Genomic DNA, 524240 nt, shown 5'->3' with positions numbered 1-524240 from the left:
TTTTTCTATAGTACATATTAGACCAAAATGATCGCAAAGATGAAAGGCAACACTGGAGACTATTTTTTGGGACTTTTATATGCTAAATTTTGACATTTCCGCAGAAAACCTATTTTCAAAAATTTCAAAATTTCTCTTTATTTTCTGTCTGAAATTTGAATGTAACCAACATCATTCAATGCGCCTTTATTGACTCTTTATAAATGCATTAGGAAGTAAATTATAACAATGAGAGCTCTCATAGTCAAATTTAGCAAAAATGTTTAAAGGATGTGAAATCAAGTCAAATTTGAATACGAAAATACCCACTACACAATTTCAAATTAAAGTGCAGCAGTTACGGCTACCACGGCAAAAGGCTGAGGCTAAATCTCATGGTTGTGACGTCGGATAGAGCGCCCTCTTATTTTTCGATACACTGTTTTTTTTGGCCCTTTTTCCAAAACGCGACTCGTATCAAACCATATTGGTTTTGGAAACCTTTTGGTTGAAAATAACACTCTAGTTTCTGATAACACGGCCTTGCACGGTTAAAAGCACTTGATACTGCTTCTTTGAAGTGGAATATAGTGGGTACCATTCGATAACGAGCACAGAAAGATGTAGAACAAGCACTACTAATCGAGGTTGTTTATAGATTTCAATATTTTTTTTTGCCTGTTTGACATAGGTGCTGCTGTCATTACTTCTTTGCTATCTCTGCTGTTTGCTTCTTTGGTTGTTATGTCTGGCAGCTGCTTCTTGGTCTCTATCTCTGGCGGTTGCTTCGTTAATCTTTGTCTGGTCTCTGGTGTCACTCGTTCTTTGGTTTTTCTACACTGTTGTTGTTGCTGCTGGTGTTGCTGCTGGTGTTACTCATTGTGTTGCAAATGGTCTTGCTGCTAGTTTTTCTGCTGCTAGTCTGGTCTTTCTTGGTCTGCTGTCTCTGTTGTATGCTTGTACTCTGGTCTATCTCTGGTGATTGCCTATTTTCTGGTCTCTCCTTGGCTATGGTAAGCGGTAAGTAACTTTTTTTTCTTGCGGTCGCAATGATATAAACTTCTTTGAACGTTTGTACTACTGCTTCCTTTCCCGCGATAATGCATTCATGCTGTTTGCTTTATTGCCTTTTCTTTCTTTTTTGCTGGCTGTGATATGATCAGTTCAACAAGTACTTGCAATGTTGTTGCTTCGTATTTACGAATAGCAAGCATGGCTCACTGCTATATAATTGTATTGCCCTTCTTGTGATACTTTGTTATATAGCCGTGGAGTGTTGTTTGTGTTGCCTCTGTCGCTTCACATGAAAACAACATTGGTCTTCATGTTGTATTACAACACTTATACTGCTACTACTGTTGCTCCTGCAATTGTGCGCATTTGTGTTCTTTTACATCATCAGACTGTTATCATGCACGTTGCTCATGTATGTATTTTTGTTGCAATAACAAGAATATAATAACGTGAACATTTTTAATGTTTTATTCATAACATACTTTCCTTTGACTCACTTCGTGTGAGCATTCTTTTTTTTCTTTTGCCTACATATACTACTACACTCCTATAGTATTGTTATGTTCGCTTCTTTTATTATTATGTTTCTTTTGAAGCATACATCTTTATTACGTTGTGTGGATGTGCCTATCCCTGAAGCTCAACAAGAGTTTATCCGAGGCTAGGAGGTAGATAGGCCGCCTCCACTTGGTTATCGCTACTTACTTTAGTGATGATTGAGGGTCTCAATGCCTGAATTTAAAGCTAGGTGGTGTAAGTAAGGCATGCTCTAGCACCTGAGGGAAGTTTGATGATAGCAGCGGCTATATTGCTACTATAGCGGCGCTTAAAATTTTGCCTCACATCAAAACAGAGGGAAACCCTCGCAAATTTTTTTTTAGGTCAGCGGAGTTTTCAAGCACTCTGATTGGCTCAGAGGTTTAGGGACCAAAAGGTTATAACTAATTAATTTTTTCTTGATCTGCCATTTAGCATTATTTTGTGTTTGTAATAAATGGGTATCCAAACCATAGTACTGCTCTAGTTACAATTTAAATCCTTCTTATTCAAAAGTGAGATAAGGAACAATTATTTGATTTGGCATATATTACGCAGTTTTATGTGAGGGATGTCTATAAAATTTACTATGCGGGAAATATTAAATTATATAATAATGAATACAGCAGTATACTAATTATGAATTCCTTCTTCTGATACCAAATGCCCCGTCAAGCATGTGTCCTTTATTGTCAGTTTTCAGCTTATTTCATCAGTTTCATAGGTTGCTATTTTTTACCTCGTATTAAACATTTTGAATGTACAAAAGTGTTTCTAGTTTTGAGGTTTGGGCCATCATACAAAATCAAGTTTCAAAACATTGAATCCAACAAAGTATTTCTGTCGGACAACAGTAGTAGACTATAAATATGCTTTATTTCGACTGATTCACAACTTGTTTCAGTCTCGTTGCAGCAGATGACTATACTAAAAAATGTATATCAGATATAGATTTGTGGTTTTTTTTTTGTTTTGCATGTCAAATATACACAAACTTTGTTGTCGCTTTTAAAATAAGGATAAATAGGAATTTAATCTACAGAACAAATAAAATCATCTCTTATGCATCACATATCTGCTCTTGTGTATACATTTGTCCAAGTCTTCTCAAAAGTATGCCTTTACACGCTATAAAAACTGTGATAGTTGCCTAATAAAAGCTATATCATATGGAAGATTACAGAAGGCTTGGTCCGTCATGTGTGCCTGACAAGAGTAACTCAACACAGAGAAGGATCGCAATACAAATCACTGATAAGCATAATGAACATCTGAATCCGATTTCAATAGCCACTACTGCCTGCAGTTAACATGATTTGCACGTTGTCCGCATGATTTTCACCATGGACATTGTCAGGGACTGTTTAATGAACACAACCCCTGACTCGACAATGCAAAAAAAAAAGCACTTCTTTCATCAACAACAATTTTAGAACATGCATAGAATATTAAGAGCATCAGCAGTAAAGAGAGTTGCCAACTACAGTCTCTTGCGTCGATCAATTACTTCTACAATAAAGGAAGCTCCCGTTGCTCGCCATTATTGCCCCACAACCGCTACAGCAACAGGCGTTACAGCTAAAAACTTGATTAGTAGACGTCTCGCTTTAATGAACTCTAGACAATATGCATCCACTGTTACAAAAGACCTTTCCTACAAGCAAACACCTTTTCTGCAATGGAAACTGTTCCCGGATTTCGAGTACTTGGTAACTCAAACATCACCTGCCATTGCTGTCCCAGCCTTTGAAAAGCTGATTGTTGCTGCAAGAGAGGAATTTCTCGAAATTGAAAAGAATTTTGAGCCTACATGGGATGGTACCATTGGAAAATGTAAGCAAAACAACCAGAGCTTTTGCGTTGTAGGGTAGATTATTTACACTTTGATACGCTTTAGTGACAGAATTAGAAGATGAGGTTTCCAGAGCATTTGGCATCTTATCGCACTTGAACGGTGTCAAGAATTCAGCAGATGTTCGCTCAACCTTGGAAAAACTCCAACCCGAGTTTGTCAAGTTGGGGCTCATGATGAACCAGTCTGTTCCCAAATACAAGGCTTTGCAAACACTGCGCAATACACCTGCTACATGGGATCAATTGAATCCAGTTCAACAACGTATTGTTGATCATACACTTCGCGATATGAAGCACGCTGGCATTGGATTTGCAGAGGGATCCCCCGAAAAGAAACGATTCAATGAAATTTCTGAACGTCTATCTCAATTGTCGCTCAAGTTCGGAAACAATGTGCTGGATGCTACCAAGTCTTTCCAGGAGATTGTCACCAATGTAGATGATTTGAGAGGGTGTTCTGCGGCTTTTCTAGAGACGCTGAGAAAGAATGCAGAACGCCACAATATCAAAGAGGGATATTGCATTACTCTTGACTTTCCTATCTATGGTCCTTTTATGATGAATTGCAGTAATAGGGAGTTGCGCGAAAAGGCAGGTTTTCATGGTTAATTTGTCAAATTTAGGAAGCTAATATTTGGATACAGGTTTACAAGGCTAACATTACGAAAGCATCTGACGGCTCTGTCAATAATGAGCCCATTATCAATGAAATACTGACACTCAAGAAGGAAAAGGCAAAGTTACTCGGATACGAAACACCTGCGGATTTGTCATTGTCTGTCAAGATGGCACAAACATTGCCCGCTGTTGAAGTCTTGTTGGACAGTTTATTCACAGCATCTGTCACTCACGCAAAGGGAGAATTAGAGGACCTGACCAAGTTTGCTAAGGAAACGCTCAATGAGCCCACACCACTGCAGCCATGGGATACTGGGTATGTCACTGAGCAATATCGCAAGGAGCTCTTCAAGTTCGATGAAGAGGCCATTTCCGAATACTTTGCCTTCCCCAAGGTGCTTGATGGGTTATTTGCAGTAGCTGATGAGGTGCTGGGTATTCAGGTGCGTGAACTGGAGAGTTCTGAGATGCAAGACAAGGGCATTACTCGCTGGCACGAGGATGTGAAGGTGTTTGAAGTCGCTGAAAAAGGACAAGTCAAGGCGTACTTTTATGGTGATTTCTACTCGAGACCTTCTGAGAAGCGCAGCGGTGCGTGGATGGATGTGGTTACCACACGCTTCAAGCACCAGAATGGAAAGATTACTTTACCCGTCGCTTATCTCATTTGCAACCAGCCTGCACCTCAATCAGCAGATCAGCCTTCTCTAATGAAATTTAGAGACGTGGAAACTTTGTTCCATGAATTTGGGCATTGCTTGCAACATATGATGACCACTGTCGATTACGCCCCTGCATCTGGTATCAATGGCGTCGAATGGGATTTCGTGGAAGTAGCTTCTCAGTTCATGGAGAACTTTTGCAGTGAGCCAGAGTGGATTGACCGTCTGTCAGGACATTACAAGACAGGTGAAGCCATGCCCCAAGACATGGTCCAAGCGCTTACAAAAGGCAGAGAGTTCATGAGTGGTTTAGCGACATTGCGACAATTGCACTTTGCAAAGGTGGATCTCGCCTTGCATTCTCAATTCACACCACCCACGTCCCCTGGCGAACCCACCGTGTTTGATGTTGACGCAGAGATTGCAAAGAAGACGGTTTTGACACCTCGTTTGCCTCAGGACAGATTCTTGTGCAGTTTCAACCACATCTTTGGAGGAGGTTACAGTGCAGGCTACTATAGTTATAAATGGTCAGAGACATACTCTGCTGATGCATACGCAGCGTTTGAAGAAGCAAAGGCCCAAAACGGACAGCAAGGCATTAAGGCCATTGGTCAGCATTATAGAAACACTATATTGGCGTTGGGAGGTGGAACAGCACCTGGCAAGGTCTGGGAGCAATTTAGAGGTCGTGCTAATGTGGATGTGTCTGCATTACTTCGCCATTCGGGCTTGAGCAAATAGAAGCTTTTATTGGAGTTGAATGAGCTGATAGCTAGGGAATACAAGCTCATCATCGAGCATTTTTCTCAACTGATCTACAATAAACTTCTCAATCTTTCCAACGTTTTTCAAGACTAGCATGGATGAGCAATGTTGAGTAAGGAGATGAAATCGATACGGAGAGGCGTACACAATATTAATTTACCTTGCTTTTGCTCATCGCCCACCACTGTCTCAATGTGCACATCTCTTAGTAGACTAAATTAACAGGCGACATAAGCATAAACTTAGTTTAGTGCATGTTTGTGTATTATCAGCTTTCGGTCTCACCTGTCCATTCCAATGTCCTTGTTACCAGCACCACCAGCACCACCAGCACTTGTATCTTCTGGCTCCAGCATGCTCACACACACTCGCTGCATACTCTGGATGTAAGCAACCACAGCCGTTGCCTCAAATTCAACAGAACGTACTCGCAAGTTGATAGGCAAACTCATAAACATGACGCTGGGGTAATTCATGCGCAATTCAGTCATTACAGTCATGCTCATATCGCCTTTATACGATATCTGCATGTGTACCTGAAAGTCCATCTCGGCTGAAGGTGCGTTGTTGATGGTTGCATTGCTAGCTGGAGGTATAGAGGAAGGGTGGTCCGAGACCCGATTGATATCCTCGTCATCAATCCAGTCTTCCTCAATCACAGAGGAAGGGTGTGATGAGTTCCATGCGTTTGTAGGTGTCAAATGTGTGGGTGGAGATGAGAAATAGAGGCCTGGCGAATTGCTAAATGGATGCTGAGGAGCGACGAATGGCGAGCGATGGAATGAATGCATGTAGTTGAATCTTTGTGTGTTTAGCGGTATCCTTGCTGTATTTGTCTCCTCATCATCGTCTGATAAGAAGAACTCTGTTTGTGGTGGTAGAGGCGAAGGCTGCGGGCGTATCAGTGGTGTACTTGTGTTTGTTGTGTTTGTTATCGTTCCTATGGAGGATGGTTGACTTGCCATATTTGTCACTGATGCAGCCTTAACAGTATCTGTGTTTTGTTCGTTCACATCTTCTTGTTCATAGAACTCTGGAAATGGCTCTGTTATGTTGGTAATTTCAATCTGAGGAGCTTCGTTGCCCCATTGAAAATCTTTCACTTGAATATCGCCAATAAATGATGGTTTTGTAATAGCCTGAAAGTGCTTATTTAGGAATTGCTGAACATGTCCAGCTAGTTCAGAATCAAGTTTTTGCCAATCAATGTCCAAAGACATTTTGTTGTTTATTAAGGAGAATTCAAGGGTTGTGGCAAAATGGCAAAAAAGAAGTCTATAGATCAATTGATGCGAAATAGGTGACTTTTTAAGCTGTGCAGAGGTCTCACTTGAAGTCCATGGAACAAAACAATTAAAAAAGCCTTGATCTGTTTATATACTAGGCCACAATTTTCCAATTTTCCAAATGGATAAACATGCTTTATCTTGCAATTAAATGATGTCTTCCTTTTCTCTCGCCTAACCTTTTTTTTTTTTTTCATTGCTTTTATCTCTCACTTTGAATCACATTTCCTCAGCACTTGCTACATGTCACATTGACATCTAATAGGCCATTCTTTTGAAGCTTGCATTGACGGGTAATGCGTGTATTTCAGAATTACATCCTAGACAAAGGTATTAAATCAAACTACATTTTTCTGCTTTAATAGCAATAGGGCTCTTTTTTTTTTCGATACTGTATAGATTGTGCTTAGAAATCCAAACAAGTGCTTCAGGAGGTGGTTTATTTAAACGTTTTTCCTTGCTATTACCCCCTGAGATTGTAACAAGGCGTATAAAGAAACTAGGCGTATTACATGATACATATTAAATCAACTGGGCCTACAGTACAGCATTTGTAAAGCTCTTGGTTAGTACAGTTTACTCCCTACTAAAAACAAGCTTATCAGTGAGCCCCTATTACCCCGGTGGGGGATTTTGCTTGAAATTTATACTGGCGTAATCCCAAAAAAGCCATGCATTGTTACGGTAACAAGCAAGAATCAGAAGAGCTCGTGTACATTACAAGTTACTTGAAATATTAGCCTACAAACATCCTGTCGCTGAGGTATTTGTATAAATATGATCCATGAACTTGAGTCAAAAGCCAAAGATGGTATAAACCGAGCAGCTAACAAAAACAATGGAGGTAAGTTGCAATTGCCATATAGGCATGCATCCTATAATCGTTTGTTCATAACAATAATTGTTAAAGTTTATTTTGCTTATACAATTATTTGGCATCTCAAGAGGCATCGAATCACCGATCTTTCGGCCGTTCGTCAAGAACAAGTGTATATTTTCAAAAGATCTCATTTTCTGATCATCAACCATCTTTCCCATGTGTCCAAAGGAGACAATCAAGCAGGTAATTGCAATGATAGACTATACACTCGAATGTTAGTAACAAATGCCATCACACTAGATATTGGTGTTCTCTTGCCTATTCTTCTTCCGCTTCTGTTCCATGGTAACCACTTTTTCTTCGGGCGCTAGTAGCTCGAAACTGCACAACAAATCCTTGGATATGGTCATGACAGCTCCGTAATTGTCAAACTCACCACAGTAATTTGGTGCACTGAATAGGGTCACCAATCTACGCTGATTGAAAAATTCATAGCCATCTTCAACAACCTAAAAATAACACCGGTTAACTTTATATATGGTGATATTGTTCATATCAGATTTATACCATATGAGCTCGGCAAACAAGGTCTAGATCGTATCGAGCCAAAAAGTCGTCCACATTTTTAGTGCCAAAGCACACGGAAACACCTCTATCATTTTCGCTCCAATCAGGGGATGCATCGCTCGGATCAGACCACAGCAGGTCATTCAGCAATCCGTATTCTGGTATCTCCACTGGTCTTTGTATAGAAGTGATCTGCTCCATGGCTTGCATTGACGGTGAGAGACCTCCATGCACACAAAATATTCTCGACCCAATCAAAGCAGCAATCGGCATTGTGTTGAACACATCTACAAAATGCCTCCAAATCCTCACATTCATGCGACGCTTGCATTCATCATAAAATCCATAGACTAAATCGGAAAGAACCATATGGTTATGATGTTTGTACACATACACACACTAATCAAATTCCTCTACCTCGTGTAACATCTGCACTCTCATGGTTTCCTCGTAAAAGGAAAAAATTCTCTGGAAATTTGATTTTGAAGCAAAGCAAAAGCAAGATGGTCTCCAAGCTATACATGCCTCTATCTACATAGTCGCCCAAGAACAGATAGTTTGAGCTTGGAGGAAATCCGCTCATCTGGAACAGCCTTATCAAGTCATGATATTGTCCATGGATCTATAATTACAATATAATCAATTTATTTAGTATCCTGCCTTGTGTAGCAGCCATTGTTCTGTTGCGCTTACATCTCCCACTATCTTGACTCCAGGATTCAGCTCTAGTAATGTCTATTGGATAGCAACGTAAACTATGTATGTTAATTCAAGGGAACTCCTGTCTGTTCAAATCCAATTAAACTTACAGGTTGATCTAAAAAGATATTATAGGCATAACGGCAGATGGCAATCACTTCGGTTTGATCCAGGCAAAGCGTCGTTCCAATGTGTTTGTGTTGTGAAGCTGCGAGCAATCTATCTATGCAGGATTCGATATTGATCTGTTCGTGATGTGAGTCGACGACATTTGGGTCGTCTGCGTCCTCTTCTGTGTAATAATACTCCTCTTGTTCCAGCTGTGGTTGTGTTTGCTCCGGTTGAGGCTTTCGATAATCAGGAGTTACTGTTGATGGCGGAACTGCTGAAGCATGATTGTTATGATTCGTCTCTGTAGTAGCCATTTTACGTGATTTCTGATGCTTTCTCGATCGGCTTTTTGATGCACTGTTTCCCATGTTGTTATGTTATATTTTGAATATATGCAAGAAAAGAAGAAAGAGAGAAGAATCAATATTTAAAGTTATAAATTAACAATCGCCTAGACATTCAACTCAGAATTTGGTTGCAATTGCAAAACAATGAAACCACTGAGTGTCTACATAATGAACGCACACAATCGCACACAAAGAAGGATTGCCTAGGCCGCACGTGTAACAATCAGGAGAAATTGGGGGGTGATGGAAAGTGAACAAAGGAGGAAATTTTATCAATGCAACCAAGGTAAGAGGGAGGCAAGCTATTTTTACAGTCTTGAGCATCTTATAATAGTTGAATTCTGGGGGGGGGACACAAGCACTCTTTAATACTAATACAAAAAAGTTTATTTTGTTTAGACTTTCCCAAGATGTGCTTTCCACTTGCCCTGATTTTGACAAGGCTGTAAACCATCCTAATCGTAGCAAATTTTGCGTGCGGCCTTATTCTCTCTCGCTTGCCGACCTGCCTACCAGACATTCTTTTCCGGTCTGCCTGCCCGGTTCTGCCTTTGCTTGCCTGTCATGTCTGTCGCTTTCCATTTTTGTGTGTATCCCCTCGCCTGCTCCTCCTTGCTCTCTATGCCTCTCGATCTCCTTTCCCTCTTTTCTTCTTTATCTCTGTTTTTGTCCGGCCATACCCCCATCAACGCCCGTTAAATCAACAGGTATAAAAGCTAAATTTTCCATTACCAACATTTCCGTTTTTTTTTTTTTTTGCTCCCTCCTACATCTCATCAAGTTTTACCTATCATTTTTCATCATATCACATCAAAAACCATTACATAATAATCAACAAGCAAAAAAACCGCAATAATAATAATAATAAAAAAAGCCATGGCATCTTTATATGAATTGCTAGACAATCCCATCGATTTTAACCAAATCAAGCCTTCTGTAGATACGTCTCATTTGGGATTATTGTGGAATGACATCAATGTCCTGCTGTACGATGAATTTTGCGCTCTATCGCCCTGTTTCTCTGCTGCTGTCGCTGCTCCAGATTCTCCCATTTGGTCTACCTCAACATCGCCTACTTCCAGTATTAGCAGCGGTAGCTGTAGTGGTAGTAGACAAGCCTCTCCTTCGCCTATTGAAGAAAACACCACCTTTTTTGATCTGATGGCGGCGGTGGACGAAGAAAAACCTCATAGATGTTTGTACTGTATTCGTGCCTTCTCCAGGCGCCATGATTTAGAGCGCCATGTGCGAGTCCATACAGGTGTCAAGCCATACCATTGTCCTTGCTGTCAAAAGTCATTTGCAAGATCAGATGCGAGAGGTCGTCATTTCCAATCAAATCCATTATGCTCACAAAATGATCTAGTTCAGAAGCTCATTCACAAGCGAAAGGCTCGTACAACTAACATTAAACGATATTAAAAATATGTTGTTTGTTGCTTGCAGCGTAACATTTTCTCCCCTTCTTTTTTACACGCGCAAAATCCAATTAATACACCCTCTTTATTCCTTCCTTTAATTGCTTTTTCTTTACCGTTATAGTAGATATCCTTGATTTTTGTCTTTCATTTCACCACGCATATATATATATATATAATACTCTTGCTCTATCTATGCAAACTATGGTTTTTATCTTATGTTTTTTTACTCTATTAAATATTAAACTATATGACACAGATTTGCTCTTATAACTAGGCGATCCGACGCCACTAAATGTATTGTATGTATTTAATGATGCTTTGTTCTATCATACTTTTATCAAATTTGGATAAAGCTTAATAATAAGGAATGCTCATTTTGAAATCGTCAGTATTGCTCTTTATGAAAATGCGAATTGTTTATCGACATGATAAAGTGCTATCTTTATGGCATACAAAAAAAAAATAAAGCCACTTGACACGCTGATTTTGACTGATAGGGATAGTCGACAATGTCTTATTTTTCTTAGCCTCATTCTACACGCATCTAGCATACAGGCTAGCCTTCTCAGGGGTAAATAAATAAATGACAACAACAGCCAGCGCATCAAACAAATTTTCGGAATATCTCATCAGCATACAAATGCAGAGCTGCAAAACCCTCGTATTTTTTTCAAAAATCAAATTGAGCCTTTCTCGAAATCGATAATTCTACTTGCATCAGCCTCTACAAATGCAATTTAACTGTCTTTCTCTGTACATAATCAAGAATAAAAAGACACTTTTTCCGAATTCGCAAAAACTTCTCAAGATTTAACCCTTTCAAAGAAAATGTACAGCGCGATGTGGATATAAATTAAATAAACAAATTGCGCCCATCTTGTAAAATAATGGCAAATTGCAAATAAGGGAGTAAAAGTTTTCAAAATCGAAGTGCACTCAACTAGTACGGCTGAGCGCTGCTTTTATTGAAAATCAACTTGTACTCATAACCAAATCTAGAGTATCAGCAACTCCTGAAGAAAGCAAATAGGTCTAATTTACCGAGATTTAGGAACTCCTCTGTACATCTTAGAAGATTCGAATGATCAGCATGCTCTGAAACCCCAAGTGGGAAAAACGCTATAGGCATGGCGGCACACAACAGCGCCCATGTCCTTCTCCTTTCTCCTTTCTGATTGTATGTCTTGATATTCTTCTGCTTAATATATTAAGCCATGAAATTTTCATCCTGTAAAAAAAAAAAAAAAAAAAAAAAAACATGCCCCCTTTGAGATGTTTATTTATATCCCATCTCTCTTTCTTAGTACACACAAGCTGGGAATGCATTCATTTGCAATCGTGATTGAGTGCATTTTGACAAGCGTTAAAGCGTTCTATTATAGTTTGAAAGCCCTCACGGTTTGCACTTTATGAATTATCCTCTTTAAAGAAAATAGAGGGATCACACTAATCCTACATTCAAAATTATTCTATCAGTTTCTGCTACTTGAGCAATTCCAAATATTTGGCTGATACTTTAGCAGCTCCCCATTCTCTCAATCATCTGGAAGGACAAGGGATCCAATCTAAGCACCATTTACTTTGAAATGTATAAAGGCAAGGGGACTTGATAATAGAGGGTGGTACAGTTTTCTCTATACGCTCGCATGCCTCGATTCACAAAAAGCATGCTAAATGTAAGGCGAGCCAATTCTCGATATAGATTCTAGCATGAAAGTTTTATCATTCAAGGTTGAATGGAATAAGGGGTATATGAGCATGCATGAAGAAAATTCGCATACCATACCTCTTGATTTGATGCCATTTGTACTGGTCCAGATGCAATACAAGAAGAATGTATGCTTGACCATACTTTCTATATCCATCTATACAAGCTAATTAGAGTAATAAGAATAGACATGACAGTATTTTTTTATTGAGAATGTTTCTTCATATCCAATTTCAGTGCTTGACGTTTTGGTGGCGTTGATCGAAACAGATTTACTTGCTGGCTACAACTAAAGAGGTTACCAAGTAAAATAAAAGGCAATAAAAGAGAAAGCCAACGTAAATACCTTGACATCTCAAACTTGAGTAGTACGTCAGTGAAGGATGATAAGGTTATTAAATTAGCATGCCTGTGTACAAACAACTAAACCACATTTCGTCAGGAATCGCAATTAATTGAGCAAATTTGCAGCGAGTAAGCCTATCAGATATAAAATATATAGCAATCGTAAGTTGAGGTAGTCAGGCTAAGCTACGACATCTCCAATTTGCAATTCCCTTCTTAATAGCTGGAAAGAAAGATATCATTTGCCTTCGTTATTATAATGGATGCAAGATAAAAAGAGTGTATGAAAAGTTAGTGTGTACTCCCTATAATAAATAGACTGCAGGGGGTATGAAGTGTAGACGGTTGTAGGTAGCCGTAGGTAACAGTAGGCTAGGGCAGTAGACAGATTGGATCAGAAATCTCTTCGTTTAATTTTATTTATTCCTACAAACCAATTACTTATTATTGAGTTGTATTGTAGCAATGAGCTACAATATATCCGATGGGAGCTAGCAGCTTTTGTGGTATCAGGGAGCCTCACCATCCTCTGAGGTATAACCTGAAAATGATCAATTTCCATAGTTCCCGTAGTATGTTCAAGATGATACCAATTTTTCTGTAGTTTATCAATAAGAAGTAGCGTCTATAGACAAATGCGTATATATATTCTAGACACTGAAAGATATGAACTACATTATAAGTTTTCTAGAGTAGCTATGATGACCGTCATTCTTATACAAAAGGTTATAAAACTACCTTAAAGATCATATATTTCTTGAGCATTTTTATATAAATTATGATTGTCAATTCAAATTTCTAACAAAGCTGTAGTTGGCTGATCAGAAAATACATACCCTTTGACTTCTGGCACCTCTACCTCACATGGTACATCCTATTCTTCGCTAGTTACACCTGCCTCGCCCCATACCCAACGGTCTAACTTCTCATCCTCCCTATTTATCCTACACGTTAATAGCATCAGCCTACTAAACGCCGCCGCCAAAATTATTTAAAACACCGTTTGTTATATGTCGCATGCCTTGAATCTTGCGAGCATAATGTCTGACATCTGCCACCCACCATCATCTGTAGTATTTACCAGAAAACTATGTAAAAAACGTCGGAGCGACCAATCAGACATCAGAGACGTAAAAAAATTAAAGTACTGAGTACCGTACAAGGCTCGAAAAAACCACCGGCGAAGCTAGCATTGGGGAGGGGGGGGGGGGGAACTTGGTCCCTCCACCAAGAACATAACGCATCTAATTCAAAATTTGGTAACGTTGACCTATAAGGGGGTTTTACCTTAGCGAAGCGAAGGTGCAAAACCATAGCATTCAAGCAGCCAATTCAGCTTTTTATTTCTATTATTATTAAGCCTACCAATAGTATACGCATCAAAATTTGCGTGAAATAGTCTTACCAAAAACAATATTCCTTCTACTCGAACTAGAACTTGCACAGGCTGCAGAACTTCCTTTCCAGAAGATTTCAGCTACCAGAGACGTAGCTCATACTATGTAAATAAAAGCTATAAAGCAAAAACATAACCAAATTTGACAGCTTTCAAGCCTTCATATCCTGGCATGTAGGCCTTTCTGAGCTACCAGAATAACGCCAAACAATTGTATTCGAGTAATAGTAACTTCCTGACACCTTTGCTCAACTTTTTGGGCAAAAAAAAACATGGCCAAAAATCGACCAAAAAGCATGAGGGGTACCTCATGGTTTTCATCGAAAATCAAACGATCGCCTTTTTCACCTTGAAAATGAAGGCTTTTATTATGGCATATGTTAAATCGAAATGCTTCTCTTGACCCAAAGCAACCTCTGAAACCACTTTTATGAGGTTTTCATATGCAAAATATGGCTATTTTCGTTAAAAATCTCATTTCATATTTTACCAAATTGCTCAATAGTTTCATTTAAAGCACCTATTATAATTAATACCATTGAAAGCGTCTTGAAAAGTACTCCAAGAATGTATTAGGAAGCGTAGGGTGATCTTCACAATCCATATAGTCGAATCAAGCAGAAGAGTTCAATCAAGTCGAAAAAGGACGAAATCTGACCAATCTTGAACAAAAAAAAAGATACGCTGAGTTTGAATCGAATTTGGCAGGCTTCGCTGATGCTGGCTTACCCGAATGCCTTTCTGATGATGACAATGATAATTGCGGTACTGACCCAATGGAGGCCATGTATTTGAAAGAACAGTTACTTAGTCCAAATATATGTATATTTATTTACTTTTGTTCAGAGTTTTTCCCTGTAAAGGTGTCTTTTGCGATAACAATAATCTCTCACTATTAATTGAATGTCTAAAATCTATGTGATATCTCTGAATTGAAATGTCTTCGGCGAGAGCCCGCAGGGCAACGCCGTAATCCAGCGTAGCAAGATTGATCGGCTAGTTGTCTTATACAAGAGATCAAATACATTGTTAGATTTTGTTGACATGTCAGGATCGAAAAAAAAAAAATGTATGGCGAATGAAGAGGATATTTTGTTGGTACGCTAGCCATCCCCGATGATGTTCCTAGAAGTTTAACGCCTTTTTTAATGCATAAGCAAGAACTGTATCGTTGCGTAGGCATGTACGATCCTATGCTTGCGAAGATATATAGCGTGGTGCAATTCGTAGCTATATTAGCATAGATCCTCTTCATTTACTAAAATGAGAATGTCGTAAATACTTGTTGATATTTTTAAAAGAATCTATCCACCTCTTTGTTCGGTGCCATTTTGAGCATTCAATGCTACTGTTTATTGAATTTCTGTTATCTCGACATCAATGGATAGGTGTCAACTACCACAGGGATATTTTTTTTTTTTCGATTCTTAACAAGGAATGTAACTTTTTCAACAAGCTGGAATTCAAATTTCTTGAATTGCTATTCAAGTGGCAGGACCAAGTCCATATCTACTAGGGGGTGGGGTGGTGGATGGTGGTAAGAGTTTGAGTGTGGATTAGAAAATTTTGACACATTTTGTCTTTCCCTTTCCTCTTTTCTCACCTCTCTCTTTTCTATAATCATGGCTTTCCGTGCACCACCTACAGGACTTGCAAAGCATGTCTCCAACATGTTGAAAGGGAATTTAATGAAGAAGCCACCAGTATGGCTCTCAGTTGTGCAAGCTATCCCCCCTGGACCCAGTGTTGTTCGTTCTCAAAACCCTGAAGCCAATCTCTCAGGTCAAACAGAATTGGAACAAAGTTTTTTATCTAAACCTCAACAAAAGCATCGTCTTCGTCACTCTGAGAAGCATTTACGTACACCTCCACCTAGACCCCGTGCCATCGTTTATCCTGAGGATAAGCTTAGAAGACAATTCTTCAAGGATCATCCATTCGAATTATCAAGACCCAAAGTGCTAGTAGAGAATGATTTGGGCATTAATCGCACTGATTTCAGTAAACTCATGTTGGACGGCATGCATCCTTCTCAAATCGACGGTGAAGCGTAAGTTTATATCAGGCAGTATGGTTTATTCAATAAGTTAACAATATTCTAGTGTCATCAAATATCAACTCTATTTAATGACTCACGAAAAGATGCCTGAGAGAAAGGCCTACGCTAAAGCAACATCAGAATTCTACGAAATCAGAGCACAACAAGAAGAGGATGAAAGAGCCGCCAGAGCAAAGATGAACAATGTGCTGCAAACTCTTCAAAGCAAGAAATGGACACAAAAGGCATTATACCTTGAAGAAAGAGCTTTGAAGCAAGGTCAAGCGAATCAATTTTAGATGTTACAAAAAAGTGTGTATAAATAAATTTATGAATCAATTAATGTCTCAAGAAGAGGATGCTATGCTGTTGTTGGTGGAGGGCTGGTCTACTAATGCGACAGAAAATCGCTTTTTATCATCGATAGGTTCAGTAGGCTGAGGCTCAGTGTATCCCAGCTCTTCTGTCTGTGCCAGTGCCAAATTGAGACGAACAGCTAATCGATGCTCAAAGTCATGCTTTCCGTGATCCAAAGCCATTTCCCAGACCTGTCGACTCTTATTTTTGAGATCAAGCGACCAGCAAGAAACACCAGCCTCCCAAAGGGCATAGGGAACCGTCCACGTATCTTGCGATATACATTCTTTGTGATCCAGGATCCAATTGATATCCAACGTTGTATCTTCTGGTCTTCCGAGGACATTCAGAATGGCAGCCTTGACAACCAGCAAGCAGGCTCTCTCATCAAAATAATCAGGCGTTGGTGCATCTGGTGCTAATTCCATCATTCGTTGCTCTTGCTCTATATTCTCGCATTTTTGGATGGCAGCCAAACTTCGTTGAACACGATTCAATGCTTCAGTTAACAACTCGGGACTGATATAGGGAAAGACGTTCCAAATATACATGAATTCAAGAATGGGTGCATAGAAATCCAAGTTTTGATAGCCACTCTTTTGAAACATGGTGATTTTACGCAGCACATATGAGTCAATGTCGGATAGACGACCACCGAGTTTCTTTACGACAAGTTGAGGAACCTCTGCGAATATCAAAATGGCTTCAGTGCGCTCGCCCATCATTTCGTAGCAAGCACCTTGGGCATAGCGACAGAAAGCAGTAGACCAGTACTGCTGTTCATACAGATATTCAAATGCTGCAGCTGCATGGCTCCAGTTGCCAGTGAGCATGTGATTCATGGCCATTTCAAATCGACATGAGTTTGTAACAGCCACTTCAGCCCATTCACCACGGCTTATTTCAGCTGCATATAAGAATGATTGTGTAGATAGTGGTAAATCCAGGCCATTACGAGCCATACGGCCAGCAAAGAAGAGAAATACTGCAGAATTGGGATGATACTTTTGAGCGTCTAATAAAATCTATACAAAAGAAGAGGTATTAAGTAGCAAGCAATGCGATAGCACGAAAGCAGCTTACATCCATGGCAGTTTTCTTGTAGACGTCAGACATGATTTGAGGAGCAAAGGAGATGGCAGCAGTGTAGTAAGCCAGTAACATGATAGTAGCCATGGAGGATCGCACTCTTTTGCTTTGACGGCATTCGTTGAGCAGTACGAAACCATACTTCTTGTTAGGTTGCCATCCAAATGCTGATATCGCCTTGAGAATTTTGGCCGGCAAAGCGGATAATACGAGATGAACAGAGCCAATACTACAAGCAAGGTCAGTTGTCTACTTTGCCATGGCCCCTTTGTTCTCTTACCCAAATTGCACGCCAGAAATGGTATCCGAGTCCATGAATGCCAAGTGGTCTGCCCCCATCTTTTCATACTCTGACCACACATAACTGTAAGATGAATACGCTCTTCGCAAGTTTAAGCCACACTTGACATAGCCCATGACAGATTCCTGCAGTAATTGCAAAATAGCAATCTGCAGACAGCATTCGGCTTTCAAAACATGTGCACGCAAGACACTGTTGGGCGGATAGCTGGAAGTGGGACGAGCAGTTGAGGTCCCTTCTGGAGTAGCAGCGTCTGTTGGTGAATCGCCTTTCTTTTTCAAGTAGTTGTAGTATCCCGAGAAATAGCCGGATACTTTGGATGACTTTTTGGCTGCTTCTAATTGAGTATTTGCAATGTTGTATGTCTCATTCAAGGCATTCAATGCCATTGTTTGATCTTGATCTGCTGAGGTCTATTATATGTGGGGATGGTAAACATTTAATATCATTGTGCAACACTAAATATGGGTGCCTTACCATGACAGCTTTTGAGGTTTTGGTTTGTGTGAGAAAAAAGAGTGATTGAAGCAAGTGTTATTCATGGTACAAAGGTATTCTAGGTTCTATAGTTACCTTTTAAAAAGGCCATTGAGCTAAGCGCCAAAGCATTTAATGGGTCACTGCAAAGAAGTTTAGTCTATCCATGCCCACCGATCCCAAACCGCCATCATGCTCACCAGTCTGCCTTCTCCTCAAAGATGGTCTTTGCTGCCATAAATTGATTGTCAAACAAGTAACTCAATCCTCTGATCACTGATTCATCTGTGTAGTTTTCGTTCAGTTTGAGTCACCCCTGAATGGATGATTTCAGCCAAAACTTGCCTTCTTTCTCTTGTTCTCTCGGTGTAAGTGGGTTCAAGTTGACCTGCCCCTTCTTGATTTGGATCAGATTAGCACCGAACCGTTCTGGATCTGCTGCTTTGATCTTGTTTATCTCTTCTTCAGTGGGCTTCTGGGGAACAAATTTCCTTTTTTCTTTCTCCCGGTCAATCTGGTGCGATGTCAGATTAAGCTCATCTTTCAAGATGTTTGTGATGGCCTCAATTTTAGGCTCTTCTTTGGTGATTTCCGCTTCAGTCATGCTAAATGATATGATACAAGGAGAAAAGGAAAGGAAAAAGTGGCAAAGAACGAAGAATTTTATATAGATGCCTTTTTTCGGAGACGAGTCTTTGATTGTGTGTTACAGCTCGATTTTCACATATGATGTGCGACATAGAATTGATATACACAGATGGTACAAGTAGAGATCAGGGAAAAAGCAACATTGGCCTGTATCCATCATCCCACATCACCCTTGCCAGCACTGAAGCGCCCCCCAATAGGATCTTGTTGGCGAATTCAGGTCAAGTAATTTGTATACAGTGAACTCTGAAAATGATAGTGGCATCAACATCATATAATACACTGTAAAACATTCATATCCTTTCAAAAATTTAAAGAATTTACTGTACAAGGTGAATACACCACCGCCGTAGCCGGCATTGGGGAGAGACAGAACTGCCCTTCCAGTAAATTACAACTACCAAAGATGTGATTCATGGCATGCAAATAGAAACTATAAAACAAAACATAGCCAAATTTGACAGCTTTCAAGCCTTCATATCTTGGCATGTAGGCCTTTCTGAGCTACCAGAATAACGCCAAACAATTGTATTCGAGTAATAGTAACTTCCTGACACCTTTGCTCAACTTTTTGGAAACCCAAAAAACATGGCCAAAAATCGACCAAAAAGCATGAGGAGCACCTCATGGTTTTCATCGAAAATCAAACGATCGCCTTTTTTACCTTGAAAATGAAGGCTTTTATTATGGCATATGTTAAATCAAAATGCTTCTCTTGACCCAAAGCAACTTCTGAAACCACTTTTATGAAGTCTTCATATGCAAAATTTCGACATTTTGGCCAAAAACCTTATTTCATATTTTCTGAAATTGCTCCATACATTCAGTCAGAATATTTATTTTACTTGGCACCATTGGAAGCGCCTTGAAAAGTACTCTTAGATTGTATTAGGAAGCATCGTATGATCATCACAGTTTATATAGTCGAATCTTACAAAAATAGATCGATCAAGTCGAAAAAGAACATAATTTGTCCAATCTTGAGCAGAAAAAAGTTAACTGGGTTTGAATCAATTTTAGCTGTGGCGCTACTGTTGGCTGACCCAAATGCTTTTCTGATGATGACAAGGATGGTTGCGATACTGTTTAAATAAGGATCATGGAGTTGAAAGGACAATTGCTTAGCTTAAATACATTTTTTTTCTTGAGAGTATTTCCCTGTAAGGGTTTCTTTTGCAATGACAATATCGCAAGAAAATCGCTGTAGGTTTTACACACGTCCTGTATTTACAAATGGCCAGTTTTATGCCGTCATCTCAAGAGCAACATCAGCGAATGGATACCTCCCCCCCCCCTCCTGACTAGGATATAGCCTTACTACTAATTGATTATTTAAGATCTACTTGATATGCCTGATTTTTATTATCTCTGATTTGGCGGGAGCCCGTAGGGCGACGCCGTCATCGAACGTAGCGAGATGGATCGGCTAGTTGGTATATACTAGACAAAACTCATCACTGCAAATCATTGAAAGCTGCCAATAAAAAGTAGGATTTATTGCTGATATCACAAACATTGTTAACTTAACTTGGTTGTATCCAGTCTGGCAGCACATGTTTCCTGCCAACAACAAGTCTTGAGCATATATATACATACATGAAGCTTTTTTTCCCATGCCAGTGATTTGTAAATGTCACTCAAAGAAGAAAGAAGAAGAAAAAGAGAATTTTTATATGGAAAAAGAAAGAGAAGGTGGAAATATGTATAAACGTAATGTTAAAAAGGTAAATCAATATCTATCTCTTCTGCTACTACTGCCCATACGGTCTCTTGATCTATCTCTGCCACCACGGCCACCACCACCGTATCGATCAACTCTGTCTTTGTATCCTTTTGGACTTCTGCTTCGTGAGCGCATACGAGATCTCTTTCTATCGTCGTCTCTGCTATTATATCCTCCTCCGCCTCTATAACTGCTGCTGCCTCCTCCTCTATGTCTATCGCGATCACTGTAAGATGAACGATCACGACTGGCATGACGGTTGCTCATTGAGTGATGAGATGATGATGATCGTTGCTGTTCTCTGCCGCCAAGGCCGCCGCCTAATCTACGAGGTTTCCAACCCTTCACAGTACGAGCACGTTCAACATCTACCAAGATACGACGTCCCAGGATCTTTAAGCCGTCTGCATCCTTATAAGCCGCTGCAGATACCATTAGTACGCCAAATACGTACACCACTCTATTTTTTTTTTTTTTTTTTTTTTTTTTTGGCCTGTCAACTTACCACGCATGTCTTTTTCTCTCTCAAACTCTATAAATGCATAACAGCGAGATTTGCCTTCCTTGTCACGAATGAGACGAATCTATCAACCAAGATAAGTGAGTATGTACAGGCCAGTCAATGTGTGCTAGGTAAGTCGGTTCATTACCTTTTTGATCTGTCCATATAATTCAAATTCGCTCATGAGATCTGATTCTGTCAGTTCTGGGCTCAAATGGGTGACAAACAATGTGTTGAAAGGGTCGCCGTCGATATTCTCATCTTGCTCAGGGTCATCTATATATCACAAAAAGATGTTGATACGACTATACAAGGTGTGTTCTGCGGCGACATGCTTACATTTAGCTAAAGCCTCTTGTAATGCTTCCTCGGCTTTCTTTCGCTTCATCTCTGCCTGTCTCTCTGTTAGTACCCATCACACGAAAGGCGCATGGTATACTACTCACCTTTTCTTTTCGTTTCTCCTCCAGGGATTTCCAAGGAACATAGTCAGCATCGTAGTTCTTTAGCTCATCGACATAGGACGCGATGCCGCCTACGATGCAGCCCACACGCTTCTCAGGGTCCTTATCAAGAGGTGGGACATAAGATAAAGGAGGGCGAGGCGCAAACAACTTTAACAAATTGGGAGGAAGTTTGTCAGTCATATTGAAGTTTGCAGAAAAATGCTAAATTTGAAAAGAACTGAAAAAATCTTTTGAAAATAACAGGATAGGAGAGTTGCCCAGTAGTGCATCAAGATTACGTTCATGTCTTGCCATCAAGTGCTCTCTTGTGACTAGAAGCTGATCCAATGCTCCAACCAGATTTTGAGCTTTTCAACCTGTCGACATTTTTTTTCTCGCTCCTTTTGCCTTTCTTTCTTCTATTTCTCATTTCATACATACGCTATTTTGCCATGAGTGAATCATATCCCGGTGTAACTGCACCATTATCCTTGGCAACCCCAAGCCCGCAAGATATTCGACTTACAGCATCATTGGAAGAGACGCTGGAGAGATTTGGCATGTACGACAGCGAGCAACGCACGGTGGAAAGGTAAGTTGGGTGTACATTTGCCCATCACTATAGACTCACATTCAAGCAACAGAGAGAATGCATTAAAGCGATTACAGGAAATCACACAACAGTTTGTAATGAATGTGTGCGAACGTCGAAAGGTGCCAAAAGAAACATCAAAGCAGGCAGGAGGGGCCGTATTTACCTATGGCAGTTATAAGCTAGGTGTGAACTCTGCTGGTATGCATGCCTCAAATGAGTAGAAAGTGTACCAGTGCTAAAGATCCTGTTTAGATGCTGATATTGACACTTTGTGCGTTGTACCAAATGTCATTTTTAGAAGCGATTTCTTTCAGGAAATGCTCACATTACTAAGAAAGACACCCGAGATCACGCACATTACAGTAAGTATCCACTCACAAAGCAATCCAATGTTCGCCTACTTAGTTCATGCAATATATACACAGGCCGTGCCAGACTCGTATGTCCCAGTGATAAAGTTCAAGTTTAATGACATTCCAGTATGTACCACCCCAACTATGTAATCGTGTGCTGACACACATCTGTTATAGATTGATTTTGTGTGCGCTAGGTTAAATGTGTCCCAAGTAACACCCAGCATCAACCTGAAGGACTCATCAATTCTCCAAGGCCTTGACGACAGATGCATTCGAAGCATCAATGGTACAAGAGTTGCCGATGATATAATTCGTCTCGTTCCCAATGTCAATACGTTTAGAATTGCTCTTCGATGCATCAAATTATGGGCCATGAAGAAGGCTGTTTACTCCAATGTCATGGGATTTCTAGGTGGTGTTGCTTGGGCTATTCTAGTCGCTCGTATCTGTCAACTGTATCCCAATGCATGTGCTAGTGTGATTATTAGCAAATTCTTTCGTATTCTGACTCAATGGAACTGGCCATCGCCAGTCATTTTAAAGCCAATTGAAGAGGGTCCTGTTCTCAGCTCATCATTGAGACCTTGGAGTGCAAAGTTAAATCCAGTGGATAGAACGCATCGTATGCCTGTCATCACGCCGTCGTACCCCAGCATGTGTGCCACGCATAATGTTACAGCATCGACGCAACGCATTATATTGGGCGAGTTCAACATAGCAGCTCAAACAGTAGACAAGATCATGGCCAATCAGCTACCTTGGTCTGCTCTGTTCCAACCCCATACATTTTTCCACAACTACAAGTACTATCTGCAAGTGGTTGTGAGTGGCGATACGCATGAAAGATTTCTATCTTGGTCTGGGCTCGTGGAGGCAAGATTGCGACAACTGGTGCTTAAGCTGGAAGCCGTACCAGTGATTGCGCTTGTGCACCCGTTTGTGGATGGATTCAAACACGAGTACAAATGCCACAGTGCTCAAGATGTATATGATGCGACACACGGACAAATTGTCTCGCACAGCAAGGGAAGCAAAAAGAAGCCTGTGTATGTGTATACCAAGGTATTCTACATTGGGCTGTACATTCGCATAAGAGCAGATCATCCTCGCACATTGGATTTAACAAGACCAATCTATGATTTCACTCAAATGCTGAAACTATGGCCAGAGTATCAAAGAAATCATATGGGCATTGTGGTTGAAAATGTCAAAAGATCTGATTTACCTGAAGAGGTATATCCCAAGAAAGATGCTGCCATGTCCAAAAGAGCTTTATCCAAGGTAAGTAGCCATAGGAGCTGCTCTTCCATGATGGCATGCTGAATTTTTCTGTTAGTCGCCATCGCCTGTATTACAGCCAACAACCGACGTAAACCCACTCTCTCCCAACATCAACAAAAAAGTGAAAACAAGCACGCCATTATCTACTACATCACCGATACCTGTACCAGTATCAAACGAACAAGCAACTCCTATCGCCATGGCATCTACAGTGTAACTTTTGATCTATTTAGAACTGCTATCTTCTTCCCTCATCAGAAACTCGCACCCACCCACAAACACACGCATGAGTAAGACTAAGTATCAAAATATTTCACAATACCATATAGCATGGAAAGCAAGAAAGAGAGAAAAAGAAAGCTCAACTAGATGGAAAAGAAAAAAAAAAAGCAAAAGATGAGAGATGAAGGAATATGTTTGCCAGAAAAGAGGAAGGGTGTATTTTGTTGCCGTCGTAACAGAGGTGGAAAATCAACAAAAGCTAAGTATTTGGAAAACTAATCTTTTTTTCTTTACTGCTTACTTGCTTCCTCTTATTCTTTTGTCTCTTTTTTTTTTCTTTTTTCATATATGCTTTGCCTCATTTCTTTTTACTCCTTCTCAAACTCCTTTTTGTAAATTATAAAATATATAAGCTTGATTTCAGTACTAAAAAAAAACACACACACACACACACACAAAATATAGCTTCTGTAATAAAAATTCATGTATTCTCTTTATTCTGTTGTGCCTTTCGTCCAAAAATGTAATGAATATTGAGCCAACTTCTAAAATCTCTGCATTCAGATGATGCAGTTTGAACCATCTTGTCGTATTTGGAGCTGCTCATTGACCAGTCTTCACATAGCTTTGGCTTGATCGCATCAAACAGTCGTTCGACGGCTTCCAGCATGATGTCTCCATTTCTGCCATACCATCCAATGGGTGCTGAGCGATGAGAGGCCTCTATTTTGTCTAATCCTCCTATACTCTCTAACATGCCCTCTAATTGTGTTGCAATCTTAAGAGTAATGTCTCTTGTCTGCAAAGAGACAGTGAGCCGCATCATCCAAATGGACATGTTTGGTCCAATGTCTTGTATGACGCCTCCTGGCTCTACTAGTTCCACATACCCTCCTGGCTTCAGTACTCGAATTAACTCTGGTAATACAGTGTCCCAATCCTTCTGACTGTATCGAAATAGTGCATCATGTTGTGTCACAAAATCAAACGTATTGTCCGCAAAAGGTAACCCTTTTGATATATCTATCACTCTGAAATGACAGTTTGTAGGTGGTGTGTTGATTGGGTATATCATCTCGTCGCACCCTGTAAAGTGTGATTTGGGGAATTCTTTTGCCATGTCCTAATATCAAGTAGCATTAGAGAAGGAGTACTTTTTGATACATTCTATGATCATTTACTATCAACCACCAACCAGGACCAGCTCTAATAGTTTTTTTTTTTTTTTTTTTTTTTTTTTTTCAGCATCCAGGTTTCATCATCAACATTGTCTACTTACGACACATCCAATACTTTGATGCCTGATCTCAGTGCAGCTTCCACAGGCGAGAAATATTGCGTAATGAACAAAGATCTATACACACGTATGAGATTCAAGTGCGCTGCAAGAAAACGAGCAATATTTACTTGAATAACAGATGATTTACTTGTAATCGCTCAATCTCCTCATCATCGCAAGGCAGAAATTGGTCGTTTGGCTTCTTGGATTGTCTATAGTTTCGTCCCTCTACATAATCAAACTTTTTGATGGGGAACTTGGGCTCTACAATTCCTTGGTCCTCGTCATCTTTCTCTTTACTGTTCACGCTGCGGATGGTATCATGATTACAATGCTACACTTTCAAGTACTGACAGATGCTATCTTACCTTTTGGTAACAGAATTCGACAGACTTTTTGTATGGTGAGTGGCTTTAGAGCGTACCGCTGAAAATGGCATGATTTATTTGTGTATGAAGGGATAATATTATTAAGAAATGGGGTAACTGAAAGAGAAAAAAGGAAAACTCGAGAAAGAAGCGGAGTGGTTTGGCATTCTCCATCCTATTACTGTTTTTTTTTTCCCCTGCAGCAAACAGAACTATCGCCTCAGTCGTGGCAGAGAGTAACATTGGGAAAAAATACATCATTTTGGTACCACTCTGCTAATGCATCAAATAATTTTCAATATCATTGGACGATTTTAGTAATAAACTCTAAATTGATCGAGATATGCTTCTCTGAAATCTTCTGATTTGGTGGTTGTTTGTCTTTTTTCAAATGCTCGCAAGTTGCTTCAAGAGCAAATAAAATGATTTCAAGCATTCTAATTATCAACTACTTTATTGAGTCGCTTTGCAGTATCTCTCAAAAGAGATCGCATGTCCCTCGCAGGGCTCCCGGATACTCGTCATATATAAAATGTACACAAGTCTATGTTTATTATGTGTCTCCTACCTGAAATGTTATAATACAATGTGTTGTCATTTGTAGACGTAGGAAAAAGAAGAGGTGTGGTGGTATTGAGGATGAAAAGAAGAGAGGAGATTATATATTACACGAACTTTTCAGCTATTTTTGTTGGTGGCCATTCATCAATTTCCCTTAGATTTGATTGAACATGCAACACTTGCTCATAGACGACAAACATGATAGCACTCTGAAGACTGGTCCAAAACACACGGGGACCAATTCCTCTGAATAAACCAGCTAATCCTTGATTTTTGTAGTTCCAGATCATGCCGTCCATGATGCCATTGTAATGTTTGACAGGTGGATCCAGTAATTTGACTGGATTTGCTGTAGGTGTTGCTGCAACAGCTGCTGCGAGCGTTGGCTTCTTTTTCAGAGTGGCACTGCTGCTTTGTTGTGTTTGTAATAATGTCTTCATGACGTCTAGTGGTGTCGTGATGGCACCAGCGATGCCGCCTGCAAGAGAACCTGTGAGCATATCTATGCCAATGGGTAAATGCTCGCCAGACGCTGTAAACTTGCTCTGAGCAAATTTCTTGAATTGTTCTGTATAGTTTGCATTAGCAATGCGTATCGATCGTGGGCTGCTCAGTCATTTACCGTAACATGCAAATTGTATCGCTGAGTAGGGTACATCTCTTAAAATCGTCGCTCTAAATCCATGAAATAACGCACCAAATCCATCATATTTGACAATCTGATATCAGTGTAAGTATGGATGTGTCTGCTCGTGCTTCATTCACTCACCATTGTCGTTGCGTGCCATGTGTTTTTGTAATTGTATCCACTCACAAAATGAGGGTTGTTGTATCTCCCCTGTAGTTGCAAACGGGTCTTCAAAACTTCTGAAGGCACATAGATGAAAGATGCTGCAAGATCACCCAGTGAACCTGCTGTTAAATGAGACACAACTTCAGGCACACTCGTTTCGTTCAATGTTCTCTTTGTTAATTCATAGATGGCAAAATACAGCGTTGTACCAGGAACTAGTTTTTTTTTTTGGTGATTTTGAATAAGCTTTTTCATGTAGATCTCTTTTGATATTTTGGAGCTTACTTGATCCAATCATGGCAGGTGTTACGCCAGCATATAATCCTCTCATGGCGCCTTCTTGTTTGAATATCATTTTGTATGCTTGCACCATACTTGTATATTTCTGCACGCGGCTGTGGGGCTGTCCTTGAAGTCGAGTCTTCACAGTGTCCACACTAGGTAAGTTCATCGTTAGGAAAATAGGCTTGGTACATTGGATCCAATTCAAACCTGTGCATAATGAAATCAGCTGTTGAACCTCCAATACCACCTGCAATACAAGCCTACGTCAAGCAAAAGAATTGGCGTTAGTACACAAACTTGTGGCTGTGTAATAATCAGTGTAAGCTTACATCAAAGAAGGGCGGATACTGGCCTCCTCCATCCATGATGATGGAAGGGATTGCAAATGAAAAAGTGGGTTGCCTGGTATTTGGGCCTGGCTCTGGAGGCTGTATCATGGCAGGTTATTATATATAGAATGTATAAGAGTATGAAAATCCCCTCTTCTTTGTCTGCTTTAACTGAGAAGAAAGAGAGTGATGGACCTTCTTCATCAACAACAACAGGGTGTCGTGACAAGGTATTTGCGTCATTTGAAATTGCAAGTAAAAGGCTTGTGCCAGTCAATCAAACATTTGCATCCTTTTTCATTCAGCTCTCTAAACATGTCTGCAGTTGCGCCTGTAACAAACGACATTCTCAAAGAGAATGGCAATGCTGCCAACAAAAAGGCTCAACACAAGATGAGAAAGAGAAATAAAAAGAAGAGCAAAAAGCAACGTCAGGAGGAAGAGGCACAACGTAAAGCTGTAAGTAAAACTAATGGTGTATGAGGCGTGTTTCGCAGTAGACACTAACTCGGCAAACCAAAGGAATTGGAGCAGCAGCAAAAGAAGGAAGACGCTCTCGATGATGTTCAGATTGAATACGTTGTTCAGCCTGTTGACATGTCCGCATTGAAAAATATGGATGGTATGTCAAATCTTGACGAAAATACGCTTCAGCAGTTCTCAGACATTTTCAAACATTTTCAAACTGGAAAGCCTGAGGAAGATGACGAGGTAGGTGAATCATGGTCTCATTTGATGGGATTGATTGTTCTAAGTAGCAATCTGTTCAACGCAGGAATTCCCTGTACAAGACAACACTGTCGAACCAGAAAATGAGGAGAATTCAGACGATGAAGAAAAGGACGATCAACCTTTGTCAAAGAAAAAGATGAAGAAAATCCAACGCTTGACTGTAGCAGAACTGAAGCAGCTCGTAAAGAAACCAGAGACTGTCGAGGTATTGTAGAATTTGGAATACTCATTCACGAACTATTCGCTAATCAGATATCCATAGTGGTGGGATGTCACAGCCAGTGATCCCAAGTTGTTGGTCGCTCTGAAATCATATCGCAATACCGTGCCTGTACCTGCTCATTGGAGCATGAAGCGTAAATATCTTCAAGGAAAGCGTGGTATCGAGAAGCCACCATGGGAATTGCCTGGTAACTACTTTTTTGTTCTTTGCATGAATACTGTTCGATGCTCATACGTTGTCATAGATTTTATCAAAGACACCGGCATTATGGAGATGCGTGATGCTGTCAAAGAAAAAGAAAGCGCAGCTGGTTTGAAGAGCAAAATGAAGGAGAAAGTAGCACCAAAGATGGGAAAACTCGACATTGATTATCAAAAGCTGCACGACGCCTTTTTCAGATTCCAAACTCGCGGCAAATACACATTACATGGTGAACTATACTACGAAGGCAAAGAATTCGAAACAAAACTGAAAGAACAAAAACCTGGACAATTGTCTGAAGAATTGAAAGAAGCATTGAATATGCCTCCATTGGCCCCTCCTCCATGGTTGATCAACATGCAACGTTACGGCCCTCCCCCTAGTTACCCTAGTTTGAAAATTGCTGGTCTAAATGCACCAATACCCGAGGGTGCTCAATGGGGATATCACCCCGGTGGATGGGGTAGACCTCCTGTGGATGAATACAATCGTCCTCTTTACGGTGATGTATTTGGCGTCTCCCAACCTACAGCTGCACCACCAGAGATTGTCGAGCCTGTTGATAAACAGCTTTGGGGCGAACTTGAATCAGAGGAAGAATACGAGGAGGAAGAGGAAGAGAGCGAAGAGGAAGAAGAGGAAGAGGAGCAACAAGAGGAGCAACAAGAAGTGGCTGCATCTGACGACCTTGCTGATGGACTCGTTACACCTTCAGGCATGGCGTCGATTGCTTCTGGATTAGAAACACCTGATCATATTGAGCTTCGTAAAGATCGCAAACGAGAGGAAGACGAAGGGCCAAAACAATTGTATCAAGTACTGCCTGAAGTATCTAAAAACATCACTGGCTTTATGGGCTCTCAGCATGGTTACGATTTAACAGCAGTGGATAAACCAATTGCACCACCACCTACCGGTAGAGTGCAAACAGCAGGAGGAAAACGTAAAGCAAATAATGTAGATGTTGCTATTGATCCAAGCGAATTGGAAGGCGGCCTTGATGAGGCTACTTTGCGTGCTAAATATGAAGCTCAGATGAAAGCTAAATTGCCCGGTGGCAGTGTGAATGATGAAGATTTATCAGACATGTATGCTGAACATGCTAGTAGACAGGCTAAAAAAGCCAAAACACAAGATAGTCGAAAGGAAGGAAAAAAGAAGGAGTTCAAGTTTTAAATATTATTTTTCATTTCATATTACAATAAAGAGCTTTGTTTCTTGTCAACTTGATTACCATTGAGACAATCCAAAAGGTATATAACAGTGGGTGAGGATCAAACCCATTCCCTCATATAGTTAGTTTAGATAATTTTTTCTTATGTCTTTATCTCAATTGCACCCGCCTCTTCACTCTGACCTATTACTCTTAGTGTACACGGCTCAATCAATAAACAAAATTAAATAAGAAAAGAGTACTTAAATGTGAGCCAAGAGAAGTATAGCATAGACATAGTATATAACAGCAAACAAGATACATACTTTGCATTGTTGAATGAATGCCTACAGCAAATCATTGTCGCAAGAATAATAATACTTGAGCTTCTTGCATAATGATGGTGCTCACACAAAACCATCTCACGTTAATATCCAGAAAAATATAAACACAAATTGAAGCACACCAGGATTCGGTGTTGTTGCCTCACGATTTAGATCTAGGCATCATACTCGGCTACGGTCTCGAGTTTGATTATATAATATAAAAGTTATATATAAAGACGGCACGCAGATTGCTCGACCAAAAGTCATCCGCCGCGACAGAACTGAAAAAAGCTGTAAATCAAGCATCGTTGCAGTCTAAACTCGTTATTCAAAATAAATATAATACTTCGCCAGATAATCCAAGGTGGTAATATTGTTCAATTGATTTTTTTTTTTTCATTCACTAGAAAAAAACTTGTCCCTAAAATGCATGTCAGTTTGTAGTTAGAAACACCTCGAGCTCCTAATAGCTTGATGACGCCAAAATAGTGCATACTGACATCTTTCCATCGCTTAGACGACGTATTGTTTTCAGTAGTAACAACCATTGCCCCTAGTTCATAGCAATTCTTCTGGACAAAATTTAAGCGCGTATCAAATGAAACCACTCTTAAAAGTAATTCCACAGCTTGTACACAAATATGCATGTTTTTCAGATATTGTAAGAGGTTTTAAAAGAACACAGCACGTACTAATAAGTCTGCATCAAGACAACTGTAAGAGTTGTCATTGTGTAAACCCAGAATTTACCTATCGTTTGAGGTCTTATTTGAAGCTGTAGCTCCATTTCTTATAAATCAACAACACTGAATAGGCCAGTCCCCGTCAAATCATTGCCAAAAAATGATCACTCAAGGCTAACTTTTGTGTAGTCGCGCATATAAAATTCTTTTTGTGCATTGCTATTAGTCATACCACGCCCTAAATTTATTTTATAGACTTTAGCACCACCTAGACGGTTCTGTAATGTTATTCAAGAAAAACGTGTTTTTGCCACTGTAAAGAACTCCAATTTGGAGTGTAATGAAATAGCCACCCAAACGCAACTTGATTGAAAACCGAAATTCACCAAATAGCATGAATTTGAATGAGTGCTATTTGGTGAATTTCGGTTTTCAATCAAGTTGCGTTTGGGTGGCTATTTCATTACAGAGCATACATCTTTAGCATGTATCTGGATATATGGCATGTCTATAGCATATCGTATGCATGTCTATAGCATATCGTATGCATGTCTATAGCATATCGTATGCATGTCTATAGCATATCGTATGCATGTCTATAGCATATCGTATGCATGTCTATAGCATGTCTCATATATAGTACAAGTCTGTAGTAGTTCATAAAGTATCTATAGCTAGTATCACGGATATAAGCATGTGTCTTATAGCGTGGATCATGAAGTGCACATCTGAAGCAACAAGCTCATATTGCATTAATCTTGGTGCCTATCCAGATATGGTAAACATCCGTAGTCAATGTCGGAATACAAGTATAATAAGTCTATAGCGCTATCCATGTTCGTGGTGCCATCTATAGCCTATATCTTATATAGTATGAATCTTATAGTACTAGCGTATCTGAAGTCCATATCTTCTTATAGTATTATAAATCGATACCGCACATCCAATCCAGTGTACATAATACAGTTTATATCTAAATCTGGTAACTGGATGAACTGTCGGAATGCAGATCATAGTGGATGTATTCCGCAACAACAATTGTATAAGTGTGTCAATGCACCAGAACACAGCACCAACCAGGAGTAATCCGTCAAGTAAGACATAGTAGATAAGGTAGAGAATTATACCTTGAATCCACCACCTTGCGCCTTTTCCGTATACGGTATATCGCCTTTTTAGGAAATCGAGATAGAGCCAAGTAACCAAAAGAAAGATACACACGTATCAGTGTGTCAGATGCTAATACGTAGAGGTAGTATATGCAATCTGAGATCTGATCGAGATATAAATGGAAGTAGATATAGAGAGTGTGCAGAAAGATGTTATAGTCTTTTAGTTGAATGGATAAAAAAGGTGCTTTATTAATATTAGATTTGAACATTGATTTTATCCAATATAGTTTGTGTAATGTTGTGCGCTATCCAGGTTAATCGTTGTTTAATGTTCCTGGTAGCTGGCGCTCAAGGCTTAAACCTGCGCTTCTTATTCTTGTTTGTGTTTAGTCTGTCAATAATATCCTGCAGATCTAAATCACTGTCAGAATACCCTTCAACCCTGACAAGTGTCGTTTACTCTTCGGTGGTATAGTTGAAATGTTTATTGAAAAGATATAATATTGCAGCTGCGTCCCTGTAGGGCAAAGTGCTCATTATACTGCGGATCAAAATGATGACAACTGGAAATAAATTCGGAAAGAGAATATAAAAAAAATAACAAAAAATTTAAAGATTAAATCCTTGGTTCAAAAAAAGGCAAACGAAAACAGTTGGAAAAGGACAGCAGAGAAACAGCATCTTAGTGAGACAAAAGATGTGGAATAGCGACAGTAATACCAGCACTATCTGAGGAAGAGATAGGAGGCGTACCCGAAACAGAGGTAGTTGAGGAAACCGGGGTCAACCAGTTGAGAAAGGCAGAACCAGACGAGTCCAGAGCTTTACCAGTAAATTCAGCATCAGGATGACAGATCATGTCGATATCCAAAAAGATTTGGAGCATGACAGGCCAGCGAACAGACCAAAAGGAGCGAGACGACACGAGTTTAGAGGCAGAAGGTTGCATACGAGGTAGTCGATTGAGCCAAAAGTCCAGAGGATTGGGCAAATAATCAGCACCAAGAGGATCATCAGTAAACAAAAGCTTTGAAGCAACACCAAGACACTCTAGCAGATGGTTGCGGCTAGCGTGAGGAGCACCACAACGACATGGAACTGGCCTAGCAGGTAGCCATCCCATGCGCCAACGGAGAATACGACTACGGTCAAACACAGACATTGGAAGATACAGGATGGGATCCACCATGAGTGAAGGACGACAAGCAGAGAGGAGAACAGGAGGAGAAACAGGAGGAGCAGGATGTAACCGACATTGGAGGGAATCAAGACGATACACCTTGATCTTGTCAGCAAGACCACGACGATCCAAAGCAAGAGAATTATCAGCACCACCACCAGCAAAAGTAGGATCCCAGATTGGATTTTTGACGGCCAACTTGTTCAAACGATGCTTGAAGGACACAAGTGAGGGAGCCAAAACCATAAGAAGAGTATCACCAGGCAGTTGCGTATGCACCCGCCAGAGCATTTTACTAGTCAGAATATCAACACGTTCCTCCATAGTGGGAAGATTGGTTAAATGTCGAAAAACCACGACGGAAGAGGTACGATGGCCACCAAAAGCCAGACGGAGACACTGATTTTGAGCTTTTTCCAAAAGCTTTAAATGACGTTTCAAGAACCAGGAAATAGACAGACCAAACTCAAGTTTGGGCCGAATAAAGGCCGCATACAGTTTAGCAGATAGGAGCTTGGAGAAACCAGCAGAATGAAGGCCAAGAGATTGCAAACCACGCATAGCACCTAACGCTGATTGACTATTTCTAGTCAATAAGAGATCGGTGTCCAAGCTACCCTTCACATTGAACGGCAAACCAAGGTAGGTAAAAGAGTGAGCAGTAGGTATAGCTTGACCATAGAGAGACAGAGAAACACCAGCACCAAGACCAGGAGAGACACCAGTAGCACCACCACCAACACCAGCATTGAGGACGACAGATTTCAGAGGGTTCCACCGATAACCCAGAGACACAGAATGAGCTTCCACACGAGCAAGTAACAAAGGCATAGACTCGGCAGTTCCAATTAGCACCACATCATCAGCATACATCAAACTATTGATCCAAAGACCGTTATACAAACGAGGAGGACGCTCCACCACCCGAGGGTTAAATGGAGCACGCAACACCGCAGGCAGAGAGTTGATGTACACGGAGTAAAGAAAAGGACTCAAAATGGAGCCTTGCAACACACCAGTACCAGGCCAAAAACCATCAGAAACAGCACCAGACACCAAGACCTGAACAGACACTTCATCAAACAAATGCTGAAGGAGACCAAGCATCGCATCTGATACATACGTTTCGAGAGCACGCCAAATGACAGCTCTGTCAACCGTATCGTATGCAGATTTGATATCCAGAAAAGCCAAAACAGGAGGAGAACCATAATCAAGAGTATGGTGAAGACAGAGTTCATGTAGACAGAGCGCCTGATCAGGAGCACCACGACGCTCACGAAAACCACCTTGCACCACATCCAACGCAGGAGCAGAAGACACCAAAGGATCATAAAGGCATCGTTCCAACAACTTTCGAAACACAGAAGTCAAAGAGATGGGTCTATGATTACCAGGATCAAGAGGATCACCCTTCTTGTAAATTGGCACCACCTGTGCTAATCGCCAAGAAGCAGGAGTACGAGACCAACGCCAGCACAGCTGAAACAACAGATAAAGTACAGGCACCAGAGATTCACGGATAGGAAGGAGCATTTCCGCACGGATATGGTCCCCACCAGGAGCACGCCGCCTGGCCAAACGCTTTCTTAAGTAGTAGTCAACATCATCGGCATCAAACGGACATTCATCCACAGAATGAGGCACAAGAGGAGTAGGAGGAGCATTAGGCCGGTTTGGAAGCAGGGAATCACCAGCATAGATACCACGAAGGTGTTGGGCCATAGTAGAAGCAGCAGCAACAGGACCTTCAGGGTGGGAGAAAGGAGCACTGAGACTACGACCACGGATAATCCGCTTGAGCGTACCAGTAGTATCACCTAAAGGCTGTGTAGCCATCTTGGTACAAAACTGTTTCCAGCTTTGACGACGCCGACGACGAATAGCCTTTTGGAATGCCTTCTTAGCAGCAAGATATTCACCCCAGCGTTTACATTGTTCGAAGGGGTTAGGAGAACGAACCCAGCGGGTATGGAGATGCTCACGAAGGTCAAAGGCAGCTTGCAAATCAGAGGTCCAAAACCAGGCATTACCAGGAGGCTTTGGTAAGCGACGACCCACAGGCTCTGTCAAGGACGAATGAATACAATCGGTGAGAGTATTACCTAATGCATCAAAGTCAGGACAGGCAGTAGAGGGCAACAGAGACACCAGGTCATCGTGAAAGGGAGCAATACGATTTGCAAACAGAGGAGCATAGGAGCAACTTGGGTCCTCCAACTTTGATAGATTCCACATCCACCGCGGGTGATCCACACGAACAGGAGGGGGAGAATCAAAGGCAAAGGACAGCGACACAGGATGATGATCAGAGTTGATACTCATATTAGAGTGTACGATCAAGGAAGGATGCAAGAGGCCATGGGTACCAATGAACAAGTCAATGATACTACCAGCAGCGTAGGAGATGTATGACATTGGATCATTCACAGGTTCACCATCATCCGTACAGTCACTATCATCACTAGAATCAGAGAGCAGATCAGAATTATCAGCCGTAACACCAGACACAGCACCACCATCGAGGGAGACACCAATACCAGGACCACGACCAGAGACACCAGAAGCACCAAGAACACCACTACCACCAGAGTCATCAAAAGAGCCACCACCAGAGACAACACCAGAGACGACACCAGAACCAGCAGCAGCACCATCAGGGACACCAACAGGAGCACCAACAACACCAGAAGCACTAGCACTTGACGACACATTCGCATCATCGTGATGGACAATACGACGACGACGTTGTTTGACAAGTGTAGGCTCACCAAAAGCAAAAGAAGCATTCCAACAATAGAGACCAGTATCAAGCAGCCACTCATATAGAAGAGTACTTCTAGTAGTAGTCTTAGTATCACCCAATAAACGAGCATGGCGAGCATTGAGATCACCACATATGATTGTGTTTGTTTGGGAGGGACTAGGATGGAGAGGCAGATCACGGAGTACAGCTAGTGCATCAGAGTCAGAAAAAGAAGCAGTAGGAGGCAAATAGACACAGTGAATCAAAGTGGATGCAACCTGACAGGATAATACATAAGGAGAGACAGAAGGAATATGCGTAACAGGGTAAGGAAAATCAGGATTGACCAGCAACGAGATTCCCATTTGACCACGACGCATGTTGGGGACAGGCAAACCATAGGTATGGAATTGCTGCCACGAAGTAGGGAGATGGAGAGGAGGAAGAAGCCATGTTTCGGTTATAAAGATGAGAGAGGACAAAGGAAGGGATTGGGTAACAGTATTAATTGTCATGCGATCAAGACAATTAGCATTCCAGATGGTTATAGTGATATCGCGAGAGTCACTCATTACTGAGGTGCCTCTGGTTTATCACCACCAGGAAGGGAAGCAGAAACAGTTGAACCAGTATCATTAGCAGCATCAGTCATGGTAACATTCTCATTATCCGTCTCAAAGACACCACCAGCACCAGAGTCACCACCAGCACCAGAGTCACCACCAGAACCAGAGCCATCAGAACCAGAGCCAGAATCACCAGAAACAGAATCACCAGACACCACACCATTAATCGTAAAAGAACCATTAGACTTGAACTCACGCAATTGATCATTAGAGATCCATTTCTTGTGGAAAAAGTCAGTAGCAACAGCAATCGAAATAGGACGACGACCAGCATGCTGGTACAAGTATTGAAGACCACGCAGAATACGACCCTGATGAACCTGGATAGCCTTCTCCACACGCTCAGCTTCAGTAAGGGAAACAAGACGAGGATCCTCCAGAATTGTTGGATCACGAGGATCAAAAGCATCAATGGGGAGGACCTTAGCTTTGGCAAGAGTATCAAGTAGCTCCTTGGCATATTCATGATGGACCAAAAGGGCAACAGCCTTGGGAGCAGGGTAGTGGATATCCAAAACACGCCAGTTTTGGACTTTCAACGTATGCAATTGTTCACGAACAGCCTTGTAAGACTTACGATGACGACTACGAAAGTAGATGTATCGATAGCCTTGCTCATATTGCTCAGGATAGTCAGAAAAGAAGCGGGCGGCAGCCTCAACCTTTTGAGGGGAAGGCTTTGACTTGGATTTTTGCTTGCTATTCTTACCTTTTTTAGCAGCTGCCAAAAAGTTATAGGTAGGAGTAGGAGTAGTGGAGGCAACACGAGTGGAAGAAGCAGCTGCTGTAGCAGGAAGAGAAGCATACTTGGAAACAGAAGAGTTACCAGCAAAGAATGAACCAGAAGAGACACCAAATGCAGCACCAGAGACACCAGAGACACCAGAGTTACCAGAGACACCAGGGACACCAGAGACACCAGGGACACCAGAGACACCAGAGACACCAGAGGCAGCAGCACCAGCAGCACCATCAGATACACCAGAGTCATTAGAGTCACCAGAATCACCAGAAATACCAGAGGCAGAGACACCAGACACATCAGACATAACGGCATCTACAGAGACGTTGTTAAGTCGCTTCACCTCCTCCTGAAGTGTTGCGATCAACTGATGTGCGTCAGACAGAGCAAATTTCAGCTGAGCATTCTCAGCCGTAAGACGTTCAACTTCATTCAACCGATTTTCATAAGCAGCAAATCGAGTATTCATAGCTCGCAATTGAACCTGAAAATCGATTGCCCAGTCAGCAAGAGAAGTAGTTGAAGAAGCAACGGTAGAAGTATCAGAAGGAAGATCAATAATAGTAGTAGTAGCAGTGTTAGAAGAGACAGCAGTAGTATTGATCAACGGATCAGTAGTGGTATTAGTAGCAGGAATAGCAGCATTTGGTTGTGGCAAAGCTTTTTCGGCATTAATGGGAACCTTAGAACCCTTGGGAATCGGAATTCGAGTGATACGAGAAGCAGGGATCACCTCAGGGGGAGCATTGACATTGGCATTGACAACCGTGGGAGAAGAGATCACGCCCTTTTTAGTCAAAATCCGTTTTTGGGGCATTTCACCGAAAGAGGAAGTTGGGGAAGGCACAAATGGACGTTTCGATTGCGAAACCGTGGGGGTAGGACCAGGAGTAACAGAAGTGAGGTTAGAACTAGTAACGTTAGGCAAGGCAGTGGCACTTGGACACGAAGTAGTGGAACCAGAGGACAAAGTAGTGTTACTGTGCACAGAATTAATGAAAATTAATTGCTTAGCAGGTGTAACTGTAGTACGGGAAGCAATAGAAGGTTCAGAAGCCTTGGCACTGACACGAGATTTCTGTTTTGGGGGAATCTTGATGAGTAATTAAAGAGTTGATGGGAAAAACTGATTTTGCGAAAAAGTATAAAAAGGAACGATAAATATCGCGCGCTGTTCGACTAACGTCTCTCTTCGGTAGTATAGTGGTGAGTATCCCCGCCTGTCACGCGGGAGACCGGGGTTCAATTCCCCGCCGGAGAGATTTTTTGCAATCTTTTGTAGTGCATGTAGCGTTAATAGTTTCTTTGTCTGTGGAGTCCATCGGCTATGGCAAGCTACTGTCAGGTACACATAGTCTTTGTGTGTAACCTTTTAATTTAGTATAAATATCAAATCAGTTTGCAAAACATTAAAGATCATCTTTTATCTCAATTCTATTCTTTTATATACATTTGCCAAGGTCTACTCAATAACCATATCTCTATTAACGACACTACGATTGCTTAAGTGTCGTGTGTATAAGTATGATATGTAAAGCCGGTTTAAACAATGTATACAAAAGAATAGATATAAGCTGAAAGACAATGTTTATTGTGTTTACAAATTGATTTGATTTATACTATCTGAAAGGCCTACACACAAAGGTTGTGTGTTCCTAACACAAATACATGTACTGTGGTCAAAATCCAGCTATTCCTATAATCTGCATTAAAGTAACAGAAGTGTTTTTTTATTGAAAAGTCGATGAGAAAAGCCATAATTATACAGGATACAATATTATAGTATGAATAGTATTTGATTTCAAAAAAAAAATTTCCTAATCTTTTTCAGGCTTAATACGGATCACCTACTGACTCCATACTTATGGCACTTGAACGCAATAGTATGTAGATATATTGATTCATATAAGGCGGAATGTCATACACTTTTACTTGCCTCTTTCTATGACGAAGGACATGCTTGAGTTCTAGCTTGTCATTTCTTTACATTGTTTACATGCATATACGGAGAAGCTGTCTTGCCAATATTAGGCAGCTAGTCATTAAAGTCGCTCATTTATCTTTCTCTAATATATGCCTCTAATTTGCTTACTCAAAAACTATTGTAATGACTAATCAGAGGCATCGAAAAAATCAAAGCGTCAAAAAAAAAAAAAAAAACTACCAGCGAAGCCGGCATGGGGGAAGGTGTTTGCGGGAAGGTTTTAGCCCCTGCTCCGAAAACATAGCGCATCTAACTTCAACATTTGATAGCAGACCTATAAGAGAGGTTTCCAGTAGCGAAGCAAAGTAGCAAAGCCATAATATCCAAGCAGCAAATATGGGTTTGCATTTCCATTATTAATAAGCTTGCCAACAACATAACATATCGAAATTTGCATTAATAGTCTTGTCAATATCGGTATGCCTCCTATTCAAATTATAAATTGCACAGGCTGCAGAACTGCCATTCCAGTAAATTACAACTACCAAAGATGTGATTCATAGCATGCAAATAAAAACTATAAAACAAAACATAGTCAGATTTGACAGCTTTCAAGCCATCATATCTTGGCATGTAGGTTTTTCTGAGCTACCAGAATAACGCCAAACAATTGTATTCGAGTAATAGTAACTTCCTGACACCTTTGCTCAACTTTTTGGAAACCCAAAAAACATAGCCAAAATTCGACTCCAAACCATGAGGGGCACCTCATGGTTTTCATCGAAAATCAAACGATCGCATTTTTGACCTTGAAAATGAAGACTTTTACTACGGTATACCTTGAATTAAAATGTTTCTATCGATCCAAGGCAACCTTTGAAATCATCTTTGTGGGACTTTGATATGTAAAATTTCGACATTTTGGCCAGAAACCTCTTTTCATATTTTCATAAATTGCTCAATAAGTTTATTCAAAACGTCTATATTACCAGGTACCATTGGATGCGCCTTGAAAAGTACTCCAGGGAAGCTTAAGGAAGCTTTTTTTGTTTTGTTTTTTTTTGTAGTTAATATTTTATTTTATTCAAATATTATTTTATGAGGGACACATGGCCGAGTGGTGGACCTTGAGCAACGGAATGAGCATCTAATCTAAATTACGTAGTAGTAGATAACAGTCTATCGATTAGAGAGGCTGTCCTGGTGGGGAAGCGCTCGATTGAGGCAGATGAGAGTGGGGATGGATTTTGGCTACCGTGAAGCCAGTACAGGTTCCACATTTGCCAAAAGGTTGTAGATATTACGGCCAGGTATTTCGAACGATCTTTGATAAAACAAGGAAGATGTAGGTAACGCACTGTGCCATAAATGATTTCGGGCGCCAGAGGATAGTTGTGGTAGTGCTGAGACAGGACGGATTGCCATAGTTGCCATTTGACGGGACAGTCAATGACGAAACGCCTTAATGTATCAGTGCTTTGGGCGCAGAAGGGACAGATCGAGTTTTCCACAGAGCCAATGGTACGCAGATAGGATTTGTGGGGGATGCATCGTGACAGTGCCCGATATAGAACCGTTCGTGCATCTGGATGAGCAGGAGAGGGCCACAAAGCCTTGGCCATGGATTTGCTGAACTGATGTTCGGAAGGGACCAGCTGTTGTTGCTGTTGGCGATAGGTGACTCGGTGATATTGCTTCCAGTGTTCGGTAATGCCCAATTTGTCAAAGAAATCAAAGCTCGTCCAATCCAAGATAGAGGTGGAAGGAGGCTGCAGGATGCGAGTCCACACACCAGGAACCAGTTTGACGGTTTTGAGCACGAGAATTTCTTGGTAACATGAGGCACAAAAAAGTGAGTAGCTAGAATACTCAGAAGCAACACGAAGACGCAGCCGTTGCTGCTGGTTATCAAAGATCAGCAACTTGGTGGCTGGAAACCTGGGGTGACACCGGAGCCAGTGATCATCGCTGAGGCCTATGAGCAGCTTGTGCAAAGACAATTGCATGATGGTCTGGAACGGTAGGAAATCCACTTGTTGAAGTCCATTGAAATCAAAGTAATCATACATGGCGAAGATAGAATGCCAGATAGAGAGATCCTTGTGTGTCAGGGAGGACTTGCGGTATTCAGCATCTAAGAAGGCCATGTAAGGAAACTCTGATGAAGCCGGTAGCAGTGATACGTGATAGAGCATGAAGGGCAGCAGGAAGGACGGATACTTCTGCGGTTTAACGAGGTAATTGAGCCAGCGTTTTTGGAGAATCAGTTGTTGAAGAGAAGGGTTGAGAACAGCAAGACCACCTCTGGACTTGGGTAGGAATATGAGTTCTTTGCGTAGTAATGGCCGCTTCTTCTTCCAGACAAATTGATAAACACAAGACTTTACTTTCTCTAAAAACCGTTTGGTAGGCTTCAGCATGTGTAGACTGTAGCACACCTTGGGCAAAATGAGGCTGTTGACGATGGTGACTCTACCCAGGATGGACAGTTGTCGTTGTCCGTAGACCTGACATTGAGTTCTGATTGAGTTGAGTAACATCTCTTCTGTTTGAGCACGTTGAGCATGGTTGTAAGCAAAGTACAAACCAAGATATAGAAACGCCGTAGTGGAGCCTTGGTGGTGGTATGTGTGAACGTTCATGTCTTCAAAGGCTTGCACCCACGCCGAAGAGCGACGACCAGACAGAGAAAAGGCTTCCGATTTGTCTTCATTGAACTTGGCATTGGAGACTGCGGCATAGTTGGCCATGTGAAGTTGGAGGCGATGCAGATCGAGTTCGTCTCGTAGAAGGACACAGACATCATCAGCGTACGCCAGGCATTTGACAGCTGGTGAATCATGAGAAGAGACCATCTCCGCAGATGCACTATTGCTCGCCTTAAAGCCGTGGAAAATAGGGTCTTGCAGGATGGACAAAAGGAACGGCTCCAGTGCAATATCAAATAGTAGAGGGGGGCAAAGGATCGTCTTGACGGATACCACGTTCCTTTTTGATTGCTGAGGCGAAGTGCCCATTGACATTGATATACATATCATTTCCAAAAAAAACAATAATTTGACACGTGATACAGAGCTGGCTGGAAACCCAAGACAATGAAGGACAGCACACAGATAGTCAGCATTCACCCGATCATAAGCTTTCTCCTGATCTAATAGAATACCATTACCCTTGCGGTTGAAGGCCCGAGCCTCTTCCAAGACCATCGATAATGCCATGCCATTGCCACAAATAAAGCGTTGTTGTAGGAATACTGTCCTCATTAGAAAGGCATTTGAGTCAGCCAGCAGAAGCGCCAGCCACCGTCACCAAAATTTATTCAAATTCAGCTTTTTTTGTTTGTTTGTTCAAGATTGGACAAATTTTGTCTTTTTTCGACTTCTTTAATCTATTTTAAGAGATTCGACTATATAAACTGTGATGATCACCCTGCGCTTCCTAATACATTCTTGAAGTACTTTTCAAGGCGCTTCCAATGGTGTTAACTGTAACAAATGTTTTGACTGAAATTATTGAGCAATTTAATAAAATTTGAAATGAGGTTTTTTAGCAAAAATAGCCATATTTTGCATATGAAAGCCTCATAAAAGTGGTTTCAGAAGTTGCTTTGGGTTTAGAGAAACATTTTGAGTTAATATAAACCATAGTAAAAGTCTTCATTTTCAAGGTCAAAAATGCGATCGTTTGATTTTTGATGAAAACCATGAAGGGTACCTCATGGTGTTTGACCAATTTTTGGCCATGTTATTTGGGTTTCCAAAAAGTTGAGCAAAGGTGTCAGGAAGTTACTGCTACTCGAGTACAATTGTTTAGCGTCATTCCGGTGGTTCAGAAAGGTCTACATGTCAAGATGTAAAGGCGTGAAAGCTGTCAAATTTGGCTGTGTTTTATATATTTGCTTGTCAAGAGGCGCGCTCTTGTTATGATACAAAGGCGCAAAAACATTGCATGCATTAATCTAGGTTTAGAGCATGCTGTTATGTCCAAATATTAAGCTTGACGTATAAGGTTAAGTGGCGCTGTTGTATCGCAGTATTAAGGCACAATGATACAGCTTATGAATGAAGTGATGGTGGCTGTAAGACACACTAGACATTCTGGACGCATTAGATAATCTGCATCTAGTAAAAACTGCAATATATAATCAGCTCAAATAATGTATTCGTAATCAATAACTCTTCTTGTAGCTCAATGACTAGGTGGCTCGCATCATATCCAATTTTTTATGCTTAAGCGTTCTGGTCTCCACATCCCACGCGCGATTGTCTCACACTGTATTTCATTAAGGATTGAGCACATTGATTACACACAAATGTTTGGTGCCTATAGAATTTACGAACAAGAGCAAATGCCATCCATTTTGCTAATACACAAAAGAGAAGGCATTCTTAAATCATTAATAGACAAAGCATTTTATTCAACGGCAAAACGAACCATCCTCTCAAAACGCTATAGAGAGAGTTGCTCAGGAGCTACACGAACATCTCATATCCTTCTCCTGCAAACATATTGTAGAATGAGCAACACTGCTCATGGACGTCAATTGATCTAATAAATACTTACAGGTACAGGGCTATTAATCCAATCTTCCACACGTTTATCCTCATAGTGGTCCTTGAATGGATTGATACAGGCATTCAAGCAAGCGTTTAGAATTTCCTTGGCTTCGTCTTCGTTTGTGTCATCATCAAAGGCTTGAATGACATCTTCAGCGATAGAATTTCGAAGTACAAAGCGAGGATTCACTGCATCCATGCGTTGTTTACGGTCATCATTATCCACCTTGTCCTTCAACAGGCGATGGCGATATATAGCCAACCAAGGTTTCAAAGCTTCCTTACTCGCCTCAGCTTGAGTGTCTTCTTCAGTTTTGATGTCAAGCCATTCTGTGATTGCCTTATCCGCATCTGCGTCTTCACCGTGTTCTGTAATCCTGTAGTTTGATAAAGATCTGTAAAAGCGATGGTAATCAATGTGATAGGTAGTCAGCCAATTCAAGAGAGGAATAACCACATCATCCATGTCGCTCTGAGAGCTCGAGGCTTCCAAAAGACCTATCTTACTTCGCATTTTAGTCAGGAGACGGTCCATAAAGTAAACTTTGAATTCATTATTGAGCAATTCTTGCACAAATGCTCTGCCTTGGTTGCGATATTCTTCCAGTGTGTCTTCATCAGTAACGCCTTGTCTAGTTTCATTTGTGATGTCTGCAAACACCAATTCATCTACTTTTTCACCTGCGCCGATCAATTCAAATAAAGGCACACTCAACTTTACCAAATTGAATAAGCAAACAGAAGGCTGACGATGAAATGCATACCCTAAAGAACAGTATATTCAGTATATGAATACCCATTCAACAGCATTTGCACTTACGTCCAGACTCGTCCGAGTGATTGCAAGTATATGAAGGGTCATAGTAATCCATGATTTGGAACGGTCCGTAGTCCATTGTCAAGCCCAAAATTGACATGTTGTCTGTATTCATCACACCATGGTTGAATCCAATAGCCTGCCATTCCGCAACCATCTCTGCCGTACTCTTTGTGACATTTCTAAAGAATCTTGCGTACTTGTTTCCAGGACCTGCATGTTCGTTATCCTTGACTACTTGATCTATAGCATAATCAGCTAAACGTCGCACATTATCCATATCATCTCGAGAGTAAAACATTTCAAAATTGCCAAATCTTAGCCAAGAGGGTGACATGCGAGCAACAATAGCACCAGTTTCAGGTTGCTCTACTTGGATGATCAGATAAAAGAAAGCCTATCAATGTACCACTTGACACTTACTTCCTTTGGGCCCATCATCTCGATACACATCTCTTGTTGTCTCAATCAGTGCCAGTGCTCTGGTCGTCGGCACACCCAAAGCATGCATGTGTTCAGACATCAAGAACTCTCGAATACTGGATCGCAGCACTGCATAGCCATCACCAAAGCGAGAGTAAGGTGTGCGACCTGCACCCTTCAACTGTATTTCCCATGATTCTCCTCTGGAATTTACTGATTCAAACAATGATACTGCTCTTCCATCGCCCAACTGGCCCGCGAAAAACCTAAGATTTGGCACAGTGCGTCAATACACAGTTGTATTTGCGACTAAAGCACGGTGCATTTCATTACCCAAATTGATGTCCTGCATAACAAAGCGACCAAGGTCGAGTATCTGGCAGAATCTCATTTCCAGAAAATACCGATACAAACTTTTGAGAGTCATTCAATATATCGTTGACATCTAGATCCAAATCTTTGCATGCAGGTTTAGATAATGCTAATAAACGAGGATCGGGTGCTTTTTCGGGATATACGTGCGAATAGACAGCTCCGTGGACAGGCCTAGGTGTGCGCATCAAGTTGGTTTGATTTGTCTCGGTTACTTTGGCTGTATAGATATCGCATGGCAGCGATTTTGTAAACTTGGTGGGTACTGAAGGCAGGCTCTCTAATGTTCTGCTTGACATTTTGAGTACAGTGTTCATAGTATGATCAAGTGGATATAAAAGGTGAATGAGAAACACTCTAAACATTTTTTTTTTCGTAGCATTTTTATTTAAGGCCCCCCATCAGTCTAAAGGCCAACCTCAGTAGAAGCATTGACCAATAAAATCACCATCCACCTGGCATCATGTTCGCATCATGTAGTAACATTGCAATTAGACGAGTCTGGAGCAAGCAATAGGGTTAGCAGCATCCTAACTAGCTTTATTAAGTGTAGTATATCTTCATTAACGTTGAATTAAACCGTTTGTACTGGCTTTGGCCATTGATACCTTAAAGAAGCCTATTTCAGAGTGAGTCATTGTTTTTCGCGATATCATATCATGTAGACATTTATATAGCTTCTGTAGCAAATAACATTGGGTACTCTGACTAGAACATGATCTAAGTTTGGTTTATTATTGGTTTTTGCACAGCTTTTTTTTTTAGCATCATTCTGCAAACACTTGTATCCAGAACCGAATCAAACATCTGCTCTCTCAGCAAACACGGCTTTCACTCAGCTATACCAATCCAGGGCCATCAACATGTCAAGTATGAGAAATTTACACATTTATTTAATCAAATTTAATACCAAAGGCAAAATCTTTCCATTCTTCGATAGTTTTCAAACCGTTTTCAGCTCTGCCCTTAACCATCTGGTAAGCATCCTCACCAAGAGGAAGGATATCTGGGAATGTACGGTTAGCAGCACCATTTTCATGTTTGACCACATCCACGAGCAGTTTAGCCAGCTTGTTAGGGTCACCAGGTTGTTGGCCGTGGTATAAAGCAGTGTTGTTTTTGTAGCCGTCCAACATTTCCTTGTAAGCCTCATGCTCTATAATATTCACCATGTTCTTTTCTTGGAAGAATTCAGTTCTTGTCATACCAGGCTCAGCAACGAGCACTTTGATCCCAAATTGCTCCACCTCCTTTCTCAAAGCGATACTAAGACCTTCAACAGCGAACTTGGAAGCAGCATATAAACCTGTAATAGGGAAGCCATCCCAACCAGCACCAGAACTGACATTGACAATGACACCTGTCTTCTTGGATCTCATGTGAGGGAGAGCAGCACGGGTAACGCTAAGCAATCCAAAGACGTTGGTATTGAATTGATCATAAGCTTGCTTGGTAGAGGCAAATTCAAGCAGATTTTCTTCAACATAACCAGCATTGTTGATCAAAAAGTCGATTTGGCCAACCTCACCAACAATCTCGTCCACAGCCTTCTTGATCACCTCAAAATCATCAGTAACATCAATCTTCTTTAACAGCAATCCGTCGTTCTTGCCGTGCTTCTCAAAAGCCTTCTCCAGCTTTTGCAGATTTCTTGATGTAGCAACAACCTTGTCACCCCTCTTCAAAGCTTCAACGGCAACAGATTCACCAATGCCGGAGGAGCAACCAGTAATCAACCAAACTTTAGACATTTTGAGTTTTTTATAACTTTATAAGAATATGCAGTTTTATAATGGAATTGTTACGATCTCTATATACTTTTTCTTTTCTGATCTGACAAGTGAAACCCATTTGCATGTTAATGAGTCCTCGGAAGGCACAGACATTGCAGAGTCCAATGAAACATTGCAACTGTGACGAAAGAGATCGAAGGCGATAACTGCGGTTCCATGTAAACGACACGGAAAGGGATTAACCAACAAATTCGAGCTTTTATGCGATCTTGATTATCAGCCTTGTATTGCCTTTTATAGTAGGGTTTACCTAAGCGATTACGTTGACTCGCTGCCATACTTGTCCATTGTCAACGTATGCTCATATCCAAATTTGGAGATAAAGTTCTACTCGAACAATCCAGAATTGCCGTTTTAGTAGACACAAATATGCTGAGATGTATATGTTGGGGCCTATTTGGATGATAGGTGATATTAATCGAATAGAGAAACCTTCCAGTGAGGGTCATGGCAAATATGACAAGCGGCTTGAGCCGAGCAAGGATGTGTAACATGAATACGCCAAATGTTGCTGACATGATTTCATATTGTGCCTGACTGTTGCAAGCATGAAATGTAGATATTCGACAATCCATCGGATCCTTAGCTTAAAAAAATCCCTCTTGGCCGATGTTGAGAGCAATTCATAATGAAGTGATCTACCAACCCATTGATCTACACCAAACTGACGATATGATGGAAACTATCAAGTACTTTATTGTTTTCAAAGAGATATATTATAATAAAATGTAAAAATAAATGGCTATGAGATGATGAAGGGGGAAACGAAGCACTGTACATGACTTTCAGTTTGAAAGGGAAGAAACATACCAATGTATAGTATAAGTTTAGAAAAGGGGGTAGGATAAGAAGGACATTAAGAGAATATGCAGAAAGTAAGGGGAGGGGGGGTTTTTGTATGCGAGGGTGTGTATAATTTACTCTAAGCTACGAATAGAACCAGATGCAAATGAATGAGCACCATTATGTTTGGAAGAACGAGAATGCATCGTATTTGATCTCTCATTAGAATTCCAGGGCACACGCTCGTTTCCTGCAACATAGACTGAGGGAACACAGTTTTCATTACCCCCGAGATACTTTTCACGAGTTGCAGGGTTGAAGAACAAGAAACCAAAGATATCATCAGGAATGAGACGAATCACCACACCGATGGGAAGAGACAAGAAGCCAATTACAATAGCAATGCCCCAGTGAGGTCCATCAAGAGCAACGACTTGGAAGGCAGCACCACCGAATTGAACAATGACGACTTGGCCAAGCACACAGATGAAGAAGATGCCAATGAAAAACTTGTTGGCGAGGATGTTGGTGAAGACGTTGATATGGCTATCAATTCTGCGGCAGCTATGAATGGTATTAGTATCTGCATTGCGAATACAGCGTTTAGACTTACTTGACTTCGTTAAAAATTTGACAAAACACAAAGGTGTTGAATACCACTGTCTGCAACACAGCATTATCAGTAGAGTAGTTGAGCACATTGCTGTACAAGAGCACCAGGGTCACCACCAGCTGGAAGATGGCTTGTCCGATAATCATCTTCCACATCTTGAATGTAATCAAAGGAGCAGAGCGAGGCTCGGGTCTACGGTTCAGTAATTCTGTAGTGGGTGGATCTGTAGCTAATGCAAGAGCAGCAAATGTATCCATAATCAAGTTGACCCAGAGCAGTTGAACAGCGGTAAGGACAGACTTTTGATCCGTACTAGCAACAGCAGAGATAAAAGTCAAGATCACAGCAACAATGTTGACAGTAATCTGGAACTCCAAGAACTTCTTGACGGCGTCGTTTACACAGCGACCCCACATAATGGCCTTCACGATACTTGAAAAGTTATCATCCATCAAGATGATACTGGAGGCTTCCTTGGCGACTTCAGTACCAGCAATACCCATAGAGAAACCCACATCAGCCATTTTCAAGGCAGGGCCATCATTGGTGCCATCACCCGTTACAGCAACAATATCACCCAGTTCACGCAGGCGGCTGACAAGGATACGCTTGTCTTCAGGGCTAGAACGAGCCAACACTTGCAGACGAGGCAAGACGTTGTCCATTTCAGATTGAGGCAGTTTTCTAAAGACAGGGCCTTCCATGACGATACCACCAGGAGTATAGATGCCACACTGCTTTGCAATGCTCTTTGCAGTGACGAGATTATCGCCAGTGACCATACGGACAAATACACCTGCACGTTGACATGCTTGTACAGCTTCAGGTACCCCTTCACGAAGAGGATCTTCGATACCAACAACACCAAGGAAAGTGAGGCCTTTATCTCTAACAATATCGTCGTAAGGTACATCATCATCTGCATTGGCTCTAGGTCCCCCGGGAGGCCACTGCTCGAAATCACGATAAGCAATGCCGATGGTGCGAAGACTCTTGGTGGCATAGCTCTGGATGACGCGTTCAATTCTACTCTCATCATCGCCTGTGAGTTCACGGGTATTAGCACCACTGTAATCATCGTTGGAGACTTGAGCAGACGACTTTTGTAACGATAAAATGTTTGAGCAGAGACCCAGAATGATTTCTGATGCGCCCTTGACATGCACACGGTACATAACTTGGTCCGGATCAGATGGGTGAGGAATTTGTAGTACAGTAGCCATAGCCTTGCGTTCAGAACTAAATGGATAGACTTGCTCAATGGGCCAACGAGATCGAAGTGTGTCATAATGCTCAGCTTTGATGTCACGGGAGAACTGCAAGAGAGCGGTTTCTGTCTTATTGCCTACAAAGCAAGGCTCTCCTTTTTCGTTTTCGCCTTCAAACGCATTTGAATTGACAGCGATGGACTGATTGATCATGTTTAAAACTTCTTTAGGAGCAGTAGTAGCTACGTTCTTGATATTAACGAGATCGGAGCGGGATGCAGGTGGATTGCTGATGAAGCGATAGGACGATCCAAATGTGCCCGCAACCACCGTCATCTTGTTTTGAGTCAAGGTACCTGTTTTATCAGAGCACACCGTAGTGGCATTACCCATGGTCTCGCATGCAGCTAGTACACGTACCAAGTTGTTATCCTTGAGCATGCGCTGGGTTGCATAAGCAAGCGCTAAAAAAAAAAATACAAATGTTGGTTAGATGTGTTCATGTGGCTATCATTGGATACTATCGTTCCCCTACCTAATGTCACGGCTAGCGGCAATCCTTCAGGAACAGCAACCACGACAATAGTAACGACCACAATCAAGATCTTCATAATGTCCATGACAATGGCTGTAGGCTGGTCAGGCACACCGTCCTTCCATGTCACAAAGTAGCGGATCAACAGGACAATCAGCATCAGTAAACCAGCAGCAGAGCCCAGCTTCGCAATCAATTCAGCCAGGGCGTTCAGCTTTTCTTGCAGTGGCGTACTCTCGGGCTCAGAACGCAGGGCCATCATGGTGCGGCCATAGTAGGAATTCTCGCCTACGCTTGTCACGAGGTAAGTGCAGACACCTTCCAGAACCTTGGAGCCAGAGATGATGAACGGATCGGGGACAGACTTGTGTTCAGTAGAGACAATAGGAGCCTTTGTCTTGACACCCAATTCAGAAGAAGAAAAAGACGAAGAAGCATGCGTAGTTGCAGTGTGAGCATTGGCCAATCGTTCGCACATTTGCCAGTTCTGTTTGCGCACAGCATCTGATTCACCAGTAGCAGCAGATTCATCGCATTTGAGATTGTGGCCCTCGATAAAGATACCATCCACAGGCACAATGTCTCCTGGTTCCAGGTGAAGAATATCACCGACCTGAATGTCATGCACAGAAATCATGCTAACAGTAGCCTCACGAGTTGCCTGGTTCACGGAAAATTTTAATATGTGTTTATATGTTTATAGTTGCTATTGTTTGTTTGTTTACCTTGACAGCACGATCTTCCTTCTTTGCGTTCAATTTCCGGAACTGCTTCTCCTTTTGATAGTCATTGACACTACCGACCAGAACAACCAGCAAGATGGCCACAATAATAGCGACACCTTCCACCCACTTGACACCAGGGATACGGTTACCAAAGGTGTCGTATTCAGGAACAGCAATGTCTTCGTACAGGCCAACACCGAGAGAGACGACAGCAGCAATAGCCAGTAGAATCAGGGTTTTGTCTTGGAAGGCAATCCACATCAATGCAAATATGCTCTTTGATTCAGTCTCAGGTAGTACATTAGCGCCAAACACAGCCTTTCTCTGAGGAAATGCAGTTAGATCAGGAGCTGGTACAGTAGCGTCTGTTCGATGGGTCAACTGTCTGCCGCCCAATGAATGCACAGTAGGAGTTCGCTTGAATTCGATTTCCTCCACATAGACAGAATCGTCCTTGTCTCTAATAACTTGATCTAGTGTAATGTTTTGATGCGCAGGTGCATTTGGTGTTAAGCCAGATGCCAGGTCGACATGAAGACCACGAGCTACGCCTTCCAGACCGCCATAGATGCGTAGCAAGGGTACGTTTTTGGGGTCCATCAGAGACGACAGCTGCTCAGGTACAAATGCAAATGGGTTGCTGGGATCATTGTGAGGTGTCAGGTTGTCTCGAAGATCAATCTTTACTTCATCGTTCAGGACCTTTTCATCCAAGACTGTGGATGAATGAGTTTCAATCAATGTTGGGTCCTCGCTTTTCAAGTTTAAATGCTGATTTGACATCTTTATGCTGCTTCCAATTGTATAGTAGTAGTAATAAAGTAGATGTGCAAATTCAAAATGCTGGTGAGTTTGACGGGTCTACTCTAGAGTGGATTTTTTAGTGTACAAAAGTAGAGAGAGAGAGAGAGAGAGAGAGAGAGAGAGAGAGAGAGAGAGAGAGAGAGAGAGAGAGAGAGAGAGAGAGAGAGAGAGAGAGAGAGAGAGAGAGAGAGAGAGAGAGACAGGAAGAAAAAGAAGAAAGAGATCAAGAAATAGCAACAAGCAAAAAGATGTTGAGCTAGAGGGGATTTTAAAGGAAGAAAAAAAAAAAAAAAAAAAAGAGTTGGATTCAAGGAGTTCACGGATGATGATGAAAGTCTTTTATAAGCTTCATTGATTGAATATACACGGGGTTAATTGAGCGTATAGATAGAAACACTGTTTCTGGAGCAAAGCAAGCAAATCCATGTAGAACTTTCCTGCAGATTAAAACTTCTTTTGTTTATTGCCAGTTGCATTAAAGGCAGATGATCAACAACTACATGTTGGTTTTTTTTATATCTACCAAGCATCTCACTGTAGTAATGTAGATAAATGTGGGGCTCATCGTGGTAGATGGATATATGATGTATATGCATAGTTTCTATTCAATCTATGCAAACACTAAGCCATTCCCCATCATTTTGTCTTGATTCCATGTCCTCCAGGCACAGAAAAGACTAAGAGGGGGCGAAAAAGGTGGCATACAAACAGGGCCCTTAAAATACGTATGATACACTCTTTCTCATGATCCAGCCCCTTTGGATGCCTCCCTCTCTTCTTTGAGCCTCTCCCCTGACTAATGCACTCTGAAATAAAACATAAATAATAATGAAAATCCCTTTCAAAGAAAGCAAGAAGGAAAGGAATGTCCATTGTGTGTGTGTGTGTGTGATCTGGCAGAAACTCTAGGAAAGCTACACACACCTGAACGTGTGTGGCACACCAAAAATGTAGTATTGTTATTTATTATGGTTTCCATATTAAGGCCAAAGAAGAATGCCTTAAAGTTGAATTTCTAATTGTCAAAACTTGATTCTCTTTATTTTTCCTCTTTTATTTTCCCTACCTTTTGTATACATCAAGCAAAGAAATTAGAATGGCACCTATGGTAAGTTGATGTTGGAATCCAGTTCTTTACTTTGGCTTGGGCTTTTCATTAATCCTCCGTGCGCATTGTAGAACAAGAGACGTCAAAATTCAAATGTGTTTGCCATGTTCGATAAAGCACAAGTCATGGAATTTAAGGATGCATTCAGTATTATGGACACAAACAGCGATGGATTGGTGGACATTAATGATTTGAAAGTGACATTTGAAAGATTAGGTAAGAAACCAGAGATATCAAGGGGGGGGGCGTAAATGAGAGCACATGAGTTAATTGAGATAATTATTGCAAGGTCAACCTGCTACAAATGAAGAGATTGAATTGATGATGGGAGATGCAACAGGCCCCATTAATTTCACCGTCTTTTTGACACTGATGGCCGATAAGCTAGCAGATACAGATCCTGAAAACACCATCCTCAAGGCATTTTCTGCCTTTGATGATAATAGAAACGGAAAGATCAATGCGGACTATTTGCGAGAATGTATGACAACTATGGGCGATAGGTTTACAGATGAAGAGGTATGAAAAGGCGTTTTTCTCCCCAGAGGAATCGTTCAAATATCAACTCACACACTCGCGTGATGTATTGTAGGTCGACATTATGTTCAAAGGCTCTGTCGTAGATGAAGACGGCAACTTTAATTATAGGGATTTTGTTCGTATCCTGAAACATGGAGAGTAACCCTCTTTATTATTTTACCTCAATATTTTGTCAATAACTGTAAATAGTATATCCCACACACACACACACACACACACACACACAAAAGCAAACATGTACTCCTACTCGATCGCTTTTTTGGTGTTATCTCTAGTTTCTCATTTTTATTCAATAAAGAGACAAGATGATATAATAGCTACACAACATACCAACCAAACACAAAAAAAACTCCTATTCTTATCATCTCATGTTTAGCAAGATCTTCAAAAAGAATTTCAAGAGAAGGGGGAAGCTACTGGTTCAATGCATGCTATTTGTAGACGTTACATTCATCTTATGCAATGCAGAAAACCACATTTATCATTACGTTCTAGCATGATTCAACCGAAGTTTGTTGATGAATGGGCACGTGTAAATGTGGTTGTATTGTAGAAACAGAGAGAGAGAGAGAGAGGGAGAGAGAGAGAAACGGGAATATCATTGCAAATAATAGATGATGATAGGGTGATTGACATTGTGCATTTTTGTGTTTTGTTGTTTGTTGTGGGTGATGAGCGTTTAGGAGAAATTGTACAAATCAAGTATAAACACAATGTATATGTTAGGGGGTAGCGGCAATCATTGAATACTAAGCATTAACAAAAATATGCCATCATGTTATATGGAAGCATTCGAAGAATAGCATTGTATTATTAGTTGTATAAACTGCATTAATTCGAATGCATTCAGCTAAAACACTCGCCGAAAAAACTGAGAATATCAACCCTGCTTGACCAGTGCAGTTGACCATCAGGTATAGATTCCAAACAGGCATTCCCCATCTCAAATGACGAGCACCTTTAATTTGTTTAAAATACTACCATTTTATTTCATGTAAAGCAGACATCGTTCATCGCTGTGGCAGTGGCAAGATTAGAAACAGAAAATTGTAGGGATGATAGTTACTAGTAGTTATATACTCTTCTGTAATGCTACTCGACTTTTCCTTCAAGGACTACAGACAGCATCTTGATCCATGGAGATGCCAAACAATGCTCTTTTTCCGACATGTGACCACTACAGCGAGAGAGCACCTCATGCGCCTTTTTGTAATTTCCTTTCTTTACATGATAAATCCAGGCTACCTTGGGCAAGTGCTGTTGCTCACTGGAAAAGAATGTCTCTGTAAACGCTGGATACTGTTCACAAAAGTACCAAATGTTCTCTCGCAATTCAACATCCAGCTGTTGCAGTAGGCTTTCAAAGTAAGGATATCCAAAGCGATCCACAAAGTGTCTCGACGTTTGTCTGAATTCTTCTGGACTCAAGTTGAGATGTGGAACTGAGATGACAATAAAGGTGATATCATTATGCTTATCAGCAAGATCAACTACTGCTTGATGCAATCCCACTGCACACAATCCTTTAAACACTGTTTTCTTCATGTCGTCGTATTCTTCAGTGTACGGTTGTTGTCTGTGGATGTCCAATAAAAGGGTAGCCATGTCCCGTAACTTGGCCTTTTGGCCGTTGTCTGGGCAGGATATTGTGTAGTGAGCCACTTTTTGATCAAAGATACTAACCAAATGCTTACATGCCTTGGCTATTAAAAAAAAAAACCAGTTACCATATGCAACTTTATATAGCGTGTGTAGATGGATGGTATTACCAGAGAAGTTATTCTTGGGCGGTTGCTGTATGCTATATCGAGGTAGATTTATGTCTTCAAATGACCTGCATTTTTGGATGATTCTCTACATGGCAAATCATGTTAGTAGGTGAATATCACACAAAAGGGACGAATGGACATTACTGGTATAATATCGTCTGCGCAACTGGATACGTTATTAGTGGAAATTTGCGAGAGGAAATCTTTAATCTTGTCAATCTATAGGCACACATGCTGATGAGTACGACGAGATCCTGCAAGCATACAAACAAATACTCATTTACATGGTGTGTGAGGAAATCCGCCCACTGCTGAGATTTGGTGTTTGGTTGATCTGTTGTCTGGAGCAGCACTGCTTGGCTGATTTGAGTGACAGTGTCCATCCATTGCATATCAGCGGATCTGGCTCGAATGTCAGTTTACAGGGTTTCCCCTTCTCGTTTAGATGGAGACTTACTTTTCTAGCGTAATCTTCCACAGCTGCTTTGATAAATAATACAATTCCAGCAACTCAAACAATTGAGATCTTTGCTCGGCGGACAGCTACACAAATAGCAAACATCAGAGGGCATTGAACGCATCAAATAAACAAGATACATTACGAATCGGTCAAGCATCTGATCTTGCAGTATCTTGTACATGTGATTCTGAAAGTAGAATCTAGATTCAATAGGCGAGATTTCCAACATTTTTGGCAAGAAAGAGCAGGCCCCAGTACGAATCTCGCGAGTCAAATCCATCACTGCAGAACCCACATCCTCATGATGTTCGACAGCAAGAGGAAATTGCAGCGGTGACTGAGGGAAACAGTGTTTAGAAGGGTGATGACATGAACAAAATGCCAGTGTACTTTTACCTCATTAAACACACCAAAGAAGAGGGCTTGCTCTAGTCTTGATTTGAATACCATTGTGTTTCTCTCCACCTAGTTTCATTTAAGTACATACTCGGTCTGAAAGCAGCCGGCTTCAACTTACTACATCATCAACAATACCAGCATAAATATTGCTATTCAATATCAAATGAGTGTCGAGCCTAAGGCCACCACTAATCACTACTCACCCTGGCCCCTGAATCTCGCTCTTGTTCACCTGAAACTCGAGCACATCACTTTTAGCTGTAACCACCTTGGCTGTATCGAAGCTCTCCGAAGAATCTGTAACATGCACAGCCAATATAGCATTCTCTTTATCCTTCAACACCAAAGATTCCTCAAACACCGACTTTTTGCTGAGGGATCTCGCTACAACCGTGCCATCAAATGATGCAAATGCAATGTCCTTTGTGATGTTCAGTTGAGGGATTTTTGAGGATGGCGAGGGTATTTCGGAATAGGGCAACGAAGCTGTATGCTGAGGATACATCATTATTGTGTCATTGCTGTGGATCATGCTGAATTTTATCACTGCATATTGCACATATTCACTTAGTCCAGGAACCGTGTAGGATACTAACAAAACCAACTCCTCCTTACTAGTGAGGGGGGGAGGGGGTGCGTCATGTTAGTTTACTGCCCATGTATGACATTTATGGCGCTTCACTCACATTTCAATGTCCATAGTTACTATTCTACATTGGAGCATGGATTTCGTGATATCGGAGGGTACATGTTGTGATATGCAATTGACAATGTCGTTTTGAAGAGGGATACGTGCAACTAACTATCACATAGTGAGTATGTTGGACGACCCTCAGAGGTTTAACCGACAGTACCTGAGCCTCTGTATTGTTGATGATCCACACACACACTTGATGATGACTGCACATATACACCATATTATCCACTGTACTAATATTTACAATAGATCCACTCTCTTCAATCTTTGGTAATGTACATTCTGATGCATGTGGAAGAGATGCTGTGTACAGTGATTTCATGAATCCCCATGGACCAGGCATGCTTTGTTTGCAGAGTGTCATTACACGGTGTTGAGTATTAGTCGCTGTGGAGTTCAGCAAGTAAGCCTGGCCTGTGGATGACCCAATCAAGGCTTGATCCGCATGAATCCATTTGACAGCGGTAATGTACTCGTATGGTTGATATAAAGGGATGTCGTAGAATGCTTGTGTGAATCTACCGTCATAATGTACAAATAAAATGGCTTTGCCTCGACTGTCCACTGTCAGTATCTTGACTACTTGCTCATCCTCCCGTTGTATGGTGTTGTCTGTTTGGAGAAATATATCAAATAAGGGGTTGATACTGTCTTCTTTGTACAAGTGGGCCATGGGATGTGCAATATGTCTGTGTGATTTCTATCCAATAACTCCCAGTAAGCACATGCTTCCATTGATATATTGAGTGCATTTTACCTTGAGATACAGGTAAAAATGCGTAGTCGTCAGGAGCGCCATGTATTCTGCCTGCAAACTAGCCTTCACGCGAAGGAATTTACCCAATTCTTATCGAGACGAATGCATTAGCAACAGTGGACGATGCCATTCAACATATACATACCTCGGTGTATTATCGTCTGATATCTCTCGGGAAGCTTGCAGTTTACTGTTATTTGGTAAGCGTTTGATTTGCAGAGGATGTTTGGATCAAGCCAAGGCTCTGTAAAGGGCGCACTCATGCTCTGCTGCTGATTGTTGCCAAACAAGACTCGCTTATCTGCTATAGATTTGCTTTCTAATGTGGGTTCTCGTCTCGACTGAAGCAGCACTGTAGATTTAGACTTTGTCATGGTAAAGGTTATATGAACGAAAAGGTAAAGTAGGATTTTATTGTTTGGTTTGCATGTAAAACGGGAGAAAGGAAGGACTGCCAATAATGATTGGCCTTTTTTATTTCTTTTCCGTCTTGACCTTCTTCTTATTGTCCTGAAAGTAGTTTGTAATAGCACCGTTAGTAGCAGCAGCAGGGTAGTGCTTGATCCAGGTATCAAACAGGGCCATGGGTTCAGGGTAATCACTGCCAATTTGACACTTGTACTTGGCTTGATCTTCTTTGGTCATCAGCCATGGACAGTGGATGAAATGTGTAGGCAGATGCTCCAGTTCAGGGCACCAAAGCTTGATGTAATCACCATCAGCGTCGTAGTCTTTGCCTTGCTTGATGATATTAAAGTGTCTGAAGCCTTCACGAGGATCACAGCCCACACCAGCCACTAGAAGAAACGTATTGTTAGTCCATCCTATCAAGAAAAGTGCGATGCAGAGCATTCTCACCATACTGCCAGTTGCCGTAGTTGGAGTACACGTCATGATCCAGAAGCATAGACTCAAAGTATTCAGCACCAATACGCCAATCAATCTCCAGATCCTTTGCGAGGTAGCTAGCAACATTTTGACGACCACGGTTATTCAAAAAACCAGTGTACAGGAGCTCTCTCATGCAGGCATCGACAAAGGGAGTTCCCGTTTGACCATTGCACCATTTACTGAACTGATCATCATCCGATCTCCATACTTTGTCTGTGTAGCTGTTCTTTGGCTTGGGTTTCTCATCCACATGCTTCTTGTCATCTTCTTTGGCTATTTCTGGCTTTTCCATGTTTCTGAATCCATGCAGCATGAAGATGCGAGAACCATAACCTGCAGCCAACAATCTAAAAAAGTCTCTCCATAACTAAAAACAAGCTTGATTACTAGGCAGCTTCTTTGACGACTACGCAACATCCCTCAGACTTACCAACTCAAAGCGCACCCAGTAAATACCGTCATCGTCTCCCCCAGCCTTGACACTGCGCTTTCTCTTGCGTTGTTGGTTGAATTTATCCATTTGATGCCAAATCAGTCGAGGTGACAAACACCCGTGAGCCAAAAAAGCAGAGAATTTGGTCGAGTACTCTGTGCCAATCATGCCATTACGCGTATGTTTGTACTCATCTACAGCGTGTGTCTTGAACACATAGCTGTTGAGTCTATCCAGGGCAGACTGTTCACCACCCTTCCAAGGATATGCAGATCGAGAATCCTTTTTGACGTGAATGTCCTTGTACAACTCTTCCAGGCTCTTGTAACCGTCCTTGGCATGCTCAAAATCCCAAGCGACTTGAGGGAATGCAGGCAACTTTTCAGGCATGTCCAGTGGCGCTCTGACGGGATGATCCATCTTTTCAATTCTCTTGCGGAAATGAGTATACACCTTGTAAGTGCGTTCGCCTACGAAATCCAAATCATCTGGATGCACCATCATTGAATCGTGGTAGTATTTGACATTGCCCTTCATGGATTTTGAGAGATCCTTTTCGATCAATAATTCCTCATAGGCGTACTAGATTGCGCAGATATATGTCAATGCCAAACCGTGATGAACGCGCTGCAGTACCTACCTCCTTGGGTGCGTGTACATTCTCCAGCTGATACTTTTTGGTGGCCAAGTACTTTTCCAGCCTGGGGAATACTTCCTCTGGACGTCCAAAGAGAATCATCAGATCACTGCCTCTGTTGACGAGCTGCTGCTTGAGATCCATGATGGATTCGTAGTAAAATCTAGAGCGGAAAGCCTTGACACGGTCGAGCTTGAAGAACCACGTCTTGGGAGCCGCATTATCACCTTGATTCTTGAGATTACTGATATCCGTCATACGCGGATCAATGCAAACCACCGGCAAGATGTCAGCACCTGGCTTTGCTTTCAAGGCATGAAATAAGGACTGATTGTCGTGAACTCGTAACACGTTGCGAAAGAAGCACACTTGAATAGATTTTGAAGCTGTCATTTCGTTGCGTGATGTATATAAAAAGGAAAAAGGTGAATTCGCAGCATGCATGATGGCAGCTCTTTTTTTTTTTTTTTTATATCAAATCCTTCACATCAAAAAAAAAAAAAAAGATCGAGATCGGATCGTCAATGAAACAAGCTCGATGAAACTTTTTTATGCCTGTTCTCCCAACTGGTGCAAATCGATGCTATATAAAATGCCATTTATTCCTGCTAAAGCAATCCCAATGATTTTAACAATCCTTCACTGGCTCTAGTCACTTGTCTAAAGTTATGCTCAAATCCATCATTTCCGCCATAGTAGGGATCCTCGATGATGAGCTCGCCTTGAGGATCGTATTCGCCAAATAATCTGACAACTGCCTTTGAACCTTTAGGTGCAAGTCTCTGTTTGTACAATGCCAATCACCCCCCCAAAATTACGTCAATACTCACAATCCTCTCGAGTTTGAATGATTTTTAATTTACCTTCAAATCGCTCAAATTAGATTCATCCATGCAAAGCACATAATCAAAATCGTCAAAATCCTTTCTGGAGACCTGTGATTCCGTAGTCAAATCTCTGATCGTATATTCTCACAGGACACCCTACCTTTCTAGCCTTGTGCTTGACGGGCACGCCATGAGCCTTACAGCATGAGGAACTACGGCTATCGGGAACACTGCCCACCTGTGCAATCTGTCAAAACTGCAATGCCCTCCTTCGTCCATCCACAATCACTTACATGATAAGAAGCAGTACCAGCAGAATCTATCTTGGTGATTTTGTCTTGAAGGTTGTGCTGTTTTACGATGTGAGCAAAGACAGCTTCGGCCATAGGAGAACGGCAAATGTTGCCTACGAGAATGCATATTTCACATTAGGCACAATGCCTTCCCCTCTTCCCCTCTTCCCCTCTTCCCCTCTTTCTATTTGACTATGTCGATGCTTACCCAAGCATACAAATAAAACACTAATAGGTTCGCTCGACATCCTTCTTTGCTGCTGTAAATGTAAAATAAACAAAGAAAAATAGGTGTGAGGCGCGCAATTTGTAGTTTTTGTATGCAAATTCTTTTCACCTCCGAACAAGAGGAGTGCGATATCTGTCAATCACTCTTTGGTTCCTGGTGCATGTGGGATGAATGAGTCATTGATTTGTGCGGATGGATAGTGCCTGTGAGAAATACACCCTCAGACTACGTGGCACTGGCTTCCACAAGAGATGCCAATCAGGGGTATAGTATTTGGTACGCTGCTGCTCGCAATTAGCCATTGCTATTACTGCCCAATGATTGATTGTTTGAAAGAAAAAGGCAACCCACGTCCTGCCTGAAATGCAGCGTGCTTGCAACAGCAAGCTCTTTCCCAGGTCAACATATATGCTTGATGCAATACAAGCAAAGTGATTCAGCAAATATGACAGGCGGCAGGAGGCAGAATACGAGAGTCTCAGGAAATTACATCTAGCTGATAGCTGCAAGCTGTCATAAACAAACCTCAATGAAATTGCATTCAAACATTGACCATGACATGATTACTACAGATATTTTCAAATCCGTCTGCCTTGCAATATTTTTAACATGAACGTTTCGGCAACTGTAAATCCATATGCAGAAACCAACATATTAGCTATTATCGTTTGTTTAATTAATAATCAGCAACAATGACACTTTACACACTTCTTGTTAAAAATTGGAGGCTGCTTTATTTCCTGGTTGTGTCACGCTACGTCTGTGCTTATATGTCCAGCCGATTCTATGGATGTACTACGGTATACTCAATTTCGCAGCTTTGAACAAAGGATCATTCGAAAATCAATTTTTGAAATATTGATGCTAGAGCCCTGAGACTAGTATATTCCTATACCAATTTGCTGCCCTTTAAACGATGGTGCAATTGAAATTTGCGTAGGTAGTCTGGTTGTTGAGAAAAAAAGAGATTTTAGAAAATAGTTAATTTTGAATAGATGCTGCTAGTAAAACTTTTTAAATTACTGTATGAATGTGAGAGGTGTGTTTAGTGAAAGTTGTACAAGAAGCTTTTTTTTTTGACTAGGCATGTTTGATGTGGGGTTATGGAAAGTAATGCGAATGAGTAATGACGGAAAATGTTCAAAATGACCGATTTTCAAAGGGCTATATCTCTGAATTTTACTGTGAACGAGAGCTTCAAACTTAAAAGCTTCTGTTTCTTTTTCAATTCTCTATTCAATGGTATGGTTATTATAGATAAATAAAAAAAAAAGTTGAATATCCCCTGCTTGTAGCTCATAAAATATATGATTCTGAGCAAATTTATGAAGGAAACGTACACCTGGTACTTGAAACACTTATATTATGATGGATATAACGTAGGGCTATCGAATGGTCTTTGTTTTGTGCGAATTGAATGAGTACTTGTCAAGATACGGCCAAAAAAGGGTATCCTGCAAAATCATGGATTTTTGTTCAAAATCTACGTGTGATATAGCAAGCAAAAAATCTGGTGACGATTTTTTGGTCAGGACAAGATTGTCAATATTTCATGATAGAGTCATGCCAGAGCTTCGGGCAATAGCTCGTTCGATAGAAAATGTTTTGGTCTACAATGTTTAGTAATGCTTAACAAAATGTTTTGATGACAGATACTGATTAATCTTTAGAAAACAGTGAAAGAATCGCAAAAGTTAACTTATCAAATATCAGATGAACAACGTATACCAGAGACTTGAAACAAATACCATTGTATTTTTCTTGCAATTCTTGCAAGCTTTGTATAAGCTTAAAGGGGTGTTTACTATCAAGAAACGCGTAAATTTAAGGTCGATAGGTTTTGGAGTCCCATGGATCATCATTCAGAACAATATAAATTGAAGCTCCGTTTAACGTTTGCATGTGTAAATGAAGACCAGACACGACTGCCAAACACTCACATGTATTTCAACTATGGCATCAGCGCGTAGTTGAACAATACCAGAAAAAGGGTTCTACACTTCAATAACAAACGTCGCGTCTTAAACTGTCAAGATTACATTAAATCATGCTATGAGGATAGCTCATCCAAGCCCATCAAGAATACTTTAATTGACCTTTGTGGCCAGTGCTCTTACATTGATCACCTCTTTAAATCAAACATCAACACCATTTGCCAGATATCGCAATGGCAGCACCTATTGCTCTCTATCATCACTCATCCTACAAGCTAGTTGCAAATGTATAAATACTCTTCTTTTTTTTACTCAATTCCAAGATCTTCAGTTCATTTTATACACAAATAAAATACAGTTGATTTCTATTGTATTTTAAAACTACTGCTTTATTTTTTTTTTTCGTGAAATCCCTTAAACCCAATTTCATTGCAGACATATCAATCAAGCCATGCTACCATCAGCAGATAAGCATACATAATAATGGTATTAGCATGATGACAGCAAGGGTAAAATATTCTAAAAATAAAGGATGACAGATATCAAAGTAAATTTCAGGGGTATTGTAATGTGCTATAATATAAATAAACCTAAAAAAAATACATACACAACAATAACGAGCTATTTTTTACGCATGGTTAGCAAACCATGTATTGAAATACCATTCTTAATCCATCAGATCAAAAAAAAATAAACCAAAAATAACATAGAGAATAATGGAACCACTGGCAGCTACTGTACTGCAGCCAGATAAGAGATATAAACTAGATAACATAAATAACGGCTGGTGTTTAGAATAACGAAATATAGACAGTATATACAATCAGTGATTTATCAAGGATCAAATGTGAATGAGATCAGCATAAAAAGTACCGTTTATTATGGTGGATATAACGTGAATATTTATAATAATGGATTCCGGGTGATGGGAACTAATGGATAGGGCCCCATTAGATCTACTGTAGGGGGAAAAACTGTCCCGTTCGTTTAAAATTTTGTCTTTTTGCACAAGTTTTTGGTCATTTCTTTGTATACAAAGTCGAAATATATATCGTTTGAATGAGAGAAAGTATTGCTATCTATACGTAATTATAACTTTTTCAAAAACTAAAATCCAATGATTTTATTGGTTAAAAAATAAATATAGAAAAATGTACATTTTATTATAAAATCATTAATAGTGAGTTGAACCACCTTTGCTCTTGATGACAGCCTTGATTCGGGCAGGCATACTATCAATATATTTCTGGCACTCTTTTTCTGTTATTTTTTACCACTGAATGTTAATACGCCGCTCTAATTCTTCTTTTGTAGAGGGCCTAGTGGGATACTTATTAAGTCGAAGCTTTAGGAGATGCCAGACATGTTCAATGGGATTAAGATCGGGACTTTGGGGTGGCCAATCCATGATTTCGTCTATGTTAAACCCATTGTCGGTGAACTATTGTTTAGTAATGCCCGATGTATGCGGTGTTGCTCTGTCTTGTTGAAATCGCACATCAGATGGTGTCTTCCCAAAGTGCTCAAGAGTGTCGTTCAATGATGTCTTCGAAATATCGACATACAAGCCCGAGTTTATTGCGTCTTCAATAATGGTAGTACCATAACCAGACCCCTCCGCTGTTATACAACTCCAGAACATGACCCCACCGTCATTTCCCTGCAACTGAGACTTGACTTGATACGACTGCATGATTCGGCCACCATTCGTCCAGTAAAAAGAATTACCATCTGAGCCCCAAAGGTTTATTCTTGTTTCATCCGAAGACACCCAACGACGCCAATCAGCAATAGTAAGATGCCTATGCTTTTTAGCCCACGCCAATCGAAGCCGCTTGTTTGTCTTGCTAACAAAATTGGTCTTTACTTTTCTACGAGATTTAAGTCCATTTCGTCTCAATGACTTGCGGATGCCATTAATTGACATATCATGGCCCATCGATCTTAAAATTTCTTGTGCTGCTCGGGGATTATCTAAAGCACCTGATCGAAGTCCTCTTGACACTAGGGACATAGTTTTAGCACCAAGTTTTTTCGGTCTTCCGCCAAGAGGTCTAGTTGGGTCAGGGCAATATAGTTTTCTGAGCCTTGTAAGAGTAGAGTTACCCACTCCTGGATACAAATTTCTTATCTTTGAGAACGAAAGACCACGTTGGAGCAAAGATTGAAGAGTGTTGCGCAAATCTTGTGTTAAACGAGCAGGCATAATGAAAGTTTTGAAAAAAAATAAGAAAGCAAAGAAATAAAGAAAGAAATATGAAAAAACTAGCTTCTTTTATACTTTTAGAATGCTCCTGGGATATTAAATATCCTGAGCATACCGCGGGTAGTTTTTTAGATTTCTTCGATACGTTTATTGGAAGTAAAGATATCAACCACTTTATATCATCTAGAATTACCCACCTAATATTTTTGCTACGTCTCACTTTAGCTGGTTATACTGGAATTAAAATATAGTCCAGCCATAAGGTTTTTTTGTTGCTGTAATCTTTATAAGCTGTTCTATCGAACGCAGTATGGGGCAGCTTTGTTTTCTGAGTTTTGGCAATATACTGGGTAAAAGTCAAGATTATTTGAACGAACGGGACAGTTTTTCCCCCTACAGTAGTAGCCGTATGAGAGTAGTAGATGGAATTATGCTACATGATATGCTTCAATGGTGATTTTGCTATAAGGTATGTTTCATTTCTGTCATCTTGGGTATTTAAAGTAAGATTATCCGTCAATCTATTTCCAAATGCATATATTGTAATTCTGATGGATCAATTAGTGTTGCATACAAGCATGCATCTTGGGGTACATTCACTTTCTCCTCAAGCCACCGTTTACAGTGTAGCAGCATAGATGATGTTTATCGTATCACATCACATCTTTGTTTACAAGTCCAGTCAATTGTGTGTGCACAGGTGCCTTAGGAACTACAATAGATTCAATCTCCCTAATGTCAATGTGGAATTTGAGGCTTAATAGACTAAAATTTACGGAAAAAAAAGAATAAAACAGTAAAGTCAACTTGATAAAGGTATGTTTTATTATCAAACTGACAGGTGTAAATTAAGCTCCAGTCTCTCTACTGGCCAGGTAGATGATCCTTCTTATATACTATAACAATGGATAAAAGTTCTATTAATTATATTAGATTGACAAATAAGTCAACTCAGATCAACTGATGTCTAATCATGCTAAAAGACAACTCCAGCAAGCTAATCATGATTTAGCTTTGCCTGGATGAATAATTAGACTCTCATCCAAAGTACCCTGATCTATCCTTTCTATAAGGATAATTAATATTGATCTAGTAGCATTTATCCGATAGTAGGTACAGTCTCCTTAGTTTATATCAATAGTACATACCTGAGTGTATATCGCTGAGCATACATCGTTAGCATGTATCTGGATATATGGCATGTCTATAGCATATCGTATGCATGTCTGTAGCATGTCTCATATATAGTACAAGTCTGTAGTACATAAAGTATCTGTAGCTAGTATCACGGATATAAGCATGTGTCTCATAGCGTGGATCATGAAGTGCACATCTGAAGCAACAAGCTCATATTGCATTAATCTTGGTGCCTATCCAGATATGGTAAACATCCGTAGTCAATGTTGGAATACAAGTATAATTCTATAGCGCCATCCATGTCCGTGGTGCCATCTATAGCAGCCTAAATCTTATATAGTATGAATCTTATAGTACTAGCGTATCTGAAGTCCATATCTTCTTGTAGTATAAATCGATATCGTACATCTAATCCAGTGTACATACAGTTTATATCTAAATCTGGTAACTGGGTGAACTGTCGGAATGCAGATCATAGTGGATATATTCCACAACAGCGTTTCCCAACACCTAATCCATCGATCTAATACATTTAATCATTTGCAATTACAACAGCTTTCAATAGTAGATTTTATGCATTTGTCTTTGTTCAAAATAGTCTACTTTTGGAATCATCTGTATTTGGTCAACAACCCACCTCCCGACCTAATAAGACCCAACTACACTATCGTTTTCCTCGCAAGATTTTGTTATAGAAACATGCTATTGTCAGAGCTCTAGCATCAATGGCATTTCAAAACCTAATTTCAGATGACCCAAACTTCAAAACCGAAAATAGTTTGGCATCTCCAGAGTCTTGGACGTTAGGTAGAAAATATCAAACCATGATGAAAAAATTGAAAAAAACATCTATGTTGGAAATCAATGATGTACATTACATGTTTGGCGGGGCATTTCATACTGGTAGAATCCTGTGCCTAGTATACTACTGTGTAGTACCTACTATTACACAAGCTTTTTTCACTATAAAATAAATTTAAGATACATCCCTCATATGAAAGTGTTTATTGGATGCTAGATCAAATGGTTGCACCTTGTCTTGCTTTAGAATATATAAAAGAACTTAAATTGTAACAGTTTAGGTACCCTTTTATTACAAACATAATATAATGTTAAATGACAGATCAATAGAAGATCAACTAGTTGTAACCCTTCGTTGTTCCAACCTCTTAGCCAATCAGATTGCTTGAAAACTCCGCTGACCTAAAAAAAATTTTGCGAGGGTTTCCCCCTGTTTTGATGTGAGGTAAAATTTTAAGCGCCGCTATAATAGCAATATAGCCGCTGCTATCATCAAACTTCCCTCAGGTGCTAGAGCATGCCTTACTTACATTACCTAGCTTTAAATTCAGGCATTGAGACCCTCAATCATCACTAAAGTAAGTAGCGATAACCAAGTGGAGGCGGCCTATCTACCTCCTAGCCTCGGATAAAGTCTTGTTGAGCTTCAGGGATAGGCACATCCACACAACGTAAAGAGGTATGCTTCAAAAGAAACATAATAATAAAAGAAGCGAACATAATAATACTAAGGAGTATAGCAGTATATGTAGGCAAAAGAAAAAAAGAATGCTCACACGAAGTGAACCAAAGGAAAGCATGCTATGAATAAATTATTAAAAATGTTCAAGTTATTATATTCTTGTTATTGCAACAAAAATACATACATGAACAATGTGCATGGTAATAGTCGGATGTGAAGCAACACAACCAACCAAAAAAAGAAGAAAAACGCAACAAAAAAGTAAATGTCATGAATGCATTATCATGAGAAAGGAAGCAATAATACAAACGCTTAAAGAAGTTTTATATCATTGCGACCAGAAGAAAGAAGATACTTACCACTTACCATCACTGTAGATAGACCAGAGGATACGCAATCACCGGATATAGACCAGAGAACGAGCATGCACCAAAGACAGTAGACCAGGAAAGATCCGATTAGCAGCAGCAATACCAGCACCATAGACAAACCAAAGAACGAACGACATCAGAGACCAGACAAAGACCAAAGAAGCAATGCCAGACATGACAGACCAAAGACGCAGACGGCAGAGATACCAGAGAAGTAATGACAGTAACACTCACGTCAAACAGGCAAAAAAAATTATCGAAACCTAATAAACACATTCGATTAGTGCTTGTTCTACATCTTTCTGTGCTTGTTATCGAAAGGTACCTACTATATTCCACCTCAAAGAAGCAGTACCAAGTACTTTTAACAGTGCAAGGCCGTGCTATTAGAAGCTAGAGTGTATTTTCAACCAAAAGGTTTCCAAAACCAATATGGTTTGATACGAAAACGCGTTTTGCAAAAAGGGAAAATAAAATGGGGTATCGAAAAATGAGAGGGTGCTCTATCCAACGTCACGACCATGAGATTTAGTCTCATCCTTCTGCCGTGGTAGCCGCAACTGCTGCACTTTAATTTGAAATTGTGTAGTGGGTATTTTCGTATTCAAATTTGACTTCATTTCACATCCTTTAAACATTTTTGCTAAATTTGACTATGAGAGCTCTCGTTGTTATACTTTACTCTCTAATGCATTTATAAAGAGTCAATGAAGGCGCATCGAATGATGTTGGTTACATTCAGATTTCAGACCGAAAATAAAGAGAAATCTGGAAATTTTTGAAAATAGGTTTTCTGCGGAAATGTCAAAATTTAGCATATGAAAGTCCCAAAAAGTAGTCTCCAGTGTTGCATTTTATCTTTGCGATCAATTTGGTCTAATATGTATGATAGAAAAAGTCTCCATTTTTGGGGTGAAAAACGTATCGTTTAATTTTGACGAATTTTCCCTTGCTAATACTCATGTAAAAACGACGATTTTTATGAATTTGCAATGGCCCAAAAAAAATTGAGATAAAGCATCAATAAGTAAAGCGCAACTAAGAAAATCTGTTTGGCGCTATTTTAAGCATCCAAAACGCTTTGTGGCATAAGTTATTCGAGCTTGAAAATGGCTAGTTTTGAACAGAATTCGACCTAAAAATAAGGTATAGTAGGCTACGTTGCTTAACAAGTAAGTAAACCACAGTTCTTTTTGATGAATCAGATGTTCTCTATTGTATGGAGCTCTGTGGAATATATCCACTATGATCTGCATTCCGACAGTTCACCCAGTTACCAGATTTAGATATAAACTGTATGTACACTGGATTAGATGTACGATATCGATTTATACTACAAGAAGATATGGACTTCAGATACGCTAGTACTATAAGATTCATACTATATAAGATTTAGGCTGCTATAGATGGCACCACGGACATGGATGGCGCTATAGAATTATACTTGTATTCCAACATTGACTACGGATGTTTACCATATCTGGATAGGCACCAAGATTAATGCAATATGAGCTTGTTGCTTCAGATGTGCACTTCATGATCCACGCTATGAGACACATGCTTATATCCGTGATACTAGCTACAGATACTTTATGTACTACAGACTTGTACTATATATGAGACATGCTACAGACATGCATACGATATGCTATAGACATGCCATATATCCAGATACATGCTAACGATGTATGCTCAGCGATATACACTCAGGTATGTACTATTGATATAAACTAAGGAGACTGTACCTACTATCGGATAAATGCTACTAGATCAATATTAATTATCCTTATAGAAAGGATAGATCAGGGTACTTTGGATGAGAGTCTAATTATTCATCCAGGCAAAGCTAAATCATGATTAGCTTGCTGGAGTTGTCTTTTAGCATGATTAGACATCAGTTGATCTGAGTTGACTTATTTGTCAATCTAATATAATTAATAGAACTTTTATCCATTGTTATAGTATATAAGAAGGATCATCTACCTGGCCAGTAGAGAGACTGGAGCTTAATTTACACCTGTCAGTTTGATAATAAAACATACCTTTATCAAGTTGACTTTACTGTTTTATTCTTTTTTTTTCCGTGAATTTTAGTCTATAAAGCCTCAAATTCCACAGCTGTAGTACAAACTTGGTGATATCTTCCTTTGTTGAGATTTGGCAAAACGTCAAAAATGTGCCGTGTATTCTAACAAATCTTGAGTAATGAGCTTCATATAAATGCTTGCTAGTTACGAGTGACTACGAGTGGTAGACCGATAGAACAGATGTTGGAGAATGCCGTGCAAAACCACTTGGTGGTAACTTGTTTTGTTGTGTTGTTGTAAATCTATGCTGCTCATTTTATGAAAAAGGAGGAACGGCTATTCCAATCATCATGCTGATGCTAGAGCCTTTATATCAGGGTCATTATGTGTTTACGTTGAAGGGCTACTAAACATATAAAGTGATTTTCAGTTGTTACGTTTGTTGTCAAATAATTAAGCGAGGAGATTGTAACGAAACCAATTCAAAAGAACAGCGTCCAAACGCTGTTATGTATTAAACTGCCAACTCAACCGAACTTCTCTATTAATTAAATTTTGTTGCCCTGTGTATGCTCTACAAAATGAGACTTCGTTTGGCCACCTACGATGTTTCCTTTCAACATCGATTTATTAGTCCCTAAATTGGAGTTTACAGCGGTAAAAAAAAAACGCGGAAACGTCTATTTGGTGCTCAAATCTATGCAATAAACTTGGGACATGATACGATTAGTAATAGTGCACAAAAATAACCTCATATGCACCGCAGTAGCAAAAGCTAGCCTTAAGCGGTCATTTCCCTGCATTCTGACAAAGGCTGACCTATTGGATGCTAGAGATCCATGAGAACTAATGCTATAGATTCAAATAAAACCTCAAACGATAGTTAATTCTTAGGTCTAAACAACAAATAGTGTTACAGGTAAATTGGTACAGATTTCGTACGTGTTTTCCTTTGAAAACCTTCAAATATTTGAAAAAAAGGCTCTCCTGAATGGAAGTCGTGCGATAAATATTGAGAGTAATATCAATCGATGCGCATTTCAATTCTGTGCAAACTTACTATGGAATGGTGGGAGCAATAGTTACTTTGGAAAAGAATTGTTTGATTTTCACTGCTTTGAGCCTTTTTTGTAAAAGATGGTTTTATTTTATTTTTCTGACGGGATAGTGTAGGATATTGTGGTGCTGCTGATAGATGTAATAGAAGAGTCTAGAAGTGAAGTTAATACGTGGTCTAAAATACTTCTCTTTTTTAAAAGTGATTTCAAGATCAAACAGGCGTTATATGTAGTTTTTGGTGAGTGGATACATCAAATCATTTAGATAGAAGATAAAGCAGGAAAAGTAAATAAACTACAGTGAACCAACAAAAAACCAAATGTATATGTCAGATTCAAGGGATCCTTCGAATGAATAGGTTCAATAAGTGAAAACAACGATAATGGGCTGCAATAGCTGTATACATAACATTGAGGCAAAAATAGGATAAAGATTTCACTGTGTCTATTCAATTGTTTGTATTTATACTAAATAATGTTTCCATTATTCTCTACTTGATGACTTGTATACTGTATATTGATAGTTTTCTAAACTAAAATGGCTCTTTCTTTGATTTGTGTACATAATCCATATAAGTCTGTTCATTTAGCGCTAAGGATGATAATGATGCATCCATGGCATCGCCGTGCTCCTTAATCCGTATTCCAATACTTTGTGATTGGAGGATGTGGTAATAGTTTGGCCAAGGAAATGAAAAGGGTATACAATTTTACCTTCAAAATGTAGATTAGATGCTTCAAAAATTGCGACTTTACGAGCGAATATTTTTCCTTGTTTTATTGTCGAGTGTAGTAGTAAAGGGGATGAAATGGCTGCAAGGTTAATTGCTTAATTTACATCGGCGAAAACGCACGTTAGCCTCATGAATGCCAACTACATCTTTGTCTCGAAAAGATAAAGCATTTGCCATAGACAACACTGCTAGGTTGCAGCAAGAGAATGATGTCCTATACCATAGAAACTTGCAATGATAATAATCGCGTTATGCTCTGTTGTAATGCCTCATTCTTTGGATCTTTTCAGCTAATTACTGTGTCACAATACACAGAAGCTATTTCATAGTTGGCATAATTACCCGGATTGGCATACTTGATGTGGACGAATTATTGATCATTTGTCGCACTAATTCACACATCTATTGTATGTAATTTTTCTAAAGTGTAAAATAATGTAGACTCTTGAAATTGTGCACGAGGATATGTGCTTGAATATAAACCATAAGAGGCAGCCATGGATTGTAATCCATATTTTTAGGTCGTTTATCTCGGAGACCACCGAAGAAAATGAATAATACCTAGGAGAGATCCGGCGGAAAGATATGTTGGAATACAAAGACCCCATATTACACTAAAAACTAATATCCGGATAGCTCTAATATTCAAGAATCTCGTGACGGTAATGATTGTTCAAGCCAATCAATATACCATACCATGTTTCGCTTTATATCATGTAATTATTCAGGCCTATCACATCTAACAGAGCATCGCGGAGTAAGAAGACACTGGAAGAAGTAAAGACAAATGTCTGATAAGAAGTTAATCTCTATCTGTCACGTCGGATATTGAGCAAATTTATCCTTATTTAGGGCATTTTCTTGTCAGGGTTCAATAAAGTTTTCCCACATTCAAGCTCTGCTACAGCGGAGAACGTGAGAAATAATTTGATAGGTTACATGCTGTATTTAGGCAATATAAAACCATTTATCCAATTCTAGTCATTTCTGACAATGTCTGATGTAATTTCATGAAAATTCTGCAAGCTTAGTCAATTACACTTACAGGGCATGTCAGAGATGTGATCAAAGAGTTAATCCAGTTCAAATTGGCTGCTAGTATTGTGCCTATTTACCATGAGATGGAGGTCATCAATTGAGACTTGATTGATGCCAAATGCGATTCTTTACCTCAATGCTACGGATAATACGACAATGGTTGTTTCAAGCAGCTTTTTTTTTTTTTTTTTTTTTTTTTTTTTTTTTTTTTTGTAAACGGCGAACGAAACAAGAGTAAAACTTAGTATATATAAAGGCACTTATTTTGCCATGTCAAAGTATCATTTACATTACGTCTATTTCTTGTTTATAAAATACCATGGAAGAAGAAAAGAAGAATGAAATTCTAGAGTCAACAGCCATCACCTATAGTGATGCGACAGATATAGATCCTGCTCCTTCTTATATAGAACATGCTGACACTCAAGGTCCTGAACCCACAGATGAAGATTGGGCTGAATTACCTGAAGTAGCTGATTCAATCCCCAAGGCTGCATTTTTGGTCATTCTAGTCGAGTTTTGTGAAAGATTCACTTACTATGGTCTCTCCGGACCCTTTCAAAACTACATTCAGAATCCTGAGCCCCCATCATGTAAGTTTATTCGGCATGTTTCTCTTTCATTTGGATAAATAATTAATTATATTCCTATAGATCCCGCCGAGCTACCTGGTGCTATGGGCAAAGGTCAACAAACTGCTACTTCATTAACTACCTTTTTCCAGTTCTGGTGCTATATCACTCCTGTATTTGGTGCTATTGTTGCTGATCAGTTTTGGGGTAAATACAAGACAATTCTTGTATTCGCCATTGTCTACTTTGTCGGTTTAATCATCTTGACTCTCACATCCATTCCTCCGGGTATTGCAAGCGGCGCCGCTTTTCCCGGTTACATTGTAGCTATCATTATCATCGGTCTTGCTACGGGTGGTATTAAGGCTAATGTATCTCCTTTGGTCGCTGAGCAATACCGTAGTAAATCCGCCTATGTGAAAACCCTCAAGAATGGCAAACGTGTCATTGTCACTCCTCAAGTTACTTATCAAAAGATTTTCAACTACTTTTATTTTTCTATCAATATTGGTGCGTGATCATTCTATGGATGCATAGCCAAACTTCTAACTCTCTATCTCCCATACAGGTTCTCTCTCGGCCATTGCCACTACCGAATTGGAGAAGAATGTCGGTTTCTGGCCAGCCTTCCTCTTGCCTACACTCATGTTTATTCCAGCAGTCGTTATTGTCCTTCTCGGTCGTAAGCATTACGTGCAAACTCCTCCTCGTGGCTCCGTATTCATGGAGGCAGGTAAACTATTCTGGCTCGCCATCAAGACCAAAAGCTTGGAGGCCTGTAAACCCTCTAATCTCACTCGCAGTCGCCCCGAATTGGTTGAAAAATGTACTTGGGATGATGTGTTCGTCGATGAGCTGAAGCGTACCTTGAAGGCATGTGTCGTATTTTGTTGGTTCCCCATCTACTGGTTATGCTATTCTCAAATGACCAACAATTTGGTTTCTATGGCTGGTACCATGATGACTGGCAATGTTCCCAACGATATCATGCAAAATATTGATCCCATCGCTTTGATTATCTTGATTCCCCTTATGGACAAATTATTCTATCCTTTCCTCCGTAAAGTGAATATTCCCATGCGTCCGATTACTCGTATCACCTGCGGTTTCTTCTTTGCTGCCGCATCCATGGGCTATACTGCTGGTATTCAAGCCAAGGTGTATGCTTCTCCTCCTTACTATGATGATCCTCAAGGTAGACAAAACTGGATTTCTGCAGCTTATTTGATCCCCTCTTATGTCTTGATCGCCATCTCTGAAGTGTTTGCTTCTATCACTGGTATGGAATTGGCCTACAAGAAGGCTCCTCAGTCTATGAAGTCTATTGTTATGGCTCTGTTCTTGCTCACCAATTGTTTTGCCTCTATCATTGCTTTTGCTTTGGTTTCCGTTACTGTCGATCCCAAGTTGGTCTGGATGTACACTGGTATTTGTGGCGCTATGTTTATCTGTACTATTCTCTTTTATATCTGTCACCACAAGATGGATGAAACTGATGCCGCTGAAGATGCCATTCAACGTGATGTTGAGAACATTCAGAAGCAAGCTGTCCTTGATGAAGAAGAAGTTGTTGTTGAATATGAAGCTCAGAAGAATATCTAATTCAATTCGTTATTCACTATTCTTGCTGTATTTCTATCACCCTGTTTTTTCTTCACTTGTAAATAGCTTGTTTCTATGCAATCTTTAGATATTTATATCACCACATGTTCTATATGACTCAACTTGTATATATATATCCATACAATTCACTGCTGTGTGAATCATTACCATGAAATAAAATTCATCAAAATATCTACTTGCGGCTGGCTTTTATTATTTGTAATAGCAGGCAATCTCATCTAATTTACCCCTTATTAATGGCTCTTTGCATTGCTTATCCATAAAACTTTTAAATTGCATGTACTGTGTACAAGAGCTGCATTTCTCATAATAGCGCATACATACACATCTCAATTCGATGTAGTTCTAGGCGCGCTCATGGTATTGGGACATGAGATGTTGGAAAGTGTATGCATATGACTCTTTATGTATACATAGAAACCCTGTTTGAGGTTTTGTGATTCCATCTAAAACGCCCACTTGACAATCTTCCCCGTATGGCAATTTTGGTGATGGGCTTTCGCAATTTCACTATGACCACGGGAATGTCGCAATAACTCAATGTGAATTAATGCTCGACCCAGTTTTGGGATAGAGTCTTCGAGACATGAATCAGCCATCACATTGAATGCATAATCCATTGTTTTCCTATATTGTTCAGTAAACCACCAGTCTGCTATTTTCTGCATTTATCTACTCATAATTGATACACTGGCAAAGCATCAAAAGAGATAAATATTCATCGTTTTTTGATATGTTGCAATCAAGCACTTCATATCATATTCCAGTTGCGCAATTGAATAATGAAAGGCGCAATGTTCCTGTTGTGTGTAACCTTTATATTAGCATACAGCTCCGCAATGCAAGATATATAGATTAGCATTGAATCCTACATAATGAATTGCTCTTTTTTTCTGGTCTCCCTTTGGCTTTTTTTCTATTGCATTCGATTTGCCATGCCTTCAATCAGCAGTGAAAGTCAATCTCTGTTACGAGGAACAGCATCTGATGAAGGTATACAACAGCGATACGATGGTACCGCTCATCATGTTTCGGTAAAGAGCATAGATGAAGAATACCTGGTTGATGGCAGTGACTGCAGTGACTGCAGCACATCTACAGTAAACATCCATGATCCAGACTATATCGTCAACAATAGACTAGGCGATGTGTCGTTGTCTATGATTGTGCTCTGGTAACATCTCGACCTATAGATACCCAGTCAAATGTGATCTAATTCAAGCCATATCTAGTCTTTGTACCGGTAGTTTCTTGGCTGCGCTGGACACTTCTATTATTATTACCATTTTCAATGAGATTGGCACAGAATTCAAAAGGTAACAGATATAAAGATCGTGCAAATCTCTAGCATCTTACCCAATCTTTACCTAGCGCGAATCTTTCAGTTTGGATCATGACATCTTACATGTTGAGTACATCAGCAATCCAGCCCCTATGTAAAGTATAGCAATCAGACACAACATTCAGACAACAGTTAATACTAATAAATTGTATCGTACAGATGGAAAATTGTCAGACATTTTTGGACGTAAATCAACACTAGTCGCTATTGTATGCTTCTTTTTGTTGGGTTCATGGCTTTGTGGCATTGCTAATGGCATGGCTCAAATGGGAATTGCTCGAGCTATTGCTGGATTGGGAGGCGGAGGCATCATGACAATGGCATCTGTAGTAATCCATGACTTATTACCTATGAGACGTCGTGGCCAATATCAGTCATACGTCAATATGGCACAGACTGTGAGTATACATATACAAACAAACAATGACACAGACTAAATATGGAATGCATGTAGATTGGTACTACAGTTGGGGCTCCTTTGGGTGGTATCATCAATGACACTGTTGGATGGCGCTACTGTTTCTACATCAACATCCCCTTTTGCTTGTTTCTCTTGTACGTCTACATCTACAAAATGGAAGACTACAACCTGGAGAGAGGTGTCAAATCCACTGACAATATTCGTGAAAAGTTTGAAAAGATTGATTTGGTGGGTGCCGGTTTCCTACTGACTGCCAACATTTCGTTTGTCACCGGCGCCTCTCTGGGTGGAAATACACATGATTGGGACCATCCTTTGATTGTAAGTTTGCTGGCTTCTGCTGTCTCGTTCTTTACATTGTTTGGTGTCTATGAATACAACTGGGCCAAGAATCCACTGGTGTCTCGTACCTTGATCAAGAATCGCAATACAGTTGCTGTCTGTCTCAACAACTTTTTTCTCTGCAATTCGACTATGGCATTCACTTATTTGACTCCTCAATTCTTTATGGGCGTCCTGGGTTACAATGCTTCCTCTGCTGGTTTGTGGGTATTACCTAGAACATTCATGGTCGCTGTTGGCTGTTGGGTAGCTGGCCGCTATTTGGCTGTCAAGGGCAAGTACAAGTACTTTGTAATCATTCTGGCTGCACTTCATGTCACTACATCTTTTGGCATGGCCTCATGGAATCCCACATCACCCATCTGGTTCTTGTTGAGTTGTATGAACGTGGAGGGCTTCATCTTTGGCTCTGTCTTTGTTGCCACAATGGTTGCTCTTGTGGCTGATATTGCTCATTCCGATACTGCATCAGCTACGTCCATGATCTTTCTGTGTCGTTCCACTGGTTGGTTATCTGGCAGTACTATCACTGCTGCCATCATGCAATATCAGTTTAAAAACAACCTGTACAAGCAGATCAAGGGTCCTGAGGCTGCAGAAATCATCGAGTTCGTAAGAACATCCATCACCAAAGTGCGAACATTAGCTCCGGAAGTGCAAGCTGTCATTGTTGTCTCGTTGCAGAAATCGATCCACACTGCGTTCAAGTACGGCGTTGCTGCTTCTATTTGTTGCTTTCTGATCACACTGACATTAAGAAATTGTAAGCTAGGTAGTAAGAAATAATATACCTTTTGAGAGTGTCTCTCTGAATTGGCTGTGAATCTGTGAAAATGATAAATGGCAGACTTGGAGTACAAGATAACATGATACACAATCAAATAAAATGAAATAATGAAAGTCTTTAATTGATTAATCGAAGAAAATTACGCATCATACCATAGGGCTTTAAGTTTCATTGCCGAGGTTGATAAAGCTGTTTCCGTTGCCAATGAGCGATTCTTTTCGACCTTTGAGCTCATAGTTGAGAGGGATGTTATTGCTTTCACCACTGATATCACCCTGGTCACATACATCATTTGGAAGAGGACTTACCAAGACGCTTGTGCTGGTTTTTAGACTTGACCATGTAATACTCTCTGAAGACTTTATATAAAAGCTTCTTGAGATCGTTCACGTCAAGGTTGTCAGACCAGTGAGTTCAATATCTGCAGTCATTATGTTCAACGAGTCTGTCTACGCTACGGATGGCTCTTTACCTTCGCTTTGCTTTGATGGTGACAACCAACCTGTGCAGCGGCAGTTTGCGCTACCGATTTTCCTTGCTCATCTTATCAAAAATAATGCTACTTTCATTTTGACCCTCCACTTATGCATGGAACCCCTTCATATTACTCGTGAATCTGATTCTTATGTGATGCTCTACACCCATATACACATAGCTACTTCATATGCGGACAAACAGCATGCTGGTATTCCCCCTCTTTATTCCTTAGTGTCCCTGATACAGCAAAATCTGAGTGCATTTAAGTCTCGTTTTCTCACGTTCAAGGCAGTTTTAGATCGTCAGAATAACACCAAACAATTACTCTCATCTGGCACTTACTTCCTGACACTTTTGCTCAACTTTTTGGGGATCAAAAAAACATGGCCGAAAATGACCGACCAAAAAGCATGAGGTACCCCTCATGGTTTTCAACAGAAATCAAACAATCACGTTTTTGACCTTGATAATAAAGACTTTTACTATGGTATATATTGAATCAAAATGTTTCTATCAATCTAACGTAACCTCTGAAATCACCTTTGTGACACCTTGATATGTAAAATCTCAACTTTTTGGCCAGAAACCTCTTTTCATATTTTCATAAATTGCTCAATAAGTCTATTCAAAACATCTACTTTACTTGGTACCATTGGGTGCGCCTTGAAAAGCACTCCAGAAAGCTTAAGGAAGCATTTTTTTTTTTTTTGTAGGGGAGTCGAGCTCCAGGTTTTATTTAAAGTCCTTAAAATGTCATGCTGAGGGATAGAAAAGACTGTTGGTGGACCCAATGTCTGCAAAGAAGGGGAATAAGATATTTTTGAATTAAGTTGGGAAAGAAATCTACTGCTAATAAGGTGCGACACCTAGAGCCAAAACAGTCTTGCGGAAATCGTCAAAATATAGATAATGGATAGAGTACAAAACACCAAACGAGGACATCAGTACTACTTCAAAAAATCAAACAACTTGCGTTCACCAGGATTTGAACCGGGATCCTCCCGTTGGCATACGGGAGTTTTACCACTTCGCCCTACCACCAGGGGCGCGCTTAAGGAAGCATTTTTTTTTTTTTTTTTGTAGGGGAGTCGAGCTCCAGGTTTTATTTAAAGTCCTTTAAATGTCATGCTGAGGGATAGAAAAGACTGTTGGTGGACCCAATGTCTGCAAAGAAGGGGAATAAGATATTTTTTGAACTAAGTTGGGAAAGAAATCTACTACTAATAAGGTGCGACTCCTAGAGCCAGTACAGTCTTGCGGAAATCGTCAAAATATAGATCATGGATAAGAGCACAAAACACCAAACGAGGACATCAGTACTACGTCAAAAAAAATCAAACAACTTGCGTTCACCAGGATTTGAACCGGGATCCTCCCGTTGGCACGCTTAAGGAAGCATGGGGTGATCATCATATTCTACTTGGTCGAATCTGCAAAAATAGCTTGATCTAGTCCAAAATCATCAAGATTTGGCCAATCTGGAGCAAACTACGGGTCTGAATTTGAATTGATTTTGACGGCTGGTGGTGTAGGCTGACAAACTCAGTGTCCATCTAATCATGAAGGCGGTAATGATGATCAACCAGGATCTCATTCATGCCAGTCTATAATTTGTCCTTTTTTTAAATTGTTCTCATGCATTTGTCTTGACATGCAATGTCACAGAAACTTGCGCCTGCCACTTGATTACAGTCCTGCGACTAGTTTATGCGGAGCAAGTAATTAAACCCTCTGAAGGATGCTTTTGAAGCCAATGGAAAGTAGGTAGCAACTTACATAGTACTACCGTTAGCCACGTTATTTTATTTTCAAGCCTTGCATATAATAACGCAGTTCACCGAAAAACTTGTAAAAGGAACTTAAATCAAGCAGCTTCAGGCTGCAGCCAATTTGTCAATGTAAGCCTTCCTTTAGAGAAGCAGCAGCACCAGAGACATACCAAATAAGCAATCGCCAAAGATAGGTCACCAAAGAACAAGCAAGCGCCAGAGGTAGACCAAACAGGATGTTCTTCACTGCATAACCAATCCTAGTAGATGAGTCTTCAGCGGTGTGGATGAATTGCGTTACGGTGAATGAATCCAGGTCTCCGTTGAGCTGCCCTGACATACAAGCTGACAAGATTGCAGGGTCCAATTACTCGATTCAACTTCTTGGAAGACGGCTGATAGTAATTCACTAGGTGGATAGCAGTAGCTCATAGTGTGGTCAATAGAGGGTATGGCGTTTAAAAGAAAAAGAGAGAGGCATTAAAATAGCTTATCAACAAGCATCAACGCATAAATAATGCCACCATCATAGTCAAACATTGATAAATAGGCTTGATGATTTCACAGATGCAAATGTATATATATATATATATGTTTATTACTGAAGAGCATAGTGTTTCAATGTATAGAGCAGAACATGACCCTTTTCATTTGACACTGCAAGGTAATCACTGTTGGGAGAAAAGGCCACAGCGACAACATCACTGAGAGGGGTTCTATCAGTGGGCCAGTTGCTGTAGGCAGTGGCTGTGGGTACATGAATCACTCGTAATTGATCCTTCTTTGACTGACTGGCAATCACCATCAACTGTGAGTCATGGTTAAAAACGATATTGTTGATTCTTGTTGTTAAGTTGGTGATGGCTTTTATAGGTGTGGGCCTAGCGTTGTTGGGTTCCAGTACTGATCTGTCGTAGAGATTGACAACACCAGTGGATGAACTACAATACACAGTCTTAATTAGCACTCGCATACACTCATCCTATCGACTTGTTTGCATACCCAGTGGCATAGTATTTCTCGTTGGGACTGACTCGCAAAACAGAGGCACCAATACAGCCATCATCCACCCAGCGTTTGACGCATTCTTTGTCTACCACGTTGAACTGATACACCTCACCAGCAGATCCAAAACCAAAGACAAATGTACCATCAGCACTCCAACTCACTGAATCCACTGTACCGTTCATTTTCAGATCACAGAACCATTTCTTTGTTAAATAGCTGACAATGATGATGGTACCACTTGAGCCCAAAAATGCGATATAACGACCACAAGGACTGATGGAGAATTTTTCTAGTGATTTTTCGTCTTTTCCCCAGATACCAGGACATTTGTCAATGATACCCGACTGAATGTCGTAAATGTAAAAGAACTTGCGACGTCCACTGACAATGATCTGATCTCCAGAAGGGTGAAATTCGGCGTGATAGATGGGCATATCCTTAAACATGACAGACTGGATCTTTGGGTTGATTTTGCCGTCGATTTGGAATAATCTGAGTGTTTTATCGAGGCCAGCTGTCAACATGACTTGTGCGTTGGGGTGGAATGCGATAGAGGTGATTAATTTCTGGCAGGCCTGTTAATTTACATATCCTCCACATGCTACTGATACAAAACTTACATAGGATCTAGGCACTGCACGGTTGGCATTCTTCACACGCAAAATGTCTAATTTTCTGGGTGAAATGGTATTCTTTCCTGATCTTCTCTCTAAAATGCCCATTGTACTCTTCAACAAGTCTAATCTAGCTTTGTCGTCCAGCTCATCCTCATCTCTATCCATATCATCATCGTCTTCCTCGTCAGAGCTGTTGGATGATGCTTTACGTTTTCTCTGTTCTGCCTTGATCTCTGATGGAAGTCGGGCCCAATCAGGCTTTGGGTAGATTTTGTTGAATCTACATTTGGGTAATTAGTATAACCACGCTTTGTCAAATGTCTATGCCGATATTTACTGTTTGCGTAGTCTGCGAGTGTATTCGACGCCATCAATGACATCTTCTTCTTCGTCGTTACGAAGCTTCTTTGTAATGTTGGTAGCAGTTAATGAAATCTTTAAGCGTTGATCGTCTTCATCTTCCCAGGCAGCATTACTGTCGTTATTCGCACTGTCATCACTATCATCGCTGTCGTCTTCCTCGTTATCCTCTTCATTTTCTTGTTCTGCTTCATAATCAATTTCACTGTCTGAACCGTCAGCACCTAATGTTGGCGCATCCATTGTAAAGGTAACTGGTCCAGAATCAAAGAAGAAGGCCTACATGTCTGATAAATATATTATCTCCACCAAATGCCCTGCTCATACTATACCTCTTCGTTATCCTCCTCATCATCATCTTCAGCATTGCTGTCTTGAGCTTGATCAGCATCGAGCTCTTGTCCAGTCTTTGTCCATAATTCTTCAGTAGTATCACCAAACAAGAAGCCTTCTAGCTCTTTCTCGGACGATTCCTTCTTTGCTTTTTTACTGATAGGTGACATGATTCTATAGATTGAACGACTTGGAAGGGTTAAGAAATATTGAAGAAAAAAGAGAAGTTTTGATGGGTGGAAAAAAGGTCACTGAATGGTCGATTGTCAAATGCCAATAAGCCACTAGACATGTTGGGTAAAAAGTAGGGAGTATTTGACAGGTCAAGCTAGGAGAGCCATTTCTGGGAGCAAAGAGCCAAAAAATAGACTCAAGATTTTGACATGTATTAATTGAAGTTTGCATTTAATAAGAACCACGTTAACAAGTTAAACTGCAATAAATGTAGCTCTAAAAATCAGGTACATTTTTATGTCATTTTTTTTTCTAGCGTTTTTGATGATTTAAATAAGCGCGCAATGTTGTGATAATGCAAAGGAGTGAGAGATGGGCACAGAAAGCAGCGAAATACAAATTAGGAAGAGAAAATCAATGTATACATTTTGAGGCGTGTAGTAGTAATAGTGTGTGTGTGTGTGTGTGTGTGTGTGTGTGTGTGTGTGTGTGTGTGTGAAAAGCAGATTGTTTTGTGTTTGTTTGTTTTTGTCTCAATCCGAGGGCACTACTACAATTTGTGATTTTTTTTAGAGCTGTAAAGAACAAAAAAAAAAACTCAACTAACAGCCAGACTGATCACCAAATCCATCCTTTCTGATATCAAACAATCTTCCCATATCTTTACCGGCACGAATTAAGCGGATACTCTTGAACGCATTTCCATTCGGGCGCTTGTCCTTTGTCACCTTGCCATGATGGTCCAAGATTTTTGTTTCCAGAGCAGTGGGAGTCTCAAAATCTTCAAAAATCTCTTTATCCAGCTTGATGGAGATACCAGAAAGCCCACATGCTTTAATAACCTATGAGATACACAAGAGTTTTAATATAAACATATTGTAGCATAGCGCGAGATTTTTATCTTACCGTCATTGATTTTGACACAACTACTTTACATGCACTGAAATTGCGTTTATACACAATCACATCCTGTTCACGAATCAAGCCTTTGCGGCACATGTCTTTCAACGTGATACTTTTAGAGTCTCTAGCAAAATGAGTGGATTAGACTTCAGCTGTATACATTTATAACCCATTGTGCAACTCACCCTGCAACATTATGCGCCCTATCCTTATCAATCAGCTCGCCCCAATACGACTCAAATGCTTCGTCCTATTCATAATGTTAGGAGCGTATTGGTGACATTGGAGCCAAATTTTACCTTGAATCTATCTTTTTTACATGTGGCCCTGAATGATTTGTGTGATTTTGATCCATAGGATGTAGTCGATTTGTTACTACTGCTATTATTTGTTGTAGTTGGAGGAGAAGGAGATAGCTGCAATGGCGATTCAGAATTCACAAAATCACCATGACCAAGCATGGTTTGCCATTCTGTCAACGAGTTCCAAAAGATGGGATTTTCAGTTTTCGAAAAGAAATCAGACGTATTATTATGAAGATTAGAGGAAGGGTTATAGTTTTCGTTATTGAAAGAAGGGGGCGGGTGATGTTGATGGTGGTGTTGATAAGGTTGCTGATAGTTTTCATAGGTATTTGAGTGGTTTAATAAGGCATTTTGGTCAGATTGTGGTAGCATGGAGCATAATTCATCCCTCTTGTCCTGTGATAAGAGATGAAATGTAGACATATTAAAAATTGACTGGATGAATTGTAATGTTAGTACACCTTTATGTAAGCTTATACGACGTTTCATGTACCTCTAGGTCGATTGCAGCGAGTGGACTACAAGGATGTGTGCAGAGGTTGTCTAATGTCCAGCTAGGCTCATATCTGGGTCTTTTATTAGAGTGGTGAAGATGATGATGAGAAGCAGCAGTAGCAGCAGGAGGAGGAGGAAGATGGCCATGGTGGTGAAGATGGTGAGAAGCGGCATTGACATGATGAGGTGGAGATCGGATCATAAGCTGACTTGTTTCTAATGCAATGTTGCTATTCTCTTGATGTTCGCCGCTATCAAACACACGTTTATTCATAATTGGCGATAGTACAATGGAGGATTGATTTGATGGATGATACATGCTATTTAAACAGGGCAGCAAAAGAGGAAAAAGAAAGAAAAAAGAAGAAAAGAGGAAAATTAAGGAGGTTCATCTTTGTATCCATCATGGACAGAGAAAAAACGAAACAAAGAAGGAGGCAGAACAAGGGTGAAAGGGGGTGATATTGAGGCGTGTGATCGATGTCATATCATATAAACAACAACATCAGCAGCAGCAGAAGCACTTTCAAACTTTAGTAATTTACAGTATCCACACACACACACACACACATACATGCCTCTATTTTCTATAGCATGGCTTTTGCAATCGAAAGGCATGTTGTCAAATGCCCCCTTAGGCCTCTTGTTCATTTCTTGTACGCAAGCTGTATATATATATATATGATTTCCAGGCCTAATGTTAATCAAAACAACAACAAGCTCTTAAAACGGCGTTTCAACCCTCCATTCTTGAAATCATGTCAATGTGAGATGAATAACGGAACATTTGAGTAGAGGCTATCACTCGTCAAAGAAGTGCACTCTTTTGATTTCCCTCCCTTTTTCCCAATTCTTTGCATACAACTCGGGTAATACAGATTAGGAAGCACTAACCCTCTAAACAACTGTGATATGACCCCTTGATGACAAGTGCTTTTTATGTCTAAATGGTGTTTGCAAACCTCCAATGTTGAATTACCAAGTAATGAATAGCGCGCAAATTTCTTTTGATCAAATGCAGATGCACAAAAGCACTGTTTGTCACCAGAGACAGTCATGTAAACATTTCAAATGGCTGGAGAAAAATATCAGATTTCTTTCCCTATTGCACCACACAACATCAAAACTCCTTTAAATGAACATCATTGATGCGGGACACATTGTTATTCCATTCAACACGCCATATCATGACTCGCATATTACCAGCATAGAGTCGATCCAACCGTACATTCAAAACGAACACCAATTGAAGAAAATTCATCTAATACATCGCCTTGAGAAATCACACATTATCGGCACAAATTGCACCCTTCTCAACACTATGTTGTGTAGAATCCAAATACAAGTGTTCTTGAGCAAACAAAATGAGCCAAGCAAGTTTCTGGATTTGATGTTGTTCGTCAATCGATCCCCTGACCCAATGGCCGAATTTCAATCAGCAATGGGCATCCCATCCACATCAAGCCTTCTAGATATCTTTATTCATTTACCTTCGCCTCATATAGACCATCACATATCAGATTGGTGCAAGAATCCCGATATCTTGGGTTTTCTGAATGAAGACATACAAGTTGAAATACCCGGCATGAAAACGAAGTTATATACCTATCAAAAGGTTAGAGGAGAAAAAAAAAATACCTTAGAAGAATAATGCAGCTCAAGCCTACAGTACATAGCACTCTTTATGGAAGATATTGCAGCGAGAGTTAGCTCCTTCTACAGTGGAGCCCTATGAAGTCGTCAGATTAATAGCCACGGATAATTCATATTACTATTTTAACCAGATGACAGGTGAAATTGCATTGGAATCCAGGCATATACCAGATGCACAAGGCGGTATCATATGTGAAGATATGGGTACAGGAAAGACCTGCATTTGCCTAGCAGCCATTATGGCGACCAAGGACCTGTCCAATCCAATGCACCATGCGCATACACTGAAAACCAACTATCCAAAGCATGCCTTGGGGGCTGTTCCTAGTCTAAAGGAGATTGCAGCGGCAATGATGCTACAGCTAAGCATCAATTGGAAGCCTATGAGACAGCAATTGCCGTCAGAAGTTGTCGATTGGTTTGAAAAGTATCCCATCTACTATGAATGGACAGATATACCTGCACATTATTACGAAAGGTCTCGCCGCATTGAACCCAGTTTCACTACCCTCACAGTCTATTTATCCAATGCTACATTGGTTGTGGTACCGGACAACTTGGTTGCACAGTGGACAGGGGAGATATACAAACACATCCAAGATGGTCAATTGCGATTTTTAGTGTATGATGATGTTAAACAAAAGATCATTGCACCCATTCAATTAGCCGACACTGATTTAGTGCTGATCAGTCAGAACAGATTCTCGCTTGAGAACTCAAGAGGTGGTCTTGATTTTAAAAGTAAGTTGTACGGATACACAATGCTATTTCTGTATATGCTTACAGCAATAGGTCAAGTGTGCCAGTGTCCTTACATTGGCTCGACCAGAGAAAGAGCTTGTATTTGCTCAGTGGCCAATGTGGAAAAGTATACCTCGCCATTACTACAAGTCCATTGGAAGAGATTGATAGTTGGTACAACAAATTAATTTAACCATATAGTTCTTGGTAACAATAATAAACAAACATTACTATTTTTTTTTCTTAGATGAAGGGCATCGATTATCTTCAAAAAACAGACAATCCGAACTATCATCCAAGCTATTTTCCAACTGGAAATGGATTTGTACAGGTACACCCACTCAAAATTTGACTGAATCAGCTTCTATGAGAACCCGGCAAGAGTCGCAAATGGACGATTTAAACAGGTACTAGTCTGTTGGCATATTTCTCAAGTGTGTTTGTTTTGATTTTTTGTATTGTGTCTAGACTTGGGACCTTATTCGGACAAGCATTGAATATAGAACCTTTCAAATCGAACAAGAAACTATGGAATAAAATGATCAGCAAGCCGTTTTTGGAGGGAAAGCCATGGGCTATCACTAAATTAACAAGCATCATGGAACGTACCATGGTCAGAAATCAACGCATCGATATGGAAAAGGAAGTAACTTTACCTCCTTTGCACCAAAACATCGTGTATCTCGATTTCGATTACTACCAGTGGGTTGCGCACAATTGTCAAATTGCCATGATCAGCCTGAATGCCATCTTGTCCAAAAGAGAGGGTCCCGACTATCTATTTACTGCAAAGAATCATAAAGCGTTGCGTGAGACAGTATTCAATCTATGGCAAAGCTGCCTCTGGCACTCGGTGGATCTCAAGCTATTGCAAATGGCGTACGATAACTGCGTTGAAAAATGCCTGGACGTGGAGCAAGGCGTATCAGATTATGGTGAAGAGAACAAGGATCTTGTCAGGATTCGGCAGGTACTCTTTGATGCATTGAGCAACAAGATATTTGTGTGCATGATGGGTCAACATGCTCCGTCATACGTTGTACAGGGTCTGCCGCCTTTGTTTAAGGAAACGTGGGGCTGGCTCAAGGGAGATCATGGTGTCTATGAGCCTCTGGGAACTCTGCCCTGGGACGACCATTGTATTGTGAGCGCACAACGTGTGTTTGAAGCCATGGATGTTGTTGCTGCCACCAAAAACGACGATACCAAAGACTTGTTTGTCTACGATGGGTCCAATCGAACATTGGTGAGTGTGCAAGAGTTCGAATTAAACAAGAAAAGGAAGAAACAAGCACAGGAAATGGCCATGAGAAAGAACAAGTCTAATGTGTCTGGTAAAGCGTTGCCTGGTGGTCGTAGTAGTAGTGGCGATGTTCAAACGCCGGCGGAAGAAGCATTGTATATGAAGATGGATGACGACAGTGACAAAAAAGACGAGCAGCACCAGCAGCAGCAAGCAGAAGGTCAACTAACCTACTATACTCGCAACGCGTTCTCTGATGCTCGGGTGCTGTCTAGCTCAAGTGTAAAGATCAACTACCTGGTCAATCAAGTATGTAAATATCAAGCCACTGAAAAATGCATCATCTTTTCGCAGCATTACAATGAAATGTATGAAATCTATCTCGCTCTAGAGCTTGCAAGAGTGCGTGTGCTCATGTATCAAGATAATAAGCTGGTAAAGCAAAATCCCGTATTCCCTGGTTTACATGGCTAATAATGACCATCTATGTTAGAACAATGCAAAACGATCTCAAATGATCTTGACCTTCAACACATCAGACAATGCAAATGTCATTATCATGGCTGTACAAAAAGCAGCGTATGGCATTGATCTGTCCGCAGCGACTCGTGTCTTCTTTGTCAGCCCTGTGTGGCAAACAGCGATGGAACAACAAGCGATCAAACGTGCACATCGTATTGGACAAACCAAGCCCGTCTATATTGAGACATTGGTCATTCAAAATACTATTGAAGATGAATTGCTGAAAAGACGAGAACAGGTCTCCAGCGGTGAAGGTATGTCTGCTTTGTATCTTGCTGATTTGCAAACTAAATTTGCGTTGCAGAGGTGGAAGAAGACAGGGAAAATCTAAAGAGAGGCGAATTTTTTGCTGATTCAAAGCTTCGCAACATTTTGAACCATGCTCGCTTTGTACCATTGCCGAGAACTATTTATAAAGATCACGAAACTGGAGAATATCGGCAAAAGATTATGCCTCTTGATGCACCACTAGATTTCGTACCCAAGAAACCATCTGTAACAGCCGACACAGTAGAGGGTATGGATAATACTCAAGGGGCGTCTTTGACTGAATCGATACAATCGCCACTCGCTTTGTCGCCTAGTGATATGCGCCAGATGTATGATGAATTCGACATTGATGTCGATGCATCTGACCAAGACGAAGGACATTCAATACAACAGGATGCTCACACATTTACTGGCGCATTCGACGTGCACGGGGACAGTCTTGAGCACAGTAGTAGCAATAGCAGTGCAGGTCAACAAGAAGATGAAAGCGATATCATCTTAGACATTGAAGGTGACGGTGATATCATGGATTCAATTCCACCTTGGAAATTGCGATTAATGGCCAAAGAAAAACACCATCAAATCAAGCCAACACTATCGCCACCAAGCACACAATCAAACTACAGTGGAAAGAGAAGGCACTCTCTATCGCCACCGCTTGTTGGAGAAGACAATTCGTCCGCACCATATTCAAGTCAAAAGGAGGATAGTTTACCTGAAAAGAAGAAGAAAAAGACGGTTCGATTTGCTTGATTCCAATTATAGTCAGACTAGACATGTAGTAATAATAGAGTAGCACACAATGCCAGTATCTAGGGCAATGGTACTTTTTGACATTGCATTGATAAACCCCTCAATTAAAGCCTGTGGAATCGCCAGATCCATCATAGGTACATACGTATGCATTTTAGTTTGCGTCTCCAAGGCAGTAGCAGCGTTGAGTCCCTCTCACACCTACTATGGCACACCTTTCAATATTCCACCATAGTGTCAGAAGTGTTTAAAACTACCTATAAATGTAAATCTGACTCTTTTACGATGCTCCACGTTTACATCAACAAAAGCGACCCATATTTGCGCAGACAACATGCTTATAGTGCCTGTTACTACTCAAAAGAATGCAAAACACAGCATAATCTGAATATATTTGTGCAGTGATTTCTCGCATTGGAAGCCATTCTAGACCGCCAGAATAGCACCAAACAGTTGCTCTCGTTCATTAGCAACTTTCTGATACCTTTGTTCAACTTTTTTGGGATCGCCAAAAATCGGCTCAAAACCATGAGGGATACTACGGGTGGCTAACATACCAACAAAATATGATTTCCTATGGACACACTTTGGTTAACGTACCAACAAAATATCGTTTTCTATAGACATACGTTGGCTAACGCAATAGCAAGATATTCTTAAAGTACCAACAAAATATTCTTAGCGTACCAACAAAATAGCATTTCCTACTACAGACACACTTTGGCTAACGTACCAACAAAATATCCTCTTCATTCGCCATACATTTTTTTTTCGATCCTGACATGTCAACTAAATCTAACAATGTATTTTATCTCTTGTATAAGACAAGTAGCCGATCGATCTTGCTACGCTAGATGAAGGCGTTGCCCTGCGGGCTCTCGCCGAAGACATCTCAACTCAGAGATATCACATAAATTTTAGACATTCAATTAATAGTGAGAGATTATTGTCATTGCAAAAGACACTTTTACAGGGAAAAACTCTGAACAAAAGTAAATATATATACATATATTTGGACTAAGTAACTGTTCTTTCAAATATATGGTCTCCATTGGGTCAGTATCATAATTATCATTGTCATCATCAGAAAGGCATTCAGGTAAGCCAGCATCAGCGAAGCCTGCCAAAATTGATTCAAACTCAGACATTTTTTTTTGTTCAAGATTGGTCAGATATCGTCCTTTTTCGACTTGATCGAACTCTTTTGCGAGATTCGACTATATCGGTTGTGAAGATCACCCTACGCTTCCTAATACATTCTTGGAGTACTTTTCAAGACGCTTCCAATGGCACTAATTATAATATGTGCTTTGAATGAAACTATTGAGCAATTTGGTAAAATATGAAATGAGATTTTTAACGAAAATAGCCATATTTTGCATATGAAATCCTCATAAAAGTGGTTTTAGAAGTTGCTTTGGATCGAGAGAAACGTTTTGAATTAATATATACCATAGTAAAAGTCTCTATTTTTCAAGGTGAAAAAGGCGATCGTTTAATTTTCGTAAAAAACCATGAGGGGTACCTCATGGTTTTCAGTGGAATTTTGGCCATGTTTTTTTTTGGTCCCAAAAAGTTGAGCAACGGTGTCAGGAAGTTACTACTACTCGAATACAACAATTTAGTGTTATTCCGGTGGCTCAGAAAGGTCTACATGTCAAGCTATGAAGGCTTGAAAGCTGTCAAAATTGGTAATGTTTTTTGCTTTACAGCTTTTATTTACACAGCGTGAATCACATCTTGGTGGATGGATAGCTGAAATTCTTGAAGAGGGCAGTTCTGCAGTCTGTGCAACTTCTAATTTGAATAGGAGGCATATTGATTTTGGTAAAACTCAAAATCATTCTCTGGACTGCACAAATTTACAACTATTCCTCAGTAATGTAAATCAATAAATTACACCACAGCTCAAACTGAAAGCCTATATTGACAAATTTATACTTAATAGGAACCAGAAACTTGCATTTTTGTCATTCATCGTCTTGTATTTATATTACTTGCAATACGAGAAGTTTGCAAGTCTATCAATGTCTAGAGATAATTTGTTGGTACGTTAGCCCAAGGAAAAAATAGCAGACAAAGCAAGCACTGCGACAGCACTGCCGGACAGGGTGTGCATTTATGAGCTTTAGTATTTTGTTGGTACGTTAAGAAAAATAGGAAATTTTTTGTTGGTACGTTAGCCACCCCCAGGGATACCTTATGGTCTTCATCGAAAATCAAACGATTGCGTTTTTGACCCCAAAAATGAAGGCTTTTACCAAAACAATATTGACTTAAAATGTTCCTCTCAATCCAACGCAGCCTCTGAAAGCATATTTGTGAGACCATGGTATTCAAAATCTAGACATTTTCGCCAAAAACATCATTTCATATTTCCGAGTATTGCTCAATATATTCAGTCAAGGCGTTTCGTATAGTTAGCACCGTTAGATGCGCATTAAAAAGTACTGTTAGAAAGCTTAAAGGAGCATAGAAGGATCACCGCATTTTACATAGTCGAACTTGACTAAATAGATCAATTAAGTCGTAATTTAATCGAAAATGAACCATTCAGGACCAAAAACAAATTGAGCGGAGATTGATTAATTTTGGCGCGCAAAACCAATGCCATGCTAATCACACAGGTAAACAATCCTTATGGAAGCTCCATATAGAGTGGATTACGAGTTAAGCAATACACCATATCCTGATTATTATTTGCCATACTTGGCGGCTTCAATCGTTGCGAAAATTCCCTACGAAAATTTTAAATCGAAATGCAAAATTGAAAATTCTGTTGATATTTTGAGTGTGAATCCTGGTTTGTATGCTAAAAACTAGTACATGTGGAATACATATTCAATAGCATGTTGGAGACTTTGATGTTTCTCGTGGTAACTAGGGGCACTTTAAAACTGCGGTCGCCTGCATGTCAAGTTGATGGCAAAAAGTAATCGGTGATGTTCTACTCCATACTTTATAAATGTAAAAATTCAAGCATATAGTATATAATGGTAAGCGCATGTTTTGCTACCCGTCTCTACTGATACACAAAACAATGGTTCAGGATCGGCATGTACATTAGTATAATGCGCAGATCTGTTGTATGGCTCTTGAGATGCAAGGTTATTGTCATGTACATCCGTATCCATTGAATGCATGTGCAGAATCCAACTATCAACCTAACTTTTGGGAAATTCTACCTTGGTCTTGTAGATCCGTACGCGTGTGTTGCTGTTTGAGGTTCTATCAAGTGCTTTGACTTTATGGTAGGCACTCGAATCAACTATGAGAGCCGATTCGTATATCAAACTTCGGAAGTGTCTACGCACTGACCACCGCTTTGGGCAATGTTGATGCAATTATATAACCGAATGACATGGTTTGGGAATCATGGTTACATCAAAATACTCAAACATACAGCTCTAGACAATCTATCATGGCGTGATGATCGAATTTGTAGCAAGTTCCCACACACAGTATCAAAAGATGCGATTTGCTTGCGTACAAACGTATGGTGTAGGAAATCAAATTATGTCTTGGCAACGTCAACCATATTTGTTGGGTTTTAGATATTCCCCTCTCCTCCATGTAAGTTAGATGATTCCCAGTTTCTGTGAACACCATATCATACAGCTTTATTGGGTTATGATCCAGAATATATTAATAGAATGAGATCTCGCATTTTGCGCTAATTAAGGACCAGGTCTTATTTTCAGATTCTTAATAAATTCTTGTAGGTGGAGAAATTGGGTATGTGATGCTCTCTTCTCCAGATGCGTATGGGCTCTTTGTTAAGCATGGACGTTCTCGTTATCACATATAAAACTAGTACATGTGCACTTTTTTTTTTTTTTTTAGTTCAGGGCAGCTTTGTATTATATTTATGTTCTAGATTTGCTAAACATGCCGTAGCACTGCCTATTGCTTGATATGGTGGAGTTACGATCATGCCTGTCAAAAATTAGGGTTTACTGACCGTAGCACTAGCAATAATGTGTGAGCGTCAAAAATACTGTACTTTCACGGGATTGAGACATGGCCTATAAAAAACCCATTGTTTCTTTTTTTTTTCTTTGTCTCGGCCCTCAGATTTAAATATCGCCTTATTTTTAGTAGCATCCCTGTCTGTCATTACTATGTTTAACCAACCAGTTCTATATCCAGTGGATAGATGAGAGCCATAGAGGCAAAATGATCGTGTCGCAAGTCCACGAATCATACATTAACAGATACAATTTGATATCGACAACATTGGAATAAAAAACGAACATACACATCGACAATAATTTGAACAGTATATTTCATTCTTTAGCTATCTTCCATCACTGAATCAGAAAAACGGATTCCCCGATTTCAGTACTCATAGGGAGAGTTGGAGAAAAAAAAAAAGCTTAAATAGGGTCTCAGGTCGAGTGATCCTTTCTTTTCTCATTTGCATTTCTTTTGATTGTATAAATCTTTCTTGTAGCATGTATATCTCCAATCTCTCTCTTTGCGCTGTTGCTCTTTTTGGGGCTGTTGCTTCTGCTGCCACCTTGAATCAATGTACCTCAGGCACTACCGAGTTTTCTAAAGGCCTTGGTAATTGGAATGAACAAGGAGGTTTGACTAACGGTTGGAAGATCACGAATGAAGGCCTTGTCATGACTCTTGAAGCTCCCAAGCAGATCGTTAGAATGACCAACTCATCTGACAATAGTATGTATTCTTTTTTAATGATAAGCTTCTGTTTCTAACATAGCTACCGTAGATAATCCATACAACAAGTACGCTTCTCCTACTTCTCCCACCTTTGTCTACTCTACTTTGTTGCATTACGGTACTGTTTCTTTCGATATTCAAGCTGCAGGCAAAGCTGGTGCTGTGACAGCCGCTGTGGTTCTTGCCCCTGGAGGTGATGAAATCGATTTTGAAATGCTCGGTGGTAAGTTGTTTATCAAATTACATTGCTCAAATCTCTAACATGCTCGTTCATGCACAGCCAATCATAACAAGGTTCAGACAAACTTCTTCTATGGCAAACGCCCAGTTTATGGTGTGAATAGTGCTAGTACTGAGGTTGCTATTAACACTGCCTCTGGTTTTCACAATTACACCTTCGACTGGTAAGATTTGATGTCCACATCTCTGATCTGATTGCTCACCTGATTGATTTTCAGGTCCCCCGAAAGAATTGAATTTTTCGTTGATGGTAAACTTATTCGCACTGCTAAAAACAAGAACGAATGTAATAATGCTGGAGAGTGTACCTATCCTACTCATGCTGCGTAAGTTTTTTATCTAGTACAGACTGAGCATTGTTCTCACATTTGCATCGTTTAGCGCTATCCAAATCGGCCTCTGGGATTCCAGTGCTGTTTCCGGCACTACTCAGTGGGCTCAAGGACCTATCAACTGGGTCAAGGGAGAAACAATCAGTGCTACAGTCAGATCTGTCACAGTCAACTGTAATCCCAAGTACAACAAGGCCAAATAGATCCAACATCCTACCTTTTATATATAAACATGTATTTTCATTCATTTAGCTTCTTATTTTGCTTAGTATAATAACATAATAAATGTTCAGTCCGTAAACACTTTCAAAGCCTCAAAAAGGAAAGAAGTTGATCTAGAAAGTATTTTGATAGACTGGCTCTATTAAATATAGAATGCAAGAAAAATAGCACGGATAACGGTAGTGCTATGCAATTTGCCATCTACTTTTCATACGCTTCAAAAGCACCTATTACTCTATTGCCTTCATAATGGAAAGGGCATTGAGTTTGCCAGCCAGCCCACCAGCCGCCAAAATTGATTCAAACCCAGATTTTTTTTCGGCCCAAGATAGAACAAATTTTGTCTTTTTTCGACTTGATTGAACTCTTTTGTCCACGATGGTCGATCTATCGCAAATGTTCCGGCTTCGGCCAAAGAATTTCGGCTAGCCGTTCTCTCGTCTGTCTTCCCCCCGTTGACCTTGCGGTATATCTCGGCAGCAAGCTGGAAATTCTTTTGGTCCCTGTCGCTTACCACTGTCCAACGTAATGTGATATACCGCCTCATTTTGGGATGTATTCCCCACCGTCGCTTTCTCCATCGCATCATACCTGCAATGTTTGAGTCTCCTCTCTGTCCCGTGTGTTTGTCTGTCAAAGATTCCTTGAGCCACCTCCTCTTTCTTTGCCCATCTAAAGAGAAAGTGTGGCAGGGAGTCATATTTGAATTTCTTTGGTCAACTACCTCGATCGCCGACATCCAACAAGCTCTGAGGTATCTTGATTTTGCCGACATCTGGTATTGCCAGCGTGAAGGCATCAAGCCATACCGCATTTTATTCATCACTCTTGCTGAATTGTGGCTTGCCCACATGCAATTTATATTTGATCATGTTCCTATTGATCATACAGCTATCTTGAGCCGGATCCGAAGCATTGTCCACCAGACCATTGCAGAAGATCAGTGCCACTCCTAACTGTAACATAAACTATCTAATAGGTAGTTTATTTATTATTTTATCTTATTTTTTTTTTTAGTATATTTTATCTTATATTTTATCCGTATGTTCATATCTAAATTGCACCCGCCTCTTCACCATGACTTCCTACTCTTGGTGTACGCGGCTCAATCAATAAAAAAAAAAAGAACTCTTTTGTAAGATTCGACTATACAAGTTGTGATGATCATCCTTTGCTTCCTAATACAATTTCGAAGTACTTTTTAAGATGCATCCAATGGTACCAAGTAAGATAGATGTTTTGAATAAAATTATCAAGCAATTTATGAAAATATGAAATGAGGTTTCTAGCCAAAAAGTCGAAATTTTACATACTAATGTCCCACAAAGATAATTTCAGGGTTTACGTTAGATCGATAGAAACATATTAATCTTATATATGCCATAGTAAAAGTCTTCATTATCAAGGTCAAAAACGTGATCGTTTGATTTTTGATGAAAACCATGAGGGATACCTCATGCTTTTTGGTCGAATCTCATCCATGTTTTTTTGATCCCCAAAAAGCTGAGCAAAGGTGTCAGAGAGTAACTGCTAGATGAGAGTAACTGTTTGGTGCTATTATGACAATCTAAAACGGCCTTGAACGCGAGAAAACGAAGCTCAAATGCACTCAGGCTTTGCTGTATCAGGGACACTAACGACTAAAAGGGGAAATGTCAGTATGCTGCTTGCCGGTATATGAAGTAGCTACGTGGATATGGATGTAAAGCATCACATAGGAGTCAGATCCACAGATAATATGAAGGGCTTTCATGTGTAAGTGGAGGTTCACAATGAAAATAGCAGTATTCTGATAAGATACGCCATGGCAACCGGTAACGCGAGCTGTTGCTGTGCAGGTTGGTTTCCACCGAAGCGAAGCGTAGGTCAGGAAATCACCCAAAGTGTCTCAAGGCTCGTTACAATAAAAATCATTGCATATTATTTAATACGCACACCCTAAGCATAATGGACCATGTATCCCAATGACGATCACTGCATGCACACAATTATATCGCCGTTATTGTAGAGTCTGCATATCAACTGCATTTGTAGTCTTTGTCTGCTCATCTTCGAGTTGGAATGAAACACAGGAAGATCAGCAAATGCCTCTTTACATTTCATCTCCAGCTACCATTTGATATGCAAACCGTTTCCATACTTGATATACTGAAGGTTCACATACCCTGGCTGTATAATAAAGACGAAGCATTTTTCATTTACATTCAACAATTGCAGTGTTGTAATAATACAGGCGAGTTTATTTTACGATACGATAAATTTCATTAGAGAGGTTTTAAAGAAAAGGGGTAACCAAGGCCAGAGAGAAGATCGCAGTGCTACATCATTATACAAAATACATACAAGTTTTTAAAAGTGGTCGTATGAAGCAGAAGGAGGATGTAATGGCATCACAGGTTTTTGAAGTGCGTTGCTATTATCAATAATAGCTAACTGGAGCGGCTGTTGCTGTAGTTGTTGTTGAATTGGATGAGGATGACGAGGCTGGTGGTGGTGCTGAGTCAAACGATTCTCTTGGTTATTCGACATCAAATCGGTCGATTGTGGTTGATACAGAGGTTGCTGGTGAGCATCTGCCATATAACTGTGATGAGAGCTACGATCAAACGCATGTTCATCTTGTGGATACTCGTTGTGAGGCTGCTGCATGATATTGTCAGTGCTGGTAGATACGGGAGAAGACATCACAGAATCAGTTGCCAATTCTTCAGCAGGATCAGACTGACTTCTTGGAGTGTCATCTTCCTCCAGAGGCAAAACACCGTTAGCACCACCATTACTCTTGTATACTTTCATGGCCTCTTCATAGTCATCCATCTCTTGTTTGAACATGTCGTAGTATACCTACAAGGATTTGGTTCTATCAGTCATGCTACTCATGCGTTGGCGCAATGCTCGAAACACTGACCCGCTTCTCCTCTCTCGTCAAACCTTTCCATTTAAGACCTAACAATCTAGTAACGTCTCCGATGCTCTCTTCAGGATTTTCTTCCTTGATCTTGTCACGTTCATGGCGGCAGAATATAAAAAACACATTTCCAGGGCCTTTGGGCGCATTTGGATCCTTTTTCTTCTTTGGTGGTTTGATGACAGTTGTGCTAGTTGTGCTACTATTCTTTTCGGCCTGTTTAGATTGTTTGTGGTTGTGATGTTGTGTTGATATCTGTCGACTATGTCAGCACACGTGTACTAGGCAGACAACACACAATAAACGTACCTTGCTCATAGTCAAGTCATTATGCGACAATGAATCATAATTGGTATCAGAATCACTGCCGTTCTCAAAGCCTTTATCTATTCTTTCCAGCAGAATACTTTTTTTTTTTGATTTTGAATGTTAACATCAAAACACTTTTCATGCTCATCATCAAGCTTACCTTCTTTCGAGTCGAAGTCTTTTAATGCTCTTGTGTGCTCGGTTTAATTTCTCTTGCAGCAGATCATTTTCCTGGTCAAAATCATGAGCAACCTGAGCTACGAAAAAAAGACCCTTAAATTTCGCTTCTTACTCCTTCTACTTCTCTGAACCTTTTTTTCAATTCTTCCATCTTGAGTTTTTGCTTGATTTCTGCCTCAAATTCGTAAATTTTCATATCAGATATAAGGGTAGCAGACATACCTTCAGCCATGTTGTTTGTATTGCGAAAAGAAGGGGAGGAAAGAGGAAAGAGGGAAAAGAGAAAATCTTATTGTTTCATTCGTTTCCTTCCCAAAAAGATAATGTGGTTATGGGAAGACAGTCAAAAGGGAGTGCTAAGTCCTTTTTCATCCGAATCAATAGTACACACACACGCTCATCATTCAATTTGAACGAAAGCTTCCATCATATTATTAATGTTTTCTTGTGTATCTCCGCATTACCCATTTAGAACTGGAACTGGAGTCCGTATTGGGAAAAAGACATGTAAATCATTGTTGTACTTGTTTCGTCGTCTTGTTGCTGGTAGTATTATTCCGCAAGTGTTATTGTAGAGCATGTGGCATCTCATCAAGGCAAGAGTAGCCATTGCCTCATTTGCGAGATGTGTGGGAGCACATACCCTTTCAATGACAACGATCCAAGAAAATCGATCTTTCCAGAAAAAAAAATCATCCATGCCAGCAAGTATACGACAGGTCCAAGCATGCCATTACAGCAGTTTCTTTCAAGCTGACCTCCTAGAAGTATCTGAGTAAAGCCTGCTTGTTTGATATTGAGTTACAAGCGAAATATTCATAGCAAACATGTGCTACTATATTGAGAAATAGAGCATATGGTTCTTTTGTATCCAGACTCTTATGTATAGTGATTTTCAAATGTGTTTCTCGCAATATTTAGTTTATTATTTGGATCTACAAATTTGACAAAAATGGTGGTGATGATGATAAAGCAAAACCTTTTAGTTCTTTGCTGCTGACTCCTCCTCTTCTTCTTCTTCCTCACTGTCATCTCCTTCAGGCTAATAGAACAAAATTAGTTTACAGTTTAGATTTATGACCACACTTGATGTCTAGAGTCTTACCATATTGTCCATGTTGGGCAAGCCACCGCTGGCACCAGCTTGGGCCATCAAACTTTGGAAATCTAAACCGCCCATGGGATCAGGCTGTTGAGTTTCCTCATCCTCATCATCCTCATCTCTCCACTTTTGGAAATCAACCTTAACAAAATTGAGCTTGTTGCCCTTTTGAAGCTTGGGCCACCAAGCCTCCTCCTTCTTATAAATGGCCATTGTCAGGTTACGGGCTGTCAAGTGTTGCTTGGATTTCTAGTCATGTTATGCTGTGTGAGATTTCAAACATCCTCATGCTGTAATCCAGCAAACTTACCTCAACATCAACGTTACCGTAGAACTCAATCTCGGCTTCATATTGGTTCTGCTCCTTCTCACCAACACCGGTGAATCTAAGCTTGGTTTCGGTCAAATCAATCTTGTGCTCCTACGAACAATTTGTGTGTTAGTCAACAGAGACCGTTGTATTAACAGCAGCAACCTACTTTGATGTCAGAGATTTCGACGGTCAAATAGAGAACATCGGCTCTTTGAGCCCAGAGAACAGTAGGATGGAGAGGCATGGTTGTAATAAAAGTTTTTTAAATGAAAAAAAAAAAGATGAAAGCTTTTCGTTCGTATGGACGCGTTCTCTTGAATCCAACTAGAAATTACGGCCATTAAAAATATCTTACGATGACGCATGTTGCATGTTGATGTTCTTTCACTTTCCATGTTTCGAGATTGGAGATTTATGCACACCCTCAGCCAGTTCTCCCGGCGAGACAAAATGTTCATTTGACCAAATGTCCAATGTATAATACTATTACAAGCTGATCTTGACGGAATCTCATGTCTGATGGTTCATTTCAATGTTTGCCAAATGTATCCACTAGGTCGTTGCGTAGAAGAGTTCAAATGTTCCTGAGATTTGCACTGACTACTACTGAAACATTTGTGCTAAGCATCAGTCGAAAGCAACTGCTTGGTGTCACTCGGACAACCCCAAACGGCACAAAAAGGAAAGATCAGTGCAATGTTTTATCGTCTCATGCAACAGCAAGAGCTTATTCCGAAATGTTGTTCATTTGCTATAATATCCCTTAATCTAATATATATACTGCAAAGCATTCAAAAAAAAGTAGAAAAACAAATCATATTCTTTCAAAATTTTAAGGAATTGTGTGCCATACAAGATGAATAAAGCCACCGGCAAAGGTGCAAAGCCATAGTACTCAAGCAGCAAATTCGGGTTTTCATTTTCATTATTAATAAGCTTACCAACAACATAACGCATCATAATCGCATGAATTAGCTTTACCAGAATTAAGATGCCTCCCACTCGAATTAGAAGTTTCACAGGCTACAGAACTATCCTTCCAGTAAATTATAGCTACCAAAGACGAGCTTCATACTGTGTAAATAAACTCTATAAAGCAATAAATAACCAAATTGAACAGTTTAAAGCCTTCATATCTTGACATGTAAGCTTTCCTGAGCCGCCGGAATGACACCAAACAATTGTACTTGAGTAGCAGTAACTTCCTGACACCTTTGCTCAACTTTTTGAGGACCAAAAAAAAAAATGACCAAAAATCGACCAAAAACCATGAGGTACCCCTCATGGTTTTCATCGAGATTCAAACGATCGCGTTTTTGACCTCCAAAATGAAGGCTTTTACTATGGAGTATTTTGAATCAAAATGTTCCTCTTGATTCAAAGCAACTCTTAAAACTTTGTTTATGGAATCTTTGTATGTAAAGTTTGGACAATTTCTCGAAAAACCAGGTTTAATATTTTCTAATAGTACGCAATAAGTCTATTCAAAACATTGCAATCGGTTAGCACTATATGAAGCGCCTTGAAAAGTGCTCTAAGAAAGCTTAAGGGCGGATAAGACAATTATCACAACTTATATAGTCGAAGTTCATAAAATAGATGAATGAGGTCGATTTTTGTTAATATTTGTCCAATCTAAAGCAGAGCGGTAGCGGAAAATGAATCCATTTTGGCTGCTTGCTGGCGAATGATTTCACCTCTACTTGGCTCCCTTATGTCAACCTTGTCAAGGAAAGCTGTTGTTCTGGGTTGGGTATTCTGGTAGAGAATTACAATATGCCATGTGTTTACGCTTACATGGTATATGGCCTTTTCTTATGAAAGGAGAGTGTAGTGCCAGCGGTGGTGTAGTCTATTGCAGAAAACTTTGATTTCACCATCAAAAACTTAAACAGTGATCTTGACAAATGTAGACGTTCTGAGTATGTCACAATGTGTCGCATCCAGCCATCGGAAGGCTTCTTTTCCTTTTCTAGCTGTTCTTTTCTTAGTGGTGGTGACAAGTTGACAAAAGCAGACTGCGAAGCTCGAGCAAGCAAAGACTATACTTCCTACAGTGCTGACAGACCAAAGGCCCTTTTTACAGCTGAAATTTCAAGATTTATCTATACTATCGATTACAATTGTCATAGTTTGTGTCATTGATGCCAGTAATAAACGAATGAGGCGAAGGCAATCAATGATTTCGAATCTAATGAAAAAGGTATTGTCGTATGAAAAGCACGATCGCTTATCCTTTTTATTATGTTCCCTATATTTGATTGATTCTATCATTGCAAAGTGCCCCCACCAAATAGAATTCTGATGCGAAATGTATGATGATCATAACATCTTGTGATATCAGAGTTTTTTAGCAAACCATAGCCATAATATTTTACTACAAAACTATATAGGGGATAAGGCAAGGCTCTTGCTAAGCATTGGAGAGACCAAATGGTCAAATTCTTGAACTAGACTTTTCAAAATGCTATGATCATTTATTGTAAAGTGGATCTATTCGTATCTGTCATTTCTACAACAACGGCAAGCACCTTCGTCAGAGTCTTCTTCATCGTCATCACTATGTTCTACAGCTGGTATAGTATAGTTCAAATCTTTAAGATTGATCAAGTGTTTACGTAGATTTTCTAGCTGATCATTTGACACCTTTGCATTTGCGATGACCAGCGTTTCAATTTGTGAGGTTGTATCTTTGTATTCTTCAAGTTGAGAGTAAAAATGGTCGAATTGCTGTTGATTTTCAATAACGACTGTGCTAGGGGTCATATTGATGATGGATTGTAGTTGTAAAGTAGTATAAAAAGTAGCATAGTTACATGGCATGTGGGCTAAAGTTGGTTTATGGCGGGATTACATTTTCTTGCCGAGATGCAAAGAATCAGCATTTGCTCTTTCATCCAATTAAAAAGTCATTGCGCAATTCAAGTAGATCTAACTCGCACAAAGATCATGCTTGCCATGCCAAACATTCACCGAGTTTTCGTGAATTAATCAAAACAAAGTTTATTTTAGCACTTTATGTAGCACTTTATGTAGCCTGCTGCGTCTTATTTTTGAAATGAAATGTTGATGTGTGATTCTCCCATTTGATATCTAATGCAGCTCAATGAATATTATGATCGACTTGATATATCAAACCAATCTTACCTGTTGTACTTTCTTCGAAAAGTAACAGCTAATTCGACACTTGGAAATACCACGGTTGCTGAATTAGTGTTCGAGTCCAATTTTACATCATGTGCACCGTTTGCCATATTACGGATATCTTGTAATTTCGCATCTTTGCCCAAACCTGTGATGATAAGTATATTCGATTTGCCGTTGGTAACGATGGGTAGCACTGGAGTCGCTGTGATGGATGCAGAAGATCTCTTGTTGGGAGTGAATGGGGCTTTAGATGGTGGGGCAGGCGTTGATGAATTGCCTGGCTTCCCTAAGCGACTTGTAATACTAGGTTTTCTGTCATATGGTGTTGATACTCTTCTCTCAATAGAGACTTTTCTTTCGTTGGGTGGTTGATATGGAATATTTCTAGGCGCTAGGTTGCCGTTATTACGAGCTGCCGCTGCTGCCACGCCTTTGATAGAAATCCCACCAGCAGGAGATTGCGCAAATCTCTCGAGACGCTTAGTAGCACGATCATCGCTATGGTTGTTGGTTTCGTCTGGTCTCAATCGCTTTTCACCGGTCTACATGTAACAGTCAATACTTGTACAGCGTGCACAATAACATGACTCAATTACCTCTGTGTTCCTTTGCTCTCGCTTTCTTTTCATGGTTTCGGCCGCTTCACGGCGCTTCTGATCCAATTCAGCTAATCTCTGCTGTTCTTGCTGTTGCTGCAGCTGCATTTGTCTTTGCATTAAAAGCATACGGTGTGCTTCCAGCTCCATAAACTTTCTCTGTTGCTGTTGCTGAAGCTGCATTTGTTGAGAAGCACCACTTTTGTTGAACTTTGGATTCACATAAATACGATTTGAGAATGGCGGATATTGTGGAAACATGTTACTATAAGAAAATGAATACAAAGTGGAATAAACAGAATGAATACATAATAATGCATGTATGTATCAAAAGAAAAAAGGAATTCAATGTGTGTGCAAATACCCCTCCTCTTCTTTTTTTTTTTTTTTTTTTGGGTTGTCAGTCTACCTTTTCTTCAACATTGATTCAATAATGAGAGTGAAGGGGAGATACGGCATGAGCGCGTCAAATAAAAGGGTGGAAAGAAATAGGGCGAAAGGGTGATAACAAATAAAATAAAATACGAAAACCTACTTCATTGGCATTGATGGTTGATGGCCATAGAATCCATTATTCTTGTAATTGTTGTAGTTGTTAAATGTTGATTGATGCTGGTGCTGTTGATTTGAAGAACAATGCTGCAATTCTGCTGACTTGCTTGGAGCTGTTGGGCCATCATTAGGTGTCTCGCCTTCCTCTAACGTATTATTTACAGTGCCTTGATTTTCTTTTTGTGTCTCGGCAGCAGCTGGCTTGGTTGTTATAGCTGCTTCAGTAGTAATGGCAGCAGAAGACGCTGCCTTTTCAGTAGTTGTCTTGTCCTCATCCAGTTCGGTTAATAGAGAGACATTCTCAGAGCGAAGCTCTTGCTCTAATGCCTCCAACTCTTCATTTGTGAGCTCGGGCCCTTCAATATCTCCCAGATCTCCAAAGTCTTCGAAATCCAGCTCGTCTTCAGGTAGCATTTGTTATATTTATATTTCTACGTGTACGGAAAAAAAAGCTTTAAGAAAGGGTGTGATGTGATAGTGAGAAATTTAGGACATTGCTTTTCACAGCCGCAAAATGGTGACCATCACTGATGATTGGCCATGCGAAGAAGCTGGCTGAAAGCTTATATCATAACATTGAAGGCTGTTTAGGTTGCTCTCTTTGTCCTGAAGTGATCAAAACACGCACTAAGCACATTGTAGTCAATTTAGCATTGTACGATAGGTTGTCATGGCAACGGGTGTTTGTCATTCTGTATTCGTTTGCATCTCGAACGCCCAAAATGAAGGAGTGCGAATGAGTAAAATGGGAGTAGCAAATTAAGCACTGCTGTATTGTAAACAGTTACACTATTGGCATGTATAGTCTTAGCTCTCTTTTTTACACAAAGACAACGTGCATTTATTTTAGGTTTAACTTGCACACAAGATTTTCTTTTGATAAATGTCAAATGACGATAACAATACATCCGTGATTTTTAAAGTATACTTTATATATATAGGCCGAAGTCTGCGCCGAGTACACCCATTTTGTTTACGAGATATATCAATTTCTCGGCTCAAACAGAGGGATTTGATAAATGTATAGACATTTCCATAAACATTGCGGCTTCTCATCATAGGGATGAGCAGGCATAGGCACAACAACCATATAACATTTTAAATAAAGTTTCATCAACATCCTGATCTTATGATTTTTCTTTTTTTATTGAAATGGGAAATCATGAAATATAGCTTAATGTTGCATGATTTGGCTTAAACAATTGACTCAGGTCAATGTTACAAGAGGGAACCAAAGCACGAATCATAAGAGGGCTGCGATGTTGACGCAGACAACCATTAACATAGCATTCAGAGCAAGATGAGAAGCAAGTGTGAATATTTCACTCATAAGCTACCACAGGGTGGTACATGACAAGTTACAACTTAGATGTATTAGCATCATCAACAAGTTTTTTATATTGTTTTTTGGGGGGGGGGGAATCTGTTATATATGAAGAGAGAGAGAGAGAAAAAAAGAATGAGATAAACGGATACTTGTTTTTACATGCATTTTTTTGATTTTCGAGTGGTATTTTTGATCATTTGCTGGTATTTCTTAAAAAAGATAGTTTGTATATACATTTTGCTGTTGCTGATGATGTTGTTTTTGTTGATGGTGATGATTTGGAAACGCTTCCCATGATGAAAGCTGTTGTTTCATTGAATCATGCATAGTGGAGGTTGATAAGATTGATGCTGATGATGAAGATGAAGATGACGACGAAGAGGAAGATGCTATGGGATAGTGATAAAATGATAAGGATGAAGGTGATGTTGAATACGAATACGAGAGACGTCGATGATATGCTATCTCATAGCTAGGACTGGTTGTACTAGATGATCGAACATTGGCAATGAGCCGAGAAGGAGAGTAGGATGAAAAGCTGGGAGATGAAGTAGATGGATTGTTATACACAGGTTTAGATGCCTCATTTGTCTGACAAACAGAAGAACAAAAGTTCATATTCTAGTGTAGACCGATTAACAATGAATTACATTCTACAAAAAAACCAAATGACTTACATCCTCGTTCAATTGTTTCTCGCAGTAAAGACAAATGTTCAAATCCATAATATAGTAACAGCTAATTGATTTCAAATTTCAATGAGAAAAAGAATGCAGAAAGGAAGAGAAAGAGATGAGAAATGGCTGAAAATACAGGTATTTATACAAGATGTAAATTGGGCTAAAGTCACATAAAGCATAGACTTATAGTAGTAGCTGATGATGAGGGGTAGAAAGGGGGGGATCTTAGGGCTATCATTGTACAATGTAAACATGTTATTTTTGACGAATGATTTTTTCTTTTTCTCTAGCCCCATAAAGCGAGATTCAGGAACAGCAACTGGCCCCTAATACACAGAATTGCAGTGGCACCGATATACTTTTCATTCAGGACTTGTATAAAGCAGTGTTCTTCTTGGCAATTGCTGATTCAAGTAGCTCTGGGCATAATTGAGAAATGTGCGGATAAATACTTCTTCATTGCGCCTTGAAAAGCGAATTCTTCATATAAAAAATGAGTACATGCTTGACATAAACTGATCTTATGTACGCTTAAAAGCCAAGAGTGATATATAAACATTTCGCTAGACTAAAGTGGAATAATCTTTGTTGTTACTTTCACGAAGCCATCAATGTGTAATCTAGGGGAAATATTATTGAAGTATAGGTCGTTATCTGCAAATTTAGCTTTAAAAAATTCGTTTCTAGGGTGGTCTTTTGTATCCCCTCCCCCCCAACTCGCAGTAAAGTTAAAGTAATAAGTATGTTACATAAATATTTACGTCTGTGCAATTGTTGCATGAAATCATCATCCCACAGACCATCATCAGTACCACAACAAAATGACCCAAGCATTTCTTTTTTTTTTTATAGAAAATCTTTCTAAGCTGATTGAAAATACAGACACTCATGGGTTAGTGTAAAACCCGTATTGGAAAGCGAAAAGGAAGAAGACGAAATTAATGATGGATTCAAGGATTGGCACATATTTGCAATCAATTCGGCTGCATTGACACGCTTGGCAGGCTCACCCCTCAACCTATGTTCATTGCCTCTTTCAGTTACTCACTGAGCGATTCGAGAGCTTCGAAGGTTTCTTCACTACACCCAATCTCAACGAGCAAGAACTCTTTTTTTTTTTTTGCATGAGCAGCTTCATTGAACTATTTTGGTTGCAGCACACGTTTTAGCAGACATTGGCAAGGAAAGCAGCCCGTGATTTTTATTTCGCTAATGCAGCTGAGCGGATCACAGCCGTTTCAACAAGACTTGTCTCAGTTGTTCCTGGAAGTGTTTTGATTCAGTTCTAGCCTCTGGAGAAAACTGTAGTCCTCGTGTAGCAGATACATTGGTGTGATAAATGGAAGGAGCAATTCGTATCTCCTGGGTGATGACAATGAGCAGGCATACATGAGTTCCAACATTGCAAAGGTCTTCAGCAAATGAAGATAAACTTTATCGAAATCACCAAGCCCCTGAGTTTTTGTTTCTCTTTGTCCGTGCATTGCATTTGCACAAACAGGTCTTTGTCTTGTGAATTTAACCTACCGTCACAGGAGTTGGCTTCTTGCCTTGGATTGAAGCTTTTGCTCAAGCGCGCTTCCCATCTTTGTTTGACCATCTCTTTACTCTTCAGAAAGAATGTCTTCTGTAAGCATACATAGAGAATAGCAACTCTACCAACATTGCAATAAAATACTTATGTTTTTAATTGATGTATAGGATACAGAAAGTGATAATAACGTAGACCACTCATCTTTTATTAAAAAAGTTCTCTCACTAATATTTTCCTATTAGAACGAATCAATTGTAAGGGATCAAGACAAGCGTGCTGAGGCGGCTGTAAAGAGATCCTTGAAAGAGGCATTTGTTTTTCATAACACTTATGTGGCCGATATCACCGAGCGCATAAACAAGAAGCAAAAGTCACCAGCTGAACAAGATCGACCAGTCGTGAATTCTACGAACGAAGAATACATCTCAAAAGTAAGAGACCTTGCAGAACTTGACCTTTCGCCCATTGACATATTCATCTTCTTCACATCTAGTTAGGAGAACAGGATGCTTTGTTCTTGGAAGGTGTTGAGAGGTCAATAGGATACACGATCAAGAGTATAGCAATCAAGTCGCACGCCTTATATTACGATATTGTAGGTGTCAGACCTCAAATCACGTAAGCAACTTATTGTTTTCGTCCTGGAGGAAACAGCAATGCTAATATTAACCTTATATATTAGACTTGGATTGAACAGTATCCTTGATTTGTCTTACAACTTTCCTCGTGGCCAATCCACTATCTTCAGTGCCGTACAGTGGTCTCATCTCCGAGAAAAATATAAATATTCGTATGTTTCTCACCCCTTGTCACTGTCAAGGAAGGCGACCGAGGTGTTGAAAAACGCGGAGACAATTGCGAAGACAAACGTAACAGAAGCCAGCGATCAAATTTATAAATATCTCTACCTGTACAAGAATCGCTTTACCAATGATGAACAGTTTGTATTGTTTGCACATGCTTTCATTCTCGAGTTCCTCGAATCCAATCCGTACATGTTCAATAAGCAAGTGAAGAAGAACGAGCAAGACTGTATTGTAAAGTTGTGGGGGCCAATTATGGAGAAGCTAGTGCAGAAAACGCCTCTGAGACTCAAGTGGTATGCTTACCTTTTTTTTTAATTTATTCGATGCTAATTGTTCATTAGGGGCGAGAGTTCTTGCTCGTTGCTTACAAACTCTTTGCGCGCTGACCTCCGAGTAATTTATGACCAGGTTGAAGACCGCCAGGTCCAAGAATACGACATGATGCAGATGGAAGCCACAAGAATTTCGCCCACGCCACAAAAATTCGACTTTGACCATGTTAAACTGCTTTTAGAGACCAAGGATAACATTGACCTCCTCCAGGAATATATTGGTGATGGGTTGTGTTGCATTCAGTTCTGTGGTCTGGAGCTATTCAAATATAATCTCAAGCATGTGTCAGACACTCTTTACATTGGCAACAAGGTCACCACAAATGTTATTCTCCCCGCCGTCAAGGATTTCAAATTTATGACAGACCTGTGCAACACTTTGTTAACCACAAGAAAAGAATGGACTGATCTGCAAAGGACGCTGGTGTTGGTAAAAAATAGCCCGAAGAGCGCCGATCGCAGCCTGCAAGACCCTCCCACGCAACAGACTCGTCTTAAAAAAAGCCCATCATGGTATCCCCCACGACCCGATCAAAAAACCGCCCCACTGACGCCCATTCCTCCAAACCTATCATAATCTACACATTCTAATATAAAGAAGGGTGATGTTTCTTTACAACTGTAAATCGAGATACATACCTTGCACAAATATTCACTGTTATATTCACAAACCTATCATTCCATTCTCTTTTCATATTCCCTTTTCGTGGTAATGCTCAACATAAAGTAGTGATTTATTAAATCCATTGAATTTTCCTATTTTACCTTGCTGTTTGCCTATAATTGATAGGAATGCCTGTAGTTAAGCTGCGTATATATCCACGTATATCATCCCTGATACACATTTATGCTCCTGGTAGTAATTTATTTTGCAGACATACCACTGACGCTAATGTCCTCCAAGCAAAGCAACTTCAAGTCATTTGTCAACGAAAACAATTGCAATGTGTCTCAGGAAACTCCAATCTATGAAGGAATTAAGGTTTTGTTTAAAAATTGTCTTTTGAAACGTAACGATGCTTGCTGAAATTAATTGTATGTTAGACTTCTATCTGGATTTCTGTGCAAAGTGTTTGCCTATCACATCGTTGCATGTCAATTATAGACATTGCTTAACAGGCATAACGTAAATAAGTCGTGGTGCGTCCACTCTCTGATTACCACCTTGTATTATCATCTTCCCCGAGCATCCATCATCTAGATGCGTCTATTGAATTATGTAAGCATATTATTTTCTCAATTCGATTGCGATCGAATCGAATTACGATATAAATTTTATCTTTCACCTCAAAAGAAGTTTGGTGTTTACATTAAAGCTTTCATGGTTTTGTATACTGCTTAATTATTGGTGTGTGATTCATAAATATTTGGAGTTTGTGCAATTATTGCATGAAAACATCATCCCACAGACCATTTTCATCATCACAATAAGCGATTTTAATGCCCTACTACTATATGTTTTGATAATGGATTGCGAAAAGATTCGCATATGAACCCTGATTGAAACATTAAATAAAAATACTCTACGGCTCAAGTGTAGTCTAGCAAAGGCTATGCTATTGCTGTTAGCTCAATATAGAAAGAAAAGCATCGTAGTGACCCATCTGAGATCAAAAGCATAACGCATCTAGTTCAACATTTGGTAACATCAATCTATTAGGAAGATTTTACCGTAACAAAGAAAATGTGCAAAACCATGGAAACTAAGCATCAAATCCAACATTTGATGGTAGTAGCCTTAACGAAGCTTTTACGGTGGCGGAGCGACGGTGCAAAACCACAGTATTCAAGCATGTTGAGTCTGTAGAAGCTACGAGAGCTCAGTAACTCAGTGGTAGTCGGATCATGATTTACATTGTTACTCGCTGTCTATGTTGGGACGCAAGGTTCAACAAGAAGTGAACTATATGGTTGACTATGAAAGTCCGTGATTGCGAATGACGATGATAGGTTGTGAATCGTATCATCGTAGCTGAACTGACGACCGGATCCTTCATAATGATCGGTATTGGAGATACAAAACTCGATGTATTGACTCATGCTAAACAATAAGATAGATTGATTGATTTAGCGATGATAATTTAGTATAAATAAGATGTGCTCGAATCAATTAATAAATCATTAAGTTTTCATATCTGGTTACTTTTTAGTCTTCCTTTTGAAATATATCTTAATTTGTTAATATTGTATCTGTGGATACAATAAAGCAGCAAATTATGTTTCCCATTTCCATTTATTACTAAAGCTTACCAACAACATAACGCGTCAAAATTTGCATGGATTATCTTACCAAATCAATATGTCTCCTATTCGAATTAACAATTGCACAGACTACGGAACTACTATTCCATTAAATTACAGCTATCAAAGATGTGATTCATGCCGTATAAATAAAAGCTATAAAGCAACACATAACCAAATGTGGCAGCTTTCCAGCCTTCGTATCTTAACATGTAGACCTTTCTGAGCCACCGGAATAACGCCAAACAATTGTACTTGAGCAATAGTAACTTCCTGACACCTCTGCTCAACTTTTTGGGCCAAAAAAAACATGGTCAAAAATCGACCAAAAACCATGAGGTACACCTCATGGTTTTCATCAAAAATCAAACGATCTCGTTTTTTACCTTGAAAATGAAGACTTTTACTAAGGTATGTATTGAATCAAAATGTTTCTCTCAACCCAAAGCAACTTCTGAAACCACTTTTATGAGGTCTTCGTATACAAAATTTCAACATTTTGGCCAAAAACCTTATTTTATATTTTCTGGAATTGCTCAATAAGTTTATTCAAAACACCTATTACAAGTAACACCATTGGAAGCGCCTTGAAAAGTACTCCAAGAATGATTTAGGAAGCGTTTTTTTTTGTAGGGGAGACGAGCTCCAGTTTTTATTTAAAGTCCTGTAAATGTCGCTATGAGTGATAGACAAGACTGTTGGTGGACCCAATGTCTGCGAAGAAGGGGAATAAGATATTTTTTGAACTAAGTTGGGAAAGAAATCTACTGCTAATAAGGGATTTAGGAAGCGTAGGGTGATCATCACAATTTGTATAGTCGAATTCCATAAAGTAGATTAAAGAAGTCGAAAAAAAACAAGATCTGTCCAATCTTGAACAGAAAAAAATAAGCTGAATTTGAATCAATTTTGACAGGCGTCGCTGCTGCTGGCTGACTCGGATGCCTTTCTGATGACAACAATGATGACAACAATGATGGTTGCGATGCTGATTAAATGGGGGTTATGGTGTTGAAAGTAAACTTGCTTAGCCCGAATCCTTTTTTTTGGGAGTTTTTCCCTATAAAGGTGTCTTTTGCAATGACAATATCTCAAAAAAAAAAATCGCACAAGTTCTGTATCTACACATGACCAGATTTATGCCGCCATATCAAGAGCAACATCAGCGAATGAATACCTCCCCCTCCTGACTATGATATAACTTTTTTTTTTGCTATTAATTGGTTGTTTAAAATCTACTTGATATACCAAATTTTTAATATCTCTGATTTGAAATGTCTTCGGCGAGAGCCCGCAGGGCGACGCCATCATCGAGCATAGCGAGGTTGATCGGCTAGTATATATATATATAGTATATGTAGTGTTTCTTTGTATACCCTGGCTTAACATCCAGTAATTGAGATGAAGAAAATCATTTTATGAATGACTCAAAGCAATGCATTCGTCCATGCCTTATCTATATCTAGGGTACAGAAGCCAGTGCTCTAAATAGCGAGGCTAACAGCAGTACATTTAACCATGTGAAACTGCTTGTGGAAACCAAAGATAACATTGTCCTCCTTCAAGGAAATGCCGATAGTGGTTTGGGTTGTATACAGTTATGTAGCCTAGAGCTACCCTTCAAGTATAACCTCGAGCATGTGTCAGACGCTTCTTGACTTATAAAAAACGTATGCAATGCTTTGGTGGCAAACGTTCTTAACAATATTCATTATAAGGTCTACCACAATAAAAAGGTTGCGATTATGTATCTCTTTAAGAAACACAGTTTCTTTGTAGATTTGAGCTACACGCGACTCAATTTTCTTTGCAGACATGCTAGTTTATTGAACAGACTTGATAATCTCTATATGCATATGATGCTCTACTACTGCTCAAAGCCTCCAGGAACAGGAGCACGAGGGGCCTCAATAGTAGGGATCAAATCCTTCATTTGATTGGCAATTTCTATTTGGCTTTCTCTATCTCTAGCAGCACGGATAGCCAAGTATTTACGGCAGAAAATGTTTACAGGTTCATTGTCTGATTTATCGTTGCCGCCAGCCAGGACAAGGCCACCAGATTCTGCAACAATGACAATAGCGGCAGCCACATCCCACTCCCAGCATCCTACTTCCCAATACACATCAATGATACCTTTGGCGACATTACACAAATTGAGAGCAGCAGACCCAGTTGTACGCACACTGTGTGCTTCAGCAGCAAAAGGATTAGTCTCTGATTTCTTTTGAAGCATGTCATGAATAGCAGCAATTTTGGCATCAATCACCAGCTTGGATCTGTCAGATCCGGCTTCAGTGGCGATCAAACAATGAGACAGATTCACCAAAGGCTGAGGAGGGTTGAATAAGGGTAGTTTTTGAGTCTGATTGAGATAGGCGCCCTTGCCCTTGGCAGCAGAGTAGAGCTCGTTAAGGAGAGGGTTAAAGACAACACCTACTGTTGGGATCTTGTTGATTGTCAATCCGATGGAAACGGCGACAAATGGATATCCATGAATGAAATTAGTGGTACCATCTAATGGGATTATATAAGCATTTTAGAGTTAAAGGCTAGGTGGATGATGCGTTTTCACTACCAATGGGGTCAACAATCCAGGTTGGTTCATGGGTGAATTCTGTCTTTGCACCACCAGCAAAAGTCTCTTCGCCAATGAACCTGTGCACGCATAAATCAGAGGAATGAATGGATAGCATGGACTCGCGCTTACTTGTGTTCAGGATACGTGCGAGAGAGACGCTCCTTGATGAACTCTTCAACTGCTTTGTCCGTCTCTGTCACAAGATCTGTGGGGTTCTCTTTTTTCAGTTCAATGTTGGAACCTGTTCCTGCCATGCGAGAATCAACGGCAGTCTTGATGATAGCACCAGCTTCTTTGGCTAGATTGATGGCGAAATCGAGGTATTCTTGGACGCGAACTGTGGATGTGGATTAAATGGAGGACATGTGCGTTGGAGTAGTATGCCGAAATTTACCTTGTTCAACAGACATTTTTCTGTAAAATTAGAAGGGAGAGAAGAGAGAGAGAGAGAGAGAGAGGCTATATTTCCATCAACATAATGTGGAGTAAAAGAGTGTATTTATAGAAATCTCGCCCGGCCGTCAATCACCCATCCCATCATTCACCATCAAATCATATGACATTTGAGACCCAGAGAAAGGTGGTTTGGTAACTGAAGAACCCCTTGTTTGATGTTGTAGCATACCCGACAAGCAGCAAGGGTAGGATGATGAGATCAAATCAGCTACATGACAGGCAGATGTTTGCTCACTATCCAAGCAATGGAATAGAACCCTGCTTTCTGTTACAACCCACTCGGAAAGGAACAATTAATTTGTGTGAAATGATAGGTTTATAATTAGAATGTGTAGCACCAAAAATAGAGCTTTAAAAGAGGGAGCTTTATCGTATAAATACAAAAAAGAAAATTTTTCAGCCCTTCTCCTCGTTTTACTACACTTTTTTCATAGACAAGAATCAAAATGCGTCTTATTCCCTTAGTTTTAGCAACTTTTATTGCAATCGCACATGCAGGTACAGTAAATATGATCAGAGAATCATAAAATGCTTGTTTATTGACATTTTATTTGATTCCAAACTAGTCCCTCAAGGTAATAAAGAAAAAACAGCATTTTACTGCTCTCGAGATTAACACATGTATAGCTCCTGGCATCACATCCACTGCAGCTCCAGCTCAATCTACCAGCGTGCAAGCGCCTGCTGCTTCCACAACACAACCTCCAGCTGCTTCTTCAGGATCAGTGCCAGCATCAGGGAGTCAACAACCCATTGCTACAGCTATTCTTCCCGGTAATAGCACAAATAGCAACAGCACACAATCAGCAGTGGCAAGCAATGGCGGAGCAGCAAACAACACATTGGCTGGCTTGCCTACATCCGCAAGTTATGGCAATAGTGTCTATCCTGGTGGTGCTTCATTTGCCACGCCAACTGCTAGTAAATCAGTTTCACCATTATACCGCATCGATCCCAAAGAAAATGTCACATTCGTCTGGTCATTCACTGATTTGCTTGTTCAACCTTCCAACTTGACTTTGGCTGCTGTTGCGCCTAATAAGGTCACCTATACCATTACTGCCATGCCTGGACTTGCTACTAGTGCTGTCTGGCAAATCAAAGATGTACCAACTGCTTCACCACTCATGATGGGTATGTATCAGATCCAGCTGTATGATCAAAGAGGTGTCTCTGCTCCTGCCCAGCCTGGTTGGTTGGCTCCTTATACCAGATTGTCCATTGCATTCTATTCTCCAGAATCGTATTCAGCCATGTCAGGATGTAAGTATTCATTGGGATGCTGTGCGTTTGTTCAAGATGGACTGATCTTTTGTCTCTTGTAGCTGATTATTGTCCTACTTGTTTCTACAATGCTGGGAGAAGAATTGCAGAGAGTTTTGGCCCCATTGCCGTCGCTTTGAGTGTAGCTTCTGCTACATCAGCCATAATCTTGTATGGTCTATTGTGGTAACTTTTTATAGCTCTGTAAAATAAAGATCGTAGTTGTGGGATGCAACCGTGTTTGATATTGAACTGGCAGTATTGCTGAAATTACATTGTATATACGCCTTGCTAACTGAAGGCAAATAACATGCCCAGGACTTAGCTAGACACTGTCAATTGGCACGGTGGTATATTGGGAAGTGAGAGTTGTAGAAGAGCATAGAAATATCAAGAAAATAGTAGGTGATAGACTGACTCAAACAAGTCATTTTGTCTATCTCGTTGAGTATGACATGAGTAAATAATATTTTAATTGCAGATATCAATTGTATAATAAGCATACAGAAGTATATATTAGACATAGCAGACATAGCACCGATGTGAACGCAGTGGCAGTTTTGTCTTCGTAAGTAGACTGAGACACGATTTGTTATTTAGTTAAATCACCAAGCTCCAGGTAAAATTGGACCGTCCAACCAAGATAAAGAAATGCTAATTGGACAAATGCAAACAAGATGAAATCAGAAATAATGTTGCAATCGTTTAATTCATAATAGTGCTTACCGCAAAAGATGAAATTTCCAAAAGCAACAACAGACTACTCAGCTGCCTGACTAGACGACCTCATCGCCAAGTATAAGCAGCAAAAAGCATAGCAAAGTAACGCTTTTCCAAAACCACAACTGCAGTAGTTTTCGGAAGTAGCCTTTCGCACCAAAACCGACGCTCTCTCATTGTTTACCAATGAACCATTTTTGTAAGGAACCCTCAGTTCTATACTACTAATGATTCTCGTGCTTTGCACCAACGCCAGCCGCAGTTATTGCTGATTGATAAACAGAGATTGTGTACGTGCTGTATCATAAACTCCATAAAAAAAAGTATGAGTGCACTGTATGATATTATACTTCGTTATTCTAACTTACCGGCTCTCTTAAAACGTTGTTAATTCGAGACTACTCAGCTGCCTGACTAGACGACCTCATCGCCAAGTATAAGCAGCAAAAAGCTAGCAAAGTAACACTTTTCCAAAACCATAACTGCAGTAGTTTTCGGAAGTAGTCTTTCGCACCAAAATCGACGCTCTCTCATTGTTTACCAATGAACCATTTTTGTAAGGAACCCTCAGTTCTATACTACTAGTGATTCTCGTGCTTTGCACCAACGCCAGCCGCAGTTATTGCTGATTGATAAACAGAGATTGTGTACCTGCTGTACCATAAACTCCATAAAAAAAAAGTATGAGTGCACTGTATGATATTATACTTCGTTATTCTAACTTACCGGCTCTCTTAAAACGTTGTTAATTCAAGACTACTCAGCTGCCTGACTAGACGACCTCATCGCCAAGTATAAGCAGCAAAAAGCTAGCAAAGTAACGCTTTTCCAAAACCACAACTGCAGTAGTTTTCGGAAGTAGCCTTTCGCACCAAAATCGACGCTCTCTCATTGTTTACCAATGAACCATTTTTGTAAGGAACCCTCAGTTCTATACTACTAGTGATTCTCGTGCTTTGCACCAACGCCAGCCGCAGTTATTGCTGATTGATAAACAGAGATTGTGTACCTGCTGTACCATAAACTCCATAAAAAAAAAGCATGAGTGCACTGTATGATATTATACTTCGTTATTCTAACTTACCGGCTCTCTTAAAAGTTGTTAATTCAAGACTACTCAGCTGCCTGACTAGACGACCTCATCGCCAAGTATAAGCAGCAAAAAGCTAGCAAAGTAACACTTTTCCAAAACCACAACTGCAGTAGTTTTCGGAAGTAGCCTTTCGCACCAAAACCGACGCTCTCTCATTGTTTACCAATGAACCATTTTTGTAAGGAACCCTCAGTTCTATACTACTAGTGATTCTCGTGCTTTGCACCAACGCCAGCCGCAGTTATTGCTGATTGATAAACAGAGATTGTGTACCTGCTGTACCATAAACTCCATAAAAAAAAAGTATGAGTGCACTGTATGATATTATACTTCGTTATTCTAACTTACCGGCTCTCTTAAAACATTGTTAATTCAAGACTACTCAGCTGCCTGACTAGACGACCTCATCGCCAAGTATAAGCAGCAAAAAGCTAGCAAAGTAACGCTTTTCCAAAACCACAACTGCAGTAGTTTTCGGAAGTAGCCTTTCGCACCAAAACCGACGCTCTCTCATTGTTTACCAATGAACCATTTTTGTAAGGAACCCTCAGTTCTATACTACTAGTGATTCTCGTGCTTTGCACCAACGCCAGCCGCAGTTATTGCTGATTGATAAACAGAGATTGTGTACCTGCTGTACCATAAACTCCATAAAAAAAAGCATGAGTGCACTGTATGATATTATACTTCGTTATTCTAACTTACCGGCTCTCTTAAAACATTGTTAATTCAAGACTACTCAGCTGCCTGACTAGACGACCTCATCGCCAAGTATAAGCAGCAAAAAGCTAGCAAAGTAACGCTTTTCCAAAACCACAACTGCAGTAGTTTTCGGAAGTAGCCTTTCGTACCAAAATCGACGCTCTTTCATTGTTTACCAATGAACCATTTTTGTAAGGAACCCTCAGTTCTATACTACTAGTGATTCTCGTGCTTTGCACCAACGCCAGCCGCAGTTATTGCTGATTGATAAACAAAGTAAAGAAGAAAGAAGAAAAATGTTGTTTTCAATGTAAAAAGTCCCGTAATTGTACGCGTACAAACCATGATTAAATCTTCACACACTCAAAAAAAGTAGACAAGCCAATCATATCCTTTCAAAATTTTAAAGAATTGTGTGCTGTATAAAGTAAATAAAACCAACAGTGAAGCCGGCATCGGGAAGGGGTTTTGGAGAAGGTGCTAAGCCCATCCACCAAGAGTATAACGCATCTGATTCAACATTTGGTAACATTGACTTATGAGGCGGTTTTACCGTAGCGAAGTGAAGATAAAAAACCATGGCAACTAATCATCTAGCCCAACAATTGGTAATATTAATCTTAATGAGGAGTTTACTGTATCGAAGCGAAGATGCAAAACCATAGTATTCAAGCAGAAAATTCGGTTTTCATTTCCATTACTAGTAAGCTTACCAACAACGTAACGCATCAAAGTTTGCATAAATTAGTTTTACTAAAATCAATATGCCTTCTATTCGAATTAAAAATTGCTCAAGCTACAGAACTGCCTTTCCAGTAAATTGCAGCTACCAAAGATGTGATTTATGCCGTGTAAATAAACTTTATAAAGCAATACATAGCCAAATTTGACAGTTTTCAAGCCTTCATATGTTCACATGTAGACCTTTCTGAGCCACTGGAATGACACCAAATTGTTGTATTCGAGTGGTAATAACTTCCTGACACCGTTGCTCAACTTTTTGGGACCAAAAAAAAACATGGTCAAAATTCCACTGAAAACCATGAGGTACCCCTCATGGTTTTTTACGAAAATTAAACGATCGCCTTTTCCACCTTGAAAATAGAGACTTTTACTATGGTATATATTAATTCAAAACGTTTCTCTCGATTCAGAGCAACTTCTGAAACCACTTTTATGAGGTTTTCATATGCAAAATATGGCTATTTTCGCTAAAAAACCTCATTTCATATTTTACTAAATTTCTCAGCAATTTCATTCAAAACATCTATTACAATTATCATCATTAGAAGCACCTTGAAAAGCGCTTTAAGGATGTATTAGAAAGCATAGGGTGATTATCACAGTTTATATAGTCGAACCTCAAAAAATAGTTCAATCAAGTCGGTTTTTTTTTTATTTGTAAGTATGAAGATTTATTGGTTAAGATAAACACATAAAAGATATTTGGATAAAATAAAAAAGGAGAGCAGGTGTAATGTAAAGTGACCTGTCCTGAAAGGCAAAGAAAACAAAATTAGCTTAACAAGTTGAGAGAGGATATTCTACGCAAGTTGATCATGGCACGGTCCATTACGGACTGATTGTCAAAACCAACGCTATTATAATGATCACGCCATTTGGCGCGCCAAATAGCTGTGATAACACAGGTTACGGCTTCAAACGTGGACACCTTGAGGAATGAATCCAAGAGGCAGTACGAGGTGAGGTCCAGGGAGAGGACATCCGTAGCAACTTGGCTCATATCAAGTGGCCCAAGAGGCACAAAAAGCAGGGCAAAGTAATTGGTCCAAATGTCCCAATTGGCAGGGCAAGTAAAGAGCATGTGAGTGGTAGTCTCACGGTAGCCACAATACACGCAAAGATCATCTGGTAGCTTGAAGATCTTGTACACATTGACTTTGGAAGAGACCTTATTATGAATCAACCGGAACCAAAGATTACGAGCTGCACTGGGCATTTTTGTTTGAAGAAAAGAGGCCACGGTGAGTCGGTTTACATCTACCCGAGGGTCGGCAGCAGTATGGATAGAGTATCCCTTGATTTTCTCATCGTTCAGAATAGCCAGCAGAAGAGGTTCCAGAGCAAAGTTAAACAGCACAGGGGAGATGGAGTCGCCCTGACGAAGCCCATGCTTTTGAGACACTGGTTCCGTCATAAACCCATTCACATTGATCGCAATCTTGGTCTTAAAGAACAGATTACGAACACTGGTAATGAATGTAGAGGGGAAACCAAACTTCTGGAGCATCTTGCAAATATACTGTTCGTTTACATAATCGTAAGCCTTGGCACTGTCAATTGCAACACCAATAGCACAATTAGAATGTAATTGGGCGTCCTCCATGAGGAGTCTCAGAGCCAGACCGTGGTCACCAATAAATCGTGTAGGCATGAAGCCTGCTTGATGTCCAGTGATGACCTTGTTGGCCGCTCCAATGACCCTTGAGTTCAAGATCCTGGTGAATACCTTGCAATCAGTATTGATAAGTGAAATCGGACGCCAGTTTGCCAAGTTCCACAGATCACCCTTCCTAGGTAAGAGGACGATGCACGTCTCCTGCCAGGAAGGTGGGAACACACCAAGGTTATGGGCATCATTGTACACAGCGAGGACGAGTTCTTTGCAGGCAGGATGAGCCATAGCCAGATGTAGAATGGGATACGGAAGGCCATCTCTGCCTGGGCTACTGACCTTCGGACACCGGCGAGCTGATTTCAGAATGTCATCCATGTTAATGGAGGATATAATGTATTCAGCGTCATCAACGGATATGGTATTCTGAATACCACTGAGCAGTTTGTCCATCGAGTACCGGTGGGATGGCTCGGGAGAATACAAGACATCATAATAGGCGCGCACCGCTTCCAGCTTATCCGCTGTAGTAGTACAGGGAGCTTCTGTCGTTGGATAAGTGATAGTGTCCATTGTCCGTTGAGCAAGACGCCTTTCATCCGTCTTCTTCAAGAAGCCGACCGAGTGTTTGTTGTTGTCTAGCCAAAGTCTACCCGCTTTGAGAGTGGCATTGAGGGCAATTTCATGTTCCAACTGAGCAATAGGTTTCTCAACCTTGGGGAGTTCCTGCTGCAATACTTCCTGATCACCTTTTAACTGACGGATAAGCTGATTCCGAGAGCTTTGGAGATCTTTGAGACGCTGTTTCCTCCAGGAGGCACGGTTACTGCAGTAAGCTTTAGCCAATTTTCGGATGTAGCCCTTCAAACGGTCCCATTTGATCTGATTGCTATCTGAGGAGTTAGCAAGGACGGTCTGCATGAAGTGGCTGATACCAGAATTGATCTTCTTCACATAAAACTTGCAGTGCACCAGGTTGGGGTTGGCCCGCCATAACCCTTTGTCCGTGTTGTTGAGTTGAAGACGCAGCTTGATGGTCAGTAAAGCATGGTCAGTCCACACCGAAGAGACGTGCTCAATGTCATTGTCAAAGTAGAGATCCTTCAGCTGGCGGCCCACCATGATGTAGTCAAGCGTTTTAATGACCTTGCCCCGTCGAAAGGTTGGAAGAGTTTCAAAGAGGGAGTCACTATAAATGTTGTTACAATCATGAAGGAAGGTATCCGTAAACAAGACAAATGCTGCTGGTCGTTTGGTGGGTGCGTTATTGGGCAAACGAAGGTCGTATTGAAAGTTGGAATCGCCCGCCAAAATCAAACGCTCCAATATGTCACCGTATGAATCAAGAGACTTGATGTAGTTCATAAGGCTGTTGTAGAAAATGGCTCTGTTCTGAGATGAATCCGCAGGCGCATAGATGTTGAGCACATAGATGGGCAACAGGTCTGGTTCCGCGGGTATCGTCAATTTTGCAAATATAATTCTATCATCATCAGAAATGTGTATCTTCTCCATGTGAATGTTTCAATTGAAGTTGAAGATGCCGCATTTCGATGTCCAAATACTTTGAACGGATTGAAATTTCAGCTCGAGCATTGCAATCCGGTCGTCAAAGTTGAGTGAGGGTATGTTGGTTTCCTGACAAGCAAAAACATCTAAATCTTGCCCCCTTAAGTATCGAATGAAGGAATCTGAGGATTGAGGATTGTTGACTTTGAGTAGATATCGACAATTCAGAGATCCAAATTTGATATTTAAGGATTTCCTATAATTAATATGATTACTCATAATAATTATTGACGTGATGAGGGGTTGGTAGAAGCCTTCTTCTTTGAAGCCGTTCCACCGTAACGAGGGCGTAATGCCTTGTCCTTGTTGTCCTTGTGCAGTTGCTTTGCCTTGCGACGTTGGAGTCTGAGTTGGCGTCTCATCTTCTGGAGAACCTCATCCAGAGGTATAGAGCTGCTTGCCGCCTCCTTGGCCGCTTCCTCCATGTTGATATCGCTATCATCAACGTCGTCATCACCATCCATCTCATCATTAAAATCATCTTCCGCAGTGTCGCCCTGTTGCTCCTGAATAACCTTTGAACGCTCTTGTTCAGATTCACCCGCTTCAACCTCCTTGGTGAGCTGCTCCTCCCCAGTGACAGCGACGTCCTTTCCATCCTCATCACCAGATGGAATGGGTGCTGTCTCTCCAGCAGTGGAAGAGGATTCCGTGATGTTGGAATTGGTGCTGGTTGCTTCTTGAGAAGATGCTGGAATGATTTCTGTAATAAAGGGTTTAGTAACCTTCGCCTTGTCAGAAGCACTCTCGTCTACCTTAGCAGATGTAGGTACTACAGGTGCTGCCTCCTTGTCAGTGGCCTTCGGCTGATGTGGTGATGTGTGGGTTGTGTTCAACTTGGCAGCCTTCTTGCGTTGGTTCCACCAGGTTTCCGGATATGTGGCTTGCAAGTGATTGGGGCTATTGCAGATATGACAGTGCTTCACTCGTTGGCTCATAACAGGACAGTTACCAAAGACACAGTCAGTGACATGACAGCGACTACAGGTAGGCTTCATACCAGTGTAGGTAATCTTAAAAGTTTCACCAGAGTTGCGAGATTTCAGATCAAATATGTCCCTGGTTTGATCCGACTTCAGGATTTGTGCATATGACCGCATAGGATCCTTTTGTTTGGTGGCGTTGTGGCGAGAATCTGTGGCTTTTCCGCTTTTAGGATCTCGTCCTTTAGGCAATGTTTGTTTATCGGGAAGAGCCATGATCAAGTCGAAAAATACCAAAATCTGGCCAATCTGAAACTGGACTTTAGTTTGAGCTTAGATTTATTTTGGCTAGTGGTGCTGGCTGGCAAACTCAATGTCCCTCTAATCATGAAGACAATAATAGATACTTTCGAAGCTAATGGAGAGTAGGTGGAAAATTATATAGTACTTTTGATAGCCATGCTACTTTATTTCGAAGCGTTGCACCTAATAACGCCAGTCCACCGAAATACTTGTAAGCCCAATTTCATTCCTTTTTTGGTTTTTTGACAGTCTTTAGGGACAAAAAGTTTATGCTATCGCACTGGCAGCATGGATGGGAGCCAGAGCTTTAATGACTAGAAGCTAATAGCATGCCTGTGGCGAAATAAGCTCAATTAGAAACAAAAGTAAGCTATGATAGACATAAATGGAAGAGCATATATAGATGATAGATATTTTAATCAAAATTTCAAAATATTTAGCTCATGCGCTGAGGCTGATAAAAGCCACCTTGTTGAGGTGGAGGAGGCACTCTTTTAGCTAATGGAGATGGGGCAGCAGCGTTCATGGGTGGTGGAGGAAGAGGATTGTTACGAGGAGGAGGGTTCATGCCCATAGGTTGTTGCTGAGGTGGTCCGCCCATCATACCTTGAGGAGGAGCCATAGGACGTTGTTGGTGTTGCTGTTGGAACTGTTGTGGTGGAGGCGCTTGCTGCTGCTGAGAAGGAGGATGCATCATACCAGCACGAGGAGGGCCTTGTGGTGGAGGAGGAAGATGGCTACCTTGCTGCGACATATGTCCACGGCTCATGGGAGGTGGGGCAAATGCGCCTTGAGGCGGGGGAGGCAAGGCAGATTGTTGCTGATGATGAAGCGGTTGATGCTGATTGCGAGGCGATCCAACAAAAGCAGTAGAAGAGGGTTGATTGGGGAAAGGTGAAGTAACACGTTTTGTGGGCGTGGAAGCCATCTTAGGGCTCTTCATCTTCTTGGCAGCGGCAGCAGCGGCAATCGACATGGGAGGGTCGTTCCAAGCACCTTCAGCCTTCTTGGGTGGTGTGGATGCTTCTTGAGATTGAGATCGAGCAACAGGTGCAATACCTCCAATAGGTGGAGGAGCAGGGATGGTAGGGCGAGCAGCAGCAGCGGTAGCACCGTAGTTGTTATTGTATTGACCATTACTGCCGTAAGCATCGTTGTTATTGTATCCACCGTAATTGGGTTGATTGTATCCATAGGATGGAGAGGCTGCGCTGGCTGTAGCTGAGGTAGCTTGAGGAGCGTAGGCGTTAGTAGGAGCTCCAGTTGCAGTAGTAGGGGCGTATGAATGGGCGTGAGGAGCAGCTGTGGGAGTGTAAGCAGTGGTAGGGGCGTAGTTGGTGGCACTGGTTGCAGTGGAAGCATAGGCATTGCTGGTAGGAGCGTAACTTTGAGCAGCCAATGGTGAGCGAACGGGTGCATAGGATGTCTGCTGTTGATGATTAGTTGAAGGTTGATAGGATTGGTAACCTGATTGCTGCTGTTGTTGTTGGTATTGAGAAGGTTGATTGTAAGCATGTTGGGTGTGTGCCTGTTGGGCTTGATTCTCAGCAGCGAAAGCAGCAGCCTTGGTGGTGATTCCCTTGCTCTCAAATGGTGTAGCAGGTTGCGTGAATTGACTAGCAACACTGACAGGGCAAGCTTGGTATACACGGTCGCGGACAACAGCGAGCTTGTCAAAAGTAGCCTTGCGGTAGACAAGAGGCGTCAAACTCAAGTAGGTCAAGGCAGTGGTCAATTTGCCCTGATCTGCCAATAGTTCAGCATATTCACAGTACTTGTCATACAAGGGAGACAAGGGATACTCATAAGACATCTTTGTCTCGGAGGTCTCATAGAGATCAGCATCTTCAAAGGAAATCACCTTGCGGAAAATAGTAACCTTTTCAATCAAATGTTGAAGACTGGTAGCCTTGACATTCTCTGCAGCGTTCTCTTGTTGCACTTCTTCCTCTTGTTCTGCAATCCAAATACGAGACACCTTTTCCAAATTGCCAGCAGCAAGGTAGCAGAGAGTGGCATGGCGTCTATATTCCTTGGCTTGTTCGGGCTCACTGCTAGAGCTCCAGCCTTCTTCGAGGCGAGCACCCAAAGCCTCGCAAAGAGGTCTGAAGTCTTCAGCCTTGGCAAAAGTACACAGCACAACAATGACAGATGTCCACTCCTCCAATGACACGCTAGCGACAACAGAGTTGAGGTCCTCGTCAATGATGCTTTCCAATAAGCGCAAGTAAGAGTTGGATTTGGATTGACGTTTGAAATAGGCTTGCTGAGTGCGGGCGAGGAGATCGCCTCCACCACAGATGGCAAACAAGAGTGCATCAGAAAGTCTGTCTGTAGAAAGACACACATTGACAGCTGATTCGAAATCGCCCAAAACAACAGCACGTGTGATGAGGCGATCTGTTTCTGAGCTGCCCTCAGCGTAGAGTTGAAGAGGCTCATGAGCGATGGCTGATTTCAGTGCATTAGCAGCAGCGGCAGCAGCGCTGATGCCTCCGTCATCTTGTTCAGTTTCTGCTGGCTGTTCAACGGCATTGCTGTCAGTTTGGATCAAGAAATCGTCACCAGCATCATCGCCACTAAAGAGACCAGAGGCAGAGTGTTCAGCTTCATCAGGCTTGGATTCCTTGAGTTCAGGAATGGGTTCATTCTCTTCTGTGGTGGTAGTAGTGGTAGTAGTAGCAGTAGCAGGCTCATCTTTGGTTATCTCTTCTGAGGAGGGCTCTTGTTCAGTCTCTTGGGTAGAAGCGGTGGCGTTCATTTCTTCAGCGTTCTCAGCAGCACCAGCTTCGCCTTCTCTTTCTTCCTCATTCAATCCCGCTTTGCTAGCAGTAGCTTTAGCAACGGCAGCAATCACTTCTGACTTTTGGAATCCAAGGTAATTCATCAACTGTTCTCTTGCATCAACAGCTAAAAGAGTCTTAATGACCTCCCAGCTTTCCTTTTCATCCTTCTCGACAGCTTGTTGAACACGATCCTCTACAAGTTGTTCCACGCTCTGCTGCTCCAAGGCAGTTTCCAGTTCAGCAGCACGCTGAACAGTGTCCTTATCGGTGACAATGGCATTGATATGAACAGTACGAGGCACAGATTGGGGAGCAGGAGCTTGACCAGGAGGCAAAGCAGCAGCAGCTTGAGTAGCAGCTTGTCCAGCCTTGTTGTTGAAGGAAACCAATTTACCGCCAAATCCAAATGTTGCGCCTACAGGACAACGAAGCCATTTAGGAGGATGTCTAAGAGCAAATGCAGAAGACGAGGCAGAGTTTGTATTAGCAGAAGCAGCATTCAATGCAGCAGAGAATGGATCGTCATCAGTGATAGTTTGAGCAGCATTCTTTGAGGACTCTTCAGACTCGGTGGCAGCAGAGTTCTGAAGCGAATAAACGCCAATCTTTCCATCAAAGGAAGCAGAGGCCAAAAGATCGGGATTGCGAGGACACCACTCAGTTTGGAACGTCCAGTTAGTATCTTGAGCCAATTCGCCCAGCAACTCGCCAGAATTAGGATTCCAAATCAACGTCTTACAATCCTTACCACAGGACATGAGCAAATCAGAGTCTTGACGACACCAGGAGACATCCAAGACGCCCTTTGAATGACCAGCCAAGGTCTTTTCAGGAGAATGAGCATGACGAAGATCCCATAGTGTAACCACTGGATTCGAATCATCTTCAGACGCAGTTACTAATTGTGTAGCCTAACATAAATCCATGTTAATCGGTTTCCTTGAAAATACAATGTAATCAACGTACCACATCAGGATGCCAAACAACAGAGGAAATGCTTCTGCGACCAGTATTGATACCGCCCGTATTGGGAGCAGAAAGCGTCATGACTTCCTTGCGATTACGCAGATCCCAAACAACAGTGTGGCCAGTTGAAGATGAAGTAGCTAAAATGTGTTGCACTTGACCGTTCCATCCTACGCTGGTGATATCGTCTAATTTTTGAGATTTCTGACCAGGTGTATAAGGTGTATCAGGCTTGGTGAGATCCCAAATGTAGACTTCATTGTTACTGCCAGCTGAAGCCAATAGATTATGCTGAAACTTATTGAAATCGAGACCACGAATCTGACCTGTGTGAGTAGGATTGGACAAAATCTTAGCTTCTTCATCACTAATATAGGTGTCAGTTCGATCTGTGGCCCATCTATGCCTCTGTAGTACTACTATACCTCTTCCCGTCGATGATCTTGCTAGGATCCCAAAGCGATAATTCACCATTTTCTAAACCACCAGCAATGATGCCATAGGGACTGGAGGGCGATACATTTCCCCACACCAGCTTGTTGAATCTACAGTTCATATAGAGGATGAGATATGGTAGGCAGGATCAAACATTGCAATTCATAATACCTTGAGGGGCTTGCAATTTTGCCAGCGGATTCAATACAATTAGATGACGATGAAAGATCGAGTTTGAACAGCTCAAGCTCTGACGCGTTGGAAAAGGAATCATCGAGAGCACCAGCAGCAGTACCAGCGGCAATGATGGGGGTTTGCTGTCCTGGACTCCAAGCAAAGACGGCTGTTCTATTAATCTCATCAAGTCTCTTTACCATGCTATGATTTTATTCTATGGATTTAGTCAGAAGATAGGTAAGTTGCTAGAGAATTACTGTTGCTACCTAGTAACCAATGTAATGTATAGAGTAAAAAGTTAAAGAGAAAGAGAGAGATTGCAGATATACTGCAACATTGATACGTGTTGGCTTCTCCAAAGATCAACTGAGTACTAAATGTTGTCGTCACATTCGCTTTGTGAGGATGCAAACGCAGGACAAACAATGTCAATTGGCTTCTTTAGAACTGTGGATAATTTAATTGGCATTGGATCTATTCACAGCTATCTCTCAAGAAAATTTCATCAAACATGTCTGTATACAGCACCTTTTTCCGACATGATAACGAAGAGGACAGCTTACAGTGAGTACATGTCGAGTTCATGAGAGCATAGATTACTCATCCAGTGCAGATCAATCATCGCAGTGATACTGGATACGCTGAAAAAACGCTCAACAGAGTCATCAGAAGCAAGCATGTCAGAATCCACGAAGCCCTGGGCTCTTGTCATTACAAAGGATGTCGAGTCTATCAATAGCGCATTAGCCAAGCGATTTTACCAAAAGCCGGATGACCGGATGTGGTTTGATTCGATTCAAATATGGTAAAAAAAGACTCATTTATACATTGCTTGCATACTGAAAAAAATTTCCTTTAGCCGTATCGATGCTGCGAATCAATTAAAGACCAAACTATGTTCGCTACATGTGTCTGTACAAGAACAAAAAAACGACATTTTAGACATCATTGAATACGAGAAACAAGGCCAATCCCCAAGCATGGTTGTAGTTATCGATGTGATTGAGTATCTGGCTCATGATCCATCACTGAATGAAATGCAGTACTTGACCATTAGGTAAAGACAAGAAAAAATTTTCACTTCTCAATAGGAAAGGTATGACACAAATGACTAACGAGCTCTGTTGTGGAACCAATGGCAGTTTCAATGAATTAAGCAATCTGCTGGCTTGTCTCTTGGAATCTAGCATCTACCTGAGTACAAGGAATGTTGGAGTCAATATGAATCATTTTGTCGAATTGCTCTTGACTGACTCTCTGCCCTCCAATGTCAATGATGTGATGAACGAATTTCAGCGATCCTACACTGCCAAACTATACCAAATACTGCACTATTATTTAGACCATGTCTACCACACACCCAACACCATATAAAAAAAGAATAGCGGATAACTCGGAAGCGCTATTTGTAGCTTATCGAGCCAATTGGAGTTTTACAAAACGATAATCTCTTTCGGTGCATCTTTTGACAAGGGACCACCACAGTCTCAAATAGAGTTATGGCTCCTCTTCAAGAGAAAACAGTATAAATACACGTCAAATCGAAAAGTATGCTTTTACTCTTCTTAAATACATTATATCCATACAACCAATACAAAATGAACTCTTTACATACTACATCAAATAACAACTTGGACCTGATTAACCTTGATTCCTTGGACGATTGGTTAGAAAGCGACCTTCGTCAATCTGGTATCATCTTGCCTGCCAAGCCTAATGACAAGTCCATCATGACTCCTGCCACGCCTGTTACTCCTGCTCAAATCCTCATGGCCTCTCCTCCAATTTCTGAATGCACACCCCGTATGGACCCTCTGCTGGAACTATCTACTCCCAAGATCAAGTATGAGCCTCTCTCTCCCATGGAAACTCCCAAGATTGAACCTCAAGACCTTTGCAATAACACAACAACTTCAATTGACATTCAACCATTTATTAAGGCACTTTCACTATTAAGTTCAATTCAACATCAAGACAAACAACAACAACAACAACAACAACAACACCAAGCACAACAACATACACAACAACACAAGCGTCAAAGAAGCGAGTCGATAGATGAAGACCAGCCTCAAGATTTGGTAGCTTTAAAACGACAAAGAAATACCGATGCAGCAAGAAGATCTCGCCAACGCAAGGCTATGAAGATGGACTCTTTGGAGAAGCGCGTGATGGATTTGGAAGCCGAGAACGAACGTTTAAGGTTGCGTGCTGCAGTGGCCGAGAGTGAGCGCGCCAACATTGAAGCCAAGGAGAAGAGAAGTCGAGTTCGAATTTTGGAATTGGAGAGACAGCTTGCCGACACCCACAGATCATTATTACGACACAACAATAAGGACTCAACGACAGCAATGACAGTAAAGGTTTAACAATTGGATTCATCAGCACCCTCATCTATATAGTCATCACATCACACACCATCCATTTTTTGATTTTTTTGTTTGCTATATCAATTTTCTTGTGTTGATATTTGAAACAATAACAATACTTTAATGCGATAAACTATTATACAAACTCAAGGAGGTTGTGATCTATCGCACCTTCTTAACCATTCACACAAAGCGTGTACCCCATGACTTGATAGTGTCGAAAAAATGTTCTTTTTTCATGGCTCTTTTGATAGACTGGTCTTCTCGCTAACCCCCCCTTTATACCACTCTTATTTATGACAGTTTTACTAACTAGATTGATTTTTTTTTCTATCTATTAGGTGCTTCTTTATGTTTTAATGAGAAAAGAAACTTAAAGACTATTCCTCTTCTGGTTCTTTATGTTTTAATGAGAAAAGAAACATTTAGATATTCCTCACTGGTTCTTTTAATGTTTTAATGAGAAAAGAAGCATTCAAAGATACATCTTCTGGTCTTTTTTTGAATAATGTTTTAATGAGAAAATAAGCATTATGAAAAAAAAGTAGTTCTGGTTCTTTTAATGTTTTAATGAGAAAAGAAGCATTTAAAAGATACATCTCTCGTAGGGCTCTCTTTTGACATGTTTTAATGAGAAAATAAACATGGATAAAGTGGGTATGGTTCTTTGGGATTGCTTTAATGAGAAAATAGGCATCTTGAAGATAACTCTCTCTCTCTCTCTCTTCCTGGCTCTTTATCTGTTTTAATGAGAAAATAAACGATAAAGAAATCCTCTGTGGGTGTCTTGACTTGTTCTAATGAGAAAATGAACACGGAAAGATGTTGGTTTCCTGCATGTTTTAATGAAAAAATAAACATAAAGGATGGCTCCTCTGTTTTATTGTTGGTTTTACTAGGTATCTCATTTCTGTAGATTTATTACAGGTTACTAGATGCTCTTTCTTCTATATTGTAGGCTTTGACATGTTAACCACCACCACGACTCCGTTAACGAACCAGCACCATCAAAGCAGCATCACCATCGATTTCTTAATTGAGTAGACCCAACACTTCTCACGAGCATTAGCCGAGTATCATCACATACCAACGATCATTAAGTTTCAGGGAATGCAACATTCGATACAGCATAGCGACTTCCTTTTTCAAGTCGATAGCCTTTTTCTTGAGCACCGATATCAATCAAACAGCTTTTTTTTTTCTTTTTTTTTTACTCGGTGGAATCGTGCATTTGCCATTTTCGAATATTTTGGATGCCTCCAGCCTTGATTGGTTTCAGTTTGAGTCGATTACTTGACATTGAAAGAGTCATTGTACGCTTTTAGAGTTTGAATCAAGGTCCGAAATCCTTCTCGTTGTTGTTCTTTGGTATTGCAATCGATACGAAATCGCATATTTGACATATGGACGTGCAATCAAGGTTTAATGAAAAATTAACATAACGAGTAAAACGTCGAAAAAAGTTTATATCGAAGGAGAGAAATAATAGCTGATGATAGTCAAAATGCTGAAGAATGCACATCGGAAAATCAGTGGTTACATCTATCTGTCTCTCATTACATGAACCCGAATATGCGTGCTTAAATTGAAATGCTAGACTCGTTACAAATGATAGGAACTGATCGTATCCTTGCCAATCTTAAACAAATCTAGTTTTAAACGAAAACAACGGATGTTCGCTTGTAAGATCTCAAAAAAATGATACTTCAAATGTCATACCGAGTAGTGTGGTGAAGCATACAAAATGAGGCTTGTGCCTGACAATAGCTACAGCGAAGGAAGCTGAAAAGAACTAGATTCATATCCCAAACTTTATATTTCCATGTTACATCTGATTCTCCATATATTACTTCCGGAAAACCAGGACAACCCAGATGAAATGATCAAATAGAAAGGACATGTGAGATCCCTATCATTTTCAAATGCCTTTTTTTTAAAATGACGATCTATAGCAATTGTACCCCCATTTTTCAAGTTAACATGTATAATCAACGGTAATCAGAATCTTTGTTTTGAGCTTCTCTTATCTCTAATTTCGTGGAGGATACACAGGAAAAGTTGAAATGAAAATTTTTTCACAATGAGATTCGTCCAGTCCTTGTATGATTTACTATTCTCAGAAAGCACGTTTTGATTAAACAAATCTGACAGACGAATGAAAATGTAAATCATCAACTGATTTTCTCACGATTATGTGTTCTTTTGGAGTGTGTTGCTAAAGCCTATTATTATTTAAGATGAGCTCTTTTGCCTGTGACCTCACATGGTACCCAAATGTAATATCATGGTGCTACCTTCTTCTTGCCGTGGATCAATGAGACTTCGCTAAGTGCCTAAATAACCTAAATGGATGATTTAGAGCATCCAGCGGTTATAATTGGGGCCGAATGATGAAAAATCTTACTTGGATTGTAGAAAAGGATCATTATTTTTTTTTTGCAGTGAACAAAAGAAAGATGGAAATCCCAGATTTTGAAAATTAATACACTACTTTAGAACAAGCATACGTCGTATGTACATAGCATCATTGAAAGAGTACTATAATAGATCTTTTCCTGAGCAGAAGATAACCAAACTTGGGATGTCATAAGTAATGCTAACGAAATTGAAAACCACCACTTACATCATGGCAACAATAGGCTTCAGTATCTCAGAAACGACATTTACATATCCTTAAGGCAACTCTTAAGCAAGCTCTTTTAAGCATTGTTCTTTCTTCTTTTAAAAACATTCTTCAAATGACATAGCGTATCATGTTGGCTCAGCATTCGCTTGTATATCTCTCATTTTGGCTTCACCAAAGCGAGCAAGGCTGCAAAAGGACTGCTGCATATCGTTTTACCTTGCTTATCTGTACTTCGGATAGTGTCGAGGTCTCTTCAACCACTCAAGATCAATGTTTGCTTTGACATTCGGAAATACAATTATCTGAAATGAAGGGTATGATGGAGTCATGAAAATCTTTCAGGGCAACCATGAAGGAAGCTTTCATATGACTTGATACTCGAGCTAATTCACTAATAGATGCCAGCGGATACGAATATAGACCTTCGAATGGTTTTTATCAAGTTTTTTTTGCTCTAATTCTCGGCTATAACCCAAATGCAGACACAAAAAATACTACGAGCACTTGTGTTGCACAAGTGCGAGTACCATACATGCCCTGGTATCTGCTTTCTCTGGATGACAGTGAATCGCATCAGGCGTTGTCTTGAGCTGATGTGCTGAAAAAAGAAAAAGAAACATAAGAAAGTTTCTGTAATTTCGGCTTGTGTACTATAGATAAATTGAATTTCTCTATTGGGAGGGTCACGCCTTGATACCTAATGTTCCAGATTTTCAACATTTGCGGTTACTCCTCTGTCCCCATCTGTTTATAGTGATGTCGCAAACGAATTAGGCAATAAAACTGAAGTGTGTTCAGACACACGATATCAAGTGACAATGGTGAATACGATATTTCGTAGTTTGACATGATACATGAATTATTTGCTCCAATTGTGTATGCTTGCTCAGCGATAAAAGCTCAATTGGAAAACTTGATGGTTTATCAATTTCTATACGAATTTATTTACTGTCATCTGTAAAGCTTTGATATATATTGTACTTTAAAAGAATAGGAGACAAAATGCTTGTTTGTTGGGTGTTGTACTATTATATTCACAAAATTTTACATTATCAAAACGAAAGAGGAGGAGGAAAGTAATGTTATGAGGGATATGAGGATACGATGAAATAGCATGTGTACAATATAACTATGAGATCAACTGATAGTATATTACTTTACAAGAGGGTCAAAAGAAATTTTACAAAGGAGAGGGAAGGAGAACATGAACAATGTTCTTGTTGCAGGTCTTGACAATGGTCAATCTATTGAATATACCAATCAACCTTGAGGATGCCGGTATCGAATTTGCCAATTTGTGCAAAGGCAGCAGGAGAAAGATCAATATGAGTCTTGTCGCAGCTTTCGCAAGCATCCTTGATAGTAACAGTAACACTCTTGCCATTAGCCTTGTTGACAACCTTGACCTTCTTGTTACAGTACTTGCTTTCATGACTGTAACTACCGTAGAGAGAACCACCAATAGCAGCAATGTAATCGTGGTCATCATTCCAATCGCCACAAGCACCTTGGTTGGGGGTGAAAAACGTAGCCTTGCCACTGTAATGTTCACCGCTGGTAGAAGAGGCAGATCCACCTGATGTTTTCTTTGTAGTCTTCTTTGTAGTCTTCTTGGTAGTCTTCTTGGTAGTCTTCTTGGTAGTCTTCTTGGTAGTCTTGGTAGTCTTCTTGGTAGTCTTTCTCTTGGTAGTAGTCTTTTTTCTTCTAGTGCTGTGCTTGGACTTCTTGGTAGAAGTAGAGGGAGTAGTAGAGACATCCTTGTTACATTTGATCTCTTCAATGAATCTGAGGGGAACGTAGACTTGGGTTTTTTTCTTGTTGTCATTGTATTCATCAGGCTTGTTGTACCATTTGGCAGTGATATTGCACTCATTACCAGAATGAGTGACATGGTTGGCATCTTGGAAAGAAAAGTTCTTCTTTGACTTGAAGATGACAGTGGTGATAACATTGTCAGTATCATTGCTGGTAGGCTTGCAATCATTGTTGCCGACATCAATGTTGCCACGAATTCTAAGATGGGTAGTTGAGGGACTCAACTTGGCCTTCTCAATTGACAGTTGACAAGCAGTGTCAGCAATAGCAGTGCCAATAGCAGCCAACATGACAACGAGGATACAGGATTGGATTTGCATTTTCAAATTCTTTCTAAAAGGTGATTAATATATGAAATGAAATGGAATTGGCTTTTTTTAATGACAAAAAAAGGGTAGAATTCAGAAAATATAGTAGGGAATGAAAACGAGGTTAGTCGAAAAAGTGGCTAGCTATTTATACAAAAATCGACTGTTGCATCCGCTGTATAACGTTTTTACCAAGGTATGCTAAAATGTATTGTTACCCGCATTTTTTTCTTGCTGTTACTTGACAAACGAAGCACAAGGTATCGTAAAAAAGAGAAAGCAATTTATTATGGTGTTACACGGCGTAAAAAATCAAGGGATCTCTACTTTCTGGTCCTGGTAGACCTGTTGTATAATGGCATTTTCTGTAACTTGGGCATATAGAGTTTGCAAGAAACTAGGTTGGTATGGTCAAGTAATTAAGAATTGTATAAATTAGTCAATGGAGAGGATGTCTATTGTACCTGAAAAGGCATGAGTGATTTCTGAGTTGACAAACACCTTACTGTTTAGCTTGTCTTTGAAGCAAAATTTGTAATTGGTAGCACATATCACTTGTGATTTTCTGTATCTCTCATTATCATTGAGAATTCTTGGTCTACTGGCTTGTTACAAAGAGTACAATTATAAATTGCTCCTTTTGTTGCATTGTTAAAAGAGAATCATTGAAATTGTGTGTGGCATCTTCAATGCAATGACAAGAGATGATGAAACAGGATCGAGATTTGAAAAAAGGAAATGCCGGCCGAGTGTATTACGACGATGAGCAGGGTACATGCCACCTCATTGTCTTGCTATTTCTAATTGATGGGGGCTGGGGGGATGGTATTATTACCCAACGCACGAATGCACGCACGCGAGCACGCTTTACTGTTCGCTTGAATAGCGGAGATGGCATAAAATGGGCTTTTGTTACTCCATGTACTCAGCATACGATACCTCATACGCCTTGACCGCATTTTATTTCGAGGTTAATTAGCAGTGTAATACATCGATTTGATCTCCTACTCATTGAGCATGCCTGTTGCCTATTTTTCTGTTCTTTTTTACTGTCTTGATTTGATCGGAATTGTTGATTTGATGTCTTTAGACCCATTACGCAAGTAGAAGGGGATAAGAGAGGATGCAATTCATTAAATTCTCGGCTTGTAACTTACTGTTTCACAATATAGCGGTGTAGTAAAGATGTTGTTCCTTAAAAACTATGCCCAAATAAGACTCAGATGGGGCATCATTATTCTTAGTGCCTTTTGAGTGAAGCAATCTGGACCTTTTTGATTTCACAATATAAATTTAATAATTGTATATACAACAGCAAAAACTGGAATGGAACTTGACACTGGTTGCGAGCTTGAAAAGGTATGTGAGACCTCTTCAGAGTATTCGGAACAACGTCCATGGCAATGCTGATCTAGGCATGTACCCGAATTTTATCGTTTTTAAAGGGTGCTCTCCGTCATCACCGAAATCATTATCATTATCACATCTCTTTGTTGGGTTGCATACCACAAACCGCACCATTTCAATGAGTAATGGCTACACAAGCTCACAAACCAGGAGATGATTTGAAAGGGTACTGTTGAATTATGGCATTTTCACATCATCTCGTATAATTCTAGTCCACGATGTACAATGTGCTTTAATTCACTGAAAAAACAATGTTCAAGTAGATGCCGTGCCACAAAACTGATTCCATATTCTCTGTCAGGATGTGCAAGATCTCCTCCTGGACGGCTAATGACAGGCATTTCTTGTGAAACATCAACAGCCCTCTCGGATCAACACCAATTCGTTTGTATACCTGTTTGGTTTGTAAAGATTTACAATATTTTCAAATGGGATATTCATTATATGTTTCCGTACACTCTATGAAACCTATTTGTACTCTATTATTCCGTTTCCAAGAAAGCAATAGCATGTTGTTTCGCATTTATTTCCATGTATTGCGATGGATGGTCGAGAATATTAAAAATGCTACTGACTTGTGTCACTATAAACTACTTGATTTGTATCAGAAGGAAAACAACAATGAATATTAGGAGAGGCGGGTACTGTGTGTGTGGTGTCGATGAGCGGGAGATGCATCATAGTGAAAATAGTTGTGGTTACATGTAAGAAGACGGGATCCCGCATCAAAAACCAGAAACGTGTCTCTGGTGCAATAAAAGTGATGCGCTTGCTGCCATCCTCCACAGCAATATAAACAAATGCAGATGTTGGCGAATCTGTCTTGTTGACAAGATGCTTGGAGACGTTCCAAACGACCCGCGGTTATAAGTGAGATGAGTGTTTGATTGTAGTTTCCTATGTACTAGCCGATCAATCTCGCTACGCTCGATGGCGGCGTCGCCCTGCGGGCTCTCATCGAAGATATTTCATATCAGAGATAATAAAAATCTGGCATACCAAGTAGATTTTAAACAATCAATTAATAGTAAAAAATAAAAGGCTATATCAGAGTCAGCAGGGAGGGGGGGCATGCATTCGCTGATGTTGCTCTTCAGATGGCGGCATAAAGCTGACCATGCGTAAATACAGGACTTGTGTAAGATCTACAACGACTTTTTGAGATATTTTCATTGCAAAAGACATCTGTATAGGGAAAACTACCAAAAATACAAAGTATTTGGGTTAATAAATTGTCCTTTTAATTCCATATCCCTATTTAATTAGCATCGCAATCATCATTGTCATCATCAGAAAGGCATTTGGGTCAGCCAGCAGCAATGCCGCCAAATTTGATTCAAACTCAGTTATTTCTTTCTGTTTAAGATTGGGCAGATTTTGGGTTTTTCGACTTGATTTTTTTATTTTGTCTTGTAGTTTAGATAGTTTCAATAGTTCTGTTTAGGTTAGTTTAGTTAATATTTTATCTTCTTTTTATTATTTTCTTTTCAATTGCACCCGCTTCTTCACTTCGACCCATTACTCCTAGTGTACGCGGCTCAATCAATAAACAAAATTTAACAAAAAAAATATTTTGTAAGATTCGACTATATAAATTGTGATGATCATCCAATGCTTCCTAATTTATTCTTGGAGTACTTTTCAAGGCGCTTCCAGTGGTGTTACTTGTAATAGGTGTTTTGAATAAACTTATTGATAAATTCCAGAAAATATGAAATGAGGTCTTCGTATACAAAATTTCAACATTTTGGCCTAAAACCTTATTTCATATTTTCTGGAATTTATCAATAAGTTTATTCAAAACACCTATTACAAGTAACACCATTGGAAGCGCCTTGAAAAGTACTCCAAGAATAAATTAGGAAGCATTGGATGATCATCACAACTTATATAGTCGAATCTTATAAAATAAAAAAACCAAGTCGATTTTGATCAGATTAAAGCAGTTTTTTGTTTGCGGAGATGGAAAATTTTTGGCTGGCAAAACGCCTTTCTCAGGGAAGCAATCAATGTTTCTGAAGCTCGTAGGAGAGCTAGAAAGTGCTGTGGATTATCCTAACCACTATTTTTGCCTAATAGATTTAATTATTGAAAAATACTCCATCAAAGGGGAATTTCAATGCGAAATGCACCTTCCTACAATAGCGAGCTTTGCAGCAGATCTCAACTCAGGTGTGAGCCTATGCTTATTAATCTACATAGAGCTAATCATGCCTGAATATATATGCGACAAATATATCGCAATTGAAAGGCATGCAGCGCTATTTTTTCACTGCAGCCATGACTCATTGATCTTGCGTTTGTAAGCATTGACCATTTCCATTGTGGGGAAGAATAGCTGTTCGGTAAATCGAATTTGAATGTTCAGTACCATAATAAGCCTTGTTGTTTCAATCGATATTGCTGTGACACAGCCATATAAAAATCATCAAAACTAGTAATGCATGCTGTATAATTTATGCCATTTCAATATTAAAAAGATTCCAGTTGAGTTTTGAAGACCCTTCAGATTCTAATCAATGCATTATGGAGAGCGTACACAGTCTTCAAAATAGAGCTATTACTGGCATTGGCGGATCTATGACATGTTTGGTTTAATGAATATGCAAACATTGAAAGAATAACGACATATTGTGTTTGACTGCATGAATTTATGGCGCGGATTAATGCACTTGGATGAGACAACGATCAATTCAAAACATGAAAAAGAGGGGGGGGGGGGGCTTTGTTACTTTGCGAGGGAAAGTTTGACTAGTATCTGCGTTTATGTATAATGCATAAATATATGCGAATGAAATTGTGTTATGGTGTGCTACTTGGTAAATTGCCCATCTTATGCAATTTCGAAGCGGATGTGCACTTTCAACCAAGGGAAAAGTGAGTATCATGCAAATTTGCTCAGGTACGACGTTGTACCAATTACGCTATCAGATTGTTTATCCAATAATGGATAATAGTAGTTGAAAATTCCCTTGAATCAGCCTATTGTTATTGAAGCATATACAAGTTGCTAAAGGCAAGTGCATAAACCTCAATATACAGTAAGCTTACCAGTTGTGGTATAGACGCTAAATAGCATAACACAGCCTGGATTTATAATGATAAATATTTTAGTATTTGTATTTTATGTAGTTCCTAAGAATAGATCTCTTGCACGATTATAGACAAACAGACTTATAAGAACTCTTGGAAGAGATGATTAGATAAATGAAGCTCATGCACATGATAACAAGTGTATAGATCGCATGTAAAACAACTTTAAACAGAGCACACATTAACGGCTAACTTACCGATATTCATACGATGCAAAGATGAACATCCACCAGCAAAAGCAAGGATGCGTGTGACAAATACCAAAACTTCCCAAGACACCAATCATGATAAGATATAGACACTGTTTCGTTTGTTGAAAAAGGGAATAAAATATATATGTATAACAAAAGTATATGTAAGCGGTAGCATAGTATAGGATATGAGTAAAAGTTATAATGGGTTACAGCAAGAAAATAGAGCTAAAATCCAGGAGAATGATACAATGGAGCATATGTATAAGTGTTAGAAAGATGAATATAGTACCATACAGTGATAAATTAAAACAAGAGAGAGATTTAGCTATCTCTGCCAAAGTTTGCATGGCTCAGATGTGGTTGTATTCCAGATAAATCCAAAGGATGGCCAGGTGGGATCATTGTAGAGGTCTGCTGATGACCCATCCTGACACGATAGACTTCCAGTATATTTTCTAGTTCCTGAATGCGCTGCTGATGCTGTCTTAACTTATCATGTAGTAGACGAATGTGATCTACTGATTTTCTAAGAATGGTCCCCTTGTTTGATTTCACTGCATCTCTGTCTGGTAAGAGTGTTGCTAGTTCAGTGATGCGATCATTGATGTTATCTCTTCTTCTACGCTCCACCGCATTATGAGACTCTCTTCTGCGTCTTTTCTTCTCGAAAATGTGTTGCATGCTACAAGAGCGTTGTTAGCATCGTAGCTTCTACACAAGTATATCATCATTCACTTTCTTTGAAAAATCTCATCTTCTAGGCTACCTGGGCTTGTAGGAGAAACAAGTGCATCCGATATTTTGTTATCAGGAATAGATGAGCTATAGTAATTTTGGTGAGGACTTGTTGCCGAAGTAGGTGATTTTGTGTGAGCATTTGTGTTTGATGTAGCAGTAGGTATAGAGATGGGCTGAGGAAAGTTGTTTGAATTTGAGTTCATGTACATATCATACTGCTGTTGTTGCTGCTGTATTCTGTTTGTGTATGACGACGGCTTTGGCGAGCTAGGCAAAGGCATAGTGTTATATTGGTGATTCATCTTGTTGTTTGGTGGGGAGTCTAATGATGCGGTGGTCATTGGCGAGGGCATAGCAGGTTTGTTGTTGCCGTTACTGTTCATTTCATATTGAGACTGATCTAGATAAGCAGAATGTTGAAATTGCATATTATACATCTGAAGACAAATGAGAAAGTAGTATGAAAAGGAAAAAAAAAAGGCTAGTTTCGAAGCGTAAAGTATATATAAATAATCAAAGTGTGTGAGAAACTCCAATATCTTATTGTTTTGATTATAAAATGACGTATTCTTGGTAGCAAAAGGAGGGAGATTTGGGGAACACACAGACATTGCAACTTGTGATACAGATCACGGGCCAAAAGAGTGGGCTCTCATTACAAGTTGTAATTAATGGAAATCAAGGGGCTCTCCTAATCACTCGAATGACATGACACTATTGAAGGGTCCTGTTTAACATATCAGGTACATTGGTTTGTATTGATATGTGTAGCTACCTGTGAAAAGCCTTGTATTCCTCCGTATAGCCTTACTTGCAATGGCAAATGGAAAAATCTTGCTGCGCTATCTGTGAACCTTGGCATGATAAGAAGGGCTTTCAACATGCCAACATGATTGGTCTGTAGATGATCTACTCAAAAGACATCAGGAAGCTCAATAACATCAAAACACATGCTGATGATCCAATGACGTACGGACGAACATCATTTATATGTCCCGAGAATTCTTTTCATTCCATAAATTACGCTTCTCTTCCTTTTCCTTCCCATTATTCCAATAAAAATGCCCAATACGCCAGCCGACCCCAACCATCCAACAAAAGAACCCTTCACATCTGCAGGCGAATCAAAGACTGGTGGTAGCAAGACCTTGTTCGGCATCGTGGCAGCTCCATTTGCTGCTGTTGGTGGTTTGATAGATCAAGTCTCTCGTAAGGTGACAAGAGCAGCAGACAACGAAGAACCTACACCTACTGCAACTCCAACAACAAAAGAGTAACTCATGTACATATGTATGAATACACAATTCCATAATAAACCTCAGCTAGTAATCTATGCGTTGATTCTGTGGGTATTTGATAGTGAAGATTCTTTCTTTGGAAGGCTCATAACCATAGACTGACGTATGTTCATATTGTTACTCGAAATCGGCAAGGTCAAATATGAAGGTCAGCTTAGGATTGGACAATTATTTGACTATAGACATGAAGCATGTATTGAGAACTGTTGCCAAATGAATGCATGCATTTACATATATTTCGGTGCTTGGTAACAATAGCACTCGAAGCATGCCTGAAGCTGCTTCATTTCTGCTATGAAAATTGAAGAAGCCAACGTTGTCAGTAGAAACTTACAGATATTCACAGGGATTTGAGCATCATACTCAATAGGAACAAAAACTACCGTGTGTTGACTTGAATCAGGTACAACATACAATCCCAGCTAGTTTTAAAGCGTTTGAAGTAGCGGAAGCCCGAGATTTTCTTCTCGCAAACACACTCTAACAAACTATAAGGGACTCATTTGCTGCTGATGTTATCATTACTGTATGATACATTGTCTAGGGGGGGGGCGCTTTATTAAATATATTGATCGTAAAAAAGAAAGAGTTTATTCTTGCATCATATCCTCATCTTCATCACCTTGATGATCGGGATCATCCATATTGATAGCCATTTCGTCCATCATTTCTTCCAAAGAGATTTCTGGGAACTCTTCTTCTGAACCATCGTCGTCAGTCATTTCATCGTTATCAGCTGGCGCAGCTGGTGCAGCAGCGGCAGGGTTATTCTGATTCTTGAAAATGTTGATGGTAGATCTGAATTCAGGATCTTCTTCGATATCGCGCATAAAGAGTTCCATATCGTTTTCAATCTTGGCTTGTTCTTGTTTACGGGGCAGCATCTCATCCACCTCTTTGCCCAATTGTTGCAGCTTCCAGTTTCTTTGTCTAGTCTTCTTTCTGCGAGCAGGATATGCTTTACGAACCAACACGACGTCAGGTAAATTAGCAGCATTCAAGTGATCAAAATCGTCGTTGTTAAAGTTAGCACGGGCGAGATCATAACCCATCACAGTGTCACCAGGACTCAAAATGGCACCCAAATGAGAACGAGCAATGAATTGTTCATCATTGCGGCCAAAATCCGACATACGAGCGACATGTACATCGCAAAGCACCTTCTTACCGTTGATGGGACCAAGAGGCTCGACATCCAGCACATAGTATTCAATCATCGATTTAGCACTGCCCAAAGGATTGAAGGGATAACGATAGTATTGTGTGGTAGAAACATCAGCCATGGCTAGTGTGTTGACATCCATCAAGTGAATCGAGTTACTGATACGTGTACAGATCAGCAATTGGTTGATGTTGCCAAAGTTGTTGGCTAATTTCTTGGGTATGCAGACAAGATCATCTTTACAAACAGGCACGATTTCAGCAGAGTATGTGAATTTGTAATTGCTGACACTTGTATGAATATCTTTTGAAATAAGCTGTTCAGAGGTTTTGTATCTATTACACATCATTAGTAAGCAATTCCTTCCATTGTACATGTTGCTGCGGCGGATCTTACTTCATGGGCACAACAGCTTGCAAAAATTCAACCATCTTGATAGCATGGCCACGAGCACCGTAGTAGAAATCAATACCATCCTTTGTCTCCTTAATGTTGGTTGTGTCCTTGTGTGCATTGTGCTTCAAAATCAACTGTTCCAAATACAAAAAGGTACGTTTGTGTTCAACCTTTTGACGGAGTTGCACAACAGCCTTCCAGGTGTTCTGAGCAGCTAAACGAGTACATTCATCACATTGCTGACCAGACACTACGTATTCGACCTCGAAAATTTGTTGTAAAATGGTGTTGACAAAAACTTCTTTCTGGATGGTCAACTTGACCTTGATACGTTTACTGTGAGGTTCTGTCCAAATGAAACCAGCGTCGATCAAACGCACTTTGTTGAGGCCCTTGAGTTTCTTGAGACAAAGCGTCAATAATTCTCTGGATTCGAGTTGAGCATTGACCCACAAGCCGGGAGGTTGTAAATAACGTTCGCAATTACGACAGAAATGAAGAGTTGCTTGCTTGGGAATGCCTTCAGTGATGTCGACTTCGTTACGGATACAGTTGACACACATGTTGGCAGCATTGGGAGGCGTAGGTGCACCACAGCCAGGACACTGCATTTAAACAGAGGGTTAGTATTACTGCGGTGCAATCTGACATTTCTGATGCATTGCAATTACCAAACTACATGACAGAAAGAGGAGTTAATACAGCGTATCAATGAGCCTCATAGAGCAATACATACATTAATTGTTCGACAATTTCAGGGTGGTAATCCATGATGATGCTTTGATTTTGAGAGAGGCAGTCGAGTAAAGATATTGATTCAAAGAAAGAGTTTTTTTTATTACCTATTTATTAAAAATTTACCATGAAAAGGTGTCTCCCTAAGCCACCTTTTTTTTTGAAAAAGGGACGCATTTGTCAAGAAGAAAAGCTTTTTTTTTTTCTGTTTGGTTTCTGTTCTCTTCTGATTAATAATATTGTGTTATTTGACTAATCAAAGATGCATATCACTCGCTGTTATTTCTGTTCAGGACCCTGTTATCCTGGTCATGGCACTATGTTTGTCCGTAACGACAGCAAGGTAAAGTCGCTTTTTCATCCAGCTATTTTTTTTTTTTTTTTTGCCTAGTATTCACATTGTAATCGTAGACCTTCCGTTTCTGTAGATCCAAATGTCACAAGAACTTCAAAATGAAGCGTAATCCTCGTAAGGTTCGCTGGACCAAGGCTTTCAGAAAGGCCAGTGGAAAGGAAATGGTCATTGTAAGTATATTATGTATGTGCTGTGGCAAGGGAGTGGATATTGATTGTGCTTTGCAATACAGGACTCCACCTTTGAGTTTGAGAAGCGTCGCAACGTTCCTGTCCGTTACGATCGTAACATGATGGCCACTACCATCAAGGCCATGAAGCGTGTACAAGAAATCAGAGCCAAGCGTGAGCGTGCATTCTACAAGAATCGTATGGCCGGTAACAAGGAGAAGGAGAAGGAAGATGATATCCGTGTTGTTAACCAAAACATCGAATTGGCCCCTCTCGAATCGAAAAAGAGAGTTCAAGCTATCAAGGCCGAGAAGGCAAAAAACGAGAATATGGATATGGAGGATTAATCGACTTGTCAGATCAGATCAGAATTATTGTGCATCGTTGCCATAGCTTTGCAGAACTTGTAAATAGAATAAAAGAACCTTTTTTAGAGAATATTACTAGAGTTTAATAAGCGTACGTGCCGTAATGAAGACGAAGATACTTGGGAGAGCATTGATACAAAAGCAGGAAGTGGTAGCAGCTCCAGAAATAACAGCAAAGTGTTTGTTCATCATGGTGAGAATGATATCCATTGAATTTGCCAGCCAAATTTTGTTTAAACTCAGTTGGTCATTTCTTGCTCGAAATGGCAAAAAAGTGATCCAAAACCGACTTGATTTACCTATTTTGCGAAATTGGATCATATAAGTCGTAGTGATAGCCCCATACCCCTGTAAGCATTTATAGAGTACTCTTTGAGACGCATCCGATGATGCCAACTATAATATATGTTTAGAACAAACTTATTGAACAAATTCTGTAAAAATGAATTAAGTGTTTTGGCCAAAATGTTGAGATTTTGCATATAAAGGTTTTACAATGGTAGCTTTAGGGGTTGCCTTGGGTCGATAGGATCATTTTGCTCTGATATATGCCATAGTACAAGTGTTTGTTTTTGAGGTGAAAATCGCGATCGTTTGATTTTCGATGAAAACTTTTTTTTTTTTTTTTTTTTTTTTGGATGATATTATTTTATTAGGATAGTAATTAGAAATAAAACAAATGCATCAAAGAGATGGACAAGTGTATGGAGACAAAGTGACTTGCCATATATAAATCTTGAATAATAGACTAATGGGAGAGTTGCCTAAGATTTGACAATCTTAACAGTTCTGTGCGGATGTGGCGACAGACTTGGATGGCATTAAAGGGGATGAGGTTGTAAAACTGTTGATAATGGTGTCTCCAGATAGTACGCATAATGGTGGCAAAGAGGTCATATATGGTAATGTGTAAGTCATAATTGTAGATATAATAATGCTTCAGTTTGAAGTGCATAATTGAGTTGTAGATAAGTTGTGGATCGGCGGTTTTGGGGTAGCTAAGGAACTCGTTGAAGGAGGAGTCCCAGACATCAAGTTTATGGACGCAACTGATGAGCAGGTGTTGAGCGTCTTCCACTTCATTGCAAAGGGTACAGCGGTCTGATGCGGCATGTTTAAGATTGCGTTGGGCCATTGCCAGTTGATTTGAGCTTTGTTTGTGGATCATTCTGTACCAAAGGTTGCGAGCTGAGTAGTGCATCGTGTTCTTGTAGAATGCCTTCCATTGCTGTTTGCTGAGTTGGTTACTGTAATGTCTACCGACATCGAGGTTAGCCATGTCTAGCATGACGAAACGGAGCTCTCTATTCGGCAGTTTGAAGATTGGGTGCTGTTGGTAGATCATGGATTCAACGAAAGGCAGGAAATCCATCTCACCGGCATTGTTGTGGTTGACAAAGCGTTGGAAGGAGATCTGATGGTTGGCTAGGGCACGACGAACTTTGTTCAAGGTGGTTGGTGTGGGGCATTCTGACCGAGGTCGAAACTGGAGGCTATGCTGAGCAAGGTCATATGCAAAGAAGTCGCGGATACAACTTCTCCTAACCGAATCTTTGGTCATGAATTCCAGGTCTGTTGTAACAGCAAAGGGGTTGAAGGCAGCAAGGAGGGGGAGACTCATGATGGTAGTGATTGTTGGGCGTCTATCCCAGTCTCTGTGAAGGCTGCAGATGTCCATGGCATTGAACATCGATAGGAATGGATGGAGACCATTCAGCGTATTCTTGTAGCGAGCAGATGGAAACAAGAGAGGCAGGGCATGATGAGCGACGTCGTTTGTGAGACGAAGTGCGTGAGTAAGCAGTTGATATGTGAAGCCAGGTAGGCGACCATGGTTACCGAGTAGTAAGACTCGTAGGTATCGAAACTGTAACGACTTTTGTTGTGCTCCAATGTCGATCAGGCCTAGCCCGCCTTGATCACGAGGTAGAAAGAATGAGTTTGCCTTGAGCGGTGGGAACAAACCGGACATCACAAATTGGTAAATGGTGGACTTGATCTTTTTCAAAACCTCTTGAGGGAGCGACACAACTCGGATAACATGCCACAGCTTGGAGAGGATGAGCGTGTTGGCGATGTTGGCCTTGCCGTAGAGTGAGACCTTTCTAGACCCGTAGATGTCAGTCATGACCCTGATATTGCCCAGTAGCTCTGAGACGAAGACATCGCGTTGGTGATTAGCAAACCAGAGTGGGTGTCCAAGATACTTGATATAACCCGTGGAGTGGCTGTCGTACCATTTCATACGCAGTTGAGTAGTGACATAACGTTTGACCTGTTGGCCATCAGTATCTTTCATCTTACCGCCGTGCAGCGGGAAGGCGACGGATTTACTGTAATTGATCTTGGCATTGGAGGCTTGATTGTACACTCTGAGACGATCCTGGAGCTCAACTAATTCATCTTGCGACTTCACAAAGGACAGGACATCATCGGCGTACGCGAGGACCTTGATGGGAGCAGGAGATATCCATGGGTTCTGTATTTGGTGTGGGAGCTTGACGTGTTGCAGGCTGTATCCTGTGAGGTTCACATTGTTGACTATGGAGAGTAGGAACGGCTCAATGGCCAGGTTGAACAAGACTGGCGAGATACTATCACCTTGACGAATCCCTCGTCGCTGAGAGATTGCCCCGGTTAAGAAGCCATTTACATTGACATAGATGGAGTTATCGAAGAACAGGTTGGTAATGCATGTGACAAACGCTTCAGGGAAGCCAAACTTTAGCAGTACTTGGGAGAGATACTTTGGGTGGACCCGGTCATAGGCCTTGGCATTATCAAGCATGATGCCAGCATAAGCAGTAAAATTGGAGGGGTTCCGCCAGCTAGCAGACTGAGCATTATCCATAATCACCTGGAGAGACATTCCATGATCCCCAATATAACGGCCGGGCAAGAAACCGCATTGATAAGGGGTGATAATCCTGTTAGCCACTTGGACAACTCTAGAGTTCATGATGCGAGTAAAGACCTTGCAATCCGCTGCAATCAATGTGATGGGACGGTAGTTAGCTAGATCACTCTTGTCACCTTTCTTGTGTAAGATAATGATACATGAGGCCTGCCAAGATTTGGGGAACTTTGCCGAGCGAACAGCGTCATTAAATACCTGATGGATAATATCACGACAGCTTGGGTGAGAGACAAGGAGGTAAAGTATCTCATAGCCAATGCCGTCCAGTCCTGGGCTACTCTGTTTGGGGGTTCGACGGGCACCGTCCAAGATATCATCATAGTCTATTGGCTCCATAATCATTGTAGCATCCTCCGGTGATACCGTACGGTCAATATGACCGAGCATGGTATTCAAGCAATCCATGTCAATTGGCTCCTCCGTGTACAGATCCTGGTAGAAGGATTCAGCAGCATTGAGTTTGGTTTCCGTGTCTAGGCAAGCTTCTCCAGTGCTAGGATGTTTCAACATTGCAATTGTCCGTTGGTCAACACGCTGGTCAATGGTGTGTTTGATATATCCTGGGGACTTCTCACTCTGCTCCAACCATCGGCGGCCTGCTTTCAACATCTGAATCTCCACAATTTCCTGCTGTAGCTTGGATAGCTCTCCCTCCACATCCGGCAGCAGCAGTTTCAAGCACTCAATGTCATTCCGGTAGCATCGCAGCAAGTTATTCCTCTCGCTTTGCAGCGCCTTGATTCTGGCCTTTCTCCAAGTATCATGATGTCTAGCAAAGTTGATAGTAACCTGCTTGGTCTTCCGCTTGATCAAATCCCATTTGTCTTGAGCTGAAAGATTGTAGTCCAATTTGGTCGCCACGAATCTCTCGATTTCATCAGCCAACTTCTGTCTGTACCTAGGATTTTTGGCAAGGTGAGGGTTTGCACGCCAAATGCCTTTACCACAGTTTGTCAATCCGGTTGTGTATGTTTTGGTCACAAGAGCATGATCAGTCCATTCAGGACGGAGGAACGAGTTGGTGGCATCGCTCATCTTTGAAGCTATACCCTGTCCAGCAAACATGTAATCCAAGGTAGACATGGTTGATCCGCGCTTGAAGGTGTATGCATGAGGTTCATTTCTCGGGTTGAGGCAATCAGAGAAATGGGTGTTCAAGAATTCCATAAACTGTTTCGGTTTACCTGCTCGGTGAGAGTGGTGATAACTAGCATTGTCAAAACAGTAGTTCATATCCCCTGCGATCAGTAATGATGGCAGAATGTTAGGCATAGTGTTGAGGTGAGTGATAATTTGACCAAAAAGCTGATTCCTGGCCCTATAGTCATCAGCATGTGCATAAATATTGAGTATATACATAGGTGGCATATTATTGTCGACAAGAGAGAGCTTAGCCAATATAGCTCTTCCATCGTCAAAGGTCTTTAGTTGTTGCAGGTGTAAGGCTTGATTGAAGTTGATAATTCCACACTGTCCGGTCCAGATGGCTTGGTGGTATTGGAACTGGTATTTGAAGGAAGTTGTAACAGTGTCAAACGAGTGTGATGGAGTGTTGGTTTCCTGGCATAGTAATATGTTGCATAGTTCTCCTTTGAGATATCTTATGAATTGTGTTGTTGTGTTTTGATTGTATTGTTTGTTAAGGTTCCTACAGTTGATTGAACCTATCTTAATTTTGATATTCTTAGTTTGGTTTGATTCACTCATTAAGATTATAATGATTTTGTTGTGGTGGAGTTGCCTTGCTCGGCCTCATCCATATGGCTGTCCTCTTGTTGCTTGGAAACCTTTTTGGCAGATCCCTCTTGGTCAGATCCCGGTGGAGTAGAAGCCAGTTCCCTGATAGAACGCTTCTGGGAAGCCTCCTGTGCTGTATCACCTTCAGCAGTAGAAGTCTTCTTTTTGCCCTTACTAAGATTGTATTTGTCCCGGTAGTTAGTATATTCTACAGAGCTTTCGGATGTATCACCGCCTTCATATTCAGATTCCTCACTGGTGAGATGAACGGTCTCCTGTTCATCTTTAGAGGCTGGTTCCTTGTCATCAAGGCTGTCATCTTGGTAAGGTTCCACCGTTGAGGGTGGATCAAAGACAGTGGTTGGTGCAACTGAAGGTAATGCTGCAGTCTGTGGCTCGACAGATTCAACTGAATCAACTGGTGCTACTTCCTCCTGATGGATTGAGTCGGCTGGTTCCTGAGCCTCTTGTTCAGGAGTGGTGGATTCATCGTCGGTTTCCATAGCGTCTTCGGCAACATCCACATCCTTCTTCTTGGCAAGGTATTTGGGTTGCTTGACATTCATCAGTTCTAAGAGATTGACCTCTCTTCCTGTAGGCTTTGATGAAGGGTTACTCTCCTTAGTAACGGAATTGCGACGACGTTCCTGAGTAGTTTGGTCCTTCTTTCGATTCCAATGAGCGCGGGGACACTGGGCAATAAGATGCTCGAGACTACCGCATTTATGACAGGCCTTCTTCTTTGCTCGAGGACAGTCGGCCTTGACATGTTCATCAGTATGACAATCCTTACAGATGGGCTGCATATTGGTCCAAACCAAACGGATTTTCTCCGGAAAATCTCCAAATGGGATCTGAGGTGCCAACTCAGCTTCATATTGCTTGGATTTATCCATATTAAGTGTAACAAAACCTCTACCAGTGAACCAATTACCATCCTTGGAGTGACAGAGACCGACATTGAGAATATCACCATATTGTTCAAATGTCTGGATTAACAAAGGTTTAAGAAACTCTACAGGCTTGTAAGGGATAGCCGAGACAGTAACTCTAACAACGTTGGCATTCTTGTCCAAAGCCTTGCTGACCTGAATAGTTTTACCCTGGAGGACGAACTCCTTCCCCAAGGCCTCCATACAGTCCTGTTCAGTGGGGAAGTTCATTTCAATAACCTTATGATTCTTGCCGACCATACGATGTCTAATACCAAGACCTTTGGGATATTGTGCACGAAGACAGCTGGGTAGCGTCTTCTCCTTGAACACCATGCCAATAAATTGTGAGCAGTCGATGATGAACGAGAAGTCGTCGGTCGCTTCAACAAAGGTGGAAGTGAAGTCGAGGGCCTTGCCTGGGGATGATCCATTATCAACAATGGAGGGAGCAACTTCAAATGGAGTGCGCTTTTGGTTGTGAATATCTTTGAAGAAGGAAGCATATGTGAACATATTGTTGCCTGGATTATGGCTAGAATCCAGCGTAGAGCCACCATAAGTGGAGACTCTGCCTTTATCTACTAGATTGTGATCTTTAGCGGAGAAAGCCATGATTTTCGATGAAAACCATGAGGGGTACCTCATGGTTTTTGGCGATATTTTTGAGATTTCTAAAAAAAAAACTGAGCAAAGATGACAGTAAGTGCTAGTCAAAAGCAATTGTTTGGTGCTATTCTGACGGTCCAAAACGACTTCTAACGCGAGAAATCACGACTCAAATACATCCGAATTACAGTGCCTTTCGTGTGTTTTTTTAGTAAATGAAAGTAATGCAAGTATACTATATGCCCATATACGACTCGTTTCTAATGATACAGACGTAAAGCATGGTAGAGGAGTCAGATCCACAGTGTTAGGTCGGTTGTACAGGTATCTCTGGTGATTTATGCAAAACTCAAGAGCGATTTTTCCGCGCATTTATTGGATATAAGCTTGTTCAGCTATTCCATCGCTTGAACTTTACAAATCAGATCAACACAACAAGATCGATGTAGATACTTGTGGGATAATATGGCTTTTTTTATAGGATGTACCGACTGCCAAGGCATAAGATGCTCCCTATATACGTCAAATTGATACCGTGCGAGTAAGGTTTGCTTGTAACGATAGAACCAGGGCAATCATACGTATGTACTTCTGTGCAGCATCCTGTCATATCAAATGCTTTCTTGTTGTACAAACGCAATCTTCTTTTGGGCATCTATTTATAGTCAAAAAGAGGTTGTTGTTGTTGTTGTTGTTATTCTTAATCCCTTAAAAAGCCATAAGATGGATTGAGTAAGTGTCTAGAGTGTAATTGCTGTCCAACTGTGCGTTTGACGATCAATTTAACTTGCTTTCCTACTTAGCATAAACTCTCAGAAGGCCGTCGCTGCTCCTACAACCAAGTCAATCATTGGTGTACCACCCCATAAAAGGTATTGTTTTCTATTTGGTCTCTTCTTGGCAAAGAATAAATTTCATCAGCAACAACATTGCCCCTTTTCCCTTTCCCTTTCTCTCTCTCTCTCTCTCTCTCTCTTTCTTCCATACAATTTCCCATACAACTTACACAATGCAAGAATCTTATGCACAACCGCCAGCCATGAACGGTCCAGTCAATTTGGAGCAGGCCGAATTCATCCTATCATTAGCCAACAAGAAGAGTGGTGCCTTTAAATCTATGATGCATCTTCTGAGACAGATAGAGTCTCAAATAGAGGCACGCAGAAAGCAGAACAGCCAATTCTGTCAGGTAGTGCGGGTGGTGGATGAACGTTACAAACGCAAAATATACGCAAACCAACAGCTGATACAACGCATTCACTCTGAAATCACCTACATTGTGCACGATATGGATCAATTGACATGCCGGCGTACTTCTCTCAAGGAGGAACTGGATGCCCACGAACAAGAGCTAGCCGAAATACGAGACTATGCTGAACAACGAAGAAACAAGAAATCGAAACGAGAGCGCCAATACCATCAACTCTACCATGTGCCTTTGGTGGCTACACAGTACAAGAAGAAATACATGCGTGCTCGTGACAAAAACTCGGATGCTGAGGAAAAGGTGTCAGAAATACGAGCCGTTGTGGATTCATGTCAAAGAGCCATCGGCGAACTTTCAAAGTCATTAGGGGATTGCCAGCGAAAGAAAGAGCAGCTTGCTCTCAACCAGCAAGATGTGCAAAACCAGACCAAAGAAACACAGGAGCTCATGACCAACTTGCAAGAGGGCTGCAAGTTTTGGCAAGGCTTTGATCAGCATCAGTCCATTACGGCTCAAAAAGCTGTAACTCATTTCATTGAATCTCTGCAAAGAAACAGCGCAAACACCACCTCGTTGCGTCAGTGTGTAGAGCCCAACAACGACATTGTCAAGTTGTTTAAGATGGCGCTGTATGAGTACGGCGAAGCAGAGAGATATGCAGATCAAAGATGGGGCCGTCTTCATGTCGAGTTTGATTGTGCCAAATGTCAGATTTCTCAAGTGGGATGGCCAAAGCCCGACAAGGTACGACCCAACAACTTGCTTTGCGCAGCCTGCTATCAAGAATACCGTACTTCCATGATCTTGGAGAAGAAAATGACAGGTGTATCACAGCAGTTACTCAATTTACCCGGTGGATCCATGCTCTCGTTCTCATCCCAGTCCACGTTGAATTCCACCACCAGCTCAAGTGATGACACTAGCACCAAGAGCAACAAGCCTGGTTTCAAAAAGATGTTTAACATGCTGAAAGGCAACAAGAAGAAGCACAGAAGTAGCAGCAATGACTCGACCATATCTGAATCCTTCATTGAGCCACAACGAAACAGCCGTATGATGATGGCATAGTCTTTTTGAGCGTTGTGAAAGTATATTTATGTACAAAATAAAATTCTATATGAAAATAAAGATAAAAAAAAACAGCCTTTTAAAGATCACCTAAACTATCCTTGACAGCCTTGTAGTATTCAGGAGAAAGAGTTTCTGATAACTCTTCCTTTGTCAACCAAGCGAAATCACTGACTTGCTTGCTAGGTCTCACTTGTCCAGCGTATACACGGGCCTTCATAAAGAATGTCTTGAGGCCATTCTCTTGTCCCTTAGTTGAAGCTTGTTTATAAATGCCAATAGGTTGACGTCCAACAAACCAGGTATCCATATCTGAACCACACTCCTCCTTCAACGTACGTTCTGCTGCCTATGATACAGATTGTTAATGTCCAATGTCTATCTCTGTTGCCATTCTCTTGTTACCTCGTGCAAGTATTCTGATGCATCCACAGCACCCTCAGGGAATTGCCAGGGTTCGCTGCCTGATTTCTTTACAACAAGATATAAAGTGCGTTGTAGACAACGATCTAAGCTCTGCTTGTTGTTCTCGGCATCTGCCTTTGTTGTGCGTTCTGCTTTATCTGCTTTTGTAGTGGTTGCTAATCCTTCATTCTCCTTTTCCCAAGTGGCTTGTGATTGCTGAACGGCTTGAGTGAGAGAAGAGACATTGTCCTTCATGGCCTCAGCACGAGCTTGCTCCTCATGTTTCCAACGGCGTTCTGCAACAGATCCCTTCTTAAAGTAGAATTCGGTAGGTGTAGCTGTGGATTCTTGACGTTCAAGTTTTTCACGGTAGTCAAAGTAAGCTTGCTCGAATGGAGTGGCATCGCGGGTGATTTGAGGTGTGCGTGACAAGATGACAGATGCTTGAATACGAGCATTTTTGATGACAAGGGGAGAGGCAGTAGCCAGCCCTCTTTTAGTGTTGAAAAGAGTACGTCTAAGCATGTATATAAAGAGAAAAGAAAGTCGACAAGGAGAGAGAGAGAGAGAAAAAAAAAAAAAAAAAGACAGTATGGTAATAGACTGGACCACCCCCCATATAATTCAAAGAACCGGGGTTGGTAGGGATTGAATGTCAAATTCTCTTGTCCCCTTTTTGTCCCTTGTGTGTGTGTGTGTGTGTGTGTGTGTGTGTCTATAAACCATTACTTTATTTCAGCATAAAGGCAATAAAGAGGATCAATGCACTATGAAAAGACATGTAGAATGCCACATGGCTTGATTGAGAGAGCACTCTATCGATATAAAGTGCGTTGAAATGGGGTCCAACTAATTTATAGGCTGCTACAGGACTCAGCTGTTGACAGGCTAACTCTCTTTTGACAGCTGATACATGTTGATTCACCACGGAAAGCAGCTCTCCCTGTCCTTGGCTATCGTACGCATCATAAGCTAGATCCCAAACTCCAACGCCTCTTGCATTCATACAGAGTGCAAAGTTGACTTTGATCGAGATGCTGTTTGGATCATCGTAACTGATCAGATGGCGGGTCACTATAAACAGTGTTATGAGGCCTTATATAGCTGTAATACGTGCTACTACTGTACCTGGATTGTATAGCCACGGCGTTTGCGATTCTTGATCCCAGCTTTTGATCCATTGGCCACCTGGTGTCTTTGCATCAAGTAACACATTTGACGTATACAATGACCTCCATTTCCATAGTCCCGAGTAGCCTCGTCTTTTGGCTCCTGGACATGATGATATTGCAGATAAATCGTCGTCTGGATCTCCTTGTGGCCTGGACGTATGTGCTGTTACCAGTAATCGCTTCAATGCCACGACGTCTTCTTTGGGTTTTGCCACATAGCCATAAAACGGCAATCCCATGACTATCTTGTTTGCTGGCATGTGTGCTGAAGTCCAAGCGTTCCATGCCTGAGAAAAGCTTTGTGGACTCGCGCCTGCTTGCATCGAAGTTTGTAAGGGAGCATTGGGCCCAATCACTGATTTTCCAACGTAAGTGTCGTACATCATGATGAATATCCAATCCAATACTTGAGCATAATGGCTGGTATCCACAATGGGCGTGTTATTCTTGAAGAAGGGGGTTGTTCCCACTGCTGCTGTCAGTAGTTTATGGCCATTATCCGCCGCTGCTGTGCTGCTCTGATTGTTGGCAGCTATTTGAATCGTACTAAACGCATTGTCTAATGATGCTCGAAGCTGTCTCAGCAGTGCCAAATAGTTGTCGGCATCGTTGGCATAGTCAATCGTGTTGCACTCCAGTGCACTCTTTCCAGGATGTTCCCAATCAATGTCCAAACCTAGGTGCGCAATGTCATTAAGATGATACGCCTTTCTCTATCGCTTGAAGCCTACCATCTAATCCATATTCAATTACCCAGCCTACAACCTTATCCACAAACGTTGTCCTGTTTTCATGAGTTGCAGCCATGGAGCTCATGGATCTACTGCCTAACCAGCCACCAATGGATAGCAGTGCTTTCACATTATGCTGATGAGCAATGCCAACTATTCTTATCAACTGAGCTTCGTTTGTCAGAACAGGCTCAATACCTTCATTCACTGAGGCAAACCCGTAGTTGATGTGTGTAATTTGAGACCAAGGTATATGCTCAATTGGCAGTAGTTTGGATTCCCAGTATCCCCAATAGCCAACAACGACTTTTTCAGGAGCGGTAGCGTCCTGCTGATGACAAGATACAAGAAAGGTCATGTACGCTAATATCAATGGTATCATGTATATCATGTGTAATGGGTATATGTGTATATGCAAAAGAAAGAGATGTTTAAAAGTAGCAAACTGTAAATCATTTAATAGTTATTGAAAAATGAGCCAGTTATGTGCATACACTATATATTCTGTATTAAACATTGATGCTAACAGTACCGCCATCTTTGTACAAAGGTCTACCTAATATAAGTCGTTGCTGTACTGATTTTGAGTGTTCCATTTGTTATACTATACAAGCCTTTCGACATTTCGGGCGGTTTCCTGACCTACGCTTCGCTTCGGTGCGTTCAAACGGCTCGCGCTGTCGCGGGCCTTTGGTTAATATCGCAAAATTTATATAGCTAAAATGTTAGAAGTGCCCTGATTGTTGATTGATATAAAATCACTAATCATACGAGTGTTTATGCTTTGGATGGTTCTTTACCTTCGCGTCGCTTCGGTGAGAACCAACCTGCGCAGTGGCAGCTCGTGTTACGGATTGCTCTTTCGTATCTTATCAAAATACTGCTACTTTCATTGTGAACCTCCACGTACACACGAAAGTCCTTCGTATTATCTTTGGATCTGACTCCTATGTGATGCTCTACATCCATATCCACGTAGCTACTTCATATACTGGCAAGCAGCATACTGGCATTTCCCCTTTTTAGTCGTTAGTGTCCCTGATACAGCAAAACCTGAGTGCATTTGAGCTTTGCTTTCTCGCGTTCAAGGCGGTTTTAAATCGTCAGAATAGCACCAAACAGTTACTTTCTGACACCTTTGCTCAACTTTTTGGGGATCAAAAAAACATGGATGAAATTCGACCAAAAAGCATGAGGGGTACCTCATGGCTTTCATTGAAAATCAAACGATCGCATTTTTCACCTTAATAACGAAGACTTTTACTATGGTATATCTTGAATCAAAATGTCTCTATCGATCCAAAGCAACCTCTGAAATCATCTTTGTGGGATCTTGATATGTAAAATTTTGATTTTTTGGCCAAAAACCTCTTTTCATATTTTCATAAATTAATAAGTTTATTAAAAACATCTATCTTATTTGGTACCATTTAAAGCGCCTTGAAAAGTACTCCAAGAATGTATTAGGAAGCATTATTTTTTATTTTTTTATTTTTTTTTTGTAGGGGAGACGAGCTCCAGGTTTTATTTAAAATCCTTTAAATGTCATACTGAGTGATAGAAAAGACTGTTGGTGGACCCAATGTCTGCAATGAAGGGGAATAAGATATTTTTGAACTAAGTTGGGAAAGAAATCTACTGCAAATAAGGTGCGGCACTTAGAGCCAATACAATCATGCTAAGTTGTCATACAGAGATACTGGATAAGAGAACATTCACCAAACGAGGACATCAATACGACCGTAACTAATTAATCAAAATGCGTTCACTGGGATTTGAACCGGGATCATCCAGATGGCATGCTGGATGCTTAACCACCTCGCCCTACCACCACGGGCTGCGTATTAGGAAGCATAGGGTGATCAACATATTTTATATAATCGAATATGGCAAAATAGTTCAATCGAGTCGAAAATCATCAAGTATTGGCCAATCTGGAACAGACTAAGAGTCTGGAGTTGAATTGATTTTGGCTGGTGGGGCTGACTGGCAAACTCAATACCCTTTTTTATCATGAAGGCAATAGAGTAATAGATGCTTTTGAGGAGTATAGAAAGTAGGTGGCAAGTCATAGCGCTATTGTTAGCCATGCTATTTTCTTGCATTCTATATTTAATAACGTTTGTCAGGCCTGACAGATGCTTCGAATCTCAATTTCCATATTAGGGTTGTAACAGTGTCTAGGGATTGAACATTTACTGTGTTATAATATTGTTGTTTATATCAGGTCCCATGCCACTGAGGAATGACAGCAATAATATAAATTCGGCATGACCAGCCTGACGGTGCTAGTGATATTTTGAGAGTTTTGTAAAGCAAATATAAATTGTAAGCCATCAGAGGCTATTTTGGGCTGCTTGTCTCGCCTTTCAAGAACAATGCCTTTTAGGATTAGAAGGAAATCTGCAATGAAAGTGAGCAAATCTTCAAATGTTGCAATAACGTGCCATGCGCAATCGACTAATGACAGTGCACCCGCGGAATCAGTCCTCACAAGCTGGTGTGATCCTCTCACTATAACATGTTTGAAACCTGATCTATCTGGAGGAGGGGAGTCAGAGGGTGCGCGCAGCAATTGCGGGTGGAGTAAGTCCTCCCTCCACATATTACAATTCAGGAAAAAAATATGTAATAGGAAAAAATAGTACAAAAAAAAGCCTCCTCTCTTTCTTTCTCTTACATCTTCTCGAAACTTCACATCTTCCTTTTCTAAAAAAAAAAGCAGCTTGCAAAATGACTGTTGCACCAACAGCATACTATGATCAAGTAATGTTGGCTATTGCAATGACCATGAGCGTCTACTGAATGAGCATTGCATTTGTAGGAGAATGGAGGTAGAATTCCCATATTTACACCGACTTGGGATGAATTCAAAGATTTCAAAGTATTTGTCGAAAGCATCGAGGAATACGGCAAACAATCAGGCATTGTCAAGATCATCCCACCAAAAGAATGGTACAAGGCTTCCATTGCAGTTAATCAGTCAAAGAAGAAGAAGGAGCTAATAGTAGATAATAGGAAAAATCAACTACCAAAATTACAGCAACATCAGATAAACAATATCAAAGTGACCAAACCAATCGTGCGTCTCATCACAAACATAAGCATGGATCAGTTGTTTGACAATTCTCTTGTAGACACAACACATTATTGGCGGCCGAGGCGTGTTCACTCAGACAAACATCGAAGACAGAAAAGAGTATACACTACAGCAGTGGTATGAAATCTGTCAGAAAGATCAGCATCGGCCAATCATACGGAACAGCCATCAGCAGAATCAGGGTAGGTGATTTCAGCATTAGACGAGACATCCTCCTAATAAACCTTGCGCAGTAATGCATCCAATGATCCACACTTTGAACAGCACCATTGATATACCATACTAGCACAAACGGCAGCTTCACCACATGTCTTTTGATTCAGAAACCAGCCATCTAACAGAAGATCAGTACAAGGAGATTGAGAGAAACTACTGGCGAAACATCACATTTAATCAGCCCATGTATGGAGCTGATTTACTGGGCAGTACGTATCTATGATGGTTTCCAGACCGACTATTTCATGTGACTCATCGATCCAATTTTGCATAAGCTTTATTCGACTCATCCATTACCTCATGGAACCCAAATACATTGGACAATACGCTCAACAAGCTGAACCAAACATTGCCCGGAGTAAACTCGCCTTACTTGTATTTTGGCATGTGGAAGGCGACATTTGCATGGCATGTTGAGGTTTGTACACCAAGAAGGATGGTTTCAATTACTGTCATTGACCCCACGTATTACATGCAACACCGCAGGACATGGACTTGTACTCTATCAATTACATACATTTCGGTGCACCCAAGCAATGGTATGTGATTCAGCCCTGTCATCAAAAGCGATTTGAAACTTTCATGCAAAGTAAGCAACACACACAAACTTTATCTTTATCCTTGGTGTTACTTACACACATATTGAATGGTAGCCACGTTTTTCAATCAATATAAATCGTGCCATGAATTCCTGAGACACAAGACATTTATTGTATCACCCACAGTGCTTGAAAACAATAATATCCCAGTCCAGCGATGTGTTCAACAAGCAGGCGAGTTTATAATCACTTACCCTTTTGGTTATCACTCTGGCTACAATCTTGATTTCAACTGCGCGGAAAGCGTCAATTTCGCAATGGATTCTTGGCTGGAGATTGGCAGAAAAGCGAAACCTTGTACCTGCATTGATGACTCGGTCGTGATTGACGTGAATAGTCTGTTCGATGGCGCTTTAAATAGCACCATTGATCATTCTACTACTGCTACTGGCACCACTCTCAAAACCAAGAGAAAATTGGATGAAATCACGCGAGAAGAAAACGCATGCGTACTCTGCTCCAACCCTACACTGCAGCAACAACATGAAGAACCCTTGCTAGCAACGAATGAAAATAGCCATCACAAGCACATTCACAAAATCTGCGCTGAATCGGTGGATGAGACATACATTGTAAAAGGCATTGTGCGCGGTATTGGCGATATTCCTGCCTCACGGTGGAAGCTGGTCTGTGTCTATTGCAAAGAAAAGGAAGGTGCTTGTATGCAATGCTGTTATGGACGATGCTGGAAGGCTTTCCATGCTACATGCGCCATTAAGCATGATGCAACCATGAAGCGCATTCATTCAGATGCATCCAAACCACATTCTCTGTACAATGGCTATTGCCCACAGCACGATCCAAAGCGAATAGATGAAAAGAAGCGCCTAAAAGAAGCACAAATCAAAGAAATGGCCAAAAAGTTTCAGGTAGGATTAGAGGTGCTTATGAAATGGAGAGGCGGGGGCATGTATACAGGTACGTATTAGGCTGAACAATGCGATAATGCTCGCTAATGGGGTGATCAGGTACTGTCAGTGAATGCTTACCGGATCAGAAAATGTGTCGAGTCTTGTTGACTGATGGCAGTGTTCGAAAGGTATCCTGGAGAGACATTGTTTAAGGCTTTTGTCCATCATAATGTGTATATTTTCCTCTTTAATCTGTATATATATATATATATATATGTATCAAGGCGACACATCTCTGTGTGTTCTTGATAAATATAAAAATTATTATTATTCACTACATTGCTATTAATTTTGTCTATCTCTCCCACTACTACTTGCATTTAAAAAATCATTGAATAAATCGTATCACTGCAATTGACATATACATTCGCTAATGACTCAAGCATGTCCCCTAATGATGTCCATCAAGGCAAATGCAGCATTGTAACCATAGCGACCTGCTTGCTTAACGTTGCTGGATTGAATAACCGCTGCAAAACAAAATGAAAGAAAACCTGTCTAAAAAGATACCCCGTCTTTTGTTTGTATGATATTTTAGCCATGCTTAAACAGAGTAAGCTATAGTACTTGGTTCAGTCGCATGATCAAGAATAACCAACACACCCTAGTTAGACTGCTTGGAAGGGCCACCCGAGTAAGCCCTCGATGCTATTCCACACAAACAGCATCTCCAAATGTGTGGGTTGTCACTGATGGTGGCATCGAAAGTTCTTTGCAAGCTGTAGCACTAGGAAAGCAGCTATCAGGATCCGGCAAACCCAAGGTCAAAACTGTGGTAGCTAGCAAAAGTAAAGCCACTGTATAGATTACCATAGAGCGGTCATGTCTAACTCTTTTTTTTTTTTCTGTACATGTAGAATTGCAAATGTTTCCTGCCATCATTCAGAAATACCTCATTGAGTACAGCGCATCAAAACACAAAGGCACATTGAGCAAATTGCCATGGTATTTGACAGCAAAAGATGAATCGTTTGATGAAGCCAAGCCGGATTACGTTATTACAAGTGGACAAGATGCCGTGCCTGCCTGTCTTTACCTGACGAATGCAGACCAAAACAAGAAATGCTTTTCGGGTAAGAGAATACGCAGTGTATTTGTTTGACATGATCTGACATGGGGTGATAGTCTATGTGGGGTATCCCAATATACCATTCATCAATTTTGATCAAGTTGTATTACCGAAATACGAAGCCAATGCGAAAATGGGTAACGTAGAATAGGCTTGCAACGCATTGAGGAGAATTGATCTTGCTGACATACGGGAAATACAGCTGCTCTTGGTCCACTCGCAAGGCAAAAGAATGGCATTATCACACCAGCACCCTTACTAGATACAACACCCACTACATACAAACAACTGGATCAAATGATACCGGCCACATTTAGCCAAGGATTTACAACGGTGGTTGTAGGTGGGCACTCTCCGAATTGCCGCTGGTATTCGGAAGATGCAGTTAACCTAGCTGATAACATCAAGGTAGGAGAGAGAGAGAGAGAGAGGGAGAGAGAGCAATCGATTGCTAAATCATGCCGACGGTTAAACTCTCTTGGATTAGCGCATGGTCAAGAACCTCAATGACAAGGTAGTGGTCGTGTATACAGACAGAACACCTCCGCTAGTCAAAGACAAGATGAACAAACGCTTCGCTGAATTAGACAACACACAAGCATCCGTAATAACATGGGATTCCACGTTGGAGCCATCCACAATGAACAAGCTAACATCCTATGAAAACATTATACACTTCTCACAACGTGTCGTGCTGACAGCAGATCTGGATTATGCCTGTGCGCATGCTATTTCAAAAGGGTAAAGTGTAGCTGTGAAAGAAGAGAGAGAGAGAGAGAGAGACTCAAAGAAACTGATGGGATTGCATGTAATAGGAAACCTGTCTATGTCACATTCGGTGGCCAATGTAGATCCTATCTATCTCACTTTTACCGTTGGATCTATGATGCTCATTTAGCCAGGAAGCTGAGACTGGAGCGTCATAATCACCGGTCTACAGTGGAGGATGCCTACAGCTACCTAGGAAATCATGTTACGTGGGGCAATGCGGCCAAAGTGTTTCAAATGAAGCACACCATGTCATATGTCAAGAGTGAAATTGTGGAGATTAGAGCTGAAAAGGTTACTGGCAAGAGAAGGAAATAAATAAACTGGGAAATATTATACGCTTTCGAGTTGCACAAAAGCATTGCTCTTTGTAAGTGGAGAGCAGTAAATGTTGAAAAATACGTGATATAGGGTGTGAAGGAATAAGAGCCACTGAGAAAAGTGGCCCATTCAAAAGAGCCTCTCAGCTTGCTCCTGTGTCAACTCGTCCTTGATGGCTGCTGTCATCCGTCTGCCTCTCCGCACTATGGTGTGTGATAAGACATCATAGCTCTCACAAATGACAAATCCTGTTTAGACCACCGTCGGTATATATTAAGGTTTTTCTTTGTGTGTGAAACTGCTCCCTCTTTCTTTCACTCTTGTATAATTTACTAAACATGTCTCAAGTCATTGCATCTGGAGCAGACCTTATTGCTCAAACACTCAAGAACCAAGGTGTTCAAGTCATCTTTGGTATTGTAGGTATTCCTGTTGTCGAAGTAGCTGAAGCCTGTGTCGCTGCTGGCATTCGATTTATTGGTTTCCGTAATGAACAATCTGCCGCATATGCAGCTTCGATTTATGGCTACCTCAGTGGTCGTCCTGGTGTATGCTTGAGTGTAGGTGGCCCTGGTGTGGTGCATGCGTTGGCTGGCTTGCTCAACTCCAAAATCAACTGCTGGCCTCTTGTCCTGCTGTCGGGTTCTTGCGAGACAGATCAGACAGATATGGGCGCATTTCAAGAATTGGACCAAGTCGAAGCATGCAGACAGTATTGCAAATACAGTGCTCGACCTGCTTCACTGGAACAGTTGCCTTTTGTCATTGAAAAGGCTTTCAGAACAGCGCTGTATGGTAGACCCGGTGCTGCATATGTGGATTTGCCAGCTGATTATATCCAATACCCCATTACCAACAAGAAGGTGTATAATGCTGTTCAAGTCTCTCGTGTACCAAATTCTCCCAAGTCCATGTCTGATCAAACCAACTTGAACGAAGCTGTTGCATTGCTGAAGAATGCCAAGAGTCCACTCATTGTCATTGGCAAAGGGTAAGTAGTATTGTCCTCTCTCTCACAGCGAGACAACTGACATGATATCGCAACAGAGCTGCGTATGCTCGTGCCGAGAATGAGATTAGAGCACTCGTTGAAAAGACACAAGCACCCTTTTTACCTACACCCATGGGTAAAGGTGTCATCTCAGATAGTCATCCATTGTGTGTTTCAGCTGCTAGATCGAAAGCATTGAAAGATGCCGACGTTGTTCTTTTGATTGGCGCACGCTTGAATTGGATTCTGCACTATGGACACTCACCTCGCTGGAGCAACAAGGTTCGTTTTATTCAAATCGACATTGCACCTGAAGAATTGGGCAACAACCGTCAAGACACACTGCCATTGTTGGGCGACATTCAGCTCGTTGTTTCTCAAATCACGCAAGCATTGAATGGCAAACTCAACAATATCAAATCTGATTACGTCTCAGGACTTGTCGACAAAGTAAAGCAAAATGTGGAAAAGACCAAGCTAGCTGGTAGCAAGGGATCAGATAGCGCCATTTTGAACTATTCAACTGCCTTTACTGTCATTAAGAATCTGCTCCCCGAAAACAACATTGTCTATGTGAGTGAAGGTGCCAACACCATGGATATTGGTAGATCCTACTTTGACGTTCATGAGCCTAGACATCGTTTAGATGCAGGCACTGGCGCTACGATGGGCGTCGGTATGGGTTACGCTATTGGAGCTCAATCCTACTACGGTGATACCAAGCGAGTTGTCAGCATTGTGGGTGATTCTGCATTCGGCTTCTCTGCCATGGAATTAGAAACAGCTATCCGTTCTCGTCTGCCGCTCTTGATCATTGTCATCAACAACAATGGTATCTATCATGGCTTGGAGGATGAAGAGTACCATGCTGCTCTCAAGGACGGTACTTTGCCCACTACATCCCTCTCGGTGGAGACACGTTATGACTTGATTTCAGAAGCATGTGGTGGCAAAGGGTGGTTTGTAAAGAATAGAGTTGAATTAGCAAAGGCTGTCAAGGAAGCCCTCGCTGCCAAAGATCAAACGTGCGTTGTCAATGTCATGATTGCTCCTGGAGGACGAACCAAGTTGGATTTTGGTTGGATGCAAAAGACTCAAAAAGCTAGACTGTAAAGAGTAGTAAATATTGAGATACTGTATGTAAAAATAGAATAAATCACATCATTTGAATGAAGTGGATATACAGACATTGTGTAAATATTAAAGGAAGCCTTGTCAATGAAAGTGTGTATGCATACACCAAGCTCAAAGCCCGTATACAACATTGCTTGACGCCTTAGACTAAATCAGCGAGTGAGCCCAAATGCAGTAGATTTATGTCTGGCAATGTAGACCACTTACTAGCGATGTTCATCCAATTCATAAAGCAAGTTTTGCGTCAATAAGCTTCTCACTTATTCACACAATACTACGTTGAACATGTTAGCAGTGTACAGATTATATAGCCATAGTAAATTCCATTAGTCAACCTCATTAAGTAGAACATTTGGCGATACCTACCACGCTATTCTTAGTGTTACGAAATGTATGTACATATTATCAGTCAATGTAAATATATTATTAGCTGCTTTTAAATATACATTATTCCAGAGAATTTCGTTGAAAAAAGTAAACATATTTCTTTTGCAATTATCAGAATGAAGAAAACAACAGCACATATAGTATACATCATTGAAAAGCGCAGGCTCTGGCCATTCTATTCATATAAGCTTATGTAGTTATTAAAGAAAGAAAAAAAGTTTTGGCGGCTTAATAATGAGTAGATCGACCCTTGTTCTCTTTCAATTCATTGATGCGATCAAGCATTGCCGATACTAAGCTGTTGATTTGCTCTATATCAATTGAATCCCAAAAGTCTATTATTGCTTGCTTAAACTGATCAAGTTTCATCCCTGGGTAGAACTTTTGTTGCACCTTCGCTTTCATGATCTTCCAGAGGCTCTCAATAGGATTGAGATCTGGCGATTGTGGTGGTCATATGATCTTATGTAGATCGTTCTCTTCCTTCTACTCGTTTGCAATTACAGCTCGATGGATTGGGGCGCCATCCTCCATCAGCACAGGATCCTCAAATTCGTCTAAATACCCATCATACACCTCTTTAACGAAATTCTTCGATGCTCGTTTGTCCTTGTCAAGTATGATCAGCTTGGACTTCTTACCCTACGAAATGCCACCCCAAACCATAACAGAGGATCTTGTGGATTTAAACGTGGACGCTAAGCATTCTTGCTGGTAGGCTTCATCACAAGTACGCCATACTTTTACTGGGCTGCTAGCCTTACCTAGCTCGAACGAGGCTTCGTCAGTTCAAATGACTTTCTTCCACTGCTCCATTGGCCAGTTCTTGTACTCTTTCGCAAAGGCACGTCTGCTACGAACATGCTCAGTGCGTAGGTTTGGCTTCTTTTTTTGCAACACGGTTGTGATAGCCTGCTTGGTGCAAAGCACGTCGAACAACACCCTCACCAATATCTGGTCGCCCAGAGTTTGCAATTTCGCGTAATGTTACATGCCTATTCTTCTTGGCGTACCTCACATAAGCTCGGATATCTCTATCTGACAGTTTAGGTTGTCTCCCAACAGGATTCTTGGGCTCTTCGCTAGGAGGTTGGCAAACGCGTCTGAATACTGCGTAAATAGTCTGCTCAGGCCTTTTCACTTTCTTAGCGATTTCTGAAACGGTCATGCCGCCATCCTTCAAACCGCGTATATAAGCTTTTTCGCAACAAGAGAGTTTCTTTATAATTAAAAATTTGGTAGATTAAAGTGGAAAGCGTATGAAATAATACTGTTTAGAATAACGAAATATAGACAGAGTAAATACAATTAGAACTGAATATATTTATTAAGCTATTCCAAGATTGAATGAGGATCAGAACTAGTGTAGATATCAAAGGTATTTATAGTTATTTCACAGTGCCGCAGCAATAGGACCTTGATCTTGAATGCTGGATAATTGTATAAGCCTTGAACCAATTAACGAGGATGTACTGTGTAAGAGCTCATGAACCACCAGTCAAGGACAAACAACAAAGATGATCCAGGATAGAATGTTCTTCCTAATAGCTTTGACGGAGGAACATTTGTCGGAATTGAAACTCACTTCCAGCGATGAAAGGCCATAGGCTACCACTCTCTAGGAACCAGGATATAGATTAGCCATTTGGTGGCATCACTCACGTTCCTTCGTGCTGCTTGAATAAAGACCTCTCACTTCTACTACGCACCTCTGCTCACTCTCAGATCCTCTTATGTAATATACAACGTCTAATACATTTACCTCTCAGAGATGATTTATATCCTAAACAATAACTTTCCTCACATTATAAATTCAATAACTATCTCTCACATAAAGCTGTGTAATGGATGCCCGATTTAATAATTGTTGCACCTTATGTTATTTTGAATAAAGAAAAATTTAAATTGTAACAGTTTAGACACACTTTTATTACAAACACACTATAATGTTAAATGACAGATCAATAGGAGATTAACTAGTTGTAACCCTTCGTTGTTCCAACCTCTTAGCCAATCAGATTGCTTGAAAACTCCGCTGACCTAAAAAAAATTTGCGAGGGTTTCCCTCTGTTTTGATGTGAGGCAAAATTTTAAGCGCCGCTATAATAGCAATATAGCCGCTGCTATCATCAAACTTCCCCCAGGTGCTAGAGCATGCCTTACTTACACCACCTAGCTTTAAATTCAGGCATTGAGACCCTCAATCATCACTAAAGTAAGTAGTGATAACCAAGTGGAGGCGGCCTATCTACCTCCTAGCCTCGGATAAAGTCTTGTTGAGCTTCAGGGATAGGCACATCCACACAACGTAATAAAGATGTATGCTTCAAAAGAAACATAATAATAAAAGAAGCGAACATAATAATACTATAGGAGTATAGTAGTATATGTAGGCAAAAGAAAAAAAAAGAATGCTCACACGAAGTGAACCAAAGGAAAGTATGTTATGAATAAAATATTAAAAATGTTCACGTTATTATATTCTTGTTATTGCAACAAAAATACATACATGAGCAATGTGCATGATAACAGTCTGATGATGTAAAAGAACACAAATGCGCACAATTGCAGGAGCAAGAGTAGCAGCAGTATAAGTGTTGTAATACAACATGAAGACCAATGTTGTTTTCATGTGAAGCGACAGAGGCAACACAAACAACAATCCACTGCTATATAACATAGTATCACAAGAAGAGTGATACAATTATATAGCAGTGTGTCATGCTTGTTGTTCGTAAATACAAAGCAACAACATTGCAAGTATTTGTTGAGCTGATTATATCATAGCCAACAAAAAAGAAAGAAAAGGCAATAAAGCAAATAGCATGAATGCATTATCACGGGAAAGGAAGCAGTAGTACAAACGTTCAAAGAAGTTTATATCATTGCGACCGCAAGAAAAAAAAAGATACTTACCACTTCTTACCACAGCATCACAACCAGAGATAGACCAGAGAACCAGCATACATCAAAGACAACAGACCACAGGATAAGCAAACACCAGAGAAGAACCACCGAAGCAACGATATACCATCAAAGCAGCCACCGCCAAGTGTGCAGCCAGTGCACAGCAAAAGATCAGAAATAGATCCCTAGTAGAGTTATTCCAAGTATAACCACAGTATAAAACGCGTTAACATTGTATCTTACGTCTATTGCGCAGCTTTCAATTATACTTGCTTCAATTCTATTCACAAAGGTAGCGTTGTTTCATGAGTAGAGAGCTTGCAAAGTATAGTATATATATATATATATATATATAAAGACGAAAAAAAAAGGAAAAAATGCTAATAAAAGGTTGAGGCTAAAAGACGTCACTGTTATCAATGTACCGCAAGGTAAGTATTAGAATTTGATAGCTTGCTACAAGACAGCAAAGCAAGATATGAATTAGCAATTTTCACCATGAGGTTCGCCAACACCTTACCTATTAATCCGTTACATGTAATTAAGAGGTTATATTTGACAAGGGTAGCGAATTTACGCTTGAATTGAGCTACATACTAAAAAAAGGCGGTATTTTAAACTATCAATAGCCCAGCCTCCATAATACTCAAAATGAGGATTCATGGATTTCTGAAATCGTTCATCCTTAATATCATGCGATTCTGATAACAACATTGCTTTCCAGCTAAATAAAACTTGGGATAGAATTTAAAGGAGAATCTAATGATACCAATTTTAAGTATTTTGGCCAACTTTATTAGGCTGGTTTTTGATAGAATAGTTATTGCGGTTTTTTGATTGTTTTTGGCAGATTACCAGGTTTCTGTCACCAAAGCCTTACTTGAAATACTTATCATAGTGTAGAACAGACAAGAACCTATCGAATGAGCTCTTACTCAAAGAGCTAGCATCATTTTATCATGAGATACCAACAGTTTTGTATTTCAAAGAAATTGTCATCCGGATTTTTGCCTTGCTACTATAGGCAAATTCTGGCCAAAAACCAGTGATTTTTCACGAGGGAATTTTTGGTCATATCTCGTGAGAGATGCATCGTATTTAGATGAAACAAAGACCATTTAATAGCTCTACTTTGGGTCTATTATGCTATAAAGAGCCTTAAATCCCAAATGTACGCTCTCTTTATGGTTTTGCTTAAAACCCTGTATTTTACAACCTTTAGGCAGAAACTTTGGGCAAAGATTCCCAAATAGACTTACATTAGCCCCCTAACTTTGTAGAAACCTGAAATGAGCATAAAATGAAATTACACAAGCGTCATATTATACTGTATAGGTTGTGCAAAAATACGCCTGTTTTTAACTTTTCGACAGTTCTCTCAGGGGACTGGTATGTACACAGCCGGCACCACTTCACCTGTTATAGTATTTTTTATTGTGGAAACCAAAGAAAAAACTATTGCGGCAATCGCTCAAAGCTAACTTTTGCTGTAATAGCGAATGTACTGTTTCATAAATGTCTGTTGGGTCGTCTTTGATACATGATTTTGTTGGCGGCCCCATCTTACTGAGGCTGACTTGGCGTATCTGGTATATCTATCATTTCTCTTTGATCATCATCATGAATGCTCAACATTGTGAATAGATTTTAATAGTTTAATAATTCTACGGCTAGATATGATATCACTTCTATTATAGCCGGTCACCAAAAGTGTTCTGCCAACCTGATGATTATGTCATTTCAAATTTGCATAATATCATTGACTCTCAAGCCTTAGGATTACTGTAATCACGCATTTCAAAAAGCACGATTTGAGCCCTAGAATTGGAATAAAAGCGTCTGTCACTTAGAAACTGAGTTCCGTACAATAGAGAACATCTGATTCATCAAAAAGAACTGTGATTTACTTACTTGTTAAGCAACGTAGCCTACTATACCTTATTTTTAGGTCGAATTCTGTTCAAAACTAGCCATTTTCAAGCTCGAATAACTTATGCCACAAAGCGTTTTGGATGCTTAAAATAGCGCCAAACAGATTTTCTTAGTTGCGCCTTACTTATTGATGCTTTATCTCAATTTTCTTTGGGCCATTGCAAATTCATAAAAATCGTCGTTTTTACATGAGTATTAGCAAGGTAAAATTCGTCAAAATCAAACGATGCGGTTTTCACCCCAAGAATGAAAACTTTTTCTATGATACATATTAGACCAAATTGATCGCAAAGATGAAAGACAACACTGGAGACTATTTTTTGGGACTTGTATATGCTAAATTTTGACATTTCCGCAGAAAACCTATTTTCAAAAATTTCCAGATTTCTCTTTATTTTCGGTCTGAAATTTGAATGTAACCAACATCATTCGATGCGCCTTCATTGACTCTTTATAAATGCATTAGAAAGTAAAGTATAACAACGAGAGCTCTCGTAGTCAAATTTAGCAAAAATGTTTAAAGGATGTGAAATCAAGTCAAATTTGAATACGAAAATACCCACTACACAATTTCAAGTTAAAGTGCAGCAGTTACGGCTACCACGGCAAAAGGCTGAGGCTAAATCTCATGGTTGTGACGTCGGATAGAGCGCCCTCTTATTTTTCGATACACTGTTTTTTTTGGCCCTTTTTCCAAAACGCGACTCGTATCAAACCATATTGTTTTGGAAACCTTTGGTTGAAAATAACACTCTAGCTTCTGATAACACGGCCTTGCACGGTTAAAAGCGTTTGATACTGCTTCTTTGAAGTGGAATATAGTAGGTACCATTCGATAACGAGCACAGAAAGATGTAGAACAAGCACTAATCGAGGTTGTTTATTAGATTTCGATAGTCTTTTTTGCCTGTTTGACATAGGTGCTGCTGCCATTACTTCTTTGCTATCTCTGCTCTTTGCTTCTTTGGTTGTTATGTCTGGCAGCTGCTTCTTTGTCTCTATCTCTGGCGGTTGCTTCGTTAATCTTTGTCTGGTCTCTGGTGTCATTCGTTCTTTGGTTTTTCTACACTGTTGTTGTTGCTGCTGGTGTTCATGCTGGCGATGCTGCTGGTGTTGCTGCTGGTGTTACTCATTGTGTTGCAAATGGTCTTGCTGCTAGTTTTTCTGCTGCTAGTCTGGTCTTTCTTGGTCTGCTGTCTCTGTTGTATGCTTGTTCTCTGGTCTATCTCTGGTGATTGCCTATTTTCTGGTCTCTCCTTGGCTATGGTAAGCGGTAAGTAACTTTTTTTTCTTGTGGTCGCAATGATATAAACTTCTTTGAACGTTTGTACTACTGCTTCCTTTCCCGCGATAATGCATTCATGCTATTTGCTTTATTGCCTTTTCTTTCTTTTTTGTTGGCTGTGATATAATCAGCTCAACAAATACTTGCAATGTTGTTGCTTCGTATTTACGAATAGCAAGCATGACACACTGCTATATAATTGTATTGCCCTTCTTGTGATACTTTGTTATATAACCGTGGATTGTTGTTTGTATTGCCTCTGTCGCTTCACATGAAAACAACATTGGTCTTCATGTTGTATTACAACACTTATACTGCTGCTACTCTTGCTCCTGCAATTGTGCGCATTTGTGTTCTTTTACATCATCAGACTGTTATCATGCACATTGCTCATGTATGTATTTTTGTTGCAATAACAAGAATATAATAACGTGAACATTTTTAATATTTTATTCATAACATACTTTCCTTTGGTTCACTTCGTGTGAGCATTCTTTTTTTTCTTTTGCCTACATATACTACTATACTCCTATAGTATTATTATGTTCGCTTCTTTTATTATTATGTTTCTTGTGAAGCATACATCTTTATTACGTTGTGTGGATGTGCCTATCCCTGAAGCTCAACAAGACTTTATCCGAGGCTAGGAGGTAGATAGGCCGCCTCCACTTGGTTATCACTACTTACTTTAGTGATGATTGAGGGTCTCAATGCCTGAATTTAAAGCTAGGTGGTGTAAGTAAGGCATGCTCTAGCACCTGGGGGAAGTTTGATGATAGCAGCGGCTATATTGCTATTATAGCGGCGCTTAAAATTTTGCCTCACATCAAAACAGAGGGAAACCCTCGCAAATTTTTTTTTAGGTCAGCGGAGTTTTCAAGCAATTTGATTGGCTCAGAGGTTCAGGGACCAAAGGGCAATAACTAGTTGATCTTTTCTTGATCTGTCTTTGAACGTTATATTTTGTTTGTAATAAAAGTGTATCTAAACAGTTATAATTTAAATTCTTTTATATATTCTAAAGCAAGACAAGATGCAACCATTTGATCGGGCATCCATGATACTATTTGTTGTGATGAGGGATGTCTATTAAATCTATTATGCACAGAAAAGAGATAATAACATACTGCGTACGCTTTTTGCTTTACGAGGCCTTGCAGTAAAAAAAGGGGTTAAAAAAGCAGGTAGAATACTGTTAAAATCCTTCTTTATTTGAAATTTGGATAATGTGCAATAAAATGTATATTCTACGTCTCTATTTATATTATTTGGTTTATATCTCTTATCTGGCAGCTGTTTAGTAGTTGCCAGTGATTCCATTACTTTATATATTTTTGTTGGGTCATTTAGTTGTTGATCTGATGGATCAAGAACGGTATTTCAATATATGGTTTTTGAATCATGCGTAAAGAATAGCTCTTTGTTGTTGAGCCTGTATCCTTTTTAGGTATATTTATGTTACAACACATAACAATACCCTTGACATTTACTTTAGTATCTGTCATCTCTTATTTTAGAGCATTTAACCCTTGCTATCATCATGCTAATACTATTATTGTGCATGCTTATCTGCTGATGATGGTAGCATGGTTTGATTGAGATGACATTTATTTTGGGCTTTGTTTATGATGGGAATCTAGTCTAGTTCATTTCAGGCCTGACTGACATTGATGAATTCGTAATAATAAGTCGATGATAATAATCAGTTGTCAACTGTATCTCAAAACGAAAGCAAAAAACTTCTTTATTACAGGGCATCTAGCTTGCTTAAATATGGTAGATCCCTGGTCAATGACTACTACGTTGAGATGGTATATAAATAGCAGGCCACTGGGGCCTTATGGATTGTTGGTATAGCTTGTTGAGAGGCCACCTAAGTCGATATGTTTCATGTAGTGTAGGTGGATCTCGATATCTTGACATTGGGGAGATTGAATGTATTGTAGTTCCTGAGGCACCTGTGCACACATAATTGACTGGACTTGTAAACATAGCTGTGATGTGCTACGATAAACATTATCTATGCTGCTACACTGTAAAAGGTGGCTTGAGGAGAAAGTGAATGTAGCCTAAGATGCATGCTTGTATGCAACAGACATCATATTGGGACGCTTTTTAATTTATATTTATTATTACTCATGTGTTGATTCAAGTCTTCGAAGATGTAATCTTTGTTGTATTGAGATTTCCTTTCCCAGTTGGATTGTCCTCGGCTTCTTTTGTTGGCTTCGGTTACTTGGCTTCAGCCTTCAATGCTTTTTTTCTGCAACTGCAACAAGGTCTTTAAGAACTGTCATATAAAAGAAATGTGTCGTCTCTTGATATTCTAAACGAATTTCAGAGAGTATGGCTGCTTCCATTATCTCCTATCAACTCTGGGGCTTCAATAGGAATGCCTGAAAGCTGACGAGCGTCTTGGGCATTGATTGCTGTTTTTTCTTAATGTGCCACTCATCGAGTTGTTTCTGACTTGATGCTTGGTTATGAGATAAAAATAATTACTGTAAGCATAGTTACTCAATTGCTCCAAAAAAAAAGAAGTATCACAGGCAAATCTCATTCAGAGCAAGCTTGCATTAATAACCTACTCTCCATATTAAATAACCGTTGCTCGACATAATTTGGAATAGGGGATATCTCGTTCCCTGCTTATATAATATGACCTCCTCTTCCCAATAATAGTAGCGATGCTCCGTTTGCTACCAAATATTGGTATTTGTTGTAGAATTGCTCTCTTATTTACTTAAAGACTATCCCAATTGATGCAATGGTCTTTTTCTGATATGTGGGCTACCTCGCGCGAAAAAACGCATGTGCTTTACAGAGAAAGGTGTACGCAGTATTATTCGCAGTGTATGTAATGGCAGACGCGGCCTTAAAAACCACTAAACGAACTACACATTATGGTGATTCGCTACATGTGTAGCCGTGGAGGTTGGGCTTAATCTATCATGGATGCTTTACAGCAAGTGGATTCACATACATATGATAATATTGATGAAATTCTTGGACAACAAAGAAGAGATAGTAGGAGTGGAGGAACATTTTGAGTCAGCTGGAAACAACAGGTTGCAGCTGCAACATTTTACATGGTAATTTGAAAAGCGTGCTTTCTCTGATGGTTACAACAGTGGTTTAGGATAAGCTTGCATATCGTTCAACCATCATTAACGGCTAGCACACGATAAATAAGATTAGCATCATGCGTTTGTTGATGCTTGTGCTGCTGCTGCTGCTGCTGCTGCATTAAAAGAGGGTACATGATGTAACAAATAATGAGAATAGACATCTCCGCCTTGTTAAATCTGTTGTTTGCTTTGAAAGAGACAACAAGACACATTCCACTCGGAATACCAGGTGCCGTCTAATCGTATGTAGAAGAAGGATGGGAGACACAAGCAGAAGGCAAATCACGTTTTCGTAATGTACATGCAACAATGTAATGAAATCAAATAGGGCCTCGTGTAAATCAGTTGTCTAGTAGTAGTACTTGCTCTTGGTGCTCATCGAATCAGCACACACAAACAGACATTTGAGTGTACACAAACACACATTCGGCTCACATTCGATATACCGTACTGTAACACAACCAATAGAAAGGATGTATATAAAATGTAGCATGGTTTAATTAAGTTGCTTTTCTTTCTCTTTTAAATATTTAAAAATGTGTAATATCAACGACCCTCGCATACTGAATGCTTATATAGCCATCACTGAAGAAGAGCCTACAGATTGGTAATGCTTTTGCTTTTATCGTAATGGCATGCTGCTATTGTATACTCAACACAGATGTATAGGCTGATTCTTGGATACAGAGACACTAGAGACGTTATCTCTTTATACGCCAGTGGTGTTCATGGCCTTAGGTATGTATGGATTGCATGACCCGTATGATCCAAGATGCTAATGCAAATGGCAGTGAATTTCGAGACAATTTGACAAATGAGATCTTATTTGGATTTGTCCGAGTGGAGGATAAATTCATCCTGATCACCTATGTGCCTGATAGTGTTAGGTAAGCCCCTGGTTTTGAACATCATCAACGAATAGCCCCATAACTCACTTTCTTGGTTTGACTTTAAGTGGTGTAAGAAGAGGTACACATAGAGTGAAAAATAGTCCTACGATGTGAAATATCTAACACGTATCTAGCTCGAGCACTTGTCCATAGTCGAGCTGTAGCTGGCGTATTAGAACTCTCGCATGCTCAATTTACAGCATCTAGTCTATCGGATTTGAGTGATACCAATGTACGGACTAGACTTAAATTAGGTCAAAATCAAGTGCCTAATAGACCTCGGTCGGTAACTAAACGAGCATCATTCGTTGTTCAGCAAAGGCGACGTAGATCTGGCACATACTCACCATCACCCACCACGCCAACACCATCATCACCTTCTCCGATATCCGAGAGGAACTTGAAGCTTCATTTAAACACCACAGAAGAACCTTATTCGTTTTACGAGGATAGTTCCGAACGCATGACAGCAACACCCACTCCCTCTACGCCCACATCTGTTGCCTCGTCGTCGTATAACAATAGCGAATCGCCGTACTTTGCTGTAGCAGCAGACAATAACACGAGCTTCAACTCCGTCGTCGATGAGCAAGAGCGCAAGAGATTGCAAGATCATACAGAAGCCATGCTTCAATTCCAGCTATCGAAGAAGAAAGAGTTGGAAGAAGCGAGATTTCGTCAATTTCAAAGAGATCAGCAAGAGGAACGATTCAAGCGAGAGCAATCTATCAAGCGCATCGAAGAAGAAGAAAAGCGACAATCGCTACTGCAGCAACAAAAGGCTACAAAACAGAAAGAGCTGCCCAAATGGCAGCAAGAGCTAATACAGCGCAAACTGAAGAAGCAGCAAGAGCAGCAGCAAGCCGCAAAAGATCAGCCATCAACGACTACTGTAGAGCTAAAGCCAACACAGCCAAATGAATACACTTTAAAGCCATTGCAGCAACTGCAAACGCCAATGCTTTCCAAAATACAGATTCCTGAACGATCAGTTAGCCCTGGTCCTCAAACACCATTACAGATGGTGCAGCTCAAATCAACACCTAGATCCGCGACAATGCCAGTGGAGCCTAGAAAACGAGAGTCTATACTGTTGAAGCAGAAAAGCGTACATGATCTTCAGACCAAGAAACCAGAAGATATTATACCACCATCTCCTGCCATTGCCATGCTTGTAGAAGAGCCTACTACTGTCAAAACTGCTCCTGTTGCTGCTGCTGCTGAGCCAGTGATAGTTGCATCACCTGACGTAATCAAGGAGGTAAGTTCCATTACACCCGAAGCATTTGGTAGCACATAATAAATGATACGATATTGTAACTAATCTCTGCTGTTTATTTCAGGTCAAGGTTCCTTCCGAATCAGCGACCACACTGATGACAGGCTTCATTTCCGTGCAAACAAATGTCAGCCCAGTAAGTGTAGATTTCTAACATGTCATGATTGTACATGTATAATTGACGTGTATACTAGTTTTGGAAGCGCCGTTACTTTGTTATCAACAACCAAGCGTTTTTGCTCTACAAGGATGAAATGGTAAGTGTGGCACCCGTGGTCCCAGATGCAAATGTACTTATACCTAAACAGTGCAAAGGCGCTATGTCGACTGTCAATTATAGCCATGATGTGAAGCGCATTGCTCCTGCCGACGAAGATGAAGATACATTTGTACCCAATTCTTACATGATCTACACCAATCAAGGCGATTCATATCAACTATTGGCTGACGACAAAAAGTTTGGCAAGCAAATCTATGCTACTTTGAAGCAACAACTTGTCTAAACATGTATCATTATTCGCTATCTCGTATACCACAAAAAATACCCCCCTTTCCCTTCACTATAAATTATCACCTCTGTTACCTATATATATATGTATATCATCCAATAAAGCACTTCAAGCACCTCAAGTGATTGATGGATAAGCAAAACTAAATACTTTTATTGGTGCTTTTTGGAGTAATAAGGCGAGTGTATATAAAATTAATGTACAAGGAGAGAATAGATGGGTGATATTAAGGTTATATAGATGGGTAGGTGAGTGAGAGTTAGAGTGTGTTATACAAACAGTGTCTCTAGATTAAATGGTCTTGGTCATTATCCCAGCCATTTGTATTTTTGATCAATCCTTTTCTATCATCCTGTCCCTTTTTTTTGTTTAATCCCAATCGTATGCTGCTAATCGAGTCGAGTGTGTCCTGCGCACGTCTGCTGCTATTAAACTTGGTGGAGTTGCTGCTACTGTTGGATTCTTCATAGCTATGGTCTACAAGCATGTCCACTAGATTGAATAGCATGTCAGTCGCTCGTATGCTATGGTCTTCCCCTATATAACGTACCTGAATCTCTCACCATGTCGTCATCATGTGGTGTTTTATCATGCTTGATAGTATTGAGGCTGATATTCTCTGTAAAACTATTGTCTCGGGAATGGCCCAACTCCACTTTGCTGTAATCCTCTAACGACGCTCTGGATCTGTGCCATAACGATGAATCCTTTCTCGCGTGTGACGAATATCTGCGTTGATCTGCAGTGGATGAAGATCCGCTAACATCTTCAATGTGATTTACCTCCTCCTCTGACGTCAAGTACTTTTCATTCTCGTACACGGGCAACAAACTCTCTTGTGGACTGGATGAGTCGCCCAACAATGGGTCTCCTCTGGTCTTTTCGCTTCTTGAGTGCTGTAATAAGGCAACGCCTGAACAAATGATCAAGAAACCAAAGACACATGTAACGACATTGACAGGTGATGCGTCGAAACCACGGTAAAACACAATGGAGCTGACAATAGTGAGTGTCGTAAAGATAACGTAATAGGTGGGAGTGACGACAGCTGTGTTGAAGATGTTGAGAGCTTTGTTGAGGTAAATGATCTCAATGGCCAAAGTGACCAATGTCAGGATCAATACTAGATACACAAACCAATTGGTAAACTGGTTCTCTACAGTGAATGAATGGACGATGGCACCACCAATGCCTTGAGTGAACACCACCGATAAAGATCCAATAAGTGAGCAGATACTAATGTAGACCAGCATGTTTGTTTTTCCCCATCTAGGTCCACAATAAAACACCAGGAATATTGATAGAGCTACTGCGATACAAGCGTATATCAGGAAACCTGTACAAATCAGTTAGATATGGGGTTCAATAAATGCCATGTGGGTACCGTCTCTTACCGACAGAGAGCATGAGATGTTTGAATGTCTCGATCGAGGTATCAGCAGCGCCCTGCTCTGGGGCATGCATGACAATGATAATAGCGCCCAGGACGCATTGCAAACATCCTACTTTTCCTTGGAATGACAGTCTTTCCTTGAGAAAGATGGAGGACAATACAGCACTGTTTTTTTTTATACGGTGATGAGTCCTTACTCTTCTTTTTATCCCCCCCCCCTCTCTCTCTCTCTGTCTCCAATGCCTACCTTAATACAACACTCAATGCACCCAAAGGTGTCACCAAAATGGCTTGTGTAAATGCATATGCTACGAAATTGCATGCCTCACCCACCACCACTATAGAATCAGATGTCAATGCAATGCGCCATGGTAACGTGGAGAGAATACACTTACTGAGGATCATTCCCGACCACCACATGGGCGATTTGAGATAGCCATAGCCTTCGCCTGCCACACCACCTGTCCCCCCAGGATATGTCAATCACAGATCCTTGCATGCATCATCCATCAATTTAATTACCTGATTTCTCTGTCGACTGCAATAATCCCTTCTTTTTAAACACAAAACTGCTACCAATAAAGATACCTATGTACATGGTATGAGTCTCTCTCTCTCTCTGTCTGCTTGAACCAGACGTCATGCTCTTACCACTGCAAATAGCTAGCGTGACACCAATTAACTTGTATAATGAACCATGTGTATCTGCTGCCAATCCGAGCGGGTTTGCCGTTGAATTTCCACTCGTTGAATTCATGTTGGAGGTTTTTTTTAAAAAAAAAAAAGCGAAAAGAAAAAGAGGGGAAAAGAAAGAGAAGGAAGTAAGGAAAGAAAGAGGAAAATTAATTACTAGTGGTGCAAAAAAAGATGATTTTAGTAATTTTGGATCAGAAGAAAACAAAACTCCACCTTTCTCGACTCAAATTGATATATATTAATTGAGAACGCACCACACCATTTCTTTCAAGACGTCAAATACATCGCTGCCATATGTCGATGATGCCAAGAAGGGCTATTTATAGTTGTTTTATTCAAACATTTGACATGTTGCCATCTCTATTTATATAACACAACAATGTCCTTTTCGTAATGTCTATTGGATTATAGTGCCTCCAATGCCAATTAGCGCTTTCTGAAAGCCTATTGCCGCTTTTGGACTTCCCAATTAGTGCTTTCGAGCCTTCCAATTCAAGCATTTGACGCAGGCTCGATGAATTTATTCAGCTTCGCTTGATGACTGCAAGTACTAAAATAGCTTTTATTGCTATGGTGCACTGTGGTCAAGCCTTTGTCATCAAATATGTTCCTCCAAGCAACATGATTTATCCGCCAACAGCTGGGCGATCCTAAATGATTGGCAATCAATTTGAGGCCGAAATCCCATTATGGTTGGCTCACGTACCCACCCAATCCATGGCCAACACAAATTATACATTACTCTTGGGATTTTCACCCACAATGCGTTCAAAATAGTCCTGTTGGTTCTTGCATTTTTCACTTGCTGATATTCCCCAGTACGCTGCACACTCCAACTTTACTTGCACTCAAATGATGGCACATCCAACGTCTTCTTGCTCGCCATGATATGAATTGGCCATGCTATCTGATTCCAATAGCTCGAGAGCAAGTGCTGTACAAGTGGAATAAACGTCAACATTTAATGTGTACATTTGGTTTGAGAATAGCCCAATCCTCTTGACATTTTCTAATGTGGCTAGATGGGTGGGAGTCCAAAGTTTGATGTGTCTTTCATGTCAAGCATGAACTAGGTACCGTTGATTTATGATGGAGCAGGTACTTAATGAAACCGTAATTTGTGTAAGTTCTTTATTAGGAAGTTGATACTATAATCTGCCAGGATGCCGTTTAAATGTAGCTGTAAACTGTCTTGTTCTCTGGCTTCTTCAGTGATTGATAGTCTTCCTGTGTCCAGGGGTCTGAGCTCTCAGTCATGGCAGGTCTGAAGGGATTGTAGTCTGATTGTTTGGCTAGAGCAGCAGCACCTCTTTCTGTAGCTGCTACAGGTATGGTGAAATGATCAGCATTTAAAGCATAATGAGGTTGCTGTTGTGGTGGTGCTGTCACTGGAGGCTCTGAATTCAACATGTTGGCCAGAAAGTTATATTTGGAGAGCCTAGCGTTGCCTTGATCGGTGCTGTGGTACTCATTGTTAGCGTTGGCTGTAGCTGGCAAGATGGTCGTAGTAGCGTCATAGAATGCTGGCTTTTCATTGTTGTGATTTGATCGAAATCTGTTCATTCTACGATTGATGATCTGAGATCGCTTACGCCAACGAATGAGGCCAAACAAAAGCACGGCAGCACCAGCCACAGATCCTATAACGCTGCCCGCAATTTTACCTCCTTGACCTGATTGCTTGCTTTCAGGTGCAGCTACGCAAATGTGATCTGTACAATAAGTAGAGGCACATTGAAAATCTTCATAGCATGCACTGTTGTCCTCTAGTAAAAAGACACAAGAATGCGTGGCAGCATTGCAAAAGTATTCATAGATGCATTTGCCTTCTACAGCGTGAGGATCATCTACGCATTCAGTAGCGCCAAGAACTAGCATTGGAGTGGCGGTGGAGGAGGTGACAGAGAAGGAACGAGTAGAGCTAGGATAGTAGATGGACCCACTCGACTTGGTGGGCGTGGTGTCCAATGATGTTTCTGCTGCTGCTGCAGCTTCAGTAGCAGCAGATGTGGTTTGTTCCTCTGCAGATGACGTTGAGGCCATGGTGTCCGTTTGGCTTACAATGTTGGCGATAGCTTCTAAACTATTGGAGGTTGCAGCAGCAGCAGGAGCAGAAGCAGCATCGGTTGTAGGCACATCATTGACTGCGGTGGCCATGTCAGTTGTGATGGCATTTGAGGCAGTTTGCTGTTGATTAGCAGCAGTAGAGTCCGTGTATATAATGCTTGATAGATAGGAAGACAAATGGCTATTGTCAAATTCAGATGAAGAGGATAATGATTCCTCATCCGTTGTATATGTTTCGTGGTCAGTTGTTTGACTTTCTTCAGTTGTAGCAGCAGGCTTTGACAAAGATGAAGTCGTCTCATCAACAGTTTCAGATATCGTTGTAAGCTCATGCTCAGTCGTGGTATCCGTTGCTGTAGGCTCCCATTCAGATGTAGCAGTAACAGTAGGGGTAGGTTCAGTTGAGCTTGTTGATTCCCATTCTTTGGTAGTGACAGTAGGAGTAGGTTTTCTTTCAGTTGAAAAAGTAGCCTCAGTTTCAGATGTTACTTCAGAGAGAGTTGGCTCCTCTACCTTTTCAGTCGATGTTACAGTAGCAGGAGGTTGCGAGTCCGTGGTATAGGTAGGTTCCTGTTTAGAAGTCTCTGCGGTGCTTTCAGCAGCAGTTTCAGTAGGTTTCTCGATTGTGCTGTGATGTTCATTTGTGGTAACAGTGTTGCCTACTGTGGCAGTCCCTGAACGGTCTGTCTCTGTTGGTTTTTCATTGTGTACATGGTCATCTGAAGAAGGTGTAGCAGCAGCATCAGTGGTTGCACCGTGGTCTTGAGTGCGAGTTTGTCTATCCTCCATGGCTGTGCTATTACTCTCAGCAGAAGTGGGCTTATCAGATTCGGTTTGAGTGGGCGTAGGCTTATCTTGCGTATGCTCATCTTGCATAGAGGTTTCTGTCGTTTGTGCTTCAGTTGCTTGGTCTTGAGTAGGCTTATCATGCGCATGTTCTTCTGTAGGCTGATCTTGAGAGGACTGATCCCGAGTTGTTTGAGCATCATCCGAATGATTGGTTGATTTCTCGTCAGATTGATCGTTTACACCTTGTCCTTGATTATTTTCGTTACTGGATGCATCTTTTGAGCTACCCTTATTAGTCTCTTCAGCATGAGCTGATGGAGCATCATTAGTTTTGGTTGCACCATTTTCATTAGTCTGATTAGCGTCATTATTCTGGTCGTGAGCAGGCGTGTCTTGCTGCTGTTGAGACTGATCATGTTGTAAATCTTGTGTTCCCCCAGGCTTTTCATTAGTTGACTTTTCATTCTGATAGTCATTTGAAGATCCCAGATCTTGTTGTCGTTTCTGAATGTCAGATACATGAGTCGTGGCTTCAAAGGTTAAATTTGAAATTTAGTATCTGTACTACATTGGAGGCTTACTGATTTGCAATGAATGATATATACCTCTTTCAATGAAGCTGCCATGTTGGATGTAATATTTCCCAGGCAGACTATCATAATTTGAGATGCCAAGATCATCAGGCATGCTGATTTCTGCGTTTTTTTTTCCGTAATAATGAATACATGCATGGATGCCAACTGAGAACATACACATTACCTTCTGCTGTCAAAGCAGTAATCATCAACAAGACCACGGCGATAGCCGTAAGGTGAAATGTGTGTTGCATTGGTAGAAATTGCTGTGTATATTGTGGCGGTAGGGAGGGATTGGATGTGAGCCTTCAAGGGTTGAGTATAATCTGGTTCCTTGATCTGAGTGGGAAGTGATGGATATTGCTTAAATGAATGTAAATTAATTATAAGGATTATAAGATGTAAATGTATATTAAATATCAAGAAAAAGATTCTTTCTTGGTCCAGATGTTGCCTGTATTATATATGAAACGATAAAACACACTAATCATACATAATGAAGCACAATGCCAGTAGTCTTAGTTACTAGTAGAAACTACATGTACACTCTTTCCAGTGTAACACTTAATTAAACATCACATCACTGAGGGGAAGTGCGAGATTTGGTTAGGCGGAAAGAGTATGAGTATGCATGCGCTGAGGAATAGACAAGAAGAGGTAGTGGTAACAAAATTCCAAACATTTCAATTTTATTTGGAATCGGGTTAGATATAAAGAAGACGACTGAAGATATACTTAAAGTGAATGGATAGCTGTCATCTCATTGATAACATCACGGTACTCCCAATGGTCGTACCAGAGATGAGGAGTTCAGGGTTTCCAGAGGCAGCAGATTCAATCATCCAAGACCTCTTATTTGCTTTCAATTTAAGGCAGCTGTTCGAATGTTTGCATACGTCTTCATCACTGCATCGGGTTTCCATGCTGTCTGTATATTCAGTTTTACCCCTATCCTCGTCACCACTAATAATCAAGAGCTTGTTTGAGCCTGATACGGATTTTGTCATTGATAGTAAAAGTTTCATCAGGTGCAAATCATCCAGATTTGTAATGATCTTTCGCAAGAGATCAACAGGATTCTTTTCGGTGACTGGAGGCAAAGGGTGCTCTGCGAGGATGGCATCACGGATCGGAAGCAATTCTTTGTCGTATACTGCAAGACGAAGAAAGTTGTCTATTACAAATTGATGGAATCAGCCTTAGCCAGCGTTGTACAAATGCGAATGAGTGCAGAGCGATAGGCAGATACAGGGCCTAGTGTCAATCGGGGCAGCAAGGAGCGCTCCAATGCAGTCATCATAGCCTCTTACTCTTTGAATTTTCTTCTCGTACGTAAACTTCTCAAACAAGTTCTTGAGTAGTACTCTCCTGAATTTGTCCGTCTTCAATTCATTGTATATAGGAGTTGGTCCATATGCTACCATAGCGTGTACATCATCCTGTGGAATATGACGAGTGATGAGCAAGTCAACATCGCCACCAAGAAAGTCTCCATTAGACATGTTCAAACTAATGTGAATATCAGACGTACCACGGAAAGCCTCTACTTCAAGTGCGCGAGCAAGCAGGTATTTTATCCGAGCCAAGAGAGATGTTCATATAGGAAGCATCTTCTTGATCTGCATGGCAAAGCTTGATAATTTGCGTAGTAAACGAAAGCTCAATGGATTCTTGGCCACTGACAGTGATTTCAATTTCAAAGTTGATATGGGCTGCTTTGTTTTCAGCAGCTGGTGAGATAAATGAGGAGGGGCCGGAGCTTGACACTGCCATGAGGGTGACAGAATCTGTACGAGCGCGCTTGCTACTTTCCTTCTAGACAGGCTCTTTGAACTTGAACATGTCTTACCGGTGGCCATTGTAAAGAGAAATGTCGAGTGAAAGATAAATAGAAAAAAGGAAAGCAGAAGGATTCACGTTTTTGACTAGACCCTGCTTGACTGTGCAATCTATGTATATTGGATCCACCGTCTTTATGCGATTTTTACGTCAGCTATGCTGTCAGTGCAAAAGCATATGGTACACACATGTTATTATGAGGCATTGAATGCAAATTATGCTAATATATATTTGCATCATGTTGAATAAATACTTGGAATATAGTCTCACTGAAACTTCAGTTAATAATGAAGGACAACTCCGTTAAAACCTTTTCAAAAGGGGTTGTAGATGGCTCCGGCTACGACGTCGTAACGAAATGATACGTTGGTATAAATCCAGAGATTAAATCAATTCATAAACGACAGAACCATGGATCAAAAAGCCGCCATTTTTACAATCTTGGATGTCAAAATTATTCAGATGGAAGCTATTTCTAGCTCTGAAAATGACACCAAACGAGTGCTACAGAGTAGTACTTTCGATTTGGTACCATTCTACAATTTTTTTGGAAAACTTTTTTCATCCTCAAAATTTGACGATTTTAGCCTTGTAGTAGCAAGGAAAAAATCGCAAATCAGACAAATGTCAATTTTTCAGTCGAAAAACGAGACTTTTTACTAAGGTGTATATTAGATGAAATTGCTCCAGAAGCTTGTCTTTATCTGATGAAAACGTTTATTTGGAGCATGCCAGCCAATGTTTTTGACTTTTTGCCAATAAACTGAAAAAGCAGTCTATTGAGACTATCTCTATAATCTCCAACCGTATTGCAAAAATAAAAAGTGCCATTGAATAGAGCACACCCAAATGGATGTATTTTGCTAGAGCGCCTATGAAAGTTTAGTAGCCTCATTGACACGAAAAAACGCTTTAAAGGTTCTAAATTTTCCAAAAATGTCAGTTTGGAACAATATCCATCCAGATTTACATCCAAGGTTCAAGCTCAGAATTCGCTCAGGAATCGCTCGCTTTGGGTTTGTGTCTGTGGATTAGGCGAAAGGAAGGTTGTTTGCTGAATGAAGCTTTGAATTTTACGTAAAATGCAGCTTATTGGCACACTTTATCCATACTCTATTGTTAGATCATATTATTGATGTAATTCATGGTGAATTTGCTGGATAGATCGTAGCACATTATTATCGCTGAAGTGGCAGTGGCATTGTAGTCCATAATTAAGTCGATTGATGGAAGTTATCTTACTACTGACATTTTCATTCCCGTATTTAAGAACAATACTACGGATCATAAGCATGATTATTACGGCTCATCAATCCCAGACACTCATACCGATATGTACAGCAGCGAAGAAAGTAATGCTGAAGAAAGTAGCATAAACTGCAGTAATAGTAAAGAAAGCAGCATTAAGCGTCATTCAAGCAGTAATTTAAGCAATAGCGATGCCGACTCAAGCAGTAGCAAACCAAATAACAGCAGCGACAGCTCAAGTAGCATCAGCGACAATAGTAGCTAAAGTAGTAGTTCAACGTTGGCACCGAAGGCAGCTCAAGTAGTAGCAAAAGTCCATCAAGTACTGACTCAAACAGCTACCCCATCTCAAGTAAGTACTACTCAAGTAATTTCTCAACAAGCTACGAAATCAACCTTCTAACAGCCCCATCATCTACTTGCTGCCCAACAGAAACCAGTAAGCTCTTTCAGCTTCATTTGAATTCAGGAATCTAACACTATCTCTCCTTAGGTACCATTCAATGTCATGTACATCAGCATCATGTCACAAGGACACAAAAGCAATATAAACAAGGATTTCTCCATGATAAACAAGTGCCTGTATGTCAGCATGACACCCATCATCACCATCAAATATACTAATACGTGGGCAATGACGAGGATATCTTTGAACATGGCTCAGAGTTTGGAGTATAAGACTTTAAGAGTTTGATGAAGAACGCGATGTCAATCATGGTGTTGTTGATGATCACGACCATGAATACATATATTATAAACATAAAGGCAAGAAACATTATGGTGAATATGAGGAAGATGAAAGGAGTGATCTTGGTAATGATTATGAAGGTGAGAACGAAAATGAAGACAGAGGCAAAGATAAACGCTACTAGATTTTCGTATGGACTGAAATAAAAGTACGCACTTTGCAATAATCAAAAGCACAACATTGGATGCTGCTCTTTCCTCACAATCAAGTCTTAACTTGTACACATACATGCGTGTCTATAAAAACAATGAATGACTGCACTGGCTCTGTTCAAAAATGCTATACCAGCATTGAAGATCCAATCGCATGTATCAGTCTTGAAGTTGCATTGACACACTGCTTTCCAAATCAAAGCACGACAACGGCCATCTTCACTGCGTATCATTTTTATGAATAATAGTATAAGCAAAGAGTTAATCCGATTATTTCTTTGGTGAAATCTAAAGATACCAATCAATCCAAGCATACTAGTCCATTGATTGAGGCGTCCAAGGCAAGAGCAATAGACAGACGCTTTGTATGACATGCCCAGCAATCAAGTACACAATCTCGGAGGAGAAAGGTGTTTGTGTCGCCTCACAAATTAAAAGACACCCCTTCTTATAAATTTAGCAATTTTTGCGATATTTTAAACCTTTCTTCTTCCTGCAACAATGTGGAGATCCTGGGTCGATAGAATAAATACGATAAACAAAAGCGCTGAGGAACCATCCATATCAAAGGAAGAGCTCCAGAGGTAACTTGTCATCCGGTGGATGAGAACAACCATTGGTATTGATGTAAATGTGTATATAGACAAGAACAGCAGCAAGCACGTATACGTGACATTTGGCAGCGATGCAATGATTTACTCTCCAATGAACAAGTAACACCACACAAGACTGAACCCTACATGTATCCACAGCTAATCACTCTCTCGCATACACCCATAGGAACGATCTCAAGGATTTCTGCTTGAATTTCTACCCATTTTGATTGAAACACACGAACAGTTTGGAAATGCATTTGTATTCGAGTCGATTCCAGATGACCGTGATTTCATGAGCAACTTGACCAAGGAGCTGATCAGTGGTATACGCAAAGTGCCAGAGCACAAGAGTAAATCAGAATCTAGCCAAGGCAAGTTGTTGGCAATTGTAAATTGGGCTGAAAATTAATTTCGAGAGAAATTAGCATTGATGGATAATTTAAGGTCAAAATCACACCTGTACAATGTTATACGAGCCATTCGAGTTGTATCATTTGGGCCAGTAAGTGATCTTGCTACCCGCATTGTCTATCAGCTAACGAGGTTTGTGCGCAACAGAATGCCATCTTACTGCTGATGCTGCAACAGAGAATACCATCCGTGATTATCAAATTATTCAGATCCTTCATCGATTTAGCACCGTCATACTACCAACAGCCACCACCCGTCGAGGACATGGTCAGCATTGAGGATGTGGGGAATACGATGGCCGATATTTTGAAACAGTGTGTAAAGAATGTGTCTGTATTACACAGACTGATTACAGAAGACACATTTTTCATGATGATACGAATTATGACAGCTAAGCCCATCGAGAGTGTGGCTCAAGATACCAGCGAACCTGCCTATTTGATGTGGAAGACAAAGGCGGTGGATATACTCACATCAGTCGACATGAACGGCGAAGTGTGTCAGTACCTGCATCATCGCCGTTGTGTTGATTTGGTCATTCGACTATGGAGGGACTGTATAGCCAAGGACTATTTGACATGCGTGGATTACCGAGAAATCAACCTTGGATTGAGTCTGATTTACTTTCAACTGGAGAGATCGGCTAAAATACAGTTTTATGGGTTATTCGAGGAGATGCTGCAAGGATACGAACTGTTGTGTAGGATACTGAAACTGGGTCCATTCAGTGATGCTATAGTGGATTTAAAGGTTCCCATAACTTGTGTTCATGTTTACCGTTACGAGGTAATTAATACTTTCCTCTTTTAGGTGGACATTGTGAATAGGCTAGTGGATTTAAGTTTTGTAGGTAAGCCAAGTCCAATTCCATCTCTCTCAGATGGCCTTCCCTACCAGCATGCAGACTTTTCGACTCCACAGCCAAGAGGCCACACAGGTAACTGGCATGCCTCACGATGAAAGCAATAGCGTTACTCATGCCTGGAATGACAGACAAAATTGTAAAAAATACACCAGCATATCAATGCCTGCTAGCGTCATTTCTATACCCAACGACACCCACCCGACATGAAATACCCGCTCCATTGCGATTTCAACTGTTCAGTGCCATGAAGGATATTATCCAGGTCCATCCATGCAATTATTTTGTTTTAGAGTATACCAATTCTGTCCCTCAATTCATTGAGAGCATGGAAAACTATGATATTCAGATTCAAAACGGGATCATGGAGCTACTGATCTTTATCATGGTGGACCTCAATTTTGTGCCACTCAAGGAGTTGGCTGTATTATCCCTCCATCTTCAGAGTAAGTTGCTGGCTCTGCATCCCACATCCAATGCTTACACACATCCATAGGCAGCTCATCTGGAAAAATGATTGCTTTGATCTGTAAATACCTGACAAAACTTGTCAAAACATCACCCAAGTTTTATACTGTCGTTCAAGAGGCTGGCCTTATCAACATTATGAGTTTGATGCTGTCAGATGTCACTGAAAAAGTGCAAGCACACGCTACGAATGACGAGTTCCTGCAACATGCGCTGCAACACTTTGATCAGATCATTGATTGTATCATCGCCATGACCTGCACTCCTAGCAATGTAGTAGCGTTCAGAAAGTTGTAAGTTCTCTAGAAATCTGTGTGTATATACTTGTGCGTGCTCTAGATTACTTACATTTATCCTGCAGATACAGGGGCAACTTGTTTGATTTACTGCAATATCCAGAGACCCGTATTGGCGCATTGCGATTATTCGAAAGCTTGTCCAGTCATGCGTACGATGCCAAATCACCTTCTTCTCTCAGTGAATCGCCCTCGCCAGGATCACCATCGTCACCTGGATCCGAAGCAGGCAATGCATTTAGTAGGGTCATGGAAGCCATCCAATACATTCCTCGAGACGACCTGGACTTTCGACTGGAAGTGCTCAAAACCATCAAACGCATCTTTAAAGCGCACAAATCCACTCGCGATATATTCAGAAAAGTAGGCGGCTATGTGAGCCTGGTATCAATGATTGTAGCATTGGAAGGTGCCTTTGAAGAACCAGAGCGGTTTGAAAACCACCAGAGCTTGGAAACAGTGCAAAACAAGATTGTTGCTGTGATTCAGACGATATTCTCGGTACTGGCTGAATCTATGCATGATTACGATGTCAACAAAAAGTATTTCCTCACTAATGTGGGATATGGATCATTGGAGAATGCCATTACATTGACAGGTGCACTGAAAGAAGGCTGTATACCTCACCAGATATTTGGTATCCTGTTTGCATTTGCCATGGACGATGAATCTGTGCATGATTTGTTTGTAGAGCCTCCTCCTCCAGCTGGCGCGGAACCTCAAGCAGTGACATTGGATCTGCTGAAACGCATTGAATTGGTGCTCAAATCATCTGGTGCTAGAGTGGTCAACCCTGAAATCACGCCTACCATCTTGAACTTGCAGCAGCAACTATCCAAGAAGGACGCTAAACTTTCTCGCGCTGTACTGTGTGCCATCTACGCTCTGGCTCAATCCAGCCGAGGCAATCAAGTTAAGCTGAACACCAGTGGCCTCATCTTTGGTTTATTGCAGCGTGCATTTCCTCACAACCACCAACAACAAGAACCTGTACAAGACGCTGAACGAGAGATTATACTGCAAATCATCAAAAAGCTAATGGCCATGGGTGTCAGCTATCAAGAGATTCTCTACATGTTCCAGCAATTCAATGTTCATGAAGGCGCTACGCTTGATACATCAGGCGGACTGATGGATCTCATTTTGCAAGGTGCTTCTCGCAGTCGATGGCCTAATTTCATTCAGTTTGATATGGGTGCCAATCCAAATGCTTGCTTGGAACTGCCTCAGCTAGACGACTTTCCTCCCTCTAACCCTGGCTACACCTTGCTCTCCTGGATTCATATTGAACAGCAGGACGATATTTCCAATTTGTCGCTGTTGACTGTGTGGGATGACACAAACCTCATCTTTAAAATCTATATTGATGCTATTACTAAAAAGCTCAAGGTGTACAGTGCATCTTCCTCCAAGCAAGATGTTGTATTCAAGTCGTTCGAGTTCCATGCGGGTTTCTGGTATCATCTGACGCTTGTGCACCACAAATCTCGCCTCTCTGTCAAGTCAAGCAGCATGCAATTGTATGTCAATGGTGTAGCGATTGAGCAGGTAAGCTGTCCATACATCACACAGTCTTCTGTCCCAACAGTACCGCTGAGAGCCGTAATTGGATCTTTGGGTGATGAACATCTGTTGGAGACATCACAGCTGGTGTGGGATCTGGGCCCGACTTACTTAATGTCAGAAACACTGGAAAAAGAAACCATCAACCTCTTCTTTAATCTCGGTGCTCGTTACAAATCCTTGTTCCAAGACTCGTTGCGTCAATTCCAGACGTACGAAGCATCTACCTCCTTGTTTCTGACACTGAGAAGTATGTCGAAATCCAAATCAAATCAAACTACGCGCAGAGATTCTGTTCAGACGCAAACAATGCTGGCAAATGTTATGAAGAGCACTCATTTCCAGAGTATACCCGAACACAAGATATTGTTTGCCTTCTTTGCCAGCAACGCGCTCGCTGAAGGCCATCGTACTGGGCTGACACTGTCTGGTTTGAGTGATGCAACTGTGGCTACCATTGCCATGGAAATCGACCACTCTCATATGGTAATCAACTCTGCTATCCCCAAGCTGGATACTGCAGTATACATGCCGAGAAACATGGGCTATTTGGCAGGTGGGCCTACTGTAGCGTATCCTTTTGGCTTGGATGAGTCTATCTGGAAGATTGGTGGTTGTGCTATTGCGTTAAAATTGGTTGAACGTTCTGAGGTAAGAAGGTAAATTCACTTACTATAAAGCATACTCACAAGATGAAATAGACATCAGAAACACTGTGCAAGGCGACTGCCATCTTGTTTGAAATCATTCGTTATTCATGGCGTAATTCAGAGGACATGGAAAAATGTCATGGTTACGAGATTCTAGCCTACTTGTTAAAACAGAAAAGAGATCTGATTACCCCTGAATTGATCGAATTACTGCTCGTCTTTATTGGCAAAAATCCTCATTCTCCGGAGTAAGTGGTAGATGTTGGATACTAGATGATACATGCTGATCTGCTCTATTTCAATAGGGACTCTATTATCAACAACCCACTGGCTTACCGTTATGTTATCTTGAATTTTGAAATCTGGAAAAAGACGGCCATCTCTGTCCAAAGAGCCCAGCTGGATCAATTTATTCTGTTCCTGAATACAAGCAAGCTGAGAAACTTCAACTCAAAGCGTCTTCCCAAGATTCGTAAGTTGGGACTCATTGTTGATCAATTGTTATGATGGTACTTACTAATTTGTCTATGTAGACTTGGTGAAAAAAGTCCTGCTAGCCTTTAGAATGAATATTTATGCAAAAGAGCTAGTGCCTCACCTGATTGACGCCCTCAAGGCCATCATGCTGAGTAACTGGACAACAGAGAGCATCCGAGCCGTCGCTACCTTCTTGGCTTCCACTGTATCCAAAGTACCATCGTCTTTGAAAGCACCTCGTCGCTTGGGTCGATCTGACAGCACCCGTTCCACTTCATCCGTTTCCTCCATCGATTCAGAAATACCTTCATCAACTACGATAGAAATCATCACAGACGCCAAGAGTCACCACAGCAATACGACCAAGAGCGTTCAGATGCGTAATATCGTTCTTGAAATGATGCATGATATTCTGTGCGATCAGGCCAATGGCCCCGACTACATTAGCAAGTTTGCCACCACCATCACCAACAAATGGCCACTGCTCTTCTTTGCACCCAACTTGAACCCTTTTACAGTAGTGTTGACAGCGCGCATCTTGGCTCGTATTTGCATTACACAAGGCCCTGCTTACGTGCAAAAGTTCAGATCTGCCTCTGAGGGGTTTCTAGTGTTGCGTCATTTACTGCCTTCCTACTGGCATCTCACTCAATTGCATGAAACGCTCATGTTGATGATGATTGGCATCGATGTAGCCGAATACCCCATCTACAGAACGTTTGATATCAACCATTTGAGAACCTGTTTGCACGACAGCAAGGAAGGAAACAAGATGGCTGTGCCTGATATGCTGCCCATCATCATTGCCATGTGGGATGAAGCCAGAAAGGCGATTGACTTACCGGCTACCAAGCTGACCAGTACACCAACCTTGATGCGACCTCGTACCAGAAGCAACAGTGTCAATGTCAGACCCATGGCTGAAAAACAGGCCCTCTCTCCCGCCTCACGCGCTCAAATATCTCGTACCATGGAAGACTTTATCCAGCTCTTTGATGAACTGTACGATAGTCGGTCCGTATTCAAGGAAGCTTGCAACAAACAAGAGGTTGTGGATTGTATCGTTCAGGTGCTGTTTCCATCTGTGTGTCCTACGCATCAAATGACAGCAGACGACGAGCTCATCTCCAAAGATGTTGTGCTGACCAACTTTGACCTGGACCATCTCAACTCTCCCTCATCTGCTGCTGCATCGCCTATTGATAGCCCCTATTTCGACCGCTTTGGTAAATTCACGGATGATGATACAGCGTCTATCGACAGCAACACAGCAACCTCTGGAAGCAGCATTATCAAGCGTGGCGGCACATCGGCTCTGATGACCAAGACATCCCCGCATGTGTCAAAGAGAGGCAATGCCTTCATGACACGATTGAGATCTGCTTCGTGGAGTCAAGCCGCTGCCACGCCCACCAACACCAAAGTACTGCAGGACGCCATGATGGATTCCTTGCTTAATTTTGTAGTGGATATTTGCATCGAGTCCATCACAGATCCACAGAGCAAAAATCTCGGCGCTTTATTGCTTGTCTTTTCTGCTTTCCCTCCTAGTTCGCATGAACAGCAACTCTTGTTCGAAAGCTACTTACTGACACACATCGCACAAAACCTGAAAAGCACGTTTCAATTGGAAATGGAACTGATGTTGGATCCTCGTGTATTGGCCAATCTTGCCAAGTTCTCTCAGATGGCTGCTGATGCTGTGATTCAGGGGCGATTTAGAGAAGGCGGTACTGAGCAGACATATGATTTGTTGGCTACCTTGTTAGAGATTTTGCATAGCGATGAGTTCAACAGTCGCTATGGTATCAATGATGCGTCTGTAGTTACCATCTATCGTGCTTTCAACCGCATGATTCTGGTCAAGATATCTGATCTGGAGCACGGCGATTTGGACTCTCTCAAGACAGTCGCCTTCCTTGACTACTGCATCCACCATCAAAAGATTATCCTCAGTGCCAAAAACAGCGACACGGAATTCATGAAATGCTTCTGCTATCATCTTTACCGTTATCTGCTATCCAACGATGATAAGGTGCGAGATGCCGCTGCCAATATGTGGAAATTACTGGTGCTGCAGAGACCAGATACCGTCGACGCCATCTTTAATATACGCATCAAGGGTGTGGAATTGGATGATCTGATTGATGGCTTCAAGCAAATGCTGGAGATGGATGTGGAATCATTCTACAGATGGCTGGATTCGCGCAAGGTGGAGCTCAACATCTTGTTTACGGAGCACATTAGTAAATCTTGGGAGAACACGATTGTCCAAGAAAACAAGTACAGCAAAGAAACGTTCAAAAATTACATTACCAGACGCATCAACAAGCTGAAAAAGATGCAGAAGCGAGAAGCCTACGAGCAAGAAGTCATGATGGACTACACACAAAAGACCCAATCCTGGTCTCAAAGCATCCAAGAGATAGAAATGGGCCGCTTCACCAAAGCATTGCAAGACTTTGATGGACATGAAAACTTCATCTCGAGTGAATGGACTCGTATTGCTGCTGATTTGGTAAGAGAGAGATCCATTTGGGGTCCTCGCGTATCACTTGACTTGAAATGGAGACTCGACTACACGGAAGGTCCTAATCGTATGCGTAAGAGACTTCAGTACATCTCCAACACGGACTACTCGTCCTATATGCCCAAACAAACCACAGCTACACATAATGACAGCTCTCCTCAGCCCATCAAGGCTTCCATCACTGCTAAACATGGCAGTGCTCTCAAGTCTGAAGTGCAAATAGACAAGGAACTCACGGAAGAGCAATCCTCCATCATGAGTAAAGAAGACGAGCCACCCACTGCTGAAAACGACAGCAACTCTATCAATGGAAGCGTCAACAAGGAGGAAGGCGAGGAGGAGGAGGAGGAGGAGCAACAAATCTCGTATGAAGAAGACAAGAATCGCAAGGTACTTCGATTGTTGGATCAAGGCGACATGGTGCTCGACGTGTACAATGTCAGTCAAATTGCTGGCTTAGATGCTTGTGAAGGTCTCCTCTTGCTGTGCAAAAACAACATTTACCTCATTGACAATTTCTTCCAGCTCAGTGATGGTGAAGTCGTCGAAATTTGGGATGTCCCTAGAGAAGAGCGCGATCAGTACCTTCTCTTGGTGGCTCAAGCCGCTGGCATGGAAACAGAGCCTTTCATCAGCTCTTCTGGCGATTTGCATACATGCAGGAAATGGGCTACTGCTGACCTTCGTGATGTGTTTAAACGTCGCTTCTTGTTTAGAGATGTAGCGCTTGAAATCTTCTTTACGGATGGTCAAAATGCCTTGATCACAGTAGCTCTGTCTGAGCGAGATGAGTTGTACTCCAAGCTGGTGAGTCGTGTCACTGTGCATGAAGAGTCTGGTGGTACTATATTCGGCAGAGAAAAAGACAGCTACACTACAACGGGTCTCAGCAGCACGTTTAGACTGTCCAGCATATTTGGTACCTCCACTTTACACGATCTAACGCAGCGCTGGGAGCGTAAAGAGCTCACCAATTTCCAATACTTGATGTACCTGAACGCCATTGCAGGTCGATCTTACAACGACTTGACTCAGTACCCTGTGTTTCCATGGATTCTGGCTGACTATCACAGCGAAGAACTTGATCTGACTGATCCAAGGACCTACCGAGATTTGACGCGTCCCATGGGTGCCCAAACAGCTGAACGCAGACAAGAGTTTGCTGAGCGATATAGACAATGGGGAGAGACCGACGACCCAACACCTGCTTTTCATTACGGTACGCACTATTCGTCTGCTATGATTGTGTGCTCCTTCTTGATTCGCCTCGAGCCCTTTACGCAACATTACCTCAAGCTACAAGGTGGCACCTTTGATCACGCTGATCGACTATTCGATTCCATTGGTAAAGCTTGGGAGTCTGCATCAGAAAAGAACATGGGCGATGTCCGAGAACTGATTCCCGAGTTCTTTTATCTGCCTGAATTCTTGACCAATGTCAACAAATTCAACTTTGGTGTCAAGCAAGGCACTGGGGAGGCGATTGATTCCATCGTGTTGCCACCATGGGCGCATGGAGATCCCAAGATCTTTATCCAGCGTCATCGTGAAGCTCTGGAGAGTGAATATGTCAGTGCTCATTTGCATCACTGGATTGACTTGATCTTTGGTTTCAAGCAGCAAGGACAGCAGGCCATTGATGCCCTCAATGTATTTCATCACGTTTCGTATGAAGGTGCTGTTGATTTGGATGCCATTACAGACATTGTGGAAAAGACAGCTACAATTGGTATCATTAATAACTTTGGTCAAACGCCACGTCAATTATTCAAAAAACCACATCCAGCAAGATCACCAACAATCACTGATCCCATGGCATTGGGTTACTACATCTTCCAGGAGCATTTAGACAAGTTGGTCCAATCACTGATGCCTCTGCGTGGTAAGTAATCCTTATATTTGGCGTGGAACGATGGTACTAACATGCATAACTGTGAATAGACATTAAGCAACAAATTGAAAGCATTGATTTATACAATGAGAAGCTTGGCGTGACATCGTGTCAGCAGTTGCTGATGCCTCCTGATGGTCTACGATACATTGAATGGGGATTCTCTGACAACAGTTTGAGAATGTTCTCTACTGAAACTGGAAAGCCTTTAAATGTGTTTGAAAACATGCATGTTGGCTTCATTAGTACAGCATGTTTCCCTGATTCTCGTACTCTGGTTACAGGTGGTACTGACAATGTAAGTTCGTGCGTATTTGATATTGTTGGATGTAGTCTGCTGACACCACGTTCCGTTTCATAGCTTGTGTGTATTTGGCAAGTTAAGAATGAAAAGACAACAACCGACTTTGTTTTGGTTGAATGTCTCAAGGGCCATTCTTCTGTTGTCACTACCATTGCTGCATCAAGAACGTATAGTATTCTCGTCACTGGTTCTGAAGTATGTATCGTGCACACACAGCAGGGTGTAAACTGTAACTCATAGCATGTTTTGATAGGATAAGACAGCCATCATCTGGGATTTGAATCGTAAGCAATATGTCAAGACGTTAGGTGGGCATGAAAATGGCGTTCAAATTATCAGAATCAACGATAGCACTGTAAGTTGTTGAGTCCTGCAACTCTAAATGCCTGCTTCTTACTCTATTCACTTTAGGGTGATATCATTACCTGCTCTGGTCATATCATTCGTGTATGGACCGTCAATGGCGACCTTTATCTTACAAAATCAGCCTGTCCTAGCTCAGAGTCTATCTTGTCCTGTATCTTTTACGAGGTAAATTTTTCAGGCGCCAGCTGCAACATGAGCATATGTCTAATCTATGGGATACTTTAGCGTAAACTGACTGAATGGAACAGCAAGGACTTGATCATCACAGGCCATCGAAGAGGTGTCGTCAAGTTCTGGCTAAAACATGTGGAAATAGATGCAAAGACAGGCCAACACAAATGGTCTCTTGCTTTAATACATGAACTGCGTCATAAGAGTAGAGTAGATGGAAGCTTGGATACATCTGACATTGTGGCATTATCCATGTCTAGCTCAAGAAAGACATTGTTTACAGGTAGCAAGCAAGGGCAAGTGTATGGATTTGTGCTGCCAGATACGTCAGACACGTATCATGTACAGAGAGAAGATAAGTGCAGGGAATGCATGACATGCAAAAGAGCGTTTTCTGTGTTAGGTAGGATTAATTAGAAGGGAATTCCATGTGCAACTGATATACTGACACAAATGTCTACTAGAACGCAAGAGTCATTGTAGAGCATGTGGTGGCATCTTTTGCTCCAACTGTATGTCTACTGCTGCATTGGTCTGTCCCGATAAATCAGCAAGATTCTGCAAGCCTTGTTATGATCAACTTTTGACCAGTTGTAACAAATCAAAAACGGAAGAGGATGAAGAATGAAAGCCATGTAAATAATTTACAAACAACATCAAAATAAAATATTGTATATCATCAAAGTCAGTCCTTTTACTGGTCTTTTTTCAGCAAAGCATGTGGATGCTCTTAATATTATAAAATATCATTGCAATTAGTAGTAAAAAGGGCTCGTCGACTACATCTATATGTCCATCATGATATCTGATGGCCATTTGGTATAGCCAGCAGCCACTGCCGCTGCCAAAAAACGCTTGAATCTCCGCCAGTCACTCTGCTCTGATTTGATGATTTTAAAGTTTTTTGGACATAATTCAACCTATTCTAACAGATTTGACTATGTAAGTCGTCATGATCAATCCATACTTTCTAATACATCCTTGGAGTACTTTCCAAGGCGCTTTGAATGGTGCTAATCTCGAGAGTTATTGTGATTAAATTTATTAAGCAATTTTTGAAAATAAGAAATGAGGTTTCTGGCAAAATTGTCGAGATTTTGCATATGAAAGTGCCACAAATGAAGCTTCAGGGATTGTTTTGGTTCGATAGGAACATTTTGATTTAATATGTATCATAGTAAAAGTCTTCATTTTTGGGGAGAAAAACTCGATCGTTTGTTTTTTGATAAAAACTATGAGGTACCCCTCATGCTTTTTGGTGGTATTTTTGATATCCCAAAAAAAGTTGAGCAAAGGTATCAGCAATCAGCTAGCACTCGAGTATAACTGTATAGCGCTACTCTGGGCGTTCAAATCGGCCTGTAGTACCAGATATTCGTGCCTGAAAATGGCCAAATTTGGCTCTAAGTTGGCATAAAATTGAGGAGCGAGGGGCTATGTCGCCAAACCGCGAAACAAAGATACGTAGTATTCGATGATCTAGATATGCTGTATCGTACAAAATGCAAATCTCAAGCCATGGGTGGTTTTTAGGGATTTCAGTGACATATTATATCAATGAAATGTGTAGTAATAGGTTATATTGTACTATTTCGTGAGGCGGTGCATGGCTCAAGATAAATTTGCATGCAATTCATAATAGTAGATAGTTTTTGACATGATCAATCCTAGCGACGCACACTTAGAGCGCAATGGGTGTATACCCAACAATTTGCAACTAATTGGAACAATCACTCGCACAAAAATGTGTGCAACTTTGCTGTTCACAAGCCAAGTATATCAATACTATAATTATAGTAGCAATATCAGCACATCTTCATAAGAAATCAAAGAGAATGTCTCGTCAAGTATTAGGATGGTGAGGTTCCTGTCACCTAGAGCGGGACATTCCAGTCATTCCACTTGTCAAATGTGAGACGTTCACTTCAAAATCGTTTCCAACAGTAGGATCACGATCTATAAACAATAGAATAGTATGTTGTAGACAGAAGACGCTTTCAACTGGATTGAATACCCAAATTACCCCTTTTTTTTCTTTGATGGCAATAGTATTCCATTGACTGCTTAATTTATGGTCACGTCAAGAAAAAAAAATGGAAGCATCAACTTGATGTTAGTTTTTTCTTTGTAAATCACTACAAAACACATTCATACATTATGTCTCGAGGAGGACGTGGAGGTGGATTTGGCCGTGGAGGAGGTGGAGGCGGCCCTCAGAGTGGAGCTATGCAACTTGTATCCTTTGATCTCTTGAAAGACCTTGGTTCTGGCAATCTGTTTAATGTCAACACTGCCTTGTTTCCTGTATGTCCATCATGATTGCATATTGTGCGCGAGACATTCCTACTGACATGCTCTTTCTGTCTGCTAGGAAATGGATGTACCTATCCCACGTAAACCTACATCAAACGAAATTCAACAGTGGAAACTAAGGAAGGAGTATCTCGGCATGATTAAAGATTCACCATTTCATTTAACAGCACCACCACCACCACCCGACATCGAACGTTATTCAGATAAATACAAAGTGATAGCAGAGAAACGTAGCTTGAAGGATATTGAAACCAGTAAAGTGTCTGATATGTGGTATTTCAAGCGAAACATGGATAATTAACGTTTTGGCAACTTAGATCTCGATTTTTTCCCTGAAGAGCTCCAGGCTGTTATTGATCCCAAGCGAGGAAAGAAGAGTGAGTATGACGAGACGCCAATAATGCGCTATAGGACTGACAGGATGTCAATTAGAACAAAAATCTCGAGCAGTCGTAGATGAGTATGGTCAAATTGAAGCATTACTCAATGCAGAAAGCAAAGAGGGAGAAGAGGAAGAGGAAGACGGTGAAAAGAAAGAAGACGAAGATGCTGAAGATGAAGAAGAATATGAGGATGAAGAAGAACTGGTGGATGACAACGATTATGCAGAGAACTACTTTGATAATGGTGAAGGCGACGATGACGACGATGGTGATAATGAAGATGCTTATTCTTAGATGCAATGAATAAAGAAAACCTGTGTATATTTCAACGATTCATCCACCATGGTATCAATGTTGTTGTGCAACATGCCGTGAATCTCCAGCTTGCCTTGTCACATCAGGCCTGTGGTGCATCATTTGGATCTATTTTCAAGTGCCTGCGCCTATCAGCAACCTTTGAGCAGTAATGAATGTTTATCCATGAATTGCAATGGAAAAAGCAGGGTAAAGAAGCCCTTTAATTTGGTGTTTCGGCTAACTTGTCTCCATTTTGAATGATTGGCTTTGCATTATCTGATCTGAGCATAATTGGAAGCCATCTTATTGTTCTTTTGTGCAAGAAAAGTCTATATTTGATAGCCTGAATATCCAAATCAAATGATTTTTACTGTCGTGTACAAGATAGCAAGTGCGGCAATAGCCTTATAGCACTCAATATCAAGAGAACTCACTACTTGCGCGCTTTACAAGGCTTTTCATAGGTTTAGGATCGGAATGGTTTTCGTATTCTCAACCGAGATTTTGACTCATTCGCAAGGTGAATGAAGGGATCTTCCCGAACGATGCAGACCTCTTTGTAGTCTACTTTTGTTACCCCCGCCATGTTGTAAAGTGTCGTATCAAACAACATGGACATGTATATGATGCCATTGCGCCTTACAAATAATTGCCAATGTTAATGCAATTTACATATGCTATCAATCATGGTGTAACCTACATGCTGTGAAAATTGACTGATCAGATCATGGGAGACGTAAAGTCCATGTGCTTATCAAAGAGTTATATATGAAGTTGAAGGTTTGATATCAACATAATAATGCGGGGGGGCTGTTGTATTTGTAATATTCAAATGGTCCTACGAATTAGCTTTGGTGACAATCCAATCAGATAACCTTCCTGATGAAGTCATTCTTACCTTCGAATGTCAACATTATTGTTCTTCGCTATAAATCAATCTAGGAAAGCTCTTTTTTTTTAACATTTTCCTTTGCCTTTTGCTTATAGAATATTCTCGTCTATTTAATTGCTAGTGAAAATGATGAAATTCACTGTATCGAATTATAACATTAAATGTGCCACTGCCAGCTGGCAGTTGCTTCAAAAGAGATTCAACACCACCACTGTCTCCACTTCATTGCAAATCACAAACAACGCATTGACATTGCCTGCTGCAAAACAACAGTGTAAGTTATTCACAGAAGCGTATTGAGATCAAGCATTGACTGAGTATATGTGTATTTAGCAAAGCATTTTACAGTGCAAACCAAGACTAGAACATTGGGTAAATCACAAGGTAGGTTTGACATGGCATTCAATGATGAGATAATGATGCTTATAGTGCTGTTTATTCCTGTGTAGGCCGAGTTGTCATTTTGGGTAAAGTTGCCATCAAAAAAAAAATAGTTGAGAAGATACTTGATTAACTCTTGCTTTCGATCTTTATCGAGCAGGTTCAGGATGGGCAGGTACGCATGCGTGTTTGAAATTTAGTCGCTGCAGTAAGATTCTCATGTTCGCATAGGGTTTCGCTTGATTCGAGAATTAGACAAGAAAAACTACGATGTCTCTGTAGTGTCTCCAAGGTATTGTACGAGAGTATCAGCTTGATCTTGTGTAATGCTAACTGATCCTGAATGATCCCCTCTAATCTGCAACAGAAACCACTTTGTGTTTACACCGCTTTTAGCGAGGTTTGTATAGTCAAAATACAACTCCACAGCAGAAATACTCATTCCAAAATATAGCACCTCTGTTGGTACCTTGGAATTTAGATGTATTACTGAGCCTGTTAGAACCTACTCAAAGGAAACCAACTTTTACCAAGCTTTTTGTGACAAGATTGACGTTAAAAATCAAGTGATTCACTGTACATCCAACATTGATGCCGGTAAATTCAGGTTCCAGGCTGTATTGGGCAATGCATTGACATGAAGCTTGTATAGACCCCACCAAGAAGGAGGAATTCACGCTTGATTATGATAAACTGGTCATTGCAGTGGGCGCCTATACAAAGACATTTGGCATTCCTGGTGTCAAAGAGTATGCCTGCTTTTTGAAGGAAGTGAACGACGCCAGAAAGATCAGAAAGCGGCTGATTGATTGTAACGTATACATAAGAATTGACATGGTGTTTTTGGACTAAAGTGCATATAGGCTTTGAGTATGCCTCTCAGCCTGGTATCAGTGACAAGGAGAAAGAAGACAGACTTCACTTTGTAGTAGTAGGAGGAGGTCCCACTGTAAGTACATGTTGTATAGCAAAGTCATGATCTTTTACTGACATCTTTTTATCCCAAAGGGCGTCGAGTTTTCCGCTGAACTGTATGATTTCATTTCGGATGATCTTTCAAGACTCTACCCAGATCTCATGAAGAAAACCCGAATGACCTTGTATGATGTTGCTCCCACCATTCTCGGTGCATTTGATTCTCACTTGTCAGATTACGCGTCTAAAAAGTTTAGTCGCAAAGGCATCCAAATCAAGACTCGTAAGTACACTATCTGTCTAAAAATGATGTGACCATGATGTTGAATACAACAAATGTAGAGCGCATTGTTGACAGAGTTGAAAAAGACCATCTTGTTATCAAAGATGAAGGAAAAGGTAGGTTGTTGTTTGGTGCTGTAAACACGGGTTGCTCATCCAAAACTGTAGTGCCCTATGGACTGTTGGTATGGTCCACAGGCTTGACACAGAACCCATTGGTTGAGTCATTTACTTCTGCTGCCAAGGACAAATCGGGACAAAGGTGATTTCGAATACACTGCAACAGTCAGATACCAGCTGCTAACCGTAACTTGCTTAGAATTTTGACTGATGGGCAATTACGAGTAATTGAGAAAGAATCCAATGCACCCTATCCCAATATCTACGCCTTGGGTGATTGCGCCACCATCTTGGACAATGATCTGCCAGCCACAGCTCAAGGTTTGTAGTAGCTTTATCAACCAATAATTTTCCATTCGACCAACGTGTATATACAGTTGCATCCCAAAAAGCCGGTTTTCTTATCAAAAGTAAGTGAGGTACACGCCTTACAAAGTCAAACGTGCTAAATGCAGTACCAATAGATCTGAATGCCATTGCTAAAAAGGGTTATGAGATCCCTGATGGAAAGGAATTCAAGTACAAGAACAACGGTATCATGGCTTATATTGGTTCATATGAAGCATTGGTGGACATGTCTGCCTGGCACAACTGGGCCAAAATGTCTGGACATTTGTCTTGGCTCCTCTGGAGATCAGCATACATCAGTAAGAGTGTCAGCATCAGAAACAAAATGTTGATTGCCTATCACTGGTTCCTGACATTTACATTGGGAAGAGACATCAGCCGGTTCTAAATAAACCAAATCTATAATTACACATTTTATTCGCTGTTTTCTACAAGAAGAAGGGTTTCTTTTTAGTGTCCTTCTTTTCAATGCCATCTGCATTTACTGAAGATTCCTCGCCCTCGTCTTCCCTAATCCAGGTTGACTCCATTGCTGGTTTTTGTTGCTGTGGTTGGACCTTCGTTTCGCTTTGCTGGTGTTTCTCGGATGAGGCAATCACTACTCCATAGTGTTAGTTGTACTATATTTGACAGCGAACCATTGCACTTACAGTGGTTGAGGTATTCATCATCAATATCATCATCGGAACCACCAACTATATCACTATGGTGCTTGTTGTTCATCAAGACCATCTTTATCTCCTCTCGTAAACTATCATCAATTTGCTCTCCATTCTCAATTCGCTTGATGAGTTCTTCCAGTAATTTGGTTTTGTGAGCTGTCTTTTCTTTGTATTCTTTGTAATCCATCTTGAGCCAAATGAGATGCAGTGCTTCTGAACCAAAGACAACCCACATGAGGTATTCTAAAAAGTAGGGCATGTGTCGTTGTCTTTTGAAATGATGAGCTGCTGATTGCAAACCGTTGTAGTCTTTAGGAGCGGCATGCACTGAACGCACAGGCACCCTTGTCAACAAAGATGTACGCTGTTGTAACACTGTGGGTCGAGGTAAAGCTACATTGAAGGCTCTGGCAGTGAGTATCCTCGAGAATAATAAGCTTGTTGGTTTGGACATATATATAAAAAAAAAAAAAGGTAAAATAATGAAAAAAAAAAAAATGCGGGGAGGTGGAGGGTATGGAAGGGGATGGTGGATGATGGGCAGACTGAGAGACAGAGAGAGAGACTTGCCACCTGATTAAACCTCAGTGATTGCTTCTGTGACTATAATAGACATCGCGTGTGTCAAACATTGGGTTCTCGAATCCATTTCACGCGCAAATCTTTTAGTGATGCCTTTCTCTCATTCTCAGCATTGCATCATGGAAGCAGCTCAAGACAAAATTGCATCATTCCTACTGCCATCAGTGACTCTGCCCTTGACGAAATCATATACCTATTTCAGCAATGTGCCATCCGCATTGGTAGAGAACAGACCTGATAAAGTCAACGAGCCTTGTGTACTGGGTGTCGATGAGGCAGGAAGAGGTCCTTGTTTAGGCCCCATGGTGTATGCCGTGAGCTACTGTCCCCTCTCTAGACACCAGGAATTCAAGAAGCTTGGATTTGATGGTAGATCAGCCAGCCGAAAGAATGCTTTGACGTGAGATTGACATGTGCAATGTAGATTCCAAAAAGTTGACAGAGGAGAAGCGAACGCAATTAGCAAAAACGATCGAAGCCAGCAAGGAGTGGGTAGGCTGGGCCGTCTATGTCATCTCACCACAAGACATCTCCACCAACATGCACAAGAGGTAAGGGAAGAGCCTACTGAATGAGGTACAAAACTAACAAGCACAAGGCCTGTGTATAATCTGAATGAGATGGCTCATGACGCTACCATCAAGTTGATTAGACAAGTTCTAGACAGCAGAGTCAATTTAGAAGAAGTGTGTATGATTAGCCTCTTTCATACACCAGATGCTCACTCACAAACCCTGTAGATTTACGTTGATCCTGTCGGCCCATCCAGCTCGTACAAGTCCAAACTTCAATCCCATTTCCCTGGCATTGCCATCACAGTGGAACCCAAAGCTGATTCATTGTATCCTATAGTCAGTGCAGCCTCCATCTGTGCTAAAGTTACTCGAGACCAAATTGTGCAAAACTGGCAATGGACAGAGACAGATCTTGCATTATCCAAGGACTTTGGATCCGGATATCCGTCGGATCCCAATACTGTCAAATGGATGAACGAAAATGAGGAGGATTTCTTTGGATTTCCCAGTATTATGCGGTTCAGCTGGAAAACGATCAGTCAGCGCATGATGCACAGTCGCAATATAGAGTGGTCAGAAGACGAGGATGACGAACATGAGCCAACAACGAAGCGAGCAAAGAAGATTTTGGAGGAAAAGATTGCACAAAAGGAGAGGCTACGAAAGAGAGCTGCGAAATACAATCACCATCGTAGAGGCAAATTGAATACACAATTTAGTTTAGACACAACTGATAGTCTTGTATGATTTGGATAATAAATGGAGACACTTAGTCAGTTGATCCTGTGAGGAAGCAGGCGACATGCTAAAGGTACCGCCAATAAACGTCTCATGATGCAAAGGAAGTAAATGGACCGAGGAGGATGGGTGTCTTGGCTGACTGCAGTAGTTGAGCCTTAATCTCCATGTTTATACGTCTAGAGTTGACACGTTGCAACGATAAAAGCCAATATCAAACAAACAATGCAACAATTGGGGCAAACTAGTATAGCAGTGCTTGGCAGCTAAATACCATTGCCTTGGAATCGATACCCAGCTTGCACCTAAATGCGATAAAAGAGGACTATCCTTGTAATGAGATCCAATCATCCAAATCAATGTTACACTTTTTGACACTCAAAATAAGAGTTTAAATTGCTCGTCTTGCGGCGTTGGTCACCGAAGACGTGTAACACTGTGTAATGTGTGCTATTGTAAAATCTTTTTGTTTGTATTATATAAAAAAAAAGAGAAGGGGAAATAATGTAAATATGAAAACGACTAATGCATTATTAAGAAGATTGGTTGTATATGTATAAAAGTATTAGTTATGTAATTTTTCTGGTGTGTTGCGAGAGATAGCTCTAGTTCATCTTCAACTTGCGACGCTCCTCAGCTTGACGTTTACGATAAGCACGATACTTGACATCTGTGCCAAAGAGATAATCCCACCAACGGAAGCTGGAAGCATAGTTGCCAATGAAAGCCTGATGGTGGTAATCATGGTGGTCAGCACCGGCCCAGAAGGGAACCCAATTACAGAGAGACCAAGGGAAATCGTAGCCTGAATGAGCATCAATCGCTTGGAAAAGTCTCAACACGATCCACAACAACATGGTGACCAAATGAAGACCCCAAGCATCGTCCAACTTGAACACCAATGAAGTCAAAGCATGGTAAATAAGAGGGCCGCCAATAGTACCAAAGCCCAAAATCATAGTTTCAATAGGATGGGCATATTCAGCAGCAATACCAAATGGAGCAGCGTATTCATGATGCACCTTGTGGACATTCTTGTAAAATGGTGGCCAGTGCATGAAACGATGCATATGGTAGTGATAGAAATCCTCAAAGATGAAGAAAATGGCCAATTGTGGCAACATATTTTGCCTATACAGATCGCATTTTTGCTTATCAGATGTGGTGTTTTTACATCAAATGTAGTGAGCTCAACTTACCAAGCGGGGAAGGGGGCAGAAACCTTCATACCTAAAATGGTAGCAAAGGGATGGAATAAAAAGATCAAGGGACCTTCGAATACAAAGTGAGCATAGAGCACTTTTTTAGTACAATTCCAGTAATCTTGATTTGTGTTTGCTTTGTTCTGTTGTGTATACCCGTGGTTAGTTTCTAGTTTTAATTTCGCATCTCCAAGACAACATTCTTTTTTACCTGCTGTAATTTGTATTTTTGAAAGTATGGGATGAAATCGCAAATCAAGAAGGGGATAAAGCGGCCGAAATAGACAAGTTCGTGCATCAGGAAGGCGAATACACCAGTAACCAAGAGAGGGTTACGGCCTTCATACATTTGCTCCCACTTGGATTCTACCCAACTGAGATCTGTGGTGGTTGCCATGGTAGCATTGCTGTTTAAAAGGATGTCCATAGTGTCTGCTTTTTTCTTTTTTTCTTGCTGTTGTTATGTCTATCCAAGAAGTATGAAAAAGTGAGAGAAAAGGTATGGAAAGCAAGAAGAAAAAGGAGAACCAGACATGAATTTCAACCTAATAAATAGACAGTTGCATTTTACTACGGGCCAATCGTGTTTGTCACGGATGAAATTTTTACTTGCAATTCTTCTCTGAGATGCTCCGTACATGTTACACGCGTAAATTGCACACGTGAATAGTGATTTATTACTTTGGATAGTATATAAAGTATGGGGTAGGTAGGAATTATGATAATATACAATGGACTATATGAGCGTATAACTAGATGCTTATCAGATTTTTGATACACAGAGAAACAATGGCATTGTTGTAAAGAGTAGTAAGCAAGCCATATAAGGGATAGATAAGAAACATTGCGCTGGGGTTTCGGTGTCGAATTATTTCAATTGTTGTTGTTTGAGAGACTCTTTAAAGTCAAACGTTGGATCAATCTGGACAAAAGGATGTTGCAACAGTTCGGTAGCAGTGGGTCTGTCTTCCGGTTTACTATGTGTACAATCAATCGTTAGTCATAGGCATGCTATCACACGCTATGTCCACTTACATTCGCAAACATTGTCCAAGGAAATCCTTGGCCTGATCCGATATATTCTCTGGTATAGCAGGTGCATTATGTAGTCCAATCTGGTACAGTGCTGCCAACGTTGTCAGTTCCATCCAAGGATGTTCGCCAGTAATCATCTCCAGCACTGTACAACCCAGGCTCCACACATCCACTTTGGCACTGTAGTTGTTGGTGAGCACCTCAGGCGCCATCCAATAGAGGGTGCCTTTCATTTGTGTATGACTGGAATGAGCATCATAAGCACCGTTGCTGTCCTGCTGCTGGTTCTTGGACAATCCGAAATCAGTAATCTTGCAAACACCATTCTGATCGATGAGCACGTTGCCGCCCTTGATATCACGGTGCAAGATGTGTTTTGAGTGTAGATAGTGCAAGCCTTGTAAGATTTGTCTCGTAAAGAACTTGGTCAATGGTTCGTCCAAAAACTTGTACTCGCATAATAAGCTTGAGATGCTTCCACCTGGCACGTACTCTAAAAAGATGTAGATATGGCCCTCTTCCTTGTTGAGATTGTAGCCCAAATACTGCACAATATTGATATGATCCAGGTCCTTGAGCAACAAAATCTCTCGGTATAATGCATCTGAAGCCTCTTGAAGATCAGCATTGCGTTTATCTGACTGTGTCACCACAGCGTCTACTTGCTTCACTGCAAACCACTCTCCAGTAGCGATATTATAAGCATGATAGACTCGACCAAAAGAGCCACGTCCTATCAGGTTACCTCGCATCCAAATCATCTTGCTGGGCGTTACTCCTATTGATGAACTGTCGGGCGGTAACTCGATGCTGCCTTCTTGGCCAGGCTTCACTCGTTCAACTGGTCGATCCCACATTTTGGTAGACTTGCGACGCATCATGAGGTTGTTCACTACCATGACATTGTTGGTTGCCTGCTTCCAACGACGATGTGCTTCTTTTGCAACCACGCGAACGGATTGACGGTGGTTTAGTCGACGCGGCGTAGCAGGTGTAGCCACCGGTGCTTGCTGCTGTTGTTGCTGTTGTTGCTGCTGCTGCTGCTGTAATTGTTGATCTACAAGAATTTCTTGATCCAAATCATGTCCAGGAAGGTACTTGTCGATGTCTCGATAGAGCCTCTCCACAGTAGGTCTCTCTCCAAACATGTCTTCCTCACTGCTATTTTGTCTCATGGGTGTTGTGATGTTGGTCGTGGTAGTCGCTGTTGTAGTGGCAGTAGAGGAGCTTGCGCCGCTCTTATGCGATTCAGGCCGTTTATCTGATCCAACAGGTGAGGGAGGTGATTCCACAGGTGAGGTCGATGATGCTGTGGCAGTCGCCGGAAAGTTGGATTGAGGTTCATCATGGATAGGTGTAGGTGGATCGTACAATGAGACGCCCTCAAACACTCTGTCGACAGATACCGCTGACGGATCACTGAGTTCCTGGCGCTGGTCTCCTGTGGGCCATAGTGCACTTGCAAGGCTGCTGTCTGACGTCGAAGGCGGCACATGCCATAATGATGTTGCAGAAGGGCGTCTGTTGTCTGAGCATGTTACTGATGGCGGAGTTGCCCAAAATGCATTGGAAGGTGATGCAGGAGTGAGATCAATCAGAGGTGCGTCTTCTTTGGGTGTTTCTGGATCGACGAGCTGGATACCGCCGTAAGTTGTTGGACTCTGTGGACAGGACAATATATAGCGGACACTGCAAATGAATGGTGTGAGTAGCTACCATTTGATCTTATGTACACAACGCTTTACCTGGTATGTAACTGTTGACGAACCAAGCTTAACCCATAATGAGGCACTACTAATATACGATTGGTTTGATTATCATTGGATGTTGTACAAATAAACACTAATTCTTCATCCACCAAAGGTTTCGCTGAAAACAAAAGAAGCAAATGAGTTGTTTGTATTAATTTGTACTGTTTATATGAGCGCGGCTTACAAGATTGTCGACCATTCTCGTGATAAAAGTAAAAATAAATAGGATCTGCATCCACACACAATTTGTACAGGATAGACCGTTTGATATCAGTAGCAGAAGCGTCGTGCTTGATCCACAAACGAACAAATGTATCTGCATCCAATGTCACTTGAATACGACTATCTTGCGGTTTAGGACTTGGCACAGGTAGTCTTTTCCCAAACAGCTTGATCAGGACATCGGGATCAGTTGCATTGATGCGGGGACTTTTCGGTTTATTATTAAGTGTGTTTATTTTAGAGATGGTAGGATGGAAGTTTTCGAGCATTTTTGATACATTGGTGTCGCTGGAAGATGTTCTTTTGGGTATAAACTGACTGATATCAAAGTTGATGGGAGTAGTTGGCGTTGTGGTGTTAGTAGTTGTAGTTGTATTAGTATTAGCATTAAGAGTAGATGTAGAGGTATTGATGAGAGGTGCAGTCGACGAATGCGCTGAATTAGTGGTGGTTACTGATGAGTCAGAAGTTCGATGAAAGGTGGGGATGGCTATTCGAGGCTTTTGCTGTTGTCGATGCTGTTGTTGCAGTGCCTGGGATACGAAATACAGCATGTTAGCTCAGCTTTTCATTTTGTGATTTCATCCATTACTTGATCCTCTGCTTTCAGTTTTTTGATGGACAGTATCAAACGCTGTTTGTCAATCGACGAGATATTCAAGTTTTTCAGCAATTCATTCACATTTTCCTCGCTTAAATTTAGAAAACGATCATAATGAATGTTATAATCTACCCACTAAAGTCAGTTTCGAATCATTGCTTCTTGTTTTTCAATATTCAAACCATTAAATGTATCCACTACTGAACCCCACCCATTTGATATTAGCCACTGTGTTACATTTTCAGAAGACCAAACAACTTTATGTTGTTGGCTGTCGTTTTTCATATGAAACAGATTAGAAGAAAGCACAAGGAAAAGATGGGAAAACGAAAAAGAAACAAGAAGGGCTCTCTTTTTGTGGGCTTTACATCTCTCTTATTCCCAAAATAATCATAATCCAACGCCGTGGTGTGTAACAAATGTGACGTTTTGGAAATCAAGCAATACCTTTACAGAAGTCTCATCTTGACATATACAGATGCTACATTACTGTGTTTTTGACAAGGCCAATGTTCCTGATTACTTATTCTCACTTGCTGCCATCACAACTAACATTGGTTTTGCAGAAAAAGGGATTGCCAAGGAAGAGCTGAAAAGGGATTTATGCCTGCGCTTGAAATTTATTTTTGATGAATGAGTCTTCTTCAATTGGCTATGCCCATTTATACCTCAAATGAGTTCATTTCGTGGAGACTCTTTGTTCAATGGATCCGTACAATGTTGGCGCCCTCCTTTAAACCAATAGTATATTAAATACCAACGAAATTGGTATCAATGCTAGTTCACTTTCATCCGTTAAATGCCTATGATATAGACAAGCTTATCATCATACTATCCAGCAGATATGCCAACTCCTGAAGCCAATTTGAAATGTATGATCCAGTGTCAAAACTGCGTCGCTGGTTGTGATGAGCCATTACCGGGTCATCTTCATGTGTGATGTATAATAACATATAGTGAGAAACTTATGGCATGAATTAGCGTATCAGGCAGCTGCAAAAAGGAATACACAGGCTGGATTAATTATACTGATGAATTCGTAGTAATAAGTCGATGATAACAATCCGTTGTCAACTGTACCTAAAACGAAAGCAAAGAGCTGCTTTATTACAGGGCATCTAACTAGCTTAAATATGATAAGTCCCTGGTCAATGGCTACTACGTTGAGATGGTATATAAATAGCAGACCACTGGGGCCTTATGGAGTGTTGATATAGCTTGTTGAGAGACCACCTAAGTCGATATGTTTCATGTAGTGTAGGTGGATCTCGCACTGTGACTAAAAAAGATCTGAATATTGCTGAATATTTCTGAATCCATTTTTCGGAAAACTGCCACTTTACGAAAAATTTGTCGAAATTTTTCTGAATGGCATTCTTAGAAATTCGGAAAAGTGCTCACTTAATTCAGAAAAATTCAGAGAAATTCATTCTGGAAAATTCAGAAAAATTCATGTAGTTTAGGGTGGTTTGCAAAATATTCATAAAAAAATAAATCAGAAATATAATAGCATTTAGTGCTATTATAATAGAAACCATTGTTTATTTCTTGACATATAATAATTGCGCTACTACTACAGAGAAACATGATGATATTACATTACGGGCAGTAACAACAAAGCGTAGCCTAATCAGAATAAGCATAGAGATCAGAATTCCTTACGACTTGCGCACTCTCTTATTGTTGGGTCCCTAATACACAAAGATAAGTAGCTCCATCTATGATATCAATGCCTTACGATTACCTTTATGTTTCTACAATTTAAGAGATAGAGAGAATATCAGCATAAAATGGCTAACTCCAGGTGATGATGAGAAACTTACTGTCTTTGCAAATCTTGCGTTTCTGGTGATGAATATCTTCTGTGCTTTTCATATTCCTTTGCCTTTGATTTGTTTGATGCAGATACATTTTTTGATACTGGAGATGGCTGCATTGGCTATAGTGATAGTGCACATTATAAAATGGAAAAGAAATGTGAGTTACTGCGCTATATCTATGAAAACTTAATTACTTGTTCTACTAGAGGCATATGTTGCGTGCTGATTCTTCTATAATATTACGATTAGTATCAAAGAGTACTTTTCTCTATGCAGCATTTACTTTTGTGATCCAGTATTTCGAGAAACATGAAAATTGATCTTGTCTACAATCGAATTTTCGTCATCGTCGACAGAATCTTCTTCGGATTGCGCTTGGGATCCCTCAGAAAATACCAGATCATCTTCATCGAATTGGGTTTGGTAAGTTGCGGTGTCATTGCTTGGCCTGGCATTGTATTTGTAATCGATTATGCCAGACAATGATTTGGAGACAGCAAACTGCGGCAACCAATCTTTGAAGAACCCAGAGATGTCAACGCCCTTTTTGGCTACATCGTCTATGACGGTCTTGATTAACAAGGCTTGAAATCTGTTGTCCAGCTTGCTAAAAGTGATATTTGGGAACTGTCTATCAGCTTTCTTTGCCTGGTTGTATGCTGCATCTTTGACAAGCTCCCAGACCTTCTTGCCATCAAGGTTTTCCCCACCTAATCGATGCTCTTCAAGGACGTTGATGCATAGCTCAACAGAAAGCTCCTCCAGATGTTTGCTATCTGCTTTGCTTGGACGGCATATCACTCCATCTAGTCTCGCAACATTGGCCGTGCTCGAAGAGGTAGATTGTTGAACAATATGCTGCAGCATAGCTTTTACTTCGGTCTGGTTGTCATTACATTCCTTGACCTGTTTGCTAAGATTGGACAACTCCTGTTCAATGTTCTCCAATCTTTGTAAGAATAGTTGTTGTGCTTGATCCATTTTTGAATAAGTGATTAGTGTAAAGTGTAAAATAGAGCAGTGCTTTGAGATGGTTGTATCAATTGCGATAAATGCGTAACAATCTATGAAAGACAGAGAAAAACTGGTCTAGTAATGTTTCCAATAATTAATAGCACCCGCTATCACAGACATTGATGTTTCAATCATGCAGATTGAAACGCATGCAATGTGAACTATTAGATTTCACTATAGATATTCACATGGCTATTCAATACCAATCAAAGTGTATTCTATGTTCAATATTGCATGCGTTTCAATCTGTATGATTGAAACGCATGCAATATAAGGAGCATAAAAGACAATCCAGACAGATTTGTGTTTAACCTTTATTTCTAATATTATTTACGATGCCATTTTTTTGTGCCCAGTGTTGCCGAAGAATTCGCAATAGACATGAAAAACAGCATAAACTTTGGCACTCTTCAAATGACACAACAACTGTAGACTTGCACAACCTGGAGACTAATCAGTATCAAAGAAAGAAAGCAAGAACTGAACATGATACTCAGGCTGGACCTTACACTGAAAGAAATAGTCAGCAAGAAAACAGCGATGGTGAACCTGGTAGCGATGGTGAACCTGGTAGCGATGGCGGATATGACTTTGGAGACTCTGATGGACTCGGCGCTAACTATAGTGACAATCAGATGTCTGACAGTTGCGAGGCATTACCACCACTGGATGCTAAAAATACTGAGATCCACAAGATCTTCAGGGAAGAAAACTTGACAAACTCAAGCATCCGAAGACTTGTTCAATGGCACAACCAAACGTATCCTTGTAAGTAACCATAACAAAGTTGGTTGTTTCAAAGCGCTAACATCTACTATGATAAGTTGCAACGCCTATAGTCTCAACATTCAAGGCCAGCTCTGCTAGGAAAAGGGCAACTTCTTTTGCACCTTATACAGTCGATGTGTGCATCAGGTATTGCTATGCCTTTCAACCAGAGGATGGGGACGAATGTCCAGTGTGCTTTGAAAAGAGATTCGATATTGATGGTAGCCCCAGAAGAACCATCAAGATGCTGCCAATCGGTCCACAACTTGCCACGTTGTTCGAAAATCCAAACTTTATCAGAGTGCTTGATGACGAGAATTCATCCATCAGAGCAAGGTTCAAGGGCGATATAATGCAAAATTTAGTGAACAACAAGCATCTATTCAACAATAGATACGACATTGGCCTGTCCCTGTACGTAGATGGATTCCAATCACACAAAAAAGGCGGTGCAAAGTTGAACTTGGTCATGCTACAAATCTTGAACCTTCCTTCTGCCTATAGATACAAAATGGAGTTCCTGATTGATTTCGCCATTATCCCAAACACCAAGAGATTAGACAGTTACCTTCAATACCTTGTCAGCGAATTGGAAAAATTGGCTCGTGATGGACTACAAGTGCAGAGAAACAACTCAACAAATATCTCGCTCAAAGTCCACCTCATGGGATCCTTTGGTGATATCCCCAGCGTCAGCGAACTCAATTTCCTCGCATCCCATACGTCGCTTCAAGGCTGCCGTTTTTGTACGATCATTGGCATCAGCAAAAATGGTGTTATTTCTTTTCAACTAGCAGCTAATGATGAAGATCGACCACTACGATTGCTAACAATTGAAGAATACAAATCCAGTGCACCAGAACTTGGTATCGAGAGGCCTTCTTTGTTTCGAAACCTGCCATCATTCATTGATCCAACGTTTGTGGGCTTGGATGAATTTCATTTGTTTGGACAAAACATGGGACCAAGAATCAAGAAAATGTTTACGGACAAGGAATCGATTCTTCGCTTGAAGCCGCGACAAATAGAGAAGATTAGCATTTGCTTGAACCAACTTGCAAGCACATCACCTTTGATCTTCGAAGGCAATTTCATGGATGTCTTCAGCAAGGGAGGGACAGCTCGAGGAGTAGATTGGTTGGTGTTCCTGAAGTACTTTGTGCCCACAGTTCTTATCGACCACGTTGATTTATGCCATTTGGATCCTACTGTCTCTGAAGCTGCCAAGGAAGCCCTACGTACAATATCTCTGATTTGCTCAGTATGCTTGCAGCAGGATATATCTGAGAGCGAGATACAAAAGTTGGAGGAACTAATAACCAAGTGGCACCAATTTCTTCGTCTTCACATCTCAGCAAAATTCTTTCCAATCAGTGAACATTATTTGGAGCATATCACGATGGTGATTCGAAAGATAGGCCCCATGCCTCAGTACAGTTGCCGTGTTTTGGAGAGAAGGATCCAAATGATCAAGAAGAGGATCCATGGCTGTAGTCAAGTTGCAAAACAAGCGGAAAATATCATGCTGGATATTGCATGTAACAGCTATGAAAAAAGAAGGACAATTGCATTTGACAATTCGACGGATACTGCCATCACCTTCTCGAAATCATTGAATATGGGCGACATCAAGCTGTCACCGTCTATTGCTTCTATGTTGTGCAAACATTACAACACTGCTCGTGTCAATCCGCAGATCAAGTGCGCTACCTCACTACGACTTGGCAACAACATCACGATCGACTCTACTTTCGATCCACCAAGTAGAAAGAAGAAGCTGTCAGACCATGCCCTGGTCAATTGTGCTCGCCGCAGTTCGCTACCATTGCTGGTAAAGGTGTTGCTCATCTTTGAGCACAACTTCTCTGGTGCAACACATGCTCTAGCCGTTTGCCAAGTCTATCAGAACGTAACGGTATCAACGTCCGGCATCCCTGAATGTTTCCTTGACAATGCCAACTCGGATACTTCCAATGGTGCATGGGATCTGGATATAATAGCTGTCGATGATATTTTGTCTTCAGTTGCAATTCTGAAGTCTGCCATATCTGGGAAGCTCTTCTTTGTTTGGCCTGATATGAAAAGAATTGGTTTGAAAGTATACAATGATGATTCTATATTTGACTTTGCATAAAATAAATATACGCCAACATCATGGTCACCTTTCTCTCAAACTGATGTTTGTACATCCTTCCAAATTACTAGCCATCCCACTGTTCTATATCTTAATGCTCATTCTTTTGCCCGGTCGCATGCAAAGCTGAAAATTCATTCCTAATAATAATAACTAGTTAATATTGTTTCCTTTCTATTGTTGCTCTGTAATAATATATCTTCTTTCTTTCTTCTTCCTATCCTATTATGACATTCAGAGACCTCTAAATAAAAAATGGAGCACGACTCCCTTACAAGAAAGAATCTGAAGCAGTTGACAAATAAGAAATAAAAATGGCGTAGCGATGACTACTCGCTTTTCTGATGAAGATCGTTTCGTGGTAAAAAAAATCGCTGAATAATATCTAAATTTTTCTAAATTTCTCCAAATTTCTCTAAGCTTAATTTATTAATTTTCATCTGCATGAATTTATCTGAATATTTCCAAAGGGATTTGGACAAATTCAGAGTGATTAAGACATTTTTAGGATATTTCAGAAAAAATTGGTCAAATTCTAATATATTCAGATAAATTTGAATCTTTTTTAGTCACAGTGTCGACATCTTACGTTAGGGAGATTGAATCTATTGTAGTCTCTGAGGCACCCGTGCACACACAATTGACTGGACTTGTAACCATAAAGTAATTTAATACGGCTAGCATCATCTATGTTGCTACATTGTAAAAGTGGCTTGAGGAGAGAGTGAAGGTAGCCTAGGATGCATGCTTGAATGCAACAGTAGCAAAAACATGCTTTTTTTTACTAACCCCACGGAGACGTCCATATCGTGCTCAAGTCTATAATATGAATCCAGAGCGTGCATAGGCAAATGTTGGCGCATAAAAGAGAACTTATATGCGCCACTGTAGCAAAAGTTAACTTTGAGCTAACAGGTTTGGACACTTTAGCTGGGACAGACCTTCTTGGAAATGTATTTTCGTGAAACCATTTAAGCTCGATTTCACTAAAGTCTTTTGATTATCGACTCTTGATTCAAAGAATCTGTAGGCATCATGAAACCCTATTTGCTTGATTTGGATATAAAATTTTGTTATTTACTTCCCCAATTGAGCTGACACCGACTTGGCGTGTTCGGCATTAGCCATTTCTCCTTAATTATAACTGTCTAACATTGTGGGTGGTAGACTTTATTAAGTCTAATTTTATGGCTAGGTAGGATATCTCTGTTGTGGACGACCATCAAAAGTGTTTTGCCGACCTGATAAGCATTTCATTCAAACTGAGCAAATCGTTATATTCAAATTTGCATAACATCATTGACTCTCACGCCTTAAGATTCCTGTAATCCCGCATTTCAGAAAGCAAGATTTGAACCTTAGAATTAGAATAAAAGCGTCTGTCATTTAGAAATTGAGTTCTGTACAATACAGAACATCTAGGTCATCAAATAAAACTGTAATTTACTCACTTCTTTGACAACACAACCTATTACACCTCACTTTTTGGTCATATTCTGTTCAAATCTCGACATTTTCAAGCACGAATAACTCAGGCTACAAAGTGTTTTGGACGCTTGGAATACGGCCAAACGTCTCTCCTTCGTTTTGCTTTACCTACTGATGCTTTACCTCAAATTTTTTTGGGTCATTGCAAATTCATGAAAACCATCGTTTTCTCATGAGTATTAGCAAGGGAAAATTCTTGAAAATCAAACGGTCGCGTTTTTCATCCCAGAGATGAAGACTTTTCCTATAATACATATAAGATCAAATTGATCGTAAAGACGAGATACAGCACTGGAAACTCTTTCTATGGGATTTTCCTATGTGAAATTTTGACATTTTGGCAAAAAACATGTTTTCATATTTTTGCAAATTACTCATTATTTTCGGTCTGAAAGCTGAATGTAATCAGCACCATTCGATGCGGCTTATTTATTCTTTTAAAGGTATATTAGAAAGTTGTATGAGATAACGAGAGTTTTCATAGTCAAATCTGGCAAAAACGTTTAAAAGATGTGAGATCAAGTCATGTTTGAACACGAAAACACACATTACACAAATCCAAATTAAATTACCGCAATTACGGCTGCCGCGGCAGAAGACTATGACTAAATCTACTGGCCGTGACTTCGGATAGGGTGCCCTCTAATTTTTTCATATCCCGTTTTTTTTTCCCTTTTTGAAAAACGCGTTTAGTATCAAACCATGGCTGTTTTGGAAATCGTTTGACTAATAATAACATTCTAGCTTCTGACAACACTGTCGTGCACTGTTGGAAGAACTTGATACTGCTTTTTTGAAGTGAAATATAGTAGGTACCATTCGACAACGAGCACTGGAAGGCATAGAACTAACACTAATTGAGTTTATTTATTCGGTTTTGATGATTCTTTTTGTCTGTTTGACATGGGTACAGCTGCCATTACTTTTCTGCTATCTCTGATGTCTGCTTCTTTGGTTTATCATGTCTGGTGATTGCTTCTTTGGTCTTTGTTTGGTCTCTGGTGTCGTTTATTCTTTGGTTTTTCTATGGTGCTGGTGTTGCTGCCGCTAATTATTAATCTGGTCTTTCCTCGTCTACCGTCTTTGTTGTATGCTTGTTCTCTGGTTTATCTCTGGTGATTGCCTATATTCTTATGGCCTATCTGTGGTGGTGATAAGTGGTAAGTAACTTCTTTGGCTTTTGTCTGCTCTCTGCTGATGACGTTCGTTCTTTAGTTTTTCTATGGTGCTGCTGTTGCTGCTGTTGCTGCTGTTAATATGGTCTTTCCCGGTCTACTGTATTTGGTGCATGCTCGTTCTTTGGCCTGTCTCCGGTGATTGCCTATACTCTTCTAGTCTATCTGTGGCTGTGGTAAGTGGTAAGTATCTTGTTTCTTCTGGTCGCAATGATATAAAACTTCTTTGAACGCTTATATTATTGCTTCCTTTCTCGTGATAATGCATTCATGATGTTTGCCTTATTGCGCTTTTTTCTTCTTCTTTTTTCTTTTGCTGGTGGTGGTTCCTCTGTGGCTTCACATGAAACTACATTAGTCACTATGTTGTATTGCAAACTTATAATACCACTGTTGTTTTTGCAGCTGTGCGTGTTTATTTTGCTTTACACCCGACTATTATTACCATGCGCGTTACTCATGTACGCACTTTTCTTGCAACAGCAACGAGCTTTTTTGAACATCTTTGATGTTGTGTTTGTTATGCTTTTCTTTGACTCGCTTCGTGTGAGTGTCTCTTTTTTGCCTACATACTACTATACTTCTATAGAACAGTAGTATGTTCTTTTCTTCTTTCTTTTATTATTATGATGTTTCTTTGAAGCATACCTTTTTTACGTTGTGCGGATGTGCCTATCCCTGAAGCTCAACAAGACTTTATCCGAGGCTAGGAGGTAGATAGGCCGCCTCCACTTGGTTATCGCTACTTACTTTAGTGATGATTGAGGGTCTCAATGCCTGAATTTAAAGCTAGGTGGTGTAAGTAAGGCATGCTCTAGCACCTGAGGGAAGTTTGATGATAGCAGCGGCTATATTGCTATTATAACGGCGCTTAAAATTTTGCCTCACATCAAAACAGGGGGAAACCCTCGCAAAATTTTTTTTAGGTCAGCGGAGTTTTCAAGCAATCTGATTGGCTCAGGGGTTGAAACAACGAAAGTCTGCAACTAGCTGATTTCCTATTGATGTAGCATTTAATATGGTCTTGTGTTCGTAACATTAAAAAGGTGACGAAATTGATACAATCTAAATCCATTTTCATTCAAAAGTAATATAAGGTGCAATGATTGAATTCATCATCGAATAAACAGTTTTATGTGAGAAATGCTACTTTTAAGCCTATTATGTATGGAAGATTATATATTATGCTGTACTGCAGCAGTACACTGGGCGCAGAGTTTATCCAGCAGTACGAACTGCCCTGCCAAGCATGCAATGTACATCATCATGGTCTGCTATCTTTTATCTCATATCCAAGTCTCTGGACGTACAAAAGTATCTCCTGATTTGAAATATTATTGATGCGAGATCTCTGAAAATAGCGTGTTTCTATAGAAAACTGCCGCGAAAAAATCATTAGTGTAGTTGAACCTTAGATCGGATGACCGGTTATTGATCAAATATAGATGATTCCAAAAGTAGACGATTTTTAACAAAGGTATATGTATAAAAACTACTATTAAAAGCTGTTGTAATTGTAAGCAATTAAAAAGTATTAGATCCATGAATTAGGTGTTGGGAAACGCTGTTGTGGAATTTGAGGCTTTATAGACTAAAATTCACGGAAAAAAAAGAATAAAAAAAAACAGTAAAGTCAACTTGATAAAAAAGGTATATTTTATTATCAAACTGACAGGGGTAAAGTAAACTGAAGTCTCTCTACTGGCCAGGTAGATGATCCTTCTTATATACTATAACAATGGATAAAAGTTCTATTAATTAGATTGACAAATAAGTCAACTCAGATCAACTAATGTCTAATCATGCTAAAAGACAACTCCAGCAAGCTAATCATGATTTAGCTTTGCCTGGATGAACAGTTAGACTCTCATCCGAAGTACCCTGATCTATCCTTTCTATAAGGATAATTAATATCAATCTAGTAGCATGTATCCAATAGGTACAGTCTTCTTAGTCTATATTAATAGTACATATCTGAGTGTATATCGCTGAGTATACATCTTTAGCATGTATCTGGATATATGGCATGTCTATAGCATATCGTACGCATGTCTATAGCATGTCTCATATATAGTACAAGTCTGTAGTACATAAAGTATCTGTAGCTAGTATCACGGATATAAGCATATGTCTTATAGCGTGGATCATGAAGTGCACATCTGAAGCAACAAGCTCATATTGCATTAATCTTGGTGCCTATCCAGATATGGCAAACATCCGTAGTCAATGTCGGAATACAAGTATAAGTCTATACCGCCATCCATGTCCGTGGTGCCATCTATAGCTTATATCTTATATAGTATGAATCTTATAGTACTAGCGTATCTGAAGTCCATATCTTATAGTATTATAAATCGATACCGCACATCTAATCCAGTGTACATAATACAGTTTATATCTAAATCTGGTAACTGGATGAACTGTCGGAATGCAGATCATAGTAGATGTATTCCACAGCTGTAGCTAGTGAGAACTTGGTTATATCTTCCTTTGTTAAGATTTTTTTGGCAAAATGTCAAAGGAATGCTGCTTAATTTAACAAGTTTTGAGTAATGAGCTTCATACAGAGACTCGTTAATTACAAGCGACTAAGAGTAATAGATCGATGTAGCTGTTTAGAATAACGAAATATAGAGAGAGTAAATACAATTAGAACTGTTGTGCCAGAAAGGCTACTACAACTGTCTATAAAGATTAAGGTATTCTTGATGGGTAGATATGTCTGTGTTGTGCAACAACATGGACAAGCTATGATAATTGAAGTGCATCTCAGCTCATTCTCAGATCCTCTTATGAAATATACAACGCCTAATACATTTGCCTCTCAGAGATGATCTATATCCTAAACAATAACTTTCCTCACATTATAAATTCAATAACTATCTCTCACATAAAGCTGTGTAATGGATGCCAGATCTAATAATTATTGCACCTTATGTTATTGCGAATAAAGAATTTAAATTGTAACAATTTAGATACACTTTTATTACAAAAACAGTATAATTTTAAATGACAGATCAAGAAAAGATTAACTAGTTATTGCCCTTTGGTCCCTGAACCTCTGAGCCAATCAGATTGCTTGAAAACTCCGCTGACCTAAAAAAAATTTTGCGAGGGTTTCCCCCTGTTTTGATGTGAGGCAAAATTTTAAGCGCCGTTATAATAGCAATATAGCCGCTGCTATCATCAAATTTCCCTCAGGTGCTAGAGCATGCCTTACTTACACCACCTAGCTTTAAATTCAGGCATTGAGACCCTCAATCATCACTAAAGTAAGTAGCGATAACCAAGTGGAGGCGGCCTATCTACCTCCTAGCCTCGGATAAAGTCTTGTTGAGCTTCAGGGATAGGCACATCCGCACAACGTAAAAAAGGTATGCTTCAAAGAAACATCATAATAATAAAAGAAAGAAGAAAAGAACATACTACTGTTCTATAGAAGTATAGTAGTATGTAGGCAAAAGAAAAAAAAGAATGCTCACACGAAGTGAGTCAAAGGAAAGTATGTTATGAATAAAATATTAAAAATGTTCACGTTATTATATTCTTGTTATTGCAACAAAAATACATACATGAGCAATGTGCATGATAACAGTCTGATGATGTAAAAGAGCACAAATGCGCACAATTGCAGGAGCAACAGTAGCAGCAGTATAAGTGTTGTAATACAACATGAAGACCAATGTTGTTTTCATGTGAAGCGACAGAGGCAACACAAACAACAATCCACTGCTATATAACATAGTTGTTGTGCCAGAAGGGCTACAACTGTCTATAAAGATTAAGGTATTCTTGATGGGTAGATATGTCTGTGTTGTGCAACAACATGGACAAGCTATGATAAGTGAAGTGCATCTCAGCTATCTAAATACTGAGGTTCACCAGATGTGATAAGCGTTGTACAAGATAAATTGCTACTTTGGCATTCAGAACTTAGTATAAATAGAATAACTCTTGTCTTCATCAATAAATCATTAGTTTTTGTGTCTGATCTTATTCAAATAAGTCTTTTCTTGTTTTTATAATATTGAACATTTTTTATAAGCTACAAATAATAATCCTTTTATTCTTTGTGCTTAACAATAGTATCACAAGAAGAGTAATACAATTATATAGCAGTGTGTCATGCTTGTTGTTCGTAAATACAAAGCAACAACATTGCAAGTATTTGTTGAGCTGATCATATCACAGCCAGCAAAAAAGAAAAAAAAGGCAATAAAGCAAACAGCATGAATGCATTATCGCGGGAAAGGAAGCAGTAGTACAAACGTTCAAAGAAGTTTATATCATTGCGACCGCAAGAAAAAAAAAAGATACTTACCACTTCTTACCATAGCATCACGACCAGAGACAGACCAGAGAACCAGCATACATCAAAGACAACAGACCACAGGATAAGCAAACATCAGAGAAGAACCACCGAAGCAACGATATACCATCAAAGCAGCCACCACCAAGTGTGCAGCCAGTGCACAGCAAAAGATCAGAAATAGATCCCTAGTAGAGTTATTCCAAGTAAAACCACGGTATAAAACGCGTTAACATTGTACCTTACGTCTATTGCATAACTGTCAGTTATACTTGCTTCAATTCTATTCACAAAGGTAGCGTTGTTTCATGAGTAGAGAGCTTGCGAAGTATAATATATATATATATATATATAAACGAAAAAAGGAAAAAATGCTAATAAAAGGTTGAGGCTGAAAGACGTCACTTTTATCAATGTACCGCAAGGTAAGCACTAGAATTTGATAGCTTGCTACAAGGCAGCAAAGCAAGATATGAATTAGCAATTTTCACCATGAGGTTCGCCAACGCCTTACCTATTAATCCGTTACATGTAATTAAGAGGTTATATTTGACAAGGGTAGCGAATTTACGCTTGAATTGAGCTACATACTAAGAAAAAAAAAGGCGGTATTTTAAACTATCAATAGCCCAACCTTCATAATACTCAAAATGAGGATTCATGGATTTCTGAAATCGTTTAGCTTTAATATCATGCGATTCTGATAGTAACATTGCTTTCCAGCTAAATAAAGCTTGGAGTAGAATTTAAAAGAAAATCTAATGATACCAATTTTAAGTGTTTTGGCCGACGTTATTAGGCTGATTTTTGATAGAATAGTTTTTGCGATTTTTTGGCTGTTTTTGACAGATTACCAGGTTTCTGTCATCAGAGCTTTACTTGCAATACTCATCATAGTGTAGAACAGACAAGAGCCTATCGAACAAGCCCTGATTCAAAGCTCTAGTATGGTTCTATCACGAGATATCGCCAATTTTGTACCTCGAGAGAAATTGCTATCCAGATTTTTGCCTTGCTATCACAGGCAAAGTTTGCATAAAAATCGATGATTTTGCAAGATTACATTTTTTTGTCATATCTCAGGAAAGACGTGTCGTATTTGAATAAAACAAAAACCATTGAATAGCTCTACGTTGGATCTACTTTTATGTAAAAAGTTCAAGTTACAAATATACGCTCCCTTCATGATTTTACTTAAAAACTCTGTATTTTACGATCTTTAGGCAAAAACGTTGTCGAACAGTTCTAAATAGAGTTATACTAGCCACGGAACTTGGTGCAGAACTGAAATGTGCATCGAATAATACCATACATAGATAATGTTATGTATCTTGTACACAAATAAGCTTATTTTTCGTCTGTTTTGGAGATTCTCTAAGGGGAGGAGTATGTATCGAATCTGCACTACTTTATCATCTATGCTGTTCTTCAATGTGTAGACCAAAAAGAAGGAACTATCGTTTAAGGCCTAAATCAAGGAAAAAGACTATCGTTTAAAGCCTTACATTTAAAGCGGTACCATCAGTTTTAATAGAAGAGCTACACTACCGAAAAGGTCAGCTCCAGCCAAACTGTCGAAAATGGATCGCTCAAAGGTAGCATTTGCTACAGTGGCGCATATAACTTTTCTTTTGCGCACCAGCATTCGTCAGCACTAGTCCATGCATGTGCCCTGTGTTTATTTTATAAACTTGAGTACCGTATAGGTGTTTCCGTGCTGTTGTCAATGAAGAAAAATGTGCTTTTGCCACTATCAACTCCAATCTTGGGGGGAGAGGGGGTGGTTGAAAACTCCATTTTGGAAGAAAAGTATCATAGATAGTTATACGACGCCTTATCTTGTAGAATAAAGAAAAGGGAACAAGATGCAATGAATGGATTAAGTTGATTGAGTTGGGAGATTTATAAAACATGGCGTTCGTTTATATAATACATCATCTCTCAACAACAGCCCGCCATTCTATTATCTAACATTCAATTGCACCATTACTATTACTATTATTATTATCATTATTTTCTTTTTATCAACATTTGGCTATAGCAACATGCTACTTTCAATGCTCTAGCACTAGTATTTCAAGACTTGAATTTATATGGCCCAAATCTTGAAGCCAAAAATATTATTGTACTATGCGTGGAATACATCTACTATGATCTGCATTCCGACAGTTCATCCAGTTACCAGATTTAGATATAAACTGTATTATGTACACTGGATTAGATGTGCGGTATCGATTTATAATACTATAAGATATGGACTTCAGATACGCTAGTACTATAAGATTCATACTATATAAGATATAAGCTATAGATGGCACCACGGACATGGATGGCGGTATAGACTTATACTTGTATTCCGACATTGACTACGGATGTTTGCCATATCTGGATAGGCACCAAGATTAATGCAATATGAGCTTGTTGCTTCAGATGTGCACTTCATGATCCACGCTATAAGACATATGCTTATATCCGTGATACTAGCTACAGATACTTTATGTACTACAGACTTGTACTATATATGAGACATGCTATAGACATGCGTACGATATGCTATAGACATGCCATATATCCAGATACATGCTAAAGATGTATACTCAGCGATATACACTCAGATATGTACTATTAATATAGACTAAGAAGACTGTACCTATTGGATACATGCTACTAGATTGATATTAATTATCCTTATAGAAAGGATAGATCAGGGTACTTCGGATGAGAGTCTAACTGTTCATCCAGGCAAAGCTAAATCATGATTAGCTTGCTGGAGTTGTCTTTTAGCATGATTAGACATTAGTTGATCTGAGTTGACTTATTTGTCAATCTAATTAATAGAACTTTTATCCATTGTTATAGTATATAAGAAGGATCATCTACCTGGCCAGTAGAGAGACTTCAGTTTACTTTACCCCTGTCAGTTTGATAATAAAATATACCTTTTTTATCAAGTTGACTTTACTGTTTTTTTTTATTCTTTTTTTTCCGTGAATTTTAGTCTATAAAGCCTCAAATTCCACAACAGCGTTTCCCAACACCTAATTCATGGATCTAATACTTTTTAATTGCTTACAATTACAACAGCTTTTAATAGTAGTTTTTATACATATACCTTTGTTAAAAATCGTCTACTTTTGGAATCATCTATATTTGATCAATAACCGGTCATCCGATCTAAGGTTCAACTACACTAATGATTTTTTCGCGGCAGTTTTCTATAGAAACACGCTATTTTCAGAGATCTCGCATCAATAATATTTCAAATCAGGAGATACTTTTGTACGTCCAGAGACTTGGATATGAGATAAAAGATAGCAGACCATGATGATGTACATTGCATGCTTGGCAGGGCAGTTCGTACTGCTGGATAAACTCTGCGCCCAGTGTACTGCTGCAGTACAGCATAATATATAATCTTCCATACATAATAGGCTTAAAAGTAGCATTTCTCACATAAAACTGTTTATTCGATGATGAATTCAATCATTGCACCTTATATTACTTTTGAATGAAAATGGATTTAGATTGTATCAATTTCGTCACCTTTTTAATGTTACGAACACAAGACCATATTAAATGCTACATCAATAGGAAATCAGCTAGTTGCAGACTTTCGTTGTTTCAACCCCTGAGCCAATCAGATTGCTTGAAAACTCCGCTGACCTAAAAAAAATTTTGCGAGGGTTTCCCCCTGTTTTGATGTGAGGCAAAATTTTAAGCGCCGTTATAATAGCAATATAGCCGCTGCTATCATCAAACTTCCCTCAGGTGCTAGAGCATGCCTTACTTACACCACCTAGCTTTAAATTCAGGCATTGAGACCCTCAATCATCACTAAAGTAAGTAGCGATAACCAAGTGGAGGCGGCCTATCTACCTCCTAGCCTCGGATAAAGTCTTGTTGAGCTTCAGGGATAGGCACATCCGCACAACGTAAAAAAGGTATGCTTCAAAGAAACATCATAATAATAAAAGAAAGAAGAAAAGAACATACTACTGTTCTATAGAAGTATAGTAGTATGTAGGCAAAAAAGAGACACTCACACGAAGCGAGTCAAAGAAAAGCATAACAAACACAACATCAAAGATGTTCAAAAAAGCTCGTTGCTGTTGCAAGAAAAGTGCGTACATGAGTAACGCGCATGGTAATAATAGTCGGGTGTAAAGCAAAATAAACACGCACAGCTGCAAAAACAACAGTGGTATTATAAGTTTGCAATACAACATAGTGACTAATGTAGTTTCATGTGAAGCCACAGAGGAACCACCACCAGCAAAAGAAAAAAGAAGAAGAAAAAAGCGCAATAAGGCAAACATCATGAATGCATTATCACGAGAAAGGAAGCAATAATATAAGCGTTCAAAGAAGTTTTATATCATTGCGACCAGAAGAAACAAGATACTTACCACTTACCACAGCCACAGATAGACTAGAAGAGTATAGGCAATCACCGGAGACAGGCCAAAGAACGAGCATGCACCAAATACAGTAGACCGGGAAAGACCATATTAACAGCAGCAACAGCAGCAACAGCAGCACCATAGAAAAACTAAAGAACGAACGTCATCAGCAGAGAGCAGACAAAAGCCAAAGAAGTTACTTACCACTTATCACCACCACAGATAGGCCATAAGAATATAGGCAATCACCAGAGATAAACCAGAGAACAAGCATACAACAAAGACGGTAGACGAGGAAAGACCAGATTAATAATTAGCGGCAGCAACACCAGCACCATAGAAAAACCAAAGAATAAACGACACCAGAGACCAAACAAAGACCAAAGAAGCAATCACCAGACATGATAAACCAAAGAAGCAGACATCAGAGATAGCAGAAAAGTAATGGCAGCTGTACCCATGTCAAACAGACAAAAAGAATCATCAAAACCGAATAAATAAACTCAATTAGTGTTAGTTCTATGCCTTCCAGTGCTCGTTGTCGAATGGTACCTACTATATTTCACTTCAAAAAAGCAGTATCAAGTTCTTCCAACAGTGCACGACAGTGTTGTCAGAAGCTAGAATGTTATTATTAGTCAAACGATTTCCAAAACAGCCATGGTTTGATACTAAACGCGTTTTTCAAAAAGGGAAAAAAAAACGGGATATGAAAAAATTAGAGGGCACCCTATCCGAAGTCACGGCCAGTAGATTTAGTCATAGTCTTCTGCCGCGGCAGCCGTAATTGCGGTAATTTAATTTGGATTTGTGTAATGTGTGTTTTCGTGTTCAAACATGACTTGATCTCACATCTTTTAAACGTTTTTGCCAGATTTGACTATGAAAACTCTCGTTATCTCATACAACTTTCTAATATACCTTTAAAAGAATAAATAAGCCGCATCGAATGGTGCTGATTACATTCAGCTTTCAGACCGAAAATAATGAGTAATTTGCAAAAATATGAAAACATGTTTTTTGCCAAAATGTCAAAATTTCACATAGGAAAATCCCATAGAAAGAGTTTCCAGTGCTGTATCTCGTCTTTACGATCAATTTGATCTTATATGTATTATAGGAAAAGTCTTCATCTCTGGGATGAAAAACGCGACCGTTTGATTTTCAAGAATTTTCCCTTGCTAATACTCATGAGAAAACGATGGTTTTCATGAATTTGCAATGACCCAAAAAAATTTGAGGTAAAGCATCAGTAGGTAAAGCAAAACGAAGGAGAGACGTTTGGCCGTATTCCAAGCGTCCAAAACACTTTGTAGCCTGAGTTATTCGTGCTTGAAAATGTCGAGATTTGAACAGAATATGACCAAAAAGTGAGGTGTAATAGGTTGTGTTGTCAAAGAAGTGAGTAAATTACAGTTTTATTTGATGACCTAGATGTTCTGTATTGTACAGAACTCAATTTCTAAATGACAGACGCTTTTATTCTAATTCTAAGGTTCAAATCTTGCTTTCTGAAATGCGGGATTACAGGAATCTTAAGGCGTGAGAGTCAATGATGTTATGCAAATTTGAATATAACGATTTGCTCAGTTTGAATGAAATGCTTATCAGGTCGGCAAAACACTTTTGATGGTCGTCCACAACAGAGATATCCTACCTAGCCATAAAATTAGACTTAATAAAGTCTACCACCCACAATGTTAGACAGTTATAATTAAGGAGAAATGGCTAATGCCGAACACGCCAAGTCGGTGTCAGCTCAATTGGGGAAGTAAATAACAAAATTTTATATCCAAATCAAGCAAATAGGGTTTCATGATGCCTACAGATTCTTTGAATCAAGAGTCGATAATCAAAAGACTTTAGTGAAATCGAGCTTAAATGGTTTCACGAAAATACATTTCCAAGAAGGTCTGTCCCAGCTAAAGTGTCCAAACCTGTTAGCTCAAAGTTAACTTTTGCTACAGTGGCGCATATAAGTTCTCTTTTATGCGCCAACATTTGCCTATGCACGCTCTGGATTCATATTATAGACTTGAGCACGATATGGACGTCTCCGTGGGGTTATTAAAAAAAAAGCATGTTTTTGCTACTGTTGCATTCAAGCATGCGTCCTAGGCTACCTTCACTCTCTCCTCAAGCCACTTTTACAATGTAGCAACATAGATGATGCTAGCCGTATTAAATTACATTTATGTTTACAAATACACTCAGGTTAGATATCCTGTAATAAAGAAGAAACTCTTTGCTTTTGCTTTGATAAAGCTGGCAGCTGAATATTTCATGAATTATAATTTAACGAGCCCACCGCCATCCATGAATAAATCAAGAGAATTGTTTGAACCATCAGCAGCTCGAGTTTATAACAGCATGGGCCGTTCTTATCACAAGCCTTTTACTATGATAATAATAGGAGCCATTTGGGTAGTGATAAATGCCACCATTCAAGGGGAGAAATCGCTCGTTTGAAGCACGAGCTTCCCAGCTGTGTACAGCTAGGCATATCGTATGATGCCACCACGGAGGAAGCCAAACGCTAACTACAGTAGCCATGAGGCTTGAAAAAGCTGAGAAGGCGTTCAAGTTGCTATTTGGACCAGAAACCATTTTGCTTCTTGCAGAAGAAAGCATCCCGCATTCGATGCAATGGCCATGTTTTAACAAAAATAAAGCACTTTTGAGGATAATTTGGACCATTATAAACGTGTCTTATTTCCTCATCAATTAAGCTTAGAGGGCAGCTGGAGATGCTTTTTAACACCTACTCGTTTGTTTACCATTATGGCACTTCGTTATGCTAAGCAGTTGGTTAATGGTCAATTTTAATCATGGTCTGATTTGCGAAAGAAAGGATCAAACAAGCGTGGTCGAAACCAAGCAGGCCTGAAGAAGGAAGCTATGAAGAAGATGAAGAGAATTATGTACGATTTTTGAAAAATTTGTTGAACGATTTCAAGATCTTAACAATACGGCTGATATTCAGGAGTATCATGTCAAAGTACAATGTAGAATTGAATCTGCCAAAGAATTAAACTTTTCTGGAGAATGCACCCAGAGGATGCATTGATATACTTTTCATTATGCTAAGGCTTACAGCATGATGCTGAACTATAACTTACTATCTACCCAACAGATGATTTGTGACCCAAAAGAACTAAGAATAGCCCACGACCTTTAGTGTGAGGCCTTGCTAGGATATTTGATATAACATACATTACGAAGTTCAAAAAGAATTGATTGCTCTTAAGTTGATGCCAAAGACGCACCAAGAAGCGAAAAAAAAACAAACCCATTTCTTTATTTTATGTAAAGATCAACTTCAGAGTCCAACATGTCATTATCATCCAATTCCTTTCTATCCAAGTCCAGCTTTGTATTCAACGTTCTGCCGTATTTTGCTCGATAATTCAGGGAATCAGACATGCCGCGTATGGTTTTCTCTGACCAAGCAATCAAATGCTCTTTTTCGTAGCCCATCTTCATCAAATTGTAAATGCAGTAACCTAGAGATGCGTGATTTTCGGGTTCGGTGCCATTATCTAGATGTTGCTGAGCATTTTGGAACATGACTTCGTACTCTTTGGCCAATTCAGCACCCCTCTTTAAAAGACTGATGGAATATTGATCGTCAGTGAGCTTGAGTGAAGGCTCTTCTTCTCCCTCCTTTTTGGCATACAGATCAAGAATGTCACTCAGATAGTAGTGCACATGTTCGGCTTTGGGATCCTTGATCCAGGGTATATTCTGCGCGCAAACTAATAAGAAATCGGTGTATTCCTGCAATCTCATCCTGAGAATTCGAGGACCAAAAGCGCAGCATTTTCTAAAAACTTCAAGACGACGACCAAGATAGATACTCATCTTTCCTGAATATTTGAACTTGGGATTGCTGATGAGGATTGAGGCATACGAGATTATGGCTGCGACAATGACGGTGGGCCGTAGCTTTCTCCCTGTGTTGAGCAAGTATTGATCACCCATCTTGATCAAAGCCTCTGTTCTGTGCTTTAGACGTATCAATGTCGTTTTTGATATTTTAGGGGATCCATCAAACTGATTTCTGAGATGGGGTATAATGGTGACCAGAAACCTTTGCAGTTCCTGATGAGATGTTTTGCATTGTATATCCTTGTAAATCACTGATTCTCGAGCGAATATAAATTGAATGCGCTGAACCTCGAATCTGTCAACAGGTACAGGAAAGTTTTCAATGAAATCGTCTACAGACCAAGCAGACAACCAGTCTCTAGCGACCAAGTAGACAACAAGCAATGCCAACTCCATACTGTGTCGATTGGAGAGTTTGGTAGAGTGCTGTTGAATGAGCTGCTTTGCTTTGGTAGCGAGATCCTCTGGGATATGAAAATAAGCCGCTATTTTGTTGACACATTCTTTGGCACTTTTATGCTATGGGAGAACATTAGCACAAGCCATTGACTCCAAGTAGCTGAAGATTCCTACCTTGCCAGTCTGAGCTTTCTTTGTCTTTACAAAGTATTCAATGTTGTTCGAAGCAGAAGTGAAATTGTTGTCTTGAAAGAAAGCATCCTCCAAGACTGCGCCGCAAGATTGGCACGCCAAGACGTCGTCATCATGAACCACATCACTGCTGCTACATGATGGGCAAGGCATTGTCTATCAGAAAGAGCCTGCTGACTGATTCAACAGCTATCCAAATGCCAAAATCGTCTAAACCATGTAGCGTCACAGTGTCTTCAAACCAATCATTCCATTGCAAAATAAGTAATGGAATTGGTCCGTGGTTGGTAATAAACTCTCTTTCTCTCCTGTTTCTCTCACTTTTTTTTTCTTCCTTCCAATACAATCATTAATACAAAATGGCTAAAGCAGAGTTCATGTCGCCCAAGGATATTGGCAATCGTATGAAGGTATTTGTGCATGACATTGGAAGGCATTTAGTTGCAATGTACTTACCGCTCTCTATCTTGCAGTCCAAAGGTCTTCAAAAGTTGCGATTCTATTGCCAAGCTTGTGAGAAACAATGTAGAGACGAAAACGGCTTCAAGTGTCATACTATGTCTGAATCGCATCAACGACAAATGCTACTGGTAGCGGCAAATCCTGGCAGATTTGTTCATAACTTTTCATCAGAGTTCAAAAAAGAGTTTTTGGGCATCCTGTCTCGCCGTCATGGCACCAAACGAGTGCTGGCAAACAAGGTGTATCAGGAATATATTGCCTTCAAGGAGCACATTCACATGAACGCAACCAAGTGGAACTCATTGAGCGAGTTCTGTAAGCAAATGGGTAGAGAAGGTATTTTGCGTGTGGATGAAGCTGAAAGAGGATTGTACATTACTTGGGTTGATAATAGTCCAAAAGCCCTTGCCAGGCAGGTAAGTTCAGAGTGAGATCTGTAGATAGGAGCATGTAGACTAATGCCATGTACAGGCTGCAATTCAAAAGATGGACAGAGCCAAGAAAGACGACGAGGAAAGAGAGCTGGAATTGCTGAAAGAACAGATCGAAAAGGCATCCAAGACTGCTGAGGAGCGTGGCATTGTGGAGCAGGAAGCAACGGAACTGAAAAGAGATGGCGAGCAACCGATTAAATTAAGTTTGAACATGAAACCAACCACGATAGCCGCTGAAGCACCCAAATCAACTGGATCCAAAATGATGTTGGGAGGCATGAAGAAGAGAACCGGTCTTTCAGCATTAGCTAAGAAATCAAGCTCCTCATCGACAGCAGCTCCCACAGCATCATCGACTTCAAGTGGAATGAAGATGGGAAGCATGATGATGAAACGCAAGAGCAACACTGATCAAGATCAAGAAGACTCCAACAAAAAGATCAAAGTTTAAGTTGGATGGCATGTACATATCAATTCTTGAATAAAATTTTGCTTGATAAAAATAACTGAACAGCGATTTACGTCGCTATATGGGCATCTTTGATTTCAAAATACGTGGATCTGACATGGAGATGACTCTGGATATTACTTTGATGGATCATAATAACAACAGCAATCACTCAAAATGCATAATTGGACGCATGAACCTATGATTAAATGGAACCAATCCATGCAAAGCAGTTTGATTTTGAAGTCTATGAGTCAGATTATACATGTCATAGAGATACCAAGAACTACACGCATCCAAGGTTGCTGTAGCTTGTTTTTCTTTGACAGGTTGCTTTACCGCAGCTCTCTTGTTTGAATTTGAGTAGTGCATCAATGCGGTTTAGGCCAGTCACTAGAAGCAAGTAAAGCTTTTACCTGCCATGCTTCAAATTATCATCTTTTCATCTTTCCCAAAGTCATAAACAGACGCACAAAATGGACTTGCACTCTTGGGTATCTGACAATACCATGAAGGTATGTTATGACAAACCACATGCTGATACGATACAATGAAACTCATGCTTGATTGCTGATAGCTTCTTGGTATGTCTGAGACTACCATTGTTGATTTTATCATCGCCACAGGTAAACAATTTTACTTTATATTGACATGTCAGCAAGCTAATGCGCAGTGATACAGCACAAAAAGCATCCTCACCACAAGAGCTATATCAGAAGCTAGTCAGTACAGGTGCACCTAGCGATCCTACCACACAACAGTTTGCATTCGAGCTATTCAACAAAGTACCACGCAAACAGAGTAAATCTGCCGCTGCTGCTGCTGCTCTGGCAGAGAAAGCACAACGCAAGAAAGAGCTAAAGGAAGAAGCTCGACTTCGCAAAGCCAACGAGTCATTCAAAGTCGTTTTGGAAGAACCCACTGCTGATCAAGAAGAGGATGAAGAAGAGAGACGCATTCGAAAAAAGGAAAAGAAGCTTCGCAAAAAGAGAAGACAAGAGGATTTGAGCGACGATGATACAGAGGTCAAAATGACTGAAAGTAGTAGATACAAGAAGCGTAAGTTGTGTAGAGTTAGTGGCATAAGCATAGTAGCTAACGCCATAGATAGATGAAGGCGAAAATTCAGAAGAGGAGCGAGAACGAGAGGCGGAATTAGAGCGTTTACAAGATATCAAAGAGCGCGATGAACTAGCACAACGACTCAAGGACAAGGACAAGGAGAGAACCAAGAAGCTTGTCGAAGATAGATCCGCTAAAGAGGGCAGTGAGGCACAAAAGCGTCGTAATTTAGCAGATGACAAGAAGGCTCGACAAGAAGCGTTGCCAGAACTGAGAACTCGATCCAACCAACAATACTTGAAATACCGTGAAGAACAACAATTAGCGCTTTTGGAACAAGAGATTGCAGATGAAGAGCGATTCTTTAGTGGACAAAAGATGACTCGCCGAGAAATTAAGGACTTGGAGTACAAGAAGGAGGTGCTTCGTTTAGCAAAGGCTCGCATGAACATTGATACCAAGGAAGACGGTTATATGATGCCCGAGGATTACATTACAGAGAAGGGTAAAATTGACCGCAAAAAGAAGGAGAATGCTCTGTACAAGCGCTACGAAGAAGAGGAAAAGTTCGAGACAGAACACGACATTTGGGAGAAATCACAGATCCAAAAAGCAACAGCCAAGCCATCAGCAGCACAAGAAGCAGAGGATGAATACGACTATGTATTTGATGAGGACCAAAAGATTGATTTTGTCATGGCAGCCAAGTTGAACGAACCTGATCCAAAGGATGTCGAGTTGCTGGAACGCATTGATGCTGCAGAGAGAAAAGCGCAATCCATAGAACAGATTAGAAAGTCGCTGCCCATTTACCAATACCGTGATGATTTACTGGCTGCTATCGATGAATACCAAGTGTTGATCATCGTTGGTGAAACTGGATCTGGTAAAACAACACAACTTCCTCAGTACTTGTACGAACATGGATTCACAAAGGACGGCAAAAAAATTGGCTGTACACAACCTCGTCGTGTGGCTGCTATGAGTGTGGCTGCTCGTGTCGCTGAAGAAATGGGTGTCATGATGGGTCAAGAAGTAGGCTACAGTATCCGTTTTGAAGATTGCACATCAGACAAGACCTGTGTCAAATACATGACAGACGGTATGCTGCTGCGTGAGTTCATGACGGAACCTGATTTGGCTTCCTACAGCTGCATGATTATTGATGAGGCTCACGAAAGAACACTGTCTACTGATATTTTGTTTGGCTTGATCAAGGATATTGCTCGATTTAGACCTGATTTGAAGTTGTTGATCTCCAGTGCCACTATGAACGCTCAAAAGTTCTCTGAATACTTTGATGATGCTCCTATTTTCAATATTCCCGGCCGTCCTTATCCTGTCGAAATCTACTATACAAAGGCACCAGAGGCAAACTATCTGCGTGCTGCTATTACTCAAGTACTGACTATTCATGTCACGCAAGGAAAGGGTGATATTCTTGTATTCTTGACGGTAAGTTTTTAATGCATGTCATTGACCATGATCTGATCTGTATCACTAGGGCCAAGATGAAATTGAAGCGGCACAGGAAGGCCTTACTCAAGCATGCAAATCTCTAGGCAGCAAGATTTCAGAACTAATGATTTGTCCAATCTACGCCAACTTGCCATCAGAGCAGCAATCTCGGATTTTCGAACCTACACCAGAAGGCGCTCGTAAAGTCATTTTAGCTACAAATATTGCAGAAACCTCAATTACTGTCGATGGTGTATCATTTGTCATTGATCCTGGATTCAACAAGCAAAAGACATTCAATCCTAGAACTGGCATGGAAGCATTGACAGTCGTCCCTTGTTCTCGTGCCTCGTCCACCCAACGCGCAGGTCGTGCCGGTCGCACGGGACCAGGTAAATGTTTCCGTTTGTTTACGCAATGGGCATTCTACAATGAAATGGAGGAGAATACAGTACCTGAAATACAGAGAGTGAATTTATCGAATGTAGTCTTGTTGTTAAAGGTGAGTGTTTGGGTTGTATTTGCTCACTATGGCACGTTACTGACTATGTAGTCCAGAGCTTGGGTATCAATGATTTGGTCAATTTTGATTTCTTGGATCCACCTGTTGAGGACACAATGATTCGGTCACTTAGTCAACTATACGCATTGGGTGCTTTGAACGATAGAGCCGAATTAACGAAGCTGGGCAGAAGAATGGCTGAATTTCCTATGGATCCATGCTTATCCAAAGCCATTGTAGTCGCAGAGAAATACGAATGTACAGATGAAGTAGTCTCTGTGTGTGCTATGCTGTCAGAGCAAAGCTCTTTATTATACCGACCCAAAGACAAGAAGATTCTCGCAGACACAGCACATCAAAATCTAGTGAAACCAGGTGGGGATCATTTGACACTACTCAATATCTGGAATCAGTGGGTCGAAACTGATTTCTCTGTTCAATGGTGCTATGAAAACTTTGTGCAAGTCAAGACATTAGAGCGTGTGCGTAATGTGCGTGATCAACTAGTGCAGCTGATGGATCGTGTGGAAGTCAAGTTGGTCAGTAATCCCAACCCTAACGATCCAGTCCCTATTCAAAAGGTGAGTCTATGATCCATTGTTTTATTCGTGACATATTGGCTGATGTTTCTGTTGTTTGTAGTCCATCACATCTGGCTTCTTCTTTAACGCCGCAAGACTAAACAAATCTGGCGATTCTTATCGCACAGTGAAGCAAAATCAAACAGTGCATATTCATCCTAGCAGTGGCATGCTTGAAAAGAAGCCTAAATGGTTGGTTTACTTTGAATTGGTATTGACAAGCAAAGAGTACATGAGACAAGTCATGGAGATTCAGCCTTCTTGGTTATTAGATGGTATGTAAAAAATTGGTTTCTGTTAACAATCTGGTCGACTCACGCTCATTTATTCGACTAGTTGCGCCTCATTATTACAAGCAAAGTGATTTGGATAACTTGGATGATAAGAAAAAGATGCCAAAAAAGGGGCAATGAAAGAACCCTTAAAATAAACCTTTTCCTTTCCTTTCCTTCCCTTGAATCCAGCAGTAATTTTACCCCTGATCTCGTTGTTTGCTATTTTACCTCTATGCCATGTTACTTAATTTGATTAATGAACTTACTACATGAAGGATGCCATGATGAACAACATGATGCCCTTCTACACGACACGCATGCAAACACAAACAAAGACGAAATGCAACATCTCAGGCACCATTTTCATTCTTCGATCGGCTGATTCATCACTCACTAAAAAGAGATCTGGATGTGTCAAAAATTGTCATATGGAGTCGTGAGATTGTTACCCGAATTTTGCCATGTGTAGTTTGCAGTGATTTTTGAAATAACCTTAAATGACAGTATTTCCAAAGTTCTATAGAATATATCCATCTATTAACAATAGACCAAGCTACATGCAAACATACTTTAAATTAGCTAAAAGAAGTACTTGCAAGTAAGTCACAAAAACTAAAACAATCTGTATATCAGTGACGCTTATCATTGCTTTCTAAAGTGCCGAAAAGGCATATTGCAAATGCAATTGGAAACCTAATCGAAAAATCAATTGGTCACTTTTTATGAAGTTTGCAAGAGGAATGAAATGACTAACTGCTCCAGTGCATGGCGACCTGGGTATACTTTTTGCGTGTATTAAATGAAGGCTTGCAACGGTTTTTTTTTTTGGGTGATTTCAAAAGTAAATCACTTCATTTTGGCAGTGCTTTTATTCACGGATAAAGGGACATTATGTTTCTCAAATACAACTCTGTGTATTTTAAGCCAGTCCTTTCATTACATCTTGCACAATCAATCTTTGGAGTTTGCAACGCGAACATCTAGTTTAAGGTTAGTTAATATAAGATAAGAGGTTGATAATACTGATCTTTCAGGTTATAGTTAGACCCAGGCAATATTGTCCACAATGAGTTACTTACGCCTCGAATCTACTTATCTCACTGGACATCAATAACTACTGCCAACTACGGAAATCCACTAAAGTAATAAACAATAATATCTACCAATATGCAGCTAGTGAAACCCTGAACTATCAAGAGAACAGATCAAGACCCTTGGATTATAATAATCCAATATGAACCTTCATAATAATATTTTGTATAATTTTTAGATTGACTTTGATCTTGGTAAATTATAAACATTCTTAACAGACTCGTCGTACTAGTTCTAATATTAATATCAAAGGCTCTCACACAAGAATTAGCTTTACTTCCTGTCGTGTATGAGACCTCGTAGTGTTCCTCTTCTAATTCTCGTTGCTGCAAGAGTCACTTTTTGTTGAATGAAGATTGAGAATTTTATCCCAAAGTGTGTCAGTATGTCGAAGACGTCCGTCTTGAGGAAGCGTTTAGATAAACTAGGATACTGCGGATTATCAGCGTGGAGAGTTGGAAAGCGCCGTATCGTATACAAAGAATCGACGTGCAAACAGCAGGACAGATCGTTTCTTGATCTTTTTATTATTATTACGAGCCTTTCAGCACTTCGGGTGGTTTCCTGACCTACGCTTCGCTTCGGTGAAAACCAACCTACGTTCAAACGGCTCGCGCTGCCACGGGCCTTTGGCTAATATCCCAATATTAATATAGCTAAAATGTTAGAAGAAGAACCCTGATTGTTGATTGATATATAATCACTAATCATATGAGTGTTTATGCTTCGTATGGTTCTCACCGAAGCGTAGCGAAGGTAGAGAACCACCCTGCGCAGCAGCAGCTCGTGCTACTGATTGCTCTTGCGTATCTTATCAAAACACTGCTACTTTCATTTTGACCCTCCACTTACACATAGTAACCCTTCATATTATCTGTGGATCTGATTCTTATGTGCTGTTCTACATCCATATACACGTAGTTACTTCATATACGGGCAAGCAGCATACTGGTATTCCCATTTTTAGTCCTTAGTGTCCCTAATACAGCAAAATATGAGTGCATTTGAGCTGCATTTTCTTGCGTTCAAGGCTGTTTTAGATCGTCAGAATAGCCCCAAATGGTTGCTCTCATCTGGCAGTTACTTTCTGACACTTTTGCTCGACTTTTTGGGGACCAAAAAAAACATGGTCAAAAATCGACCAAAAAGCATGAGGTGCCCCTCATGGTTTTCATCAAAAATCAAGCGATCGCGTTTTTGACCTTGATAATGAAGACTTTTACTATGGCATGTATTGATTCAAAATATTTCTATCTATCTAACGTAACTCCTGAAATCATCTTTGTGGGACCTTGATATGGAAAATCTCGACTTTTTGGCCAAAAACCGCTTTTAATACTTTCGTAAATTGCTCAACAAGTTTATTAAAAACATCTATCTTACTTGGCACCATTGAATGCGCCTTGAAAAGCGCTCCAAGAAAGCTTAAAGAAGCAGAGAATGATCATCATATTTTATATAGTCGAATATGGCAAAATAGTTCAATCGAGTCGAGAATCATTAAGTTTTGGCCAATCTAGAACAGACTATGAATCTGGAATGAATTATTTTTTGCTGTTGGGCTGGTTTAACATATATGAGCCAGGCTTGACAGATGCCAGGCAACTCAGTTTCCATATTAGGGCTGTAAAAGTGTCTAAGGACTGAGCATTTATTATTTTTTTTGGAGGTTCCAAAAAAAAATTGGGTTCCCAGCAAAATTGGAACCTGATTGGAGTGATAACTTTTGTTATAAGCCAATACTTTGTCAAATAACAATTGTTATTGATCTTTGGGTTCCAGTTTTCGTTCCAAGTGTGTATATTTGACATTTACATAAAAAATATTAGGACTTAATACATTCTAATGATATGTGCGTTATCCAAGGCCTTATCATAAAAAATATATGTATTCTTTTGGTTAATTAACACCTGAAAGAACTTTTTTTTTCGCTTTTAGTTTGTACTTATGTTCCTGAAATTTAATCAGAAACCCACTCTTTCTAGAATTTCAAAGGTATAAAGCTTTTTTTTTTCAAAATGAAAACTGTGTGTCTGATCTTTTTGCTTTATTTATAGAAAAGCAAAAGCTCACGTTGAAGAAAATGAAGTGCCCCATTCATTAATTATTGAAAGATTTGCGCCTGAAGTACAAGAGCAGCTTTCCAGCATCAACCGAAGTATAGCAAATACAATGCGAGAATTGAAAGAACGTCAAAAGAAGTCGGATGAAATCCAGCAGCAAATGCAAAAAGTGTTTGACAATATAGTCACCGGAAAGCAGCAACTGCAACTGTCTTTTAGAATGGAGCAAGGGAACCAAGCAGTAGCGACAACAGGAGCTGTCGCAAAAACCTCTGCCTTGCCAAGATCAGAAGATGTATCGCAATCAAAACAATTTTCGGAAGCATCCCAACAAAGCCCACCACCACCAGGTTACAACAACACCGCAGTTGCAACTATTTCACTTCCATACAATCAAGAAGGTGTACCGTTATACAAAATGAGTCGACAAGTGACAATTGTGTGTGATCTTTGGGACGAGTGGACAATAGGTCGAGATGGATTCTGGTCTGTTCAAGAATTAGAAGACAAGTGGGGCGCTAAATGGAGAAAAGACGACAGAAAATGGTTCAATATCCGTAAAAAAAATCATTGATTCCGTTGAAGACCTTCAGCTGGATCTTGGTCTCTCCCCCACTTCTGCTGTAGGCGCCCTACAAAAGGTGCTCAACACTCGCCACTGGTCTTTGGATCGCTTGGGCATCGAGCTCCAAAAAGGCGCTTTTTTTCCTTGCGAAGAAACGAAAAGAAGAAAATTGCAACACTTCTAGCTGAGCCTTTTTTACCATCAATAGTTGCATTTTCATTAATAAATATCTTTGTTTTCCTGTGGATTTTGTAAAAATCGCGTAAAATGTGTTATGTAAATCTGGGTCCCAAAATAGCAGGGAACCCCAAATGGCACCCACTACTGAGAGTTGGTAAATAATCCTTTATTTTTGTAAAACAAAAAATAAAAATAAAAAGGGACCAATTGACAGCGGAAATACAGTACTCAAATGGTTGATTTGCACTTTCGATTTTTCATCGAGTTTATCCATACAGTATAGTCTTACAAGACATTGAGTGATCCATTTTTTTTTATAATACACTTTTTTATATCAATCAAAAGGAAGTTTTTTTTTTTTTTTTTTTTCATTTTAAGGTTAACTCGGGAAAGTAAATTTTGGTTTCCCCACTTCCTTTCAACTCCCCACAGCCAAAACTTTCATTTACATTCACATGTTCTCACCACCATTGGTTCCTTGTTCGAGAGCATTGGTGTTTTATAAATGAAATGTCTATGCAAGAAAGATAGGATGCGCTGTCATGGCAACCAATTGCTCCTCCTTCATCACCCTTGGATCTAGATGCATTTGACATACAGTACATTTATTCAAATGTCGTTGATCTATTAAGAATGGCAATTATTAAGAAAGTCAAAGTGTTTGATGATATGATGGATGCGATTGGTTTGGATTTGTAATCCCCTCCCGATGTTTCCGTACACCAGAAAAATTTATGGTTATTTTTGGCCCCCCCCCTCTCTCTTTGTGTACCTTGAATTCATCCAACATTGTGCGTGTGTGTGTGTGAGTTGTGAAGAGTTGAATATCGTATTAGTAAAAAAAAAAAAAAAACTTTCTCTTTTCCCCCTCTTTCTCTCTTCTTTAACCTTTTTCTTATTTATTCACTCTTACAAACATGGCAGACACAGTAAGTCGTTTAGAGTACTATCGCCGTACATTCCAAAAGTACGCTTCCGTTGACAAGGAGGGAGAGAAATACATGACCAAGGATGATTTCTTGTCTGCTATTGCACCTGGGGAGGACTTCAAGAAGATTCAACGTGAACAATTCGAACTGTTGTATAAATTGGCTGATAAAAACAACAAGGGTGTTGTCTCGTTTGATGATTTCGTTATATTTGAAGATTTATTGTCAAAGGCTGATGCTGAATACGAGGTCGCTTTCCGTGTGTTTGACGTGAATGGTACTGGTAAGGTTACTTTTGATCAGTTCAAGAGTGTTCTCTCGAGCAACATGCCTCAAGATGCTGTTCCCTTTGATTTTGATTGCGATTGGCTCAAGCTGTACATTGGGTCCAAGGAAGGTCACCATGAACTCAGCTATCAAGAGTTTACACAACTGATCAAGGGTTTGCAAGGCGAGCGTCTGCGTCAAGAGTTCAAGCACTATGACAAGGAGCAATCTGGCTTTATTCAACCCGAGGATTTCAAAAAGATCATTTTGGATGTAGCAAAACACAAGTTATCAGATGATGTGATTGATCATTTGCCTACACTCTGCAACCTCTACAGTGGCAACAAAATCAGCTTCTCCTCTGTTGTCGCCTTCCATAATGTCATTCGCAACATTGACATGGTCGAGTCTGTTATTCGCAAAGCTATCGAGAACAACGCCAACCAAAAGATCACCAAATCTGACTTTTTGAAACACGCTCATGAGGCCAGCCGATATACCGCATTTACGCCTATGGAAGTTGATGTTATTTTCCACTTTGCTGGTGTTGATGACGATTCTGGTGTGCTTGGGTTAGATGATTTTGCTCGTATTTTGGATCCTCGTTGGACTGTATCACAAAAGGACTTGGCCAAGACAGAAGACCTCCACGTCGATCACCCTCAGCAACCACACAGAGGCGCTCTCTGGCAACTCGTTGAAAGCATGTACTCCTTTACCCTCGGTTCCATTGCTGGTGCTGTTGGTGCCACTGCCGTATACCCCATCGATTTGGTTAAGACTCGTATGCAAAACCAGAGATCCAAGGTTGTGGGTGAACTCTTGTACAAAAACAGTTTAGATTGCTTCAAAAAAGTCTTAAAGAATGAGGGTTTTACTGGCTTATACAGAGGTCTTGGTCCTCAGCTTGTGGTAAGTGTTTATTACAAATTATGTGTAACAGAGATGAGGGGATTTCTTGTTATTCATCATTACTCACTGTCTGTTTTTTTTTTTACCGATAGGGTGTCGCTCCTGAGAAAGCTATCAAATTGACAGTAAATGATTTCGTTCGTAGTAAGTTTACTAGCAAGCAAAATGGAGAAATCAAGTTTTGGCAAGAGATGATCGGTGGTGGTGCCGCTGGTGCTTCCCAGGTTGTTTTTACCAACCCCCTTGAAATCGTCAAGATTCGTCTTCAAATCCAAGGTGAACAAGCCAAGAATCTAGCCGCTGATGCTGCTCCTCGTAGATCTGCCATTTGGATTGTGAAGCATTTGGGTATCGTTGGTTTGTATAAGGGTGTTGCTGCATGTCTGTTGAGAGATGTTCCTTTCTCTGCCATCTATTTCCCTGCCTATGCACATTTGAAGAAGGATCTTTTCAAGGAAGGACCTGATCATAAGCTTGCCATTTCTGAGCTTTTGATGGCTGGTGCTATTGCTGGTATGCCAGCTGCTTATTTCACAACACCTGCTGATGTGATCAAGACTCGTTTACAAGTCGAGGCTCGTAAGGGTCAAACTACATATACCGGTATTGCTGATGCTGCTAGAAAGATTTTTGCAGAAGAAGGTTTCAAGGCCTTTTTCAAGGGCGGTCCTGCTCGTATCCTTCGTTCTTCACCTCAATTTGGTGTTACTTTGACTGTATATGAACTCTTGCACCAAATGATCCCTCTCCCTGGCCATGGTACTGCTGCAAACACTACTTCAACTACAACTACAACCGCTGCCGACCCAACACGAATTATCGAACAAAGAGCCACTCTTCGCTCCACTAATGCACTTAAAATGTTGTTGGATCTCGATTATAGATTTGGTGTTTATCAACCAACAAAAAAGGACACATAATTTAAAATCTTTCATATTTTATAGATTTCATTTCTATTTGTTTATTTCGTCTATTCTGCTTTATTCCTTACTGTAAAACCTTCTTTCTCTCTTTTTTCCGTGTACTAATGACATTTTCCTCAAAAACTTTTGCATAAATATATGAACCCCCTCTCTCTTTTTGGTATGATAAAACAGTTTTTGAGATTGTGTACAAGCATGGATTGCCCTAATGAATGAAGAGACAAACATCGAAATTGCCAGCCGAATTTGATTAACGCTTCGCTAAACATACTGTTCAAGATTGGCCAGATTTTGTTTAATTTCGATCTATTTTTTCAGATTCGACCATATAAAGTATGATGATCACCCCGTAGTTTCTAATGCATTTCCAGTCAAATGGCAACTTTGGCAATCCGTGCTCTCCCAATACTACTCCCACTATCCTCTGACTGCCGAGATCACCTATGGCACAGTGCGGTACTTCCATCTTCCGCGTTTTATCAAAGATCGCTACAAGTATATCGCCGTCATCTCTACTACCCTCTGGCAAATGTGGAACTTATATTGGCTTCACGGTAGCCAAAACCCATCATCACTCTCCTCCGCATCCATCGAACACTTTTCCTCTAGGACAGTTTGTCACATTGACAAACTGCTCCCTGCACATACATGGTAATTAATTAGATAGTCATTCCGTTGTTCGAGGTCCACCACTCCGCGATGTGTCCCTCCAAATTATAATATTTGAATAAAATAAAATATTATCTACAAAAAAAAAGTTTCTAATGCATTTTAGGAGTACCTTTGAAGACGCATACAATGGGGCTAATTTAAGAGGTTATTTGATTGAGCATGACCAGTAATTCTTGAAAATATGAGATAAGGTTTTTGATCAAAATGTCAAGATTATATATATGAAGGTGTCACAAACAAGATTTCAGGGGCTGCTACTTTAGATAGAGAAGATCATTTTGATATAATCCTTTTGCACTTTACAACCCTAATATGGAACCTGAGTTTCAAGGCATCTGTCAGGCCTGGCTCATATGTGGATAATGATTTTACGATCAATCAACAAAAACTACTTTTATTTTTACCATCTTTCCTCTGATCAATGCTGCCAACCTTTTCCTTGAACGACGGTTCGGAGCTTCAGAGATTTCAATACTTACTGCAGACATTTTACGCAGCCCATGGATCGTCAATGTCCAGACTAAAGTTATTAAATATAGAATGCAAGAAAATATTATTATGAACGATATAGAATACAATAAAGTATCATAATAAACGATAGTGCTATGACCTGCCACCTACTTTCAATACGCTTCAAGGGCATTTAGTACTGTATTGCCCTATGAAAAGGGTATCGAGTTCTCCAGCTGGCCACACAAGCCAAAATTAATTAAAACACAGACTTACAGTTGTCATGTCATATTTAACCACAGTATAAATAACCATATTTCACAGAACATAATAAAGTCAGTCTCTTTCTCATCAACATTAGTTTCCGTTACTTGAACAATATACAGTCTGTTCCAGATTGGACGAATTTTGATAATTTTGGGCTCGATTAAACTATTTTTGCAGATTCGACTAAGTGAAATATGATGATAACCCCATGCTTCCTTAAGCTTTCCTGGAGTACTTTTCAAGACGCTTCCAATAGTACCAAGTTATATAGATGTTTTGAATAAACTTATTGAATGATTTGTAAAAATATAAAAGAGGTTTCTGGCCAAAAAGTCGAAATTTTACATATCAAAGTCCCACAAAGATAATTTCAGAGGTTGCTTTGGATCGATAGAAACATTTTGATTCAAGATATACCATAGTAAAAGTCTTCGTTATCAAGGTGAAAGATGCGATCGTTTGATTTTCAATGAAAGCCATGAGGTACCCCTCATGCTTTTTGGTCGATTTTTGACCATGTTTTTTTTGGTCCCCAAAAAGTTGAGCAAAGGTGTCAAAAAGTTAGTATTAGAAGAGAGAGATTATTTGGCACTATTCTGGCGGTTTCAAAGGCCTTCAACACGAGAAAGTACGGTTCAAGTGCAACCAAATTCGCTGCGACATGCATACTTCCTGGTATTAAAAAGTAATACAAGTATACTGTATGCCAGTATATGAATTGCTCTTTAAGAACAGCTGTGAAGTACCTTGGAAGAGCTAAATCCACAATTACAAGTTGCTTATGGAAGGATCTCGTGCGATAGTGGAAAGCTAAAAAGTGGAATACCAGTGAATGTTATCAAGATTTTTGGTACATTGTATTTGTGTACATATGTGTGTGCAATTTAATCTGATAAATTCGACCATCTGACATAAAAATCTGATAAAGTTATTCTTCCTTCTTTTTAATATTCTTGGCTTGCTTGAGTTTCTTGATCTCCTTTAATAAAGCCATGGCCAACGGAACCGAGATAGGAACAAATAAGGGCATGTAGATGGCGTATTTATGCTCGTCAGGAAAGTAAAGCATGGAGACCATTGTAGGATCAAAGAAAGCCTTCTCAGCTAACTCAACCGTCTCGATGGAACTCTGCAACGCCTTGATATAATCCTCCGCGCTCAGGGCCTTACTCACTGCATCCAATGCATCGAGAGATTGACGCACCTTGATACTGATATGATCCTCTACTACCATATTGGGAATCTCATCCACTAATTGAGCTAAAGATTTCAGAGTAGAGATGGTATTGACGACATTTTCCAGTGTTCTCGAGCGGATCAAGTTGTCTTTTTCGAGTGTTGTAATGCCAGATTTGATGGCAGGCTCAAATGTAACATGATAGTTTGCAGGCTACGCAGAAGCGTTAGATTTGGGATGATTTTAAGTCGTTTCATACTTACAAATTTGTTGGAAATGTTGTTTTGTAAATCATGAACACCGATCAAGCTTCTCAGTTGAGAGATAAAAATCTTCATGATGGGCTGAAGATCCTTCTTGGTGAATGTGTATTCTTCCGTTGCTGCCTTAGGTGGATTCTTAATGACGATGCCACCCCAGCGAGGAATCAGAAATGCGCTGGTTAATAATGGTTGTCCTGAGCCTGAATGTCAATGCATGCCAGATGATTTGATTGTGTACCTGAATTACCTTTAGAATCATGAATACGGAGTGGTGCTTCTTCTGCAGAGGGTACATACAAAACAAAGTTGATACTGGGATATGATGTGATTGTCGATGCCAAGTTCCACTCTGCTGAATTCACAAAATGAGGTAAATGTTGAGGCTCGAAATAATAATAACTTGGTTTTCCAACTCTCTCTTTGAAATGGGGTTTCAAGGATAAAGGCGCATAGTTTTGGATCTGTCAAGCGAGCGTTAGTAGCTGTTATATGTATGCATTAATGCCTGTTGTACCTGTGAATCAATGGTGAAATTAGACACAACAGAAACTTCTTTCAAAAAGGATGAAAGGTACGCATTGACGGCATCTCGAATCTCCCAATCCATTTTCATATTTTCAGGATTGTTGTTCATCAGACTGAATGTTGTTTCGTACTGTGAGGAATACTTGAATGCTCGCATGCTGGAAACATCGTTCTATGTGAAACCATCATTAGTGCCTCATCAAATCCTCTCAATTCTACTGAAATTACCTTGTCCTTGTTCTCGATATGACATGCCATATCTCCCAAGCTCTGATACTCGCTCAAATACACTGGAGGAATCACTGTAGCTAATGTCTCGGCTATGCTGTCTAAGGAGTGGGTGTAAGAACAATGCCTTGAAGGGGTACTTGCAAATATTTACTGCTGGTCATGTCACTGATTTTGAGAAAGCTAGATCTCTCACTTCCGATTTTAAGGTCTATCTTATCAGCTTGGTCAAGGTAGATGAAATAATGTCCAATGCTTGCTTCTTTATGCCCATCCACTTTATCTAGAAATGCATTTACTTAGTACGCATGCCAATATTGTGTCTGAATGCTGCTATTATCCAACCTTGGTCAAGAACAGAGATATCGATAGGGAAATTGGTCTTGTATTTAAAGCTGGAGAGTCTATCTGCTAATTTGCTTGTGATTTCTGTTGATAATTGATCATTATCTATTGATGGTTGGACGGTAGGTGGTATAAAAATGGTGAACTTCGTAGGCATGACAAAATCACAAGCCTAATGGTAGAGTAATGGTCAAAATAAGGCATAGTAATACTGTTACTATCTACTTGCCTGTTTGATCTGCCATGAATCAATCTCTGAGAACGGTAAACTGGCTCTGTATACTTCAGTCGTCTTCCACCAGAAAGGTAGACCAACTAATACAACACTCCAGAAAGCAAACACAACAAGGCGTGTTACCTTGCCTGAGTAAAGAAGTTGAGAAATGAGATTGTACAGATGTCACTGTATGATTCTACCTGTATTTTCTTGGTCCATTACGAATGATGTAGATGTGTAGAATAGAAGTACAAGCAGAAAATACGACACCTCCCAATTACTTGATGCCAGGTAAGGTCACAATGTAAGCATTTTGAACATCCGGTGCAAATGGGAGAACACTATACAGTGCATTTGTAGTATTGTTCCTACAAATTCATGAATTCTATATTGTTAAAGCTTTTATTCAAATGAGAACATCTCTTGGTAAATTGCAAATAAATAGTGAAGCTCTACTCAGCCTGCTCTTTTAATCCTTTTTCATGAAAAAAGAGCTGATATCAGCCGTCTTCATGGTCTTTTTGACAACAACCTTCTTTTTCAACGGTGTGGGTGTTGTAGTCTACAGCCAAATGTTGGTTTACGAGATCAATATGTATTACAAGAATAGCTACCTTAAATTTCTCCAACAATTTCAAAGCCTTTTTCAAACCAGTGGGAATAGGAGATGCTTTCAGTTCTTCCAATGTCACCCATTTCACTTGAGCCTCATCCACATCCATCAGATCTTGATCATGTTGATATTGAATCCACTCGATATGGTATACTTTTCTGATATGCGAAAATAAGTGGACAACACTTCCCAAATCATGTCTAGTGGGCTGATCTAGTTCCAACTGATATTTTGTTTTCAAGAACTGCGTTGATTTGCTCAATCTCTCCTTGTAGTCTGTATCCAGCGAATCCAGCTCCAGACTAGGAAACTCCCAAAGACCTGCTAGCAGACCAGTATTAGGTCGCTTGGATATCAGATATAGTGGTTTGCTTTCTTTGGACACAATTCTTTCAACAATAGTAACAGCACATTCTGTAATTCAGCAATATTAGAATAAGATATCCTTGTCAATTTGCAGATAGGCTTTACCCTCATCTCGCGGTGGCTTCTTATCCACCTTCAATGGGTATCTTGTCACTGCATACGCTGCTTCATCTAAATCATCTGGTAGCTCTTGGCAAACAGAGCAATCTAATAAAAAACTATCAGTATTGAATATATTACATACAATATCTCTTTCTAATTTACCATGCTCACTATCTACTGTCTTTCTCTTTTTCTTTTTCTCGTCGAAAAAGCCATTCTTTGATAATTCTTTCGCGCATTTTAACTGATTGAGAGCCTTACATTCATTGCTGATAGGGCATTTGTCGCAATCAGGGTTTTGTGGAGTACAGATACGGGCGCCCAACTCCATCATGGCCTGATTGAAATCGCCTGGATTCGATTCAGGTACCAGGCTAGCTGCGATGTCCCTGAAAAACTCAATTATTCATAAGCTGATGCACACATGTCAGTAATACAATATACTCACCAGAATAGCTCCACTGATTTTGCTTTCTTGGGATCTGCATGAATGGCTCTCCATCTTGCAATGACTCGAATCACATTTCCATCCACCACAGGTGTAGTCTCGCCAAACACAATAGATGCCACTGCTCCTGCAGTATAACGCCCAACACCAGGTATCTCACTTTGCAAATCCTTTGCATTATCCGGCAACAGTCCGCCCAGTTGATTCACTACCTTCTGAGCACCTTCCCATAATCTTTTGGCTCGAGAGTAATAGCCTAGGCCAGCCCAGAGAGTGTTCACTTTTTCGATATCCGCATTGGCTAGATCCTGGATCGTTGGAAATGCTGCCATCCATCGATTGTAGTAGTCAATCACAGTAGCTACTTGTGTCTGTATTCTTTGATCAATTGCTGTTTGTCTAATTCTATTGCAAGCCCAACTTTACCTGCTGAAGCATTATCTCACTGACCCACACTATGAAAGCGAAACGACAACTGAGCATTCTGACATATTTTGACAGGTTGTGATATTGATTTTTCTTACCTTCGTATGCTCTCTGACCTAATGTCTGATTGCGCAACAAGATCAATACTTGAAACCTTAGCTCAATCAATAACCCATACCTGCTTATCCCATGTCTTTTCATTGTCCTTTCTCCATGGCATGTTGGTTCTCTTCTCAGATTGATACCAACCTAGCAATTGCTTTTGAACTCTATCCTTCTCATCCTCTGATACTACATGATACTGATCAGAATGATACAGGCGTTTGCTGGAGACGCAATCTTCAATGTCTACAGTCGATATCCGGTCTATGTCCTTCATTTGTGTGATATTTAGAGAGAATGGGGAGCTTGTTTAATGCAGGAAAAAGGAACAAGAGCTGAAATGAAATCTCGAGTCTCGAAAAATTTTAAATGATGCACGCGACGGGTGTCCAATTCTACGTGGTGCAGTAATCAAAAGGGTTTGCATTAGATGGAGTGATTCCTTTATTATAGGTAAAAGGGTATGATGAGTATTAGATTTGCTTTTAAAATTTGACTAAAACTATGAGATCGAATCAGTCATCCGTGGCACAACATCATACAATGCACTACTTACCCTAATTTGATAAGATCCTGCTTTTGTCATATATCTCACCCACTTGACAGATTGATATCCACTCTTCTCAAACACCTTCAAGAATCTCACAAGCAAACCTGAGGAGGTAAACATCAACACTTGAAAGTCCATAGATATAGGAGGTCTTGACCACACACGCTTATGGGTCATTGATGTCAGCTCTGCCTCTCCACTCAAGTTGAACTCTGCTTGGCCTTGGAAACGAGGGATCCTACATTATTGTCAGATTAATCTCCTGTGAATCCATGCATCTCAACAAAGCCTTACTTCCAAATAATACAGTTCTCGGATGGTGCATATTTTGCTTTTCCTCCTGAACCTACTTTCACCTCCACCTTGGCAGAATTCAAAGGAGTGGGAATCTTCAATACAACATTGTTGGCGTATAGTTTAGGCGAGAAGTTTGCCTTGACACTGATATTGTATTCCACTCGAGTGTTTCCGATTTCAGTAACAACAGGATGCACTTTGAAAGGCAAATTGACGTTTTCAGTTGTACGATATCTACATGAATTGCTAAGCATCTCGACGAGTCATCTGGTCAACATGGCGAGTAGCTCTTACTTCATTAATTCGAATTCACCATCGGGGGGCACAAAACTGATGCTTCTATCATTGTCAAATTTGCCCAGTTTGACGCATTGATGGAACTGGCAATCATCAATTTCAACAGCATTGGCACGACGAGCTCTACACATTCATTGTCAATCCGGGTGCCACTTCAATATGCTCAATTCGACTTACGTAGTGCGATTCACAGTGTCCTTGTCGAGTAACAGCTTGTCATTCAAACCAAATTTGCATTCGGGAGTACCAGATAGATATGCTCTCATCAGAATTTGACCTGCTACATCTGCCCTGAGGATAGTACCTGTATTACTCATCAACAGATTGACGCTCTCAATGACATCGATGAAGGCTTCGTTCTTTCTGTATTTGATGTCATTTCTTCTCCAGGAAATTGCGCCCGTTGCCTGGATGGTAATTCTGCTGGAATCCTCTGCTGCTCTCTCGGATTTCACGCCTTCTGTTGTAATGTACATTTTGAGTGTGTCTGTCTCGCTGTTCTGAGGATAGCCAAAATCGAGAATTTCTAGTGTGGCATGTCAGTAACTCGAATTAGCTCACTTGAACCTGCCCTTTTTACCATCCAATAGTTCGTAAATCAACACAAAGTTGTTCTTGACAGCCTCTTCATCAAACTTTCCAAAGTAGCTTCTTCCAATATTCACAACTCGATAGCAAAACTCGAAAATTAAAGCAGCGTTAGCATTCCATTTTGTAACTGCAACAATGTAGAGGTTCTCGTGTCGAACATGGAAGAATGAGGTTGAGCCCAAGGTAACAATAGGTGAGCGCACGTCTGTGTTGGATATCACTTGGATACGAAAAATATCTGCAACTGAACGTCTATGGAATTGCAGTGGTAATTGAGTTCACTGTGTACAATCAAAGGATAGCACAGTCTTCATCACTTACCTCAAGTCATGTCTGTATAAACGTGATATAAGGACCTCGCCCTTCTGATTATAGATGAAGAAGGCACTAATCATTGTAAAAACAACCTTTTCTTTGAGAGGAGAAGTGAGAAGAAGAAACAAAAAGAGGATGTGAGGTGTTAAAGACTCAAGTTAATTACCGCGGAGTTGCTCCATTGAAATAGTACGAAAGAGGGGTTGCTCTACATGTGTAGTGTGCACAGCTAATTAGATGTTTATGGTCTTGCTCCATGAGCTTGTGCTCTGGTACGAAGATACCGAATGTAAAGCTATGGGTTTGCGCACTGCATTCGGCGCAATCTACATAGTGTTTGGTGGCAGTAATACTTCAAGATATTGGCCGCTGCTAATGTCACCAATGCTAATGATTTGACATCTCAAGAGTGATGTTATCCCTGTTTCTTTAGCGGTCAATGAGCTGGCCACATGTTTAACGATTATCATGTCATACCCATAATTTATTTGAAGCCACTATTTGCAAAGGTTGATCAGGCGAAGAACATGCCTTGCTCATCCACATTTCCTTCTGCAACAGATTGTTTTTTCAGATTTCATGCATCTCTTCTACGCCTCGATATGCTTCTTTTCTGCCTCTAGATACGGTTCGGCCAGTTGAATAGAGTCACGATCGGATGCTGTGAGTTTCTCTTCGAAATTGAACTTTTTGCTTCTGAAGTATGTCGTGTTTTTGGTTCAATGTCGCATTTTGCTCTTCTAGCATCTTTATAAGGCTTTTTAATCCATTCTCCAGTTCGCTATCCTAGGTGAACTTTTCACTTTTAACAGCAAAACCTTCAACTACTATGTTAAGTGATGCGATTGATTTGCATTTAATGTCGAATGTTTGGCGCTTTGCAGAGTACAATTGTAATTCCTCTTTTGGGATCAGCATTGGCGGTATCTGCGGGAATAGCATGTAACATTGCTCTTGGTTCTTGAAATTTGAGCACGATATCCTGAACCTTCGTAAATTTATGAATTGACGTATAATACTCATACAAGGCCATCTCCCCGTTGTCATTCTCATCAAAATTGTTCAGTTCGCTAGGCGAAGAGAGAATCTTGCGTCTATCTTATGCGATCAATACCAATATAGCAAAAGCTGTATTAAGCATGTGTATAGCTGTTCTTTGTGCAAAATTGCCATTCGAACTTATCAGACATGAAAAAAGACATAGAGTATGTAATTTTGGCGAGACTCTGCTTATTGTTGCCAACTCTCGAGAGTTATTTTTGATACCCCATAAATGGATGGTGTGAAGGTTTGGCAGCATTTATTCGCTTGTATCCAGATGCTGGTACTTGATAAAAGCGTTCAGGAAGAAAAGATTCTCTACATGAGGTATTCTCTTATGCATGTTATAGAACGACATTAAATACATTGACGGCCTCGAGTCATAAGTTACAGTACAATCCCTATTATGAAGACAATCCACAGCCAGTCTTGAAACGCCTGAAATACCAATGCTTGACAATAAACGTTGGAGTACTTTGTGGGGCAGATGTCTTTCTAAATGAACTTCACTTTGGCTCAATTCCTTAGTAGCATTTTTCCACATTGTGAATGTAGGCTCTGATAGCTATGATCCTCAATCCATATAAATCGTGTTATTGGGATCACCGTTCGTCAGCGGGCTAACTTTTCGTAGTCGTCAGGGTTTTCAAGACTGCAATTTTCCAGGCCGATGAAAGGTAAGCGTTTGCCTATAGATGTGAATTTTTCCAAATTGTTGATAAATGGCACATCAGCCAAAGTTAAAGGCGCAATAAAGAACAGTTATCATTGAAAGAAGCAGCTAGCTTACAGAAATTAGAAGGAGACGACCGATTCAATGAGCTATTTCTAAAGATTGTATTGAGCAACGTCAAATGCAATGCGTTGATAAATCCAAGATATCATAACATAATAAATGTTCGGTCCCTAGACACTTTCAAAGCCTCAAAAAGGAAAGAAGTTGATCTAGCAAGTATTTTGGTAGACTGACGCTATTAAATATAGAACGCAAGAAGAATAGCAATACTAAAGATAGCGCTATGTAATTTTCCACCTAATTTCCACACGCTTCAAAAGTATCTATTATTGTATCGCCTTCATGATTATTAGAAGGGCATCGAGTTTGCCAGCTTACCCCATAAGCCAAAATTAGCTCAAACCCAAACTCATAGTCTGTTCCAGATTGGCCAAATTTTAATAATCTTCGACTCGATTGAATTATTCTTGCAGATTCGACTATATAAAATATGATAATCATCCTATACTTCTTTAAGCTTAGGTCTTTACCAGACTGCTTGCTCTTCGCATGGCTCCAATTCTTGGGCGGATCATTAACCCATTCCAATCTGGTTTCCTGCAACAAAGGTTCATCTGTGACAATGGCCTAGCGTTATCGATGGTCTTGGAAGAGGCTCGGGCCTTCCATCACAAGGGTGCTGGTATCCTACTTGATCAGGAAAAAGCCTATGATCGGGTGAATGCTGACTATCTGTGTGCTGTTCTTCGTCGTCTTGGGTTTCCCGCCAGCTGTGTGTCATGTGTCAAATCATTGTTCTTTGGCAATAGCATGTACATCAATGTCAATGGGTACTTCACCTCAGCCGTCAAGCAGGAACGGGGTATCCGTCAAGGCGATCCTCTGTCCCCTCTTCTTTTCGATGTTGCACTGGAGCCTTTCTTATTATCCATCCTGCAAGACACTTGTTTCCATGGTTTTAAGGCAAGCAATGGTGCATCTGCGGATATGGTCTCTTCTCGTGACCCACCAGCTGTCAAATGCCTTGCGTACGCTGATGATGTCTGTGTCCTTCTACGAGACGAACTTGATCTGTATCGCCTCCAACTACACATGGCTAACTATGCAGCCGTCTCCAATGCCAAGTTCAATGAAGACAAATCAGAAGCCATTCTCTCTGTCTGGCTGTCGCTCTTCGGCGTGGGTGCGAGCCTTTGAAGACATGAACGTTCACACATACCACCATCAAGGTTCCATCACGGCTTTTCGATATCTTGGTTTGTATTTTGCTTACAACTATGCTCAGCGTGCTCAAACAGAAGAGATGTTGCTCAACTCAGTCAGAACTCAATGTCAGATCTACGGACAACGACAACTGTCTCTCCTGGGTAGAGTCACCATCGCCAACAGCCTCATTTTGTCCAAGGTGTGGTACATGCAGTGAAATCAGGTTTAATGGATTTCACAAAAAAAAAATAAAGCAAAGGTAAAATACAATAGAAATCAACTGTATTTTATTTTGTGTATAAAATGAACTGAAGATCCTGGAATTGAGTAAAAAAAAAGAAGAGTATTTATACATTTGCAACTAGCTTGTAGGATTAGTGATGATAGAGAGCAATAGGTGCTGCTATTGCGATATCTGGCAAATGTTGTCGATGTTTGATTTAAAGTGGTAATCAATGCAGGAGCACTGGCCATAAGGGTCGATTTGAGTAACCTTGATGGGCTTGGGTGAGCTATCGTCATAGCATGATTTAATGTAACCTTGATGGTTTAAAGTGTGATGTTTGTTATTGAAGCATGGAATTCTTTATCTGGGATATTGTGCAACTATGGCAGCAGGGCATAGTTGTCATATTTGAATATGCTTGTTATTGATTTAATTCTATTTGGATAAAGATACCATCACCTATTACGACCATCATGGGTGTGATTGAATACACTGTGATCAGGAGTGATTCATTCACACGATGTGCGATATAAGCGTGTATCTTTACTTTAGTATTTTTAAATGGGTTTTTTGATGTACATTTGAGCGCTTTCATTAATAGATCCAAATAGCATGAATTTGAATGAGTGCTATTTGATGAACTTTGGTTTTCAATTAAGTTGCGTTTGGGTGGCTATTTCATTACAGTACAGTCTGCGCATGCTGAAGCCTACCAAACGGTTTTTAGAGAAAGTAAAGTCTTGTGTTTATCAATTTGTCTGGAAGAAGAAGCGGCCATTACTACGCAAAGAACTCATATTCCTACCCAAGTCCAGAGGTGGTCTTGCTGTTCTCAACCCTTCTCTTCAACAACTGATTCTCCAAAAACGCTGGCTCAATTACCTCGTTAAACCACAGAAGTATCCGTCCTTCCTGCTGCCCTTCATGCTCTATCACGTATCACTGCTACCGGCTTCATCAGAGTTTCCTTACTTGGCCTTCGTCGATGCTGAATACCGCAAGCCCTACCTGATACACAAGGATCTTTCTATTTGGCATTCTATCTTCGCCATGTATGACTATTTTGATTTCAGTGGACTTCAACAAGTGGATTTCCTTCCGGTCCAGACCATCCTGCAATTGCCTTTGCACAAGCTTCTCATAGGCCTCAGCGATGACCACTGGCTCCGGCGTCATCCCAAGTTTCCAGCAAGCAAGTTCTTGATCTTTGATAGCCAACAACAAAGGCTGCGGCTTCGTGTTGCTTCTGAATATTCACGCTACTCGCTTCTTTGTGCCTCGCTCTATCAAGAAATTCTCATGCTCAAAACCGTCAAACTGGTTCCTGGTGTGTGGCCTGACATTCTGCAGCCTCCTTCCACCTCCACCTTAGACTGGACGAGCTTTGATTTCTTCGGCAAATTGGGCACCAAAGACCTATGGACTCAATACCATCCCGTAACCTTTCGTCAGCAGCAACAACAGTTGGTTCCGTCGGACCATCGTTTCAACAATTCAATGGTCAAGACATTATGGTCAGCACCTGCTCATCCAGCGGCAAGAACGGTCCTCTATCGGGCACTGTCGAAATGCATCCCTCATAAATCATACCTGTACACAATTGGCACTGTGGAAAACTCTATCTGTCCCTTTTGTGCCCTAGGCATCGATACGTTGCGACATTTCCTCGTTGACTGTTCCGTCAAGTGGCACCTATGGCAATCTGTGATCTCACAATACTACGCCAAATATCCTTTGACTTCCGAGATCATATATGGCATAGTGCGGTATCTACATCTTCCTCGCTTTATAAAAGATCGATCCAAGTATATCGCCGTCATATCTACTACCTTATGGCAAATGTGGAATCTGTATTGGCTTCACGGTTCACAGAACCCTGTACCACTTTCCACCGCCTCCATAGAACACTTTTCCTCCAGAACAGTCTGTCTAATTGATAGACAGCTACCTACTACAATATAATTTAGATTAGATGCTCATTCAGTTGCTCGAGGTCCACCACTCCGCGATGTGTCCCTCATAAAATAATATTTGAATAAAATAAAATATTAACTACAACAAAAAAAAAACTTCTTTAAGCTTTCTTGGAGTACTTTTCTAGGCGCATCCAACGGTACTAAGTAAGATAGATGTTTTAAATAAACTTATCAAGCAACTATGAAAATATGAAATGAGGTTTCTGGCCGAAAAATCGAAATTTTACATATTAAGGTCCTACGAAGATGATTTCAAAGGCTACGTTAGATCGATAGAAACATTTTGACCCAATATTTACCATGGTAAAAGTCTTCATTTTCAAGGTGAAAAACGCGATCGTTTGATTTTCGATGAATTTTTTTTTTTTTTTTTTTTTTTTGTATGGATGTTGCTTATTTATTAGTAAATATACGAATATGATAAGAACATCAAATGATGGACAAGTGTTTGTAACAAAGTGACTTGCCACATATAAATCTATTGAAACTACTACTAATATTAATGCTTGAGATCTGGCAATCTCATCACTTCAGCACAGATCTTGTTGGTGACATTGTTGGTATCAAAAGGCACTTCTTCGAATGTTAGTAGGAGGTGGAATCTCCATATCATACGAACGGTGGCAGCAAACAGGTCGAAGGTTGTAATCTTGATGTCTAAGTTGTAGATGAAGTATTGCTTCAGGTTCAAATTGACTATGGATTGGTATACTTGCTGTGGATTAGCAGCTTTGGGGTATCCCAGGAATTGTTCAAAGATGTCGGACCAAATGTCGTTTTTGTGGGGGGCAGCTAACCATGAGATGTTTGGCATCTTCAGTATCATTACAGAGGGTACATTTGTCATCTTCGACGTTCCTCAGGCGTCGAATTTTCGAGGAAAACCATGAGGGGTGCCTCATGCTTTTTGATCGATTTTCGGTCATGTTTTTTTGATCCCCAAAAAGTTGAGCAAAGGTGTCAGGAAGTAACTGCCAGATGAGAGCAATTGTTTGGTGCTATTCTGACCATCTAAAACGGCCTTGAAGGTGAGAAAACGCAGCTCAAATGCACTCAAATTTTGCTGTATCAGGGACACTAACGGCTAAAAAGGAGAAATACCAGTATGCTGTTTGCCCGTATATGAAGTAGCTACGCTACGTGTATATGGATGCAGAGCATCACATAAGATTCAGATCCACAGATAAGATGAAGGATTTTCATGTGTAAGTAGAGGGTTAACCTGAACGTAGTAGTATTATGATAAGATACGCAAGGGCAATCGGTAGTGCGAGCTGCCGCTGTGCAAGTTGGTTTTCACCGAAGCGAAGCGTTGGCCAGGAAACCGCCCGAAGTGTCGAAAGGCTCGTAAAGGATAACGAATATTAACTGTTCGAAAAGCTGCATGCAAAGTTGAATTCTGGCTGTAATGGAAAGCAACTTTGCTAAGGGGCAACCTCGATATCAAATACAAGCAGTGTTTCCAGTGGTAACCAACTCCTGGATCAGCCCAACCATTTGCTTAAACTGCTCAAACCGAGCAATAATACACATTGAATCTCTCACCTTATTCAAGACCAATGTGCCTCTCCAATGTCTTTTGCATATAAATCATCATCACTCTCAAAAGCATGTCTGCAAGCCAACAAAGATCCTCGTTCTTCTTTCATATTTGACACTCTATTCGGTTTATTGATCTTATTATACAATTCTGGGTGCAAGAGAAACAGCCTTCATCCAGTTCTTTGTCCTTAATTCTGCAGAGACGACACCCAAAACACGAGTACCAAGAGGCTCCTTCTTTTGGTTTAATAAAATACAGGCATTATCATCGAAGCGAATGGTGCGGCCATCAGGGCGAGACATTTCCTTCTTTGTGCGAACAACAAGTGCATGGCGAACATCACCCTTCTTTACTTTTTGTGCAGCTGCTTGGGTGCCTGCGATATTTGGGTTGATAGGTCTGGCACGCTTCACTACACAAACAATCTCATCACCTAGTCTGGATGTTAGTCTCACCCTTGTCAAATGTTTTTTTTTTGCAAGCCTTCATATTTACCAGCTCTAGCAAAACGAGCACCACTCATCACACGAATGCATTCAGCAACAATAGCTCCAGAGTTGTCAATTACGTTAAGTGTACCCTTCAATCCAATCATGATGTATAGCTGATATAGAGGAAGAAAGAAAAAAAAAGCTTTATTTGTGGAGGGGATGTAAAAAAAAGTATGGCTGCTGGGGGTCGTACCAAGCAACGAAATTTGGCTGATTGAAACTCATTCCTTTGACAGATTGGATCAAATTCAAGGTGTTGCTCTGCTGTTTAGCTTCGAATGCTATCTATTATAAACATGTAGACTCGAAGTTACAAGCCTTGGTTCAAATTGATGCTTTTTCTCGCTGTAGCATGTGTACCTCTTGCTGTCGTACTCATATTCAGTGATTTAGGTACAGTCTTCTGTATAGATGCTGGGTATAATGTCGATCCCTGTTAGGTCGAACGTTATTGCGGCATTGCTGGCATGCTTTATGCTTAGGATATCAGCTTCATTCATTGCAAATTGCGTTTAATAAAAGCATTCGCTTACGTGCTACTTGATCAAATGTTGACGGTGCTGCAAAAGGATCATTTAGCTATAATCCCAATGAATTGCATCAAGTTACAAGTAGTGCTTGCTTGGCCTTCTACACGCAGGTCCAGCCACGTTCCACATGTCGCTTCGGGATTAGTTTTTATAATGAAATGGCAGCATTTATTCCCTTTTCTTTCTTTTCTTATTTCATTCAATAATGGCATACCCTTCCCGGAAACCAGAGCCTTACATTCAGGCCATTTGCAAAGAATGCTCTCAACCCTTGGAATTCTTACCATCTCCTGGTGTAAAGAGCACCAAGGTGGAGGTGCAATGCTGGTCGTGTCGAGCTATTTCGTCTTTTGAAATTGATGTTACTGGAACCAAGCTCAAGACGAATGCTAGCAAGGCGACATCCAAGTGGTCAAGAAAACGAGGCACTGGTGCGTATTCTGGATTAATGCTTGATGAACGATAGAGTAACCTCCAATTCTATACTAGACGAGAATCCATTGTCAACAGATTACTACGACGCTCTTGGAGTAGCACCTTTAGCAACACAAATAGAAATCAAGAAAGCATATAGAAAATTAGCCATTAAATACCACCCAGACAAGAATCCCAATGACCCTACAGCAGAGGAAAAGGTAAGCCCAGACCTATGATCTCTTGAAAACGACCCCTGATTTAGCAATGGATACGCTTAGTTTAAGAAGATATCTGAAGCATACCAAGTGCTATCCGATCCTGCATTGAGAAAGAGATACAATGAATTCGGTGAAGAGAACGGCGTGCATCCAGACGGAGGATTTAGTAGCTATCAAAAAGCAAATCAATGTTAATACAGACTACTTACATTGCAATGCTCTGTTTCTTTAGTGGATCCTGAGGATTTCTTCAAGCAATCATTCGGTGGTGATCGTTTTGTAGACATTATTGGCGAGATTTCCATCGGCAAAGACATGAGAGAGGTATTGGAATCACACGAGCAGGAGCAAGAAGAGGTGGATCCCAAACTACTGACACCAGAGCAAAAGGCAAAACGGGAGGAAAAGAAGGAGAAACTAGAGAAGGCGCGCAGTGCTGCCCGAGAAACCCGAGTGCAAACATTAACGACGAAATTGATCAACAAGCTTAGCTTATATACCGAACTCAACGATATCCCTGAGGAAGCTCGATCAGCAGCATTCTCCAACATCATCCAAATTGAAGCTGAAGACCTTAAGCGGGAGAGCCATGGTGTAGAGTTGTTGAATGCCATAGGTTATACATACGCAGCCAAAGCACAGCAATACATTAGCAAGGGATTTGCGTTTGGATTAGGCGGCATGTTCCATTCTATGAAGGAGAAGGGATACATACTTAGTGAGACTGTAGGTACACTTAGGTCTGCACTTGATCTGCAATCCAGTTATACAGAATTGCAAAAGGCAGAGGAGAAGGGTATCTTGACAGAGGAACAAAGAATCAAGTTGGAAACTGAAGCTGCAACAAAGGTATGTGTTCAAGATGTAGTGTGGGATGCAATGTCATTCATTAAGAGACGTAATTACAGGGTCTTCAAGCTATATGGAGAGGCTCCAAGCTGGAGGTTGAGAGTGTGCTGAGAGAAGTATGCGATCGAGTATTGACAGATCCCACTGTGCCTAGAGAAACACTCAAAAGCCGAGCCATTGGGTTGAGAATCATTGGTACCATTTACATGAAAGTGAAGGCTGATGTAACCCCTGAAGATATCCCGATTCCCACCACACCACCACAGCCTAAAGCTACACAGCCCACTGATACATCAAGAAGCAGCACGAGTAGTAACAACACAGCACCTTATGCTGCATTGTAATAATAAAGACATGTGACTCGAAATACCCTTTGCTTCTACATGCGTTGATGAGAAATGAGCCACATCAAATTGCACATAATTTTTTGACATTTTTTGTGTACGAACTCTTGTTTCTTTTACATTACTAAACACAAAAACAATCATGGGCAAGACAAAGAAATTGAGCAGTAACAGCAGCAAACAAAGCGTTGAAATTCAGGAAAAGACACCCAAGCAATTGGAAGATTTCCAAGGCTTCAAAGTGCTCCCTGTCATCATGGATGAAAACAACAAGAGTGTTCGCCACTATTTTTACATTAGAAAGCACGAAAGCAAATCACTTGTCGATGAGGACATCAAGGACCGCACACTCTTCATGTTGAATTTACCTGCTGATACTACAGACCGCCATATCAAGAAGCTTTTCAAGGGACATGGCATTGATCAAATTACCTACAGTGATTCCGGTTCATCCGTTTCTGAAGATTACTGGAAGATTCAAGCAAAGCAACAGCAACAACAATTAGAAGAAGCTGCCAACAAGAAAAAGAAGAAGCACCAAAAGCAACAGCAAGAAGAAAAAGACCCAGAAGTGAGAGAATTAAGGAAACTATTTACAAGCGGATCTTCAGCACACATTGTATTCAGTACGGATGATGATTTGACTCAGGTGCTGTCGATGCGCCGTGTTGAGAAGAAGTGGGCAAAGGAAGACGAATTAGTTGATCAGCCATTAGGCTTTGAACGTAAGTGTTTTTCCAGTTGATTGCCGCTGTATAGATAGGGATCTAATATGTGTATGTATGCTGTGCACAGGCTACATTTTAGCATACGACTTATCACGACCCAATGCCGAAGATCTTCAACAAGAAGTGGATTCTTTCATGATGAAGTTCAAGGCCGATGAATACCAAAAAGAGCGCGAAAAGTTGGAGCGTATGAACCAAATGGACGATGATGGATTCACAGTGGTGGTTCGTCACAAGAAGACCAAGGCGACTGACGGTACTATTCATGTGGGATCCATTACTGCAGAAGCTGCGGAGGCTCAAAGAGAACACCAGCTCAAAAAGAAGAAGGAATTAGTCAACTTTTATCGCTTCCAAATGCGCGAAAAGAAGCAGAATGAACTGGTGGAGTTGAGAAAGCGTTTCGAGGAGGACAAGGCAAAGATTGCTCAATTGAAACAAACTAGAAAGTTCAAACCTTATTAAAGAAGAAAATGTGTGTAAAATAAAACTAGCTTGTAGATCATTTGATGTGTATAGTTTTGATTCAATGATAACATGAGGCAGTGGTGGCCATTACTCTTATCATCACTGCATCATTGGACATCTGGATCTATTTTATTAGTCTATGCTACAATTTAATACCCCAAAGATGTTAGAAGTTGTAGCAGGGGCAAAACGCAGTAGTTAATATAAGCTACAGTGCTTTGCAATGCGCAGCTCCCTTCTCATTAGATTCACAAACACTGATTGCTTTCATCAAGATGGCATTTTGTCAGCCAAAGCCGTTCAAACTCTGGTCTCATTTTTTTACTCGAAATGGTGAAAATTTTGTCCAGAATCAAATTCGACTATGTAAGTCGACATAATCATCCTATACTTTCTTAAGCTTCCTTCAAGTACCTTTGAAGGCGAATCTAATGATGCTAATTATAAAACATATTATGACTAAACCTACTGAGCAATCTTTAAAAATAGGAAATGAGATTTTTAGCAAAATCGTCGATATTTTGCATATGAAAGTATCACAAATGAAGCTTCAGAGGTTGCTTTGGATCGATAAGAACATTTTGATTTAATGTATCATAGTAAAAACCTTCATTTTTGGGGTGAAAAACTTGGACGTTTGATTTTCGATAAAAACCATGAGGGGTACCTCATAGGCGCTTGCAAGAAAATCCTGAAGCAAATCAACGAGAACAAAGTACATATCCAACCGTACTTTAACCTCATGCTACAACCCCCCTCAGGATGGCACCAACCGCACAACCGACATCTCCTTCGAACCGTTCATTGACTCCTATGACTTCAACAGCCAGCAAGGACTCACTCGACAGATTTCAACCAGAACATTCCGCACAGCATGCATCGAGGCTCATATCTTCAGCATCGCCAGGTCCAACTGGAATTTCTTCTGGTCTCTGTCCCTGAACCTTGTCCACCGTAATGTCATCTATCGCTTCCTCACCCACACCATCCCGACCAAACGCCTGCTACACTACTTTGAGATAGCCGAGTCACCTCTCTGCCCAATCTGTGGTAACGAAGAAAATGCTGTACACTTGCTTTTCCTCTGTTCCAGTAAGGCATCCATCTGGAAAGCTATCATCTTTGAATTTTTGTGGCCAACCGTTTCGATTGGTGATATTATCCAAGCCTGTTCCTCGCTTGACTTTGAAAACATCAAGTATGTCTCCAAATCATACACCACTGCTCACATGGTCGTACTGGTAACACTTGGCAACATTTGGCGAGCTCAAGTTCGTATGATCTTTCACTCGACTCCATTTATATGGATCGATGTGGTCCAGCAGATCAAGAACGAGCTCCTTCAACTACATGCCCAAACTGAAATTCACAAGCAATTGTAATTCTCTAATCACAATTGTCATCTATCATCTGTTCCTGTCATCTATCGCTTTATCCTAAATACAATTGAATATCATATCAATTGCGCCCGCCTCTTGGTAGTGCCCTAGGGACCTACTTACACGGAGCAATCAATAAAAAAAAAGTACCTCATAGGGTGGCCAAAGTTGTTTTTGGGCGTTTTCTGGTTAAAAAACAGCGCCAATCGAATGCCCTACAACATTGGCCATCCTTGATCTGCTGCTGTCAATGTGGTCTCGTATCCTTTCCTTTTTATCAATCTACAACTTGTTTTGATTACATTTATAATTTGAAAGAAGCGTGAGTATATCAAGAGATGAGAGGAAAAATTGAAGGAGCAATCAGTGGCAGAAGAAACAGCTAGATGTAATGATCTACATTACATACGTTTCAATCCGCATGATTGAAACATTAGTATAACACACACACACATATATATATATATATAGTCTTTTTTTTTGACAAGCATTGAACGGTAGTGAAAATATCTGTCATTACTACTCATTATATACAGTACTTTTATCACAATAAATCCATCACTTGATCCTAATATTACTCGCCCAAAAATATTTTTCATGTTTTCTAATAAATATTGCCCAAGTTTAAAGACATGCAAACAGTAACACCAATCCGCCCCTCCCTAGTAGATATATATATTATTTTTTTTTACAGAATCATTGCACTCTTATTACATTAGACTTGTAACTGTTTTTTCAAAAAATGAAGAAAATTATGCAGAATGCCCAACTCTTGAGGTGGGCATTATTTAAGGTTTTGGGCGTTTTTTTCGACCAATTGGTTGCAAGACCAAAAATAACTTTGGCCACCCTATCATAGTTTCTTGGCGATCCCAAAAAAAAGTTGAGCAAATGTGTCAGTAAGTAAGTGCTAGATGAGAGTGATCGTTTGGTGCAATTCTAGGGACCTAAAACGGCTTCTGACCTGAGAAATCACACCTCAAATGCATCCAAATCAAGCTGTATTTTACTTACTTTCGAGTAGTAAGGTCTGCTGCTAGTATGCTGTGGGCCCTTAAATGAATTTTTTGTATTGCTACAGACGAAGTGCATTGTAAGAGAGTCAAATCAACAGCTATGAGTGGCTTTCACATGCCAGTGGAAGGTCAAAAGATTCACACTATCAGGGTATTTGATGCTTTATACGATATTTTGCTCGATAATAATTTTTTGATCCCGTCTTTTATGGACATTGCTGTTCAGGATATAGATTAAGCTCAAAGCGGTAAGACAAAACTCCTCTGTGATCTTGTGATGACTTTTGTTACACAGGTATAGGAACCTGTAAAAGTTTTTGTTATGAAAAGTGTTGTTGCAAAATTGAAGGGAAAGAGGCTAACACTACATTTGCTTCTAACTCTACGGGAAATGATAATTGAAAGTTGCTTTACTTTTGGTGATGTCTCAAATTAACTGTAGAATACATGGGGGAAAGTGGCATCTCATTCTGTCATGCTTTATTGACGCGTATTGCTATCAAAAAAGAAACTAAAACACTATTTTTTTGAAGGCAATTGAAGGTATAAAGGTGCATTCATGCTGTAAATTCTCCCTCTTTACCTTTTGTTCTCGTTTGAATAATTACTATTAAAATGTTGTTACGCTCAGGCTATGAATACAGTGTAAGTATCATGACACAAGACAACTACCGCGAAGCAATATTTCGTACTGACATATGAACATTCATGCCTAGTTCTCTACTCCCTCCTCTACCACTAGCATCCGCAGCAGTAGAAAGAGAAAGTCGGCAGATGATGAGTTGGATGAGCGACCTTTGAAGAGACAGGATACTACTCTTGTCCTTCAAGGGGAGCCATCTATCTCCTCTCATCTTACTCCTCCAGTTGCACCTCCCTCCTCTTCCAATCCGTCATTACCTCAGTCATCTTTATCCGAATTACCTTCAGTGGGGGATGGAAGCAGCTCTTTCAATGATACAGTTCCTGTGGAGAAAGAGTTTGTTGGCAACGAGAGGGGTTCTCGGCGGGTACGTTTCCACAAAGACGTGGTTACGTACCTGTTTGAGGCCGACGATGAGCCTTGTAGAGCGGCAGACCACAAGTATGTTGATTACCTTGATTACATCTAATGTCTGCCAATCTCAAGGTTCATCATTCTCTTTCTACTGTCTTTCCCTTTTCTTCTTTTCCGCAAAACAACGACTTTCAGAATACACACAGTATGCAGCCAACTATTTTTTTTTTTCACTGATGGATAAGAGGCACTTTGATCTGTGTTCGGTATCGCCTACAAGACTCTGGAGCAACCTTTCGATACATGACGGCCATCTACACCCTTGCATTACCAGTGCCAATTTCTATAACATGTCAGTATGCTCTATCAAAGAAACCGTGCTTGATCTTTACTGACATCCATAAAAGATGACTGACGCAGCTTTATGCTGACTTGCAATACATGGACATTCTACCCCTTTTTTTCATTCTTATCATATTCCAAATTGCACACATAAGCAATGGCATTACTATAAACATATTTATTTAGTCTCATTCTACCCTTTCGTATAATCCATATCCATGCCATTACAATAAAATCCTAGATTTTGTATTAAATTCTGTCTATCCAAGTTGTCCTGAATAGTGATATTTTACAGCCGTTATTCAGATAGCATATATCGTATATAATCCGAGAATACAAGGTCTTGCTTGCTTCAGATTCGATTAGATATTCAAATAATAATTTTGACTAAGTGGTTGCCATGGTTACAATTGGCCTGTCAAGAGTATCTTTTTATGTCAATGATTTATTAAATAATAATGTTAGCATGATATGAGTTTAAGGGATAACAATAATGGATTTAGATTCTAAAGTAACATTGCAGTCTAATTTCAAGGATGATCCCAACGTAGTTTCATCATCAGAGAGGATGGATTCTGCAAAACTCTCTGGTCTTGTATTATTGACGATGGATTTCTTGCTTGTACTTGCATTGAACCCTGTCTGGCTGCCGCTATTTCGAAACAATTTACCCTTGGGAAAGTAAGCCATGAAAGGCACACATGTAACTAGTAGCATAGAAAAGACAAAACATAACCAAAAGAATCCAATGATATCATTCAGCTTGGATAGAAAGTAGCCCAAAAACAAACCAACCCCTGACATGAGATAGATGGTGGCGAAGATGGCTGGCATGTGCTGTTGTTGGTATTGCTGTTGCTGCTGCTTGGTCTTTTCAAATTGCTGCTGTGATAAGATCTTTTGCATGGTTTTGATCGTGCTATAAACTGTGGATACAGACATGCCTGATAACGTAATGCCGCCAACAACAAGAGCTGAAACGACACTCTGGATGTTCTGATTAGGAACGCCAATCCAGATGAAAGCAGGGATCGAGATAATCATGGAGGTAAGTCCAACAATTTTTGTACCAAATCGATCACATAACCAGCCACTAACAATTGCTGATACTGCGCAAGGTAATAAGAATGTGCTGAGGACGATATTTCTGTAAGCCATGTTGAGCACGCTCATTTGAAATTCGAGTTTGATCATGAGAGACGGCTGTACAGTGTATTGATTAGTATGAGAGCATTGCATCAAGTATGACTCATACCTTCAAAGCACCAAGAATGGCTGTGATGGCTATTACTTGGTACAAGCAGGCCATGAATTCCGCTGATCCCACCAGACGAACCACCAACAAGTTTTGGAGCGTTACTTTGGCGCTAGTCTTTATGCTGCTCTCCATTTCCTTTTCAAAAATAATGGGTTGATCGCGCAAGTTGATAGTTGACATGGACGAACTCTTGCTCCACATGGCGCCCTCTTCCATGATATCTAGCTCTCTCTGCATGTCCTTGAAATGATGCTCTTGCATTTCACTTTCGTGGTCCATTTGAACAGTTTCCTTGCTTTCAATCCAATCGCTTGGAATGGTGCATCTTTCAATCACAAAAAGTTGCATTAGCAACGTCAAAAAAGATAGTGTTAGTGCACAGAGGAAACACGCCGTGTGGCTGGCATGCTCAAAAATGGCTGTAGTAGAGTGGGTTAGTCGCATAGCAAGGTTTCTTTCTTCAACATGTAAATTACCTTCCCCAATGGTCAAGCCAGACGACATGCCCAGTGGATATGCGCATAGAATAAACCCAATCATGGATCCCCATTTACTCTGTGGCCACACGTCTGCTACCAATGCAGTACACATGAGCCAAATAGATGCATTCGAGATACCCTGCAAGAACTTTGCCGGAAACAGCATCCAATACTCAATGGAGACCATGAAGGCGCCTCCTGCTAACATTGACGCACATGTACCTATCAGCAGCAGATATTTTCGTTGACGTATTTGACAACCCAGCCATCCAAACATGAACGACCCAAGCAGCAAGCCAGAGAGATAAAAGCTGGATAGCACATAAACCACGGCATCGTCAGAGAACATGTCCATGTCGCTTTGTAGAGTGGATTGTGCTGGTTTGATCTGGCTTTCGATAATGTAGAATATGATGGACGATAGAGAAATACTCGAGTAGATCTAATGAGAAATTGGTGAGTTTACAAGCATCATCTCTAAGACGACTCTCTTTACACTTGTAAATATGCCCAGGGCAGCTGTAATAAACACGTAGAAATTGGATGCTCTATACTTGAGCAAGCAGGGATACTTGACGCCATTCAGCGTGGCCTCATCGTTGATGGTCTTCATGGTGCCCTGATTGTATAGCTTGATGATTCTTAGTATATCTTCATTGCTGTCATGGATATTACTGTGGTTGGTATGGTGCACTCGTCTCGTTGATTTTTTGCTTCGAACGGGCGCAATGGCAGAGAAGAGCCTTTTCAACATGTTCAAGCGTGTCTTTGAGATAAAAAAAAAAGAAAAAAACAAGACAGCAATGGATCTCATTCACCTCAAACACACCAATGACTACATAGTTGATGAAAGCTTGGTTCAATTTAAAAATGCCACCAAAGCAATAATGTGTGTATGTAAACAGACAACAACAACAGTTCATGTAAACAAACAAAATATGCCCTTTTTATGTGTTACAATTCATCTTTGAGATGCTCCTTTTTACCAGAAATCACTATTTGCTCACCATGTTCATCTGCCACAACAGCAGGAGGATGGCCCAAAGACACACGTTTGCGCAACTGATCAATCTCGTTGTCGTAGTCTTCCCATTCAGGTATTTGTCGACGAGCACGGTCCAGCTTGGGCTCCTTGGTCAATGGATTGTTACACAAATCAATCGTCTTTGCAGTTTTCAAGCTCTCATCACTACACCAGGTCTCGCACCAGAGCCATTCCTGAGGCAACGAAAAGATGGGCACAATGTGCTGCATATTGTTGGGCAGATCTTGGTCCAGATTGGCCAGCGAATTAGGATCTGCGCTCAGCTGTTGGTACTGGGCACGCAGACGATCACCAGCTGCCAATTGACGGAAACGGACAAGATCAACGACGTAGAGAGCACTAATGTGGTAGGGTTTTCCTCTCAAATGTGTCTTCCAATAGCCCTCAGACCAGAATCTAAACCCATCCATTTCAGTGCGATCTGAGCAGAAGGGTGTATAACCGTAAGGGGCGCCCTGAAGATCCATATCGACCAATTCCTTGAGGTCGGTTCTGACAATCTATCCAGCAAGTTAGTCACTGAATCACCACAAACAGACCTTACCTACCTGATCAGCATCTACAAAGATCACCTTGTCCAAATCAAGAGGAAAAAGAACATCCAGGAACAAAATCTTGTAGCCCCAAATAGTACGTTGCTTTTCATGTTGAGCGCGAAGCCAAGCAGGCCACTTGTAGGTCACCATCTCGTAATCAAATCCATACTCTTTGGCCATATAAGGCACGAAATCCTTGAATTCAGGCGACAAAAAGTTCTCAATGAACCAAAATTTGACGGTGCTTTGTGTGTGTTCCATCACAGAGGCAATCATAATAGAAAGAAAACGTTCATACAGCTTTCCAGAGGCCACAGAAAAGATATTGATGTCAGCCTGCTTGGGTTTGGTGGCTACCACATCTTGATCCTTCCTACCACCGCCAAACAGCTTGCTAGAGAACGAAGACCACAATCCACTGCCATCACCGTGCTGCTTACGATCGTCTGCACTCTCCAAGACGTCTACTGATTCCATGCCAGGGTTTTTGTGGACCAGAGGCATGACAGTAATACCCTCAAACGAGGTTAATGCCAAGACCCCGCTGCCTTGCTCTGCCTTCTTGCTCTGTTTAGACGCATCCCAGTTCCATTTGCCTTCTGTGCCAATATCTTCAATAGAGTAGATGGCAGAGGAGCGTCCCTCACGCAATCCCAGATTCCAGACACCAGGCAATGCCTTGAGTTGAAAGTAGCCCAAGTTGGCCATGACAAGTGTGTCCCTGTGAGAGTGATTGGAAGGCGTTGCAATCTCGAATTCAAGGCCACGAGGAGGAGACTTGCTGTTGGAATCCAAGCAATGGCCCTCTAAAAGGATATTCTCTAGTTCATACACAGCAGAGACACTGCTCTCCTCCTTACTGAGTGATTTCAGAACAATGTTATCGAGATCCATGTTGGCCTCACGCACAGTGACATGCCAGGCGTTTGTAGTTTCAACACCCAATGTGTACAGAGGATCCGTAGGCAAATCATCAAAGTAAGCAGTGGGGATTTCTTGTACGCCAGTAACAGGATCGAAATGAGGCTCCTTGTCAAACACGTAACGATAGAAACGCTTTAAGGGCAGCTCTTGTAGTCCATTGACAGGGTTGAGATACATGGTGACAGAAACACCGTCGATTCCGGCTAACGTGTTGATCAATGGCACCCACTTTTGAGCTGTTTCGCTCAAGGGATCAATGATGAATCCAATCTGCAAGAATGCGTTGTCTGGATCACCAATAGTGAGACGCGTGTGCTTGGTGTTAGGGATGTTTTCATAAACACGATGACGATACACGGGCTCGTTTTCTTCCACCAAACTTCTGCTAGTAACAGCCTTGTCAGTTTCAATTAGCACAGAGATCTTTGTCAGGACATCAGCTACGTCTTCGCCTACAGGCACCGTATACTTGACTTGAGCAATGGCCTGTTCAATGGGCGCAATTCTCTTGCTATACTCCAAATCCACCAAAGCAGCGAAATTCTCTTTGCTAAATACAGTGCTGGGAGGAAGAGGACCTACGACTCTGCCATTGACGACGATGCCCTGAAAAGACGTGCTGAGACCGTCCTTCTTGAGTGCATTGACCAAGTTTCTCCAGTTGATGGATTGCGTCTTGGCCTCCATTTCAATGATGGGTGAGCCAGGGATAATGGCTTCAGGTACCACGTTGCCTTCAAATGATCCACTGTCGAACTGCTCGATCGCATTTTCCGTCAATTTGACCAGTTGCTCAATGTGAGTATTTTTGTTGGTAAAGATGACGCTGCCAAGTAAATCAGAGAAAGTAGGCTTGTGATGCTGATCATCCACCACAGGGACAGAGATCTCTGGTGCGTCCTCAGTGCTGACACCAGCAGGATTGTGGATCAAAGCAATTCGGACCTTGGAATTGGATTCAGCGTACAACAGTGCTTCTGATGCGAGTCTCAAACCATGAGCCGTATTTAAATCAGCAGAAACCCACAGGTTGATAGTGGCATCCTGTTCACCCATTTGGAAGTACTTGAGCTCCTCTGACTTGCGAGCAGTGGCAAACTCCTGGATGACAAGAGGATGCGCATTGGAGGGCACAATGAAAGAATTGCGATGTGTTGCAACGTGAGGCTGTGCCATGACATGCTGATAGTAATCAAACTTTTCGTCAAGGAAGTCTCCCAAGTAGACCATCTTTTGAAGGCTTCTTGTGATTTCGTGCAAAGCAGGCATCAGCACTTGGATCCAGGGTCTTTCCTCGTTAAACTCGAGGAGCTTTCCGTTGATAAACATAATACCATCTTGAGCGCCTAGCTCAGTGATGCCCATACGCTGTAAGAACTGGCTGCTGGCTTGTGTGTAGCTGTCTTGTGTTTCTAGCGCTTCTTCAAAAGTGATCTTTTTGCCAGATTTGGGCTTTCCAGAGCTGGAAACAATCTTTGCAAAGGCATTGGTAATGATGTCCGGAGTAGGCTCATTCTTGCCCTCTGCACGAAGTATTTCTAGTACCTGTATGTCATCTCATATTAAACCCTGAGTAATGGCATGTCGGATTCATGTACTCACTGTTGCCAAAAAGTTCATGCCAGCGCCTTTGCCATGCTCTTCAATAAGGTAGTTCAAAGATTGCGCCATCCTGGTCGATACACTGTCCTTGTCCTTAATAATGGAGATGATGCCAAAGCGAACAGGAACCAATCGCTTGATCATCATATGAAGCTCGTTCACAACGCGTGCAATGGAGCCTTGCTGACCCAAATCCTCGACCATAATCAAGTTGAATATATTTTTCTTGACTGGCAATAGCTGTCCTGGATATTGTGGTTTGACATAATCTTCCATGCTAGAAGTCCAATCATTGTATCGCTTGTCCTTTTCCAAATCGTTCCACCAAATAACAAAGGGCTCCTCAGGTGAGTCTCTCATGTCAAATATCTCAACATTTGCACTGTTGCTTGCTTGAGAGGCCACGGTGAATGCAGGGTGAGAGATAAGTTCAATAGCATCCTTGGGCTTGAATCCAAGCTGTTCAAACGAAGCGATCAATTCTCGTTCTTTTCGCAAAGCACGAATGAGGCTATAAAATCACAATTAGCCTTGAATCACTCCCCAGATACGATAATCTACTTACAAAAAGGGATCCATCTGGCTAAACTCAAGACCTTTACCGTTGAGCCATACAGCACTCATGCCGCTGTGAAGAAAGTTCAGCTGATTGTCCAAAATCTCTTCCTCCAGCTCAATATCCACATCCAATTCACTGACACTTTTGGCGTATTTGGGGAAATCCTGTACCAGTTGATTCAGCGTTGCTAATGGGTTGCTGGATTTTGAAATGTATTGTGCTGCTTTAAAGCTAAGCCTATGAATTTCGCCAGGTGTTACAGGCTCAATTGTCTCCTTTTGAGTTGCTTGAAATAACGACTGTCCAAACTTTTTGCCCATATTTGCAATTTTATCCTTGATGTTGGATGCTTCTACTCACGTCAATGAGTCACTTCCCTCCCAATGCAAATGACTGAGTACTTACTCTGAGACGATCTGTCGTCAATCACCAGGTAGTCTGTTTTTTTTAGTGCCATTTCGACACCATAGCCAGATAAATACAAAGGGACAGGCACATTAGCAGTGTCTGGCCTGTAGCGAATAACGTGTGATATACCCTGTTGGTTCAGGGCGTCATGGAATTCAGCAAACTTGGCCGAGAAGCGGTCAGTATACAGTGCCACGATAGGATCCGCTTGGCTCTTTGACACGATATGATCGAAAGGGAGCAATTCAATAGGCTTCGTTGATGTTGCTGATTGGCTTGTTAATGCATCAATGAACTGAGTTATATCACAGAACTGTTGATCTTCAATTTGAGCCCACACATCACAATCATCATTGTATGCTGAAACGCCAGGCACGATGCTTTCTCGATAGAATTGGTTGTAGGCTTCAATACGAGGCGCTGCTTCATGGATGGCGAGCGAGAGCTTGAAAAAGCTGGCTTCGTCCACGCCCAATGAAGAGATGACCTTTACTGCTTCTTTGTACGTTTGATGTGGTGTCCATGAAACAGATTGTTGTTCCAATGAAACGAAATCATGAATAAGATGCAAGTAGGCTGACTCGTTGTAGGTGGCTATTGTCTCGCTTCATTAAGAACATTAGTCATTGGATGATCCTGAATATACCAGCAGCTTTATTCTTACGCGACTTCAACTACTAGATTTGGTGCAGACCAAGGTGCAATCATGGTCAAGTCAACAGTGGGTGATGCATCTGTGCCAGCAGAGGCAGATACGCACTTCAGATTGCACAAACCCACTGTGACAAGACCAAGGATAGCCTTGAGTATCCTAGGTGTTGCTGTCATGCTAAATTGTGATGAATACAAGGAAAAGAAAAAAGATGAACTGAGTTACACTCAAATCATATTTAAACACGAATCTAGCCCAGTGAAATTAGAGTTGCCGAAATTGCATTATTCATCCGTCAACCTCGCTTGACATGTGTTAAATCGTAATATAGAGTATTTGATGCTTTGACTATCTCTGCTTCTAGTACTCATTCTAAAGTCTCGTCGCGTGATTCCCACTATCAAACCGCATGCCAAAGAACATTGTGAGCAGCAGGTAAGCGAGTTGTACGTGGCTGTTTTGCGGACTGAGCCAACAGCCTATCCAGATTTACCTGATGTAGCTCAGCAGATACTCTTTAGAGACATGTCTATCAACTATATACAACTAGATGTATTCGCCCGTTTGCTTAAAAGCAGATATCCTGGGCTCAGTCTTGCGACCAAGAGTTTTGACTTTTTTTTTTTTTTTTTTTTTTTTTTTTTTTTTTCCTTCTCGTCTGATCCACAAGTCGACTGGGCTTCCTTGTCAAGATGTGGATTCAAGCAATCAGACAGCCGCCATCCTCGGCACCTACCGCTTGCAGGATAAACTGGAGCAGTTTGAGTTGCAGAGGAAACTGATTTTTAATGATTTCAATATTAGTGCGTTCCTGCACTCTTTTGATCAATACTTGCAATGCTGCCCTCAGACAGTGCACACCCTTTGTTTTCCAAGTTTAGAAGTGTTAGTGTGTGTCTATAAGCTCAACAATATACAACCAAAAAAAAACAACATCACAAGATACATATTCAGAGACTTCACCTGCCTATAGAAGTATTGAAATATAAAGCACGGAATGGAAATATATGCAACGACTCATACAAGAGCTTTCGTAGCACTTGTTGGAGCAATATATACAGCAGAAGCGAGCTGCGTTGGTTCGTTTTCAAAGGTGCGGTATCCTTTGCCAATTGGGTTCGATCGCCAATTCTTTGCTTCAACCAAATCAATTTGGACCAAAATGACAGATGCAGGAGAAACCGACGATCAAAACCAACAGCGATATCACCACCAGGATAAATATATCTCCAAGTGTGCCTTGTCTAAATCAATCATCAACAATGCGGCACTACCACAAATGTCACTTTATGTACCAAAACTTGACAAGCTAACCGTCAACACATGCGCTATTGATATGGAAAATGCTCACTGTACTCGTCTCTTCTTTCCATCCACCACCGTCGATGGAATAATGGTAAATGTGCTTTTGTCAAACCACGATTTATACGAGCAGTGTGCTTATCGAAGCACTGTCAATACTAAAAACCCGTTGGAATCGTAAGAGCTTTATGATGCGGCACATCCAGAGGGGCTCTTTACTGTTGTTGAGATAGAAGCAAAAACTAATACGTATGCTAATTTTGTGTGGGAGGGTGGTGGAAAAGACGATGGTGACAGGAACTCCTCGAATCAACTATTTGATTTTTTGGATACGATGTAAAAAGCTTAAAGAGCTGTATATTGGGAGTAGATTTGGGTTCACAGTTAAACGTAAACTGAAAGATGATTAAAGGCTCAGTTTGTCTATTCTTAGAGAAAGTCTGTAGTGGTAATAGGTGGTGGAAATCTAATGAAATGTAACATTCTGATTTATCAGAAATAAATTATTTATATAAGAGAGTATGAAATTAATCAGGTAAAGAATATCGTTTATTACATTGAAAATAAGAGGGTTTATATACTGTTCGAAGTGAGGGATTTGATGTGAGGATAAGGTATTAGATGGGTTGATTTGGGTGATAGGATAATAGATCCAATCTATTATCCTGAACATGCCATGATATGGATAGTAACTGAATCCTGTTTCATGTCAAAGTTTATGATCTGATGTGATCGGTGCTTGAACTGCTTGTTTCTACGCATTTGGAGATCCGGTTTAGAAATGATACATCAGATCCTTTATTAAATGAAATGCATGGTCCTTTTTTATATCTTTCTGAATGTCAGATCCTGAGATGTAAATTTAAGTGTGATGATCCAGTAGATTGTTGTAAATGATATGTGTGTGTGTGTGTGTAGACTATGGTTTGATGTGTGCTTTGCAGTGTATGTAGAAATAGATGAGATGTTGATGTGCTGGATCAGGTGTAGTATGACGGATTATGGTGTAGAATGCATCATAAGTTATGTTTTCAAAGAAGTGACTAAATTACAGTTTTGTTTGATGACCCAGATGTTCTGCATTGTACGGGACTCAATTCCTAAGCGACAGACGCGTTTATTTCTATTCTGACGCTTAGATCTGCTTAGGATATAAATCATCTCTGAGAGGCAAATGTATCAGGCGTTTTATATTACATAAGAGGATCTGAGAATGAGCAGAGATGCATAGTAGAAGTGAGAGGTCTTTATTCAATTCCGACAAATGTTCTTCCGTCAAAGCTAACGTTTAGTACAGTCGACGAAAAAAGGTTGGCCCAATAAAAAAAATAATTGGTCAGCTTGAAATGAAAATGAGCCACCGATTTTGAAAATGGGTCGGCCAATGAAAATGGGTCGGCCAATGAAAATGGGTCATAATTTTGAAAATGGGTCGCTAAGACAAAAATGGGTCACTGTTTTGAAAATGGATCATTTGATACGAAAATGGGTCACCAATAAAGAAATTTAATGCATGCTTTTTATTTTGCCTCTTATAATCCTTTTTCACAATTCAAGCATCTCTGCCAGAACGTCAAAGAATGCTTTATCCAATTCTCGCAGTCTTCTCTGCTGATGTAAAAAATGATGCGTTGCGAATACGATCAGAGATTTTTTCATTCTGCCTGACAGAAGAGGGATCGTTATTTACAACAATCTTCAGCTTGGACCAAAACTCTTCGATTGGATTCAAAAAAGGAGAATAAGGGGGCAAAAAGAGAAGTTTATAGCCACGTTGACCGACCCAATCTTCAATAAGTGCAGCCTTGTGAATGGATACATTGTCAAGAACTAGATATTTGTATGTAGCTCATGCTAGCCGTATCAAGTGTCGTGAGGACTTGCTCTATATGTATTCAAGGAAGTCGCTGCTGGTAGTACCCTTTTTCTTGAGGGCCTGAGATTCCTCACCAGTTCGAGTTCGCTTTCCACTCCTAGCACCAAGTATAACTTCTTTTCTGGATAATGTGATTAAACCACACTTTTACAAATAGCACCCAAGATGCTGACATTTGCTCCCTTCGTTTGAACATCAATTTTGCAAGGTGTTCCCGGCCTCAGACCATCCATATGAGCGATGCATACTCCTATATATTAAATCCAGCTTCATCTAAAAGTACGCATTCATTCATAAAATCTATGTTCTGGCTAACCCAGTATGCTACCGCATCTCGTCTTTTGGCAACAGTCTCATCCGTGTTCCTGCCATAATATCTAGGAATGATATACGCTTGTAGGTTAGGCGACACTTCTTCTTCATATGATTTTCCACTGATCTAAGGGTGTGATCTGTATATCTCTAAATTCTTTTGACAGGTTGTCTGTAACAGCTTCGACTGTCAATGTTGGCTCATTAGCCAGCAGCTCAAAGATAAATACAGTATGTTCGTCTTTGAGTATTGCTGGCCGTCCCTTTCCTACTTTGGTTGCGATAGAATCAGGGAATCCCTTTTCAACTATTTCGCTTGTCATTTGATTCCACTGCTTGACTTTACGAATAGCTGTTGACTTGGAGAGCCCTACCTTTCTATACCCGCTTCACTGATAGACATATTCTCAAATTCTTACAATAAATTGATCAAATTGACTACCTTTGCTTCGTTCTTGATGATGTATGATCCCCTTTCCTTTTTTACTACATCAAGGGGTGGGGGGGCTCTTCGGAGTGAGGTTTGGTCTTCCTCTTAGCTTCTTTTTGTGCTGCATTTACTGCTGCAGTCTCTTCCCAGTTCATATATGATTGTGTCATCACAGGTACTGTCTTACTGTCAAAATTGTATTCTTCGTTCATGTTATAAGCAATATAAAAAAATTCAAGAAGAGAAAAAGAAGAGAGAATTTGGCTAGTCCTCATATTGCATTTCTTTATTGGTGACCCATTTTCGTATTAAATGATCCATTTTCAAAACAGTGACCCATTTTTGTTAAAATCGGTGGCCGATTTTCATTTCAAGCTGACCTATTTTTTTTTTATTGGGCCAACCTTTTTTCATCGACTGTAGAAACTAAATCTCGAATCCTTTTGATATAGTACGAATTTGGTAGCTTATCGTTCCCTTTAGTTTATTTTCATTTATTTCAAAGTATCGATAGAATAAGACTAACTTGTGCTTTGGATTAGACCGTAGTCAAATTCAACGTCGCGATTTCATTGCAAATTTACAGCGTCAAGATATGGCTTTGTTACGTTACAGCGGAATTTAAAAAATTACGGTTTTGTTACGTTACGCTTTTGTTACGGTTACGTTACGCTTTTGTTACGTTACGGTTTTGTTACGGTTACGTTACGGTTTTGTTACGGTTACGTTACGGTTTTGTTACGTTACGGTTTTGTTACATTACGCTTTTGTTACGGTTACGTTACGCTTTTGTTACGTTACGGTTTTGTTACGGTTACGTTACGCTTTTGTTACGTTACGCTTTTGTTACGTTACGGCTTTGTTACGGTTACGTTACGCTTTTGTTACGGTTACGTTACGGTTTTGTTACGTTACGCTTTTATTACGGTTACGTTACGGTTTTGTTACGTTACGCTTTTATTACGGTTACGTTACGGTTTTGTTACGTTACGCTTTTGTTACGTTACGCTTTTGTTACGTTACGCTTTTGTTACGTTACGCTTTTGTTACGCTACAGCGGAATGTAGAAGTTGCGGTTTTGTTACGTTAAAAGTTTTATTTATTTCTCTTTTTTTTGTAATGTCTAGCCACCAATTTTCCTCTTACGACTACTTGAACAACGAACAGGTTTGCAAGATACTCTCTGAAGATCAAAATATCATCGACATCATAACGGAGAATTTATTGAATGTGTATGAAAATACATACATGTGTGATTCATTCGAAATTCTCGGGAATGGAGTAAGCATCACATATAAACCACGTTTAGTAAATCATTCTGCTTTGCCTCCTATCGTCTTAGATTTTCAGCCATATATTAATCAAGATGTAATGACAAATGCCATTGATCAATGTTACCAAGTTCAGGTACAAAAAAATCAACTTCCGTTGATATTATCCATTTGTTCTGTAAGACTCTCGGATCCAATTTTGGACTTGCTTGTACCTTTACAAGGTAATTCGTACTTGTATTATTTACCAGACACTTTCTGGTCACAGAAATGTCTATTAATATCTGAACACTCTTTCAAACGAAATATCGGTGACGACAAAAATATTAATGGACTTGCCGTTCTATCAATGTTTCTTCTCCAAGAAAATCAGGCAATAGCAAAGATTGGGAAATCGAAAGACCCTGTCACTCAGGAACTGTACATTAAATGCAAAAATATTTTTTAATTTGATTAATCTCCTTGTTAAATATTAACAGGAATGACAGTATTTATAAAATAAAATAAAAAAATGAAAAATAAAAACAAAGATTTTAAAAAAAACAATTATATAACCAGGTTAAATTGTCATGTAAAAGTGTTTTTTAAAGTAAAACTAAAGAGAAATCCTTATTTACAATATTAAGACACTGATTGAGACTTGAGTTTCTATTAATGGTAAAGATGTTAAACTTGACTACTCAGATAACGTCTGTTATAATAGTTATTATATATGTAAAAGACCCCTGTATCAACGATGCTAAAATGAAGTTATTATAGATGTGTTGATAATGACACTAAATATAGATCATGAATCAGATCTATAATCTAGCTATCTAAGCACTGTGTATACAACATCCCTTCATTAACTGCAACTTATTTCAATGAATATGGTAACAATGTTTTTTTATCTTTTCTTTTCAATTGAAAGAACTTATTTGAAAATAAAAGCACAATCAAAGAATTCACTTTTGACTCTAAAGTTTGGTGAAAACCATTCATAGTAGCAGATAATTTTAATGTTTCTTACGAAATATGAACAAATAATACAAGTAAAGAACAAAGGGATTTTTTATTTTTTTTACGTGAATTTTGTTAAATGATAAATACGGTGTTATGAATAAGGAATTGCTATAGGTATCGAGTTTATGACAAACATATTTATAATTATAGTGGATACGATGGTTAAAAAAGACACATTTTAACTTCTTGTCTTGAATCTGTTATACACTGTGCGCAACACTTCTGAGGTTTTGTAATGGATAACGTTGGTTTGTTTCTTTAGTATATCATGACAACCACGCCAGTTCATTCGATTTCTAGTTTCCTTGTACCGCTGAACAAAATCCATGGTGTTTTCAAATCTCTCTTCATCTTGGCTAACCAGTTGAGTATTTTCTGGCTCCTCCTCATCAATATGCGCATCGTCAGCTGATCGTTTTACTTGCTTTAACTTTGATATTCCAAGTAGAGCTTCATTTTGAATACACGGGGAATCATATTGTAAACGTTCCGCTATCTCTAGGGTTTGTTGGTAATGTTTAACTCCCACATCACAAGCACAGTTGATAACATTAAGTAATTGTTGCTCTCGATCAATATTTTCTCGTAAGACTTCTGTTGCAATTGAAAATAATTGTCTAATAGTCAGATTTTCCAACGAGTTATTTTCCAATAAACTAGTCTGTTGCTGAAGTATAAAATTTGAAACTGCAGCAAATGGATCAGTTGAGCTGGTAAGCGTAGAAACATCTTTAAGTCTGATCAAATATCCTTTTCTGGTCCAATATTCACAGTTAAGTAATAAAGCACCATTAGCATTTGATAGGCGCATATTTTCAGTAGGTATTGATACATGTTCGGGAGCGAATACCAGTAGTACAGGGAAGACTTGATAACGACGATAAGCCATTACATAGTAATGAACAACTCTTGCCATGAAATTGACATCAACTGTTCTCTGAACTTCAACGATTATAGGTGATTGCTTTAGGGATCTATCTAATGGTTCATATAAAACGTCCGATCTTGATCCGTCAGGCCATTCTGCATCTCCAACTCTGTAATTATCACCATTAACATCCAAAATGGCAACTGTAATGATGTTTTTTACGAAAGGATGTTTTAAAATAATTTTACTGATCTTGTCAGTACCAGGGCGCTCGGTAAATGGAATTATTGATGTTAACAGGGATTCTATTTAACAGTAAATTAATAACTTGTCTAGTTGAAAAGAACTAAAAGGTTATATAGACTTACGTTTATCAGTCATTTCGTAAAAAAAAAAAAAAAAAAAAAAGCGTAACGTAACCGTAACGTAACAAAAGCGTAACGTAACCGTAACAAAACCGTAACAAAACCGTAACAAAACCGTAACGTAACAAAACCGTAACGTAACAAAAGTGTAACGTAACCGTAACAAAACCGTAACGTAACCGTAACAAAACCGTAACAAAACCGTAACGTAACAAAAGCGTAACGTAACAAAAGCGTAACGTAACCGTAACAAAACCGTAACGTAACCGTAACAAAACCGTAACAAAAGCGTAACGTAACAAAAGCGTAACGTAACAAAACCGTAACGTAACCGTAACAAAACCGTAACAAAACCGTAACGTAACAAAACCGTAACGTAACAAAACCGTAACGTAACCGTAACAAAAGCGTAACGTAACCGTAACAAAACCGTAACGTAACAAAAGCGTAACGTAACCGTAACAAAACCGTAACAAAAGCGTAACTGTTAAGCACAAAGAATAAAAGGATTATTATTTGTAGCTTATAAAACATGTTCGATATTATAAAAACAAGAAAAGACTTATTTGAATAAGATCAGACACAAAAACTAAAGATTTATTGATGAAGACAAGAGTTATTCTATTTATACTAAGTTCTGAATGCCAAAGTAGCAATTTATCTTGTACAACGCTTATCACATCTGGTGAACCTCAGTATTTAGATAGATGAGATGCACTTCACTTATCATAGCTTGTCCATGTTGTTGCACAACACAGACATATCTACCCATCAAGAATACCTTAATCTTTATAGACAGTTGTAGCCCTTCTGGCACAACAGTAACGTAACAAAACCGTAACGTAACAAAACCGTAACGTAACCGTAACAAAACCGTAACAAAAGCGTAACGTAACAAAACCGTAACGTAACCGTAACAAAAGCGTAACGTAACCGTAACAAAAGCGTAACGTAACGTAACAAAACCGTAACGTAACAAAAGCGTAACGTAACCGTAACAAAACCGTAACAAAACCGTAACGTAACAAAACCGTAACGTAACCGTAACAAAAGCGTAACGTAACCGTAACAAAAGCGTAACGTAACCGTAACAAAACCGTAATTTTTTAAATTCCGCTGTAACGTAACAAAGCCATATCTTGACGCTGTAAATTTGCAATGAAATCGCGACGTTGAATTTGACTACGGTCTAATCGAAAGCACAAGTTAGTCTTATTCTATCGATACTTTGAAATAAATGAAAATAAACTAAAGGGAACGATAAGCTACCAAATTCGTACTATATCAAAAGGATTCGAGATTTAGTTTCTACAGTCGATGAAAAAAGGTTGGCCCAATAAAAAAAAAATAGGTCAGCTTGAAATGAAAATCGGCCACCGATTTTAACAAAAATGGGTCACTGTTTTGAAAATGGATCATTTAATACGAAAATGGGTCACCAATAAAGAAATGCAATATGAGGACTAGCCAAATTCTCTCTTCTTTTTCTCTTCTTGAATTTTTTTATATTGCTTATAACATGAACGAAGAATACAATTTTGACAGTAAGACAGTACCTGTGATGACACAATCATATATGAACTGGGAAGAGACTGCAGCAGTAAATGCAGCACAAAAAGAAGCTAAGAGGAAGACCAAACCTCACTCCGAAGAGCCCCCCCACCCCTTGATGTAGTAAAAAAGGAAAGGGGATCATACATCATCAAGAACGAAGCAAAGGTAGTCAATTTGATCAATTTATTGTAAGAATTTGAGAATATGTCTATCAGTGAAGCGGGTATAGAAAGGTAGGGCTCTCCAAGTCAACAGCTATTCGTAAAGTCAAGCAGTGGAATCAAATGACAAGCGAAATAGTTGAAAAGGGATTCCCTGATTCTATCGCAACCAAAGTAGGAAAGGGACGGCCAGCAATACTCAAAGACGAACATACTGTATTTATCTTTGAGCTGCTGGCTAATGAGCCAACATTGACAGTCGAAGCTGTTACAGACAACCTGTCAAAAGAATTTAGAGATATACAGATCACACCCTTAGATCAGTGGAAAATCATATGAAGAAGAAGTGTCGCCTAACCTACAAGCGTATATCATTCCTAGATATTATGGCAGGAACACGGATGAGACTGTTGCCAAAAGACGAGATGCGGTAGCATACTGGGTTAGCCAGAACATAGATTTTATGAATGAATGCGTACTTTTAGATGAAGCTGGATTTAATATATAGGAGTATGCATCGCTCATATGGATGGTCTGAGGCCGGGAACACCTTGCAAAATTGATGTTCAAACGAAGGGAGCAAATGTCAGCATCTTGGGTGCTATTTGTAAAAGTGTGGTTTAATCACATTATCCAGAAAAGAAGTTATACTTGGTGCTAGGAGTGGAAAGCGAACTCGAACTGGTGAGGAATCTCAGGCCCTCAAGAAAAAGGGTACTACCAGCAGCGACTTCCTTGAATACATATAGAGCAAGTCCTCACGACACTTGATACGGCTAGCATGAGCTACATACAAATATCTAGTTCTTGACAATGTATCCATTCACAAGGCTGCACTTATTGAAGATTGGGTCGGTCAACGTGGCTATAAACTTCTCTTTTTGCCCCCTTATTCTCCTTTTTTGAATCCAATCGAAGAGTTTTGGTCCAAGCTGAAGATTGTTGTAAATAACGATCCCTCTTCTGTCAGGCAGAATGAAAAAATCTCTGATCGTATTCGCAACGCATCATTTTTTACATCAGCAGAGAAGACTGCGAGAATTGGATAAAGCATTCTTTGACGTTCTGGCAGAGATGCTTGAATTGTGAAAAAGGATTATAAGAGGCAAAATAAAAAGCATGCATTAAATTTCTTTATTGGTGACCCATTTTCGTATTTTTATTTTTAAAGGTTTTTATTACTTGCTCCGCGTAGACAATAGTAGCAGGACTATAATCAAGCGGCGGGCGCAATTTTCTGTGATAATATTATATATGTTTAGACAAAATATGAGAACGATATAAAAGAGGGACTATTATAGGCTGGCATGAATGAGATCTTCGTCGATCATTTTTGGATGTCGAGTCGGATACTATTCAGCACAGCGGCGGGAGCGAAGGAAGTTTGATCGAAGATTAGACGATAGTGAGCAGCTTTCCAAATGCTAGACATCGCAATGATGATTATATGATGGGAGGAAGCACGAGGCCGCTGACTATATCGAATATTGTAAAAGTCGAGAGTGAGGAGGGAATGGCGGATATCATCAATGGTTACCGTGGGCCAGAGGAACTCAGAGATAATACCCTGCCAGGCCGCTGCCTTGGGTGGACATTCAAAAAGGAAGTGGTCAGTGGAATCTTCAACTGAGGAACAGACAAAGCACAAGGGGGACAAGTAAACAGAGGGGAACCTCAGATTCAATAGAGACTGATGGGGAATGCAGTTGTTGATGAATCGATATACGACATTTCTTTGGATCATGGTCAGGGACAAAGACCAGAAAAACGACCATTGGGGAGATGCTATGGCAGCCAATCGTTGAGGAACGACGGAAGCAGACGAGCATGCTTGCCGAAACGATTCGGATCTACAGCCAGTGGAAGTCATTGCAAGGTTGTTGTCAGTTGTGAGGTGATCAACAAATGGTTGCAATGAAGGACTGGATGGTGAAGGAAAGACAGCGGAGGAAGGAACACACAGAGAGAGAAAGAAGGGTTGCAACTTAAATGTGCCTTTTGCAATGCCCTGAATCAGTTGTCGAGGTGCACGCTGCCATACAGCAAGTGTGGAGTCGAAGGAACGTTTCCAATGGAGAAATTGCTCAGTTGTATGCACAGCAAAGACGTCGGCGACAGTCATTGAATGGATTTTGCGAGGCAATCTGACACCAAGTAGAGGGTCGGAAAATATGACGATGGATAGAGGTAGCATGAGAGCAGTGGGCAAGTTGATCACGACGTCGTCAAAGTTCCTCGGTAACATGTCGATTGATTTGTACATCATATCAATGGTGTTTGCGCGTCGTATTGTTGTGAGCCGTCGTCGTGCAACTGGAAAGAGCAGCGGTAGTTGATGATGAGAGGAACGGTTGTGGTTGTTGATATGATATACGAGAATAGCCAGCAGTGGATTATTAGTGGAAGACGAGGAATCCAATTGTAGTAAGGGAGATACCCAACGAAAGTACAATGCAGCATACTGGAGATTGACGTCGAGTATGCCGAGACCACCTTGGGAGCGGGGGAGAGTCCATATTCGCCAGGGAATGACAGGAAAAATGCCTTGTTTAAGAAATTGGATGGCAACAGAAGTTGATTTGTTGAAGGTCTTTTTGTGTCAGAGGCATGATGCGAAGGATGTACCAGCATTTGGATAGCAGTAGGGTATTGAAAATCGTGGCTTTCCCAAGAATTGATACGGACCTACAGGAATGGGGCTGTAGAGTCTTCCTGAGCTTAACAATAAGGGAAGCCATGAAGTTGTTCCGTTGGAGAGTGCTTTGAATGAGTGGGAATCCGAGATAAATCAGAGGATCAGGATCCAAAGCAGTATGAAGATGGTGAATGTTCATATCGGCGAGGGACCGGCTCCAATAGTCACTAGTATCACGACCAGACAAGGAGAAGGCATCCACCTTGGAATAATTGAAGCGAGCATTGGATGCTCGGCAGAATAAGTCCATGTAATACTTCAACAAACGAAGATCCTGTTTGTCATGTACAAAAACGAGTGCATCATCGGCATAGCAAAGTATTTTCGTAGAAATAACGGGAGCGGCAGCATTCACTTGATTTTCCATTTCGTAGCCACGGAAATCCTGGTCCTGTAGAATGCTTTGTAGAAATGGCTCAAAAGCTAAATCATAGCATATGCAAGAGATAGGGTCACCCTGTTTGAATCCACGTAGCTTAGCTATTGGATCAGTAAAGTATCCATTGATGTTGATCTTGATTTGGTTGTGTGCCATGAGATTGTAGAGACAATTAACAATACTCACTGGAAACCCAAAATGATTCAAGACAGCCCGAAAGTAAGACAGATTAACACGGTCATAAGCTTTTTCTTGGTCAAGGAGCAGCCCAATGTCTCGATGGATAGTAGAAGTTGTACCCTGCTGGTTGGCGAGCTTCCATTTCAATTCAGCATCCTCCATCAGTATTTGACAGCGAGGACCATTCTCAGCTATGTATTTGCCAGGGATGAAGCCAATTTGGTTTGAGTTGATCAATTTGGGTGATACAATCATCATGCGTTGGTTAAGAATTTTGGTAAAACATTTGTAATCGCAGTTGGCCAAACCAAGTGGACGATAATTTCCCATGTTCTTTGAATCGCCCTTCTTTTTCAGCAAGGTCATAACAGAAACGTTCCATGAATCCGGGAAGAGAGCTTGTTCCAACGCATCATTGAAAACCTGGGTGAGTATTTCTCTGAGTGGTGGAAAGCGGACCACAAGATTCAAGATTTCAAATGGTAAGCCATCTGCTCCAGGACTTGATTTCCGAGGGGGTTCCTTCAAAACCTCCAGGATGTCCTCAAAGGCAATCGTAGATGTCAACAGAGATTGGTCAGTATTATCTAGGCGTAGTTCGGCAGGGACAGACGACAACAATTCTTGAATAACTGTAGGTTCTACCACATCTGGGGTGAATAGAGATGTGTAAAATTCCTGGGCAATTCTGAGCTTATTGGGTTGATCGGTATGGACAGTGTTGGTGTTAGGATCAAGCAGAGCATTAATACTCCTCTGGGCCTCCTTGGTAGTAGCTGTGCGTTTAAGATAGCCAGCAAACTTTTCCCCTTTTTCACGCCAATTCTTTCCCGCCTTCAAAGCTTGTACTTCGGCTACTGATTCCTGCAAGGCTCCAATCTGAATGTTGATTGTCTCCAAAACTTGAAAATAGAGGCCTCGGTTTCTGGACTGTCTAAGCATCATATTTCGTTTCTTTTGTAGTCTCTTCAATTCCTTTGCCCTCCAGTTGTTATCGGCGAGTTGGTAGGATTTGATAAAAGTTTTGACATCCCCTTTGACCCAATCCCATGTTTGTTGAGGCGTTGAGGAGGATTGAATAGAAGCAAGGTCAGATTGTCTAGACTGTAAATGTTGAGCTAATTCTGATCGAAACTTCTTACTCTGAGCAAAAAGAGGGTTTGCTTTCCATACACCGGGACCTCGACGGTTAGGATTATCATATTGGAAAGTTATGCCTAGGAGGTCATGATCTGTCCACGTACTGCTGATAAAGACCTGTTCAACATCATTCACTCTATGATGCGAAATTGTGTCACAGAATATATAGTCAATAGTAGATGAGCTGGAGTTGACGGACCAGGTGGGTTGTTTTTGATGCTTGAAGCAATCGACGTAATGGTCATTGAGAAGTGAAGTCCATGAAGTAGGAGCACTTGTTAAGGATCCATCTGCTAGTCGGTGCGTGTCAAAGGAATAGTTGAAATCGCCCATGACTAAAGTAGGAGAGTGATAGGCGTTGTTGAGAGTGGTTGAGACGATGGGAATACTGAGCAGTTCAGAGAAAAATGCTGAGCGCTGGGGGTGGGCTCCAGCTCGTCCGTAGATGTTTAAAACTGTAGCTACGGTGGGACCTGTTGTTAAGTCATCCTCCGGTGTTGCAGTAAGTCTGATATTTGCTAGGATGAAGCGACCACCATCGATACCATCCTGAAGAATATCTATGCTGTATCTATTGTTAAGACTAACAATGCCACAGTGTTGAGTCCAATGACTTGAGGTTGTTAGGAAGAGGAAGTTGAAGTCCTGTATTATTTGTTGGTTGATTGCATGAGTTTCTTGTAGTAGTAAAACATCATAGCCCAAAGAGCGTAGATGTCGAATATATAATTGTCGTTTTTTTGGATACTTGATTTTTCTGAGGCCACGGCAATTGAGTGTGGCAATTTTGATTGTAGAGGGTGTCATAATATTAATTATTGTTGGGTAGTATGAGGCTGACTGCTGTCATTAGATTCAGCATGGTGAAGATCACCTTCATTTCTTCCCGATATATTAATACTCTGCATATTGTCAGTATTAGTTGGTTGACCTTGACTCCGTTGGTTGCGACGGGCAGTGACATCGCTAGAGTCATTGGTTTTAGCTATTTTCATGTGATCTTGTGGCTCGGGTGATTGTGAGCGATTCTTATACTGTTTGGTGGAGGTTGATCCAGCTTCATTAATCGGTGCAGCTTGTCCGACGTGGTTGTCAATTGACAATTGTTGGTGATGAGGGGGAGGATTGGCTTCGTCCATATCAGCATCCTCGGGAGGAGCTGGAGAGCCTGAGTCTTCAGGACGAGAGCCAGAATTTTCCTGAACAACGACAGGAGATTGTGTAGGACTATCCACAATCATGGGAGAGGTAGTCGAGTTGTTAACCTTTAGAGGAATTTTACGACTCGTCTTCTTGGCAGCTTCAGGAACAGCTCGAGCTTTGCTGGGAGCTTCGGTATCTTTGGCATCATTATTGCGAGGGCAGTGCTTCCATTCATGTCCTTTTTGATTGCAGTTGTAGCATTTCAACCAGCTCAGACGATCAGGGCAGTCTGCACGACAATGGTCGGAGGATCCACAGACTCGGCAAAAATCTGGCATGGCATCCCAGGTAAGTAGAATCTTACGTAGGTCCCCGTCATCCTCGGTCCAAGGAACAGCCCGTTGAAGGGGCTCAAAGTGAGTATGGTCCAATTGACAGGACTCTTCAGCGCAAGGTTTGCCGGGAGGGATTGCAATAGTGGCGTAACCATCCTTCTTGCTAAGCCCAAAATCTAGCACTTCACCAAAGCGAGTTAGCCATTCTTTCAATGCCTTCTTCAATAAAGGAAGTTGGAGGAAAGGCAGTCCAGAAAGAGATAGACGGACGATGGAGGCGTCAGCAGGGTAAGACGGAAATCCTTTTATGAAGGTATTATCAGAGAGAATAATACCTTCATAGACAATCGTATTGTACGATGCCGTATTAGCAGCCCAGAGAGTTTCCATGTACACATGATTCAGATAGGTGCGGTTCTTTTCACAACGACCTAGAAATTCGTTGTAGCCCCTACCGCTAGTATCAGCATCCTTGTTAAAGGCATCCAATGCTTCACGCAACAGGTGGAGATTCTTGACGTGGGTGATGTCAATAAGTACAGAGCCTTTCTCAGCACCCTTGATGTAAGGTACAACAAGCTCAACAGGAGCTGGAGGAGGCTGGTCAGTCAAAGCTTGGGTGGATTCCGTGGTGGAAGCTCGAGGCTGAACAAACGTAGGCTTGAAGGAAATAAGCTGATGTTGCTTTTTACTACGATTTTTACCCTTGCCAGCGGTGACAACTGACCATGGAGTATCCATTTGGGTGGAAGAGGGTGATCTAGCCGCAGCTGGATCGTTTGAATTTGCTCTACTACGTGTAATGTTTGCCATACGAAAGAAAGCTTGACCCATTTTCGTATTAAATGATCCATCTTCAAAACAGTGACCCATTTTTGTCTTAGCGACCCATTTTCAAAATTATGACCCATTTTCATTGGCCGACCCATTTTCAAAATCGGTGGCTCATTTTCATTTCAAGCTGACCAATTATTTTTTTTTTTATTGGGCCAACCTTTTTTCGTCGACTGTATATTAGTGGCGCATATAAGCTTTCATTTGTGCGCAAGCATTAGTTAATACACGCTCTAAATTTATTTTATAGACTCGAGCACAATTTGGCGGTCAAAAAATCAATTTTTGGAAGGATGTATCGTAGTACGTGTCCAAACGAGGTCTCATTTTGCATAGCAAACACAGGAAAGCAACATTTAATTAGTAAAGAAGAAGCCTGGTTAAATTGGCTGTTCTACTAACAATAGTATCAAAACACAGCTTTCTTATATATTAGCTACTTTACACTTTACTCGCTTAATTACTTGACAGCCAATGTTGTGGCGATTGAAAATACGTTTATTGTGTGTATAGCAACCCCTCAACATGGGCATACAAAGGCCCTGATGTAAAGGTTGTAGCATCAACATAGGTCCTGGAATAGCTGTTCCACCATTTTCGTAAAATACGCGGCCATCCGATCTAGAGTCCAGTTACACCATCGTTTTTTTTTTGGCAAGATTTGGCTATAGGAGCACACTACTTTCAATGCTCTAGCATCAAAGTCTCAACATTTGACTTTGGATGTCCCCAATTCTGGAATCAACAACAACACTATTGTACATTTAAGACTTGTACGGGGTACTAGTTTGCAACCCATGAGATCGAAATACTTTGAGCGAAAAATTGTCCTTCTATACAAAAAGAGAAAAGATGCCGCCTTTACTCGATGGCAGTGGTTTGCTTGATTGAGTAATTTTATTTCTTGTTTCATATTAAATGCGCCAATGCTTATATAAAGTAAATATTACCATTCAAGTAAACTAATATAAAGGTATAGTGCCTCTGCCAACTTTGCATGCGTTTTAGTGGAAGGATGCAAATGATCCCACCATATACGGCTATATGAAAGGTTGAATGAGACTGTTACTGAGATGAGACAAGGAAACTTACTCTCCACAATCTGCCTTCTTGTTGCAATGCGATAAGGCATTGCTTTCAAATTGTTCATTATCAAAAAGCTGCTTGAATAGCATATTCATATCAAAGAATGATGCATTCACATCTGGCTTATCAGCCTTAAAATGGCGCAGAGTTTCAGCGAGTCTCGTGTTGTATTCTGATACTAGCGTTTGCAGCTGATGTCTTGTCTCAGGCGTCAATTGACAATACACAGGCAGATTCTCTAATGGAATCAGTCCAAGAAGTAGCATATTCTTTGCTCCTACGTTGTATAGTTTCTCCTAAGAGTAAAACGGCATTCAGTACTGATGCAGCGCACACAGCTTGATTAAACAAATCACCATATCGTAACGGATAGTAGTCATGATACCATTGATGATGCGTTGTCTTTGAGGCGTGTCTAAAGGATGCTTGCTGAACAAGTCTGTCATGTCATTAACACCTATCCATATGGTAAAGAGCGAGTTTTCTTTGGGTTCCCTTGCTGCACCAGATCTCAAGTATCTGTTCACTTGAGTGTCCATATCCTCTGTGTTTCTCAAAATCAATTTCTATGCATGATGTCTGAGAGCCAGTACTGTATGATGACATTTTGCTCTGCTTACATTATTTGCAGTTGCACCTGATCTCGCAAAATCGTACAGATAAGCGTCGTCCATTAACCCTGCAAGGTACTCAACCCATAATGGGCCATCCGCCTCTCTTTTAATCTAGACATAAAAGAAATGAATGCATTTCCAATTCAATGACAACGCACTTGTATGGACCTTACCCTGGGTGCAGTAGCTGTTCTTAAGCTGTGATTTACAAAAGCAAATTAGTAGGCATGGTCCTTCCTGCTCACTACTCGACTGTACCTTGCTCGATTGATCTCATCCGTATTGCTCATGTAGAAATCATTGAATGAGCCATTATCGGTGTATGAATCACCAAATGCGAAAATGGATGTGATCCTAGCACTACTTGCGTTTCTGGGCGCAATTGACCGCGATTCCGCTACAATACATGCACAGAATACAAAGATCAGGTAGGAAACAAACCTCGATGATTTCATGCTTGATTGAAAGAAAAAAAAAAAAAAAAAAAAAAAAAAAAAGGAATTCAAAATGGGGTTTCAGGCTGCAGTATTCTGCTAAGTATATGTGGGAAATGACCGAGGTGTTTTACAAGAAAAAAAAATACAAGAAATCAATAACGGGATGTTTTGTCTTGATATTGTTTTTCAAAGGAGTCATTTTTCCTCCTCTTGCTAAACTTACTCCCAACAAACGCTTTGTTACTGAAAAACAATGAGGCTCATGAAGGGGTTTAAATGTGTATGTGTGTGCAAACTCTTTTTCCAAGGTATTCGTTTTAATATACATGCAACTCTCTAATCCGCTCTGTGTTTGAGCTTGCGTCTGTTGAACACATAAAATTGTAAAAAGATCTTGTTTTCATATCAAATTAGACGCATGACCTCATCTCAAGTTGAACCAACTCACCATAATGTCAAAGATGACAGTTGCCAAACTTCCAATAATCCATGGCATGTTTTTGATGATATATCCTCTTTCCGTCGATCTAAGAAATATTGACTAGCATAACAAACAAATAAGAAAACTATTGGATCTGCATCAAGATTCAGCATTATTACCAAAGCGAAAAAAAAATTGCCAAACACAGCGCACACAAACATGCCAGAACTGAGGCCATCTGTGCTTTGTTGGCGCCAATTCTTGATCAACTGCGGCACCCGACTGCCAATGTATAGCACGGCACTCAACCAGCCCAATATGTGAGGCACTAGCTGTATCGTTTCATCATCGTCTACTATCTCTATTGTTGTTGCTGTCATCATGTAGCCATAGCATGATGCTGCGATCAACACGATCATCATGCTTGATCCGATTAAATTGACCCACATAGGTTTGACCTTGGGCTGGATTGTGTGTCTATCTCGGTCAGAGCTACTGCTGGAGAGATTATGACATGTGATGCCATCGCCATTGATCATGTCTGCATTGGAAGCTGCTGCTGCCACTGCATGATTCTCATCGTCATCTAAAAGTACATCATGGACACTTGATTGCTTTTCCAATGCCACTGTGTCTACTTTGCTCAGCATTGTTGGTTTCTCCAGACTGACTCTTCGCTGAGTGAGTGAGGTTTTGCGATTCAGTAGCACAATAGCTTCGTCTTGATCACATTTGATCTCTACGGCGAGACATTGTTGGTAGTAAACCACCTGCCAAAGAAGACCAATGTCTGCAACAGTGTACCACAGAGCCAATAGGAACTAGAGATGGTTTCCCACGAACAAACAAATTTTTCAATAACATGTTACATATTTGACAAGCCAGTGCCCTAATTACCATTGTAAACATGAGTTTCTCCATAATGATACCAGCTAAATTGAATAAATCTCCAGCAAGCCAGATCAAAAGAAATGTGAGTGAGAGCCCATCTCCGTTCTTTCGTCTGTAATTCTCTTGTAACTGTCTATAAATGAGGGTTGACATGTATTTAGTATCACTGTAAACAAAGCAACAACTGTAGCAAAGACATGTACGGTATAAACACAACTAGCCAGAATACGATTGAAACGTATCCAGCTACAATAGACCCTGTGGAGGATGTCCAGATCATCTAGGCTGTGAATTGTGTGAAGTAAAAAAAAGAGTAGTGGATCCATTTTTCTCGGTCGCTTGTCAGATTTTTTTTAGCTTGATTTACTTATAAAATGGTCACTGGAGATTGCATTGATTCGAGCCCCACACTCATGATCAATAGTATCACTTGCGTGATGCAATTGAATATGGCTCAAAGCACAAGGGCCAATTCAACGTGGTGGAAATGAGTGCACAGGATCAAACTTGATATACCAGCTTTGCTAGACTGAATTCTCCCTCCCAGCCCGCTTTTTTATTTACATGGCACTCCACTATTTACACATCTATCTTCTCTTTCTACCCGACGACGGCTTTCTATCATACATTCTGTGCTTCTTTGGATCGAACCAACAGTTTGTTTTGAATACACAACCCTCCTCGTGCATCCTTCTGCCGATAGCCACTAGATTCTTTGCATCATCCAAGCCCGAGTGCTCTCTGCCCTGAAACGTCAGTCCCAAATGCTGCAACATCAAATTGATGTTCTTGTTGTCCTTTTGCTTGTAGAATTCTCGAAACAGTTTGCGAATATTGACCCAATGCATATCAAAGTAAGCAGGCCTTGGCTTGATTTTGCTGTGTTTGAGCTGCTTGGTGATGAAATCTCGAATGTCAAACGGGCCATCTGTCACAAATGCTGCGGATTTGGTTTGGAATAGATCGTATTTAGCCATGAATTCTTGAAACTCGTTCAAGACATCGATAAAGATGGGACTCTTGTCCACGGTTTCCTGTGAGATGCCTGTCAGTTGTTTGCAAAAATCGGAGAGTGTCGAATTGATGGTGGGTTTGACGTAGGATCTGAATTCATCGACAATGTCAAATGTCTCGCCATCCACCAGCACAACAGGGAATTCAATGATCTCGTTGGGAAATGTGAATCCTCCATTGGCCTCGCAAGTGGCCTCCACATCAAAGAACAGATAGTAGTCAAAGGGCTGCTTTTTTCTGGTTCAAATTAGCATAGAGCAACATCTATGCGAAAACGAGGGTATTTACTTTGTTTCTGCTGGCTCCTCAACAGGCTCTGGTGGTGCTTCTACAGCTTTCGCTGCTTCAGCTGTCTCCTTTTGTTTCTTTACTGCCTTTCTGTATCTCTGCTTGAGCTCTGGTTTATGTCCCTTTGTACTGAGCCCCATCTGCTCCAATGCCATCCTGAGCGCTTCGACGGTCGTTGCATGCTTTACCGTTGCGGTATGTGTCTCCTCTGCGGGCTCCATTCTTTGTGTGTATAATTTGTGAGAATAAGAGCCAAAACAAAGCCTTAAAAATTTGTGCTTGCAATGTAGACAGTGTGATTTTCAATCGCCTATACGACACCACACGTCTGTAATTAACAGTTTTTTGATTTTCCCTTTCTCTCTCACACACACACACACTCTCTCTCTCATTTTTGCGACTAGGCCATGAATAGAAAAGAGGATCTACTACAATGGCTTTGAACAATAACCAAGACAGTATTTACCAGGAATCAGCACTGGACGCAACATTTCGAATCCACGAATCCGACGCTGATTCACTTTTTAGCACTGGCTCACACCAATTCAACAGAGATGGCCAAGATGAGGAGGAGGATAGGCACAATGACATGGACGACGACCACCAAACGCTACTCCCATTAACGCACCATGATAACAGTTCCTCCAACAGTGTTTTTTCGTTCGAAACTATACCCATGATCCCATTGTCGCAGACGCAGACACGAGGGCCTGAACTGCAAAAGAAGGTGTCGTTTTGGAATGGACTGGGGCTGGTGGTAGGATTGATGATTGGCAGTGGTTTGTTCAGCTCTCCAGGTAGGCGAATGGCATAGCGATCACATGGAATGGCATCGCATAACAGAATGGCATAGGGCCTGTCTTGGAATCATCCGGTGCGTATGGTACAGCACTGGTGGTGTGGCTCATCTCTGGCTTGCTGGCCATGTGTGGTGCCTTGTGTTACGCAGAATTAGGCACCATGTTGCCCATGAACGGTGGTGAAGCAGTGTATCTAGGCAGAGCATTCGGTAGTCTTATCTCCTTCATGTTTGAATATGTTACCATTGTGATACAGAAGCCTGGCAGCTTAGCGATTATCTGTATCGTGTTTGGTGATTACGTCTCACGTATTGCATATCACACCTACTTTTTCAATGTGCCACATGACTCGGATGCTTCTGTTGAGCTGGCAGACTCTGTGATCCCTCCGTTTTTGCCGAAATTATTGGCGGTTATTTGTATGTTTGTATTGACACTGATTAATGCGCTCTCTGTTCGTGCTGGCATTCGTGTGCAAGACGTATTGACCGTGGTCAAGGTGCTGACGGCTATTGTGATCTCTGTGGTGGGTGTGGTGGTGTTGACCAACAAGGGATTAGTGGTTGGAAACAGCCTGCAAGGAGATCCGTTTGAAGGATTTGAATCCATCAGTTTTGGACAGTTTGCCGTGGCCTTTTATTCAGGTACCATTGATTGTGACTGAACATGAATCATATACTGATCCCATGGATTCATAGGTCTATGGGCTTATGAGGGTTGGAATAACCTCAACTACGTGTCTGGCGAGATGAAGGACCCGCATCGTGATTTACCACGAGTGATTATCTTTGGCATCCCAGTGGTCATCTTTTGCTACATGCTATCCAACGTAGCTTATTTGGCTGCTTTGAGATCTGAAGTTGTCATGCATACGAATACGGTTGCCATGGATTTTGGAAAGAAAATATTTGGACCAGCGGGTGGAATCATCTTTGCAGTGTGTGTTGCACTGAGCTGCTTTGGGGTACATGCTGTATTTTTTTTTATATTCGTTGTTCTATTTGCTAAATCCTACTCCTATAGTCTGCCAATGCAAGTGTGTTCACAGGAGCACGTATTATCTATGTGTCTGCAAAGCAGGGACATATCCCAAGCTTTTTTGGCAAGCTCAGTCAGTCAAGACAGACGCCCATATTAGCATTGCTTTTGCAAGCTTGTCTGACGACCGTTATGATCATGATTGGCTCTTTTAGAGTGCTGGTGAACTTTTACTCGCTTTCATCCTGGATGTAAGTGTGTTGGTTTCGAGGGAGACCATGTTACTGATTCTATGAGTGCAGATTCTACTTTTTGGCAGTGCTTTCTTTGCTCGTCTTTAGATACACTGAACCCGATCTCAAGAGGCCCTATCGTGTATGGTTATCAACACCCATTTTATTTTGCATCGTCGCACTGTTTTTATGTACGACCCCGTTCATAGAAGCCCCTATTGAAAGTGTCATTGCATTGGGGATTGTGTTATTGGCCATTCCGATATGGCTTGTCCATGTCAAGTTTAGGCCATGGATTGCTAGAGGGTGGGAACGTAAGTCAATAAACTATAAAAGAAAAAGGAGCACGGTACACTCTAACAATGATCATATACACAGACATTACCAGTCGAATCAAGGGGCACAGAAATAGACAAGGCTATCGCGGCATGGAAATGGCCGAAGCAGATTAGAATATATATATATATATATATATATATATATATATACCAACCACCACACTATAGAAAAATAAACATGTATACCTCTTTTATTACATGTGCTGCTTTTATAGAGTACATACATGATAAAACCAACCTGTTTAACAACTCCTCGCAGTGTATTTATTAACGCAAAAAAAGGGGGCTATCATCAAGCATCATTTGGCCCAATTGAAATTTTGGGATTATCACTTTATATTAGAAAGAAAGGGGGCTGCTCAAAAGTGAAGAGGTAAGAGATATAAAGAATATACTGCTTGGTTCTCTTTTTGTTTTTCCACTTTCTTCATCCTTCTACTTATTTACAAACATGGCTGTAAACGAAGAATACTATCAAAGACTATCGTTGCCGCCTGTCCCACCGCTGCCATCGCCCTCCTCCATCAAATCACCCACACGCCTCGTTTTTCATCGACGATACCAAGAAACCGAACATGAAAAACAGCTGAGAGAGATAATAAGCCAAGTCAATTGCGACGATCTTCAACAGAGACTGAAATTCGCCATGGACAAGATTGTCACTTGCTGGACAGACAAGCACGACGCCATGATTGACGCACTGGATCAGCTGGAAAAGGCCAGAAAAAAGTTGGAACATCGTTTCAACGTGCAATCACAAAACTATGAGCGTTCTCTGAGAGAGACACAGCTCTACAAGTCAAGATTGGAGCAGCTGCAGCAACAAAAGGCGATCTACAGCAGCCGAAGACGATCCATCCTATCAAGCAATGCAAGCTGCATCTCATCCAAAAGCTTCCTGTCATCGTCGTCTGCACGATCGTCGTCATCTTGCTCTTCTTCTATTCGACAATCCTTCTCGCTGGCAGACGAAATCATTGATCCCATCCTATTTGACAGCCACTTGCTTGTAGATAGTGATAACGATGAAGATATTGATACCAATAATAATAACGCATTTGAACCCTATTCTGCCTTGTCTGATCCTGGCCCTTCCACTTTGCCTCTCTCCCCCAACATCACCCCTGTCCCCTCTCCCCTTTCCTTAAAGCCGCCTATTAACGATGGCAACAGCAGTGCAGCAATAGCACCAGCTGCTAAGCATCCTGAAACACCGCCAGAAGACATTTTGACTTTTGCTTGCGGCGATGGCTTTTGGAACACGATTGCAAGGGGTAAAGCAGACAAGGCAGGTGTGGATGCGCTTGTAGGGTAAGTTGTTCAATGTTCAGCTTGAAAAGAGACACTCATCCGTTGAGCTTAGCAACTACATTCGCCGTGGTGGAAATCCAAATGTTGCAAAGAATTCAGATTCTGTCAAGAGCGTAAAAGAGGGATATGGTCTCATTCATGCATTGATTGCAGTCAAAAACACATCCGCTTTACAGAGAGTCATTGACGCAGGAGCGAAAACAAGCGTCTACCCACTGACATCCAAGAAGGAGGACAGGATCACTCCTATTGTACTGGCAGCTAAATTAGGCTATATGAATGGTGTTCGGTTACTGAAAGAACACGGCGATGCCAGCATACTGAATGACCGAGGACCCTACGGAGAAAATGCACTTCATGCCGCTGTTCAGAGTGGATCAGATGAGATGGCAGGCTACATACTGAGACTATCTCAGAATGCACTGCTGGACATGGCAGACGACAATGGTAAGGTACTTGAGTGTGCCATTTGACCCTATTGACTCATGTAAACATCAGGAGCTACACCGCTGCATTATGCCTGTATCACCGGCAAGACTCGTCTTATCACCTTGTTTGTCAGAGACTGTCAAGCCAAACCAGACCCAAGAGACAAGAAGGGCGAAACTCCACTCCACTATGCTGTTCGCAATCGAAAGCTAAAAGTGATTGCTAAACTGGTTGGAGAGTTGGGTGTGTATCCAAACCCTTACATATTGAAACAGGTGCCAACCCCACTGGATCTTGCTAAATCAGGAGGGCTCAAGACCATTGCTGAGTACCTTAGACGTGTGGGTGCAAAGACGACCAAGGAAATGGAGAAGGCGAGTCGCAACAATGGCGCAACCAACACACATTCTGTCCATAGCAGTAATAGTAGCACATTCAGTGGTGAGAGCAGTGCGAGTGGCGATAGTCATAGTAGTCCGTCCACCGCTGTCGTAGGCGTCAGACAATATCTCCATACCAAAACTTCTCAAATCTTACGAGGCACCTTTGATTTATAATTCAACCCGCTCCTTTCTTCTACTCTTTCTCTTATGTTACAGTATTTTTATATCATATCCCTTTGTCTCCCTGATGCTTATCCCACACACAAAGCTCTTCTCTCTCCAACCCCTCCACAGCAGCTCCCCCTCCCCCCTCCTCCTTTCCTTCCTTCTATCTTTATCCTTATACCATCACAAACCCTACTTGAATAATATCGTAATTTTCATAAATATACATATATATATCTTACTGCACACATCAAAATAAAGTCTTGTTTTATTAAATCTCTTCTCAGGTTCTAGGGCCTTGGAGAATATCCTTGAGATTGCCTTGAGCATCAGAAGCTGATCGTTCCCAGTACTTTTGTGTCTTTTCCAAGCTTTTGATATTTTCATCTGCTGCTGCAATCGAGTCTACGTATTGCTTCTTCATGTCGCTCAATGGGCTTTGAATGAACCTATGGATAGAGTGTCAGCATGGATATGTATGTCAGATCTTGATGGGTGCTTACATTTTGCCAACAGGTCTGTACGTCTTGGTATTGTCATCCAAGCCATCCAATTCACGTCTGGTAAGCTCTGCCAATTTACGCTCGCGTTGTTTGCCTGCTATTTGAGCCTTTACTGTATTTGCTTGTTGTTGACTATGGATGAATTTGCTTTGTAATTCCACAAAGACCTAAGATGGGCCAGTGAGTGAGTGGATGTCTTGACTAGATGTACAGTGTGAGTATTATTACCTTGCGAATAGTATCGTCAGAGAGTGTGGCCATGATGAGAAGAGGTTGGTATATCAAACAAACAGAAAGAACAGGTTGGATCCACACCAAATAAACGTGTTTTATTAGTGCTCAGAAGTTTAGCTCGAAAGTATCAACGGTCACTGAGACAGATGCTTTGTTGATTTGAGTCAAATTCAGTTACCAATGCCATGGTGAATGCAAGAGCAACTGGCTATTTGTCCATTATAAGCGCTCTATACATTGCTATTGTGGATTGCGATAGCAATGTAATTAGTGCCGATTTTACAAATCTTGGCGTTGAGCTTTTCGTGGATGGTTCGAGAAGAGCGTGCATGTCAAAGATTAACATCTCGTAAAAAGCTCGACTGTGCCATTGTAGACCGTCAGAACAACGCGCCAAGAAGGGGTTCGTATGGCCGACTTCCATTGGATTCCATCGAATCCATTTGATTGCGTATGCCCCTTTTGCTTATGCAATCCAGGATGATTCATTTACTACTACGGATTGTGCCAATTGGAATCCAGCCCAATATAGAAATATAAAGAGAGCATGTTCCTGTAATTTCTTTCCTTCTCTTCTCTTTTCTTTATTGATAATTGAATACGTAATGGAATTCCCTGAACTTGGCAAACGCTGCACAGCCAAAAGCTGTAATTTGTATGGTATGTGTACATGAATTCCATTGATCCTACGATTTTGACACATCGAACAATAGACTTTTTACCCTATACTTGTGTGAACTGTAAAAAGGTATTCTGGTAAGTGGCACCATAGTGGAGGAATCACAAGCAAGAGGCTGACTTCATTGAACTAGCCAAGACCACTTTAAGCTACAGGCGCATGATTGCCCTAGTCTCAATGACCCAAGTATGGATGTTCGGTAAATTATTAGAGCTTGCCAAAAAAAAAAAACAAGCGCATATACTCATCATCAGTTTCAATTTCAGAGTGCCCATCTGTCCAATTTGCGAGAAGCCAGTGCCGGCGAAACGAGGCGACGATCCAAATATTAGAGTAAGTTGCAGTTCATACTACATCTTGGAGTGCTATTGACGAATGTCCATGCAGATGAATCAGCATATACAAAGCAATTGCTCAGATTTGGAACCCAAAAACGACAACACATGCCGCAAAAAGGGCTGTACAACAAAGATGTTGGTGCCAATGCACTGTCCTGAATGTGGGCTTTCGTTTTGTGTCAAGCACCGATTAGAAGTGGATCATCAGTGCAAAGGAAAACCAGCAAAAGCAGCGACTCCTATGATGAAGATGAATCCGTTTAATCACACATCGAAACCAACACAGCAACAGCAACAGCAGCCATCAAGGACAGAGATGGAAAGGCAGAGAAGGGATCGAGTGAACGCAGCTAATCAAAGAAAACAAGACATTGCTCGATTACAAGCCAAGGTAAAACAAGGAAACATCACGGACAAGGAGCAAATCCATTTGGCAAAGCTGTTATCGTTGAAAGAAAAGGATGGAAAATGCGTGGTGTGCTAGAACTTTTTTATACTCTAGAGTTACACATAGACAGATTGTTTGATCCAGTTACTTCTCGTAAAATGGGTGTGATGGATGCAACAAGATAAAGTCAATAAAGTTGTGAATTATACTTGGGGCGAACTTGGGCATAATGCGTATGGATGTAATCGAGGATGGTGGTTGAGTAATAATGAAAAGTACGAGATATAAAAGATCGAGGCGTTACTGATCCACTGTTGTTGTTATTCCATTGCTTGATTTCTTGATCATGGACGAAGTGCAAGAGAGGAATGATGGTTGTGTTTTAGATTATTCGTTCTTGTTGCGTTGTGAGATGCTCCTGGATCCTTGTTGAATGTTTATAATGGCTTATATTTACAAAGGGAAAATTGGGGTTGTGGCATTCCGTCAGACGGATGTATGGATATTCATAAACTTCAAATGAATGCTTACTTTTTTGATTCACAGCATCTTTGATAGCTTTGATTTCAAGTAAAAGTGCTAATCCAGTAGAATAATCCTTTTCATATACTTCAAAATGGCTATTCTCTTTATAAGAAAGCATTTTGCAAGCCAAACCAATTGAAACTCAGTTGTTGTTGTTGTTTTTTTTACTAAAAATGGCAAAAAGTGTACTCGGAATCAACATAATCGATTTATTTTGCAAAAATTGACTATATAGGTCATAATGAACGTCCCTTACTCGTTTAAGCATTCTTTGAGTACTTTTCAAGCCGCATCCAATGTTGCTAGTGATTATAGGTATTTGAGCAGACTTGTTGAGTAATTTATGAAAATACGAAAAACGGTTTTGGAGGAAAATGTCGAGATTTTGCATATGAAGTTCTCACAATAGTGGTTTCAGGGGTTGCCCTGAATCTATAGACGCATTTTGATCTATTATATACCCTAGTGGAAGTCTTCATTTTCGCTGTCAAAAGTGCGATTGTTTCATTTTCGGTGAAATCCATGAGGTACCCCTCATGCTTTTTTCGTCGATTTTTGACCATCCCAAAAAAAGTTGAGCAAAGGTGTCAGTAAGTAGCTGCTAGTTAAAAGCAACTATTTGGTGCTACTCTGGCGGTCTAAAATGGCTTCCAGCTTGAGAAAACACGAATCAAATGCATCCGATTTTTGCTGTGGTTTGCATACTTGGGTAGTGATAAAAAAAACGCCAGTATGATGCCTGCGCGAATATGAATTGTTTTCATTGATAAAGACGTGCAGCATCCCAAAAAGATTCAGATCCATAGTTACTGGTTGCTCAGGGAAGATCTTTTCATGATATATAGTAGTGTGTTTAAAAGCGAACTTTCATTATGTGCCAGTTGTTGAATTCTGGTATTTACCAACATTACAAATCTGTTTTACATTTGCCATTTTATTTTGAAACAACATCAGCGAGCATGAATCGGCAAACTGCGTCCTACCATATCACTTTTCCCCATTGCAATGGACCTATAGACCAAATGCCAGAGTCCTCGTCTAAAATCTTTACAAACACATTCACCCAAGCTTCCTTTTTGGTTTTGGGTAACAATTCACGCGTTTTCGATTTGGGTAAACTGAGCAACCCCGTATATGTAAAATATGAATTGCGCACGTTGGCAACGTATACAGTAGGTGGCTGCACTAATATGGACTGCAATAGCAGCGTGAGTCATCCAGAAACGATGCAGAGCATGTGGCAATGTACCTGATTATTTTCTGCTTGAAGCATTTGAGCTGGTTCCGAGAAGATCATATTGACACCAATGCGATCATCCAAGTGTAATATCTTTTCTGTTGTTACAAAGCATACAATCACTGCCTTTTGAATTTTTTTCTCTAGATCTGTGTTAAGATGTTCAGTAACAAATGCTTGTGATCAAATGCTGACAGCCTACATTTAACATGTGGATTGACTTGAACGAGTCCTTCGAATTCAATGACAAGGTCTTCGTTTTGCTGTAATGTAATAGGCTTCAGTTCGCTCAGCATAGGTTCTGTTGTGAGTTGGATATTAACATTCTTTCGACTCTTGAAGAAGGATCGAGGGATTAACAAGGGCTCTGCTAAAATAGCATCTAGTATATACACAAAGTCTTGTTCGCAAGTCTACCAAATAGTAGGTCAGCGTCATGCCATTACCATGCTCCCGTTTCAAGCCTCACCTGTCTACGGTCATTGCCCTCTAAGTGAGCTAACTCTTCCCATGCTGTCACCTTTCTCAAGAACTGTTTCGATTGATGCATCATGTATCCTGCTGTATCGACCATTCGATGTGGTGCTGCTGTTTCTGTCTGGGTAATCAAAGGTATCAAAGACGGATCCACGCAAAAGAACACTTGATCAGACCCCATAAATGTACGAGCAGCATGTTCGCAAACCAAAGCACGTATCTTATAGGACTCTATCACATTCAACACCTCCTTATCAGCACCAAACTGCACTTGTGCAATAAAATCATATCGAAATGCTATCTCGCGAAACATGACGGCGCTTGTTTGCATCTGTCTTGCCAATTTCTTGGGCGACAAAGTAGCAGCAAGAATAGCTTTCGTACGCTCGATGGCTTGTATAAACTCCATTCGTAATTGAATAAACCACATTTGGTCGAATCGAGGTTGGTCAAATGATCGCAGAGCCTGTGGTATGCACTGAGCCAACGAGTGTCATCTTTTTCTAGTGAAAATTACCTTGAGTTCAAGCATGGATTGAATATATAGATCTGAAACGGCATCTTTGTTGGATAAACTGTGCTCTGCCTGAGCCAGTGAGGATAAGGCACTCAACCAGAAATAGCTGGCTTCCGTGTCCACTCGTTTTCGCAAGTCTTTCATGATCAAGTACATCAGTTCGTACCACTGACAAGACCCTGCTTCTAAGCCAATCAAATACAGATTCCATCCATTCTTGGAGTAGCACTCGGTGCTTTGATCCCACTGTCCAAATTCATGTAGTAGCTGTAACAGGGTTGCTGTGATTTCATGGTTGCTTTCGGTTGTTCTCAATAGCAAACGTATCAAATTGACATAGACAGAGGGTCTATTGATCCTCTTTTGCAGCTCCTCAATTGCTTCTTGTGGAAACCAGTTTGCTAACTGTCTGCATTTCTTTGATATCGTAGACAGATAGGGTAATAGCACAGCAGCAGTGTCATCTATACCACGGAATCAGTCGCTGCTATGTACGACGCCACTATCTAATTCCGAACTCACCATCAGCATCTGTGAGTAATGTGTATGTATGTCTAAATGTCGCATCGCAATCCCAATCATCCAGTAGCAAGCAGAAGTTTGCTTTGATCTTTAATAGCTCTCGTAACTAAGCGGCTCTGTTAGTGCTTATGAATTGTCAAAAATACGCTCTTCTCACCCTCGATTTGTTGGACTGAGTGATTGACTTTTCTTGAGTGATCAGCTTCAAATCAACCTGTGTGATGGTGTCTGCCACTCGATGCCCTAATGCCGACAATGTGGGCATGACTGGGATATCGACATCCATTGCATTGCCATCCACTTGATGCGTAAATGCGATTCTAAGGATACTGTACAAAAGTCGTGCGCTGGATATCATGTTGGTATAATGCTGCAGCTCGATGGAGCGATGCATGATTCTCTCGCATTCCTCTACATGGCTCATAAATGTGGCTAATCTTGTCTCGTTTGTCATGATGCGTACAATCAGTTTGCGATGCGTCTCAATCAGTGTCTGCGCACAGTGCATGGCTCTTTGCTGAATGCGTCGTCGTTTCGTGGTTGTAATCATCTGCAGTAGACGAATAATATGCGTCTCGTCAAACATAATATCGTTTTTTCCAAGCAAAACAAGATCGTACAACACGTTGTAGCAAATATCCTCTCTTTGGTCATTCAAAGCGTAATCCAGCAATCGATTGATCTGCAAATCAGGTGAATACATTGGCGCCTGATTGAGTCAGAGGGATGCTTACCTGTTCCTTGCGATCAATGACAGCTTGACTAAGCAGTAGAGTCAATGTCCTGAGTGTGACAATAACGAGCTTGCTGTCTGTATGTGGATCTTCTAATAGTACGAGACATGTCAATTTAGCCTGTCTCGCCATGCCAATGTCTTGATGCATGTGTCGAAATATCTTGACGAGTCGCAGCTTGATGTCAAATGGCGTTTGTTTATCTGGCCCTTAGTTGTGAATAGCTGAACTAGGCCACGGCTAAAACCCTCTTACCTTGAAGTTTGTCCACTACTTTTGAGAAAATGACAGACGGAAATCTGTTTGATCTGGCGCAAATCTGATCACCGGCCCAGATGGCTGCCTCCAACTCAATTCGGTCTGTAGCTAATTCCAATCGTTGTATAATACTAATATTTGAATCAGTGCATAAAATCCAGGCTTTTGTGATGGATACCTACGCAAACTGAACATCTAATTTCTCTGCGATAATCATGGACATGCAGCCCAATACACTATATCAGCATGAGTAAACAACACAAACACCACACACGAAACAACATACCGAAGCGATATCGATCGAGCAATGGGATCATTGGAGCCTAATATTGGCAGAATACGTCTCACAGTCTCCTCGATATTGATCACCTTCGTCAAATGAAGATCGGACGCATCCTTAAATACCTTGTACACATAGTATTTGACGCTGTTGTTACTACAATGGCCCGTTAGTGGATGTGTAATCCCAATCGTGATGTAGTCTACTCATTACTGGAGTCGAAACCAATCCGCTAGTTTCAGAATGGCAGCATTAATGACCACAGGATACGGGTATTGTTCAAACATGTGAATGAAGCCAGTGAGGGCCTGGATTTGAGAGCCTTGAATACTCAAAGTCGCTGCTCTTGCTTTTTTGTTGAACTGCTTTTCTAATTCCAACAGTGCTTTGTGTCCATCAGATTGATCTCGAGCCGTTGCATAACTGTCTTCCATAGTAGCGTGCTGAATGGTGATTGAAAAAAGGTAACCCGTTTGGCAGTTGTTGAATGTGATTTTAAGAGCTTGAATGTGACCAGTAGTTTTTTTTTTTTGGCTTCCACAGTGCAATCGATTTGATCTCCCCTTGATATCGCACTTTGCTCACTCTTTAACGTAGCATACTTTTTAGGAAATACTAAATTCGTCTTGCCTTTGAGATGGCCCTGACAGGTAGCCCATTTGATCTGGCATTATTCACATCTTTATACCAATTTTTAGTTGTTATATTCGTCTCACCTGTGAGAATCTTCCACAAATGATCTGAAATTGTAGGTTTGGCTCTTTTGCGATGCTCCACATCGTTGTCAATGGGAGCAGTTTATATACGGGTCTATAGCATGCTTTTGATATACTGAACTACTCAAAAGTATGCAAACCACAGCAAAAATCGGATGCATTTGATTCGTGTTTTCTCAAGCTAGAAGCCATTTTAGACCGCCAGAGTAGCACCAAATAGTTGCTTTTAACTAGCAGCTACTTACTGACACCTTTGCTCAACTTTTTTTGGGATGGTCAAAAATCGACGAAAAAGCATGAGGGGTACCTCATGGATTTCACCGAAAATGAAACAATCGCACTTTTGACAGCGAAAATGAAGACTTCCACTAGGGTATATAATAGATCAAAATGCGTCTATAGATTCAGGGCAACCCCTGAAACCACTATTGTGAAAACTTCATATGCAAAATCTCGACATTTTTCTCCAAAACCGTTTTTCATATTTTCTTGAATTGCTTAATATAATAAGTCAAAGTATCTCTTATAAATAGCACCATTAGATCCGCCTTGAAACATACTTTTAGATTGCATTAGGAGGCATTAGATGATTAGGACAATTTATATAGTCAAATCTGGCAAAATAGATCGATTTGTGTCAATTTGAATCAAGATCTAGCCAATCTTAAGCAGAATATAATTCGGAGATTTAATATATCTTTGCTGGAGGTAGGCGGCTGGTGGTGGCAAAATCAATGCGATTATTGTGATTATGAACATGACACCAAGTCCCATCAACTTGGAATGCAATCAAGTTTGGTCCAGCAATTATTCGGGTGATGCTAGGGTATTGGCATGAGTCCTAAAGAAGAAATCAAATGAAATTAACCACGAAAAGCTTGCGGAAACGATTTTAAAATGAGCATGATGACACCGTATTGCCTTTCTGAAGACAACATGCATGTTTTTCTAGTTTTGCTATTGCAGCATCCGCAAGGCGAGACATTGGCAACATGTTGCTCTTCTCCAACTTGAACCACATTGTCTTCATGCTGCTTGTACAACGGCAAACGATGGTACCCAGCATAAAAAAAAATGGGCGAGGCATTGACAGTGCATAGAGGCTTGCCCAGAATTAGTGCTTCAGATCCAACTACCAGCAATTATCAAAGTAGTCTACGCCTTTATTGCTACAGCCCCACCAGGCGTTCTTTCATTCCTATTTATATGTATCCATTTGTAATCTATATTAGTGCGACCGTATTATGTAAAGAAACAATGCGTATTGCGTATCACATTAGCCAAGTGTTCATATTGTGGATGGAAGTTGCATGAAAAGAGACACCCTGCTGTAAACTGCCCATCGTTTTTTACTTGCTAGTTTGTTTGTTTGTTTGTTTGTTGATGTGTCCAATTGTAGGAAAGAGGACAATTAGGCTACTGCCATCTTCTTCGGAGATCTGCCGCAATGATTGATAATAATAGAAGCTGAATTGATTGCTACTGGTGCTGATTGCCTACTTGTAATTTATAGAAACCACTAAAAAGAACTACTCAAAGATGCAGTACCTCATAGTAATCAATAATACGTACACTAGGCCATCCGTATTAGCCTGTATTATGTACCTTCTCCTTCAACTATAGCGATCGACACTCTATTTATCGAGTACAATTTTGGCCTTGTGCAACTTGAACTGCTGCCATAAAACGTATTCCTTTCAACTCCTAAGCCCAATAAAAAAGATAACCCTCTTTCATTTTTCTGTCTGCACTCTTCTCTTCTCTTTTTTTTTTTTTCTCCTTTTACTCTCTCTCTCTTTTTTTTTTTTTTTTTTTTTCTTTATCCACACAACCTACTAAGACCATCATTAACCCCTGAATTGTCTCCATTGAGGGTGTTGAAATATTAGATTATGAAACCGCAAATCAACAGTCGACTTGTTCGACTTGGATCCATCATCCTCGTCATTTTCTGCCTGTGTTTTCTATTCCGTTACTTACTAGACCTCGAACAACAAAACACACTGCGCAAAGAGCAAGAGGAAGAAGCAGCTAGACTCACACTGAAAACAGAACAAGAGTTAGAAAAGAAACTGCTTTTGGAGCAAGCGATAGAAAAGGAAAAGGAACGCATTCAAAAAATCCTCGACAGCAGAGCCGTCATTGAGCCTGGTAAGTCAGGGGAATAAGGTTTATCTGGTTATCTGATCGTCTCATTCTCTGAATTCTTTTCTGTGCAATACCAGACCTCACTTTAGAAAATACCAATCAAGACTTGTTCAAGAAATACTATATCGCCGTTCCAACACCCGTAGAACCATGGACAGGTAAAGAAATAGGCAATATAAAAATGTGTAACCAAAGCTCATTAAAGATCAAACAACAGACGAAACGCTTCAATTACTGAAATCGCCCCTGGGCCAGCAAATCAAGGCTGATTTACTGACTGTGCCTGAAAGCATGCCAGATTTCAAGACGCTGACAACCCAGGAACGAGTTTGGAAATCTCTGTTTCAGTATTTTGACCCCATCTTGGCAGAAGGCAAAGTGGATGTCATTCGAGATCCGTTGTATAAGGACACGTGGAAGCTGTACAATCAACTGGAAGAAGCCATTTTCCCTTGGATCCGACCTTATTGGAAGAATGTTTTTGAAATGAACCTGAAATCACAGCACACGCAAGGTATCGTCATGTGTGTGGGCAATGGACAGTTTAAGCACGCAGCCACCTCTGTCCATGCTGTTCGAGAGATCCTCAAGTCAGACTTGCCAATCGAAATCTTTTATATCGATGGAAACGACTTATCGCAGGAGAAGATTGACTATTTCAACTCAATCCCCAATGTCAAAACGCAAGACATTTCGAAACGCATCAACAACTATTACACTCGATTTGGAGGATGGGCGCTTAAACCCTATGCCATTTTGGCCAGTAGCTTTACTGAAGTCATTTTGATGGATGCCGATGTGTTTATGGTCAAGAAGCCCGAGTCATTTTTCCAAGACGAGGGCTACCAGAAGACGGGTGCTTTGTTCTTTTTGGATCGCACCTTGTTCAACAACTACCACGAGGGCCGCAAATGGCTCAAATCATTCTTGCCCACGCATAGTACGTACCTCAAAGAATCGAGATGGTGGAAGACAACCTCTACTCATGAACAAGAATCTGGTATTGTTGTGATTAACAAGAGAAAAGGGCTGTTTGGTCTGCTGGCGACATGCAAGATGAACGACAAGCTGGAGAGAGACCGAGTTTCCTATAGACACTCACATGGAGACAAGGAAACCTTTTGGATTGGGTTTGAGATGATTCAAGCACCCTACGCATTTGTTAGATCATACGGTGCTGTGATTGGTGGATTGGGCGATGCAGGTGCAGCAGGAACTGTCTGTGGCAATCAACTTCATTTGGATACAAACAATAGACCTTGGTGGTGGAATGGCGGCATCCTCAGAGACAAAAACAAGTGGGACAATAGATATCTGAAATTTACACACTTTGCTGAAGGCGAGGATTGGGAATTTGGCACTTCTTGCATTAAGGAAACAGACAAGATCAAGGAATTGAACGAGCACGAAAAGTCTATAGGGGCTCAACTGATTGCCATGGATAAACAGCGCAAAAAGGAGCAACAGGGTAGTAATTTAGCTGAAGACGATGAATAAACATCAAGTGTCATTTATATATTACAAAAAGGTCTATGTTTATTAATAAAATTTCAAACAACTGTATCCATTGAAATCAAAGTTTTCTTCTGGTCGGCATGTACATCTCGAGTACAATGACTTTTCGCTGGGACAGTGGGTAAAGTAATTCGCAACACGGTAACCGACATTGTCCCAGAAATGAATGTCGTCTTTGGTGAGGAACAATGTTGCGCCTAACGATTGAATCACTGGATCTCCCCATCTTTCGTAGAAAATGCCGTTTGATGTATCCAGATAGTTGAAGAAGGATTGATATTTCTCTCCTCTATAAAAGCTCACATCCGCAATCTATTGCATCCCAACCGTCAGTAAGCCTGCTACCCACATACACACACTCCTCCTTTTCGTACCTGAAAATTATTCCACAAATGGCACCCATTGAACATGTTGTTTTCATCCAAAACAAAATGCCACAAGGTTTTTGGATCGCCTGATGGTTGAATCCAGTAAGAGTGCTTGGAGGCGTAATCCAACACAGTTTGAAATAATGTCGGGATCGTTTCTCTGTATTCGTATAATGCCATTGAAAACGATGTCGTCTTTTTGTTTTCAAACATAAACTGGAATGGATCCTCTTCCATGGGGCAAATATACTCTGTTCCAGCTTCAAATCTCCAAGTATAGTCTAGTTCTTGCATGAGAGGATGTCTATTACCCGGAAAGTTAGCAAAAGTAGCGAAAAAGGAGTGATATTGTATATATATATATATATATATAAAAAGGGGGAAAAGGAAAGAGGAGTACCTGTAAATAGTGCCTGCCATAAATCTCGATTGAAACCGATAGTCTTCACTATCACCAAACATGGTGTTATTCAGAGCAATGCGAGCCTCTTCTGCCTTCTTGAGATCAGTAGTGGGTTCGTAGCCGTACAAGTCGCTTCCAACTTTCTCAAATCTCATAGTAGCTTCACCGGCCAAAGAGCTTGCCAACTCTCTAAACTCGTCATCCAAATCCTGATCAGTAAAGATGATATAAGGGTAGTGATGGTGCTTATTAAATTGATCCTCGAGATTGCGAACAGTGAAACGAAGCTTTGATAGCGAAGCCTTATCGTTCTTTACAAATGTGATGAAAGCAGCCTTGAATCTGTTGTGTGGGTATGTCAATTTCTCTGGATTTTCATGCTGATAAAAGGAGCCGTAATGGAAATAATCGTCTGGGAAGCTTATGCGCTGTGGTGCGTCGTTTGTGCTGGATGATGTCGATGGCTTCGTAATGATGTCCTGATGGCTGTTGTTTCTGAAATGATTTTGATAGTAGAATGATTGTGTAAACAGATACACACTTGTGAATAGGACAATGGAAATTGCAATGACCCTGATTGCAGTCTTATTGACATGTATCATCTTGGTCTTTCCAGTGGAGGCAGCAAAGAAGTGAGAGAGCGAGAAAGAGGGAGTGAGGAAAAAAAAGGGAAAGAGTAGACTTATAGGCTCAAAACGAACTGAATGTTCCAAGCGGGGTTTGCCTTGATTATCATTTCAACAAGACGGATAGACGATTTTGCTCGATGAATCGGCACAGTTGTGGCAAATGTAACTGTGGATCTCTTCTCAATTCTGGGCACAATGAGAAATTTAATTTGTGCTACCATCATCTCTATCATTTTCGAACTAGTAATCAAAAGAGCAAGAGAAACAAGCATTTCTTTATAGATGTTGTAGACAGCACAACTAAATAGAAACATTTAGGTTTGAGACTTAATTTGAATCATGGAAAAAAAAACTCTGTAAAAATACATTTTACTGCTTGGATTCATCAACAATAGATTTACCGTCGGCTGTAACCACTTCTTTAATAGGAAATTGGATTCCGTTGAGTGCTGTGGATGCAAGTAGCACATCAATGAATGTGTACAACCAAGTAAATTGGCAAAATTGCTCTTAAATAGAATCTCAGGTGGAATACACTAGGGTTGTACGATGAAATCAGATTAAAATCGCAGAGCTACATCTTGTAAAATCTCGCAACCCATAGAATAACAAGAGCATCCCAACAAAGTAGCCACCACTGACAATGGATCCACAATGGGATTGTATTCTCGAAATAAATCTACTTGGTAGAGTTGCACCAAAATATACCTGATGCCAAACATATCTGAACAAAGCAGCGACTTGACACTAGGTTGGATCGTGAGCTCACGCGCCTAACGATAAACCATTTCACGATGGAAGACAGGGCAGCTATTTCGCGTGACTCATCTCGACTCGTTGTCTGTACGCAAGACGCACAGAAAAGCTATATATTGAATAGTTAATGGAGCGTCGCGTAAAGCCAGAACGAAATTCATGAATAGATTGATCTCTCGACTGATTTGTATTACTCTTATTATCACAGCAGCCGTACAATGTACATTTGATCACTTTGTTTATGCTCATTAAGGCCTTTGATCCATTTAGACTATATGCTCCAGTTATAATACGATAGTTAAGCTCTATGTCAGAAATTATGGCACATGTCTGGCCATACATCGTATCAAAATTAGCTCTCGCTCTCCACTTGTATACTATAACACTGGGATCTCAGTCATTTTCAGGCACTGATTCCTACTCAAAGGATGATTGTAGATTGCGAAAGTGATGTTAGATAATTTTTCTTTTCTGCTGTTTGAGTCAAGGCACAATAGCGAAGACTTCATCTGAAAGCCCGTGGTTTATGAATTTCCAATTGAGTCATTATTGGCATCCAAGCAAGGCTTTCAAGTTGGAACAGGGGCAACATAGGTATATCGAATGCCAGCCTTTCCTTGTTGGAGACAGTTTGAAGAGTTTAGAGCTTTTCGAGGCAAAGATGCTAGTCAGATAATATTGCAATGTAACTGACCCTATTGCTTACACCCAAAGATGTTTCAAAATACTATTGATCCATTTACTTTGCCTGCAAATGCCTTTAGCAGTCGAATATAAATTCTGCAGTCCTGACTTTTTGCCAGCAGGATGCACTTTACCTCTTTTTCCATTCCAACATCACTATGCAAAGGCCATCAAAACCCGACTACTTGACTGAAATGCGAAAGTAAAAATCATACAATACACTTTGCCAAAGTTGTGTTTCTCATATAGTTTATTTAGAGAAATCGAGCGCTTCAAGGACGAGAAGCTTAACCTTGATGAATCCCAAGAGGAATACAAGAACAAAGTTGGATTATCCGGCCACGCTCGAAATAACCTGCCTTTCCATCCCAAAGCGCTCGGAAATGAGCTAAAGGACATCAAGGTAGCATAAAGACTTGAATTGTTGTTTCATAGATCTCATTTGACGCTTATAGGAACACTTTGCGAACTTATCCGAAAACTACATGGAAGCTGTTGCAAAGAAAAATTTTCTTCAATACATGTTGCAGGAGCCACCATTGGAGATTAGCGAAGGAGAGCAGGAGCAAGCGTCAGCAGAGGAATCAGCATTAAAGAAAGAAATGGAGCGATATATACTGTTGGTGGAGGAATTAGAACATCTAATTAGCTTGCAAGCCCAGTCAGTCGAGCAATGTAAAGCATTTCAGTGAGATAAAAGTAAGCACTGGCTAATATTTTAGAATAGCTAGAGCTACGGCATTGAAGATTGCAGACAAAGCAATCGATGATTTGGACCTGATTGACCACATGGAGGAAGAAATGGCACGCATTGAGGAAAAGGTGTCAAATCAAAGTTCATATACAGTCGAAGAGGCAAAAGCATTACTGAATCAACAAACGGACGAGATTGCAAAGATCAATAGAGACTCGTACGAAAAGAAGATCAGAATTCCTGACATGAGATGGCGTGTCGAAGACTTGGAAGCAGATATAAAGCAATTGGAAGCCGATCTGGAAAAGAAGAACGCAGAAGCAGAGCAGGCTGTTATCAACAAACGCAATAGAGATAGAGAGGTGGAAGAGAGCTATTATCATTTCCTAGATGCAACAGATTTATGCAATCGATTGTTTGGTGTCGAGACAATCAAATTTGAGTCAGACTCATCAGTCTCTATCCACTATATGAAACCAAAGAATTCAGTTTTACATGTGGAGATAGACACAACTAGCAATCAAATACACGATGCAAAGGTAATTATCCACCCCTTAGACTTGAATGGTGAGTATAAAGATATATTAAATTTATAATTAATTGTAGATCACAGGAACTGTAGTTCCAATTCAAGATATTGTTGAAATGACAAAAGGAAGAAGTGCAAATGAAGGTATACGGATTATCGCTTTGGAGACGCTGGCAAGATTAAAGAAGCTTTAACAACATCCTCCCTGAGTCTCATCAGCAAGTGCACTTTGCGTATGACCCAATCTTATACCAGATGTCTATCAATTTAAAATAGTGTCAATCATAGTCGATATAAATAAAACCAAGCAATATGTACCTCATTAGGTGAAAAGACACCAGACTTGATCTTTTCGTAAACATCTTCAGCTGTCTGAGCAAATACTTCTTCTACGTTTTCAGCTGATTTAGCTGATGTCTCAATGAATAGCGGGATATCATTATCACGAGCAAACTTCTCTCCTTCCTCTCGAGTAACTTGTCTCTGACGACCTTCCAAATCACATTTATTGCCGACCAACACAACAGTTGTGTGAGGGTTGGCATGTTTTCTAACATCTGCCAACCACGTGGATACGTGCTCAAATGTCTCTCTTCTGGATATATCGTAGACTTGCAAATATTTCTAAATCAGTATATATCCTCTGCCAAACATCACTGATATCTTAATTGCATACCTAATAATGCTCCTGCTGCTCCTCTGTAATAGCTTTGTGTAATGCTTCGAAAGCTTTCTTGTCCAGCCTATGCACTCTCATCAGTCGTCATGCCATAATCTTTTGATGATTGACTATTTACGGTATCCCATATCTGTAGCTTGATCTGCTTTCCATCTTGCATTGTAATGAAACGAGTACCAAATTCGACGCTGTGGAGACATAGCTCAGTATGTGTATGCGTAAATATACAATCATGCGTTCCTTTCATTTACCCAATAGTGAGCTCACGTCCTGCATAGAATCGTTTATCTGTAAATTGGAGCAGTAAACAAGACTAAATTCAACAGATTTTGAGTATACAGTCGCATTATCCAAGGTGTCTACATACTATACCTTTCCTACGCCTTTTGTATTGAAAGGTGATGGTTAGCATCATTTGATTTAGCAATTTCAAGCATAAACAATCGACCTACCAGAATCTCCGACGATAATGTACTATCATTTGGCAACATTAGTGTCGAAAAGTAGTATATACTCACTCACTTACCTTGATAATATAGTTATAAGTAGACATGCGAAATATACAGAAGGGGTAAAATTGAGAAAGAAAAAAAAAGATAGGGAAGAAAGAGAAAAAGGAAAAAGAGTTGTGGATGCACAAACCAGATGCCTCTCCTCACGTGGATTGATCAGTTATGAGGATCAAACAACTGCGTCATATGCCTATTGGGGGATTGAGACATCTCTGATGGTATTTGATAGGTCATGCTTGGCTTTAAATCAAGTTTTTGATGGATTTCAGTTTTTGATGGATACATAATGGTGGCTTTTTCTGTCACTATTCGTTCACATTTTGTAACTTTAATCAAGTATTATCGCTACGCATCAAAGTCCTACGCTACTAACAGAACCATTGCTGAAAGTCTTTCAGCACATGGATGCCGCAAGGCAACTGCTGCAATGTAAACTTGTGTGCAAAGCATGGGATGCTCCTGCTGAGAATGTGATGTTCAGTAATGGAATGAGTTTCTGGGAGAAGAATTCGTCAATAGAGAAGGTGCACCGTCGACTACTTCAAAAGCCTACTTTGGGCCTGCATGTCACTGATGTTGATCTAAATATTCCGTTCAACACAAACATGACAACAGTCATATCCATCTTGAAATGGTCCTGAATCGCAATATCAAGAATACCAGAGGTTGGGGGGGGGGGTCTACAGATCCTGAATACACAGCATAATTCTTTAGCTAGCTCAAGAAGCACCATGCAAGTATGCTTGGGTGAAAAATCTTTCAAAACTCTCGATTTTTATTCTCCAATGAAACAGTTAGACATTGTATGTATGCCCTGAAAGGACAGATATATGATGTTGGTTTGGAACGAGAAAACTTCCACTTTTTGGAAAAGGCGACCCTGGTCAAGTCCAACTTTCGTGATATGAAGGAATTGAGCACATACCTAACTAAACCCTCATAGAATTCGTTGATATTGATTGCCAGCGTCGCATCAATCGACGATGCCTTGGAGTAAGATAGCACAAAGGCTGAAACTATGAAGAGGCTGGAGCTCATCCCTATGGAGGAAACAAAAGGCCTCGCTCTTCTTCTCTTCCTTTTGTTCCAGCTCTTCAAATTGGACACTTTGATCATCAACGAGATGGACCTTAGTCGACATTTCAGAGAGCTCTTTGATGCTATCAAGCACATCCCCAATCTTGATTTTGATGTCAAATTTGTTGAGCCTGAAAACGCCAATGGATGCATTACCATTACCAAAGGAGCCAGAAATTCCTTTATGATTGGATATTGCAACAAGATTGAACTAGTGGAAGAGTTTGCACCAGTCAAGAGTTTGAAATGTATCGACTATTTTATCAGGCTCTCAACGAGTTTCTGTTTTCTTTCGTATCGCGAAATTGTAGATCATTTCGAGTCGACCGAAACTTTACTTTTAAAGGTTCACGCAGTAGAGCTGTCCTTACATGACCTCGTAAATGGTTAACCCTTTCATCATATGATGCTACACGCAGCACATCCCCATTTAATCTGCATCGCAATCATCATTGTCATCATCAGAAAGGCATTTGGGCCAGCCAGCAGCAGCGCAGCCGCCGCCGCCGCCACTGCCGCCAAAATTTATTCAAACACAGCTTATTTGTTTCTGCTCAAGATTGGACAGATTTTGTCTTTTTTCGACTTGATCGATCTATTTTGTGTTATTCGACTATATAAACTGTGATGATCATCCGATGTTTCCTAATACATTCTTGGAAAACTTTTCAAGGCGCTTCCAATGGTACTATTTACAATAGGTATTTTGAATGAACTTATTGAGCAATTCCAGAAAATATGAAATAAGGTTTTTGGCCAAAATGTTGAAATTTTGCATATGAACAACTCATAAAAGTAGTTTCAGAAGTTGCTTGGGTTTAGAGAAACATTTTGACTCAATACATACCGTAGTAAAAGTCTTCATTTTCAAGCTGAAAAATGCGATCGTTTGATTTTCAGTGAAAACCATGAGGGGTGCCTCATGCTTTTTGGTTAATTTTTGGCCATGTTTTTTGGGTCCTCAAAAAGTTGAGCAAAGGTGTCAGAAAGTTACTACTACTCAAGTGCAATTGTTTGGCGTTATTTCGGTGGCTCATAAAGGTCTACATGTCAAGATATGAAGGCTTAAAAGCTGTCAAATTTGGCTAGGTATTGCTTTATAGAGTTTATTTACACGGCATAAATCACATCTTTGGTAGCTGAAGTCTTCTGAAAGGGCGGTTCTGCAGTCTGTACAACTTCTAATTCAAACAGGAGTCCTATTTTTTTTTTGGAAAAGCTGATTCATGCAAATTTTGATGCGCTACGTTGCTGGTAAGATTATTAACAATGGAAATGAAACCCCGAATTTGCTGCTTAGGTACTATGGTTTTGCGTATTCGCTTCGCTACAATCAAGCCCTCGTATAGACCAATCCTATCAAATGCTGCATTGGATGCTTAGTTGCCATAGGTTGCATCTTTGCTTCGCTGCGATTAAGCCCTCATATAGGTCAATGTTACCAAGTGTTGGATTAAATGCGTTATGTTCTTTCCCCATACCCCCTCCCCATTGTCGGCTTGGCCGGTGGTTTTATTCGCCTTGTACGGCGTACGATTCTTTAAAAAAATTGAAAGGATATGATCGGTCTGTCTACTTTTTTTTGAATGCTTTACAGTATATATAACGAAGATAATGATTAGCAACAGTAGACCATCTTCAAAGACGCCCTTTTTGGGCACCTGCAGGCTATGCTTTGGAAAAGAATCCTTACAAGGCATTTAGCCAGTGACTATGTCTACTACTTCTTTGGAGCAGTTGGTAATTGCCTGCATTGACCCTGTTACATAACATACGCTCAACATCGATGATATGGTCGACGAGTACAAATACTCATCATGTATCAGAAATAATGGCAGTTTTGAAGACTCATTCAAGCCAGAAACCTGGTCATGTTTATAGCATTCAACCGTGGCGTTACCGTCAGTAAGGAAAAATTTGTCTCGCAACCTTTGGACTGTAACATCTTTGACTTGGAGCTCAAGTCTTTAAACGTTTTCAGGTATCTCTGGGACACTGCGAACTTTGAGCAAGTTTACAATTTGAGCCATAACATGTACTGTCATGTATGTTAGCGTCACAAAATTTGCTGAATAAAGCATCACATTTATGCATGTGCACATGAGCAGATCAACAATGCGCCTTTTTAAAGGACCATTACTGGCTAAATACCATGCCTAAAATGAGGCATATCATAATCACTTGGTAACATGAAGGGTCGAGATAGAGGCTCAGTTCAATGATAAGTTTACCTTCATTTGATAAGTGGCTAGTAAAAACTAAGCACATTACTACTAAAGCACGACCCAATTTCAGGCACGGAAAAAAGGCACCGTTCATTAGGTGGTGCTTCCACGAATTTTTTGGATTGACCTGAGAAACTCTCATGCTTCTGATCCTACTACCATTGTCGATACTTGCTGTTCAATTAAGCAAACATTAAATCCTTATCAACTAGGGACTAGTTTGATATTTTTTAGGACACATTACCAGCTCATTTATTTTAGCTCAACGAAAGCTGCAATAAGGGTTTGTACTACAGATGCAATTCCAGATGCTTCGACCTTAAAATGAGTCCAATTACCGGCTCAACTGTTGCCTGTATCAGTTACCATCATTTCCGTCCATAAAGACACAAAGTAGGACCTCACGTAAATGAGAGTATTGCTCTGAAGATGACAGCAACTCATAAAATGATATTTGCATGTTAGAAATAGGCAAGCAGTAAAGGGTCATAATCATGGCTAGTCTTCGACTCCAGTATTGCCATACCTATTTGCTTATCAATATTTAATCGTATGAAATGCTCACATGTGGAATGGGGTCGTTGTCAAGTAACATGTGTTGCTTCTCAGACTTTATAAATTTGCCGTTCTCGAGTGTCACTGATAAAGCCAGAAGAGGCGCATTAGATGGTTATTTATACGCCTTTGAAGGCAGACGGTTTCAATATTGATGATGATGTTCAAATAGAGAAAAAGGAATAGCAAGACATGCTACATGAAAATTAAAAATAATAGACGTCAATGCTTCTTCTGCCTCTTCTTTTACACGTTGAGCTTCCAAACGTTGTGTAAGTATGATGATATGCATATGAAACGATTCATTTTATTACGCATATTAGTCCATACATGTATTTACATACAACTGCGATAGGAATCCCATTTCCGTTCTAGCTAATGTAGTCTTCTTTAATACACAAGATACCGGCTTGCTGTTACATTGGGAGATTGATGGTGGGGAGGAGCTCCAATGAAGGAACTAATTCCGGAACTTGGATGTTTGGTGTTTACGCAATATATGATTATGATTTGTTTGTACATGATCACCTCACAAACCTAGATCAATCCAAAAATTGAACTATATATATATATATATGTATTCAATTAATATACAATACATCCGCTTTGCTGGTAGGATAGAAATACCGGAAGAATTGATATTGCACCTTTTTATCATAATTATTGTATCACATTGTACAGAGTATCATTTTTTCGAGGCACACGTCTATTAACATGACAAAAATAGGTCAAAGGTCAACATATAATGTAGCACACACGCACACGCACATTGCGATTCTCCAGATTATAAGACTAAATTCTCACCAGGAAGCGTTGAATGATTGCAATCACTATGACTTCGGATATTCAATCTAATTTTACTATTCTTCTTGTGTAGTTTATAAAATGGAATTTGTAGAAAAAAATATAATTTCTTCTTCCTCTTCCTTCTCTTCTTTTGCTTTTGAACACCTTTCTTCTCCCTTTTTTGACAACATTTTAGTCACTAATATAGACATATATGCTACGTTTTAAATGCTGTTGGTTGTTGCTAGTGTTTCTAGTCTTACCTTCAGCTACCATCGCATTACCGTATCCAAATGATCGACAGCAGCTACATTATGTTGACATTCATCAGTTTTCGCAATTTTTTTCATCACATCTCCTGTTCGACCACCTGGATGGAACATTGACTGTTTTATCAAAACGTATATCTCAGCATTTTCAAGATCTTATCCAGGTCACTGTTCAGCCGTTGGGTGGTGGTCCTAATGATGATTTCGAGGTAGACGTGGACTTGCTGAAAGGTCAATTGCAAGGTGCTGTTGGATGTAAGTATTTGTGGTACCTGCATGCATGACAACTCCGCTCATCACGAAATTCTTAGCTTTCATTGAGGATTCACTACCTACCATTTGGAATACTCGATCCAGTGTCATTGATAGATTGTCTATCAGCCAATACATTGAAAAAACAACATCTGAATATTGCACCATTACGACAGAAAACACACTGATGAACACATGTATCGAGAAAAATGCAAATCAGATTGTAACTCGTGTAGATCAATATATTCAAAACCACGTTAAAGACATCTTGACATCTATCGTCATGGAAGATCTTCCACCTTTATTTCAGACAACTCAATCACATGTGAATGGCATTTTAGCGCATTTCAACCATTACCTTGTAAAGATTAGAGACAGAAAATCGTTCAAAGACTCAAACGCCGCACAGAACACTATTGTTATTCAACAAAATCTGGAGAATTCAGTCGAATTGATTACATACTTAGAAATGACTGTAAATTTGTATCACCAATCGCTGGAAGATGCATCCCATTCCTCGCTTCAGAAGTTTATCTCCCTTGCTCGAGTCAACTAATGAAAGAAATGCACATAAGAAACATATCCCAATATACATAAGCAACACATTTACATATTACATTTTATTTTAGCATTTATTTATTTATTCTGTATACATAGATTTCAATAAAAAGCCTTATTTATAAATTAGATGAGTTACTCTTTATAATGTCTGAGACATTCACGTTTCTCTCAAGACGGAAATCTTCCATGCGACCCTTGATGTAAAGTCTATGTCTGTTGCCCTTTTTCGACAGGTATTCAGTGCTTTGATACTGTTCATCACCGGGATAAGCCAAATAGAAGAGATAGCCATCATTAGCCTCCTTGGAATCAGGGGCACTGGGATTTGCCTGCGGCAAAATCTTAATGACCTGATTTGATTTGGTTCTGAATGCCTCAACGCCTGCTTGTGAGACGAGGTCTCTGTAGTCCTTGATTTGATTCATGAGTGAAAGAGAATACCATTGAGGAGGGATCATAACGACCTCTTTGTTCTGCTTCTTTAAGAGTGCTTCTTCAGGTTTGAGCCAGTCAAACAAGACAGTTTCTTTGCCATCAGCGGAAACCACGTTCAAATGCAAATCTTGCTCCTGCTTTGTCTTGAATTCTTCCAATACAGTCAAGAAGAACATGGTGTCGTATCTCTTCTTTTCTTGAGCGGGTGTTATCCAATTGGAGAAGGGGATCAGCTTGTCGACAGCAGGGCGAATAGAGTAGGTATCGCACATGACTTTAAATTGAGTGGCATCATTGTGAACCTTGTGTCTCCATACATTGGCGTCTAATGCCTTGATGGTGTTGGCTGGTGGGTGGGATAATAATAAGCCTGATTCTTCAAATGTCTCTCGAATAGCGCAAATTTTATTTGTCAGGATTTTTCCCCTGTTTTGGTTGATATTTAGTATCGCGTTCCTGGATGAAGCAGCATATTGACATTACTCTGATTCTGTGGTAGATGCATCATTGCTCCAATTTAAATAATGGTCTGCTGTATCCACAATGCCGCCAGGATATACATGAGCATTAATGAAGCTGCTTCGAGCATTTCTACACACACACACACACACACACACTGCGTCAATGCCCTATTCATGTATTATGCATCATGCGTTTTAATGCTGTACCTTTTGACCATCAAAACACGATAGTTGCTGCCGCCCTTTACTCCGTCTCCGGGTGTTGGAGCAGCTATAATCAATGATGCAGATGGTCTAATAAGAGGTTTTTGAGCAGCGGTAGACATACTACGAGTAACTGTTGGTAATGAAACGAACAAGAAGCAATGAGAAGAAAGAAGAAAACGATGAGGAAAACCACAGATTTATTATTCTTTTGCAACTCACACGATAATAGTTTTGTACCCATTTATTTGTCAATGGAAATAAGAGGGTGGGGAAAATGAAGGGGAGGGTTAGGTACAGATTTATAGCATACATTTGCTCGGTAAATTGTTTAAAACATCGGTGATTGTGGGAAAAATAATATATTCACATGAAGTGTATTTGACAGCTCAACGTGAGCTCTTTGCAAATTGTAAATCATAAGCCAACTGTCGAATAATATCATTTTTGAACTTGATTTTGCGCATCAGTTTATCACATTCATTCCTTTGTATTGTCATGCGTTTGGTAGACTCCATTTCATCCTGCTCCATGGCTTCTATTTCGTTCAAGAGGATTTGCAGCTTGTGCTCGTAAGAAATGGCCATCGCGTTGGTAGGTAAAGTAGATGACACATCAGTGAAATAAGCGCCTGTGGATTGTCTTCGCAGCTGCTTGGCAGTGTGAGATTGTGTTGTCCCAAATCCAGATGAGAGTATCCTTTGAAACCTGTCTGTGGCACGCTGCAAGCTCTTGATGTATTGCTTTGCTAATATTAATTCTTGCTCGTAATGGTCTTTGGCTAGTCTGTGCTTTTCATTTTGCTCCCTTTCAAGCAATATTTGTTGGCGCAACCGATGATTCTCTTCGTGGACGAGATGCACAACATTGTATGCATTCGAATCGCTGCTTGTGTTGTCAGAAATGGAAGATTCGGTTGTTGTGTGGTATTCGTCTTCCTCCTCTTCTTGTTCTTCTTTCTCTTTAGCTTCTGCGATGTTTTCTTGGGCTTTTTCCTTTGGCTGCGCTGCCTTTTTCTCCGAGATGCATACCAATTCTTCTTGTTCATTATCGCTCTCATAACCTTGAAGATACAGCGGCAAGGATCGGATGGATGCAGCAGTTTGCTGACCAGGTCGATTGACTACAATGGCACCATTTGCTTTGATAGGTAGGGGACCGCTTACAGGCACAGGAGGATACTTGTTTTTCTCTTCAAACAAATGCATGACATGCGTCAATGTGGTATTTGCAGCCTTGTGAGTGCGATAGCAGTGACGATCGGCAGCAGTAGTTGGATCAATGGCAGGCACAAAAATCAAGTTTCTAGGCGTTGTATTAAAGAAGCCCATTATATATGATATACAACAAAAAGAGAGGGAAAAAAGTAGCCATGATATATGAAATTAAGGAGGCTTTATAATTGATTTCAGGAGAAGCAAAGTGAGACACCGTGGCCACAATAAAGTGTAACCATCAACATGTAAACAATAGACCAAGTATTAAAGCTGTTTATTACTACTAAATTACAAAACTTATTTATTACACGTAATTGCACTTTTGTAAAATTGGCCAAAACCTTGAATAGCCTGGAACTCATCTTCGGTTAGATCAACGCCATCTTGTCTGTGCTGTTCGGGTTCCTGCTGCGGATGTTTACATTCTGGTTTATTATGCTGCTTGCTATCATCGTCCAGTGTCTCGATGGGATTAGACAGGTCCTGAATAGACAAACGTCGAGTGGGTAATCTAGGCGGCAATGGCTGTTGTTGTTGATGCTTCAACTGCATCTCTTGGCTATGGAATTTAGTCAGATAGCTTTCAGGAGACTGACCGGGATGATCAACGAGATATGTAGCTAATTCAGACAAGGCAGAGTTACGACGGGGGATGCTTTCTCGTGGCCTATTGCTCTGCTTTTCTGAACAAGCGTTGTTGTATGGATAAGGTTGGTAACGTACTTGAGGTGCGGATCTACGACGTCGGCTCAGTTTGGATGTGGTTGTGCTGTTGTTTCTCAAAGACGAATCAGAGGAGGATGCTGGTGAATCAGGGAAGCGAGAAGTAGAGGTGATTGTCTTGGTGTCGTTTTGGTAGAATTCATAATCATCATCGTCATCTTCACTTGTCATGAGCTCGTCCATGTCTTCATCTACTTCGAGATATTTAGGGTTAGGTAAAATGATTTGATTTTCCTTGATAATGTTGTTGGAGGAGCCTCTGCGAGAAGGAGGAGGAGAAGGCAAAGGTCCATATTCATCATAATCGCTTGATGAGGAACTAGCACGTCGAGATAAATTGTTGCCTGATTTCTTGCCACCCCGCTTAGACTTGGTTGAGGTCGTTTTAGTGCGTCGTGGGCCACGAGTTTTGTTGTGGGTTTGTGTATGCTGCATCATATTGTCAAATCTACTAAACATACGTTCACAGCCGGGGACGACACATTGAAACGGTTTCTACGTAATACAAAATGTCAAATTCAGTGGTTCTCACGTAGCTGCAAGTTGTCTTACTTCTCCTGTATGCTTTCTAAAGAGCCAATTGCCAGATTAGCAACAAGCGCATGGCTATCTGATACGACACTCACCTCATATGACGGGCTAAATGCTCGCTTCGAGTAAACACCATACGACATTCACCGTAACCAGTGCATTGGAACATTTTTGATTTGGCATTGCCACCCCTTGAAGACGTCTCGGACTTGTTATCTTGATTGTAAGAATCATCTTCTTCTCGCATGAACGAGGATGAGGCAGACGCAGCAACAGCAGGCAGCATGCTCTGATTGAATCTTTCATTATGATTCTGTAGATCAGCAGTGCTCATATTAAACATGTTGTGCGCTTGAGTGTATTTTGTAGGAAAATAGTAGGAGAAAAGAAGAAGAAAAAAAGAAATGTAATGGTTCCTTCAGGGTTTTACTTTTTTTTTTTTTTTCTTCTTCTCTCAATTGCTCTAAGGGCTAAATCAGGTCGTTGAATTATATTTGCCCGAGACGTTTAACAGCGTCCTTTTGGTTTTCGAATGCGTATACTGACTACTGCTTTGTGCTTGAGTGGAATTGCCCAGAGAGCTTTTCATTTTGCATTTAGTTCCCGAGAAAACTATAGATTCAAGCTTACTTTTGTAGATCACATTTGTATCTTGTTGCCTGTAAAATCCCTTATCAATTAGTCGACACTTAGACATGGCTTCTCATGCAAATCAAGCCCAAACAAATTGCGTTTAATCTTTGAGAAGGTTTGACTTTAGATCGGAAGTTTTAGCGCAACCACATCAAAAATCTAACCATTGGGTTGAGGTGTTTTGCTCGAAAAGGTTCCCGGAGACTTTCATTGTACCAGTTTTACATGCTAGAATTCAGGGTAAACAGGGCGACATCAGTGTCCTGTCATATTGGAAGTGAAACATGTGTTCCCATGCTTCTTGAGGCTTTGCATGAATAGAAGGGGCCCCCATATGTGGACATCAAATTGGCTCGCACGGATCACAGATGGCCATGTTCATGGATTATTATGCGAAACAAAAGAAAGCGAGCAAATGAGATATTCCACCGAAAACACATTCAGTGTATAGCTGGTATCCATACCTTGCTGTAGATTCTGCAAACAGCATTGGCATCGACAGAGTAGACATGTGCTTTCTGTATTCTGCCATGTCAAGCTGGAAATTTCTCGGCAGATGACCTTTTAAATTGTTTGTCAAACGTAGATCCTAAATACATCAATATTTGCTTCAGGTACAGGGTGAAAATTACTTTATTTTATAGCTGCATGATTGAAATGGAGAGCGAAAGGGAAGGGGGGGTATAAAGTTTTGGAAATGTGCAATCGTCTAGCTTATTCATCTTCATCCATAGCATCGTCTTCTTGTTCATCTTCTCCTTCCACATCTACTTGCAAGTCATTTTCTTCCTCCTCTTCGTCTTCATCGTTGTCTTGGATAATGCGTCGAGATCGTGTAGATCTTGTAGATTTCTGTCTTATTACCGGCTCTTCTTCATCCTCGTCTTCGTCATCTTCATCGTCCCTGATTGCATGCTTTGATTTGTTCTTTCTCAAATTGACAATAGGGACAATGTCATCTCCATTCTCCTCTTCCTCATAGTCTTCCTCTTCTTCGCTATCTTCTTCTGACTCAGATCCTATATCGCTAGGTTCATCCATGTCTTCGTCCTCACTGGTTTCCATCTCTTTTGCAACTCTTTGTCGCTTACGAAGTGGTTTCTTTGAGTCCGCTAAGGTGGTTGATGTCTCCTGGCTCTTTGGTTTCTTTTCATTTTTGACAGTTCTTCCAACTAGACATCATGTCAATACAACTGCGTCAAAGCCAACCATTTGATCGCGCTCTTTACCTTTCTTGGGTGATTTCTCGGCCTTCTCAGGTTCAGGACCTCTCTGCTTGGCAATTCTCTGCTCAAAATCGTCTACCAGAGCTCTTAACTCGGGTCTTTGATTCTTGTGATGAATACGACCCTGTATAATTAACCCGAAAAATGAGCATCCGTATCAGAATGTTTGCTTCTTTTGAGTGAGTTTGCTTACCTTTTGAATAATTTCCAAGAAGCTCTTGTGCACGGAATCCTCATGAATCTTGTCTTGATACGTGGGCCAAGCTTCAAGCAGCTTCCTAAAGGGCTTCTCAGACTTGAATGGCAACAACGACAGACAGTAAGCAATGTCTCGCCAGCTTCTTTCATCCTCTGCAGTCAGGAAACGTTGACACAGTTTGTCGACAATATTTTCCGCTTGTTTCTCCTTTTCTGTAAAGTCAAAACTAAAGATGAACTTCATGATTTTTCGGAATGATTCTTCCTCCAAACGGCTAGGCTGGCTGTTGGTCAAAGAACTGATGATATCGGGCAAATTGTTGTAAATGGCATTGTCTTTGGAGGCCAGTTCAGTAAAGAAGAGTTTGGCCAGATCGGAAATGCGTTGATCTTGATCTTCAAGGCACTTTGCCATTTCACTGATTTGCCCCTTGACTTTGACCATGCCGTTGAGAATCAAGTGAGTCAGTACCATCACTGCGTTTTTGCGTACAATGGTGTCAGGATCTGATAAACGGTTGTACAAGAAGGTGATGTTGTCATCAATTAGTGTGTTGAAACAGACAGCCATATCGCCCAATGCAATGACAATGTTGCTGCGAATACTGGCGTCTTTGGACTTTTCAAGGATGGTAAACAGCAACTGCAGTTTCTTTTCACAGAAATCAGAGCTGACACACATAAATTTGGTCAATGCCAGCGTGGCATTTACTTGAAGTGTACGGTCCTACAGGGCAAAAAAAAAAAAAAAAAAAAAAAAAAAAAAGTCAGCCATGCTTCTTTGGATAGAAAGAGTATTGCTTACTGTGTAGATCTTGTTGCGAGCACACACCTCGGTCAAGATGGGGCCAAAAACACCAAGCAGTGAATTGGGTCCAAACAGGATTTCTCTCTCTCTAATTCTGGTCATGGCATCACCAATGTCGTCTTCTGCTGTACCGCCAACTTGATCCAGTTCATCATCGACAGCTGTATGCCCTTCTTCCTGTTGCTTGTCCTTTTCCTTTTCAGACTTTTTGCGCTTCCAAGCAGCTTCGACAATCTCTAAATGAACAATCTCCTTCAAGGCGATGTGCCCCACTAAAAAGAACAACTGAGCAAGTTCCATGGGCTTCTGATAGGTGGGGTGCTGAGGAAAGGGCAGTGCTTGTTGAGTCATGTCATATTCCGTAAAGGAAGATTCCACCGGTGTAGAGTTGTCATTCAAGGGAGAAGGAGACGTGTTAAGGCTGATCTCTTTCACACCGAATACCTTGGCTGTCTTCTTACGGAGAATCTCCTCACAGAGCGATTCAGGATGTTTGCACAACAAAAAGATAGTATTGACCGCCTGCTCAGCTAAACTGAACCAGAGCTGACTATCGGTAGAGATCTCAATCACGTCTTTCAATCTTGCAAACATCGGATGGCTGTTGGGGAATCGAACACCTTCATGAACACCGCGACTCTTCTCCTTGGATCGAGTGCCTTCCAGACGTTGCAAAGCAATGCATGTGTATCTCGCCAACTCCAAATCTTCTTTGCCAAGAGGGCCCAGTCCAATCTTGAGCATCACATCCAGCTTATCAGACACTACCTTCGTTTTAGCCTTTGCAAGCATGCTGAGAATGACAATCGCGCCACGACGTTGCGACTTTTGTATGCGGCCCTGCGTGAACCCGTACACAGACCATAACTTTTGAATTACATCGACAGCAATCTTGTTTTCTGCCATTAGTAGACTGAGTAGCTGCTCCAAGGATGTCAATTCGGCCAATGTAGTATCATAAGTCAATTGAATCAGGTTCTTGGCAATGCGGTTGACATTGGCTTGTCTCGAGAGTTTGGCATCTCTGTCTAAATACAAGTTGCTGTAACATTTGATCAACTTCATCTTGATGCCTTTGCCTTCGTCGCTGGTATCCTTGGTCCAGATCAAATGAAGCATCTTTTTGACACCATCAGCAGCAGGCTTGACCTTGTAATTGTAGCCAACTACCAGGAAATCCATGGACTCCAGTACTTCAGCTTTGGATTTGGACGACAGCAATTGGATGATGGTTGGGATTGCTTCATGAATGAGTTTGATAAAGGCAGTGGCGTCTGTATGATATTTACACATCATTTCAAGTTGCTGTATCTTCTCGTTGGATACAATGGTCTTGGGTGCTGCTATCTTTTCGGCTGGTTGCTGCTGTGGTTGATCAGGTTCGGCTGTAGCTGCTTCAGTAGACGATTTTTCTTTTTCTTCCGAAGGCACTTCAGGCTGGTTTTCCTTGTCATCCTCTTTGTTTTCATCCATAACTGCATCAACGTCTTCCATAACAATGTCCTTATCTACGTCATCGGCTGGCTCATTTGCACTTTCTTCCTTCTCTGCTTCTTTAACCTCTTTCTGCTCTTCTGCCTCCATTGCTTGGGCTGTCAATATGTCACGTACTTCATCTTCAGATGCCACATGCTATCCTTTGCATTAGTGCCTTGTGCTGAATGACTAACACTGCATCTTTTACCTCAAGCTCTTCCTTGAGCTTGTCCAATTTGCCTTGCCATTCTTCTAAATCAAGCTCGCCGCCGTACATGCTGAAGGGATGGGTAGTGATCGATGCTGTCAATGCTCGAATAGTGTATTTTCGCACTGTGCTACTCTTGTCTTGTAAATGTCGGACACAGAGCTTTGTAATGGTCTGTCTTCTACTGGGAAACTTGTTCTTTAACCTAATTACAAAATATGTGAATGATGGCTCTCGCCCACTAGCAAAAAGACACTCACTCGAATAAGCGGATATACACTTGCAGTACTTTCTGTCTGCAATAAGCTACTGTATCTAACATGCGTTCTTCCAGTAGATCAAAGAATCCGTTGATCTGTTCAAGATGGTTGTTGTCAGGAGTATCATCGATTGTTCTGAATAACTCGGCGATCAATAGGCCCAATATCTCGATCAGTGCTACTCTCATAATATAAGACTACCCTGTTGATTAGTCACTGTCCAAGATCAATGCATGATCCTCCACTTACATCACTCGCCAAAAGATTGATCAACACGGTCAAGTTCTTTAAAATTGTCTTTTTTGAGAGCTCAGCAAGAGTCTGTAAAAAGGTAGCAAATGTCTTGGGATTGGGTGAATCCTTGACCTCTTTGCTGGTGGTGTCCTTAAATTCTCTGTTGCTGATCTCACGCAGAATCTCATCGGCCAATTGAGTGTAGTTTTGCTTGTCCACCATATACACTAACAATTCAGCCATGGGTTCAGCAGAATGCTCCCAATATTGAAGGTTTTGCATGATGGTCGCTTGTGCAGCTTTCGTAGATCGGTTAACATAATGAACCACTCCTTAAAGACTACCTCTAGTTACCTGGTAAATGATCGTAATGCTTTACACACAGACTGATCACGCGAAAGATGCGCTCCTTGATAGGGTTTGACTTTGCGTGTGCTGGATTCTCGAGCAATTGATATGCTGGCTTGGTGAATAATGTAACAAACGTCAATCTGTCGGGCGGTAATGTCCACAACTTTGTCAACTTGAGGTCAAGCAGCCAGCTTGCTAGATCGAATGCCTTCAGTTTTTGTGCACTCCAGTCGAATGTCTTCAAGTTGTGTCCCCCAGCTGAACTCGGCTTTGCTTTGCGAACCATGTTGGAAGATGTAGAATGTTCTTCAGCCAATAATAAGAACCAATGCACTAAGAATCCATACAGCTCTAAATGAAGACGATGGTTGTTGAAGGTTTCCTTTTCATTATTCTCCAAATCATCCGCTGTGGCCTTGATTTCGACTCGAAATGCTGATTTCAGTGGGTTACTATTAATTGTGATATAGTCTGCTTTGTAGTCGTCGATTTACCTGATAATAAAATGTCGAATAAACGAGAGAGGATACGAGGTGGAGGTGTGGTGAAGTATCTATAGTGCTGGTGTTTAGTGGGACGCTGTCTTTGAGAGATGTACACTCACTTGAGAAAGCTGCGTATTTTATCAAATACTAGAGGGTCTGATATATTTTCAGATGATACTTGGATGCTGTCAGTTATCTCTACCCACATGGTTTAGTATGTGTGGTTTAGAGCGTGTGGATGATGGGATTACCATTGAGATATCTTGCTAAATCTTGGTCGCTCTTTCCTTGTATTTGTGTTTCATTAGGAATGACATAGTCGTTCAAATCACTCTGCTGGATGTTGAGTACTTCGTCTGACAAGACAAACTGATCTTTCATGTTCATCCTAAAGAATCTCAAATGCAAAGAAAGAAAGAAACGGTCAAGTGAAAAACACGTCTTGCCCCTAAATTAAATTGCAATGGAATAGGGCGCGTTCCTCGAAATATCGTACCAGCAAATCTTGCCGTCCCTTGTTGGCAGCCTCGGGAAAGCATTGGCTTTAAATGCCATGTTAGCTACAACCTTTGTAACATCAACTAAACAGCCATTCATCCAACACACCCACAGATTGAAATGAAATGTCTCTGCGCAACATTTTATCAACAAATGCTTCGACTCTGAGCAATGTGGATTGTTTATTTTGACAGTTAGAAGAGTGCCTCCCATCAATAGTACAAAATTATCCCCAGCACATAGAAAGGCATAAGTGACCAAAACCATTAGACTGGATTCTGGATACGAAGTCTACTAGTTGCCACAAGGTTATCTCTTTTTGATACTTGTCTTTGATAGTGCTGCTTCTGTACAACTTCAGGTAATCGACGCAGCATGTCGGCTCTATGTTGTTCAGATCTGTCTGTAATGGCAAACTTGCTGCGGCGCTCCTTTCTATTGCGTGGTTCAAAAGCGACACCAGCTTCTCCCTGTGTGATGGATAACGGATCCGCACTCTCATCTTGGGACGAGCGTCTCATATTTTGCTTGTAGTATCTCATGAAGCGACGATGTCCCAATCTCTCTCCAGACTCTAATATCAACTCATCGTCTTGGTTTGATACTGTGTCTACAGTCGCGGCTTCGAAATCTTCTTCTGACATGGTGCCAAAGTTGTAAAATTTTAACAGATCTCCCGGGTTCTCTGATTCGTCATAAGCCATCTTGCAATGTCCCTTATCCAACTGCGGCCAAATACACAGGTCAGTCTGACGCTCCTGCCATGGAACCAAAACTTACCATGTGCTTTCTCACAGCTTCCTGAGATTTGTATTCCTTTCCACGTCCATTGCAGTAGAGACAGATGCAATCTTCTACCTTTTCAGCTAAATAAATGATCAATCCAGTGGGATCTTCCAAATATTCAATATCTGGCAAAAAGAAACCATGCACTAAGCTCATGTGTTTGAGGTTGGTATCAAAATCGCCATTAGCCATGTTACAGAATAGACAACGATCTTGGCTCAAGCCGAGATCTGCAAGCGAGGAGACGACTGAATCAGTGTCAGTGTCTTCTTCCGTGTCTGAAAAAAGTCGATCATTCTTCTTGTGAGCAACGACAGGCGAAGGCAGGGGTTCTTGGTCTGCATTGAATTCGAGATCTCTGTGCTTTTTGGACAAGAGATGGTTTGAAAATGCGTTTTCAGAAAAGTAAGATTTTCTAGCAAAGCACGTCTCTGTCAGCATACAACTCTCTCCATTGATTTTTCCCTAAGGTTACCTGCAAATGACACATTCATAGACGAGACCCTGTCTTTCCTCCTCTTCTTTACCCTTCATTTGCTGGGCTATCATACAATCAGCATGTCAGGTCGACGAACAACTACTCTTGGTATTCTTGTTGGCTTATTACCTAAAACTTTCTGAGCAAATTGTTCGGCATTGACGGATGGAAGTTGAGCAATCTTTCTCTTGAGGTTATACTTGTGCCAACTGTCAAATGGATAAGATTATGTCAGCATATATGTGTTTGACCGCAGCAAAACAAAACAACGTTACTCTGTACGATAATGAGCTCTTTGTCGGTCAGTGGTTGGAAAAGCAACTTGACATGCGAGACAGGTAAACAGTTGGTTACGAGGCTTCAATGGGTTTGAATGTTGAGCATGATGAATATGTTCTGCTTGTAGATTAGACATATTGATGTTATAGATAATGTTGCTTGTTTGAAACGAGTAAAAGAAAAGGGAGCAATCCAACTTCTCCCAAGGCCTTTCTTTTTTAGAGGCACTACATGATTGAGTCTCAACCCAAAGGTCACAGAAATGGAGAGTATAAATGTTCATGCAATTGCCTCTGCTCTTTCCGTTTCTTTTAACTCTTTTATACACTCTAAAATGGCATCCAACAACCCATTGGCTATGCTCTCCAATGTGTCTGAATGCTCCATCTCTGGTTTATTTCAAGAATTGCTCAACAAGGGCATGAAATCTCCTACTACACATACTGAACCATTGAAATTTGGTGACAGCGAAGGCAGTGATTTCAAACGGTTGCTCCATAAAAAGAAACACAATGGCAGTAACAACAAGATACAAATCACCAATTCACCTACCATGGACATTACCACTACCCCAAGGTCCCATCATCATACGCAGGACGACAGTGTGAGTAGCAAGAAAAAGACATTTCATCATGGCTCGCCTGATTTCAGGCCTGTTGTTTACTTGGATCAACAGCCGACTCGAAACAGCAATCGCTTTGGAAGTGCAATTTATAATTTCTTTTTCCAGCATGAAGATAGATACTTTAATCATGATCGAGATGAATTGAGCAAGGATATATTTCCGGTTGGCTATGAACAACGTGCTTGATAGGATGTACTAGATTGTATATATATATAAGTGAACCGAATAAAAATTTCGTATCAAACACATTTCTACTGTTTGTTTTAATGATCGTATCACGCACAACTCTACTTCAAAACAAACCTTAGCTATATTCACCATATAAACTAAATAAGCTATAATTTCATGCATAATGATGTGATTATGAGCTACCACTCAAAGAATAGAAACTTGATTTCAAGTGACACATGGAAAATTGACGTTTTGTTAGTAAAAAGGTAAAGGGCGTGTGTAATAGTTTTTTTTTTTTTTACAAATCACAATAGACGATTGTCCATCAATATCATTTCATCCGCTGCCATCAGAGCATGTCTCTGGTTCATGGCCGATTAGGCACATGAACAGCATCAGGCAGAGTGCCGCGATCCATAGCGTTTGGCGGATCAAATTAGACATCGTAGGCGGAGTGGCAAGCATGTAACACGAATTACCATCATGTCTACTCGATTCCGCCCTAGTTTGACGATGCCAAACTAACAATCAACAGCTTTTTTTAAGATGAAGAGCATCGCCTAGACGCACATAACAAGAGCTATATTTCGAAAAGGGTATAATCACAGTATGGCATAGAATTAGGTGTTTTAAGGAGTAAACAGTAAAGTTTAAACATCGGGTCAACATCCGTCACTTTGTGGGTAATAGTATCACGATTGGGAAGCGCCCAAGATGTGTTATGCATTAGAGATTGTATGTATTCCAATCAACAGCATCGATTGCATATGTGGTCATTCCAAACCTAATGGAGAAGCCAAATAGCCGTGCTGGTAATAAGGCGTTTGTACCTGGTTCATGGTTGATTTCATGTGAAACTCGAGAACTTTACACTCTTTTTTTGGATCAAAACGTGGTCAGTCCCGAAGAGGTATTTGTTTGTTTGCTCGTATGTTCTTACAAATGTGTTGTTTACTATTTGAACGATGAATATGCCTTGACCAAACAGAAAATTTTTATTGTTTTGAGGCATTATATTTGATGGATGCATTTGAATGCTCCTCACATATCAATGATCAGAAATGCAGCAGCATCATTGCAGTTAGTATTTACATGGCATACACATGGATCGAGCTGATTCACATGCTACATACTTTTGATACAACAAAACAGTCATAGGTTCTTTTGTTTGGGCAGCATTCATCAAAGACAGCTCAGTCCAAGTTGATAGATTTGGCTGAAAAGTGTGGCGTTTTAGCTGCGTTGCAGAAGCTAGCTAAATACTTTAGAGTTGCCAAAAATGCAACAATGATGTATTTTTGACTGGAGCATGAAACTGACGATGATACTACCATGTAGGCTGAATGGATTACGTATTCAAATGCTGCGTGATTACTAGTTACTTTCGCTGCGCTACTGTTATAGATGCTGATTATTAATCGCATCATTTTCCTAGCAATCCAGAAAGCGGCGGCTTGCTTTTTTTTTATCACTTTTGTTCATCTCATGGAAATACTGCAAGCTTTATCTGAACCATCCTTCATCACATTGGAGCCCTCCATAGATCATCTGTAACTGTGTATCTGACTTTTGTATGATGCACTATGTATTTAATAATGAAAAAAGTGTGTGTTCTGGCAAACACTACACCTGAATTACCTCTTAATGCTCGAGTATATGCAAAATACAGCCAAATCTAAGTGCATTTGAGCAGTGATTTCTGATGTTACAGGCCGTTTTCGACCGCCAGAGTGGCACCAAACAATTGCTCTCATCTAGCAGTTACTTTTTGACACCTTTGCTCAACTTTTTGGAGATCAAAAAAACATGGTCAAAAATCGACCAAAAAGCATGAGGTACCCCTCATGGTTTTCATTGAAAATCAAACGATCGCATTTTTGACCGCAAAAAACGAAGACTTTTACTATGGTATATATTGAATCAAGATATTTCTATCGATCCAAGGCAACTCCCGAAAGTACTTTTTTAGCATCTTGATATGTAAAACCTCAACATTCTGGCCAAAATATACATTTCATATTTTCATGAATTGCTCAATAAGTTTATTCAAAACATTTAATTTACTTGACACCGGTGGTTGCGCCTTGAAAGGTATTCCAGAAAACCTTAAGAAGGCATTTGATAATCATCACTTTTTGTATAGTCAAAATAAGTAAAATAGATCAATCAAGTCGAAATTATATTCAATTTGCCTTTTCAAGCGAAAAAAAAAAATAATATTAATACTGAGTTTGAATTGATTTTGGCAGCGGGCCAGCTGGTTAACTCATGAAGACCATGTATGTTACTGATGCTCATAGCTAGGGAAATACTAATTGAAAGATGCTATAGCAGCTGAATTTGCCTCAAAGATTACTGATATCTAAAGTGCTCTTCAATGCTATTTTCTACCTCAAGGTGTCGCTACATTACTGTTAAGATTTGCTCTGGATCTGTGCCTCTTTATCTACATTTGGGGATGGAAGGTGTTTGGTACTCACTATGCATAAACTAAGCTTTATTTATCAATCCATTGAAATAGGGGAGGTTACCAAGGATTCTTGTCTGTCTAATTCGTCTTGCTCTGTACTGATGCTTATTGGACTCATTGCTTCATTGATAGAAGACGATGGAGATACCATATTTGAGTGGCTACTTTGACTCGACTTGACTCGTCGTTTGGGGCCGACATCAATACGAGGATTTGCTGTATCTTTGAAAGATAGTTTTTCGTGATAGACTAGCAGATCCCCTCCTCCTGGCTTATGTTTTATATTTCCCAAAGAGCCGACCTTTGATGAGATTTCTTTAGACTTGATAAACTCAAACTTGTCGTCGTAGATTTTTAAATCGCCACCTCCAGGCTTGTGTTTGATATTATCAAGAGAACCCACTTTGGAATTGATCTCTTTTGATTTTATGAACTCGCATTTATCGTCGTATATTTTGACTTCTCCACCGCCAGGCTTGTGTTTGATGTTGTCCAAAGAGCCTACCTTTGAGTTGGCATCCTTAAACTTAATCAAAATTGATTTATCGTCGTAGATCTTGACTTCGCCTCCTCCAGGTTTATGTTTGATGTTGTCCTTTGATCCTACCTTGGACTTGACATCCTTAGTTTTGATCAGAATCGTTTTGTCATTGTAAATTTTTACTTGGCCACCTCCTGGCTTATGTTTGATGTTGTCCTTCGATCCTACTTTTGATTTGACCTCTTTCTTGATAAGCACTGATTTATCGTCGTAGATCTGCACAAGACCTCCTCCTGGCTTGTGTTGGATATTGTCCTTGGAACCTACTTTTGATTTGACTTCCTTGAACTTGACAAATGTCAATTTGTCGTGGTAAATCTCTACCGACCCGCCTCCAGGTTTGTGCTTGATGTTGTCTTTGGAGCCCACTTTTGCTGTTGCGTTGACTGTGATGCGCTCTTTCAGGGTATTCAAGTTTTCGTCATACACTCGCTTGGTACTACCACTTGGTCTGGGCTTCACATGACTATATATGAAACACACAGCATGGAATCATAAATTAATCTGTCTTTAGGCTTGTGTATTTCTATTGCTAATGGATATTTACCCGGAACCTGGTCGAGATGAGGTCAATGGCGAGGCAATAGACGATCTCTTTGACGTACTACTGCTTTTATCACTCTTCAATATGGAAGGCCCCTTTATATTTGTTGGCTGTGGCGTACTTTTCGTAACTGAAATGTGTTTTGGAGATGATTCTAAATTAAACCCACCCCTCAATATATTTAATATGATTGCATGATATGGTATTACGATCACTGTATATATTTCCCGCCCAAATTGAATAAACAGCACATACCTCGACTCGCTTTGCTGTCATTACTATCGCTACTCGCTGGTTTATGCTGCTGACGAGCCGCAGTATCTAGCTTGGGCAATTGGGAGGGCTTTCTAGTGAGTGTGGCAGTTGAGGCGCTGCTACTGCTCCTACTATTATTGCTACTGCCGGTGCTCCTATTGTTGCTCAAAGTAGATGGAGAAACAAAAGGCTTCTTACCAGAGTCTGGTGGCGTCAATGGTTGAGATCCTATGCGAATGGACGTTGTTGTCATTTTTAGTCCACCGGATTTCCGATGGCTATTTGTAGAAGAGGATGCCATCTTCAAACAAAAAGACAAAAGAAAGAGGGTTTTACAATCAATTAGCAAAATTGGAATTTTATTAATGTGCTTCTCCATACAATAAACCAACCAAGTTTCACAAAAATCCAGTAATGCTATCCTACTCCACGCGGGTGCACTTTTGCTATAGTGTTTTGTTCAAAAAAAGAGTTTATTTATGGTATGAAATTTGGGTGGTTTTCGTCTTCTTTCTTTTATATGATTAAATAAAAAAAAAAGATAGTTGGGATGTTTTTCGTTCTTTTTTTCCTTTTTTTTTTTCTGCTTTACACGATTCCTCTTCACTCTTCATCATCGTTAGTATCAAAGACGCCCTTGGATCTCTTGCTGCGCTCACGTTGATAGAATTCAGCCAATACCTTTTGAGGGATACGGTTCAAAAGTTCCTTGGGGAAGATACGGAGAAGCGACCAAGCGAGATCGAGAGATTCATAGATAGTTCTGGATTCGTAAGCACCTTGAGCAATGAAGGTCTTTTCAAACTTCTCCAAGAATTCCAAAGATAATTTATCTTCTTGATTCAAAGCTTCCTCACCGACAACAGCCTTCATGGCAGCAGCATCACGACCAATAGCGTACTTGGCATACTAAATCAAAACGAAATGTTAAACCATGAACACTCGCCCACTCTTTGTGCGTTCATATTTACCAATTGGTTGGAAACATCACCATGATCCTTTCTGGTCATACCCTCGCCGATAGCAGATTTCATAAGACGGGATAATGATGGTAAAACGTTGATGGGAGGATAGATTTGACGATTGTGAAGTTGACGATCAACGAAAATCTGACCTTCAGTAATATAACCTGTCAAATCAGGAATAGGATGAGTAATATCTATGGTAGAGATGGTGAGTTTAATGATGAAACAGTGCAAAATCAGCGTAACTTACCATCGTTAGGCATGGTCAAAATGGGGATTTGAGTGATGGAACCGTTACGGCCTTCAACACGACCAGCACGTTCGTAAATGGTGGACAAATCGGTGTACATGTAACCAGGATAACCACGACGACCAGGAACTTCTTCACGAGCAGCAGAGACCTCACGCAAGGCATCAGCATAAGAACTCATATCAGTAAGAATGACCAAAACATGCTTCTCGAGTTGATAAGCATAGTATTCAGCAGTGGTCAAAGCGAGACGAGGAGTAATGATACGTTCGATACTGAGTATAGATAGTGTTAGACATAAACAAATAACAAACAACTAGCAACTTACGTAGGATCGTTGGCCAAGTTGAGGAAAAGAGTGACACGCTCCATAGAACCATTCTCTTCGAAATCTTGCTTGAAGAAACGAGCAGTTTCCATGTTGACACCCATAGCACCAAAGACGATGGAGAAGTTCTCTTCGTGGCCATCATGAACACCCTTAGTAGGGGCCATCTTCTGCACAAGACCTGCTTGACGACAGATCTGAGCGGCGATTTCGTTGTGAGGAAGACCAGCAGCAGAGAAAATGGGAATCTTTTGACCACGAGCGATAGAGTTCATAGTATCGATGGCAGAGACACCGGTTTGAATCATTTCTTCGGGGTAGATACGAGAGAATGGATTAATGGGAGAACCTGTGGTAGTTATGCGTTAGCTGTATTATAGTGGAAATCGCGTTTCATCCAGTAATTACCATTGACATCCAAGTAGTCTTCAGCGAAAATCTTGGGACCCTTATCGATGGGCTTACCGGAACCGTTGAATACACGACCCAACATGTCTTCAGAGACAGGAATATGTTGTGTTTGTCCAGTGAATGTTACATGTGTCTGCTTAGCATCAATACCAGAGGTACCTTCAAAGACCTAAAAACACAGAACATAAAACGATAAGGGGGCAAAGAACAATGACGCAATTAAATGCTCTCTTTTTCATACCTGAACAACGGCCTTTTTGCCTTGCACTTCAAGAACTTGACCAGCACGAACTGAACCATCAGGAAGAGTCAAGTTGACGATTTCAGAGAATTTGGGAAACTATGTGGAATAAACACGAGACAAAGGTGTTTAGTGTTTCAAATGTAGAAACAAACAGGAGAGAGGCAGAGCCAGGTGCATGTTACAGAGTGAACATTTGGGCCCTTCGGTCTATTCAACTTACTTTAACATTGTCCAAAATAACAAGAGGACCGTTCACACCAGTAACAGTACGGTAATCTACACAGTATAATGATTTGAGTTCTCTCATTTGCTTTACATGGAATTGATGTTTCTCTACGCACCTAAACGAGGTTTAGCAATAAAGTCTCGAGTAACAGCAGACTTGTGAAGTTCAAATGCTTCACGTGCACTAAGAGTTTTGGCCATATTTGAGTTATTGCTTTGTTGAAGAGAAATAAAAAGAGAGAAAAAGGAACCAAAAGAGCAGAGATGGAAAAGAAAAAAGATCTGTCGGATGTAGTATCTGATATGAACATATTGTAAGCTCTCGATGTTTGAGTTCGTCAACGTCACGAAGATGGCAAGTACGTCGGGTATTCAACGATTTGGCTATGTGAATCATGTAAATCATGTTACCTTTGGGACGTAGAGGGCTTTAGCTTGAGAGGTAACACCCTTACATTAGGCAGGCTGTAGCATGCTCAGCTTGGAGAGTAAAGGGATGGAAAGGCCATGCATTTGGATGCTGAGTTTCGATGGCAACGCATCGTCTCAGGGCATGTTTCCAAATTGCATTGTGCTAGAAATGTGTTTGAAAACGAGTGAGACGTAGATACATCATTATTTCTTAGTTTCCTTTTAACTTGTAGCTGATAGCAGATGCTCAGTAATTAAGCCTCTCAAGGCCACAAGCCATGGCATTTCATCTACTGGATGATATAGATGCTCATTTGAAGAGAATCTTAGACTTTTGTTATGACAGCATTTATCAGAGGAATCCAAAGCAAATGCTCGTAGTATACTGGCATTTTGACATCCCACTTTTGCTGAAAATCCCTCCAAAAAACTATCTGTAACTGTAGATCTAGTTCTCCTACGATGATCTACGTCTGCGTTAACGGAAAGAATTCATATACAGAAAAGCACTATATCTGAATTATGCCTTACTGTTCAGATATGTGCAAAACACAGCAAAATCTGGGTGCAATTGAGCCGTGTTTTCTTGTACTGGAAACCGTTTTAGACCGTCAGAATTGCACCAAACAATTGCTCTCATCTGGCAGTTACTTTTTGACACCTTTGCTCAACTTTTTGGAGATCAAAAAAACATGAACAAAATTCGACCAAAAAGCATGAGGCACCCCTCATGGTTTTCATCAAAAATCAAACGATCGTATTTTTTACCTTGGATAATGAAGACTTTTACTATGGTATGTATTGAACCAAAATGTTTCTATCGATCTAACGTAGCCCCTGAAATCATCTTTTTGAGATTTTGATATGTAAAATTTCGACTTTTTGGCCAAAAACCCCTTTTCATATTTTCATGAATTGCTCGATAAGTTTATTCAAAACATTTGCTTTATTTGTCACCAACGGATGCGCCTTGGAAAGTATTCCTAAGAAGTATTAGGGAGCCTGACATGAGAACCACAACTTACATAGTCGAATCTGACAAAATAGATCAATCAAGCCGCATTAAGACCTTTTCGAGCAAGAAAAAACACTGAGTTTAATTTTTTTAGCGGTGGCCAGCACGTTGCTCATGACGAAATTGATGTTCATGAAGCAAATGGAAGAAGCTTGCGAGTTGGAACGCATTGTAGCTTTACCTGACCAGTATATTCTGATTATTTTTTTTTTACAGAACCTTATATCTTTGGAATCTTATCATTGTGGATTTCTCATCCAAATGCTAATTCTGTGTGGTTTATATTTAGTTGAACGTCAAATGTCAACGCAGGTAAGAAACCGATCATTTGGTACGATCAATAGCAAGCAAACGGATAAAAAGGAGATGCAAAAATCCAATAACTGCCAAATACTTATTAACAACACAACATAGTTCAAATGATGATACTAAGTTAGAAAATGAATCTAAAGAGTGCCATCAATAGCTCTCATGAAAGTGGGCGAACAGTGTCTCATGTTATGCGCTATAGAATTTGATTAGATTGCATCATAGCGTGCCTATCCATCAGCAACTTACTTCTCCAGTCATTTTGAGTACATGTACATTTCAGTTTGGCGTATTCACTGATATCTCGCGGACACACTGCTCCAGCAGCAAAGGTATAGCCTGGCACATCATCAAAGGCAATTTCGGAGCGCTTCAACAAAAGGCCAGCTGCAATTGTTTGTGGTAATGCGTCTCCCCATCTGTTGTGGCCTTTTTGTGAGCTTTGAGTGTTTTGCTACGGTTCACAACTTACTTGTGGTAAAAGAATCCTCCAGATGCATCCAATTCATCAAAATATTTTGTGTATTCCTTTGATCTAAGGAATTGAAGCGAGAAGATGGCAAAGTTGTTGTAAATCATGCAATTGGTAAAGTGGCCGATGTGTTCGCCCAATGGATTGCTTGGATCTACTGGCCTTTTTCTACTTTCCTCGTGCAATAGGCCCTTGAAAATACTCTTGCTTGTAGGTTGAAGCATATCCTTATTGTCGACAATGAAACCATTTACCACATTGAAGAACTCGTTAATATTTTCATGATTTTCAACTATGGTCAATGCAAATGCTGCATACATAGGCCGTTTAGTTGAGGAGTACACACACCCACCATCAGACAGCGCAACTTACACAATTTTTGGCTTTTGGACTTCATCTTTTTGAATGGGTCTATTGGAATATCGCAAGTGTAGCGGGAACCTGGTTGCACTTTCCAGTAATACTCTAAATCCTTCAGTAGCGGATGATGAGCAATGAATCCCATGTTGTATCTGGAAAAAAAAAAGATGGTGCAAATTTAATATACACGTTCAAAGCCATAAAAACAAATAAACAACGTGTTTTACCTAGTCATTCTTCGCCAGCTCATGCTCTCACCGCTATCAATATTGTGATCTTTGACCATCTGCTTCATGTTCTTTTCAGCCTTCTTGATATCCACCCAGTAAGGTTCCTGCCACTCAATTGCAGGTGCTTGGCCAAAATACACAGGCGCCCTGCTCGCACTCGTAATCCACTCTCTAAATTTTTTTGAAAACACTTGATCACTAATGATCACCCATGGATATCCTTCACGCTCATTGAACGTGCGTTCAAGCTCTATCATTGTGCCCCTCAGTTTGTAGATGTCTTTTTCCTGTACCAAAGCTACAAAAGCAGCCTTCACCTTGCTGGTGGAGTTGGCTACAGCGTGCCAATTGATGTGCGTATCAGGAGCAATGTAATCAGACCCATATGGCTTTAGTTTCTCTTGGTGAGATGCATAGTTGAAGAAGGAGGGATCGTTGAGCTTTTCCTTGATGCTCCTAAGGATGCTTTCTGCACTCGTATTGTATGTGTTAACGCCAGAGGATGAGTGATTAGGTGTCAGTAACAGATATCCCGCAATGGACATGATTGCAACACCTGTTAATGCCCACACAATGTTGCGTTGTATCCAGAAAAACATGCGGCTCCAGTAAGTGTGGTAAATAGTCTTGGGCCACCATCTTTTTTGGTCTGTTTTGATAGTGATTCGATGTGGAGTGACTATGGGAGATTGCTCAGCGTCCAAAAGACTATCGCCCGCGTTGACAACCATGCTTGTAAGATAGTTGAAAGAAAAGGGAGATGTTTATGCCTTGCTGATACGAGTAGTAGATACTAGTGAATACGTTTAATCTATATAAATTTGGCAAGATGAATCTGCCAGGGTATCGGATGTACGTAGAGTTTCAAGTCTATTATAGTTTGACCTGACAAATGCAAGCTACAGCTATAATAACATGTATCCACGTAAGAAGCATGTCCATGTCTCGTTCAAATCAGATTCGGAACATAATGTGGCATCCCGTAAAGACTATTTTCAAGGCATCACAGCAGTGCACATGTAAGAACACGTCAAGCACATTCTTGTATGACTTGATCTGCGGTCTTTATTGTGCCGACATTTCAGTGCGACACGCTTAAAATACAGCACGAGTTGTGCTACATGATTTGGAGACAAATCAACTCCACTGAATTAAAACAAAATAATGACAAAAAAAGATAGAGAGCATTCTCCCTCAATTTTTTATTGTGAATGATGTATAGATGAAGAGGAAATTAGTATTCTTCAGTATCCTCAATCTCAGAATCACCCAAGGAGTCAGAACCAACTTCCTCGTAATCCTTTTCAAGGGCGGCCAAATCTTCACGAGCTTCGGAGAATTCACCTTCTTCCATACCTTCACCGACATACCAATGAACGAAGGCACGCTTGGCGTACATCAAATCGAACTTGTGGTCAAGACGAGCCCAGGCTTCAGCGATAGCAGTAGTGTTGGACAACATACAGAGAGCACGTTGGACAGTAGCGAGGTCACCACCAGGGACGGCAGCAGGGGCGCGACAGTTGATACCGACCTTGAAACCAGTAGGACACCAGTCAACGAATTGAATGGTACGCTTGGTCTTGATGGTAGAGATGGCAGCGTTGGTGTCCTTGGGGACAACATCACCACGGTACAACAAACAACAAGACATGTACTTGCCATGACGAGGATCACACTTGACCATTTGGTTGTTGGGCTCGAAACAAGCATTAGTGATTTCCTGGACAGAGAGTTGCTCATGGTAAGCCTTGGCAGAGGAGATGATAGGGGCATAAGTGACCAAGGGGAAGTGAATACGAGGGTAAGGGACCAAGTTGGTTTGGAATTCGTTCAAATCAACGTTGAGAGAACCATCGAAACGCAAAGAAGCAGTGATGGAGGAGACGACTTGAGCGATCAAACGGTTGAGGTTGGTATAAGAGGGACGCTCAATGTCCAAGTTGCGACGACAGATATCGTAGATAGCTTCGTTATCAACCATGAAAGAGACATCAGAGTGTTCCAAAGTGGTATGGGTGGTCAAGATAGAGTTGTAGGGTTCAACGACAGAGGTAGCAACTTGAGGAGCAGGGTAAACAGAGAACTCAAGCTTGGACTTCTTACCATAGTCAACAGAAAGACGCTCCATCAAGAGAGCACCGAAACCAGAACCGGTACCACCACCAAAGGAGTGGAAGACCAAGAAGCCTTGAAGACCAGTACAGTTATCAGCCAACTTACGGATGCGATCCAAGACAGAGTCAACCAACTCTTTACCGACAGTGTAGTGACCACGAGCATAGTTGTTGGCAGCATCTTCCTTACCAGTGATAAGTTGTTCTATTTGGATATTTAAGGAGTGAGTACATGTGCTTGTACACGCATGCAATATTTGCTAATAAACAAACAACTTACCAGGATGGAACAATTGACGATAGGCACCAGTACGGACCTCATCAACGACAGTGGGTTCCAAATCAACCATGACGGTACGAGGAACGTGCTTACCAGAGCTAGTTTCACTGAAGAAGGTATCAAAAGAGTTATCGCCAGTGTTCAACTCTTCGGGAATATGACCATCAGGCTGGATGCCGTGTTCAAGACAGTAGAGTTCCCAACAGGCATTACCAATTTGGACACCAGCTTGACCAACGTGGATAGAAATAACTTCTCTCATTTTTAAAGGGTGTTTCGAAAGTTGATTATTCAAAAGTTAAGGGAGAATAAGCAACAAATGTTGAAGAAGAGAAAAAAAAAAAGAAAAGCAAAAGGGAGAGAGGTCAACAAGGTATTTTATATTACACAGTTTTAATCAAGCGCACCAATCAATGGGATGCAAATTAATGAATGATGGTAGCTAGATAGTCGTTTTCTTTAGAGAGGGATTCTAGTTCTGCCTTTAAAGCAAGTGCAGGGCCGTCTAGTTGGTGCAGGCTGATGATGGAAGCCTGCTTGTCCTCAGTATAGTCTCGACATTGGATCCAGCTTTTTTGTGGTGTCTCCATGTAGAACGAGATGTGTTGAGTTGATAATACCTTCATCTCCAATCTGGCCCAGCCAGGTCGACTCGTTAATGATGATAATTTAATAGATTGGACAAATTCCTGAGGGAATTCCATTTTAAACTTGGAGATGCCGTCTTGGATGCACCAGCTGAAGAGTTTGTTGTCTCTATCAAACTGGCATGAGAGGTCATTGGGTTCAAATGTCATTCTCTTCCAGGTACCAATTTGCAGTGCTTCGGCAGAGATGATTTGTATATTAGTAGTGTTTGTAGTGGTGGTGGCCGTAGCAGTAGAGGCAGAAGGGATATCATAGGTGTTGTTATTATTAGATGTGAATATAGAAGGTGTAGTAGGTGTCATCATGAGAGAGGGATCTTCATCTAGACAGTGTGTGAGTGTGAGTGTGTGAGTTTGTAGCTGTCTCTAATTAAGATACTTACAAAATGGCAAATCTGTCCACGTTAATTGCTGTTGTTGCTGTTGTTGCTGTTGTTGCTGTTGTTGCTGCTGTTGCTGCTGTTGCTGTTGCTGCAGTTGTAAATATGGATGTTGTTCATAGAATGACAAGTCTTGCATGGTTAGATTTGCAAATTGCTCATGCTGATTTGGCGACAAGGAGCTTGCAGTATTCATCATGGAGGTGTAGTTGATATTTTCTATTATATTACTTGTGTTTATACTAAGTGGTATCATAGGGTTCTTATTAGATAGTTCAGCTGAGGAGACGCGAAACTGTCTACTGTTGTTGCTGGATTGATGTTGAAAATTAGATGGATAGGGGCCAATGGTGTGCGCTCTTGCTCGTTGCTGATGGACCTCTTTCTTGGACCATTGACTGTATGGATCCGACTTTAATGTATCAGAAGGGCTAATGGAGCCAGTCGTGTCATTTACAATAGCAGCAGCGACAGAATGTGGAGGTGGTGGAGGCGGAGGAGGCATGGATTTTAGAGAGATGGGAGGCGGAGGCACGGATGAGGAAGAAGACGAAGAGGAGGAATGATAACGCTGATGTTGTTGCTGCTGCTGCATATATGGATGATACGTTTGATGGTGGTGCTTTTGACGGTGCTGCAACTGTTGCTGTTGATTAAAATAATAGTAATAGTAGTAATAATACAAATCAGGGTTGCTTTTGATGGGATCCTCCATTACTTTGCTGATGTCTTTGCCTTCTTTTTGTCGTTGTTGGTACACAGCAGCTTGACAGGCAGCAGCAGCAGCAGAAGAAGCATAGTATTGCATTCTCAGCGTCTCATCATGTAACATACTTGATTTCTTGGCTACGTTTTTGACTTTAGCTCTTCTATTTTGAAACCAAATCTGAATAGATCGCTCAGACATGCCAAGTTCTCGAGATAGTTGTTCTCTCACCCGATTATTAGGACTTGGGTTTACATTGAATGTCTTTTCTAGAACAGCAAGCTGTTCAGGCGTAGCACGGGTTCGTTTACGCGGTGTACTGGTTGAATCGACACTGGATTCCTTATCATTGGGTATAACGCTTTGTGGTGGTGGCGGTGGAAGGGGTAATGATGATATTGCTGAATATTGCTGATGTAATGAATGTAGTGATGGAGATGAAGATGATGGATTGTTCATTACCGATCTGAAATGAGGAGAGGAAAGGAGAAGAGAGAGAGAGAGAGAGAGAGAGAGAGAGAGAAAATAGAGAAAAAGAAAGAGAAAGCAAGGACCTTTTAGTACAAAGTTTTTCACTGTGCGTACGTGTGTGCCTTGGTGCATCATGTTATAAAGTTTGCGCACTTGTTTATTAATTGACAGGTTACCGAATTCGAATTTTATATTAGTCTCTATTCCGCACACTCTATCAACATCATGATCGTGTAAGCACGACTTTGCACGCTATTTCATATATATACAATGGATCCAAGGTACAGGACATCTAGAACGTTTTATTTTGGTGGTTAGATTCCAATTGGCATGGTTTTACATGCTATATGGAATTGACAACATTTGATATCGGAGATTCGATTGTATGGTGGTTGCGCAAGCCCACCCGTTGAACCGCAAAGTCGGCTGGCTCAATGTAATATCGCTTGGAGACAGAGCCCTTAATTTTTGTTACACATATTGTCGAACAAGCTTATATGGTACACGTGCTATACTTGATATATACAGGCTTCGTTTCTTTTTGTAATAAAGGTTTATTACAATCAAGACATGAGAATGGCCTGACATTGTCTCGACCTGTTAAATCGAATCATTTTTATGGCATACCGTAAATTTCGCATTACATGCTTTAGCAGTGGCAAAAGCCAAATGTCCTCATCCCCAACTTTTTTTTAATAAACACAAGAATTAATATTTTAATATCGCACAAATGTAATTTCATATAATATAGTATAAGGAGACAAAAGAGATTCAATTAAATCGATATAGAGATCAAAAGACACAGAAAACGTGGATTAATTGGAATATTTAGTACGACAAATTCATATCAATCGCCTTTTTTTTTTATTACTTTGGAAAAAGGAAGGGGGGTATATCAAATTGATGTGTTGTGGATCACTGTTTTTCAAGCTGCGTAATCAGGTGGGGGGATCGACGGGATACGATCCAGGAGTGGCATGGCCGGTGCTGATTCAGTTGGCAGATATAAAGCCTGTGATGCCAGTTCCATCTCTCTACAAAAGGCATGATAACATGCGCACAAATAAGGATGTGGTTGATTAGGTTTATCCATCGTTGTCACTGTCGATTGCACCTTGTACTTGTTCTTCTTGTTGCTCGTGCTACTGACAGTGAGTGATGGCTTCACCCCTAACTCATGATAAGAAGGTAGTCTTCCGTAATCCTCTTTCAATCTACAATCAAACACAGTGATGGCTGAATCTAATGTAATTGTTTCTCTGTTTCGGCCATCCTGAATATCTTGATCTACCTTGGTCTTGTTCAATCGAAGCAATACATTGGACCAACTTGCATTGTTCTGGTGCTGCTGCTGAGATAGTTGTGCCGCGGTCATACTAGAGGTTGGCGTGCTGGGTAAACTGGAGCTACTACTGTTGCTAGTGGGTGTCGGTGGTCTGCTTAATCGTGGAAGCACCATTGGAGACCCGATGGCTCGGGAGCTATTGTGGTGATTGTGATTTGCAAAATGAGCTGCTGGCGGTGGAGTGAGGGTACCCGTGGCTATTGGAGGTTCGGGTACTGCGATAGTGTCTTCAAGGCTAGTTTGACTACTGCTTCTGCTCATAAACTGACGATTGCCTTCAACATCTAGATACGATAACGTCAAGCTTATCTCCAAATGATGTCTAAACTGTATCTCCTTGATGTAGGTTGTATGGCGAATGTTTTGCTGACATGTGGGTGCATGAAACGCTAAGCGATGTGCAAAATCATGCACTAACTCAATACCATTTTGATTTTTATCAAAGATGGGTGCCAACTGCTTGGTTGTCACATCGACTTCACCAAACTCTGCTAGCCTGACTGATCCTGCAAACGGCATGGGAAATGTAATAGCGTCATTTCTCCATGCTCTCATCTCGGGTACACTATAGCGTCTGGTTTCCGTCACATTGACCTCCATATGTTCGATACGGGTGTGTTTAAGGTGTGGTTCGATAATCATGCGGATATAAAATAGATCGCCCGAAGAAAATGCGGCTGCTTCAATCAATACTTCAATGTCGCCAAAGACCATGTTTTTCTCAAATGTTCTCGATAAATTGGCTAGCGAGTTGTTTGTCAGGAGAGAGTTGGACATGTACGTCCTCAAGATCATAACAGGTTTGGAAATATGCCAGCTGGAAAGCATCACAATTCCAGGCCTTTGTACTTCGGCTTCTACAACATGACGGACTCTGCCAAAAGTGTCTTCAATAGTTGCAACAGTAGACTAAACAAAATCAAGTTAGTTTATATGCATTCTAAGGATCAGTTTCTTCTAGGAACCATATACATTTGGTACGACAAAGGCAAATGAGAAGCGGTGTGTTCCGGCCGGTAAAACCAAGACTGGTGCATTTTTATCAATGTTGGGAGCCAGGATCTCTACTCTCTGTTGTCCAAGCGATTTTTCTGCTGTTAACTTTGTTCCACGAGCACCAATGCCTATTTAGTAAATAAGACAGAATCAGGCATTGTTTTTATCTAAAGTATAGATATCATCTTACCTTCTGGCCAATAGGTAGTGGCATGGCTTTTCAAGGTGACCGATACGTTGGATATTTTGGTTGCTTTAGACAAATTCAAGACGACATTACCAGCGAATAGTGTAGATGCATCTTCTGTCGGTAATCCTCTCAGAATAATCGGCTTGAATGGATCAAACGTCAGTTGTCCATGAGACAAAAGTCCAAGTTGCATCTTGCTTGGCTGTTTGTAACAAGTTACAGATAGGAGGGGAGAAAAAGAGATGTAGCAAAAAGGGTTCAGATGAAAAAGATTTTTTCAATTAGAAAGAAAAAAAAAGCTCTATACTCCATGGTACAACCACAGGCGGGATAATCATAACCAACGAGATTCAATAGTGGCATGTCGGCTTCCTAATACATGGTGAAAAGCAAATAATCTACAATGTATTATCTTCCAATGAAATCTCATCATCTTCTCTTTGCGTCGAAATGTACACACTCCAAAAGAACAAATCGTGCTTCTGTTTTGCATGCCCTTAATGGCGGTCTCCTCCCGGAGCTGTCAAATCTTTTTTTGATCTGTTACACGATCAATGTGATAAGATTACTGCTCGAGTTTAGATGTGTGAAAGATCTGGGATCGGGCACATATTAAAGTTTGCCATTTTCTGCTTTCTTCATATCTCAAATGTACCCTCATCGGATATATTTTTGTGTAAGCTTCACAGGATGACTACCAGGCTTGGTGTAATAGTGCGTGAATAACGCTTGCAAGTGAACTTGAATTCACTCTTTATGCACACATATTACCATGTGGTTGCGATACATTATAAAATGTATCTTGAAATATAATGGTGCCTAGTAATGTTCGGCAAGTGCGTTGTCTGTGCTCGCGACTGCATTGTACATTTGTCGCTCTGATTGTCTGACATTCCCATGCATTGATGCAATCATGAGTAAATTCAACAGTTAGAGGCATGTTTAGACGCGTAGAAAAAACTGCAACCATTTATATGGCCATCATTAAATGGTCATTATTATCTTTAGATTTGATGACTTTAGATGGTCCCAGAGGTGATAAAGAACGTAGTGAGATGCTTCCAAAGCTTAGTATGCTCAGCAAAGTTAATTACACCATATTGCGCAATGTACAATTAGAATATAGCAGTAGAGGACACACGGCAAGCCATAACACTTGATAAAGCGGGTTCTTCATCCATGTGTACTACTGTGGCCCTTGATGGCCTGTATCAGAAAGCGAGTGATGTCCAGCAATAGTCCATGGCCTTCAACATAGAGATTGTCGAAGGCTATGTGCTTCGACCTCGATTAGTAGAAATCACCAGAGCTACAGCATATTTCCTGAAGAATAAAAACGTATACATTTTATTCAGAATTATGGGCACTATCAACTATAACAATGAAGCGGTCTAAATCCATATGTATGGTGCGAAAAAAGAACTCAAACAGACATGTATTCTTCGATGAGCCGCTCCCTGTAGATACAACAAAAAAAGACATTGATGCCTGGACGAGAGCTGACAATGATACAGTATAATTGTTGTTGTTGTTCTTTTGTCAAACGCGTTTGCATCCAAATGTCAGTGCCCAGATTGAAATGTAGTCTCAAGCTCGATTGCATTCAATTCAATGTCAAAATTGTACATCTGTGCTCCTGAGCCAGATTACCGAATCAATTCATTAGTTTAAAATAGCATCTTGACCTTACATTCATTGTAATTCCACTTTAATTTGGTCTGAACACTTTTCAATTAGTTTGTAGCAGGCCAGAGTCAGATTCCAGAGTCAACATGACAGTTCGAGATGACAATCCTCGAAATTACAACTCGCATTACCATTTAGATCAATGACAAATTAATTGATTTAGTAAACGCAGCCCCACACATTGATTGAGTGGATCATCCAGTAAACTTGAGATGAGATAAATGGAATCACAATACACGAGTATATCGATATCCATATAATATAAAAATACCTCATGCTTACACTGCATTTTATAGGCAATCATCAAATCAACGGGAATAAACCATATTCAGAGTACAGGACACCACCGTCTTGATAAGCATGTACCAAATAAAACCAAGTTAATACCAGTTAAAAGTAAACCAGCTGTACAACGTCGACGTTTTCATATAATCTCCAATAAATTACTTAGAAATAAATAGTAGCAAAATGACTTGCAGACCCACACTCTAAATCGAACAGCTTCACAAAGAAAAATAAATAAATAAATCCTTTTAGGGAAACTTAAAAAAAAATATAAACTACAGTGCTTACTTAAATGTTGCAAATGTGTAAATATATCAAATCCTCAATGGTCCAGTTTAAATGTTAATTTATTATAAAAGAGAGGATTTTAGGCTTCGTCCCAGTAGGGCAATACAATGGCCATCCCAGTAATTAAAGATAATTGAGTTGAAAAGGTGGAGCAATGAAAAAAACACTAGTAGAGAAGTGAAAAATTGCATCCAAAAGGTAAAGAAACGTCAAAATAAAGTTGTGTAAAATGTGGGGTAGATCACACCCAAAAAAAGGAATTGAAAGATATATTTTTGATCTGAAACAAACAAAGAAATAGCCAAAATAGGATTTGTACTACAAACAAGGTAGAGCACGACCACCTAATAAAAGAACAAGGGTTGAAAAAGAGTAGCTTCCATTCATGAAACTTCAACATCTCGAGCGAAACATATCATAAACAAGTAGGATCAAAACACCCAACCTCTCAATGAGAATCACAGGGAGCGAATTTCCAAAAAAATAGACTACAGAATGTGTTAGACATCATATACAAAGCGTAAATTTAAGGAGAAGATCAATGTTGTAGATGTTGAATGAGTTGTTGCTGCTGTTGCTGTCGTTGCTGTTGCTGCTGTTGTTGAAAGTGATGTTGTTGAGTCAAATAATGTTCAAAAAGCTCTCCAGAAGGAGGTTCCTCAGCAAAAGATCCAGCAGGATGGTTTGCAATGTCAATTTGAGTAATCAGCTCAAGAACAAGAGGCCAAGTTCTCTCCCAGTGTGTGCCCAGACAGAAAGACAGATTAGAAGGTAGCGAATTCAGAATACGATCCAAAATATGAGTGGTAGCGATACCTTGGTCATCATAGGATTCATCCAAAGGAATGGAGTCATCAGGCAGATTGAGATGGATGCGGTTGATAATGTCTTGAACCAGAGGACAGGTGGCTAGATAATGAAATCTATTTGCACTAGGTGCGCCACAACGACAAGCTGAGAGAGGGAAACTTGGGTGATGATGAAAACGCCATCGAATCAGACGCAATCGCTCCAACCGAGTACACGGATAAAACAAGAGAGGGTCATAGCCAGTTGTGTCTTCACGCAGAGCACGCAAACACGATGACTTTTGACTAGTCCATTTCAACATTTGAGCATCTTGAAACTCTTCGCAAATGAGACGGGGAGTGGTGTGAGTGGGGGACGATTTGTACAACTTCCAGATCTTGTTGGAGCTAAGACGACGCCACAGAGCAGGAGCAATTTTAAGACGCTGATGCGTATACAGGATGCATTCCACCAAAGTAAAAGGACGAGCTTTCAACTGAAGCGAATACCAAAACTTGAAAGTCAAGATCTGGGCACGAGTATACATGGTAGGCAGATTACCCATCATATTGAGAACCATGAACGGGGGGTTGTGCCGTTCAGATTGATTGAGAGTCATTTTCAGACAGCTAGCTTGAGTGCGATCAATAGCCATAGCAGAAGTAGCATTCAGACCAAGAAGAGCAAGAGCATATTTCATGATGGGGCGTACAAACACCCGATACACTTGAAGTGCCAACATGAGACCAAAGCCATACTGATGGACACCAAGACGACGAAAGAGAGCCATGGTAGACTTGGCCTTCTTTGTGCTAGCATTGAGGAACGCAATGTTATCAATACCAGAGGCATTGAAGGGCACGCCGAGATACTCATAGCTAGGAACAATAGGGACATTGATACCATACAATTGAATAGGCCTACGCCTAGAGTGATAGTTGACAAGAGCACATTTGGTTGGACTCCACTTGAAATCAAATCGCAACGAGTACTCCTCACACAGTTGAACCAGTAACGGCATATCACGACGATGGGCAATAAGACAGACATCATCAGCATACAAGAGAGAGTGGATAGCTGTTTTTTGACGAACAACACCAAGACGAGGAGAGCAGCTGCTGGCAGTTTCAGACAAACGTGGACCTGCACCGTATTTCACAAGAGCAAAACTAGGTTCAGTAATGTCAGCTGAAGGACCATCACCATCAGTACGAGCACGAGTAGCGATATCCACATAGAGTGGAAAGCGTACAGGCGCAGTACACAACAGAGCAGGCAGTTGATTGATAAAGATGGCATACAAAAATGGAGACAAGATGGAGCCTTGGAGCAAACCACGCTTTGGATGGATTGGCAGTGATGTAGCATTGTTGATGACTACATTGAGAGTGACATGATCAAAAAGATGCCGCAGGGTGTAAAACAGAGCCTTTGGTAGATGAGGATGAAGTAGTTGCCAGATCTTGGATCGAGTAACACTGTCATATGCTTTGCTGATATCCATAAAGATGAGTGCTGGTGAGACATCGTATTGCTGCTCAAATTGCTTTTGTAAAGCCAAGAGATTCCATGTTTGACTGATTCCACTGCGAGCGGTTCGAAAGCCACCTTGAGCAACACCAAGAGACGGCATATGGGTCAAAAGACAGAATTTGAGACATCGTTCATAGAGCTTTCTGAAAGTGTTGGTGAGGCTGATGGGCCTATAGTTTGCAGCTGAGTTGGGATCACCCTTCTTGAAGACAGGGACAATAAGACCAGATCGAAAAGAGGCAGGTGTCCAGGCAAATGTATAGCACAAAGTAAAGAACTCAGAGAGGAAATTACAAAGAGGATACCATATAGGCATGAGCATCTCCTTTACGATATGATCATCTCCAGGTGCCTTACGATTACCCATTGCTGATAGTTGCTGCTTGATTGCTGAAGCAGAAAAGAATGTTGGTTTAGTGGTGTGCTGGTGGAGTGGTGATCTGCTGGCTCTCCATGTTGAAAAATCCAATTGATCTCCCCCAAAAATGTGTCTTTGATAATCTGCCATTACATTTGCAGCTACCTCAGGCCCTTCACTATGCGAGAAACAATGATTAGTAGTGTGTTTCTTTCTTAAACGTTTTAGAACGGAATACACCTGATTTGAAGAGGAATCACTCATGTCATTACAAAATTTCTTCCAATGTCTTTGTTTAGCAGCCTTGATAGCCTTCTTGAGGTTGTTGCAAGCTTGTTGATAGAGAGACCAGAGGTGTGTTGAGCCAATCAATGATCTTCTGTGGTGCTTGTGTTGTTTCCAATCAGTGTAGCATTGTTGTCTAATGTCAGCCAAATGTTGTAACTCTGCATCCCAAAAGAATTTCCAGGTTTTAGGCCTAGGTGTTCTTGGTGTTACTGAATTATCAAGTGCTGAGTGGATCGCCTGGATCATTTCGATGCCAACACGGTTAATGAAATCCTTGGGAGATTCCACAACCTCGAAATAGAAGCCATTAGTAGCATTAATCCGTTGATTGATAGTAGCCTCCTTCCGATGCTTAGTTGCTGTATCACCAGAGAGCACAAACAAATTGGGGTGTTGCTGTTGTTGAAAAGCCATAAAGTGCTTGACCTCTTGTTGCAGTTTGAAAATGTTTGAAAAGAAATTTTTGCGATATAATTCAAATACGTCTTTTTCTTCCAAACGTTGCAAGTTCCAAAGACGACGGTTGCCAGCCAAAGTCGATGTTGGGAGGAGTTGAGGTTGTTGGCGTAGCTTAAACGAGAATTGCACAAGGTGATGATCCGAGTTGAGATTGATATCACTTTCAATAGATAACAAGGGATTAGCCGAGAATATATTGGGGCGTGAAATCACGAAATCAATGATGCTTGTGCCTCGATTAGACTCAAATGTAGGTTGTCCAAATGTAGAAATACGATTCCAGAGATTAGCCTGATGGACTGTAAGCCAATTGAGGAGATAGTTGCTACGAGGATTCGTACTACGGGTATCACCAGTGAATAAGCCAAGACGAGTGTTGAAATCACCAAGACAAATAACTGCCGATGAAGAGTTGAAGTCAACACTACCCAATACAGTTTGATAGTCTGCAAAAGATAGCGCTGGTGGTAAATAGAAGCCATGGACAGTAAGCGAGTTACCAATCACGATACTGAGCTTGTTGTGTTGTGTGGTAGTTGGATCAGTGCTACGGTGAACATAGTGAGGAAAATGAGGTCGAATTAGAAATGTCAAACCACCATTGCCTTTGGACGCATCACCTGAGATGGTAGCATATTGATGATGTTGAGCCCATTGAGTGAATAGATCGCCTTTGAGCAAGAAGGTTTCCGTGAGTAGTAAAATGTCGATGTGATGTGTTTCTATATAGTGTATCACTAAATCCAAGGACGTAGAGATACCAGAAACATTAAGCATTGCAAGGTTAAGAGTAGGTTGTGAGTCTACAATCATTGATTCGTATCCATGGGGCTGGAGCCAGCGTTACTAGCAGCAGTCAGAGGTGGAGGATTTGAACCAGGTTGAGAAATGCTGGCATCAGCATTGTTGGTGGAGGTAGTAAGAGAGACAAACAAGTTGGAGGCATCAAAGCCTTTGAGAACAGAGCGAGCAGTGTTGGCAGCAGCACTGATTTTGCGAACGCAATCCGGTTTCAGCTTGATGAACTCATCAATAATGACAGGCGGGACATGGTGATTATCAGCACTGTCAAGAGCATTGAAGAACTTGAGGATGGCCAGGCCCTTACGGGGTTCACGAAGTTGAGTAGTAGCTTGGAGCATGCGGTTGTAGTAGATGGCCTTAGCTTTATCATCTAATTGTTGAGCATTAAGAGTCTTCAAAAGATGGGGATCGCCCAGATTTTTACCAGAGATAGGATTGAAATCAGTGATGGGATGAAGTTCCTCCTTTTCACAGATCTTAAGGATTTCAGCAGCATAGTGGGAGTGTACCAGAAGAGAGACAACATGCTTGGCAGGACGTTGGATGGCATATACATGTTTGAGATTGATTTTGAGCAATTCTAAACGAGTGCGAAGATCGGCGTGCTTGGTTTTGTGGCTATAAGGAAGGTAGACACAAGTATAACCAGGAGGAGGCAGAGTTGAAGTGGCAGTATTAGAGGAGGAAAACATTTGCATATCATCACCATCAGTTGTGTCAGCAGCAGTAGGAGTAGAAAATAGACGTAAAGCCCATTTCTTGGCTTCAGCAGCATCAGAGGGGACTTTGGCTTTAGAAGAAGACTTCTTGGAAGCTTTCTTGTTAGAACCAGAGTTCTTCTTGGGATTGGCAGTAGTGCTGGCAGTGTTGGCAGTAGATTTGGCATTGGCAGATCCCTTTTTGGTACCTGAATTCAAGGTTGGGAAATCCTTTTCCGATGCATAACGAGATGCAGCAGATCCAGATTTGGTACGTGTGAAGTTGACATTTGGAGTAAAATTCAGACGATTGGTTGAGGCAGCAGAAGTATTAGTAGCAGTAGTAAGGGTGGATCGTTCCAGTAAACGGATGAGAATCAGATTCTGTTCTTGGAGCTTGACTACCAGATCAATCAACTCTGATTGCTTCAAGTTATTGTAATAATCACGGCCGGCAATGTCTTACTGCATTGAATCGCAGCGGCGCTTATTGGAGGTGAAGGTAGATGCATTGACAGGAGCTGAGGCAGATCCAGAGGCGGTCATAGTGGAAATCCAATCAGCGGATGATGCTTCGATTGATTGTGCTGCACCGGTAGAACTCGGTGGAGCAGGATTCAAATTTGGCGGGATCGGCGAACCTGGCATTAGGAAAGATGAAAGATCGAGATGGTTGAAGTGACTAAGCGGCTAAACAGGCGGCGAGAAGGCAAGAGGTTTTCCGAAAACGTTTGAATAATGCTGACATATACAGGCGTAGAGTCGATAATATCTCCTCCTCAATGGTCCAGGCGAAAATTTATGGTTGTTTATTGATTACAATGAATTAGCAATGTAAAAAATACAGACTTATATGCATGCGATCTTTGGATCATTAGTTGCAAGTCCTGAGAAGCGACGTACAGCAAAAAAGCTTAAATTGATAGTTTGATCTCCATGCAGGAACAACATGCAAGTGTCCAGAAAAGGGAAAAAAGGTCCTAAACTAAAAATTAAACTGGTAAAAAAAAGTACAGGCAGGAAAAAGGAGTAAAACAAGTGAGATAAAAGGGTAGAGAATAAGAAGCTATGGTGTATGAGACATGCAATTGAGGATACCTCGATGTTCAGACAGCAGCACAGACAAAATAAACCCACAGACCTCAGTGGCACAAAAAAAGCAAGAAAAAAAAGGAGAAAACGAGGCATTTGCATATAGCAAAATGAGTAGAGAGACAAGGACCAAACGAGAAAGAAGCAGAGAAGGAGGACAAAGTGAATGCAGACACTACCACAAAGGCAGCAGAAACAGAAACAATGAGAGTGGGAATGAGAGAGCAAAACGATTTTAACAACAAGGTGTCAATCAGTTATCAGAAGACTCTGACATTTCAAAATCCTTGGTAGCAGAGAGAGTGGGGGAGACAGCATAAGCCAAGAGAGAGGCAGTTTCAGCATCATGATGCAAGAGGTAGCCAAGATAACTCAAACGTTGTTTCTTGGCTAAACGCTCTTGATCAGAGGATCGAGATGGTGGTTTAGCAGCAGCAGAGGAGGAGGAACGAGCAAGCATTTCTTCTTTCAAAATGGCATCAAATTGGGCTTGGTTGATGCGATCATACAAAAGAAAAGAACGAGCAACAGAAACACGGACAGAGCGACGGACAAAAGACAGCGAACGAAGGCAGCGAAGGTTTTCGACCTCAATGGCCTTTTGGACACGCAGATCAGGAGAGAGAGAAGCAAATTTGGGATCTTTGAGATTGACTGGATCACATGGATCAAAGTCAACCAACGGAGAAGAGCCACGACCATGTAGATGCATGGCTTTGGTGAGGGTGAGAACATAGTCATTATGAACAAGGAAAGAAATCACATTCTGTACAGGATATTGAATATCCAGCACACGAGAGTTATTCAATCCTACGCCTTGTACAAGGCGACGCAGCTCAGAAAGACGACGGCGGACAGGAGTAGCATAGTACACAAATTGATAACCAGATGGTATATCACTTTGAGGAGCAAAAAGACGAGCAAGAGTAGCGGATGCCTTGGTGGCAGATGGAGGAGGACGAGCAGCAGGCTTCTTCTTACGCTTTGCACCTGCATTGGATGCAACGACGGCAGCAAAAGATGGTTGCGTTGTAACTTGAGATTGGGAGTAGCTGGGGGTAGACTTGGAGGCAGATGTTGTTGATGGTGGTGTTGGAGTGTTCGACGATACAGCGTCTATGGTGGTGGATTGAGCGTTGATAGCTGCCAATTGAGCCGCAAGGGCGTCTCTAGCAGCCTCTGATTCAGCCAGGGCTGTTTTCAACTGCGCAATTTTAGCATGGGCAGATTCTAATCTGCTCAAACGATGTCTGACCTCAACCATAAAGGTCGACAACGCAGTTTGATCAGTGGGCGAAGCAGGTGGGAGGGAAGTGAGACCAAAGTCAATCGAGTTGGGGTCAACATCGATCGAGGATGTGAAATGAGATGCTTTGGGGAGGTCTTGAGGTTGCATTTTCTTTGCTTTTAAATGTTGAGAAATATCAGCAGCAAAGAAAGGTGGAGAGAGGGTTGAAATTGGCCTTTTTTGACCGGACGAAAGGGTGTCAGCAGGTGTAATCTTGTTAAAAGTGTTTTGCTCGGTTATGGTATTGATATAGCAAGTACTTGATGAGAGATGATGGGTTATAGGAATCTTCGATATAATTCGGGCTATGAAAGTATATAAAAAATTCTTTAGCGGAAAGATCCTCAATGGTCCAGTTTAAATGTTAATTTATTATAAAAGAGAGGATTTTAGGCTTCGTCCCTGTAGGGCAATACAATGGCCATCCCAGTAATTAAAGATAATTGAGTTGAAAAGGTGGAGCAATGAAAAAAAACACTAGTAGAGAAGTGAAAAATTGCATCCAAAAAGTAAAGAAATGTCAAAATAAAGTTGTGTAAAATGTGGGGTAGAGCACACCCAAAAAAAGAAATTGAAAGATATATCTTTGATCTGAAACAAACAAAGAAATAGCCAAAATAGGGTTTGTACTACAAACAAGGTAGAGCACGACCACCTAATAAAAGAACAAGGGTTGAAAAAGAGTAGCTTCCATTCATGAAACTTCAACATCTCGAGCGAAACATATCATAAACAAGTAGGATCAAAACACCCAACCTCTCAATGAGAATCACAGGGAGCGAATTTCCAAAAAATAGACTACAGAATGTGTTAGACATCATATACAAAGCGTAAATTTAAGGAGAAGATCAATGTTATAGATGTTGAATGAGTTGTTGCTGCTGTTGCTGTCGTTGCTGTTGCTGCTGTTGTTGAAAGTGATGTTGTTGAGTCAAATAATGTTCAAAAAGCTCTCCAGAAGGAGGTTCCTCAGCAAAAGATCCAGCAGGATGGTTTGCAATGTCAATTTGAGTAATCAGCTCAAGAACAAGAGGCCAAGTTCTCTCCCAGTGTGTGCCCAGACAGAAAGACAGATTAGAAGGTAGCGAATTCAGAATACGATCCAGAATATGAGTGGTAGCGATACCTTGGTCATCATAGGATTCATCCAAAGGAATGGAGTCATCAGGCAGATTGAGATGGATGCGGTTGACAATGTCTTGAACCAGAGGACAGGCGGCTAGATAATGAAATCTATTTGCACTAGGTGCGCCACAACGACACGCAGAGAGAGGGAAACTTGGGAGGTGATGAAAACGCCATCGAATCAGACGCAATCGCTCCAACCGAGTACACGGATAAAACAAGAGAGGGTCATATCCAGTTGTGTCTTCACGCAGAGCACGCAAACACGATGATTTTTGGCTAGTCCATCTCAACATTTGAGCATCTTGAAACTCTTCGCAAATGAGACGGGAGTGGTGTGAGTGGGGGACGATTTGTACAACTTCCAGATCTTGTTGGAGCTAAGACGACGCCACAGAGCAGGAGCAATTTTAAGACGCTGATGCGTATACAGGATGCATTCCACCAAAGTAAAAGGACGAGCTTTCAACTGAAGCGAATACCAAAACTTGAAAGTCAAGATCTGGGCACGAGTATACATGGCAGGCAGATTGCCCATCATATTGAGAACCATGGACGGGGCGTTGTGCCGTTCAGATTGATTGAGAGTCATTTTCAGACAGCTAGCTTGAGTGCGATCAATAGCCATAGCAGAGGTAGCATTCAAACCAAGAAGAGCAAGAGCATATTCCATGATGGGGCGTACAAACACCCGATACACTTGAAGTGCCAACATGAGACCAAAGCCATACTGATGGACACCAAGACGACGAAAGAGAGCCATGGTAGACTTGGCCTTCTTTGTGCTAGCATTGAGGAACGCAATGTTATCAATACCAGAGGCATTGAAGGGCACGCCGAGATACTCATAGCTAGGAACAATAGGGACATTGATACCATACAATTGAATAGGCCTACGCCTAGAGTGATAGTTGACAAGAGCACATTTGGTTGGACTCCACTTGAAATCAAATCGCAACGAGTACTCCTCACACAGTTGAACCAGTAACGGCATATCACGACGATGGGCAATAAGACAGACATCATCAGCATACAAGAGAGAGTGGATAGCTGTTTTTTGACGAACAACACCAAGACGAGGAGAGCAGCTGCTGGCAGTTTCAGACAAACGTGGACCTGCACCGTATTTCACAAGAGCAAAACTAGGTTCAGTAATGTCAGCTGAAGGACCATCACCATCAGTACGAGCACGAGTAGCGATATCCACATAGAGTGGAAAACGTACAGGCGCAGTACGCAACAGAGCAGGCAGTTGATTGATAAAGATGGCATACAAAAATGGAGACAAGATGGAGCCTTGGAGCAAACCACGCTTTGGATGGATTGGCAGTGATGTAGCATTGTTAATGACTACATTGAGAGTGACATGATCAAAAAGATGCCGCAGGGTGTAAAACAGAGCCTTTGGTAGATGAGGATGAAGTAGTTGCCAGATCTTGGATCGAGTGACACTGTCATATGCTTTGCTGATATCCATAAAGATGAGTGCTGGTGAGACACCGTATTGCTGCTCAAATTGCTTTTGTAAAGCCAAGAGATTCCATGCTTGACTGATTCCACTGCGAGCGGCTCGAAAGCCACCTTGAGCAACATCAAGAGACGGCATGTGGGTCAAAAGACAAAATTTGAGACATCGTTCATAGAGCTTTCTGAAAGTGTTGGTGAGGCTGATGGGCCTATAGTTTGCAGCTGAGTTGGGATCACCCTTCTTGAAGATAGGGACAATAAGACCAGATCGAAAAGAGGTAGGTGTCCAGGCAAATGTATAGCACAAAGTAAAGAACTCAGAGAGGAAATTACAAAGAGGATACCATATAGGCATGAGCATCTCCTTTACAATATGATCATCTCCAGGTGCCTTACGATTACCCATTGCTGATAGTTGTTGCTTGATTGCTAAAGCAGAAAAGAATGTTGGTTTAGTGGTGTGCTGGTGGAGTGGTGATCTGCTGGCTCTCCATGTTGAAAAATCCAATTGATCTCCCCCAAAAATGTGTCTTTGATAATCTGCCATTACATTTGCAGCTACTTCAGGTCCTTCACTATGCGAAAAACAATGATTAGTAGTGTGTTTCTTTCTTAAGCGTTTTAGAACGGAATACACCTGATTTGAAGAGGAATCACTCATGTTATTACAAAATTTCTTCCAATGTCTTCGTTTAGCAGCCTTGATAGCCTTCTTGAGGTTGTTGCAAGCTTGTTGATAGAGAGACCAGAGGTGTGTTGAGCCAATCAATGATCTTCTGTGGTGCTTGTGTTGTTTCCAATCAGTGTAGCATTGTTGTCTAATGTCAGCCAAATGTTGTAATTCTGCATCCCAAAAGAATTTCCAGGTTTTAGGCCTAGGTGTTCTTGGTGTTACTGAATTATCAAGTGCTGAGTGGATCGCTTGGATCGTTTCGATGCCAATACGGTTAATGAAATCCTTGGGAGATTCCACAACCTCGAAATAGAAACCATTAGTAGCATTGATCCGTTGATTGATAGTAGCCTCCTTCCGATGCTTAGTTGCTGTGTCACCAGAGAGCACAAACAAATTGGGGTGTTGCTGTTGTTGAAAAGCCATAAAGTGCTTGACCTCTTGTTGCAGTTTGAAAATGTTGGAAAAGAAATTTTTGCGATATAATTCAAATACGTCTTTTTCTTCCAAACGTTGCAAGTTCCAAAGACGACGGCTGCCAGCCAAAGTCGATGTTGGGAGGAGTTGAGGTTGTTGGTGTAGCTTAAACGAGAATTGCACAAGGTGATGATCCGAGTTGAGATTGATATCACTTTCAATAGATAACAAGGGATTAGCCGAGAATATATTGGGGCGTGAAATCACGAAATCAATGATGCTTGTGCCTCGATTAGACTCAAATGTAGGTTGTCCAAATGTAGAAATACGATTCCAGAGATTAGCCTGATGGACTGTAAGCCAATTGAGGAGATAGTTGCTACGAGGGTTCGTACTACGAGTATCACCAGTGAATGAGCCAAGACGAGTGTTGAAATCACCAAGACAAATAACTGACGATGAAGAGTTGAAGTCAACACTACCCAATACAGTTTGATAGTCTGCAAAGGATAGCGCTGGTGGTAAATAGAAGCCATGGACAGTAAGCGAGTTACCAATCACGATACTGAGCTTGTTGTGTTGTGTGGTTGTTGGATCAGTGCTACGGTGAACATAGTGAGGAAAATGAGGTCGAATTAGAAATGTCAAACCACCATTGCCTTTGGACGCATCACCTGAGATGGTAGCATATTGATGATGTTGAGCCCATTGAGTGAATAGATCGCCTTTGAGCAAGAAGGTTTCCGTGAGTAGTAAAATGTCGATGTGATGTGTTTCTATATAGTGTATCACTAAATCCAAGGATGTAGAGATACCAGAAACATTAAGCATTGCAAGGTTAAGAGTAGGTTGTGAGTCTACAATCATTGATTCGTATCCATGGGGCTGGAGCCAGCGTTACTAGCAGCAGTCAGAGGTGACGGATTTGAACCAGGTTGAGAAATGCTGGCATCGGCATTGTTGGTGGAGGTAGTAAGAGAGGCAAACAAGTTGGAGGCATCAAAGCCTTTGAGAACAGAGCGAGCAGTGTTGGCAGCGCCGATTTTGCGAACGCAATCAGGCTTCAGCTTGATGAACTCATCAATAATGACAGGCGGGACAAAGTGATTATCAGCACTGTCAAGGGCATTGAAGAACTTGAGGATGATCAGACCCATACGGGATTCACGAAGTTGAGTAGCAGCTTGGAGCATGCGGTTGTAGTAGATGGCCTTAGCTTTATCATCCAGTTGTTGAGCATTAAAAGTCTTCAAAAGATGGGGATCACCCAGATTTTTACCAGAGATAGGATTGAAATCAGTGATGGGATAAAGTTCGTCCTTTTCACAGATCTTAAGAATTTCAGTAGCATAGTGGGAGTGTACCAGAAGAGAGACAACATGCTTGGCAGGACGTTGGATGGCATATACACGTTTGAGGTTGATTTTGAGCAACTCTAAACGAGTGCGAAGATCGGCGTGCTTGGTTTTGTGGCTACAAGGAAGGTAGACACAAGTATAACCAGGAGGAGGCAGAGCTGAAGTGGCGGTATTAGAGGAGGAAGACATTTGCATATCATCACCATCAGTTGAGTCAGTAGCAGTAGGAGTAGAAAATAGACGTAAAGCCCATTTCTTGGCTTCAGCAGCATCAGAGGGGACTTTGGCTTTAGAAGAAGACTTCTTGGAAGTTTTCTTGTTAGAACCAGAGCTCTTCTTGGAGTTGGCAGTAGTGGTGGCAGAGTTGGCAGTAGGTTTGGCAGTAGGTTTGGCATTGGCAGATCCCTTTTTGGTACCTGAATTCAAGGTTGGGAAATCCTTTTCCGATGCATAACGAGATGCAGCAGATCCAGATTTGGTACGTGTGAAGCTGACATTTGGAGTAAGATTCAGACGAGTGGCTGAGGCAGCAGAGGTATTATTGGTAGCAGCAGTGAGGGTGGATCGTTCCAGTAAACGGGTGAGAATCAGATTCTGTTCTTGGAGCTTGACTACCAGATCAATCAACTCTGATTGCTTCAAGTTATTGTAATAATCACGGCCGGCAATGTCTTGCTGCATTGAATCGCGGCGGCGCTTATTGGAGGTGGAGGTGGATGCATTGGTAGAAGCTGAGGCAGATCCAGAGGTGGTGATCATAGTGGAGGTCCAATCGGAGGATGGTGCCTCGATGGATTGTGCTGCACCGGTAGAACTCGGTGGAGCAGGGTTTAGATTCGGCGGGATCGGCGAACCTGGCATTCGGAAAAGCGAAAGATTAAGATGGTTGGGGTGATTAAGCGGCTAAACAGGCGGCTGAACGGCAAGAGGTTTTTCTGAAAAAGTATAAATACTGCTGATGTCTACACGCGTAGAGTCGATAGTATCTCCTCCTCAATGGTCCAACGGCTAGGATTTATCGCTTTCACCGATACGGCCGGGGTTCGACTCCCCGTTGGGGAAAATTTTGTTCTTTTGTCTTTTAGAGGTGTATGTAGATACATTATCAAGCCAAGCCATATTTTTTTTTTCATCGTTTTGTTACAAATCGATTTTGGTTTTGTAACTGAATCTCTCTTTTTTTTGTTGTAAATTGCCTACACTATCGTATAAACTACATTTCACTGCTTACTATATTGAATTCTACTTCTGTTACTACAAATTGACATTAAACTCTTAAATGCTTCTTATATTCGAATATACTCTTCTGAATCCTATCTCAATAATATATAATAACAAATCAGCTACCACACAGCCTCGTACCATTTTGACAGATATATATTCAAACTCTTAAACATCTCTCTTTCCTAATGGAAGCACACAAATGGGAAGCAACTCCACATTACCCATCCTTTCATCCTCTAGTAACATTATCAATATCATCATTCACCATCTTTCAACAACAAATATAGCTTTCCAGCTATAAAAACTGTTCAAGCTTTTAGGATTATTAAGGGTATCAAAGTCAATTTAACTATAGAAGGGTCAGCCCTTCATTACAAATTATAGCATATAGAAGCAGAATTCAGGACACATAATCCATAAAATTAATTTAATATAAATATTCAAATAGTATCAAACAATAAAATATTATTTTATTCCTACCTAAATCCATATCTATATAGCTCTATAGCTCATTGTCTTTGTTATTTCATAGAACTTATCAATTATAGGATCCCTTGAATTCTTTCTATACATTAACACCTCGATTCATTGTACTTTATCTACTTTTATCACTTTATTTACATATCCCTTTCTTTATTTCTATTATATTCTTTACTAGTTGGACAACTATAAACCTGGTGCTTGATGAATTCGTAATAATAAGTCGATGATAATAATCAGTTGTCAACTGTATCTAAAACGAAAGCAAAGAGCTTCTTTATTACAGGGCATCTAGCTTGCTTAAATATGGTAGATCCCTGGTCAATGACTACTACGTTGAGATGGTATATAAATAGCAGGCCACTGGGGCCTTATGGATTGTTGGTATAGCTTGTTGAGAGGCCACCTAAGTCGATATGTTTCATGTAGTGTAGGTGGATCTCGATATCTTGACATTGGGGAGATTGAATGTATTGTAGTTCCTGAGGCACCTGTGCACACACAATTGACTGGACTTGTAAACATAGATGTGATGTGATACGATAAACATCATCTATGCTGCTACACTGTAAAAGGTGGCTTGAGGAGAAAGTGAATGTAGCCTAAGATGCATGCTTGTATGCAACAGTGCTCATTTCTATAGACGAATCTGCTCTGGCTATTTATCCATATATCTACTCTATCTCCACTCTTACTATTCACACTACAATAAACCGCTTTGTAACAATATTTATACTAACTGACTTGTGTAACAAAAGATGTAGATAGCTAAGGCAGTGTGTAGATTATAGGCGACAGCCGAACATAAAAGGTAGGTTCGTTATAATTTTGCAAATGAATCTCACACTCTCACTCATACAGTTAACAAAGTTCAAATGTGAAACTTCCTACATTATCTTGTTGACTAGCCCTGCAAAACTATTTTAATAAGATGTAATAATACATCGTTGATTTTTAATAGTATCACTTTAACAAGGAAACCTTACGCAAAACTACCATACTTTCACATGTAGTGTTTGCAAAATGATGGCCATTTAAAAATCGGTCATTTGGAACATTTTCCGTCATTACCCATTTGCATCACCTTCCACAACCCCACGTCAAACATGCCCTAGTCAATAAGAGTTTTTTCTACAACTTTCACTATATATACATACCACATTCATATAGTAGTTTAAAAACTGTTACTAGCAACATCTATTCAAAATTAACTATTTTCTAAAACCTCCCTTCTCTCAACAACCATGCTACCTACGCAAATTTCAATTGTACCATCGTTTAAAGGGCAAAAAACTGACATAGAAACATGCTAGTCTCAAGGCTTTAGCATTAATATTTAGAAAATCGATTTTCGATCGTCCAAAAGTTGAAAATCTCAAAATCAAAAAACATTTTGTACATCCAGGTTCTCATAATAGGTAAAAAAAATCAGAATCATATAAAACTAAAATATGTTGTAGAATAATGATATTGGAGCAACTTCTTAGTGGGAACATTATATTGGAAATGCGTACTTCATGAGATAATCGACATTGGAGATGCTATTTTTAAGCTCGGGAATATGCATACTTTAAATTGGAAGACTTACTTTAATTGAACAAAGCAAGCTACAACTCTCTAATCTTAAAAGCAATATTCTTCATCATGTCAAGTATCTATCGATAACTTAAAGCCAGCAAGTTAATATGGCCCTTTTCGTACGCTCCGATTTTTATAGTGCTTGGCCAAATTCATCCTTGTGTGGTGTACACATGCGAAGGCTAAACGGAGCTTCAATTTATATTGTTCTGAATGATGATCCATAGGATTCCTAAATCTATCGACCTTAAAATTACGCGTTTCTTGATAGTAAACACCCCTTCAAACTTATATGAAATTTGTAGAGAATTCAAAAAAGGAAAATACAATGGTATTTATATCAAGTGTTTGCTGTACATTGTCCAGCTGATATTTGATAAGTTAAATTTTGCGACTTTTTCACTGTTTTCTAAAGATTAATCAGTATCTGTCACTAAAACATTTTGTTAAGCATTACTAAACATAGTAGACCAAAAAAATTTCCTATCGAATGAGCTATTGCTTGAAGCTCTGGCATGACTCTATCATGAAATATTGAAAATCTTGTCCTGACCAAAAAATTGTGACCTATCACACGTAGATTTTGAACAAAAATCCATGATTTTGCATGATACCCTTTTTTGACCATTTCTCGACAAATACTCACTGGATTCGCACAAAACAAAGACCATTCGATAGCTCTACGCTATATCCATTATAATATAAAAGTTTTAAGTACCAGATGTACGTTCCCTTCATAAATTTGCTCAAAATCATATATTTTATGAACTACAAGCAGGGGATTGTTGTGTCAGAAGGGCTACAACTGTCTATCAAGATTAAGGTATTCTTGATGGGTAGATATGTCTGTGTTGTGCAACAACATGGACAAGTTATGATAATTGAAGAGCATCTCAGCTATCTAAATACTGAGGTTCATCAGATGTGATAAGCGTTGTACAAGATAAATTGCTACTTTGGCATTCAGAACTTAGTATAAATAAAATAACTCTTGTCTTCATCAATAAATCTTTAGTTTTTGTGTCTGATCTTATTCAAATAAGTCTTTTCTTGTTTTTATAATATCGAACATTTTTTATAAGCTACAAATAATAATCCTTTTATTCTTTGTACTTAATAGGGATATTCAACCTTTTTTTTATTTATCTATAATAACTATACCATTGTATAGAGAATTGAAAAAGAAACAGAAGCTATTAAGTTTGAAGCTCTCGTTCACTTAATAAAATTCTGAAATATGGCCCTTTGAAAATTGGTCATTTGGAACATTTTCCGTCATTACTCATTTGCATTATCTTCCACAACCCCACATCAAACATGCCCTAGTCAAAAAGAGTTTCTTCTACAACTTTCACTATACATACATACCACATTCATATAGTAGTTTAAAAACTTTTACTAGCAACATCTATTCTGATGTGTCATTTCTAAACCGGATCTCCAAATGCGTAGGAGCAATTAGTTAAAGCACAGATCATATCAGATCATAAACTTTGACATGAAACAGGATTCAGTTACGATCCGAATAATGGCATGTTCAGGATAATAGATTGGATCTATTATCCTATCACCCAAATCAACCCATCTAATACCTTATCCTCACATCAAATCCCTCAATTCGAATAGTATATAAACCCTCTTATTTCCAATGTAATAAACGATATTCTTTACCTGATTAATTTCATACTCTTTTTATAAATAATTTATTTCTGATAAATCATATTCAAAATTAACTATTTTCTAAAATCTCCCTTCTCTCAACAACCATGCTACCTACGCAAATTTCAATTGCACCATCGTTTAAAGGACAAAAGCGGAGGTTCAAATTTAATAAAAGCTCCGAAATCGGAGTCCGAAACATCGAACCTGCGTTCTAGTTTGAGGAGCTTTCGTAAATATAGTGGTGTTTGGTTCATAGGGTTATTAGCATAAACAGAAGGAATATAGTCAAGATGCTTCAATATGAAGATATGCCATTCTATGGGGATACATTCTCAGTTTAAAATGTATGAAATGAAGCCACGGGCGTTTTGTCAACACAATGTTTGACTTATGTACTAGAAATTTTGGTCAGGGTTTATGAGTTATCAGAATTAAATAGCTAGTGGAACTAAGTTGCCCCGTTTTATTGATAAATAATTTGGTCTTAATTAAAACGAATGATTGAAAATTAGGATTATAAATCATGAATAACATAAAGATGAATTGTGTGAATGGATAATTAGAATAGATTAGGTATCTAGTGGGATATAATGGGAATAGATACGATGTAGACATATTGGATGTCCTCAATAGATTGTTAAGCTGCATTGTTATACTTGATGGATTACTGTTGATAACTGAGCTAACAGAGGAAACGCTGTGAATCCTCACTTCTTTGATCGACCAATTCACTCGCAAAAGCTTCTAAAAAATACCTTATTAGAATCTTCATACGAATACTCTTGCTATCATATTCAATATATTATGCCTCCCCTCCTTTTCACTTTCAATGAGGAAGCCGCTGAATTTATAGAATGCATTGCTTAATTCGTGTTATTAGCAAACCTATTAAAAATGCTAGCATTGAATACACTTTTTTCTTAAACGCAAGGTACCCGAACAAGTCTCATATCAATACTTAAACGATTATACGTTTCATCAGAGTCAATCAACAACCGTCCCAAGAGTTAATTGTATGCTTTGGCAAACGTGTATACTTGCCATATCGTTTTAATATGTATACATGAGTATGGCGATGGTATGTGTTGAAACGTTACATGTAAAGTTTTCGTTTTTATATGTAAAGCCATTGATGAGAAATTATAATATGTATATGTATACCGTGTAATTGATTCAATTCCTGAATTGTAATTTATCATAGAGCGGATTTATTATCCCTGATCGCTTTGCGTGTATATTTCTGCCATTTTTAACCATGATGCTGATACAAAATACATGCTCTCCGTGTGCGTGCTCTTAGTTATTTACTTTCAATTGTAAAATCTCTAACTGCCTTCAGGTTGCCACTATGTTGCTTGTTTGTAAGGCTTTTTCCTCTCGAGTCGCAAATGAATATTTTCCTCATATACAAACGAGCTTCAATGTGCAATGATCATATAGCACAACGGTTTTATCAGTGACTCATGTTCTAATACTCATCTGGCTGCTCTTCTGATCGACTGCAATTTTCATCGTTAAGTATTTGATTATTTGTATGAGACAAAAAGAGATTATAATCAAAATCCCCATAGAACGCACATTTAGGAAATAGAAATCGTGGTTGAACAACACTTTTGCCTTTGTAAGCGGTACACTCAAATGGTCATGGTTGCACTGTTGGATAAACTATGTAGAATTTGTGTTCCACAAAAAAGAGTAAGCATTTGACATTTGAATGGAGTTGCATCAGATAAATGTCGCTAATGGCGGCATACTGAATCTGCACTTCTTTTTGCGAAGCCCTTAATACTGAATGAGAATATGCGTCAATCAGAATGGATGCATCAAGCAGGAGGGACCAGTATTTGTACAACTACACTCGCCTCTTTTGAGACAATCTGTTATCAGATCCTTTTTACAATGGTAGATATTTCTCCGCTCTCTTTGTGCATATCAAGCGTATAGCCGAGGTATGGAGTCAATACACGAGTGCTCCATAGAAAAGATGGAAAGATCTGATTACATCGGTCTGCGAAAGGTGTACAAGACTATTTTTTTGGACTCACTCGAAAGCATCTATATAGTGGGCCATTATAATGATATCTCAAAGGAGATACAGAGTGTGTTGCATGTTTACAGACTGCATCATGGTGGAGACCATTGAACAAAGAAAACAGTCTCCAATATCTCCATTTGCTATTTCTGAATTGGCATCATATTAATCAAATCACATCTTTCTTAAGAATCAGATTATACAAATCACATGTTAGGTGCCGAAAGCATTATATGGTCATACTTGAGTTTATTAAGACAAATAAAAATTGAATTATAACATTGAGTGATATAATAATGTAGTTTGATAAGATGATGTTAAATTTCTGTCAATTTTCTTTACGCTATAAGTTATAAATTAGGTGGTTATGGTACAATGGGTGAAGATAGAATGTGTAGTGAAAGAATTTAAAGAGCAAAGTAAGCGGCACCAGCAGCCAATGCAATAACCAAGTTTTGTACTTTGGCAGAAGCCTGACCAGCAGCAGAAGTGGAAGCAGCGCTATCAGCAACGGCAGATGAGCTTTGAGCAGCACCAGCTGAAGAAGCAGAGGCAGAGGCAGAGGCAGAAGCAGTAGCGTTGGGTGAAGCGCCAACCTCACCACACTTATCATTCTTGTGTTCAGCCCACCAAGCACAGGCACCAGCAAATTCATTGTTGAAGAGTGCTTGATCATCAGGACAGCCAGCCATACACATACCAGCCTTTGACATGAAAGCCAAGTATTCGGAGGTACCCTTATTACACATGAGAGTAAGAGAAGGGATAAAGTTGGGAGAAGTGTGATCCATAGTCCAGCCAGGCACGAAAGAGTTACCGGCATTCTAACACATCACATTAAAATCTGATAAAAGACAGACACCTGCACACTTCGAATCACTTACCACATTACAATTGGTGAAACAAGTACCAGAAGTAGCGACATTGTATGAAGGATTACAATCCTCGGCAGGGACAGCAACGGCAACAGCAGCAACAACGGCAATGGCAAGGGCAGAACGCATTTTGATTTATAACAAGAGGAAAGATGTGGGAAAAGAAGAAACAAGTACGCAGTTTCGTGGAAGGCCATTTATATATGTGTGATCTGGTAGAACTGAAAGCTTTTCTCGTCGTTTAAACTCTAATGGATCCCTGTTTTCTCTTGTTTTCTTTTTACCATTCACAACCTAAATAAGATTTGAGACCTTTTAGTGTAATACCAAAGAAAATCAAATTTTATAGCAGAAACGGACGGATAAACCACCAGACCGCGCTTGGTTTGGCTCTCAGTTTATATTATCTGATTTCAAGGAACCTCTAGAAGGCTGTAACTCAAAAGAGAAGCCTCTAATGCTACCTGAATGCATTGTACATTGTACTATTATAACTGAAATGCTTACTAAAGAATACACTGAAGAAAAAATAGGTCACATGTGCTTGATTTGCTAAGTCGCTTAATTGCAGGGTTGCTTTGATGGCGATGGTTCCTGATATTTAAAATCTGATAAATATCGTACCATCAGATAACATCCCGCTACTACGGTATCTTTGAGAACGTGTAACACTAATTTTCAATTATACGGATTCGTCCTTAGTAACGTTCATCCATCTCTAACCTTCACTATAAAAGCCCTCACAGTAGGAAGCCTTTGATATAATCTGTCATTACATTAAGCTGATTTAAAGTGTCGCTTGAATGGTATTGCGATTTGCACCATTCAAGCCTATACCTTTCTTTATTACAAAAACGTTGATTTAGGTCAGAACAACATTCATTATATACGCTTGCAACACGACTACTCAAAGCACCCACTTTCTATCTTTTATTGAACCCATTCATATTTATATTTATATACTACGCATTAATTTTCAATTTTATTGGGCTTATTAAAAGTATTAACTTGTTCGCCTTGCTTTGAACTATCGGCAGCAGCCGCATCATTAGGGGTTTCGTTATCCTCCCTCTTGATATTGGTAGTAGTATTGCCTGCTGGCTTTCCCTTCTTCATTACCTTCCAAGGGTTGCTACATCGATCCTTGCCATAGTTAATCTTGAGATCAGCATATTCAGCATTGAACTTCTTCAAGCCCTGGATTGCGGCAACCGCACTACTCATAGATGTAAAGTTGACAAATGCGCAATTCTTCTCCTGGCATAAGTTGACCAATTCAATTTCACCATAGCGAGCACAATCTGTACGCAGTTTTTCGGCGGAAAACTTGTCATCGATACCACCCAGGTAAATGTTACGAGTTGCTCCATTCTGATAAGCCAATAACATTGCAAGAGGAATCTTACTTGGCTTACCCCAACCAACACGAGCCTTTCTTCCCTTGATGATGAATCCAGTAGTACTTGCATGATTGTGAACTGTCAATGCGGTTTCAGCATCCATGAATGTGACGAAAGCAATATGCTTCTCGGGAAAATAGCGAATTTGGAATAAGGTGCCACCACGAATGATGTTGCAGAGATCTTCGCAGGTGGCTTCAGGATGAATGTTACCAAAGTAAAGGGTGCGTTGAGCTGCGTTGTCGTTGGCTTGAAAGGGAGTATAGTTGACATTCATAGTGTAGGGTTCAAGCCCAATATGGGCAGCGTAATTGGCAGCAATGTTAGCGTAAGGATGGTTGTATGCAGCAGCAGGATTGAATTGCTCAGTCAAATCAGCGCAATGGTCTTTCCCATAGTTGACTCTCTTGTTCTTCCACACCTCGTCAATAGTCAAAGCGGCCACACAATTGGTTGCAGCAGCAATATTGAGAAAATGAACAAAAGCAATGTTCTTTTCACGGAGCAGCTTGATTTGCTCAATGGGTCCGAATTCAGATACTGCGGCTTGAATCGTCTCTTCTGTATCGGCTTCAGTCAAACGACCCAAGTAGACATTACGAGTAGCACCGTTTTGGATTTGTTGTTTTCTAAGAGGAGGCATCTTTGTAGGTTTACCCCATCCAATTTTGATCTCTGTATCGCCCACAATCAGCTTCTTGGTAAGGAACTCTTGATAGAACATCTGGGCAGCAGCTGGTTCAACAAATGTCAAGAAAGCACAGCTCTTTTCAGGCATGGCACGGAAGGAATCAACGAGGCCCGTATGAACACACTTGAGCACATCATGAGGGTCCATATCTTTGGAAAAGTTGCCTAAATAAATCGAACGCAAAGGCTCTGTTTGCATTGCACTGCCACCAACAGCGCCTGCATTGAAAGCCTGAGGATAAGCACCACCGTATTGACCAGCCATCATTGCATGAGGATTGCCATAGCCCATAGCGTACATGGCAGCAGCAGTATTAGGTTGAACAAAACTACCGTAGCCAGTAGTTGCAGCAGCACCTTGTGCAAATGGATTTCCTTGACCATACTGAGGCATCATACCATACTGAGCATACAGATCACTAGAGCACGATGAGTACTCCTGTCTAATGTGAAGGAGGCAAAACCTACCTGTGATTGGAGTAGCGAGGCTTCTTGTTGTCATCCTGTTGTTGAGCATCGTTTGAGCGTTTCATTGTGTTTGATTCTAAAGGCCATTGATATTTAGTGTGTTGTGATGTTGAATCTAAATAAAAGAAAAGACAAAGGAGAAAATTAATAAACCATTGTCAAATTGATCAGATTGCAGTGCTTTCAAGGAGATAATAAGGTTGAAAAAAAAGGGGGAAAGAAAACTAACATGAATGTTTGTATGAAATTGATAGTTTCGAGTAGAGATTTTGAAATTGAGAGCATGGACACACCAATGAATGTAATAAGTAAATAGATGTACAAAGTAGATTGCGCGATAATGAAAAAAAAGAGAGAAAAAAAGATACAAAAAGATGGTTAGAACGGCAAAAGAGCAAAGAATCTAGTATGTCGCGTCGCTCGAATGTAACAGATAAAAACAAAGCACTTACAAGCGTCTCTTTGAGGGTAAAAATGAGTTAAAAAAAGCAAGGTATTATGATCAAATAAACCTAAGAAAACAGAGATGCAAAAAAGTAAAGAAAAAAGAAAAGGATATAAACAAAATGCTTCTCTTTTTTTTCGCTGCAGATAAATGGCTTCCTTTCTTGCTACTTACTGTTGGTTTAATGCGATGTGAATCTACCTTATTTGCTGTTTAATTGATTTGAGAAGAAAGAAAAAGAGGTGCGAAAAAGGAGATTGCTTTTAAAAAGGGCGTAGCAGCTGAGAAAAACCGATCGCACGTCACCAAACACAATCAAAAGCGTTGAACCATGAGACACATCCAACTATTAAACACTGCAGATTCGATCATAATCATTATGCGAACTTGCTCGGATAGTAGCATACATTATTGATTTGATTTTGGTGCTGGGAATGCTCAAGACTTTAATGCCAATTTCAGGAACGGCAGCCATCTAATGCCAATGTTCGCTTGCATAATGCTAATTGCACAACTAGTCTCGATAATTAAAAAGAACAGCTTGGGATTAACCAACAGCATGAGATGGGCGACTATATTTATCTCATAGTGAAGGGTATGCTATCCATTCACTACATGTAGTCTAATCCCATGATAGATGATGCGGTCCTTCTGGGAACCATGTCACCGAGAGTAATTATCTAGGTTTTTTTTTTTTTTTTTTCTTTGCAAGAGCTACTTGCAATGACCTGTGTCGATTCAATTGCAATTCAGAGGGTTAGATGTCTTGCTGGCATGGTCATCAATATGTACCATCAAAGCAACATCTATGATTCCAGTGGTAATTTTACTTTGCATAGGAGCGATGACGGTGTAAATGGTAGTAATAGTCAAGTAGCTTGGCAATGGCCGATTTTGGCATAGGCATACATCAAAACCAGCACTATCAGAGCATCTCAATCTGCTTTGCTTTGCTATAATATTTTAAGTGCAACAGAAAGCTGTGAATTCAATTTGTTTTATTTGAAGATTGGATATTGCTAGATCCTGGAAGAGGAAAATATTGATTTAGAAGAGAATGATAAGGCAGAATAAGTAATTGAGAAAGAGAGAGATTGAAATGTCATTATTCGAGTCAACAGACTGTAGCCTTCGAGTTGAATGAGCTTCATGTCAGATTTTACACTCTTGGCTGAATCGTTATCTCCTGTACTCGACTGAGAATGATAAGTGTATGGTTATCAGGCACTTTGGTTTCGATGCTTTCCTTGTATGCTCCAAAAACCTCTGATTGAAGCTCGTAGGTTTCAGGAGTCCCAAAGATATTTGAAACAGGGAAACCAGAAAACTCCCGTGGAGCGCCAATCTCGCCCGTAACTTGCGAGATGGAGGTATTGGCATTCATAGTAGGTCGATTAAACATGTTGTTTGCGGAAGAGGCGTCCGTAAATAGGCACTGAATATCCGACAAAAAGGCGTTGACCATCAGTGAACAGGCGTTGGCAATGAGCTGACATGTTGCTTTTCATTGATGCACATGAAGAGAGAAAAGAAAGGGAAACACCTCAAAGCCTATTACTGATACCGAATATATATATAAGCAGGTTGAAACATCAAACAGAGTGTTGCAGGAATTACTGCTAGACACCAATATATCAGTTGCAGTATCATATTAAATGCGAATTGTAAATCAGGAGAGGACAAAGACTATCGAGGGAATATAATCGCATTAATGAAAATTTGAAAGGAGTAGCTCATGTCAGGGTAATACAACAGAAAAACGGGAGGCAGTTTCTTGTTATACATATTAAACGCTATCAATCCTGGAAAACGTTTCTCTTTTTTTTTCTGCTTCTTTTCTTTCACTTGCATATAATGAATCAATTGCTACCAAAAGTGTCCAGTGAGCAGTGTACTACACCAACACCTGTTTCACTGGATTGCAATCAGTCAAATCAAGTATTGTTTGATATGGGAGACATAGATCCTTTCAAGGAGAGTGTGGAATTACAAGCCTGCAATGATGCTACAGTGGCACAGTTATCAGTAGAGAGAGAGGATGCCATGGATACTGTGTCATCAGCCTCATACAGGGCTATACCAACATCGCTCAGTCTAGAACGTCAAAGCGGCACGGATTATGGTGATGAGGACATTGAAGACATCGACATGGACTATGATCATGAGCTACCAAAAGAAACTCAAGTGCATTTGCCAGCCATGGAAATTGTCATTCGAAACCTGGGCATTCTACAGGAACGCCAAAAAGCACAAGCAAATGCCCACTTGAAACCAGCACAAGAGCGCGGCATAAACAGCACGGATACACAGGACATTGAATACTCTTTGGGACCTCCCATCGATACTCAACTGTACAATAGCAGTTTGAACAACCTAGATAAAAGCATCAAGAACATTCCTGTCAATCGCTTAGGGCCTCGAGAACAAGAAGAAGCGGGTAAGTGCATGCCTTTTCAAAACGTACTTGGAGCTGCAGCTCATTTGTTTGGGTGTATAGATGAGCCTGTGCGAAAAGGCATGAAGTACATGTTTGACAACAATTTTTTAAAGGCGAAATCACTGTTTCAAAAGAGATGCTACAGGTAGAGCTCTTTTGCCATCCAAAGATAGACCGTCAACTTATAGTTATTAGTGATCCACTGTATGCTCTTGGTTTGGGAGCCATGACATTCATTAAAGCCATGATGGTAAGTGCCAAATATCAACAAAGGGTTTATATACCAATTTCGACATATAGACATACAATGAAGATGATATTCAGCTCGCCATGGATACCCTTACACTCGCGTACAATATTGCAGCAGTACAGATTGATAATGCAGCGGTTAAAAAGCCATACAAGAGCACATGGTCCTCCTACTTGTCGACTATGGTTTCTTCTAATCAGACTGGACTTCCCAGCTGTCCTCCTGTAGTGACAATGAAGACGGACGATACCAGCTACTCAAATGACGGTCCAAAATTCTTACCAAATGGCGTGTTGCGAGCCAACGTCGTAAAGGCAGAGAGCTGTTTACTGATGGGTATGCTACAGCTGACTCAGGAAAGCGTCGTTGGCTATGTTAAATGTGGACTCAATTTGAGAAGAGGTATGTTTGCATATAATCAAAGAGAGCCTTAATTGACTGACACGACCACGTACAAGCCTATGGATGTTACACGGTGGTGTGGCAAGAACACAAAAGAATGGGGCAGGCATATACGAAATACATGGACAGAAATACAGTATCAGCAATACAATTTGGCATCGGCACGGTGCACTTGTTACTGTCGTCATTGCCGCCAAAGATCCTCAAAATATTTTCAACCCTCGGCTTCAAGAGTGATAAACAATTGGGATTTGCGTTGCTCAAGCTGTGTCTTGAAGGCAAAGGCATTCGAGCTCCTTTGGCCTCCTTGGTGTAAGTATTGCAGATCAAGCAGATGTATAGGCCATGCTAACAAGACATGCTGTTTAGATTGCTGACATACTTTTCCATTCTATCATCATTTGTTCCTCAAATCTATACCAAAGAACTGATGGGACCCGCAGTGGAATGCCTTACAAACGCGCAAAAGAGCCACCCAAGCTCTTGCTTCTTCTTGTTTTATGCTGCTCGCATCAGCCGCATTGCACGCAATCTTCCACTATCGACGCAGTCATTCACGTTTGCCGTGGATTCTAGTCGTGGTGAATGGGCTCATGAGGCCATGTCACACATGGGCAGCTATGAGATTGGCTTCAACTTTGCATTACAGCTCGATTGGGTATCAGCAGAGGTGTACTTTGAAAAGCTGAGAAAAGAAAAGTACTACTGGTCTCCAGCATTCTGTCAATACTTTATTGGCGCTTGCCGTGGTATGCTTGGGAAACGCGCTGAGAGCATTTTAGCATTTGCAGAAGTACCTCAAAAAGTAAATGAGCAGCAAAGAAAGTCGTACATTGATGTGTACGTTCAGCAAAAGGTCGAGTTTTTTCAAAAGAGCGGCTATCAGGACATGGATTTTTGCTTGCCTGGACTGGAGCTCTTGCTGGTATGGAATGCCTTTGATCAAATGCAAAAGAATGCCCTGGAGGTGTGTCTCTTGATTGTGCAGAGTACGTTGGAATTGATATACGAAAGGGAGAGAGCAGAGTACAAGATCCGATTGCGAGAATTGGTGCCATCAGCCAATCCACCAGACTATTACGATCAACGCGCCATCCTCTTGCTGATCAAAGCATCAGTTTTGAACGCATTGAAACGATACAGTGACAGCATTGCTCATCTCAATTGGATCATGGATCACAAGCACCAGCTGAAATCAGAGACATGGATTATTCCATTCACCTACTGGGGTACAGTATATCAACATGCAGTTCAGAAGACATGCTAATAGTGTTGAACAGAGTCTGGAGTAACCAGCTGGGGCATGAAAAATTACGAAAGGAGCCGCAAGGTTTGGGAAAAGGCTCTGTCCTGTACAAAATATGCATTCGAGTACAGAATGGCAGTGCGATTGAGTTTGGCTCTATCAAAATGTGACGAGATTGGTGTCACCGTCAGCAAGTCAAAGAAGCATAAAGGCATTTCCACCAATGGTCGTAAGAGAATGCCAATTGTACCTTGCTAACAAATGTTTGTGAAATGGTAATTGCATGTTTGTTGTACAAGCACTGGTGTGTAGAGTAAATGTTTTCGATCGTGTCATTGAAAAAGCAACAACAGCATGAATCATGGCTATTTTTTAAGAACTAAATAAAATCACCATTTAATAAAAATCAAGAAGAATCTATTTAATGTTTAGAAAAGCACCATTCAGGCACCAATTATGATTGTATCATGCTAGCAAGGGATCAGCAGAATCAACTCTTTAAGGCTCCGCGTACAACCCGTTCAAAAGTTTAGGTTATTTCATAATTGATCTCTTTCTGTTTCTCTTTTTTATTTATATCCTCTAGACAAACATTGTGTATCAGTGTCACATCACACACTGATCCTATGCCAGCATCAATTAACCTCATTACAGAGGCAACTCCACTACTGTTGCAAGATGCAATTATACCTTTTAGAACATCCGTCTACTTATACAGCCTTATAGCCGCAGTGGGTGGGTTTATCTGCGGATTCGATACAGGCTCCATATCCAGCATCATCTCGCTGCCAATGTTTCAAAGCAGATTTTTTATTAATGGATCTTTAGCTTACTATGAGAGTATTCTACTGGCATCCTACCTGGTTACATCCATGTGCGGTGCCTTTTTTTCTGGTTATTTCTGTGGTAACTATCATTATGGTACATTCTCATGTTTGACAGTTTTAATAACTAACTTTTGTACCAAGATGGCATTGGAAGAACGTACGCCATGCTACTTGCTACTTGCTTTCTTGTGCTAGGTATTTCTTGTGAGCTATCAGGATTCAGTGCGCACACATTACTTCTTGGGCGGCTGATAGGCGGCTTAGGCACCGGTCTCATGACGAATGCGATACCCTTATATCAATCAGAGATTGCACCACCAGATATTCGTGGCCGACTCATCAGCATATTTGCACTTTTGGGATCATTTGGTCAGATGGTGGGCTATTTTGTCACGTTTGAAAGCAGCTACTATACTTCCCATTGGAGCTGGCGGATGCCTTGGCTGGTGCAGCTCATCACTTGTCTATTGTTTGCGGTCGCTATCTGTTTTCTGCCATATTCACCAAGATGGCTTATCGATAAAGGAAGAGAGGCCGAGGGTCTTGCTGTGCTGTCAAAACTGCATCATTTGCCACAACAGCATAAAGTGGTACAAAAAGATTATCTGGAGATCAAGACATTGATTGAAACTGAGAAGCTGGATGGCCAAGACCGCACTTATGCAGAGCTGTTTCAAGGTTCCAATTTGAAGAGAGCACTACATGCATTTTTCATATCCGTTGCTACCTGCTTCACCGGGAATGTGGTTATATCGTACTATGCCCCTCAAATATTCAAAAATGCGGGTTTTAGTGATGTTTCGATATCGCTGGCATTGACAGGGGGCATTGGGTTCCTTTCGCTTGTCTTTACTGCTCTATCACTGCAATGGTGGATAGATCTCTGGGGAAGAAAGGCACTGTTTCTTATCGGCTCAACCATTTCTGCTATATGCATGTTTACTGTTGGATTCATCTTTTATCTTTACACTTGTGTAGCTAAAGACGATACTGTGATTGTAGCTAATCCATATGCTAGGTATGTCATTATTTTATGCATTTACGTATTTTCAGCTTCCTTTGCCGGTACTTGGGGAGTCGCAAACTATGTATATACAGCAGAAATATTTAGTATGCGTTGTCGTGCCAAAGGGCTTTCCTTGACATATGCTATCAGCTGGGCTGGTAGTATTGTGATTACTTATTGCACGCCCTTCTTTATGGCTTACACCATCTCTGGCGTCTATCTATTTTTTGGTGCCTGCTCTGTATTGACACTCGTTGGTGTGGTGCTTATACCCGAAACAAAAGGAAAAACTTTGGAAGAGATTGATTTTATGTTTAACAACCATAAATGACTTGGGCGACGAATAGAAGATGTAGCATTTGAAATGAGAAGGGCCATATAAAAGAACAAATAAACTTTGATCGTTCTCACTGTTTTGGCTTAACAAATAATGCCAGGTCAAATGCAATCAATATTTGAGTCATTCGTTGGTCTGATATAAAGCGAATTACACTTTGTATGATTTATTACATTTACCATATTTGCGACATAAGAGATTGCTGTACAGTACTGTTATTCAAAGATATTTAGATAGATAAAATTTAATACAAAACATAGTTTTATTAGGAGTATGGGATTAAAGTATAAAAGGGCGAAATTACATTGAATACAATGCATTAAACTAATGGTATTGCTATTGTGCATCTGCAATAAGAGAGCATAAAGCTGCATTGGCCATTTCTCATAGATGTCACTGAATATTCAAGTGCAATTTCTTTGGTCTTGTTGGCTGGCATGTTATGGTAATCTGTACTGGTTTTAGCAGAGCGTGGGCAGTCATTAGACGTCAATAGCTTACCTTGATATCTTGTATACAACGGTGAACACTGATTAGATAGTATCCATCCATTAGTGGGTAGTAAGAATGCTTTTGCTGTAAATTGAGAGATTTGGGACGCTGTTGATGTTGTTGCTGATTTTGTACGGAAAGAAGGAAAAGGAAAGGAACGCAGTAAAAAGAGAATGATGAACCCTGAGATTGGCAGACATTAGATGTAATCAAAGTAATCAACATACTTGTGGTCTGCCGCTCTACAAGGCTCATCGTCGGCCTCAAACAGGTACGTAACCACGTCTTTGTGGAAACGTACCCGCCGAGAACCCCTCTCGTTGCCAGCAGACTCTTCCTCCACAGGAACTGTATCATCGAAAGAGTTGCTTCCATCCCCCACTGAAGGTAATTCGGATAAAGAAGAAGAAGGTAGAGGCGGATTGGAAGAGGAGGGAGGTGCAACTAGAGGAGTAAGATGAGAGGAGATAGATGGCTCCCCTTGAAGGACAAGAGTAGTATCCTGTCTCTTCAAAGGTCGCTCATCCAACTCATCATCTGCCGACTTTCTCTTTCTACTGCTGCGGATGCTAGTGGTAGAGGTAGGAGCAGAGAACTAGGCATGAATGCTTATATGTCAGTACGAAATATTGCTTTGCGGTAGTTGTCTTGTGTCATGATACTTACACTGTATTCATAGCCTGAGCGTAACAACATTTTGATAGTAATTATTCAAACGAGAACAAAAGGTAAAGAGGGAGAATTTACAGCATGAATGCACCTTTATACCTTCAATTGCCTTCAAAAAATAGTGTTTTAGTTTCTTTTTTGATAGCAATACGCGTCAATAAAGCATGACAGAATGAGATGCCACTTTCCCCCATGTATTCTACAGTTAATTTGAGACATCACCAAAAGTAAAGCAACTTTCAATTATCATTTCCCGTAGAGTTAGAAGCAAATGTAGTGTTAGCATCCTTCCCTTCAATTTTGCAACAACACTTTTCATAACAAAAACTTTTACAGGTTCCTATACCTGTGTAACAAAAGTCATCACAAGATCACGGAGGAGTTTTGTCTTACCGTTTCGAGCTTAATCTATATCCTGAACAGCAATGTCCATAAAAGACGGGATCAAAAAATTATTATCGAGCAAAATATCGTATAAAGCATCAAATACCCTGATAGTGTGAGTCTTTTGACCTTCCACTGGCATGTGAAAGCCACTCATAGCTGTTGATTTGACTCTCTTACAATGCACTTCGTCTGTAGCAATACAAAAAATTCATTTAAGGGCCCACAGCATACTAATAGCAGACCTTACTACTCGAAAGTAAGTAAAATACAGCTTGATTTGGATGCATTTGAGATGTGATTTCTCAGGTCAGAAGCCGTTTTAGGCCCCTAGAATTGCACCAAACGATCACTCTCATCTAGCACTTACTTACTGACACATTTGCTCAACTTTTTTTTGGGATCGCCAAGAAACTATGATAGGGTGGCCAAAGTTATTTTTGGTCTTGCAACCAATTGGTCGAAAAAAACGCCCAAAACCTTAAATAATGCCCACCTCAAGAGTTGGGCATTCTGCATAATTTTCTTCATTTTTTGAAAAAAACAGTTACAAGTCTAGTGTAATAAGAGTGCAATGATTCTGTAAAAAAAATAATATATATATCTACTAGGGAGGGGCGGATTGGTGTTACTATTTGCATGTCTTTAAACTTGGGCAATATTTATTAGAAAACATGAAAAATATTTCTGGGCGAGTAATATTAGGATCAAGTGATGGATTTATTGTGATAAAAGTACTGTATATAATGAGTAGTAATGACAGATATTCTCACTACCGTTCAATGCTTGTCAAAAAAAAAGACTATCTATATATATATATATATATGTGTGTGTGTTATACTAATGTTTCAATCATGCGGATTGAAACGTATGTAATGTAGATCATTACATCTAGCTGTTTCTTCTGCCACTGATTGCTCCTTCAATTTTTCCTCTCATCTCTTGATATACTCACGCTTCTTTCAAATTATAAATGTAATCAAAACAGGTTGTAGATTGATAAAAAGGAAAGGATATGAGACCACATTGACAGCAGCAGATCAAGGATGGCCAATGTTGTAGGGCATTCGATTGGTGCTGTTTTTTAACCAGAAAACGCCCAAAAACAACTTTGGCCGCCCTATGAGGTACTTTTTTTTTATTGATTGCTCCGTGTAAGTAGGTCCCTAGGGCACTACCAAGAGGTGGGCGCAATTGATATGATATTCAATTATATTTAGGATAAAGCGATAGATGACAGGAACAGATGATAGATGACAATTGTGATTAGAGAATTACAATTGCTTGTGAATTTCAGTTTGGGCATGTAGTTGAAGGAGCTCGTTCTTGATCTGCTGGACCACATCGATCCATATAAATGGAGTCGAGTGAAAGATCATACGAACTTGAGCTCGCCAAATGTTGCCAAGTGTTACCAGTACGACCATGTGAGCAGTGATGTATGATTTGGAGACATACTTGATGTTTTCAAAGTCAAGCGAGGAACAGGCTTGGATAATATCACCAATCGAAACGGTTGGCCACAAAAATTCAAAGATGATAGCTTTCCAGATGGATGCCTTACTGGAACAGAGGAAAAACAAGTGTACAGCATTTTCTTCGTTACCACAGATTGGGCAGAGAGGTGACTCAGCTATCTCAAAGTAGTGTAGCAGGCGTTTGGTCGGGATGGTGTGGGTGAGGAAGCGATAGATGACATTACGGTGGACAAGGTTCAGGGACAGAGACCAGAAGAAATTCCAGTTGGACCTGGCGATGCTGAAGATATGAGCCTCGATGCATGCTGTGCGGAATGTTCTGGTTGTACCAAGTAATAGCCATCACAGCCATTCTTGGTGCTTTGAAGGTATGAGTCATACTTGATGCAATGCTCTCATACTAATCAATACACTGTACAGCCGTCTCTCATGATCAAACTCGAATTTCAAATGAGCGTGCTCAACATGGCTTACAGAAATATCGTCCTCAGCACATTCTTATTACCTTGCGCAGTATCAGCAATTGTTAGTGGCTGGTTATGTGATCGATTTGGTACAAAAATTGTTGGACTTACCTCCATGATTATCTCGATCCCTGCTTTCATCTGGATTGGCGTTCCTAATCAGAACATCCAGAGTGTCGTTTCAGCTCTTGTTGTTGGCGGCATTACGTTATCAGGCATGTCTGTATCCACAGTTTATAGCACGATCAAAACCATGCAAAAGATCTTATCACAGCAGCAATTTGAAAAGACCAAGCAGCAGCAACAGCAATACCAACAACAGCACATGCCAGCCATCTTCGCCACCATCTATCTCATGTCAGGGGTTGGTTTGTTTTTGGGCTACTTTCTATCCAAGCTGAATGATATCATTGGATTCTTTTGGTTATGTTTTGTCTTTTCTATGCTACTAGTTACATGTGTGCCTTTCATGGCTTACTTTCCCAAGGGTAAATTGTTTCGAAATAGTGGCAGCCAGACAGGGTTCAATGCAAGTACAAGCAAGAAATCCATCGTCAATAATACAAGACCAGAGAGTTTTGCAGAATCCATCCTCTCTGATGATGAAACTACATTGGGATCATCCTTGAAATTAGACTGCAATGTTACTTTAGAATCTAAATCCATTATTGTTATCCCTTAAACTCATATCATGCTAACATTATTATTTAATAAATCATTGACATAAAAAGATACTCTTGACAGGCCAATTGTAACCATGGCAACCACTTAGTCAAAATTATTATTTGAATATCTAATCGAATCTGAAGCAAGCAAGACCTTGTATTCTCGGATTATATACGATATATTCTATCTGAATAACGGCTGTAAAATATCACTATTCAGGACAACTTGAATAGACAGAATTTAATACAAAATCTAGGATTTTATTGTAATGGCATGGATATGGATTATACGAAAGGGTAGAATGAGACTAAATAAATATGTTTATAGTAATGCCGTTGCTTATGTGTGCAATTTGGAATATGGTAAGAATGAAAAAAGGGGTAGAATGTCCATGTATTGCAAGACAGCATAAAGCTGCGTCAGTCATCTTTTATGGATGTCAGTAAAGATCAAGCACGGTTTCTTTGATAGAGAATACTGACATGTTATAGATATTGGCACTGGTAATGCAAGGGTGTAGATGGTCGTCATGTATCGAAAGGTTGCTCCAGAGTCTTGTAGGCGATACCGAACACAGATCAAAGTGCCTCTTATCCATCAGTGAAAAAAAATAGTTGGCTGTATACTGTGTGTATTCTGAAAGTTGTTGTTTTGCGGAAAAGAAGAAAAGGGAAAGACAGTAGAAAGAGAATGATGAACCTTGAGATTGGCAGACATTAGATGTAATCAAGGTAATCAACATACTTGTGGTCTGCCGCTCTACAAGGCTCATCGTCGGCCTCAAACAGGTACGTAACCACGTCTTTGTGGAAACGTACCCGCTGAGAACCCCTCTCGTTGCCAGCAGACTCTTCCTCCACAGGAACTGTATCACCGAAAGAGTTGCTTCCATCCCCCACTAAAGGTAATTCGGATAAAGAAGAAGAAGGTAATGGCGGATTGGAAGAGGAGGGAGGTGCAACTGGAGGAGTAAGATGAGAGGAGATAGATGGCTCCCCTTGAAGGACAAGAGTAGTATCCTGTCTCTTCAAAGGTCGCTCATCCAACTCATCATCTGCCGACTTTCTCTTTCTACTGCTGCGGATGCTAGTGGTAGAGGTAGGAGCAGAGAACTAGGCATGAATGTTCATATGTCAGTACGAAATATTGCTTCGCGGTAGTTGTCTTGTGTCATGGTACTTACACTGTATTCGTAGCCAGAGCGTAATAACATTTTAGCAATAATTATTTAAACGAGAGCAAAAGGTAAAGAAATAAAATCTACTGCATGAATTCACTTTTATACCTGCATTTGCCTTCAAAGAATAGTGGTCTAGGTTCTTTTCTCATAGCAATACGCGTCAATAAAGCATGGCAGAATGAGATGCTACTTTTCCTCGTGTATTCTACAGTTAATTTGAGACATCACCAAAAGTGAAGCAACTCTCAATTATCATTTTCCATAGAGATAGAAGCAAATGTAGTGCTTAATATCCTTCCCTTCAATTTTGCAACAACGCTTTTCATAACAAAAAGTTTTACATTTTCCTATACCTGTGTAACAAAAGTCATCATACGATCACGGAGGGATTCAGCCTTACTAAACTTGCCATGGCGCTGGGCGTCATCAACTCGACTTGGCCAAAGATGTGTACAAACAGCTGTTTCATAGACACGCATAAATGTGTACGCACCAGCATTGCAAATTGCATGCATATCAGAAGTACCTTTGCAACTAGGGTGGAATCTACAGACAGTTCTTATGGATACTGTGTAGTGTCTGTTGAATAGCACTGAGCAAGTCCACACATAGCATCTGACGCAATCAATCTCTATAGAACTGGACACCTTGGGCAGGATCATTATATCCCTGAATAGATGAACTTGCCGTAGAAATTTGGCAAGAGGTCAATGTCTGCATCTAGAGATATGTTATCATACTGGACCAGAAGGAGAAGATAGACAAGCAGATAGTAGGCAAGGCGTACATGAAGATTAAACCCCTGAAAGAAAAGCTTACTGACATGAGCGACAGTAGACAAAATAATTATCCTAGCACCTTTGATGAAAGAGCATTCACTGATATTACACACCGCTTTAATAGTGTAATGCAATGACCTTTTTCACTTCAGAAGTCTGACTCATTTAGGATGCAACGTATATATACAACTTCTTGGTAGATGAATCATCTGTCAAAGGGTATAATCGAATCAAAACATATGTAATTTCAGTCATCGCATGTTTGTATATATCCAATATAGTTGTAAACACTCGCACTCAATACCTTTATTATGTCTGAAGAATCTAGTATTGAACAACATTGCATTATGCTGTGTTCTAAGCTCTTAATCTACAGTATATTCAAGAACTAGTAGCCTTAGAAGGCAAGATAAAAAAAAAATATTGTGCAGCAAAAGACTGTAAGCATCATCAAATATTCTTTTATTGTAGCCTTCTTACTTCTTCAATGATGCATAGGAAGCTTTCATAACTGTGAATTTAGCACTTCTCGAGTGCTTACGTCTTCCCCAGCAAAAGCAACCTTTATACAGGTAAGCAGCACACTTGCATGACCTCTTACTACTCAAAAATACGCAAAACACAGCGAGATTCGATTTATTTGAGCATTTGAGCTGCGTTTTCTCGTTTTAGATGGTCAGAATAGCACCAAACAATTGCTCTTATCTGGCAGTTACTTGCTGACACTATTGCTCAACTTTTTGGGGACCAAAAAAACATGGCCAAAAATTGACCAAAAAGCATGAAGTACTTTTTTTTTTTTTTTTTTAAATTGTTTTTATTGATTGCTCCGTGTAAGTAGGTCCCTAGGGCACTACCAAGAGGCGGGCGCAATTGATATGATATTCAATTGTATTTAGGATAAAGCGATAGATGACAGGAACAGATGATAGATGACAATTGTGATTAGAGAATTACAATTGCTTGTGAATTTCAGTTTGGGCATGTAGTTGAAGGAGCTCGTTCTTGATCTGCTGGACCACATCGATCCATATAAATGGAGTCGAGTGAAAGATCATACGAACTTGAGCTCGCCAAATGTTGCCAAGTGTTACCAGTACGGCCATGTGAGCAGTGGTGTATGATTTGGAGACATACTTGATGTTTTCAAAGTCAAGCGAGGAACAGGCTTGGATAATATCACCAATCGAAACGGTTGGCCACAAAAATTCAAAGATGATAGCTTTCCAGATGGATGCCTTACTGGAACAGAGGAAAAACAAGTGTACAGCATTTTCTTCGTTACCACAGATTGGGCAGAGAGGTGACTCGGCTATCTCAAAGTAGTGTAGCAGGCGTTTGGTCGGGATGGTGTGGGTGAGGAAGCGATAGATGACATTACGGTGGACAAGGTTCAGGGACAGAGACCAGAAGAAATTCCAGTCGGACCTGGCGATGCTGGAGATATGAGCCTCGATGCATGCTGTGCGGAATGCTCTGGTTGAAATTTGTCGAGTGAGTCCTTGCTGGCTGTTGAAGTCATAGGAGTCAATGAACGGTTTAAAGGAGATGTCGGTTGTGCGATTGGTGCCACCCTAAGGGGGGTTGTAGCATGAGGTTAAAGTACGGTTGGATATGTACTTTGTTCTCGTTGATTTGCCTCAGGATTTTCTTGCAAGCGCGTCGAATGTCAGCTGGGATGGTTCCTATGAGGTACCTCTCATGGTTTTTATCGAAAATCAAACGACCAAGTTTTTCACCCCAAAAATGAAGGTTTTTACTATGATACATTAAATCAAAACGTTCTTATCGATCCAAAGCAACCTCTGAAGCTTCATTTGTGATACTTTCATATGCAAAATATCGACGATTTTGCTAAAAACCTCATTTCCTATTTTTAAAGATTGCTCAGTAGGTTTAGTCATAATATCTTTTATAATTAGCACCATTGGATGCGCCTTAAAAAGTACGCCAAGAAAGCTTAAGGCTGTACAGGATAATCACCTCAATTTATATAGTCGAATTTGACAAAATAGAATAAATCAATTCGAAATCGACCAAATCTGTCCAATCTTGGCCAGATAAAACGAAAGCTTGAATCTTGCGAGTATAATAATAAGTGACAAATTAGTAAAGCGGTCTCTTGAAAAAGCCAGATTGAGCACATTACCTTGAAGACTCAAGCGTCCGCTAATACAGCACCGCTGCCGTCCCTTTTCTCGTTTCTGCTGCAGAAAGAGGTGGTCTTGGAAATAATGCCAGTGTTGGATTGACTGGGTTTTGGATTGAGTACAGGCAATGGCTGCTTGAATAAGAGAATGGAAAGCCCAGAGACAGCGATGGCCAAAGCAGATGTCTTGTCTCTACCTTGAATGGCTCTGTAATTGAGAGCGGACACACAGGCAGGATTTAAGCACAGGAATGCACCATGAATGGACCTTGCCTTGGTCTTACCATCCTTTGCTTTGATGGTTTGTGTGGGATGAGAGGTGGGCCCAAAGCAGTACATGCACGTCTGGGATGTCTTGTGTTCGTTGGTAGTATGCACAGTGGCGACAGATGAATGTAAGCGAGGCTTCCATTTTCCACCATACTTCAAATGACCCTTCAAACGAGAGCCGACACAAAGACCACGATCTCCAATGAACATTGTAAGTGACGTTTGGGGACGAACACCAGCACAAAAGGATCTTTCACGCGAAGCAAAACGAGAACGGAAACGCCTGTCGATATGCTCAACCTTGTTAGAGTATTTTGCTTCTTTGAGTGGTAGAACGCTCACAATGCTGGGCCATTGCTTCTGTGTGCATCAAGATTTGACACGACATCCTCTACCTCTTTGGCTCTGAACACACTGGATCTCGGCAATTGCTGCTCAATCTCTTGAACCTTCTTTCCTTCTTCTGTTGTTTTTTTGTCTTTCAAAGTGATCTTTTGCCTCATAAATTGGCCAGAACCAAAGTCGACATCTTCAGCACGCATCTTGTATGACTCTGGCAGAGGTTCAAATGTTGTTGTCTGACCACGATCATTAGCAGTAGCACCGGCGTCGTCATCATCACCATTGGGATCTCCATCGCATTTAACACTGCCATCACGAATTTCATCCTTGTCAATAGCATCGTTCGTAATAACTTGATCAACGCCATTGCCATCGTTGCCAGCAGCAGTACCAGTACTATCAGACAAATTGCCTTCATCAGCATTGAGATGGGTGAGAGGAGAGAATCTATTATGCAGTGACAAGTGATATTTGTATTTGTTCAGATTCATGCCAATAGTTTCTGTCATTACAGCCAGCCCGTTATCAGTACCCGAAAACACCATTGAATCGAGATGTTGGTCAGAAGTAGGAGGCTCGTAATTCGATACAAGAGGGATGTCTTTGTTTCTATATTCAATGGCTTTCCTTGTCAAAAAGGCACGAGTTCTCATGTTGGACAGTTGTTGCTTGGTCTGTTTGATGGCGATGAACAACTGGTATCTTTGAGCCTTCAGCTCTTTGATTTCTTGGTGTTTGCTACGATCAGTGTGCCACTGCTTCTTCAAGTCCTTGATCCTTGTAGAATACTGCTCCTTCTTGTAATCCTTGTTTGCAGCCTTCAGCTCATCAAACACAGCCTTGTTATCGATTTCCAGTTGGCCAGTGTCTTTCTTCAGTGTTTGATTAGTTCTGGTTTGAAGCTCTCTCACGGTATCCCAATCAATATCTAGAGGTTTCTTCGTATTGGAAACTGACTTGTTAGAACTTGGTTTGGTACCCAAAATACGGACAGAGGTAAGACCAGGCATAATGGTAAGGTTGTGAGCAAATGTCAGACCAAAGGACTTGCAGGCTTGCGTGATGGCACGAATGTCGAAAAAAGAATTAAACACGGCATCCTTGTATTGTATTGCTATTCCAACGTTTTCTATGACAAACCCTTGAAAGTCAAAGATATCCATTTGATCATCACCTCTGGTACATAAGGCATACAGAGAGGCCGCGTCCACACGCATTGCATGTAATGAGCCACAGGAAGAAATTGGACACAGATCCACGGCAAACTTGTGGTAGCCAACAGAGCAAAAGATATCATTGGCCAACAATAAGAATGGCAACTGGAAGCCAATGTAGCTATAATGATCTCTAGTAGGTATATAAGGCAGCAATAATTTTCCCAGAAGCATGCACACGCGATTCTCTTCTTCCGTGATATCGGGACGTTCCTTCTTGAGCTGTATATGGGTAATAGACTTTCCAGCTTGCCTCACCAAGAGATTTCTCAGGGTAGCTTTGAGAATCATAATTCGTCTTCTAGGCAGATCACGGATGCCTTCCTCTTCTTCTTGGTCATCTTCTTCATCCATCAGTTCAGAAAGGGGGAGCAGTTCGTCAATAGGCATATCAGCACTATCAAGATCAAAACTAGCATTGGAGGCAGTAACAGCGTCAGAAGTGCCAGAGGGAGCAGTAGGAATAGATACAGTTGTAGTAAAAGAGCCTGAACCAGAAGCAGATACAGCAGCTTGATCAAGTGTAGTACCAGAAGTAGAAACAGACTTGACAGGACGCTTGGCATCAGCGTACATGTGAGTTATGCGCTCTTGACTATTTCTGGCCAGCTTCGCCCAGTTGTTGTCTTCTGGTTTGCCCTGTGCCTTTCTTTGATATCTTTGCAGTTTGTACTTCTCTGATCGGATGGCGTTGTGAAACGAGTTTCTGGTCGAATTGACAACTTGCTCGGGTTGCTTCTTTGCTTTGGTTTGTTGACGTTTCCAGTAATGCGACTCTCGTTTTGGGGCGAGATGCACGCGAAGAAGAATCTCCAGTAGCTTGTTCAGTGATTTGTTAAATACCTTATTACTTGCCCACATGTTTTCGAGATTTGTTTTGTACAATCCTCGAGCCACCATCATGAGTTCATTAGCAGGTTGAGGCGTATCCCTTACGATAGCACCAAGTATTGGCGCATTGGCGGACGACAGAGCAGCAAATGTAGGATGCGAGATCTTAGTATCTCTTTGGCCAAACAAAGCAGTATGCAGGTAATCAATGTGTCTGCTCTGGAAAAGATCCTTGACACCGTTGCAAAAAGCCGTAGACTTCAAGGCATTAGAGGGCAATGGAGGAGCAGAGGTAGTGACATCCGTTTTCATATTGTAGCCTGCTGGGAGGATGCCTTGTATTTGGAAACCACGAGCTTTCTTCAGCTGAATATTACCACTACAAGCTAAGAGCTGCGAGGACTTCATTGAGAGCATCAATGTATATATCATCAATTGCAAGTCCATAACATAGTCAGATACATCATGCAATGCAGTATTTAGCTTCTGCAAAAATGACTCGACAAGATTGGAAGGCACATCCTTTCGTAAAAGGCTCTTGAAAGACACGGTACAAGTGCGGTATTCTACATTGTCTGGGGGGAGCTTCAACCATGGATATATCAGAGGGATTATGCGAGATTGAAGACATTGCTGCATGTGAAGGGGCGCCAGACACAGAAGACATGTCGGATGCCATGTCCATGCCAGAGAGGTCGCGGCGAAGAAACGCTACAGAGTCAGAAGGAGCAATAACCGGTGTAGCTGGGATGGATGCACTTTCACCAGTGGATGTAGACGTAGTGGCCTGAGGCTGTAAAGATACCACAGCAGCATTGAAGTGATCCTTGACGTACTCTTGAAAGTATTGAAAGTTTTGATTAGTACCATGGTATTCAAGATAATTTTTCAACTCATCTTTGGCGCATTGACAGATCTTTTCAGCAGTAGTAATGACACCTAGGGGGAGCCTCTTCACTGAGAGTAATACTTTCTTGAGTACATCCAATTTACTGGGCTTGTCAGTGATGGGCCTTGCTTTGTTTTCGATGATTTCCCTCATTGCTTGAAAAAAAACTATCCATCAAACGCTGCGGCGAGGCACCGAATGACTTGGGCCTTTTGACAACAGGCTGGTAACTTGATGTGGACATGGCATTTGTGGATGCTACAGCTTCTTATTCTCTTTTTTTTCCCTTTAGCAACGACTCTTCTTTGGGGAGGACGACTGGTTTGAGTGCCAGTAAACGGATCCCTTTGCTCTACTTTTGTTCGCACACTAGACATTTGACACAGAAACAAATAACTAGACAAGAAAAATGTGAGCATTTGTAATGGTACGGCGATTAACCAGATCAATACATACTGTAACAAGAGTAGTGCTTTATAGATTTGGTTATAAATAAGAGATGTCAAGACACAAAAATATGACGAGAACTAAGAAATGGCTTTAGATAGTGTTGATGCTACGCAAACAAAGAGTGTAAAGGAACGAGAAAGAGTGGAGAGAAGAGAAATACATACTGAGAATGGATGCAGATTTCATGAAGGAATACTTCAAGGGATTTTACAAGTCAGGCATCAATATATCAGATCTAGAACAAGTTTAGGGTGTCTTAAATAATGTTGTCAATAGCTGTTTGATAGATGCAGAGATATACCGTCGCATATTAGACAACAGTTATTTTTACATTATTCAAATGTTACCTATCTTGTCCTGAAGACAAGACACACAAGCTTGATCAATAAAAAGTTGTATAAAAAGCAAATAAAGCATTGTGCAATTCAATAAGTACAAATACATCCGCTAGCATTACAATGAAATACTGGAAGAGGGTACACTTGCTTTACAACTACTCCACAACTGACACCCAGTATCTGCCTGTGAAGCAAGTATTTAATTGTGCAAGAGCTCTGTAAACTAAGCTGTGTGTACGTTTGGTACTCAGTATAATAGACTAGCCGATCAATCTCGCTACGCATACAGTACCTGTACTGTATAAGATCTACAGCAACTTTTTTGAGAAGTTGTCATTGTAAAAACACCGCTATTATAGGGAAAATTTCCACCAAATACAAAAAAAGGCATTCGAGCTGAACGATTGACCTTTCAATTCCATGACCTCAATTTAATCAGCATCACAATCATCATTGTCATCGACAGAAAGGCATTTGGGCCAGCCAGCAGCAGTGCCACCCGCTAAAATCAATTCAAACTCTATTTGTCTTTTCTGTTCAAGATTGGACAGATTTGTCTTTTTTCGACTTCTTTAATTTATTTTGTGGTATTCGACTATATAAATTGTAATGATCACCCTACGCTTCCTAATACATCCTTGAAGTATGTCAGGGTTGAAGGGTATTCTGACAGTGATTTAGATCTGCAGGATATCATTGACAGACTAAACACAAACAAGAATAAGAAGCGCAGGTTTAAACCTAGAGCGCCAGCTACCAGGAACATTAAACAGCGATTAACCTGGATAGCGCACAACATTACACAAACTATATTGGATAAAATCAATGTTCAAATCTAATATTAATAAAGTACCTTTTTATCCATTCAACTAAAAGGCTATATACATTCCTGCATAATCCCTACATCTATATCTATATCTATCTCGATCAGATCTCAGATTGCATATACTATCTCTACGTATTCGCATCTGACAAGTAAAACCCTTCGTGGTTGGGCATAGTGGTAGAAAGTGCGTTTGCCAAACGTAAGGTCACCAGTTCAAATCTCGATGGAAGCAAGAATTTTGGTATGCAGTGTGTGATACTGTAGTCCCATTTTGGTGTTTAGTTGTTTATCAGGTGTTACAAGTATGACAAAAATTAGCAGCCGCATCAAGTGCTCTGCTCTGGACACTGCCCTCTCTGGTCGACGAAATCTTTCCCAATTGCACACTCTTCAGAGGAACTCCAGATAAAATTCTTCAATCATCGAGACCACTCGATTGGCTTCTCAGCCTCTTTCTCAATTCAGATACACTTTGCTTTACATAACGTTACGTAGAAGTTTTGTAAATATTAGGCCAATCGTTAAATAAAAATAAAAGTATATACACTACGGTTAAATTAAAAAAAAATCCTTGAAGTACTTTTCAAGGCGCTTCCAATGGTACCAAGTTATATAGATGTTTTGAATTCACTTATTGAATGATTTGTGAACATATGAAAAGAGGTTTCTGGCCAAAATGTCGAAATTTTACATATCAAAGTGCCACAAAGATGATTTCAGTGGTTGCTTTGGATTGATAGAAACGTTTTGATTCAAGATATACCATAGTAAAAGTCTTCATTTTCAAGGTGAAAAATGCAATCGTTTGATTTTGGCAAAATTTTTTTTTTTTTTTTTTTTTTTTTTTTTTGTATGGATGTTGCTTATTTATTAGTAAATATACATTATAATAAGAACATCAAATGATGGACAAGTGTATGTAACAAAGTGACTTGCCATATATAAAATCTATTAAAGCTACTACTAATATTGATGCTTGAGATCTGACAACCTCATCACTTCAGCACTGATCTTGTTGGTGACATTGTTGGTATCAAATGGCACTCCTTCGAATGTTTGTAGGAGGTGGAATCTCCATATCATACGAATGGTGGCAGCAAACAGGTCGAAGATTGTAATCTTGATATCGAGGTTGTAGATGAAATATTGCTTCAGGTTTAAGTTAACTATAGATTGGTATACTTGTTGTGGATTAGCAACCTTGGGGTATCCCAGGAATTGTTCAAAGATGTTGGACCAAATGTCGTTTTTGTGGGGGCAGCTAACCATGAGATGTTTGGCATCTTCAGTATCATTGCAGAGGGTACATTTGTCATCTTCGACGTTCCTCAGGCGTCGAACGAAAAGAGCTGATTTGCTCGGGCATTGCTTGTGTATCATTCTATACCAGACATTTCTCACAGAGTGATGCATGTTTTGATGATAGAAGTGTTTCCACTGGACTTTGCTGATGGTATGATTGAACTTTCGTCCAACATCAAGGTTGTGTATGTCCAGCATAATTGATCTCAAGTATTTGTTTGACATTTGAAGCATTGGGCGGTCTTGGTAGTTAAGCATAGCAACGAAAGGCTGTAGGTCTAGATGAGCCTCCATGTTTCTTGTATCCGCGAAAGATTCCAATCTGATGTTCCCACAGAGAAGACCTCTTTCTATCTGATTCCTAATGTTTGGTCGCTTGCATTCACTTCTTGGCTTTATCTGCAGAGTACTTGTTTCCTGGTTGACGTGGAAGAAGTCATGAACTTTACTCTCCCTGATCGAGTCTCTGCTTGTGTATCCCATGGCTACTTCCTCATTGACAAAATCAAGAATTTCCAGCACTGGCAATGACAAGAGTGTCATGACATTTGGTTTGACAGACCAAGCGAGTGAGAATGGGGAATGCTTCATATAAGTATCTATTGCCTCGAACATCATGTGATAAGGGTGGAAGCCTCTTAACTGGTTTTTGTATCTAGCCGTTTGGAACAGTATAGGGATTATGTGCGATGGTGAGTCGTGCGACATCTTCAAATAATCCACTAGTAGCCTATACGTGAGACCAGGTATGTTGTTGCTGTTTTCTGTCAGCAAAGCGTTCAGGTATCTGAATTGCAGAACCTTTTGTTGCGCCATTAAATCAATCAGTCCTAAACCGCCTTGGTACCTTGGTAGGAAGAGGGAGTTGCCTTTTAGAGGTGGATACAGGCCAGACATTACAAACTGATAAATGATTGAGGTTATCTTCTTGACTGTGTCTTTGGGCAGGGAAACGATCCGAATGACATGCCATAGTTTGGACAATATCATAGTGTTGGCAATATTCGCTCTGCCGTACAGTGAGACTTGTCGTGCTGCAAACCTTTCAACAGCAGTAGTGATATCACCCAGCAGTTTAGCGATGTATACGTCTCTTTGTTGATTGCAGAACCAAATTGGATAACCTAGGTATTTTATAAATCCTGTAGACGTAGAATCATACCATTTGATTTTGAGATTGTTTGTTGCATGATCTTGAATTAGGCCACCAGTTTGGCTTGTCATTCTTCCACCATGAAGAGGGAAGGCCACGGACTTGTCGTAGTTGATCTTGGAGTTCGAGGCCTTGTTGTAAGTTCTCAATCTTTCTTCCAGATCAAGAAGTTCTGCCCGAGACTTGACGAAAGTCAGGACATCATCCGCATATGCGAGTACTTTCAATGGAGGAGGAGCCACCCAACTGTTTGTTCTCTTGCTTATAGGCTTGACGTGCTGGAGACTATACCCCGAGATAGATTTTGGCAAAAATCCATGAGGTATCCCTCATGCTTTTTGGTCGATTTTTGGCCATGTTTTTTTGGTCCCCAAAAAGTTGAGCAAAGGTGTCAGGAAGTTACTACTACTCAAGTACAATTGTTTGGCGTCATTCCGGTGGCTCATAAACGTCTACATTTCCATATATCAAGGCTTGAAAGCTGTTAAATTTGGTTATGTTTTGTTGTATAGCTTTTATTTACACGGCATAACCACATCTTTGGTAGTTGCAATTTACCGGAAAGACGGTTCTATAGCTTGAGCAATTTTTAGTTCGAATAGGAGGCATGCTGATTTTGGTAAAGCTGATTCATGCAAATATTGATGCGTTATATTATTGGTAGGCTTAATAATAATAGAAATAAAAAGCTGCATTGGCTGCTTGAATGCTATGGTTTTGCACCGTCGCTTCGCTAAGGTAAAACCCACTTATAGGTCAACGTTACCAAATGTTGAATTAGATGCGCTATGTTCTTGGTAGAGGAACCAAGTTCCCCCCCCCCCCCTCCCCAATGCTAGCTTCGCCGGTGGTTTTTTCGAGCCTTGTACGGTACTCAGTGCTTTAATTTTTTTTAACGTCTCTGATCTCTGATTGGTCACTCCGACGTTTTTTATATAGTTTTCTGGTAAATATATTAGAGACTTTAAATAAAACCAGAAAAGATCTCTTACAAAAAAAAATATATATTAGAGATGATGATGGGTGGCAGGTGTCAGACATTAATTTGACGGAGATTCAATTGGGGTTGGCTGGCGAAATGCCTTCCTGATGAAAGTAGCCAACGTTTGTGAGGCTAATTTGGATGGAATCATAAATTGAAATGCATTATAGCTTAGCCGGTTGCTTTTAATTTGTAGCTAGTACGTGTTAGCTCCAACTATTCTGGTTTATTATCGAAATATATGCAGATTTCATTGATATCATGCTTATTCCGATAACCATTGGGAAGTGAAGTACATGACGCATATCAAGCATCCCTTCATTACGCACATTACTTATTCAGTGGCAAATATATATTAAGGATATTATGATATATTTTTGTACTTTATTGGCCATGTACATTGCTTAAAATTACACCAAAAGGGCTAATCTTCTTCAAGTTCCACCTCCTCAACTTGAAAGCTATGTGATAAACCTTTATCATCTACAACACCACTCACCAATTGATATGATTTGTCATTGTTTTCATTAACGAGCTGACCATCAATGTAGCTTTCATCCAATGTCGTCTTTTTCTTTTCTTGATTCATTGCTGACGGTGCTGCTGATGGTGTGGTCTTAATTTCAGGCTGTTGAGGTTGATCTTCGGGGCTCTGCTTTAAGATCTGAGATTCCAAGAATTCACGAATGGCAGTAAAATATCCAGGCTGCATGCAAGTATCGTTGTGCATACCATTGGGGAACACACACCAAGTTTTTTCAGCACGTGATTCGCTTAATTCATTCAATTTTACCATATGAGAGGGTGGCACCAACTCGTCTTTTGCTCCAGCCAGGAATAAAATAGGTGTCTTGACAATACGCTGAATGCTCTTTTCGCTAGGCCATTGCTGATGACAGAGAAATGTAAAGTGCTTGAGGAATGGCATCACGCTGGGGATCAACTTGGGTAGACTTAAAAATGTGTTTTCCACCATGAGTCCAGAGAATGAATCTTCGTTGCGAGATACTAGATCAATGGCCACTGCACCACCAATGGATTGTCCGTATGCCACCAGAGGTGTGTTTTGTAAAATAGGGTGTTCTCTTACATAATCGAGCATGGTCTACATGTTTTTGACAGTTGTTAGCTCATGTGCTGAAATGTCGAAAAAGTAAATCTTACTTGAGCGTCAATCTTGAGACCTTTCTCGTTTGGACTACCATCACTTTTGCCATATCCTCGGTAAGACAACATGACGACGTTGCAGTTAAATCTATCGTATAATACTTTGGCAATAGGCAGACGGTGACCCTAAAATAATGTGCAAGTATGTTGATATGGAGTCTTTTCCCCCTTTCCCTTTCCTTTTTTATAGCTCTCTCCTTACCATGTTTCCTGCGTTTGCCTAGTAAATCAAAAATACCTGTTAGTCAAGATTTTTCTTTGTGTTCTTCAAGGGCAGCAGCAGCAATTTACGTGGAAATAAAGAATAGTGGGCGATCTCTTTGCTTGTTCTGTATTTGACCGTAAGATAATGTAACTCTTTAGGTTGATGCCGTCTTTGGTTTTGAGGTTTTCTTCGGTATATTGCATACCAAAATCAGAGGGCACAGCTACCTAGTTGACATGAAAGAGAAATTCAGTATGTGTTTAGGTACAAACGTCCAATTTGCATCAACTAACTTCTTGACGTGACCCTTCAGGGTATGAAGCAGGGTAAATGAGTTTGCACTGGTACATGTACAAAAGGATGACGCCAGTAAGACCGGTCAAGCCAGTAACTGTCATGGCATACGTTAGCCAACTGGGTAAATGGCCTTTGAGAAAGGAATCGGGCATGTTTATTTTGATGATGAAATGAAGGCAAAGATGCAAAGAGAAAGAAAAAAAAAAAAAAAAGAGAGAAAGAGGTAAAAGAAAAGGGGTAAAATACGAGAGAAGAAGGAGCACTAAAAATGCTACGAAGAGCTCCATTCTGTATTCAACAAATGTGATTTATTCAAATGCAGCTATTTGAGAATGCTCACAGTGAGTTCACTGCCACCGTGTTCATCTGAATTCACATCACTGCTTGTTAAGCCTTCTAATTTCTGATACACCAACTGAAGAATGGCCTGTTCATCTGCTTCGGGTCTCACTTGGATCTCTATGGTGCCAACACATTTACCATATGTTGTTTGCCAAAAATGAACACGATCGACATGTAAAATCTGAGGGTCCTGCTGGATTTCCCGAAGACGGTTCTCAACTCCATTTTGTACAGTATTGGGTGTTGTCTGCAGTAATACTTTAGCCAAAGCTTTGGCTGTTGGGAATCCCAAGTAAAACATGACAACGGATTCAGACAAGGCAAGGAACTTGTCGACAAATGGTGTTGCTATGCCAAACATGTAGGTTAACAGGATGACGGATCCGCACAGCACAATCAAGCTGGAGTAAATGTTGGATAGCAGAGCATGGATGGGATTTCCTCTGGCCCTGTTGATCACATTGTAGGTGAATCCATGCACGGTAGAAGGTCGTCGTCGCAAGTATCGCACAAAATTGTCGTGATTTCGTAGAGTGATGCTGGATAAACAGGTGGCTGTGATGGCTGTACCTACGAGAAAGAACATGCCCAGGCTAAACTGTAAATGATGCCTTTTTTAAATAGCACACTGAGTATGACAATTCATCTTGTATGCTAAAGCACTCTACTTACTCTTCGGTATCATGGATTTCTACACCATGATGATCCTGCAACAGGAAATGCTCCAGCGATTCTTTTGTATTGTGCATAGTGGCAAACATGAGGTATATTGTAGTGCCCAAGGCAAAGACAATTTCATAACGATGTGCACTATCATTTTGGCCTGTCAGTGATCTATCGCATAGCTTCAGAGTGTGCCACCTTACCCATATGGTCTCTTTGTATTAGAGATGCCAAAAGCAGCATTTGTCCTCAATATGCTAGAGATGAATGAATTGAGTACGCCCAACGCATCAAAAATCATCAAATAAGCAAATCCAATCAAGGCTATGACCGTGTATTTATGTCAATCCAATGTACATCCAAGTAAATGAGGACAATGTACTTACATAGGCTTTCTCTATTGGTACCCATACAATACAGCCAGATACCTATACCCAAATGAAGCACAAACCAGGTAAATATCGTCTTTTGTGCTGGTGCCAGATGGGAGAAGATCTGCGTCCATGTAGGCAAAGGTCTAGTATACACAGCGGGAAAGGCATGAGCGTGAGCGTGAGCGTGATCATGTCCATGGTGATCATGGCTATGATCGTGGCTGTGGTTATGATGGCCGTACGTTGTATGATCTAATGGTGCGTGGCTATGAAAATGCTGTTGTTGTGGTTGCGAATGGTGGAAATGACCGTGCTCTTCGTTATGGTGGTCATGAGAATGATTGTGAGCAGTGCTTTGATGCTGCTTAGGTGAGTTGTCCATATCACCAGGAGTAAGAGGCGTTTGCGCATGGATCTGCTTCGTCATCACGGGTCAGTACAGTTGCCCTGATAGAAACGATGGGTTCAATACATTACCTCCTTCTCGTCTACACCATGATCATGGTCTTGTACGTGCTCTTTAGCAGTGGATACAGCGTGATGATGATTTCTCTGAGCATACAAGGGAGCAGATGATTGAATGGCAATGCCAGATTTCTTTGGCTTAGAGTCCATTATTTGAGAAAGCTACTAAAAGCGCATTAACAATAGCGAGCCATCAAATAGAGAGTACAGCTTCATGAAATATTAGCCGACCGAATGGTGATGAATGACGTACAACTGAAGAAAGCACTACTGGTTTGCACACACAAAAGAGCTGATCCTTAATCTAGAATGTAGTAGTTGTATAGTAAAGCGACTTGAGGTCCGGATACATCTTGCACTATTTAAAGCCTTTTTTTTTTTTTTTTTTTTTCTTGTTTCTTTTCTTACTAGGCTTTGCTTGGAAACTTTAGAACGAGATACTCTTCTCTTTTATCAAGACAGGAACTAGAACAACAGCAATTTGAACAACCACAAGGAGAAAAAATTGTTGCCATGTCAAAGTTTTCGTACGACGATCTTCCTTGGGACGTAGCAGACCAGCTAGTATGTCTTGATTTCGAATTACAAGAAGGCGATATTACACAGAAAGGCTATGAAAAGAAGAGGAATCAGCTGTTGGAGCCTTATCAAGACTTGATTGCTGAGAGGACGGCTGCTGCCATGAACCGACGACGAATGAGTTCTACGAACGAAGATGATCAGCCAGACACCAATGTTACATCCGAGTTGGCTCTTCTCGACCTCGGTCCTGAGCCAAGTGCTGCTGATGTTACAGATTTCCTTGATTTCTTGCCTTCTCCATCACATTCGCCAGCAGCAGATACGAAAGGCGCAGCATTGATGGAGGAGCACCACCAGCAGCAACAACAACAGAACTCTGCATTTACCGTGCAACAACCATCAGACCCAATGGCTCAAATGGGTGTTCGTCGTCCTCCTCCACCGTCTCATACCATCCCAACTTCTTCGACTAGCTCTATCCGACCACCACCACCACAGTTACAACAACAACAACAACAACAACCCCGCCCTTTCATGCCGGATAATAGCTACAACACCAACAATAGACCTCCTCCACCTCCACCACAAAGTTACATGAATCGCCCTGTATTTGATCCGCGTATGGGTCCTGCTCGTCCCATGTATGGTAATCAGTATATAGGTAGACCTCCCATGAACAACGGATTTAGTAGGCCTCCTCCTCCTCCACTGCCGAATGCTCAAATGAACCCAATGTACCGGCCTCAACCGCCTCCTCCACAGTCCATGTACAGTTATCGACCACCATCTCATTTAAATGCCACGAATGGACCTCCCACACCTACTCATATTGTGCCTCCATTCTCTCAACAACATAATCGATCGCCCTCGTTGGATTCAAAACATGATATGCTCAATAAGAGCTATCCACAAAGCGTACGTCAAATGGACATGGTGGCTGAACCAGATAGCTTGCCTTCTGCTGTAGATTGGGGTAAGTGTTAGTGCGAGACATACATCATGACACATCGTGTGCTCATCTCATGAATAGAGACTTCATCTGCTTCATGGCGACCTAGTGGTGGTGGTCTTGGAAGAGAGGCGTCCATCATGTCAGCGTCCAGTCGCATGCGTCAATCCCTCTCATCCAACAGTCTTTTGTCCATGGTCGATTTATATGGACCAGCTACCGTACGTTGTTCTCGCTCTAACAGCAGCAGAAGCAACAGCATTAACGGGAGAAGCAGATACAGAGACAGCTACATGGCTACCACCTTCAAAGCCATTGAACCAGCCCCACAACCCAAACTTATGCTGAACGATCTTATCGACCAAATGTTTCTGCAAGACTTGGCAGGCCGTCAAATGACACCATTGAAGGGTCGATCTATTCCATTCACACTCTATGACGCAGACAATAAAACGGTATTGACAGATTTCCCAAATTTAGCACACGTGCTTCGATTCAGATCAGCAAAGAGTGGCGATCGATTGAAAGATGCATTTTCGCTTGTGGATGCGCGTGGCAAGGAGCCTACAACACTGTCTTGGGAGAAACTGAATGCGCGTGCCGAGAAAATTGCTCAAGTTATCAAATCCAAGGGCAACGTCAAGCCAGGCGATCGTATTGCACTCATCTATCGAAAATCAGAAGTACTCGAATTCATCCCAGCATTGTTTGGCTGTTTCTTGGCTGGAGTGACAGCTGTCCCTATCAATGCTGCCGAGGATCTGTCTGAACTCTCCTTTATCTTGACACTGGCCAACATTTACCTCATCTTGACAACCGATCACAACCAGCGAGCATTCACCAAGGACATGCAAGCAAAATCCATCGAATTTCCTCCCAGTATCAGCTGGTGGAAGACAAACGAGATGGGGACATGGTATCCATCCAAAAAGGCAGCTGAATATCCACCTATCAAAGTGCCTGAAATTGCATATATCGAATATGCAAAAGCAAGCAATGGCGAATTGAAGGGTGTCACCGTTTCCCATGCTTCTATTATGGAACAATGTGCAACATTTCAAGCGGCTACAACAGAGACAACAATCATCACTGGGGAAGATGGCGCTGTTCTGGTCAAGCCCAAGAAGAATGCTCGTAGTCCAGAGACCGTGGTTAGTTATTTTGAGCCGAGACAGCAAATTGGCTTGATTCTGTCTGTCCTACACTCTGTCTATGCGGGAAACAACATGGTATTTGCCAGCGGTTCCATTGTGGATTCGCCTGCTGTTTGGATTTACGTCCTGTCAAAGTATAAAGGTAACATTAGACTCTTACATGTGCATACCATCAAATGAACTCAACCATGGTAACCATAGCAACCATGGCATTGGCCGATTACCCTGCATTGAAATCCATCACAAAATACTACCAAGCACATCCCAAAGAGGTCAACTCGCACAGCAAAAAAGTGACACCCGACTTGTCCTCGCTTCGATATCTCATAGTCGATACCAACACAGTGCGCCCTGAATTGAATCAAGACATTGCCGACAAACTGCTGCGTCCACTGGGCAATACCGATAATCCACTCGAAGTAGTCTGCCCTGTACTGTCTCTACCCGAACACGGCGGCAAAATCCTCAGTATGCGAGACAACCTGGGACCTGCTTACACGGAAGAATTTGTCGAAACCGAGGAAATCATCACTGAAGATGGACATCAAATCAGTCGACCCGTCATCAAAACGCAGTCTGTCCTGGCACCAGGCAGCTCTCGTGATGTCTTTGCTTGTTTATTTGATGCGCAAGCCTTGAAATTGAACAAGGTCATGGTGGTAGCTGCAGGCGCAGATGCTCAAAAGGAAAAACTCGCTAATGAAGCAGGCAGAGTATGTGTGGAATCGTTCGGTTTTTGTATGCCAAAAGCATCGGTGGCGATTGTGGATCCTGACGCAGCGACATTTTGTCCTGCTGATACGGTGGGTGAGATTTGGGTGAATTCGCCTACCATGGACGGTGGTTTCTGGGCATTACCAAAGCACACAGAATCCATCTTTCATGCACGTCCTCTGATTGTGCCTTCTGAATCGTCTTATCCAGAGGTGTACGGCGAGTCTTTTCTGAGAACTGGGCTGTGTGGTACCATCATTGGTGGTCGGCTGTTTGTGCTTGGCTCTTATGAAGAACGTATTAGACAGCAACGTTTGGGTGCTGATTTTGGGTTGGAAGATATCTACTATGCTAGTGAATTGTTGAATACAGTAACAAAACGTGCGCGTATTGAGCAGTGGTAAGTTTTGGCTGCTGTATTTATGGTATGTGTCCATGTTCTCATTCTCTGCTCTAGTACTGTATTTGAAGTGCGAGTCAACGATCAACATCTACCAGTAGTTGTATGCGAATCCAGTGCTCAAAGATCTGATATTGCTCGAGTAGCAACCGAAATAGATGAAGCATTGATTGAATTTCATGGACTGAGAGCGTATGCCATTGTGTTTGTCAAGGAGAATGGCTTACCCAGACAACTGATTCACGGACGACGTGCTATCCATCCGCTGTTGACCAAGAGATACTTTTTGCAAGGACAGCTCGCTATCCGCTATATCAAAATTGACGTGGATCGCACCATCTTCAACTTGGCCGAGAATGAAGACCCCTCCAAGGACTTGTGGCTTTCTGGCATGGCGTATGAAAAGGCGGTTCGAACAGGCGCGATTGTACCTCACCCTCAGCATCAACACACGGGCATGGAAAAGGTACGCGTGGTGGTAGATGAACGAACCGAATACGACGTTTCTCGATTTACCAATATCGTGGATATCTTGCAATGGCGTACCACCATGAACCCAGAGGAAGTGTGCTACACGGTGTCCACACAGAATGGGTCTACAATCAGCACCAAGCCTTATACATGGAGAAAGTTGAGCTACAAGTCTGCTACCGTGGCAACGCATTTGACCAAGAAGGGGCTGAAACGAGGTGCCAAGGTTCTGGTGATGATGCCTTTTGGCATTGACTACATTATCTGTATCTATGCATGTCTTGCGATGGGCGTGGTTCCTGTGCCTGTGGAGCCTGTCGATCCTCAGCAGCAACCACAGCGTATATCCGAGTTTTCGATGCAAATAGTGGACGTAGCACGCGAACTTGGCGTTACAGCCATCCTGGTCAACTCGGGTGGTGATGATGTGATGAAGCACAGTGCTGTCAAGGCTGCTATCAAGACGCATATTCACAAGAGCTACAAGCTCCCTGAAGTGATCAACATTTCCAAAGCACCCAAGCACCACAAGATGCTGGGCAAAGAAAGCGGTTTCATGGTGCGTCCGGACTGGATCAACAAGAACAGACATTCACCTACCGTTGTGCTGATCCAAACCACTTCAGATGGCCGTCGCTGCTATACGCATCTCAGTCATGACACCATTCTGAATCAGTGCAGAACACAAAAGACAACGTGTCAAATGCGATTTCAACGAGGCATAGTCACCACTGGCTTGGGTACGTACGAGGGCCTGGGTTTCTTGCACGCTCTGTTCTGTGGTGTTTATGTTGGCTGCAGCACTGTGTTGATCCCCTCTGCTGATTTCTACATGAATCCTGCTTGTTTCTTTGAGTCGTTGCAGCGTTACAAGACCAAAGACGCCTTCTTGACCAATGCGTTGGTGCAATTTGCCATGAACCGCATGAACAACAATGATTGCAAGCACATTACACTGAAGGGTGTCCAGAATCTCATGCTGGCAAACGACGGCAGGCCCAAACCGCTTCTGTATCAGCACATGGCGAGATACTTTGCGAGACAAAAGCTGGACAAGGAGTCCATCAACACGGTGTACAGCCATGCTGCGAATCCCATGATTACGACACGCTCTTACATGCTGATGGAGCCTATTGCCATCTCCATTGACCCTTACTGGCTGCGTCAAGGTATCATTCGCACACTCAGCCCCGAAGAAGAGCACTATGGCATCTTGCTCAATGACTCTGGCATCGTACCCAGCAACACCATGGTGGCTATAGTAAATCCAGAGACATTGACCATCTGTCCAAGTAACGTGGTCGGTGAGATTTGGGTGTCTTCAGACAGCAATGCCACCACCATGTTCCAAATGGACGATGCGACACACGAAAAGCGATTTGAAGCTACCATTGCTGGCAATGACCCTAATATCAAATACATGCGCACCGGTGATTTCGGCTTCTTGTGGAATGTAAGACGTCGCGTGGATAACCGAATGATGCAGCCCATGATGCTGGAAGAAGGTCAATGTCTCTACGTGCTTGGTCCTGCCAGCGAAACCATTGTTAGAAATGGTTTGATTTACTTTCCAATTGATGTGGAACTTTCCATTGAGCGATGTCATCCAGCCATTCCATCTGGTGGAAGGTAAGTGTGTGGATAGTGATGCGGTATAGCCGAATGCTAACTTTGTTGCATAGTATTGTTTTCCAGCATAAAGATGAAGTGGTGGCAGTGGTCTCTGTCAAGACCAATGAACATGCTTTGGCTGTAGTGCCACTCGTTGTCAATGCTGTACTGGATCATCATTCCTTCCTGGTAGATACAGTCATTATAGTGCATCCTAGCAACTTTCCCCGATCTCGTTTTGGCGATAAACAGAGACGAAAGGCCATGAATTCCTTTGCTGACAAGAAACTGTAAGTAGTGTTAGTAGATAACATTGAGATGGGTGTGCTCATCAACCACATTTTAATAGAACCGCCATCTACGTCAAGCGCATCACCAACCTGCATCAAAGCATCATGCTCCCTCAATGGACGCAATCCCAACTGTCTGTCTCTGACATGCACGGCGACACGGCTTCTGTCATCAATAGTCCTCGTGCCCATTCTATTTCTGATTTGAACTCTGATTTTGACAAGCAATCGATTTCTCAACAGCTGGCTCGACAAGATACAGCAAGTAGTCGTTTTACACACTCCAATACAGGCTCTGCTGTGCATACACCTATTTAAACCTATCCATCCCGTTTGCCATCTATCTCTAATTTCGCTGATGATCCCATCATCCTATATATAATTTCTCTGTAATTTACGCAACTCCATCTTTCATTTTTCGGCCCTTTTCATTGTAAAATATCCAATAAACTCCTTAGACTTTTAAATTCTCTAATAATAGGCATCTTCTTGCATTGGTCTGACTGTTCGTAGATGCATGCAACTTGATTGCGTATCTTGCGCCAGACTGCCATCATTGCATTTCATGTACAGTTGCTCAACTTGCTTTGTAAAAGGATTGCATTAATGGCAAATACTGTGGTTATAGCAGCTTCAATGCTGCCCTGACATCTACCACAGGCACTCTGTGTTGGCATTGCAACATTCAAAGTTAGGCATTACCCAAGGTTGCCAGTTGCGTGATTCAAACACTATTTGAAGGCATGATGTGGGTTACATTGGAAGCGTTGTACATCACAGCTCTTGGCTAAAACAGACATGTTGGTATAAATACGCACTCTTTAAAGATAACGCACTTTGTGTCGAATTCTTAACTTTCGCATAGCAGTGGGAATACTAGTGAGATAGTGCTTGAGTGGTAGCAAGTGTGTACCACCTGATGAGCCCCGCTACACTTATCACGATGCTATACTGTGTTCTATGATCCTTTTGTTTACTTGTTTACCAGCTAGTGCTATAAACATATTCCAATCATCTCGAGCTGAATCTTACATGGAATGGCATTGACATAACATTTGGATCACCTTTGCTTTCTTTCTTTGCCCTGCTCTGAAGCAAGATTGAGCGCATTTGAGCGAACAATAAGCACAAATGTGGCTGAATAACACTACCAAAGAGATGAGAGCGTTGTTGCATTGATTGGTGCACTATTTGTGAGGTTAATTCTCTCAGTGTCATTGTTTCCCTCTGGCTTTGAATGGACACAACATGACATTTCCATGTTTGAGAGTGGTTGCTAAAAATGACCAAATTCAGGCACATCTGATTCCATTCATCTAGAATCAGTGTGGTTTAACCAGCATCTATAATAAGATTTCTTGTACAAAAGAAGGTGCTTGTACGCCCATGTCGTCTCTTTCGGAGCGGTTTTGCACCCGAACATGTCTTCCGTCAGCATATCATTCAAATTGTGATTTGAACTAGATGCCTTTATAGAGTGTAGATGATGATGACCCATCCCCCATCATCAAGGGAAAACGGTGGCGAATGAAACTTGAACGAGGATAGTGCTGATGGCACAGTAAAACGGTTTGTTGATAATACGTTTGTTTGTACTCTATATTATAAATTTGAGCAAATACTCATCAAATGTAAACAATTATTACAAATCAACGAATTTTAATTATATAAGAACAACTTGACGTATCATACAACAAGAGCAGGAAGGGGAAAAGAAGGGGCGAGACAAATTATAGCAGTAATGCCAAGGGGGGGGGGATATAAAGGAATGGATATATATATATATATACAACTACATGAAATCGATAGCTTTGATCATTTTCTTGAATTTTTGACAAAAAGGAGTGTTGGTAATTCCTTCTTTTGTTTTGAGCTTGATGTGTTATATAAGCTAATTTAAGATGAAACTTGATCTTTCTCTTGCACATCATTCACAGGTGCCACTTTGCTGTTGTAACTAGGTGGTGTTGTAAGTGATGGCCACTTGTTATTGCTGCCATCGTGAGTAACTGCAGGGCGTGATGGTTGCTCAGTCTGCATTTTCAATTTGTACAAAATAAGTTACGCTTTATACATGTTTACACTCTATCATTTCGTACCTTTTCTTCCAAGTGAGTCTCTCCGTTCTTGGAAGAGATGTGAATGAAATGAGTGCCTTGTCCTTTAGGCACACGCTGAGCGACACCATCAGCATCCAATGTAACTTCATAGACAGTTTCCTAGAATCATTGACATTTAGTGACATGTCAAATTTAATCATTTTAAATTGTACCTTTTCAAAGAAAGGATGAGAAATACAGCAACCCATTTTGATTTATTATAGTATAGTGTGGACGATGTGTAAATAAAAAGCGATGAAAAGCAAAAAATGAAAGAGGAAAAAGAGCAATATCCTTTCACATTCGTATGGTTATTTATAAGTATTTGCATTTGGCTTTTTTTGAAGTAGCATTGTGTGTGTGTGTGTGTGTGTGTGTGTGTTTCATGTATTCACCACTCGGGCCCAAATTCTTTAACCTTCCCTCAAGGGTAACACAATTACACAAAAGGGCATGTAGGCGCTTTCTTCACGCGGACGATAAAGACGTACACAGCACCTCCATATCATGATGTTTGAGCGTGTCATATAGGCCATCTCCGGCGTACAAGCGTGCTCGCTTTACATCATTCTAGTTTTATGATTTCAAGCGATTTCTCCTCAAGCTCAATGCATGCCTCATGAAATGCTCCATTCTATTACAAAGGTAAGGCTCACAGCTCTCTATTTTCTACTACTTGTATCCACCTTGATTCAATTATACTAAAGTTACCCCTTGATCTTTCCATATAGGACCTAAATCCAAAACATATTTATTTAATCTTCCGTTTCACTAACGCTCCAAGCGTCCAGATCCACATCCTCCATGGTATCTAGAGTGTCACCTTGTATCGGTGGTTCCCAAACTAGTATTTCTCCTCCATTGGATCCACTGTAGTATTCTTGATAGGCATCTCGTTTCTCTACGCAGATCACTCGACCATACGCCCCTTTCAGCCGCTGAACAAGCACGCCGTCAAGCAATCGATAGACAAGCACCTGTCTGTCATCACTGGGTATATACAAAAGTGGCGGCCAGACATCAGCACTAGACACAGTTGCCTCCATGTGTAATTTGAACCTGTTTCTCCAACTGGACCCGTAATTTACAAATGTGTTCTTTCCCGATTCTGTATTCCATAACCGGATCTTTTCATCCAAGCCGAGTGATACCAAGTATCGACCATCTGGTGTCATTGTTAATCCATTTACGCCCTTTCCATGTGCTGTGTTGGTCTCTGCCAAGGGATCTCGCATCGCTAATAAAGGGGGGAGGGGGGTGAGTATGATGTGACAGCAATTGATGCATAGACGCTTGGCTTCTTACCAGCATTGTCTTGGTCAAGAGACATCAAGCAGGAAGAAGCTCGTCGTATGTCCCATACCCGGATTGTGCGATCATCGCTGTAATGTTTGACAGTGTGTGAGTCAAATAGAATGATGTAGAGGCATATATAATTTACCCTCCAGAGTACAAAATATATTCTTGATTCAAGGACCAGGTACAGGCCAACACCGATCCAGAGTGACCCGTCAAGGAGTGGGTGAAGGCACCACTATTGAGGTCGCACAATCTAATCCTGGGCTCAGAAGCGGCACCTTGTATTGTTGCAAATGAGCATGAGTCTATGATGACGAAGGATGTCTCCAGAATTCAACTTACTTGCTACAAGTGAATGCGATGCTATCGGTGACATGGATTGACAATTGACTCTTGCTTCCATGTCAAACTCATAGGCTGGCTGGAAAAGAGCTTCCGTTAATTAAAAACGGATACCGTTCACGGATCAACTCCTACTAACCTTCATCTCATTTGTGTCCCATACTTTGATTGTTGTGTCATAACTGGATGTGACAAACATGCCTGTATCAAAAGGAAACCATGATACTGAGGTGACAGCATATTTATGTCGATCCATTCTAAACCGTTAATTAAGATCTCCATGTTTGCAACACCATGCCCTATATACAAACAATGCCTTACCTTGCTGTGCTTGCAATGGGCTCATTCCTCATGTGCTCGGCTGGCATTGCCTGTAAATCAAACACATGCACTTTGCCATCGCCACCTCCAGATAGTAGGCTATAAAGGTAAATGACAATCCACTAGATAGTATCAAAGATCTGAGCACTCACTATCTCTGTTCAATCGTCTCGATCTTAATTGAATTCACTCCACCTATAGTGTGGCCCGATGAGATGAAATGTACTTTCAGTATTGCTGCGCGTGAGTCTTCTACAAACCTCTGTGAGAAAGAGCCAGCTCTTTGTCTTTGCTTAATTGCAAGCTATACACTCGTCTTGTTGTTTCTGCTCTCTCTAATCGCAATGGGTTCAACACTCCATATTCTCGTTTTTTCATAAAACTGTACATGGTGCAAAGACGAAAACGGAAATGAAAAAGAGCAAATATGCATTAATACTAAATTTACGGTCCTTAAATGCATGTTGTCATGCTTATGGAGTGTATCTTTTGGGGCAATCAGATGTGGTAATCATTATGGTTGGAATCACCAAGGTTGTGTCAATGCGACTACCATGAAAATAGAGGCGCACCATGTCGCAAGTTATGCGTTGAGAAAATGCATTTTTATTTATTAAATGACGATATGCTAATACTCTCATCATGGCGATGATCAGAAATTCAGAATGGCAGCGTCCGTTCAAAATGCATGGAAATCCTTCAAGATGCTGTTCAATATAAATGCTATAGTAGGAGTATCCTCCCAACAATTCAGTGCAATTCTGAACCGCTTGCATCGTGCTTCTCTTCGCTCTGTTTTTTAATTTCTTGCTGAACATGCTCCATGCCATGGAAGAAGCCGTACGTTTTCTCGCAATGAGCATAGGTGTATTTTGCAGTAACATAGCCCGCAATACCAGAAGCACCTGATTGTACATGGCGGTGAGTATACCGCCAGTGCCATTGATGTCTATTAAGCCTACCTAATGCAGAGAATAATGCTCTGTTCTTATCTAATCCAAGACGACGACCCACTGGCACTGTATTCAATGGCAATTAGATGTCTCATCATCATCCACTCGCTATGCTATATCTTACACGCAATCAGACCAGCAATAACTATATTAAATGTTAGTATTAATCAACCTCTTCCCAACACAATATGCAGAATATCATACTCGCTGCGTAGACACCGGTTTTATTAGCATTTTGCTGACAAAGCCTTGGTAAAATCCACTCCTAATGGACATTTGTTCAGTTCCTAGGAGTAGTTAGAAAGCAGATTAACTTACTGGATGCTCTTGTGCAATGCCTTGTTGTATTCTCGACATGATGTAAAGTTATGTAAAATGCAATTTCGCATCAAATCATGCAAATTTATATGAAATCCAGATGATCCGGGTCTCCAATGCGCAACCCCGAATGAAAACATGAAATGTGAATCATGATGGCATCCAAATGTGGGCAGGTGAGCATCATTAATTCAAGTTGATTGCATCTTGATTGCCTGCCTCCATTTGACTGAATATCAAGCAAGCCTGGATACTCATAGAGAAAATCTCATAGCAAGTGTTCAGATAAAATCTGCATGATCCATCAGATGGGTTTCTTCCAAGAGAGGAATACCTTTAAATCCCAGTGAGAAGACTTTTCGATGATGGCATGGGTGACGTAAAATGTAGCCTCCCCCTTGTTCATCTAATGGTCCCTAATAGAAAATTCAACTAGAGCACCGAATGTCGACTAGCACAAACTTGTCGCCGGCCTCTTGTTTTATAGGCGACGAGTTTACAGGCTGAAGCAAGGGACCCACCCACTCACCCGCACAACACAATACACCACACATCCACAGACACATTCAACTCACAATAATCCAAACCCCATATTTTTTTTTCTATTCTTTTTCCTCTTTAACAGTAAAAATTGTAAGAGATATACAAATTATCACATTTGATAACCTGTATTAATATAGTCGATGTAGTTCACCCCTTTCCACTGCTATTTTCAACATGGCTTTCCGTTTAATTTCCAAGAGTGCCGCTAATGGTAAAAAAAATCACCATCATTGTAGATTTTATTACGAGCGATAACTGACCATTGCTTTCTCCTTTCTAGCTGCCATCGTTGCTCGCCCTACTTTAATCAACACTTCTCGCCAATCTTTGGGCGCTACTGCGTAAGTACATTGACCTGATCCATCTCATTTCCAAAAGCTAAATGTGTATGTTGCTAGTGTTCGTCATTACACCACCCAAAAAGAAGGTACAACCTTGAAAACGAGATGAAATGTAGAGGAATATGATAGACTGACGATATACATGTGTATTAGTTGAACCCAAGGAAAAGGCCAACAGCATCATCAACGCCCTTCCTGGTAACAGCCTCGTTTCCAAGACTGGTTTCCTTACATTGGGTACCGGTCTCGCCACCTTTATGATTTCCAAGGAAATCTACGTCTTCAACGAAGAAACCTTGGTCTTGGTCGCCTCTGCTGGTCTCCTCGGTGTCCTCCTCAAGTACCTCAGAGAGCCCTTCAACGACATGGCCAACGACCACATCAACCGCATCAAGAACATTTTGGTTCAAGCTCGTGAAGATCATAAGACTGCTGTCAACGAACGCATCAACGAAGTCGGTCAAATGAAGGATCTTGTTGAAGTTACCAAGGCTCTTTTCGAGCTCTCTCGTGAAACTGCTCAATTGGAAGCTGAGGCCTTCAAGTTGAAGCAACAAGTTGACGTTGCTCATGAAGTCAAGGCCACTTTGGACTCTTGGGTTCGTCATGAAGCCAATGTTCGTGATCGTGAGCAAAAGCAATTGGCTGCTTATTTGATTGAGAAGATCAACAAGGACTTGCAAGATCCCAAGATTCAACAACAAATTCTTGAGCAAGCTATTATCGATGTCCAAAGTAAGTTGTGTGCTGTGTTGGAGAGAGTGTGATATGGCGTGCTAATGACATATTTGCTGTAGGAATTGCCAAGACTCATTAGATTCCTCTACCTATTTCTTCCTCGCTTCTTATTTTATTAAAACAATAAACATTTGTATAAACGATAGATGTTGTGTATAATGTGTCTGCTGTGAGTGTGTGCAGTTGTTCTTATGAAAGCTGTGTAGTGTGTGTGTGTGTGTGTGTGTGTATGTGGCTGTTTTTACTGTTCTATAGAGTATTTAAATTGTTGAATGTCAATTTTTCGTGTCTCCTTATTTCTTTTTCCTCTACAACACCACACAATGTCTGCATTAAACGATCAATTAAAGAGTTTCAAGAAATCATTCAAGGCAAATGCTGACATTGCTGTGAAGCGTGCTGGCCAAGCAGCGCCCGTAAAGGAATCGAAATCATACACAGGAACTATTGCAAACAACACAAAGGCTTCTTTTGAGAATGGTCATGACAAGAAGCGAAAGAGATCCACTGGTAAGGATGGAATGAGCTAGATGTGCTCTCATCTGTTATTTACCGCATCGATAGTCTATTCACAACCTGCCAATACGGGCACGGGTCATCATGCCATGAGTCAATTGTACACAGTCATTCAGTTCCTCAAAGACAGTGATAATCCGCAGTCTGTTGTCAGTATTGCATCTCGAACTAAAGTGGATATTGGAAAGAATCAAGCATTGTGGGATAAACTAGTCAACAACAACAAGATTGAATTCGACGCAGCCAACAAGACATTTGCATACAAGCCTACATACCAGATCAGAAGCAAAGAGGACCTTTTATCATTATTGATTCAAAAGAAGAATGAGGGCGGCATGGATTACAAAGACCTCAAGGATTCGTACTCGAAATTGAGCAGCGCAGTAGAAGAATTGGCATCAGAAGGACAAATCTTGGTTGTGCGCAACAAGGATGGAAATCCTCGAGTACTATTTCACAACGATTCACAATACAATACAACCATTGATCCAGGTAGGTATAAGAGTAAAATGTTCAGCAGGAGATGTTGATCAGAGTGCCCATGTAGAGTTCAAAAAGATGTGGGCAGAAATCCCTATTCCTGACGAAACTGATCTGCCAAAGGCCTTGGAGGTAGCAGGTCTCAAGACGATGGAAGTGTTCGAAAAGAAAGTGACATCAGAGGTATATTTAAGAACGAGACAGTGAAACAGATCATGATGCTAATTGCAATGCCAACAGTCCAAGCCAAAGAAATCAAAGACCAGAAACAAGAGGATCAAAATCACTAATACTCACTTGGCTCATATCGATTTATCAAAGGATTATTTGCCTGGGAACAAGAAATAAAATATTTGATGCTCCTCTCTTCCTTTTTTTTTTTTTTTCATCAAATAATTTTTCATCCAGTGTATGCAGACTCATCATCGCAGAAGATCATCAAAATCCATCTTACTACCAAGAATATCAAATAACAATGCTACAATGAATAACACGCTGTATACAGCAGGGCAGCCCAATTATGCCAGAAGAATGACAGTGCATTTGCCAGAGACTATACCCGATACCACTTATCTTTATGGCTATGCATTGCTCATAGGCACTATTTTTGTATTTGTCATGTCTGGCTATTCAATCATAGGAAGCAAATACATGCCAGACACAAACAACAAGGTAGACTGCTTTGCACAAGGCACCAAGATGATCACTAAATGCTACATGTCAATAGATTCTGGATTGGATTAAATACGATAATTACTACTGCTTGCTTATACCCATCACCGCGATTGTCTGGATCTATTGGGTACTGTGGAATTGGATGGGCATGAAGTTTTTTCGACACAACTAGACTTGTTAAATGTTATTATATAAACGAGTGTTTATGCTTCGGATGGCTCTGTACGTTCGCTTCGCTTCGGTGAGAATCAACCTGCGCAGCTACCGATTGCCCTTGTGTATCTTATCAAAATACTGCTACTTTCATGTTGACCCTCTACTTACACATGAAGGCCCTTCATATTATCTGTGCATTTGATTCTTATGTGATGCTTTACACCCATATACACGTAGCTACTTCATATACGGGCAACCAGTATAATAATATTACCCCTTTCTAGTCAAGAGTGTGCCAAATACAGCTGTGTTATCTCGTGTTAAAATCAGTTTTAGGCTACCGAAATAGTGCCAAACAGTTGCTCTGATCTGGCAGTTACTTTCTGACACCTTTGTTCAACTTTTTGAAGACCCAAAAAACATGGCCAAAATTCGACAAAAAAGCATGAGGTACCCCTCCTGGTTTTCGTCGAAAATCAAACGATCGCGTTTTTGACCTTCAAAATGAAGACTTTTACTATGGCATATGTTATTTCAAAATGCTTCCCTCGATCCAAAGCAACCTCTGAAACTTTGTTTATGAGGACTTCATATGCAAAATCTCGACATTTTGGCCAGAAACCTCTTTTCATATTTTTGTAAAGTACTCAGTAAGTTTATTCAAAACACCTACCTTACTTGGTACCATTGGATGCGCTTTGAAAAGCACTCCAAGACAGCTTAAAGAAGCATAAAGATGATTAGCATATTTTACATAGTCGAATCTGCTAAAAAAAAGCTCAATCGAGTCGAAAATCCTCAAGATTTGGCCAATCTGGAACAGACTATGTATCTGGATTTGAATTGATTTTGGCTTGCGGGGCCGGCTGGCAAACTCAATGCCCTGTTCATTATGAAGGCATTACAGTAATAGACGTTTTTGAAGCGTATGGAAAGTAGGTGGCAGATTGCATAGCGTTGTTGTCAGCCAAGCTATTCCCTTTGAATTCTATATTTAATAACACCAGTCTACCAACATACTTGTTAGATCAACTTCTTTCCTTTTTGAGGCTTTGAGAGTGTCTAGGACCATAAATTTATTATGTTACGATATGATGTTATTCATGGTATCTATCAACTATTGCAAAAGAGAGCCATTGGGCATTTAACAAGTATGGAATGGTAGATGCTATGGTGACATGCTATAGCTTGGGATGCGCCATAAGGTTACTTTTTAGTCCCATTAGAATTTCAGGAACACACTTTATTCATCATCATCAGCACATGCTTATTACAAACAGAATTATCGGTGTCTGCTTGATTATGCAAAGATAGTTATGCATCTAAAGGTCATGCCGTTGTATTAGGCTCGATACAAAAGCTTATTTCCAAGAGCTGTTGGGGCAAGATTAGATCTTACATGTTGCACACACACACACACATATCGATGTCTACTGCATTCGAACTAGAAGGAGTAAAATCTACTTTAGCAGCTTTATATGATATATATATAGTTTTGTGTCATACTCTTCATCATCTAATTCATCATTTTAATATACGTCTATTCCATAGATGTTGCACTAAAAAACAATTTCAAATGTCGCTAGCTTTGTGAAATGGGCCCTCCTAGAACTGTCAAAAGTTCAATTTCGCTTTTCTGGGTGCGCATGGCATCTTAGTCACCCTGAAAACGTGCTTGATTTGATATTGACATCACTGATGATACATGTTGTATTTGAAGATTTCCAGTATGATTACAGGCTAGTAGCTATCAAATTAGGCACATGTCTGATTTGAGGGCCTGTTGGAAGGTGTCAAATGCAGTACCTTGCAAGCATATGACATTAGCAAATGTAATATAGCGCCTTGGATGTGGCTCTAATCTGCGCCAGTAGCGCTCGTTCAGTCGACGTAGAATCAAGCCAATGTAAAAGCCAGTGGATCAAATGAAATGCCGTATTTGACAGGATCCCAGTCTGTAGCTCTATAAATGTTCATTGTGTGCTGGACGCAGCATGCTGACTGGTACGTTTAAGAGACTTTTTCGATCGTTTGCGACAGACACCACTGACTTTCGACTAAATGGATAATAAAGGGCTGTGTTGCACATGTTTCGGGACACTATATAGCCCATTGCAACTCAGTTTTTATTCCTTTTTCTATTTCTGCTCCATTACAGCAGCTTTCTACAGTTCTCTTTTCTTCTCGTTTAACTACAGTTTTGATCATCTATACAACATAATGCTTGGATCCTCACCTCCAATAAATGAAGCACATACTAGCTTACCGAATTCAAATAGTATACCCGAGTTTGTCAAGAAGTTGTTTGGGTAGGTGTACTTGAGTCGATTGTCTTTTTTTTTTTTTTTTTTTTTTTTTTTTGCAATAGTAATCACTCATCGTGCGGTTATAGTATGCTAGAGGACAACATTTATCCTCAGGTCTTCTCTTGGGGAGCCGAAGGAGACACGTTTGTTGTCAAAGATCCCAATGAATTCGCTCGCCACATTTTGCCAAAACACTTTAAGCATTCCAACTTTCAAAGCTTTGTACGCCAGCTGAACAAGTATGATTTCCACAAGCTGAGGATGCCAGATGATGGACACCGTCTTTACGGCGACCAGGTACGTATACACTTTAGTAAACTGCAACTTATTTAACAAATTTGCATCAAGGCATGGGAGTTTCAGCATCCCAATTTCAAATACAACAGAAGAGAGCTTTTGGAAGATATCAAGGTACTAATTGCTTCATGGCGCCTATCAACATGATATTTATCGTAACCATCTTGTAGAGAAAACCTACTGGAAAAGCGGCGCAAGCAAGTCAATCATCATCAGCGTCTAATGCGACAGGTTCGTCATTAGCAAACTCAAGATTACCCACCAACGTGCTGGCAGAAGAGATGAAGACACTCGCCAGCAATCTTCAGAAGGAGATCAACAGCCTCAAAGATACACAAAAAAAGATGACGGACAAGATCAAAGGGTTCGACAAAAAGTACAGCGTCGTTTTGGATAGCATTCAAGGATTTCGACAAAACATGAAGGATCAAGATTTACTTATGAAGGACATTATGTCGTTTGTTTCAAAGCAAAATAATGTGGCTGTGGGGCAAGACTTGCAAGCAATGATGGATACATACAACACGGCGTCGACCATGGGAGAAGTAAAATTGGAACGATTATCGGATACATTGAGTGGGAACACAAATCTAGCAGCTGGTTCATCTGGTCAAGTCATGATGCCGACTCTTATTGATAACTCTCAACAACAAATACATCAGCAACAACAACAACAACAACAACAACAACAGCAGCAGCAGCAGCAGCAGCAGCAGCAATTACAACAACAGCAACAACAACAACAACAGCAACAACAACAACAACAACAACAGCAACAAATACAGGCACAACAAATCGCTAGTTCTACGTCCATGATACCCGTCATCAACGCATCGGCACATATACGAAAAAGAAAGCGCATGCAACCCGGGTGGTCAGTGCCACCGAGAGTCTTATTGGTAGATGATGATTCATTATTCCGTAGATTGTCAACAAAGTTACTCCAAATTGCAGGTTGTACAATTGATGTAGCTGTTGATGGTATGGAGGCTGTGAGAAAGTTGGGCACAGGCAAATATGATTTGGTGCTAATGGTAATGTCTGATACGCCAAAACTCAGTCTTGCAGATGACTGACTGTAACTGTTTGTAGGATATCATGATGCCGAAATTGGATGGCATGTCTGCCACACGAAATATTCGACAATACGATACTTGGACACCTATTATCTCCATGACTTCAAACACAACAGATCAGGATATCCAACAGTATTTTATGAGCGGAATGACAGACATCTTACCAAAGCCATTCAACCAAGGTTCATTGGGTAGTTTACTGGAGAGATACTGTGCTCATTTGGTGGGACAAAGACAGCAGCAGCAGCAGCTTCAGTTACTTCAGCAAAACTATTCATTGAATGGCAGTCTATTAGGATTAAACGATATGACGCCACAATTAACGCTGATTGAGGATGGCGAGGACGCTAATAACAATACGGAAGGAAAAGGAAAAGGCATTAAGTATTTACCGCAACTGCCTCAGCAACAACAACAACAACAACAACAGCAGCAGCAGCAGCAGCGGCAGCAACAGCAACAATTACAATTCAACGCTAGTTTCTCGGCTGCTACAACAATACCTACGACTGTAGCTGCCGTCACTGCTGTTGCGAGTAGCTCAAACAGTAATATTATACCCCAGTTAGGCCATATACAATCAATGAATGATCAGCAACAACAGCAACAGCAACAATGGTATTTGTATGCGAATGAAAAGCGACGCAAAATTGATGACAGTACTGGTAGAAATCAGTTGTAGACAACAGTAACAGCATCGAGAAGAAAGTTTTGTTTAAAAATGGCATATGTGTATATATTTCCTCTTTGAAAATAAACTTGCAATCTAATGTATATACATTTCACCCCATACTCGTTGGTTATTTGATTGTTTTTTGTTGAATTTGGCTATATCCTATGTCTAGTTCAGATACTTGCATCGAATTCCTTTTTATGACTACCGTCATTAGTGCAGATTTCAATTTCAAAAAATCTACCTGCAATAGAGTAAGTGATGATTGTTATCCCTCTTTTGGTCTTGTATTCACAAGTGGTTCACAAAGAGTGTGTAACAGGACTATGTGAAATTGGTCTTGTCATGCATGCAGCATTGAAAATTTACTTGAATTTCATATCCATCACTCCCACATCTTGAAGCCTACCAGAACAGTCGTCCTCATCTGTCTCTCCAAAGCTGCACCCAGCATTTGATTTTCAATATGAAATGATTGTCAAAAGTCATCAGTCATTTTGCCTATACTCTCGTCCACGAAAATGCTCTCTAATCACTACACGCTTGACCGGGTTTTGATAGCAGGATATCGTTCAGAGCCAAAATGGTGTTGGTTCGAAAATTGCATACATCTCTCCCACCGTTTTGTAGCTGTTGTGCCGTAAGAGACTCTGGTGTGGAGCCTAATTCAAGTTTCGAGCGTGGTGTTGGTTATAGGATTCAGATGTTGGAAAAGAAACTGATTTTCCTTGAAGGGTACTACAGTAATTCATTTGTCAGGTGGCAATCTATCAAGATAGGCCTTGTTGATTTGTGGGTTCGATATGTTTTCAAATCAATTCTAGCTGCGTCCCTCTTGGAGCAATGACAATACAAAACACTACAAAAAGTGTCTGTAAATATTAAGCATTGGAAAAAGGTATTCGTAGGCAATAAGTTACATAAAATTAAAGCAAATAAATATAAACATACCTCGTTGAGTGTTTATGAACCATCTCAATCAGGTACCTTACCGCTGGGTATGCTGTTTTCACACACAAACTACTGCTTTAGCAAGTAAGGAATACAATTCCATTGTCGGTTATTTCGAGAATCATAAACACACAAAACATCTTTAATAGATACCTTTCTGATAATTTGAATTTTACAGAATCTTGTGTAAGGACGAAACAAAAAAGCTTGATGATGACCGAAAACGTTCTTTACCATCATCTCTTGTACGTCAATGCATTGAATCATGTTGTATAGAACAAGTTAATGGACATTTATCAAACCATACGTTTTGATTTGAGTAAACTGAGCAATCTAAGAGAAGCCAATCGAAATCTGGCAAACAGTGATCTTCGATGCAGCAAACAGCGATATCCTATGTCTTGCCTACTAGATCAAAATTATAGTCTATAATGGACGCATATATACATTCTCTATTCTTCGACGAAGCAAGCAAGAATACGTCTTGACGAAATACGAGCGATAATAATCGACTTGATCCATCTCACCATAATAATGTAAACTTCATCTACTCTTCTACTAATGTGAACGTCTCAACTTGCCAGTATCATATGAGAGCCTTTCAAAACCTTGAAATCTGACTCATCTTCAGTACCTCACATCTGTATCAATTGAGACAGTTGATATAAAGGCACACATTACACTTCTATTACCTCCTAGTACTCAACAATATGTTAAACATAGCTAAATCTTGGTGCATTAGAGTCCTGTTTTCTCGAGTTAGAAGCCATTTTTAACATTGAGAATAACACCAAACAACTGCTTTCATCTAGCGCTTACTTCCTGACACCTTTGCTCAACTTTTTTGAGATTGCCAAAATTTGACCAAAAAAGCATGAGGGATACCTCATGGATTTTGACAAAATCAAACAATCGCGTTTTTGACCGCAAAAATGAAGACTTCTACTATGACATGTATTAAATCAAAACGTTTGTATCGACCCAAAGCAGCCCTTAGCACTTTATTTGTGAAACCTACATATGTAAAATCTCGACATTTTCGCCAAAAACCTCAATTCATACTTTCTACCTTTGCTCAATAAGTTCAGTCAAAGCATCAATTATATTTGGTACCACTGGATGCACCTTGAAAAGTACTCCAAGGAAGCTTAAGGAAGAAAGGGATGATAGTGTCGACTTATATAGTCGAATCTCGCAAAGTAGATTGATTGAAATGATTCTGGTCCCATTTTTATCATTTCGAGCAAAAAAAAGAATAGTCTGAGGTTTAAATAGCTTTGGCTGACAAAATGCCCTCTGTGTAGCTAATTGTAATGGGACCTGGATCGAAACTTACTACAGCTTAAACTGATAATTTTGGTACATGATGTTACATCTGATAACCGTAACTAGCCTGGATCACCACCGTATTATCTATAAGCTGATTTTTTTTTTCATACGGCGTTGAAAGTATCCGACAGTTATAAATGTATTGATGTTGACCTGCATAGGTGGTTTCCCATATTGCTCTTTCCTCTGCATTACGATACAAACGAAATGAGCCTACTCTTTCAAATGAGCAAATGTATGCCCTGTCAACTTGATCTAATGTGCCACCAGAGACAAATTGCATTCTACACATTTGATCCTCCTCTTCGCCAAATGAAATGCACTATTATTGAGATATGTTACATATCCAATTGTGGCTACTGTTACAATGCTGCTGCATATCCACCTTTTTGGCTACGCATCCTTACTATTCATCACTCCAAAAGAGAGACTGATTTCTGTTTATTCAGAATATATTGAATAGAATTCATGAAGGGGACGAGGAGGGATTTGATTGAATGGAGTTGAATGGCGCAACAGATTTCTTCTGGTTTGCATGTTACACTAATTCGACAAGTTAATGATCACATTCATTGTTGTTATTGCTTTTGTGTGTAATTGATATGGAAAAACGAGGGGGAGAGAGAGCATGAACTTTGCAACCATATAAACAAAACACTCATGATGAGCAAATAAATGTGCTCTTCAAGCACATGCGTTGTATAGGCCTTTCTTTGATGAACATTGAAATTAACATTTGGAGTCATGAGAATATCTAGGTTCCCCTTATTTAGGTTTGCCCAGGTCCAGTTCAATGTGCTATTTCACCCCCTTTTTTTCTTCCTGTCTCTTTCCTTTTTATTTAACGAGCTTTTTTCTCTTTTTGATTACACTCTCTCTCTTTTCTTCTCTTCTTCCCAAAACAAGTATAAACACGGACTCTATCTAAAATAAGCTATTACTGTAAATGACCTTTTTTTATTTTCTTACTACATTACCATATTTAATCAATTTTAATTTCTCTGATTTGAATAGATTTATAATGCAATCTACTGGTTACTATCAATCACCAAATCAGCAGCAACAAGCTTATATGGTACAACAGCAACAACAGCATCAACAGCAACAACAGACATCACCGTTACCAACGAGACAAATGCCGAGACAACAAGCACAACCACAGTTAATCATGGACAATGGTCAGGACGGTTTGGATGACGAGGACGAGGATGATGGCGAAAAGAAGCCCCAAAGAAGATCAGGGCGTCGTAAGATTAAGATTGAGTACATCGAGGACAAGACAAGACGCCATATTACATTTTCAAAAAGAAAGGCTGGCATCATGAAGAAGGTATGCGTCTATACAGAATCTTGTTTCCCCCCCCCCCCTCCCTCCCTCCCGCGTTTGATACTGACGTATATCAAATCATAAAGGCATACGAATTGAGCACATTGACTGGTACCCAGGTGTTATTGCTTGTTGTATCTGAAACAGGTTTGGTGTATACATTCACTACGCCCAAATTGCAGCCACTAGTGACCAAACCAGAGGGTAAGAATTTGATTCAATCCTGTTTGAACGCTCCCGATGCTTCAATGGAAAATGGCTCTTTGAATGGATCGCCTTCTATGGTAAGTTTAAGAGTTTCGGAGTAAGTGCGCAAGAAACTCACACACCCTTTTCATGTTTTGGCTGCGTGTGTAGGGAGCTGCAAATTTATATGGGGACAATCGTCAAAAATGATCTGTCAATCTTTTGATAAAAAAAAAAAAAAAAAAAAAAAAAAAAAAAAAAAAAAAACGATACGAGAGCTTTATCATGTCTATACATTATCTCAATAATTTATACGTTTTCTCTGTTTCATTCCTTTCTCTCCCCCCCCTCTCTCTCTCGACCCCTCCTTCCCTTCCTCTCGTTATATTTTTCTTTGTCGTCGTTCCCTCTACTATGAAGTTTACTCTATCTATATAATATCTGCAAAATAAAATCATAATTATAAATGGAGAAGGCATCAATGGGTTTACGTTGTACGAACAATTAATTAAATTGAGGAGTTTTGCGAGGTTGATTCATGATGATGGAGGTAAAGAGATCTTGAATATCCAGCTATGATGTGGGGAGAAACAACTGTATGAAAATACGCCTCAAGAGATCCCTTTTATTTTTCAGATGTGATTGGTGTCAAATGTAAATGGTATAGGATACATGATTGTTGATCAGCCCATTGGAACATTGCTACCTATATAAAGAAATTACAAAGTTGTGTTTTACAAATGTCTTTTAGATAGGAATTGCGTTATTTGTTGCATATCTTGATCTGATCTCAAGGTCAACTCAATTTGTTGATTTGGTAACATGGCAACATGAACAAGCACACTCCTACTGCTGTCGTCTACTGCAATAAACTCTTGTCCAATGATTTCAATGATGTGTATCTGCCATGATTTGCTTAGTTTCCTAGCCAACTTATCACATCGAGTGACCGAGCATTCAAACTTTCGCTTTTCTTCCACTGAATATTGCACCCATAATCGACCAAAGTCTTCTGTAGATAGCTTATTACTGTCCTCATCGTCATCGTCTTGCAATTCAAGATCAATCAGACTTGAAACGAGGTGAGTCTAAATAGCGTTTGTGGTCAGATATCATGCTTTTGAGCCTTTATCCTGTCATTCCTTTACCTCTGTGTGATAGGAAGGCACTGATGGGAGTAGATATGTTAGTCTTACAAGCGTGATACAAGTAGAATAGTCTTTACCTATATGGGAGGAAGCGCTAGTCGAGGCCTTTGTTTTTAGCTATTTTTAGACGTTGCAAGTAATTACATGAACATCGAGTCTTTCATAATCAAATGATTTCTTACATGGATTGAGTCATTGCTTGTATTCGATGATGGGGGATGATGGCTTCTAGTTTTCCGAGGTGCATCTTTTTCGAATTTGATCAGATCAACGTATCTATTTGCCTAAACATGCATACAAAACTTACATTTACCATCTTGTTTGGTGCCTGTGTTGTACTTTCCAATGGTTGTCGGTCGATTAGGATTCGCGGATAGCTGATGATACACATTTAGTGTGGGCTGCTTTTTTTTTTCAGGGCGTGTCATTCTTACCTCTGAAATGGACGGTGGCAATGGTGTTGCAATTTCCTGAAACTCTTTTTCGAAACTAGCATCAGCAATGACATCCAATAACTCTCTTACAATCTAGCGTGTACGTGAGCTATCAGCGTTCATGTGCCCACCTAAAATAGAATACGCACCTCTTGTTTCTCAGGTACAGGTGACCTTTTGTACTCCTTCAAAATAGCCTCTATTCCTGATAACCACTTTTTACTGCGCATAATGCATTGCTTGATCGCTTGCAAGCCACATGTCTGTAGGTACTCGTCTATTTCTTGTCAGGATTCTCGGCTTTAATGTGGTTGAATGCTTCTTTTTGTTACCTCGTACGAGTTGAATCCATCTTTGTAATTGAAGCATTATATCCAGGTCGGTGTATTTCGAGGATAGATAGCCGACATCACCAAGTATCTATCAAATAGTAAGAATCTAGGACGAGTTGGCATCTCATGTGTCACTCACCCATATCACAAGCTGTATTAGTAATGGCGAGTATCTATCCTCAGAACTGGCCTTTCTCAGTAACTCATACGACGTATTAACGGCAGCTTCTCTTGTGCCGCTTCCATCCACATTCTCCGTCAAGGCTACATACAGATACGGTGTCAATACTGTGGACATTATCGCCATCATGCTATACTCTACCATTTCTCAGCAAGCTACATTTGGATTCCGTATAGTCATCATCCAAGTTCTTCCTTGATTCAGCTAAAACGTTCAGCATGGTCTCCACAAACCATGTGTCTTGTTCCGTATGATACTCAATGATGCGGTTGATGAGCCAATAAGCAATAGTTGTGTTGCTTTGCTTGTTGTCGTAGTTTCGAGACATAGCTTCTATCAGATGCGGTGCAATATTTCTGAGGACATGTTGATCAACAATGGTATCCATGTTCTGTATCGACTGCGTGATGATAGTGTGGTCGTCGCAAGATGACTCAACAATGCTTGCCAACAGTGTGCCGTCCAGCCAGCTCTTTTTCCAAAAGCTTTCATCAATGAATGACATCCCTAACAACCCTAAATACTTCAAATTGTGATTTGATGAGTTTAAAAATGGCACCAGCACCTGAAATGGGTTTTGTTCAGGCACGGATAGTGTGCCGAGCAACAGCGAATCCAACGAGGCAAGCAACTTGACACATTCCAATACAATGGCTAGAGTTGGCAAGTTGGATCAATATCTGATCCAGGTACACCTCTATCCCACATACATACCAAATGCTGCATCCACCTTCTTTTCCACACACTGAAGGCAATCCATGATGATATCGTAAAAATCTCTCGGCGATCTACATGATACACATCAATGCCTGCTGTCCTCTCGCCACCATTTTGAATATATACCCTATGTTTGCATCTTGGTATATTCTGTATATCTCCAAACACTCTAGTTGCGCCCAAGGCGCATAGACGCCGTGATACATGAATGATTTGTGAATCCTCTTTTCCATGATTTGCCTATGTATTGCGTGGAATCTGGGGAGCAAGTCTTCAAATTTTGTTGCGTGCTGCAAGAGAATGTTTTTCCACACGGGTAAAGCAGAGAATACAACGCTTGAGTCCTTGTCCTCTAGTGCGTTTCTCAATGCTGATTCAATGCGTTCAATATCCACAGATGACCTCTCATACAAAAAATACAGTGCAACCACCGCCTTCTTACGCACAATTTGTCTACCAGCATGTTCAGACATTGTATATGGCCACAGTGTCCAGATGACTTACTTGGGGAACTCCATTGCTAGTATCACTGAATCCAACACATTATCCAGCATTTCTTGATGTTCTAGATAGCACATGGCATTCAACGCGGCACACTTGTCGAGGTAATTCTGACTCTTCAAATCTCTTTGCAGCGTATTGATCAACATGATTCCCAATTCGTGATCCTGTGTCAAAAACAAAGTACACGCAAGATAGCCTACATAGTATTGTGTGTTGATAGGCCTGTCCTTCAGCTCCATATTCAAATAGTTACCAACTCTTCTGTCCAGTGCCGTCTCTCCACTTTGAGATGCCATGATAGCGTAGATAATGCTGAACTCGACATCGTATCCCAGCATGTAACAATGCATCAGCCGTATCAGATAATCTCTCATTCTCGTCTGTCATCCTAGTGATCAGTACACTATCTTTTTTTGAAGCGGGATCTTGTGTTTCGCTTACTGAGGATATATCAGGGGATGCCATTTTCGAGGACAATCTGGCCAACTCGTCTGTTGCCAGGCTCTTTTCTTCCTATCACTGAAATGTCAATACAAGCTGAATCAGCATTCATTTGATTGTCGTACTTACTGCTTTGCTCTTTGCCTGAGTGATTCTGGTAATGAAATCATTGAATTCAGCACTCAAACCAGATGCCAAGAATTCAGAGCTAAAGTAGTTTTGCATACGCGACATTTTTTTGCATAAATAAATAGAAAAGGATGTGGAATCACACACTGAGAGCCAATATTGAAAAAGGCTACGCTGCCACTCAACTGACCTTTTTTCTTGCACTCATGACGCTGTGATTGGCCTAGAACAATGAAAAGTGTAGTTCATTCATCAGCTTCCACTGCTGTGCCTGAGCTCCACAAGTCGTGCCTGGTTACTACGCTGTTGCATCTGATTATTGTACATATCGCGATACAGGCCATTACTGATGCGTATAAAGAGACTTACTTTATCAGAAACCTAAACTACATTGTGCCATGGCAAAGATCATCATTGGAAATGCGTTCGCTCTGGACAATTTAGCACTGCAATGACGCCAAAAGCATACCAAGATCAGTTGCACAAAGTAGCTGGTTCGTTTTTCTACTCTGTGTTCTCTACCATCATCATCGATCATATAAGGTACGTTTGATGAAGGATACATCAAGCGACAATTGCCAAGACATCAACTCCAAATGGCTGGTGTGCAAAGCAAGACTAACAGAACAATCGCGCTTATCAATACTGCAAACCTTCACTTTGTTCCTCATCTTCTGGCTCCTGCTTAGCCGTTTTTTTTTTTTTTTTTTTTTTTTTTTTTTTTTGCCATTGCAGTCTAATCGGGTAACGTTACACTTGGAGAAACTGCTACAATATAATACTGCACTTGAGACCATTATTTGTATATAAATGCCTCTTCTCTTCATAAATTCTGGATTTCCATGCTTTAGGCCAAGCACAATGAGTGTATTCAATGCGCTGCATACAGCAAGGCTCATCCTCGTCCTTGAGCTGATAGTTCAAGCCATTGTCATTACGACCGAAGCAAGTAAGTACGAGTACTTGTTTTATGCATACATGGGCGATGTATCTGTCATGAATAAAACAATGAGCGAATGCCATCATCAATGACTGATATAGTATCACTAGTTAGCAACGCACGATATAAAAAGTACCCTGCCACTGCAACAATGGTCGGCTATACGGGCCAAGTAAGTTCAAATGCTGCAATGATACACAGAAAATCATCATTCATAACGATTGCAGAGTCTCCTCGTCATCATTGTCGCCATCATTCAAATATCAGTAGCAGCTCTCGTAGCAAGAAATTTGAGATATATTTTGTACAATAGTCCGTGGAAGGTGTCTGGTGCTTGCATCACCTTTTCAGTGGCATCCATCGCCTTTAGAACCCTCACCTCTTGGTTCATCCAGGATCCAAGCAGTGCTTACTGTAAGTTGATCCGAGTCAGTCTAATAAAAGAACCCGAAAAACTCATTGTTCAATAGATACTGTCACATACAATATCACCTCTATTAGCATTTTAGTAGGATTAGCGCTATGGATACCATTTATTTTCTGCAAAAGCGACCAATATTACACGCCACCCAGTAGCACCGCATCCGGAACAAACATGAATGTCAGATCCAGAATTGTCACCACACATGGGTCTGGTCGAGCACCCTTATACAGGCCCAACAATGGAGAGCACGACGATGAATTGCCTTCGTATTATGAAATGATCCCGCCACCCGCTTATAAAACCAAGAGCAATACAGCGAATGCAGCGGGAGACGACAACACATCACAGAATGAGGCAAATGCAACTGAATTCAACGTTGGATCGTCGTCTCAGATCAATGAGCTAGCAACCTCCATAACTCTAAGCGACGAACAAGCAAACACTACACCTCACACTGATGAACCAACAACCGCTACAGTCGCCACCACTAATGCAGCAAATGCTGCTGCCTAGATAGGTGAAATACCATGTAAATAGTAAATTAAAGATATCCTTTCCATACGCTTCATGTGCTGACATGAGCTGGATGGATCATTCAAATTATAAATAGCAGCCGAATTCAAATTTTTAGATCCGTCTGAGATGTGTAAATGCTGAAAGAATTTGTAGGCCTGCGAAAAATATTGAGCGTGGCATCAGATTATGATATTAGCTTACTATGATGCCCTGGCTGTCTCATTTCATCATTCTAGCATCAATTTTTCTGCAAATAGCGCTCAAGGGCATGTATTAGGTTTGAAAATGATGACAGAAGGGCTACAATACTTGAAATTCTGTCTCCTGTCATTCTCAGTTCTGTTTTCTTAAAACGTTTTCAATTACAACAAGGATGTCCGACAAATCCATGGATTCTAGAAGCACATAGTAAGGCAAAAGCCGTAAACTATGTAAGTGTATATTTGCCCTGTCAATGTCACTAAATTTCAATGTACCTGCATTTAGAAAGACTCCATTGTTCAATCATGATTTTATTCGAAAATATATCACAAAATGCTTCAATAGTATTCAACTACTATAAATAGATGGAAATGATGTAAATATAAAAAAGCAGGGTAACAGACCTCTGGATATATTTAGGCTCTTTGCAGCAATGAATGATACAACAAGATATCATTTCCTAGTGATGGTGGTATTGGCTCTTCAGGCACATCTCATACGCACATCTTGATGTTGTCAAATAGGACACATCGAATGCTCATATCAACTCACAACAAGAAACAAAAAGCCCGCTCTTTAGCTAAACTGATGTATCATAGCGTAGATCATTTCATATAAATAATTACGACTAAATTAGAATCTCCTGTCATACACTAAAGCAAATCTTTATGGTGAGAAAGTCTCGACCATTTTCTATAAAGTTTATCTTTTTCTTAATTTTCCTCTCTTCTTTTTCTTCTACTTCAACATTCCATATTTGAAATGATCTGTCAAAACCCTACCACTTCCACAACTCTTCCCCGGCCTAAAAGACAAGACGCATTGGAGCGCAAGTTTTCATTGAATGTAAGACTCATTTATCAAATGATGGCCCTAATTGACTAATCAAATGCACAGCCAAAGAGCAATGATATCACTAAAAGACACACAATTGCATCCTTCTGCGAATATGACTTGGGCGCTTCCAATTGCAGGTAATTAAACATCTCCTTTTCGTTACTGAGATAGAATCCCCTATATTTTTTTTTTCATGTAAATTAACAGCAATTACCATTCTTAGAACCCTTTTCAAAGCTTCAGGACTTGATCAGGACCCAAGCACTGCATGCAATGTGGACACACTCGAGCAACAAACAAATAAATCGAGCAGAAATCACAAATATTACTGGGAAACCATTGAAAGCTACTACGTCAATCGACTCAATGCCCTTCAAAAAGACATTGAGACAGCTACACAGCAAAACTCAAAACTATCCATGGCACGTGAGGATCTAGTGCAAGAGGTTCTCAAGCTACATCAAAAATCAATGACTTTAAATGCAAGAAATGACCAACTGAGTAGATCAATCGCTGAGAAGGAAACCCATATCAGTGCATTTATGTATGGGAGCAATCAACCTACATCATCAGTGCAACATCAAGATAACTACGGCCCCATAGTCGGTGTCACTTTGGTAGATCAACCACTATCAACAGCAATGAGTCCTCCTGCACCGCCATCACCGCCGGCTGATATTACTAATAACGAAAGCATTCCGTCCACAGAGCCAGCAACAGCACCAACCGCAACAGAAGCACCTGTTAAGAAAGAAACCGGTATATTTCGTCAGATTAGCCTTCGTTTATCTAGTAGAAAACGAAGACAGCAACAGCAGCAACCACAACAAGAAGAAACACAACAGCATCCAAGCTCTTCATTACATATCACAGAGCCTTTAACAGATGCTGTATCATCCTCGTCATCTGATTCAATCTTGCATCCTGCTGTGGTCATCTCTTCTCCACATAGTAGTAATCGACTTCATCAGCAGGCTGATGAAGACTCCAGTACCAGCTTCAAGAGGAAAAAGAGTAAGTGATCGCCTCAATGCGCATTGATGCACACAGCGAGTACTCAACCTACAACTAGATTTGATATTTGGTAATGATTTGATTCAACAAGCAAGGTCTGAGAACTCGGTCATTCCTTCAGTCGTACTTAAATGCGTGAGAGAGGTAGAGGCAAGAGGGCTTTCTGTTGAAGGCATCTATAGAAAATCAGGCACACTTGGTCAGGTCAAGGAGTTACAAGATGCATTTGACGAGAACAAGAACCCTAAGCTTTCCAAATACCAAGACATTAATGTAATTACTAGCTTATTAAAACTCTATTTCAGAGAGTTGTCAACACCACTGCTTCCTGGCGACTTTATTTGTAAGTAACAGCAAACAATTAAACTTTTTTGGGGGGTTGATCAATTAACTCTCTTTTAATACAGTACCACATTCACTCAACAATCAAGAACGACTGAACAAAACCTATGCCATCCTTCATAATATGCCAATCGAATCGTATTGCACCATCAAGTTTCTTGTGCAACATTTGAGAAGGTAATTTAGAGGGGTTAATTGCAATAAGATCCAGGCACTGAATTTCTCATCAAATAGGGTGCATGAAAACCATTCCGTTAATCGTATGCCCTTGAAAAATTTAGCTATGGTATTTGGTCCTACATTATTGAGGTTTCATTATGCAGGAAATGAAGAACAACAAATGAGAGAAATGATAGATACAGTGGAATTCATTATACAACAGAGCCATATTCTCTTTGCTGACTACTCTTGAAATAAAAAATAAAAAAAAAGACAACCCTTTTGTGCTTTTTTTAAAGCTTTCTCATTCCAGGATTCAATCAGTATCCAGTCGGTGTGAGATTTGAGCTTATTGCAGTTATAGCAATCAATGTAGCAGTGTGGAGATAGACTTTGATCTATAGCAGCTGGCCTGACGGACATGAAATTGACGAGGAAAGCTCAAAATCAGACGAGGTGTAGTTAGATATGGGGTCGAGTGCGCTTCATAGCACAATAGGTTTGGCGAAAGAGCATGGTTTAAAATCAGGAATCAATTTCATGAACGCAATGTGCTATAGGCTTGGTTTAGGAACCCAAGCCCAGGATATGAGATAGATAACTCATAGCACACCCACTTCATTTCATGTTTTCTAAGATTATTTATCAATTCGGCATGTCATATTTTAATGCTTTGGCTTTAACTTTGGAGCATGCAATATAATGCACCTTTACCTTGGCTTGATTCCTAAAATGAAGCCATCAATAGTGATAATCCTCAGGCTACCATTGGCAAAATCCGTCCAATATTGGAAGAATAGGAACGGGATTGCGTTTCTATGGACCTGACGACTATAAAAGATAAGGATTTGCTAAAAAGAGCATTGCTTCGATTCAAAGAGTTTGATGTATCATTTCTAAACCGGATCTCCAAATGCGTAGAAACAATCAGTTCAAGCACCGATCACATCAGATAATAAACTTTGACATAAAACAGGATTCAGCTACGATCCATATCATGGCATGTTCAGGATAGTAGATTGGATCTATTATCGTATCACCCAAATCAACCCACCTAATACCTTATCCTCACATCAAATCCCTCAATTCGAATAGTATATAAACCCTCTTATTTCCAATGTAATAAACGATATTCTTTACCTGATTAATTTCATACTCTTTTTATAAATAATTTATTTCTGATAAATCAGAGTTATCCGATAACAGGAATTTTAAAATGAATTACTTGAATATCGTTGTTATGTCAAAACACAATGTGAAATTGAATCCACCAAAAAATTACACTTTTATTAAGAATGCATCCAGAAGATACTATACATTTATCTAATTTTCAAAATGCCAAGGGTTTATAGCATGGTGATGAACTATCATACAGGTAGGTTTACTATCTACCCAGCAAGAGATATTAAATCATGATTACCGTGATTTGTTCAATAAGCTTCAGAATAGCCAAAAATACTATTGTACTATGTCCAAAATCTTTGGTATGAGGTAAAAGAGAGCAATCCACGAAACTGAAGCTTGTAGGAAATTGATGATAAACAATGCGTGTTTGTTGGGGCATTTGATACTACTGCTGGGAGAACCCTGTGCCTAGTATATTGCTGTATAGCACACACTATTACACAAGCTTTTTTTTTTTACTATAAAATAAATTTAAGATACATCCCTCATATGAAAGTGTTTAATGGATGCTAGATCAAATGGTTGCACTTTGTATTGCCTTAGAATATATAAAAGAACTTAAATTGTAACAGTTTAGATACCCTTTTATTACAAAAACAATATAGTGTTAAATGACAGATCAATAGAAGATCAACTAACTAAAACCCTTTGGTGCCTCATCCTCCGAGCCAATCAAATTGCTTGAAAACTCCGCTGACCTAAAAAAAAAATTGCGAGGGTTTCCCCCGGTTTTGATGTGAGGCAAAATTTTAAGCGCCGTTATAATAGTAGTATAGCCGCTGCTATCATCAAACTTCCCTCAGGTGCTAGAGCATGCCTTACTTACACCACCTAGCTTAAAATACTGGCATTGAGACCCTCAATCATCACTAAAGTAAGTAGCGATAACCAAGTGGAGGCAGCCTATCCACCTCCTAGCCTCGGATAGAGTCTTGTTGAGCTTCAGCGATAGGCACATCCACGCAACGTAAAAAAAAGGTATGCTTCAAAGAAACATAATAATAAAAGAAGCGAACATAATAATACTATAGAAGTATAGTACGTTATGAATAAAACATTAAAAATGTTCACGCTATTATATTCTTGTTATTGCAACAAAAATATATACATGAGCAATGTGCATGATAACAGTCTGATGATGTAAAAGAACACAATTGCGCACAATTGCAGGAGCAACAGTAGCAGCAGTATAAGTGTTGTAATACAACATGAAGACCAATGTTGTTTTCATGTGAAGCGACAGAGGCAACACAAACAACAATCCACAGCTATATAACATAGTATCACAAGAAGAGTAATACAATTATATAGCAGTGTGTCATGCTTGTTGTTCGTAAATACAAAGCAACAACATTGCAAGTATTTGTTGAGCTGATCATATCACAGCCAGCAAAAAAGAAAGAAAAGGCAATAAAGCAAACAGCATGAATGCATTATCGCGGGAAAGGAAGCAGTAGTACAAACGTTCAAAGAAGTTTATATCATTGCGACCGCAAGAAAAAAAAAAGATACTTACCACTTCTTACCACAGCATCACGACCAGAGACAGACCAGAGAACCAGCATACATCAGAGACAATAGACCACAGGATAAGCAAACATCAGAGAAGAACCACCGAAGCAACGATATACCATCAAAGCAGAAACCGCCAAGTGTGCAGCCAGTGCACAACAAAAGATCAGAAATAAATCCCCAGTAGAGTTATATCCAAGTAAAACCACGGTATAAAACGCGTTAACATTGTATCTTACGTCTATTGCATAACTGTCAGTTATACTTGCTTCAATTCTATTCACAAAGGTAGCGTTGTTTCATGAGTAGAGAGCTTGCGAAGTATAGTATATATATATATATATATAAAAACGAAAAAAGGAAAAAAATGCTAATAAAAGGTTGAGGCTAAAAGACGTCACTGTTATCAATGTACCGCAAGGTAAGTACTAGAATTTGATAGCTTGCTACAAGGCAGCAAAGCAAGATATGAATTAGCAATTTTTACCATGAGGTTCGCCAACACCTTACCTATTAATCCGTTACATGTAATTAAGAGGTTGTATTTGACAAGGGTAGCGAATTTACGTTTGAATTGAGCTACATACTAAAAAGAAAAAAAAAGGCGGTATTTTAAACTATCAATAGCCCAACCTCCATAATACTCAAAATGAGGATTCATGGATTTCTGAAATCGTTCAGCCTTAATATCATGCGATTCTGATAATAACATTGCTTTCCAGCTAAATAAAGCTTGGAGTAGAATTTAAAGGAAAATCTAATGATACCAATTTTAAGTGTTTCGGCCGACGTTATTAGGCTGATTTTTAATAGAATAGTTTTTGCGATTTTTTGGCTGTTTTTGACAGATTACCAGGTTTCTGTCATCAGAGCTTTACTTGCAAAACTTATCATAGTGTAGAACAGACAAGAGCCTATCGAACAAGCCCTGATTCAAAGCTCTAGTATGGTTCTATCACGAGATATCGCCAATTTTGTACCTCGAGAGAAATTGCTATCCAGATTTTTGCCTTGCTATCACAGGCAAAGTTTGCATAAAAATCGATGATTTTGCAAGATTACATTTTTTTGTCATATCTCAGGAAAGACGTGCCGTATTTGAATAAAACAAAAACCATTGAATAGCTCTACGTTGGATCTACCTTTATGTAAAAAGTTCAAGTTACAAATATACGCTCCCTTCATGATTTTACTTAAAAACTCTGTATTTTACGATCTTTAGGCAAAAACGTTGTCGAACAGTTCTAAATAGAGTTATATTAGCCACGGAACTTGGTGCAGAACTGAAATGCGCATCGAATAATACCACACATAGATAACTTTATGTATCTTGTACACAAATAAGCTTATTTTTCGTCTGTTTTGGAGATTCTCTAAGGGGAGGAGTATGTATCGAATCTGCACTACTTTATCATCTATGCTGTTCTTCAATGTGTAGACCAAAAAAGAAGGAACTATCCTTTAAGGCCTAAATCAAGGAAAAAGACTATCGTTTAAAGCCTTACATTTAAAGCGGTACCATCAGTTTTAATAGAAGAGCTACACTACCAAAAAGGTCAACTCCAGCCAAACTGTCGAAAATGGATCGCTCAAAGGTAGCATTTGCTACAGTGGCGCATATAACTTTTCTTTTGCGCACCAGCATTCGTCAGCACTAGTCCATGCATGTGTCCTGTGTTTATTTTATAAACTTGAGTACCGTATAGGTGTTTCCGTGCTGTTGTCAATGAAGAAAAATGTGCTTTTGCCACTATCAACTCCAATCTTGGGGGGAGAGGGGGGGGGGTTGAAAACTTCATTTTGGAAGAAAAATATCATAGATAGTTATATGACGCCTTATCTTGTAGAATAAACAAAGGGGAACAAGATACAATGAATGGATTAAGTTGATTGAGTTGGGAGATTTATAAAACATGGCGTTCGTTTATATAATACATCATCTCTCAACAACAGCCCGCCATTCTATTATCTAACATTCAATTGCACCATTACTATTACTATTATTATTATCGTTATTATTTTCTTTTTATCAACATTTGGTTATAGCAACATGCTACTTTCAATGCGAAATTCAAATTCGAATTTCAGAGAATTCAAAAGAGATGAAAAAGAGAAAAGTGTAAGAACTAGAGAAAAAGGTGCGCGAGCAATGATTCTAAGGTATAGTCTCTGCCACAAATCAATATGTTTACAAGTCATACTGGACTGTCTCATAGGCAGGAAATCAAATGGTCTTCACCAATTTGGGTATTTCATATACAGTACTGTTGTCTTTTTGCTTAGGCTGCTGTATTATATGCATATGATATTCAATATACTCAAGCCTTTCATTATCGGTGTGCTTAAAACGATGGAATGGGATATGGGAATGAGGCATGAGGCATGATCTGAAGACGGATACATTTCAAATGGATGACCTAACAAGAAACGGCTGATCGGCAATCCTTTATTTACGGTAAGATATGTTGTGCTTGAGTTATATGGAGACAATGGCAGCAAGAGTAAAAGTAGTAGGAGCAGCAGTAGCTCAAAAAGTAGGATATGAAATATCAGTGTCATTACTGCCACCTTGCTTGACATCCGTTTGTCATGTTTAATTATATATGTTCCCTACAGCTGTTGTCGCTGAAATAGAGCAATTATGGTGCACAAGCTATGAACAGCGATGCCGAAAGAATAACCCTACATTCATATACTACATTGCCAAAGTCAGCGATATCAAAAAGCAGAATGACAGCCTTATTAAAGAAATCAGGGAACTCGTTCGGCAAATCCGGGAGCAAAGAGATGCAGCCAGCTACAAGACCTCCAACGATAAGCTGATTGATTTCATAAAGAAATTGAGCGCAAAGATTCAAGAAGCAGAAAACGTTAGCAAAGCCGACTTGATCAAGCAATGGAGCCAAGTATTGTCCAACATTGAATGCATTCGTAATTGAGTCCATTGTATTTAGAAAGTAGTAAAGTTTTTATATAAAAATTATGTACAAAATATCTGCAACGAGGAGGGACTTAGCTCAATTCTTCCACAATGCTCACTAATGTAGATTGATCCAAAGGTATAAAGAAGAGCTCTGTGCCATCCAAGTTCTTCTTGGTAGATATCAATTTATGGTCCCTGAATTCAGTCAGTTCCGTTCTCAGTGCCAGGTCACTGGAAACAAAGAACCCTTCACGACACTTTTGATAGTATTGGCTGTAGGTCAATCCAACGGTCTCATTACCGCGTCCTTCCATGTTTTGTATGCCCATCTCCATCAATTGGTGTTCTGCCAGAATTTTGAACACACCACGCGCATTGCTGGTCAATGAATCGAGCACAAACTTGGCACCGCGTGCGCCACCCAATTCACCCGTACGCACCAGCAATGAGTTTTCAAAACTTGTCTCTACCAAATAATCGTCGAATGTAGTCGCATCATGCCAGATCCAGTTAAATCGCGTGGCCTTAACATTGTCCCATAGTAAGCCTGCGTTGAGATGATCCACTGAAGCGACTAGATGAATGTTGTTGGCGTTGGCTAGCATGGAGAGCGCTGTTTGTGTGCGCTCGTTTCGTAAGTTGGGTCCATCCAGGTTGTGCACCACAATGTATAAGCTCTCGTAGTCTCGGTCTTCACTGGCAAAGTAGTCGCAAATGAACTGAACGTGATCTTGGATCGAACCCGTGGATCCTGTGGTGCCAAGTGCGCCCGCTGTGATTTTGAGTAATATATCTTTGATGGAGATGGAGGGGAAGAATCCATTGACCACAATCAAGGGCCCATCTGTCAATGCTGATTGCGCAAATTCATTGAGCAAGTTACGCTTGGAACCATAGCCGTAAAAGACAAGGTTGAATCCAGAATGAAGCTCGAAAAACCACTGTGGAAAGTGTTGTTTATGCATTTCTGACAGAATGGCAACCTCATCTTGGTGTTTCTTGGGAGCAGCTTGCAAGATTTGATGAAACTCTTGTGGCTCTAGCACCTGCAGCTTGGAGAGTGTGTTGTTGGAGGTCTTTGAACTGCCGTGGAGATCTTGAAAGTATCTCTCGTAGCCTTCTTGCTCGACAAACATACTCTTTCTTTGATGCGTTCCTTCCTCCTCTGACTCCTCTGATTCCTCATCATCGTTGAGCTTGCGCAGTGTCTGTTCTGATGGATTGTCTTCCTCTTCGTCTGATGATTCGGGTATCTCGTCTAAATCCTCGTCGTCATTGTGGTTGTCTTTGAGCAGCTCCATTTGCCGCTGAATACGTCGTCGTTTGGCATGATCAGGTGCGTGTTTGGTCTGTGTCTTGCTAGATGCTTTTGTCTTTTTTCTCCTACTAGTTGATGCTGCGGATGTCTCTGGTTCTTCTTTCTCCTCTACCAGTGCCTTTTTCATCATGGTATTTGCTGATTTCCTTACAGTTTGTTGAAACTTGAAGATGGACCTTCCACTCACATCTACGTTCTCCTTGTCAGCATCCGCATCATTAGGTTGAGCCTTGTAATGCGACAAGACTTCGCCTGTCTCGACTTGATCCATGTCAGTATCGTCTTCCACATGTTCTGGGGGGTCTACATTCATTTTTCGTCGTCTGGTTGAAGCTGTCTTGTCTGAACCATCACGGCTGATTGTAAGGCCCACATCAATGACCTTCTGTGCTCCACTGTCTCTACGGCGCTTGACACGATGCAAACGAGCCAACTGCTCTTCTTTTCGCAGTGTATCTGCATCGACAGACGATACGATGTGGTTGGGTATTTCTTCGTCTGTCTGCTCAAGGATCTTCATTAAGTATTGTGTTGTGTGTATATAAAAGAAAAAGCAGGATTGAATTACAGGTGAAAAATTTAAACTAGTGCCCTACAGTGATACACAGAAGAGCAGGAATCCACCATCAGAGGAAATGTGGTCACAGGGCAATCCCGTAGGTTGATCAGCTCTCCTTCACTTTGGTGTCAAGACGAAACCCACTTTCAACATTTGGTTTAAGCATGTCAGGCATCGATAAACAAGAGTAACGCATTTCGAGCATATATATTTGAGTGAAATCGTGAGGCTAATCTCGCTGCTGTAGCATTGTCAAGCTCGTCATCCAGTTTCTGAGAGAAAACAACCTCAACCAAACTCGCTCAGTCTTGGAGCGAGAATCTAACCTCTCACTAAACACTGTTGAGAACAAATCCAAGTTTTTGCAAGATATTATAGACGGCCGATGGGACATTGTGCTAAAGCAAGTGAGCCAGCTGGGCATCTCGAATGAGAAGCTGCTTGATTTGTACCAACAGGTAAGTCCGTTATGCTTGCTTTATGCTACGTTGACGTTTTAACACTATAGTAGATCACACTGGAAATGATTGAAATTAATGAACTAAGCACAGCAGAAATACTGCTTCGAAAATCAAATGTGATGCGTTTATTGCTAGAAGAGCATCCCGAAAGATACCAAACCATCGAAGACTACCTAGAGCAAGCACCTATCACCAAGACACAATACACAACGGAAGAGAGGCGTTCAGCTGTAGCCAAAGGTACATGACTCAAACCAGCGCTCGATGCATCCAATGATTGACATGGTGATGTTAGGTCTAGACAAGGAGATATCGGTGGCACCAGGCAGTCGATTACTCACTCTATTGGGCCAAAGCATCAAATGGCAGCAACATCAAGGCATCATCATGCCAGACTCGACTTACGACATTTTTAAAGGCACTGTCCAAGTTCACAAAGCAGAGGAAGATGTGTTTCCTTCCAAACCATATGTATCCATCAAATTTCCAGGCAAAAAGACACACGCTGAGTGCGCCTCCTTTTCTCGCAACGGACACTACCTGGCAACAGGTTCTGTGGATGGGTTCATAGAGATTTGGAACTACTTGACAGGCAAACTACGAAAGGATTTGGCATACCAAGCCAAAGACAGCTTGATGGCCATGGATAAATCAGTGCTGTGCGTTCAGTTTAGCCACGATAACGAGCTGCTGGCGTCAGGGTCTTTGGATGGTAAGATTGCTATATGGAAAATCAAGTCTGGACAGTGTCAAAAGAGGATTCCTGCAGCACACACAGAGGGTGTGACATCCATCAGCTTCAGCCGCGACAGCACACAAGTCTTGACGGCGAGTTATGATCAGACGATTAGAATACACGGTCTCAAGTCAGGCAAGATGCTTAAGGAATTCAGAGGACATACATCATTCATCAATGCAGTGATCTACAGTACTGATAATACGCGTGTGTTGAGTGCCAGCAGTGATGGCACAGTCAAGGTACGGTGCATCTATTGTTGCCTGAAATGATAAGTGCTTATCACGTTGATTTAGATCTGGGACGCAAAGACAACCTCTTGTCTACACACAGTCAATCCTCAGCCCAAGATTGAAAAGGACCAACTCAACCCTATAGGTGGCCTCGGCAACGCGTCTGTTCAAACCATCATGCCTATTCCTAAGCGCCAGGACCAATTCCTGGTTTGCAACAAAACAAACACTCTATTCATTATGTCCATCCGAGGCCAGATCATCAAAACACTCACGCACAATAAACTGAAAGGCTCAGATTTCATCACGGCATCCACATCGCCTCAAGGGGACTTAATCTATGGTATCGCTGAAGATAAGCACATGTATGCTTTTCAACTGACAACAGGTGATCAAGTGGGCAACGTCAAAGTGTGTGAGAACGAGGTCATTGGTATGGCAAGTCATCCCTTGTCCAATGTGGTGGTCGCCTACGATGATGCTGGTTATGTCTTGTTCTTTAAAGCGCCTTAATAATAAACTGATCTCTAGAAGGATGGTCGTACAGCAAATGGCGAATAGGTATTTATTTGTGTGTATGTTTGGGAGAAATGAAGGAAATTATGGGTAAATAGTGCGATATATAATGGGCGATTAGAGATTGGATTACTGTGGCATCTTGTTTAATGCATTTTCAATCCTTTCAATGAATGTGATCAGATTCTTGACATAGTTGGTGATGGTATCGTTTGCTGGATCATTGGATTGCAGTATATCCTCGACTTGCCATGACACTTCGCAGCCAATATCTAGATTCAAATTTGACTTGAAGGGGGCATCGTAAAAGGTGTTGTGGATTTCAAAGTCATACCAGGCCTCTCCAGAACCAGGGAACGCCTTGATCTTTTTGCTGTCTCCCTCTGGTACCAATGGCACCTTTTCCACGCGAATGATGTCTATAATAAACGGAAGTGTGTATGCATAGCGAGTAGTTTGTTTGAATAGGACATGGTCGACTTGCAAGAAATTAGGCACATTTTCAAACGTCATTTGACGTGTAATGGGGCTGATATGAGTGGTGAGTACGATTCAGAAGAGCTTTGTTTTTCAGAGTCTCTTACCAGACAGAGACCCACTTGTTGAAGGTGGTATAAGGTTTGACATCACATCTCGCCAAATGTTTTGCTGTTAATACCATCTGGAAATCATAACGTCTATCCAGCGAGACCCAGTCCACCTCAGCAACCGTTTTTTCGCTTAAAACGACTTTGCGCACGTCAATGACACCTTGGTTCATATAAAGCACAATGGGCTTATAGGGCAAGCTAGGCGAGTTTCTAGCAGAGCAATGAAATTCATAAATGGCGGTTTTGCTGCGGCATTGAGCCTCCTTGATGATGTTTTTAGAAGCAAGCATATTGATAATTCTTTCCTCACTAGTCGTCCTGTTGTCCGTGTCCATATACGTTTAGCTTTGATTTAAGAATAAGAGTAAGTCGAACTTACATGTTTGTGAAGTTGGGCATGGCGCCGTGCTCTCGCATAACAATATCAATGATTTGATCGTATTGCCAGATTTTGCGATTCACTTCAGGTGATTCTACAGTCCATAATACTTTTCCAATTCTGTGTGTGTGTGTGCACCCTTGGGTGAGTATCTATGGAGCACCATTTGTCTACATACTTACTTTGCAAATAGCTTGAGTTCTCCCTTAAAACCCCTTACACTCTCTAATCCAGTTGCGAGTGTTTTTTTTATATTGCCATAATTGTAGTTTTTGATCGTGCTGATTTGATCATATACAAGGGGGAATGGGGTAGGGCTATGTGATCTGGGCGATGTTTTCTGCGGAACAATGCGCAACACCCGTCTTTTAGGTGAGTTGCCAATGTTCAACGAGGGTTTGTGGTCATTCGGTTTCTTGGATGGTGATGAGAGTGAGGAAGAAGTGGATGAAAAAGACGATCTTCTCGAGTCTGTTTGGAATAGAGGAAAGTCTTTCGGCATGAATGTTTTGGATATAGTAGCGGCGGGTGGTGGCGGAGTGAACGCCTGTGCAAGGCAATCATTAGAAATGTACTCTCTACTACCGGTGTTGCAAGCTGTATTGAAATCTCGATCCAGGCCCCACAGAGGAGGTTGGAAGCGGTCATCCTCGTTTGGACCCACAGCGGATGGGCTGCTGGATGGCGGATTGCTGTTGTTTATGTGCTGTTGCATGGCGTCCTGCACCAATCGCATTGCCCGATCCAGAGCACTAATATTGCTGTTTGTCTGATGCACAGGCTGATTGTATGTACTGTCATCATAATCTCTACTGGGATGCGGTTCAATGTAGTCCATAATCAGGTCCTTTGGTGGGTCAAACTCGTTACTATCGTCATTGAGAAACACTGGTAATATAACGTGATAATTGCCTGGCTTTTCAAACTTTTCGTAATGATGTTGCACATAGTTGTGGTATTTGTAGGCGGGCAAATGGCAGAAATACACTCGAAAGACGTTGTTGCTATGAAAATGCAGACATGATACCAAGGTCTTTTTAGAAAGCCCAATCTACCCACACCCCGATTTAGTAAAACACCTCGAATCAAAATGCGCGCATGATACTCACATAGGTCTTTTGGATGACAGTGAACTTTTGATAGGCCTCCTTGACATCGTCTATAGCCCCTTCAATCTTGATGCTACGTCCATTTAAGGTACATGTCGTATCTGTCATTTTAGGGATCAATCGTAAGTAGACAGCGTTTTGCATGTTGTGCTGCAAAGGTCCAATCAAAAAGTCGTCGATATTGCGGATCTGTGGTGAAATGTTGAATGTCTCGATAACGATGGATGCACCTGTACTATGATCTGTGTTGGATCGAGAGTCATCAGCGGCTCCCTTGATGCTGTTCTCCTCGTTGTATTTATCACCATAGTTATCGTCTGTGTGGTGATGTTCATCAGCGTTTTGAATATCCAATGGCTGGCCGGGTAAAATGATTTGTGGTGGTAATAGAGTGGGTATCGGGGTATGCGGTGGTTCCTGAGTAGATGCATGAATCATTGCCAAATCCTCAAAAGTACCATGCATGTAGTGTTTATCAATCTGCTCATTCTGTTGTCGAAATGGCAGCGTGGTCAGTGTGTTAATTGATGCTGTTGGCATGGTTTACTTACGTAATGAGGCAGTAAGCTTTGGATGATCATCGTTTCACTACAGCAAGCATGTGTCAGCCACAAGTTTTTTTTTTTATGAAACGGGGGTTCTTGGAGCAACACTCACGCCTCCAAACATTGTTTCTGATTATCCGATGTGATATCAAAACACTAAGATGGGTTTACTGTAGATCAACACAACAAGTTCCTGCATTTAAAAAAGGTAGCACTGTCATTACCCTTTCATAAAAGTCGTATTTGATCTCTGTGTGTGTTATCTCTTCAAGTTTCCTATAAGCAAAATCATGTCAATGCCTGCCGCACAATCATCAATTTGAGTAAAGGCGTACTCTAGTCCCTGGGCAAACTCATCATACTGCTTTGGCGTGAGGAAACAAAGAGGGTATATCTTCAAATTTGCTATGTTGCGACGAAAGCATGAGTGACCATCTGTTATGTCAAACCTGAACAAGAGCTCCTCTTTATATAGACATACCTTTAACCATATGGAACTAGGAAAAAAAATTGATGTGGATGGGTATGAGAAAGACTTGGGTGGATTTACAACCAGTTTATGTCTTGACACTGGTAAAACAAACAGCCAAATTGGCCACCTTTCAAATGAGCTTATATTGGCGGTTGATTAATATGCCACAAATGGTCACATCCAAATGCTCTTGCTTTGCTTGAATGATGATGTTGGAATGAGATAAAGAACCCTTTTTTCTTTCCATCATTTTGCATTACCCAAGACATATAAATATACTACATACACAGAGAAAATAGGGCCATGCCTTATCTTGCACCTAAACTACTATACACATTTCTATTTGCTTGTCAGGGTTCTGCTCCAGTCTATCTTGCCTTATTCTACTCTTCTCAACTAGGCCTCAAAGGGGATCAGATTGGTCTACTCGTTGCTATCGGTAAGCATACAGACATGTCCTCTGAAATCGCACCGGGATGATTGACATTGTGCTCTAGCTCCCTTTATCTCTGCTATTGCTTGTCCGTTATGGGCTGCCATTGCTGATAAAACAAAGACTCATAGTTACATCATGTGCATTGTTCATACATTAGCTACTATTGCTATAGTAAGTGTCATGGGTATATCAGTGGTGGTCCAACCTGTAGTAGATGAAGTTGATAGAAACAAACTTACGATAGCACTCGTCACTGTCACTTCGGTATGCTTTGCTTTCTTTGGTGTTCCTGTGCTGCCATTAGTGGATGGAGGCGTGCTCAAGATTCTGGGCAGAAATAAGGACCAATACGGAAGACAGCGCATGTTTGGATCCATTTCGTTTGGCGTAGCATCTTCCTTGGTGGGATTCATCACTGACTGGACAGGCGATATGAACGCCATCTTTTACATCTATGCGCTCTCTGCCATCTGTTTCATCCTGGTGTGCGGTAATACCCAGTTCAAATCTGAGAGAATTGACGATGCACCCCATAGACCCTATCTCATTCGTACCAGATCAAGCAGCAACATGACACCCACCCTCAACAGTACGCCGACTACAAATAACAAAAAGAGCTCTTCTCCTCCTCCTTCTCCACATCGTATGACGTCCATATCCACATCTTCCAATACAACTAGCAATAGCAACAATAGACGCAAGATGAAGCAACTTCAAGTGGATCCCTATGATGAAGTGGGCATTGATTTAGACTCTTCACAAATACGACAAAATGAGATTCAGCGATTGATCCAATTTGCAACGGAATCCAGCATTATAGAAGCTGTGAACTTGTCCAATCCACCATCGCATAGACGCAATGCCAGGCCACCTCATCTAGACGAGCCAGCAACGTTGATACAGCTGCTCAAAAAGCCTGACGTATCCCTGTTCTTTCTTACCATGATGTTGATGGGTGCTGCCTTGAATATGGTGGTTAGTTTCTTGTTTATCTACCTCAAGCAAGATTTGGGTGCAAGTTCCTCTCAAGTGGGATTAACCGGCCTCATAGGATCAACCACAGAGCTTGTATTCTTCTTTTATTCCAAGGACGTAAGTTCTCCTTTGAGCCAGTGTAGTCGCATGGACCAAAGACTAACATCTAAATAACAGCTTATCCGATTGTTTGGTATCAAGAGCTTGATTATATTGGGTCATCTGCTGACCATTATTCGTGTATTCGCTTACACAATTATACCCAAAGGACCCACCGGTGCAAACATCGCTCTTGGATTGCATTTACTGAATGGCGTTGCTTTCTCTGCTCTGTGGGGTGCTGGTGTTGTTCAGGCAGACGAACTTGCACCACCCTCATTGCAAGCAACCTCCCAAGGCGTGTTGGCTGCCATGTACGCTGGTATTGGCGCTGGCTTAGGGAGTCTGGTAGGAGGCGTCATTTATGAGCAGTACGGATGCAATGCCATGTTCTACACGGTTATTGTCTTGACCTTGATTAGTTTAGAAATCTATTTGGAAACGAATACCTGGTGTGGTCTTAGCGATATGATGCGTTGGTTGTATAGAACTACCGTTCATGTATACCAGTGGATTCAACATGCTAGAGGCATTGGTCAGGCTGTGCCAAGGTGGAGTGGTGGTGGGCGTATTCGATTAGAAGAGGATGATGCGTAGTGTAATACATTGTAATTTTCTATATATAAAGTACCTTTTATTTCCTTGCAGAATGACACCATGTTGATGACGAGCCTATGTCCGTAGAGATGGCTCAGTCATATGCTGAAACTGTCATCAACTTCACTATATGTACTGCAAAACATTCAAGAAAAGTAGACAAACAAATCATATCCTTTCAAATTTTTAAAGAATTGTGTGCCGTACAAGGTGAATAAAACCACCGGCAAAGCCGGCAATGGGGAGGGGGTTATACCGTAGCGAAGCAAAAGTGCAAAGCCGTGGTAATCAGGCGTCTAATCCAATAGTTGGTGCCATTCATCTATATAAAGGCTTGATCACAGCGAAGCGAAGGTTCAAAACCATAGCATTCAGCAGTAAATTCGATTATTCATTCCCTGGATTAATAATTGATTGTCTAAAATCTACTTATATTGCAGATTTTTATTATTACTGATTTGAAATGTCTACGGCGACAGCCCGCAGGACGACATTCGCGTCAAGCGTAGCGAGATTGCATCTGATTCAACATTTGGTAACATTGACCTATAAGAGGGTTTTATCATAGCAAGGCGAATGTGCAAAACCATGACAACTAAGCATCTAACCCAACGTTTGATACTAATCATCTCAATGAGGGTTTTACCGTAGTGAAGCGAGGGTGCAGAACCATAGTATTCAAGCAGCAAATTCGGGTTTTCATTTCCATTGCTAATAAGCTTACCAGCAACATATCGCATCAAAATTTGCATGAATCAACTTTACCAAAATCAATATGCCTCCTATTTGAATTAAAAATTGCTCGAGCTACAGAACTGCCTTTCCAGTAAATTGCAGCTACTAAAGATGTGATTTAAGCTGTGTAAATTAAACTCTATAAAGCAATACATAACTAAATTTGACAGTTTTCAAGCCTTCCTATCTTGCCATGTAGACCTTTCTGAGCCACCGGAATAATACCAAATAATTGCACTTGAATAGTAGCAACAGCCTGACACCTTTGCTCAACTTTTTGGGCCAAAAAAAATATGGCCAAAAATCAACCAAAAAGCATGAGGGGTACCTCATGGTTTTCATCGAAAATCAAACGATCGCGTTTTTCACCTTGAAAATGACGATTTTTACTATGGTATATGTTGAATCAAAATATTTCTCTCGATCAAAAGCAACCTCTGAAACCACTTTTATGAGGTTTTCATATGCAAAATATGGTTATTTTCGCTAAGAACCGCGTTTCATATTTTATCAATTTGCTCAATAAATTCAGTCAAAACACCTATTACAATTAGTACCATCTGAAGCGTCTTGAAGAGTACTCCAAGAATGTATTAGGCAGTACCGGCTGATCATCACAACTTATATAGTCGAAACTCACAAAATAGATTAAAGAAGTCGGCAAAAGACAAGCTTTGGCAAATCTTGAGCAGAAAACTGTATTGTTCAGGAATAAAGGGACCACTATAATATGTAGGAAGAAGAAAGACTGACGTTTATTGATGTGGATGCTTGGATCTTTATACCATTGATATGGTGTTACACGACATCCCACCGCTGTGATAAGATATAGAATTTAAATAAGGACTATGATATAAATGTATGAATGAAAATCGCGTTAAAAAACCTAATATAGGAAAAAGCTTGATGATAGGTAGAAGTTGATCAGTGAGATGGTTTCAGAAAAGACACATGGGTGTTTTTGTGTTTTTGACCTGTGGCATCATTGATTACATCGTATCTTGTGGTGGACAGGACCTTCTGTATTGTGCAAGGACCTATCCAATCTACTTGTAGTTTTCTTGGATTGTTGCGAGTGGAAATACGATTGTTGAAAATGTATACTTTGTCATTGATTTCAAATTGTGGTGTTAGTTTTTGATTATCATATATTTTCTCCAAATGTTTGTGTACATGTTCAAATGTAACTTGAAGCTTGATTTGTAACTGTTTCGCGAAGTGTGATTCCGGGGTGTCTTGTTCATTGTATGAATCCGGTAATTTCTCTGGTATTATCGTTGATAATGGTGTGCGTGCTGTGCGCCCGTGGACCAACTCAAATGGGGACGTCTTGATAGAATGGTGATACATATTGTTGTATACAAATCGAATTATCCTCAAGTTGCTGCTCCATCTTGTAGAAATCTGGTTGATATCCGTGTATGATAAAATCATTGTTCGTAGTGTTTTCATGAATCGTTCCACTATCCCGTTGGATGATGGATGATACGGCGGTGTGTATACGATGTTGATGTCTACATATCTTGCTACTTGCTGGGTGAATTGTGATCCAAGGCTGTTTCCGTTATCACACATGATCTCGTTGGGAACGCCATGTCGCAATATAAACTGAGTGTACATGATGGAAGCCAATTCTTGAGATGCTGTAGACCTGGTAGGATATAGTTCTACGTATTTTGTGAATGTGTCTATAACCACCAACACGTATTGATGTCCCGCGCTTGACGTTGGCAGAGGACCAAAGTAGTCGATTGCGACCTTGATGAACGGAGCTGTTCCATGGGTAGTGGTCATATTATGCTTAGTAGCAACATGTCCCTTGATTCTTTGACAAATTTGACACTTCTGAATATAGGCATTGATATCATGAGTCATGTTGGTCCAGTACAAGTGCGCTTTTACCAAGGAAGCCTTGGTCTTGGCGATACCGCCATGTCCTGCAAACTTGGAGTCATGATGTTTGCTGATCAGATTCGCTACCAGATGGCTAGGTACCATTATGTACATGTCTGTGGCTATGGTCTTGTGCTGTTTGTTTTCTACCTTGTATAGTATGCCATCGACGACTTTATGCTTGGAGTACTTGACATTCGTGTTGTTAAAGTATGGTCGTAACATGGGATCCAGTCTTTGTTCCTTGGCCCAATCGATGTCCGGATGATGAGAGACAATTGCATGAATCGCAGCACGAGATAGTGTATCCGCAGCATGGTTCACCTTTCCAGGTATGTATATAACCTTGAAATCATAAGCCTGTAGAAAGAGGCACCATCGCCAAAGTCTGGGTTGTTTGTCCGCATCGGTATTAAGAAGCCACTGGAGGGATGAATGGTCAGTGAATACGGTAAATTGGTTGCATTCAAGATACATTCTAAATTTCTTAACCCCAAAGATGATGGCTAAAGCTTCCAATTCACGGATGGAGTAGTTTTTTTCAAACTTGGTGACACTGCGGGATGCGAAGGAGAGAGGGTAAGGTGTGTCATCGTACCGTTGGCAGAGTATGACAGCAATGCCTGCTGAGGTGGCAGCATCGCAATGAAGCTCGAATGGAAGTTTGAAATTGGGTTGTTTCAAGTAAGGTAATGCAGCGAGAGACCTTTTGAGTTCTTGAAACGCGTGCTCCTGTTCGGATTCCCAAGCGAATGGTACATCTTTGATCTTCAAGCGTCGAATTGGTTCCACCATTACTTGATACTTGGATATAAACTTGGAATACACTCCTGCCATGCCGAGTAACCTTTCAACCTCTTTTATATTTGTGGGAGCCCGTAGATTAGTGATAGGTGTAACTTTATCCATGTCAGCATGGACACCCTGATCAGAGACAATGAAACCTAAGAAATTGATTTGATTTAGCCCAAATTGGCACTTTTCAATGTTGATGGTCAAATTGGCTTCCCTCAGTCTCGTTAGGAGTTTGCGTAACTGGAGCACATGATTGTCAAAGGTATCAGAGAACAGTATGGTGTCGTCTTGATAAGCGATAGCAGTTCTGTATCTCATGTCCCCGAGTACCTGATCCATTAATAATTGAAAGTGTGCTGGGGCATTTTTCATCCCCATGGCCATCGTGTTAAAAACATATGTAGAGTTAGGTGTTACCAGGGCACTCTTGGGCTTGTCAGCAGCAGCAATGGGAATTTGAAAATAGCCTGACAGGAGATCTATTTTTGAAAAATATTTTGCGTTGCCCAGAGACTGCAGTGCATGATGGAGGTTGATAAACGGATACTTGATAGTCTTTGTGATCGCATTTAGTTTGACGTAGTTTCCGCATATGCGAAGAGAGCCGTTTGGCTTAGGGACCGCTGTTACTGGGAAGCCCCAATCCGTGAAGTTGACTTTGCTGACAATTCCATTGCGTTCCAGTTCAGAGAGCTTGGCGTCGATCTTCGATTGTATGTCAGGATGGTAATGTCTTGGTCGAATGTAAATGGGAGGATGGTCTCCCGTGTCGATGGTGAATTCCATTTTGGTAGTAACTGAGGGCTTGTCCGAGTCTTTGCGTAATAATTCTTTGAACTCTTGTAATACATCTTGTATCCGAGCATCTTGGGAATCGGTTAATTGGATGTTACAACGCCTCGTAGCCGTGGTCTCGTAATGTAAGTTTATAAGATGATTGTCAGTTTGTAGTGTGAACATTTTGAGTTTAGTATTCATATTGACCTGAAATCTGCACATGAAATCCCAGCCGATGATAGCCTGACGAGCCAAACCGCGTATACCATGAAATTTCGTTTCGTAACCAAAAAGATTCAATTTAGTAATACCCATCGTTTGTGCTGTACGATTGTTCACGTCTGTGTAACTGATGATCTGATTGTTGTCTATTGTCAACTGCAGTGTAACGCATGTGTCATAATCCATGGCAGTGATAGCAGAACCTGTGTCCCATAATGCATGAATAGTGTGATCTCCAATGACGATTTTAGTTGTGGGAGTGAAACTGTCATGTTGAGTGGTTCGAATAGCATGCATGGAAGTAGCACGAATGTGATTAAGAGGAACCGGGGACCCCAATTCCATTAATCCTGAGTCATCCTCTGGGTGTTCAATAGTGTCTGTCTGATGCACAGAGGATGCCTGTGTGGGACATTCGTAATTTCGATGTTCGCCGAAGCAGTGACCGCAGACAGGATGTCCTTGTTTGTTGTATAATCGAGGTACAGGATCCGGAGGAAATCGTGAACGAGGTTTGGAATTGAATGACTTTTTGCTATTTCTGAATGGTCTTTTAGTACTTTTGTCTTTGTACGAGTTTGAGCTATTAACATAATCAACTTCCATTGGGTCATCCATCGTGGATTGAGTGTGGGATCCCGAAAAGTGTGCTTGTTCATCAGTATTATCATTGAGCCTAGCCTTGTGTTCAAAATCGATGGCCTTCGTGATAACTTCTTGCACCGTTGTGACCTTAGCGAGTTCTACATACGCTGTTAATGTAGCACGTAATCCTCTGTCGTGTAGCGATTGAGTAAATAAAGATATTTGATGAGCATCCGAGATATGATTATCCGGCAGCAGACTTAGCAAATGTTTCCATTTAGCACTATGTAGTTTGATGGACTCCTGCTTGGGTTGTTGACATCGCTTCAAATTGGACTTGAACTCTCGATATTCCTCGTCGGCAGGACGACCAAATTGTAACAGCATTTGTTCAGTTACGTTGGCCCAGTTTTGTCTGACTGAGGAAGGTAAGGTAGGTAACCAGTTTTTGATGACGGGAGGCATGAAGCGACCTAGTTGGACGGTACAGATATCCATGTTTTCAATGCCTACGAAATTTGCCTGTAATTCAAATTCTTTGATGTAGGTACGTAAGCTAGAATGCAATTCATACCGTGGCATGTCAATAGACTTGACCTTTTCAAGGTTCATGTATTGGATGAACTCCTTGGTGTTGGAATCGGCCATGTTAACGGACTGTGGGGTGGTGTGATAAGATGATGTGATAGACGAGGTACTGTTTGTTGTGGTGTAAACCTTTCGAAGGGATGCGATAAATTTTACTTGCTGCGTGAAGTAGTTTTTTGGTTCTGTTGTTCGGGCCTGTTTGCGAGTAGGTGATTGCAGCTGTGTGCTGGAGCGATGTTTTGTGATCTTGCGATATGTGTGATCTTGCGATATGTGTGATTTGGTGTAGTCGAGTGTGAGCCTTTGATATATCTAGTGGTTTCCGGGTTCGAGAATTCAGTTAGGGAGCCTCACCATGTATTGTTCAGGAATAAAGGGACCACTATAATATGTAGGAAGAAGAAAGACTGACGTTTATTGATGTGGATGCTTGGATCTTTATACCATTGATATGGTGTTACACGACAAAACATAAACTGAGCTTGAATCGATTTTGGTGGTGGTGGGCGCCGCGGGCTAACTCAAATGCGTTTCTGATTATGGCAATGATGATTGGTAAAAAGAGATAGGTGTAAATGTATAATATTCTGTCTTATACGAGTCAATATACCTGATATTGCGCTCAAGTGCCATAAGTATGGAGTCAGTAGGTGAATTTTCTAAGGTGGTTTGTAATCAAGCCTGAAAGAAGAACAGCTCAGAGGCCAGACCAAATGTTGAGTGTGTGGCGGATGATGGCTGTGGCGTACCTCCATCAATATAGCACCACATTCAGTAGTTCAGCTGAAGAAAAACGAATGAGCTTACGGGCGTTACATTAGCTCTGTCGCTAGCTTCGCAAAGATGCCCTTCGAACGATAGAAAAATGACATCTGATGAGTCAAGAAAAGACTTTCACAGCACATTTGGGTGGAAATGCTTACGGTATGGGGCTCCAGTGAGACATGAAATGTTTGATTTGTGTCTAAATAAACGTACTTCATTTGCCAATACCCTTATTTTGATTAAAAAAAAAGTTTCAAACATCTCCTGATTCAGTTATATATGTATCTCATACGATCTTTCATCTACAAAGTTATAGCCGGGTCCCTCATTTTTAGTTTGATAGCATTTCTCTAAATTCTAGTCGATACACTGGTGAGGGTGCACTCGTCAATGTATCACTTATTATCGCAAGATGATATCAATCCAAGTGCATCGGTCCATTCTATCTGATACAAAATATTATCTTACTGATCAAATTTCCGCTAGCGTTCATCATTTTTATCTAGTTTTTGTTTTCCCTATTCCATCTTGTTTATACTATCAAAGCAGAGATACAAATCAACAAATAAAATGGGAATAGATGGGAAGAAATTCTTGGATTTATAATAGGGGTTCTCTATAGAAAAAAAAAAGTTTACTATAGAACCCTATTCATCAAAAAGTGGGAGATCATAATATCTCATTTATAGATTGAAACATGCCACGTTTTTCAGTAATATAAAGATGGGCAGGCAGTAGAGCGGGGGCAAGAGGGGGGCGGGGGAGGGGAGGTGAGGACCTAAAACTCGTGTGATCATTGTGAATTTTCAAACCTTTTGCCGCAATTTAAGGAGGTGGGAAGAGAATGGTTTTATTGCGGGGCCAAAAGACCCTGATGCCACCATACTACAGGGTCCAATCATTTCAGCCAATTCCACCTACTCCGATACCACCCCCCCCCTCATGTTGGCATTTATCTGATATTTAGATATCGCCATCTGGCGTAATAAGCACCCTTTGCAAGAAAAAGTGGTCTCATTATTGATGTTTTTATTGATTGTGGTTCAGATTAATCCGTTCTTTTGAAATTACGCATTGAATTGGGGGGTGCTGCTGAAGTAATTCATTTGACATAGCTGTGCTACATGTATTCTGCTTGAATATATATGTCAAACCGCGGTTTGACATCTAAATATGACAATTCTCTCACACTTGTAATAATTCACATAAGCTCAACCATCCCCACATTCAAGCAGTATGTCGTACTATAATGATAGCGTATATACTATTCCCCACACACACACGCACACATGGATTTTATTTTATTTTACAAGATGGCTTCATCGACCAAGGATCTAACTTGATTGGTTCTCTGCTTTGCATTATCGATACATTGCTTTAACCCTTCTGCTGTGATGGTGGTGCCGCCGTTCTTGTATATCTTGCACAGTTGAAGATCCAGATCCATCACTATTGTCACAGTCTCCTTTGCCAGTGATTCCTCAGTGTCATTGGGATCAGATAAAGTAATATCTGGATTGTTGAAAATGCAAAATGTGGATGAAACAGGGAATCGTGAGAGTGAGATGCTTGTGAATTCAGTGGGATCAGCTTCAACCACCAAGGATGGGGATACATGCGCTTTAGGTAATTTCACTATAAGTTATAGAGTTTAGTCCCCACGTCAGATGACATTTGAGCAACACACATAAAGCAAAACTTACAGTCTTTTAATGCAGTGGTTAGTGCTAACAAGCTTGCGTCCAATATATTTCCATCGTAATTCAGACAGACCATATCAGCATATAATACCCACACTGCCTTTCCCTCCTCGATACACAAATCCTCTAATGGAAACACTTGGGATTTCACGAATAACTGATGAAGAAACTCTGAGGTAGATTGTGCTTTTTCAGATGGTGCTCCAGGATTGAATTTGGGTGAACAAAGTGGCGATAATTCAACATTGGGAACTATCCATTTTGTTAATTATTTATGCATATAGTAATTTGATCTATTTTACCCAAGTAGCCTTGATTAGGAACATCAATTTTAGGTTCACACACTTCAGCTTTGATACCACATACAACAGTAGTACCACCCAAACGCACCATTGCACTTGCATTAGCGGTTGAAATAGCACCTGAGGTGATCATGGTCTTTCTAAATTCATTCAATGATCTTCCATCGGGTCTGACTTTTTGATCCAAAAATCGCTTCAAGTATTCGTGTGGTTGGATTCTGCTAAAGATTTCGAATTTATCTGTTGTAGGGGCCGTGGTGGTTGTAGTAGCCATATTGTATGCGCGTTTGTAGGAATGGGCAAGAACGAAAAAAAAAGTGAAGCAGTTGAGCATCATTAAGCATTGATTTTTTCGGCTGCGATGTGCCTGCTAATCCTTTCCACGGGCTGACCCGTGGCTTGTTTTTGGCGCCTGCGTGGAGCAGACTGCTTGAGCGTGAATAGCAGAAAGAGCGAGAGTGAGAGAGAGAGAGAGGCCAGCGGAGGAGAGATTTCAGGTCTGATCTAAGCCGACAAAGCTGAACATTGGGTTTTAACATTTGGGTTCCATACATGGTGGGGTGATTTCTAGGATATTGCGTGATATGTTATGGAAGATGCTTATCATACGAAATACAAAATGATAAGCAAGCGAAATTAATTACCCCACATACAAACGCACGCTCTCACAACGCACAAATATTTAATGATTCTGCAATGGTTACCATGGAAATGCTTTATATATCGCAGCCGATACTGAACGTGAGAATTACACAGCTGTATAAATGTTGATTACTTGATTTAGTAAATCAACCCTATCTTATTTTGGGTTTTTTATATATTTCAAAATGTCTCATATAATGTGTTATGAAATCTAAAGGGTAAAACCTTAAGAAAACCAAGAGCACTCCCCCCATCTTCTCTCTAATCTATGAGATCAAATGGCCAGTTTTTTTTATATCCCTAAATCAGGCAATTCTTGTATTCCCGTAGTCCTTATAAATACACTGGGATTTCCTTGCTTATCCCCCCTTTTTTGATTTATCTTTTCTTCATACAATAAAATGGCATATCAAGCAGCTTCTAGTCTTTTGTGTTTATCAAATGCAATGCCCATGATTCAACAACAACAACAACAACAACAGCAGCCAGTACATCAAAATAAAAAGCGTCTCATTGCAGCTGTTGACAAAGCAAATACACCTCGCCCGTACAAATGTCCCATGTGCCCTAAATCTTTCTATCGTCTTGAACATCAAACTCGCCATATCAGAACGCACACTGGCGAAAAGCCTCACAAATGTACATTTCCTGGCTGTGAAAAGCGTTTCTCTCGTTCTGATGAACTGACTCGTCATGTCCGCATTCACACTTCACCAAACAAGCGTAGAGAACGCCGACAAAATAAGACATCCAAGCGTGCTCGTGCTGCTGCTGCTGCTGCTGCTTCCTCTGCGCCCACTGCCTCAATGCCTCCCTCTCCTGCTTTGTCTACTGCAAGCTCAAACTTCAATGACATTCAACATCACTCGGATTCCGATGCCGAATTCCTCTTTACTCCAGAGACATCTCCTCAAATGTCTCCTCGTATTCTATCAAATGCTCCCCATATGCAAAAGTTGGCTCCTCTTGAATGTAAATTACTTGATCCTGTCTTTGCAAGACCTTCTCCCAAAGCCTCTAATGTTTCTCCTGCTGCCGTCGATTCCGCTGTAACTGCTGCAAATCTATTAGATCTCTTGGACCGACCTCCTCAAGCTCGTGTCTTGCCTCCCATTATGATGAATCCATATGCATATGTCGACAAGTCTCTTCCATCTCTTCATTCAGTTTTATTCTAATCATTTTCTCTACATTGCATTTTTTTTTTTCATCATCCTGTATAGACTTTTTAGCATTTTCATATCATTATAGAGAGCCTCATCTCTTTTTTTTTTTTGTGTATACCACCCCTCTTTTTTTTTACTAAACAATAAATATTGTATATAAATTAATCTAAAAATATGATCTGAAGTGGCTGTTTGCATGTTCCCATGTACATTTTTACTTTATTTGTCATTGCTCCCCCACACATGCAAGCAATGTGCCATCATGATCCAGCTGCACGTCTTTATCTCGTCCACATCTTGATGTTGGAAGCGGCGTTTGTTTGAAACCCTTTAAATAATATGAATCAAATGCCAAAAAATGGAGTGATGTTGCTGTAAGCCAACAAGTTCAATTCCTAGCGTTTCGAACAAAACCCACAAAATCAAATCTGATACCGATGGTTGGTTTTACGGCAAAAACTATTACCTCTTTTGTTGAATCCTTCTTCATGTTAGATTTCATTTAAATGACGGGCATTGATTTCATCTTGTTAGCCATGTGGTAGTGCAAGCAGCCTATTGTAATTTTTTCACCTCTTTTTTTCGTAATTATGGCAACTCATTCAAAGCCAAGTGAAAGAACACCTTCTGTTGTTATCGAGACATTGGGTGCAAAGACATCAGAAACAAAAGATGGCTTGAGAAAAATCAACAATTATCTGCTGAAAAAAGAGATTGGACATGGTGCATTTGGTACAGTGCATTTGGGTGTAAATACACTGACAAACGAAGAATATGTATGTATGTCTCTATTTTGCATGTGATACGACGGGCTGATATGATCTTTTACTAGGCTATCAAAGAGTTTAGTAAATCGCGGCTTCGAAGGAAGGAACAAATGGCCATGATGAGACGAGGTCGAGGACGAGGCCGAGGTGGCATTGCAGCCGCAAACAGAGATCATGGGCTGTCGAATAGTCCCTTGGATCTAGTCCGTTCTGAGGTTGCTATTTTGAAAAAGTTGAATCATCGCAACGTAATCAAATTGTATGAGGTGCTGGATGACCCAGACGGCGATTCACTCTATATGGGTAGGTATACACAGATGGCACACTACATGCAGTGTGCTGACAGCAGGATATATAGTTCTAGAGATGGCCCATAAGGGTGTTATCATGCAGATTGACTTGCATCAGGTAGCGACACCATACACAGAATCTACCTCGAGATATCACTTTAGGCAAATAATTCTAGGCATTGAATACCGTAAGTATTGCATGTTACTAAGAGTATCAGATCACTTATTTAAAACAATAGTTCACTGCAATGACATTGTGCACAGAGGTACCTATATTCATGCTACACAAGCACATGCTGGAGTCTAGAACTGAAATGTGTTGATTTAGATATCAAGCCTGATAATTTATTGCTGTCTGATAACAGTATACTTAAAATAGTCGACTTTGGTGTGTCGGAAATGTTTGTTAAGGGAGATGATGCTTTGAAATCAACCGCAGGCAGCCCGGCATTCATGCCACCAGAGCTGTGTACAGCAGAAAGAGGAGGGCCCGTCTCTGGCAAAGCAGCGGATATCTGGTCAATGGGTGTAACGCTTTACTGTCTAGTGCATGGTCGAGTTCCATTTTCAAATGAAAGCTTATTAGGATTGCATGAAATGATTCTAAATGATCCGTAAGTTGAAATTTTATAGCTATTCATGCAGTTTGGGTAACACAGCATTCAAGCAGGATTCAGTATAGCAAGAATTTAAGCAAAGATCTGGTTGATCTGTTACAGAAACTGATGGAAAAAGATCCTTCCAAAAGAATCCTCATGCAAGATATTCGGGTATGTGGTATTTTCAATTGTATAAAAAGGTTAGCAAGCTCATTTTGATACGAAAATATAGAATCATGCTTGGGTCACGAATAATGGGCAAGAGCCCATGGTATCTGAAGAGGACAATTGTCATTCGATTTTATCAGAAATCACAGAAGAAGATATCCGGGGCGCTATCACCAGTGTGCGACATATATTCACAGTCGTAAGTGGATGCACCGTTACATGCCAAGGCTCGTATTGACTCATTTAAATGTAGATGCAAGCAGTGGCCAAGTTCAAGCGACATTCAAGATCGTTGTCTGCTAACTCAGTCGGCTCGATGATGAATAGCGATGTGCAAAAACCACCCACCAAAACTCAAAAAATTGATAATCTATTGTCTATACCTAATGATCAGCATACACAGGTCATTAATGTTGTTCCTAGCGATACATCTGTGCATCAAATTCACCCCGTGGTCGTTGAGAGAAGATGCTCACGTTCTGAAAGCCCTCCTGCAGGCATGTCCTCTACCATTTCATCTACATTTTCATCTCATTCATCCGTCCATACACCGTATTAAATTTTATTAAAGATGCAGAATCAAGGGTCAAATACCTACTAATTTCTACTGGCATTTCACTTTAAAACTTTGCGCTATCAGATGGTAAACATTCATAGATTACTTGTAACTGCAAATTTGACTCTTTTCGAGCGCCCTGTATCTGCGTCAATGGAAACAACTCGTACTTGAATAAATAGAATACCTCCATTACCTCTTATTACTCATAAACATGGTAAACACGGTTAAATTTGGTGCATTGTAGCCGTGTTTTATCGTGGTAAAAGCCGTTTTAGACAGCCAGAATAGCGCCAAACTATCTCTCTGGCCTACGACTAACTCGCTGATACGTTTGCCCTAATTTTTTAGGACCTGAAAAACATGGCAAAAAAATTGACCAAAATAGCATGAGATACCCCTCATGGTTGTCATCGAAAATCAAGCGATCGCATTGTTTACCCTGAAAATGAAGACTTTTACTATGGTAGTATATATTAATTCAAAATGTTTCTCCTGATCCAAAAACAACCCCTGAAACTTTGTTTGTAAGATCTTTATATGTAGAATCTCCACTTTTCCGCCGAAAACCTCATTTCATATTTTGGCACATTGCTCAACAAGTCCAGTCAAAGTATTCTTTATCATTGGCAGCAGTGGATGCGCTTTGAAAAGTACTTCCAATACATATTAAAAAGTATGGGGTGGTCAACACTTTTTACATAGTCGAATTTCGTGAAAGAGATCAATTGCGTCGTTTTTGAACAAAAATCGACCAATCTTGAGCACAAAAACAAGCGTTACTTAAAATGCGCCGGCGGCAGGAAGAGTCAATGCTCTTCTCATTATGAAGGCGATTAACGTTTATGATGCTATTAAGAAAGGGATTGAGAGTCGACATTTGCGTAGCCTAGACGAGCTCGTTTATTGTTTCTCTCGAATATAGCCTATACATGATGCATTGGCTTTATCTTTGCAAGTTGGATATCTACATGCGAAATGCAAAATTGCCATCTTATAAAAAATTTGTTTGACATTTTCAATGTAGACCTTAAATTAATCATACTGTCATGCTATTGTTATGAAAGAATCACTATTATTTCTTTGTGGTTTTGTTTCATTTACCCTGATCGAGTACGCATGCTAATCGAGATTGATATTTTTTTTTCTTCAATTCTGCTGAAATTGAATAAACAGGATTTGGTAGCTACTACTGCCCCAATTCATTACAGCTTGGCCATAGTGTTTTTATTTGCTTATTTTTCTTTCATTTTCAAATTTCAATTATCAAATGGTAAATACACCTGTTTATGCAGAGGCAGAAGAAGTCATGGATCTCGTTCGTGATCCATCCAAACAACCTGGTAAAGATTACGTTATTGTAGATGTCCGTGGGGAAGATTATAAAGTGAGAAATAGACAAACGCCAAAATCAAAATTGAAATCTCATGAATTTATATAAATAGGGTGGCCATATCCCTGGATCCATCAATATTCCTGCAAGCGAAATGTACGATAAAGCCAACGATCTCATCAGAAAGTATTCCCAAGTGCCTAAAATATACTTTCATTGCGCCCTTTCACAAGTGAGAGGTAAATAATATGCACACACACACACACACACACAAATGCAGATTTTATTTACACCAAGCAACAGGCCCCAAATCAGCCCGAATCTATGCAGAAACATTAAACAACTTGGGAACAGAAACAGAGCAAAAAGTCAAGATCCTAAGATTCGGATTTGAAGGATGGCACGATAAATATAGCAAAGAAAAGGATTTAATTGAGGATTATGACCAAGCAATCTGGGCATCTGAATATAGATCTTGAATAAAACAACGATTGCTCATTCTCTTCTCAAATTATCTAATCGTGCCTGTAACGCAGCATCACCAGAGCTGGTTTCTGCAATCTTTTCATTTGCTGTTGATGCAACAGGCTGGTTGAACCCTATGGGTACTTGATCCAACTATGTTTACACATAGGTCAGCTGTGTTCCTGGCATCCAATCATGTTTGCACTTACCTCTTGGTTGAAACTAATGCCAATATCATCAAGCACCTTATTTACGATTTCCTCACTTTCTTCTTCATCGTCTTCTTCTTCCATAGCGTCGTCAATGGCATCTCCCATCATTTCGTCCTTCATGTCCATCAATTCACTCTCTTTTTCAAATTCCATCATGATCCTCTGGATTTGCGGTAAATTCATCTGTCGATTCATTGATCCCATGGCTTTCGTTGCTCCACGCATGGCTGTGGCCATTTGATGGCTAGAGCTCATTGTCTACGTATCCACAGTTACACTCTACCCGCACTGATAGGATTGCCAACACATCTTACCTGGATACGCAAACTCACTGCTTGTAACTGAGTCTTCATGGAGTAAAACTTTTGAATGTGTCTTCTGGTACGCACCAGATCCTTTGCCATCACCTTACATGCACTCTTTGGGACGGATCAATCTCTTGTTCCTGACACACCAAGGCATATAAACCTACCATTTGATTCTCCTTTGCAGACTTTTTGATATCAAGGATCAGCTTCTTTTCCTGCCTCTCCATGCGTTCTCTTTCTCTATCAAGTTCTCGCTGAGCTTTCTGTAGACTTCTTTGATGTTGACGAAGTACTTCTGCTGGCGTCTTCTTCTTACCGAAAAGGAAATTCTAGCCCAATAAACATGTTGAGTGGTCTTCCTGCTACTCATTTCAGCAAAACCTACCATTTAATGTAAAACAAAAAAAAATGGGTTAAAGAGAATAAGAATAGGGAAAAATCAAAGGAAAAGGTGGTAAATGCAAAGTGACTGCAACACTGTATGCTATTTTATGTACATCATCTTCTTTTTATTGCTTTGATACACATTCAGCATATATAAATGTATACAAACAAGGTTTCCTCTATTTTCTTATCAACAAGTAAATGTTTTCGCCGACAGTTAAGTTTTGCAGATGTCTATAATCACCCTCCAAACACATCAAAAGACCACCGTAAGAGACATACACAGATCTAATGTACATCCAATGTCAAATAATCAGTCTCTGCAAGCAATCCCCCCCCCCCCCTCACTCTCTCGTCATGCAAACTTACACTTGTTGGCCTGCTGCTGCACCCTTGTTGGAATCCTCGTATCTGTAAACTTTACCGAACATGACATATTCGTATTCGTCGCTCAAATCACGCTCTCCAGGAGCACGCTCACGCCAGCTCTCCTTCTTTTCGACACCACCTGCACTTGCGCTTGCCTCGAGTGAAAGAGAGGAAGCCAACACAAGAGAGAACTTTTCTCCAACTCGCATAGGGTAAATTTCTGCATTGAAATCCAAGGTTAAATCCATTTCGTAATTCTCTGAACGACCGATGAGACGAGAGACTATTTCGACATGTAAATCACTTGTTCAGCTGTGACAATTCGTCTCAAATTACCTCTGTCAAATCGCTTTCCTTGGGGATCAAGATCCTTAATGTCGAAAATATCTTGGAATAAAATGTTATCAGTGGCCATGATGAGTGATGTATGATAAAAAGAGTGCAAAAAAACCTTTCTTTCATGAATAGCACCTCTTTGAATGGATGATTAAAACGTCACATCGCCTCTTCCAAGCTTCCAGTTCATGGCCATCATCGCTTGATTGGAGGCTTAGATTGTTTAATTTTTTTCAATCTTCTTCCTGACAAACCACATTATTATGCCAGTACAGATAGATCAAGCCAAGGTAAATTGCCCACATGTACTCGAGGTAAATACCTACTGAACCATTTATATTAGGCCAAAAAAGCATTTAAAGCTTTGTACAAACATGAGGCTGAAAACGCCGACCAAGAGGAGGCCATTTGGTTAATGGTGAACACATTCAACAAAATGACACTGACAAAAGGCAGACCCACAAGAATGTAAGCATTGACTGCATTGTACGATTGCCAGTAACTGACGAATGATTAGTGTCCTCAAACATGGCTGTCAAATACCCGGCGTGCACCGCTGCCTAATCACCAAGAAAGACCAACAAAAGTACAAGGATTTAATCAAGGAGAAGAAGATTCGAGGTGTTCACAAAGTGCTTGATTTAAAGCATTTAAAGAAAAAGTATCCCACACCAGATTCAAAGCAACAATTAATACAAGATTTCGACATGCTCATGGCCGAGAAGTCGATTATCACAGATTTATACAAGATTCTTGGCAAAGATGTGTATAAAAAGAGAAGGTAATTAGACGCTGAATGTTTGCTTGACGTGGGATCTGACGATTATGCTTAGAGAGCCTATCCCGATTGAACTGTTCAAACCAGATTTGCAGAAAGAAATCTTGCGCACAGCGAAATCAACGTACATGAATTTCCATACTGGCAATAGTCATGCTATCCGTATCGCCACCACAGCTCAAGATGCTACCATCGCATTTGAGAATTTCATGTCTGCATACGAAAAGATTATTGCAGCGATACCTGGAGGAGAGGACAATATCAGGTCATTTCAGATCAAAACTAACACTTCCGCCAGTTTACCGGTGTACGATGCAAAGACAGATTATGTGGATGGATATAAGAGTGATGAAGAATTGTAAAATAAATCTTGAAACGCACCTTATGGAAATTGCAATCAATAAATCGTAATTCAGACATTTCGTACTGATTGCTATCGTAAAAGCTTCAATGAGTTTGACATCTGATGGATGGTGTGGTGTCTGCCGATTTTTAGAGCCCCCTCTCTTAAAATTGGAGCCGGGCCAATTGTTTTCATACCCTTTTTGTTTATACTCTTACATTATGTCCTTGCTGTCTAAAGTTTATACTTTACAACCAGCTTTTTCTCGCACTCTTACCCGTTCTCATTCTACCAAATCGACCCACTTTTTAAACGAATTCATGACATCCAAAGAAAAGGGACCCATTCAAATTTCAATTGAGAACAAGGTAAGCAGCTGTGCATTTGCCCTGTGTGTTGTATATTCTAACAGGGATTACAGATTACTGAGGCTTTAAACCCTACAATCCTCGAGGCAGTCAATGAATCGCATTTGCATGCACATCATGCCGCAATGAAGGGAAATACCAACAAGGAGACCCATTTCAAGTAAGCACAAATCAAGCCATCCCATCCCTCAACTCATGAATTGTAAACTTGAATAGGGTCACAGTGGTTTCTGAAGAGTTCAAGGGAAAGGTAGGACTCAACAGCCTGAACGCGATACTTTAGGTATTAACATTTACTGTAGTCTTTGATGCAGCGTCATCGCTTGATCTATGGCTTGCTGAATGACGAACTTCAAAACCAGGGATTGCACGCCTTGACACTCAAAACCAAGACACAAGAAGAACTCGATAAGCAATAAAATAAAAGGTTTATTCAACGTATAATCCAATGCTAGTTTGTTTTTCTCTACATTGTTGAATGGCATGAGCCATTTTCTCTGATTTACTATCAATATATTGTACATAGTCCAATGCACGCTGTTGCACATCGGCAGGTAATTCACTGAAAGGGCCAAAAAGAGGGCCTTTAGCAATATTCACAAAGAAGAAGGGTACAAGCTTTGTTTCAACCTCTAATAATGTCGACATGTCGAATACATCCTTGTCACTTCGCTTGGCTACATCGCACATGATGTTCAAAATGGATCTGCTGGTTTCAATGTAATTAGATCGTAGTTGCCATAATACCTTGGGCAGACTCAGGAACCATTCTTGCAGCATGTTAGCTAGTTCTGAGTGCTTTGTAATAACAAAACGACCATTGTAACTTGGTGTTGATTGAATCTGTTTAAGCGAGAGTTAGTGGCCTGTTGAATAATACTGTTGAATAGTAGTTACCATATAAGCACGGGTAATAAAGTCCAGCATCACTCTTTTGGACGATGAATTTGGCTGACAAGCATGATAATAACTCAATGCAGCCTTGAACATGGTGATGCTCTCTTCATAATTCAAGCAATTTAAAAAGCCCCAGATAGCTGGTAATAAGGACACCAAATTTTCAGTTCTGAAGCTCGAATTTGTGCTTACAGAGTTTCCCTCAGCATCCAAGCCCAAAGCACCCAAAACATGGCCTACCACTGTCTCTGCCCAGTCAGGCAATTGATCGTCCTGCTCCTCTTCCATAGCTAACTTTCTACGCTTCAGCTGACGCTCTGATAACTTGAGTTGAGACACGTTATTTGTCTGCATGGTTCTTGCCAACAAATACAATGAAGTTAATTCACAGAGCATAATGTTCATCTCTTGCAACATGTCATCGACTTTGGATCCACGGTTTCCGAATGAATCAGCACCGTAGGGGAAGTAGACTGTGAAATGCTTCAATAGAGATTGCAAGTGTGTATTCAACCAATCTCTAGGAAGTGTGCTAATGATCTCGGATCCCACCATAGCACGCCATAAGACCAAAGAGAGCTTGAGGATTTCATGCAGCAGTTCGAGTGCAGGTGTCATGGAGATGGTGCTGATAGAAATGAAAACAGAGGGAGCTGCTTCTAACCAAGATGCTACCAAGATGGGCTGGAATGTCTCGATCAATTGCTACATCAACATTTGAGTACACTGTCCAATCGAATTCCAACGGTACCTACCTTGATGTTGCTTAATCTTTCTTCTGCACTAAACTCATTGTTGTTGATTTCTGAAGTGGCAGTTTGACCACCACTGCTTGCAGTTGCAGCGCCACCGCTGTGATTCTTGGGCCCTGATGACTCAAACAAATGCAGTTGAGAGAATGTAGCCAATTTGGCGCCTTCAGACAAATAGGGTGCCACTGATGCAACCATAGCATGAGCTGGTGTGAGCTGGTTTTTGTGCTTGCTGTCCCAAACAGCTACTTTTGATGTGTCTACAGTGTGATATTGTGCCATCTTGATCTTGAAAGCATCTCTAGCATGTTTGTTGTCCAAATAGTTCAACAAGAACCAATAATCATCTCTATCGTGTTCTGAAAGGCCTGCCTCTAAAAATTTCGATAAACTGGTGAACAGGCCCAATTTATTCTTGTGGATGTGTAAGTGAGATTTGGTCACTGCTGCCTTGACACTGGCTGTTGTTGTGGCTCCTGTACTTGTGGTTGCGTTTGTACTATTGCTGATACTGTTTGAGTCCACAGTCAAAAGACTCATGTAGTTGCCGGTAACTCGATTCCAGAATTTTGAAACAATGACATCGGGTGCAATGTGTATCCATAAATCCATCAGCTTGACAGCATCTAATCTGACATCTTCAAAGATGTGGGTCATGGCTGAACAGGTATAGATAATCAAAAGCGGCATAAAGGGCTGTAATTCGACTTGATCAATATCCACAAATGTACTCTTGAGATAATTCAGTGTTGCCTTTCTGACATCTCTATCGTCGTCTACGAATAGCTTGAGAACACCATTCACAACAAGACCCAAAGAAGACACTAAAAGAGCAGGATGGCTGTGGCAAATGTCTGTCAAACCCGACAATGCCTCTTTCAATACATATATTAGTTAATTGATGCCTTTAAGTTATTGTTGCTTATAGACAAACCTTTCTTTACACCAGCATTGTAATGCTTTAATTGAACAACCAGATCAGCCAATGTCAGATTTCTGCTGGTAGTGATTTCATGTGATTTGTCCTCATTGATACTCTGGTTTGGAAGAGAAATGCCTGGTGGTAATGGGAGTTTAGTTCATGCTTTGATACAACGTATGCTATTCTACTGATTTACTTTTTGATTTGAAGGAGGTGTCTGTAAAGTTGTCGGGCACAGACTTTTGCTTGCCTACTTTGAGCTTCTTTTTCTAAGGATGAAGGTCAATGTGAGTAGGGTTTTCTTGATCGATGCTTTCATTTACCCACCTTGAAGTCCTCCATTTTGGCGGCTTTCTTCTTTCTTGCGTTAGGCATGTTGTATATATGTTGTAAAAGTTGATGAGCTTGATTGACAGTGTCGAGCAAATCTTTTGAACATTTTTTTTCAACAAAAGTATGTGACCTTGGTTGTGACCTTTGCGATCCATCACTCTGATCTGTGCATGAACTGGTATGCTGCCAGTGAAGTTTTGCATGCAGCATCTGTAATAACCTCGAACATGGTAGAAATAAAATCTTGGGTATGTACAGAGCGCCTCCAGACATTGGATCGAACATGTAAAAGAAAATATGCCGATCTGAAATGTATGACCTTTTTCTATTTAGTCATTTTTAAGCAGCTCTCTGTTTTTGCTATTTGACGGATCAAATGTGCTTGAAATAAGTGTGCTTTTGGACCAAGTTATGTATGAAGCCCTTGGCAGGTCGATTCAGAAACGCTGTTGCAAGCTTGCCTGCTGTTGACTCAAATTGATAACCGCCATGCTGGATTGCTGCCACTTGATACTGGTTCATACTGAATGTCGCTATGTACGCTTGTAACATCTCGCAGTCAACATAAAATGAGTAGAGAACGTCATCTCTATTGAGGGAATAGCAACAATCGCTTTTGTAGTCGATTGTCGCAAGATCAGATGTGAGATCAAAGCTGAAAGTATGATATAAATGCAAAAGAAAAGGTACAGAAGCTATGATCTACTAAACACGAGGCAACTTTTTCTCCCCCCTTTTTTTTTTTACCACCACTATCACCTAAATATTTTCTGTAAGTAGGGATCCGACTTTTGTAGGATGCACAACATCGGTAGCAAAAGAAACAATTTATATACGACCATATAATATACCTGAACTACCTCTAAGTACTAAAAACTTTTCAAACTACAGTGATATCTGGATGCATTTGAGCTGCGTTTTCTTGCGTTCAAGGCCGTTTTAGATGGTCAGAATAGCACCAAACAGTTGCTCTCATCTGGCAGTTACATCCTGACACCTTTGCTCAACTTTTTGGGGATCAAAAAAACATGGCCAAAAATCGACCGAAAAGCATGAGGGACCCCTCATGGTTTTCATCGAAAATCAAACGATCGCGTTTTTCACCTTGAAAATGAAAATTTTTGCTATGGTATATACTAACTCAAAATGTTTCTCTCGACCCAACGCAGCTTCTGAAACTTTGTTTGTGAGACCTCTACATGTAAAATCTCGACATTTTGGCAGAAAACCTCATTTTATATTTTTACCTATTGCTCATTGAGCTTAGTCATAACATATATTACAACTAGCACCATTGGATGCGTCTTGAAAAATACTTCAAGGAAGCTTAAGGAAGCGTTGGATGATCATCACATTTCACATAGTCGAATTACGTAAAATAGATCGAACAAGTCGTTTTTGAACAGAATTTGTCCAATCTTGAGCAGAAGCCCTGCGGAGATTAAACCATTTTTTGGCTGCTGCTGACAGCAACACTGCTCCTCGTACCCGAAAAAGAATGATAGTATCGTGCACAGGGTCGAGTTTAATCAAACCGAAACATGTGGTTTGGTAGCTGCTAATTTTATTGTGCAGTTTCTAATCCGTTCAAGTGAATAATTATTTATATATGGTAACACTGCCGAATTTGCTGCCTCGACTAGTTCTCATTTTATTTATATTATCACCATCCATCATTTGCTCAATGCGATATCCATTTCAAATTGACATACACCACTTGCCATTATTATATCGCTTTCTTTTAGTTTTCCTATTTCACGTAGCCCTCGCCTATACCAATAATAGGCTATCACATTGCACATACGCTAAAAGTATTCGTACATTGAGAACAAGATTTGCGATGTTGTTATCCTGGTCTCAATGATCTAGATTTGCTGTGGCAATGTCACACATGTTCCAGTTCTCAAATGTTATTATACAATCTCTAGATAGTGTATATGCCACTACTACTTAACATTACCACTACTAGAAGCTTTCTACAGCAGCCCAATTAATGACCAAAGTCAGAGTCGCTACCAGTGTTTACGAGGAAAGCAAATCAATACAGTATATCATTAGATAAAACAAGAAGATAACTCGACCTGAAGTAAGCTTCAGCTTTGATGGATTGTAGCTTTTTTTGTTTGCATTGCCTAACGTTGCTGTCCATCTGACATGCCGAGTTTTTCCTTGTGGATACAATAAAGACTTGATATTGCTGCCTTGCATTCAATGTACAAATTCTTCATCAATGGATGGACCATAACTGTCATTTAGTCTTGTATAACAACCAGGAGTTGATTTTTAGCATACGTGGCTACCAGAGATCTCACGTGATGACTTGCCAGGCCTTTATAAATCAGAAAGCATAGAAATTAAGAAAATTTGTTTTTCTTTTCCAACATTTTACAGTTTTTCTCGGTAAAAAGCACCCTTCTTTTTTCATTGAATAAAAGGAGATAATCAATCTTGATCAGAAAAACAATATAGAAGAAAAGAGTGGTCGTGTTTGCTTACTGACTGCCCTTTATTTCGTATCTTGTTGCCCTTTCTCTCTTTCTGTATTACTGTTTACCACGAAAAGACGTAAAAAAAAAAGACACTCTTATTTTGGAAAACATCAACATCTACTACAACAACTACTTCAACAACTAAATACATTAGCAACCACTAAAACAACAACAACATGTCTTCTGACGAGGAGGATTCCGATTGCCCTTTGTGTATGGAGGAATTGGATATTGCTGACCGTAATTTCAGACCTTGTCCTTGCGGCTATCAGGTTTGTTTTTGGCTCTTGATTTCTTTTGCTTTGCCTAACGCTCTTTTTAGATCTGCCGCTTCTGTTGGCATCACATCAAAACCAACTTGAATGGGCGTTGTCCAGCTTGTCGAAGACTGTACAGCGATCAAATTGTCGAGTTCGTTCCCGTGAGCGCAGAGGAAATCATGCGTTTGAAGAAGGAAAAGAAGGAAAAGGACCGTCAAACACGAGATATGCGAGACCCTAGCAGACGCCAGTTGTCCAATGTCAGAGTTGTGCAGAAGAATCTTGTTTACGTGCTTGGTCTAAGTTCAAAACACGCTAGTGTTGAGGTAATAGCATGAACAGCTCATTTTAGTCTAATTTTCGTATTAACGCCCCCTCCCCCCCTCCTCTCTCACAAATAGAACGAGTTTTTCAAAAAGTATGGTCGCATTGAAAAAGTGGTAATAAGCAAGCGTTCTGCCCCTTCAACTGGTTCTAGCTCATCTGTGGGAATCTATGTCACGTTTGCTCGAAAGGAGGATGCTGGAAAAGCAATTGAAGGTATCAATGGTATGGAGGTGGATGGTAAAACCGTAAGGTACAGTGAAGTGACATGAATGCAATGCGTCAAATCTAGTCGATGACTGACATAGTTTCCCATAGAGCTTCGTACGGCACTACAAAGTACTGCACCTACTATTTGAGACATATGGTGTGTCCCAATCCTAATTGCATGTACCTTCACGAACCCGGGGATGATGTGGATAGTTATAGCAAGGACACGGTCGCAATTGGGTAAGTTTACTATGGGCTTTCTGTACGTCAGGGACAGATAATAACTCACTTGTGATTGACAGTAAACACGCCAATACAGCCTCTACCTCTACTACAACATCTGCATATCCCAACAAGCGACCTGCTACAGCAACCAAACCTACGACAGCCACAGCCACCGTAGCTCCTGCCGCTACTCCGGAAGCAAAGCCTGCTACTGTACCTCGTACATGGGCTCCCATACCCAAGGTTGTTCCTATTCCTCCTGTTGTCATTCCAAAAGAAGAACCTATCGCACCCCCTCCCCCCTCTCCCCCATTTCAAGAGATCAAATCTTCTTCATCCACCAAGCACTCTAAACCAGCTGCCAGCTCATCGTCATCTACATCTGCTGCAGCCAAGGTAAATGCGACTCCCAAGGTTCACAAAAAACCAGCGGCTTCTGAGAAGCATACCAAGAAACTGACGATACCTTTGGTACCTGAGGAGGATGAAAAGCCTGCACTTCCTGCTACTGCTTCTTGGGCCAAGGCCCAGCCCGTCGTAAACCATGAGAGTGTTATCACACCCGCCAATTTCGGTCCTTCTTTGTCTGATGCTTTGAATGCACCTCAAAAACCCAAGCATTCTCCCTCGCTCAAGGTCAAGAAGGAAAAGAAGAGCAAAGGTAAGATGGTGCGTCTGGAGGAATTTGAAGAGGCTGAGAGAGAGGCCAAAATGGCTGCGAGCAGGCCCAAGGTGGTTCCTAAACCGGAGGCCGCTCCCATCGCTTCCCATGCTGCCGCTCAATCTCCTGCCCCAGCCATTGTGCCTGTTGTGCCCAAATCTCCATCGACTGCCAAACAAGAATCTGTTACTCCTGGCGACACCGAAGAAACTCAAGAGCCTACTGCTCAACGTAAGTTGCCTTTGGAAGAGACAAAAGTTCATGGACAAGGTTCTTCCACCGGTGATAAAGAAAAAGAATTGCAGCAAGTCCCATCTGAAAGTATCGTCGAGACACCTGCTTTGGATGAAGCTATGCCTGAAATGCTGGAGATCAAGGGACAAAACACTGCTCCATCAGGTGAAGAACAATCGCAATTACAGGAAGAGGATATTCCCATGGAATTGGAAGCAACCCCGCCTCAAACTGCTGACGAGGATGATGTAGTTACTAGCAAGGAAGAGGAGACTTCTCAAGATCAGGCTCATACTGAGACTCAAGATGAAGCGCCTTTAGAAGAAAATGACGAAAAAATGGAGAACTTGGCCTCATTAAATGACACGATTATTAAAGCATTTGATGATGCTGCTGCTGCTGCCGCCGACGAATCATCTGAGAAGGTTCAATCTGACGAAACTCAACAAGAGCTCAAAGATGCAGATACTGATGTGTCTCGGCCTGAAATGGAGGAACAAAAATTGGTTCAAAATATCTCATCACCTTTGGCAGCTATGGACAGGCTATCTGCTCTAGTTCAGCAAGAGATTATGGTGGATTCGCCCGAGCAACCCTCGCGTAATGTACTGCAACAGCCTCAGCAACAACAAATGCAGCCACCTCAACCTCAACAGCCTCATCCTGGTATGAACAGATTTGACCTGGGCATGCCTATGCAACCGGAGAACCGTCGTATGGCACCACCTGGTCTCAGCGGACCTCCTCCTCCACCCCCTGAATGGATGAACCGTAGTTTCGATCCATTCAACGGTCAAGACCCTTCTCTTATTGCTGCTCGTCGTTTACAGCACTCTCAACGTATGCTAGAAGCAAGTGGTTTGTTTGCAAGTGGTGGGTTTGGTCATCCTCCAGTTCCTCGCTTTGGATTTTCTCCTGATTTTAACCGTGGTCCCAATGGATTTATGCCTCATCAAGCCCCACCTCCACCTCCTATGGGTATGTTCCCTCCACCGCCTCATCCTATGATGCGACATGCTCCTCCACCTCCACCTGAAATGATGAATTTGCAATCGCCCTTTGGTCCACCTCCACAATTGCAACAGCAGCAGCATGTGGAAGAACTTAGAAATGAGTTTAATGGACTGAATATGAATGGTACTGATGAACATCATCAACAATCACGTGACGATCTTCGAGCTCTTTTGCCCAATGTTAAGATCAGCTTCAATAATCTTCAAGAAAAGAGACGAGCCGAAGAGTTCTATCAACAGCAGCTCATCATGCAGCGTCAGCAACAGCTGCAGCAGCAACAACAACAAATGCAACAACAGCAAATGCAACAGCAGCAACAGCAGCACCTGCAACAATTGCAGCAACAGCATATTCAACAATCGCAACTGTATCAACAAGAGCCAAGAATGTCAGAGCAAGAGCAGATACCCACTCGTTTGGACAACAGTGACCCTAATATAACAAACAGCTCTTCAAGACATGCCTCCTTCACCGAGGCTTCTTCGCCCTCTGTGCAATCAGCGCAGGAAAAGGTGCTATTGAGATCACCTATGAATCAGCAATGGCAGCCAGATCAGCTCTCTGAAATGGTAGAAAAGAAGAACAATCCTGATGTCCGTGTTGAAGCGCAAAACTTCTTTGGTGAATTCCTTCGTAAAGCAGCATCGTCTACTCAGCAGCAAGAAATGTCTCCCAAGCGAGATGAACCTTCTCTTCAACCTGCTGGTAAGATCATCACATATAGGCTCCATAAATTGTATAGTGTACTAACTCGAGTCTTTTAGCAGCTACTTCATTGTCCTTCCAAGACCCTGCTATCATGTCTGTTCGTCTCGTCAACAATGAAATGTCTAGTAGCGACATTGTGCGTTCTCAGAATACCATTCTGCAAATTCTAGGTGGACAGGCACCACCACCACCACCGCCACCTGCCTCCATGATGACACTTGAAAAGCAACAACAAATGCATCAACAGCAGCAGTTCCATCAACAGCAACAGCAGCAACAGAGACAGATGGATCCTCGATTTGCTATGGAACAGCAAGGAAGAATGATGCACCAGGACCGTCCATTCAATGATATGGCACCCAAAAGCTTCAATGGCATGTTTATGGGCCACCATCCTCCTCCACATCCTTCTCAACAGCAGCAACAGCAACAGCAGCAACCATTATTTCATCAACAGGGGCATCCTCCTCCCTCTCCATCCAATTTCATGAACAGCTTCAGAGAGGCGCCTCCTCCAATGGGTAGTATGATGAACCGTATGCCACCTCCTCCTGGTATGATGCGATCGCCCATGCCACCTCTTGGAGACATGAGATTTAGAGGCATGAATGGACAGCACCCACCTCCTCCTCCTGGCATGTTTTCTAATGTACCCACAAATGAAGATCATCCATAATTTATACTGTTTCTTTCTCTTTCCCTTTTGTAATTTTCTCTTTCATTTGTTCGTTACTATATTAAACACTTGTAACCCTCTTCTGTTTTTATATATATACACTCACAATAAATAGTTTATTTGTTGACAAAATTCATACTATAGCCTCCGCTTCCATTAGGATCTGGTTGTAACTGGAAATTGTCTGTTGAAAGACCAAATTTACCCAGGATTGAATTGCCCAAATCCTTCAATTTGCCAATCATCTCTTCCTTCTCTTTCTCTGTCTTATCCTTGATTTTGTTGGGCAGCTCTCTCTCGGCTCGTTGACATTCACGTAGGGTATATGCGTCTTTTGCTTCTTGTTTCAGCTTCTTGTAATCTTCCAGAGACTCTGTGAGTGATGTCGATGTATCCATCTTTTCATTGGCTTGTGCTCTTCTCAACAATGCTTTTATGTACTTTGGATCTAATGTCAATGCTTGAGTACACATGTCGCGCGCTTCTTTGTACTCGTTCTAGTAATCATCAGTCATTGTCCCATTGACTTGCTCATATCTATCCAATACCTGTTTCAAATGACACGCAGCTATATTTCCAAAATAAATGGCTCTGTTCTTGTTGAGTGATAGAGGGCAGACCATCAGAGCGTTTTCGTATTCTGCAATGGCTTCAATGTAATTTCCTTGAGCAAAATATGCGTTGCCCTTTGATTTGTATTCTCCAGCTTCTTTGATCAATTTCTAGAAGCACGTACGTTTAGTTGAAATGCTACTTGCGCTTGATGCATACGACTTACCTCTAATTCCTCGGCCTGATACTCTTCGCTATCAAAGAATACATCACCCTCATGGTCTGCTTCCACTAATTTATCAGCCTCGCGAGCGTCTTTTGCTTTCTGTTCCTCAACTACTGCGTCATAAGAGTGAGTTTAAGTTCATCCAAAGAGTAGACCTTGAAATACGATACCGTTTGAAGCCATTGGCTCTTCGGTTATTTCCTCAATTACAGCCATACTATTGAAAACAATAATAATAACAATAAAAAAAGAGTGCAGTTACTTTACAATAACATTTTCAATTTAATATCAGTTGTTCAAAATTTTACACTTAAGCATCAATTACATAGTAGGAACACCAGACCGGAGATTCTTGAATGAGCAAGGCAACCCTCAGAGCTACTCCAATTACCATTAATGGTTGATCCTGAAAATTCATTTGTCTTGGTATCGACTGAATAGTAAGTCTTTTCTGCGAAAAATCACAACACCTGATTATGTTTATGGACATTGCGTTGTTAGGGAAAAGCAGTAAAATGCTATGCACTCTGTAAATCCGTCTAATGCATGTTTGCGAAGCTGTCAAAATAGCATTGCATGTGTATATAAGACGTTCAACTTCAATTATGTTTATTGTACATGTTTTCACATTATACAGACTACTCTTCTTCGTCATTCTCGTCTTCGTCTTTATCTTCTTCGTCATTTGCAGAGGCAGTGGTATTTGAAAGTGTTGATGTGTAGTACCACATGTCATATTGCTTGGCAACCTCAGCAGCTGGAAGAGGATTATTTTCAGGCACGCTGGATACTGTATAGTTGCTAGGGTCAGTTTTATACGGGGAATGATTAACAGACAGATTGATACTATTAATGCAATCATGTTAGATGACACAATCACCACTCGATACGCTGCTACTTACGTTTGAATATCCTGTCTTGGTGTTGTCCCGTTGATTAAAAGCTCCCAATGACGATGTGTTTCAAGCACAATCTCAGTAGCAAATGCCTATTTGCGGTAAATCAGTTCCATGCATCACATATAACAAATGAATGCGTGATTTACCTTGTTCTTTGCTTCTCCATTGAATGCAATATCGTTTTCTTTCTTGCCTTGAGGAAGCTTATACACTCTGAAAAAGGTATCCGTTGATTTCAAATAGCCTGGCATGTGAGTTTCGACATCTTGAATATCTGCATAATGGGGTCAGTCGTTATGCATGCTTCATGTAGGGCTTAATTATTTACCATTCATTTTGTCGAACAACGGGTCGTTGGCATCAATAACCACCACCTTCCAATCTGTTTCGTCCTGATCCAACAGACCAATGATGCCCAAAATCTTGACTTGCTTGATCTGACCCACTGTACCAACACTAGAACCAATTTCAATCACATCAATAGGATCGTTATCGCCCTTCTTGTTGGTGTGAGGTGAGATAAAGTTGGGGTCTTCCCATGTCTACAATTCATTAGCCTACATGCTTCAGTTGAACATGGACAACACATATACCTGAGGAAAAGCGCCATAGTTCCAGATGTAGCCTTTGAATGGAAAGATGTTGGGAACAAATCTGGGGTTTCCATCAATGGTATCTTGTATGATTGGGTTAAGAGGAGTTTCCTTGTTGATCTAACAACGAATGCGGTTAATATTTCATGCCATTTGGAGAGCGGCTGCTGTGGTGCTTTACCTCGTTTTTAGCATTTGTCCATCTTGGTATTTCTACCACCATATTGAACAAGGTTTTCTCGTCATTTGCATACAGTGGAATGTCGTGGAATGGAGAGATGATATGGCCGTCTTTCTCTGTTCAATGTGCACATTTAGTATAGGCTTGTTTGTTCATTCATGCCAATCTTACCATAGTACAGTTTGTAGTCCACCGAATTAGGGGCACCTATCGTTCTGGTTGTAATGCCTTCAGCTGTATTATTGGCAGCCAAAACAGACGGTATGATAGAGCCAAAGAAGAGTGAACAAACAAAGGTGGAAGATACAGTTAGTAATTTCATGTCTAAACAAATACAAGAAAAAAATAAGTAAACAACAGTAAATTCGTTGTAAAAGTGCTATTTATATAAGCAATTTTTTCTCCTGCTTTCCGAGCAGTGTTTCTAATTACTTCATAAGGTAAAGCTGTATTTTAGAACATGATATTTTTAGATGCCCTCCCATGAGGCTTCATCATGATGTGATATAAAGTGAGTTCACACACTGGCTCTAGCCGAGTATTTAGCAAGGCCTTTATAGGTTACTGCGATCAAGCAAACAGCATAGGGCGAATCAAATGAACCTCGTTCTCGCGTTAAACAAACATGTAGAATCAATTAAATGTGTAACATTTCTATCAAATCCATTTATGAAATATAATTCGCCAATGGTTCTCCTTAATGAGAGCATATCCGAGATTCGTTGTTTGTTCCTTCAACTTGTTTGCTTTTTTGTGGGAAAAAGCTCCCTCTTCGGAGAGGCTCATGCAATCAAACATAATGCATCCCCATCTCGTAGTCAGTGAAAGCGTCAAAATCTTTACTTTAGTAATAATATGTATGGAAATTGGAAGCACTTTATTGAGCCAATCTAAATCAAGTGAGAACGCAATAAATGGAGTTGTGCCTGAGTCAACTATAAAATTTGCACTGCCTCAGAGTTGTTTATACTCTAATGATCATTTCGAAAGAAGTGACATCAATTCAGAAAGAGATGTCATTGTAAACCCCATCATCAGGAACATGACCTTTTTTTTTGAGCAATTCACGACAGCCATCATAAAAAGATGCAATCAGTGGCCAGTTTATTACTATATCTATCCTTTGAGACATGAAGTGTTTGCGCCGGAAACCAACGTTATAAGGCCTTTCAAGCAGATGATTGTTTTGTTCAAGATAGTAATGTAAATTTTGACGTAAAAAGAATTGGACTAGTCATGGCAGCTAATGCATTTACAGCGTACATATATGCCCATTAAGCATGGAAAAGGCTTTAAATGCTACGCTAGATCGCAAGATGGTGATCACTCTGTCGTATACCAGGCTCAACGACATAAATTTTATATGGATGACGAGGAAACATTATGCTACGAAAATGAGAGATGGAACTCTGAGCACGTTGCAGATAAAATGAATTTTTAGTATCGATGGTGTGGTTGCTAGAACACCAATCTCGATCGACCAATCAACCGGATGCTTCCTGAAAAGCACTAAGTCATAAAAATGGTGTAGTAACTCTATTCTACTGGCTCTTGATTGCTAAAGGAAGTTTGACTTGTTGAACGGTGATAATTCGTATATAAAGGACCTCAAAATACTTTTCGTTAAAGGTTCTTTAGTTTTAGTGTCTAGTCATTTCTATACGTCCCTTTTTCAAGTGTCTGTAGATATCTTCTTTATTACTATACGAATGTTTGCGCTCCGGATGGCTCTCTATCTTCGATTCGCTTCGGTGAGAACCAATCTTCGCAGCGGCAGCTAACGTTACCCGTCGCCCTTGCGTATCTTATCAAAATACTGCTACTTTCATTTTAACCCTCCACTTACACAAGAAACCCCTTTATATTACCTGTGGATCTGATTCTTATATGATGTTCTACATCCATATATACGTAGCTACTTTATATATGGGCAAGTATCATACTGATATTATCCTTTTTTCAGTCAAGAGTGTGCCTAATACAGCAAAATCTGAGTGCATTTGAACTGCGTTTTCTTGCGTTCAGGGACGTTTTAGATTGTCAGAATAGCACCAAGCAATTGCTCTCATCTAATAGTTACTTGTTGCCACTATTGCTCAGCTTTTTGGGAGCCAAAAATAAACATGACCAAAAATCGACCAAAAAGCATGAGGTACCCTCCTGGTTTTCATCGAAAATCAAACGATCGCGTTTTTGACCTTCAAAATGAAGACTTTTACAATGATACATATTAATCCAAAACGTTTCTCTTGATCCAAAGCAACCTATGAAACCACTTTTATGAAGTTTTCATATGCAATATATGGCTTTTTTCGCTAATAACCGCATATCATGTTTTGCCAAATTGCTCAATAGTTTCATTCAAAACATCAATTATAATTAGTACCATTGGAAGCACCTTGAAAAGTACTCCAAGAATGTATTGTTTAGAATAACGAAATATAGACAGAGTAAATACAATTAGAACTGAATATATTTATTATGTTATTCCAAGATTGAATAGGGATCAAAAATAGTGTAGATATCAAAGGTATTTATAGTTATTTGACAGTGCCGCAGCAATAGGACCTTGATCTTGAATGCGGGATAATTGTATAAGCCTTGAACCAGTAACGAGGATGTGCTGCATCAGAACTCATGAACCACCAGTCAAGGATAAACAACAAAGATGATCCAGGATAGAATGTTCTTCCTAATAGCTTTGACGGAAGAACATTTGTCGGAATTGAAACCCACTTCCAGGGACGAAAGGCCATAGGCTACCACTCTCTAGGAACCAGGATATAGATTAGCCATTTGATGGCACCACTCATGTTCCTTCGTGCTGCTTGAATAAAGACCTCTCACTTCTACTATGCATCTCAGCTCATTCTCAGATCCTCTTATGTAATAAACGACGCCTAATACATTTGCCTCTCAGAGATGATCTATATCCTCAACATGTATTAGGAAGCGTTGGGTAATCATCACAATCTTTATAGTCGAATTTCGCAAAATAGTTTAATCAAGTCGAAAAAGGACGAAACCTGAGCAATTGTGAACAGAAAAAATATACTGAGTTTGAATTGATTTTGACGGGCGTTTCTGCTGCTGGCAATGATGATTGCGATACTGACCGAATGGAAACCATGTATCTGAAAGGACAATTGCTTAGCCCAAATATATGTATATATTTGCTTTTGTAGAGAGTGTTTCCTTGTAAAGGTATCTTTCGCAATGATAATCTCTCGAAAAGTCAACTCTGATATTATAGCCTTTCTTTCACTATTAATTGATTGTCTAAAATCTACCTGATATCTCTGATTTAAAATGTCTTTGACGAGAGCCCACCACAGGGCAACGCCGTCATCGAGCGTAGCAAGATCAATCGGCTAGTTGTCTTATACAAAATAATAAAAACATTGTTAGATTTAGTTAACATGATGCCAGAATCGAAAAAAGGTATGATGGCGAGTGAAGAGGATATTTTATTGGTACGTTAACCAAAGTGTGTCTATAAGAAATGATAATGTTGTTGTGGAATACATCCACTATGATCTGCATTCCGACAGTTCATCCAGTTACCAGATTTAGATATAAACTGTATGTACGCTGGATTAGATGTACGATATCGATTTATACTATAAGAAGATATGGACTTCAGATACGCTAGTACTATAACACTACGGCCCAACTGATGTTCTCATATGATAATCTATTTGATGTTCCCAAATGAGCACATCGATGTTCCCGAAAGGTGAAAAATGCTCTCATATGGGGACATCGGCGTTCCTAAACATCTATTATAAGTCGGCCGATGTTCTTATGAGAACATCCGAAATGTTCCCATATGAGCACATTCATATTCTTATATGAGCACATCGATTTTCAGAAATCTGAAAAAAAGAGTGCTCCTACAGGGGTCGAACCCAGAACCTATCGGTTGTGGATCTGACGTTCCTCCCACTAAACTACCCGAATATCTTATTGAAATATATTCTTTTAATTTAATAAGTAGTTATTAGGTAATTTTAAATTGCCATTTTCTCGTGCAATTTATAATACGTTTAGTAATTTTATGAATCTTACAGATAATAAAAGTCTCTCTGTTGCCTACAATATTATAGTTTAGCTATTAAAACCATTTTATTCAAGTGGAAAACTACACCTTCTCAAATGAGAACATCAATGTGCTCATGAGAACACCGATGTTCCCAAAAGGGCACATCCATGTTCTGTGAGAACATCAGTTGGGCCGTAGTGTAAGATTCATACTATATAAGATATAGGCTATAGATGGCACCACGGACATGGATGGCGCTATAGACTTATACTTGTATTCCGACATTGACTACGGATGTTTACCATATCTGGATAGGCACCAAGATTAATGCAATATGAGTTTGTTGCTTCAGATGTGCACTTCATGATCCACGCTATAAGACACATGCTTATATCCGTGATACTAGCTACAGATACTTTATGTACTACAGACTTGTACTATATATGAGACATGCTATAAACATGCATACGATATGCTATAGATATACCATATACCAGATACATGCTAAATGTTGTGCCAGAAGGGCTACTGTAATGAAATAGCCACCCAAACGCAACTTAATTGAAAACCAAAGTTCATCAAATAGCACTCATTCAAATTCATGCTATTTGGATCTATTAATGAAAGCGCTCAAATGTACATCAAAAACCCATTTAAAAATACTAAAGTAAAGATACACGCTTATATCGCACATCGTGTGAATGAATCACTCCTGATCACAGTGTATTCAATCACACCCATGATGGTCGTAATAAGTGATGGTATCTTTATCCAAATAGAATTAAATCAATAACAAGCATATTCAAATATGACAACTATGCCCTGCTGCCATAGTTGCACAATATCCCAGATAAAGGATTCCATGCTTCAATAACAAACATCACACTTTAAACAATCAAGGTTACATTAAATCATGCTATGACGATAGCTCACCCAAGCCCATCAAGGTTACTCAAATCGACCCTTATGGCCAGTGCTCCTGCATTGATTACCACTTTAAATCAAACATCAACAACATTTGCCAGATAACGCAATAGCAGCACCTATTGCTCTCTATCATCACTAATCCTACAAGCCAGATGCAAATGTATAAATACTCTTCTTTTTTTTACTCAATTCCAGGATCTTCAGTTCATTTTATACACAAAATAAAATACAGTTGATTTCTATTGTATTTTACCTTTGCTTTATTTTTTTTGTGAAATCTATTCAAACCTGATTTCACTGCAGATGATAAACAATGCGTGTTTGTTGGGGCATTTGATACTACTGCTGGGAGAACCCTGTGCCTAGTATATTGCTGTATAGCACACACTATTACACAAGCTTTTTTTTTTTTTTTTTTTTTTACTGTAAAATAAATTTAAGATACATCCCTCATATGAAAGTGTTTAATGGATGCTAGATCAAATGGTTGCACCTTGTCTTGCCTTAGAATATATAAAAAGAACTTAAATTGTAACAGTTTAGATACCCTTTTATTACAAAAACAATATAGTGTTAAATGACAGATCAATAGAAGATCAACTAACTAAAACCCTTTGGTGCCTCATCCTCCGAGCCAATCAAATTGCTTGAAAACTCCGCTGACCTAAAAAAAATTTGCGAGGGTTTCCCCCGGTTTTGATGTGAGGCAAAATTTTAAGCGCCGTTATAATAGTAGTATAGCCGCTGCTATCATCAAACTTCCCTCAGGTGCTAGAGCATGCCTTACTTACACCACCTAGCTTTAAATACTGGCATTGAGACCCTCAATCATCACTAAAGTAAGTAGCGATAACCAAGTGGAGGCAGCCTATCCACCTCCTAGCCTCGGATAGAGTCTTGTTGAGCTTCAGCGATAGGCACATCCACGCAACGTAAAATAAAAGGTATGCTTCAAAGAAACATAATAATAAAAGAAGCGAACATAATAATACTATAGAAGTATAGTACGTTATGAATAAAAAATTAAGAATGTTCACGTTATTATATTCTTGTTATTGCAACAAAAATATATACATGAGCAATGTGCATGATAACAGTCTGATGATGTAAAAGAACACAATTGCGCACAATTGCAGGAGCAACAGTAGCAGCAGTATAAGTGTTGTAATACAACATGAAGACCAATGTTGTTTTCATGTGAAGCGACAGAGGCAACACAAACAACAATCCACAGCTATATAACATAGTATCACAAGAAGGGTAATACAATTATATAGCAGTGTGTCATGCTTGTTGTTCGTAAATACAAAGCAACAACATTGCAAGTATTTGTTGAGCTGATCATATCACAGCCAGCAAAAAAGAAAAAAAAGGCAATAAAGCAAACAGCATGAATGCATTATCGCGGGAAAGGAAGCAGTAGTACAAACGTTCAAAGAAGTTTATATCATTGCGACCGCAAGAAAAAAAAAGATACTTACCACTTCTTACCACAGCATCACGACCAGAGACAGACCAGAGAACCAGCATACATCAGAGACAACAGACCACAGGATAAGCAAACATCAGAGAAGAACCACCGAAGCAACGATATAACATCAAAGCAGCCACCGCCAAGTGTGCAGCCAGTGCACAGCAAAAGATCAGAAATAGATCCCTAGTAGAGTTATTGCAAGTAAAACCACGGTATAAAACGCGTTAACATTGTATCTTACGTCTATTGCATAACTGTCAGTTATACTTGCTTCAATTCTATTCACAAAGGTAGCGTTGTTTCATGAGTAGAGAGCTTGCGAAGTATAGTATATGTATATATATAAACGAAAAAAGGAAAAAAATGCTAATAAAAGGTTGAGGCTAAAAGACGTCACTGTTATCAATGTACCGCAAGGTAAGTACTAGAATTTGATAGCTTGCTACAAGGCAGCAAAGCAAGATATGAATTAGCAATTTTCACCATGAGGTTCGCCAACACCTTACCTATTAATCCGTTACATGTAATTAAGAGGTAATATTTGACAAGGGTAGCGAATTTACGTTTGAATTGAGCTACATACTAAAAAGAAAAAAAAAGGCGGTATTTTAAACTATCAATAGCCCAACCTCCATAATACTCAAAATGAGGATTCATGGATTTCTGAAATCGTTCAGCCTTAATATCATGCGATTCTGATAATAACATTGCTTTCCAGCTAAATAAAGCTTGGAGTAGAATTTAAAGGAAAATCTAATGATACCAATTTTAAGTGTTTCGGCCGACGTTATTAGGCTGATTTTTAATAGAATAGTTTTTGCGATTTTTTGGCTGTTTTTGACAGATTACCAGGTTTCTGTCATCAGAGCTTTACTTGCAATACTTATCATAGTGTAGAACAGACAAGAACCTATCGAACAAGCCCTGATTCACACCTCTAGTATGGTTCTATCACGAGATATCGCCAATTTTTTACCTCGAAAGAAATTGCTATCCAGATTTTTGCCTTGCTATCACAGGCAAAGTTTGCATAAAAATCGATGATTTTGCAAGATTACATTTTTTTGTCATATCTCAGGAAAGACGTGTCGTATTTGAATAAAACAAAAACCATTGAATAGCTCTACGTTGGATCTACTTTTATGTAAACAGTTCAAGTTACAAATATACGCTCCCTTCATGATTTTACTTAAAAACTCTGTATTTTACGATCTTTAGGCAAAAACGTTGTCGAACAGTTCTAAATAGAGTTATATTAGCCACGGAACTTGGTGCAGAACTGAAATGCGCATCGAATAATACCACACATGGATAATGTTATGTATCTTGTACACAAATAAGCTTATTTTTTGTCTGTTTTGGAGATTCTCTAAGGGGAGGAGTATGTATCGAATCTGCACTACTTTATCATCTATGCTGTTCTTCAATGTGTAGACCAACAAAGAAGGAACTATCCTTTAAGGCCTAAATCAAGGAAAAAGACTATCGTTTAAAGCCTTACATTTAAAGCGATACCATCAGTTTTAATAGAAGAGCTACACTACCGAAAAGGTCAGCTCCAGCCAAACTGTCGAAAATGGATCGCTCGAAGGTAGCATTTGCTACAGTGGCGCATATAACTTTTCTTTTGTGCATCAGCATTCGTCAGCACTAGTCCATGCATGTGCCCTGTGTTTATTTTATAAACTTGAGTACTCTATAGGTGTTTCCGTGCTGTTGTCAATGAAGAAAAATGTGCTTTTGCCACTATCAACTCCAATCTTCGGGGGGGAGGAGAGAGGGGGGGATTGAAAACTCCATTATGGAAGAAAAGTGTGGAATACATCCACTATGATCTGCATTCCGACAGTTCATCCAGTTACCAGATTTAGATATAAACTGTATGTACACTGGATTAGATGTACGATATCGATTTATACTGTAAGAAGATATGGACTTCAGATACGCTAGTGTTTAGAATAACGAAATATAGACAGAGTAAATACAATTAGAACTGAATATATTTATTATGTTATTCCAGGATTGAATAGGGATCAAAAATAGTGTAGATATCAAAGGTATTTATAGTTATTTGACAGTGCCGCAGCAATAGGACTTTGTTCTTGAATGCGGGATAATTGTATAAGCCTTAAAGCAGTTAACGAGAATGTGCTGCATAAGAGCTCATGAACAACCAGTCAAGGATAAACAACAAAGATGATCCAGGATAGAATGTTCTTCCTAATAGCTTTGACGGAAGAACATTTGTCGGAATTGAAACCCACTTCCAGGGACGAAAGGCCATAGGCTACCACTCTCCAGGAACCAGGATATAGATTAGCCATTTGATGGCACCACTTGTGTTCCTTCGTGCTGCTGGAATAAAGACCTCTCACTTCTACTATGCATCTCAGCTCATTCTCAGATCCTCTTATGTAATATACAACGCCTAATACATTTGCCTCTCAGAGATAATCTATATCCTAAACAGCTAGTACTATAAGACTCATACTATATAAGATATAGGCTGCTGCTATAGATGGCACCACGGACATGAATGGCTCTATAGACTTATACTTGTATTCCGACATTGACTACGGATGTTTGCCATATCTGGATAGGCACCAAGATTAATGCAATATGAGCTTGTTGCTTCAGATATGCACTTTATGATCCACGCTATAAGACACGTGCTTATATCCGTGATACTAGCTATATATACGTTGCATCCTAAATGAGTCAGACTTCTGAAGTGAAAAAGGTTATTGCATTACACTATTAAAGCGGTGTGTAATGTCAGTGAATGCTCTTTCATCAAAGGTGCTAGGATAATTATTTTGTCTACTGTCGCTCATGTCAGTAAGCTTTTCTTTCAGGGGTTTAATCTTCATGTACGCCTTGCCTACTATCTGCTTGTCTATCTTCTCCTTCTGGTCCAGTATGATAACATATCTCTAGATGCAGACATTGACCTCTTGCCAAATTTCTACGGCAAGTTCATCTATTCAGGGATATAATGATCCTGCCCAAGGTGTCCAGTTCTATAGAGATTGATTGCGTCAGATGCTATGTGTGGACTTGCTCAGTGCTATTCAACAGACACTACACAGTATCCATAAGAACTGTCCGTAGATTCCACCCTAGTTGCAAAGGTACTTCTGATATGCATGCAATTTGCAATGCTGGTACGTACACATTTATGCGTGTCTATGAAACAGTTGTTTGTACACATCTTTGGCCAAGTCGAGTTGATGACGCCAGCGCCATGGCAAGTTTAGTAAGGCTGAATCCCTCCGTGATCGTATGATGACTTTTGTTACACAGGTATAGGAAAATGTAAAACTTTTTGTTATGAAAAGCGTTGTTGCAAAATTGAAGGGAAGGATACTTACTAAGCACTACATTTGCTTCTATCTCTATGGAAAATGATAATTGAGAGTTGCTTCACTTTTGGTGATGTCTCAAATTAACTGTAGAATACACGAGGAAAAGTAGCATCTCATTCTGCCATGCTTTATTGACGCGTATTGCTATGAGAAAAGAACCTAGACCACTATTCTTTGAAGGCAAATGCAGGTATAAAAGTGAATTCATGCAGTAGATTTTATTTCTTTACCTTTTGCTCTCGTTTAAATAATTATTGCTAAAATGTTATTACGCTCTGGCTACGAATACAGTGTAAGTACCATGACACAAGACAACTACCGCGAAGCAATATTTCGTACTGACATATAAGCATTCATGCCTAGTTCTCTGCTCCTACCTCTACCACTAGCATCCGCAGCAGTAGAAAGAGAAAGTCGGCAGATGATGAGTTGGATGAGCGACCTTTGAAGAGACAGGATACTACTCTTGTCCTTCAAGGGGAGCCATCTATCTCCTCTCATCTTACTCCTCCAGTTGCACTTCCCTCCTCTTCCAATCCGCCTCTACCTTCTTCTTCTTTATCCGAATTACCTTCAGTGGGGGATGGAAGCAACTCTTTCAATGATACAGTTCCTGTGGAGGAAGAGTCTGCTGGCAACGAGAGGGGTTCTCGGCGGGTACGTTTCCACAAAGACGTGGTTACGTACCTGTTTGAGGCTGATGATGAGCCTTGTAGAGCGGCAGACCACAAGTATGTTGATTACCTTGATTACATCTAATGTTTGCCAATCTCAAGGTTCATCATTCTCTTTCTACTGTCTTTCCCTTTTCTTCTTTTCCGCAAGTAACAACAACAACAACAACAACAACAACAAACTTGTTGATCAAAAAGCTGCTCAAGATGTATCCATTCTGGTAAGAGAGAAAATTTAATGCACAAAGTCAAACCTATCTTACAGCTGCTTAACAAAGGGAACGACAATTATCACTGTGCCTGGGCCATCGTAACAAATACCAGCAGATTAACTAGAAACGCGATCCAGTCAAGGTACCATCGCTGTAGATAACGGTAATAGCATTATAACAGACACAGATAAGTAAGTCAACGTGAGATGATATATAACAACAGCGGCAATAGCAAAGCAGCTGACTGACCCTCTTCTATCAACTTTTAATACAGCATCGACAACCATGTATATTAAATAGCCATTTGTTGCAAGCCATGATGCACAGTCATCAATTGTCACAGCCAAAGTATGAAAAGGGAATCAATCTTCAATTCATTTGCGAATACAGCATACAGCTCGCTCAGCACGTTATCAAAAGCAAAGCTCACAAAAAAAAAAAAAGATAGCACTGGCAGTAGTTTGAAAGACATTCTCAAGTTCAAGCACGATATCTGGCGCCTTCAAAATATGTTTCAGCCTCTGAAAAAGTATTGATACGACTCTCTCAGCACTTCTGTGACTCTAGCATTATCATTGACAGCTTCGAAATAGGCAACTTGGGCCTGATGAAGACGTTATGGAACTATTTTACAAGCATTAGCAACGACGACACACTTGAATTTTTATAAAACGAAGCATTGAACAAGTCCCCATACGGCAACAATGTGCAAAAGATTCTGAGTCGATTCGACACCTTTGAAGAAATGACAACATTGGAATCCGCCCTCAATGACTCTCCAGAATACACAGCAGTGTATTATTATAAAGCCAACAAAGATACATCTCAGAACAAACACAATATACAGCCGTTCTCTCAGTCTATCATTCTATCTTTTTGATCGTGTTTGGGTTTGTCGCGCTAAACAAGAGGAGAAACGTTGCTAGTATTGCCAATCGACAGTCTGATTCAGCCACCAAATACAAGGAAATGAAAGAGAAGTCGCTGCCTGCTGTCAAGTTTTAATATTCTGCCTCCTGCCATCTTCAAGTGTTCCAATATCAGTACCTTGTCAAGACTGTGTGAAATGTAAACTGACCTCCAAAACCTACGGTGCATTATGTACAAAAACTCTCTCATTGTGGCTAGCTCATGCCTGCTTGTATATATATACTGGCTCTTGAACTAAACTCTTTCTCTGGAACTGGCCATTTGCTTATTCCAGGTACACCATTTGGTTATCCTCGACTCACTGATTGCTAGCAAAACATTCAGAATGCGTAGCAACATTCAGGATAAACATCTCAATGACAATGCAAATCAACAGCCTGTACTGGGTAGTATAGGGGAAAAAAGTGAGGATTATGCGCACACAAATGCTGGTATCTGCCGTCAAGATCATATACATGTTTGAAAGGTGGCCTATACTGCTCCAAATCGAATACATGGGAGAAAAAGGCACTGGAATGGGCTCTATCTTGTACGTTCAATCCAGCAGCATCACAGAAACACAAAAAATCAACCAGGGAACGATACAGAATCGAGAAGAATAGTTCGCAAGTAGTAGCTGATTATTCGAAAATGCATCAAACCAGGATCAAGATGATCAAACGCCTTCTTTAAGAGGTACTATGTATAATAAAATTATTTATTATGCAGCATCAAGGTAAATATCGCTCGTCAGACGCTTTTTACCCATAACTCACCTTTTGTTTCTACTTCTAGTTAAAATCAACAGAAGCAAAAAACATTACTATATACTTTGGAAAAATCTCTCTCTTGGTCTCATACTGCCTGAAAAGAACGACAACTGTGAACTGGATGTAAGTCATTCCTAAATAAACATTGCATGCAATGTCAAGATGAAACTTACATGGTTATGTTTGTATGCTTAGACTAATGGACGGGTAATCATTGTGGATACCAACAAACTGAAGCGCTTTGACCCACTACAGAATACTCATTGCTGGCACTGGCATATTTCAAAGTAAATCAACACTTTTACAGGAGGCTTCAGTGGATGATTCACTATCGATGGTCTAAAACAGCTGGCACCTTTTGAATCGGTATTGTTCTTTGGCAAAGCATCCAAAGATGGGAGCTATATTACGTTACTCCATAAAATTAAGAATGATCACGGTGTAATCTCATCAAAATTTCAATTTTACAGACGTGGAAAGCGCCAAAACCGTCAATTGACGGCAGAATCATCCAAAGCACCCTTGATTTGATAGCTACAAGCCCTCTGTCATGACCCATGCCAACTCGAAAATGATGTACTTTTATTATTCGCATTTGTGTGATACCAAATCAAAAACCACTTTACAAATAAATTGCATACTTTTGCTTGGTTGCACATACGGGAGCTCAATAAGATACAGTGTTTCAGGCATCTAGCAAGCATGGCCAACTCCTTCTTCCGAGGAAGTCGTTGGTTTGTTTACTTGTAGTATTTTTCTCTCGAGGAAAGTATCGGGTCGAATTAATTTCAACATTTGGTAGTTGTTGGGATCTTGTGCTATACGACAGGAATTTTCTTTTGCAGTGTAATCATTAAGAGATGAATTCGGTTCTTTTTTTTCCACATAGATGCGAAGCGCAATAGTCTAAGCCAGGGATCAGGAAGTGATTAAGAAATCATATTACACTTGACTTCCATGTTTTATAGCATTTGTCATACTATTGATGCTATTTTAAGACTGAGAATGTTGAAATTCAAGCCAAAGGCGGGGAGCTAAGCAATGGCTGGGCAAGCGTAGCTTGATCAGTTCATGTGCAAATATTCAGAGCAATACACCGTATCATTTAGCGCATGAAAGTCATCCCACTTTAACAAAAAGATATAAGACAAACGAAACTATTGTACAGTGCGCGAAAAAATCGTTCCAGTGTTTTGCCAATTCGTAGTTTTACACTTACAGCTCTGTCAATTTTTTCCAGTTTTAAAACTAAAGTAAGACTACGAAAGCTTGAGTTTTTAGCCACAAAATGAGCTACTAAAATAATTGATACAGTAGATATTAAGCAAGTGCAACTGACGTAAAGTAAAAAATTTCGATTTTGTAAAATTGGAAATATCGCTTGATGACCTTATTGTTTGTATACATTCCACGAAAATAATCTGAGAGCCGTAATTTTTTATATCAGTTATGTTTAAAATGTTAGTTATCCGAGGAATGCTTAAAAAAGTATAAAGAAGCCTGAGATTTTGGTCTTTTCCCTCATTATATTTTACCATCTTTACTTCATCACTTTTTTTAACATGACACGTCCCATTCCTCAGGAGGTTCAAGGATCTGTCAAGGCTCTTTTCAACCAAGGTTGTTTCCTCCGTGCCATTCAAAAAATCTTCCCAAATTTGTCCGTCAGTGTACTTTCTCGCTATAGGAAGAAGTTTCTTGGTCATTCAAAACATGCCAAACCCGGAAGACGCAGCAAAATCACTACGCAAAATATGAACTACATTGAGAGGAATCTCCGCAATAGTAATTTAGACGGCCCCAAGGGTGTGCAGTGCTACCTTGCTCATATGGGAGTTCAGATGACTTTGAGGAATATACAGTATATACTCAAGCGCAAAGGGTTCAAGGCTAAAAGAAAGGTAAAAACCAATTTCGTGTCTGCGGAGAACCGGAAAAAACGTCTTGTGTGGGCCAAGAGACATCGACATTTGACTGCGGACGATTGGCGTAAATGGGAATTTTCCGATGAAACTAGGGTCAATATATGGGGATCTGACGGCGAATCTTTCTACTGGACTGACAGGCCCACTGAGTTGATGCCTCATCAAACTGAGGCTCAAGTCCCGGCAGATGGTGGTGGCGTTGTTTTCTGGGGCATGATAACAGCGGAGGAACCCAGCTATGGCTCCACCATTACCGAAGGAACTGTTAACTCGGAAGTTTATGTTGTAATTCTGGACTCATCTTTGCTAGACACTATCGAGTACTATGGGCTGGACAAGAAAACGTTTAGATTCCAGCAAGATAACGCAAGACCACATACTTCTGGTCCCATTAAAAAATGGTTCACGCATCACGGATTCTCTGTTCAAAATGTTCTTGATTGGCCTCCCCCCAAAGCCCTGACCTAAACCCCATTGAACATGTCTGGCATCAACTAAAACGTCGTTTGAACAAGTACCCTACTAGGGCCACCAGCATTTCTGAGTTAGAAGACAGAATTGAACAGGAATGTCATAAATTCACAAAAGACGACTGTCTTAAATACATAGGCAGCATGCCACGCCGAATCAAAGCGGTTATCAAGAGTAAAGGTGGTCCAACTAAATATTGAGCTTTTTTATAAGATTTAATAAATTCGACTTTTCACTTTTCATGAGGCTACCATTCTTTTTCTAATTACGTGAATAAAGTGCATAATATATCATCCGATAGCCAACTACTTAGGCTATTTATGAAACTAAGCAAACCCCAGTAGCTTTGATATTTGCAGAGAAAACTGGCTATAAGTGCAATTTGGCAAAACACTGGAACGTTTTTTTCGCGCACTGTAGTATGTAGGCAAAAAAGGAACACCCACACAAAAAAGTGAGTCAAAAGAAAAGCATAATAACAAATATAACATCAAAGATGTTCAGAACAGCTCGCTGTCGTTGCAACAAAAATGCATACATGAGCAACGTGCATGATAATAGTCAGATGTAAAGCAACACAAACACGCACAATTGCAGGAGCAACAGCAGTATTATAAGTGCACAATACAACATAATGATCAATGTTGTTTTATGTGAAACAGCAGAGGCAACACAAACAACAATCCACGACCATATAACAAAGTAGTATTACAGCGACAATACAGATATATAGCAGCATATCATGCTTGTTGTTCGTACATACGAAGCAACAACATCGCAAGCATCCGCTGAGCTGATCATATCGCAGCCAACGATAGGAAAAAAAAGCGCTACAAAGCAAACATTACGAATGCATTATCACGAGAGAGGAAGCAATAATGTAAACGTCCAGAGAAGCTTTATATCATCGCAACCAGAAGAAAAAAAGTTACTTACCATTTACCATAGCCACGAATAGGCCATAAGAATATAGGCAATCACCAGAGACAGACCAGAGAACAAGCATACAACGGAGACAGCAGGCCAAGAAAGGCCAGACTAGTAGCAGCAACGCCTGCAGCAATATCAGCAGCAACAACACCAGCAGAAGCAACAGCAGCATAGAAAAACCGAAGAACGAGGGACACCAGAAACCAGACAAAGGTTAAAGAAGCAACCTCAAGAGAAAGAGACCAAAGAAGCAGGCAGGAGAGATAGTAAAGAAGTAATGGCGGCAGCACCTACGTCAAACAGGCAAAAAAAGTTAGCGAAACATAATAAACAAATTCGATTAGTGCTGACTCTACGTCTTTCAGTGCTCGTTGTCGAATGGTACCTACTATATTGCACTTCAAAGAAGCAGTACCACGTACTTTTAGCATTACAAGTCTATGTTATCAGAAATTAGAGTGTTATTTCAATCAAAAGGGTTCCAAAACGAATATGGTTTGATAATAAACGCGTTTTGCAAAAAGGATAAAAAACGATGGAGTGGAAAAACGAGAGGGCGCCTTACCCGACGTCACGTCCAGTAGGTTTGGTCTCAGTCTTCTGTCGTAGCTGCCGTACCTGCTGCACTTTAATTTGAAATTATGCAGTGGGTATTTTCGTGTTCAAATTTGACTTGATTTTACATTCTTTAAACGTTTTTGCTAAATTTGACTATGAAAATTGTCGTTGTCATACTTTAATTTCTAATGCATTTATAAAGAGTCAATGAAGGCGCATCGAATGATCCTAGTTACTTTCAGCTTTCAGACCGAAAATAATGAGCAATCTGCGAACATTTCAAAACCGATTTTTTGCGAATATGTCATAATTTAGCACAAATAATTCTTATAGAGAAAACTTCCAGTGTTGCATTCCATCTTTACGATCAATTTGGTCTGATATGTATCATAAGAAAAGTCTCCATTTTTGCGGTGAAAAACGCGATCGTTTGATTTTCAAGAATTTTCCCTTGTTAATACTCATGTGAAAATGACGATTTTCATGAATTTGCAATGACCCAAAAAAAATTGAGATAAAACATCAGTAAGTAAGTGGTAGTCAAGGGCAACCGTTCAGCATTATTTTCAGGGTATAAAATGACCTATAAGACGAGATATTTACGTTGAAAAATAACCAGATTTGGGTCCAATTTGACGTGTAACCGATGAGTGAGACGCTGTATTGCCAGATCCGTGGGTAAAATCAAGTTGTATTCAATAGGCCGGTTGCGTTGCATAACACAAAGCTCAATTCTAATGACAGGGTTTTTTTTATCAGGATGTTTTTGGCTTGGAGTTTTTTTTCAAAAAAAAATAGCGCAAAATGAGCCAAGGAAGCGTCCTATTGTTATTTTTCAGTAAGTGCAAATGATTTGTAGTACTGTAAACGTACAATTATGAGCAAAATATCGAACGCCAGTAAAAAATATGTATGAATACTAGAATTTGTGGTCAAGTTGCCACGTTTTAAAATATTGGATATTTCTGTTGGCCTTCATTTTTTTTTTTTTGCTCAAGCTTAGCATGAAAGTCAGCCACTGCATCGAAGCGATAATTCATTCAAGCTTACAAAGCAGAGTTAGATAACTTGCTGGACGATGCATTGATATCCTCGTATAAAGGCCAGGAAGATGTTACATACGACAGTTTCACCACAACGAAAAGCATATAAATCCTTTTTAACAACTCTCTTCATAAGCCCTGCTTCTAATTTTTATAGTTTTTGCATGTCCCGCTATAAAACAAGCATCGCATCGATTGTTTTGAGTCCACACTGTATATGACAGCTACACAGGTGCGATCAAGCGGTCAAGACTTTACCAAATAGCGCATATAGCCTTTCCTTGATTATAATAGCGCAGCCCTTGAGTCTCTCAATTTTAATCAGTGGGTTTCATTGTTGCAGCCTTTACTCAATATCAAAATGCACTGCGTTAATAAGAATAAAAAAAAGTGTAGTATATAATTAGTTGAGCATTGCATGGTTGCGAGTGTTTATAATGCATTTTGCCATTTAGATATAATAAAATATCCATCTTAATAAAGATTCATACACGATTGGGCATAACACTGGATTATCAACAACATATGTTACGTATTTAACAATGGAATTTCTATCTGTAGGTGCCGTCATTGCTTTCATTTACGCTCATATTATGATAGGTTACATGTTTTGCACATGGATTCAACAGGGTGAAAATTATTCTTCATCGATGGTACAATAATAGCTTTTGTGAAAAGTAACAAATACAAGATCAGTGTACATGAAATCATGTGCGATTTATTTCCAAGTAAAAAGAAGATTAAGGTGATTATCTTGCTTTGGTCTGAGCTCTAATTTGAGCAGGATTGAACTCTTGCTCAGGGTTCCAGCTACGAATAGAGCGTTCATATTCACGACTTCCCCAAAGGGTATCTAAATCCACGGTATCAGGCTTTCGGTAGGACTGAGATTCAGCGTCAAATGATTTTTGTACATCATCAAATGTTTTGTATGGGCTTTGATCATATTTGTATGTAGCGTATTGATCTTTCTCAACAACAAAGTCCTCCGGTTTGTAAGGACTTGGCTCTGGCTCTTCGTCATCCCAGTTTTCTTCAATAGGCTCTGGTTGCTCTTCTCCGGTGAATCCAGCACTAGCTTCCGCAGTAGATTGAACAGACTGTGGGACAATTTGTTGCGGGGGCTGTTCCATAGCTGCAGCGGTATTTGCTGCTTGAGGTGCAGTAGCCGGAGGAGATGGTGGTGGCCCTTCATTCTGATCGACATCTGCAGACCCACAACAGACAGCATATCTCAGTTTTTGCACAAAAGAAGTAGGCATTTTACAAATGAGAAATTGATAGAATAGAAAAGAAGAACCAGCGACGAAAGCAGACTTTTATAATGATTGAATTATCATGATCATGCTGCATGAATCTCACACTTGATGATAAAATGCAGTTTGGTGATGGTAGCTGATGATTAAGCATGTTTATTATAAATCATAAACAAGTACTTTTTCAGTCATTTCTTTCTCAAGCATCAGCTAGTGCAATCAATTCATGAAGGATGTCATAACATTCATTCAGCAATGCAACGCAAATAGCTTGGCCTTCTGGTATATTTCCTTCCTCATCACAAAAAGTACCATTGACTCTCATATTATCGATACTAGCAAGCTTCATTTGGTACCTGTTCTCCAATCATTTGGTCAGTAAACCCCAGACGAGTGATCCACATCTGCCCATAAAACCACTTACGGATAAAGATCCCGAACTAGCATGGACAATGACAAAAAAAAAAAAAAAAAAAAAAAAAAAAAGTGAATACTTGAATTCTGGCTTATGCAATGTTTTGTGCCTACCTGAATCTGGCTTTCCCCATTTTGTCACTTCTACAAGACATCGTCGCACCGTGCTCAACTGATTATGAACAGGCATCAACGCCTCTGCCACTGGTACATTCTCACTCAACATCTTTGCCATGATGCGATAACACCCACGCAATAAAAAGTTGATGACAGCTTGACCTTCTGGAATGGTATCCGAATTGGGATCTTTGAAACTACCGTCCATTCGAAGTTTCTCGACCTCCTGTAATTGCAGCTATATCATCAAGGATTCGATGATGAGAAACGTGAACGAGTGAGGCGTATAGGTTGCTTACATGGTAGGTGTATAAATCAGTCTCTCTCAAGGTCCATTTATGTGTCAATGCTAAGCGCTCTAGCTGTAATTTGATTTGCTTCAATCTATCGACAATGGGTGCTAATGACTCGGATACACTATTTGTGGATGCTTTCAAATCTTGCGATTCCTCATGTAACTGTTCTAGCAGACCTTCAATCAACGCTTTTCCTTTTGGATTTGACTCAAATAACTGTAGTTTTGAATTGTCTAATTCACGGAGCTACATGCTGCATGTGTCAGGTACAACAGATACACCACCTTTCATTTGTACCCACCTTTTCCTGTATTTCGTTTACTTCAGCAGCTGTATACCCGGTTGGCTTCTGAGCTAAAAGGGCTAATTTTCGTCTCAAATTGATCAATTCTTCATGCAAGGGTTTTCTGTTTCCGTGTCATGGTGAATAAACTCTTCTCTAAAGCAGTGGTGCACAACTACTTACAATGACTCTGAGACATCTTGTGTGTTGGCCAATAGAACAGACAGCGAGGATTCTGTAAGAGGATCAATGAATATCGCGCACACCGGATGCATACATGAACACAGCTACGTACTGCACTTTTCCAGTTTATGTTTCAGGACCTTGACGAATGTTGAATCACTAGCATCAGAATACAGAATGTTCTCAATGTCGTTTAGTCTCTCTTGATTTTCCAATAAAATTGTATCCGTGTATGTTCCCATGTGTGATAATTGATCCAAGTATCTCTACATGAATGCATGAATAAGCCCAATGTCTCATGGTAGTTGCTACTATGACCCTACCTCCACAGTGACCAGTTGAACATAGACAGCAGGACCTACAGAAGACATACATTCAATATTCCACCGCCAATGTGCCTATTACCAGCACCTACTTTCTCTGTTTCTTCCAATGCTCATAAAGAACAGGGACAACAAGGCCATGATATCGTCCAGAACATCATTTAGTCTGTTGCGAGAGGCAGCATTCCAAATATCGCCAGTTCGAGTTTCGTTTAGAAGCTCTACTTGTGTTTCTATTTCCTTGTAGAGTGGGATGATCAAGTTGGCGTCTGGATGGGCCTCACGGTCCTTTTTCAGAGCAGACAGTTTGTGTCTTATTGTAATGAGGTTTTCTAATATAGGTATTTCTAAAAGAGTGCATGCCATGAGTAACATGTATCGTATGTGTATATCCTTATGCTGCTTACCTTGGGCAGGGACACGCATTGTGTTAATATGCGGATAGTAGTATGTATGAGAAAAAAAAAAAGAAGACGAGAAAAAGAGAAGCAGGGAACTGTTTTTGATTTCACTTTTTTTATTCCATAGATGGAATTCTTTGTAACCTTAAGGATTCCCCACCCAATCATGCTGGAGGTGAGACGCGCTTGAGCTAGAATGTTTTAGTGCGCTTGAGTCAATGAGGAACTAGACACTCCAATTGCATGATATTGCAAACAGTGCTTTATTGTAATTAATGCTATAAATTACAGAGTGTGAATGCTGCCCTGATCTACTTGATCGAATTGTCAATCACGAGCAACACACGACTCAGTCTCTCGGCCAATACAACATGGTATGGCATGCAAGTATGACTCGATGGAATAGGATTGATAAACGACAATGCATAGAGACGCTTGATGATGTCTTGCAGTGTGCTATACGCGGATACATCGGTTCGATTGTACAATAAATGGATCTACCAAAAAAACCTTAATTTTTAGCGTGTGAATAAAACAGGTAGACTAACCTCTGCAACAAACGCTTCGTTATTAAATTGCTCCATGCAAGGGTTCACATTCTTATTGGGCAAAGAGTGGTGGATCAAGTAACCTGTTGCCAGCGGGGTCATCCAGTTCTCCTTCTCGGTGATGGCTTCGGGTCGCAAGATGCCCTTATAAGCTCTTTCTCGCTTCTGAGAGTAGCTGATGCGATGGTTCAACAGTAGAATTTGTGCTTCATTGACGGCTGTGGATGTAGCGCTGTTGGATCGATGATGCTTGCTTTGCTGCTCTTTTGCATAGTTTATTCCACCTGCCACTGCTGCATGTGTTTTGCCAGGTGCGTCCAAGAAGGAGGGCTGCTGCGAAGTGTGTTGTGCAGCAGCAGAGTCTCGGTTGGGATAGCAGGCATTGAAGTGAAGGTTGAGCCCTGATTCCGCATCCATGGCAACAATCGTGACACGGTGCTCGATGACTGCAGATATATAGCGAAGCCAGTAGAGCAATTCATCGTTGAACATGAGCCCTAGTTTTGTAACCACGATTGTCCAGGGAAATGCAGTGCGTTTTGCAATCTCCAACGTTCGCTGCCATGCTTCCTTGAAGGCTGTTTTTCGACTGAATAAATCGTATTCCAGCAGCTCTCCACGATCATCCACCCAAACAACCGACATCCAAGCACGATCGTAACTGAAGCAATAAGCCATATGAAGCACTGCATTTTGCTCCATGATGGTAGGAAATGGCCTTATATCATTCAGTTTAAACTTGATGGTTCTTTGTAGTGGTTTTGTCAATACGAAAGCAGGCGCATATACATCTGTCCAAGACTCTTGATTTGGCCTTGTAATCTGCACTTTATGATTAGCTCTCATGTACTGATTTAAATAACATCCATGCTCACCTTTCGGACCACTCGAGTAAAGCATTTGCAGTACACAGAAAACGCAATGTCCTTCATGCCCAACATGGTATATCCGCCAAACGCAGAGGGCCGTAGTATATGATCAATAGGCATCAATTGAAGAGCGATTCTCGGCTGTTGGTCTGTAAAATTCTTGTACGCTATTCTTGAATAGGTCTCTTTGAGTTTGTAAAAGCAACGACACATGTCTAAATAGGACGACATGTGAGGGCCTGGATTGACAATGTAGATCACAGTGTAATAATGGTGAGTGTAATGCTGCTGCTTTTGCTGCTCTTCGTCCATAGCAAGATAGCGGCCTACAGCCTCGCATGTCTCTTCATAGCTCTTTAGCCTTTGCCTAACACTGCTTTCATTGCTGTCCAAGTCTATGTGTATAATCATTCAGTGCCTTACCATCAAGTATATCTATACCGTCACCTACCACTTACGGACACAGGCACTAATCCATTGACGAATGGTCCCGTATGTCCAGGCTCATGTCTTCCCAGATGGCACGCTTCATAGACATTGCCTAGCCCTTTAAAAAAGTGGCACACCGAGTTTTCAATAGCACTATTGTTGGGATAGACTACAAGATACTTGACTTGCTTCTTTGCAGAGTATGGATCTAAACCTAGCTTCTCCCAAAACGGTATCATGGTGGAGGACCCTTCAATGTTATCCTCATGCCTGGATACGACAATATCAGGCTGCTTGATGATGTCGAGATTGGGCTCATCTGGTCTTCGTTTTTTGACCTGGTACTTTCCATATTTCGAATGTCCTTGATTATGCGACTCTATGCAACATTTCATTAGTAAAAGTATACATAGTAAAGGCTATTTAGACGCACCGTTCAAATCATAGTACTCTTGAATGTTCAAAGGGCCCTTAATGCCAATCTTTCCCATTAAAGGGCTATTTGGAAAAGCCACAGGCTCCAGTGCGTCTACTGTCGTTGTGTCGACTAAATCCATATCACTCTGCTCATCCACTGCTGTGCCGATAAATATGTCTTGTAGTATGCTTTTGAACTCGTTGGTCATATTAAATACATCCGCTTGCAATGACGGTACATGCGTAACAACCCCACGGGTCATTTGCATGAGATTGGTTCGTCTTGCTACTAGCACCTTCGCTGGTTCTCCTTCAATTTCTCCACCATTTTCTGACACTTCTGCTAATCCACCTGCCAAAGGGTAGCCTCCTAATACCGTTTGCTCACACAGATAAGCAAGCGATTCCTCCATGACTTTGCTGTGCCTCCATTTAATGGATTTGATGGACCCATGTGCTAGAATAGGCGCAAAAGGGGTATCGTAGTCGATAAATTGCAGTCGATCTGTGGGTGAAGGTGCTGGTGTCGCTTTGAGTTGACTGTAAATCACGCTCTTTTGGAATTTTTTCAGTGCTTTTAAACGCTTTTCTATCATACCATCGTTGCTCGTGCTGTCATCTATCGTGTCAATGTCGCTCTCACTTTCAATGTCGCTGTCTTGAGTATCATCCGTTGCGAAACTGCCATTACCGCTGCTGCTTTCGTCGCTATCACTGCTGCTATCACTGCTACTACTACTACTACTACTACTACTACTACTACTGCCACTGCTATTCTCGTTTTGATCAGGATTGTTCCATGAGGTTGTGGTTTGTGTCTTTAGAGAGGAATCAGACTTGATTTCATTCAACTCTTGCTGCTTGGGCTTGGTGGGCTTCTTTCTGGGCTTCAAGGGAATATAATCAGGATTGTAGAACAACGATTTCTTTGCTACAGTGAAGCCCTTGCTATCTACTTTGGCCTGCTCTTTTGTTGGATCATACATGAACTTGCCACCAGCACTGTATTTAGCGTCATTGACACTTGCTTTGACAGGCACAGGCAGAAAGTCTCGAGGCACAAATGAAGAAGGCTCTGGAGTGAATTTCGGGTAAGGCGCTCTCTTTTGAAGTATAAAAGTCTCTTGTATCCTTGGTGTCGCCGTGTACGATGTTTCATTTGCTGTGGTAGCAGCAGCAGTGCTCGCATTTTCAGTACTGTCATGGCTGACAACAAATGGTGTGAATAGGCTGTCATTGTTGTTTGGCGTGAGCTTTGTTTCTGACACTTGTACATCCACCATCTCTTGACCTAATGGCTCTGGCTGCGGCAGTACTACTGCTTGATCTGTCTTTGGGGAATCAATGTCCATGGGCATGATCTGAAGTACATTGAGCTCACTTGCTGGCACAGTTGATGGTAATGCGGCTGCTGCCGCAACAGCAGGAGTCTCGAAAAAGTCGAAATCAGCGTCGGTAACATCAAGATCCAAATCATCAAACCCATCGTCTGCGTCCCAATCATCTGCAGTGTGCAGACTAGCACTTCCCAGGTCATACATCAGACTGAAGTCTTCTAATGGCGGCTGCAAAGCTTGCGTTTCATCTTTGATTGGGAGAGTATTTGCCTGTGTTGGTGCCAATGATGGTTGTAGCTGTAACAGTGGTGCTTGTAGAGGTGCTTGGCTCGAAGTGCTGTTGTTGCTGGCTGGTAAGGGCAGATGATCTGTAGAATCAATAATGAGCGCTTTGTTTAACAAGGCAGATAAATGAGACCCACCACCTATATCCAAGCTATCGTTGCTAGTAGCAGCAGCAACACTTGGATCTTGCAGTAAATCCATCATGGAATCATCTGCTGATGCGTCGTCAAAGCGAGACATAACATACTCTGTCAATTGCATGCTGCGTTCTTGTGGAACCGGTGATGTGTCTGGTGGTGTGATGGATTTAAGGTGCAATCCTGACATGAGAAGAGGAGAGTCGTAATTGGTTGGTACGACACCTTTGGCGTTCATGATGGGGCTGCCGACAATGGGTTCCGCGAGCGCTCGATGTAACATCAGTTGATCTTGCTGGTATCTCGCATCCACGGTGGACAGCGCTTCAAAGACAGCATTGCCGACATGGATAATGGGATTGCAATAAGACCAGTAATCAATGGCTGCGTCCTGTGCTTGTGTGTTGTCGAGTTTGAGTCGCTCATAGTACGCCATACGAGATGCCTTGGCGCCCAAATCTTCAGTGAGCCCATGGTTGAGGCCCATAATACCGTTCATGCCTGCCACTGCAGCGGGAGATTGCTTGGTATCCGTTGGCACAAACACCAGGGCAGAGGGATAGACCACAGTGCCTTGCGATACAGTGCGAATGGTGATGAGAGCTGGTATGCAGTCTCTGGCTTGTGTCAAGAGTGATACAGGCATGTCGTAGAACTCGGCCCATTGATGCAACGCTTTGGATTGCATGTCTGTTGGGAGACTATGAAAGGACAGGATGTGTGCGTGTTCGCCAGTGGGACATAGCAAGACTAATCTTTGTGCTTTAATACTTTAGCTTTGGATAACCCCAACATATTAGCATGTTGCTAACTGACCTTTCAAGTGTTTTGTGTAGAAATCGGCTATGGATAAAGGTCGAAGTCTCATTCGCCTGGTATTTGGCTGGAATACAAGGTTGGAAGTGGTAAAGTACACATTGTACATGCAGACCAGTATAGTGTTTTTTACAGACATCATGCCGTGGTTGGCAATTTCGTCTTTCATGACATTGCTCTCGTCTTGATACGTCTCTGGAAACACAAAAAACTCACCCAATGCAAAGGCATGTTTGTTGTGTATCATGGCTCGCTGAATCAGGTGTCGGATAGCCTTGATGAACAGCTTGTACTCTGTTCCTGGCACAAGTGTAATACTCTCTGGTTGAGGCTGATTCAATTGAGGTGACGATGTAGGAGACAGGCCGTTCTCGGATGTAATCTGATTCCAATTAAAGGAGCCGTTTCTGCTCTCTGCTAGAGTATGAGTCCTTGTTTGCATCCTGTGTGAGTGTGTACGTGCCCTACCTTGTAGCTCCTTGAGTTGAGCATCAGTCTCGATGACTTTTGTGTGCTTGTTGTCAAACCAAAAGACCCATAGCTCTAGCGTAACTGTCTCTTTGTCTGTTTTTTGACTTGATAGAATGTGCCAAGTAGCGGGAATATTTAATGCGAGCATATGTTTGTACGCATCAATGATGGCATTGTGTGATTCTGGCGGATCAATGTAAGAAGGATTGTCATGGAAACCCCCACAAGTGAGAAATGACACTAAGGAGGATTTGGCGCATGTTTGGACGTAACATTTGTATCTGATGTTGGCAATTCCATTCTAGCAATGCATAGTGAGTACGAGCATGGCATGAATCAATCGATTGCTTACCAGTATGATGGTGTTGATCAAGCTTGCATCGGTCAGCATTGTCTATAAAGAGAATGAGGAAAGAGAGGCTTGCGTATACGGTAATTTTTGATGCAAAAGAATGCTGGAATACAAGCGTAGCATTCCTGCTACCCTATCTGACACATTGATTGGGGACATTTTGATATGACACTCTGCTCTCAGCGCCTTTTTAAATGCATTTGGATTGTGTAATTCAACACACTTCAAGGGATTTATGGCAGATTTTTCTCTCTTTTATAATATATTTCTTTTTTTTTTCATTTAGTATAACATTCAAACATGAGTTTCCTGTAAGTCCAAGTAGTAGCCTCAGATGTAAGCAGTAGCATTGAATTGTTTGTTTTAATGATTGTAGGTCAGGCTTCAAAAAGAATCTGAATAGAGCTGGTCAAAGCGTAAGATATCAAGCTACATGAATTTCAGTCAACGTAGTACATGGATTGACAGCTCCAATTTGTGCATTAGATTAAACAGAGAACAGGCGGAAATGATAGAACTGTTGATGGTGAATTTGAAGAAGAGTTTGAAAGATTCAAAAAGTAAGCACTCGCTCCGTTTGATAACAAGTACGCATACTGAATGTGTCATCTAAATGTCGTGTATAGTCTGGAAAAAAAGTCAGAGAAACTCGCCAAGGAAGCCAAGGGCTATCTTGATTCTATGAGAGGTAAGTGCACTGGCAATATCAGGCAGAAACCAACGGCTTACACTTTTCTGCTGCCAGCAATGACCACTGCACAAGTTCGCATTGCTACAACAATGGAAAATTTCTACGACGATACAGCACCTATGGGGCTATCTGGTATTGAATATAAGCGAGTCATTGAAAAGCTGGATGAAGAAGCCAGATCCAATCTGGTAGGTTCATGCTCTCTAAGGAGATGAAGGTCCATACTCAAATGTGTGTTTGAAAGGATGCTGCATATCGTGCTACTGTGCTGGAACCATTGGGCAGATTTTGCTCCTACTTTCCTGAGGTCAATGAAGCGATCAAACGTAGACAAAAGAAGCTGTTGGACTACGATTCATCGAGAGCCAAAGTCAGAAAGTTGGTAGACAAACCCAGCGAAGATCCTCAGCGACTGCCTAGAGTAAGTTGAATGCCTTCTCTGCTGCGATGGATACTGATGGGATATGTATGATAGGCTGAACAAGAAGCCAATCTGGCTCGTGAAATGTACGAAAACCTAAACTCCATTATTGTCAATGACTTGCCCAAAGTAATTGAATTGCGAGTACCGTACATTGATCCATCATTTGAAGCACTAGTCAAATCTCAACTGAGATTCAGTCAGGCTAGCTATGAGCAATTAGAGGGCCTGAGGCATCATTTTCCTCCTAGCAGTGAGGAGGCGGATCATCGTGTAGATGATGTATTGCAACAAATGCGTGAATTGACTATCTGTGGTAACTTTTAAATAAATGGCATTGTAATCATATACACACTCGCTTCAGAAATGTCATATGTCTGCCCACAACGCAGTAGCAAACTCGTAAATAATCATGCAATATTTTGTATTAGTAGAGAATATTCAATGCTTTATCGTCCATGTGAAAGCCATTTTTCGGGGACACAATTTGTGTCAATACGCATTTAAAGAGAATCTTTTGTCTCCTTCTTTCCCCATAAACATACAACAAATGTGCATTTTATTCTGGACGGTAGATAACCACCCTAATTATCGATTGTGAGTATAATTGCGCTACCTCATATGATTAGCCTACTCACCAGATCTAGTATATTTGCTGGCAACCGAGACGAATTCCTTAGACGACCTACAGCGAGAGCTCATTTCTGGGAACCTCCTTTTGACAATGTGCTAGCTGGCACTGATCTAGAAACGCATCCAGGCGACTTTGACCTCAAAAACGGCACCTGGCTAGGTATTACAAAAGAAGGTAGATTCTCTGCATTGACAAATTATCGAGAATCCAACTTTCGAGGCAAAGTATCTCGAGGAGTGCTGGTGAGAGACTTTTTATGTGATAAAGAATCCGTGCACGACTCTATGGAGCATTTACAAGCGCATACAAACGAATATGGTGGATTCAGTCTAGTCAACTTTGATTTCAGCAAGGATCCTGCTGATATGGCTTATATCACCAACCGAGAAAATCAAGGCACAGTTGAATTAAAGCCGGGTGAAGTCTATGGTAAATAGTATGACAAATTTCTATGCGTTATGTGTGAATCAGGGTGTAACCTTCCTCTATTAGGATTATCCAATTCCATATTGACAAACCCTTGGCCAAAGGTACAAATGGGAAAAGAAGTGTTCCAAAGAATTATCCAGCAACAAGACTTGAGTCAGAGAGACCTCATCGATGCGTTATTTGGGCTGCTGAGCCTGTCGAAACCCATGAACAATGACAAGGATATTCAACAGATATTTGATGACCTCAAGGAACGCATTTCAATACCTCTGTTCGACTTTCCAGGAAACTTGGGCATTCAAGACCCGGCCTATGCCACTAGAACAAGCACTATCGTGCTGATTGATCGTGATGACAATGCTACCTTTATCGAGAGATTGTGGTATAATGAAACGGATCTATCGCCAGTCAATCCGGGTGAATACAATGATTTGATCTTTCAGTTTCCTCTTGAACACAAATAAAAAGGTTGTAATTTGTCTACAGATGTTCTTTGCGTGATGAGATACTCGGATCATTGAGCATGGAATACGTTGTATGTAAAAGAAAGCTCTCAATGATGGGTATGGTTTGTAAGCTTAGGCACCCAACATGGCATTAGTTTCAAGCGCCTTGGCTACAAACTTACTGGACTGGGACCCCTCAATAACAACATCACTTACCTTCTCCATACAGTGTGTAATCCAAAGAGATCAATCAATCCATCAAATGACTGCGAAAAGCTGATAGACTTGAGCACAAATGGCTTTGGCGCATAATTAAAAGCAAGCACACACGGGCACGCGAAATTTGATTGATATTCTTTGGCACATCTACTCAAATAGCATTTTCCTTCTTTCTCATATTTTTGTCAAGTCAATCATATGGATCAATCAGAGAGAGAAGAATTCGTGTAAGATCAAATACGACAACGCATCAGCCAAAGCTGACATCTTTCATCTAGCTTAAACCTCTTGAACGAGGCCCACATTGACGACGATGTGCCTCACATGTCCAACAGCACCGAGGACGGTCAACAAGTGGATGAAGAGATCCCTACCATCAATGAACTATCAACACCCGTCAGCTTGAAGCAAGCCAACAAGGCTGAAGAAAATGGAGAAAAGAAGAAGAAGAAGAAAAAGAAGGGAAAGACTGCCAACTTGCCTGAAGCCGGTTCTGAACTGCCTGACGACTACGTGGAAAAGAAGCCAGAGGATCCCATTGAAAATCCATTTAGCCCGTGAGTGATGCTATTTGATAAATTAGAACAGGGCCATTGACTGTGATAAAACAGAGACAAACCTCTTTCGCAACGTGTGGAATACGCCATTTGGAAATACCGTTCAAACCACAAATTCACTGAATCAAGAAGAGCCATCTTTGACAACTATCTCAGATTTGGTGGTATTATTACTGGCCCCAACATGTTCTTGGGCCGTGCTACAAGTGCAGATACCCCGAATGATCCAGACGCTGCTGTTGATTTCGAGGCTGCCAAGGTCGCTATTGACTTTGTGCCTGATGAATTGGAAGAAGGTGTCGAGGTGAACTTTGCCGAGGTGGCTCAAGTGTACTTTGGAAACACATTTATCCGTGAGAGTATGTTTATTGGCACTCAAGACTTTGCCGATGCTCCTGCACTCATTGACGCATTCTTGAGATATTTGGAGATTAGACATGTCGCACCTGAATACGCCGAGGACATTGCAAAGGCTCGTTCCATCTGTGCAGAGGCCAAGATCCAGTTACCCAAGTGTAAACGTGCCATCACATTGCTCCCAGGGCAATACAATCAAGCTTGCGCTACTCTATTTCAAGAAAAGATGGATACCTCATGGATGACTGCAGAGACACTGACAGTCCAGAAGCAATTCTTGTCATTTGTAGTGGATACAGTGGGCTCCACTGATGAGGACTCCAAGAAGATTGTGCAAAAACTGATCAAGAACCCTGATGATGTTCAATTGCTGGAGACAGAGACTTTTGTGTTTGTTGAAATTGCAGAGATCTCCCCCTTTGAAAAGAGCGCAGATAACGAGGAACTAGTGCAAGTGATACTGCAAAACAAGGACGAGCATCAGACAACCTATAAGATTCATTTGGAAAAAGAAATTGTCGAGTCGTTGATGGTGGGTATGGTGTTCAGAGCTGATCTTTGTAAATTGAGCAATGGTAGTTGGTATTTGGCAAAAGCACAGAGACTGATGCCTACCTTTTATATGGAAGATACTTGTATGACAGAAGAGGATTATGATTTTTAAATTGAAATAAAGCAATGCTTTACATTTTGTGTCTCCTAATTATATTTAAAAGCTGAGCCTCGTATCGCTAATGCTGCTCTTTTTCTTCTTCCAGTCATTCCTATGGACACCAGCAATCAACGCTACGCATCGTACGTAGTAGATATCAAGCTACCGCCGGCAATCACTGTTCCTGCTGGCACCCTGACAGCTGCCTATACACTTGTATTGACCTTGGATTATGTACTGGTCAAAAATGACGCGAAATTCTCGGCAATCATCACTCCAATGCAGCTGAGGGCATTGATAGCAATCTATCATTTTCTCATCCCTATTATATTTGCTTCCAAGTATAATTTTGGAAACATATCATTCATGCTTTATCCTTGGTCTATGGCAGCACAGATCATCTTTTTATCCACCTCGTCTGTGACACTGAAAGAGTATCTACAAACACTATTCAAAGTGGTATTGTTTCTCGATGATAGCCCTACTGCAAAGACCCATCAGCAAATTAGATTCGATGGAGTTAAGAAGATTGCTCGAGGCTTCGCCAAGATGTTGTTCATGAAATTTGCTTTAGATGGTGTCTTGCCTGACGATTTATCTGATTTGCTAGCAATGCCATTTTATAGTCCAAGAGCAATGTTTATTACCTATGTATTGGCTGTGCGAATCTATTGTATGATGAGTCTAGTGGATATACTCATGGGCGTTTTGCAGGCAACACTACTGATTCGATTTCATGATCTATTTGATAATCCGTTTTTAGCAACAAGGTATCATCTAGTATCACATACAAGCAAGACACTTTGTTTCTCACATTTACATGTCTTCTTCTTTATAGCCCTAAAGACTTTTGGAAGTAAGTTGGGGTGTGATAACGTTTGCAAGCAATGAACTCAAAACATGCTTTGGACAAACGATAGTCGAAGATGGAATAGAATGGTCAAAAATTTCTTTCGAAAGCTAATTTTTTCAAAGGCCAACACTACATTAGATACCAAAGACGACGACAAAAAGAAGAAAAAGCAAGGCTTCATGTCATCACCCACAGCCTTTGGTCTGCTCACTTTTTTCATTAGCGGGTTGTTCCATGATTTCATGATAGCGGCTGCTGCTCGAGAAATCACGTTTGAATTGACCGTTTTCTTTTTGATTCATGGTATCGAGGTAGCACTGGAAGTCAAGTATCGTAAAGGAAAGTACAAGCAAGATCCTACAGGCATTACAGCAATTCTATGCAACCTTTTGACGGTGCTGTTTTTCGTCACCACTGGTCGAATATTTTTAAGCCCTGTTTTGCGACAAGAAGTGTTTCTGAATATCGCTCAGAAGTTTTAATAGATCCAAATGTACATAATAAAGGTCAAATTCAAGATAAACGTAGAGTAGTGTCCTAATCTTCACCCAACGGGTAAGCTTTGATTCAGAAATCACACTTTGAAAATGTTCAGCACTGGTATCTCACTCATTTCCTTGAGCAGACAACAAGGTTTCCGTAGTGCCGGTTTCTAAAGTAAATGTACAATTCGCATGCCCATGTGTGTAATAAAGCCCTCAAATACTCATTTTGCTGCGGTTTGGGTGATTTGCATTAATGCTTTTCATTCTATCATTGATCATTCTTTCTTTGAATCTGTCGGTTTGCCACGACGTTGCTAAGCTGCTTGATACCATGGGGCTTTTATGGAAATGAATACACTGGGTTCGCAAGTAAAACTCATCACTGCTATCAAAATTTGCATGAATCAGCTTTCCCGAAGTCAATATGCCTCTTGTTCGAATTATAAGTTGCATAGGCTGCAGAACTGCCCTCCCAGAATACTTCAGCTACTAAAGATGTGATTTATGCCGTGTAAGTAAAAGCTATAAAGCAATACATAACCAAATTCGACAGATTTCAAGCTTTCATATCTCGACATGTAGGCCATTATGAGCCACCGGGATGACGCCAAACAAATGCACTTGAGTAGTATTAACGTCCTGACATCTTTGCTCAACTTTTGGGCTAAAAAAAAATGACCAAAAATCGACCAAAAAGCATGAAAATCAAACGAAAATCAAACGATCGCGGTTTTCACCTTAAAAATGAAGACTTTTACTATGGTATACATTTATTATGTTATGATATCAAATCAAAATGCTTCTCTCGATCCAAAGCAACCTCTGAAACCACTTTTATGAGGCTTTCATATGCAAAATATGGCTATTTTCGCTAAAAACCTCATTTCATATTTTACCAAATTTCTTAATAATTTCTTTCAAAACACTTATTACAATCAGCACCATTAGAAGCGCCTTGAAAAGCACTTCAAGGATGTATTAGAAAGCGTCTTTTTTTTTGTAGGGGAGTCGAGCTCCAGGTTTTATTTAAAGTCCTTAAAATGTCATACTGAGGGAAAGAAAAGACTGTTGGTGGACTCAATGTCTGCAATGATGGGGAATAAGATATATAATGAAAAGAAATCTACTATTAATAAGGTGCGACTCCTAGAGCCAGTACAGTCTTGCGGAAAATCGTCAAAATATAGATCATGGATAAGAGCACAAAACACCAAACGAGGACATCAGTACTACGTCAAAAAAATCAAACAACTTGCGTTCACCAGGATTTGAACCGGGATCCTCCCGTTGGCATACGGGAGTTTTACCACTTCGCCCTACCACCAGGGACGTATTAGGAAGCGTAGGTTGATCATTACAATTTATATAGTCGAATATCACAAAGAAGATTAAAGAGGTCGAAAAAAGACAAAATCTGTCCAATCTTGAACAGAAAAAAACAAACTGACTTTGAGTCAATTTTGGCGGCGGCATTGCTGCTGGCTGACCTAAATGCCTTTCTGACGATAGCAATGATAATTGCGATGCTGATTAAATGGGGATCATGGAACTGAAGGGACAGTTGCTTAGCGCAAATACTTCTTTTGGGGATCTTTGCCACATGAAAGAGCCTTTTGCAATGGAAATATCTGAAAAAAGTCGCTGTAGATCTTCCACAGGTCCTGTAGTATTTACACATAGCCAGCTATATGTCGACAGCTGAAAAGCAACACCAGCGAATGGTATGACAATTCTACTACCAAAAAATGTGGCACAAACGGAGAATGTAGTATACAAATGCTGCATAAAGCTTGATTTCTCTTTCACATCGTTTCAATAATAGCTTCCGTTGATACCAGTGTATAAGCAGAGGAAGGAGGATACAGGGAGAAATACCTCCCCCTTTCTGACTCTGATATAACCTTTTTTTATTATTGATAGATTGTTTAAAATCTACTTAAATAGCAGGTTTTTATTGCCTCTGATTTGAAATGCCTTCGGCGAGAGCCCGCAGGGCGACGCCGTCATCGAACATAGCGAGGTTGATCGGCTACTACCATTAATATCGCAATGTCTCATAATACAAGGTGATATATTTGGCACGAAGTAAGCAATGTGTAGTCGACTTGAATACGATGCAAATCAATGAGAATATCAAAACAGTGTTTACTCCTTTCCAGACAGTGTGTTGAGTTTATTGAAAAAGAGTGTATGTATCTTTCGAAAGGCCAAGCCATAGTACAAAGCGTATTAAGCAATAATTGTACGTTGCATTTAGCCCAGCCCATTTAAAGGGCAATACTAACTTAATAGATCAAGGTCGGTTTGCGCCTGAACATGTAAGTTCATTGAATGTCTTGTTTACGTCGTGGGAAGTGACATATAAGAGGATACTAAAGCAGTTGATCCCAAAGCAATGCCATATAATCCCTTTTGAGTGTGAGCTGCGGGTGATGATGTCAAGCGCTGATACTCTATTGTCACGATTCTATTATGATCTGTATTTTCTTTCGTATCCAAGAAGTTTTGAAAGAAAATAGCCATTCTGACCACATAGAGAGAAAAGCTCACGCTAAGAATTTATTCAATCGTGCACCATGTTAGAAGTTTAATAGTTATCAGCCCATCCTCACCCTCATCGTCATTCTTATCGTCATTCTCGACCTCGCTTTTATCCTCACATTCACCGCCTTCCTCGTCTTTTTTATCATGCCATTACCATGCTCAGCGTTACAATCCGCATTGCATTTGCCATAATCCTATACACCATATTCTCTGTCATCTTCATGATCGCTACCATCAATTTTATTGCCTTTCTTTCTATGGTTATAATGATCATCACCTCCACACATAGGAATTGCTCCATCATACTCATAGCATTGACCGCACTTGTATGATACTGGATCTACGTGGTGATGTTAATTGGATATTGTAATAAATAGCTCTGAGAGACTCGTTGCGGATTAGTCAAAAATAAAATGGCCTACTTGAATCTGCGGGTAAGCTACGAATTAAGCTTGACGAACTCTTACCAACTTCACCATTACTACCAGACGCGGCAGTAATGACACTGATATTTCATATCCTACTTGTGTAAATAAAGGATTGCTGATCAACCGCTTCTTGGTAGGTCACCCATTTGAAATGTATCCGTCTTCAGATCATGCCTCATGCCTCATTCCCATATCCCATTCCATCGTTTTAAGCACACCGATAATGAAAGGCTTGAGTATATTGAATATCATATGCATATAATACAGTAGTAGAGCAGCCTAAGCAAAAAGACAACAATACTGTATATGAAATACCCAAATTGGTGAAGACCATTTGATTTCCTGCCTATGAGACAGTCCAGTATGACTTGTAAACATACTGATTTGTGGCAGAGACTATACCTTGAAATCATTGCTCGCGCACCTTTTTCTCTAGTTCTTACACTTTTCTCTTTTTCATCTCTTTTGAATTCTCTTTGAAATTCGATTTTGAATTTCGCATTGAAAGTAGCATGTTGCTATAACCAAATGTTGATAAAAAGAAAATAATAATAATAATAATAGTAATAGTAATAGTAATAGTAATAGTAATAGTAATAGTAATGGTGCAATTGAATGTTAGATAATAGGATGGCAGGCTATTGTTGAGAGATTATGTATTATATAAACGAACGCCGTGTTTTATAAATCTCCCAACTCAATCAACTTAATCCATTCATTGTATCTTGTTCCCCTTTGTTTATTCTACAAGATAAGGCGTCATATAACTATCTATGATACTTTTCTTCCAAAATGGAGTTTTCAGCCCCCTCCCCCTCTCCCCCCAAGATTGGGGTTGATAGTGGCAAAAGCACATTTTTCTTCATTGACAACAGCACGGAAACACCTATAGAGTACTCAAGTTTATAAAATAAACACAGGGCACATGCATGGACTAGTGCTGACGAATGCTGGTGCGCAAAAGAAAGGTTGTATGCGCCACTGTAGCAAATGCTACCTTTGAGCGATCCATTTTCGACAGTTTGGCTGGAGTTGACCTTTTTGGTAGTGTAGCTCTTCTATTAAAACTGAGGGTACCGCTTTAAATGTAAGGCTTTAAACGATAGTCTTTTTCCTTGATTTAGGCCTTAAACGATAGTTCCTTCTTTTTGGTCTACACATTGAAGAACAGTATAGATGATAAAGTAGTGCAGATTCGATACATACTCCTCCCCTTAGAGAATCTCCAAGACAGACGAAAAATAAGCTTATTTGTGTACAAGATACATAACATTATCTATGTGTGGTATTATTCGATGCGCATTTCAGTTCTGCACCAAGTTCCGTGGCTAATATAACTCTATTTAGAACTGTTCGACAATGTTTTTGCCTAAAGATCGTAAAATACAGAGTTTTTAAGTAAAATCATGAAGGGAGCGTATATTTGTAACTTGAACTGTTTACATAAAAGTAGATCCAACGTAGAGCTATTCAATGGTTTTTGTTTTATTCAAATACTACACGTCTTTCCTGAGATATGACAAAAAAATGTAATCTTGCAAAATCATCGATCTTTATGCAAACTTTGCCTGTGATAGCAAGGCAAAAATCTGGATAGCAATTTCTTTCGATGTACAAAATTGGCGATATCTCGTGATAGAACCATACTAGAGCTTTGAATCAGGGCTTGTTCGATAGGCTCTTGTCTGTTCTACACTATGATGAGTATTGCAAGTAAAGCTCTGATGACAGAAACCTGGTAATCTGTCAAAAACAGCCAAAAAATCGCAAAAACTATTCTATCAAAAACCAGCCTAATAACGTCGGCCAAAACACTTAAAATTGGTATCATTAGATTTTCCTTTAAATTCTACTCCAAGCTTTATTTAGCTGGAAAGCAATGTTATTATCAGAATCGCATGATATTAAGGTTGAACGATTTCAGAAATCCATGAATCCTCATTTTGAGTATTATGGAGGTTGGGCTATTGATAGTTTAAAATACCGCTTTTTTTTTTTTGGTATGTAGCTCAATTCAAACGTAAATTCGCTACCCTTGTCAAATACAACCTCTTAATTACATGTAACGGATTAATAGGTAAGGTGTTGGCGAACCTCATGGTGAAAATTGCTAATTCATATCTTGCTTTGCTGCCTTGTAGCAAGCTATCAAATTCTAGTACTTACCTTGCGGTACATTGATAACAGTGACGTCTTTTAGCCTCAACCTTTTATTAGCATTTTTTTCCTTTTTTCGTTTATATATATACATATACTATACTTCGCAAGCTCTCTACTCATGAAACAACGCTACCTTTGTGAATAGAATTGAAGCAAGTATAACTGACAGTTATGCAATAGACGTAAGATACAATGTTAACGCGTTTTATACCGTGGTTTTACTTGCAATAACTCTACTAGGGATCTATTTCTGATCTTTTGCTGTGCACTGGCTGCACACTTGGCGGTGGCTGCTTTGATGTTATATCGTTGCTTCGGTGGTTCTTCTCTGATGTTTGCTTATCCTGTGGTCTGTTGTCTCTGATGTATGCTGGTTCTCTGGTCTGTCTCTGGTCGTGATGCTGTGGTAAGAAGTGGTAAGTATCTTTTTTTTTCTTGCGGTCGCAATGATATAAACTTCTTTGAACGTTTGTACTACTGCTTCCTTTCCCGCGATAATGCATTCATGCTGTTTGCTTTATTGCCTTTTTTTTCTTTTTTGCTGGCTGTGATATGATCAGCTCAACAAATACTTGCAATGTTGTTGCTTTGTATTTACGAACAACAAGCATGACACACTGCTATATAATTGTATTACCCTTCTTGTGATACTATGTTATATAGCTGTGGATTGTTGTTTGTGTTGCCTCTGTCGCTTCACATGAAAACAACATTGGTCTTCATGTTGTATTACAACACTTATACTGCTGCTACTGTTGCTCCTGCAATTGTGCGCAATTGTGTTCTTTTACATCATCAGACTGTTATCATGCACATTGCTCATGTATATATTTTTGTTGCAATAACAAGAATATAATAACGTGAACATTCTTAATTTTTTATTCATAACGTACTATACTTCTATAGTATTATTATGTTCGCTTCTTTTATTATTATGTTTCTTTGAAGCATACCTTTTTTTTACGTTGCGTGGATGTGCCTATCGCTGAAGCTCAACAAGACTCTATCCGAGGCTAGGAGGTGGATAGGCTGCCTCCACTTGGTTATCGCTACTTACTTTAGTGATGATTGAGGGTCTCAATGCCAGTATTTAAAGCTAGGTGGTGTAAGTAAGGCATGCTCTAGCACCTGAGGGAAGTTTGATGATAGCAGCGGCTATATTGCTATTATAACGGCGCTTAAAATTTTGCCTCACATCAAAACCGGGGGAAACCCTCGCAATTTTTTTTTTAGGTCAGCGGAGTTTTCAAGCAATTTGATTGGCTCGGAGGATGAGGCACCAAAGGGTTTTAGTTAGTTGATCTTCTATTGATCTGTCATTTAACACTATATTGTTTTTGTAATAAAAGGGTATCTAAACTGTTACAATTTAAGTTCTTTTATATATTCTAAGGCAAGACAAGGTGCAACCATTTGATCTAGCATCCATTAAACACTTTCATATGAGGGATGTATCTTAAATTTATTTTATAGTAAAAAAAAAAAAAAAAAAAAAGCTTGTGTAATAGTGTGTGCTATACAGCAATATACTAGGCACAGGGTTCTCCCAGCAGTATCAAATGCCCCAACAAACACGCATTGTTTATCATCAATTTCCTACAAGCTTCAGTTTCGTGGGTTGCTCTCTTTTACCTCATACCAAAGATTTTGGACATAGCACAATAGTATTTTTGGCTTCAAGATTTGGGCCATATAAATTCAAGTTTTGAAATACTAGTGCTAGAGCATTGAAAGTAGCATGTTGCTATAACCAAATGTTGATAAAAAGAAAATAATAATAATAATAATAGTAATAGTAATAGTAATAGTAATAGTAATAGTAATAGTAATGGTGCAATTGAATGTTAGATAATAGGATGGCAGGCTATTGTTGAGAGATTATGTATTATATAAACGAACGCCGTGTTTTATAAATCTCCCAACTCAATCAACTTAATCCATTCATTGTATCTTGTTCCCCTTTGTTTATTCTACAAGATAAGGCGTCATATAACTATCTATGATACTTTTCTTCCAAAATGGAGTTTTCAGCCCCCTCCCCCTCTCCCCCCAAGATTGGGGTTGATAGTGGCAAAAGCACATTTTTCTTCATTGACAACAGCACGGAAACACCTATAGAGTACTCAAGTTTATAAAATAAACACAGGGCACATGCATGGACTAGTGCTGACGAATGCTGGTGCGCAAAAGAAAGGTTGTATGCGCCACTGTAGCAAATGCTACCTTTGAGCGATCCATTTTCGACAGTTTGGCTGGAGTTGACCTTTTTGGTAGTGTAGCTCTTCTATTAAAACTGAGGGTACCGCTTTAAATGTAAGGCTTTAAACGATAGTCTTTTTCCTTGATTTAGGCCTTAAACGATAGTTCCTTCTTTTTGGTCTACACATTGAAGAACAGTATAGATGATAAAGTAGTGCAGATTCGATACATACTCCTCCCCTTAGAGAATCTCCAAGACAGACGAAAAATAAGCTTATTTGTGTACAAGATACATAACATTATCTATGTGTGGTATTATTCGATGCGCATTTCAGTTCTGCACCAAGTTCCGTGGCTAATATAACTCTATTTAGAACTGTTCGACAATGTTTTTGCCTAAAGATCGTAAAATACAGAGTTTTTAAGTAAAATCATGAAGGGAGCGTATATTTGTAACTTGAACTGTTTACATAAAAGTAGATCCAACGTAGAGCTATTCAATGGTTTTTGTTTTATTCAAATACTACACGTCTTTCCTGAGATATGACAAAAAAATGTAATCTTGCAAAATCATCGATCTTTATGCAAACTTTGCCTGTGATAGCAAGGCAAAAATCTGGATAGCAATTTCTTTCGATGTACAAAATTGGCGATATCTCGTGATAGAACCATACTAGAGCTTTGAATCAGGGCTTGTTCGATAGGCTCTTGTCTGTTCTACACTATGATGAGTATTGCAAGTAAAGCTCTGATGACAGAAACCTGGTAATCTGTCAAAAACAGCCAAAAAATCGCAAAAACTATTCTATCAAAAACCAGCCTAATAACGTCGGCCAAAACACTTAAAATTGGTATCATTAGATTTTCCTTTAAATTCTACTCCAAGCTTTATTTAGCTGGAAAGCAATGTTATTATCAGAATCGCATGATATTAAGGTTGAACGATTTCAGAAATCCATGAATCCTCATTTTGAGTATTATGGAGGTTGGGCTATTGATAGTTTAAAATACCGCTTTTTTTTTTTTTGGTATGTAGCTCAATTCAAACGTAAATTCGCTACCCTTGTCAAATACAACCTCTTAATTACATGTAACGGATTAATAGGTAAGGTGTTGGCGAACCTCATGGTGAAAATTGCTAATTCATATCTTGCTTTGCTGCCTTGTAGCAAGCTATCAAATTCTAGTACTTACCTTGCGGTACATTGATAACAGTGACGTCTTTTAGCCTCAACCTTTTATTAGCATTTTTTTCCTTTTTTCGTTTATATATATACATATACTATACTTCGCAAGCTCTCTACTCATGAAACAACGCTACCTTTGTGAATAGAATTGAAGCAAGTATAACTGACAGTTATGCAATAGACGTAAGATACAATGTTAACGCGTTTTATACCGTGGTTTTACTTGCAATAACTCTACTAGGGATCTATTTCTGATCTTTTGCTGTGCACTGGCTGCACACTTGGCGGTGGCTGCTTTGATGTTATATCGTTGCTTCGGTGGTTCTTCTCTGATGTTTGCTTATCCTGTGGTCTGTTGTCTCTGATGTATGCTGGTTCTCTGGTCTGTCTCTGGTCGTGATGCTGTGGTAAGAAGTGGTAAGTATCTTTTTTTTTCTTGCGGTCGCAATGATATAAACTTCTTTGAACGTTTGTACTACTGCTTCCTTTCCCGCGATAATGCATTCATGCTGTTTGCTTTATTGCCTTTTTTTTCTTTTTTGCTGGCTGTGATATGATCAGCTCAACAAATACTTGCAATGTTGTTGCTTTGTATTTACGAACAACAAGCATGACACACTGCTATATAATTGTATTACCCTTCTTGTGATACTATGTTATATAGCTGTGGATTGTTGTTTGTGTTGCCTCTGTCGCTTCACATGAAAACAACATTGGTCTTCATGTTGTATTACAACACTTATACTGCTGCTACTGTTGCTCCTGCAATTGTGCGCAATTGTGTTCTTTTACATCATCAGACTGTTATCATGCACATTGCTCATGTATATATTTTTGTTGCAATAACAAGAATATAATAACGTGAACATTCTTAATTTTTTATTCATAACGTACTATACTTCTATAGTATTATTATGTTCGCTTCTTTTATTATTATGTTTCTTTGAAGCATACCTTTTTTTTACGTTGCGTGGATGTGCCTATCGCTGAAGCTCAACAAGACTCTATCCGAGGCTAGGAGGTGGATAGGCTGCCTCCACTTGGTTATCGCTACTTACTTTAGTGATGATTGAGGGTCTCAATGCCAGTATTTAAAGCTAGGTGGTGTAAGTAAGGCATGCTCTAGCACCTGAGGGAAGTTTGATGATAGCAGCGGCTATATTGCTATTATAACGGCGCTTAAAATTTTGCCTCACATCAAAACCGGGGGAAACCCTCGCAATTTTTTTTTTAGGTCAGCGGAGTTTTCAAGCAATTTGATTGGCTCGGAGGATGAGGCACCAAAGGGTTTTAGTTAGTTGATCTTCTATTGATCTGTCATTTAACACTATATTGTTTTTGTAATAAAAGGGTATCTAAACTGTTACAATTTAAGTTCTTTTATATATTCTAAGGCAAGACAAGGTGCAACCATTTGATCTAGCATCCATTAAACACTTTCATATGAGGGATGTATCTTAAATTTATTTTATAGTAAAAAAAAAAAAAAAAAAAAAGCTTGTGTAATAGTGTGTGCTATACAGCAATATACTAGGCACAGGGTTCTCCCAGCAGTATCAAATGCCCCAACAAACACGCATTGTTTATCATCAATTTCCTACAAGCTTCAGTTTCGTGGGTTGCTCTCTTTTACCTCATACCAAAGATTTTGGACATAGCACAATAGTATTTTTGGCTTCAAGATTTGGGCCATATAAATTCAAGTTTTGAAATACTAGTGCTAGAGCATTGAAAGTAGCATGTTGCTATAACCAAATGTTGATAAAAAGAAAATAATAATAATAATAATAGTAATAGTAATAGTAATAGTAATAGTAATAGTAATAGTAATGGTGCAATTGAATGTTAGATAATAGGATGGCAGGCTATTGTTGAGAGATTATGTATTATATAAACGAACGCCGTGTTTTATAAATCTCCCAACTCAATCAACTTAATCCATTCATTGTATCTTGTTCCCCTTTGTTTATTCTACAAGATAAGGCGTCATATAACTATCTATGATACTTTTCTTCCAAAATGGAGTTTTCAGCCCCCTCCCCCTCTCCCCCAAGATTGGGGTTGATAGTGGCAAAAGCACATTTTTCTTCATTGACAACAGCACGGAAACACCTATAGAGTACTCAAGTTTATAAAATAAACACAGGGCACATGCATGGACTAGTGCTGACGAATGCTGGTGCGCAAAAGAAAGGTTGTATGCGCCACTGTAGCAAATGCTACCTTTGAGCGATCCATTTTCGACAGTTTGGCTGGAGTTGACCTTTTTGGTAGTGTAGCTCTTCTATTAAAACTGAGGGTACCGCTTTAAATGTAAGGCTTTAAACGATAGTCTTTTTCCTTGATTTAGGCCTTAAACGATAGTTCCTTCTTTTTGGTCTACACATTGAAGAACAGTATAGATGATAAAGTAGTGCAGATTCGATACATACTCCTCCCCTTAGAGAATCTCCAAGACAGACGAAAAATAAGCTTATTTGTGTACAAGATACATAACATTATCTATGTGTGGTATTATTCGATGCGCATTTCAGTTCTGCACCAAGTTCCGTGGCTAATATAACTCTATTTAGAACTGTTCGACAATGTTTTTGCCTAAAGATCGTAAAATACAGAGTTTTTAAGTAAAATCATGAAGGGAGCGTATATTTGTAACTTGAACTGTTTACATAAAAGTAGATCCAACGTAGAGCTATTCAATGGTTTTTGTTTTATTCAAATACTACACGTCTTTCCTGAGATATGACAAAAAAATGTAATCTTGCAAAATCATCGATCTTTATGCAAACTTTGCCTGTGATAGCAAGGCAAAAATCTGGATAGCAATTTCTTTCGATGTACAAAATTGGCGATATCTCGTGATAGAACCATACTAGAGCTTTGAATCAGGGCTTGTTCGATAGGCTCTTGTCTGTTCTACACTATGATGAGTATTGCAAGTAAAGCTCTGATGACAGAAACCTGGTAATCTGTCAAAAACAGCCAAAAAATCGCAAAAACTATTCTATCAAAAACCAGCCTAATAACGTCGGCCAAAACACTTAAAATTGGTATCATTAGATTTTCCTTTAAATTCTACTCCAAGCTTTATTTAGCTGGAAAGCAATGTTATTATCAGAATCGCATGATATTAAGGTTGAACGATTTCAGAAATCCATGAATCCTCATTTTGAGTATTATGGAGGTTGGGCTATTGATAGTTTAAAATACCGCTTTTTTTTTTTTGGTATGTAGCTCAATTCAAACGTAAATTCGCTACCCTTGTCAAATACAACCTCTTAATTACATGTAACGGATTAATAGGTAAGGTGTTGGCGAACCTCATGGTGAAAATTGCTAATTCATATCTTGCTTTGCTGCCTTGTAGCAAGCTATCAAATTCTAGTACTTACCTTGCGGTACATTGATAACAGTGACGTCTTTTAGCCTCAACCTTTTATTAGCATTTTTTTCCTTTTTTCGTTTATATATATACATATACTATACTTCGCAAGCTCTCTACTCATGAAACAACGCTACCTTTGTGAATAGAATTGAAGCAAGTATAACTGACAGTTATGCAATAGACGTAAGATACAATGTTAACGCGTTTTATACCGTGGTTTTACTTGCAATAACTCTACTAGGGATCTATTTCTGATCTTTTGCTGTGCACTGGCTGCACACTTGGCGGTGGCTGCTTTGATGTTATATCGTTGCTTCGGTGGTTCTTCTCTGATGTTTGCTTATCCTGTGGTCTGTTGTCTCTGATGTATGCTGGTTCTCTGGTCTGTCTCTGGTCGTGATGCTGTGGTAAGAAGTGGTAAGTATCTTTTTTTTTCTTGCGGTCGCAATGATATAAACTTCTTTGAACGTTTGTACTACTGCTTCCTTTCCCGCGATAATGCATTCATGCTGTTTGCTTTATTGCCTTTTTTTTCTTTTTTGCTGGCTGTGATATGATCAGCTCAACAAATACTTGCAATGTTGTTGCTTTGTATTTACGAACAACAAGCATGACACACTGCTATATAATTGTATTACCCTTCTTGTGATACTATGTTATATAGCTGTGGATTGTTGTTTGTGTTGCCTCTGTCGCTTCACATGAAAACAACATTGGTCTTCATGTTGTATTACAACACTTATACTGCTGCTACTGTTGCTCCTGCAATTGTGCGCAATTGTGTTCTTTTACATCATCAGACTGTTATCATGCACATTGCTCATGTATATATTTTTGTTGCAATAACAAGAATATAATAACGTGAACATTCTTAATTTTTTATTCATAACGTACTATACTTCTATAGTATTATTATGTTCGCTTCTTTTATTATTATGTTTCTTTGAAGCATACCTTTTTTTTACGTTGCGTGGATGTGCCTATCGCTGAAGCTCAACAAGACTCTATCCGAGGCTAGGAGGTGGATAGGCTGCCTCCACTTGGTTATCGCTACTTACTTTAGTGATGATTGAGGGTCTCAATGCCAGTATTTAAAGCTAGGTGGTGTAAGTAAGGCATGCTCTAGCACCTGAGGGAAGTTTGATGATAGCAGCGGCTATATTGCTATTATAACGGCGCTTAAAATTTTGCCTCACATCAAAACCGGGGGAAACCCTCGCAATTTTTTTTTTAGGTCAGCGGAGTTTTCAAGCAATTTGATTGGCTCGGAGGATGAGGCACCAAAGGGTTTTAGTTAGTTGATCTTCTATTGATCTGTCATTTAACACTATATTGTTTTTGTAATAAAAGGGTATCTAAACTGTTACAATTTAAGTTCTTTTATATATTCTAAGGCAAGACAAGGTGCAACCATTTGATCTAGCATCCATTAAACACTTTCATATGAGGGATGTATCTTAAATTTATTTTATAGTAAAAAAAAAAAAAAAAAAAAAGCTTGTGTAATAGTGTGTGCTATACAGCAATATACTAGGCACAGGGTTCTCCCAGCAGTATCAAATGCCCCAACAAACACGCATTGTTTATCATCAATTTCCTACAAGCTTCAGTTTCGTGGGTTGCTCTCTTTTACCTCATACCAAAGATTTTGGACATAGCACAATAGTATTTTTGGCTTCAAGATTTGGGCCATATAAATTCAAGTTTTGAAATACTAGTGCTAGAGCATTGAAAGTAGCATGTTGCTATAACCAAATGTTGATAAAAAGAAAATAATAATAATAATAATAGTAATAGTAATAGTAATAGTAATAGTAATAGTAATAGTAATGGTGCAATTGAATGTTAGATAATAGGATGGCAGGCTATTGTTGAGAGATTATGTATTATATAAACGAACGCCGTGTTTTATAAATCTCCCAACTCAATCAACTTAATCCATTCATTGTATCTTGTTCCCCTTTGTTTATTCTACAAGATAAGGCGTCATATAACTATCTATGATACTTTTCTTCCAAAATGGAGTTTTCAGCCCCCTCCCCCTCTCCCCCCAAGATTGGGGTTGATAGTGGCAAAAGCACATTTTTCTTCATTGACAACAGCACGGAAACACCTATAGAGTACTCAAGTTTATAAAATAAACACAGGGCACATGCATGGACTAGTGCTGACGAATGCTGGTGCGCAAAAGAAAGGTTGTATGCGCCACTGTAGCAAATGCTACCTTTGAGCGATCCATTTTCGACAGTTTGGCTGGAGTTGACCTTTTTGGTAGTGTAGCTCTTCTATTAAAACTGAGGGTACCGCTTTAAATGTAAGGCTTTAAACGATAGTCTTTTTCCTTGATTTAGGCCTTAAACGATAGTTCCTTCTTTTTGGTCTACACATTGAAGAACAGTATAGATGATAAAGTAGTGCAGATTCGATACATACTCCTCCCCTTAGAGAATCTCCAAGACAGACGAAAAATAAGCTTATTTGTGTACAAGATACATAACATTATCTATGTGTGGTATTATT

At 40.4% G+C, this 524240-nt stretch overlaps 173 protein-coding genes and 2 non-coding genes across 175 annotated transcripts; 72 read left to right on the top strand and 103 right to left on the bottom strand.

Moving 5' to 3' along the window:
* Positions 1 to 2966: 2966 nt before the first annotated feature.
* Positions 2967 to 5408, top strand: ATC70_006593 (Protein kinase domain-containing protein; the record flags this gene model as incomplete). The annotated part of the gene is made up of 3 exons (XM_064825866.1): positions 2967 to 3363; positions 3428 to 3975; positions 4029 to 5408. 3 exons carry the CDS (start codon positions 2967 to 2969, stop codon positions 5406 to 5408), a joined length of 2325 nt encoding a protein of 774 aa, XP_064687380.1.
* Positions 5409 to 5414: 6 nt separating this feature from the next.
* Positions 5415 to 6652, bottom strand: RPL9B_1 (60S ribosomal protein L9B; the record flags this gene model as incomplete). Its single annotated transcript, XM_064825865.1, has 3 exons — positions 5415 to 5521; positions 5593 to 5645; positions 5718 to 6652. The coding sequence occupies 3 exons, from the start codon at positions 6650 to 6652 to the stop codon at positions 5415 to 5417; spliced, it is 1095 nt and encodes a 364-aa protein (XP_064687379.1).
* Positions 6653 to 7773: 1121 nt separating this feature from the next.
* On the bottom strand, positions 7774 to 9283 carry ATC70_006591 (uncharacterized protein; the record flags this gene model as incomplete). Its single annotated transcript, XM_064825864.1, has 6 exons — positions 7774 to 7798; positions 7857 to 8047; positions 8106 to 8455; positions 8523 to 8727; positions 8799 to 8840; positions 8915 to 9283. 6 exons carry the CDS (start codon positions 9281 to 9283, stop codon positions 7774 to 7776), a joined length of 1182 nt encoding a protein of 393 aa, XP_064687378.1.
* An 855-nt stretch (positions 9284 to 10138) lies between these two features.
* On the top strand, positions 10139 to 10684 carry ATC70_006590 (uncharacterized protein; the record flags this gene model as incomplete). The annotated part of the gene is made up of 1 exon (XM_064825863.1): positions 10139 to 10684. The coding sequence occupies one exon, from the start codon at positions 10139 to 10141 to the stop codon at positions 10682 to 10684; it is 546 nt and encodes a 181-aa protein (XP_064687377.1).
* Positions 10685 to 15754: 5070 nt separating this feature from the next.
* On the top strand, positions 15755 to 16469 carry ATC70_006589 (uncharacterized protein; the record flags this gene model as incomplete). The annotated part of the gene is made up of 2 exons (XM_064825862.1): positions 15755 to 16182; positions 16235 to 16469. The coding sequence occupies 2 exons, from the start codon at positions 15755 to 15757 to the stop codon at positions 16467 to 16469; spliced, it is 663 nt and encodes a 220-aa protein (XP_064687376.1).
* A 48-nt stretch (positions 16470 to 16517) lies between these two features.
* ATC70_006588 (uncharacterized protein) lies at positions 16518 to 18397 on the bottom strand (the record flags this gene model as incomplete). Its single annotated transcript, XM_064825861.1, has 4 exons — positions 16518 to 17552; positions 17611 to 17845; positions 17897 to 18330; positions 18395 to 18397. The coding sequence occupies 4 exons, from the start codon at positions 18395 to 18397 to the stop codon at positions 16518 to 16520; spliced, it is 1707 nt and encodes a 568-aa protein (XP_064687375.1).
* A 307-nt stretch (positions 18398 to 18704) lies between these two features.
* ATC70_006587 (uncharacterized protein) lies at positions 18705 to 18998 on the bottom strand (the record flags this gene model as incomplete). The annotated part of the gene is made up of 1 exon (XM_064825860.1): positions 18705 to 18998. The coding sequence occupies one exon, from the start codon at positions 18996 to 18998 to the stop codon at positions 18705 to 18707; it is 294 nt and encodes a 97-aa protein (XP_064687374.1).
* A 1773-nt stretch (positions 18999 to 20771) lies between these two features.
* ATC70_006586 (uncharacterized protein) lies at positions 20772 to 21914 on the bottom strand (the record flags this gene model as incomplete). The annotated part of the gene is made up of 5 exons (XM_064825859.1): positions 20772 to 21187; positions 21271 to 21349; positions 21416 to 21543; positions 21607 to 21661; positions 21714 to 21914. 5 exons carry the CDS (start codon positions 21912 to 21914, stop codon positions 20772 to 20774), a joined length of 879 nt encoding a protein of 292 aa, XP_064687373.1.
* A 251-nt stretch (positions 21915 to 22165) lies between these two features.
* On the top strand, positions 22166 to 24162 carry ATC70_006585 (uncharacterized protein; the record flags this gene model as incomplete). The annotated part of the gene is made up of 6 exons (XM_064825858.1): positions 22166 to 22305; positions 22358 to 22506; positions 22561 to 22670; positions 22734 to 22787; positions 22839 to 23945; positions 24001 to 24162. 6 exons carry the CDS (start codon positions 22166 to 22168, stop codon positions 24160 to 24162), a joined length of 1722 nt encoding a protein of 573 aa, XP_064687372.1.
* A 486-nt stretch (positions 24163 to 24648) lies between these two features.
* On the bottom strand, positions 24649 to 25885 carry ATC70_006584 (uncharacterized protein; the record flags this gene model as incomplete). The annotated part of the gene is made up of 5 exons (XM_064825857.1): positions 24649 to 25290; positions 25349 to 25373; positions 25447 to 25521; positions 25575 to 25754; positions 25815 to 25885. The coding sequence occupies 5 exons, from the start codon at positions 25883 to 25885 to the stop codon at positions 24649 to 24651; spliced, it is 993 nt and encodes a 330-aa protein (XP_064687371.1).
* Positions 25886 to 26479: 594 nt separating this feature from the next.
* On the bottom strand, positions 26480 to 27818 carry ATC70_006583 (uncharacterized protein; the record flags this gene model as incomplete). The annotated part of the gene is made up of 6 exons (XM_064825856.1): positions 26480 to 26943; positions 26998 to 27094; positions 27145 to 27383; positions 27454 to 27605; positions 27661 to 27713; positions 27783 to 27818. The coding sequence occupies 6 exons, from the start codon at positions 27816 to 27818 to the stop codon at positions 26480 to 26482; spliced, it is 1041 nt and encodes a 346-aa protein (XP_064687370.1).
* Positions 27819 to 28097: 279 nt separating this feature from the next.
* Positions 28098 to 30114, top strand: MIC10 (Mitochondrial inner membrane organizing system component; the record flags this gene model as incomplete). The annotated part of the gene is made up of 5 exons (XM_064825855.1): positions 28098 to 28241; positions 28305 to 28493; positions 28558 to 28719; positions 28777 to 28924; positions 28982 to 30114. 5 exons carry the CDS (start codon positions 28098 to 28100, stop codon positions 30112 to 30114), a joined length of 1776 nt encoding a protein of 591 aa, XP_064687369.1.
* Positions 30115 to 32894: 2780 nt separating this feature from the next.
* On the bottom strand, positions 32895 to 36653 carry EFR3_1 (plasma membrane localization protein; the record flags this gene model as incomplete). The annotated part of the gene is made up of 1 exon (XM_064825854.1): positions 32895 to 36653. One exon carries the CDS (start codon positions 36651 to 36653, stop codon positions 32895 to 32897), a length of 3759 nt encoding a protein of 1252 aa, XP_064687368.1.
* Positions 36654 to 36709: 56 nt separating this feature from the next.
* ATC70_006580 (uncharacterized protein) lies at positions 36710 to 38323 on the bottom strand (the record flags this gene model as incomplete). The annotated part of the gene is made up of 1 exon (XM_064825853.1): positions 36710 to 38323. One exon carries the CDS (start codon positions 38321 to 38323, stop codon positions 36710 to 36712), a length of 1614 nt encoding a protein of 537 aa, XP_064687367.1.
* Positions 38324 to 38695: 372 nt separating this feature from the next.
* Positions 38696 to 38767, top strand: ATC70_006579. Its single transcript has one exon. It is a non-coding gene; the product is annotated as a tRNA-Asp (tRNA).
* Positions 38768 to 40587: 1820 nt separating this feature from the next.
* Positions 40588 to 42693, bottom strand: ATC70_006578 (uncharacterized protein; the record flags this gene model as incomplete). Its single annotated transcript, XM_064825852.1, has 1 exon — positions 40588 to 42693. The coding sequence occupies one exon, from the start codon at positions 42691 to 42693 to the stop codon at positions 40588 to 40590; it is 2106 nt and encodes a 701-aa protein (XP_064687366.1).
* Positions 42694 to 43978: 1285 nt separating this feature from the next.
* On the bottom strand, positions 43979 to 45897 carry ATC70_006577 (uncharacterized protein; the record flags this gene model as incomplete). The annotated part of the gene is made up of 4 exons (XM_064825851.1): positions 43979 to 44751; positions 44807 to 45172; positions 45227 to 45492; positions 45560 to 45897. The coding sequence occupies 4 exons, from the start codon at positions 45895 to 45897 to the stop codon at positions 43979 to 43981; spliced, it is 1743 nt and encodes a 580-aa protein (XP_064687365.1).
* Positions 45898 to 46491: 594 nt separating this feature from the next.
* On the bottom strand, positions 46492 to 47349 carry ATC70_006576 (uncharacterized protein; the record flags this gene model as incomplete). The annotated part of the gene is made up of 1 exon (XM_064825850.1): positions 46492 to 47349. The coding sequence occupies one exon, from the start codon at positions 47347 to 47349 to the stop codon at positions 46492 to 46494; it is 858 nt and encodes a 285-aa protein (XP_064687364.1).
* A 959-nt stretch (positions 47350 to 48308) lies between these two features.
* RABG3F (Ras- protein RABG3f) lies at positions 48309 to 52038 on the bottom strand (the record flags this gene model as incomplete). Its single annotated transcript, XM_064825849.1, has 4 exons — positions 48309 to 48738; positions 48788 to 50459; positions 50531 to 51191; positions 51256 to 52038. 4 exons carry the CDS (start codon positions 52036 to 52038, stop codon positions 48309 to 48311), a joined length of 3546 nt encoding a protein of 1181 aa, XP_064687363.1.
* A 1117-nt stretch (positions 52039 to 53155) lies between these two features.
* Positions 53156 to 53849, top strand: ATC70_006574 (uncharacterized protein; the record flags this gene model as incomplete). Its single annotated transcript, XM_064825848.1, has 4 exons — positions 53156 to 53167; positions 53239 to 53383; positions 53457 to 53686; positions 53760 to 53849. The coding sequence occupies 4 exons, from the start codon at positions 53156 to 53158 to the stop codon at positions 53847 to 53849; spliced, it is 477 nt and encodes a 158-aa protein (XP_064687362.1).
* A 950-nt stretch (positions 53850 to 54799) lies between these two features.
* ATC70_006573 (uncharacterized protein) lies at positions 54800 to 58163 on the bottom strand (the record flags this gene model as incomplete). The annotated part of the gene is made up of 13 exons (XM_064825847.1): positions 54800 to 55410; positions 55477 to 55561; positions 55621 to 55695; positions 55761 to 55878; positions 55934 to 56019; positions 56079 to 56273; positions 56333 to 56401; positions 56454 to 56484; positions 56539 to 56949; positions 57022 to 57137; positions 57190 to 57732; positions 57790 to 57878; positions 57935 to 58163. 13 exons carry the CDS (start codon positions 58161 to 58163, stop codon positions 54800 to 54802), a joined length of 2658 nt encoding a protein of 885 aa, XP_064687361.1.
* Positions 58164 to 58263: 100 nt separating this feature from the next.
* MRPL35 (mitochondrial 54S ribosomal protein YmL35) lies at positions 58264 to 60143 on the bottom strand (the record flags this gene model as incomplete). The annotated part of the gene is made up of 4 exons (XM_064825846.1): positions 58264 to 58586; positions 58648 to 59047; positions 59111 to 59695; positions 59754 to 60143. 4 exons carry the CDS (start codon positions 60141 to 60143, stop codon positions 58264 to 58266), a joined length of 1698 nt encoding a protein of 565 aa, XP_064687360.1.
* Positions 60144 to 60358: 215 nt separating this feature from the next.
* On the bottom strand, positions 60359 to 61118 carry ATC70_006571 (uncharacterized protein; the record flags this gene model as incomplete). Its single annotated transcript, XM_064825845.1, has 5 exons — positions 60359 to 60532; positions 60614 to 60685; positions 60738 to 60815; positions 60871 to 60983; positions 61079 to 61118. The coding sequence occupies 5 exons, from the start codon at positions 61116 to 61118 to the stop codon at positions 60359 to 60361; spliced, it is 477 nt and encodes a 158-aa protein (XP_064687359.1).
* Positions 61119 to 64474: 3356 nt separating this feature from the next.
* On the bottom strand, positions 64475 to 65239 carry ATC70_006570 (uncharacterized protein; the record flags this gene model as incomplete). The annotated part of the gene is made up of 1 exon (XM_064825844.1): positions 64475 to 65239. The coding sequence occupies one exon, from the start codon at positions 65237 to 65239 to the stop codon at positions 64475 to 64477; it is 765 nt and encodes a 254-aa protein (XP_064687358.1).
* An 8167-nt stretch (positions 65240 to 73406) lies between these two features.
* On the top strand, positions 73407 to 75261 carry ATP1_3 (Alpha subunit of the F1 sector of mitochondrial F1F0 ATP synthase; the record flags this gene model as incomplete). Its single annotated transcript, XM_064825843.1, has 3 exons — positions 73407 to 73680; positions 73741 to 74169; positions 74228 to 75261. The coding sequence occupies 3 exons, from the start codon at positions 73407 to 73409 to the stop codon at positions 75259 to 75261; spliced, it is 1737 nt and encodes a 578-aa protein (XP_064687357.1).
* Positions 75262 to 76217: 956 nt separating this feature from the next.
* Positions 76218 to 78173, top strand: MVP1_2 (Sorting nexin mvp1; the record flags this gene model as incomplete). Its single annotated transcript, XM_064825842.1, has 5 exons — positions 76218 to 76456; positions 76515 to 76598; positions 76654 to 76718; positions 76784 to 77022; positions 77079 to 78173. The coding sequence occupies 5 exons, from the start codon at positions 76218 to 76220 to the stop codon at positions 78171 to 78173; spliced, it is 1722 nt and encodes a 573-aa protein (XP_064687356.1).
* Positions 78174 to 81018: 2845 nt separating this feature from the next.
* ATC70_006567 (uncharacterized protein) lies at positions 81019 to 82908 on the bottom strand (the record flags this gene model as incomplete). Its single annotated transcript, XM_064825841.1, has 5 exons — positions 81019 to 81361; positions 81423 to 81994; positions 82049 to 82325; positions 82383 to 82684; positions 82738 to 82908. The coding sequence occupies 5 exons, from the start codon at positions 82906 to 82908 to the stop codon at positions 81019 to 81021; spliced, it is 1665 nt and encodes a 554-aa protein (XP_064687355.1).
* Positions 82909 to 83514: 606 nt separating this feature from the next.
* ATC70_006566 (uncharacterized protein) lies at positions 83515 to 84934 on the bottom strand (the record flags this gene model as incomplete). Its single annotated transcript, XM_064825840.1, has 5 exons — positions 83515 to 83754; positions 83819 to 83939; positions 84001 to 84065; positions 84115 to 84555; positions 84614 to 84934. The coding sequence occupies 5 exons, from the start codon at positions 84932 to 84934 to the stop codon at positions 83515 to 83517; spliced, it is 1188 nt and encodes a 395-aa protein (XP_064687354.1).
* A 1002-nt stretch (positions 84935 to 85936) lies between these two features.
* ATC70_006565 (uncharacterized protein) lies at positions 85937 to 89797 on the top strand (the record flags this gene model as incomplete). The annotated part of the gene is made up of 6 exons (XM_064825839.1): positions 85937 to 86230; positions 86292 to 87183; positions 87257 to 87416; positions 87478 to 88687; positions 88746 to 89028; positions 89079 to 89797. The coding sequence occupies 6 exons, from the start codon at positions 85937 to 85939 to the stop codon at positions 89795 to 89797; spliced, it is 3558 nt and encodes a 1185-aa protein (XP_064687353.1).
* Positions 89798 to 94251: 4454 nt separating this feature from the next.
* On the top strand, positions 94252 to 95258 carry ATC70_006564 (uncharacterized protein; the record flags this gene model as incomplete). The annotated part of the gene is made up of 5 exons (XM_064825838.1): positions 94252 to 94480; positions 94533 to 94706; positions 94764 to 94887; positions 94942 to 95049; positions 95105 to 95258. 5 exons carry the CDS (start codon positions 94252 to 94254, stop codon positions 95256 to 95258), a joined length of 789 nt encoding a protein of 262 aa, XP_064687352.1.
* Positions 95259 to 97626: 2368 nt separating this feature from the next.
* On the bottom strand, positions 97627 to 98906 carry ATC70_006563 (uncharacterized protein; the record flags this gene model as incomplete). The annotated part of the gene is made up of 5 exons (XM_064825837.1): positions 97627 to 98121; positions 98186 to 98440; positions 98495 to 98591; positions 98655 to 98725; positions 98787 to 98906. The coding sequence occupies 5 exons, from the start codon at positions 98904 to 98906 to the stop codon at positions 97627 to 97629; spliced, it is 1038 nt and encodes a 345-aa protein (XP_064687351.1).
* A 750-nt stretch (positions 98907 to 99656) lies between these two features.
* Positions 99657 to 100333, bottom strand: ATC70_006562 (Extracellular metalloproteinase (Fungalysin); the record flags this gene model as incomplete). The annotated part of the gene is made up of 4 exons (XM_064825836.1): positions 99657 to 99716; positions 99780 to 100025; positions 100087 to 100197; positions 100256 to 100333. The coding sequence occupies 4 exons, from the start codon at positions 100331 to 100333 to the stop codon at positions 99657 to 99659; spliced, it is 495 nt and encodes a 164-aa protein (XP_064687350.1).
* Positions 100334 to 102582: 2249 nt separating this feature from the next.
* Positions 102583 to 102855, bottom strand: ATC70_006561 (uncharacterized protein; the record flags this gene model as incomplete). The annotated part of the gene is made up of 1 exon (XM_064825835.1): positions 102583 to 102855. One exon carries the CDS (start codon positions 102853 to 102855, stop codon positions 102583 to 102585), a length of 273 nt encoding a protein of 90 aa, XP_064687349.1.
* A 281-nt stretch (positions 102856 to 103136) lies between these two features.
* ATC70_006560 (uncharacterized protein) lies at positions 103137 to 104798 on the bottom strand (the record flags this gene model as incomplete). The annotated part of the gene is made up of 4 exons (XM_064825834.1): positions 103137 to 103182; positions 103237 to 103778; positions 103833 to 104097; positions 104368 to 104798. 4 exons carry the CDS (start codon positions 104796 to 104798, stop codon positions 103137 to 103139), a joined length of 1284 nt encoding a protein of 427 aa, XP_064687348.1.
* A 1123-nt stretch (positions 104799 to 105921) lies between these two features.
* ATC70_006559 (NAD(P)H:quinone oxidoreductase, type IV) lies at positions 105922 to 106436 on the bottom strand (the record flags this gene model as incomplete). Its single annotated transcript, XM_064825833.1, has 2 exons — positions 105922 to 106332; positions 106389 to 106436. 2 exons carry the CDS (start codon positions 106434 to 106436, stop codon positions 105922 to 105924), a joined length of 459 nt encoding a protein of 152 aa, XP_064687347.1.
* A 1575-nt stretch (positions 106437 to 108011) lies between these two features.
* ATC70_006558 (Flavodoxin-like domain-containing protein) lies at positions 108012 to 109640 on the top strand (the record flags this gene model as incomplete). Its single annotated transcript, XM_064825832.1, has 5 exons — positions 108012 to 108020; positions 108168 to 108356; positions 108419 to 108543; positions 108608 to 109024; positions 109073 to 109640. 5 exons carry the CDS (start codon positions 108012 to 108014, stop codon positions 109638 to 109640), a joined length of 1308 nt encoding a protein of 435 aa, XP_064687346.1.
* Positions 109641 to 113171: 3531 nt separating this feature from the next.
* ATC70_006557 (uncharacterized protein) lies at positions 113172 to 114295 on the bottom strand (the record flags this gene model as incomplete). The annotated part of the gene is made up of 4 exons (XM_064825831.1): positions 113172 to 113821; positions 113883 to 113962; positions 114015 to 114222; positions 114280 to 114295. 4 exons carry the CDS (start codon positions 114293 to 114295, stop codon positions 113172 to 113174), a joined length of 954 nt encoding a protein of 317 aa, XP_064687345.1.
* A 492-nt stretch (positions 114296 to 114787) lies between these two features.
* Positions 114788 to 115794, top strand: ATC70_006556 (uncharacterized protein; the record flags this gene model as incomplete). Its single annotated transcript, XM_064825830.1, has 4 exons — positions 114788 to 114839; positions 114908 to 114916; positions 114969 to 115604; positions 115667 to 115794. The coding sequence occupies 4 exons, from the start codon at positions 114788 to 114790 to the stop codon at positions 115792 to 115794; spliced, it is 825 nt and encodes a 274-aa protein (XP_064687344.1).
* Positions 115795 to 119635: 3841 nt separating this feature from the next.
* Positions 119636 to 121990, bottom strand: ATC70_006555 (uncharacterized protein; the record flags this gene model as incomplete). Its single annotated transcript, XM_064825829.1, has 1 exon — positions 119636 to 121990. One exon carries the CDS (start codon positions 121988 to 121990, stop codon positions 119636 to 119638), a length of 2355 nt encoding a protein of 784 aa, XP_064687343.1.
* A 278-nt stretch (positions 121991 to 122268) lies between these two features.
* Positions 122269 to 123243, bottom strand: ATC70_006554 (uncharacterized protein; the record flags this gene model as incomplete). The annotated part of the gene is made up of 1 exon (XM_064825828.1): positions 122269 to 123243. The coding sequence occupies one exon, from the start codon at positions 123241 to 123243 to the stop codon at positions 122269 to 122271; it is 975 nt and encodes a 324-aa protein (XP_064687342.1).
* Positions 123244 to 123706: 463 nt separating this feature from the next.
* On the bottom strand, positions 123707 to 127834 carry ATC70_006553 (uncharacterized protein; the record flags this gene model as incomplete). The annotated part of the gene is made up of 4 exons (XM_064825827.1): positions 123707 to 126967; positions 127023 to 127389; positions 127448 to 127567; positions 127629 to 127834. 4 exons carry the CDS (start codon positions 127832 to 127834, stop codon positions 123707 to 123709), a joined length of 3954 nt encoding a protein of 1317 aa, XP_064687341.1.
* Positions 127835 to 128145: 311 nt separating this feature from the next.
* Positions 128146 to 129008, top strand: CCP1_1 (heme peroxidase; the record flags this gene model as incomplete). Its single annotated transcript, XM_064825826.1, has 4 exons — positions 128146 to 128198; positions 128248 to 128439; positions 128494 to 128691; positions 128777 to 129008. 4 exons carry the CDS (start codon positions 128146 to 128148, stop codon positions 129006 to 129008), a joined length of 675 nt encoding a protein of 224 aa, XP_064687340.1.
* Positions 129009 to 129232: 224 nt separating this feature from the next.
* ATC70_006551 (uncharacterized protein) lies at positions 129233 to 130003 on the top strand (the record flags this gene model as incomplete). Its single annotated transcript, XM_064825825.1, has 1 exon — positions 129233 to 130003. One exon carries the CDS (start codon positions 129233 to 129235, stop codon positions 130001 to 130003), a length of 771 nt encoding a protein of 256 aa, XP_064687339.1.
* Positions 130004 to 133873: 3870 nt separating this feature from the next.
* ATC70_006550 (uncharacterized protein) lies at positions 133874 to 134764 on the bottom strand (the record flags this gene model as incomplete). The annotated part of the gene is made up of 1 exon (XM_064825824.1): positions 133874 to 134764. The coding sequence occupies one exon, from the start codon at positions 134762 to 134764 to the stop codon at positions 133874 to 133876; it is 891 nt and encodes a 296-aa protein (XP_064687338.1).
* Positions 134765 to 139767: 5003 nt separating this feature from the next.
* ATC70_006549 (uncharacterized protein) lies at positions 139768 to 140612 on the bottom strand (the record flags this gene model as incomplete). Its single annotated transcript, XM_064825823.1, has 2 exons — positions 139768 to 140128; positions 140182 to 140612. 2 exons carry the CDS (start codon positions 140610 to 140612, stop codon positions 139768 to 139770), a joined length of 792 nt encoding a protein of 263 aa, XP_064687337.1.
* Positions 140613 to 141245: 633 nt separating this feature from the next.
* ATC70_006548 (uncharacterized protein) lies at positions 141246 to 141461 on the top strand (the record flags this gene model as incomplete). The annotated part of the gene is made up of 1 exon (XM_064825822.1): positions 141246 to 141461. The coding sequence occupies one exon, from the start codon at positions 141246 to 141248 to the stop codon at positions 141459 to 141461; it is 216 nt and encodes a 71-aa protein (XP_064687336.1).
* Positions 141462 to 142072: 611 nt separating this feature from the next.
* Positions 142073 to 143651, bottom strand: ATC70_006547 (Uridine/cytidine kinase; the record flags this gene model as incomplete). The annotated part of the gene is made up of 2 exons (XM_064825821.1): positions 142073 to 142979; positions 143041 to 143651. The coding sequence occupies 2 exons, from the start codon at positions 143649 to 143651 to the stop codon at positions 142073 to 142075; spliced, it is 1518 nt and encodes a 505-aa protein (XP_064687335.1).
* Positions 143652 to 144037: 386 nt separating this feature from the next.
* ATC70_006546 (uncharacterized protein) lies at positions 144038 to 144647 on the top strand (the record flags this gene model as incomplete). The annotated part of the gene is made up of 3 exons (XM_064825820.1): positions 144038 to 144118; positions 144187 to 144300; positions 144363 to 144647. The coding sequence occupies 3 exons, from the start codon at positions 144038 to 144040 to the stop codon at positions 144645 to 144647; spliced, it is 480 nt and encodes a 159-aa protein (XP_064687334.1).
* Positions 144648 to 145416: 769 nt separating this feature from the next.
* ATC70_006545 (uncharacterized protein) lies at positions 145417 to 148857 on the bottom strand (the record flags this gene model as incomplete). The annotated part of the gene is made up of 1 exon (XM_064825819.1): positions 145417 to 148857. The coding sequence occupies one exon, from the start codon at positions 148855 to 148857 to the stop codon at positions 145417 to 145419; it is 3441 nt and encodes a 1146-aa protein (XP_064687333.1).
* A 440-nt stretch (positions 148858 to 149297) lies between these two features.
* Positions 149298 to 150869, bottom strand: ATC70_006544 (uncharacterized protein; the record flags this gene model as incomplete). The annotated part of the gene is made up of 1 exon (XM_064825818.1): positions 149298 to 150869. The coding sequence occupies one exon, from the start codon at positions 150867 to 150869 to the stop codon at positions 149298 to 149300; it is 1572 nt and encodes a 523-aa protein (XP_064687332.1).
* Positions 150870 to 151872: 1003 nt separating this feature from the next.
* On the top strand, positions 151873 to 153138 carry ATC70_006543 (uncharacterized protein; the record flags this gene model as incomplete). Its single annotated transcript, XM_064825817.1, has 1 exon — positions 151873 to 153138. One exon carries the CDS (start codon positions 151873 to 151875, stop codon positions 153136 to 153138), a length of 1266 nt encoding a protein of 421 aa, XP_064687331.1.
* A 79-nt stretch (positions 153139 to 153217) lies between these two features.
* Positions 153218 to 154068, bottom strand: ATC70_006542 (uncharacterized protein; the record flags this gene model as incomplete). Its single annotated transcript, XM_064825816.1, has 2 exons — positions 153218 to 153487; positions 153544 to 154068. 2 exons carry the CDS (start codon positions 154066 to 154068, stop codon positions 153218 to 153220), a joined length of 795 nt encoding a protein of 264 aa, XP_064687330.1.
* Positions 154069 to 154273: 205 nt separating this feature from the next.
* Positions 154274 to 155804, bottom strand: ATC70_006541 (GLTP domain-containing protein; the record flags this gene model as incomplete). Its single annotated transcript, XM_064825815.1, has 3 exons — positions 154274 to 154617; positions 154672 to 155391; positions 155447 to 155804. 3 exons carry the CDS (start codon positions 155802 to 155804, stop codon positions 154274 to 154276), a joined length of 1422 nt encoding a protein of 473 aa, XP_064687329.1.
* Positions 155805 to 158179: 2375 nt separating this feature from the next.
* ATC70_006540 (uncharacterized protein) lies at positions 158180 to 160424 on the top strand (the record flags this gene model as incomplete). The annotated part of the gene is made up of 8 exons (XM_064825814.1): positions 158180 to 158212; positions 158271 to 158528; positions 158584 to 158728; positions 158870 to 158971; positions 159038 to 159180; positions 159249 to 159351; positions 159416 to 160279; positions 160330 to 160424. 8 exons carry the CDS (start codon positions 158180 to 158182, stop codon positions 160422 to 160424), a joined length of 1743 nt encoding a protein of 580 aa, XP_064687328.1.
* Positions 160425 to 160812: 388 nt separating this feature from the next.
* Positions 160813 to 162427, top strand: ATC70_006539 (uncharacterized protein; the record flags this gene model as incomplete). Its single annotated transcript, XM_064825813.1, has 7 exons — positions 160813 to 160825; positions 160881 to 161060; positions 161130 to 161345; positions 161398 to 161478; positions 161544 to 161749; positions 161829 to 162082; positions 162157 to 162427. 7 exons carry the CDS (start codon positions 160813 to 160815, stop codon positions 162425 to 162427), a joined length of 1221 nt encoding a protein of 406 aa, XP_064687327.1.
* A 341-nt stretch (positions 162428 to 162768) lies between these two features.
* ATC70_006538 (uncharacterized protein) lies at positions 162769 to 164534 on the top strand (the record flags this gene model as incomplete). Its single annotated transcript, XM_064825812.1, has 2 exons — positions 162769 to 163421; positions 163478 to 164534. The coding sequence occupies 2 exons, from the start codon at positions 162769 to 162771 to the stop codon at positions 164532 to 164534; spliced, it is 1710 nt and encodes a 569-aa protein (XP_064687326.1).
* Positions 164535 to 174730: 10196 nt separating this feature from the next.
* Positions 174731 to 176866, top strand: ATC70_006537 (uncharacterized protein; the record flags this gene model as incomplete). Its single annotated transcript, XM_064825811.1, has 8 exons — positions 174731 to 174801; positions 174864 to 174932; positions 174986 to 175081; positions 175150 to 175163; positions 175219 to 176345; positions 176428 to 176499; positions 176558 to 176620; positions 176672 to 176866. 8 exons carry the CDS (start codon positions 174731 to 174733, stop codon positions 176864 to 176866), a joined length of 1707 nt encoding a protein of 568 aa, XP_064687325.1.
* Positions 176867 to 177158: 292 nt separating this feature from the next.
* On the bottom strand, positions 177159 to 179022 carry ATC70_006536 (uncharacterized protein; the record flags this gene model as incomplete). The annotated part of the gene is made up of 7 exons (XM_064825810.1): positions 177159 to 177364; positions 177423 to 178208; positions 178267 to 178430; positions 178513 to 178603; positions 178661 to 178726; positions 178788 to 178853; positions 178917 to 179022. 7 exons carry the CDS (start codon positions 179020 to 179022, stop codon positions 177159 to 177161), a joined length of 1485 nt encoding a protein of 494 aa, XP_064687324.1.
* A 1109-nt stretch (positions 179023 to 180131) lies between these two features.
* On the bottom strand, positions 180132 to 183894 carry UBL1 (Ubiquitin-like protein 1; the record flags this gene model as incomplete). Its single annotated transcript, XM_064825809.1, has 3 exons — positions 180132 to 182321; positions 183169 to 183566; positions 183642 to 183894. 3 exons carry the CDS (start codon positions 183892 to 183894, stop codon positions 180132 to 180134), a joined length of 2841 nt encoding a protein of 946 aa, XP_064687323.1.
* A 46-nt stretch (positions 183895 to 183940) lies between these two features.
* Positions 183941 to 184251, bottom strand: RAD50 (DNA repair protein rad50; the record flags this gene model as incomplete). The annotated part of the gene is made up of 2 exons (XM_064825808.1): positions 183941 to 184179; positions 184242 to 184251. The coding sequence occupies 2 exons, from the start codon at positions 184249 to 184251 to the stop codon at positions 183941 to 183943; spliced, it is 249 nt and encodes an 82-aa protein (XP_064687322.1).
* Positions 184252 to 186880: 2629 nt separating this feature from the next.
* Positions 186881 to 197592, top strand: DHH1_1 (DExD/H-box ATP-dependent RNA helicase dhh1; the record flags this gene model as incomplete). The annotated part of the gene is made up of 18 exons (XM_064825807.1): positions 186881 to 186963; positions 187023 to 187092; positions 187160 to 187346; positions 187401 to 187477; positions 187534 to 188136; positions 188197 to 188323; positions 188380 to 188694; positions 188745 to 189009; positions 189078 to 191226; positions 191277 to 191473; positions 191531 to 191697; positions 191759 to 196114; positions 196174 to 196421; positions 196485 to 196622; positions 196681 to 196782; positions 196839 to 196958; positions 197019 to 197367; positions 197429 to 197592. The coding sequence occupies 18 exons, from the start codon at positions 186881 to 186883 to the stop codon at positions 197590 to 197592; spliced, it is 9717 nt and encodes a 3238-aa protein (XP_064687321.1).
* Positions 197593 to 199121: 1529 nt separating this feature from the next.
* Positions 199122 to 199954, top strand: ATC70_006532 (uncharacterized protein; the record flags this gene model as incomplete). The annotated part of the gene is made up of 4 exons (XM_064825806.1): positions 199122 to 199268; positions 199336 to 199531; positions 199595 to 199654; positions 199710 to 199954. The coding sequence occupies 4 exons, from the start codon at positions 199122 to 199124 to the stop codon at positions 199952 to 199954; spliced, it is 648 nt and encodes a 215-aa protein (XP_064687320.1).
* A 1021-nt stretch (positions 199955 to 200975) lies between these two features.
* ATC70_006531 (uncharacterized protein) lies at positions 200976 to 203283 on the top strand (the record flags this gene model as incomplete). Its single annotated transcript, XM_064825805.1, has 15 exons — positions 200976 to 201123; positions 201183 to 201233; positions 201299 to 201316; positions 201391 to 201405; positions 201462 to 201522; positions 201598 to 201630; positions 201685 to 201827; positions 201883 to 202041; positions 202094 to 202179; positions 202239 to 202428; positions 202488 to 202544; positions 202596 to 202689; positions 202747 to 202868; positions 202925 to 202957; positions 203012 to 203283. The coding sequence occupies 15 exons, from the start codon at positions 200976 to 200978 to the stop codon at positions 203281 to 203283; spliced, it is 1482 nt and encodes a 493-aa protein (XP_064687319.1).
* A 40-nt stretch (positions 203284 to 203323) lies between these two features.
* On the bottom strand, positions 203324 to 204011 carry YOS1 (Protein transport protein yos1; the record flags this gene model as incomplete). The annotated part of the gene is made up of 2 exons (XM_064825804.1): positions 203324 to 203493; positions 203546 to 204011. 2 exons carry the CDS (start codon positions 204009 to 204011, stop codon positions 203324 to 203326), a joined length of 636 nt encoding a protein of 211 aa, XP_064687318.1.
* Positions 204012 to 204258: 247 nt separating this feature from the next.
* Positions 204259 to 205401, top strand: ATC70_006529 (uncharacterized protein; the record flags this gene model as incomplete). Its single annotated transcript, XM_064825803.1, has 4 exons — positions 204259 to 204508; positions 204564 to 204690; positions 204738 to 204825; positions 204880 to 205401. The coding sequence occupies 4 exons, from the start codon at positions 204259 to 204261 to the stop codon at positions 205399 to 205401; spliced, it is 987 nt and encodes a 328-aa protein (XP_064687317.1).
* Positions 205402 to 205997: 596 nt separating this feature from the next.
* Positions 205998 to 207021, bottom strand: ATC70_006528 (uncharacterized protein; the record flags this gene model as incomplete). Its single annotated transcript, XM_064825802.1, has 3 exons — positions 205998 to 206523; positions 206592 to 206737; positions 206806 to 207021. The coding sequence occupies 3 exons, from the start codon at positions 207019 to 207021 to the stop codon at positions 205998 to 206000; spliced, it is 888 nt and encodes a 295-aa protein (XP_064687316.1).
* Positions 207022 to 207462: 441 nt separating this feature from the next.
* On the bottom strand, positions 207463 to 210488 carry ATC70_006527 (uncharacterized protein; the record flags this gene model as incomplete). The annotated part of the gene is made up of 6 exons (XM_064825801.1): positions 207463 to 207571; positions 207630 to 209318; positions 209375 to 209498; positions 209565 to 210135; positions 210195 to 210331; positions 210386 to 210488. 6 exons carry the CDS (start codon positions 210486 to 210488, stop codon positions 207463 to 207465), a joined length of 2733 nt encoding a protein of 910 aa, XP_064687315.1.
* Positions 210489 to 212302: 1814 nt separating this feature from the next.
* ATC70_006526 (uncharacterized protein) lies at positions 212303 to 213004 on the bottom strand (the record flags this gene model as incomplete). Its single annotated transcript, XM_064825800.1, has 1 exon — positions 212303 to 213004. The coding sequence occupies one exon, from the start codon at positions 213002 to 213004 to the stop codon at positions 212303 to 212305; it is 702 nt and encodes a 233-aa protein (XP_064687314.1).
* Positions 213005 to 213372: 368 nt separating this feature from the next.
* On the top strand, positions 213373 to 215939 carry SFL1_1 (Flocculation suppression protein; the record flags this gene model as incomplete). Its single annotated transcript, XM_064825799.1, has 2 exons — positions 213373 to 213805; positions 213862 to 215939. 2 exons carry the CDS (start codon positions 213373 to 213375, stop codon positions 215937 to 215939), a joined length of 2511 nt encoding a protein of 836 aa, XP_064687313.1.
* Positions 215940 to 230608: 14669 nt separating this feature from the next.
* Positions 230609 to 231943, bottom strand: pis1 (phosphatidylinositol synthase 1 (CDP-alcohol phosphatidyltransferase1); the record flags this gene model as incomplete). Its single annotated transcript, XM_064825798.1, has 2 exons — positions 230609 to 231718; positions 231773 to 231943. The coding sequence occupies 2 exons, from the start codon at positions 231941 to 231943 to the stop codon at positions 230609 to 230611; spliced, it is 1281 nt and encodes a 426-aa protein (XP_064687312.1).
* Positions 231944 to 232149: 206 nt separating this feature from the next.
* URA5 (orotate phosphoribosyltransferase) lies at positions 232150 to 233137 on the top strand (the record flags this gene model as incomplete). The annotated part of the gene is made up of 3 exons (XM_064825797.1): positions 232150 to 232200; positions 232264 to 232668; positions 232724 to 233137. 3 exons carry the CDS (start codon positions 232150 to 232152, stop codon positions 233135 to 233137), a joined length of 870 nt encoding a protein of 289 aa, XP_064687311.1.
* A 473-nt stretch (positions 233138 to 233610) lies between these two features.
* On the top strand, positions 233611 to 237150 carry ATC70_006522 (uncharacterized protein; the record flags this gene model as incomplete). The annotated part of the gene is made up of 8 exons (XM_064825796.1): positions 233611 to 233649; positions 233712 to 233760; positions 233816 to 234193; positions 234246 to 235651; positions 235701 to 236156; positions 236213 to 236737; positions 236799 to 237012; positions 237074 to 237150. 8 exons carry the CDS (start codon positions 233611 to 233613, stop codon positions 237148 to 237150), a joined length of 3144 nt encoding a protein of 1047 aa, XP_064687310.1.
* Positions 237151 to 240276: 3126 nt separating this feature from the next.
* On the top strand, positions 240277 to 240741 carry EAF3_1 (Esa1p-associated factor; the record flags this gene model as incomplete). The annotated part of the gene is made up of 1 exon (XM_064825795.1): positions 240277 to 240741. The coding sequence occupies one exon, from the start codon at positions 240277 to 240279 to the stop codon at positions 240739 to 240741; it is 465 nt and encodes a 154-aa protein (XP_064687309.1).
* A 1088-nt stretch (positions 240742 to 241829) lies between these two features.
* Positions 241830 to 243940, top strand: ATC70_006520 (uncharacterized protein; the record flags this gene model as incomplete). Its single annotated transcript, XM_064825794.1, has 2 exons — positions 241830 to 243020; positions 243113 to 243940. The coding sequence occupies 2 exons, from the start codon at positions 241830 to 241832 to the stop codon at positions 243938 to 243940; spliced, it is 2019 nt and encodes a 672-aa protein (XP_064687308.1).
* Positions 243941 to 246260: 2320 nt separating this feature from the next.
* Positions 246261 to 248306, bottom strand: CHS4_2 (Chitin synthase 4; the record flags this gene model as incomplete). The annotated part of the gene is made up of 9 exons (XM_064825793.1): positions 246261 to 246722; positions 246773 to 246966; positions 247020 to 247233; positions 247287 to 247469; positions 247526 to 247626; positions 247680 to 247808; positions 247871 to 248042; positions 248100 to 248233; positions 248288 to 248306. 9 exons carry the CDS (start codon positions 248304 to 248306, stop codon positions 246261 to 246263), a joined length of 1608 nt encoding a protein of 535 aa, XP_064687307.1.
* A 250-nt stretch (positions 248307 to 248556) lies between these two features.
* ATC70_006518 (uncharacterized protein) lies at positions 248557 to 250421 on the bottom strand (the record flags this gene model as incomplete). Its single annotated transcript, XM_064825792.1, has 8 exons — positions 248557 to 248649; positions 248702 to 249114; positions 249172 to 249273; positions 249331 to 249557; positions 249617 to 249987; positions 250043 to 250071; positions 250141 to 250165; positions 250221 to 250421. 8 exons carry the CDS (start codon positions 250419 to 250421, stop codon positions 248557 to 248559), a joined length of 1461 nt encoding a protein of 486 aa, XP_064687306.1.
* Positions 250422 to 250640: 219 nt separating this feature from the next.
* Positions 250641 to 252274, bottom strand: ATC70_006517 (uncharacterized protein; the record flags this gene model as incomplete). The annotated part of the gene is made up of 7 exons (XM_064825791.1): positions 250641 to 250646; positions 250701 to 250932; positions 250989 to 251225; positions 251286 to 251411; positions 251466 to 251814; positions 251869 to 252131; positions 252201 to 252274. 7 exons carry the CDS (start codon positions 252272 to 252274, stop codon positions 250641 to 250643), a joined length of 1287 nt encoding a protein of 428 aa, XP_064687305.1.
* Positions 252275 to 254520: 2246 nt separating this feature from the next.
* On the top strand, positions 254521 to 255168 carry ATC70_006516 (uncharacterized protein; the record flags this gene model as incomplete). The annotated part of the gene is made up of 1 exon (XM_064825790.1): positions 254521 to 255168. One exon carries the CDS (start codon positions 254521 to 254523, stop codon positions 255166 to 255168), a length of 648 nt encoding a protein of 215 aa, XP_064687304.1.
* A 934-nt stretch (positions 255169 to 256102) lies between these two features.
* On the top strand, positions 256103 to 257365 carry ATC70_006515 (uncharacterized protein; the record flags this gene model as incomplete). The annotated part of the gene is made up of 1 exon (XM_064825789.1): positions 256103 to 257365. The coding sequence occupies one exon, from the start codon at positions 256103 to 256105 to the stop codon at positions 257363 to 257365; it is 1263 nt and encodes a 420-aa protein (XP_064687303.1).
* Positions 257366 to 257878: 513 nt separating this feature from the next.
* Positions 257879 to 258193, bottom strand: ATC70_006514 (uncharacterized protein; the record flags this gene model as incomplete). Its single annotated transcript, XM_064825788.1, has 1 exon — positions 257879 to 258193. The coding sequence occupies one exon, from the start codon at positions 258191 to 258193 to the stop codon at positions 257879 to 257881; it is 315 nt and encodes a 104-aa protein (XP_064687302.1).
* Positions 258194 to 259059: 866 nt separating this feature from the next.
* Positions 259060 to 259517, bottom strand: ATC70_006513 (uncharacterized protein; the record flags this gene model as incomplete). Its single annotated transcript, XM_064825787.1, has 2 exons — positions 259060 to 259355; positions 259418 to 259517. 2 exons carry the CDS (start codon positions 259515 to 259517, stop codon positions 259060 to 259062), a joined length of 396 nt encoding a protein of 131 aa, XP_064687301.1.
* Positions 259518 to 260148: 631 nt separating this feature from the next.
* ATC70_006512 (uncharacterized protein) lies at positions 260149 to 261771 on the top strand (the record flags this gene model as incomplete). The annotated part of the gene is made up of 5 exons (XM_064825786.1): positions 260149 to 260374; positions 260433 to 260578; positions 260639 to 260744; positions 260811 to 261427; positions 261487 to 261771. The coding sequence occupies 5 exons, from the start codon at positions 260149 to 260151 to the stop codon at positions 261769 to 261771; spliced, it is 1380 nt and encodes a 459-aa protein (XP_064687300.1).
* Positions 261772 to 261913: 142 nt separating this feature from the next.
* ATC70_006511 (uncharacterized protein) lies at positions 261914 to 262964 on the top strand (the record flags this gene model as incomplete). Its single annotated transcript, XM_064825785.1, has 2 exons — positions 261914 to 262496; positions 262567 to 262964. The coding sequence occupies 2 exons, from the start codon at positions 261914 to 261916 to the stop codon at positions 262962 to 262964; spliced, it is 981 nt and encodes a 326-aa protein (XP_064687299.1).
* Positions 262965 to 263709: 745 nt separating this feature from the next.
* Positions 263710 to 264349, top strand: ATC70_006510 (uncharacterized protein; the record flags this gene model as incomplete). Its single annotated transcript, XM_064825784.1, has 2 exons — positions 263710 to 263766; positions 263816 to 264349. 2 exons carry the CDS (start codon positions 263710 to 263712, stop codon positions 264347 to 264349), a joined length of 591 nt encoding a protein of 196 aa, XP_064687298.1.
* A 1628-nt stretch (positions 264350 to 265977) lies between these two features.
* Positions 265978 to 266474, top strand: ATC70_006509 (uncharacterized protein; the record flags this gene model as incomplete). Its single annotated transcript, XM_064825783.1, has 2 exons — positions 265978 to 266007; positions 266079 to 266474. The coding sequence occupies 2 exons, from the start codon at positions 265978 to 265980 to the stop codon at positions 266472 to 266474; spliced, it is 426 nt and encodes a 141-aa protein (XP_064687297.1).
* Positions 266475 to 267178: 704 nt separating this feature from the next.
* On the bottom strand, positions 267179 to 269192 carry ATC70_006508 (uncharacterized protein; the record flags this gene model as incomplete). Its single annotated transcript, XM_064825782.1, has 4 exons — positions 267179 to 267904; positions 267957 to 268378; positions 268436 to 268880; positions 268935 to 269192. The coding sequence occupies 4 exons, from the start codon at positions 269190 to 269192 to the stop codon at positions 267179 to 267181; spliced, it is 1851 nt and encodes a 616-aa protein (XP_064687296.1).
* Positions 269193 to 269392: 200 nt separating this feature from the next.
* TRK1_2 (low affinity potassium transporter) lies at positions 269393 to 274340 on the bottom strand (the record flags this gene model as incomplete). The annotated part of the gene is made up of 6 exons (XM_064825781.1): positions 269393 to 269983; positions 270032 to 272488; positions 272546 to 273056; positions 273111 to 273456; positions 273510 to 274117; positions 274177 to 274340. 6 exons carry the CDS (start codon positions 274338 to 274340, stop codon positions 269393 to 269395), a joined length of 4677 nt encoding a protein of 1558 aa, XP_064687295.1.
* A 6195-nt stretch (positions 274341 to 280535) lies between these two features.
* On the bottom strand, positions 280536 to 281606 carry ATC70_006506 (uncharacterized protein; the record flags this gene model as incomplete). The annotated part of the gene is made up of 2 exons (XM_064825780.1): positions 280536 to 281530; positions 281594 to 281606. 2 exons carry the CDS (start codon positions 281604 to 281606, stop codon positions 280536 to 280538), a joined length of 1008 nt encoding a protein of 335 aa, XP_064687294.1.
* Positions 281607 to 284632: 3026 nt separating this feature from the next.
* Positions 284633 to 290011, bottom strand: CDC55_3 (protein phosphatase 2A regulatory subunit cdc55; the record flags this gene model as incomplete). The annotated part of the gene is made up of 3 exons (XM_064825779.1): positions 284633 to 285798; positions 285995 to 288259; positions 288631 to 290011. 3 exons carry the CDS (start codon positions 290009 to 290011, stop codon positions 284633 to 284635), a joined length of 4812 nt encoding a protein of 1603 aa, XP_064687293.1.
* Positions 290012 to 290957: 946 nt separating this feature from the next.
* Positions 290958 to 292166, bottom strand: ATC70_006504 (G-patch domain-containing protein; the record flags this gene model as incomplete). Its single annotated transcript, XM_064825778.1, has 6 exons — positions 290958 to 291051; positions 291104 to 291393; positions 291454 to 291663; positions 291718 to 291822; positions 291885 to 291909; positions 291970 to 292166. The coding sequence occupies 6 exons, from the start codon at positions 292164 to 292166 to the stop codon at positions 290958 to 290960; spliced, it is 921 nt and encodes a 306-aa protein (XP_064687292.1).
* Positions 292167 to 292484: 318 nt separating this feature from the next.
* Positions 292485 to 293613, bottom strand: ATC70_006503 (uncharacterized protein; the record flags this gene model as incomplete). Its single annotated transcript, XM_064825777.1, has 4 exons — positions 292485 to 292541; positions 292597 to 292689; positions 292749 to 293390; positions 293467 to 293613. The coding sequence occupies 4 exons, from the start codon at positions 293611 to 293613 to the stop codon at positions 292485 to 292487; spliced, it is 939 nt and encodes a 312-aa protein (XP_064687291.1).
* A 434-nt stretch (positions 293614 to 294047) lies between these two features.
* CDH1 (substrate-specific activator of APC-dependent proteolysis) lies at positions 294048 to 294983 on the bottom strand (the record flags this gene model as incomplete). Its single annotated transcript, XM_064825776.1, has 2 exons — positions 294048 to 294711; positions 294763 to 294983. The coding sequence occupies 2 exons, from the start codon at positions 294981 to 294983 to the stop codon at positions 294048 to 294050; spliced, it is 885 nt and encodes a 294-aa protein (XP_064687290.1).
* A 212-nt stretch (positions 294984 to 295195) lies between these two features.
* Positions 295196 to 297225, top strand: AZF1_1 (DNA-binding transcription factor; the record flags this gene model as incomplete). The annotated part of the gene is made up of 6 exons (XM_064825775.1): positions 295196 to 295559; positions 295616 to 296206; positions 296261 to 296526; positions 296586 to 296791; positions 296843 to 297087; positions 297152 to 297225. 6 exons carry the CDS (start codon positions 295196 to 295198, stop codon positions 297223 to 297225), a joined length of 1746 nt encoding a protein of 581 aa, XP_064687289.1.
* A 337-nt stretch (positions 297226 to 297562) lies between these two features.
* On the top strand, positions 297563 to 299408 carry ATC70_006500 (uncharacterized protein; the record flags this gene model as incomplete). The annotated part of the gene is made up of 3 exons (XM_064825774.1): positions 297563 to 298422; positions 298475 to 298869; positions 298921 to 299408. The coding sequence occupies 3 exons, from the start codon at positions 297563 to 297565 to the stop codon at positions 299406 to 299408; spliced, it is 1743 nt and encodes a 580-aa protein (XP_064687288.1).
* A 274-nt stretch (positions 299409 to 299682) lies between these two features.
* Positions 299683 to 300163, bottom strand: ATC70_006499 (uncharacterized protein; the record flags this gene model as incomplete). The annotated part of the gene is made up of 3 exons (XM_064825773.1): positions 299683 to 299848; positions 299903 to 300069; positions 300131 to 300163. The coding sequence occupies 3 exons, from the start codon at positions 300161 to 300163 to the stop codon at positions 299683 to 299685; spliced, it is 366 nt and encodes a 121-aa protein (XP_064687287.1).
* A 578-nt stretch (positions 300164 to 300741) lies between these two features.
* Positions 300742 to 301637, top strand: CYS4 (cystathionine beta-synthase; the record flags this gene model as incomplete). Its single annotated transcript, XM_064825772.1, has 5 exons — positions 300742 to 300796; positions 300850 to 300892; positions 300949 to 301014; positions 301082 to 301148; positions 301203 to 301637. 5 exons carry the CDS (start codon positions 300742 to 300744, stop codon positions 301635 to 301637), a joined length of 666 nt encoding a protein of 221 aa, XP_064687286.1.
* Positions 301638 to 303045: 1408 nt separating this feature from the next.
* Positions 303046 to 306525, bottom strand: ATC70_006497 (uncharacterized protein; the record flags this gene model as incomplete). The annotated part of the gene is made up of 12 exons (XM_064825771.1): positions 303046 to 303261; positions 303316 to 303452; positions 303506 to 303716; positions 303773 to 304246; positions 304298 to 304761; positions 304820 to 304925; positions 304977 to 305501; positions 305554 to 305756; positions 305809 to 305942; positions 305994 to 306047; positions 306098 to 306247; positions 306305 to 306525. The coding sequence occupies 12 exons, from the start codon at positions 306523 to 306525 to the stop codon at positions 303046 to 303048; spliced, it is 2895 nt and encodes a 964-aa protein (XP_064687285.1).
* Positions 306526 to 308699: 2174 nt separating this feature from the next.
* Positions 308700 to 310452, top strand: ATC70_006496 (uncharacterized protein; the record flags this gene model as incomplete). Its single annotated transcript, XM_064825770.1, has 3 exons — positions 308700 to 308958; positions 309033 to 309113; positions 309173 to 310452. 3 exons carry the CDS (start codon positions 308700 to 308702, stop codon positions 310450 to 310452), a joined length of 1620 nt encoding a protein of 539 aa, XP_064687284.1.
* Positions 310453 to 310494: 42 nt separating this feature from the next.
* On the bottom strand, positions 310495 to 311843 carry BUD7_1 (bud site selection protein; the record flags this gene model as incomplete). Its single annotated transcript, XM_064825769.1, has 3 exons — positions 310495 to 310782; positions 310845 to 311142; positions 311239 to 311843. The coding sequence occupies 3 exons, from the start codon at positions 311841 to 311843 to the stop codon at positions 310495 to 310497; spliced, it is 1191 nt and encodes a 396-aa protein (XP_064687283.1).
* Positions 311844 to 313468: 1625 nt separating this feature from the next.
* ERG12 (Mevalonate kinase) lies at positions 313469 to 314600 on the top strand (the record flags this gene model as incomplete). Its single annotated transcript, XM_064825768.1, has 4 exons — positions 313469 to 313512; positions 313569 to 313713; positions 313766 to 313985; positions 314038 to 314600. The coding sequence occupies 4 exons, from the start codon at positions 313469 to 313471 to the stop codon at positions 314598 to 314600; spliced, it is 972 nt and encodes a 323-aa protein (XP_064687282.1).
* A 123-nt stretch (positions 314601 to 314723) lies between these two features.
* Positions 314724 to 315372, bottom strand: RPS20_2 (40S ribosomal protein S20; the record flags this gene model as incomplete). The annotated part of the gene is made up of 4 exons (XM_064825767.1): positions 314724 to 314792; positions 314852 to 315144; positions 315210 to 315276; positions 315331 to 315372. 4 exons carry the CDS (start codon positions 315370 to 315372, stop codon positions 314724 to 314726), a joined length of 471 nt encoding a protein of 156 aa, XP_064687281.1.
* A 5209-nt stretch (positions 315373 to 320581) lies between these two features.
* Positions 320582 to 321444, top strand: ATC70_006492 (uncharacterized protein; the record flags this gene model as incomplete). Its single annotated transcript, XM_064825766.1, has 2 exons — positions 320582 to 320891; positions 320948 to 321444. 2 exons carry the CDS (start codon positions 320582 to 320584, stop codon positions 321442 to 321444), a joined length of 807 nt encoding a protein of 268 aa, XP_064687280.1.
* Positions 321445 to 321565: 121 nt separating this feature from the next.
* ATC70_006491 (uncharacterized protein) lies at positions 321566 to 322671 on the bottom strand (the record flags this gene model as incomplete). The annotated part of the gene is made up of 3 exons (XM_064825765.1): positions 321566 to 322310; positions 322368 to 322475; positions 322553 to 322671. The coding sequence occupies 3 exons, from the start codon at positions 322669 to 322671 to the stop codon at positions 321566 to 321568; spliced, it is 972 nt and encodes a 323-aa protein (XP_064687279.1).
* A 267-nt stretch (positions 322672 to 322938) lies between these two features.
* LCB4_1 (sphinganine kinase lcb4) lies at positions 322939 to 323880 on the bottom strand (the record flags this gene model as incomplete). The annotated part of the gene is made up of 1 exon (XM_064825764.1): positions 322939 to 323880. The coding sequence occupies one exon, from the start codon at positions 323878 to 323880 to the stop codon at positions 322939 to 322941; it is 942 nt and encodes a 313-aa protein (XP_064687278.1).
* A 183-nt stretch (positions 323881 to 324063) lies between these two features.
* On the bottom strand, positions 324064 to 325363 carry ATC70_006489 (uncharacterized protein; the record flags this gene model as incomplete). Its single annotated transcript, XM_064825763.1, has 3 exons — positions 324064 to 324984; positions 325042 to 325057; positions 325116 to 325363. 3 exons carry the CDS (start codon positions 325361 to 325363, stop codon positions 324064 to 324066), a joined length of 1185 nt encoding a protein of 394 aa, XP_064687277.1.
* Positions 325364 to 326367: 1004 nt separating this feature from the next.
* ATC70_006488 (uncharacterized protein) lies at positions 326368 to 331286 on the bottom strand (the record flags this gene model as incomplete). The annotated part of the gene is made up of 11 exons (XM_064825762.1): positions 326368 to 326825; positions 326883 to 327003; positions 327073 to 327804; positions 327883 to 329517; positions 329570 to 329774; positions 329830 to 330026; positions 330079 to 330362; positions 330418 to 330849; positions 330909 to 330967; positions 331019 to 331097; positions 331151 to 331286. 11 exons carry the CDS (start codon positions 331284 to 331286, stop codon positions 326368 to 326370), a joined length of 4338 nt encoding a protein of 1445 aa, XP_064687276.1.
* Positions 331287 to 331663: 377 nt separating this feature from the next.
* Positions 331664 to 333076, bottom strand: ATC70_006487 (uncharacterized protein; the record flags this gene model as incomplete). The annotated part of the gene is made up of 5 exons (XM_064825761.1): positions 331664 to 332122; positions 332178 to 332598; positions 332659 to 332725; positions 332791 to 332870; positions 332937 to 333076. The coding sequence occupies 5 exons, from the start codon at positions 333074 to 333076 to the stop codon at positions 331664 to 331666; spliced, it is 1167 nt and encodes a 388-aa protein (XP_064687275.1).
* A 198-nt stretch (positions 333077 to 333274) lies between these two features.
* Positions 333275 to 333751, top strand: SOH1 (suppressor of hpr1; the record flags this gene model as incomplete). The annotated part of the gene is made up of 1 exon (XM_064825760.1): positions 333275 to 333751. One exon carries the CDS (start codon positions 333275 to 333277, stop codon positions 333749 to 333751), a length of 477 nt encoding a protein of 158 aa, XP_064687274.1.
* Positions 333752 to 336240: 2489 nt separating this feature from the next.
* On the bottom strand, positions 336241 to 337847 carry ATC70_006485 (uncharacterized protein; the record flags this gene model as incomplete). Its single annotated transcript, XM_064825759.1, has 3 exons — positions 336241 to 337213; positions 337295 to 337445; positions 337547 to 337847. 3 exons carry the CDS (start codon positions 337845 to 337847, stop codon positions 336241 to 336243), a joined length of 1425 nt encoding a protein of 474 aa, XP_064687273.1.
* Positions 337848 to 338149: 302 nt separating this feature from the next.
* Positions 338150 to 340170, bottom strand: RIT1 (tRNA A64-2'-O-ribosylphosphate transferase; the record flags this gene model as incomplete). The annotated part of the gene is made up of 8 exons (XM_064825758.1): positions 338150 to 338455; positions 338518 to 338705; positions 338762 to 339036; positions 339090 to 339438; positions 339498 to 339669; positions 339742 to 339840; positions 339965 to 340020; positions 340086 to 340170. 8 exons carry the CDS (start codon positions 340168 to 340170, stop codon positions 338150 to 338152), a joined length of 1530 nt encoding a protein of 509 aa, XP_064687272.1.
* Positions 340171 to 341841: 1671 nt separating this feature from the next.
* On the bottom strand, positions 341842 to 343497 carry ATC70_006483 (uncharacterized protein; the record flags this gene model as incomplete). The annotated part of the gene is made up of 5 exons (XM_064825757.1): positions 341842 to 341900; positions 341954 to 342123; positions 342177 to 342486; positions 342549 to 342688; positions 342764 to 343497. The coding sequence occupies 5 exons, from the start codon at positions 343495 to 343497 to the stop codon at positions 341842 to 341844; spliced, it is 1413 nt and encodes a 470-aa protein (XP_064687271.1).
* A 503-nt stretch (positions 343498 to 344000) lies between these two features.
* On the bottom strand, positions 344001 to 345425 carry ATC70_006482 (uncharacterized protein; the record flags this gene model as incomplete). The annotated part of the gene is made up of 2 exons (XM_064825756.1): positions 344001 to 345088; positions 345164 to 345425. 2 exons carry the CDS (start codon positions 345423 to 345425, stop codon positions 344001 to 344003), a joined length of 1350 nt encoding a protein of 449 aa, XP_064687270.1.
* A 163-nt stretch (positions 345426 to 345588) lies between these two features.
* On the bottom strand, positions 345589 to 347355 carry YUH1_2 (ubiquitinyl hydrolase 1; the record flags this gene model as incomplete). Its single annotated transcript, XM_064825755.1, has 2 exons — positions 345589 to 346133; positions 346194 to 347355. The coding sequence occupies 2 exons, from the start codon at positions 347353 to 347355 to the stop codon at positions 345589 to 345591; spliced, it is 1707 nt and encodes a 568-aa protein (XP_064687269.1).
* Positions 347356 to 348292: 937 nt separating this feature from the next.
* ATC70_006480 (uncharacterized protein) lies at positions 348293 to 350091 on the bottom strand (the record flags this gene model as incomplete). Its single annotated transcript, XM_064825754.1, has 3 exons — positions 348293 to 349621; positions 349685 to 349836; positions 349899 to 350091. The coding sequence occupies 3 exons, from the start codon at positions 350089 to 350091 to the stop codon at positions 348293 to 348295; spliced, it is 1674 nt and encodes a 557-aa protein (XP_064687268.1).
* Positions 350092 to 352695: 2604 nt separating this feature from the next.
* ATC70_006479 (uncharacterized protein) lies at positions 352696 to 356361 on the bottom strand (the record flags this gene model as incomplete). The annotated part of the gene is made up of 1 exon (XM_064825753.1): positions 352696 to 356361. The coding sequence occupies one exon, from the start codon at positions 356359 to 356361 to the stop codon at positions 352696 to 352698; it is 3666 nt and encodes a 1221-aa protein (XP_064687267.1).
* Positions 356362 to 356393: 32 nt separating this feature from the next.
* Positions 356394 to 357734, bottom strand: fma1_1 (Methionine aminopeptidase 1; the record flags this gene model as incomplete). Its single annotated transcript, XM_064825752.1, has 2 exons — positions 356394 to 357482; positions 357603 to 357734. 2 exons carry the CDS (start codon positions 357732 to 357734, stop codon positions 356394 to 356396), a joined length of 1221 nt encoding a protein of 406 aa, XP_064687266.1.
* Positions 357735 to 358431: 697 nt separating this feature from the next.
* On the bottom strand, positions 358432 to 359574 carry ATC70_006477 (uncharacterized protein; the record flags this gene model as incomplete). Its single annotated transcript, XM_064825751.1, has 1 exon — positions 358432 to 359574. The coding sequence occupies one exon, from the start codon at positions 359572 to 359574 to the stop codon at positions 358432 to 358434; it is 1143 nt and encodes a 380-aa protein (XP_064687265.1).
* Positions 359575 to 360320: 746 nt separating this feature from the next.
* Positions 360321 to 363979, bottom strand: RIM2_1 (Pyrimidine nucleotide transporter, mitochondrial; the record flags this gene model as incomplete). Its single annotated transcript, XM_064825750.1, has 2 exons — positions 360321 to 360870; positions 360942 to 363979. The coding sequence occupies 2 exons, from the start codon at positions 363977 to 363979 to the stop codon at positions 360321 to 360323; spliced, it is 3588 nt and encodes a 1195-aa protein (XP_064687264.1).
* A 32-nt stretch (positions 363980 to 364011) lies between these two features.
* On the bottom strand, positions 364012 to 365367 carry ATC70_006475 (uncharacterized protein; the record flags this gene model as incomplete). The annotated part of the gene is made up of 1 exon (XM_064825749.1): positions 364012 to 365367. The coding sequence occupies one exon, from the start codon at positions 365365 to 365367 to the stop codon at positions 364012 to 364014; it is 1356 nt and encodes a 451-aa protein (XP_064687263.1).
* A 129-nt stretch (positions 365368 to 365496) lies between these two features.
* ATC70_006474 lies at positions 365497 to 365568 on the top strand. Its single transcript has one exon. It is a non-coding gene; the product is annotated as a tRNA-Glu (tRNA).
* Positions 365569 to 371889: 6321 nt separating this feature from the next.
* MAF1 (RNA polymerase III-inhibiting protein maf1) lies at positions 371890 to 372486 on the bottom strand (the record flags this gene model as incomplete). The annotated part of the gene is made up of 2 exons (XM_064825748.1): positions 371890 to 372306; positions 372367 to 372486. 2 exons carry the CDS (start codon positions 372484 to 372486, stop codon positions 371890 to 371892), a joined length of 537 nt encoding a protein of 178 aa, XP_064687262.1.
* An 840-nt stretch (positions 372487 to 373326) lies between these two features.
* USV1_4 (Up in starvation) lies at positions 373327 to 374980 on the bottom strand (the record flags this gene model as incomplete). Its single annotated transcript, XM_064825747.1, has 2 exons — positions 373327 to 374866; positions 374916 to 374980. 2 exons carry the CDS (start codon positions 374978 to 374980, stop codon positions 373327 to 373329), a joined length of 1605 nt encoding a protein of 534 aa, XP_064687261.1.
* A 1539-nt stretch (positions 374981 to 376519) lies between these two features.
* On the bottom strand, positions 376520 to 376825 carry KRE5_4 (killer toxin resistant protein; the record flags this gene model as incomplete). Its single annotated transcript, XM_064825746.1, has 1 exon — positions 376520 to 376825. One exon carries the CDS (start codon positions 376823 to 376825, stop codon positions 376520 to 376522), a length of 306 nt encoding a protein of 101 aa, XP_064687260.1.
* A 389-nt stretch (positions 376826 to 377214) lies between these two features.
* On the top strand, positions 377215 to 379953 carry TPI1 (triosephosphate isomerase; the record flags this gene model as incomplete). Its single annotated transcript, XM_064825745.1, has 7 exons — positions 377215 to 377797; positions 377858 to 377942; positions 377993 to 378047; positions 378098 to 378449; positions 378506 to 378761; positions 378819 to 379678; positions 379730 to 379953. The coding sequence occupies 7 exons, from the start codon at positions 377215 to 377217 to the stop codon at positions 379951 to 379953; spliced, it is 2415 nt and encodes an 804-aa protein (XP_064687259.1).
* Positions 379954 to 380686: 733 nt separating this feature from the next.
* On the top strand, positions 380687 to 381859 carry ubx2 (UBX domain protein Ubx2; the record flags this gene model as incomplete). Its single annotated transcript, XM_064825744.1, has 1 exon — positions 380687 to 381859. The coding sequence occupies one exon, from the start codon at positions 380687 to 380689 to the stop codon at positions 381857 to 381859; it is 1173 nt and encodes a 390-aa protein (XP_064687258.1).
* Positions 381860 to 382556: 697 nt separating this feature from the next.
* ATC70_006468 (uncharacterized protein) lies at positions 382557 to 383053 on the bottom strand (the record flags this gene model as incomplete). The annotated part of the gene is made up of 2 exons (XM_064825743.1): positions 382557 to 382952; positions 383024 to 383053. The coding sequence occupies 2 exons, from the start codon at positions 383051 to 383053 to the stop codon at positions 382557 to 382559; spliced, it is 426 nt and encodes a 141-aa protein (XP_064687257.1).
* A 1631-nt stretch (positions 383054 to 384684) lies between these two features.
* On the bottom strand, positions 384685 to 385267 carry ATC70_006467 (uncharacterized protein; the record flags this gene model as incomplete). The annotated part of the gene is made up of 2 exons (XM_064825742.1): positions 384685 to 385159; positions 385218 to 385267. The coding sequence occupies 2 exons, from the start codon at positions 385265 to 385267 to the stop codon at positions 384685 to 384687; spliced, it is 525 nt and encodes a 174-aa protein (XP_064687256.1).
* Positions 385268 to 385353: 86 nt separating this feature from the next.
* ATC70_006466 (uncharacterized protein) lies at positions 385354 to 386034 on the top strand (the record flags this gene model as incomplete). The annotated part of the gene is made up of 1 exon (XM_064825741.1): positions 385354 to 386034. One exon carries the CDS (start codon positions 385354 to 385356, stop codon positions 386032 to 386034), a length of 681 nt encoding a protein of 226 aa, XP_064687255.1.
* A 700-nt stretch (positions 386035 to 386734) lies between these two features.
* Positions 386735 to 387231, bottom strand: ATC70_006465 (uncharacterized protein; the record flags this gene model as incomplete). Its single annotated transcript, XM_064825740.1, has 2 exons — positions 386735 to 387130; positions 387202 to 387231. The coding sequence occupies 2 exons, from the start codon at positions 387229 to 387231 to the stop codon at positions 386735 to 386737; spliced, it is 426 nt and encodes a 141-aa protein (XP_064687254.1).
* A 1699-nt stretch (positions 387232 to 388930) lies between these two features.
* ATC70_006464 (uncharacterized protein) lies at positions 388931 to 389747 on the bottom strand (the record flags this gene model as incomplete). The annotated part of the gene is made up of 2 exons (XM_064825739.1): positions 388931 to 389551; positions 389598 to 389747. 2 exons carry the CDS (start codon positions 389745 to 389747, stop codon positions 388931 to 388933), a joined length of 771 nt encoding a protein of 256 aa, XP_064687253.1.
* A 388-nt stretch (positions 389748 to 390135) lies between these two features.
* ATC70_006463 (uncharacterized protein) lies at positions 390136 to 393191 on the bottom strand (the record flags this gene model as incomplete). Its single annotated transcript, XM_064825738.1, has 2 exons — positions 390136 to 390679; positions 390739 to 393191. 2 exons carry the CDS (start codon positions 393189 to 393191, stop codon positions 390136 to 390138), a joined length of 2997 nt encoding a protein of 998 aa, XP_064687252.1.
* Positions 393192 to 393246: 55 nt separating this feature from the next.
* RHO3_1 (Rho GTPase) lies at positions 393247 to 393825 on the bottom strand (the record flags this gene model as incomplete). The annotated part of the gene is made up of 1 exon (XM_064825737.1): positions 393247 to 393825. The coding sequence occupies one exon, from the start codon at positions 393823 to 393825 to the stop codon at positions 393247 to 393249; it is 579 nt and encodes a 192-aa protein (XP_064687251.1).
* A 2424-nt stretch (positions 393826 to 396249) lies between these two features.
* Positions 396250 to 398350, bottom strand: HOM6_1 (Homoserine dehydrogenase; the record flags this gene model as incomplete). Its single annotated transcript, XM_064825736.1, has 2 exons — positions 396250 to 398026; positions 398265 to 398350. The coding sequence occupies 2 exons, from the start codon at positions 398348 to 398350 to the stop codon at positions 396250 to 396252; spliced, it is 1863 nt and encodes a 620-aa protein (XP_064687250.1).
* Positions 398351 to 399147: 797 nt separating this feature from the next.
* On the bottom strand, positions 399148 to 400544 carry ATC70_006460 (uncharacterized protein; the record flags this gene model as incomplete). Its single annotated transcript, XM_064825735.1, has 5 exons — positions 399148 to 399828; positions 399888 to 400016; positions 400093 to 400110; positions 400182 to 400322; positions 400389 to 400544. The coding sequence occupies 5 exons, from the start codon at positions 400542 to 400544 to the stop codon at positions 399148 to 399150; spliced, it is 1125 nt and encodes a 374-aa protein (XP_064687249.1).
* Positions 400545 to 400714: 170 nt separating this feature from the next.
* On the bottom strand, positions 400715 to 402386 carry ATC70_006459 (uncharacterized protein; the record flags this gene model as incomplete). The annotated part of the gene is made up of 5 exons (XM_064825734.1): positions 400715 to 401345; positions 401407 to 401544; positions 401601 to 401721; positions 401784 to 402186; positions 402249 to 402386. 5 exons carry the CDS (start codon positions 402384 to 402386, stop codon positions 400715 to 400717), a joined length of 1431 nt encoding a protein of 476 aa, XP_064687248.1.
* Positions 402387 to 402749: 363 nt separating this feature from the next.
* On the top strand, positions 402750 to 408665 carry ATC70_006458 (uncharacterized protein; the record flags this gene model as incomplete). The annotated part of the gene is made up of 6 exons (XM_064825733.1): positions 402750 to 403731; positions 403789 to 405003; positions 405063 to 405975; positions 406033 to 408075; positions 408129 to 408347; positions 408407 to 408665. The coding sequence occupies 6 exons, from the start codon at positions 402750 to 402752 to the stop codon at positions 408663 to 408665; spliced, it is 5631 nt and encodes a 1876-aa protein (XP_064687247.1).
* Positions 408666 to 410243: 1578 nt separating this feature from the next.
* ATC70_006457 (uncharacterized protein) lies at positions 410244 to 410655 on the bottom strand (the record flags this gene model as incomplete). The annotated part of the gene is made up of 3 exons (XM_064825732.1): positions 410244 to 410381; positions 410447 to 410566; positions 410620 to 410655. 3 exons carry the CDS (start codon positions 410653 to 410655, stop codon positions 410244 to 410246), a joined length of 294 nt encoding a protein of 97 aa, XP_064687246.1.
* A 546-nt stretch (positions 410656 to 411201) lies between these two features.
* On the bottom strand, positions 411202 to 412798 carry ATC70_006456 (uncharacterized protein; the record flags this gene model as incomplete). Its single annotated transcript, XM_064825731.1, has 8 exons — positions 411202 to 411683; positions 411752 to 411828; positions 411888 to 412023; positions 412088 to 412166; positions 412227 to 412344; positions 412409 to 412507; positions 412561 to 412603; positions 412669 to 412798. The coding sequence occupies 8 exons, from the start codon at positions 412796 to 412798 to the stop codon at positions 411202 to 411204; spliced, it is 1164 nt and encodes a 387-aa protein (XP_064687245.1).
* A 360-nt stretch (positions 412799 to 413158) lies between these two features.
* YPI1 (Type 1 phosphatases regulator ypi1) lies at positions 413159 to 413718 on the bottom strand (the record flags this gene model as incomplete). The annotated part of the gene is made up of 5 exons (XM_064825730.1): positions 413159 to 413313; positions 413371 to 413427; positions 413486 to 413506; positions 413566 to 413626; positions 413680 to 413718. 5 exons carry the CDS (start codon positions 413716 to 413718, stop codon positions 413159 to 413161), a joined length of 333 nt encoding a protein of 110 aa, XP_064687244.1.
* Positions 413719 to 414396: 678 nt separating this feature from the next.
* On the top strand, positions 414397 to 415380 carry PRM10_4 (pheromone-regulated protein prm10; the record flags this gene model as incomplete). Its single annotated transcript, XM_064825729.1, has 5 exons — positions 414397 to 414433; positions 414503 to 414563; positions 414621 to 414649; positions 414717 to 415298; positions 415361 to 415380. The coding sequence occupies 5 exons, from the start codon at positions 414397 to 414399 to the stop codon at positions 415378 to 415380; spliced, it is 729 nt and encodes a 242-aa protein (XP_064687243.1).
* A 244-nt stretch (positions 415381 to 415624) lies between these two features.
* ATC70_006453 (uncharacterized protein) lies at positions 415625 to 416645 on the top strand (the record flags this gene model as incomplete). The annotated part of the gene is made up of 4 exons (XM_064825728.1): positions 415625 to 415811; positions 415866 to 416309; positions 416365 to 416480; positions 416538 to 416645. The coding sequence occupies 4 exons, from the start codon at positions 415625 to 415627 to the stop codon at positions 416643 to 416645; spliced, it is 855 nt and encodes a 284-aa protein (XP_064687242.1).
* Positions 416646 to 416780: 135 nt separating this feature from the next.
* Positions 416781 to 417144, top strand: ubi3_2 (ubiquitin-40S ribosomal protein S27a; the record flags this gene model as incomplete). Its single annotated transcript, XM_064825727.1, has 2 exons — positions 416781 to 416969; positions 417025 to 417144. 2 exons carry the CDS (start codon positions 416781 to 416783, stop codon positions 417142 to 417144), a joined length of 309 nt encoding a protein of 102 aa, XP_064687241.1.
* A 2204-nt stretch (positions 417145 to 419348) lies between these two features.
* ATC70_006451 (uncharacterized protein) lies at positions 419349 to 421489 on the top strand (the record flags this gene model as incomplete). The annotated part of the gene is made up of 5 exons (XM_064825726.1): positions 419349 to 419437; positions 419521 to 419731; positions 419783 to 419845; positions 419902 to 420765; positions 420824 to 421489. The coding sequence occupies 5 exons, from the start codon at positions 419349 to 419351 to the stop codon at positions 421487 to 421489; spliced, it is 1893 nt and encodes a 630-aa protein (XP_064687240.1).
* A 3292-nt stretch (positions 421490 to 424781) lies between these two features.
* On the top strand, positions 424782 to 425483 carry ATC70_006450 (uncharacterized protein; the record flags this gene model as incomplete). Its single annotated transcript, XM_064825725.1, has 3 exons — positions 424782 to 425090; positions 425174 to 425371; positions 425445 to 425483. The coding sequence occupies 3 exons, from the start codon at positions 424782 to 424784 to the stop codon at positions 425481 to 425483; spliced, it is 546 nt and encodes a 181-aa protein (XP_064687239.1).
* Positions 425484 to 426007: 524 nt separating this feature from the next.
* Positions 426008 to 429264, bottom strand: ATC70_006449 (uncharacterized protein; the record flags this gene model as incomplete). Its single annotated transcript, XM_064825724.1, has 16 exons — positions 426008 to 426361; positions 426422 to 426441; positions 426499 to 426538; positions 426604 to 426668; positions 426729 to 426798; positions 426856 to 426948; positions 427005 to 427132; positions 427188 to 427275; positions 427327 to 427451; positions 427510 to 428022; positions 428083 to 428156; positions 428212 to 428538; positions 428590 to 428785; positions 428843 to 428969; positions 429031 to 429102; positions 429160 to 429264. The coding sequence occupies 16 exons, from the start codon at positions 429262 to 429264 to the stop codon at positions 426008 to 426010; spliced, it is 2397 nt and encodes a 798-aa protein (XP_064687238.1).
* A 756-nt stretch (positions 429265 to 430020) lies between these two features.
* On the top strand, positions 430021 to 431036 carry ATC70_006448 (uncharacterized protein; the record flags this gene model as incomplete). The annotated part of the gene is made up of 4 exons (XM_064825723.1): positions 430021 to 430108; positions 430210 to 430271; positions 430327 to 430513; positions 430570 to 431036. 4 exons carry the CDS (start codon positions 430021 to 430023, stop codon positions 431034 to 431036), a joined length of 804 nt encoding a protein of 267 aa, XP_064687237.1.
* Positions 431037 to 432002: 966 nt separating this feature from the next.
* Positions 432003 to 433845, top strand: ATC70_006447 (Oligopeptidase A; the record flags this gene model as incomplete). The annotated part of the gene is made up of 6 exons (XM_064825722.1): positions 432003 to 432086; positions 432138 to 432214; positions 432301 to 433091; positions 433150 to 433434; positions 433499 to 433610; positions 433668 to 433845. The coding sequence occupies 6 exons, from the start codon at positions 432003 to 432005 to the stop codon at positions 433843 to 433845; spliced, it is 1527 nt and encodes a 508-aa protein (XP_064687236.1).
* Positions 433846 to 438892: 5047 nt separating this feature from the next.
* On the top strand, positions 438893 to 439228 carry MDM12_3 (Mitochondrial distribution and morphology protein 12; the record flags this gene model as incomplete). Its single annotated transcript, XM_064825721.1, has 1 exon — positions 438893 to 439228. The coding sequence occupies one exon, from the start codon at positions 438893 to 438895 to the stop codon at positions 439226 to 439228; it is 336 nt and encodes a 111-aa protein (XP_064687235.1).
* Positions 439229 to 439301: 73 nt separating this feature from the next.
* On the bottom strand, positions 439302 to 441050 carry ATC70_006445 (Serine/threonine-protein phosphatase; the record flags this gene model as incomplete). The annotated part of the gene is made up of 1 exon (XM_064825720.1): positions 439302 to 441050. The coding sequence occupies one exon, from the start codon at positions 441048 to 441050 to the stop codon at positions 439302 to 439304; it is 1749 nt and encodes a 582-aa protein (XP_064687234.1).
* Positions 441051 to 441253: 203 nt separating this feature from the next.
* On the top strand, positions 441254 to 443032 carry ATC70_006444 (uncharacterized protein; the record flags this gene model as incomplete). The annotated part of the gene is made up of 5 exons (XM_064825719.1): positions 441254 to 441276; positions 441337 to 441547; positions 441601 to 441790; positions 441846 to 442528; positions 442583 to 443032. The coding sequence occupies 5 exons, from the start codon at positions 441254 to 441256 to the stop codon at positions 443030 to 443032; spliced, it is 1557 nt and encodes a 518-aa protein (XP_064687233.1).
* A 132-nt stretch (positions 443033 to 443164) lies between these two features.
* RSM25 (mitochondrial ribosomal small subunit component) lies at positions 443165 to 446149 on the bottom strand (the record flags this gene model as incomplete). The annotated part of the gene is made up of 10 exons (XM_064825718.1): positions 443165 to 443564; positions 443620 to 443943; positions 444005 to 444124; positions 444187 to 445055; positions 445114 to 445602; positions 445665 to 445701; positions 445771 to 445814; positions 445883 to 445934; positions 445994 to 446063; positions 446140 to 446149. The coding sequence occupies 10 exons, from the start codon at positions 446147 to 446149 to the stop codon at positions 443165 to 443167; spliced, it is 2415 nt and encodes an 804-aa protein (XP_064687232.1).
* Positions 446150 to 446433: 284 nt separating this feature from the next.
* On the top strand, positions 446434 to 448237 carry ATC70_006442 (uncharacterized protein; the record flags this gene model as incomplete). Its single annotated transcript, XM_064825717.1, has 3 exons — positions 446434 to 446569; positions 446628 to 447658; positions 447719 to 448237. The coding sequence occupies 3 exons, from the start codon at positions 446434 to 446436 to the stop codon at positions 448235 to 448237; spliced, it is 1686 nt and encodes a 561-aa protein (XP_064687231.1).
* A 1659-nt stretch (positions 448238 to 449896) lies between these two features.
* ATC70_006441 (uncharacterized protein) lies at positions 449897 to 453892 on the bottom strand (the record flags this gene model as incomplete). The annotated part of the gene is made up of 1 exon (XM_064825716.1): positions 449897 to 453892. One exon carries the CDS (start codon positions 453890 to 453892, stop codon positions 449897 to 449899), a length of 3996 nt encoding a protein of 1331 aa, XP_064687230.1.
* Positions 453893 to 455903: 2011 nt separating this feature from the next.
* On the bottom strand, positions 455904 to 456873 carry ATC70_006440 (uncharacterized protein; the record flags this gene model as incomplete). Its single annotated transcript, XM_064825715.1, has 3 exons — positions 455904 to 456232; positions 456301 to 456549; positions 456600 to 456873. The coding sequence occupies 3 exons, from the start codon at positions 456871 to 456873 to the stop codon at positions 455904 to 455906; spliced, it is 852 nt and encodes a 283-aa protein (XP_064687229.1).
* A 769-nt stretch (positions 456874 to 457642) lies between these two features.
* On the top strand, positions 457643 to 458419 carry PAP1_3 (polynucleotide adenylyltransferase; the record flags this gene model as incomplete). The annotated part of the gene is made up of 1 exon (XM_064825714.1): positions 457643 to 458419. The coding sequence occupies one exon, from the start codon at positions 457643 to 457645 to the stop codon at positions 458417 to 458419; it is 777 nt and encodes a 258-aa protein (XP_064687228.1).
* A 578-nt stretch (positions 458420 to 458997) lies between these two features.
* Positions 458998 to 460790, top strand: ATC70_006438 (uncharacterized protein; the record flags this gene model as incomplete). The annotated part of the gene is made up of 8 exons (XM_064825713.1): positions 458998 to 459183; positions 459240 to 459477; positions 459533 to 459652; positions 459704 to 459730; positions 459793 to 460078; positions 460135 to 460234; positions 460296 to 460430; positions 460485 to 460790. The coding sequence occupies 8 exons, from the start codon at positions 458998 to 459000 to the stop codon at positions 460788 to 460790; spliced, it is 1398 nt and encodes a 465-aa protein (XP_064687227.1).
* A 1267-nt stretch (positions 460791 to 462057) lies between these two features.
* ATC70_006437 (uncharacterized protein) lies at positions 462058 to 462599 on the top strand (the record flags this gene model as incomplete). The annotated part of the gene is made up of 3 exons (XM_064825712.1): positions 462058 to 462174; positions 462233 to 462359; positions 462424 to 462599. The coding sequence occupies 3 exons, from the start codon at positions 462058 to 462060 to the stop codon at positions 462597 to 462599; spliced, it is 420 nt and encodes a 139-aa protein (XP_064687226.1).
* A 16-nt stretch (positions 462600 to 462615) lies between these two features.
* Positions 462616 to 463493, bottom strand: ATC70_006436 (PSP domain-containing protein; the record flags this gene model as incomplete). The annotated part of the gene is made up of 5 exons (XM_064825711.1): positions 462616 to 462738; positions 462795 to 463055; positions 463112 to 463216; positions 463270 to 463434; positions 463491 to 463493. The coding sequence occupies 5 exons, from the start codon at positions 463491 to 463493 to the stop codon at positions 462616 to 462618; spliced, it is 657 nt and encodes a 218-aa protein (XP_064687225.1).
* A 175-nt stretch (positions 463494 to 463668) lies between these two features.
* On the bottom strand, positions 463669 to 464273 carry ATC70_006435 (uncharacterized protein; the record flags this gene model as incomplete). The annotated part of the gene is made up of 3 exons (XM_064825710.1): positions 463669 to 463777; positions 463859 to 464141; positions 464195 to 464273. 3 exons carry the CDS (start codon positions 464271 to 464273, stop codon positions 463669 to 463671), a joined length of 471 nt encoding a protein of 156 aa, XP_064687224.1.
* A 184-nt stretch (positions 464274 to 464457) lies between these two features.
* Positions 464458 to 465334, top strand: ATC70_006434 (uncharacterized protein; the record flags this gene model as incomplete). The annotated part of the gene is made up of 4 exons (XM_064825709.1): positions 464458 to 464484; positions 464538 to 464662; positions 464712 to 464975; positions 465028 to 465334. 4 exons carry the CDS (start codon positions 464458 to 464460, stop codon positions 465332 to 465334), a joined length of 723 nt encoding a protein of 240 aa, XP_064687223.1.
* A 202-nt stretch (positions 465335 to 465536) lies between these two features.
* Positions 465537 to 466102, top strand: ATC70_006433 (uncharacterized protein; the record flags this gene model as incomplete). The annotated part of the gene is made up of 4 exons (XM_064825708.1): positions 465537 to 465683; positions 465737 to 465843; positions 465900 to 465933; positions 465986 to 466102. 4 exons carry the CDS (start codon positions 465537 to 465539, stop codon positions 466100 to 466102), a joined length of 405 nt encoding a protein of 134 aa, XP_064687222.1.
* Positions 466103 to 466112: 10 nt separating this feature from the next.
* Positions 466113 to 468629, bottom strand: ATC70_006432 (uncharacterized protein; the record flags this gene model as incomplete). Its single annotated transcript, XM_064825707.1, has 6 exons — positions 466113 to 466526; positions 466581 to 467285; positions 467336 to 468207; positions 468267 to 468389; positions 468451 to 468523; positions 468582 to 468629. 6 exons carry the CDS (start codon positions 468627 to 468629, stop codon positions 466113 to 466115), a joined length of 2235 nt encoding a protein of 744 aa, XP_064687221.1.
* Positions 468630 to 471252: 2623 nt separating this feature from the next.
* ATC70_006431 (uncharacterized protein) lies at positions 471253 to 475388 on the top strand (the record flags this gene model as incomplete). The annotated part of the gene is made up of 6 exons (XM_064825706.1): positions 471253 to 471348; positions 471399 to 471662; positions 471738 to 471913; positions 471979 to 472110; positions 472173 to 474709; positions 474769 to 475388. 6 exons carry the CDS (start codon positions 471253 to 471255, stop codon positions 475386 to 475388), a joined length of 3825 nt encoding a protein of 1274 aa, XP_064687220.1.
* Positions 475389 to 475504: 116 nt separating this feature from the next.
* Positions 475505 to 476382, bottom strand: PMC1_4 (plasma membrane calcium; the record flags this gene model as incomplete). Its single annotated transcript, XM_064825705.1, has 4 exons — positions 475505 to 475885; positions 475937 to 476110; positions 476167 to 476276; positions 476337 to 476382. The coding sequence occupies 4 exons, from the start codon at positions 476380 to 476382 to the stop codon at positions 475505 to 475507; spliced, it is 711 nt and encodes a 236-aa protein (XP_064687219.1).
* A 422-nt stretch (positions 476383 to 476804) lies between these two features.
* Positions 476805 to 478161, bottom strand: ATC70_006429 (uncharacterized protein; the record flags this gene model as incomplete). Its single annotated transcript, XM_064825704.1, has 7 exons — positions 476805 to 477012; positions 477069 to 477154; positions 477212 to 477339; positions 477394 to 477607; positions 477659 to 477778; positions 477840 to 477955; positions 478011 to 478161. 7 exons carry the CDS (start codon positions 478159 to 478161, stop codon positions 476805 to 476807), a joined length of 1023 nt encoding a protein of 340 aa, XP_064687218.1.
* Positions 478162 to 487909: 9748 nt separating this feature from the next.
* ATC70_006428 (uncharacterized protein) lies at positions 487910 to 488406 on the top strand (the record flags this gene model as incomplete). The annotated part of the gene is made up of 2 exons (XM_064825703.1): positions 487910 to 487939; positions 488011 to 488406. The coding sequence occupies 2 exons, from the start codon at positions 487910 to 487912 to the stop codon at positions 488404 to 488406; spliced, it is 426 nt and encodes a 141-aa protein (XP_064687217.1).
* Positions 488407 to 490165: 1759 nt separating this feature from the next.
* ATC70_006427 (uncharacterized protein) lies at positions 490166 to 490503 on the top strand (the record flags this gene model as incomplete). Its single annotated transcript, XM_064825702.1, has 3 exons — positions 490166 to 490178; positions 490238 to 490335; positions 490408 to 490503. The coding sequence occupies 3 exons, from the start codon at positions 490166 to 490168 to the stop codon at positions 490501 to 490503; spliced, it is 207 nt and encodes a 68-aa protein (XP_064687216.1).
* Positions 490504 to 491774: 1271 nt separating this feature from the next.
* Positions 491775 to 492605, top strand: stp1 (Low molecular weight phosphotyrosine protein phosphatase; the record flags this gene model as incomplete). The annotated part of the gene is made up of 1 exon (XM_064825701.1): positions 491775 to 492605. The coding sequence occupies one exon, from the start codon at positions 491775 to 491777 to the stop codon at positions 492603 to 492605; it is 831 nt and encodes a 276-aa protein (XP_064687215.1).
* Positions 492606 to 495888: 3283 nt separating this feature from the next.
* On the bottom strand, positions 495889 to 496401 carry ATC70_006425 (uncharacterized protein; the record flags this gene model as incomplete). The annotated part of the gene is made up of 1 exon (XM_064825700.1): positions 495889 to 496401. The coding sequence occupies one exon, from the start codon at positions 496399 to 496401 to the stop codon at positions 495889 to 495891; it is 513 nt and encodes a 170-aa protein (XP_064687214.1).
* Positions 496402 to 496594: 193 nt separating this feature from the next.
* PTR2_3 (peptide transporter ptr2) lies at positions 496595 to 498437 on the bottom strand (the record flags this gene model as incomplete). Its single annotated transcript, XM_064825699.1, has 10 exons — positions 496595 to 496751; positions 496820 to 496835; positions 496924 to 497164; positions 497226 to 497468; positions 497524 to 497629; positions 497689 to 497740; positions 497801 to 497954; positions 498012 to 498046; positions 498104 to 498358; positions 498419 to 498437. 10 exons carry the CDS (start codon positions 498435 to 498437, stop codon positions 496595 to 496597), a joined length of 1278 nt encoding a protein of 425 aa, XP_064687213.1.
* A 286-nt stretch (positions 498438 to 498723) lies between these two features.
* On the bottom strand, positions 498724 to 504112 carry ATC70_006423 (uncharacterized protein; the record flags this gene model as incomplete). The annotated part of the gene is made up of 8 exons (XM_064825698.1): positions 498724 to 498909; positions 498961 to 499782; positions 499836 to 500224; positions 500281 to 500637; positions 500692 to 503184; positions 503251 to 503664; positions 503719 to 504022; positions 504074 to 504112. 8 exons carry the CDS (start codon positions 504110 to 504112, stop codon positions 498724 to 498726), a joined length of 5004 nt encoding a protein of 1667 aa, XP_064687212.1.
* Positions 504113 to 504373: 261 nt separating this feature from the next.
* UTP18 (U3 snoRNP protein) lies at positions 504374 to 505512 on the top strand (the record flags this gene model as incomplete). The annotated part of the gene is made up of 7 exons (XM_064825697.1): positions 504374 to 504384; positions 504450 to 504489; positions 504560 to 504633; positions 504700 to 504761; positions 504819 to 504952; positions 505009 to 505185; positions 505240 to 505512. 7 exons carry the CDS (start codon positions 504374 to 504376, stop codon positions 505510 to 505512), a joined length of 771 nt encoding a protein of 256 aa, XP_064687211.1.
* A 223-nt stretch (positions 505513 to 505735) lies between these two features.
* ATC70_006421 (uncharacterized protein) lies at positions 505736 to 506712 on the top strand (the record flags this gene model as incomplete). The annotated part of the gene is made up of 3 exons (XM_064825696.1): positions 505736 to 505782; positions 505833 to 506248; positions 506312 to 506712. The coding sequence occupies 3 exons, from the start codon at positions 505736 to 505738 to the stop codon at positions 506710 to 506712; spliced, it is 864 nt and encodes a 287-aa protein (XP_064687210.1).
* A 399-nt stretch (positions 506713 to 507111) lies between these two features.
* On the top strand, positions 507112 to 508491 carry ATC70_006420 (uncharacterized protein; the record flags this gene model as incomplete). Its single annotated transcript, XM_064825695.1, has 3 exons — positions 507112 to 507140; positions 507192 to 507470; positions 507525 to 508491. The coding sequence occupies 3 exons, from the start codon at positions 507112 to 507114 to the stop codon at positions 508489 to 508491; spliced, it is 1275 nt and encodes a 424-aa protein (XP_064687209.1).
* A 102-nt stretch (positions 508492 to 508593) lies between these two features.
* On the top strand, positions 508594 to 509814 carry ATC70_006419 (uncharacterized protein; the record flags this gene model as incomplete). The annotated part of the gene is made up of 3 exons (XM_064825694.1): positions 508594 to 509249; positions 509318 to 509335; positions 509400 to 509814. The coding sequence occupies 3 exons, from the start codon at positions 508594 to 508596 to the stop codon at positions 509812 to 509814; spliced, it is 1089 nt and encodes a 362-aa protein (XP_064687208.1).
* Positions 509815 to 524240: the final 14426 nt, after the last annotated feature.

The sequence above is a fragment of the Mucor velutinosus genome, assembly GCF_035048745.1.
Source record: "Mucor velutinosus strain NIH1002 chromosome Unknown tig00001547, whole genome shotgun sequence".
Lineage (NCBI taxonomy): Eukaryota > Fungi > Mucoromycota > Mucoromycetes > Mucorales > Mucoraceae > Mucor > Mucor velutinosus.
This window is presented reverse-complemented; position numbering and strand designations above follow the sequence as displayed.